The sequence below is a fragment of the Typopeltis vanoorti genome, chromosome 3 (genome assembly GCF_054136105.1).
Source record: "Typopeltis vanoorti isolate ZY-2024b chromosome 3, IOZ_Tvanoo_1.0, whole genome shotgun sequence".
NCBI classification, from domain to species: domain Eukaryota; kingdom Metazoa; phylum Arthropoda; class Arachnida; order Uropygi; family Thelyphonidae; genus Typopeltis; species Typopeltis vanoorti.
The window spans coordinates 57,251,550-57,828,265 of record NC_143551.1 but is presented as its reverse complement, the minus strand read 5'-3'; the positions used below and the strand labels follow the sequence as shown (position 1 = coordinate 57,828,265).

The 576,716-nt window shown below is 36.0% G+C and overlaps 2 protein-coding genes and 1 long non-coding RNA gene across 10 annotated transcripts in view; 1 reads left to right on the top strand and 2 right to left on the bottom strand.

Annotated features, from left to right (window-relative positions):
• Nf-YC (nuclear factor Y-box C) overlaps nt 1–195,183 on the bottom strand; it is a 211,168-nt gene extending 15,985 nt beyond the window's left edge. Inside the window, exons 1-9 of one of the 3 annotated variants that reach the window (XM_090415626.1) lie at nt 194,941–195,183; nt 154,368–154,532; nt 122,062–122,133; nt 95,090–95,203; nt 78,943–79,203; nt 62,340–62,456; nt 47,266–47,352; nt 42,310–42,435; nt 8,093–8,290 (exon numbers count right to left, since the gene is read on the bottom strand). In XM_090415626.1, coding sequence (XP_090271752.1) covers nt 8,093–8,290; nt 42,310–42,435; nt 47,266–47,352; nt 62,340–62,456; nt 78,943–79,203; nt 95,090–95,203; nt 122,062–122,133; nt 154,368–154,490 — 1,098 coding nt within the window. In that variant the 5' untranslated portion in view covers nt 154,491–154,532; nt 194,941–195,183. The remainder of the gene's footprint in view (nt 1–8,092; nt 8,291–42,309; nt 42,436–47,265; nt 47,353–62,339; nt 62,457–78,942; nt 79,204–95,089; nt 95,204–122,061; nt 122,134–154,367; nt 154,533–194,940) is intronic. The other 2 variants (XM_090415627.1, XM_090415628.1) reach the window with 2 other exon arrangements.
• Nucleotides 195,184–228,058: 32,875 nt separating this feature from the next.
• On the bottom strand, nt 228,059–546,779 carry LOC150108172 (uncharacterized). 6 transcript variants are annotated; one of them, XM_090390632.1, is made up of 23 exons: nt 546,640–546,779; nt 543,361–543,396; nt 539,442–539,484; nt 535,034–535,055; nt 534,307–534,369; nt 531,821–533,511; nt 523,301–523,370; nt 520,622–520,662; nt 515,945–515,972; nt 515,674–515,736; nt 503,036–503,160; nt 499,044–499,122; nt 498,083–498,250; nt 496,327–496,794; nt 475,800–475,925; nt 437,890–437,949; nt 422,252–422,389; nt 300,129–300,221; nt 299,381–299,535; nt 282,772–282,879; nt 269,263–269,408; nt 242,675–242,916; nt 228,059–230,672 (listed from the first exon to the last, which is right to left on the bottom strand). In XM_090390632.1, the coding sequence occupies exons 2-23, from the start codon at nt 543,367–543,369 to the stop codon at nt 230,639–230,641; spliced, it is 3,972 nt and encodes a 1,323-aa protein (XP_090246758.1). In that variant the 5' UTR covers nt 543,370–543,396; nt 546,640–546,779; the 3' UTR covers nt 228,059–230,638. The 6 variants fall into 6 exon arrangements, with proteins under 6 accessions (XP_090246758.1, XP_090246757.1, XP_090246756.1 ...); XM_090390631.1 differs by lacking the exon at nt 546,640–546,779 and adding an exon at nt 546,185–546,301 and having other exon boundaries at nt 503,036–503,127; XM_090390630.1 differs by lacking the exon at nt 546,640–546,779 and adding an exon at nt 546,185–546,298.
• LOC150108173 (uncharacterized) lies at nt 500,826–539,461 on the top strand. Its single transcript, XR_016548119.1, has 3 exons — nt 500,826–500,946; nt 520,628–520,718; nt 539,354–539,461. It is a non-coding gene; the product is annotated as an uncharacterized LOC150108173 (long non-coding RNA).
• Nucleotides 546,780–576,716: the final 29,937 nt, after the last annotated feature.

Below are 576,716 nucleotides of genomic sequence, written 5' to 3'. Positions count from 1 at the left end.
TATAGTACTCTTCTTCTATTTTTAATTTTTTTTTCAATAGGTTCCAGAATGTTTTGACATCTCCATTATATCCAGACTTCTATATTCTTACGAAAGTCTTTCCATGACTTTTCCTTAAGTACTTTTCATGCATACATATTTGTTTACATTCTCTCAGAGCATCTACTGACTCACACACTTATACAGTATAATATGCTTTCTTCTTTTCCATGGGGTCTTTAACTTCTTGAGCCCACCATGAAGTTTGGATTTTTCTATTGCATAGTGCCCATTTAGTCTTATGAAAATGGTGTTTGCATCCTTAGTGGTAGGCCACTGAAGAAGGATATTATAGTTGCTGATTAGAGGAATTTTTTTTAAAGCCTTTCTTCAGCCATTTCCTGAGTTAGTTGCTGTTTGGTATAGGCAAGTAGGGCTCTCCCACAAAACTCAGATTTTTAATAATACTAGCATTAATGTTTAAGACAATGAGACTACAGCAGTTGTCTTTCTTGTCTCCCCCTCAAATGTCTTGATTCATTGATTGCTTAGTCTAACAACATGTGTTTTTTCCCAACAATTTCTCTACATGCTGAATTGATTCCTAGCTGAATCAATCAAGAGTTTGCTAGTGAGATTCCCAAGTTTGGTTCTTGTTTATATTTATGAGGTCTTATATTTTTAACTCAAATAATATTTGTATATTTGAGTCTACCATTCACAAAAGCTGCTTGATTTTGATTCTTTTTAAAACTTTGTAGCATATTTTTCTTTTCAATATGATATTCAATTTTTCAAAACATAAATTGAATTTCATATTGATAACACAACATATCAAAATGAATATCATGTGAGTTATAGTTTTCCCTATAGAACACGGTCCAGCCAGAGAACAAACACACTTATACTGGTATTATGCATGAATACTAAATAATGAATAATATCAAGTGCGTGTATTCTCTGGCTAGACTGTGTTCTATTAAGGAAAAAATCTTGTGTTTGCCTCCATATTATACCAACTAACTTGCTATTTTTTTATTAAAAGGCCATTTTTTAAAATCCAAAAATTCACATCCTAGATGGGATTCATAGATTTTTCCAATGAAATCGTGTTTTAGCAACTAGTGTGATTTATATCTTCTTTTGGAATAAGAAAAAATGGTATTAGTGGCCTCAAATGCTGGCATGATGCCATATTGAAAAACAATATGGTTGACATCATAGCATCAACTTCTGACAAAAAAGCAGTTTTTGAGAGAGGAAAAAAAAGTAAAGAAAATTAACACACAAATTAGTTTGCAAAATAATGCAACCAATTACGAAAAAAAACTGAAAAAATTTCATCTCTGAAACAAGGTTAGCTTTATATAAGTAATGCATACGATCAATTATGTATGGTTATACTAATGATTGCATGCCCACTTAAACAGTAATTGCGGCTACCACTGTAATGTGAAGAATATCATTATTAATGACACAGAACACCGCAATATTCAAATCAACAAGTGACATTTGAAATTTAAAACAAAACCATAACTTATTTTCTGTGCTCAAAGACATTTTCATGTCAATAATCCATCATTACAAGTAATCACAGTACTAAAAGGTATATTCAGCAAATGAATTAATAATAAAAAATGATTCATAAGAATTACTTTCTAAGTTGCTATTTTTGTATTATCAGTGAGCTACTAAAGGTGCCATTAGTACAGCCAGTATTAACAAGTAGACAAATTTCATTTGAATATTATCTCTAGATCTAAAGATATCAATTTTAGCGCTGTATTTATTATGGTAGCACTGTAATTGTTATCGAAATGCAAATGTACACTTGTTTCATAGAATAGTAATTAGCATGAACTTTTGTTTGAGTAGGAGGGTTTTTAAGTTGATAAACGTGGCATTTCTATTATAAAGCCATTGAATTAGAAAACACTAATTGAAAATGTTAATGCATTAATTTAGAACAACTACTATTAGCTAAGATGGTAATAAGAATGAAATTACCATGGAAGATAGCTGATAATAGAGCAATAACTGGAAAATGGTATATGTTATAAAACTCCTACCAATGATGCCATCTAGTGGAAGTATATATAATAAAAAATTGATTATTCCTCAATGTTAAAAAAAGTTATGAGAGCTAAAATGTAACTACCTCATATGCCTGTGTTATGGTTCTTTAGTTGGTTTTTGAGTAGTAAATACTTCTGGAATGACAATGTCTAAGCCACAAAATCCCTTAGAGAGTTTTATTCATGAAAATATAAAAATAAATAATCTGCATAGGATTGTAGTCACTGTACTCGACCAAACATGCCCACACCCACCCATACAACACTGATGTGTTAGAGATCTAAAAGGATATATCTATTGCTGGCTGAATGGTAGTGTATCCTCTCTCTAATCAACAGGGTGCAGGTTTGAAATCTACTGTGGGCATGGATGTGATTGTCTTTAGGTGAGGGATGAATTTCAGTGCCTGGAGCTTTTGACGCTTGAACTGGCTTGAAAAAGTTCCACATCTGAGCTCTAGAGTATGGTTCGTGGACTTGGTAAAAAACAAATTTTAAAAACAATATATATATATATATATGGGGGGAGGGTGCTTAAGGGTCAAAGCTGTATAACTGAGAGGAGACCTCCACATAGCCTTTAAAGAATGAGAATGAATTAGAACTAACACAGGATGGAAATGGAATTTACGTAGTTACTAACGAATAATTACTTGAGACAGCATGTGACCTAGTAATTGCATCTGAGATTTTGTCTATAATGAATATGACCACATTACCACCAATTGGTGAGAGTGATCACATGGTCTTGACCTGGGAGGTGGCTAAATGTATGAAGATGGCATGTGCCTTTCATGGCACTAAACAGCCCAAAGAGAGAGTGTCGTAAGTTCAATTCTAGTTGCCAACTAGAGGAAATTTTACCTGGCTTGGTTGGTTGATTTGTTAGCGTATCCGCTCTCCAGCCAAAAGGCTGCAGATTCGAATCCTGCCGTGGGCATGGATGTTTGTGATTGTCTGTGAAAATACTAGTCATGCTGATGGACAGTAGATGAGACGGTTTGCTGTAGTTGGTGGTAGAGCAGTAGAGCAGTAGAGATGAGAGTTGTAGAGCAGGTTCCCTCCCTCGATGAGTCTTTGGACTCCTTTCTACTTTTGAGAGAAACTTGTGACATGAAATTAAGAATTATCTACACATTAGCACAAGAAAGGTATATTTAATATACTGCCAGATACAACCATCAGGTAATTTAAATCAGTTTACAGAAAACCCACTTTTACTGGACATTACATTCTCAATCTGCTCATCATATTTCTCAAAAGACAGGAATCATAACATTTTTAATTCGACGAGCTAGAACTAATTGTTCAACTCCCCAGTATTTACAGAAAGAACTTTATACTATCAAACAATACATGAAATTAAATGGCTTCTCCGAACACAACATCCGTTCGACTCCTACAAGCCAAACCAAAACAACAAAGAATCAATACGTCGAGTTTCAATCCCATATATCTCTGGAATTTCAGAACCAATTTCAAGAATTTTGAAGAAATATGATCTAACAGCTACTTGTATTCCTATTAATAAAATATCATACTAAAATCATAATGGATTATGATTTTAGTGTGATTTTATAAATTAAGTTTCTTGTGACATTGTATGACAATTATATGTATAAATTTATACATGTAATTTATTCTGCACTACCTTTCTTCAGTGAAATGATATTGTGATTAATGATCTAACATCTCATGGCTCGTTCTAATTCTGAATAATCAATTGTTTGTATTCTACCTTGTAAAAAACTGTTTTCTGTCAAGCCACTAATGATAGCTTGTTAGTTTCAAACTGAAATATCTTGCAGTATATTAAATATACTTTTCTTGTGCTAACATGTAGATAATTCTTGGACTCCTTGGTGATGTCATGTAATAATAATAATAATAATTATGAGTAAATTATTATAGTTTATGCAATGTACATTAACTTGCTTGATAACTTTGCAAACAGCTTTACAAATGGCTCTTTAAGACTTGATTCTAGGACTGAAATGCAAATTAAACTTTGAAGTTTCAAATTAAAGTTTGAATTAATTTAAAGTGTAATTGTGCAGGTGTAGTTAAGGTGCAATTGTGCATTTTGAACAAGTGGATTCAGAAAGGAAGTTTAGCACAGTCTTCAGACATTGAATCAGCTAAGAGATAAATGCAGAGAATAAAACTTATCATTGTACCTAGGTTTTATATATTATAAAAACACCTTTGATTCAGTTAAAAAACAAGCAATGAAGAAACATGGAATAAGCCAAAATTATATACAGCTAATAAACAAAATATATGAAAAGGCAACTGCTAATATCCTTATAAATGAACACAACAGCTCTATTTCCAGATAAAGGAGTATGCCAAGGAGATACTGTTTCATCCAAATTATTCAATGCAGTATTAGAATATGAATGAACTAGTTTGGAGTGACAAAGATTAATACTAATGGTAAAAAAATAAATCATTCATGATATGCTGATGATATTGTAATAAGAGAACTTGAAGAAATGATGAATGAATTAAATATAGTATCAAATAAAGTAAGATTATACATAAACTATGAAAGAAAAAAAATATCTAATGACAAATATTGAAGGAAACCAGATAACAAATTACAATATACAATAACAAAATAGAGCAAGTTACAAGATGTATACTTTGGAAGAACTTTTACATCAGAAAAAAGAAACATTTATGAAGAAATAAAATGGAAAATTCATTTAGGCTGAACAGCTTTGGCAAACTGAAAAAATTCCTGTGCAATGAAATCAAACCAGAAAATACAGCCAAACTTTTCAACCAATGCATATTAAATAATTTAAACTTCACTACATAATTCAGAAGGTTGAATTCCAGATGAATAATGTGGAATTCTCGGTTTTCCATTTATTAAAAGGGAAATAAAACTGTTTTGAATGACAGGAATTTCCTTGTTAAATTTTTTATGTTCCTGATAAAATTTACACAGCATATGTGTGAAAAGACACTAAGAAAAATTGTAGCTGAGAAACTTGGAAAATGAAAAAGCTGGATTCAGGTTGTTGGGTTGTCAGGACCAGATTTTCACCTTACCCCAGATAGCTGAAAAATTATTTCTACTATAGAAATTATAGAAACATAACAGTGATCTATAATAAGTTATGTAGATCTGTAAAAAGCTTTTCAAAGCTCTACAATTATATTGGATAAATGGAACATTATGCAAAGCATGGTTGATATTTAAGTTGTAAGTCAGTAGTTAGAATTAAAGGAGATACAGGAAAATGGTTTGATGTAAAATCAGGTGTGAGATAAGGATGTACATTATCTCTAATGTTATTCCTCATTTATATGGATCTTTCATAACATTTATATGTTATGAAAGAACATGGCATTAAAACTAATATCAAAATCTAAAATATAATACAACTCTTTACTTTAAGCAGATGATGATGTAATCTTAAACAAATCCAGTATAAGATTTCACTCTTTAACTAAACTGAATTACAGCTGTAACAAATTTGCCATGAAAATCAGCGAGAAAAAGACAAAAACTATACAAACGGGCAAGAACATGGAAAACTTCTACTAATTTTCACTGGAAAACCTACATAAAACAATATTTCAACTATTTAGACACAATTTTTAGTAAAGCTGGCAAATTAAATATGGAAATATAGACAGTAGAAGACTCTTTGGCTAATCAGTATAGACGAAGTCCTTTGGTTGGAAAGACCTGGGTTCAATTCCAGTCAGTGAAGTGAGGAACCTTTATCCGGTCTTTTTTGACTTAAGTTGAGTTAACCTGTCTCATACGGAGGTGGAGGATTTTTTCTCCTGGTAACTATGGTTTTTCATCCCTCAAAACAGGCAAACCAGTCCCATGATGGATTACAGTCATAAAAAAAAAAATATACCATGGCAAGGAAAGCAATGGGAAACCACCTTGCTCATAATCATTTCCCTATTATGGTAGCATACTATCCCCACCAGTTGTATGGCTGAGGGAATAGAATAGACAGTAGAATAAGCACTGCTGGTATGGCAGAGTCAGCTGAATAAATTTATATCAAATATGTGAGAAATTGGCCAAAACACTAAACTAGTAGTATACAAAAGTGTTTAAAGCAAATTTTAAATTGTGGATTTGAAAGATGGGTTAGAAATAACATAGCTGATCAATTAGATACTGTAGATATAAGAGTTCCGAAAAAAAGGGGGGTGAACAGATGTCATCAATGGCAGAATCACATCAAAAATGAAGATATTAGGAAGGAATTTGCATTGTTAGAATTCAAGAATGTGTGAGCAAAGCTAATCTCAGGTAGTATGATTTAAACAGAACTGGAGAGGAAAGGCTAGCAAAACAGGTGTCTGCCAAGATGACAGGAAAAAGACCCCAAGGGAAGACCAACAAGTTCTTGGTAGACTGATGCAGTCAGAAGTGTCCTAGAAAACAAATATAAGATATGACAATATCAGAGTGCTAGCAAATGATGGACTGATTTGAAGGGAAGATGACAGGAGACTAGTAATAATGTAAACTTAATCATAAGTACTGTCATGGTAACATATCAAGAAATTGATAAATGACAATAATGACTTTCATAAATTTTGATTTCCTGAGAGATGACACACACAAGCACTTGCTTTTACTGAACAAAAAATCTAGGATTTTAATTTTTTTTTTCCATTTTGATGTTTCTACAAATATATTTAAGGGATTGAAATTGACTTTATTTCCACCAATAATCTAAATTCTCATTCTTAAATATTTTGGGGGATATCAATACAGTGAAACCTTGATTCATCATTTTTTAGAAGGAGAACAAAAACGATAGTACTGGCAAACTATTAAAAATTATAGATAAGAACAATTTACTGACTATTCACTTAAATACAGTATATGATACATTACAGTATATTTAAAACACTACTTCTTGCTGAAAAAAATCTTTGTTGACAAACTTTATTCCTCAATTCCCAGTATGATCTTTCAAGGCCAAGAACACTTTAATGATCACCATCACTCGTGCTGTGTACATAAAAGATAGCTTTCATCCATGCTTCATGCATCTCAGCAAAGTTCAGCACAACTTCAGGTTTGCCATCTTCTCCTCTTCCACACTTCTGAACACCATGAGGCTCTCACACAGCTTCTGCACTATTTCTACACCACTGGTTGCCACATGATGGTCAACAGAAATGTAGTCCTCGAATTTATCGTTGTTCATGCCACTGAACTTTTTCCAGTCTTGGCTGAAATCGTTATTTCAAATTTTAAAAAAATTATCCATGTGGGAAAATGTTATGTTGGGACTATGATTTGCATATGATTGACATGATAAAATGACAGTTCAAGGATCGATGGAACCAAGAAAAAATAGTGTTATTTATATGAAGCTAGTTTCCATACCAAAAAAAGAAAAGAAATGTGCAGGAAAACAAAGGTAATAGGAATGATGAATTGAGGTTTCACTGTATTTTTGTGGGCTAATAGCATATAGTCTTGTAGATCCTATGCTCAAGTGGCTCTTTTCAGTCCTCTGAACTGCTAAATCCTTTATAAAGCAACACCCCAACATCAGTTATATTTGGATTCAGTCTAGAATTCAGAGTTCTTTCAGATGTTATATTTCTGCCTCTAGCCTATAATGTATTTTTCACATGTATTATTAGATTTTAATTCTGCAAAATATTATTTATACCAGAATACTCTTAGTTATGACTGTTCTGATGTCGTGCTTCTGTAATTCATATGGAAGGAAATTTGGCTTCAAGATTTTATTTTTATTTAGTATAAAGATAAGGTTAATCCTGTGCTTTTCTTATTATATTAGTTTAATAATTTATTTTATATATAAAAATACAAATTCTATAAATATATTAAAAAAAAACTTAAACCCTTACGAGTTGTTTATTTTGTGAATCTATATGTGAAACTGGAATCTGAATTTGGATATTTTAAGAACACAATTAAAACTTGGGGTACAAATGCACAATAAACAAGATAAACACAAACTAACACATTTCTTTCGATCCTGCTTCAACATGAACCACTGACAACTCACCTGATCCATTGTAGGGTCAGTACGAGCATTAATCCCAGTCCAACTATTCATTGCACTCACCTGAGTGGCTGTTTGTTGGACTGGAGATGCTGCTGCTGCCTGCTGTATAGGAGCTGCCTGAATGATAATTGGCTGACTAGAATTTTGCCCCTGCATTTGCATCCGAATTAACTGTAACTGCGCAGGAGTTAGCTGGAGCTAAAAGGGGGGAAAAAAAAGTTATTTTCAAAAACAATATCTTATTTTAGTAATGAACCTATGAAATATGTCAACACTATAGACGACATCCAAGTTTTAGTCTGAAACACACAGAACAATTTCCTTTGTGTTGATCTTATAGAATAGAACCCCTTTAATAACATTAGTTTCTGTCATGTCTGTTTGTAACTCACACATCCCCAATCTATCCTCATAGAGCATTCTACAGACATGCCACTAGCACGTCATTTGTCTCTGGATCCTCTCCACCACCTCCCCATTCAAAGAAACCTAGTTTCTGGATGAAAAAAGTCTGACATGTGGAAAAATTTAATGAGCAATCCCCAAATATCACACGGGATCAATCCTTGATTCCTACTAGCATACCTTGTGAACCCATGTTAGGTTCTTTTTATGTTACGAGCAGTGAAATTGTCTTCTATGCAAGGCATGGAGCTCTTATTCCATTCATGTTATAATGATGTGTGTGGGAAAAATGAAAAGGTAGACCCGAGTTGTCTTCTCTGTAGTAATTAATGTCTGCAATATGTTCTTTTTTTTCTTATTTCCAAACATCATAGATGGGAATCAAACCCAGGTTTGATTCCCATCTATGATGTGAGGAACCTTTATCTGGTCTCTTTCGACTAAAGATGAGTTAGCTAGTCTCATACTGAGGTAGGGGATTTTTTCCTCCCTTCAGAACAGGCAAACAGGCCCTGTGAACACACGTGGATCTACAATAAAAAATTACATACTTAGAAGTCCCTCACTAGAGGGCACAACCTCAACTGGCCCTAAGGGACGGATGAGGAAAAATTGGGGGTGGGGGACCCCACACGACAACAACTATATGTCTGCCATACATAAGAAAGGCCACAACATGGAATATTATAAATCCAAGGATGTTTATAGAAAGTGTTGCAGTTTTTAGGCGAATGAAGTAAACCTCATATAGTCAAAATGAATTTGAAGTTGAAGTGAAGTCTCTATGTAGGCATGAAGCTCTTATTCCATTCAATGTTATGATGATGTATGTGTGTGTGTGGGGGGGATGTAAAGCTACACCCAAGTTGTCTTCTCTGTACGAATTGACATCTGCAATATGTTTTTTCTTTCTTATTACCAAACTTCTAGATATCTGTCCTATGTAAGAAAGGCCACAAGAACATGGAATATTATAAATCCCAAGAGGTTTGTAGAAAGGATTGCGGTCTTTAAGCAAACAAAGTAAACCCATGAATCGAGTGATTGTATGAAGGAACAAAAAATACAGAATTTAGTCTCTCAGGCAAGAACATCAAATGGGAGTAGTCAATTCAAAATGTAAAAGTGATTGGGGCCTAAGGGGATGCTACAATTTCTATATACTAATGCTATAAGCATCAGGAATAAGAGAAGAGTTTTTGGCATTGATTAGTGCAACCTCGCCAAAAGTTATAAGCATTAGTGAGACCTGGCTAACTGGAGATGATAATAGTTGCAGGATAGAATGTGATGGATTTAGTATTTTCAGGAAGAATAAAGTAGAGAGGACAGGGGTTGGTTTTGCTGATGATAGCAGATGAATTGTAGCCAGCATGATTAGGAGTTAGTCGGCAGTTCTATTGAGTCAATCTGGTGTGAGATTGAGGCCAATAGGACAAAATATAAAATTGGTTGCTGCTATAGGCCAAGGGGTGCCAGAGATGATGTGGAAGATATGCATTAGCAGATTAGTGCAGTGAGTGCAAGTCAAGTAATTATTATAGGAGGCTTCAGCTTCGGGGACATAGATTAGAAGGAGGAAAGATCGCATGGCAGGAAGGAAATGGAATTTATACGTCTACTGAGAGATAATTACTTGAAGTACAATAGAATGTGGTGGAGGGGTCTCAGGGTATGAGAGTGTTGGATCTAGTTATAGGATCAGAAGACCTATCCATAACTAAGGTGGTTGGGTACATTGCCTCCAACTGGGGAAAGTGATCATATGGTCTTGACTTGGGAGTTAGCAAAACATGTGAAAGTTCTCCAGATAAGAAGGGGGGAGGGTATATGTGTGGAACAGTAAGGCAGGTGATTAGGATACACTTAGGTGGCAGCTTGAAGCAGTACCATAGCATAAAGATCTGCGAGGGAAGGGTGTTTGCAGTGTATGGGGATAGTCAAGGGACATCTGGAGGAAGCAATATCATACTATATATATATATATATATACTGAAAGTCAGGAGAGTAAATTGAGTAGGAGTTGGATGAATGGCATCATTAAGCAGCCGCAAAAAAATTAAATGTTGTGGAGGGTATATAAGGAGAAAAATGACCAGCTAACTCATGAACAGTACAAGGATCAAGCAAGAAAGGTGACCAGCATGGTAAGGAAGGCAAAATTAGATTATAAGAAGAAATTAGCGAAAGAAGCAAAAGGAAATCCCAAATCGTTTTTTCATTATGTGGCAAGTAGTTGAAAAAATAACAATGGCAGGACAACTTTAATGAGTGTAGATGACAGAGAGGTAACAGAGGCAGATGAAATTGCAAGGGTATATCATCCAAGTGAAGATATTATTATGGCAGAGGTGACATGGACTGATCCAAAAATAAAGATATATGAATTAGAGTACTTTGAATATTGCAGAATCTGAATGCAAATAAAGCTGTGGGTTAGATTGGATATAGGCTCATATTTTAAGAGAATGTGCAGGAAACTAGTAATGTCTTTGGCTAGACTGTTTAAGTCTACTCTGGAAAATTCCAAGAGAGTGGAAGGAGGATTTAAGTCTATGCTAGCATATTATAAACCAGTCGGTATTTCAGGAGTGGTGGTAAAAGTACTGGAAAAGTTGGTCAAAAAGAGAATTCTGGAATGGGTGGATAAGAATATGATACTATATGAGAGACAGCATGGCTTTGTGAAGGGTAGGTCATGCCTTAGAAAGGCCAAAAGGCTATCTGGCCTTACAACAGAAAGCTCCCTGTCTCCTCCATGTGCCAACTTATTCATGGAAAACTTGGAAACTATTTCCAAACAAAATACAATTTGGTGGAGATACATAAATGACATCTTTATCATCTAGAAATAAAGTGTTGATGAGTTATACAATTTTCTTTCATCTGTCAACTCCTTCCACCAAAAATATAATTCATTTTGGAACTGGAAAATGAAGGAAAACTACCTTTCCTGGTTGTTTTAATTTCCAAAAAAAAAAAAAAAAAAGCTGAAAGAGGGTTCTCTCGTACCACAAGCCCACTCAATACGGGTTATTATCTGCATTCATCCTCATTGCATTTATATATCACAAAAACTAGATACATGCGCTTAAAAAAGGGTGGTCTGTATCAGTCTTTTTTCAGCTACTTGTGTGCAATATTCTAAGAAACTCATGCAAAAATTGCTATTCTCTTCTCCTGCTGAACGGCAAAATCCTGAAATTCACTACAGAACTTCAATTTCTATCACTTACATTGGTAGACTTTTGCTCATGATGGCTAGTCTCCTCAAATTTCATGACATAAGACTGCCCTACAAGCTCATTTTGACTACATGTCTGCATCTGCCCTAATTTCTATAGTTTTTTCCCAACTTTGCACTTCCATACTCTCAGTGAATAAAGCTCTCTCTCTCTCTCTCTCTCTCTCCAGACACCTAACTCCAAATCCATTTAAGTGCAGTCAATCAGCATTGTACAATCCTTCCATCCAACAAACTCGACATCATTCCTTCTGTACAACCTGCCTACTGATTCATTAGCTATCATTGCTCTCCATCTCAGTTTGCCTCTATCACACCATGGCAACAGACTCACCAACTTCACCCTGTCACTCCTCTTCTTTCAACACTGACATCCTCCCCTCATACAATATTTCTCACCTCTCAGGTCACTGATTCCAGCCAAAACAATTAATTCTTTCACCTTTCCTTTCTGCATTCTGACAGCATTACTGATATTAGTAACTTTTACACCAGGGAAACAAGATTTTGTAGCACTTTCATGAAGAACTCCTGTTATCATAGAATCGCTGTAAATAATTATTTAATACACTCATTCTTAGACATTATTTAAATTAAGGAGATATTAAATCCCACATTGTTTTAAAACCGAATAAGAAACTCAAAGATTGGAATCAGAGAGTTTCATGCCGAATATAGTAAACTATAAAGTATTGGCGACCACTAGCGTGAGCTAATGCAAGTGACCCTAGTACGTGGTACAATACCGGAGAACTCGCAGCAAAGTCGGTAAAGTTCTGATCGCTATTCTTAGGTATTTTCCATAATGTAAAAACACATTTCCTAGGAAATGTATGCTGTTATTACATTATGGAGGGAGGTCACTACCCAGACCGGTTTCAGCCTTTTTTGAGGCTTCATCAGTGAGTAGCTAGACCAAATTAATACCAATGTGTATAGCGAAAAGACCTTATAATCTGTTATACGAGTTTCCAAACAGGTGCAACCATTAAGTTACTTAAATATAAAGAGCTAATAAGCTTCATTCCGGTGATATAAACATTATTTAAATTAAGGGGATATTAAATCCCACATTGTTTTAAAACCGAATAAGAAACTCAAAGATTGGAATCAGAGAGTTTCATGCCGAATATAGTAAACTATAAAGTATTGGCGACCACTAAAACAATGTGGGATTTAATATCCACTTAATTTAAATAATGTTTATATTGCCGAAATGAAGCGTATTAGCTCTTTATATTTAAGTAACTTAATGGTTGCACCTGTTTGGAAACTCGTATAACAGAGTATAAGTTCTATACACTTTGGTATTAATTTGGTCTAGCTACTCACTGATGAAGCCTCAAAAAAGGTTGAAATTGGTCTGGGTAGTGACCTCCCTCCATAATGTAATAACAGCATACATTTCCTAGGAAATGTGTTTTTATGGAAAATACCTAAGAATAGCGATCAGAACTTTACCGACTTTGCTGCGAGTTCTCTGGTATTGTACTACGTACTAGGGTCACTTGCATTAGCTCATGCTAATGGTCACCAATACTTTATAGTTTACTATATTCGGCATGAAACTCTCCGATTCCAACCTTTGAGTTTCTTATTTGGTTTTAAAACAATGTGGGATTTAATATCCCCTTAATTTAAATAATATTTATATCACTGAAATGAAGCTTATTAGTTCTTTATATTTAAGTAACTTAATGGTTGCACCTGTTTGGAAACTCGTATAACAGAGTATAAGTTCTTTTCGCTATACACTTTGGTATTAATTTGGTCTAGCTACTCACTGATGAAGCCTCAAAAAAGGCTGAAACCGGTCTGGGTAGTGACCTCCCTCCATAATATAATAACAGCATACATTTCCTAGGAAATGTGTTTTTACATTATGGAAAATACCTAAGAATAGCGATCAGAACTTTACCAACTTTGCTGCAAGCTCTCCGGTATTGTACCACGTACTAGGGTCGCTTGCATTAGCTCACGCTAGTGGTCGCAGATACTTTATAGTTTACTATATTCAGCATGAAACTCTCTGATTCCAATCTTTGAGTTTCTTATTCGGTTTTAAAACAATGTGGGATTTAATATCCCCTTAATTTAAATAATGTTTATATCGCCGAAATGAAGCTTATTAGCTCTTTATATTTAAGTAACTCATTCTTAGAATTTTCTTTTGGTTTCAGAATTCTTGTTGCTTTCTGTTTTCAGTTTGATTGATCTCTTGCCATTTCTGTGGACTTTCAATCTTGTGCCTGTCCTGTGAAGGACTACATGCAAGTGTGCAATTTCTTTATTCAGGTCTTCTACATTCTCCCGAACTTTCGCCACCACACTTTCAGCATTAGCACCAATATTTACATTTTCTGGTCTTGTATCAATGCTCTTTTCTCTACTATCATGTAATTGGTTCTCTTCATATTCACTTTTAAAGCATTTATTACACACTCTCTCTCACCAGTTTCACTCTCCTTCCACAAATCTTTCAACTTTTGCAATGAGTACATCTCACAAATTGTATACTACACAAAATCATGCAAATTCAGCTCACCCAGCCAAGATGTCTTGGCTGCCATTGTTCTGCTATGCATAGGTGTCATTATCAACCATATATCTATATCTAATTTAAGGAAAATAACATTTTATTTACATCTAAATAACTTAGTCTATCTTGCAAGGTTATAAAACAATAAATTCACTCAGTATTATTAGGAAAAATTTGAAAAAAATTACTTATATTTGTAAAAATCAACAATATTCATGAAATATTCTCAAATCTGAACTCAAAAGCCTTCAAAAACTTTAAAAACCAACAACTTCAACATAGTTTTTGAAGCTTCTACGTTCTCCTCAAAGTTAAAGTTATCCTTCCATAATCATTATTTTTCTTACTTGGCAATTTTCTGTACTTTGTATTGCTCATGAGCATGCTGATCAATTTTTTCTTTCTATTCCCTCCACAATGTTTTCTTTTTTGCAGCTTCTGCTTCATATCGCCACCCATCAATTTAACCCTACTGGGTATCCTCCTGACTCTGGGTATGCATTCTGATACTGTCTCTATCAAACATTCCCTTACCAATACCTATGCACTAATGACATTCTTTCCCTGTATCTTCTTATGCCATGGCATTGTTCTCATCTGCCTCATAAGTCTGTAACAATAAACACCAACTTTGTAATTCCACATAAACCCTTTCTTGACTGAGAATTCTACAATATTGAGCAATCTGCCAGAACAAGACTGCATGGGCACTTTCTTTGATTGGAGGCAGAATTACACTTAGTTATGGATAGATCTTCTTATGGTATTACCAGATCTGACACTCAAATCCTTGGTTCCCTCCATCACATGCTTTTTCCGGTAATTATTCCTTAAAAACTGTATAAATTCCATTTTCATTTTGCCATGTGCACCTTCCTTCCAATCTATATCCTCATAGTTACAGTCCCCCAAGATACACATTGCTAATCTACTGATGCATGGCATCCACGTCTTCCAATGGATCCTCCTGGTCGATCGCAGCACCAACAATACATTTTGTCCTATTGGCTCTATCTCATAAACCCTAAATGAACTCTCTTCAGATCTAAAGTCCTCCTTAATTTCTATTTTTTTTTTTTTTGATTGAAGTTCTTCAGCTAACATTAGTAATATAATACCCCTCCTCCTCCTCCTGTCTTATCCCTCTAACTGTATTATTTTCTGTCAACCAGGTCTTACTAATGCTGATAATTTTTGACCAAGTCGAGCTGACCAATGCCCAAAACTTCTCTCCTTTATTTTTGATACTTCTAGTATTTGTATGCATGCATTTCAATATCTTGGGTCCATAGCTGTCCTATTGCAATGTCATTACCAACTGACTCAGATTCAAAGCCAGGGAAACTGTACCCAGCTTTTCATGATGATTTTTTCACTCACACTCCTCTGTCCATAATATAGCTAGACATATTACTAAGTGGGAGTGCTTAAGGGTCAAAGCTGTATAACTGAAAGGAGACCTCCACATAGTCTTTAAAGGAATGCGGAGAACCGAGCAGGGCTTCTGACCTAATGTCCAATCCTCACCTTCTCCTGGTGCACCCTGTTGGGTATCTACTTTGATACTGAACGAACGAGGATGGGCTATATATGGGCTATAATTTTTGTGGCAATTTGGGATTTAGCCGACCAAATTGTATTCTTATTGGTTAAACCAAATTAAAAAATGATGGTACAACATGACAAAATTTCATGCCGGCTGGGGCGTCGCCCGGTTAAACAAGGCCCCCCTGTTGTTTTCGCCAGGGAACCAGGGCGAACAGCGAAAAGTCAGCTACTGGAACAAATCTGAAAACAAACCCCAACTCAACATCACCAGAGTTAAAGATCGGTACTATCAACGTAAGAAGCCTGAATGGCAAAGAAATGGAGCTAGCTGAGGAATTAGATAAGTACCAGATCGACATAATAGGGGTGACTGAAACAAAAAAGACCAAAACTGGTGAGATCTTTCTAAGCAATAAATACAAAATGTTATATTCAGGCAAAGACAATCAAGGAAAAGAAGGAGTAGCCATAGTATTCAACACAAAATATGAGGCTAATCTTCTTGAATGGCAGTCAGTCTCAAGTAGAGTAATGTGGGCAAATATGAGAATGGGGAACTGAACAATGAGACTTATTTGTGCCTATGGTCCCACAGAAGGGTCTACTAAGGTAGAAGTGGAGGAATTTTTTGACGTTCTAGAAAAAGCAACTGACACAATGAAAAAGGAAAAGCTGGTCCTTGTTGGGGATCTAAATAGCAGAGTAGGAAATGATTGTGAGACATACAAAAATATTTTGGGAAAATTTGGAGAAAAGAGCAAAGCTAATAATAATGGCAAATATCTGTTGGATTTCTGCTCAGGACATGGACTGGTTATTACTAACACCATGTTCCAACATAAAAATGTGCACAAATTCACATGGAGAGAAGAGGCTAGGAATAAGAAAAGTCTCATTGACTATGTTATTGTTGATAGTGATGTCTTCTCCCAGGCGCAGGACACCAGAGTGTACAGAGGATTTGAAATTGGAAGTGATCACTATTTAGTCTTGAGCAGGATAAAATTGAATTTCATATTGAAAAGAATAACATGTAAGAAAGTTTTAAAGCGAATAAAAGTTGAGCAGCTCTCAGATGTGAACTGTAGACTAAAATACAGAAAGATTATTGAAAAGAAAATGAAAGAGTTTGAGAACAGGAATCAAACCTTGGAGATTCAGTGGCAAACTCTGAAGAAAACATTGATTGATTCTGCCAGAGAGGCATGTGGTGAGGTTGTGTACAAGGATAAAAAAATCAGAACTCCCTGGTGGACACAGGAAGTTAAAGAGGCAGTGAAGGAAAAGAAGAAAGCATATCAAAAGTTCCTGGCAAATAAGTCAGCTTTTACTCTTACAGAATACAGAGACAAATGTAAGAAAGCTAAACAGTGTGTAAAACTAGCTAAACAAAAGTCATGGGAGGACTTTGGCAAGAATATAGAAAATAAATATCAAGAAGGTGGCAAAATATTCTGGAGGTTGTTGAAGAAGCTTAGGAATGGAGGAAAGAGTGCTGTAAAAGGAGTTAGAGATGATAAAGGTGACATGAAAACAGGAGAAAAAGATATCCTTGAAATATGGAGTAATTACTTTGAAAAACTGCTAAATGAAACAAGCAGTGATGACAGCACAGTGATAAAAAACACTGACCAGGCATGCAGTCAGGAATACATATCCATACTTGAAGTAGAAAAAGCCATCAAAGGCTTGAAATGTGGAAAGGCAGCAGGAGCAGATGATATTCGACCAGAAATACTGAAGTATGGTGGTATAAAAGTCTTACAGTGGCTGCACTGCATAGTTCAGAAAGCCTGGACAGAGGGACGAATTCCAGATGATTGGAGTAGAGCTCTAATAGTACCCATATATAAAAAGGGAAATAAAACTGAATGTGAGAATTACAGAGGTATTTCCCTACTGAGTGTTCCTGGCAAGATCTATGCCAGTATACTTGAGAAACTGTTGAGAAGAATTGTGGAAGAGAAGCTTGGTGAAGAACAAGCTGGATTCAGGCCAAATAGAGGCTGTCAGGATCAGATCTTCACTTTACGACAAATAGTCGAGAAAGCATGGGAATATAACAAAGATCTGTATTTAAGTTTTGTCGATTTGGAAAAGGCATATGACAAGGTGCCAAGAGAGAAGCTATTCAATACACTGCAGTTATATAGTGTCAATGGGGCATTATATCAAGCAATACTTAGTCTTTATTTGAGTTGTAAGTCAGCAGTTAGAATTGAAGGAAGAACAGGAAGATGGTTTAATGTTAAATCTGGTGTGAGACAAGGATGTACATTATCCCCTCTGTTATTCATTATCTATATGGATCACATTATGAAGGAAAGTGGTATTAAACCTGATATCAAAATTGGAGATGTTAATGTCAGCTCTTTGCTTTATGCGGATGATGTTATACTTCTAAATAAATCCGCTACAAGTCTGCAAGATTCTCTGACTAAATTGAATAGCTGTTGTAATAGATATGGTATGAAGGTCAGCAATAAAAAGACAAAGACAATGAAAATAGGCAGAATCATTGAAAATGTCAACTGTGTTGTGAATGGAGAACCTGTGGAACAAGTAAAACATTTCAGCTACTTAGGCACAATTTTTACTGAAGATGGTAAATTAAATATAGAAATAGACAACAGAATCAGCAAAGCTGGTATGGTGGGAAGTCAATTGAATAAATTCATATGGAATAAGAGAGAAATTAGTCGGAACACTAAATTAGCTGTATACAAGACAGTGTTCAAACCAGTTTTAACTTATGGATCTGAGAGCTGGGTCAGAAATAAAACACTTGACCAAAGACTAGAGACCGCAGATATGAGAGTCCTGAGAAAGATTAGAGGCGTGAACAGATGGCATCAATGGCAATATCATATTAAAAATGAGGATATTAGGAAAGAACTTGACATTGTCAGCATCCAGGAATGCATTAGCAGAGCTAATCTCAGGTGGTATGGTCACTTAAATAGAATGGGAGAGGAAAGATTAGCAAAACAAGTGTTCTCTGCCAGGTTGGCAGGAAAACGACCCAGAGGAAGACCAAGATATAGGTGGATTGATATGGTACAAAGTGCCTTAGACGATAGAAATATAAGATCTGATAATGATGGAGTCTTGACAAGTAACAGACTGATTTGGAGGAAAATTGTAGATAGGAAGTTAGTAATGATGTAATTTTTTCATGTAGTACTGTCATATCCTCTACACCCCTTGAGGGTACATAGCAGGAATTTGATGATGATGATGATGACATATTACTGACTGCACCCCGCATATCTCTGTTTCCCTGAATTTGCACTTACAGCCTCTTATTAAACAACACTTTCTCTAGACATCCAACTCCAAAACTATTCAGATGTAGTCCATCAGGCAATTCTATCAAATTCAAACCATACATCTAAAACCTGGATTGGAAAAATAGAAGAATTATGGTAAATGGTAAAGAACTTAACCACCTATGATTTACTGGTGACATTATTCTTTTAGGAAACTCTGCAGAATTTCAACAAATGATCAGTGAATTGAATGCAGAAAGTAAAAAGAAAGAATTAAATATAAACAAAGACAAAACAAAAATAATGTATAATGAATACATCACCAAACACCAGCAAATACAAATGGAACACCAGGAAATTGATATAGTAACCTCCTATGTTTACCTATGACAAAAGATCACAATAGAAGGAGATGTAGAATTCAACTTGGTTGGATAGCCAGTGGAAAACTCCATAAAGCACAGAAAACATCCCAATCTGCCTTAAAAGTAAAATATTCGACAGTTGTATACTTCCAGTCATGACATATGGAAATGAAACATGGACTTGGACTAAAAAATTGACCTAGCTAAGGATTACCCAGAGGAAAATGGAAAGATCATTACTTGGTATTATCATTCTAGAGAAAAAGCACAATATTTGAACCAGAGTTCAGACTAGGTGAGAGACATTATAAGAGCCATAAAAAAGATCCAAATGGCAATAGGTAGGTCATAATTGCAAGAAGTAACACTCAATAAATGGAGAAAGTTGATACCAGAAAGATATCTGAAAGATAAAAAAAGTTATGGGAAGACTAAAGAGATGGTGAGAGGATGATATAAAGCTCAAGAAAGAATTAAATTGAGGGTTTTGAGGAAGGTCATTTAGCAGTGGACAGAAAATGGCTGATGGTGATATCTGCATTGGAATTAGTGGGGAGTTTTGATGAATGAAAATTCATTAGAAACCCTGAAACCATCTGGATAAAGCTTGAACAGTTTCGGCAAGCTGGCAATAGATTTATCTAAACTAAAAAGAAAGATGAATCAAAGATTCATTTTTGAATATATAAATAGTAAGTGACCTAGAGTGGAAGGAAACTGAGAACATGAACACTGAACATATTGCACTTACAAGTAAATATGAAGAGTTAGTGGATATCACAATGGCAAGAAAATTAAGATGTTTTTGGTGTGAGAAGAAAAAAAAAATTCAGAATTTAAAATGAAATGAAATCATTTTTGTTTTGGAAAGTAGCAGATAACCAGTTAAAAATTGGTGTTGATATTATTATTGATAAAGAAATAGATGATATACTTATAAACAGAGACTGTTAGGATTATGTTTTCACTTTAAAACATTTATGTGAGGCTGTGTTTCATGCATATTGCAGAGTCAAAGAACTTACTCGACTCATTCGATACCTCTTTTCCATACCATGCATGTGAATTATTACAAAGTTTTCAATATATGCAACATGCCAGTTTCAGTTTTTTGGGTACAGTTTTATAAGTTAGTATTTCTGAACTGTCTTAACGATATGAAAAATATCAAAGATAATTCTATCTGATTTCCAGTTTTATATAATATAAAATTTTATTTTATTTTGTTGGTTTTGAAAATCTGCTATAATAAATTAGTTGGTTACTGTATCAAATAACTATTATGAATAAGTGTTACCACATATTTTCTGTAAGTGAAAATTTGAAATATGTTGTTAGGATATTGCATTTAGTTAGATACTGTATTTAGCACCAAAGTAAAAACTTCTAACTTTGTTTTGTTTATGTCTACACAGTACAGTGTCTGTGGGAAGGGGGTGTTTTTCATTATACAGTCATTTTTCATTCCTATAATGCAGAGAATACTTTTTTTCTGACATGTATAATGCAATGAATTATGGAAAGGGCCACTACCAAACTAGTTTTGAGGTCTCATCTGTGGGAGCCGAACCTAAGCTTAATTCCCATATCTAAGTAGTAAAATGGTGTATCCATCCATCTTCAAGAGGAACTTCCAATGGTCACGATTCTCTGCCACCAAGCTCAGGTTCTGGTGGGACTACTACACGTGTCCACCCAAGATTTTGGATATAATCTGTCCAGCAGGTCCTTGGCCTTCCACGTGGCCTCCCACCATCTGTTTTGGCAAAGAAGGCCTGCTGGGGGAGCCTCTTTTGTGGCATTTTGACCAGGTGCCTATACCATCATAACTGTGATCACTCAGCACGGAGAAGCAGCGGCTGAGTATAGAGGATTTCACGAATTGCAGAGCTTCTGACTCTATCGAGTTGTCAGCCCCGCAACCCCTCGCACGAACCTCATTTCAGCCACTTAGATTCGTGTCCGCATTCTTTTAGTCATTACCCAACTCTCATGACCATAGGTGAGGATGGGGACAGACTGTATTGAAGACAACCAGCCTTCTTCTTCTTTGCCTTCTGGTTTAACTCCTGCTTCAATACAGTCTGTCCCCATCCTCACCTATGGTCATTATGCGCAGTATTGCAGGCCAAGCTCCTGCAATACTGCGCTTGCTGAGTCAATTTGAGTATCTAGCTCTATGTCCCACTTTCCATCATCACTCGTGAATATGGACCCAAGGTATTTAAACTTCTCCACCTGCCTCAGTGGGACTCCACTCACATGTAGAGTGCATTGGGATGATTGTCTTGAGACTACAAATGTTTCTGTTTTGGCTGCACTGATCTTCATCCCGGCATCTACACAAACAGCTACAAACCTATCCAGGGTCCACTAGAGGTCATCTGTAGATCTAAGCAGAACTACGTTATCTGCAAAAAGCAGACGTCCAATGCTGCATCTTCCAATTCTGACACACTCACTGCCTTGGCTGTGCCTATCAATCCAGTCCATAAATATTATGAAAAGAAGGGATGACAGAACACACCCTTGGCAGAGACCAATGGAGACTGTGAAAGGTTCAGACTTTGTGCTGTTTCCCCTGACACAAAACTCTGGGCATTCATACAGGGACCTGATGGCAGCTAATAGTTGGCCATCCACTCCATACTCCTGTACTTCTTGCCAAAGCTTATCCCGAGGAACCCGGTCATATGCCTTCTCCAAGTCCACAAAACATGTGTAGACATTCTTGGCATATTCCCAAGATTTCTCAAAGTGAAGATTTGGTCAGTTGTGCTACTACCAGGACAAAAGCCACATTGTTCTTCCTGGAACTTTGACTCAACTATGCTCCTGCACATTCTTTCCAAGAATGCTTTCCCAGGCAGGCTGAGCAGAGAGATGCCACAATAGTTGCTGCAATCTCTCTGGTCTCCCTTCTTGAAGACTGGTATTATTATGCCTGTCTACTATTGTTTTGGTGCTCGCCCAGATATCCAAGCAGCTTGACACACACTCGAGCCAGCCAGAGAACACCGTCTCGATTTAAGGATTTTAGCATTTCAGGCTGAATTTCATCATTACCATTTAGCCATTTAGCAATTTTATTGCTAAATGGCTAAATGGTAATGATGAAATTCAGCTGTGAGACTAGTCATCGCCCCAATCTGCACCTCTTGGATGTCCACAGCTGCTGTGCCACCTGGGTTGAGAAGACTCTCAAAGTATTCCCTCCATCTGTGGAGGATATCCTTCTCAGTTGTTAAAAAGTGTACCATCAGAGAACTTAATTGCCCTTGCTATGCATGATTTCCTCCCTCGAAGGTGGGAATGGTCTGCCAGAATACTTTGTTTGCATTTGCATAGGATGATAGGATGTAAAATAGTGTATCAATATATTATTAAGATATACTGTTTCAGGAAAAGTTGTATGGAATTTTTTCACTTAGTTATTAAGTATATCATACTAACTGATGAGATCTCAATAAAGGTTGAAACCAGTCCATTCCCATAATGCATAATTTTATACATGTTGGAAAGTAAGCATGTTTTGGATTAAAGGATAGTAAGACAATGAAATAGGGTTTCTGAGTCTCTTCCTGGGATGCAAGACATATTTTGCCCAGAACTATATGGTTTCACTAACAATTTCTTTTTTTTTACATACATTTATTATATTCAAATACATTATGTAATGAATAAAATACAGATTTGAAATCAAAATAAAAAAATTATAATAAATTATTTTATTTTGAATTAATATATGCAAAGCGAAAAAGAGGGTAAGTATAATACTTATTACTAATTACATATAACAAAAATAGCTGAAAATTAACCTATATGAGATGCAAAGAAAACAAAATTTCAAGATGATATGTAAGAATATAAAATATTCTGAATAAAAAAGTACACAAAGGGCATTAATTCAGTATTCTTCTTCTTCTGCAGTGGTCCTTTAAGTGAGCATAACTGTCCAAGATTATGGGTGCCTTAAGGGTCATTGGAGGACCCATTTAACTTAATATCTGAATATTTTATACTACCTGATCAAAACTATTTGGACCCCCCCCTTTCACAGTAATGGATAAGGCTATATACATCATAACCATGGCTCATGCAAGTATAAAGATATAAACAGTAAAATGGGTAATACTGAAGAGCACTGTGACTTTTGACATGGCACTATCATAGGATGCAAAATTTGCAACAACTCAGTTCAGGAAATTTCTGTCCTACTGCAGCTGCACCGATCAACTACAAGTGATATTACTGTGAAGTGGAAATACCTAGGAGCAAAAACAGCACAACTGCAACCTAAATCACAGAGTGGGCCTGCCAAGTGCTGAAGTGCATAGCACATAAACATCAGCAGTTCTTGGATGAAACACTCACTACTGTTTGTCAGGAGCTGAAGAACATGAGTTTCCATGGCAATGCAGCCACGTGTAGTAACGTCAGCAAGACCAATGCCAAATGTCAGGTGGAGTGGTGTAAAGCTTGCCACCATTGGACTCTGGAGCAGTGGAAATGCATTCTCTGGATTGATGAATCACAGTTCAATACTTGGCATAATGGACATAACATATGGATTTGGTGGATACCAGAAAACTCTATCTGCTTTAATATGTTATGCTACCATATGCCTGAGGAGCTTAAGGATCTTCCTCAGCCATAGCCAAGTTAGCCAGTCTTGGGCGTGGACAGCAGGGTCTTTCCCCCAGTTTATCTGGGGTTTTTCATCCCGCAAGCAGGCAAACCGGCCCCATGAACACACACGGATCTACAGCCATATATACTTAACCCTCATGAGGGGGCTCAACTCACCCCAATAGGGACAGGGGAGAAAAGAGAGGGAACTATATACAAATAAATAAATGTGTTAATAAGCTTCATTTCGGCAATGAAAACATTACTTAAATCAAGGGGATATTAAATCCCGCATAGTTTTAAAACCGAATAAGAAACTCAACGATCAGAATCAGAGAGTTTCTTGCCGAATATAGTAAACTATAAAGTATCGGCGACACTAGCGTTAGCCAATGCAAGTGATCCTAGTACGTAGTACAATACCGGGCAGCTCGTTGCAAAGGTGGTAAAGTTCTGATCGCTATTCTTAGGTATTTTCCATAATGTAAAAACACATTTCCTAGGAAATGTATGCTGTTATTAAATTATGGAGGAAGGTCACTACCCAGACCGGTTTCAGCCTTTTTTGAGGCTTCATCAGTGAGTAGCTAGACCTAATACCGAAGTGTATAGCGAAAAGAACTTATGTACTCTGCGAACGAGTTTCCCAAACAGGTGCAACCATTAAGTTATTTAAGAATAAAGAGCTAATAAGCTTCATTTCGGCAATGAAAACATTACTTAAATTAAGGGGATATTAAATCCCGCATAGTTTTAAAACCGAATAAGAAACTCAAAGATCAGAATCAGAGAGTTTCTTGCCGAATAAAGAATAGCGATCAGAACTTTACCACCTTTGCAACGAGCTGCCCGGTATTGTACTATGTACTAGGATCACTTGCATTGGCTAACGCTAGTGTCGCCGATACTTTATAGCTTACTATATTCGGCAAGAAACTCTCTGATTCTGATCTTTGAGTTTCTTATTCGGTTTTAAAACTATGCGGGATTTAATATCCCCTTAATTTAAGTAATGTTTTCATTGCCGAAATGAAGCTTATTAGCTCTTTATTCTTAAGTAACTTAATGGTTGCACCTGTTTGGGAAACTCGTTCGCAGAGTACATAAGTTCTTTTCGCTATACACTTCGGTATTAGGTCTAGCTACTCACTGATGAAGCCTCAAAAAAGGCTGAAACCGGTCTGGGTAGTGACCTCCCTCCATAATGTAATAACAGCATACATTTCCTAGGAAATGTGTTTTTACATTATGGAAAATACCTAAGAATAGCGATCAGAACTTTACCACCTTTGCAACGAGCTGCCCGGTATTGTACTACGTACTAGGATCACTTGCATTGGCTAACGCTAGTGTCGCCGATACTTTATAGTGTACTATATTCGGCAAGAAACTCTCTGATTCTGATCTTTGAGTTTCTTATTCGGTTTTAAAACTATGCGGGATTTAATATCCCCTTAATTTAAGTAAATAAATGTGTTATGCTAACTGTGGAGGCATCATGGTTTGAGCTGGATCCCCTAGTTCCAGTGGTGAGAATCTTTAACATTGAAGCTTATAACAACATTCTAGATAATTCTGTGCTTCTAACTTTATGACAACGGTTCAGTGAAGGAAGTTTCCTGTATCAACATGACAATGTCCCTCTCCACAAAGTGAAATCTGTGCAGGAATGGTTTGATGAGATGGGTGTTGAAAAAGTTGACTTGCCTGAACAGAGACCTGATCTCAACTCCCATCGAACACCTGAAAAGTTCGAACTGGAATGAAAATTGACAGCCAGATCAAACTGCCTGACATCAGAGACCAATCTCACTAATGCTCTTCTAGAAGAATGGAAGAGAATTATTGCAGCAATGCATCAAAATCTAGTGGAAGATAAGGCTGTTATAGCGGCAAAGAGTGGATCAACTCCATATTAATATCTTTCATATTAGAGTGAGAATTGGGATGAGCAGCCTTAATGGATTAGCAATTCAATTCTAAGTGGATGTCAGGCACCAACTGCTCGTGTTTTTATGGGTTTAGCAGAAATGGGTGGAAAGATGTTGGATTTCGGTTCTGCTGAATAGTACCCATGGAAATATCTATAGAAAAGACACAATGTGGAAACTATTTGTGCGGTTAGCTGAGTGGTTATGTGCTTTGCAACTATATGCCTGGGAAAAGTGTCATGGGTTTGAGTCTCGTCACCAACGTGATGAGCTGAAGGATCTTTCTCAGACATAGCCAAGTTAGCAGGTCTTGGGCATGGACGGCAGAGTTTTTCTTCCTAGTTTATCTGGGGTTTTTCCTCCCGCAAGCAGGCAAACTGGCCCCTTGAACACACACAGATTACAGTCAGGAATACTTAAGTCCCAGTCATAGGCTGATTTGTCAGCTATGCCAGTCCTGAGCCTGGATAAAATTTGGGGGATTGAGATTTGTGCCGTACTTTCCAGTAAAAGGGGGTCTCACGACCTTTATATCATCATATGCTTTAAATAAAAAATAAAATAAAAATGTGGAAACTGACATCAACAAGACAGTGGAGTGGAGAGAGAGAGAGAGAGATTGTCAATTAGCTAAACTGTCTACTTCTGGAGAGCATTCAAGAATTTTTACAGAGATTTTTGGTGAACCACTCTAAATGTAACAACAGTATTACAAAGGTGGGTAAATTTGGGATTTGTTCGTAGTTGGAAACTGAAAAGTTGAATAAAAATATATGACAAGTTTTTGAGAAGTCAAAAATGCAATGATACAGAAGTGATATGATTGTGTCAGGAAAAGCTAACAGTAAAAGAGATTTTGTTTATTCAAGGCAAGGGAAGAACTAACATTTTTCTTAGGCAACTAGTTGTACATATGAAGCTTGTGTTACACCCTGATACCTTAAGAATGTAGAATTCCCAGTTATCATGGTGTAACATGAAGAGAAAATAAAATAAAACCCCTGTATAAAAGCTAATAGATGAATTATTTAAAAGAAAGAAAAATATTCTTGCATCCAAGTTAAATATAAAAAAAAAAAAGTGTTTGAAGAACTAACTAATAAAAGAAGGAAAATATTACAGTTGTGATATAAAACAATTAGTTAAGTAAAACAGAAAAGATTAGTAATAAGAAATTATATGTGAGAGACTAGAGATAAAAAAAATTAAGCAAATTCCTAGAAAATTTGGAAAGGGGATTAATTTAGAGGCTAGCAAAAGAAAAACAACAGACTATCGCTCAGGGTCAATTCCCGGATTTGAGACATCGTCACGGGCTCGCTGACCAAAGGATGTTTGGCAGAAAAATGCCACCCTAATTGGTCGGTGAAGTCGAATCAAGTAAGGGGAGGAGAAAAGAAATTAAAGTGGATGCCGTTAGGAGTCAAGGTATAAAAGGGTTAGAACCCCCCCCCCCCCCCCCCCACAGAAGGCTTTTTTTCCCGGAGAGTTTCTTCACGAGCTCCTTCGTATAGGTTTCATGTGGTTTTCCTGAGTGGCGGGATTGGAGTTATCTCCATCGTCACAACAAGGAAACAAAAGTGAGCGGAATTTCGATTCCGTATTTCCTATGGTAAGAAACGAGGAATGCCATTTAGCTAAGGAAAGAAGGTATTATCTATGTGTTTCATAATCCAGTGACAACTACGAAAAGAGGGAAATCTGTAAAGAAGTAGGTGTCCACATGGCGAGTTTCACAGCCATGGTATAGATGATTCTAAAGTGTGTTCTTAAATCAGGTATGAAAAGTAAAGATCGCATAAGCACAGTTTAATGCCAAAAGAACTTAGGAGTGTCGGATTATAGGAGAGATCATACCAAGATAGTTCAATCGGAAAAAGGTAGAGGCCAATATTTTAGCTATAATGTGATCCATATAAATAATGAATAACAGAGGGAATAATGTACATCCTTGTCTCACACCAGATTTAACATTAAACCATCTTCCTGTACTTCCTTCAATTCCAACTGCTGACTTACAACTCAAATAAAGACTAAGTATTGCTTGATATAATGCCCCACTGATACCATACGACGGTAGCGTTTTGAATAGCTTCTCTCTTGGAACCTTATCATATGCTTTTTCAGATCAACAAAACTTAAATACAGATCTCTGTTATATTCCCATGATTTCTCAACTATTTGTCATAAAGTGAAAATCTGATTCTGACAACCTCTATTTGGCTTGAATCCAGCTTGTTCTTCACCAAGCTTTTCTTCCACAATCCTTCTCAACCGTTTCTCAAGTATACTGGCATAAATCTTACCAGGAACACTCAGTAGGTAAATATCTCTGTAATTCTCACATTCAGTTGTATTTCCCTTTTTGTTTATGGGTACTATGAGAGCTCTACTCCAATCATCTGGAATTTGTTCCTCTGTCCAGGCCCTCTGAACTATGCAGTGCAGCCACTGTAAGACTTCTATACCTCCATACTTGGGATTTCTGGTCGAATATCATGTAATCCAGCTGCCTTTTCACATTTCAGACGTTTGATGGCATTTTCTACTTCAAGTATGGATATGTATTCCTGATTGCATGCCTGGTCAGTGTTTTTTTTATCACTGCTAGTTTCATTTAGCAATTTTTCAAAGTAATTACTCCATACTTCAAGGATATCTTTTTCTCCAGTTTTTATATCACCTTTATCATCTGTAATTCCTTTTACAGCATTCTTTCCTCCATTTCTGAGCTTCTTCAACAACCTCTAGAATATCTTGCCATCTTCTTGATGTTAATTTTTTAGGTTCTTACTAAAATCTTCCCATGACTTTTATTTAGCTAGCTTTACACAGTATTTAGCTTTCTTACATTTGTCTCTGTATTCTCTAAGAGCAGAGGCTGATTTTTTTGCCAGGAACTTTTGATATGCTTTCTTATTTTCTCTACCAGGTTGGCAGGAAAAAGACTCAGAAAAAGACCAAAATATAGATGGATTGATACAGTTAAAAGTGCCTTAGAAGATAGAAATATAATCTAATAGTGTTGGAGTCTTGACAGGTAACAGATTGATTTGAAGGAAAATTATAGAGAGGAAAGTAATGATGTAAGTTTTTCTTGATCTGAGAGCTGTATGATTACAAATTCCTGATATGTACCCCTTGAGGGTACATATCAGGAATTTGATAATGATGGTGATAATAATTGCAGGAATCTGGAGGGCCTATCTTCAACCCATATGGCATTTAGAATAACTTAAGACAGAAGAAAACCTTAATTTGAGAGGACTTTGGAAATTGTTTAATGTAGTCCTACTATAAAACTGTTTTTTTTTAATCACGGTGCTTAAGGGTCAAAGCTGTATAACTGAGAGGAGACCTCCACATGGCCTTTAAAGGAATGCGGAGAACCGACCAGGGCTTCTGACTTAATGTCCAATCCTCACCTTCTCGTGGTGCACCCTGTTGGGTTTCTACTTGGATACTGAACGAACGAGGATGGGCTAGCAATTTAGGATTTAGCCGACCAAATTGTATTCTTATTGGCTTAAACCAATATACAAAATGATGGTACAACATGACAAAATTTCATGCCGGCTTGGGCGTCGCCCGGTTACACAAGGCCCCCGTTGTTTTCGCCAGGGAACCAGGGCGAACAGTGAAAAGTCAGCTATTGGAACAAATCTGAAAGCACACCCCAACTCAACATCACTAGAGTTAAAGATCGGTACTATCAACATAAGAAGCCTAAATGGCAAAGAAACGGAACTAGCAAAGTAATTGGAAATAGAAAAGTGCCAGATCGACATAATAGGGGTGACTGAAACAAAAAAGACAAAAACCAGTGAGTCTTTCTGAGCAATAAATACAAAATGTTATATTCAGGCAATAAGAATCAAGGAAAAGAAGGAGTAGCCATAGTATTCAACACAAAATACGAGGCTAATTTTCTTGAATGGCAGACAGTCTCAAGTATAGTGATGTGGGCAAATATAAGAATGGGGAATTGGACAATGAGACATTTGTGCCTATGGTCCCACAGAAGGTTCTACCAAGGTAGAAGTGGAAGAATGTTTTGATGTTTTAGAAAAAGCAACTGAAAATGATAAAGGAAAAGTTTGTCCTTGTTGGGGATCTAAATAGCAGAGTAGGAAATAATTGTCAGACATACACAAATATTTTGGGAAAATTGGAAGAAAAGAGCAAAGCTAATAATAATGGCAAATACCTGTTGGATTTCTGCTCAGGCCATGAACTAGTTATTACTAACACCATGTTCCAACATAAAAATGTGCACAAATTCACATGGAGACAAAACACAAGGAATAAGAAAAGTCTCATTGACTGTGTTATTGTTGCTGTGATGTTTTCTCCCTGGTGCAGGACTCCAGAGTGTACAGAAGATTTGAAATTGGAAATGATCACTATTTAGTCTTGAGCAGGAATAAAATTGAATTTCATATCGAAAAGAATAACATGTAAGAAAGTTTTTAAAGCGAATAAAAGTTGAGCAGCTCTCAGATGTGAACTGCAGACTAAAATACACAAAGCTTATTGAAGAAAAAATGAAAGAGTTTGAGAACAGGAACCAAACTTGGAATTTCAGTGGAAAACTTTGAAGAAAACCCTGACTGATTCAGCCAGAGAGGCATGTGGTGAGGTTGTCTGCAAGGATAGAAAAATCAGAACTCGATGGTGGACACAGGAAGTTAAACAGGCAGTGAAGGAAAAGAAGAAAGCATATCAAAAGTTTCTGGCAAATAAGTCAGCTTGTGCTCTTAGAGAATACAGAGACAAATGTAAGAAAGCTAAACACTGTGTAAAACTAGCTAAACAAGTCATGGGAGGACTTTAGCAAGAGCATAGAAAATAAATATCAAGAAGGTGGCAAAATATTCTGGAGGTTGTTGAAGAAGCTTAGAAATGGAGGAAAGAGCTGTAAAAGGAGTTAGAAATGATAAAGGTGACATGAAAACGGGAGAAAAAATTATCCTTGAAGTATGCAGTAATTACTTCAAAAAATTGCTAAATGAAACAGTGATAGCACAGCGGTAAAAAACACTCTACAGACATACAGTCATGAATATGTAATATTTTTATATGTTCGTTGTATCGTTCTATCGTTTCCTTTCAGTTTATACTCTTTTTCTTACAATTCACTCGTGGCCCCTTTACATATACTACCTTCAGTGATTCAGTACTTCTTATACCTGAGAACCATGGATATATATTTTAATTTTTGACTGCGCCTCTATGTCCGAAGATTGGTACAAGAAATTATGAAAATTTCCAACAGACTATGATTTAACCATTCAAAATCTCAAAATATCGTAACAGTTGTGGCATCTCTCTCTAATATGATTCTAGTGATTACCCACTTACAGGCTCGGTTTATTTCAGATCATTGCATTGCGATGGAATAAGATCAGTCAACAATATTCAAAGGACTTATTTAATGAATGCTAAGTAAGAATTATGCAATACAAAAGGTACAGGGGAACTATCCTCTGTTAAATCTCAATTCAATTAAATTCATGCAGTTTATCTAAATACCACTTATAACAAACATCCTTCTGATTATTCCGTTAATTGATAAAACTTTTTCCAAGTTAATATCTCACACGTCAAATCCTCTGGTATCACAACAATAACAAGATATTAATAGCAAATACCCTGATTCATTAAAATACATGTCAATCCTTTCCAGTCACTCAGTTAACTTATGTTACTTAATTTAACCCATGAATTTTTGTACTTTAGTTTAAACTGCATCTATATTATCAGAACATATACATTAATTTATCAATTATATCAAAACACAGGCTTAACTATTTACAAGTTACAGATCACTCTTAAAACCCATGTAATTCCTCAGGAATTAGCTATACGCTGCTCTACACATAACTATTAATTTCTATGACAAAGAGCGCATTAGTTATTCTCTGGCTATCCTCTCCTATAAATCTCAACAGTCAGCTATTATATCTTTCTTACAGCACACGTAACTTAGAACAAATGATATCACACTCACGTGAAATGCTCTTCTATTGATGCATCGGCTATTTCTATTAGTCACGGCTTCTAATGTTCCTATTTTTTGCTCCGGCTTTAGGATCCTTAACCTCGAAGTTCACGGAATACCAGCGGCTTCGTCGGGTCAGCAAGCTGGGTGCGAGGGACAACTTTCCAGTGTGGAAACTCGGGCGAGATTACGATCGTCGGCTTTTCACAGACTCTGTAGGAGTGGAATAGCATCTGGACATTTCGTCTCCCTCCGTGTTCACCTCAGAACATCTGTGTTTTTAGACTCGAACGGCTTTATGGCAGATCGACCTCCGGATTCCTTCCATCAGATTCTCTCCGCATCTGGGCAGCAACTCCTCCTGGTTCACTCACTAGGTGACTAACTCTCTGGGTGTCGATTCCTATCACTACCCAATTCCTCACTTATATCTCCCTCATATTCCATGCCTTAGGTTCAGTTTTGGATCCCTCTTACAATATCACGTGATAGCTCGTTTCTCGAACTTTCGCCGCTATCTCCTTTCATGTTACTAATCCGATAGTGGGTTCTGGAACTTTTGCCGCTATCCTCCCTTATGATCTTAATCCCATTTGGTCAGCCTTCAGAACTTCTGTTTGATTTCACTTGTTCCTTTCTGCTCTGACCTCGAAGGCCACTTGCGACTGACTATGCAGACAGGAATTAAACGGCTTCCCAACTGCTCCGTGTTGCCGTTGGCATTTTCAATTTTACATGCTTTGTTTTTGAAAGGAGTACTAATTCCTGTTGGGTTGTATACATACTCTATAAACAACACTAAAAGATAATACAATAAACATATTTACACGTTCTCTGGTTTGACCTTCAGTAAAAGGTCGATGCGTTAGGCGAACGAAAATTTCTGCTGCATCGAACTTTTACAAATACATATCCATACTTGAAGTAGAAAAAGCCATCAAATGCTTGAAATGTGGAAAGGCAGCAGGAGTAGATGATATTCAACCAGAAATTCTGAAATATGGTGGTATAAAAGTCTTACAGTGGCTGCATTGCATAGTTCAAAAGGCCTAGACAGAGGGACGAATTCCAGATGATTGGAGTAGAGTTCTCACAGTATCCATATATAAAAAGGGAAATGCAATTGAATGCGAGAATTACAGAGGTATTTCCCTAATGAGTGTTCCTGGTAAGATTTATGCTAGTATACTTGAGAAACGGTTGAGAAGAATTGTGGAAGAAAAGCTTGGTGAAGAACAAGCTGGATTCAGGCCAAATAGAGGCTGTCAGGATCAGATCTTCACTTTACGATAAATAGTTGAAAAATCATGGGAATATAACAAAGATCTGTATTTAAGTTTTGTCGATCTGGAAAAGGCATATGACAAGGTGCCAAGAGAGAAGCTATTCAATATGCTACAGTTATATGGTGTCAATGGAAAATTATATCAAGTAATACTTAGTCTTTATTTGAGTTGTAAGTCAGTTAGAATTGAAGGAAGTACAGGAAGATGGTTTAATGTTAAATCTGGTGTGAGACTAGGATGTACATTATCCCCTCTGTTATTTATTATCTATATGGATCACATTATGAAGTAAAGTGGTATTAAACATGATATCAGAATTGGAGATGTTAATGTCAGCTCTTTGCTTTATGCAGATGATGGTATACTTCTAAATAAATCCACTACAAGTTTCCAAGATTCCCTAACTAAATTGAATAACTGTTGTAATAGATATGGTATGAAGGTCAGCAATAAAAAGACAAAGACAATGAAAATAGGTAGAATTGTTGAAAATGTCAACTACATTGTGAACGGAGCACCTGTGGAACAAGTAAAACATTTCAGCTACTTAGGCATGATTTTTAGTGAAGATGGTAAAGTAAATATGGAAATAGACAACAGAATCAACAAAGCTGGTATGGTAGGAAGTCAGTTGAATAAATTTATATGGAATAAGAGAGAAATTAGTCAGAACACTAAATTAGCAGTATACAAGACAGTGTTCAAACCAGTTTTAACTTATGGATCTGAGAGCTGGGCCAGAAGTAAAACACTCGACCAAAGACTAGAGACCGCAGATATGAGAGTCCTGAGAAAGATTAGAGGCATGAACAGATTGCATCAATGGCAATATCATATTAAAAACGAGGATATTAGGTGACATTGTCAACATCCAGGAATGTGGTCACTTAAACATAATGGGCGAGGAAAGATTAGCAAAACATGTGTTCTCTGCCAGATTGGCAGGAAAACAACACAGAGGAAGACCAAGATATAGGTGGATTGATACGGTACAAAGTGCCTTAGACGATAGAAATATAAGATCTAATAATGTTGGAGTATTGACAAGTAAGAGACTGATATGGAGGAAAATTGTAGATAGGAAGTTGGTAATGATGTAAATTTTTCATGTAGTACTATCATATCCTGTACACCCCTTGAGGGTACATGTCAGGAAATTGATGATGATGATGATAATTATGATAGTATATTATTATACTGACATGTTTGAAAAGTTTATTTTATTTTGTGAATTAATTTTTAATTTTGTATATAATTTATTTTAGTATATAATTGTATATAATTTATTTATTTATTTAATTTTTCACTGAAGAGGTCAGGCCAGGGTAAACGATTAACAAAACATTTAGATTCATCTTACTTTTGTGTAGTGTCATGTAGCTTCTGTCCTGTACATATGCATGTTTTCCTGATGATGACCAAAATACAGAGGTCAAAATGTCGAATGTCATTTTTTAAATTATAAGTAAAGTAATTATTCCAACAAGTGTTTTGACTCATCATCATCATCAATTTCCTGATGTATATACCCTCCAAGGGATGTTTGGGTTATTATAATCACTAGTTGTGGTAGTGTTGGAGGTGGGCGGTAGGTGGCGTTGATTCGTAGTAGAGGTAAGATGTAGAGACAGTTGAAGATGTCCTCCCGCGATGAGTCTTCGGACTCCTTGGAGGTATCAGGAATAATAATAATAATAACAGCACTAACTACATGATTTAGTTTACATTATTATTAATCTCCTATCCACAATCTTCCTCCAAAGTAGTCTATTACTTGTAAGCACGCATATATTGTCATATCTAACATTTCGTTCTTCTAAGGCAGTTGTCACTGAATCAATCTGCCTAGACCTTAGTGTATCTCTGGGTCTCTTTCCTGCCATCCTGGCTATCAAACACCTGTTTTGCTAACCTTTTCTCACCCGTTCTATTTAAGTTGCCATACCATCTTAGATTAACTCTGCTGACACATTCTTGAATGTTTATAATGCCAAGTTCCTTTCTAATATCTTCATTTTTAATATGATTCTGCCATCGACACTATTGGTTCACTCCCCTAATTTTTCTCAGAACCATCATATCTGTGGTCTCTAGTCTTTGATCAAGTGCTTTCTTTCTATCCCAACTCTCAGATCCATAACTTAAAACTGGTTTGAACACTGTCTTGTATACTGCTAGTTTGGTGTTTTGGCTAATTTCGCTCTTATTCCATATAAATTTATAAAGCTGGCTACCCATGATACCAGTTTTGCTTATTATGTTGTCTCTTTCCAGATTTAACCTGCCATCCTCACTAAAAACTATGCCTAAATAGCTGAAATATTTTACTTGTTCTATAGCATCATCATTCAGAATGCAGCTGAAGTTTTCTATGTTCCTGCCTATTTTCATAGTTTTAGCCTTTTATTGCTGATTTTCATGCCAAATTTGCTGTTATTCAATTTAGTTAGAGGATTCTGGAGACTTGCACTAGATGTGTTTAGGAATATAACATCATCTGCATAAAGTAAAGTGTTAAGTTTGAAATTTCCAATTCTCATATCAGGCTCGATGCCTCTTTCTTTCATAATGTGATCCATATAAATGATGAATAAGAGCGGAGAAAATGTACATCCTTGTCATCAAACCATCTTTCTGTATTTCCTTCAATTCTAACTGCTGACTGAGAACTTAAATACAGGCTATGGATTGCTCTGTATAATGTCCATTGACCCCATATAACTGTAGTGTTTTGAAAAGCTTTTATCTAGGCACCTTGTTGTATGCCTTATCCAGATCTACAAAACTTAAGTACAGATCCTTGTCATATTCCCACGATTTCTCAACTATTTGACTTGAAATGAAAATCTGATCTTGACAATCTCTATGTGGCCTGAACCCCTGCTTGTTCTTCTCCAAGTTTCCCTTCCACAATTTCTCAACTTCTTTTCAAGTATGCTTGCATATATCTTACCTTATATCTTATCTCAGTAGAAAAACTCCTCTGTAATTCTCACATTCAGCTTTATTCCCATTTTTTTATAGATGGGTATTATGAGAGCTCTACTCCATTCATTGAGAATTCAACCTTCTGTCCAGGCCCTCTGAATTATGGTGTAGCCACTTCAAAACTTTTATACCTCCATAGTTAAGTATTTCTGGTCAAATATCATCTACTCCAGCTTTCCACATTTCAAGTTTTTGATGGCTTTTTTTACCTCAAGTATTGATTTGTACTCATCTTTACATCATCATCATCAAATTCCTGACATGTACCCTCAAGGGGGATGTTACACTGCTTTTAAAATTTTCTGGTATGGTTCTGTCACTGCTTGGTTCATCTAATTTAATGTGTGTTTTTATCTTCATAAATTCTTCACTATGAATGCTGACCACTGTGTAACCTTAAAAGAAATAATCTACTAACTTTGTATAAATCAAAAATCCTCAGATCTTTAGAATATTGTTCATCACATTTGATGTGGTGCACTTAAAAATAACCTAAATATTCTGATCTTGTTCAGAGAGAGTGATCAGGCCGATAGAAGATTCCTCACTCACTTCATCACTATCTCATACATAAACTGTTTCAGCTATGTGCCATTTCTATAGGTACTTCCAGGAGAACACTATTTTAATGAACCATAGCATCCATGTTTCCTAAGTTATCTATTGGGCCTATTAAAAGAGGGAAAGTAGTTGCAACCATCCCTTTTCAGTCCAACTGGAAATGCACCAAACCTAATTCTCACCTTTTATTCCTCTATACCTGTCCTCTAGAACAGTGTTTCTCAAAATGTAGTAAGTATACCCCACCCCAGGGTGGGGTGGGGGTAGCGAAAGGTCTTCAGGGGGTACATGGCAATTTTTGGCTATGCATCATTAATGCATGAATCATTATTAAGAAAAAAAAAGAATTTATTTTAAACGTACATATTTCGCAATAAATTATATATTATGTATGAATTCTCCTACTCAAATTGCGAGTTGCTATCGCCATGATGTTCATGTCCTGGCGATAGTAACTTACATATCTCAAGTCTTGTAAATTACTGGCAATTTTTCCTTGAAATAATGAGAAAGAAGATGAAGCTATTTGGGTAGATGACTTTGATGATGCACACAAGGAAACTGTTCTCGATGCCAAAAGTAGCGATAGCGAATAGGAGCTTCTTGGTAAGTTACACCATTTTCAGTTCTTTTCTGAAAACTTTAGTTTCCGAAAATCCCCGCATATATCTTGCACCACAATTTTTTAGCTTTGATTTTGGGAAAAAAGTGCAAGTTATATTCAAGTAAATGCAGTAATTTTTTTAGCTTTCAAATTCTTAAGTATGGATCATTGGTTAAAGACTGGATTTATAAAACGCACAAAAGAGAGCAATATAGCAAATACAAGTAGCTGCAAGCAACAAGAAAATGCTGATATTGTATCTGGATCAAATGAAATTGATAAAGGCGTGTCATCTGACACCTCTAGAGAACCAACTAGGAAGAAGATGAAAAATCTTCGTAAGTATGATATGAATTACTTGAAATGTGGATTTTCATGGATGGGAAATGAAGAGGAACCTATTCCAAATTTTGTTCTATTAAAAATAAATCATATTTTTTGTTTACATGAACATATAAATTCAAATAAAATAGATATTTACAATGAAATATACTTTATTTATTTATTTATTATTTTGATAAGGGATACTTGGTAATAATGAAAATTTAAGAGGTACGCGGATATCTGAAGTTTGAGAAACACTGCTCTAGAACCTTCCTCATGGAATGTTCAACAAATACACTTCCAACTCTAAGAATAATGCGAATAGATATTTTAACAGAATAGTTGTAAAAAAAATTTGAGAAGAATGTAATCAGGAGTATGTATCAATACTTGAGGTAGAAAAAGCCACCTAGAAACATGAAATGTGAAAAAAACAAATGAAGTAGATGGCATCAAATCAGAAATGTTAAAGTCCAAAGATATAAAAAATTTTATAGTAACTACAATACATTAGAAGAGCAGATCAGAAGGTTATATTTCAGATGACTTGATACTATTTTATAGTATCAAGCTATAAGAGAGAAATAAAACCAAATGTGAGAATTACAACAGAATTTTCCCTACTGAGTATGCCAGGTAAGATTTATGCAAGTAGACTTGAGAAGAGGCTAAAAATAAAATTGCAGAGGAGAAACTTAGGAAAGAGCAAGTTAGGTTAGTTCAGGCAAAATAGCAATTGTCAAGATCAGAATTTTCCAGCCTGGTTGGCCAAGTGGTTAGCAAATCCATACTCCAACAAGTGCTAGTGTGAATCCTGCTGAAGGCATGGAAAAATAAAGAGGAATACAACAAGGATCTGTATTCAAGCTTTATAGACCTAAAAAGGACATATGATAAGGTGTCAAGAGAAAAGATATTTAAACCCTCGGTTATCTGGTATAAATGGGATATTAGGATGTTAAACGACACAACATATAAATAAATAATATTTGGCTGTAAGTAGGCAAATGATCTTAAAATTGAAGATGTTATAAGTGGATGGTTTGATATAAAATGAGGTGGAAGGAGTGTACCCTATTACATTGCTATTTATTATCTATATAGATCACATTATGAAGAAAACTGGCATTAAATCTGATATCCACATCAGATATATTCAACTCAGCTCATCACTTTATGCAAATTAATTCAGCTCGGCAACTAGTTGAATAAATGTATATATGGAATAAGGGAGAAATTAGAGATGGGATTAATGACAGAATCACCTTAACAATGAAGATATTGGAAATGTGTGGGCAGAGCTAACTGAAGATAGTATGGTCAACTTCAAGAGAATGAGAGACAAAGGATTTGTAACAAAAATAGAAGGGAAAAAAACACTCACAGGATGACCAAAGTATAAGACACTGCTGAAGTTAGAATTGCTTCAGAATATGACCATGTTGCCACCAATTGGTGAGAGTGACCATAAGGTCATGACTTGGGAGGTGGCTAAAGGAGTCGAATTTACAATTAAGACAGGGTATATGTGGAATTACCGGGCTGGTAAGTATGACAAGCTTAGGTGTGTGCTTGGCTCAATGCCATGGCATGTAAAACTGCAAGGGCTGGATGTTGATGGTGCATGGGAGGTGGTTAAGAACTGTTTGCAGGAGGCAATGGTTGACTGTATACCAAGAGTCCGAATAATAAATCAGGTAGGGGTTAAATGGATGAATAACACTATTAAGCTTGAGCTGCAAAAAAAGAAACAATTGTGGAGGGAATTTAAGGAGAAGGGTGACCATCAGGTGCATGAACAGTATAAAGCTCAGGCCAGGATGGTAACAAGGGTGGTAAGAAAAGCAAAAGCAGATTACGAAAGGAAATTGGCCATGCAGGCTAAAGAGAATCCCAAACAGTTTTTTCAATATGTTGCAAGTAAAAGGAAAAATGCTCATGGTAGAATGATCTTAAAAAATGCTGAGGGTAGGGAGGTAACTGAATCAGTCGATGTTGTGGAATTACTGAGCGAGCACTTTGCAAGAGTATATCATCCAGGTGGTGGCTTTGCGGAAATGGAGGAACCAACAGCTTATACTGGAATTGTGATGAATGAGGTAGAGGTAACTAGTCTATTACAGAACCTCAATGTCAATACATCTGTGGGTTTGGATGGTATACCAGCTCGTGTCGTACGTGAAGCGGCCAAAGAATTGTCAGTGCCCTTGACCATTATGTTTAATTTGAGCCTCAGGACTGGGTCAGTCCCAAGGGGGTGGAAAGAGGGGAAAATAGTTCCACTGTACAAAGGTGGTTCCAAGGCTGCTGTTGAAAATTACCGGCCAATCAGCATAACAGGAATCATTATCAAGGTCTTAGAGAAAATAGTCAAGAGGAAAATACAAGATTGGATAGAAGAAAATGGGATACTGTATCGGGGACAGCATGGTTTTGTGAAGGGTAGGTCATGCCTCAGTAACTTGCTCACGTATTATAACACAGTGACGGCTGAACTGGATAAGGGTAATGGGTTTACAGTGATTCTGCTGGACCTTGCTAAGGCCTTTGACAGGATACCACATGGAATTCTAATCAGTAAATTGCAGCATATGGGAATGGACATAGGGTTGGTGAGATGGATAGGAGGGTGGTTGACGGAGAGATATCAGAGAGTGGTTTACTCAGGAGTAGAGTCCACAAGACGGCCTGTGACTAGTGGTGTACCACAAGGATCTGTTCTTGGACCACTGCTGTTTAATTTGTTCATAAATGATATAGGAAAGGATCTGAGAGGAACAGTTCATTTGTTTGCGGATGATGCAAAGTTGGGTAGGGCAATAGTGAATGCAGATGACGTCAAAATTTTGCAGGATGATTTGGATAGATTGGAGGTCTGGGCTAGGGAGAATGGATGTCAATTTAATGTGGCAAAATGTAAGGTTATGCATTTTGGGGTGAAAAGATGGGAGGCAGTTTACTGCATTGGTGGAACCGTGCTCCAGGAAATTGATGAGGCACGAGATTTAGGAGTGTTGGTGGATAAGGAATTGAAATTTAGGGGACACATTGCAAAAGTGGCCAAATCAGCTCATCAAATCACTTGGTTGCTGAAGAATACGTTGACAAGCAGAGACAAGCAGGTTATTGTTCCTCTGTATCGAGCCTTGATAAGACCTCATCTCGACTACTGTGCTCAGATTTGGTCACCTAGGTTTCTTCTTGATGGGGAGGAGGTGGAGAGGATCCAGAGGCGAGTGACCAAGATGATAGCAGGTCTGTGGAATGAACCGTATGAGAACAGGTTGAGGATTTGTGGGTTGCAAAAATTGGTTGATAGGCGGAGGAGGGGAGATATGATTGAGACATTCAAATTACTGAAGGGTTTCTATAAAATTAATTCAGAAGATATTTTTGAGAACAGGGCTGGTTGTGGGAGGACTAGGGGACATCCATGGAAACTGGGCAAAAGTGTGGTTAGTAAAGGTGTTAGAGCTGGGTTCTTTACTTTTAGAGTAGTGAATGAGTGGAATGCGCTCCCTGAGTCTGTGGTGGATGCTGTGACAGTGAATGAGTTTAAGGCGAGGTATGATAGATACTGTATGAATGTCGAATAGTTGTGATGAAAATGATTTGGGGCCTCCCTCGATGAGTCTAATGACTCCCTGGAGTTGCCCGTAATAATAATAATAATAATAATAATAATAATAATATAGAAAAATAAACAGATCAAAATAAAGATGTGTCAGATAAGAGACTAACATAAAGGAAATTCATAAGAAAACTAGTACTCATTATCATCATTTTTTAGGATATACATTCTAGGGATGTACCATTGCTATTATAGTCCAACATAATTACTATTTTATCATTACCAGTGTTGCAACTGCTTTTTTTTTTTTTTTTTAATTTTATTTTTATATATATGATAATCTCACCAAGAAAGATAACAGATCTATATAGCAAGTTATTATCAAAGGCTAGATAACAACATCATGGTGTTAGATAATCCAGAAACTTTAACTTTTTAAGCTACTTCAGGCCTCCAATATTTATATAGCATTATTGTCTTATATTCACTGTCTGCAAATATTCACTGACATCCACATCATAGTGAGATTTGAATTGGACTGTTAGCTGGAGAGCAGAAAATCTATTCACCCACACAATTATATCAGCATTGTGGTGTTTGTTAATGTTTTGTTAAAAAAGTATGAATAATTTTAGAGAAAGTACAATGAAACATTACAGTTATTAAATATTTAAGTTCACTCTTGAAATATTTACATTATATGTGTAAACAGCTATTCATATGTTTAGTTATTTCTAGCCTTAGAAATGGCTTTTTATTCCAAGTTCCTCTAGTAGTATTTATATTTCAGAAAATATAATCTGAAAACATTCAAAGCCAACGTTCTATCTTTCTACCATTTCATCTACAGTACTCTATACTGAACCAGTCACGGATAGTATTGCTATTTATAATAATAATAAACAATTAAAAAAGTTTGATATCATAAGCCAAAAATAGTGTCATTACTTACAGGAATTTGCTGAATTTCGCCATTATTGTTAATGAACTGTTGAACAATTTGTAATCCTCCTGCTTGCTGAACTTGACTCTGAACAGGCTGCTGAAGTTGTAAAACCTGTGGTGTAGCTGCAGCTGCCTATAAAAATAAAGCAGTACTTTTTGTAAAAAAAATAAAATAAAATTCAAGAATAGTGTTAAGTTACCTTCTACATGATTAACTTTGTTAACGAATATTTACAGAATTGTTGTTTTAAGTAACAAAATGTAACTGGAAATAAAAGAACCAATATAATTAGAATTCTATAATTTGAACACTTTGTAGTAATCTGGTCTATTTGGATCCACCATCATTAGTCATATTTAAAACAAGTTGTAAAAGCAAAATTTCTACAGATATCTAACATTATCTCATGACAAAATTTAGCTAACTTGAATGGCACTAAAATGGCTACATGCTTTGTATATACTATACTATATGCTAACAAAACCTTCTTATGTTTTTTTTCTGTTTGTTTGTTTGTTTCTAATAAGTGCTGATTATTTTTTTTAAATATAGCAGTATTAGCAACGCCACTCAAGCTCTGTATACTAGAAGTATGCTTTGCTTTCAGAAGCCTTCATTTTCTTAATGGAGAATTGTTTATCTTTGTTCTAAAATAAAGCTTTTCATCTGATTTCACCAAGCATTAATTTTACAATGCAAACATTTCTTTGTTTTTCCCTTGGTTAAAAAAAAAAAAATTCAGCTTGTATATAAGCCAGATATCTGGCTTATATACAAGCTGAATCTGTGTTGTAGATTTCCAAGAAATTTTGGAAATCTACAACAATTAATGATATGGGGGTAGATCAAGCATTATATTCCTGCTCCAAAAGCCAAAGTATGATTTTTTTTTTTTGTTGTTGTTGTTTGCTTTTTTTCATACCACTTCAGACCTCCTATAAGCAAAGTGGTAGAGATAGTGTCAATGGAAATCAGTGACCACCTGAAAAGTGAACATCACTATCACTTGCAGTGGATTTATGTATCCTGACATCTGTATTTATAATATCTTAAATGATTTGTACAACTTTGAAAATCTAACTAATAAAACAGTGACAAGCTTCTAGTAAAATGAGCAATGCCTTTAATGAAGCATTTATTTGAGTATTAGAGGATTATTACTTTCTGATGATTTCACATTAAGCACTGCAATCTTAGTAGAATGAATTCACTTGATGATATTCCTTTTGAGAAATGTAAAGAAATAATATTCAATAATATATATATAATATGAAAAATACTTTTTTTTAGTTAATGAAACATATGCTACAGGTGTATTTCTACTGTTATTGGGACTTGAAGTTCCTGGACTTGGATATGTCAGACAGCCAGTTAGCTTATATATCTCAATGTATTCCAGCTGTTTTTTGCAAATTATTGTACATAGTTGCATAGACTATTACATATTCAATTCATTATATTGGAATTCATTCAGCGTTTTGTTCTAGAAAATGACTTGCTAAGGAAAGGATATTCGAAAGAACCGGAAATGTTTAAAAACATAAAACATAAAAAAATAAGCTACTCGTGAACAGCTACCAAAAAATGAAATTGTTCACATCTTTTCGTTACTCTACATACCTCATTATGTTAACACTAGTATGTCTTACAAAGAAACTAGCACACTGCCACACAGAAAACATATCCACCACAGCAGCAACAGAACTCAAAAAAAGTAAAAGATTCAAAACAAAGGTTTTCATCCTGCATACAGGCAAATCGGCTTTCAGGATAGATAGAAGTGGGGGAGATGGAGAGTGGGTGCCCTCCCTCAATGAGTCTTTGGCCTCCTTGGAGGTGTCACGAAACCTGAAGAAAACACTGATTAAGTAAGAGGAGCATTTGAAGTTGTCTGCAAGGATAGAAAAATAAGAACCCCATGGTGAATGTAAGAAGTGGAAGATGCAGTTCTAGAAAAGAAGAAAGCATATTGAAAAGTTCTTAACAAATAAGTTGCAGGTGCCTAAGAGATACAGAGAAAAATGTAAGAAAACAAAGCAGTGTGTAAAAGTAGCTAAACAACTGGTAACTAGTAAACTCTGGTAAGAATATATAAGATAAATATCAGAAGAATGATAAAATGTTCTAGTGGCCATTGGAAAAGTTTAGAAATGGAGAAAAGAATACTGTAAAAGGAATACGAGATTCATAACAAAGATGTGAAGGAACAACCTTCTGGCTTGGTTGCATAAGCAGAGTAAACAGCCTCCCACTGACAAGGAAGTTAGAGCTAACTTCCTTGTCAGTGGGAGGCTGGAAGTCACTGGAAAAACCAAAATACAAATGATAGTTACAGAACCAAAAGCAAAGTGCAGATAAAGAAGCACCTTAAGAAATTTTGTGAGGACATATCTACCCCAACAGCCCTATTATGGTAAGAAGAATAAAATCCTTGCCAGTCTTCTTGTAATTTTTGCTTAGCTACCTATTTTAGAGTTTGACCTCCGAATATTTGTGAGAAATAAAACTGATCAGTCATTTGCATGCTTACAGATTTATGGTGTCATAGTGGTACAGGAAAACCTTGCTTAACGCGAATTTGATATGCATGATAATCAGTTAGCACAACCAAGTGAAATTATACTATTTCTCGCTTTAAGCGAGTGATTAATCAGTTAACGTGATTTTTTTTTTATGTTATGCGAAATTTTTCGCGTTATGTGAAAACTGGAAGTCATTAAGAGACATGCAAGTGGCACTAGTAATACAATGATTGTGTGAGACCTAGCATACAGCGAGTCTACAGTTTTGATTATATTATATAAGAGCAAAGAATACAAAGAACAAGGAAAAGTTGCTACTGCTTCTTTAAGCATGCTGATCCCCCAAAATAGAAGCCATTTAATGATTGAGATGGAGCATCTTCTGTCACTCTGTATTGAGGATTATAACCAAAAAAAAAATAATACCTCTTAGTACAGGGAATATTCAGGCAGAAGCTCTCAGTATTTTTACCTCATTGAAAGACACCAAATTTCAAGAGGAATGTGAAAGCTTCACTGCAAGGTTAGGATGGTTTGACCGTTTTAAAAATCAAACTGGACTGCATAACGTAAGAATAACTAGGGAATCTGCTAGTGCAGATAAAGATTCTGTGGCCAAGTTTCCAGAAGATTTGCAAAAGACAATTCAGAAAGGTGATTATTACAATCGGAAAATATTCAACATCAACGAAATTGGTCTCTTTTGGAAGTGTATGCTAACAAAAACTTTCCTAGCTAAAACTGAAGCATCTCATCTAGGATACAAAGTATCTAGAGATTGTCTTACACTTTTATTAGGAGGCAATGAAGAAGGTGAATTTAAACTCAAGCCTATGTTAGTTTATTGTGCGCAAAATCCAAGATCTAACATTATTGAAGAAATCAGCACAATTGGAAAAGAACTTGGATGTAATGAACTGGATAATGAAGATGTGAGAGACTTGCTCGATTCCCATTTAGAACAGTTAAGTGAGAATGATCTCCTTCAACTAGGAGAACAGCATGCATATTAAGAAGAAGATAGGGGTGCAAACATGAAGAGAATGTTATGACTAAGAAGCTAACTGCAAAAGAACTTGAGCTAGTTTTCAATCACACTGAGTACTAAGGAAATTTTGTTTGATGCTGATCCTGATATGGAACAAAGCTTCGAAGTCCTCTGAAATCTTGATAAAGCAATTGCCAGCTATCACAAATTGCATGACAAGATGAAAAAGTCATGCATGATTCAAACACCTTTACTTAATTTTTTTGTAAAAAAGTAGCTCAATCAAATGTTTAGACATTACATAAAAATTTAAGCAATTGATTTTTATTAACTTTGATGATTTTATCCTCTAATATAGCTTATGCTGCAATTTTTTTCCAAATTTATGATAACTGATGGATGAATTATAATTATTCCTATTTTGTTTATTGTATTCACTTAATGCAATTTCGCTCAGCACGCATTACTTGATGGATTAATTAATCACGTTAAACAAGGTGACTTCTTACATAATCTTTTTTTGTCTTACAAGGTTAAAGTTCATACACTTCTGTACATAAAACTATAGGTTGACCAACTAACCTCTTGTGAATGGGCCCAACATAAAGAAGTTCTGGAAACTTTTGAATTTCTCTACAGAAAATTCTGTTAACAGATTAATTATTTTTGCTGATAATTGCTATGTGATAAATCTTTGAATAATAATGAATTTAAACAGAAAATAGGAAAAAAATGCTAATGAGCAGAAGTGTTATTCTAAACCTGGCTAGTTGTAAGGCTGAAAATCTGAATGTGAGCAATATCTTTTTCTCCTCTGTTATTTTTTCTTTCAATTCTTAAATTGAAAGAAAATATAGCGCAGGAGAAAAGAATGAAAATAAAAGTCAAATACTGGTGAAATAAATACTAACAGAAGGGAAACATTTAAATGCAGAGACAAAACATTTGTTAAAAATGCCAATTAAAAGAAAAAGTCAGATCTGTTACATAAAATTTCCTCAATTCCAGTAGGAATCTGATGATATATATATATATATATAAATCATGAACTGAAAGAACCAATGCAAAATTAGTTTTGCCACCTGAAGCAAAAATACTTTTTTGTTTCTTGGAATGACATTGGTTAAGTAAAAAATTTACATGAAAGAGAGACATAAGTAGTTAATGAAGAGATCTTATATTTATATGATAGATATCAGAGATTTTTCATCATATGATATGAAAAGCAAATTGAAACAAATGAATGGCAACCTTTTAATTAAAGAATACCTCTATTTTACTGCTGCTTACATCCTGTACATCAACTATGCAGAGGATATATAGAGAGAAGTATATTTTTCTAATGGATGAAATTTTTAAGAAGTATGATATTTACTGTGTGACCTTCCAGAAACCTAGGACCTTACAGAAGGTATCAAATAATAATAAAAACTTAGCAGAATATATGTTTACCTGTGCTGCAGGCTGAACTTGTACTTGGACTTGAGATGCAGCTGCTGGCTGAGCTTGCTGAATCTGCTGGGTACCATCATTGGTAACCTATTGACATTTTTTTTAAAGAAAAAATAAATTTCCCAAATTACTCTCAACTATTAATGAATATGCTATATATTATCTTTGAATATTCAAAAATTTGACAAAATATTAATAGTTCAATAAAAAAGGAAAAAAAGCTACTTTTTTTTAGGAGCAATTTTGCATAATTTAATTTATAACTTAAGTGCACAGTTTATATTAAGATATCCCAAAAATCAATTCCTGAACTGGATTTTTTTCCCATTTATTCTGATAAAACCTGCTAAAATATAGTAATTTTCCTATTTTAAGTGAAATATAAGCAGTATCAATATTTAAAAGAAAATCAAATTATTATTATTACACCTCTAAGGAGTCCAAGAACTCATCATGCGAGGGCACTTTTCTCTAATCCACTACATACATCTCCCCCTGCTACTCAGTTCTCCAATTATAACATAACAGCAGTACCACCATCAATACCATCTACTGCCCACCACTACCAACAATATTATATGTCTGTAAATTGAATGTTCTCATGGCCAATTTGCCTGTAAGCAAGATGGAAAAACCAGAGTTTCTGGGAAAACTCTGCTACCTCTTATATGAGATCAGCTAACTCACCTACACCTGTGGAGATTTCAACTTTGCTTTATTCAAAGCTAATAAACAACCAGTTAACAAATGAATGACAACCTTTTAACCAAAGTATGCAGAATAAAAAAAGGAAAAATAAAGATAAAAATAATATAATATATGTATGTATATATATATATAAAAGACTGGACTGGATGAAAAATATAGAAGATTGGACCTATCTCTCATATGAGGAATGCAGCAGAGGCACAGAATAGAACATGGTGGAGACACATGGTAGTCAATCTCCTGGAGGGAAAAGACACCTGACAGGACAGGATATAAAATAAAAATATAACTGATATTATGATAGTCATTATTCTATTTCATCATACTTTATATTATTTATTTTTATTATTTTTATCCTACTTGTATTTCTCCCATCAATTTGGTGTAGCAACATGAGAATTTGTTACTTTTTTTGGTGAAGATAAAGTTGCAAGTGAGTTGAATCAAATCCCTGAACAAAAAACTCACACGTTTATTTAATATAGCTTTTATTCTTACTTGCATCTTCATTTTATTTTATTCCTGCTTTTATTATTTCTAACATTTATCCTATATTTTTATTTTATATTTACTTTTATTATTTCTATTCTTATTTTTACTATTTGCCACATGCACTCTCTCTCTAAATAACAGTAGCATGAAAATACATCTGCATTTTTGAATATTTTAGACTAAACTGATTATCTCCTAAAAATATCTCATATATAATGAAAGTAGAAATATGGCTCAATGTTTGTGGTTATAAATTTCAAAAGGACAGTTAAAATAGTAAATAATTAACACTCTCTCTGTTAATACTCTCAATCAAATAGCAGTTTTTAAATAACAGGCCAACCTCCTATATTCTTGCTACTTTAGTTTAATTATATCATATATGTGATGTTTCAGGAAATATTACTTTTTTTTTTTTTTTAAATTAGATGAAGTAGATAAAGCAGTCATTCAGCTATATTATCTGTAGAACACCTGCAAGGAGGAAACCCCCCCCCCTTTACAACCTTCTCAACTTCAGTCCAATTATGCCAACATTTTCAAGGGACCTTAAATAACATCAGAAACAACTACAGGGTGTTCGGGATAAATTTGAGAGTTTCGTAAGGAAAAAGAAAATCTTCTTTGTATCTATTAAATTTAATGAATTGACAAAAAAACATTACAGGCAGAGTTAATTACAATACTATCAACAAGATTTACTCAAAATAACCACCATTAGCATCGATCACAGCTTCAATTCTGCTTCGGAACCTCGAACAAGCTGATGCTACAGTCTCCCTGGGAAGGGCCGCAAAAACTGTTTTAATTTTATCCATTAACTGGGCTTTTGTATTACTGGAAGTGCGATTGGTGTCTTTTTCAACTGCGCCCCATACAAAATAATCCATGGGGTTAAGGTCTGGGGAGTTTGGAGGCCAAACATTTGGACTGGTGAAGTCGTAGAAATTTTCAGACAACCATTTTTGACTTTTCCCAGAGGTGTGGCAAGGGGCCGAATCCTGCTGCCATACATACGGCCTACCATTGGCTACCCTTGTTATCCAGGGCTTGACTACAGTTAGCAACTCCACGAACAAAGCCCGAATTCCAATGCCAGGGTTCTTCAACACCTGTTCCTGCAGATTTGCGAGGAATTCTGCTGTACGAACGCAATCAGATCGTCTGCTAGGGATCTTTCTTCTTGCTACATCCTCGTAGTCACCATTGCAAGTCTCTAGTTCATGCCTGATTGTTTTTACTGTATTCAGGGAGCATTGGGCAGCAGTCGTAATATCCTTATTTTGATGGCGGGCACGAATCATCATGATACAAGTTATTCTCTTCCATGATTCAGGTGGGTTCCAGCTATCCATCCTTTCTGACATCTTGTATATGAATGAAGAAGGGTCCAAACTTTTAAATGAAGAGAAGTGTGTGTTAATACATGTAACTTACGGAAAAATATAATTAATTATAAATATGTCAAATTTATCCCGAACACCCTGTATATCGCAACTATTCCAATTAACTAATTGTTGCTGTTTATATAATGCACTCTGAGAATGCTGGGCAGAAAACCAGCAAAATAATACAATTATTAAGAGAGACTTCCAGGGAGTCAGGGACTCATTGGGGGAGGCCACATACTACACGCACCAGCTATCATACTAATTCTTGAACAGTGTGAATAAATTCAACATCCAATACATTGCGAGCACGACATCCAATGGCAATCCATTCCAATCATGCACCACCCTATGAGAGAAAAATCGAGTCGCCCTCACCCCCTTCTTAGCAGCATTCATTCTCAGCTTCCAAGGATGCCCTCTTGTCATTTCCCCCACCCTCCATAAAATGAAAAATTCCATCAACTGAAATCTTATTCTATACGAACTTTTAGAAGTTTGTAAGTCTTAATCATATCACCTATCTTTCTCCTCTTTGCTAGTGTCTGCAAATTTTCAATCTGTCTTCATAATCAGTAGTGAATTCCACAATCCTAATATCATTTTTAACAATCTCCTTTGTACTCTCTGCACTGTATCAAAATCACAACCAAAAACCAGGAGACCAGACCTATACACAATAGTCCAAGTGGGGGTCTTATCAAGGCCAAAATGACATCCTTATCTTTGCATGTGAAAGTTCGTTTCAGCATTGCAATTATCTTTTGAGTTGTATTTGCAATCTTTGCTACATAGCCTCTGAACTAACGCTCAAAGATCTCTAGCCTGGTCAGTGTCTTATAGCATAATTCCATCAATATAATATGACATTGGATGTCTAATCATGCCAAAGTGTATGACTTTGCATTTACTGGTATTGAACTGACATCCATTTTCCAATGCCCAAAATTCCAGCTTTTTCAAAGCACTCTGCAAGTACTGCATATCAGCAGCTTTCCTGATTACCCTACCAGTCTTTGCATCATCAACAAATACCTGTATGTCGCCTGTCAAATCCTTCCCAATATCATTAATGTACAGACTGAATAACAGTTAGCCAAGGACTGAACCTTGTGGTACACTAGTTACCTTAAGTCTTGTGGACATATATCCCCCCCCCCCACATACCACTTTTTGATACGCTATCAGTATCATCTTTTATCCATGCTAATATTTTATAAATCAAACACATATTCTCCAATTTATGCAAGTCTTCCATGTTGTATTCTGTAAAAAGCTTTATCAAAATCCAAAAGTATCATGGTGCGTCCATGGTCCCCTTGCTTAGTTCAATCGTAATTATTATAGAATGTGAGCAAGTTGCTAAAACAAGACCTTCCCTTAGTAAACCCATACTGTTCATTGCAAAGTAGAGGTTCACTGTCAGCCCATTTCTGAATACATGTCCTAACCAATTTTTCTAAAATCTTCACCACCATCACTCCTGAGATACCAATTGGTTGATAGTTGGGTACATCGGTCTTTGCACCACCCTTGTGAAATGGGATTACCACACATTCTTTCCATTCCTGCAGAATCTTCTCTGTTCTAAGACTCAAATTATATAGCCTGGTTCAAAGGAATAGCCAGTTCAGCTGAATACCTTTAGCACCTGTGCTGACATCCCACCAGTCCCTATTGCTGAATTCTTATTCAGTTTGTGCAACAGCTCTAATACCTCCTCTTCACACAACTGAGTTCCTTCATTCAGTGAAGAGGTAGCAGTGAACTCAATGCTGCATACACCAGGTTGATAGCTTTTAGCAAAATGAGCACTCATTAGTTGAACAACCTCTTCTGCATCTGTCATCCTCGTGTTCATTCTTTCTTTTACTTGCACCATATTGATAGAAATCTTGTGAGTTGTCTTTAGCTTACAGAGCCAGTTTCTTTTCATACTCAGAAGAGCTTTCCGTACAACAGTTGTGACTATTCTAGCCTGCTGCTTAATTTTCATAACAGACATCCTTATGCAAATGGTATTCCTTTCACATCATCCATTTCTTATGAATCTCTTGCTCAATAAAATTACACATTCATTTGACTCCTGCCCTATATATTCTATGAACTCTTGGGACACATTTTGATATTGCATCATTTAAGTATTTTTTAAATGCTTCTCATGCACTGTCGATATTCTTCCCATCCAGCAACTGATACCACTCTGCTGAACTAAGTATACTCCTCAGTTGGTCATAATTTCCTGCTTTATAGTTCAGCAAGTAACCATTTCTGAACGGAACATTCAGAAACTTAGTCACTTCGCAAGTGAGTATAGCATGATCACCGTCACCAACCAGAGGCAGAATAGTTATGTCTTTAACTGAAACACCCTCTGACACTACAAGGGTGGTCTGAAAGGTTCTCAACCTCGACCTTAGATGGCAACACTATCGGCAAGATTTTTTTTTTCTAAGTTGGTACATCTGTCATAAGCATCCATGTGAAATTGCAAGTCATTCTATCAAGTAGTTTGTTTTATACAGCTGTCTGAAGCAAAAGTGTTGTCCGTATCCCTTGAAATGGATAAAATTGAGTATCGTGCGGTTATAAAATTCTTTGTAAAAGAAGGTTTAACGGCAAAAGAAATTCATTCAAAGTTCATAAAAATTTATGGGCACTCTTCTCTTTCATTTTAGACAATTAAAAAATGGGCTGCTGAGTTTAAATGTGGCCGTACCGGCCTTGAAGATGATCCACATGAAGGATCCAAAAAGTTTAAGAACACCAGAAATCAATGATCTAGGTGCACGATATGGTATTGGATGACCGGTGAGTCAAAGTGCGTGAAATTGCTGAGACTATAGGCATTTCAAAAAAACGTGCAGGATATATTTTGTATGAAGAATTGCAAATGAAAAAGCTTTGCACAAGATGGGTGCCACACTTGCTCACAGCAGATCAAAAACGCACTCACATGAAAATCTCTGAACAGTGCATGGAGCGTTAACAAGAATAAAATTGATTTTGTGCATCGATTTATTACTATGGATAAGACTTGGATTCACCATTACACACCAGAATCCAAGCAACAGTGGACAGAAGCCGGTTGTTCAGCACCAAAGAAGACAAAGTCGGTTCCATCAGCAGGAAAGGTCATAGCATCAATGTTTTGGGATGCTAAAGGCATTTTGTTTATTAATTATCTTGAAAAGGGTAAAACAATAACACCAGGGAATATTATTCCGATCTTTTAACCAGACTAGACAAAAAAATTCGTGAGAAAAAACCCGGTTTGCAGAAGATAAAAATCATCTTTCATCAGGACAATGCACCTGCCCACAAAGGTTGACAATGTGAAAATTAAGGGATCTCTTTATGAATTGTTGGAACATCTATCCTATTCCTCAGATTTGGCTCCCTCTGACTTCTGTCTCTTCCCAAAACTAAAACTCTTCCTCGCTGGTCAGCATTTTTCTTCAAATCAAGAGGTGATTGCAGCTATAGAGGGAGTATATTGCAGATCTTACTGAGAACCACTACAGGGTTCTCAGTAAGAAAACTCACTACATTTATTCCAGCGATGCTCATGTAGTGAGCATCGCTGGAATAAATGTATTAGTCTTAAAGGAGATTATGTTGAAAAATAAAAATAATTTTGAAATTTAAATTTGTTTTTTCATTGTTAGGCTGAGAACTTTTCGGACCACCCTAGTATAATCAAATCTGACACTCTTTGACCTCGAGTTCTTTCTGTCACATGCTGCTTGAGGAAGTTGTCCCGCAACAGATCAATAAATTCAGTTTCATTCTTCTCATGAGATTTTACTGCTACCCAATCAACATTTGAATAATTAAAGTCTCCCATTATGATTACTCTTTTCATGCCCATCATCTCTATTTGGTGAGGCATTTCTTCGTCACTAGCAACTGGTCCACTAGACCAGGTCTGTAACAACACTCCCAGTAGGTAATTTGATCTTGTTAGATTCCATGTTACACCAGATGGCTTCAAATTCACTACCACATGAAATACTATTACTAGTACTACAATCATAGGTCTCAACACTAACTGGATTCAAGTCATCTGATATCATTAGCAACACATCCTTCTCCTCTCCTGTCTATCCTTCCTAAAAATACCGTACCCTTTACACTCAATACAACTTAGTATGTCTGATTCTGATAGCCAGGTCTCACTAATGCCAACAATCTGAGGTTCCAACATATTGACAAACACAACAAACTTTACCCCTTTGTTTCTGATACTCCTAGCATTTGTGTACAGACATAATAACCTCTTGCATGTTCTTTTGTATACTCTTGTCTGCAGTCTGCATGACACAGTTGGACAACTTGCAGATCTGTATTCTTCTCTAGTGCCTTATACATGTAGACATCTCAGCACACATGTGATGGGTCCAAACCGGACAAACACAAAATCGAAATTGTTCTCTCCTCGTAATCGTTTACTTGATAATGCCCATTCCCTTCATTAGCACAATTATATAACATTGTCGCTTTTACACTCATATTCTCACCATTTCTCCCATTCTAATTTAGTCTCCCTGACTCTCTGTATCAGGTCTCCTACCAGTTATTAGTTTTTCAAGACTCCTGATACTAAATGCAGGTGTAAGTTGTTCCTCTTATACAAATTTAATCTTTCCTGAAACTCAACACACACATCCAAAAACTTGCATCCATTCCTTCTACACAGCCTATGCATTGAATTGTTTGCCATCATAGCCTTTCTTCTTAATTCATTTTTATCATATCGAGGTAATATACTTACTATTTTCACTTTCTGACTCTTCACTATCACCTCTTCCAATAACCCTTTCATGTCCCCCTCTCTCTCTTACTGAACTTATCACTAGTTAAGTTGTTAGTACCTAATACAATTACGATCTTGTTTACTTTTCTTTTTTATTTTTGAATTGCTTGTGTTATATTTTTAATTTTTGCTTCTGGAAAACTCAAAGTTATAACCTGTTCATCAAGCATGTTTTATTATTATTATTATTTGACACTTCCAGGGAGTCCAAGACTCATTGAGGAAGGGCACCTACTACAACTCCATCACTCAACCTCATCCACCCATCATCTACCAACCGCTTTATCTACACCAACACCATCTACTGTCCACCACCACTGCTACTATTTTCACAGACAATCACAAACATCTATGCCCAAGGCGGGATTCAAATCCGCAGTCTTTTGGCTGGAGAGCGAATACGCTAACCACTTGGCCAACCAGCCCGGCTTTTATGATAGAGTTGCCATACTAAATAACATCCTTTTTTTTAAAAACAACATTACTTACCTGATTTTCGTTACTCACTGACTTATCTGATTCTGTGCTTTGCTGTTTCTTACTTTGCCACTTAATTTTCTTTTCCTTCCTATGCTCATTCAAACGCCTCTTGAATTTCTGTAATTCCCACATCATCTCTCTGATATTCTGCATTAATTTTGCTATTTTGGAGATTAATTCATTTTCAATAACCTCCTTAGCAGGGCAAGCCTTCTTGTTTTCGACTTTGCTGCTCCTCTTAGTATTACATTTCTTATGTGTTTTTGGTGCCATTTTAAACTATGTTTATTTTGCAATATCTTAACAAAAATATGTTATAAAACACTAAATATACAAAAATTGACACTAATATACCATAAAACACTAATTTTCTAAGAGAAAAACACAATAAACAAATAAATGTCACCAATTTTACACAAGCTCTAAATTCACTGACCAATCACAACGTAGCTATGAACCCAATCCACATATAATCCATATTAGCACCTAAGTAAATAAATATACTATTTATTTTCTTATATGTTCTTATGTGTCCTGTGTTGTGAATTAAACCATGATTAAAAAAAAATTAAAAAAAAACTCAACTATAACCCAGTTCTGTTGTGTTATAGTTGAGTTTTAGTTATGCAATGTGATATATAAAAATCTCTGCATAGTAGGAAGCTACTTCTTGGAACTGAATCCTCTATTTTAGTTTGAGTGTGCTGCAATTCTCAGTAATCTTATACAATATAAGAAATAACAATATTCCAAATTTGTAATGTGTGATCCATAGACCAACAGTCTATGCAGAAGGGATTGTCATTTTGGTCTAACTGTGCAGAAATTCTCAAGAGATTTAAGAACCTTAAAGAAATACTATATTACAAATTTAGCTGAATGATCTGACCTAAAACAGTCTCTAGATAGTAGGGAACCACCTACTACAATCCATCATCTACTTTGGTGAGTGCTGACACAGATTTTGTAAAATTTTAAGATGTCTTTATTTAAGCAATGCAAGAAATGAATATGTTCCAAATAAGGTCAATAATGAAACCTGTAGAAGTACCTACCCTATAGTACTCGAATGGAGCCAAATAGGATGATCTTTGGAATTCTGCCATTTTTTAATGGTCTGATTACATTTTCTGCTCTCTCTTATCTAAACATTGCTCTGATCAAATAACTGAAATACTCCTTACTGGAATTAGGAGCTTCATTTCCCATCCCACTGAAATTAGAGCCATAATTTTCTGAAAAATGTGACTTTGCAGTCCAAGATAAAAATTCAACATATATTCAATGGCTCAAGTCAAAAACTCCAGCTTCTCACTCAGCTTACAATGCATCCTGAAATGAATGTAAGAAAATCATCCACAAATCCAAAGCTGATTTTGTAAAGGCCAAATACAAATAAGCTTGCCTCCTGTTCACATAACAGTTGAGCCTTCTGTTCCCTTACTAAGACTAATGAGCATAACTCTGTTGTTTCTTTCTTGTTTCCAAAATATATTTATTCAATACATATTCAATATATACAACATTATCTACATCATTCGGAAGCAACACCATTACAAATAGCTTCTAGTATAGTAACAATTAGACACAGCATTAATAGTATCTAATACAAGAGTAAATGCTAATCTAAGCTGCCATGATTGCTTTTTATATCCTATTTCTGCTAAGTTAGCTGCTTTATCAGGGTGTACCACATATCATTCAGTATTAAACCTTATTGCACTGAACAGAGAAAGGAATAATTTCTAGTGCATCTTTAAATTTCTACTAAATAACAATTTTGTTTCCTTTTGTTTGTCCACATGGATTTTTTCTCTTCTGCAGGTATAATATACAACATCTTGTATATTATGGATTTTTTTCACAGTAGACGAAGTAGCCTTGTTAATCACTGTAAGGTATGGACATATAATTTAAAGGATTAAAGACAACTTTTATGTTACATTCAAGAACTGGGCCATTTTTACAAATGACAACATTATTCTAACCCATTTTTAAATTCAGAAGTGAGGTAAGACATGATGCAGAAATAAGAATGCTTGCTAGCTATAAATAAAAGGAAAAAAACAAAAACTTGCCTGAAAATAAAGACTATTACATCAAAATTTTTCATTAATAGAAAATGGTAAGAACATGTGAAAAGAATGCTCCTTACAGGATAGCAATAAATATATAAATTGTGAGAGGGGAAGCAGGAAAAGACTATATAGCCGGAAAAGATAAAGAAGATGGGGGAAAAAGTTAAATGGACTGGAAAATAGTATGAGAAGGTAATGATTTGTAAAAACAAAATGAGATAAGGCAAAGGTGCTTTTTTGTTAATCAAAAAATTCAAGAAGTTTAACACAAAAACATAATCTGTTTATATAAGGTTAAACAATTTACATGTTCATTTCATAGCTCATTTTCCAAAATGAATATGTGCTTGTTAGTCATTCTGTTGGTCCATTTGACTGTATGTAAGTTATTCCTCTTGCTAGATGGATAGTGAATTCTGGTACATGGAATACTTAAATTTTTGTCCCATCATATGTATTTCTGGACATAACTAGCATTACTGAGATAAAGAACACAAAAATAGCTGAAATCCTACTAAATGATAAGTGACAGGATGTTATATTTGGACAACAGGAAGGAAAAGTGATAGCTTTCAACACCAAACATGAAGACTGCCTTCTTGATTTTTTATTTTTATTTTTTTTTTTAATGTTAAGTCCATACACGAGAGGTTGGCAGATCAACCTATAGTACATTAGCACTGTACATGGGTTGTAATGACTAGAAGTAAATCTCAAGTAGGATTACAAGGGCAAATTTCAAAATGGGGAAACGGACATGAAAATTATTTGTACCTAATATCCTACAGAGGGTTCTCCTAAGGAAGACATGGAAAAAAATTTCAAGTCATTAGAACAGGCAACTGGCATAAACAAAATGGAAAAAGTGGTCCTTTTTGGATATCTAAACAGCAGAGTAGGAAATGAATCCCAACAGGCATATAGAAACATTTTGGGAAAATTTGGAGAAAAGGGCAAGGTTAATAATAATGATAAGCACCGGCTGGATTTCTGCTCAGGATATGGATTAGTCATTACTAACACCGTGTTCCAACATGTACACAAGTTTATGTGGAGAGAAGACACAAGAAATAAGAAAAGCCCCATTGACTATGTTACTAGACTTAGTGAACCAAACACCGTGTTCCAACATGTACACAAGTTTATGTGGAGAGAAGACACACGAAATAAGAAAAGCCCCATTGACTATGCTACTAGACTTAGTGAACCAAACACTGTGTTCCAACATGTACACAAGTTTATGTGGAGAGAAGACACAAGAAATAAGAAAAGCTCCATTGACTATGTTACTAGACTTAGTGAACCAATATATAGGACTGTTCAAGAAGATGCACAACAGTTCCTTTGGAAAATTCATATGTAACAATTCCATGACACTGTTGAAAAAGATTACTGCTACAGTAATCTTTTTAAAGGAAAATTGGTAAACAATTTTTAAAGGACAATTCTGGAATCTCAAAATATATGTAAACTGATGAGGCCTATGCTAAGTGGCTACAATTAACAAGCAGAGTATGCAGGACCACAGAAAATCCACATAAAATAATGATACTACCACTTTCCTAAGGGACAAACTAGCCATGCCATAGTGTGCTCTTCTAGCATATTATTGACTAATTTTTTGGATGCTGTGAATGACCATTTCCATGACCTTTAAGAACAATTTCTCCATTTTACTCCAGATATGGAGCCTCCATAGCTCAGTCAGTATAGATGGAGCCCTTTGGTCAGAAAGAGCTGTGTTTCATTCCCATCAGTGACATGAGGAACCTTTATCTGGTCTCTTTCAACTAAAGGTGAGTTAATCGGTCTCATACGGAGGTGGAGGATTTCTTCTCCCAGTAAATCCCTCAAAACAGGCAAACCAGTCCCATGAACACACATGGCTACAGTCATAAAATATACTATGGCAAGGAAGGCAATGGGAAACCACCTTGCTCATAATCATTTCCCTAGTATGGTAGCATATAGCTACCCCCCACCAGCCTATGGCTGAGGGAATAGAATAGAAACAGATATATGAATCAATTTTGAAATTTTTGTCATTTTCACAGCACCATAATTAATTCAACTTTACAGTAACACAATTCCTTGTTTTTTTTTCTCAGCACTTTATCCAGCTCCTAAGAAATTAGTTCCTTTTCAGTTACAATTTGAATTGTTTCTACAACTATCTGCGTAATTGATGTGTGTTTACCATATTTGTAATTTGTGCTCTGGAAGTGTTCCATTCTGACAGGAAATGTGGATCCACAGCCTAAGCCTGTATATGTGAGACTTTTCATGAATGATGATCAGACTTGGTGCAGGATGATACCTTGGTTTTTGTTGCACTGAATAGGGCATGCATGACATTTAAGCTTCTTTGAATTTTTTGATAAAACAGTTATAGTCAATATACAACATTTCTGCCAAAGAACAGGATAGCCTTCACAGATATGCCAAGCTGTATTTATGTTTTCTCTTCTCTGCCATAGATTTAAAATGTTTTGACATGTGGATCTCTTCCAAATGCCCTGCTGTTTAATTTATATAGCTATTCTGTACAAACAATATATCTTGTAGACATATTGCTTCTTAAGGGGAGATTGAGGGGAGGGTAAGAATCTTGAGATTCTGTATAAAAGAATGAAAGCCACTTTTATATCATAATATTGAAGTACCTCAGCAATTTTATTCAGATATCAGTAAATAAAAAAAGGTGCTCTAAGGTTGACAACAACTCTAAGAGTATTGCTGCTACCCAATTTGGCAAACCATACTGAAATTCCCTCAATGCTGGCAAAGTTCTATTGACTGGAACAAGTTATAATCAGATTATCCCAGGTTTGGATTGCATGCCTGGTAAAGAAGTAGCTCCATCTCAGCTGCTAGACGCAGTTTGGCATTATTTGTTGAAGAAGCACCACTTGTAGTTATAGTGTCAGGTTGCACTCATGTCTATTGCTAATAGCACACATCCTTCTGGAATTAGTGGAACATGCCCTCGAAATTCCACCAAACAACATGACCATATTCTTGACCTCTGATATTGGGAATGAAAGTTCTGTTTCATGTGGGATGATTCACTATTCTGTGTATTTATTATTGAAATAGATCCACTTTTCATCACAGTTTATAATTCATTGGATGAAACCCATTTCTTGAATGATAAGCAGTTCTCTACAAACATCTGAAATGCTATTCCAATTTCCATTGATCTGATGAAACTACTCAAGTTGGCATCACATAGTTTCCTTAGGAGAAACTATGAGATGCTAACTATAATTATAATGAAATATAATCATTTATTATAACACACACCAAATATAATGATTTATCGTGTCTGCAAAATTCATTGTGGGAAAATTCTTTGCGAAGAAAATTTGATATCCTATGGTCACATCATTCCTACATATGAAAAAAAAAGAAAAAAGAAATATTTTATATTATTTGTTATTTCGATTATATTTAGCATTCTAAAATTTTTAATTCCATATAAAGTTATTAATATTCTTTTTTACTTAGATACTACAGGCTCTGTAGATGGAATATTAATTTTTACAAAACTGGGATAGGGTGGTTAGGGAAAAAGGGCACCATATTTAAGAATATTTTTAGGGATAATAATTATTTCCAACTAATATTTATAGTTAACTATTTACATATTCCTATTATTCCTATTAGCTATTCTAACTATTAATAGAATAGTTATTAAGGAGAATAAAATATTTAAGAAGAGTTAGAGAGGAAAGGCACAATATTTAAGAATATTTATTCTTCTAACCATTCACTATTTTCTGTTCTGGGCATTTAGACATCCATCCAGGTGTGATATTTTTTTTAATCTGAACTAATTCAGAAGTTGACGTGTTTCAATTATTGAATACACATGCATTTTGAAAATCAGTGCACTTTTCCTGCATAGTAAAGACATCTTGTACGCAGCTATCATTTGCAGAGCCAGTTTAAGATCATAGGTGCACTTTTGAGTAATTATATTAAAGAAAATTTTGCGGCTTCAATAACAGTCTTTACCTTTCCTTCCAATTTTAGTATTTTATGACACTAAGAAATTTAAAATTTTATATCTAGTCTTCTTTACTAATATATATATAGATGCATGCTCCCAAAGTGAAATATGCAATTAATTACTTCTCTTGTAAACCATTCAAAAATAATGAGCTGTGGATTTGAAACTCGCAATGGGCATGGATGTTTGTAATTTTTTTTTAGGTGAGAGTGAATTTCATCTTCTGAAAATACTAGCATTAAAGGAAAGGGTAAAGACTAGTATTGCAGCTGCAGATGGCAATTTAGCTTATGCTGATTTACATCATTATGATAGCATTTACATAATTTTATTATTATTTTCTTTAATATAATTACTGAAAAGTGCACCTATGATCTTAAACTAGCTCTGTAAATGATAACAGTATACAACATATCTTTCCTATGCAGGAAAAGTGGAGTCATTTTCAAAATATACATGTATTCAATAACTGAAACACCTCATCTTCTGAATTAGTTCAGATGAAATCTGTGTGTGTGTGTGTGTGTGTGTGTGTGTGTGTGTGCGTGCGTGCGTGTGTGTGTATCACATCTAGATGGGTGTCTAAGTGTGCAGAAAAATAGTGAACAGTTAGCAGAATATATATTCTTAAATATGGTGCCCTTTCTTCCTAAACTGCCCTATTCCAGTTTTGTAAATATTAATATTCCATCAACAGTACCTGTAGTATTTAAGTAAGAAAGAATACTTATAATTTTTTAAGATGAAACAGAAATTTGGAAACTCACCGATCAATAAAATAATACTTTCACTGTATAAGAATAAAAATATTATGAAAATCCAATTAAAATCTAAATAAATAATACATAAATAGATAAAAAAAATTATATTTTGTGAAATTTATCTTGCACTGCATTTGCTTTTCATATATCGATATCAATGCAATATCATTTCAATTTTCCAGCAAATAATATTTTCAGCGAATTTTTTCGGCGATGAGTTTCCCTGCAATGAATATTTTGTGCAATGAACTGTCCGTGAACCATTATTTATTATAACACATAAGATATAATTTTCTTATTATAACACACAATATAATTTAGAACTGAAATTATACTTACAGCTTGTACCTGTAAAACTGATGGAACAGATAAAGTTGGTGAAGCAGTTTGTACAGACATTGCTTGTGTAGTGGCAACTGTTTGAATTCCAGGACTTGCTTGAACTATTTGAATTTGCTATTTATTAAGAGACAGAGAACTGTTATAAAATGATAGTATATTATGCCACAGAATTTTGCATAAATTTTAGAATGACATACTTTCTTAACTTTCCTATCTGAAAATATATATATTTGCTCATTTATCGACACTTACATCATGATGCTGCTGTTTCTCTTCAAGAACTGAGTAGTTTGGTTTGCATTTACTAGAGGAATATGTGAAAGGGAAGTAATGATCCTTGTAGCTTAAGAATAATGTAACAATTAGCTGTAAAGATTAATGCCAGCTATTCATATATGTGCATGTGTATGAAAGCAAAAACTTCTTTTAAAATGTTGTAATAGATTTAATGGTACTGATATGAACACAGATAGATAAGAAAATAATTATTTACTAACTTAAAAGCTAATATTTTGCTGGTATTATATCCAGCATCTTCAGAGCACACAACGCAAAGTTTAACTCTGTGTTGTGCTCTGAAGATGCTGGATATAATACCAGCGAAATATTAGCTTTTAAGTTAATAAATAGTTATTTTCTTATCTATCTCTGTTCATATCAATACCATTAAATCTATTACAACATGTTTGACGAACACATAAGCCTACACATAAGCCTATCCATGCGTTTAAATATACTTCTTTTAAAAATTTCATAACTGACAATCATAGTGCACATATCATCTAAGAAATAAAATGTTTGAGAAAACTTGACTCCACTTAGTTTAGTAGTATTTTGCAAAACATAGAGTGTATCAGAGCAAAAAAGAAACCTAGTATTTTAGAGTATAAAAGAAATTATGTTCTATTTTCATTCATATTATTACACATATATACAAAAGTAAAAGTTTGCAAATAAAAGGATATTCACAACTAGTACTCATCAAATCATGCAAAATTCTACTTGCCAAGCAAAAATGTGCTCACCCAAGACTTATCATTTAAAAAAGGGGAAGTCCCAGTAAATCAATAGGAATTCCATAAAGTGATTAATGGTGCTGCATTTGTGTTTTCTTAAAGTTGAAGATATTATTTAGAAAACCTTTTTTAAAAATATATTCTATTTTGTCTAGTCTGCAGCTACTCGCCAGCCGGCAAAATCTACTTCCCACATGCAAGTGTATTTATTAGAAACATTGTTCATGACAATGTTTATTTTTTTTATACTGAATGCAACTGACTTCATGGTAAGTTGCTCTACATATCAACAGCAGTAAAATAAGATAAAATAAATGTTTCCTTATATTATTGTGTATTAAGTGATTTATATGTCCAGCAAACTCACCTGAAAAAGGATTTTGCATGAGAGAGTTTTGTAGCAAACAAGTGCAGAATCTAGCAAAATTTTGTTTGCAGAATCCACACTTGTTGGTCCTTCTTACACTTACTCCCCTCATGGGTGCCTTTACACGTTCACCTGCATCCACCCTAATTGCACTTCAGCATGCTCGGTGAATAAAGCTCTGTCTCTCTAGACATGCATGCAAAACCATGTCTAGAATCCTTCACATCCTCCCTCATGCAATACTTCTCACCTCTCAGTTTTGGTTCCAGCCAAAACAATTAATTCTTTCATCTTCCCTTTCAGCATTCTAATAGCATTACCAATATTATAAATTTTTGCATCAGGGAAGCAAGATTTTGTAGCACATTCATTAATGTTTTTTATTTTTTTTATGTGGTTTCCACCCACAAAAGGATATTAGTAAACCTAATGCTAATCGGTTATTTGTATTGTGGACAGGCTAAGGTTTTTTCTCTCCATTTTTATCAATTTTATATATTTTTGTGTAATTTTTAAATTTATTTTTACATAGTCCAGAAATACTGTTCTAGAGACCAAATATGGAACTTTCTCAAGCCACTTCAGGCCGCCTCTAATAAGCTTGGCAGTGGTCTCACACTGAATGATAAAATTCATTTCCTACTTAAAGACAATTATAAACAACCATTCCCACAGCAGAATTGTTTGTCATTGAGAAATATGTCAGGCTGGTGCGGGAAATGTACAGAAATGTGAAGACAAGTGTTCGGACCTGTTTGGGACAGACAGAAAGTTTTCAAGTAACAGTTGGCTTGCATCAAGGGTCAGCATTAAGTCCGTTTCTGTTTAATATTGTGATGGAGGTGGTAACAGAGGAGGTGAGAGAAGATGCACCTTGGACAATGTTGTATGCAGATGACATCTTGCTGTGTGTAGATTCAAGAGAAGAAGCGGGAACTAAACTGGAAAGATGGAGAAAAGTACTGGAAGAGAGAGGTATGAGACTGAGCAGAAGTAAGACAGAGTATATGTGTTGCGCAGTGGGCGGCGGCGGCCAGGAGACAGATCTGGAGCTGGAAGGAAATGTCATCAAGAAGGTGAGAGACTTTAGATACTTAGGTTCAACAGTGGAAGAAGATGGAGGAGCTGAGAAGGAAGTGGGATGCAGGATACAAGCGGGTTGGAGGAAATGGAGGGAGATGGCTGGAGTGTTATGCGATAAGAGGGTGCCGATCAATCTGAAAGGCAAAATTTATAGGACAATAGTGAGGCCAGCTATGACATATGCTATAGAAACTGTGGCCCTGAGGAAAAATAACATCAGCAGGATGGAAGTAGCAGAGATGAGAATGCTTAGGTGGATGTGCGGTGTGACCAGAAAGGATCGTCTGAGAAATGACTATGTCAAGGGAACAGTGAAAGTTACGAACTTAGGAGCGAAAATACAGGAGGCAAGGTTGAGATGGTTTGGTCATGTGATGAGGAGGGAGGACGAATATGTGCGAAGAAGGGTCATGCAGATGGATGTGCAAGGAAGGCGGAAGCGTGGGCAGCCAAAGAAGAGATGGAGGGAGCTGGTAGAAGAGGACTTGAAGATGAAGAACATGGATGTGGTGACAGCCCAAGACAGGAAGGTGTGGAGGAGACTCATTACAAACAGTGACCCCACTTAAGTGGGAGAAGCTGCAGAAGGAGAAGAAGATTCTCACAGCAGAATTGTTTGTCATTGAGAACAGGTACACTAACCACTCAGCCATTCCCCCCCCCCATCATAGAATTGCCATAAAAAATTATCTGCTTATACTCATTCTCTTGTTTATCTTACAATTTATTTTTTGCTTCGGACCTCTTGCTTTTTCTCTTCTCAGTTCAACTAATCTCTTGCTGTTTCTCCCACTTAAGACATCTATGACACACTCTCAATACTGTAATCCATTTTTTCTTGGCAACAGATGCATAGCACACACACACACACACACACACACACACACACACACACACACACACACACACACACACACACACACACACACACACACACACACAACAATTCACAAACTCCCCCCCCATGTCAAATCCCCCTGCACAATGAATAACAGTGTTTATCAGCATTCAACACCAAACATGATGGTAAACTTCTTGCTTGGAAGGCAATTTCACATAGGGTTATGTGGGCAGACTTCAAAATGAGAAAATGTACAATGAAAATTATTTGTGCCTATCGTCCCACAGAAGGCTCTCCCAAGGAAGAAGTGGAGGAATTTTTCAAGTCATTAGAGCAAAAAGCTACCATAAATAAAATGGAAAAAGTTGTTCTTATTGGAAATCTAAACAGCAGAGTAGGAAATGAATACCAACAGGCATATAGAAATGTTTTGAAGAAATTGTAAAAAAGGGAAAGGCCAATAATTTTGGTATGTACCTGATGGATTTCTGCTTAGGATATAGACCAGTCATTATAATACATGATGTTTCAACACAAAGATGTGCACAAGTTAATGTGGAGAGAAGACACAAGAAAAGAAAAACCTCATTGACATGTGATTTTTGATAGTGATATCTTCACACTGGTTCAAGATATAAGAGTGTACAAAGGATTTGAAACTGGAAGTGATTATCATTTAGTTTTAAGTAGGATAAAAGTGAATATCATGAAAAGAACAATATATAAGAAAGTTTTAAAAAGAATTAAAGTCAAGCAGCTCTTACAGTCAAACTGTAGATCCAGCCATACAAACATAATTCAAGAAAAAATGAAAGTCTGAAAACAAGAACCAAACAGTGGAGTTTCAGGAGCAAACTCTGAAGAATAAATTGACTGATTCAGCTGGGGAGGCATGTGGTGAAGTTATCTGCAAGGACAGAAAATTAAGAACACCATGGTGAATACTAGAAGTTAAATAAGCAGTCATGGAAAAGAAGAAAATTTACCAATAGCTCCTGGCAAATAAGTTGGCAGATACATTTTTCTCTGTATTCTTTTAGGATAAGAGAGCTAAGCTATGTGTAATACTAAACAAAAGTCATGGAAAGACTCTGATAAGAATATAGAAAATAAATATCAGGAAGGCAAAATGTTCTGGAGGCTGTTTAAAAAGCTTAGAAATGGAGGAAACAGTACTGTAAAATGAATAAAAACGATAATCAAGGTGATATGAAAACTGAAGTTACAGATATTTTAGATGTCTGGAGTAATTACTTTGAAAAACTGTTAATTTGAACAAGCAGTAACAGAACAGTAGTAGAAAATACTAAAGAAGAATGCAAGGAGGCAGTACACACCATTTCTTGAGGTAGAGAAAGCTATTGAAAGCACGAAATTTGGAAAGACAGTGGGAGTAGATGATATTCAACTAGAAATACTCAAATATGAAGATGTAAAAGTTATGCAGCAGCTACACTAAGTAATTCAGAAGGCCTCGCTCAGATGATTGAATTCCAGATGATTGGAGTAAACTCTGATAGTCCCCATCTATAAAAAAAAAGGGAATAAAGCTGAATGTGAGAATTACAGAGGAATGTCTCTACTAAGATTTCTGCAAGTATACTTGAAAAGAGGATGAGAAAAATTATGGAAGAGAAACTTTGAGAAGAAAAAGCTGGATTCAGGCAAAATAGATGTTGTTAAGATTATATTTTCATTTTACAGCAGTTGAGAAATCATGGGAATATAACAAGTATCTATACTTAAGTTTTGTACATCTGGAAAGAAAAGTGCCTAGAAAAAAGCTTATCAAGATGCAGCAATTGTAAGGGAGATATGGAACATTATTCAGAGATATACATTCTCTATATTTAAGTTGTAAGTGATAATTAGAATTTAAGGAAGTAGAGAAATGTAGTTTGGTATAAAATCAGTTTTAACCTCTCTACTGGCAATGGTGAATGAAATGGTGAGACCAAATCGCACTTCTTATCCATGTTATTCAATAGGTGTTATAAAATCGTATCCAGATTTTGCCTGACGTCTATAGACGTTATGGCGAGTTGGGGTGTTAAGGCAATGGTGTATGCTATCTCCACTGTTATTCATCATCTATATGATCATGTTATGCAATAAAGTGACAATTCAACCTGATATCAGAATCGGAGATTTCTAACTTAGATCTTTGCTTTATGTAGATCAGGGCTATCCAACCTTAGATAATCCAAGGCCCACATTAGAAAAAAAAATTTATCCAAAGGCCGCATCGCAATGCGTATCTAGTAATTTGGTGAGCAGCAGCGACACAACCTTGAAAGCTGAACAAACGAACAACACTAATTGCACACTAATCACGCACTCACATTCCCCATGAGTGCCTGGAGCATGCGCACTGGAACAAAACAGTGCAAGAACGCTTCTTTGACACATCTAATATTTGAAAAACGTGTATATAGTGATGTAAAAACACCAAATAAAATTTGGTGTTTTTACATCAAGATTATCAATTAGTGATAGAATTAAAATATCCAATACACATTAGATTCAAATTGTTATTTTATTTTTTCAAGCGTGAAAATCAAAACCCACAGGCAGGCCGCACAAAATCGTCCCGCAGGCTGCATGCAGCCCGCGGGCAGTGCTTTGGACAGCCCTGATGTAGATGACGTTGTACTCCTAAACACATCGAGTATAACTCTCCAGGATTCTCTAACTAAATTGAATAACAGTTGTAACAAATTTGGAATGAAAATCAATAATAAAAAGACCAAAACTATGAAAATAGACATGAACATAGAAAACTTCAGCTGAATTCTCAATGGAAAACTTGCAGAAGTAGTAAATCATTTCAGCTACTAAGGATAGTTTTGAATGAAGATGGCAAATTAAATATGGAAATAAACCAGAGAATAAGTAAAGCTGGTATTGGGAGCAAGTTGAATAAATTTAGTTAAGAATCCAAAATGGTTGAGAAATTAGGACATGAAGAGGATAAGTAAGTAAATAAATAAGAAAGAGAGAATTAGCCAAAACATGAAACATGTAGTATACAAAACAGTGTTCAAAAACCAGTTTTAAGTTATGGGTCTGAGTTGGATCAGAAATGAAGCACTTGATCAGATTAGAGACTACAAATATAAGAATTCTGAGAAAGATTAGTGAAAGTGAACAGATGACTTCAATGGCAGAATCATATTAAAAATGAAGATATTATTTAGGAAGCAACCTGACTGACATTTTTAGCATGCATTCTTGAATGCCCCCACTCCCTACACACACACACACGCACGCACACAGGTAGATACATATACAAACTTTCTCACCACTGGAGTCCATCACAGCAATATGGTAATATAAAAAGTAGCTAATGGAGTCATCAATGTTATTCTAACAGGATACCTTTCTCAGCTAAACTTAAGTCACATTCTTATCTAATGGCTACAATTCCAACAGAATTGACAAAATACTTAATCTTTTTACTCTCCCTAGCTGAATTGATCAATTTTCTTCAGATTTTGCAACTGGTTTACCAAGTTTCACTCTTGTTTTGAAACTCTCACTTTTTTTTTTTTTTTTTTTGTATTCAATGATAACCTCTGAAAGCTGCTCAATTTCAGTTCTTTTTAAAATTTTTTTGTGCACGCACGCACACACACACACACACACATATATATATATATATTAGTCATATGGGAAACTGTAATTCTTAGACCTCTAACCCAAAAGCCAGTGTTACTTACAATTGCTTAGAGAGATCATCCTTCTCAGGACTTTAGGCTTTCAGTCTTTTACTTTGTGTGTGTATTGCAATTTTATTATTATCTGAGAAAGGCTATAAATTACCCAAACCCAAATTCATTCACACTAGATGCATCCATTACCCAAAACGTTTTTCTCTCACTCACTTACTGCTCTGTGAGAGATTTCATGACTACGAACAAATTTAACTTCCTTGGTTGCCCTCTCTCATGTTCTCTTCCTACCTTCCATATAACAAAAAATTTATTCAGATGATATCCTATAACACCCATTCAGAAGTTTATTGACCTCTATCTTATCACCCCTCTTTCTCTTGTTAACAAGAATCTGTAATCCATATACTCACAATCTGTCCTCATAATCAAAATCCCATAATCCATATATAATCTTTGTAACTCTTTTTTCCACCAGCTTCTTTATCCTCTTGGAACCTGGGAGACCAAATCTGTGCACAATAATCCAGGTGCGGTCTTATCAAGACCTTATAAAAAGGCAAAATGACTTCCTTATCCTTAAATGTCAAGGTTCGATTCAACATCGCAATTCCCCTCTGAGTTGTATTTGCAATTTTTGCTATGTGACCTCTGAACTTCAAATTCCTATCCACCATTATGCCAAGATCCCTAGCCTCATCAGTTTCTTGATAACCTCATTAATATAATATGCTGTTGGAATTCTCATCATGCCAAAATACATAACTTTACACTTACTAACATTAAACTGACAGCCATTTTCATTTGTCCAAATTTCTAGCCTATTCAAATCATTTTGTAAGTGCTGGATGTGTGAATCTGCCAGATTTAAGGTGACCGGTGGTGTACCTTGGGGTTCAGTTCTGGGGCTATTATTGCTCAATCTATACATTAATGACATTAGGAAGGGTCTAACAGGAGATGTGCAATTGTTTGCCAATGATGTGAAGATAGGCATATCTTCACATCATTGGCAAACACTAGTAAATCAATCTGTTAACTTTTAGGCAGGAGAATTTCATCCTCCAGGTGAGACCATCATCCTGCTTACTCGAAGCCAGAAGTAGCATGAAAAAAATTCTATATTTAGTTTCAACAGCAGGTTTTCTGAATTATGTAAGAAATAAATAAAAAATATTTAAAAACATTTTAAAAAATAAAAAATCTTAGCTCATCTGATATACAAAAAAACAGTTATAACACACACAAAAACTTAATTATATATTAGTCCTGATGGCATCTCTCTAACTGTACTCCAAACATTGTGCTCTGGGGCTAATACTTGTCCTATACCATATTTTCAATCTTCTCTACTTTGCTGGCACTTATCCAAAACTGTGGAAGCAATCATATATCCAGCCTATTTCAAAAAAAGGGGAGAAGGGGAGACAGAAGTGTGCTGTCAAACTTCTGACCAACTATCACAGCCTCAGTCCTCTCCCAAATGGGAGAAGTCAAACAAAGTCATCCAAGTTTCTCCACTATTTAACGGCCCACAATTAATCAGCAACCATTAGTATGGATTCCAGCATACAAGATCCATGGATGACCTCTTAACCTACATCAACTGCTAGACATGTGCCATGGAAGGGTTAATTGAAATGTGTTGTTGCTCTTGACATTTACACAGCTTTTGACTGTATCTAGCATCAAGGCTAAGCAAATTGCCATCCTTTGATCTACCTCACACTCTCTGTAACTGGGTGGCCTGTTTTCTCTCTCTGATCATTCTTTGCTTGTCATGGCAGGTGGTTCCGTTCCCTCTCTTTGAGCTTCGCCACCAGTGCAGGAGTGCCTTAGGGTTCTGTTCTATCATGCACTCCTCTTTCTACCATACATAAACGACTACTCTCAATCACCGTTAATTTTATTGACAGCTCTGCTGATGACAGTACTTTCCATTCATCCTACTCATTTGGCAAACCATGCAGTGCTTGGACATCCCAAGCTTCAAGATCATCTTCGACCAGTGCTTCAAACATATATCTTCATGCCACCCTTCAATGAGGTGAGAACAATCTTTCATCTTCAATGCCACTAAAATGCAGTCTTGCCTTTTCTCTCACAAATGAGATCTCAACTCACCTATCCTTACCCTCAGTAATACACAAATCATCAGACAGGATTAGATCTCTCTCTGCTTGGACTAAAATTTATCTCCAGTCTCTCTTTGAATAAATGCATCATGTAAATTGCTTCCTTGGCATCTAAAAAACTAGGCATTCTCTTCTATTCAAGATTCTATTTTTCATCCACCCAGCTACTAAATTCTATACAAATCCCAAATCTACCTACCCATCCTTAGAATACTGCTAACATGTTTGGCATGGTCCACTTAAAATCCTCCCTAAAAATTCTCAATGCTGTCCAGAAGAGAGCAATTCAGCTCATAGATGATCCCTTCCACTTACAGACTCACTTCAACTTCTATCTCACAGATGCAATGTTCATATGTGTGTGTTCTACTACAAGTACTTTCATGGTCATTGTTCCACTGAACTGCAACCATCATTTCTCTGCTTTATGCTGGACCTGTTAAAACAAAAGCAGCAACAAGCAGGTTTAGTGTGTTTACAGTGCAACTGCAAGCACACTGAATCTGCTTCTTCTCTTCCTGTTTCATTCTATCTACCTCTATCCTCTGGAACAGTCCTCCTCCTCCTCATGAAGTATTCCCAAACTACTACAACTTGCAACTCTTTAAAAAATGTCAATAAACATCTTCCTCGATCCTTACCTGCATGCCACACATGACAATGATATACATATAGGTCCTCTGAATTTTTGTTTAAAGGATCAATATAAAAATATGTTTATCAGTCTATAAAAAATAATATATATACAAAAATAAATATATATAAATATAAAAAAATAAATATACAAAACATAAATAAAAAAAACACCCATATATTTCATCAGTAACACATGAACATTTATTAATGATCATGATTATTTTCATATTTTCAGTTCTTGCATTAATAGAGTCTTGAATTACTTTTTTTATGAAAATTTCAAAATTTCTTCTCTGTCATTATAATCAAACGTTGAGAGTAAAAATATTCAAAAACTTCATAAAAATTCCCAATAAAATAAAAACTGTTTCAACTACACATGTATTAACTATGTTAGTGAATTTTTTTTTGAATTCAGAATAGTTACAAAACACCAGAGAAAGGATAGGGCGAGTGATGTTGTTTGATGCAATAGCAGCTGAAGAAACAATTGAATAATATTTAGGTTACATTTTTAGAATCAATATAAAGAAATTATATATTTTGGAAAAATAAGAAATAGCAACAATTCTTTCTCTTTCTATATATTCCATCATTGGATAAATAAGCTAATTATCATTGTCCATATCACATTTATTTTTTTTAGATCACTGTGTTCTGATTAGGTTACTTTTTTGTATGGTTGAGTGCAAAGATAAATTATTGTACAATGAAACCTGTGGAGAATTCATGACTAAACAAACACACGTAATAACCACAGTAATAAGTTTTAATAAGTAAATATTTTATCCTTAGTATCTTAGGACATCGTCAGTACAGTTAGTTCAAATAATACTAGGAATAACATACAGTTAGGGATATGATTACAATGAAATCCCAATATGCGTGCAGTACCGTGTTATAGAATTAAATTAAAATATATCTGGAGAAAAAAACAGAGTACATTAAAATAAGATAACATATATAAAAAAAATTATTTTACACAATTTTGTACAATTTCTCATACTTCAGAAATAGTAAAAACGTCATTACAGTTTAGATTTGGTCTGTGAAGTAGGGCTTCAGCACTTTCTTTATATAAACATTCATGTTTATATAAAGATCTATGTAGAAGTTTGGTCTTTTCCCAATGGATCCTATGGTTCGGTTTTCAACTCCATGTTGTGCGAGGCCAGATATCTGTGGTTTGATAAGACAGATATGGTCTTGATGTTCTGAAATGCGTTTATAAACAGATCTACCTGTCTGTCCATAGTAAGACAATTAACAGGAGCATGGAACCTTGTACATGCCAGCAGGTAGCATCAGAGGTGAGAGTTCGTTTTTAGGAGAAGGTAACAAGTTATAGATCTGGTTGATTGGTTTGTAGATAGTAGCAAGTTTGTATTTCTTCATAATTTTTGAAAGATGTTCAGAGATGCCTTTGACATAAGGTATGGGCCCTCTTTCCAGTATTGAAGGCAACAGACTTTGTTTTGAAATAGCCAAAATAATCTATGATGCCAAACCTTTGGACTTGAATATCCCACCATCAGAATTGAAAGCTCTTACCTCCTTAAAATGTAATAAAAACATAATCATCACCAGAGCCAACAAGGGAAATACCACTGTTGTTCTAGATACCAATTCATATGACCGAAAAATTAATTTACTACTCCGAAATCAAAATACTTATATATGCCAAACTTGATTATGATTCTACAAAAAAAAGACAGCTCAAGAAACTGAACAAGTTACTTCATGAAACCACTTCCTTAGTTGAAGAAACAATAAAAAAACTCAGGACATACCATGCTAGGTCTCCTAGAATATACTTTTTTTTTTTTTTTTTTTTGTAATGTTGGGCCCATATACAAGAGGTTGGCTGGCCAACCTATAGTAATTTAGTACCATATATGGGTAGTGGGATGGGAAAGGAGAAACTTGTTAACATCCGATTTGAAAGCCTGTATATTGTATTCCTTGGGAAATATCTCAGGGAGAAGACTGTTCCACAGTACAGCAGTAGCAGGGATGAAGGAGGAGTAAAAGAAACTTGTTCTGTGGGTTTCAAGGTGTACTGTGAAGGGATGTTGGCTGTATGTGTTCCAATGGGTTTAGTACAGAGTTGGGGAATTATTGATGTTGTTTCAGATGAGCATTTACCATGAAAATATTTGTAAAATATACAAATTGCAGAGACTAAACGTCTATGTGAAAGTGTGTGTGGGGGGGGGGGGATGAGTCGGTAAGAGATGGATCATTTATCAGTCTAATTGCTCTCCTCTGTATTGAGTCAAGCATTTTGAAGGAGCTTTTAGGAACCCCCACTCCAAATGTGAGAACAGTATTCAATAGCTGGGCAGATTTGCAATTTGCATAAGGTTAACAGCTGTTTTGAAGTGAAGTAACGTCTTGAGCGAAAGAGAAAGCCTAGTTTTTTGGAAGCTGAGGATGCAATGGTTGCGATGTGTTTATGCCAGAAGAGGCCTGATGTCATGGTAATTCCGAGAAGAGAAATTTCATCTTGTCTGGGGATTTGAGTGTTATCAAAAATAATACTGGGAGAAAATGGTTCTTTTTTGTGAGAAATAAGACAAAACTGGGTTTTACTAGCGTTGAAGTTGATGAGGTTATCTGAGCCCCATCAGAGGATGTTTTGGAGGTCTGCATTAAGGGAAGTTGTGGTTGATGTTCTGTGGGTTGAAGTGAGTTGTGTAGGGTAAGGTTTATCAAATGAAAGGGAGGAGTGCAATGTGCTGTCATCTGCAAAACTGTGTATTGGGTTGGAGGTCACCTGAAGTAGGTCATTGATGTATAGAAGGAAGAGGGTCGTTGAGAGAACTGAACCTTGTGGAACCCCAGCATTAGTTGGATAGTGGGAGGATAGGGAGCCATCTACCATTACACATAGTGTGTGTCCAGATAGGAAGCTGGCAATCCATCTGCAGAAGTCCTGAGACAGTCCAAATGATGGAAGTCTGCTTAGTAAGCCTTTGTGCCAGACCTGGTCAAAGGCTTTAGGGATATCGAGTGCAACTACTTGGGATTCGCCAAATTTTTCCATGGTATATGTCCAGAGATGGGTGATATATGAGAGCAGGTCACCTATTGATCGGCATCGGCGAATCCATACTGATGGTCTCTATCCTCACATAGGCCACTCAGCCTCATCGATTAAAAATTCCACAGAGTTTCATGAAAAAATAAAAGACATTCAACTGTTGGAAACTGACATGCTAATTAGCTTCGACATTGTCTCCCACTTCACTAATATTTCCCATAAGGAAACAGTAGACTTGTTAACTCAAAAATTTCCATCTGATATTGTTGAATTATTCAAATTTGTTATTACGTCCGGTTACTTCACTTAGAAAGAAAAAATTTACAAGCAAGAGGAAGGAACAGCAATGAAGTCTCCCTTATCACCAAACTTAGCGCACCTGTTTCTAGAATACCTTGAAGAAAACATTTTCACGTTTAAACCCAAACCAAAAATTTGGCTACGATATGTCGATGACATCTTTGCTGTTTGGGGTCATTCCGAACAAGAACTACTCCTGTTTCTAGATAAAATAAACCTTCTTCATCCTTGCATCAAATTTACACTAGAAAAAGAATCGCCACAGAGTATTTCCTTTCTGAATTTATACATCCAAAGAAAAGAAGATGGTTCCATCTCCACTTCTGCCTATTGCAAGCCGACATTTATATAATTCTTCTCTCATCATCCATCTCAAAAATTTGGCATCATTAAATCATTAGTAACCAGAGCACACAGATTCTGCTCCTCTGAAGCATCTCTAAACCAAGAATTGGAAATAATCAAAAATACAGCCATACTAAATGGATACAATCTTAAAACAACTCAAAAAAATCATCAGTCACTTCCTCACACATCAACCTAGACAAGAACAAGCCCATAGGATTCCCATACCTTATGTCAAAGGCATCTCCGAACGACTTTCAAAAATTATGAAGAAATACAAACTTGCTACTACCTACAAACCAATCAACCAGGTTTGTAACCTTCTCCTAAAGACAAACTCTCACCTCTGATGCTACCTGGCATGTACAAGGTTCCATGCTCCTGTAAATTGTCTTACTATGGAAAGACAGGTACATCTGTTCGTAAACGCATTCCAGAACATTGAGACCATATCAGCCTTATCAAACTGCAGAAATCTGGCCTCGCACAATATGGAGTTGAAAATCCAAACCATAGGATCCACTGGGAAAAGACCAAACTTCTACATAGATCTTTATATAAACATGAACATTTATATAAAGAAAGTGCTGAAGCCCTACCTCACAGATCAAATCTAAACTGTAATGACGTTTTTACTATTCCTAAAGTATGGGAAATTGTCATACAAAATTGTGTAAAATTATTTTTTTTATGTGTTATCTTATTTTAATTTAATCTGTTTATTTTTTCTCCAGATATATTTTAATTTAATTCTATAACACGATACTGCATGCATATTGGGATACTATTGTAATCATGCGTCCTAACTGTATGTTATTCCTAGTATTGTTTGAACTAACTGTACTGACGATGTCCTAAGATGCTTAAGATGAAATATTTACTTATTAAAACTTATTACTGTGGTTATTACATGTGTTTGTTTAGTCATAAAGATAAATTATGTGTATTATCCTACCTCTTAGTGGTCATATTCCATTATGACAAAATCAATGATAATTGACAAAACAGGCACTGGTCATGACCAGCATGTTCCAACAGGTACAATAAGTAAAGTAAAAAATACAATTAAAAAACTACTGACAGAAGAAAACAGCATAGAAGTGAGATTACATAAATAAAATGGATGATTAAAATGAAATGCCTCTTCTGATTTTTTTTTTACTCATCAATCAAAAATTCTCATTCACCACATATGAGCAGATGTGAACCATTTTTCAAGTACTAACTATCAGTTATCTAGTTATGACCTTTAAGCAACCCCATATACAAACGTTTGTTAAGAATTACAAATACCAAATCTGAATAAAATACAAGTCAGTCTCAGAATGCCTTACATATGGACAGATAAAATAATGCATGTAAATAGTGCTAAGCAGGTGCACATTTTGAAACCAAAAAAGGGAAATAAAACTGGATACAACATAGAGCAATTTAGCTATCAAGTGTCTTCTCAAAAATTGTTAAAAACTGGCCAAAGAGAGTTTGTCAGAATCAGATTAAACACTAGAACAAAACTGAAAAATTATGAGAATAATTTTTCAGTTTTGCAAGGATCAAGGATCTCTACTTAAATTTTTTACTTGCTACTTATTATGCCTAACCCATGAAAATCATACAAAAAAATGTTATTGGTCTTCATGTTTTGAAGAGGTCTATTATACATCAAGAGCTTGCACTGAATAAGTGCTAGTTCTTAACATAGCCTGGCTGACATATGAGAGGATACAGATAGGAGTAATGCTGTGGTTTATCAGAATGCATATTATTTATACTGGTCTTATTGATTTACAACAATGATGCACTAGATGGTTCTATCCTTTAGTATCCTCCCAGAAACTTGGGTTTTTCAGTGCACAAAGCAGACAAACCAACCATAAGAATCTGGCTTTATAGCCTGAGTTGATTTGGTCATAAATCCAAAACAACCAACCAACCTTCAGTATCTTCCAGTGTGTTTCTTGAATTAATGAAGTTAATATGTGTCTCTTGAGAGGTACTGTAACTTCAAATGCTTTATATCAGATGTTACTATCATGTCATTCTATAACTGTTTGGTGGATAATTTAACTTATCCTAAATGAGGTATTTTACATTTACATGTAAAATGCTGTGAACTCTTGGGTATTTTAGGAACCTTTGTTTTAGATTATTTGATCTTAATAACAATGCCACTTTTTATTTTGTTTTAATTGGCATAAAATTTGTATTTTAAAAACAAAGATTTTTTCCTAGTCATTGATATTAATCTCATTGCATGACAGAGTATGCTTTTGATTTAATCTTCTTTTTGCAGCAGTCGATCTACTGAATTGTAAGTAAGACAACTGTTCAATCTGTTTTTGTAGCTATTGTTTCAAAAGGCTTCTGCTAATGTTTGGAGTTATATTTTGGGTCATTTCATTTTCTAAGAGTTTCCTCACTCTAGCTTCTAGCATTCCAGTCCTAATTTTTATGCTGTGTTGTGATATCATGGAATATAAATGCTAGTGTGTGAATCCTCTTTCTACAGATAGACATTTTTAGTTTGTGATCCAATGTATTTTGTCAACATGTCTAAGAATGAAAGACTAGTGTTAATTCATACTATAAAAACTCATCTGAACCATGGGAATAGTTTCATATATACTCAAAAATTTCATGTCATGAATTTCTTTGAGAATAAAAGCGATGTATGAACTTTTTTGACAGTTTGCTACAATCAGTAAGTTTGTTATAACCATGTGTGCTGTAGTGAGAAGTCAACTGCATTTCATAAGTGACTTTATTTTTGGATGCTGGTTTTTCATATGTTCAAGGAACAATAGGATTTCTTGTCCATCAATGTTCTGTTTATAGATTGTCTTCTTGTTGATGAAGTATCTTGATACAATTCAGTGTATAAAAGTCTGGTAGTTTTACTCAGAGACTCTTTTTTTTGATCAGATATTTTAATTCATTGTTGGGTGTTTTATAAAAATAAAAAAAAAAGTGACTGGATATTAAAACTCATGAGCATTTCTGATGCTATTCCTATAATAATCAATAGCTGACATAAAATATGTACACGTGCAGCATAAATTCTGATGAAACAAAAAACAAAGTTGTGAATGAAACATTCCAGCTGACCAAACTGACCTCTGAAAAGCTGTGCTTGCATAAAATGTAGTAGAGACAAAAAACCAACCTGAGGAGTTGCTTGCTGCTGCTGTTGTGGCTGCTGTGTTTGTTGGGTGCCAGTTGTAGCCACACTGGTTGTTTGTTGTTGCAGTGCAGCCTGATGTTGTTGGGCAAGCTGGAAATAGTACTGTACCTGATCAGGATGCATAGTCACAGTACGAGTATTATCATCTTGTCGCTTTGCAGGCTTAAGTTCATCTCTTGGTACTATGTCAATGAGGAAGTCAAACTGATCATATTTTGTAATAGCCATAGCTATGTCATTCCTCTGTAACAAAAATATGTTAAAGACATTCAGGATTTTTTTAAAGACAATAATCAGGTTATTATTAGATTTTCATCACTTTCAATAATGTAATTACTAAAAAAAATATTACACAATTAAAAAAAAAAACTACATAATTCAAGATTTCCTTTTTTTCCTGGGTATACATTCAGACTGCTTTCTTCAAACACTCCTTGACCACCTCCCATGCACTAACAACATCTCTCCCATCAACATTCTTATGCCATTGCCCTGGTGAAAGTTTTCTTCTCATCTTGTCATAATCACCTGCTTTGTAATTCCACATATATCCCTTCTTATGCCTGGCAATCTCCCAGGTCAAGACTACATGATCACTTTCTCCAAGCAGAGGTAGTGTAGCTAGATTGGTTACGATTATGTTCTCAAATGCAATGATCAGATCTAGCACTCTTGAACCTCATTGTCCTTTCCATTACATGTTTCCTCAGGTAATTATCTCTCAGCAGCTGTATAAATTCCATTTCCTTCCCTGTCTGTGATCATTCCTCCTCCTCCCTAACATGGATTTTTAGGCCAGATTGCCTGTTCTCATGCCATCTCTTTCTTGGTCTTCCGATTCTTCTTCTTCTTCTTTGTCCACTTATTTTATATTTGTATAATATTTTCGGTAGTCTGCTGTTGTCCAATGCAATTTAAATGTTCTATCCATTTTTGTTTATACTTTCTTATGTAGTAATTAACTGGTTTTATATTCAGGGAACCTAAAATTTCTTCATTTGTTTTATGGTCCCACTTGGTATATCCAGCTGTTTTTCTGAGAAATTTCATTTCTGCTGTTTAAATTAATTTTTTATCTTTCTTTCTTATGGTCCATGTTTCACTTCTGTATAGTACAGTTGGTTTTGACAAGACATTATATAGTCTGATTCTAGTATGTTTTTGTACTAGGGATGGCTTAAACATATTATTTATTATGCCATTTACTTTGACAAAGTTTGATATTTTAGTGTCTATGTCTTTTTCTTCTTTGTATGATAAATCACATCCTAAGATTTGAAAGTATTTACTTGTTCTAATATTTTATTATCTATCACTTGGGTTTTTTCCCTTTGAATGCCATTATTTTTGTTTTTTTTCTTTAGATATTGTCATATTATATTGTTTTGAGATATCATTTAATGATCTTTGTAAATCATCTTCTGATGTAGCTAATATTATTTGATCATCTGCAAATAACAGTGTATCTATCTTCATTTGTGGAGTTATTTGTATACCAAATTTTAGTTAAATCTTATTTTAGTTAAGACTAGTTTAGTCTTAAATTTACTCCTGATTCTCTTCTTCACTTCTGCTTATTCATATAATATGCAGTTGCTCCAACAAGGAATGGTTAAGGAATCTTAAGCAAATTTTAGGATAAAACTATTAGGTTTCTCTCATATTATAACTTCTGCACAAAGCAAAGTACACAGATTGCTTTGCACATCATGAATGGTCTCATATGCAGAAGCTATCAGTCCATTTGGAATTCACAAGGAAACTAGTTTTATTATTTAAACAATCAACTAGAATATAAAAGTACAATAAAAATGCATAATGCATAAAACAGAAATTATTTACAAATACATAAAGGAATTAAAAAATGATGAACTAACCGGATTAAAACTCAAAGCAAAAATGAAAATGTTTAAAAACAACAACAAAAAAAGAAGATGCTACTCCTAAAATGAACACAAACAGAATAAAATGTACACTTAAATACTTATTTTTAGATAGTGTCAACCCAAAAGAATAGAGTGACCTAAAATAAAAAAAAATTAAAAAAATATAAAAAAAATATATATATATATATATATATATATATATATATATATATATATGTATATATATATATATACATAAGTGGCATCACGTGCCCATTTAGGTTGGGTGTGCTGTCATGTGACGTATGCAACCCACAATACAAAATTCATGTTAATTTGAGCATATGATTGCATTTTTATTGATATATGAAAGTTTTAAGAGGCATATCACATCGGTGCTCATCTTAATTGTAGGATAACTTTGAATACTTTAATTTATCAATTAATATAATTTAAAATATTGAAAACATAAATTATTATTATTATTAAACAAGACCTCATGGAGTAAAAGACTCATCTAGGAGGTCCTTTTATCTCACACACATCTCATCATACTGCGTCTTAAACACATTCAAACTCCTTGCAGACACCACACTCTCAGGCAAGGCATTCCAATCACTCACAACTCTGCACGAAAAAAACCTGCCTCTCACTCCCCTACTCACACCCTCTTTATACAGTTTCCAGGGATGACCTCTGGTTCTCCCCTGATCTTCCACTATTCTCTGTAGAACTTCTCCACCATTGATCCTATAACAACCCCTTACCAACTTGTAGGTCTCTATCATATCTCCCCTCTTCCTTCTCTCCACTAGACTCTGCAAATTACATCTTTTCAATCTTTCCTCATACTCGACATTCCAGAGGTCAGAAACTACCTTAGTCAGTCGCCTTTGGACCCTTTCCAACATCTCTTCATCCTTCTGAAAACCCGGTGACCAAATCTGGGCACAATAGTCCATGTGTGGCCTAATCAAAGCCTTATACAATGGAACAAGAATCTCCCTACTTCTACACGTCAGTATCCTCCGCATCATTCCCAGAAGTCTTTGTGTTGTCTTCACAATTTTGGCGATGTGTCCCCTAAATTTTAGATCCTTATCCACTATCACCCCCAGATCTCTTATTTCCTCTACTTCCAACAATGTATTCTCACCAAGCATAAATTCTGCATCCCATCTTTGTTTTCCAAATTTTAAAACCTTACATTTTGCAACATTGAACTCACATCCCCATTTGCTTGCCCAATCACTCAATTTATTCAAGTCTTCTTGCAAGGCCACAACATCTTCACTACTCTTTATGGTTCGTCCCAACTTTGCATCATCTGCAAACAACTGAATATCTCCATCCAAATCTTCGCCAATATCATTAATATACAAGTTAAATAGTAATGGCCCTAAAACAGATCCCTGAGGCACTCCACTAGTGACTTTCCTTTTCCTGGATATTGCACCCCCATACACAACTTGTTGATACCTATCAGATAGCCAGTCTCCAATCCAATGCACTAATCTAATATCCAACCCCATCTGCTCTAGTTTGACTGTCAACTTATCATGAGGTACTCTATCGAAACCCTTTGCGAAATCCAAGCATATTACTGTGTATCCTTCTCCTCTGTCCAAGGAAGCAGTCACTTTATTGTAAGAAGTAAGTAGATTACTAAAACATGACCTCCCTTTGGCAAATCCATGCTGTCCATCAAAGATTATACCATTGTTGTCAACCCAACTCTAGATCCTAGTTCTCACAAGCTTCTCCAACAACTTAACCACAACACCTGACACACAGATAGGCCTAAAGTTTGATGCTTGAGTTCGATCACCTCCTTTATGAAGTGGCACAATCTTGCCCTCCTTCCACTCTTTAGGGACTTGACCAAGTGCAAGACTTGTATTAAAAAAATATGTCAAGGCAGGTGTCAACTCTCTGGCACATTCCTTCAGAATACGCAGTGATATATTATCAAGTCCCACAGCCTTATTTACATCTAGTTTACTCAACCCCCCAAACACCTCTTGCTCACTTACAGTCAGTCTCTCCTCCCCATCATCAACTGCTCTTAACCTCTCCATGAAGTCACATTCACAAGATTGAAAGATCTTTATGAACTGCTCATTAAGTATCTCCACCACACATTCTGCAACAGCTATCTTTATACCATTTCCTCCAATCAATGTCATCCTTCCATAATCATTCTTTCTTTTTCTGGCTACATATCGAAAGAACTCCCTAGGATTCTTTTTGGCTTCATTAGCTAACTGCTGTTCTTACCTCTCTTTAGCTACTCTCACCAACCAAGTCTCCCTCCTTGCCTGGTCTTTGTAGACCACATGAAATTGGTTACTGGTTACTTCCACTTCTCTTATGCTGCCTCCACAATGCCCTTTTTCTCTGTATTGCATGCTTAATCTCTTTATTCATCCGTCTCACACCCACCTTATTTAACCTTCTCATCCATGGTATACATTTAGACATTGCATCTACTAAATATTTTTTGAAAATCCCCCAAGCTGCATTGATCTCTTTTCCAGCTAACTCCTCATTCCATGCTACACCTGCAAGCTCTCTCCTGAGCTCTTCATAATCACCCCCCTTGTAGTTCCACATATACCCTTTTTTCACAGGGGTCCTTGCACTGCTGGCAACCACCCAAGTAATCACCTCATGGTCACTTTCACCAATTCGTGGATGATTTGATACCTCATTGATAATTACATCCTCCGATGAGATGACCAAATCCAAGACCCTTAATCCTCGTGTGCCCTCTGTTACATACTGCCTGAGGTAGTTATCCCTCAAAAACTCAAGAAACTCATTTTCTTTACTTCCAGTTGCTATCTCTTCATTCCAGTCTATATTGCCATAATTAACATCACCCATAATGATCACCCTTTTCTTATTTGCTTGGCTTATTTGACTATACATTTCACTATCACCACCATCCACATTACCAGGTCTATAACAACATCCCACCAAGTATTTGATTCTATTCACCTCTATCTCACACCATACTGCCTCAAAACCACTGGCCGCATTTCCCTCTTGCATCTCTACCTTGTATGGACATAACTCTTTCTCTATCATCAATAGCACTCCCTCTCCCTTTTTACCCCTTCTATCCTCACGAAACACATCAGACCTTTCCATCTCTATTCCTGTCAGGATGTTATCCTCATCTAACCATGTCTCATTTATTCCAACAATCTCTGGGTGCACAGACGCAATTAGTGCAACCATTTCATCTGCCTTGTTTCTTATACTTCTAGCATTGGTATACAAACACAACAACTCATTTCTGGATCTACAGCTAGTTCCACTGATACCACTCACTCGATGCGATCTCTCCATGCTGGACTGGGGCCATTTCCCTTTCTGCTTCTTCATTTTAGAACCCTTTGCAATTCCATCTGTTTCCTTTTGATCCCTGATCATCCCATTACTTTCCTGCCTACATACGCTCTCACCTCCTCTTGGAGCATCCACCTTTCTCACGCTGTGTATCCCTGTCCACCCTGAGCCTCCCCACTTCCCTGCTCCTCTTGCACACCCATTCTCTCATTTTCTATACTCATACCACTCACTTCCCCATTCATTTCCACTTCTTCAATCTCTCCTGTCTTACTCTCCTGCTCTTCCACATCACTCCCCTCTCAATCTGATTCATTCTCTCTATTCACTTCTCCACTTTCCAGCAGCAGTCTCTCCAAGTGACTCACACCATAACCACTCAAATGCAGTCCATCGCTCCCATACAGCTCACTTCGTCCCTCAAACTCATTCCACACATTAACAAACTGTACTCCCATCTCCTCACACATTTCAGCCAAAATATCATTCATAATCCTTGCTCTTCACCTCATTTCACCACAATCATACCTAGGCAACACACTGACTACCCTTCCTGTCACACTATTCTCTTTTATCTTTCCAAGCAGTCTCCTGACATTCATTTTGACATGTCAAATGAACAATAGCTATGCTTTATATGCAACATTTATGTGAGAATCACAAAGGGTCTTTACATTGTGGTGAGATTATATTATCACTGGCAAATGCTAAAGTGAGACATGCATAATTTAAAATTTAAATTATCCGTGTCTCACTTTATTATAAGATTTTTAAATACAGCCATATTCATATATGCACAAAAGCAATCACTTGGGAAATTGTTATTTTTCCAGACTGAACAAAAGAAAGGCTGAAATAACTCGTTTCACTTATTTATACACAAGTTTCAACCTTCTTTTGACTATAATCATACAATCCTTAAAAGTTCTGGCAGAAAATAAGATATTCAGTAGATGGTCAACACTGTTTCCCATCAAAAAATGTTATAAATTATTTATAGAAAATTATATATTTAAAGCTTGTCTATATATTGGTGTGTTAAACACGTCAGTGTCTATATATTGGTGTGTCTATATATTGTCTATAAACATGTCTATATATTGGTGTGTTAAACACGTCAGTTCACACTTCACACATGCAAAACAGATGAAACTCAGAAAACAAATACAGCAACTTATGACAAATGACACATTCAACTAGAATGGTTGACAATAGCCAATCACAGCCACTGATTTCTGGGTGTTATTGTCTCAGCGCGCGCGCACACACACACACCCACGCGCACCCACCCACCCACCCACCCACACACACACACACACACCCTGCCTGCCTTGCTTTCTGGATGGTTCAAAACCACTGGAACACTAAGAATTTGACCTATTGTGATCTGTTCAAAGGACTCAAAGGTGTTCGTATTTGTGACTGCACACCTGGGCTATTAACAAAATGCGATGCAATTTTTACATGTCGAAAAGTGTCCTCTTCATGATGCATTAGTATATTGTGTTTAATTTTAGAAATCACACAAAGCCAGGAAACAATTAGGGATGTCTTTAACAAGAATAAATACAAAAATACAATATCAGCAATATTGCTATTCCATCGGTATGCATACTGCACCTGAAATATACACCTCTGATATATATATATATATATATATATATTCATATATGTACAGGGTGATTAGGCTAGTTCACCAAAAAATTATTTTTGGTGATCTCTAGCCTGGACATCCTGAGCCAGGATGTCCAGGCTAGAGATATCCAAATACACACACTAAGCCATAGTATTTTCACATTTGTTCTTGCCAAATGGAAAGAACTAATAGAGAGAATACAGGAGGTGCAGAAGGCAACAGTGCACATGCAACTCTCAACTCCATTTAATTTCCATAAATAATCCAACACAAATGCAACTTATGTGGTTTATCCAGTAGCCCATTATCAACATATTTCAGCTAAACTGTCTATTCCTTGACCAGGATGTTTATTATGAGTCTCAGAACAGGGAAGATTCATTGTTGGAAGTTTTCCCACTTGGTTATACTATAAATTAAAGACACCAAGAAATTATATACTTGGTTTAATCCTTTATCCAAGTGTAAGCAAACAAGTGTGTGCCTGAACTATTTTCAGGACTGGAGCAACTTGTATAAAGAAGCTAATGACTTCACATCACTTGCCTTAGTATCCCATAACAAAGCGCATCTCCTTGCTGACGTATAATGCTGTCTCTGGGTAGTGACCCTTCCCATAATGCATAGTGTAAAATCTTACTTCTAATCTTATTTTATTCTTATTATTTTACTCTATATTTAGTCTATATTCTCTTATCTTTACCTCTTGATGATTCTTAATTATACTAAAACTTTATCTTCAATCTTAATTCTCTTAACTTCAATATCTCTCTTGGCCGATCTATACTTACAAGAACGATGCTAGTGGTTTGTGGGACAAAGGAAATACTAATGGCAGATACCTATTCCTTTGTCTCATACTGGTTCTAATTCCTTTTTCGGCTTTAGAAAATTTATTTTTCACTGCGCCACCCCAAATCCTAGATTAACAGATAGTGTAGAATCGAGGAACCAGAACACAGTTTAGCATACAATCTTATGTTACTAAGAGTTACATTTGCAGTCTTAGCCTCTCTATAAATTTAATCTCCTGCTGTGGTCCGTAATTTATGAGCAAGTGCAACAGAGAAGAAAATCAGGCAAGTCATCAGTTAAACAAAAAGAACAAAACATTTAATTCAATTGAAACATTGTACATACTATGAATTCACTCTTAATATTTAATCTGCAATTGCTAATGAATGAGCACTAATTTACTTAGATTCTCATTATCTATCTTAGCATGCATGAGAAAGGACTTCAGTTAAGGCTTACAATTTATACTTGAAGAATCACACTTATTCATTAATACTAAGGACAATTATTAGCTGAATTTCTAAACTAGCTTTATGTGCTCTTATATAATTTCTTCTCACAAAATTCTCATAACCCTTTCTATCATTAAGAGACAATTCTAAGTCACCACGTGCTCTTAATTAATTTACTTTACAAAATACTCAAAATTCTCATTATTACTTAATCATTCAAAGAACACTTTCTCTAGAGTCCTTCCTAAATTTTACATATATCCTTCTAATACACATATACACATAATAAAACATAGACTGTACGTTACCAATTGCTAGGGAATTATCTGGCCACTTTGCACATCTCGTCTGAACAATTACTTTCGACACCACGTTCCTTCTGCTCTCTCTGAGGCATTCTTCAAAGGTTCAATCTGCACTTACTTCTGCCGCCGAAAATAGGTAGACGTTGTTCCATGGTGAACTCGTTCAACATCATAACAACATCTCCATAAGCATCGGTGAGTACCTTCTGCTGGGTTGGTCACCGACCAGTAAATTGTTGGGAAATCTATGGCAAAGTTCCACCGTCATTGTCTCGAATCCATGGCGAACGAGGGGGACGCCACGAGGAGGCTCCATGCACATTAGCAAGACCGCTCGAAAACCTCAGAGCGAAACTCCACACAAGAGTCAGAATGAAACTCCACCTCAGAAACACAAGAACGCAAGAGAGCTTCCTTGGCGCTGCACGACTTTTTAAATTGCGTGCCACATGTTCACTCCACGTCATCAATTACTCCTCCCATTTTCTCAGCGTCACCTCACGTTACCCAGTACTGCGTGCCACACACGGAGATCTTAGCCTACTCTTCTGCGCATATGAGTGTGGAAACTTATTTGCTTACGAAAAGGTGTACCTGTACTCTTTGATGCACGTGTTTCGATTCCGGCCATTTCTATTTAATCGAATTATCTCTTTCTCCCAGCAATTTATAAGTACTTACACTTAAGCAGTTTAGCAATTTACAATACTTTATAATATCACATATAAATTGAAGGATTCTCAGCTTAGTAATATTTTAGTGAAATTTACAAGAGTTTAGTATATTCTGGTACATCAATAATTGATTTAAAATTGCAAGCCTATGTTAAGTCTGAAAGAAACGTAAACTAATTTAATTTTTGTTTAATTCAGAACTTAACAATAGCATTACACATGTCCGCAAGGAGATGTGCTTTAAATTATGGGATACTAAGGCAAGTGATGTGAAGTCATTAGCTTCTTTATACGAGTTGCCCCAGTCCAGAAATAGCTCAGGTGCAAACTTGTTTGCTTACACTTGAATAAAGGATTAAGTCAAGTATATAATTTCTTGCTATCTTTAATTTATAGGGACGATTCCACAGGAATGGAAAGAATGTATGGTAATTCCATTGCATAAGAGTGGTGCAAAGACCAATGTATCCAACTATCGACCAATTAGTATCTCAGGAGTGGTGATGAAGATTTTGGAAAAACTGGTTAGCGCTCTCATTCAGAAATGGGTAGACAGCGAATCTCTACTTTGCAATGAGCAACATGCATTTACTAAGGGAAGGTATGTTTTAGCAACTTGCTCACATTCAATAACAATGCTACCATTGAACTAGACAAGGGGAATGGATACACTATGATACGTTTGGATTTCGCTAAGACTTTTGACAGAATACAGCATGGTAGACTGTTGCATAAATTGGAGAATATTGGTTTGGATTATAGAACATTAGCATGGATAAGAGGATGGCTGACAGATATCAAAGAGTGGTATATGGGGGGGGATGTGAGTCTGCAAGATTTAAAGTAACCAGTGGTATACCACAAGGATCAGTGCTTAGTCCACTGTTATTTAATCTATACATTAATGATAGTGGGAAGGATCTGACAAGCGAAATACAGCTATTTGCTGCTGATGCAAAGATAGGTAGGGTAATCAGGAATGCTGCTGATATGCAATACTTGCAGAATGATTTGAATAGGCTAGAATTGTGGATATTATTATTATTATTATTACATAACACCTCCGGGAGTCTAAAGACTCATCAAGGGAGGGCACCTACTCAATAACCACCAAATGCAACTACCTTCATCTACACCAACGCCATCTACTGCAGACTACCACCACTAGTATTTTCACAGACAATCACAAAGATCCATGCCTATGGGAAAATGGATGTCAGTAAATGCAAAGTCATGCACTGTGCCGTGATTAGATATCCAGTGTTGTATTATATTGGTGGGATTATGCTAGAAGAAACTTTTCAGGCTAGTGATCTCTCAGTATTAATAGACAGCAAGTTAAAGTTCAGGGACCATGCAGCAAAGATTGCAAATATAACTCAGAAGATAATTGCAATGAAGCTGAATTTCAATGTAAAGATAATGATGTCATTCTGCCTCTTTACAAGGCTTTGATAAGACCTCACTTGGACTATTGTGCACAGGTCTGGTTCCTGGTTTCTGTTGTGATTCTGATATATTGGAGAGAGAGAGACAGAGAGCGTGTTAAAAATGATATCAGGATTATGGAATACTGATTATGAAGACAGATTGAGAATTTGTAGACTGCAGACACTAACAAACATGAGAAAGAGGGGGTGATATGGAGGGTCACACAGGATTAAATCTTGTATGGAAGGGCATACAGGATTTCAATTGATGGAGGATGGGGAAAGGACATCCTTGGAAACTGAAAGTGAATGCACTAAGAAGGGGATGAGGACTAGATTTTTCTCTCATAGGGTGGTGTGTGATTGGAACTGATTGCCATTAGATGTCGTGAGTGCAAGCAGTGTGAATGAATTCAAGAATTAGCATGATAGCTAGTGTATGTAGTATGTGGCCTCCCTCGATGAGTCCCTGACTCCCTGGAGGTCTTTTTTAATAATAATAATTTCCTTTGTTCTCTTTCATGTTTCTTTTAATAAGAGAAGTAAAAATAAAATAAAAAAAATTAAAAAAAGGTTTAGGAATAATAAAAAGTAGGCTATTATTTTTTTCTTTTTGCATGTTTGAAGGTCATTCTTTTGATCCTCGTTTTAAACCTCTCTCTCCCCCCCATTCCGATCAAAAAAAGCTTGCTCATGGTCTTCCTTTAATGTTTCCTAATCTGTTTTACTTCAATTTTTGCACATCCACTCATTTTATTGGTGTAAGTCTTTAATTTTAAATGTACATGTAAACCTTTAATTAAATTAATTATGCAAAACTGCCCATGAACAATCAATCAAACAATTAATCAGATCTTTATATAATTAATTATAAATGTATTAAATTCATAATTAAATTTAATATATTAATTAAATTTAAAAGTAATTAAAAAGAATTAACACTTTTCATTACTCCTCAACCTTTATTATATTTTTATTACTGTGTTTTATTGTTTCTTACTACAACAGAGGCTAGCACATATTAACTAACAACTATTTGATTTATCACATGCTACTCAACAAACTTGCTTTATTGAGCAGCTTCAGTAAACGTATTTATTCAGGCAACTCAATGAATAAGTAGAGAATCTAATCTACAAAAACCAGTAGCCCTAGCTCCTCAACCCACCAGAGGTCGACAAAACATGATACGGAACCAACTGCCGCAATCAGAAGCCCCGATCAAAGCAAACCACAAACAGCAGACGAAGACCTACACAGATGTAGTCCACTCAGGAACAATTTCATTACTCCTCAACCTTTATTATATTTTTATTACTGTGTTTTATTGTTTCTTACTACAACAGAGGCTAGCACATATTAACTAACAACTATTTGATTTATCACATGCTACTCAACAAACTTGCTTTATTGAGCAGCTTCAGTAAACGTATTTATTCAGGCAACTCAATGAATAAGTAGAGAATCTAATCTACAAAAACCAGTAGCCCTAGCTCCTCAACCCACCAGAGGTCGACAAAACATGATACGGAACCAACTGCCGCAATCAGAAGCCCGATCAAAGCAAACCACAAACAGCAGACGAAGACCTACACAGATGTAGTCCACTCAGGAACAATACCACCCAAATTTAGCAGCCGTCATCACAAACTCCCTCGCAAATATGCTGCAAGACTTCAGTAAATCTAATCCCACATCGGACTCCAGATAAAGATTTCTACAAGAAACCCAATCCATCCTAGCAGCTCTCATAAATGCATAAAAACAAAAGCACCCCAGTTTCCCTACTGATCATCACGTGGAACGTGAACGGACTTAGAAACAAGATTCTGGAACTCCAAGAATTCGCAGTGAGATACAACCCAGACATCATCCTAATCAATGAATCCCACTTAAGACCAGCAGACAGCCCCAAAGTTAGAGGATACCTCCTCCACAGAAACAACAGAATAAACTACAGAGGAGGTGGCACCAGCATTTTCATAAAAAACCACATCGATCACCACACTGTAACCAGCCCCTCAACCAGACATCTAGAGCTCACAGGAATAGTAGTACCCACTACCTCAGCTGGGAAACTAACACTTTATGCAGCTTACAACCCTCCATCAAAGAATCTACTACATTCAGATCTGGATGCCGTCATGGGCAATAAAGAACAAGTCATCATTGCGAAATAAATGCGAAACACCCTGCATAGAATAGCAAAACCACCAACAGAAACGGCTACACCCTCTTCAGCTACTCCAGTTCAAACTATGCAGTGGTGGCAGGCCCTGCAGAACCAACACATCATAGTACGTATGGCACAGCCGACATACTTGACATTGCTATCCTACAAAATATTAAGCTACAGTTTAAACGAGCTGATATCCAATCACAATCCAATCCTGCTCCAGCTGGGAAAGCAAGAACAACTGCTGCTTCCCCCCCCCCCACTTCGTCATCTCATGGAAAAAACTACCAGAAGTACTATCGGAACACGTTGGACCTGTCCCTCACATCAGATCTATAAAAGAAATTGAAAATGCTGTCAAAAGCCTGACTCAGCAATTCAACACAGCCATAAAGATTGTCACCTCTACCAAAACCACTCTTAAACCAAACTGACTACCCGAAGACATCATGGATTTAATTAGGGACAAAAAACAAAGCAAGGAAAAGGTACCACCACACCCATGCACCTCATGACAAAAAGATCCTCAACAAACTGAACAATGAAGTTAAAGAAGCACTTAAAGTTCACAGGAACGAAACATGGGAAGCCAAACTAGCCTCTATATCACCTGGCGAACACTCCATCTGGAACATATTAAGAAGCCTCAGAAACAAAAATAAATCTCTTCCCCCACTCAAGTCAGACAGGGGCCTAGTACACACGGATGCAGAAAAAGCTGAAGAGATAGCAAAGAACCTAGAAAAACAGTGTAGCCCTACATACGACAACTTGGAGACATCAAGCATGTCTATAAAATCCACCTCCATGTCAGACATGCACTAAAACTCACCGATACCCGCAACAACAAACCTGCAAACACCTCACCAGCGGAAATCTATGAAGTTCTAAAGAAGCTAAAGAATAAAAAAGCCCCTGGCCCAGATGGCATAACAAATAGAATAATTAAACTGCTGCCCCAAAGAGCTGTCGTACATCTCACCACCATAATCAATGCCATGTTCCGATTTAACTATTTCCCCAGCTATTGGAAAGTCGCAGATGTGGCCCCAGTGCATAAACCAGGTAAAGATCCACACCTGCCTGAAAGCTATCGATCCATCAGCCTAATCTCAAACTTAGGCAAAATTGCTGAAAAAATCATCCTCTCCGAACTCCAAGCCTCAGTAAATGAGTTAAATATCCTTCCAAAGGAACAATTTGGCTTTCGACAACATCACAGTACTACTCAACAGATTCATAGGATAATTGAGTACATCTCCACCGGCTACAATTGGCAGCAGCACACTGGAGCACTTTTCCCTCGACATAGCAAAAGCTTTTGATAAGGTATGGCACTTCGGATTACCACACAAACTCATCTCAGCAAGCATACATTAAGAATCGTCCACCTAATTAAATCTTATCTCCAAGACAGACACATACAAGTCAAAATAAACGGAACAGTTTCAAGTCAGCGGCGGATCTCTGTGGGAGTTCCCCAAGGTTCCCTGCTGGCACCGATCTTATTCTTGATATATATGGCAGACATCCCACACAACCCAATGTCATCCATCTTAGCACTCTATGCGGATGACACAGCAGTACTTGCCAGATCTCTACAACCACATCTCATTACTAAAAAACTGCAAGAAAACCTACTAAAACTAGAACAATGGTTCTCCAAATGGAGATTACAAGTGAATCCCCAAAAGAGTATAGCGATACTTTTCACCAGAAGATTGGCAACTCCCAAGGGGGACCTTGATCTATTCAACACCAAAATTCCCTGGCAAACAGAAACAAAGTATCTTGGGGTAATTCTAGACAAAAGATTAACGTTCAACCCACACATCAAGGCCTTATGCGCGAAAGCATCTAAAACCATCGCACAACTTTACCCTCTAATAAATAGAAAAAGCAAGCTAAATACCAGAATCAAAGTACTCCTCTACCTGCTGATGATCTGCCCCATAATAACATATACATCTCCAGCCTGGAGCCACACATCCAACACCAACATCCTCAGGCTGCAGAGAGTGCAGAATAAGTGTTTGCGCATGATCATGGATGCACCGTCGTTTGTGAGAAACGTCCAACTGCATAGAGATACAAACATCCCTTACTACTACTTCCTACAAACTACAGCAGAAAAAATCTTCTCAAAGATCTCTACACACCACAACGATCTAGTTAAACACGCAGCAAACTATGATGAAACTGACCTCTTCAAATACAAGAGGCCAAAAGCCATCCTAAATACTAGCAACAACGATTAATCTCTGTGCCCCCCCCCCCCCCCCCCAGGCAAGCTTACAGCTCATAAATCTTTCCTTCAATTCGTCCTCCCTATCAGACAACGGGGAAAAAAAAAGCATTTTGCTTCACCCTTCTGACCAGTGATGTTATGTTATGTTATAAGTAGAGAAAAAAACAGCTATTTCACAAAAAAAGAGCAACATAAATGCAATGTTCAGTCATGAATGTGTACTTCATAAAGAATGAGCCAATGCAATAATACTGTGTTAAATGAAGGATAAGATCACAGACATTTTGGGGGGAGAAGGCAGAGAAAACAATTTTCTATAATAATAACTGTAGATGAGAAGCAGCAGACATACCATGATTTCCAAGACTGGGTATAGTACCAGATTAATTCTGCACATTAGCACAAACTTAATTTTGTGCTAATGCATGATAAAAATCAAGTTTGAATATATTTTTTTTGATAGAAACAAATACTTCCAGAAGGGTTGTGCTATTAAGTGCCAATGCTGCAAGCTGCTCTTTACCCTTTTTTTGCTGTTGCTTTAAGAAAAATGTTGAGGATGGCAGTCTTTTACAAAACAAAACAAAATAAATAAATATAAATAAAAAAAATAAATCCTGCTAAAAAGTGAAAACGTATTCAATTATGTGTCAAAACAGATGGTAATATGACCATCTTTCACAACCAGAAACTACACACTAGGTGATTAATCATGACTGCTGCATTAAGCCAAATATCAAAGACAAAAAACTGCAGCACAAATGGAACTAATACCAGTCAAAAAGTTGGAAGACACTGGAAAGTGGGTTGAGAGGATACTATTGTATAACTCACTATAGTTTGATTCCATTAATTCCACTACCACTTGTTTCGGTCTCTAGTTCACAAGGAAAATTTATGGTTTCCTTTCAGTAGTAATATTACTACTACTCTCAGCACAAATCATAAATGAACTGCTCTAAATACAGTCACAAATAAATCCAGCTTACAACTAATTTTACATTAAGTGGAATTAGATGTAAGCTTTCATTCCAGATATTCTGAATAATAATTAAAAATAAAAAAATAAGGAGAAAGGGCGAGTTTCGTATATAAACCTAAGAAAAAATCTGGTAAAAAAAATAAGGAATATATCAATTATAAGATCTGCAACTGATATTTACAAAAAACTAATAAATCTGCAAGTATTTTTACCTGAAGAGTTCTTCTCTTATTATCTTCTGTATGTATCCAAGCTCTTAAAGACAACTCAGTAATAAATATTTCAGCTGCTTTAGCAAACAGCACAGGAGCTTCAGCACTTATCATCTATAAATAAATATGTTTAACATATAAACACAGTATAATCACAAAAGGTGAAGTAAGCTTTGTTAGCCAAGTGGATAGCATACTAGCTCTCCAAACAAGACTGTTATTCTGAATTCTGTCACGGGCATGGATGTGTGTAAATGTCTTAAGCCTTATCACAGTCACAAAAGGAGAACAATTTCTGCAGAAAATGTTAATAAAAGGAGGACACAAGTAAAAAAAAAAAAAAAAAAAAAAAAAAAAATTTCTTAAACTAAAATTTTATTCATGTAAATTACTTTATTACAACATATTAATAATATATTTATTTCCTTTCCACATTTCCTTTATATAAAATGTAAGCTTAATTATTTTACTCTTACCCTAATTTTAAATAACAAAACAAACTGAATTGTTAACATATTGAGAGTTGCTGTTTAAATTTGTTTTTTTATATAACAACATATTTTTCAGATGTACCAACTCTCTTAAACAATTGCTTATTACTTAAGATTTCTTCCAAAAATTGTGAAAGTTGAATTTTTATCATTATCAAACTTTTCACAGTTTCGATCAACATTGTTTCATTAATCCAACATTACAATTCTATTAAATTGAACAGTCTCTCAGTGGTGGCATTATGAGCAGAAATTGCAAACATATATTGACATATTTTAAGCCATTCTCATTTACTGATTGTTCATTTAAATTAGAATTCTGCTGCAAATAATTTTTTAAATTACCATATTTGATTCACACACTTTGAATCATCAATCATTATTTCCCTTTCATTAAGATATTCAATAGTTTTCATAATATCCTATCAAAGAGGAATTTTTAAAAGTGACATCCGATTAAAAACTTGGAACAAAAAAAAACTGAACAGTCCATAAACAATCAAACAATTTCATTTTAAATTTTGGCATTCTCTCTCTTTAATTCAGCATATTTATTGAGAATATTATTCACTCTCAGAGGGAGAAACTTTGTTTCTAATCTAACTTGTAAAATATCAGAAACTTCATCAAAAACTGACATTGTTTCTATAACACAATTACTCTTTTTTTCATTTTTTAATAAGCTTTGCTGAAAACCGTGGGTTAATGAATGTAGAAACATTAGGTATGCTTCATCATAATAATCATCATGCAATTCCTGACATGTACTCTCAAGAGGTGTACAGAATATTATGATAGCACTACATGAAGAATTTACATCATTACTAACTTCCTATCAACAATTTTCCTCCAAATCAATCTGTTGTCTGTCAAGGCTCCAACATTATCAGATATTATATTTCTGTCTTCCACTTTTTACTGTATCAATTCACCTATATCTTGGTCTTCCTCTTGGTCTTTTTCCTGCCAATATGGCAGAGAACACTTGTTTTGCTAATCTTTCCTCTCTCATTCTGTTTAAGTGACCATACCATCTGAGATTAGCTCTTCTAACACATTCCTGGATGATAACAATGTCAAGTTCTTTCCTAATATCCTCGTTTTTAATATGATATTGCCATTGGTGCCATCTGTTCACACCCCTAATCTTTCTCAGGACTCTCATATCTGCAGTCTCTAGTCTTTGGTCAAGTGTTTTACTTCTAACCCAGCTCTCAGATCCATAAGTTAAAACTGGCTTGAACACTGTCTTGCATACGCTAATTTAGTGTTTTTACTAATTTCTCTCTTATTCGATATAAATTTATTCATTTGACTTCCTACTATACTGGCTTTGTTGATTCTGTTGTCTATTTCCATATTTAATTTACTGTCTTCACTAAAAATTGTGCCTAAGTAGCTGAAATGTTTTACTTGTTCTATAGGTTCTCCATTCACAGTGCAGTTGATATTATCAATGTTTCTACCTATTTTCATTGTCTTTGTCTTGTTATTGCTGACCTTCATACGAAATCTTTTGCAACAGTTATTTGATTTAGTCAGGGAATCTTGCAGACTTGTACCAGTTTTATTTAGAAGTATAACATCATCTGCATAAAGTAAAGAGCTGAGATTAACATCTTCAATTTTGATATCAGGATTAATACCACTTTCTTTCATAATGATCCATATAGATAATGAATAATGAATATTCTGTGTTAACGTGTCTATAATTCCGAATAACAGAGGAGATAATGTACATCCTTGTCTGACACCAGATTTAACATCAAATCACCTTCCTGTACTTCTTTCAATTCTAACTGAGACTTACAACTCAAATAAAGACTAAGTATTGCTTGATATAATGCCACATTGACACCATACAACTGTAGTGTTTTCAATAGCTTTTCTCTTGACACCTTATCTGCCTATTACTAAATACAGATCTGTTATATTCCCATGATTTCTCAAGTATTTGTCGTAAAGTGAAAATCTGATCCTGACAGCCTCTATTTGGCTTGAATCCAGCTTGTTCTTCACCAAGCTTCCCTTCCACAATCCTTCTCAACCATTTCTAAAGTATACTTGCATAAATCTTACCAAGAAAACTCAGTAGGGAAATACCCCTGTAATTCTCACATTCAGTTGTATTTCCCTTTTTATTTATGGTTACTATGACAGCTCTACTCCAATCATCTGGAATTTGATCCTCTGTCCAGGCCTTCTGAACTATGCAGTGCAGCCACTGTAAGACTTTTATATCTCCATACTTGAGCATTCGTGGTTGAATTTCATCTACTCCAGCTGCCTTTCTACATTTCAGGCTTTTGATGGCTTTTTCTGCTTCATGTATGGATATGTATTCCTGATTGCTTGCCAGTTGTGTGTTTTTTACCACTGTGCTGTCATCGCTTGTTTCATTATGCAATTTTTCAAAATAATTGCTCCATACATCAAGGATATCTTTTTTCTCCAGTAATCATGTCACCTTTATCACCACTAATTCCTTTTAAGCACATTTTCCTTTATTTCTGAGCTTTTTCAACAGCCTCCAGAATATTTTGCCACCTTCCTAATATTTATTTTCTATGTTCTTGCCAAAGTCTTCCCATGAGTTTTGTTTAGCTAGTTTTACACAATGTTTAGCTTTCTTACATTTGTCTCTGTATTGTCTAAGAGCACAAGCTGACTTATTCACCAGGAACTTTCGTCATGCTTTCTTCTTTTCCTTCATTGCCTCTTTAACTTCCTGTGTCTACCATGGAGTTGTGATTTTTCTATCTTTGAAGACAACCTTACCACATGCCTCTCTGACTGAATCAATCAGTGTATTCTTCAGGGCTTGCCACCGAATCTCCAAGGTTTGGTTCCTGTTATCAAACTCTTTAATTTTTTCTTGAATATGTTTGTGTATTTTAGCCTACATATGATATCTGAGAGCTGCTCAACTTTTATTCACTTTAAAACTCTCTTACATGTTCTTCTTTTCAATATGAAATTCAATTTTATTCTGCTCAAACCTAAATGGTGATCCCTTCCAATTTCAAATCCTCTGCATATGTGAACTATAGTATGCAGCACCAGTGAGAACACACTGTTGGATTCTAATTATGTAGAAAATAGAATAAATGTTATTTGATTCAGAATCCAACATGATTTTCCGTCACAAGAACTATATTTGTAAATATTATTTAATGTAAATACCATAAATTATAATTGATATCATATAACTACCTTAATTATGTCAAATATTTAATTGCTTAATCAAAGAAATGTTTTAATGGTAAATAGATTCTGTATTAGATATTATTAAGCTGTTTTGTTTATTGTTTTGTCAATATTGTAAGAACTTATATTTGTAATTTAACTACGCATTTATTGGAATGCAAATATTCTATTTATTCTTTTCATGAAAGTTAACGTTATGAAATAACTGAATGTAGTTATATAACCTAATGTAACATTTGCGAGAATGTTTACGTCTATCGGTTGTCATAGAGACGCGTGGAAATAAACGAGCGCGTGTGAAGGGAGCGTTTGTAGAGGAGAAGAGAAAATAGATACGTAGTAGTAAGTAGAGAGTCGGAACGGAACTTTGGAACTATAAGGTAGCAAGGAAGTAAACTAAAGAAGTAGAAGTAATTAAAAGATTCCTAAGGATAGGAGTTGAGTAGATATTTTTTTTTATAAGTGAATCTTATAGTTGGCTGAAAGCAGAATCAGCCGTAGTAATAAAAGGAAATTATTGCCGTAATCGGATAATTAGAGAACTGGACATTCAACGAAGAATTCTGAATAAATCCAGTCAGTCTACAATTACGACTTATTTCTATACTACGAAAAAAGGAATTGTACAGAGTTAAACTAGTTGATGAATGAAAAATAAGAATAATTAATGTACCTTATAGTTGTTATCTGGATTTTTGAAGCGCGACTAGTAATGTTTTAGTTATTTAGTGTTTTGCAAGTGTGATAAATACAATTTGAAAGTGTGCTCACAAAATATTGGAAGTACTGAAGATTATTTCTGGTAAGGACAGTCATATTAGTTTATTTCAGTGTATGAAGATTTAAGTATTAGTTCCGTTGCGCTGTTTCTAACATTAACTGTAGCATACCATCGAGGCTGAGAATTGAAAATATAGTTACATTGAAATGATATCTGCCGTGGTTAGTACCTGTTATGAGTCAATCGTAGAGTGTAGTTGAGAGATACAAGGAAACTGATTAATTAAGAATTTCTATTGTAATAAGTTGGGTATAGGAACTTTGTGATTCTGAAACTGTGAATTTGTATGTGAAAGTTTGGAAGATTGGATTAATATGAATGACTTGACTTGATATGCTAACTTGACTGGTTTGTCATATTTAGATGTGGAATTTATGTAATTGTTATATAACCATATATTAAATGTTTTGTTTGTTGATTTAAATATTGTGTTTGCCTGAATTTCTTTTTACTGCACCGTTCACAAAAATTCGGATCTAGCGGGAATCCCAGAAGGAAAGAAAATAAATACCATCGGCCTGAATGAGTGAAAAGACTGCTAACTAATTTTGAATTAATCCTACTAATTCATATAGACTTATCTAAGGATAGAATGGTGCAGTATAATAGAAATTTCTCTACCCTTAGATCAGTGATTAATTTGCAGTTAGTTTTCCTTAATTGATGAAAGTGACTTTTAGCAAGATGGCGGATTCGAACGTCAAGAGAACACGTCACGACAAATATTTTGTCGTGACGTATTCTCTTGACGTTCAAATCCGCCATCTTGCTAAAAGTCACTTTCATCAAATAAGGAAAACTAATTGCAAATTAATCACTGATCTAAGGGTAGAGAAATTTCTATTATACTGCGCCACTCTATCCTTAGATAAGTCTATATGAATTAGTAGGATTAATTCAAAATTAGTTAGGCAGTCTTTTCACTCATTCAGGCCGATGGTATTTATTTTCTTTCCTTCTGGGATTCCCGCTAGATCCGAATTTTTGTGAACGGTGCAGTAAAAAGAAATTCAGGCAAACACAATATTAAATCAACAAACAAAACACTTAATATATGGTTATATAACAATTACATAAATTCCACTTCTAAATATGACAAACCAGTCAAGTTAGCATATCAAGTCAAGTCATTCATATTAATCCAATCTTCCAAACTTTCACATACAAATTCACAGTTTCAGAATCACAAAGTTCCTATACTCAACTTATTACAATAGAAATTCTTAATTAATCAGTTTCCTTGTATCTCTCAACTACACTCTACGATTGACTCATAACAGGCACTAACCACGGCAGATATCATTTCAATGTCTATATTTTCAACTCTCAGCCTCGATGGTATGCTACAGTTAATGTTAGAAACAGCGCAACGGAACTAATACTTAAATCTTCATACACTGAAATAAACTAATATGACTGTCCTTACCAGAAATAATCTTCAGTACTTCCAATATTTTGTAAGCACACTTTCAAATTGTATTTATCACACTTGCGAAACTCTAAATAACTAAAACATTACTAATCGCGCTTCAAAAATCCAGATAACAACTATAAGGTACATTAATTATTCTTATTTATCATTCATCAACTAGTTTAACTCCGTACAATTCCCTTTTTCGTAGTATAGAAATAAGTCGTAATTGTAGACTGACTGGATTTATTCAGAATTCTTCGTTGAATGTCCAGTTCTCTAATTATCCGATTACGGCAATAATTTCCTTCTATTACTACGGCTGATTCCGCTTTCAGCCAACTATAAGATTCACTTATAAAAAAAAATATCTACTCAACTCCTATCCTTAGGAATCTTTTAATTACTTCTACTTCTTTAGTTTACTTCCTTGCTACCTTATAGTTCCAAAGTTCCGTTCCGACTCCCTCTTACTACTACGTATCTATTTTTTCTTCTCCTCTACAAACGCTCCCTTCACACGTGCTCGTTTATTTCCACGCGTCTCTATGACAACCGATAGACGTAAACATTCTCGCGAATGTTACATTAGGTTATATAACTACATTCAGTTATTATATAACGTTAAATTTCATGAAAAGAATAAATAGAATATTTGCATTCCAATAAATGCGTAGTTAAATTACAAATATAAGTTCTTACAATATTGACAAAATAATAAATAAAACAGCTTAATAATATTTAATACAGAATCTATTTACCATTAAAACATTTCTTTGATTAAGCAATTAAATATTTGACATAATTAAGGTAGTTATATGATATCAATTACAATTTATGTTATTTACATCAAATAATATTTACAAATATAGTTCTTGTGACGGAAAGTCATGTTGGATTCTGAATCAAACAACATTTATTCTATTTTCTACATAATTAGAATCCAACAAAGGCTTACTCTTCCTTTGAAAAATTTTTCCTTAAAGAAAAATTTTTCACTCTAAACCTTTAGGTGGTGGAATCAGATTTCTACTACTCCTTTTTTTTTTTTTTTTTTTTTGGTCTTAGGTTATACCTTGTTTGGATGAAACTCCGTCCTGTGTTTTCTACAACGCATGTACTATCTTCTACAACTTCTCGGTCTTTACTTAGATTCTTACTGTCATTACATTTGACTGTAGTATATCTTCTACTTTGGTGATTGATTCTTCTGGTTTTCCTTCTGTAATTATTTAAGTCCTTATAATTGTCTCCTCTTCTCATATTCTTAGTTCTGATATGCAAAGCTGATACCTCAGTAAAATTAATCTCAGCTGGTAATTGATTCTCAGTACAAATTTCTTGCTCAGAATCAGATACTTGAAGTTTTGATGTCAAGTCAGTGTCAAGTTGAATAACAGGCTGATCAAGTATAGTAGGGCTTAAATCAGTATTTTTCACAGCTTGTTTGTCTATAGATGATTGCATCTTATCAGGTTGTTCTTCTTGATTAGGCACACAAAATATTCTTGTTAGTTGCCTTGTTCCTGTGCACTCAGAGTTATTGTTTCTTTTAACACGTATTCTTCTATTCAATATGGATATTTGACCTGTGGAAAAGTCACAAGAGAAGTGATGCTTCTCCATAAAATTTGTTGCTAATATTATGTGAGCATTTAAGCTAGGAGAGAAAGGAACTATCACTAGATCTTGATATACACAGAGGTTGATGTCAGGTATATAAATTTGTGCACGAACTTTTTCATATGCTGTAGATCTCGAATTAGAAAGAGTGGAAATTCTTACAGGTCTCCTTAAATTGGTGACATCCTTCCATAATCTATCTCTTAACTTTAGGAAATAATGCTTACTGATGATTGAGGCATTACAACCTGTGTCAAATAGAATGTTACAATTATGACCTTTGACACATCCTGTAACCTTCATCATTAACTCTCTTGATCTAGGGAAATTTTGAGCTTTATTATATGTTCTATGAGAAATATGTCCAAAATTAGAGTTTCTTCTACTGTTAGAGTAGTTTCTTTTATTAAAGTAGCAATTCCTAGCGATGTGACCAATCTTGTTGCAATTAAAACATTTGGGAGGATCTCCATCATCTCTGAGAAATTTTCTCCTTGTCTGAGCTTGAGGATCAATGGGAATTTGCTGTCGAACATTCTCCAGGGCTTCCACTACTCTATCCAATTTAGCCAATATTGGTTTATTTTGCTTCTCAACCTCCAGTTTGACAACTTTACTAATATGTTCTGCTGTGGGATTGAAATTTTCTTGAAATCATACAGTCATTTCTGTCAATTTTTTTATTACTTCATCTAATTTATTCTTCATTGGCTGTTGCAATTTTTCTACTTCCTGGTGAACAATGTCTTTTACTTCCTTAAATAATTTCTTGTTGGTTTGTTCTTTTGTGTCGGACATGCAGTTATGATCAATAGGATTCTCTCTAATGATTTTCCTTTCATCTTCTTTCTTTCTGTTCTCTTTTGAGGATTTATTTACTCCTATGGAACAATCAGTTGTTTCTACTATGTTTACATGGCCAATATTGGATGAAAGGCAAAGGTCTCCAATCATCTGTTCCTTTTCCTTGACAGCTATAAGACATTCCTCTAGTGAGGTTATCTTCTTCTTATAGGCTGTCTCCCTCAGTTCTTGTCTGACACCTTGTCTAAATTGTTGATAAACTGCCCAATCCAAATGAGGTTTGTCTTCATTGGATACATTTAAACTTTCAGAGAGAGTTAGTAATCGATTGTAGAAGTCACCAACACATTCTTTGTCCCTTTGTATAATCCTCTGTAGCTTCCACAAATTCGGTCCAACACTCCTCCGTTTACAAAATTGAGATAGCAAGACTTCCTTAAATTTCTTGTATTCAAATGTTTCCTTAAGTACAGGAGATGAAAAAAAATATGTCTTAGCTTTACCAATTAGTTTGTTTCTAAGTAATACCAACAATTGAAAGTCTGTCCAACCTGCTGTTTCTCTGAGTTTCTCAACATAAGTAAAAAAAGATAATACATCATCAGAGTCTTCTCCTGAAAATTGAGGAATTACTTGTTGGGGATTCATACTTCTAAAAAATTCACTGTCTTCCATCTCTGAATTTGAAGTAACAGCCATAGTGAAAATTGGAGTATTAATTCAAATAATATAATCCTTTAATTTCAAAAAAAAACTTTATCTTTGCCTGATTTCTGATTACAACCAGTTCATTGTGATCTATTCAATTTTACTTTCTAAATTTTCAGGGAGCAATTCACAATTATTATCACCAAGCTAAATTAAATCTGTTAATTTACAGCTGTTAAATTACTTTCTATCAATTAAATCACATCCTGCCGACTGCGCCATTTTGTCGTGACGTGTTCTCTTGACGTTCGAATCCGCCATCTTGCTAAAAGTCACTCAGTTATTACATAACATTAAGCTTTTACAAAAAGAATAAATAGAATAATCGCATTTCAACAATTTTATTCTGCTCAAAACTAAATGGTGATCCCTTCCAATTTCAAATCCTCTGCATACTATAGTATGCAGCACCAGTGAGAACACACTTAATCAACTTCAACAAAAGGACAAAATAAATGCTTTCAACTTTTCAACCCAGATACTGCAAATGGAAAAACTATAAATCTTTACAAGAATGCTCTTTATATCAATTTGCAAAGAGTGTATGTACAGCATATTGGATACAATTATTTACAATATGTACTGTGACTCATACATGTACAGCTGCTACCTTATAAATGTTTTATTATTATTATTATTATTACAAGCAACTTCAGGGAGTCCTTAGACTCATCGAGGGAGGCCCTAAACATCATGTCCACACAACTATACGACATTCTCACAGTATCTATCATACCTTGCCTTGAACTCACTCATCGTCATAGCACCCACGACAGACTCTGGCAGCTTATTCCACTCATTTACCACTCTAAAAGTAAAGAACCCAGCTCTAACACCCTTGCTAACCACACTCTTGCCCAGCTTCCATAGGTGTCCCCTAGTTCTCCCGCCACCAGTCCTGATCTCAAAAATATCCTCTGAATTAATCCTATAGAAACCCTTTAGCAATTTGTATGTCTCAATCATATCTTCCCTTTTCCGCCTATCAACTAATTTCTGCAACCCACAAATCTTCAACCTGTTCTCATAAGGTTCATTCCATAGACCTACTATCATCTTGGTCACTCGCCTCTGGATCCTCTCCACCTCCTCCCCATCAAGAAGAAACCTAGGTGACCAAATCTGGGCACAGTTGTCGAGATGAGGTCTTATCAAGGCTCAGTACAGAAGTACAATAACTTGCTTGTCTCTGCTCATCAAAGTATTTTTCAACAACCAAGTGAGTCGATGAGCTGATTTAGCCACTTTTGCAATGTGTCCCCTAAACTTCATCTTCCTATCCACCAACACTCCCAAGTCCCTGGCCTCATCAATCTCCTGGAGTACAGTTCCACCAATGTGGTATACTGCTGCTAATTTTTTCACCCCAAAATGCATAACCTTACATTTTGTCACATTAAATGACATCCATTCTCCTTAGTCCAGAACTCCAATCTATCCAAGTCGTCCTGCAAAATTTTGACATCTTCTGCATTCACTATTGCCCTACCCAACTTTGCATCATCAGCGAACAAATGAACTGTTCCTCTTAGATCCTTCCCTATATCATTAATGAACAAATTAAACAGCAGTGGTCCAAGAATAGAACCCTGTGGCATACCACTAGTCACAGGTCGTCTTTTGGACTCTACTCCTGAATAAACTACTCTCTGATATCTCTCCATCAACCCACCCACCTATCCATCTCACTAACCCTATATCCATTCCCATATGTTATAGTTTACGGATTAGAATTCCATGTGGTATCCTGTCAAATGCCTTACCCAGGTCCAGCAGTATCACCGTAAACCCATTACCCTTATCCAGTTCAGCCGTCACTGTGTTATAAAACTTGAGCAAGTTACTGAGGCATGATCTACCCTTCACAAAGCCATGCTGTCCCCAATACAGTATCGCATTTTCATTAATCCATTCCTGTATTTTTCCCTTGACTACTTTCTCCAAGCCCTTGACAACGACTCCTGATATGCTGATCAGTTGGCAATTTGCAACAGTAGTCTTGGATCCTCCTTTATGCAGTGGAACTATTTTCTCCTCTTTCCACACCTTCGGGACTAAACCAGACCCGAGACTCAGATTAAACAACATGGTCAAGGGCACTGATAATTCTTTAGCCGCTTCATGTAAAACCCGTGCCGGTATACCATCCAATCCCACAGATGTATTCACATTAAGGTTCTGTAATAGACTATTCACCTCCACTTCATTCATCATTATTCCCGTATAAACTAATGGTTCCTTCATTTTTTCTATGTCATCACCTGGATGATATACTCTTGCAAAGTGCTCACTCAGTAATTCCACTATATCGACTAATTCAGTGACCTCCTTACCATCGTCATTCCTTAAAATCATTTTGCCGTGCACAGTTTTTTTTTTTTTTGCTTGCAGCATATTGAAAGAACTGTTTGGGATTCTCTTTAGCTTGCATAGCTAGTTTCCTTTCATAATCCGCTTTTGCCTTTTTTTACCACACTCGTTACCCTTCTGGCCTGCACTTTATACTGTTCGTGTGCCTGCAGGTCACCTCTTTCTTTAAATTCCCTCCACAGTTTCTTTTTTTGCAGCTCAAGCTTAATGGTGTTATTCATCCATTTAACCCCTACTTGTTTTACTATTCGGACCCTAGGTATACAATCAGCCATAACTTCCTGTAAATGCTCTTTGACCACTTCCCATGCTCTATCGACATCTAGCCCTTGCAGTTTTACATACCATGGCACTGATCCAAGCAATCTCCTAAGCTTGTCATACTTGCCAGCACGGTAATTCCACATATACCCTGTCTTAATCGAAAATTCCACACCTTTAGCCACCTCCCAGGTCAAGACCTTATGATCTCTCTCACCAATAGGTGGCAACATGGTCATATTCATTACAGTTAAATTCTCAGATGCTATTACCCGGTCAAGCACTCTCACACTCCTAGTATTTTCAATTACATGCTGTCTCAGATAGTTATCCCTTAATAATTGAATAAAATCCATTTCCTTCCTCAAGTGTGTCCTCTCCTTCTTCCAATCAAAATTACCATAGTTGAAATCCCCCCATAATAATTAACCTCCTTTTTGTTTAATGTTTAATAAAATAAGCAACTGTTTATCTACATCACAAAGTGGTCTCAATACCAAAAACTTCCCATTGGTTTTGAAGATTTTCATTAAATCTATATTTTGTCTTAATAATTCTGATTCTACAAAAAAATATTTTGGGTTAATCAAATATTTTTATAAGTAACTTACGAATAATAATAATTCCAATTTTAATGTACCCAGTAGAATGCTTTTAGCTGAACAAAACTTTTTTTGTGTCTCAATTCAATCAAATACAAACCTGAAATGAACATTTTACATGCAACATTTAACCATGTTGAAATTAATTTAGTCATTCACAAAAGTATACAAAAAGAAAAAGTGAGACTACTGCATTTTTTCAACATGCACATTGATGCCGAGAAAAAATGCAGCCATTTCGTCATTCATGAAAGCATACAAAAAAAAAAGTTATAGACTACTGCATGTTTTACTTCACTCAAAGATGAAGCCAAAGTGTCTGTCCTACATAAGCTCTATAATGAAACTGTTTTATTTTTGAAATGCGAGAGGTGCATTGAGGCCAAGAAAAAATGCACCCATTCCATTGGAAGGTGACTCGTGCATGCCTAACACAACCATTTCATTGAACAGACACTTTGTTCCACTTCATATAAAACTGAAGGTTAAAATTCAAAACTGTAAAAGTATGACATTTACTGTTTTTGTTCAAAGGTGGGAGGATGGAGGACTGAAGATCAAATTGTAGGACATTTGGTAACTTTATCTTAAGGTGGAAAATACGCTCTACTTATTGAAGTTTAATTTTTTTTTTTTTTCTAACTTTGCATCGAGACAATTCTACATACTATGGACCCACATGTAGAGCCTGAAGATGCCTAGGTCTCAACAATATCGTGTGCTATCCAACTCCAGACATGGGGAGTCAAGAAGTCATTCTCTGGTAAGTCCTTCATGCAGCCAATGTGCCCCTGCAAAGCATGCACAGAGAGTATCTTAAAATCAGCCTGAGAAAGTCTGAAGCTTAATAAGTCCATATAACTCTGCAACAACTATACACCTTTAAAAGATATGGTTGCAAAGGTAAATTTTGGTATGATATAGTGTTCTTCCTGAAGTAGTCATACCAAGTATTACCAAGTCTAATTTTAAGCATGATAAGCAGTTTCTCACGATGGAGGGGTAGTGGTGGCCATCCAGCACCCAAAACCTGTGCATCAAAAATTACTAACTCATCTCTTCCCTTTACTACACAGTCAGGCTTCCTTAATTCAATGTTAGTCCTATAGTGGAGTTCTTTACTGCTGTGATTCAACCTATTCTCTACAACCCTTACCTCATTATTACATTCTGTCTTCTGGCTAATATTATATTGGCAAAGTTATGCTATAAGAAACTGATCAGGATAGGGATCTTTCTGTATAAGGGATCTTCCTTATCTGGTTTCAAGGTGATGTGGATCCAGTGGAGGGAAGGGGGGTAGGGGAGGAAGGGAGCAAAGATCAGAATTAAAGATGATACTGGGACTGTGGAATGTAGATAATGAAGACAGACTGAGATTTTGTGGATGGAGACACCAGCAAAGAGAAGAAAGAGGGGTTCATATTGTATATCAGTAGATAAAATTTTTAATTTTATGGAGGATGGGGAGAGGGAAAAGAGGGCATCCTTGGAAGTTGAGAATGAATGTAGTCAAGAAAGAGGTAAGAGCCATATTTTTCTCTCATAGAGCAGTGTGTGATTGGAATGAGCTTCCTTCGGAGGTGGTGAGTGCAGGTAACATGAATGAATTCAAGAGTAGGTATAACAATTGATGTGGTTTGATATGGGTCTCCCTCAATGAATCCCAGGTAAAAATAATAATATATAAAATTCTTAACTCCTGTTGTATGTTGGTCAATCTTAATTTCTTTCTGGCATTCATTGCACTATTTAAAAATTTTTGTTCTACTTATATTCATTTTTAAGTTTTTCAGTTATTTTACACAAAGCTTCTGGTTTTTCATGTACAACAGTGTTTTAATGATATTAAAACTGTCATGTGCATAGTCCAGATCCAAAATTGATGTGAAATTCCATTTTATTCTTCTCCTTATACTTGTATCCATTTTTCTAGTTGTGTAACCATTTGTAAGCAATTTTTGGTGATGAGGTAATGTCATCATCATCATACGTATCAAAGATTTAGGCCTAATATGGCCTGTTCCGGCCTTAGAAGTCATCGTTGAATCGTTTAAGAGGACGTTCTGGTTTTCTTTTTCCTAATGGCTTGTACTTTAAGGTAATGTCTGAGTTAAAAATCATCCCAAGCATCCCAGACATTACATAACCGTGTCTCGCATCTTTATCTCAAAATTTCTGATGTTATCTGCTGTGCAATAACATAGCTATTACTTTCTTGCTACATTCCCATTATTCTCACATATTTGTTAGTGAATTAATTCAAGAACAGGTAAGGAATTTTGCAATCTTAATAATTATCCACAATATTCTATCAATATTGTCAAAAATTCTAACAATATCAAAATCTATAAAATTTTGGTATAAATAAGTTCTGAACTCTATACTCTGTTCGGCTATGTTCTTTAAAGCAACAAATCCTGATTTTACTTGTCTCTCTTCACTCAATTTTACTAGTCTCTAAACTCAAATTGATGAGATACTGATAAATAATAACTGGTTGATGTTAATATAGAGGCAATAGTGATCATGGAAAGAATTTAGTAATTTAATGTTAAAATTAATCACTCTACTTGAAATTGCTAATGCAATTTCAAAAAGAGTAATGCTAGCAAATTTTCAAATGGCAAATTCAACAACGAGATTTATTTGTGCTTATGGTCTATTAAGATTCCAAGAAGGTCCCACTAAGTAAGAAATACAGTAGTTTTCCTGAGGCATTAGAGAAAACATTTGATATAAAGAAAAATGATGGAAGTTTTTTCACTTGGCTATGCTACCAATTATATATTTGGTTTAATCCTTTATCCAAGTGTAAGCAAACAAAGTTTGCTTACATTATACATCTCCTTGCAGACATGTATAATGCTATGCATTAAGAGAAGGGTCACTGCCCAGACCGGTTTTGACCTTTATTGAGGTCTCATCAGTGGGAGCCAGACCCAGAGGGGTGATACTAAGGCGGAAGTAATGGAGAAGTCATATTTCCATAAACCATATACCAGTCTGGATAGTGGACCTTCCCTTAATGCATAGCATTATACATGTCTGCAAGATGTGCTTTGCATTGTGGGATACTAAGGCAAGTGATGAGAAATTATATCACTTTTGCTATGAATTGCCCCAGTCCTGAAAGTACTTCAGGCACAAACTTTGTTTGCTTACACTTGGATTAAGGATTAAACCAAATATATAAAAGAAAAATGAAAAGAAAAAAAAAGGAAAAACTGAATTCTTGTTTGAGCTCTAGACAGCAGCATAAGAAATTAATATCAGTGTGAATATTTAAATATCTTTATGTAATTTTATTTATGAAAGATATTGTTAGTTTAGTTAATTAAAAGTGAAATAAAAGATGTATAAAAATATTGTTATGTTGATAAAATTACATTAAAATGATATTCCGATGTAAAAAAAAAAATATATATATAGCAGTAGTGCTTGTAGTTTTGCTATCAGTTGCTGACCAGTCATTAAGCCTAACCGAATCTCATGGTTTAACTAACTGGTGAAATTAGTTTTATATTTAGCAGCAACAACAAGAACTGGCAAGATGTACATACCTTCTTACATTGTTGGAATTGAAATACCTACAGAAGTTTTTTATAGTGAGTGCATGAAATAGTCATCAAGTGGAAAAGAAACTTCATTGCACTGCCAACAAACATATGCAGTCACAATTACTGAAAACTCCTCTTTGCTGTTTATGATACCCAGTTGTCATGATGTCATTCACACAGTAAAAATTAGAGAATATAGTGTATGTCTGCTGGACATGAGAAAGAGAATTACAGAGAGAGATTTTAAAAAAATGGGGGGAGGGGAAACAGATAGAAAAAGAAAAGGGAGAGTGGTAAATGATTCCCTTAAGAAATAAAGTAAACAACTATAAGGAATAAATGGTGATTTTCAGTGGGTTTCTTATTTGTTTAAGTTCCTGTTGAGAAGTTAATGTATCTTCAATGTTGTGATTTTTTTTTTTTGAAGATTGGATAGCAAGCTATTTTCTGTGTTTATGGAACTGATAGCTACCAAGAGTAAAAATACAGGAACATTCTTAAATAGTTGTATTCTATTTCAGTGCTGAATAGTTGACCTTATGAAGAAAACTGTTAATGTTTTTGGTACTTGCCTTAAACAGAAACTGAATATACTTGCAGCAGAGTATATACTGAAGACACAGGTACAGATAGTCATTTCTTATGTGACTGTGTGCAAGGAAATCTGTTGCTGCTGTTTTTCCTTAGAGAACTTCCACTAACCTAAAAGACATGATTAATGTGGAAGATATGTGTTTCTACTTTCCAGGAAACAAAATTTGTCAAGTTACCTTATTTCTGAGTCTCTGACTGAAATAGGTTAATTTCTGCAGATTTTTTGTACTTAATGTCAGAAAAGATTTGACTCAATGTTTTAAGGTTGTGTGTGTGTGTGTGTGTGTGTGTGTGTGTGTGTGTGTGTGTGTGTGTGTGTGTGTGTGAGAGAGAGAGAGAAAGAGAGAGAGTAGAATGGTCATTAATTAAGTTTTAATATACAGTTTCATTCTCTAAGTTATATGTGTGCACGCATTTTGTTAATAAAATATATAAAAAAGTGAAAGTACAACATATACTAGAACATTAATTAAAAGAAGCTTTAATCAATACTTCTTATATTTTGGCAATGTCACATTGGCATCTTCATGGGAACATAAAACTATGACATGTGCACGCAGGCACTAACAACGAGCAAATGAGGCAGAAGAGAGAAATTAACTTTGTTCCTAGAGTCCTAAAGGTGTCCCTAGCAGGCTATATTGGGTTGTCTTGACTGTTGGGCTGATGTTCTCATGATGCAAGCTTCCCAAATTTGAGGCAGTCTCATGCAACCAAATTTGTTGAGGTTTGGAAAATTTTTTAGAGCTGAGGCTGATTCCATGAACAATCTTTTGTATTTAAATTTGCTGAGGTGTAGTACAGTGGCTTTCTTCCAGCCTATTCTATGGCAGGTATCCAGAGCATGGTCAGCAAGTCCACTGGTGAAACTGGATGTAGTCTTTGTGTTCTGATGTCCTGCCTGTTTGGCCATAGTAGGACAGACTACTATGTCCTCGTTGTTAGTGCCTGCATGCACGTGTCATAGTTTTATGTTCCCATGAAGATGGCAATGTGACATTGCTGAAATATAGGAAGTATTGATTAAAGTTTCTTTTAATTAATATTCTAGTATACGTTATAATTTCCTGAAATAATTTAATAGTCATGTGTTACCAACGTATAAACTTATCTAAAAGAAACAAGTATGGGCAATTTTCATGTAAGTAGCATAGTGAAATACCAAATATATAGGCTTGGGGATAAAAACTATAAAGTTGGGGAAAATATTAGATAATTTAATCTATAATAACAGGACAAACATAAATTAACAACTAATCAACATCACAATGTTACACAAGATGTAACAAGATATTATAGAAGTACTACATAATTAAGTTCACATCGACAATTTTCTTCCAAATTAATCTGTTATTTGTCAGCTCTCCAATACTGGTAAATCTTACATTTCAGTCTTCTAGGGTAGAACTAAATGCATGAAGTCACTTAGTTCTTGGTCCTTTTTCCTACCATCCAGACATCAAACATCTGTTTTGCTAACCTTTCTGTTCTCATTCTGTTTAAATGATCATACTTCCTTAGATAAGTTCTGCTCACACATTCTTAAACTAACAAATGTCAAATTCCTTTCCTTTTTAATATGATTCTGCAAACTGATGCTATTCTGTTTGGTCACCTATTTTTTCTTAGAAATGTCATATTTGTGAAAGTGCAGACTAAAACATACATACAGCATGGTTTGAAAATAATAGGGAAGTTGCCAGAACAATAGTCATCACTAAGATTTTCTTATTGTTTTTATAATTTATTATTATTATTTTCATTAATTATTGATTTCCATTTTGGTCGAATTAACATTTCCAGTGCCCTGTGGATAGGTTAAGAACCCTGCCCAATCACCAAATCATACTCAATTGGATTTTTCCTCTGGTTTATTCTGAAGAATGCAGTTTACACTCCCAAATCCTGGAAAACTGAGAAACTTAAACAAAAAAATTGCCCATACTTGTGAACAAATCACTCTGGATTTATATCAGGTGTGACACTCTGTGGTAAAAAAGAATTGTTAAATGCATTGAATGGATAAAGCTTTGAACAATTTCTGTATTAGCACTCTGTTTTGTTGTGTTAATAAAAATTTTTTGCTTAAATGTGGAACTGATGACTGCGCTATTCCTTCTTGGCCAGTTTGTATTCATATCATTCAAGAAAAATAAATAAATGTTCTGAAGACTATTGAACAGTATAAAAACTGAAGATATTCTGGATGTCTGGAATAATTTAGTTTGAAGAAACATAAAATACATATGTAAACACAGTGGAAAGATATTTAACTGTAATTAATACAAATATTCCAGTTTAAGTTTCTTAATAAATCATCAGTTTAACAAAAATGGAATTGGGAAATTCAAATAATACAATTGCATAGAAAAGGCTATCTTTTTCCTGTGCAGTCGTGAGAGCCACGTAATAATACTATGTATCAGGATGTGATGTAGGAGTGTCTCTCTCTCTCTCTCTCTCTCTCTCTCTCTCTCTCTCTCTCTCTCTATATATATATATATATATATATATATATATATATATATACACACACACACACACATATATATACACACACACACAAGGGTGATCTGAAAAGTTCTTGGCCTAACAATAAAAAAACTAATTAATAATTTCAAAATTATTTTTCTTTTTCAACATATTCTTGTTTAAGACTAATACATTTATTCCAGTGACTCCAGCACTATTATCCTATCCCTGTAGTGGTTCTCAGTAAGATCTGCGAAATACCTCTCTACAGATGCAATCACCTTTTGATTTGAAGAAAAATGCTGACCAGCGAGGAAGAGTTTTAGTTTTGGGAAGAGATAGAAGTCAGAGGGAGCCAAATCTGTGGAATAGGGTGGATGTTCCAACAATTCATATTCATAGTGCAGATCTCTTAATTTTCTCATTGCCAAAACATCTTTGTGGGCAGGTGCATTGTCCTGATGAAAGATGATTTTTTTTTCCTTCTGCAAACCAGGTCTTTTCTCACGAATTTTTTTATGTAGTCTGGTTAAAAGATCGTAATAATATTCCCCAGTTATTGTTTTACCCTTTTCAAGATAATTAATAAACAAAATGCTTTAGCATCCCAAACACCGATGCCATGACCATTCCTGCTTATAGAACCGACTTTGTCTGCTTTGGCGCTGAACAACTGGCTTCAGTCCACTGTTTTGACTGCTGTTTGGATTCTGGTGTGTGTAATGATGAATCCAAGTCTCATCCATAGTAATAAATTGACACACAAAATCAGTTTCATTCTTGTTAAAATGCTCTTTCCAAAACAGGTCTTTTCTCACGAATTTTTTTAGTGAAAAATTTTAAAACAGATCATGTGGATACTCAATTTTATCCATTTCAAGGCCAAATTTATAACACTTTTTGGATTTAATAAAGGATTGGTAGTTTAGAAATGTGTTATTAATGGATCTGAAGACCAATCCCACATGTAATTACTAATACCAACCACAGGATTTTCTATGCGAGATTTTCATGCGAGTGTATTTTTGATCTGCTGTGAGCAAGCATGGCACCCATCTTGTGCAAAGCTTTTTCATTTGCAATTCTTCATGCAAAATATATCCTGCACACTCTTGAAATACCTATAGTCTCAGCAATTTAATGCACGTTGACTTTTCGGTCATCCAATACCATATCGTGCACTTGATCAATGATTTCTGGTGTTCTTAAACTTTTTTGGATCCTTCATGTGGATCATCTTCAAGGCTGGTACGGCCACATTTAAACTCAGCAGCATATTTCTTAATTGTCGAAAATGAAAGAGAAGAGTGCTCATAAACTCTTATGAACTTTGAATGAATTTCTTTTGGTATTAAACCTCCTTTTACAAAGAATTTTATAACAGATCATGTGGGTACTCAATTTTATCCATTTCTAGGGATACAGACAACATTTTTGCTTCAGACTGCTGTATAAAACAAACTACTCGATAGACTGACTTGCAATTTCACATGGATGCTTGACAGATGTACCAACTTAGAAAAAAAATTTTTTTGCCGGTAGTGTTGCCATCTATGGTTGAGGCCGAGAACTTTTCAGACCACTCTTGTGTGTGTGTATATATATATAACTAAGAAATACAATTTCCCAAATTTTGAACACAGACAACCCATCATGAAGGTTTATGCAGTAAAGAAAGCCATCAAAGATCTGTTATAAAAAGAATTTTAAAACAGATCATGTGGATACTCAATTTTATCCATTTCAAGGCCAAATTTATAACACTTTTTGGATTTAATAAAGGATTGGTAGTTTAGAAATGTGTTATTAATGGATCTGAAGACCAATCCCACATGTAATTACTAATACCAACCACAGGATTTTCTATTTTCTGGGTATGCTATGAATAGATTACATGGAAATACAGACAGGAAATACATATCAGGAATTTGATGAAATGCAGAGCTCAAAGTGTCAAGACTCACAGACTAATATCTTTATGTTGCTGAATCAGCCCAACTCCAGTACAACAAATTGGCATCATCATCAGAACAAAAGACACAAAGCAGAAATGAGCCATCAGCACTTTCTTTAAAAAGATTCTAATTTGTGGAAGCAACTGTGCAATAATTTAGCATTATCCCGGAGGATCATGTGGCTGGTATTAGTCAATGTATCTTCAGCAAGGCCAAATTTATGACACTTTTTGGATTTAATAAAGGATTGGTAGTTTAGAAATGTATTATTGATGGATCTGAAGACCAATCCTACATGTAATTACTAATACCAACCACAGGATTTTCTATTTTCTGGGTATGCTATGAATAGATTACATGGAATTTCTAAATCACTTAGGGATTTGAACAACGTAGATCCGAATATAAATTAAATTATACTTTAATAAATATTTCCGACATTTTGGCAACGTCGCGTTGCCATTTTCAAAAGGAACTTACAAAAAGGCACGTGCACGCAGGCACTACAACACAGTAATGAAGGTATGAAGCTATCATTCTCCTAGAAGTCCTGATGGTGCCCTCTAGCGGGCTAAGTAGGTGTTCTTGGCCGCTGGGATGAAGGTCTGCTGATGTATGCCTCCCAAATTTGGGGCAGTCACATACAACCAAATTTTTTGAGGTTTGGGGAGTTTCTTAGGGCTGAGGCTGATTCCATAAATGTCTTTCGAATTTGTATTTGCTACAGTGTATTACTGTAGCTTTCTTCCACCGTATTCTGTGACGTGTATCCAGAGCATGGTCTGCAAGACTAGAATGGCTGTACTTGTGAAACCGGATGTAGTCCTTGTGTTCAGAAATTCTGATATTCACTGTCCTGCCTGTTTGGCCAAGGTACGACAGTTTACAACTGCAAGGGACCTGGTATACACCAGGTAGGTCTAGAGGAAGTGGTTGGTCTTTGGTGGAGCGGATAAGGGATGCCAATTTTCTGTAAGGCCTGTAACAGGAGGTGAGGTCATGTTTTTTTAAAATTTTGGTAATTTTTTCCAAGGTGCCTCGGATGTAGGGAATGGTGATGGCTTTAGAGTAATCTTTGTTGTGGAGGGGGGGGGGGCTGTGGTTTGTAGGTTTTAATATTTTTTGGATTTTGGGGGGGGGGAGGTAGCCATTGGCTGAGAAAGTGTTGAGGATGTAATTTAGTTAAGTGTTTAGGGCCATGTTGTTAAAACAGATTAGTTTAGCCCTGTTGTATAGTGTTTTCACCACTCCATATTGTTGTGAAGGGGGGGGGGGGAATTGTTGGTGAATGTATCTGCCTGTATGGGTGGGTTTTCTATAAACCGAGAAAACCAAGGTTCCATCAGGCTGGCGGGTGACTAGTGTATCTAGGAAAGGGAGGCTGTTGTTTTCCTCTTTTTCCAGGGTGAACTTGATTCTGGAGTGTTGGTTGTTTAAGTGTGTAAGGAAGGAGAGGAGTGTTTCAGAGCCATGTGGCCAAATAGCGAACACATCATCATCAACGTAGCAGAGCCATATGGTTGGTTTTTGTGGGGTAGAGGCTAAGGCTTTTTCTTCAAAGGTCTCCATAAAGAAATTGGCCAAGGGTGGGGAGAGTGGTGAACCCATGGCTGTCCCCTCTATTTGTTTGTAGAATTTTCCGTGCCAAACAAAATAGCCTGAATTCATTGTGAACTGAAATAGGGCTGAGATATCGGGAGAAAATTTAGCTTGGATTAGCTCTAAAATTTCCTTGAGTGGGACATTTGTGAATAAGGAGGAGACGTCAAAGCAGACCATGGGCTGAGTTTTTTTATGTGTGATGGTGTGTTGCCAGTATAGTGTGTGAGCTCTTTGGCCAAATGTTTAGCTAATTTGTATGTGGGGGGGAATCAATGCCATCCACTATGGGACGTAATGGCACATTTTCTTTATGTATTTTTGGGAGTCCATAAATACGGGGGGGGGGTATCAAGTTAAACTGCTTTAATCTGTTGGTAACTTCTACAGGCCAAGAAGTAACTTTCTTAAGGAGCCTGTGAAGTTTTCTGATTTGTGAGTTGGTGGGATTATATTCAATAGGGAGGTAAGTAGCCTGATCTAATAGAAGAGCATTAAGCTTACCTTTGTAGTCCTTTTGGTTAAGTACTACAGTTGCATCATTTCCCTTATCTGCTTTGGTGATAAGGATTGATAAGGAATAATAAAGAATTAGTTATCACCAAAGCAGATAAGGGAAATGCAACTGCAGTACTTAACCAAAAGGACTACAAAGGTAAGCTTAATGCTCTTCTATTAGATCGGGCTACTTACTTCCCTATCGAATATAATCCCACCAACTCACAAATCAGAAAACTTCACAGGCTCCTTAAGAAAGTTATTTCTTGGCCTGTAGAAGTTACCAACAGATTAAAGCCGTTTAACCTATACCCCCCCCCCCCGTCCCCGTATTTACGGACTCCCAAAAATAAAGAAAATGTGCCATTATGTCCCATAGTGGATGGCATTGATTCCCCCACATACAAATTAGCTAAACATTTGGCCAAAGAGCTCACACACCCTTGGCCAATTTCTTTATGGAGACCTTTGAAGAAAAAGCCTTAGCCTCTGCCCCACAAAAAACCAACCATATGGCTCTGCTATGATGATGATGTGTTCGCTATTTGGCCACATGGCTCTGAAACACTCCTCTCCTTCCTTACACACTTAAACAACCAACACTCCAGAATCAAGTTCACCCTGGAAAAAGAGGAAAACAACAGCCTCCCTTTCCTAGACACACTAGTCACCTGCCAGCCTGATGGAACCTTGGTTTTCTCAGTTTATAGAAAACCCACCCATACAGGCAGATACATTCACCAACAATCCCCCCCCCCTTCACAACAATATGGAGTGGTGAAAACACTATACAACAGGGCTAAACTAATCTGTTTTAACAACATGGCCCTAAACACTGAACTAAATCATATCCTCAACACTTTCTCAGCCAATGGCTACTCCCCCCAAAAAATCCAAAAAATATTAAAACCTACAAACCACAGCCCCCCCCCCCCTCCACAACAAAGATTACTCTAAATCCATCACCATTCCCTACATCCGAGGCACCTCGGAAAAAATTACCAAAATTTTAAAAAAACATGACCTCACCTCCTGTTACAGGCCTTACAGAAAATTGGCATCCCTTATCCGCTCCACCAAAGACCAACCACTTCCCCTAGACCTACCTGGTGTATACCAGGTCCCTTGCAGTTGTAAACTGTCATACTTTGGCCAAACAGGCAGGACAGCGAATATCAGAATTTCTGAACACAAGGACTACATCCGGTTTCACAAGTACAGCCATTCTGGTCTTGCAGACCATGCTCTGGATACACGCCACAGAATATGGTGGAAGAAAGCTACAGTAATACACCATAGCAAATACAAATTCGAAAGACTATTTATGGAATCAGCCTCAGCCCTAAGAAACTCCCCAAACCTCAACAAATTTGGTTGTATGCGACTGTCCCAAATTTGGGAGGCATACATCAGCAGACCTTCAGCCCAACGGCCAAGAACACCTACTTAGCCTGCTAGAGGGCACCATCAGGACTTCTAGGAGAACAATAGCTTCATACCTTCATTCTCAGTTACTGTGTTGCAGTGCCTGCGTGCACGTGCCTTTTTGTAAGTTCCTTTTAAAAATGGCAACGTGACATTGCCGAAATATCGGAAATATTTATTAAAGTATAATTTAATTTATATTCGGATCTACGTTGTTCAATTCCCTAAGTGATTTAGAAATGCATAACCAACGTATAAGCCTGTCTACGAGAGATTACATGGAAAGAAAGGTATATCATCAAATTCCTGATATATATATATATATATCAGGAATTTGATGATGATGGAAATGCAGCGCTCAAAGTGTCAAGACTCACAAACTAATATCTCTATGTTGCTGAATCAGCCCAACTCCAGTACAGCAAATTGGCATCATCATCGGAACAAAAGACACAAAGCAGAAATGATCATCTTCAGCAATTCAGTGTTATAAGAACTTTCTATAATCTACCATTATTGAAAATGGTAATAGTGCACAGCTAGTACACAGCAGGGAATTAATAAGACAAAATTAACTACTCACAAAATAAATAAATAAATAAAATGATTTTTCAATTATCCAACCTTCAAATGAATGAACCTTCAGCTGACAGACCCTTTAATGAGTCCGTGTGTCAAATGACTTCTGGTACAACATCCTGCAATTGTACCTTCGGTTATCCACCCCTTCAATTATCCAACTAGCAAAGTGCTCTCCTCCTGTGTTGGATAATTGAGAGATTACTATACATAACGAATGAAATAAAACTGCATAATTAACTATTGGCTATAGTTTAATATTCTGGAATCCTGCTGTCTTGCTTGAAGACCAGTGGAACCCTGTATTGTTAAGAATCTACAGTTCTATTCTTTAAGAGATTCTTAAATCACAATTTTTGTTGATATTTAGGTGACTGATTAACATTTCACAAGCTTCTTCGAATTTCAATTCATACTAGATTTTTGCAATAAGGAATGGGTGCCTTTCCAATCAAGGTCTGTGGCATAATTAAAAGAGCCTGCTTTCACATAATTATTGAATTTCATGTGTTGTTTAGGTCCTTTCTTCATTTCTTAATGAAACTGTGTGTTTGTCCTACTTCACTAACCTATGTTAAGTTACAGTAGCATATGATTCAGTATAAACCTGGGTCAGTTTTGGAAAGGGAGTGGATCCTTGAAAGAGCTGAGTGGGCTCTTTAATTTTGCAGGTGGTTTAAATGTAGTATAATATTCCTTTATCCCATTCATTCCTCCAATAAGTAAAGTGGGGGATTCAAAATCATCAACCATATAGATTTGATTATAAGAATATACTTTCATGTGTATCATGCTAAATGTGAAAACACCACATATATTCAGCATAACAGTACATCAAAATTGAAATTTACTCTCATTCCTATATGTCTATGTTGTTGTTCATAGACTGTTTATACAAACACCTAAAATGAAAATAATTTTGCAAATAACTGAAAGCAAAATTACATGGAAAAGGAACTCAGGAAAATAACAGTTTGCATAACAACTAATATGATAAAGAAATCAGTCTTGACAACACAAATATTGCAATCCCATACAGGTAGTTCCCACTTTATGAGTTCTTTTTTTCAGGTATCAACACAATCAAAAATATGAACATTAACTGCAATAAACAGATGCCAAACATTCATAAATACACTAAGGCATTTCAAACTGCATGCATAGCTATACAATATGGTACAATTGTGCTCAGTTTACTGATAATTTTGAAGCATTTTAAGAACCAGCAGTGATCGTACAAAATTAAGGAGAAATGGTCATTAATACTACTAACCAACTGCAGCTTGAGGTTTCCACAACTGACATCACTGAACTGCTTCAAGCACACAATGAGAAGCTGAGGAAAACGATTTAACAGCTGAAACTTCTTGTTGATTACTTCACTTCAAGTGGATTGGCTTAACAGAGCCTTTCAACACATAGAAAAGTAACTGAAATTTTTGAATCACATGGTTCAAATTGAGTGCACCATTAGAAAGAAAGCTACAGATTTAAAAAATGCTTATGCATGCTATCATGAAATTTATAAAGAAAAGAGAAGACAAGACTGTCTTGTAAACAAACGACTAATAATATACTATACTTTAAAGGCTATGATTTCATACTCTGAATTTTTCTGCAAGAAAAAAAAAATTACGCTTTCATTTCTTTGGATAAATAAATCATTGTCTAAGAATAAGATATAGCTAAATTTCGCTGTGGAGAAAGTAATCCCTGTTCATTACATCTATGGAAAAGAAATTCCCACTTTACAAGTGTATAATTAATGCATAAAGTAGGGGGAACTACCTATACTCTTAGTATTCAATGTAAAAGTATGCACAATATTGTTATAATAAAAGAATACACGGTAGCTTATGATTCTTTTCTTATTTTTTTTTTTTGAAAGGGAAGGGAAAGTCAATGTTGAAATATGATAAAACTGCAAATAACAGACATCTGAAAAATCAATTTCTATGTATACAGTTAAAAAAAAAAAGTCCAATTTCATGTAATTCAATCATACGAAAATGAACTTGAACACATTACTCACTTTTACATCTTCATCAAGTTTCATAATTTTTTTTATACGAGCCAATGGCAACTCTTGATTTTTAAAGTCATTCTGAAATAAAAAAATAAAATAAAAAAATTAATTAATTATAAATAGTACATGAAACAGGATTTCAAGGACCCACGACACATAGCCTAAAGTACACTGGTGTCTAAAAGCTAAGCATGAACTACATTGTTACCTGTATATGAAAACATTTTCATGACTACAGCTAAATGTGGACATAAATTTATTGCCAGAATATTAATAAATTATATTACACAAAAAATGTGTCATAAATTTCGTAAAAATTAAATTGTAATACATTTTTGGCAATAGTTACAAATTTCATAAGGACACAGTTAAGAATTAATGTGCTTACAGAAAACTATGTGGAGAGACATTTCAGTATAGAATATGTCCACTCCAAACTGCAATGCAGCTCTCACAACATTGTACCATGCTTAGCACCAAGTGATTCAGGAGTTCATGAGGCAAACTGGCTCAATCCTCCTTTAGATTTCATGGATAGGACTGTGTTTGTTTTCTGGAGGGGGAATTTCGAGCGGCAATGCATCTCACTATTGCATCCCAAACATGTTCTATGGCATTGGGATCTGGGGAGGGTGCTGACCACTTGAATCAGTGAATATCCTTGTTTTCCAGAAGTATCTCCACTGCTCATGTATGATGCAGTGTGGCACTGTTATCCATAAAAAATACTTCTTCACTTCTTCGCCTACAGCACGGGAAACAATCGAACATGATGTTGAAGAATTTCACTGCAATATCGTTCACCAGTCATAATCCTTTTTTCCAGCACTTGTAGCTTGATGTGCACCCATTAAGCATAATCCCTCCCAGCTGCCATATATAACCCTTTCAAGACATTTTTGTGATGGTAAGCTGTACCACTTTCACAGCAGATCAAGTGTCATCTAGAATCAGACAAAAGATTAAAATGACTCTCATCTGAAAAGAGTACATTAGCTCATTGTATCTTGTCTAATTTTTATGGATATAACATCACTGAAAACGTGTTCTATGATGAATTGTGGATAAATGGATGCGGACTACAGACCTTTTGGGCATACAGGCCTACTTGTCACAGACATCTTGCCACAGTTTGTTGAGATATCAGCATACCTCTGCTTGAATGGGGCCAACTTGCAAGCTGACCTGCCATGGTGTGTCAATTACGTTTTGCTGTTATAAGGTGCGTCACCTTTTAGCAACTCGTATACGAAAATATGACTTCTGCACTACTCCAACCTTAGTATCACCTCTGGGTCTAGCTTCCACTGATGAGACCTCAATAAAGGTCAAAACTGATCTGGGTAGTGGCCCTTCCCATAATGCATAGCATTATACATGTCTGCAAGGAGATGTGCTTTGCATTATGGGATACTAAGGCAAATGATGTGACATCATGAGCTTCTTTATACGAGTTGCCCTAGTCCTGAAAATAGTTCAGGTGCAAACTTGTTTGCTTACACTTGGATAAAGGATTAAACCAAGTATAATAAATAATTTCTTTGTGTCTTTAATTTAAAGTTGGTAAGGGGTTTATAAGTTAATGCTGAAGAGGTTTTTTTTCATAAAATGTGGTAAACTGGGGAAAAACAAGAGGTCATCTCTGGAAGCTGTATAAGAAGGGGTGTGACCAAGTGAGTGAGAAACAGGTTTTTTGCATGGATAGTTGTGAATGATGGAATGCATTGCCTGAGAGCTTGGTCTCTGCAGAGAATTTGAATCTGCTTAAGGCATGGTATGATGAGCTGTGTGTATGACAAAAGGGACCTCCTACATGAGTCTCTGACTAAATGGGATCTTATGATAATAATATATACAATAGTTGTTTTAATTCTAGTTGTTTTCTTTGTTTGTTTCTTTGTTGACTGTAGTAAAAAGCTATAGTTTTTAATCTTAGACAGGATTAGTAAAGGAATTTGCCCCCTTTTGTTGGAATCTTTTAATACCTGAATTTAGATTTCAAGTGAGTGAGTGTATGAGAGGAGGTGTAATCTCTTCTCGTACAGTTTTCTTCATGCAAATAATTATGTTTGTATAGTTATTTAATTAAACATTGTTTTTTTTTTGTATTACAATTTTTCTTGTTTTATTTTAGAGATAAAGATAAGTGAAAGTAACATATGAGTTTTAATAGTTTGAGGAAAACCAGTATTGTTTTCAAGTTAGATGAATATGTTGGAAAGAGGCCAGAGACACTTGATACTCGTGGTATGAACCAAACCCATTAACCTAAAACCTGAAAATAATATATATATATATATTATATTATGCCAGCCTGGTTGGCCAAGTGGTTAGCGTATCCACCCTCCAGCCAAAAGGCTGCGGGTTCGAATCCCGTCGTGGGGATGGATGTTTTTGATTGTCTCTGGAAATACTAGTGGTGGGCAGTAGATGGCATTGGTGTAGTTGCAGTTCATCGTAGTTGGTGGAGTCAGAGCTGTAGAACCCTCCTGCGATGAGTCTTCGGACTCCCTGGAAGTGTCACATAATAATAATAATAATAATAATAACAATAACAATATGGGTTTTAGATAGGTGTCCGTGCGGTTAGCCTAGTGGCTTTGCGCTTCGCAACCATATGCCTGGGGAAGGAATGTCCTAGGTTCGATTCCCGTCGGAGACGTGAGGAGCTGAAGGATCTTCCTCAGCCATAGCCAAGTTAGCCGGTCTTGGGCGCGGGCAGTAGGGTTTTTTCCGCCAGTTTATCTGGTGTTTTTCATCCCGCAAGCAGGCAAACTGGCCCCTTGAACACACACGGATCTACAGCCAAGAATACCTTGAGGCATAGGAGTGACCATTCTATCCTCGTATTTCGGTTACGAAATCCAAGCATGCTTGGAAGGTTGTGGGCCTTAAAGGCCTGTTAAAGCCATTGGGATAGATAGATAGGTTTTAGATAGGTGTGGGTAAACAAATAAATTTTCAGATTAATACAACAGAATTAGCAAAGTTGATATGGTAGGAAGTCAAGTGAAGAAATTTGTATGGAATAAGGGAGAAATTAGTCTAAATAATAAACTAATGTTGGAAGTTTTTCCACTTGGTTATATTATAAATTAAAGATGCCAATAAAAAAATTATATGCTCTGACTAAGCTTCTGCTCATCTAACTCTAAAACTTGTTCCTAATGAGTCATGAAAATTATCCTTACTGCCATGAAGGCCTTCATTCCCCATTCTATCCAAATCTTTATCTACTTCCCAAGCACTGGATGAACAGAAAGTGTATTAAAGCAGCCAAAGAAAAAACTCAGCTTACTGCAGGTGGCTAACATCAAGAACTCCAGCTTCATCCTCAGCCTATACAAAAGTGCACAACAAATGCCGAACAGTCATCAGCAGATTTAAATCAGATTTCATAAAAGCTAAAGCAAAACACTTGTCTCCTTTCCAAGGAACTGGAAGGCACTTAGCTGTGCCTTCCAGTTCCTTGCTAAGGCTATGGGATGCAACTTCTGCTCACCTTCACTTCCACTTCTCTCTTCCTGATGGCACCTAATCCAAGAATAAAGTAGACCCCCCCACCCCCAGGATCTCTCTTTTCCTCAGTATATTAGGAAACAGTTCCTTTGAGGAACTGTTTCCTAATATACTGGAATCCAGGCACCTTACGTCTCCTGTAGTTTTTCGACAAAAAAAGACATCAGAAACAAGACATCTGGTCCTGATGGCATCTCTCCAACTGTCCTCAGATATTGTGCTCTAGAGATAATAATACCTGTCTTGCAGTGGAATCAGAGTGCCCATTTAGGTTGGGTTTGCTGTCGTGTAGCATATGCAAATGCACTATAAAATTCACGTCAATTTGAACGTATGATTGCATTTTTATTGATGTATGAAAATTTTAAGAGTGCATAGTGCATCAGCACTCATCTTAATTGGTTCAATGCAATAAAAATTGTAGGATAACTTTGAATACTTTAATTTATCAATTAAGATAATTTTAAATATGCAAAGCATAAAGGTCAAATGAAAAATAGATATGCTTCATATGCGGCATTTACGTGAGAAACACAAAAGGTTTACACTTTGTGGTGAGATTATCACTGGCAAATACTAGAGTGAGACATGAATTATTTAATTTTGATATGATTTTTAAACACAGCAATATAATATGCACAGAAATCGGAAAAAGTAACTTGGGAAATTATTATTTTTCTGGACTGAACCAAAGAAAGGCTGAAATAACTCTTTTTACTTACTTATTTATACACAAGTTCTAACCTCCTTCGATTATATTCAATCATACAATCTGCGAAAGCCCTGGCAAAAAATTGGACATTCAATAGATCGTCAACACTGTTTCCCAATTGTAAATATCGGCAAAAAAGTTATAAATTTTTTATAGAAAATGACTTGCCTATATTGGTATCCTAAACACAGTTCACACTTTACACACATAAAACAGATGAAACTCAGAAAACAAATACAGCAACTCATGATAAATGAAAACAAATGGATTACTGACACAATAACCAATCACAAATTATAGCCTCAAATATTATTATTACATAAAACCTCCAGGGAGTCCAAAGACTCATCGAGGGAGGGTCTACTCTATAGCTCTCCGTCTCCACCAATCCACCAGCCGCAATTATCTTCATCATCTACACCAACGCCATCTCTCGCTGACCACCACCACCACTAGTATTTTCACAAACGAACATCCATGCCCAAGGTAGGATTCGAACCCACAGCTTTTTGGCTGGAGAGCAGATACGCTAACCACTCAGCCAACCAGCCAGCAAATATTATTAATATACAAATATTATTCTAGGAAAAACAGTTTCAAAACAAGAATCAGACACCTTAAACATCTTAATGTTTTAGGGATGAAATGTAAAAAAAAAAAAAAAAACATGCATCATTCTGAAGAAAATATTATTATGACAGAAAAATCAGAACTCCATGATATTCAGGAAATTAAAGAGAAAGAAGAATTCATGGAAAAGAAGAAAGAGTACTAAAAATTCCTAGCAAACACTGGGAGAATGTCAGAGAAAAACAAGAAAAGTGAAGTAACATGAAAAAGTAGATTAACAAAGTTATAAGAAGAGACTGATAGAAGATAAACATCAGAAAGATGGCAAAATGTTCTAGAGGCTATTAATACAGCTCTAAATGAGGGAATGAACACTAGAAAGGAATCAAATGATAAAGATACCATGAAAACTGAAATAAGAGGGGGGGGGTGACAATTAAATTCCCAGAATGGCCTCATACTATCATGTACATGTTTATGTTTCCCTGAGTAGTATCAAAACAATACAGCAAGTAATTGACAAGCTGTGGTAGAGTTTGCATATACATGTTTGTTGTTTTCAGCAGAAAAATGATTGAATGGAATTTAGAGCTATCATGGTACTCATCTATAAAAAAAGTAAAATACAACCAAATGTGAGAATTATCCAAGTAAGATAATTATCCTACTTGAATTATCCAAGTAATATTTATCAATAAAAGGCTAAGAAAAATTGTGGAAGAGAAAACTGGATTCAGAACAGGATAAAATTTAAGACAAAATAATAAGAGAAAGATCTGTATTTAAATTTTGTAGATCTGGAAAAGGCATATGACAAGGTGCCAAGAAAAAAGTTGTTCAAAACACTACAATTATATGTGTACATAAGATATTATATTGAGCAATACACATTCTATATTCAAACTGTAAGTCAGGAGTTCAAATTGAAAGAAGTAAGGGAAGACGGTTTGATGTTTATCAGGTACAAGACAAGGGTGGCATGCTATCTCCATTGTTATTCATCATCTAAAGGAATGTGGTATTAGGCTAGATATCAAAATCAGAAATGTTAATAATCTTTATACTGGATTTTAAATAAATCCAGTATAAGTCTGCAAGATTCCTTAATTAAACCGAACTATTTTCATTATATAAACCAAGAAACATTTATCTAACGTTCTCTAATTCTAAATCAGACAGACATGCAACCTATTTAACCTACCCACTTTTATTTCATGGTTATGTATGATTCAATAATAATTTTATTGCATAGGCTTCTGTGGAGAGAGGACATACTAGAATTGTTTTTGGCCAGTATTACTCCACAAGTAAGAACTGGATGGGATAGAATACTATTGTATTGAATATCTACTAGTTTTGTGAAAATTCTTGCATTTCACATAATCAGGAGAAATGTCTGGTTGGCTGAGTGGTAAGCATATCCGCTCTCCAGTGAAAAGGCTGCAGGTTCGAATCCCGCCATGGGCATGGATGTTTATGATTGTCTGTGAAAGTACTAGTGGTGGTAGTCGGCAGTGGATGTTGGTAGAGTAGTGAGACAAGCAGTTGTAGAGTAGATGCCCTCCCTTGATGAGTCTTTGGACTCCCTGGAGGTGTGATGTAATAATAATAATAATAATAACTAAAAAAACAGGTTATGGAATGAAATTGGAGATAACATGCAGTGGTCTGCTGCATACTATTGGCATAAGTACATGTCATGTTGAATTAGAGAAGTGAGACTTGATGTAAAATCCCCCCCCCCTTTTTTTTGTTGCACTGTTACATTGTTTAAGATAATCGTGATAAAACAAACTACATGGCCATAGATGAAAATGACAATTTTGCCCACATCATTGACTTCGAGAAGGTGGATAAATTCATTTACCTTGGAATTCTAATAAGACATGAGTAGATGTCAACCAGATATTAAAAGAAGAATTACCATAGTGAGGTCAGCAATGGTACAATTGCAAAAAACATGGAACGACAGAAACATTTCTATCACCACTAAATCAAGACTGGTCAACAGCTTGGTGTTTTCGATTTTCATTTATGGTACTGAATCTTGGACACTCAGCAAGAAAGATATGGACAAGATAAACAGCTTCAAGATGTGGTGCTGGAGAAAGATGTTGAGAGTCTCCTGGATGGACAAAAGGTCTAATGAAAGTATAATAAATCAACTAAAAATCAAGAGGCAGCTATGTGACATTGTAAATAAAAGAACTGAAATATTTTGGTCACATATCAAGATGTGAAAATGACAACCCGCAAAAATGTATTATCCAGGGCAATGTGGAAGAACAAAGAAGAAGAAGAGGATGCCCAAAACCAAGATGGTTGGACCAGATTAAAAAGATCACTAAACTTGCTTTAGAGTTTGGCCACTGCTGCAACAAAAGACAGAAAGAAATGGAGAGACATTATAGCTAGGGTCATGAGTTCTCAGACACAAGGAAACCAAACAAGAGAAGTTGAGAATGTTTATTTCAGTTGATTCTTTGAACACTCTTGAGAAAAATCTGTAATCCATATGGAGCATTTTTGTTTGTTGCCATAATACTTTATGTTTAGTTTCAGTTGTATGTCCTAGTTTGTTTTTCCTTTCTTGACATCATTGGTGTGTTCACCTATGTGGTGTAAACCACAGCTATAGCTGATCTTGTAAACAACACCTAGTATTTTTAAGAAATGAATGGGGAGGTTTTGGAGATTAGAGATCTTGATCACAAGGTAGAAGGCAACCATTATATTTTGTTGACACAGTATCCTTGATATTTTATCTGTGACTGATTGTGTATAGGGGAGAATCACTGTTTCCCTGAAGTCTCATTTTGCATGTTCATTCAACTGTTTTGAAAGTGGATGTAAAATTTTGTTGACTAATGTTCTATTGTTAACCATTCTTCAGTAGGATGGTGCTCAGGTAAACTAACTCTTGTTTTTTTTTTATCTGTATTAGTGGAGATTCTGTAAGCTCTATCAGGTATGGAACAAATAATGCCTATTTTCTGCACTGGGTGGTGATGGGATGTGCCATGCAAGTAACATCCAGTGTTTGGTGACTTCCTATATATCGAGAAATTGAGTGCGCTCTGGTCGGATACTTCAACAAGTGTGTCCAAAAAATGGTAAAGACCTGTTTACCTCCAATTCAACACTGAATTTAATCCAAGGGTGAATGTTAAGGTATGTGAGAAATTCATCCATGTGGGTAGTAGAGCCGGGCCAAACAATGAAAATATCATTGACATATCTGAGCCAAACTTTCTTTAAACAAATTTGTTAACAAGGAAGAAAGGGAAGAGTCCATTACTGATCCTTCTTTCTGTTCAAAATATTCAATGGTGTCTAGTGGAAAGAGGCCTTGTACTAGTTGTATTGTTTCTGTTCTTGGTATTGGTGTCTAGCTGCAAGCCTTGACATTGTTAAGGGCTTGCTAATGACTTTTATGATGTTGTAATTGGTCACTGAGACTTTTTTTTTTCTTTGATTAAGAAAATTTCTTAATTCTTTCTTTGCTTATGGATACATATTCTGATTTTTCATAGGAGAATCTATCTAAACTATTCCAAATGTTTGTAGAAAAGGAGAAAGATAATTCTGTAAGAAGAGTGTAAGACCGACTATCAATTTGTGAAAGCTCCAATCTTGTGTGATGTATGCATTCTTTTAGTAATGCGACTTCTGTGTGTTGGAAAATTCTTAAAGCACACTTAGTGTGAACTGTCAGTGTAGCCTTAAAAACTCAGGAATAATGCCACTACCCCTGTATCTTAAAAGAAATGTTACCCTGCTCTGCAAAATTTTTTGTTTGATTCTCAATTTTTCAAATTTATTCGCCTTTGAAAGCCATGACTCACCATGAGATTGGATATCATTGCATAGGCTTTTGAGAAGATAGGACATACTATTTTTTTTTTTTTTTTTTTGCTGCTATTATTCCACAAGTAAGAACCAGATGGGACAGAATACTATTTCATTGACTACTCAACTAGTTTCATCAAAATTCTTGTTTCATATCATCAGGAGAAATATGTGCATAAACTAAAAAACAGGTTATAACAGTTACCATACATGATGAAAATATTTGAACAGGAATAACAATGGAAAACACATATTTTGTATGATGTTGTTTGCCGGTCCATGCTCTGCTGCATATTACTAGTAACTACGTGCATGTTGTGTTGAATTAGAAATGATCAGAGTTGATGTAAAAGCATCCCATGTTTTTTGTTGCACTGTTGCAGATTTTTCTCAAGAGCATTCAACTAATCAGCTGAAATGATTCAACATCCTCAACAGTGCAACAAATACAAGGGATGATTTTACATCAAGTCTGGTCTTCTCTAGTTCAACATACCAGCAAACAACATCAAGCAAATGCATGCTTTCTATTATTATTCCTTCAAAAATTTTCATTATGTACATTACCTGTTATTACCTGGTTTTTAGTTTATTCGCATATTTCTCTTGATGATGTGAAATGAAAGAATTTTCATGAAATCAGAAAACATTCAATAAAATAGTATATTCTATCCCATCTGGTTCTTACTTGTGGAATAATACTGGTAAAAAAAAAAATAAAATAAAAAAAATTAATTTTTTTTTTTTTTTTAAATCAATAACCGAATATTAAAATATCCAAATCATGATACTTTTCTCGTTATGTTGACTTGATATTTTCTCATTCCAGCATAGAGGGAATTCAGATATTTATCTTACCAATTTAAAATGGTATTCTTGAGAATACCGCACTGCTTTCTTCTAGTACACAAAGCTGTGATAGAATCTAGAAGCTGTTCTGACCAGTCAATATTTTACATCATTACTGGTTTCTCAAAGTTGAAGGAAAAGACCCACTACAATAAATACCTGAAATATCTAGCAGGAGAATTCCCAAGGGGAATAAAAATTGCTTAGACATGAGATTTGCAGCAAGTAAAATAATATTTTTGAAGAAGCAAAGAAATGATATTTTTCAAATTTCATATACAGTTGCTGTACGTGTAAGATCTATATTACATCTGGTCTGAAAAATAAGTTTGATTAAACATTTAAACCACAAACTGGAATAACCATTTTAATGAAAGTTTCTGAAACTAACTTTTAGTAGGTAATCACTCTTCACTCTAACATTTGTATCTTTTCAGTACGTTAGAATGCTACTATATCAAAAAAAAGAAAAACAATGAACCACTGATGGAGTAATGAAAGGAAATAAAACAATAAACTCGAGATTTCCTACAGAATACATTAAGCAATTGATTCTTATTATTATACAGGTATCTCCAAAGAGTAACAAAACCAAAACCAAACTAACCTTTATACACACAATACCTATTATATCTCTTAAAATTATTTACTGTCAGGGCACTCACAACTAACTCTCAGATCCATAACTTAAAACTGGTTTAAACACTGTCTTGTATATATTTCATGTTTTGGCTAATTTCTCTCTTGTTCTATATAAATTTATTCAGCTGGCTACCCATCATACCAGCTTTATTTATTCTGTTGTCTATTTCCAGATTTAACCTGCCATCTTCACTAAAAATTGCACCTAAATAGCTGTAATATTTTACTTGTTCAAAATACATATATTTTATGTATTTTGTATTGGATGCATTTAGGATTACAATATCATCTACATAAAGCAACTATCTAAGTTTGATATGTCCAATTATAATATCAGGCCTCTGCCACTTTCTTTCATAATGTGATCAATACAAATGATGAATAAGAGTGAAGATATAAATTAAAGATACCAAGAAATTATATTATTGGTTTAATCCTTTATCCAAGTATAAACAAACAAAGTTTGCACATGAAGTAACTTCATGACTGGACTGCTTGTATACAGAAGCCAATTACTTCACGTCACTTTCCTTCATAACCTAAAATACAAAGCACATATCCTGATGGACATGTATAATGCTATGCATTATGGGAAGAGTCAACACCCAGACCAATTTCGATATTTATTGAGCTCTCATTAGTGGGAACTAGACCCAGAAATGATATGAAGGTTGAAGTAATGCAGAAGTCATATTTTCATATATAAGTATTCAAAAGGTGTCACAACTTATTACTAACATACTCTGGATTAGAGATAGATGTTGAAAGTTTTTTCACTTGTTATATTATAAATTAAAGATGTCAAGAAATTATATTCCTGGTTTAATCCTTTATCAAAACTGGTATAAGCAAACTGGTGAGGTTAGTGAGCCTTCCCATAATGCATAGCATTATACATGTCTATAAGGAAATATGCTTTGCATTATAGGATATGAAGGAAAGTGATGTCAAGTAATTGGCCTCTAAACGAGGTGTAGCTATTAATAACGAGACAAGGTGCACTGTGAATCGTGTACTTGTAGCAGTGGGATGCACTTGCGCCGTGAATTACCTTGAAGGTTCTAGAAGCAGTTGAGATAAGCATTGTTCACTGTTAGTCTGTAGGCAGTTATAAAAGAAACACATGTGAAGTCGCTTTGCCGGAATAATGTCTAACGTTAAAATCAAGCAGCGCATTAATCTCAAATTCTTTGTGAAAATGAAGAAATTGCTGACTGACTGAGTGTTTGAAACTGTTGCTGAAGGTCGAAATTGAAGTCAATGCTGATCGTTTTTTTTATATATATATATATATATCAATGGCGTGGTAATGGTTGAATGGGTACCAGAGGGTCAGACAGTTAACCTTGAGGTTCTGGGCAAGCTGAGAGAACAAGTGAGGAAGAAGAGACCCAATCTGTGGAAGAACAGTGCTCCAACCCACAGTGCACTGTCTGTAAAGCAGTATCTGATTGATAAGAAGATTTCAGTGGTGGACCATCCACCTTACTCACCGGACTTAGCTGCATATGAATTTTACCTTTTTCCAAAGTTGAAATCTGAACTGAGGGGCACCCATTTTCAATCAGTGGATGAGATAAAGGAGAAAACGGCAACGCTACTGAAGTAGATAACACCTGATGACTTGCAGCACTACTTCCAACAATGGAAAATTCGTATGCAATGGTGTATAGATAGAGGGAAGTATGTTGAAGGGATTAACAATTGAGCTGTATAATTGTAATAATAAACCCACATTTTTGCAACCCGTCTCGTTATTGTATACGAGCCACACCTCGTATACAAGTAGCACAGTCATGAAGTTACATCACGCACAAACTTTATTCGCTTACACTTGGATAAAGGATTAAACCAAGAATATAATTTCTTGGCATCTTTAATTTATAATATAACCAAGAAAAACTTTGAATATCTATCTCTAATCAAGAGTGGGGATAATGTGCATCCTTGTCTTTTCACTGATTTCAAACCATCTTCCTGTATTTCTTTCAATCTAACTGTTGACTGACAACTTCAATATAGACTATGTATTTCTTTGTATAATGTTCCATTCAACTCATAATTGTAGTGCTTTGAAATGCTTTTCTCTGGACACCTTGTCATATGCCTTTTCCAGATCTACAAAACTTAAGTACAGATCCTTGTCATATTCCCATTTGACCTGAACCCTGCTTATTCTTCTTTAGGTTTCTCTTTCACAATCTTTCTCAACCTCTTTTCTTATATAAGTATGCCTGCAAAAATCTTGCCTCAATTAGTAGAGAAATTCTTCTGTAATTCTCACATTCAGTTTTATTCCATTTTTTTATAGGGAACTATGAGAGTTCCCTATAAAATTCAATCTTTTGCCCAGGCCCTGTGAATTATGCAGTGTAGCCAAAACTTAAGTACAGATCCTGGTCATATTCCCATGACATGCTTATTCTTCTTTAGGTTTCTCTTTCACAATCTTTCTTAACCTCTTTTCTTATATAAGTATGCCTGCAAAAATCTTACCTCAAACACTTAGTAGAGAAATTCTTCTGTAATTCTCACATTCAGTTTTATTCCATTTTTCCATATTTTTTTATATGAGAGTTCCCTATAAAATTCAGTCTTTTGTCCAGGCCCTGTGAATTATGCAGTGTAGCCAATGCAAAACTTTTATACCTTCATATTTAAGCATCTCTGGTCGGATTAGAGAATCCTGAAGACTTGTAATAGATGCATTTAGGAGTACAACATTATCTGCATAAAGCAAAGATCTCAGTTTGACATGTCCAATTATAATATCAGGCCTATGTCACTTTCTTTCATAATGTGATCTATATTGTGTAATAATTGTGTATGATGGTGCACACTCTCAAAAAAGGAGGGTAACCAGTGGCATGCCCACAGGGTCTTCTCGGGTCCCTGCTGTTTAACTTGTTTGTAAATGATATATTATGTGGACTAACTGGGGATCTTCAGTTGTTAGCTGATGATGCAAAGTTATAAGCAGCACAGCTGATGTTAATTCCCTTCAGGAAAATTGAATAGACTTTTGACTTGTACAAAGGAGTAGGGTTGCAGTTTTAATATTAATAAGTGCAAGGTGTTATATTTGGAGTACAGAAATATGAGGCTGTGTACTATATTGATGGTGCCATATTGCAGGAAGTGGATGAAATTTGGGAGTGATGGTTGACAGAAGTTCAGAGGGCACATTGCAAGTGTTGCAAAGACTGCATATTGTAGTGCTGCTATGATAAGAAGTACTCTAACATGTAGGGATAAGGCAGTAGTTGTGCTACTGTATAAAGCACTGGTCAGACCATACTTTCACTATTGTGCTCAAATTTGGGTACCTAGTTTTCAGCATGATGTGGAAACATTGGAGAGGATTCAGAGATGAGTGACTAACACAATATTTGGAATGCTGGCTATGGAGAGAAGTTGAAGAAATATGGATTGCAGAGTTTGGTGGATAGGAGGAAAAGAAGTGATATGATAGAGACGTTTAAGTTACTGAGAGGATTTTATTGGATTAATCTCATCTGGATTAATCCACTTATAAAAACGGTAGAAGGCGAGAGGGGAAAAACCAGAGGCAATCCTGGGAAGTTATGGAAGAGTGTGGTGAAGAGGGTGTGAGGAGTAGATTTTTTACACTGAGAATTGTCAGTGAATGGAATGTATTACCAGAATATGTTGTTAATGCAAGGAGCATTAAGGATTTAAGATTCGGTATGATAAATATGCTGTCAGTTAAATGAACCTCCCACAATGAGTCTGCCGACTTGATGGAGGGTGTAATAATAATAATAATAATAATAATAATAATAATAATAATAATATCATCTACTCCAACTGCTTTTCCACATTTCAAGTTTTTGATGGCTTTTTCCACCTCAAGTATTGATATGTACTCCTCTTTGCATTTCTCTTGAAAATTTCCTAGTATTGCTCTGTCACTGCTTGTTTCATTTAACAGTCCATCAAAGTAATTATCCCAGACACCTAGGATATCCTTAAGTTTTCGTGTCATCTTCATCATCTTTGATTCCTTTTACAGTACCTCTTTCCTCAATTTGTGAGTATTTTTCAATAGCTTCCAGAACATTTTGCCACCTTCCTGATATTTATTTTCTATATTCTCACCAAAGTCTTCCCATGACTTCTGTTTGACTACTTTTACACACAGCTTAACTCTCTTACATTTTTCTCTGTATTCTTTTAGGGCAACTGCTGACTTATTTGCTAGAAACTTTTGGTATGCTTTCTTCTTTTCCGGAATTGCTTTTTTAACTTGCCCACCACGTGGTTCTTATTTTTCTATCTTAGCAGACAACTTCACCACATATCCCCCCTAGCTGAATCAACCAATGTCTTCTTCAGAGTTTGCTGCTGAGACTCCAAGGTATGGTTCTTGTTTTCAATTTGTTTCATTTTTTTCTTCAATAATATTTGTATAGTCGAGGCTACAGTTTACCTGTAAAAAATGCTCAACTTTAATTATTTTTAAAGCTTTCTTAAATACTTTTCTTTGCAATGTGATAATCCATTTTTATCCTGCTTAGCACTAAGTAATAGTCACTTCCAATTTCAAATCCCCTGTACATTCTTGTATCCTGAATCAGTATATCACTATCAACAATGATGTAGTCAATGAGGCTTTTCTTATTTCTTGTCTTCTCTCCACATGAACTTGTGCACATCTTCATGCTGGAACATGGTGTTAGTAATGACCAGTTCATGTCCCGAGCAGAAGTCCAGATATATTTACCATTATTATTAGTTTTGTCCTTTTCTCCAAATTTTCCCAAAATGTTCTTATATGACTTGTGGGATTCATTTCCTACCCTGCTATTCAGATCTCCAACTAGGACCACTTTTTCCATTTTCTTTATGTCAGTTACCTGTTATGATGCAAAAAATTCCTCCACTTCTTCCTTAGAAGCACTTTCTGTGGGACCATAGACACAAATAAGTTTCATTGTCCCAGAGATGTAGCTGGAGAGGGGTCCTGCCCCCAGGCAACACTTTGAACCATTTTTGAACTTTTGCAGTTAATTCTAAAATACAGTCTCGAGAACTCATTTCCAAATATTGTAATACTACTGCGAATTTTCCTCACAATTTCTGTAAGCGTTGCTAGTTGTGAGAAGAGATTTTCTAAATAAAATTGACTTACATCGACGATTTTGCTAACAGAAAAGCAAGAAAAATAACATTTTAGAATGTTGAAATTAAAGTTTTACTTCGAAAAGAAACAGTGTTTTAATTTATTTCCCTATACGTCGTTTTAACTTTTTGTAATATTTTTGGTGTGTATTGAGAGGGGAGGCAAACTCAGGAGAAATACTGGAATGGTTTCCAATACACCCTTGTCTTACACCTGATTTTACCATCTTCCTGTACTTCTTTCAATTCTAACTGCTGATTACAACTTAAATATAAAAACATATTGCTCTGTATAATATCCTGTTTACACCATGCAATTGCAGCATTCTGAAAAAAGCTCTTCTCTGGGCACCTTGTTATATGTCTTTTCCAGATCCATAAAACATAAGTACAAATACTTGTTATAGTCTCATGATTTTGCAACTACTTGTGTTAAGGTGAAAATCATTCTGACAAGCTCTATTTGGCCTGAACCCAGCTTTTTTCTTCCCTAAGTTTCTCTTCCACAAGTTTTCATTTTGGAAAATTATGGAGACAACTACTGTGTTTGAGTAAAACTTTAGTTTAATATAAACCAAAATCCACATTCGACTTTTTGACCTTTATATCAAGGTCATCTTCTGGAGCATATATACTACATACAGAGAAACAAGCTGCACTACAATCTACATGGTTCGCTAAAGTTACTGACCAACCATTACAACAATTATTGGCCTGACCTCTGGTGGAAAAAAAAAAAACCTTATTACATCAATGCTAGAGTCCTATTATTAATATTATCTATTGGTTGTAAAATTACATTGGGAGCAACAACAAGTCTATATATATATATTAACACCATGATTATACATATAAATTCCAACCAGTTGGTATGGAATGGTTTCCAATACTAGCTGAAGGTTGCCTAGAGTCCTGAAATATTCTGGATACTAAATGTTAAGTAGGCTGAATGTGTGCCATCCAGATTCTTGGAATTTTCATGCCACCATTATTGTTGATATTTGGGTGGTTTATCAGAATTTCGCAGGCTTCCTTAAATTTTTTTTCATACCAGGTTTTTGTATGGTGTAACGAGCGGGTACCTTTCCAGATTTGGTGTAAGGTGTTGAGAGCATGATCTGGTAGCTAAGGAATGTGTTTAGCATTTGTCACCCATGTGGCCAGATGGCTGATGAGAGGCCTGCTTCACCAAAAAGGTTATATTTAATGTGTCTTATGTGTTCTTTCTTATGTATAGGGATTGTACGTCCTGTTTCACCAATGTACGGTAAGTTACAGGTGCAGCGGATGCTATAAACTCCAGGATGTGCCAATGGGAGGAGAGGATCCTTAGAGGAGTTGAATATGTTTTTAAGTTTTGTAGGTGGTTTAAAGGTGGCATTGAGATTATAATGGTGTAGGATTCTGTTGATTTTTTCTGATAACCCTTTAATGTATGGGATGGCTATGGTTTTACTGTAATCTAGATTCTTTTTTGATGATGTTTTATCAAGCACTTTATTAATAGTATTTTTGTTATAGCCATTATTTATAAATGTGTCGCTGATGATTTTTAGTTCCTGTTTCAGAGCTTGTTGGTTAGAGCAGATTGTTATAGCTCTGTTTTTAAGGGTGTTAATGACTCCATATTTTTGTGATGGGTGGTGGTATGAATTAGCATGTATGTATTGGCCAGTATGTGTGTGTGTGTCGGTTTGCGGAAGACCGTGAAGGATAGACTGCCCGAAGGAAGACTTGTGACCAGTGTATCTAGGAATGGGAGCGAGTTCTGATTTTCAATTTCTATAGTAAATTGTATGCGTTCATCTTGTTTGTTCAGGTGGCTAAGGAATGTGTTTAGCATTTGTCGCCCATGTGGCCAGATAATGAACACATCGTCAACGTATCTAAGCCACACTGTAGGTTTTAGAGTGAAGGAATCAAGAGCACTTTGCTCAAAGGTTTCCATATAGAAGTTAGCAATTGGGGGGGATAGTGGTGAGCCCATGGCCATACCTTCTTTTTGTAGGTAAAATTTATTTTGCCACACGAAGTAACCGGAATATAGTATGTGGACAAAGAGGGCCATAATGTCGGACGGAAATTTGTTCCATAGGAGAAGAATTGTCATCGATTGGGACATTTGTGAAGAGGGCAGAAAAGTCGAAACTGACTAATAAGTCATCTTTGGCGTGTTATGTTTTTAATTTTGTTTATAAAGTGTTGTGTGTTCTTTATGTAGGAGGGGGAATGACCTACCAACTCCTTGAGTGTTGATGCTAATTTCTTGGCTAGGTGGTAATTAGGGCTATCTATTCCTTCCACAATTGGTCGAAGCGGCACACTTTGTTTGTGTACTTTCGAGACACCATATATTCTGGGAGAGCAGGCGTAATGGGGTATAAGTTTTTTAATCGTGTCTGATGGCCATGAAGTGACGGACTTAAGTAATTTCTCTGTTTTATTCTTTATCCTGTTTGTTGGGTTATAGTTTACCAGCTGATAGGTGCTATTATCGGAGACTAGTTGATTCATCTGATGGATGGATGTTGACCTGTGAAGGACGACAGTGGCATTGCCTTTATCTGATTTCATTATAATTATGTCTTGATTAGCTTTCAATGACTTGATTGCTACTAGTTCCATTTTTGTAAGATTGTTATGTATGATTTTCTTATTGTTCAGAACATTGCTGGTTTCTAATCGTATTTTATCGGCTATATTATCGGGTAGGGACCTAATGCCTCTTTCTATGTGGTAAATAAAATCCAATTTATTGACAGTTTTAGGTGCTATTACGTGGTTAAGGCCTTTATCAAGTAGCGTTAGTTGGCTGCTATTTAAGGTGTGGCTTGATAAGTTGATCACATGATTGCAGGTGGTTGGTCGTTTCTTGTCTCCCTTGCTTGTTGTTCACTGTTGGAGCTGTTTACCGGGGAGGAGATCTCCTGATTGGCAGCCATTGTTTCAAAATGTGAAATTTGGCCTTAAGTTTTTCTTTTGCTCGAAAGAATTACTGACAATTCAGTAATTGTTTCGAGCACTTGTAGAATATCTGGATTTATATAACTCGATAGTTCAGATTGCAATTTTGAAACCTGATTTTGAGTTATTGCTAGGTTTTTGCAGGCTGTTTGGATTTACTTATGTATTGCTTTCTCTGCGCGGTCATATATACAAAGTGCTTTAGCGGACGTAAATTTCTTTTTCAGCTTGATGCAGATGAGAATAAGGTTACTGTCTCTGCATCTCTTTAAAAAGGCCAGCTGATTGATCAAGAGTGAAATACATATCTTTAACTTACCGTACCAATTGCAACACTTGTAAGTATCATTTCCATGGATGATGAGAATCCTTTCATTCAGGCTTACACGGTGATCAGAATACATTTTGGACAATTATGAAGACAACTACCTACAAAAAGAAGGTACGGCCATGGGCCCACCACTATTCCCCCCCCCCCCAATTGCCAACTTCTATATGGAAACCTTTGAGCAAAGTGCTCTTGATTCCTTCACTCTAAAACCTACAGTGTGGTTTAGATACGTTGACGATGTGTTCGTTATCTGGCCACATGGGTGACAAACGCTAAACACATTCCTTGGTCACCTGAACAAACAACATGAATGCATACAATTTACTGTAGAAATTGAAAATCAGAACTCGCTCCCATTCCTAGATACACTGGTCACACGTCTGCCTTCAGGCAGTCTATCCTTTATATATATTTATGAAGGATAGACTGATAGTTAATATATATAGAGAGAGAGAGACTTGTTGTTGCTCCCAATGTAATTTTACAGCCAATAGATAATATTAATAATAGGACTCTAGCATTGATGTAATAAGGTTTTTTTTTTTCCACCAGAGGTCAGGCCAATAATTGTTGTAACGGTTGGTCAGTAACTTTAGCAAACCATGTAGATGTAGTGCAGCTTGTTTCTCTGTATATAGTATACATGCTCCAGATGATGACCTTGATATAAAGGTCGAAACGTCGAATGTGGATTTTGGTTTATATTAAAGTAAAGTTTTACTCAAACACAGTAGTTGTCTCCATAATTGTCCAAAATGTATTTTGGACAATTATGTCGAATCCTTTCTTTTAGGCTTACATCATGTAAGCCTAAAAGAAAGGATTTGACAAGTTTTCTTAGCCACCCTTCTGAAGTATACTTGAGAAGGAGCTAAAAAAATGTGTTGCTTAAGGTGAGAATTATTATTATTATTATTACTACTCAGGATCTCCACAAAGTTATAAGACTCATCATGGGAGGAATAATGAGTTTTATGACTCATTATGCCATTTCATTCTCACTTAACAACACATTAAGTCTCAGTTTGGGAAATTCCTTTGTAATTCTCATATTAAATTTTAATTTTGTACAATAAGATGGAAACTATGAGAGCTCTGCTCCAATCATCTGGTATTCAATCTTCTGACCAGGTTTTCTAAATTAGGCAGTTAGCCAAATGTAAAATTTTAAATCTCCATAGACCAGAAATGAGCATTTCTGGTTAAATGCCATCTACTCTGGCTCCCTTTCCATATTTAATGTTTCTGATGGCTTTTTTTACCTCAAGAATGGAAATGTACTCCTGAGTGCATTCCTCTTGAATATTTCTCATCACAATCTTTCAAAGTAATTATCTCAGACATTCAGAATATGTTTTTTTTTTCAGTTTTTATATTACCTTTATCATTTCTGATTCATTTTGAATACTCTTTCTTCCAATTTAAAGTTTCTTCAATAGACCTCCTCTACGATATTTACCTTCTAGTCTTCCAATGACTTTTGCTTAGTTACTTTTCCACAAAGTTTAGCTCTCTCTCTCTCTCTCTTAAAGCTTTATCTGTATTTTCTCAATATGTTTGTCAACTTATTTACTAAGAGGCAGTTGTAGAAAAGAACTTTTTTTCCATTACTGCCTCTTTAACCTCTTGCATTCCCCATAAAGTTCAGATTTTTCTATCTCTGTAAACTTCACCACATGCTTCTCTAGCTGATCGATGTTTTCACTGTTCAATTCCAAATTTTGAAATCTGCCCACATAACTCTATTTGAAACTGGCTGCCATTCAAGAAGTTTATCTTTGTGTTTAATGTGTGGAATTCTATTCCTAGTTCCTTCTTTTCCTTAACTGTCTGAATATAATATCTTATATTTGTTATTGTAATGAATGTCACCTGTTTTCATCTTCATCTCAATAATGTCACATGTCCATATGGTGCTTCTCTAGTTTTTCTGCTAGTTTGATGCATTTTTCATTGATACATCTATGCTGATGGAGCAACCTTCAATTTCATGGACATTAAATCTGTTTGAGCAGCTGACTATTCATTGTTCACTCTCATTTCTTGACGAATGAAGCAGGGAGAGTTTTTTTTTAACTACGCAATAATGAGTTTTATGACTCACCGTGCCTGTTCATTCTCACCTTAAACAACACATAGTCTATTATAGTACTTGTTAAACTCACTGACAGTCTGCCTTCTCACCATCCTTTCAGCAATGCATTCCATATCTCTCCATGTAAAAAAAAAAAAAAAAAACCTTTTTTTCCCTAAACTTCCATGGGTGACCCCTTGTCCTTGTTCCTTTCCCTTATCCTACATATTAAAAATCTTCCAGTGTTCATCCAGTAAATACTTCTCAACAACACTTAAATGCTTCAATCATATCACCCTTTCATATTCTATCCACCAGACTCTGCAGATAACAGGCCTTCAGACCATCTCATAACCAGTGGTCTACAGTCTCAATACCATTTTTGTTTTCTAACTCTGTATCTTCTTCAAAGTTACTTCACAAACTTCAAATCTCAGTGACCAGAGATGTGGTCTGTTCCAGGGCTTATACAATGCAACTACCATTCCCTTATCTCTGCTAGCTGAAGTCTTTCTCAATATTTACAGAAAAAATTCAACTGTCTTCATGACCTTTGCAATAAGTTCCCAACACTCCAAAATCACTTGTGTCCTTCACTCAAGAATAATTTCACCAGAGAGCATGCAGCTCCCACATGAGAATTCCAAATTTCAAAATTTTACATTTAGCTGCATTAAACTGTCATCCTAATCATTTGTTCACCCTTCCAGTTTATTAAAATCCTCCTAAAGAGTCACAACATCAGCACTATTGCTAATAATCCTCTCAAGCTTCATATCACCTGCAAATAACTGAATAACTCCCAGTACTGAGTGTTGTGGAACCCAACTTGTAACCTTATTTTTTCCTGATATGCAACTCTCTAATATCTATGAAAAAAAACAATATCCACAAACCTGGTATGTTGCAACTTAAATATCAATTTATAATGCCATACCTTATCAAATGTTTTTGTGAAATACAGAAAATGGCAGTATATGCCTTTCCCTCATCAACTGCTTCTGTTACTTTTTATAAAGAGCAACCAGATTACTAAATCAAGATGGATGAAGGTCAGCTTTGTTAAGAGATAAATCCATGCTAACTTTCATAAGTAATATTATCTTTATCTGCTCAATTCAGTGGCTCTTATTAATTTCTCCAAAATTTTAACTACAGAAAATTATCAGTCAATAGTTTGATACCTCCATTCTATCTCACTGTCATCTTAATACAATGGCACTATCTACCCCCCCCCCTTCTGCTCATTAGGGACTCTTCCAGTTGCGAGACTCATTAAACAACCAGGTCAGTGCATTAGTTCTTCATCAGAGCCACTTAAAACATGTGGTGAAATCTCATCCAATCCCCCTTCCTTACTGACATCTACAGCACCTAGAAATATATCCTCTTTATGCACTTCTGAACTTTCAACTCTCCCCAACTTACTAGGAATAAAACCTGTTTAAAACTTACAGCTCTACTGTCACCCACACTGATCATCCAACAATTGCATATTACATTTGTTTCAATATTTGAATACTGTGAGTTGGCATTATAATAACTTCACAAGATGTAGTTGTTAATCAAGTGTTGACAATGCTGCCGGTTGGTGAGAGTGATCAAGAGGTACTTGTTTGGGGAAGTGATGAAACAAGAAAAGTTCACTGCCAAAAATGGGTATAAAGCAGGTGATTATAGAAAGCTCTATAGTTGGCATCAGTATGTTGGGTAGATATGCTGAGTGGAAGAGATGTTGACAATGAATGGAAACTCACAAGGCAGTATCTGACAAAAGTAATGTATGACTGCATACTGAGGGTTAAGCAAGTAAATAGAGTAGGAGTGAAATGAATGAACAGCGAAATCACGCAAACTGTGCTGGAAAAGAAAATGTTATAGAGGAGGTACAAGACAGTTGGTGGTGATCAGATTCATGAAGTGTATAAAGTGCAGGCTAGAAAGGTGATGAGCATGGTAAAGAAAGAAAAGGTGTAGTTGAGAGGAGATTGGCTGGTGGTCAAGGAGAACTTGAGGGAATTTTTCCACTACATGGCAAACAAGAGGAAGAATAATTATGGCAGACTAACACTGGTGGATAATCATGGTAGCAGACTAATGGCTACAAAGGATATAGTAGAATTATTGAATGAGCACTTTATCAGCGTATACCATACTGGTATAAATTATCCAGTACAATATATAGAAGAGAGCAAATATTAGGAGAATTGGAAGTGAAAGAAATAGAGGTGTATCAGATGTTGGTTGGGTTAGATGTGAATAAGGATGTGGGAATGGATGACATATCACCACTTATGCATAAGGAATGTGCACCACAGTTTGTTATGCACTTGACCTGGTTATTTAATGAAAGTCTTGCAGTAGGTAGAGTTCCTAAGGAGTGGAAAGAGGGGATAAAAGTATCACTCTACAAGCATGGTTCTAAGACAGAAGTCTCAACTACAGGCCAGTCTGTATAACTGCAGATAAGGAATAGAATACAGAATTGGGTTGATGGACATCGCATCCTTTATGAAGGTCAGCATGGATTTGTAAAGGGTCGGTCGTTTCAGTAATTTACTTGCATTTTATGATAATGTGACCAGTGTGTTAGGATAAGGGAGAATCACATACAGTGATATTCTTAGACATTTGATAGATTACCACATGATAAGTTGACGTGCAAGCTGCAGAGGATGGGAATAGACAGTATATTGGTTAGATGGATCAGAGATTGGCTCCGAATGATACCAGCAAGTTGTGTATGATGGAGCAGCATCTCAAAAAGGAAGGGTGACTAGTTGCATGGCCAAGGATTCTGCTCTTGGGCCCCTGCTGTTTAACTTGTTTGTAAACGATATATCATTTGGACTGACTGAGGATCTTCAGTTAATTGCTGATGATGCAAAGTTAGGAAGAATTATAAGTAGCACTGCTGATGCTGAATCCCTTCAGGAAGATTTAAATAGACTTTTTACTTGGACAAAAGAGTGAGGTTATAGTTTTAATATCAATAAGTGCAAGGTGTTGCATTTTGGAGTGCAGAAATATAAGGCTATGTACCATATTGGTGGTGCCGCACTGCAGGAAGTGGATGAGATTAGAGATTTGGGAGTGATGGTTGACAGTAGACTGAAGTTTAGAGGGCATATTGCTAGGATAAGGAAGTTATCGTGCCACTGTATAAGGTACTGATCAGACCACACTTGGACTACTGTGTTCAGATTTGGTCACTTGGTTTTCAATGTGATGTGGGGACATTGGAGAGGGTCCAGAGACGAGTGACTAAGACAATATCAGGAGTTTGGTATGCTGGCTATGGAGAGAGGTTGAAGAGATATGGATTGCAGAGTTTGTTGGATAGGAGGAAAAGAGGTGAGATGATAAAGACATTTAAGTTAGCGAGGGGATTTTGTCAGATTAATCCAGAAGAGAATTATAGAAAGAGTAGAAGAACAAGAAATCATCCCTGGAAGTTGTGTAAAAGTGTGGTGAGGAGGGATGTGAGGAGCAGAATTGTCAATGAATGGAATATATTATCAGAATGTGTTGTTAATTCAAGGAAAGTTAAGGATTTTAAGATTTTATATGATAAATATGTTGTCAGTTAAATGAACCTCCCACAGTGAGTCTGCCAATTCCATGGAAAGTGTAATAATAATAATAATAAACTATAAATATGGGAAAAAAAAAACTCACATTAGCTACTAAGGTAGTGCTTTTTAGAATTTTCTGTTATTGTTTGCTTGTCATTTGCTAATTCTATAGTGAAGATACCTATGAAACTTAGGCAAAAATTATACAAATAAATAAGTTTTAACATGGTTTTCTCTAATTTATAGTTTGTTGTTATTGTATACTCCATTCAAAAAGGTCATTTCCCTACTGGTCACATATTAAAAGCATTCTTCAGATTCTCTTTGAATTGCATTGCTGAATCTCCTCTTGCATTTTAATTCTTTCTTCCTTCCTAGTCTAGTAAGGAACGAAGTATATCGATTTCCCTAGTCATCCATTTTACCCTAATTGCTTTATCTTTTCACTTGAGGTATGCAATATGCCTTTGCTGCTAACAAATATTTCTTAACTGATCACTCCTCCTTAAATATTCTTCCATCTGCTGTACTGCCCCTAAGCTGATATCTAAGTCTATTATAATCACCTGCTTTATGCTAAATCATGTGATGTTTTCAAGAGATAAGAGATAAAAATATAGGCTTTTCATCAGTAAGAGGTACAGCAGAAAAATTTTAATGAATAATGGTGATGATATATTATTATTACCCAAGACCCCATGGAATCAAAGACTCATCTGGGAGGTCTTTAATCCAAATGACTACTGGTAGATCCAGAAGATGAATAAGGCCATAAATTCTGAGCATTTTTATGAGATTTGGAAACTAAACCAGAGGAAATTTATTCAACAGAATGGAAGTAAATGTGAATGTATTCCGAGTAATAACAGAATGAGTATATTTAGAGAAGGGGAAAGTCAATATTCAAGTGTACTTTGAATAACATCATCTTCTTATATACTAATGCACAAAACGTAAAGAATAAACTTCAAAACATCAGCTAACACCTTTTATTCCCATACAGGGAATAGGCGAGGCCATTTTTTAGCACTATCTAACTTTTGGAGACTGAGTGAGCAGTTCAGTATCCACTGGTAGCCAATCAGAGATAGCTGGCCCAAGGCTATCACTAATTTAATCAGCATGCAATGAAGAGGTGGCTAACAAGTGCTGCTATTTTGTGGTCCCTAACCCTAACACAATATTTTTGATGTCTGAAAATAGTGTGGGTTCGACGATCAATTTTCTTGAGTTTACGAGACAAAAAAACCTAAGTTTCAGGAAGAAAAAGCCCGTTTGTCCATGTCAGAGTTCGATTAACTCGGGAACCAGTCAAAAAAAAAAAATAAAAAAAGGCTTAGAAAATGTTCCTCTAGTTGGTGACTAGATTTTAACCCAAGTCTGCCTTCATGCAGTCAAGTGCCATTGAGTGCAAATGCCACTTCCACTGAGCTACATAGATGTGGTTTAAATTATTAACTGGGGCCTCAGGTGGAGATTTTCAAGTAATGGCTTAACAGGAATATTCTTGATATCAAAGTGCATAATGGTAATTATAATGTTATCAGCAGAGACTGATATGAAGAAAATGGGGAAAGAAAAGGGATGTGTTACTGCTTATCAGGAAAGATAAGAGTTATGAGACACTGAATTTCTGTTCGGGGCACAGCATTGATTAACAAGCAGGGAATCTGCACAGTAAGATAATGGACTTATGAGTTTATGGAATCAGGAAAAGCATTAATTAACAGATTATTAGTGAAGGATTTTAATATGAAAGAGAACTGGGAGAATAAAACAGCAGAGAAAATGATAGCATAACAGGATAATTACAATTGTATGATACATGATCGTACCAGAGGGAACAGAAACTTGGATCTCATAATATCACAGAAATTAGCGATGGATGTTATTAATCGCCTAGAGCCAGTGTTTTAATTTCTCTAGATAGGAAAATTAAGATTAAGGAAAGATGATAATCAGAAAGCTTTTTTTTTTTTTTTTAATGTTTGCAATTTGTGAAATTTTAAGAAAGCTAACTTTCAGGGAATGATTAAAAAAAAAATGTTAGGTATAAACTAGAAGATATGATTCAATAGAAGTGATATTAATGCAAAATGCGTAACATTGAAGAATACTATGTATAATTTAATGTCTAAATCTGAACTAAACACTATGAACAATGAAGATGGCAAAGATGCATTATAAGAAAAGTTATGAAAACAGTATAGATCTAAGAAATCAAGTATTAGATATGATAGAGAAAAGTGACAACTAGCATTAACTAAATTGCTAATTAAAGTTTATAAAACAAAATTCTGAATTACAGCTTACTAGTAGGCATGGTAAGATTAATCTGATAAACTTTTATATAAATGTAAAAGGAGTAAGGGTAACAGAAATGAATTAAACATAGTCAGCTTCTCAGAAATAATTTTGAATGATCTGTCTGGAATTGCAAAAGAATAATTTAATAAGTATTTTTGTGTATAGAATTTAATAAGCATCTGTGCGTGTACGCATAAACATTCTTATAGACACATGCACTCACGTAAACACTTTGTTTTGCCAGTTAGAAGAGAAAATAACAAGTAAAACAATGTTCACGTATAAAGTAAAAAATACTTAGCAAATTATTCTGCAGCTAGATGGATCATTCAGAATTATTTCTGAAAAGCTGACAATGCTTCTTCTTCTTCTGCAGCTTTTCCCACTTAAGTAGGGTCGCTGTTTGTGGTGAATCTCCTCCACAACTTCCTGTCTTGGGCTGTAGCCACACCCAAGTTCTTCATCCTCAAGTCCTCCTCCACCATCTCCCTCCATCTCTTCTTTGGCTGTCTGCGCTTCCTCTTCCCCTGCACGTCCATTTGCATGACCTTTCTTCCCACATACTCTTCCTTCCTCCTCATCACATGACCAAACCATCTCAACCTTGCCTCCAGTATCTTTGCTCCTAAGTTCATAACTTTCACCATTCCCCTTACATAGTCATTTCTCAGATGATCCTTTCTGGTCACACTGCACATCCACCTAAGCATTCTCATCTCTGCTACCTCCATCCTGCTGATGTCATTTTTCCTCAGGGCCACAGTTTCCAAAGCATACATCATAGTTGGTCTCATTACTGTCCTGTAAATTTTGCCTTTTAGATTGATCGGCACCCTCTTATCACATAGCACTCCAGCCATCTCTCTCCAGTTCCTCCATCCTGCATCCCACTTCCTTCTCAGCCTCACCATCCTCTTTCATTGTTGAACCTAAGTATCTAAAGTCACTGACATTTCCTTCCAGCTCCAGATCTGTCTCCTGGCTGCCATCCACTTTGCAACACATATACTCGGTCTTACTTCTGCTCAGTCTCATACCTCTCTCTTGCAGTACTTTCCTTCAACTTTCCAGTTTGGCTGCCACTTCTTCTCTTGATTCTGCACACAACACGATGTCATCTGCATACAACATAGTCCAAGGCATGTCTTCTCTCACTTCCTCCATCACAATAATAAACAGGAACAGACTTAATGCATGCCCTTGATGCAAGCCAACTGTCACTGGAAAACTTTCTGTCACTCCCAGGCAGGTTCAAACACTTGTCTTCACACGTCTGTACATCTCCTGCACCAACCTGACATATTTCTCCAGTACCTTCTTCTCCCTCAGACACCTCCAGACTTCTTGCCTTGGCACTCTATCATACGCTTTCTCCAGATCAATAAATACCAGATGTAGCTCCTGTTGCTTCTCTCGAAACTTTTCCATCATCTGTCGTACACTAAAGATAGCATCTGTGGCTGATTGACCAGGCATGAAGCCAAATTGCTCCTTTGCAATCTCCACCTCCTTCCTCAGTCTTCCATCAAGAACCCTTTCTAGGATTTTCATTGTGTGGGTCACCAACTTTATTCCTCTGTAATTCTTAGTCTTGTGCATCCCCTTTACCCTTGTAGATGGGGACAAGAGTACTTTTCCTCCATTCCTTGGGTATATTTTCCTGTTGGCAAACTTTCACGAACGGGTCCCACAGCAGGTCAATTCCCTCTTCCCCCAGAGCCTTCCATGCTTCCACTGGAATCCTGTCTGGGCCCACCGATTTTCGATTCTTCATCCTCTTCATGGCCTTCTTCACTTCCACTCTACTGAAGTTCTGCACCATTCCCTCAGAAGGCTGCCCATCTTCTCTGTAAGTCCTTGCATTTTCCTCATTCAAAAGTCCCTCAAAGTATATTCTCCATCTGTTTCTTATGTCCACATCCCTCCATAATATTCTTCCTTCAGCGTCTTTGATCTGCCTCACATGTACGATGTCCTTTGAAGCCTTATTTCTACATTTTGCCAATCGATATCTTTCTCTGTCCTTCCTTTGTTTCTAATTGATCATAAAGGTCTTGATATGCCATGGCCTTCGCCTGTGCAATAACTCTCTTGGCTTCTCGCTTTTTCTCTCTGAATTCTGCTCTGTCCTCTTCCACTCTTGACTCATCCCACTTCTGCTTCTTGTACATCATTATTCCACCACCAACCCTCCTTCTGCTCTGTAATCTTTCCGGTTGTTTCACCAAGCACCTCAATTGCACAGAAAAGCTGACAATGCTTAATTTTTATTATCCCTGTGCTTAAAGCCGAGGTGGATTCTAGATATGCAAAGCAGTAAATATAAGTACAAGAGATTATCCCTAGAATCTGCCTCAGCCTTAAAAAATATCCCAAACTTCAACGAATTTGGGTGCATGAAACTGTCCCAAATTTGGAAGCACTCATCCTCCAAACTTCAGCCCAACAGCCAAAACAACCAATTAGCCCACTAGGGGAACTATTTAAGACTAAGCTCGATTTTTGTTGCCATTAATCAGCCTCATCTATCCATTGTTAGTGCCTCTGTGCCCATATCATGCTGTACTGTGTTTCCTGGTGATGGCAATTTGACTTTGCTGAAATACTGTAAATATTAATTAAATTTATTATAATTAATCTGTGTTGTAATTTCCTTATAAAATATAGCAATGAAGATTTTTAACTCAGGTCCTCTCTACTTTATGCTGATGATATACTTTGATATACAGCAATCCCTCGATTAATGTGCCCCCGATTAGTGTGTCATTTTTTTTCGATACCCAAATTCGATTAGTGCGCCTATATAATAAATCTTAAAAATAAATGTTACAGATTTTGAAAATTTTTGATCTATACATTTTTAATAGCTAACTATTTTAAAAAATCACTCACCAGGATGAAATAATTTAGTTACAGATTTGAAACATTTTACAAAGTTTTTTTTAATGGCATACTACACTATTTCCATGTACGCTATGTTCAAATTTACAGCCAAAATTTATTGTTGTCTGCTTTACACATTTTGCTGATCATATCTCGTGCAACTGTTTTCCATACCTTTTTATTTTAAATTATTTTCCTAACCTTTAATCATGAGTAAAAGAATTAGTGAGCAAAAAAAAAACTTGAAATAATAAAGAAAAATGAACAAGGCGAGTCCAGCGTAAAGATAGGACAAGAACACAAAAATGGGTGAATCAACTGCTGAATACAAAGAGAAAGGTAAGGCTGCTTCAAGGTTATCATACATGCACTGAAAATCAAAGTATTATAATGACTGAATTACAGAGACATGGATCATTTCTTTGTAACCTGGAAAGAAAGGGCTATCAAAGATGGAAAAGAAGAGGAATTCCACGTTAGTGCTGGGTGATTTGAGAGTTTCAAAAAGAAAAATAGCCTACATAATGTTCTAATCACAGGCGAAGCTGCAAGTGCAGATAAGGAGATATCCAGAGATTTTGAAGAAAATTGTGTAAGAAGGGGACTATTGTGATCAACAAATATTTAATGTCGATGAAACTGGCCTTTTTTGGAAGCAAATGCCTTCCAAGACTTTTCTAGCCAAATCAGAGAAATCTCATCCTGGTTATAAAGTTGCAAAGTCAAATGAAATTACTGCTAGCAATATGCGAGCCGTTTGGAAGCACATTCTTCCACATTGTGCAAATGATTTTAGAGTCTTTTCAAATGCATCTAGGTTAATTAAATCCCATTCTGAGAAGTTGAGTGAATCCGACCTGCTAAATTTAGATGCACAGCGGGAAGATCCTGAAGAATATGAAGAAAATTTAATCACTGACAATCCCAAAGAGGTTTCACAGAAACAATTTGAAAATAGTTTTCGTACAATCGAAGTTTTTAAGCAGCAATGCTTAGAGACTGACCCTGGTGAAGAGAGAACCAGTCAAATTTGCAGAAGAGGCAATAGGGCCATACCATCAGTTGTATGAAAAAAAGAAACAGAATGCCCGCCAAACTACGTTAGCTCAATTCTTTGTTAAGAAGTAGAATAATAAATTTATATTCTGAATATGTTTTATTGTCTTTCAGCTTCATGGCTTTCCTTTAACTAGACCCTGAGACATACCCTAATTCTTTTAGAAAAAAAATTAAGGGTCAAAAAAGAAATCTGAGGAATGAATTATACTTTTCCCCATAGGTTAATATATTCGATTAGTGCGTTTTCGATTAATGCGCCTGTTTTAAAGAATGCATTAGGCGCATTAATCGAGGGATTGCTGTAAATCCAGTACAAGTTAGGATAGCAATAAAAAAAAAAAAAAGGTGAAAATAGGCAGGAGCATGTAAAACATCAACCGTATTCACAATTGAGAATCTAAACAAGTAAAATATGTCAGCTATTTAAGTACAATTTTTAGTGAAGATTGTTAATTAAATTTGGAAATAGATAATATAATAAACAAAGCTGAATAAATGTATACTGAATAAGAAAGAAATTATCCTAACTAGAATACAGATAGTGTTCAAACTAATTTTAGCATATGAATTCAAAAGTTAGGCTAGAAATAAAACAGTTGATCAAAGACTTGAGATCAGACATCAGCTTCTGACAAAAATCTGTAAACAAATGGCATTAATAATGGAATCATTAAAAATGAAAATATCAGAAAGGAATCTGATATTGTTAGCATTGAGTATGGGCATGTGCATGCACAGACAGCCTAATCTAAGATGATATGACGACTTAACAGAAAGGGATGAAAAGGCTAACAAAACAGATGCCTGATGTTAAGGGGGGGGGAAGATCCAGAAGAACACTAACAATATCTGGACCAATGCACTTAATTTAAAATGATTTAGAAGACTGAAATGTTAGATATGATCATTCTGGAGAACTCATAAATAATAGATTAATACGAAAGAAAATTGGCAAGGCATACTATCACAGTATCCTGTACACTCCAAGAGTCTACATAATCAGGAATTTAATGATAATTACTTTAATGCTCTATAAATATACAAAGAATTAAAGAATATTTTATTGTACTTCTAATGATAGCTAACTGAAGAACTAAATACTTCAAATAAAAAAAATCAGAGAATGAGACAAAGTGAATAAGGTAAGTTATTATATAAAAATCAATAAAGAGGTTGGTAGGAAAAATTAGCGGTGATGGAAGATATAAAAGTGACATAAAAGCAAGAATAGCGATGGGAAGAGATGCCTTTAATAGAAAATGGAATTTATTCATAAGTAAAATGGATAGAAACCTAAAGAAAAGACTAATAAAATGTTATGTGTGGAGTGTTGGCCTCTATGCAGCTGAAACTTGGACAATGAAGAAAGAAGAAATTAAGATTTTGGAAAGTTTTGAGATGTGGATTTGGAGAAGGATGGAAAAAATCAAATGGACAGATAAAATAACTAATGAAGGGGTCTTAAAAAGAGTAGAAGAAAGAAGTCTGTTAAGGAGGATAAAAAGAAAAAATGGAAGCTGGATCGGACATATTCTGAGAGGAAATGGAATCATAAGAGATGCCATCGAAGGAAAAATAGACAGAAAAAGACCCAGAGGAAGAGTAAGGAAAACAATGCTAGATGACATGCTGAATGGAGACAGGTACACAACCTTGAAAGAGAAGGCTCAGAACAGGAGAGAGTGGAAGGAAAGTTTTTGTTGCTAAGAGAAGAACCTGCTCAATTGCAGAATACTCAAGAAGAAGGAAAAATACTATATAAATAAATTGTATTTAATTAATAATTGTATTAAATAACAACATGATATATATAAAAAATAACTCAAATTTACTTACAACACCCATATTACGAATATCATCAATAACTCTCTGCCAAAAGGTGTCCAGCATCTGATGTGCTTCAGATTGACTATGACTTCCTCCAGAGCTAGATGTGTATGAAGAATCTGATTGAGCCATTCTGAGCAGATTATCTAACAGACTTTTTTAATAACTTATCAGCTGAAAGAAGCAAATTAAGAAAGGTGACAACAGAAAAACAAACATTTTTAAGTTTAAAATATCTGTACATATTATCTTAACATTTTAAAATTGGAAGTTTGTTTGTTACTAGGTATATTAACAGCAGCCAGATGAGAAGACTTTTCTGAGAAACAATCATAATTTAAAATTGTGTTACTAAAGAATCAGTTGAAGGACGAATGCACAATGGTATTTGCATCTTATATCCAATATATCATTATTACACAGCCATCTTCAAGGAGTGTGAGATGGAGGCCCACATTAACCATTATTCACAGAATGTCATTTATACCTTAAACTCATTCACTAACAAAGCACTCCTAACTGCATCGGGCAAACTATTTTCCACCACTCTCCAAGCAGAATATTATAATTATTTATGGCATCTCCATGGAGTCCAGACTCATTGCAGGAGACCTAAATCAACCATCATGCACACAAATCCTATCATACCTCTCCTTGAATCCATTCACCATCAGGGAACTCACAACCAACTCTGGCAATCCATTCCACTCACTCACTCACCATGCAAAAAAAATCTTGTCCACACCCCTTCCTACTAATCACACTCTTACACAACTTCCACAGATGGCCCCCTAGTTCTCTGACTATTTGTCTATATCGAAAAATTTCGTTTGCATCAATTTCATAAAACCCGTTTAATATCTTAAAAGTTTCTATCATGTCTCCTTTTTCTGCCTATCAACTAAACTTTGCAACCCACAAACCTTCAACCTAACATCGTAGGGAGTATTCCACAGACATGTTACCATCTTGGTCACTCATCTCTGAATCTTTTCGACCACGTCCAGGTCCCCAAGAAACCCAAGTGACCAAATCTGTGTGCAGTAGTCAAGATGTGGCCAAATCACAGCCTTTTATAAAGAGGGGTAATAACTTCCTTATCTTTAGTTGTTATCATGTTCTTCAACATCTAAGTAATTCATTGATCTATTTTGCCAGCTTTTGTAATATGCCCTCTGAATTTCAACTCTGTCCACCATCATCTCCCCAAATCCTTAGCTCATCAATTTCCTGCAAACCAATGCCACAAGCAATCTTTTAAATCCGAAATGCATAACCTTACATTTTGCAACATCAAACTGGCAATCATTATCCCTTGCCCACAATGCCAATTTATTTAAATCATCCCCAGGATATTACACAGGTATCTACAGCACCCCCATCAACCACTACTCTCCCCAATTTGCATCATCAGCGAACAACTGAATATCCCTTCTTAAATCTTTGCCTATGTCATTAATATACAAATCAAAGAGTAGTGGTCCTAGTACCGAACCCTGAGACATTCCACTAGTCACCATCATTATCCTAAACTCCACTCCACCATATATGTACTACACTCTGGTGTCTTTCCATAAGTCATTCCTCTACCCATGCTACCAGCATCATATCCATTCCCATCCTCCGGTTTTTGTAAGTTTTCCATGTGGTATTCTGTCAAATGCCTTGGAAAAGTCAAGCATTATCATGGTGTAGCCATTACCCTTATCCAATTCTGCTGTCACTTTATTATAAAATGTGAATAAATTACTAAGACAGGACCTACCCTTTACAAAGCCATGCTGCCCACTATAGAATATCACATCCCTACCCACCCACTGTTGTATTTTACCTTTCACCAACTTTTTCCAATACTTTAATAACCACTCTCGATATATACACACGGACAAAGAAATTAGTGCACCTGGAAGAAAACATGGTACAAAGGCAAAACTAAGCAAATAGTTAGAGTGCAGGATGGTATGCAAATGATCCAAGTTTGGTGCGATTGCACATGCTCACACACCCTGCGGTGGCACTGCAAGCATGAACCAGCAGCCTTATAAAGCTGGCATGTAGTCGATAGCTGATTAAAGCGAAAAGCATTGGCCGATGCAAGCTAGAGTACAGAGTGACAATAATGCCGGGTAGACACCAAAGACGTCGATTTAAGCAACTTATGGACTTTGACAGAGGCATGATCATCGGCCTAAAAACTGGAGGGTGGTCGGCACACCATATAGGCGTGCACATGAACCGTTCTGACCATACCGTCCGACAGCGTTGGGAGCTGTGGACACGTTCCGGCACTGCCACACAGCATAGCAGCACCAGTCAGATCAGGAGGATCAACGGATCGTGCGGCAAGCATGGAGGGATCCCATGGTGACCCAGTCCTCTATACAGGCAGACGTAGGGGCTCCTGTGTGCCCACGGACCATTTCCCGACACCTTGCGGAGGCGAAGCTACGATCCCAATGCCCCTTACATGTGCTCCCATTAACACCTCAACATCGCTGACACCGTTTGCAGTGGTGCCAGGCAAGAGCGACGTGGAACGCCACAGACTGGTGACGTGTGGTCTTCAGCGATGAGTACCGCTTCGTCTTGGGGACAGATGATCATCGTGTCTGGGTGTGGAGAACCTCTGGTCAAGGACACAATCCCGACCTCGCTATCGAGCGCAACACCTTCCGCACTGCAGGCATTATGGTCTGGGGAGCCATAGCCTATGATAGCTGATCACCCCTCGTAGTAGTAGTAGTAGTAGTACGTGGCAGCGGTGGACAACATCCTATGGCCCCATGTTCTCCCATTCCTGACTGGGATACCAGGAGCGCTATACCAGCAGGATAATGCCCGTCCGCACACGGTTCGGGTTGCCCAGGCCTGCATATGTTGTGTACAGACACTTCCATGGTGGCCTGCCCGCTCCCCAGACTTGTCCGCTATCGAGCATGTTTGGGAGCAGCTGAAACACCAGCTCCCACCATGACGCAATATCCGGGATTTGGAGCACAGCATCCAACACGTGTGGGCCAGTCTGCCACAGGACAACATCAGGCGTCTGTTTGCCACCATGCTGGACCGTATTGCAGCATGTAACGCCACATGAGGTGGTGCAACGTGCTATTGATGATGACCGGATTGCGTACCACAGATCCCTTTGTAATTGTCCTTAAGCTCTGTTTTTGCCATCATGTGCATCACTCACTTGTATCATTACACCAATAAAATTTCAGCTGAATCCTTCATTGCTTCCTTCTTGGTGTGCTAATTTCTTTGTCCATGTGTGTATTAATTGGTCTGTAGTTTGCTACCTCTGTCTTGGAGCCACCTTTATGCAATGGTACTATCTTACCCTCTTTCCACTCCCTTGGAACCTTGCCAGAGATGAGGCTTAGATAACAAGTTTACCAGAGGCAATACAAATTCTCTTGCACATTGAGGTAGTACACAGGTTGATAAACCATTCAATCCCATTGCTGTGTTCACATTCATATTTTTTAATATGCTAACACCCAGGGCCGGCGGAAGCAGGCATGCGAGCGGCGCTACGATGGGGGGGTGCTGCTGCCAGGGAATGGTTCATAAGTTAATTTTTAAGAAACAAAATTTTTATCATAAAAACAAAAAAATTCTTATAATGATCAATATTAAAATAAATGAGGCCGTATACCTGAATAAAAATTTAAAAAAAATGTATATTGACGCCTCTTTGATCAGCCGGCTGTTTACAATTCTGCAGCTAGAGCAGGCTAAATGCTTGCCTGCAGAATGACATCTACTGCAGTCTATCTAAAGTGAAACGGTGAACAGTTTTTATGTGCAGAAATGAATTTTCGTACAAAACATTTGTTGCTAGTTAACCAGTCATATGGTACGCATCTCAGTAGGCTACTGACAGTAGCGCAGTGTGGACTATTATTTCGTATTTAATAATAGTATTATTTAATACTATTATTAAACAAACTATTATTTCGTCTCTGTGTCGTGTTGTGTAATAATTTCTTGTGGGTATAAAATAGAAATGGAATCAAAAATTTAAAAAAAAAGTTATCCGGTGCACAAAATCATAAGTGTCACGCTGCGAAAGAAGCAGATATTAAGAAACAAACTGGAGCTCTTAATAAATTTGTTAAAATATTAAAATATTCTGATGCAGATTGTAACCAACTCGAAATATCAGAAATCAGAGTTGAAGAACCGTGCACATCATCCAGTTTTCATGAAGGTACTATTGCAACTATTGAACAAGATAATTGAACATGATTTAAGTGAAAAATAGTTAGGATTTAGTCAACTACAACAAGATTTAGTTGTAGTTGACCACGAAACTAAAACATTGTTTAGTCTCTGTGAATTTAGAAGATCCAGGTGAACGGGCAAATATTGATGAAAAATTACGAGTTGTTTTAATTGAAATGGGGCCTGTTCAAAATAAAAATATAATATATCCCAGAGATACATATGGTCGTAAATTTGGCGACATGTATTATAATAGAAAAATGGAAAACAGGAGCTCGTGCCAAGAACATGGCTCATTTATTCCGGAACTTTAAATTCTGTTTTTTGCTTTTATTGCAAACTTGTCACACCTACTGAATCAACTGAATCACCAACTGAGTCTTGTAGAAGGTTATAACGATTGGAGAAATGTAAGTACAACTTTACATAGACATGAGACTAGTTTAACTCACATGGAAAATTTCTTAAAATGGAAGGAACTTGATAAAAATTTAAAAAAACAAAACTACTATCGATTTCCAGACTCAAAGCATGTATGAAATGGAAAAGAAACATTGGACGAGTGTTTTAGAATGCTTGATTGAAATTATAAAATTCGCTGGTAGCCGAAATTTAGCTTTTCGCAGATCATCTGATAAATTATATGAAAGAAATAACGGCAATTTTTTAAAATTAGTTGAACTGTTTGGAAAGTTTGATCCCATTATGGAAAATCATGTTGAAAGGGCCCTACAATGAAACAATAGAATAAAATAAAATAGAATAGAATAAAATGAAAATAGAGTACACTATTTGAGTAAATACAGTCAAAATGAAATATTCGAAACTTTAAGTAACGCAAATCACGGATACAATTTTATTATCAATTCTAAAATCTAAATATTAGTCCATAATTTTAGACTGCACACCTGATGCAAGTAAAACAGAACAAATGACCATTATTATTCGCTTTGTTTCCTGTGAAAATGGAATTGTCAAGATCAGGGAAAACGTTTTAGGTTTTTCAGATATATCAGATTCCACAGGACATGGTTTATGTGCAACAATAATGGAACAACTGGAAAAATGGAACATTCCCATTGAAGACATGCGAGGTCAAGGGTATGACAATGGGGCAAATATGGGCTCCAAAATTTGCTTTTGAACAAAAATCCTCTAGCTTTTTATGTGCCATGTGCTGCTCGTACTCTAAATTTAATCATTAACAATGCAGCCAAAGTGAATGCAGATGCAATTAGTTTCTTTGCAATTATTCAATAAATATATAATTCTTTTCATTCTCTTACAAACGTTGGGCAATCCTTTTAAAGTTCGTAAAAAAAATTAACATTGAAACAGCCATCAGAAATGCGATGAGAAAGTAACATTAATGCAATTCGCCCTCTACGATATCAGTTAGGAGAAATTTATGATGCGTTTTTTAAAATTTTAAATAATGAAAATTTTAATAAAGAAACTCAGCATGAAGCACAAACATTATGTGCTAAAATAAAGGACTATAAATGTATTTGCTCTCTTATAACTTGGTATGATTTACTTAACAGAATAAACCCTGTGAGTAAAATGCTTCAAGACAAAAATATGAACATTACACTTGCTTTAGAATCTATCGAAAACTTAAAAATATTCTAACAAGAGTATCGATCAGATACAAATTTTAAAGAAGTTCTAAAAACGGCAAAATAACTGAGTGAAGAGGTGGATGGAAAACAAGAATTTAAAACTGGTACGGAAGTTCGACAACGAAAGAAGATACGACAATTTGACTACAAGCATCATGACGAAACGCCACAATTGCCAGAAGATAAATTTAGAGTGAATGTGTTTATACACATTCACTCTAAATTGCAATGTCTAGAAGTTATACACTTCTAGACATTGCAATGTGTTCGTTAATAGAACGTTTTGAACAACTAAAAGATATGATAATTTCAATTTCTTGTATAGATTACAACAAATTAATAACGAAGATTTACGAAAAAATTCTGACGATTTAGAGATTCTCTTGAAGGACTGCGACAATAAAAACGTAAATGCAATAGAACTATATGACGAGTTATGTGCTTTCCAGGATATTTTTCGTAAGAATAATTTAAATATTGAAAATTCCTTTCGATATTCTTAATTTTATTGTGTCCAATAACTTATCTTTCCCTAACTTTTCAATTGCTTTAAGAATACTATTAACGTTAACTGTTAGTGTAGCGAGCAGTGAACATTCCTTTTCCAAGTTGAAAATTGATTAAAACCTACTTAAGAACAAGTATGTCACAAAAAAAGGCTTGTTAGTTTGGCATTAATAGCTATTGAAAATGATATATATGCGGAATTAGACGTTAAGACCATTATTTCTAATTTTGTGAATATGAAATCAAAAACCTTAAAAATTTTAATAAAAAAAGATTTCAAGTATATTTATGTAATTTAATTTATTTTCTGTTATTCTATAAAGATAATATTTTTTGAATACTTATATTAAATGTTCTAATTATTTCTGAATTCTTTTATTATTTTTTCATTTATCTTGAGTTTCTTTTAATTTCCTAAAAGATAGTTCCACTTATAAAAATTATTACAAGTTACTAAGAATTTAATAACTTGTAAAATGCAAGAATTTTTTAAACTTTAGTTCAAATAAATTTTAACTTTAATTAAAATTCATTTTAATTTTGTTAGCGATTCGGGTCGGTGAGAAGGTTATAATCCCTGTATCATTATATTCAACGATTAAAGTGAAGTGGCTTTATCAAAATTTGCTTTAACTTTTGAGAATTTTTTGAATATACGGGTTTTTAATGATTATCCTGCCTCGTCAACGCTCCCAGTTCATTACATTTAGCGAACCAACGTGTGGATGTTCTGTCAAAATTCATTTAAGAAATTTCAAATAATTTAAATTTTTATTATCGTAAAAGAACCACACACTCCCGGATCGTTACAGAGGCGCTTAGATAGAAATTGCATGCGGGAGCCAAAGACCCTAGCACCGGCTCTGCTAACACCTCCTGTTCATCTACCCCAATGTTGATATGCATCTCTGTAACATTAGCAACTGTAAAATCACCACCTGGATGATACACCTTTGCAAAATGATCACTCAGCAACTCAACTATTTCTTTAAACATTTTACCATAGTCATTTTTCCTCTTACTTGCTACATAATGAAAAAACTCTTTTGGGTTTACTTTGGCTTGTTTGGCTAATTCTCTTTCATAGTCTGATTTGGCCTTTCTTACCACCATACTAGTCACCCTTCTTGCACTTTGTACTGCTCATGAGTATATTGATGACTGTTTCTTTATAATTCCTCCAGAATGTTTTCTGTTTCTGCAGTTCTTGCTTTATATTCCTACTCATCCACTTAATTCCAACTTAGTTTATCCTCTTTACCCTGATACTGCATGACCACTTGCCATGCACTACTGACATTCTTTCCTTGTAGCTTCTCAAGCCATGGCACTGTTCCAAGATGACTCGTGAGTCTCTCATAATCACCAGCCTTATAATTTAACATAAACGCCTTCCTGACAGAGAGCTCCACATGTTTGACAACTTCCCAGAAAAAGACTGCATGATCACTCTCCCCAACTGGAGGCAGAGCATCTACCTTGGTTATGGTTACATCGTCTGATGCTATTATGAGATCCAACAAACCCCTTGTCTTCTCTATAACATGTTGTTTAATGTAATTATCCCTTAGCAACTGTATAAATCCCACTTTCATCTTGCTATGCCCCTCTTTCCTTCCTCCAATCGATGCTCCCATAGTTAAAGTCTCCCATAATAATTGTTTGGCATACACTCATTGTGCTGATTTGCTGATAAATGGTATCTACATCTTCCTGTGGACCCAACAATGCATTTTGTCCTATTTGTCTCCATCTCACACCAGACAGCCTCAAACAAACCATCTCCCTCAGACCTAATATCTTCTTTAACTTCTAATTTTGTTGGTTGTAATTCTGGAGCTATCATCAGCAATGACAGCTGCACAATTACAGCTATCTTTGCTGATATCACCACCTCCTGTCATGTTCCTTCTATCCTACCTGAAACTACAATACCCTTTGCATTCTATCCCTGTGACTATATCATTTTCAGTCAACTAGGTCTCAGTGATGCCTATAATTTTTGGCCAAGTTGAGCTAACAATGCCACAAACTCCTCACCCTTATTCCTGATACTTCTTACATTCGTGTACATGCATTTCAATGTCCCTTTGTATCTAATCCTCAAATATGCTTTCCAACTACATAATGATGACCCCCCCTCTTGTTCTTTCCTGTCCTGTCATGTACCAAAAAATTTCTTCTGCACCTATCCTATAAAACTCCTTTAATAAGTTATATGTTTATCACATCTCCTCTGTTCTGCCTATCAGCCAAAGTTTCTTTATAACCAACAAACCTTAAATTTATCCTCATGATCACAGGATGCATATTATATGATGAATCTTTTAACCCAATGAAGTATGTCATAATAACATTGCCTAAGAGAAAGATTATCTGTCACTCTTAGGCAATGGCACATGTGGGAATAAAAATGATACATCAAGACTTTTGAAGAAATGTTTTTTTTTCTTGTTTTACAATATTATTTTGTAATGTGCAATACTGAAACAAGCATCGAGACAGCACTATATTTCAAAGAAATCCAAATTACACACCCACCCACGAGTGGATAAGGCCCTTCCTCTGGCACTAATCATATCTTCCAATCCTCTGGCATATTTTCCACTGGTGTTGTCTAAATTACCTGATTTATATTATAACATGCATCTTTCAACATGACTACCATACCATTATTGGATGTACTGGTCTGGCAAACATTTGCTGTTCCAGTTCTTCTCAAAGGTTCTGTAAAGTACTTATAGCATGATATGATACACTGTCATGTTGAAAGAAAAATGGATCTGTTTTGTAAATATCCACTGGCATTTATCCCTCGGCATATAATGCCTGAAGGTTTAGATCCAAGCATTTAAGTCATTGCAATGCCATAAAACCTGTCATATGTCTTCCATTCATTCATGTCCTTGTGATCACGACACCCTGAACACATTCGAATCAGTGACTATCTTCCATACAAAAAAGATTCTTGCAACTGTATTCACTGCACCACTGTTCTTACTGAACACTACAATGTTCAGCAACACTCTTTCATGTTTCTTCCATCCCTTGAAAAATCTCTCTGACTATTGTGAAGAGACAGCCCAGAAGGCTCCAACTGGTATCATAAAGCAATTGAAATAAAGCGATCCATTATTTTTCATGGCCAAATAGTTGCAAGTCAAAAATTTCAAAACAGCCAGAATTACTGGAGGTAATTCTTTGGGTCACTCACTGAGATTGAGTGGTCACCCTAGTTTTTGAAGAAGACCCGAACTTAAACATCCTTTCCACAGAAGTGGAGCTTGCTGGAGTCATCTCGATCGCTACATTCCATTACAAGCCTGGCTGTAGTATGGCTTCTACTGATGTGGCCTTTATTGAGCCTTCAGTGGATGCTTTGCCCTAGGAGATAAACAGTTCTGGCTAGCAGCTTGTGGAGGTTGATGTTTAGCTTAGTGGTAGGTTTTTGCCTGCCACTGGGTGGAGCTGAGTGCTTCTGAGGGTTTTTGTCTAGCAGAACCACTGCTGAGATTAATGGAGTGTAATGAGTTACAAGATCCTTCAGGTTACTCACTGAGGTCAGGGTAATCTAAAGGATTGTCTAGTTTTTGGAGAAGACCCTTTATTTATACAAAAGTCAAAAGCAGTCTGTGTAGTGGCCCTTCCCATAATCCATAGCATTATACACACACTAATGGAATACTATGGCAATTAATGTGAAGTAATTATCCTCTAAGTAGCCTAGTCGTAAAGATACTTCATGGGAAAACTTTGTTTGTTTATTCTTGGCATCTTTAATTTTATTTATAACCAAGTGAAAAAAACTTTCAATAATAAGAAATCTTTAATATCCCTTTATTTCAATAACCTGATATATATCTGATAAACTTCTGAATCTCATGTCTCAACGAAATCGCTCAATTTTCTTGGCTCTATGATTTACTCCTCAATCTACCAACCTAACTTGCCATAATTATCTTTGTAACTCAGTGACTAGATCTATGCACAGCAGTTCAGGTATGATCTTGCCAAAGCCTTATAAAATAGAATATTCTTCTTTGTCACTATCCTCCTCTCTTTCTAATAGCACTATTCTAGGTGATATTCACTACCTGTATATATTCCCTTGGAACTAATGTTCTTACCTCTTTCACTCAGCACAATGTTCACATACAGCCTGCAATTTTCTGTTTCTCAAACCAAAAGCAGAGAAACTGCAAAAAACAACAAAAATATACTCAAAAAATAAATTAACGCAAAAATTTCACCCAATTATAAACACTTTCGCATTGATTTCACCAGCACCTGGGGCATCAGTATAAACATTAATGATATACACCACTTCCAGGCATCAAAACCTGATCCAGTATCCCAATTGTATCCTCCTCAGCTATCCCAACTACATCTCACATGATGTAGTGAACAAAAAAGCAGGAACATGTGGTTTTGTCAAATTAGACATTCCTCAACAGAAGACTATGAAACCTGAAATCCTTTTATAACTTTCATTTGTTACCTTTACCACTAATTCAGACAAAGCAGTTCTTTCTTAAAAAAACAAACAAACTGAAACTTGAAGCTATAAAGATAATTTATGTACACCCTAATGCAAAGCAGGATGTATCAAGCACTTATATGATCCATTCATACTACATAGTTTTTATGATTCATGCAGTTTCTCATGAACAATAAAGAAGACAAAATTATAAAACAGGAAAAATATATTCTCAATAGTAAACAAGTAATTTTAAAACAGAAAATCAGGATGTAGGTAAAACAATTGAATTTGAATAAGGTTCTAGTAGGAGTAAGGAGGAAAAGAAATGGCTCCAGGAAAGTATGGAGAAGTCACATCTAATAAGTGATATCAGTGACTCTTGTTATAGATCCAGGAATGAACTGTGATGTTTGTATATGAATGCGAGAAGTATCAGAAACAAGGAAAATGAAATGGTTACATTGATTGTGTTTGTTCACCCAAAAATTATTGGAATACATGAAACATGGCTGGATGAGGATGATATCCTGACAGGGATGTTATTATTATTATTATTATTATTATTATTAGCTAACACCTCCAGGGAGTCCAAAGACTCATCAAGGGAAAAAATCTGCTCTACAAATCTCTGTCTCCACCTCAGTCCACCAACTATGACAAATGTAACCACACCAACGCCGTCTACCTCCCACAACCACCTCCAGTATTTTCACAGACATCCATGCCCATGGCAGGATTCGAACCTACAGCCTTTGGCTGGAGAGCAGATACTAACTCAGGCAACCAAGCTGGCAAAAAAACCCTGCTGTCCTGAAAAAGCCTGTATAAGATTGGCTAACTCACCTTCATTTGAAAAAGCCAATATAAAGATTCCTCTCTTCACAAAGAGATTGAACTTGGGTATTTTTCCAACTAAACAATGCACTGTCTCAGGAGGTGCATTTAATAACTAAAAAGTTCATCTAGTCAGCTACTAGACTTGAACTTAAATCTATCTTCAGGCGGTTTAGCACTAAGGAGTGCAGACACCACGTCCACTGAGCTACCCAGACTAAAAGTTCCTCTTGTTGGCTACTAGAATCGAACTCATGATGCTCTTTCTTTGGGCGGTTTAGTACTGAGGAGTGTAAACACTACTTCCACTGAGCTACACAGATACTAATAGATAGAAGGGTATGATGTATTTCATAAAGATAGAAGGGGTAAAAAGGGAGTTGGAGTGCTATTGATGATAGAAAAAGAGATGTCCATACAAGGTAGAGACATAAGAGGGAAATAAAAGCAGCCGTTCCAAAGGTCAGATGGTTAAATAAGGTAAGTGTGAAATGAATGAAGGAAGAAATTAAGCTTGCAAGCAAACAGAGTAAAAATGCATTATGGAGGCAGCATGGTGTGAGATATAGGTGAATAGAATGAAATACTTTGTTGGATACTGCTAAAGACCTGGTAATGTGACCATGAAATGTATAATCAAATCAGCCAAGCAAATAAGAAAAGGGTGATCATTATGGCAATACAGACTATAGGCTGCAATGATGAAATAGCAACCAGAAGTAAAGAAAATTAGTTTCTTGAGTTTTTGAGGGACAACTATGTCAGGCAGTATGTAACAGAGGTCACATGAGGATTGAGGGTCTTGGATTTTATCATCTCGTTCAGAGGATATTATTATAAATGAGGTGTCAATTCACCCTCCAGCTGGTGAGAGTGACCATGATGTGATTACTTAGGTGATTGCCAACCATGTGAGGACTTCTGTGAAGAAAGAGTATATCTGGAACCACAATGCTAGTGATTATGAGAAGCTCAGGAGACAGCTTGCAGCTGTAGCATGGAATGAGGAGTTGGGTGGAAAGGAGATCAATGCTGCTTGGGTGATATTCAAGAACTATCTAGTAGAAGTAATGTCTAAATGTATTCCAAAGGTCAGATGGTTATAAAAGGTAAGTGTGAAATGAATGAAGGAAGAAATTAAGCTTGGAAGCAAACAGAGAAAAAATGCATTATGGAGGCAACATAAGAGAAGAGAAAAGACATTGTGGAGGTGGCACAAGATGAGTGAGATAATCAGTTACACAAGAAGTACAAAGAGCAAGCAAGGAATGTGACTCACTTAAGAGTACAAAAGTGCAGCATGAGCAGCAGTTAGCAAATTATGTTTGCTAAATGTGAGGAAGAAAGTTTATGTGAGGATTTCGTGTACATTTTGCTAAAATTGTGAGGTCAACACAAGCAGATTATGGGGGTGATAAGGAGAACACTGACATGTAGAAGTAAGGATGTTTTGATTCTATTGTACAAGACTTTGATCAGGTCACATATGGATTACTGTGCACAGATTTAGTCACTAGGTTTTCAAAAGGATCATGAGATGTTGGAGAGGGTCCAGACATGATTGACTAAGTTGGTTTCTAGTCTCTGGAATGCGAGGACAGACTGAGAGAATGCAAACTGCAAAGCCTAGTGGATAGAAGGAAGAGGGGAAACATGATTGAGATGTATAAGTTGGTAAGAGGTATTTACCAAATTGGCATGGATGAGATTTTTCATAGAATATCTGGAAACGGGAAGAACGAGAGGCTATCCCTGGAAGCAGTAAAAAGGTAGGTGTGAGGAGTAGATTTTTTGCATAGAGAGTGGTGAGTGATTTGAATGCACTGCCTGAAAGTGTGGTGAGTGTAGGGACAGTGAATACATTTAAGTCGAGGTAGGAGCAATGCATGTGAGAGTGGAACCTCACACAGCGAGGTCTTTTGACTCCATGGTAGTCTAGTGATAATAACAATAATAATAATGAAAAATACAAGAAGAGGCAAAAAATAAGCAAGGAAGGTGACCTGGTTGGTAAGGGTAGCAAAAGTTCAGTATGAGAAGCAGTTAGCTAATGAAGCCAAAAAATTCCTAGGGAGTTCGTTCGATATGTAACTGGCAAAAATAATGATTATGGTAGGATGGTATTGATTGGAGAAAATGGTATAAGCACAACTGCTGTGGAGGATATGGTTGAGATATTTAATGAGCAGTTCATAAAGGTCTTTCATCCTTGTGAATGTGATATCATGGAGAGTTGTGGATGATGGAATAGAAGTGGATGATGAGAAGGAGACTGAGGAAGAGAGGTTTGACTGACTGTGAGGAAGGGGTACATGGGAATAAAACAAACTTCATATTAATAAGGCTGCGGGACTTGATGATATATCACTGTGTATTTTGAAGGAATGTGACAAGGAGTTGACATCGGCCTTGACATATATGTTTAATACTAGTCTTACATTGGGTCAAGTTCTAAAGGAGTTAAAAGAAGACAAGATTGTACCACTTCATAAAGGAGGTGACAGAATTCATCAAATTATAGGCCTATCTGCATGTGTCAGGTGTTGTGGTTCAAGTGTTGGAAAGGCTGGTAAGAATCAGGATCCAGAACTGGTTTGACAACAATGGTATTATTATTTGATGGACAGCACAGATTTGATAATGAGAGGTCATGTTTTAGTAATCTGCTTACTTTTTACAATAATGTGACAGCAGAATTGGACATGGGAGATGGAAACACAATAATATACTTAGACTTTGCAAAAGGCTTTTGATAGATATCTGCATGATAAGTTAACAGTCAAACTAGAGAGGATCTTAGACTAGTGCACTAGATTGGAGGTGGGCTGTCTGATAGGTATCAACAAGATGTGTATGGGAGGGGAGAAATATCCCAAAAGAGGAGTCACTAGTGGTGTGCCTCATGGTCTGTTTTAAGACCATTACTGTTTAACCTGTATGTTAATGGTATTGGGAAAGATTTAAATAGGGATATACAGCTGTTTGCAAATGATACAAAGGTAGAATGAACTATTCTTTCTTTTAGTGTTGCACGGTGATCAGCATTCATTTTAGAAATTATGGACTTTACAACCGTGTTATAAAAGTTTTGTATAACACCGTGCTATAAAGGGTTCCTTAAATTTGCAAATTTAAGGAAGCCTGTGAGATTATTGTCAACCACCCCAATCTGAACAATAATGATGGTCTAAAAATCCCAAACATATGGAAGGCACATATTCGATCCACGGAACCTTTCTCTCTAAGAAAGAGGAACTATAAACAGGACTATAGATAATCATCATCATCAAATTCCTGCTATGTACCCTCAAGGGGTGTACAGGATATGATAGTACTACATGAAAAAAATTACATCATTATTAATTTCCTATCTACAATTTTCCTCCAAATCAGTCTGTTACTTGTCAAGACTCCAACATTATGAGATCTTATATTTCTATCGTCTAAGGCACTTTGTACCGTATCAATCCATCTATATCTTGGTCTTCCTCTGGGTCGTTTTCCTGCCAACCTGGCAGAGAACACTTGTTTTGCTAATCTTTCCTCGCCCATTCTGTTTAAGTGACTATACCACCTGAGATTAGCTCTGCTAACGCATTCCTGGATGCTGACAATGTCATGTTCTTTCCTAATATCCTCGTTTTTAATATGATATTGCCATTGATGCCATCTGTTCACGCCTATAATCTTTCTCAGGACTCTCATATCTGTGGTCTCTAGTCTTTGGTCAAGTGTTTTGCTTCTGACCCAGCTCTCAGATCCATAAGTTAAAACTGGTTTGAACACTGTCTTGAATACTGCTAATTTAGTGTTCCGACTAATTTCTCTCTTATTCCATATGAATTTATTCAATTGACTTCCCACCATACCAGCTTTGCTGATATGGTGGGAAGTCAATTGAATTTACCATCTTCAGTAAACATCATGCCTAAGTAGCTGAAATGTTTTACTTGTTCCACAGGCTCTCCATTCACAACACAGTTGACATTTTCAATGATTCTGCCTATTTTCATTGTCTCTGTCTTTTTATTGCTGACCTTCATACCATATCTATTACAACAGCTATTCAATTTAGTCAGAGAATCTTGCAGCCTTGTAGCGGATTTATTTAGAAGTATAACATCATCCGCATAAAGCAAAGAGCTGACATTAACATCTCCAATTTCGATATCATGTGTAATACCACTTTCCTTCATAATGTGATCCATAGAGATAATGAATAACAGAGGGGATAATGTACATCCTTGTCTCACACCAGATTTAACATTAAACCATCTTCCTGTTCTTCCTTCAATTCTAACTGCTGACTTACAACTCAAATAAAGACTAAGTATTGCTTGAAATAATGCCCCATTGACACCATATAACTGCAGCGTATTGAATAGCTTCTCTCTTGGCACCTTGTCATATGCCTTTTCCAAATCGACAAAACTTAAATGCAGATCTTTGTTATATTCCAATGCTTTCTGGACTATTTGTCGTAAAGTGAAGATCTGATCCTGACAGCCTCTATTTGGCCTGAATCCAGCTTGTTCTTCACCAAGCTTCTCTTCCACAATTCTTCTCAACCGTTTCTCAAGTATACTTGCATAGATCTTGCCAGGAACACTCAGTAGGAATATACCTCTGTAATTCTCACATGCAGTTTTATTTCCCTTTTTATATATGGGTACTATGAGTGCTCTACTCCAATCATCGGGAATTCGTCTCTCTGTCCAGGCCTTCTGAACTATGCAGTGCAGCCACTGTAAGACTCTTATACCACTATACTTCAGCATTTCTGGTCGAATATCATCTACTTCTGCTGCCTTTCCACATTTCAAGCCTTTGATGGCTTTTTCTACTTCAAGTATGGATATGTATTCGTGACTGCATGCCTGGTCAGTGTTTTTTACCACTGTGCTGTCATAACTGCTTGTTTCATTTAGCAGTTTTTCAAAGTAATTACTCAATACTTCAAGGATATCTTTTTCTCCCGTTTTCATGTCACCTTTATCATCTCTAATTCCTTTTACAGCACTCTCTTTCCTCCATTGCTAAGCTTCTTCAACAACCTCCAGAATATTTTGCCACCTTCTTCATACTTATTTTCTATATTCATGCCAAAGTCCTCCCGTGACTTTTGTTTAGCTAGTTTGACACAGTGTTTAGCATTCTTGCATTTGTCTCTATATTCTCTAAGAGCACAAGCTGACTTATTTGACAGGAACTTTTGATATGCTTTCTTCTTTTCCTTCACTGCCTCTTTAACTTCTTGTGTCCACCAGGGAGTTCTGATTTTTTTATCCTTACAGACAACCTCACCACATGCCTCTCTGGCAGAATCAATCAATGTTTTCTTCAGAGTTTGCCAATGAATCTCTAAGGTTTCATTCCTGTTCTCAAACTCTTTCATTTTTTCTTCAATAATCTTTGTGTATTTTAGTCTACAGTTCACATCTGAGAGCTGCTCAACTTTTATTCGCTTTAAAACTTTCTTACATGTTATTCTTTTCAATATGAAATTCAATTTTATCTTGCTCAAGACTAGATAGTGATCACTTCCAATTTCAAATCCTCTGTACACTCTGGTGTCCTGCACCAGGGAGAAAACATCATTATCAACAATAACATAGTCAATGAGACTTTTCTTATTCCTAGCCTCTTCTCTCCATGTGAATTTGTGCACATTTTTATGTTGGAACATGGTGTTAGTAATAACAAGTCCATGTCCTGAGCAGAAATCCAACAGATATTTGCCATTATTATTAGCTTTGCTCTTTTCTCCAAATTTTCCAAAAATATTTTTGTATGTCTCACAATCATTCCCTACTCTGCTATTTAGATCCCCAACAAGGACCAACTTTTCATTTTTCATTGTGTCAGTTGCTTTTTCTAAAGCTTCAAAAAATTCCTCCACTTCTACCTTAGTAGAATCTTCTGTGGGCCCATAGGCACAAATAAGTCTCATTGTCCAGTTCCCCATTCTCATATTTGACCACATTACTTTACTTGAGACTGACTGCCATTCAAGAAGATTAGCCTCGTATTTTGTGTTGAATACTATAGCTACTCCTTCTTTTCCTAGATTGTCATTGCCTGAATATAACATTTTGTATTTATTGCTCAGAAAGATCTCACCAGTTTTTGTCTTTTTTGTTTCAGTCACCCCTATTATGTCAATCTGGTACTTATCTAATTCCTCAGCTAGCTCCATTTCTTTGCCATTCAGGCTTCTTACGTTGATAGTACCGATCTTTAACTCAGGTGATGTTGAGTTGGTGTTTGTTTTCAGATTTGTTCCAGTAGCTGACTTTTCGCTGTTCGCCCTGGTTCCCTGGTGAAAACAATGGGGGCCTTGTTTAACCGGGCGACGCCCCAGCCGGCATGAAATTGTGTCATGTTGTACCATCATTTTTTATTTTGGTTTAACCAATAAGAATACAATTTGGTCAGCTAAATCCCAAATTGCCAGCCCATCCTCGTTCGTTCAGTATCCAAGTAGATACCCAACAGGGTGCACCACGAGAAGGTGAGGATTGGACATTAGGTCAGAAGCCCTGGTCGGTTCTCCGCATTCCTTTAAAGGCTATGTAGAGGTCTCCTCTCAGTTATACAGCTTTGACTCTTAAGCACCCCCCCATAGATAATCCAGGATCCTAAATCAAAAATAACAATTGTAATGCTAAAAATAGGGGATCATTGTTACTGAAAGAAAACTATCTATAAGAAAGAATGTTTATTCATGTTATCCTAAATAGAATTTAGCTTGATGTAGTTTCTAAATAATTTTTTTTTTTCACTAGAGGTCATGCCAGTAGAATAACCTGTGATCTAATCATTGTTTCTCTAGCGCTTACTGTATGTAATGTAACTCGGCTTGTCCTTTTATATTTGTATATGCTCCAGATGATGATCTTAATATGAAGATCAAAACGTCAGGAAATTAAGAGTTTTTTATAACACGGTTGTAAAGTCCATAATTTCTAAAATGAAGGTAGAATGAACTATGAGAAGTAGACAAGATGTTGTGGCCTTGTAAGAAGACTTGAGTAGACTGAGTGAATGGAAGTGGTGATGAGAGTTCAATGTTGCTAAATGTAATGTTTTAAATTTTGGAAAACAAAGATTCAATGTATAATTTACTCTTGGTGGGGATATACTTTTGGAGGTGGAGGAAATAAGAGATCTTGGGGTGACAGTGGATAAGAATCTAAAATTTAGAGAACATATAGCCAAAACTGTGAGGCCAACACAACAAATTCTGGCAATGATGTGGAGGCCACTAACTTGTAGAAGTAAAGAAATTCTGATTACGTTGTATAAGGTTCTGATAAGGCCACATATGAACTACTGTGCACAAGATTTGGTCAGCTGGTTTTCAAAAGGATGAAGAGATGTTGGAGAGGGTCCAGAGGCAATTGACCAAAAGTTTCTAATCTCTGGAATATTGAATATGAAGAAAGGTTGAAACAATGCAATTTGCAGAGTCTAGTGGATAAGAGAAAGAGGGGTGATATGACAGAGACATACAATTTGGTAAGGGATTGTTATAAGATTAATGAAGAGTTTTTTCATAAAATGGTGGGAGATTGGGGAGAACAAGAGGTCATCTGTGGAAGCTGTATAAAAAGGATGAGCAGGTTTTTTGCATGGAGAGTTGTGAATAATTGGAATGCATTGCCTTAGAGCATGGTCTCTACAGAGAATTTGAATGTATTTAAAGAATGGTATGATGAGCTGTGTGTGTATGGCAAAAGAGACCTTCTAGAGTAGTCTGTGACTCCATGTGGTCTGAGGATAACAATAATGATAGTAATATTTTTTTTTAATCTTTTTATCAACCCCACAAGAGATCAAAACAAGAGACCTATTAATATGAGTGCTGAGTGTGGGCAAGCGATTAAAGGAGAAAAAGAGCCTGTTACAATGCTTTTATTTTGAAGAAGTTATTCTTGAGGAGAATGGTATGGGAAATAGTCAAGAAAAGTTAGTTTGGTGAGTTTGCAGGTGAACTATATAAATGATTAACATTAGCTACTGATATATTTGATAGAGGGGAATGGAGAAATGGTGGTGACCAGCTCAGTAGAGTAATGTCCATGGAAATATTTCAGCAACTTGACAAGTGGCAAAGAGCAAACATGTCCAAGGTCGCTCCAGCCTAAAGTTGGATATTGTGTGGTTTAATACTTTAATCAGCTTCAAGTTATATACCGGCATAATCATAAGCACCTGATCTATCATGTTATAAAATTAGTTTTTTAAATTTGCAAAGTTAGACAAAGTTATTTTAATTTTTTTTTTAAAAATTCATTGATCCTTTGGTTAACACTACAATGCCATGCCTTCGAGTTCAGGGAAATTGTGATAGCCTATGTTTCCCTGAATTTGTCCAAAGCAATAGCCAGCAAAAGCTCAAGCTGCATCGATAAATCACCATCACCACCAGCCGTCCCAAGCCCAGGCTCAGCAGGAATCAGGTCAAAGATCGCAGGATTCCGATAATTAAGGAAAAGACACCAGCCAGAATCACAGCCATAGCTCCAGAGAAAGGAAAGACATCAGTCTCAGTCCCCCCCACCCGAAAACAATGACCAAAGGTCAGTACTCTCTCTCTCTTATGCCAACATTGTATCTAATACTTCCATGCGAATTACTACCACTGGGATGACGACCACTGCACATACAATCGAAAATACCCCATTAGAAATATACCCAGATGCAGTGCCGCAGCATGTCCCTCCAAAAAATATAACTCACATTTCAAGAGTTGCCAGAACCATACAAATGTACTTTAACATGCATCTTAGTCTGGTCTTTTTTACCAAGATTGGTAAAAAAGACCAGACACCTGCACCCACATGAAAGTGTTATCCTGCAGGGCCAAAGGTGGTCCCACCAGTGTTCTATACTAGGCACGGCTCAATAGATACTACACATCTATGTACACAATACCCTACGTAAGGAGAGTCACATACTATCCATCTCATGCAATCAGACCATGACTGCATCCTTCTGAGCATTTGCATTCCTGGACACAAAGGAGGAGCATACTGGATATTTAATAACAGCCTACTATAGGATACAGAATATCTCAGAACCTCCAAAAAAACTATATCAAAACTCTCATCAGAGACATGCCTATTTCCCAATCAATTTTACAGTGGTAGTCGCTCTTTAAGGCCAAAGGCAGGGTATTGACCCAGAAGTATAGTCATCAGAGGAATTTGAATAAACATTCAGTGCTTAAAAATCAGCAAAAACAGCAGCAATTACATCATCTGGAATCTGAGGAATACCAGTCCCTAGAAGGCACCATACACTCACATCTAAACACTCTGCAAGAGGAGCACTAATAAGAGCACGATGCAAACACATTAACTTTGCTGATGTACCCACAAAGTATTTCTTCTCATTGGAAAAAAGCCAACAAGAGTGCACCACTATATCTGCTATAACAACAGATAGTGGAAACATCATAGAAAATCATGACAAAATCCTTTTATATACCTTGCAGTACTACAAAAATTTATACCAAGCTAACTCAATATCTACGAATGCCACTTTTCACGATGTGAAAAGACTCACCAGCAATGCAGCATAAGACAGAATTCCCCATTATGCTACACAATTTGACAACTGCCTGCACCTCCTTACCTAAAGATAAATCTCCTGGCATAGACGGGGCTCACCACTGAATATTACCAGTCCTGGGAACAGCTTGGATCTATCCTCTACAGAGTATATGTCGAAGCCAATATCAATGGCTTCCCACTCAATACAGCAACATCTGTTATTAAACTTATTCCAAAGAAAGGAAATGCAACGAAATAAGGAAACTGGCGACCCATCTCCATCATAAACACCAACTGTAAAATAATATCAAAAGCCATTGCCAACAAACTTAAACCAGCTCTGAATGAAATAATAGATAAGCATCAGAGCAATTCCATCCCTGGATGATCTATCCACGAAAACTTACACCTCATAAGGGATCTCATAAGCATAGCCAACAGCAACAGTGAAACAATGGATCTTGTAACAGTAGACCAAGAAAAAACTTTCGACCACATTGAACACCCCTACCTATTCAATGCTTAAAAGCCTTCGGCTTTGGCTCAGGCATCCTTCAATCTATTAAGATGTTATATGCCAAAGCACACTTCTGTATGAAAATAAACAACAGACTTACTATATCTGTACCATACAGCAGAGGTATTAAACAAGGCTGTCCACTTTCCGGTCCTCTTTACAAGATTGACATTGAGCCCTTTTTGCATAGATTAAGCATGCTGCTCAGGGCATCCCATCCTAAACTTTCCTACCAAGCCATAACCCTAACAGCATATGCTGATGATGTTACAGTTATAGCCCACAAAGAAGAGGATTTAAATAACATACAAACAGCATACCAACAATACCAAGCAACCTCAGGAGCCAAACTAACCGCATATAATACCACAGGAATGTGGTGTGGAAATGGAAAAACCGAACCGATTCCCCAATGTCTGGTCACTGGTCTGCAGAGGCAAAACAAATACCTGGGGATTTACCTAAGAAACACGTCCTCTTATGTGGATAAGAACTGGGAAACGCTAAATAAACGTTTCAAGCGAGTACTACTAGGAAAGTGAGCAGCAATACAAGCCTCTGTCTCCACAAGAGGGAGAACAATAATTGTTAACCAAATAGCCTTTGGCATACACTAAAGATTCTCATGCCACCAGTCCCAAATGGCACTGGTGGTGTGAGAATCCAGCAATTCATCAAACAAATACAGTCAACCATCTATCGATTCATGTGGAACAAAACAAACTGGCTTTCCTACTCCAAGTTAAGTACTTCTCTCAAAGGAGGAGAACAAAACTTGGCCTCCCTTGACAACAGGATAACAACGTTCTGCACTTACTTTCTCCTTAATACCCAACAACAGGAAATGGCACGCAAATGCACCACCGAATATATTTTCACTTCTACCACTAGCGGTCTCTCTTTCTCCACAACCTTAAGAATGACAACAGCGCACGTGCCAGTGAACCTAACAAACTTCTACAAAGATGCCCTTCGAAGATGGAAGAAGCTAAACCTCCAACACACAGTGCAGCATACCTTCCTGAAATCCTCATGGAACCCATCTTCCACAACACGATGTTAAGAAACCCTATCACTCAGAAAGAGATTTTATTTCCTCCATGGAGCTGGTGATGCATGAGGATCTTCGGTGACATTTTTTTTCTAAGCCTCACCTGGCACTTTTCAAAATCGCTCGAAAACCTGAAATACAGGAATCAGGATGAGCAGACACACTGTAAAATCAGCTTTTCAAGCTGTTATGCCTGATAGCATAACGGAAGAGGGGGCCCTCCTGACTCATAAGATCCGGTGCCTATCTTTCTGATAAAAATCAACAGTGCATGGGAGAAACTTACACTCTGCAACATAAACAAAATCTACAGCAACACAATGGTTGAACCAAAGCACTTTATTAGAAAATCCTGCATCATCCCAAACACTATTTCACTGGGACCTACCATATATTGCACAAGAGTGACCAAATCTGATGCAGATATTCAGTGGAGAATGTGGCACAATGCACACTACCAACTCCAACTATATTAAAAAATTTAACCTGGGTATCTCAGAAAACTGCCTGTTCTGCTACCGATTAGGAACAGTCCAGCATATCTACTTAGAATGCCCAGTCAACACCGAATTAATCCGTTGGTCTCATGGCACTACAGTAGTCTTCATACAGAAGAGTATTTCAATCTCATCCATGCAGAGTCAAATAATCATTCATTCTGCAACTACCTCTTCATCACTGTGAAAGCGGTAACATACAGCTTCTATCTCAGACATACAAGACCAGACAGCTTACCATACAAGACAGCACAACAGCTTCACAGAGAGGCAGCTGACCAACTCCTTGCAACCTTCAAACAAAAGGTGAGAAGTCAGATCCCACACGAGCATCACCACCACAGGCAGAACAACACCTTAGATCTTTTCCACCAAGACTGGAATCCAAGGAATCAACTCCTGGCTGAGCAGGGCGACTGCATCATAGTCCACTTTCCAACATAGAAGTGACATCATTCCCCCTCCCCCCCCCCAAAGAAAGGGGGAAGAAAAATTTTTTGTGTTTAACAGTGTGAATAATGATCATCTCTTAATCTCAAATAAGAGATTAAGATCATCTCTTAATCTCAAATAAATAGATAATATTGTCCTATAGCAGCTGTTATGTTCTTATACGGCATCATGTTAAAATAACTGTTATAACTGTCAATGGCATGAAAAAATGTAATTACAACTGATATTCCTATGTAACAGACCTGAATAGCATGTAACTTCTCTGCCTAACTGCAGAGAACCAAAAACCGGTTAACCCTGTGCATAAGATTGTTATGTTTAAAATAAAAAAAAAAATATCTATCTATCTATCTATCTATATATATATATATAGCAACTACCACTAGGTGGCCAAGGTGTTGCATGTGTGTTCATACCGCTCCTGCCTTCTTCCACCTTTTATACGTTTACCTGGAACGAAGGACTTAGTTTTTTATATAGATATATTCTCCAATCTGAGAGCTATCCACTCATACTAGTCGTGTACACGTAAGTGTAGTGATAGTGATTTATGACAGTTTTCTTCTCCTGGTCTGCGAGTTCCAATATATCTTCAACTTCGATGCAAATCCCTTCTTTGCCACCTGCACTAGCTGGATTCCTCACCTGCAGCTATCGCCAGCAAAGGATTACCTGCCATGGCAACCGCACATTCCTGTACTACCACTGAATCAGCAAAGCAAAGACCCCCCACGACTTTGGACCCGGAAGGAAGAGCAAAGTTCACGGAGCTATGGACACATCTCATGGGCCCAAACCATACTGCAAAAAGGCATCGATATTGGTGATTCACTTCGAAGCAGCCCCAATAGCACTTGACAAAAGTAATGGTGTCAAACGTCCACCCCCCCCCCCTGAAATTTCCCATCAACTCATGAGATCCATTATCAAGATACAGTTCTGTCACAGGAAAAATACACACATTGTCGGCAGCTATGAAAAGCCTGAATTCACCCATGTTAAAAGGCTTCGAAGACGGTCATTAATGCACTTTCCAAACAATGATGCACTACACTACCTCCCAAAATTAATCAACACAGACATAAATGGAATAACCTATACTTTATATTTATCTTTCTCATCACAGTGCTTCTTCTGTCATGAAGAGGGTCACATTAGGAAACAATGTCCCTATATTACCAAGGATTCATCAACAAATATCCAAGCCCAGAATAGCAAACCAGTTGAACAGAACAACATCGTATGCGAAGAAAATCCAAGTATAGGAAAGAGTAAACCAAAAATTCTCTCCCCATCACGAATTTCAGACCCAAGAAAATCCTGAACTGGAAAAGACAAGGTTCTGTTGAATAATGAGATCCAAAGCCCTGATAATGAAGTCTCACGGCACAAACAGCATGAAAACACGAATCCTCCCAACAGAGATGACCCGGATGCACTAATTAAAAGCAAGCCCCAGATAAAACAACCAGAATCACAAACCCAGCCTCCCACTAATTCAAACCTCATCCGATAGAAGAAACTACTCAAAATGGCCTTTCATCAGCTGCAGCCAGTCAAGGATCAAATAGATCCCAGACGATGAGGAAACTGTACCCCCACATGACAACTTAGAAGAGGAAGAAGCTGAGGGGAAACTTCCCCACACTGAGGGTCCCCCTAACCATGAAGCACCTGTCATCCTTCATACAGAAAGTGCGAGGCTCCCCTCACAAATTAACTATAGCACTTAAATACACCACAAGAATCTGGGAACTAATATCTCAACTTCAGGATCTACACTCAAAATTGAAATGTAAAAAGAGCACAGCAGAGAACAACAGGAGTAAGCGAATCTACTACCTGATTAATGGGCTACAAACACAATACCAGGACCAATATTAGATTCAACCTACAATTAAATTTTCATAAACATAATGTCGTTGAGCCTTTTTTCTCTCAATGAAAGAGGATGTGCCTCTACTTTACGCAACAGAATAGTCCTTGACCAGGTACAAAAAACATCACATAGACTTAATACTTCTGCAAGAAACAAATATCAACTCCTCATCCAATTTATCTAGAAGATGGGCAGAGTGGCCTTATGACCTACATCACTCTGCAACCCAACAACATCATGGAGCAAGAGTTAGCTTAGGTGTATGTCATCAATCTCCCTACAAACTAAAAGTGATTGCTGATATACCAGGATACGCCTTGTATGCTCACATAAAAGCACCCAATCATAATACCCTGCATGTGTTCAATATCTACATACCACAGCAGGATGCTATGGCATCACAAATCTTGAATTTCATTAAAAACCATCTTTCCAGTATTGACCAAGAACATATCATAATAGCTGGAAAATTTAATTGCACTCTTGACCAAGAAAAAGACAGACTTCAATGTACTGAACATCATATCTCATTAATAAACCAACTTCAAACACTGGTAAACAATAATGAACTCATTGACGTCTTTCGGCATCAACATTCAGATAAGAAGTGCTACACATGGAGGTCAGTAATCACAGCAGCTAATAGGCCACTCTACCAAGCACGACTGGACAGATACTACATTTCCAAACACACTGTTCCTCTAGTTAGAAACATCTCACACAATCCTTCCTACATCTCAGATCATTGCTTCATCGAGCTGCAACTTTCATTATCATTGGAAGCATCCAAATCAGGAAGTGCCTACTGGATTTTCAACAATACCCTCCTGAAAGATCCAGAATACATAACAAACACTCAAGCTTTAATAACTAACCTCACTCACTCACTTGAAGGGGAATACAGAACTAATGAAAACATGGTGGACCACCTAAAATCACAAATAAAATCCTTTATGCAGATCTACAGTCACCAGAAGAATCAACAGAGAAGCATCAGACAACTTGAAGAATAGCTCAAGTATCTCCCAGAAGAAAGCCCTGAATATCATTCAGTCCTCCAAGCCATGCAAAGACGCTCAGAATTATCTGCAAAAGGTGTCCTACTTAGATCACGGCACATACAAATAAATCTTTCAGATGTCCCCACAAAATATTTTTTCTCTTTGGAAAAAAAAATACCAGGTAGCAAACTGCATCTCCTCTATTAGACTTCAAGATGGCAGCATCAAAGAAGATCCAAGTAAAATCACTTCTGAAATCCTACAACACTACAAGAATACATACAGCTCTACAGGAACATCCCTTCATGCCATTCACCAAATACTGATAGAAACAAAGAGAATCTCTGCAACAGATCGGAACCACTTAGAAAACCCAATCACTCTAGATGAACTGAAAACTGCATGCACAGCCTTGCTAAAGAACAAATCTCCTGGCCTCGATGGTCTCACAACAGAGTTTTTCCAAGTCTTCTGGAATCAACTCGGACCACTTCTTCTTAAAACACTGCAAGACGCCTTCCTCAATGGGCTCCCACAATCCATCACGACCTCAGTAGCACGACTGATACCAAAGATGGGAGACCACACAGACATCCGAAACTGGAAATCTCACTAATCAACACCGATTGCAAAATCATTTCCAAAGTTATAGCAAACCGAATAAAGCCAACACTGCATGACGTTATTGGCCAACATCAAACCTATTCTGTTCCAGGAAGATCAATACATGATAACCTCCATTTAATAAGAGATCTCATCTACATAGCAAACAGTCACAATGAAAACCTGGCACTCGTCAGCCTTGATCAGGAGAAGGCTTTTGATAGAGTAGAACACGAGTACCTTTATGAAGTCCTAAAGGCATTTGGCTATGGTCCTCTCATTATTGAAACAGTGCAATTACTATACAGAGATGCACTCTTCTGTTTAAAAATTAACAACAGGCTCACCCGCACTCTCTCGAGGGATCAAGCAAGGATGTCCTCTCTCTGGCTGATTATACACACTGGCCATTGAACCCTTCTTAAAAAGAGTACATGACACCATCATCTCCAAACGAACCAGCATAATAGAATCACATCAAGAAGAAATGAAGAAGAAGAAATGACAGTAACTGAGGAAGCACATAGACTATATGCACAAGCCTCAGGGGTCAAATTAAACTCTGCAAAAAACCACTGACTTGTGGTCAGGAAGATGGAAGTCTAGAATTGATTCTCCGATCAAATGTACCTGGTCAAATGAAGGCCAAACACACTTAGGTGTATGTACACCTCGGCAACACCAAAATATATAATAACTTGAACTGGGCATAGCTGCACAACTGTTTTAAACAAGTGTTAGGAAAATGGAACAGCATTTGTTCAATGTCTTCACTTAGAGGAAGAGTACTAATAGTCAACCAGGTGGCTGCGAGTGTACTATGGCATACCCTCAAAGTACTCATTCCCCCCCCGATGACTTTCTCCATCACATTCAAAAGAAATCACACATTTCCTCTGGAACAACACTAACTGGACAACATACTCTGAACTCTGCAAGCCACTCAGTAAGGGAGGTCAAGGCTTGATTTCCCTTGAAAACAAGATTAGATCTTTTAGGATAATCTTTTTCCTAAAGACACTTCAATCCCATCACACTTATGTAACCACCTTCGATTACATCATAAAATCATCCACCAGAGGACTCACACTTTCCACAACTTCTGAATGGTCAGATCTGCACCACCACCTCCTAAGCTATCTCATTTTTACAGAGATGCTCTACAGCGGTGGAAAAAGACAGAACTTCATCACACACTGACAGGATCAACAGATCCTGTCAGTGTGTGATGAAGTTCTGACCAAGCATCGCAACTGGCCAACCCTTGCTTTTCCCTACATGGAACTGGGCAGGAATAAGAATCATAGGGGACCTCCTGACCCAGACCCTAAAGTGGAAAACATTCATATGCCTACCACTGAAAAACCCAAAAACTGAAAAGCAATATCAATAGATGCAAGCTGCTATTATAAAAGCCTACCCAGATATCGCTACACCTCAGGGAATCCGTATTCTTTCTAGAAACTGCACGGAGCTGATCTTTCATCTTATATCACCTGAAGCCTCACTTCCAATACTTCCCTCCAACTACAAGAAAATATACCACCTCCTGATGTCAGTGCTTCCAACTTCGCCCTTCTTATATTCATCCTTAACACTCTCATCTACAAGGCTGCAAATGCCACTCAGTTTTCAGTGGGATCTTCCATATAAATCGGAGGGTGCCAAACCAGATTCCGACATACAGTGGAGACTACGGCATAACATCTTGCCAACCCCTTCTAAGCTCTACAAATTTCAACTTAGAGAAACGAATCTGTGTCTATTCTGCGAAGTTTCAGGTACCTTGGAACACACATATCTAACCTGTCAGCAATGATCACCTATGCTCTTAATACTGCCTCTAGCACTTGTAACAATGCACACAGCCAAGAAGACTACTGGAATTTAGTCCATACAGAAGAGAACAGACACAGAATATGCAATTTCCTCTTCATCTGCACAAAGGCTGTAATTTACAGTTTCTACCTAAAGCACAAGAAATAACCAGCACCCATCCATCACCAAATCGGCACAAACCCTCGTGTATAGCCTACGTCAGAAACTACAAAGCAGGCTTTCACCGGAACTTGATTACTACAAAGAAACAAGAACTGTCGCAAAATTCATAGAGGAGTGGGATCCAACTGGTACCCTGTTCTGGATTGCCAACGACAATACACTTCATCTGAAAGATAACTAAGAGTGAAAGTGAACTGTAATGTTGATTCATTTATTACATTTTCTATTGTATATCTGAAAGGAAAATCTTTCTTTCTCTGTAATATATATACTTATAATATGTAAGTAGTCCTTTTCTTACCTATCTTCTAATGTATATTTTATCAAGTTAAATAAAATAAAAAAAATAATATATATATATATATATTTGAAAAAAATAGATTTAATGACTCCAAGACCGAGATAACATATAAAGATTTTAATGATAAATACTACTAGTTTCGGCATATAGCAGCCTTCTTCAGGTATTTATAAAGGAAAGGAATACTAATAAACATTGAATTATTTAAACAAACTGGAAATTACAGGTACAAATTGCCTCACATTATCGATACATAAATAGATATCTGCATAATCTTTCTCATCATTTTCCACCACAAAAACTTGGAATTATATCTACCTTAGGACACAGAGCACGTTCTCTCTTAAATGAACAAGATGAACTACAAAAAGAAATGAATCACCTCACTCTTATTTTTAAACAAAATGGATACTCTGAAAAAACAATTAAGCAATTTCTTCTGAACCCTCCTAAGCAGTGCACAACAGAGACTATTAATTTTAAAGGTAGCATCTCCATTCCATACATTAGCACAGTCTCTAAGAAAATAGCTAAAGTCCTTAAAAAATATAATATCAGGACCTTCTTCACCACACTTCCAAAAATCCACTCTCTAATCAGCCATCCAAAACCTACTCATCACAACCTTAAGTACCCTGGAGTATATAAATTGTGGTGTGATTGCAATATCCCATACTTTGGTCAAACTAATAAATCTATTGAACAACGCATAGAAGAGCATAAGAGAGACATCTCATACAAAAGATCTCATGCAACTGCATTATCCAGTCATGTTCTTTTTTCAAATAATCCTAATGATGACCAACAAAGCCACTCTGTATGCTGGAATAGATCAGAAAATATTTTTCGCTGTGAAGATGAGTTTGAAAGAAAAATCGTAGAATCAAGGGAAATCCTACTGAACCCGGTCCACTTAAATAATAATTTAAGTTATAACATCCCAGATAGCCATGCTGCAGTTATTCAATATTGGCGTTCACGTGAACTTGCACGCACAATTGCAACAAACAATGGCACGCCAGTTGGAACAACTTGAAAAATACAACGTTTTTATGTATCGATTATGTGAGGCAATTTGTACCTGTAATTTCCAGTTTGTTTAAATAATTCAATGTTTATTAGTATTCCTTTCCTTTATAAATACCTGAAGAAGGCTGCTATATGCCGAAACTAGTAGTATTTATCATTAAAATCTTTATATGTTATCTCAGTCTTGGAGTCATTAAATCTATTTTTTTCAAATGTATAACAACCGAGTAAAAGCTGATCGCCACATATATATATATATATATATACACACACACACACACATATATATAGAGGGGGGGGGGGTATTTTAGCTACTTATGTACAGTTTTCAGCAAAGATAAAATAAATGTGGAAATAGATAACAGATTAAGCAAGCTGGTATGATGAAAAGCTGATCCAATGATCCACTCAAACTTATAATGATCCTAATTCTTACCTACAATTCAGCTGGAGATGGAATGGATGGAGTTGTTATCTTTTTTAAGATGGAGATGGAAATCAGTATAAATGTTTGGATGGATCAATATATGCAATTGTTCTTGTCCCATAAAAATTTACCTTAATCTCAAGTTTACTTCAATCATGCTCTGGAGATGTGCTATGTCTGGAGGAGGCTCTGTATACCAGATATCAGAGCTACTATCCAGATTGTTATCTTATGGTCTACCTTCCATTTTTCATAACTGGGTAGCCAGTTTTTTCCTTTGATTATTTAGTGCATGTTATGATGGACAGCTTTTTTGCTTCAGATTTGTCCACCAATGCAGGAGTACCCAGACTCCATTCCATCACCTACTCTCTTTCTCTTATACATAATTATCATTACTGTTATTATCATCATCATCAAACCTTCATGGAGGCAAAGACTCATCGTGGGAGGTCCCACTGTCATGCACACATATAGCTCACCAAACTGTGAATGTTTTTTAATATCAACAAAAGGGGGGGGGTTATATTTTTGTGGAAGTTTTTTTTTATGTTGTTGCTAACTGCAGCGACTCTGGAATTTATTATGTCTATCATGGTTGCAAGTAAAATAATGGGAAAATTTAAAGAGTAGAGACATGCAGCAGGGATGAAGGACTCTTGTTACCACTCACACAGGGAATGTCCAAACTCCCAGCATGATGTTGCACAGTATCCCTTGCAAGCTGCTAAACTCATATTCCCTCTAGGCACAACCTGACAAAGTAAGCAGGTAGCAGGATTATTAGGAAATTGATAAGACTCTGGAAGAGTTACAAACAGGTTCGGTACTGTGTACTATACCATCTTGCTGTTGGCTGGCCTACATAAACCACTTTACTTGCTGTACCCTTGAAAGGAGGATATACTGGATCCTTAACCTAATAATTAAGGTGTGAAGAGTATGAACAGGGAGACCCAACCCACACCTTTATGTAGAAACTCTAGCAATGAAACATGGTAACGGCAATTTCATGCCCCAGTAAGTAGGGCAGTGGTGTTTCACCAGGTGATGAAAGACATCTAATTATTCAATCTTTCTGCAATCACTACAATATCAGAAAATTCCACTCATCAACCACTGTCAATCATCGCATTAATGCAAAAACCTGCAACTCACTTCTTTGCTCACATCTTTCAACAGACTCTTCTTCTACCTATATCTCCCCTATTATATAAGAGATTTGCATATGACTGGATCTCTTCCACATTAATCCAGCCGTAACACCTTATATATAAATTACCTTCTCTCCAGATTGATTGGGGGATGACAGCGTGGTCTACCCCTCTTACTCATTTGATAAGCCTTGCTGTGTTCAAACATCCAAAGCTTCAAGATCAAGAAGTGATAAACATTGATCTCAATACCATTTTTCAATGGACTCAGAAGAACATAGTCAAATTCAATGCTACCAAAGGTAACCAACCACACAAGACCTGAGTTCTCTTCTTGAGTTGACATTTACCTCTAACCAATCTTGCAAAAACACATGACATCTGCAGATTCCCCAGCCTGCAAGAACCTTAGTATCCTTCTCTACTCAAGATACTGGTTTTTATCTGTACAGATACTAACTCTTGATTAGAGATAGATGTTCCAAGTTTTTTCACTTGGTTATATTATAAATTAAAGATGCCGAGAAATTATATTCTTGGTTTCATCCCTTATCCAAGTGTATGTAATGAGACCTATGATGATGACCACTGATGAGACCTCAATAAATGTCGACCTGTCCGAGTAGTGGTGCATCCCATAATGCAGAGCATTATACATGTCTTAAGGGAGGAGCTTTGCATTATGGGATACTAAGACAAATGATATGAAGTCAGCCTCTAAATACAAACAGTCCGGTCATGAATAGACTTCACGTGCAAACTTTGTTTGCTTAGACTTGGATGAAACCAAGAATATAATTTCTTGGCATCTTTAATTTATAGTATAACCAAATGGTACACGCAATTAATCTAGTGATTACGCGCTTCGCAACCATATGCCCGAGGAAGGAGTGTCCTAGGTTTGATTCCCATTGGTGACGTGAGGAGCTTAAGGATCTTCCTCAGCAGTAGACAAGTTAGCCGGTCTTGGACGTGGACAGCAGGGTTTTTTTCCCCAGTTTATCCTGGGGTTTTTTCTCCCACAAAGCAGGCAAATCGGCCCCATGAACACACACTTTGAGGTGGGATACCACCGGGAATAAGGAGCAACCAACCTATTCTGCGGGATTATCGGTTACGGAAGCTTAAGTAGTAAAATGTGTAGGCCTGTGCAAAAGCGTAATAAGACAATGATGACGATAACCAAATGAAAAAAATTTCAACATCTATCTCTAATTCAGAGTATTTTAGTAATAAACTGTGCCACCTTTTGGCTACTTGCATATGGAAATATGACTACTGCATTACTTCAACCTTGGTATCACTTCTGGGTCTGGCTCCCACTGATGAGACCTCAATAAAAGTCAAAACTGGTCTGGGTAGTGGCCCTTCCCATAATGCATAGCATTATACATGGTCTGTAAGGATGTGTGCATTTCATTATGGGATACCAAGGCAATTGATATGAAGTCATTAGCTGCTATATACAAACAGCCCAGTCATGAAGAGACTTCATGTGCAAACTTTGTTTGCTTTCACTTGGATAAAGGATGAAACCAAGAATGTAATTTCTTGACATCTTTAATTTATAGATACCAACTCTATAGAAATCCAATATATGCCCAAACTTTAAAATATTGCTTTTTATATTTGTAGCAGTTTGCCAAAAACTTTGATAAATATTTTTGATGATATTCAAAACAAGGCAATTCAGCTAACTGATCCCTCTTGTAAAACTAACTCTGACCATCTCAAACAATTTGTTGTTTAATGCCTTTTCTGCAGGACTGCATTATGCAAGCCCCACATTACCCGAACAACAAGCAACATTATTTTCAGTAGGTAACAAATCCATTCATTCATCCATCCATCATTCTTCCGATTTTCATTAAGACTACCATAACACATTTGGGCCTCCCTCGATGAGTCTAAGGACTCCCTGGATTCGCCCGTAATAATAATAATAATAATAATAATAACATATACACAGCTGTCCAAAATCCATTTGCAATTCAACTGCTAACTCATTGAATCTGCACCACCTTTCTTTCATTTCATGTAATTCTGTTGAAACAACCTCCTTTATGTGGTGTTCAGGCAATACATATATACAGGGCCTGAAAAATACACTCACCTATAGCAAGCAGTTGCAGACAGGAAAATATAAGAATATTTTTTATTTAACAATTTTTTTTTAACTTTAAGAAAACACAGAAGGGGCAATTATAATAATAATCCCCGTAGTGCAATTGGAAGAACAACAGTACATTGTGTTATCCGACTGGAAAAGATCCAAGTTCAATTCTCATTGTGATGAAAGGAATTTTCATATGGGTTTTCTTTTTTTCAATTGAAGGTGAGTTAGCCGATCTATTACAGCAGTAAGAGGGTGTTTTTTACTTCCAGAAACTTGGGTGTTTCATCTCGCACACACAATTTACAAACAAAAAATACTAGTGATGGTGGTGGGTAGTAGATGATGTTGTGTGTAGATGGTGGTAGTGATGCTCTGTGGAGATGGAGAGTTGTAGAGTGCCCTCCCTCAATGAGTCCTTGAGAGGTGTCATGTAATAATAAAAATATTTTCCAAAAAATAAATGTTGTTTTTACTTTTCTTCCTATTCTTATTATTTATTGACTTCTCCTTCTTGGAATGGTTCTCACATAAAGAAAATGTTCTCAAATTATGATACAGTTTTCTTTATGAAACTCCTATTGACTTATTGGAATATATCATTACAAGTATACTGCTTAGAAAGAAGTCAACAGACACCCTCATAGGCAAGGTACATCATGCTATTAATGAATAACATGTTTGTAGTCGATATAAACTGGAGGAATATGATGCTCCCAAGTCAGTGCAACTGCATCCAGGTGAAATGGCTGTGAGAAGGGAACTGATAGAGTTTGAAAGAGGCATTATGATAAGATGCCATGTTGCAGACCTATCCATTTGGTAAACTGTTAACAAATTGGGCCATCACAGGTCAACAATCAGTGATAACATGCTGAGATGGAAGCACAGGGAGTAAATCGTAAGTGCTACCCACAGTGGACAACCCACCACACTCAAAACAGGACTGCAAGGTGCTATGAAGGAAAATATGTAAAAACTGCCATTCATTGGCTGTCACATTGAATACGGAATTCTAGGAATCGAATGGAACATGAATCTGCACAAAAACATTCAGAACATGGGTTTCCATGGTAGGACTGCATTATGCAAGCCCCACGTTACCCAAACAACAAGCAGCATTATTTTCAGTAGTGCAAAAAGCATGTACAGTGGGACCAACAAATCATGCTCTGCTCTCTACCAAGCAGATGTACAGGAGTGGATATGTTGGATGCCAAGTGAACATCTGTTACCAGAGTGCGTAACCCCCAACTATGAAATTGAGAGGTGGCAGTGTGATGGCATGGTCCTGTTTTTCCTGGTTTGGCCTCGGACCTCTGTTTGTGGAACTTTGAAAAGTATCTGAATATTCTGGACAATGCAATGCTTCCTACTTTGTGGCATTTCTAAAGAACTGACCATTGTCTCTTTCAGCAAGACAATGCTTTGCATGATAAAGCTGCTACTGCTGTAACTATGTGGTTTGTGGATATAAACGTCACCACACTTGACTGGTCTCCACAGAGACCTGATCTCAACCCTACTGAACATCTGTGGGAGGTTCATGTGAGGTCAATGGATGTCCACTCCAGGACCTCATGACATGCCTACAGGAAGAATGGCCCAAAATTCCCATTGATTGCTATGGTACATTTGTGGAAAGTATGTCTCCCCCATAGAATTGCAGTAGTCATCGCAGAGAAAGGAGCTCCTACATCTTATTAAGGTAGGTGCATGGCAGTTTGCTCACATTATGGTGTCCATTGACTTCTTTCCAAGCTCTGTCTCTCTCTCTCTGTGTGTGTGTGTGTGTGTGTGTGTGTGTGTGTGTGTGTGTGTGTGTGTGTGTGTGTGTGTGTGTGTGTGTGTGTGTGTGTGTGAGAGAGAGAGAGAGAGAGAGAGAGAGAGAGAGAGAGAGAGAGAGAGAGATGTATATAAAGAAATCAAGATCAAGCAATACACATAGATATAAAGTGATTCCTAAGGACTACAACCTATAGTATACTTCAAATAAGAATATTAATAATTCTTTCTCTCTTAACTTGTGTCCATCCAAGGCACTAACATGCTATAGGTTCTGAAACCTTTCGTGTGTAGGATATACAGTGATCTCTCAATTATCCAACCTTCAAATGAATTATTCAATGGGTTAATTAAATGGGTTAGCATGTTAATTGACTTCTGATGCAGCACCATGTAATTGTTTCTTCAGTAACCCTAACCTTCAATTATCCAACTACCTTCCTACTGTGCAAAACAAAAATAGATGATACCATAATGCCAGCAAAGGTTGGTCGATTGGTAGAGCCTCTGCTACTAATGGCTCAGCAAAAAGTTAAGCAAGTTTGAGCACGGTCAGTAGCTGGAAGGGGTCAATCATTCGATGCTATTGGCATGCTCTCCCTCGATGAGTCTTTGGACTCCCTGGAGGTGTCACATAATAATAATAATCTCATCACTGAATAAGTTGAATGATTGTGTAAGGGAGATGGTGAATTGTAGTGGAGCAGTGCACTCCCACGATGAGTTCTTTGACTCCACTCCTTACAGGTATCACATAATAATGATAATAATAATAACATTGTTATAAGCCCAATATAAAATTATAATATGGTTATCCTATTAAAGAGATAGGTGTAGGTCCTAAAAGCTGATAACCCATATTCTGAACACTTTAGTGAAGAATGCTTGGCTCCATATGTTAATGATGCTTACAGTAATTGTTATTTAAATTATTACTTTAGGAAAACAAGAATCAGAATCATGCAATATTCTATTGCATGATTCTGATCCTGGTCATGTGTCTACATACCTTCCCAACTGAAAATATCTCAAGTAAAAATTAAAATATGTATAGAAAAACCAAGTCTAAAATGTTTTATTATTATTATCATCATCTCCATGGAGTCTCCAGGCATCTCCATGGAGTCTGAAAACTCATCTCAGGAGACCCAGACTATCTGCACAATATCTATCATTCCTCTTCTTGAACTCATTGACAGATGAAGCACTCACAACTGAGTCAGGCAACACATTCTATTCATTCACCACTCTCTCCAAGCAATAAATCTAGTCCTCACATCTCTTTTAACCACACTCTTACTGAATTTCCAGGGATGACTTCTTGTTCTTCCACCACTATCCCATTGCTGTACTATTTCACCTGCATCAATCTTATAAAAACCTTTTAGTAACTTAAATGTTTCTATCATATTCCCTCTTCTCTGCCTATCAACCAACCTACGTAATCCACAAATTCTCAATCTACCGCTCATCAACTTGATCACTTGCCTCTGAATCTCTTCTACCACTTCCTCATCTCCAAGGAATCCAGGTGACCAGAACTGAGAACAGTAATCTAGATGTGGACGTATCAATGTCTTATAAAAAGGAATAATAACGTCTTTATCTCTGCATGTTAGTGTGTTCTTCAATAGCCAAGTAATTCTATGCACTTAGACACCTTAGCAATATGACCTTTGAACTTCAGCCTCTCCATCCACCAACTCCCCCAAATCTCTAGCCTCATCAATCTCTTGGAGTACAGTTCTATCAGTGTGGTACACAGCTTGTAATCTTTTAATCCCAAAATGCATAACTTTACTTTTCCCACACTGAACTGACATCCATTATCTTTTGCCCATATTGCCAACTTATTTAAATCATCCTGCAAGCTCTCTATATCAGCAAACAACTGAATATTTCCCTTCACATCATTTCCTATATCATTTATGTACAAATTAAACAATAACGGTTCAAATACAGAGCCTTGTGGAACACCACTGGTTACCTGTTTCATCCTGGATTCTGCTCCTCCATACACTATTTTTTGGTATCTATCCATGAGCCATTCCCTTATCCACATCACCAGTCTAATAACCATCCCCATTTGTTCCAATTTGCATAACAGTATTCCATGGGGTATCCTGTCAAAAGCCTTAACAAAATCCAGCAGTATCACCGTGTAGCCATTCCCCTTGTCCAAAGCAGCTGCCACTCTATTACAGAAAGTTGATAAATTACTAAGGCAAGACTGACCTTTAACAAAACCATGCTGGCCTGCATAGAATATCATATTCTTATCTACCCATTCCTGAATTCTGTCTTTAACCAACTTTTCCAATACTTTTACCACCACTCCCAAGATTCAATTCCTATTGCTCTGTAATTTGCTACTGCATTCTTAGAACCTTCTTTGTGCAAAGGAACTAATTTATCTTCCTTCCACTCCCTAGAGGCCTTACCAGTGCTCAAACTTAAGTTAAATAGTCAAGTAAGAGGCACTGACAATTCCCTCGTACCTTCACATAATACCCGAGCTGATATCACATCCAAACCTACAGCAGTATTTGTGTTTAAATTCTGCAATATCCTAAGTACCTTGGATTCATTAACTTCAATTCTCATTCAGTCTATCACCCAAGTGAGAAATGTTCTCACTTGGGTGACAGACTTTTGAAAAGTGGTCACTCAATAACTCTACTATTACATCTGACTCAGTCATGTTGATACCATCAGTGCTCACTAAAGTTATCTTTCCAAAGTCATTCTTCCTTTTACTTGCCACCAGTGGCAGCCCGTGAAGTTTTAAGTGACGGTGCTGCCTATACAAAATAATTTAAAAATAATAATTTTTTTCCTAATCAGTAACCAATTTATTAATAAATAAATCTGTAGATTTATTTATTAATAAATAAATTTTATTAAATTTTATTCGACACCTGGAGGTGTCAAATAAAAATTTCACACCTCCAGGTTCTTTTAATATTAACATTTCTATAGAATAACTACAGAAATGTTATTCTATAGTTATTTTCTTTTTTTGCAGTTCACACCTAATACTATTACTCACTTGGCATTATTATTTGCTTATAGGAGAAAGAATAATATCCAATAATATAAATAAATCTACAGATTTATTTATTAATAAATTGGTTACTGATTAGGAAAAAAATTATTATTTTAAAATTATTTTGTATAGGCAGCACCCTCACTTAAAACTTCACGGGCCGCCACTGCTTGCCATGTAGTGAAAGAATTCTTTGGAATTTCGTTTGACCTGCTACGCTAAGGTCTTCTCATAATCTGATTTAGCCTTACTCACTATGCTGGCAACCTTTCTGACCTGAACTACTGCTTGTGAATGTACTGATCACTTATCTCCTTGTAAATCCTCTATAGCCAGGCCAGCATATTGCCAGCCCGGCTGGCCGAGTGGTTAGCATATCTGCTCTCCAGCCAAAAGGCTGCGGGTTCGAATCCTGCTGTTGTCATGGATGTTTGTGATTGTAGAAATACTAGTGGTGGTGGGTGGTAGATGGTGTTAGTGTTGTTGTGATTAGTTGTAGTTGGTGGAATAAGTAGTAGAGACAGAGTTGTAGAGTATGTACTCTCCCTGGATGAGTCCTTGGACTCCCTGGAGGTGTCAAATAAAAATTTGACACCTCCAGGTTCTTTTAATATTAACATTTCTATAGTTATTCTATAGAATTTTCTTTTTTTGCAGTTCACACCTAATACTATTACTCACTTGGCATTATTATTTACTTATAGGAGAAAGAATAATATCCAATATTGTATTACAGAAAAGCAGCAAAAATAATGTTTGCCTTTTGAAACTTAATAACGTAAATATCATACAAACGTTTTCAAACAAATGCTAAGGTGGGGGAGGGGGGAGGCTCACAGAAAAACAACCATCACTTCTTTCAAATGCACATAAGCGTACATAATATACAAAAGTTAGTAGCCTTTGGCTATTCACTTGAATAGGGCTGTTTATTAAAAACAGATAGACAGAAAGATTAGAGATTAAGTGTGTAATAAAAAATTCATCTACGATGTTTTCAAAAAAATGTTGACCTTATGGAAAGCGTTAATGGAATAAAAATCTAATTACAAAAATAAAACAACCGAATAAACAATTCAGCTGCGATATTTTCAAGCAATCACATAAGGTTTTTTTTCTCAAATAGACATTACTGGAATAAAGATCCTATTAATCTCCTTAGTTACAAAAATATAACAAAATTTCTCATTATGTCACTGCGTGACATGAAGTTTGTGAATATGAAATAAAGTGGGTCTAATACTAAAATAGCATGTATGAAAAGTAGATCGCTTTTGTTAAATTAAATCCACAATATTTATGGATCTCATAAGAATGACTGTCTTCAAAAGAGTTATAGAGTTAATTGACGTCTACTTTTTTCGTGATTTTGCAGACCAAATATACAAGTTAGCTTATATACAAACTATCAATATATTCTTCGAAAAAGAAACATTTTCAAATTAGGACACTTGACGTTCAGAACAAGCCAATCACACTAAACAGTGATCACACTTACCACAATTTGTTGGCAATGGACGCCAACCGGATTGGATACCCTTAAGACCAACGAAAGAGCTAGACAATTTCTTTCAACCAATGAGTTGTCTTAATCAGTTTGGAGCACAACAATATAACTTCCCTTCCAAAGTAAAATATTTTAGTAGTAAGAAGATCAAGAAGGCATTTCAATGTGATTTGTTTAACTAAAAATACATAGAAAAGCTAACAAACTTCTCTTCTATAACAAACTATGCCAAGAATTTCCCCCGTCTTCCATAGATTCATTGACATAGAGCGCCACCTAATTCAATAAAGATAATAAAAATGTTTTAAGTTAACTGCGAGGTATTGTTTTCCTAGGTCAGCTACCGTGAATGATAAGATCCATTACATATCTCAGCTATAGCGGACATTTATATTGAAAAATTGAAACATGATAAGTAATTTAACAATAAAAATATCAGATGTATCAATTAGCTATAACTAATCGTATTTGAAAAATAAATTTAGCATACTCTGAAGAAATAAGGATGTTTTGATTCCATTGTCGAAGACTTTGATCTGGCCCCATATGGATTACTGTGCACAGATTTGGTCGCTAGGTTTTGAAAACGATAATAAGATGTTGAACAGAGTTCAGAGACGATTCGCTAAGTTGGTATCTGGTCTCTGTAATATGGAATATGAGCACAGATTGAGACAATGCAAATTACAGAGACTAGTGAATAGAAGAAAGAGGGGAGACATGATGAAGACGTATAAGTTGGTAAGGGGTAATTACCAGATTAACGTGGATGAGATTTTTTCATAGAACATCTGAAGACAGGGGGAGAACGAGTGGCCATTCCTGGAAGCTGTGTAAGGTGTGTATGAGCAAGAAGGGTGAGGAGTAGATTTTTTGCATGGAGAGTGGTGGTGATTGGAATGCATTGCCTGAGAGTGTGATGAGTGCAGGGACTGTGAATGTGTTTAAGTCGAGGTTCGATGAGCTATGGATATAGGAGTGAGACCTCCCACGATGAGTCTCCGAATGCATCGCATCATGCGTGTTTAAATATAGATTTTATATGAAGCCTCAGAAATTCTTTAAGTAAATGTCCATTTTTGAACATTTGCTTCATGTTGGACAACAAATACATTTTCTTTCTACTGAAACTTGTGTATTCCACTCAGTAACTCAGAAATATCCTTTCTGATTGTACAATGAAACATGTAGAGAATTCATGACTAAACGAACACACATAGCCACCATAATAAGTTTTAATAAGTAAATATTTCATCCTAAGCATCATAGGACATCGTTAGTACAGTTCAAGCAATACTAGGAATAAGGTACAGTTGGGGTGCATGATTAGAATTGAATCCCAATATGCATGCAGTAGCGTCTTATAGAATTAAATTAAAATATATCTGGAGGAAAAATTCCATTGTAATCATGCTCCCTAACTGTATGTAAGTCCTAGTATTGTTTGAATTAACTGTACTAGCGATGTCCTATGATACTTAGGATGAAATGTTTACTTATTAAAACGTATTACTGTTGTAACAGGTGTTTGTTTAGTCATCCTTCCTGATGTTTTTTTTTCTCCAAAGGGAGCAAGCAGAATTCATTTAAACAACCAAATAAAATAAGAATACTGTTAGCTGTAATGAACTTTATTAAGACTAGTAGACAGCCAGTCCCAATCCCAATCCCACAAACATTGATTGGTAGTAAACGAACTCTCAAGAAATCAAAGCATTATGGTATGTAGAGATGTGGCGGTTAAAAACCTAAGTTTAAGCCCAAAACCTGACCTTACCCTTTCCAGAGATGAATTAGCTTGGGAACCAGCCAAAGATAGACAAAATAAGTTCTTCTACATGGGAACTAAAATCGAATTTTAGAAATATCAGTCAGGATATCCGCCTAAGATTGAAGAAGTTCTCTGCCATAATCCTGTTACCAATAAGTTTGCATTTCCATAGATTCGCAAGTCACTCCCTAAAGGAACCAGATGTATCTTATAAAATGAGCAGAAAGAAGCCAAAAGCACTCACTGTAATGTTATAGATATGTATCCACCTATAATGAACCTTAATTCTTCCCTAACAGTTGTGGTCCTTGGCAGATATAATCAGGGACTCTTCTCCAATTGTGTCTATACTGATCGACTGAACAGAACAAAAGTTTTTGATGATTATTTTAATTACGAGTATATTAGTGTCTCTGAAGATGAACAATATATATCAGCATAATATGCATTCTTGCAAGAAAATTAGGAGTATCCAATAGAGTTTGATTTGCTCTTCAAATGGACCACAGATTGCAAATGATCTCTGCCTATAAAAGTACAGATTCTGAGACATCACTTCATGCCGGCGTCTTGGTAGACTGATAGTAAACGAACTCTCAATAAATCAAAGCATTATGGTAAGTAGAGATGTGGTGGTTAAAAACCTAAGTTTCAGCCCAAAACCCGACCTCGGTGGAGTTGTCATATTTTCAGTACCATCAGGAAAGTACAGCAAGTCATCGCATTTTAGAATTTTCTTTGAGATAGCAGCCCTGTGGAGGACTTGAAGCCACACAGTTGTAGTTTAAGGGCGTACGTTGGCTTAATGTATCAACTTTGCACTTACGATAGTGTCTCTGAAGATGAATAATATATCAGCATAATAAGCATTCTGGCAAGTAAATTCCGAGTATCCAGTAGAGTTTAATTAGCCCTTCCAATGGACCACAGATCTCAAATAATCCCTGCTTATAAAAACACAGATTCCGACAACATTACTTCATGCTGACTTCTTGGTAGATCGGTGGAATAGTCATATTTCCAGTACCAACAGGATTGCACAGCAAGTCATCACTGCTTAGATTTTTTTTTTTAACTAGTAGCCGTGTGGAGGACTTGAAGTCACACAGTTGTAGTTTAAGGGCGAACGTTGGCTTAATGTATCAACTTTTCACTTACGACGCAGTTTCAGGAAACAGGATCCATTATGAGAAGAGATGTCTAAGGTCACCTAGGGCTGCATCAATCAGAACAGGCCGCTGACTAGCTCTAATAGTAAGTTTTAACTTACAATGTCCTGTCAGCAATTGTCTTTTCAGGTTGCCGTGAATACAAGTGAAAACATTTCTAAAGGAAGCCAGTGGTTTGTATCCCAAGAACCAAAAATAAAAATAAAAGCCGTAAGGTTTGTCGAAACTAGTGCTATGAATATAAAATTGTAGCTCTGAAATACAGAGTACAGTTTTGTCCTCTGATGACTCACTTTTACCTACAAACAGATTCCTGAACGTTATTTGATCTTAAGAAGAACGAACATTGTACCATTCCCATATATGATATTCCGTATACATGAAACATAAGAAAAGTGGACACTTACAGTCAGGGAGTATTCTTGAGTAGGTTGGAACAACGATCAATGGCGGCACCTCTCTTCATCTGTTTAGATATGCATTAACTTCGCAGCGGTACTGAGAATATATCCTTGAACCATATGTGCAAATTTATATTGTTGCAATTGGCCAAGATTTCTTTTTACTCATTACAGTTCCACTGTCAATAGCGCTGAAATGGTGAGAGAATATCTGGAAATTGAAGGCATCCAATGACTGCGATGACCAGTACAATCAAGAGATATAAATCGAACCCGAATGAAATACACTTGGGAGAGGGAATTGCACTGCATGCCGACAGCCACCGACTTGGCCACTTGATGAATTAAAAACTGCTTTGCGGAAGATTTTGATTTTTTTGATTTTTTTTTCTTTTTTTTTTCAACATAACCTTTTTGACATTCTTATATCGAGAATGGTTTATCAATGTTTAGCCTATTTAACCAGTAGGGGAATCACATGCCATACTGACATGGTCGTATGGGACCACGTGTTCTAGCATATTGTGTTAACCTCTATAATGGAATCTTATTTTTAGGGAATTCTTATACTTTCATTTGTGATGTTCTTTACACCTATCTGGCGTTACTCGCTGTCACCTGATTTCATTATTCTCTTATTGTGCACTACCATATTCCAAATCTTAACTACTTCACCTGAAGCTGACAGAGTTACATCACATTTATCTGTTTTGTAAATTTTGTAGAACAGTATATAAGACTATGTTGTTCTGACTCTAATCCTACGGGTGGATGATACAAAATGAGCCTTCCATTGACACGTTTTGGCATGTTTAGGCAGTTCTGGTGGTGTAGAGAATATGTGTTCTATAAACGTATTGTTAGACAAAAAATGTATAGTGACTGAAATAGTTTGAGAAGCATTGCCCTATAGAATATTTTATGAGTAAAAGCTTTACAACATCAATAAATGTCATCGCACCTTCTAAAGAAAATTATGAGAGAACAAAAATATAGGCATCAACACAGAATATTTTCTGTTCTCCCAATTTAAAAACCTTACATATTTCTCAGTGAGCAGAAATGTTTGCAATCAGATCCTTTCTCCTACATCTGATGGATTTAAAAATCCTGGAAGAAAGAGGTCCTATGTTTTTTCCACGATTTCGATAATTGCTGTTACAGCACCAATGGTATATATTTCACTGAAAGATTGCAAAACACACACACACACACACACACACACACACACACACACACACACACACACACACACACACACACACACACACACACACACACACACACACACACACACACACACACACACACACACACACACACAACAATGCTATTAATAAAACCCTGCTGAACTTTTCATTACCTAACTTTTCATTACATTACATAACTTTTCATTACATTTTGAAATGAAAATTTCATTTCAAAACAGAAAACTGTTCCTACAAAATAACCAAATGTATTTACCTTTGAATGCGAACCACTAGTCGAGTGTCCAGCAAGTTAGCATTTCTTTCCTTTCGTTCAGTGTATTAATGTTACTGCATGGCAACTGACAGGAATCCTATTTCTGTGGATTCGTTACAGACCTCTTTCTCTTCAGAAACTACATATCACAAACTGTTATTACAACTCGTTTTGTATTATCAGTGTCATCTGAGCTATTTTTCCGTTTAAAGAAGATACAAGTGTACTTATCCATAGTTGAAATATATTTGCTCGAATATAACTCACCCTCGCGTATAACTCGCATCCCTGATTTCACTTTTCGAAAAAAGAATTAAAACGTTTTGCATATACCTCACACATAAAAAAAAGCTTAAACACGTTCACGGCAGGGCATGCCCTGTTCGATAGCCATTATACTGCAGAGGCAAGCAAAACAACTCCTTTTATTATATCAGTGAATAAAGTACAAGCACTCTGTGTAATATATTTCTCAACAAATAGTGCAATCAGAGACAACGGGGATAAAAACGACACTAATGAATGAATGAATGATATGTCCCCACATACAGTAACTATGCTGTATAGACTGAAGCAAAACCATATGCTTCTCCGGCAAACACAGTATCTAACTAAAAAATATTGTTATGAATTAGATGTGTGTGAGTTCGCTTGCCGCAAAGCAGCAATAAAATTCAACCGATCGTGTTAAAATTCGTAAACGTGTTAAAACTAAGAAATATATATATAGTGAATGTTGTTATTGCAATTTCACATATTATTGGAATTCTGTTGAAGAGAGTTAGCATTTCAACTCAGTTGTCGACTTGCGTTTATCTTTCCGTCGTGCGATCTTTTGTTAATACTGCACCAATCATATGCACGTCTTAATAACTTGCCATTTCTGTCTGTTTCACGTTAGACTTAGTTACCGTAAAGGAAGAAAAGTCACAAAACAGAAAAATGTTCCAGGGCTGGACCCAGTGCATAAAAATGTACCTGGCCTGTGGCCCCGAAGGACCCTTCTGAGGTTAACCACTGCCATCCAGTGAAGAAACGGCAGACTAGTGCTGCTACCTCTTGGTGAATATACAGGATGAGAAGCATTAGTCTCTGAGAGAGAACACCTATATGCTAGAGTTCGACTAATTAGAGAACTGGTCGAAAAAAGAATTTATGCATCACAAAAATTAACCACCAGATGATTACCCATGCTACTGGCCAAGACATCTAAAGACGCCAAAGTTATCATGGAGACGAAGTGCATATTAAAATTGTAATATCATTGGTAATACATCGAAATATATGATGGTTATGAAGCATATAAAGATGTATATTTGATCCATAATTGCCGACAAGGTGGTTAAAATCCTTAAAAACATTAATATGAACATTTAGAAAATATCAATAAAAAGGCTTTACATAAAAGAGCGTTCCAAAATGTTAAAAATTTACTGATGTGAATAGTCAATTTACTGGTTAATATACCTACTCTCCAAGAACAGGATGTGAGTCGAATCTTACCATAGGCATATATATCCGAAAATGTTATTAAGCAGAAGATGAATTTCATTTCCCTATCTCAGGCCATTGCTGCATATCAGAGGAGCAATTTGGCGTGTAATACTGGATCTCCAGTGTAGGTTCCTGGATCATGTAAAAATAAATAAAAAGGTATATGCATAGTGGCTCAAAAGTTCATACGGGGTTAAACTTTTAATTTATTATTTATTTATTACTTTTATTCTTTTTGTTATAATGAAATGCAGAACCGATGTAGCTCAGAGGAAATGGCACTAGGCTACCCAAAGATAGACTTATAGTTCAAGTCTAGTCGCTGACTCAAGGAACTTTTTCTAAGCCTATTTACGACAGGTTCCCGAGTTAATCGATCTCTGGTATGGGCAAGCGGGGTTTTTTTACTGGAAACTAGGGTTTTTTGTGCCGTAAACTCAAGAATTTTCACCGTAGAACCCACATTATTTTAGAGAATAACATATCCTGTTAGGGTTACGTAACAAGAGATGCAGCACATGTTTGCCAGTCTCTCCATCCATGGCTGCCTATAATTAATGATAGACATGAGCCAACGATCTCTGATTGGCTAATGGTAGAGATTGAACTGCTCACTCAGTCTCCAAAAGCTAGACAGGGTTTAAAGGACTTGCTTACTCCCTATAAAGAAGTAAAAGGCGTTTGCTCATTATTATTATTTATTATTATGAAATGCCGAACCTAGAGAATTTTTCATTAGTTATGAAAAACCACTGATTAAATGCCAGCCATTTTCGTCTTCAAAAACGGGGGATAGCCTTTCTATGACTTGTTTTAAGTCATAGAAATTCCATTGAGGAAATGAAAATTTTTTAAGTCAGATGTTAATGTTTCTGGTTCCAGCGCGTTAATTTCTGCAAGAATGTCCCCTTCGGCTGGCACATTGTCTGGAGCTCGTTGACATACATACTTACCATCATGTAACACTATAAGAAAAAGTTGGGAGAGGTCAAATCTGATGAACGTGATGACCCATTAATTGCGGATCTGCGCGAAATTATTCGCTCATCAAAAATGGGCTGATTTTTAAAAGAAAATGCAACAACGAAAATTAACAACAAAACGAAATGAAATTTTGATTCTTTGTTAGATTGTGAATTTGTCCATGATGAACTTCCCAAATTTTCCTTAAATATCTGAATAAAAAATAATAAATTAATAATTAAAAAGTTCTTGAGATTTTAAACCCCTTTGTGAATTATGGACCACCCTGTATAAGCAGAATTAGCATTTAAAGCAAATTACATTACAATATCCATCTTTACTTGATTGCAATTATGACATTAATTTATCATTATTTAATTTTTTATTAATAATCCCTTCCATGGAAATTGCTCACTTTAGAGTGCTTTATACAAGTAGAGATCCGGAAAGATTAAAAGAAACTTTTTAACGTTAGATGTAAAGACGTGTCCATTGCAGTCTTGAGGAAATGCAAAAGAATGAAAACTGTTCTAAAAGGCAATAGAAGGAACAAGCAAATGAAGAGGAAGAAAAATCTGTTCTGTCAAGTGTGAAATCGATCTGTGAAGGGGTGTTGAATACCTGCTGCGTGCTTATAAAGATTTAGAAGTGGAAGGAAGAATATGGAAAGAAATGAGCAGATGAAAAAAACAGATACTTATAGAACACAGAATTAGCCATGATGTTTAGCCATAAAAATTCATCTGCCAGCACATATGGTATTCAGAAAGAAAGCAATATTTTGCAAAATTCAGAAGTCACTCAATACAGTGAACGCATATGACAAGAAGGTGCAAGAAATATCTTCTTGTAGCTCCTTCGATACTAACAACTTACTCAATACAGTGAACGCATATGACAAGAAGGTGCAAGAAATATCTTCTTGTAGCTCCTTCGATACTAACAACTTACCACTTAAATAAACACGACGTATTGTTTGATGCAATGAACAGTTGACAAAATGTAACTGTAGCGTTTTAAACAGTTTTATCTTTACACCTTGATATATGCATTTCCAGATCCACAAACTAAAATACAGACACGTTATATTCCATTGATTTAGAATATTTCTTAAAGTTTAAATCTAATCATCACAACTCATAATTTATCTAAACCAAACTTGTTTTTCTCTGAAACTTCTCAAGAATGGTTTGGTCAATCTTACCTGTAGTACTCAGCAAGGATACTGATTGTAAATTTTAACATTCAGTGGAAGTGGTGCTGGCTACAACTGCTCTAGGGCAGCACGATGATAGACTTAAGTTCAAGTCTATTCTCCGACTAGAGAAACTTGATCTTAGCCTATCTTCGACATGACAAGAAGCGTACAAAGTAAGGCCATCTCTGGCACATGCAATCGGGTTTTTTCTTCTGGAAACTCAGTTTTTCGTCACATAAACTCAAAACGTAGAACCACATTATTTCAGACAGTAATATATCCTGTAGAACGTTTTTAACACAGTAATATATCATGTTAGGGTAAGGTATCTAGAGATGACAGCACTTGTTTGACCATCTCTTTAGCGGTTACCGCTTATAAATAGTGATAGACATGTATCAGCTATCTCTTCTACCGGTGGAGACTAAACTGCCCACTCAGTTTCCAAAATAGCTAAATAAAGTTGAAGACGCCTCGCTTTCTCCCTATAAGGAAATAGAAGGCATCAACTGATTATTTATTTTTATTATTTACTGCTTTATAAATTGATACTGTGAAAACTACACTTCAATCATGTGGAATTGGATCCTGTTACTAACCAGCTGAATATTCAGCATATGTATGGTAAAAAAAATTACAGCTATACTTGAGGATTTCTGGGGTCAAATATAATCCACTTCAGATGCCTCCCTACATTTGAGGCTTTGATAGCTTTTCTACCACAGGTATAATCATACACTCTTGATTGCGTTTTTATCCAAGTTCTGTCTCTCAGTATTTTATCGAATAATCTTGCAAAACATTGGCGTGTGCAGCTCAGTGGAATTGCGCTTCCGTCCTCTGCGCTTGGTCGCTCAAAGTTAGACTTAAGTTCAAGTCTAGTCGCCGCTGGAAGAAATTTTTCTAAGTCTTTCTTCGACTGATTCTCGAATTAGTCCATCTCTGGCACGGGCAAGCGGGTTTTTCCTGCTGGAAACTCGGCTTTTTTTATCCCGTAAACTCAAGAAAATCGACAGTAGTATCTACATTATTTCATACAGTAACTTATCTTGTTAGGATTAGGTATCAAAAGATGGAAGCACTTGTTTGCCAGCCTCTTCATCGGTGGATGCTATAATTGGTGATAGACATGGGCCAGCTATCTCAGACTGGATGCCGGTGGAGATTGAGCTGCCCCACTCAGTCTCCGAAAGCTAGATAGGGTATAAAGGCCTCGCCCACTCCTTATTGATCTCCAGGTCTCATATCACATATATCATCTATTAGTTCTTTTACAGTAGTGTTTCTTCCATATCTAAGCATCCTCAATAGCTCCTAGTATACTTTGCCACCTTCCTGATGTTTATCTCCTAAGTATTTGATAGGTATACATATCAAAAACTTCCATTGCTTTTATTTAGCTGTTTTATATATTGCTTTACTTTCTCACAGTTTTCGCTAAGAGCACAGCTTTGTTTACTTGCTACAAACTTTCGATATGATTTCTTCTATTCCATATCAATTTCTTAAACATCCTGAATCCAAAATTTGTTCTGATTTTTCTGTTCTTTCAGACAATTTAACCATGTGCTTCGACTGAGGACTCAGTCGATGATTTCCTCAGAGCTTCCCAAAACGTCTCCAAAATTTGAATCATGTCTTTAGCGTTTTATGGTTCTATAATATTTATATATTTCAGTCAACATTTCACCTGTTAAAGAGGACCAACTTAGCGAGGAGAGAACGATTTCGACATCGTTTTCACTGGTTCAGACCCATCAAACGTGTGCAAAAGTATCTACCTGTACATGTAGAAGGCAATAGAGAATATTACAGATCTCCAAGTTGTCCAACTGTGTAGTGAAGACTGCAGTCAAGAGTATACAAAAGTACATGCATGTATCTTATTATATGTGTACACGAATGCTAGGAATATCAGAAACTAAGGGGTAGAATTTGTTGCATTGGTCAATATATTGGGACCTCAGATTGTTGGCATTCGTAAGACCTGGCTATCAGTATCAGATAAGATTTAAGTTTTTTTTGGGGGGGGGAGGAAGGGACCAATTTGATAGATGATTTCAGAATGCACACTAAGAATCGAGTACAATCTTTGACTGAGCATCTGCAATGATCGCCAATACATGATACCCGTGATCTTCTCTGGCCGGGCTTGAGCAAACCAAGTAGGGCTCGGTCCGTCCGAGCACTACATCGTTCGTCTTGTATTCACAGCAGCTGTCAGGGCAACAGGGTATTCCCACCTTATGTATCACCTAATTCACAAGTAGTACAGAAATAGAAAACACACACACACACACACACACACACACAAAAAAAAAGAATTTTAATTAGGAAAAGATATTTTTGGAGATTTTTCTAGTGTTTTTTTTCTCTTTTTCTTTGCGAGGTGCCAGAATCCCCCCCCCCCTCTGAGTGTGCCATTGATCAGATATACTAACTGGTATTAACTGAAAACGGATCAGTATTTTAGGAAAGATAAACAGGATAGGAGAGAAATGACTATACTACTAATGATATATATTTGGCGGAATGATTAGCATATTCGCTCTCCAGCCAAAAGGCTGCGGTTCGAATCCCGCCGGGGGCATGGATGTTTGTGATTTTCTGTGAAAATACTAGTACAGGTGATTGCGGGCGGTAGATGGCGTTGGTGTACATGACGATGGTAGTTGTAGTGGATGGATTGAGTTGTGGAGACAGAGTTGTAGAGTAGGTACCCTCCCTTGATTAGTCTTTGGACTCCGTGGAGGTGTCACTTAATAACAATAATCAGCTAAAGCCTTTTTGTTTCCGTATAGGGAGCAGTCGAGGCCGTTTAAGCCCTAGCTAACTTTTGGAGACTGAGAAGGCAGTTTAATCTCCACTAGTAGCCAATGGGAGATTGATGGCCGAAGGCTATCACTAATTAATCGGCACGCAGTGAAGAAGATGGCTAATAAGTGCCGCCATCTCATGGTCCCTGACCCTTATACAATATTCTTAATGTCTGAAAATAGTGCGGTTCGACGGCCGATTTTCTTGAGTTTACGGGAAAAACCCGAGTATCTTCGAGTAAAATCCCACTTGCCGGTGCCAGAGATCGACTAACTCCAGAGCAGGTCGAAAAAAGGCTTAGATTTCTCCAGTCGGCGAGTAGACTCGAACAAGTCTTTCTTCGTGCGGTCAAGCGCCATAGAGTGTGCAAACTCCACTTCTATTGAGCTACACAGGCTCCTAATAATAATAATAATAATAATAATAATAATAATCCGCTGAAAAAATCCGCTAACGCCTTTTTATTGCCGTATATAGGGAGTAGGCGAGGCCATTTAGCCCTATCTAACTTTTGGAGACTGAGTGAGCAGTTCAATCTGCACTGGTACCCAATCAGAGATAGCTGGCCCACGGCTATCACTAATTAAGTGGCACACACTCAAGAGAATGGCTCAACAACTGCCGCCATCTCCTGGTCCCTAACCCTAACATATATTTAACATCTGAAATAATGTAGGTTCTACAGTAGTTCTTGAGTTTACGGGACGAAAAACGCGAGTTTCCGGGAGAAAAATATCGATGAATTGACTCTAATAAGTGTTGAGACTTATGGTTATAGTACTAAGAACATTATTTCATGTGGCTGTGAATTTGAAGCAAACGGGTGTGAGGTGGAATCTTACAAGATCAATTACAGAGGATAGTGTTCTCACAGCTCTGCTGGATCTGCTCCCATTGATGAAGAAAATTCATAATCAAATGCAGACGATGGGCGCGAAGAGAAAATTATAATCGAAAACAAATTATCCAAGTATTGAGTGACTAGCAGTAGAATGTCATTAGAACTGAATTTTTTGAGCTGTTGCGAGACAACATCCTCAAGTTGCATATGACAGAAGAAACTCGACGTAAAGCATGTTAGAATTGATTATAGTGTCAGAGGGTATTTTAGTTAAAGACATAACTATTCTGTCTCTGGTTGGTGACAGTGACCATGCAGCAATAATTTGAGAAGTGACTAATTTTATGAATGTTTCATTCAGAAGAGGTTACTTGCTGAACCAGAAAGCAGGAAATTGTGACCAATTGAGGAGTATACTGAGTTCAGCGGAATGTTATGGGTTGCTGGATGGGAAGAATATCGACAGTGCATTGGAAGCATTTAAAAAATACTTAACTTATGGAAATCAGAATTTGTCCCGAGAATTCGAAGAATAAAGAGGATATGAGTCAACTGGATGTGTAATCTTATTAAGCAAGAGATTCGTAAGAAAGGGATAATGTGGAAAATATACCATCTGCATAAGGATGATGCCCGTTATGAAAATTAAGCAGCAGGCTAGAATAGTGACAACTGTTGTACGGAAAGCGAACTCTAAGTGTGAAAAGAAACTGGCTCTGCAAGATAAAGGCAACCCATATGGATTCTACCGATCTGCTACAAGTTAAAGAAAGAATGAATATGAAAGAATAACTCCTCCGAATGCAGATGGTGTGACGGTAACAGATGCAGAAGAGGTTGTTCGACTGACAACCTCTTCTGCTGTTATATGGTAGAGGGGAGGGAGGACGGATGTGAGTCTTCAAGATTTGAGGTAACTAGTGTAACACGAAGGACAGTCCTTGTCATTCAAGTCATACTTTAGGCACATTTTAGGAATGTGCCTGGAGCATGGAACATTGAGTTCACTTTTACCTCTTCAATGAATGAAGGTTCATTGAATGAATGTTGCACAAACTGAATTCTTATTCAGTTTGTGCAACAGCTCCAATACCTCCTCTTCACAAACTGAATAAGAATTCAGCAATATGGACTGATTTGATATCAGCATGGGTAAGAAAAGTGTGTTCAGCTGAACTGGCTATTCCTTTGAACCGGGCCATATACTTTGAGTTTCAGAAGAAGGGAGATTTGGTTCTGCAGGAATGGATGGAATGTATTGAAACCTCATTGCACAAGGGTGGTGCAAAGACCGATGGTCCCAACTATCGACCAATCGGTATCTCAGAAGTGGAGGTGGTGAAGATTTTGGGAAAAAATGGTTAGGACATGCATTCAGAAATGGGTTGAGAGTGGACGTCTACTTTTCAATGAACAGCAAGGTTTACTAAGTGAAGGTCTTGTTTTAGCAACTCGCTAACATTCTATAATAATGTTACGATTTAACTAGGCAGGCGGAATGGATACACCATGATACTTTTGGATTTTGCTGAAGCCTTTGATAGAATATAGCATGGAAGACTTGCATAAATTGGAGAATATTTGTTTGGTTTATAAAATATTAGCATGGATAAGAGGATGGCCGACTGATAGCTTATCAAAAGGTGTTATATGGCAGAGGGGGAGGAGGGATGTGAGTCTGCAAGATTTAAGGTAACTAGTGTACCACGAAGACCAGTCCTTGTTTAACTGTCATTCAATCTGTACATTAATGATATTGGGGAGGATTTGACTGCGAATACAGATATTTGCTAATGCTGCAAAGATAAGTAAGGCGATCAGGAATGTTGTTGATGCAGTACTTGCAGAATGATTGAAATAGGCTGGGATTTGGGCATGAGAAATTGGATGTCAATTAAATGTCAGTAAATGCAAAGTCATACTCTGTGGGGGATATTAGATATCCAATGCCGTATTATCTTGGTGGGATTATGCTAGTTGAAACTTTTCAGGTTTAGCATCTATCAGAATTAGTAGATAGCAAGTTGAAGTTGAGGGGCTGTGTAGCAAAGATTGCAAATACAATTCAAGAGAGAATTGCACTGCTAAAACGACTCTTCACATGTAAACATATGGATGTCTTTTTGCCCCTTTACAAGGCTTCGATAAGACTTCACTTGAAATATTGGCGAGATCTGTCTCCTGATTTTCGTTGTGATTCTGACAGTGGGAGAGTGTAAAGGAGAGTATTAAAATAATATCAGGATTGTGGATAATGATTATGAAGACAGATTGAGAATTTGTAGACTACATACACTAGCAAACAGGAGAAAGAGGCGTTATATAATTCAGAATTACAAACTTCTGAAAGGGTCATAGAGGATTTCAGTTGATGGAATTTTGCATTTTATGGAGGGTGCAGAAAGGACAGGAGGCATCCTTGGGAGCTGAGAATGAATGCCACTAAGAAGGGGGTGAGAGCTCAATTTTTTTCCCCATAGGGTGGTGGTGATTGGAATGGATTCCCATTGGATGTTGTGTGTGCAAGCAGTGTGAATAAATTGAAGAATAAGTATGATAGCTGGTGAATATAGTATGTGGCTTCCCTCGATGAGTCCTGACTCCCTGGAGTTTTCTCTTAGTAATAATAACATCCACTTTTCTTGAAGCTCTGATATGTTCGTCTGCTATATAACATAATGTTATCATCTATATCGTTTTTTCCTTTTAATTCAAAGGAACAAAATTCAGATGATTTAAATTTGTGGGATTTTATGAAGGGCATTATATTTCAAAGATATGTTTGTCTAGAGGATATTATGAAGGAAATTGAAATTGGAGTTTGAATGTGTAATAAATGTTTCAAAATTCAGTTCCTATTGGGTGACGAAAGCAGATCAGTTATTAGTAGAGTGGACAGTATCAACCGCAGGATGGAAAATGTCATAATTAATGTCGAACATGCGGCGGTGGAAATACAGGAGGAGAACAAAATAGACATAAATAAAGAAATATCGCGCTTGAATGTTATCTTCACAGCACAAAACATGAAATTGTAAATTGCAGAAGTGGCAAGAGGTTAACACGACTGAGAAGAGAAAGAAGCGAGTGATCCGAATTGATAATAAAGACCGCGAACAAACAAGAAAAACAAGGGGAAAATTATGTACGGAGACTCAATAACGAGGTGAATACTTAATGAAAGTTTAACAAAATTATCTTTCCCTGATGCAGAAATTCACAGTATTCGCCTCACTAACCAGATGTATAAAAAAATGTAAGGCCAAAGAACTAACTGTCTTGTAATGTAAGGCCAAAGAACAAACTGTCTTGTTTGGCAAAAAGGATTTGAGAGGCAATAAGTATTCTATGAGGGAGGATGTAAAGGAGGTTTTAGAAGAACAAAACTGAAGATCGAGAAGCTATAGATCGTAAGTCTCTTGTAATGGTATGATATTCGTGAACTCAGGTGGAGGGCGTTGATTACAAATGAATCAATACCTAGGTTGTACAGATGAAATGATGTAGGATTTGTGGATCCGTGGACTGTGTTTGACGGAAAGCAGGATTTGTATAATACTGAGGGACCACACGTCTAGAGAGTGCTTTGTTCATTTGTCATCCTAAAGAGAAAATTCTGGAAACTGTAAGCAATTAGAATGGAAACAGGTCAGTTTGTGTGAAAGCACCCATTTGGTCATTGGGTAGAGAAAGACCAACAAATGCACAATTTAGTCTCAAACAAAAATATTTCATAAGGTAGTTCATTGAAGAAGTATATTGTCAGGGCTTAAAAGGATTCTGCAGTTTCTATATATACTAATGCCATAATTATTAGCAATAAGAGGGAAGAGTTTTTTCAATTGGTCAGTGCAACCTCGCCATACGTTATGGAAGTTAGTAAGACTTGGTTAACAACAGATGATGTAGTTACACGGATAGAATGTAAAGGATTCAGTACTTTCAGGGAAGAAAAATGGCAGGAGGGGCACTGCTGATGATAGCAAATGAATTGCAGCCAAACAGAAGAGGAGATACAGAGGAGGGTACTGTTCATTTGAAGAAGTCTTGTGAAAAATTATGGCCAGTAGCACAAAATATGCCAGGAGGTTCCACGGATGATCTGGAAGGCGTGTATCAGCAAATCAGTACAATGCATACAGTTCGAGTGATTATTTTAAGGTACTTCAAAAATAGAGATATAGATTGGAAGGAAGAAAGATCACATGGTATGAATGAAAAGGAATTTCGACACCTACTGAAAGAAAATTACTTGAGGCAGCACTAATGGAGTGGAATAGGTTTGTCGATGTATTAGAACTGATCATAGTATCAAAAGAGCTATCGATAACCAAAGTGGCCACATTGCTTCTGATTGTCGAAAGTGACAATACGGTCTTGACTTTGGAGATTGTAAATCATGAAGAATATTCTCTCAAGAATAGATATATGTGGAATACCAGGGAGATGATTATGACAAAGTTAGGAGGAGAAGCTTAAATATGTGGCATGGTATGAAACACTGCAAGAGATGGATGTTAGTAGTGCATGTGAGATAAAAGGTCATCCAGAGGAAGTAATGATAAATTATATACCTAAGGTAATGAGGGTTATTTAGAGAAGCGTTAGATGGATGAGTAATATCATTAAGTATGTGATGCAGAAGAAGGAAATTATGTGGAAGATATATAAGGAAAACCGTGAACACCATTGTAAGGAACGGAAAATGAGATTACGAGAAGAATCTAGTGAAGCAGGCCAAAGGGCATCCCAAGTAGTTCTTTCGTCACGTGCCAAGATTAATGAGTGTTGAAGATCACGAGATAACAGAAGCAGATAAAATAGTTCAGTCTGAGTGATCACTATGCAAGAATATGTCATCCAAGTGAGGTTAGAGTTGTAACGTATGTGACAGACTCTGGTGAGGGAACAGAGGTGAATGAATTGGAGGTTCTTAGGATATTGCAGAATCTCAATGTAAGCGCAGCTGTATAATTAAATGGGATATCAGCTCTGGTTTTGCGAGAACGTGCAAGGGAATTGACAATGCCTGTGAGTAGGTTCTAACTGGGCTCTTTAAGTCAGCTCTGCTGGAGGAATAACAAGGGAGTGGAAAGGGAGGAAAATTACAAAAAAAAAGAAAGAAAAAAGAAAGCAGCTAACCCGAGCAAAATAATTCCCTTTCATAAAGGAGGTTGTAAGACTGCAGTAGCAAATTCAGACCAATCAGTATCTTAGCATGGTGGTAAAAGTACTGAAAAAATTAGTCAAATAGAGAATTCAAGAATGGGCGGATAAGAATATGATACCCTATGAGGAGCAACATGGCTTTGTGAAGAGTCGATCATGCTTTCCTTATTTAGTAAGATTTTATAATGGAGTAATAGTTATTTTGGATAAAGAAAACAGCTGCATGAGGATTCTGCTGGATATTTCAATGGAAATTGACAGAATACCATATGGAACTCTGTTATGAAAATTAGAAGAAATGGAGATGGATACGACACTGGTTATGTGAATAACAGGAAGTCTGCTGGACAGATATCATAAAATTGTAGATGGAGGAGCAGAATCCTTTTGCCTTAATGAAAAGTTGAAACCATAGGCTCAAATACGTTTGTTGAAATACCCATTTTGATATTCATCCACATCTCTATATGCCTGACATTCAAGAACCTTAACATCATATTTGCTGTTCACTGCTATGCTTCTTCCTTCATTTCCCTGCACATTATTTGTGAATATAACATTTATTAATCATTATTTCTTGGTGAAATACTTGTTGCTAATGCGATGGTTTGCCGTGTGTATCCCGTTTAAATTTTTGTAACTGATGATGATACTTAACATGAGAACAAATCAGAACAGCTTTCCTCTTCTCACATCTCCATTCAGAAACACAGGGTTAAATAGAGTCGTTTGTTATTGTCAGATCAATGAAGCTAGCTTTTTCTCGTATTTTCAAATAGTGGAGTACTGCAATTGTTGTTTAGTATGTGTAGGAATTTGATGCTAAAAACTCTTCCAAATTTTTACCTCTATCTGCTGTCGTTAAACCATGATACTGAATGGGCGTTACTATCCATTCCAAGAAATGGGCTGTGACTGATCGTAAAATCCACATGTTACACATTTTTTCGAAGTCGTATTTTATGTCAGTATGAGAGTCTATATATACTCGCAGGAAAAGATTTAATTCCCTGTATGCGTAATTTCGATAAGTACGGAGTCCTTGTTGCTGTACTGAGAAATTATTATTGCCTCGACTTCATGGTTGACCCACGAGTATTGCATGTATATATATATATATACACACACACACACAGTAAAACCCCTTTTTTACACTTTCCAGGGGACTAATGAAAAAAAAGTGTAAATAGCAGGAAATGCAAAAAAAAAAAAAAAAAAAAACATTAAAAAAAAGGCTAAAGGATGACTTACTGCTAGTATGTGAGTCTACATACTAGACTACAAAATTTAATAACTGAAATATAAATGAATTACTTATATTTATCTATTTTAAAAAATCTTTAATTGTTGATTGTTTTTGCTTTTTTCTGCACTATAGAACTTTTTCTAGAGCTCACCTGCCTCTCCACAGTGTATAAGACATTAAATTCCCCATCGTCTCCTGATGCACTTGCAATATACCCCCTCACAACAGAGATAGCTCCATTGCTTCTGTACTACTACTACTAGGTACGGTAGGGTCTTGATCACAGTCTTCTCCAACCACTTCTTCCTCTTCTTCACCAAGGTGGTTGGAAAGGATGTCTTCTACACTTGGTACCATTCATGTGATCACATCAGCATCAACATCAACATAGTCTTGAAATGAGGAAGACTCATCCGTTACATACCAGTTGTTGGATTCTGACATATCTTCTTCTTCATCCTGTAGTTGTTCTTCCTCTTCCACAAACGTAACTCCTGCCTTCCGGAAACAGTTGGATATGGTTTCAGGAGTAACATGCAGCCATGTTTTGGCCACATAATGCATGTCATCAAGGATTGATATGGTCATTTGTTTTGGGGTCCATACCGTTATCATGCATAAACACAACTTTTTCAACAAGCATTTTTCTATATTTCATTTAAATGCATGGATGGTTCCCAGATCTAATGGCTGAAGCTCACTTGTACAATGAGGGGGAAAGAACTAATCCAATGTTTCTGAGCTGCAGATCTTTAGGGTGTGCAGGACATTTGTCTAGCAATAGTAGTATTTTGCGGTGATTTGTCCCCATTTTAGCATCCAGAGCATGCATGGTGGATGTGAAGATACTGCTGGTCATGCATGCTGTGCTGTTGGCGTCATACTTAGTAGGCAGATGTTTCACGTTCTTAAAACAACTTGGCTTTTTAAATTTAATTTAAAAATTTAATTTAAATTTAATTTAAATTTAAATTCAATGACCAGTGGAGGTAATTTTTCTGATCCATCAGCATTGACCATGAGCAAAACAGTTACCCTCAGCTTTCTGAGTTTTCCATCGTGACACTTCTCTCCTTTAAAATACGTTTTACTTGGCAGAATGTTATAAAAGAGCCCATTTTCTTCAACATTGAAAATATTTTTCGGTTCGTAGTCCTTAATAATAGTCTTTAGTTCATGTTTCCACTGGTTTACAGTTTCCCCTGGAACACTATTACTTTCTCCACACACTTAATTATACACGTTATTGTGACGAGTCTTGAGACAATCAATCCATCCATTTGATGCAATAAAACAATTAATCCTCAACCTCGCAACAAATTCAAGAGCTTTCGCTCGGAGTATAGTACCATCGACTGGAATACCCGACACTCTCGTAGAAACAAACCACTACACAAGTTTATCCAATTCATCGTATGTCGATGTCCTGATACATAGTGCCAGATTGCTTTGCATTGAGTTCAATGCTTGACCTGTTTTTTACTATCTTTCAAAGTGGACACAGAGAGTTCAAGATCTTTTGCTAAATGCACACGTATTCCAGCATGCCAATGTACACGTCGCAGAATTGCCATCTTTTCTTCTACCGAAATACATTTTCTCTCTTTTTTCTCCATGTTACTAACATGGATCATCCACCACCGCAACTTGAAAGCAACTTTCACATGCTAAATTACGTAGCAGAAATTCTGCAATATCAATTCATACTGTGATTGAAAAATCACGGCATCGCTCATCACTCCATCACTACTGCAAGCGTGCAAGTCACCATGATGGCGAAAACCAAACTACAACTGAAAGCAACACCATCTGGGAACAGATATGCGGAGATTTCCGCAGAAATCGATTTGAATGAAAGGAAATCGATTCGAAAATCAGTATTGCCACCCGAGAAAAAAAAATACAAATCACGGGAAATAACGTCCACATCAAGTTGTTAATGGCAGGTAAACAATATATCGTAAGAATAGGCCTTAAGACGGAACCAACGGAAAATGAGGTAAATGGAAGGAAAACGTATGCGGGAACGTTAAACGGGGTTTTACTGTATATTATAAAATAAAATAAATCAGCCGACACCTTTTGCAACCTTATAGGGAGTAGGCGAGGTCTTTTATACCCTATCTAGCGTTTGAAGACTGAGTGGGCAGTTCAATCTCCACCGGTATCCAATCAGAGATAGCTGGCCCATGTCTATCACTAATTATAGCAGCACCCATGAAGAGGTGGGAAAACAAGTGCTGCCATCTCTTGGTAGCTAATTCTAACAAGATATGTTACTGTCTGAAATAATATGGGGACTACGGTCGATTTTCTTGAGTTTACAGGATAAAAAAACCCGAGTTTCCGGGAGTAAAAACCCGTTTGCCCTTGCCAGAGATCGACTAACACTCGGAAATCAGTGTGTAACTCACTTCCACTGAGTTACACACTGAGCATTGAAGATTTATTTGAAGGCATGCTAAGGAAGAGTACTGTTATTTGCTAACTTTTGCTTTCTATAATATATGTTTAGAATTTTGAGATGTCTACATATAGTAGTTGTACGTAGGGCAGTCTTTGCTTAGTGGCATGTGTTTGAAGTGGCTTTTGGTTTTGGCATGCTTGTAATGATTTTGGCAATTTATACAGTTAATCTAGGACTTATTTCGTGGCCACTCGCTGAACCTTAGAGCAGAACGGAGAGGTGGTTTTTCCCCTACAGTCTCATGTATGATGGTGGAACTTACTGCAGTAAAAGCATTTCAGAACCCCAATGGCAAATTCTCCACAGCATTTTTACACCGGTTTTCAGCAAGTTGGTCCTCACCTTTGGATTGGCTTCAATAATCACGTTTCTCTTGTTCGTTTTTTTATTTGTTATGATAAATTTTTGTGTCATCTTTGTATCGCCACTGACGAGTTCTTTGTTCTGCATGTGGGTATGTGTGTGTGTGTGTGCAGTGGCGCACCCAGGGGAGGGACAAAGGGGCCTGTCTCCCCCCCAAAACAAAAAGGGAAAAAACACTAGAAAATTTCCAAAAATCTTTTCCTAATTAAAATTTATTTTTTTATTTTAGTTGTGTCGTATCTTCTATTTCTATACTACTTATGAATTAACGGTCACATTAAGGTGGGAATTATTATTATTATTATTATTATTATTATTATTATTATTATTCAGGCCTCCATGGAATCAAAAGACTCATCGTGGGAGGTCCTAAATACCCTATAGCTCTCGGCAATCACGGCCCTGTGAATGCAAGGTGAACGAGGTAGTGCTCAGGCGGACCGAGCAATAGTGTGTATTCTAAAATCGTCTACTCAACTCGGCCCTCTCCCAAGATTAAATTTTGAGTGCTCTCTCCCCCCACCCCAAGATTAAATCTTAAGTGTGCCACTGTGTGTGTGTGTGGGTGGGTGGGTGGGTGGGTACGTGGGTGGGTGGGTGAGAGAGAGAGAGAGAGAGATTACTACGTATAATAAAATAAAAACAAACACGTAAAAAGTTAATATTAAACATGAATTTATTGACATTTAAATACAACATAGGAAAAAAAGACTCAAACAACAAAAAACAGAAGTTAGAAAATATTTTATGCAATGCCACAGTGGGATGCCATAAAACATAGGATTCATTTTTATTCATAGGAATAAACAGTTTTGCTGACGTAAGCGAAAGAAAATGCCCCTGTATAGTGTTAAATATCCCCTCCCATCAGACTGCAGATGAAAGAAAAACAACTAGCTTTATTGTATCTATGTAATATGCTAGCAATAATTAGTGGAAAATGGAGACATCTGGAATGAAGACTACCCAAGTCTGTGTAATGATAAACAACTCCCCCTCCCACAGACATTATACATAATCATTAACACAATACTAATTTGACAATTATTAATCGAAAACATTGAAACTTGCATGCCATATATATTTAAAACTTTCTAAAAATGCCCTTGCTCAAAGCGGGAAGAATTTAATATATAATCAAGCGAGTTTCCTCTTGAAGGGAAACATAGGTTGTGACACCGCCCAGCATGAACGTGTTAATGCTATTAAATCTATGAGATACACCTGATATTTTTTATTATATTCCATTAACACTTTCATTGCCAAGCTGAAAATTGGAATTTCGTGTGGTGGCCAATTTTTTTTTATTTTTTATTTAGTTAGCGACGTCAACGCAATCACGCGTGATCGGCCGTTTGGTGAGAACTCGCATCGCGCGATATCGCGTGATTGGCAATGAACGTGTTAAAAATAAATAAATGTTGGTGGTGACCTGCTAAACTAATTTCACAGCCCACATCAAGTCGAGCTACCTAGTTGCAAAAACAGACTTAATCCATAGTTAGCCAATGGTCAAGGTGCTCAACCTTTCATGTTGTGATTGTCATAAAAACAAATCTATATATATCAATAAATCAATTGCCAGCCTGGTTGGCTGAGTGGTTAACTCATCTGGTGTCCAGCAAAAAGGATGCGGGTTCGAATGCTGCCATGGGCATGGATATTTGTAATCGTCTGTGAAAATACTAGTGCTGGTGGCCAGTAAATGGTGTTGGTGTAGATAATGATGGTAGTTGTAGTTCGCTGTAGTTGGTGAATTGAGTGGTGGAGAGAGAGAGCTGTGGAGTGGGTGTCCTCCTTCAATGATTCCCTGAACTCCTTGGAAATGGGGTCCAAGGAGGTGTCACGTAATAATAATATATTCCAAATCTTCATAGCTCACTTGATAACAAGGATATCCTTTGGTTGAATTTGAATCCCCTCTGTGATATCTTAAACCTTTACAAAAACATTGCAAATGAATGCGAGTTAGTCATTGTCACAGAGATATTATGATTTTTTAGCATTATTCATCCTACAAAGTGGCAGAGGTGTAATTAACAGATATAAATACATTGGCGTCATAGTTTGTTTTGATACTGTAATTCCAAAACAAACTATTTTGAATTTTCTGAATGGAATGTTCATTAAACTGTTAATTCAACTGCATACAATAACCAACACCACTCTGTTCAATATGTCTCTGCATTTCAAAGTCTGTTCAGTTAGATTTCTAAAAACGTGGAATTGTATTCTTTGATCATGAAATTCAAACTCTTGTAATTACATCTTACCACCTTCCTCAAATTCTAGATCCCCCCCTGTCGTTTTTGACAATATTTTTTTTATATGACCCACACAAAAAAAGGTCACAAGTGGGAGCCAGACCCAGGTATCACCTTGGTATCACTTCTAGGTGTGGCTTCCACTGACGAGACCTCGATAAATGTTGAAACAGTCTGGGTAGTGACCCTTCCCATAATGCACAGCATTATACATACTCGTAAGGATATGTGCTTTGCATTATGGGATACTAAGGCAAGTGATGTGAAGTCATTAACTTCTATATACGAGTTACTCTAGTCCTGATTATATTTCAGGCACAAACTTTGCTTATTTACACTTGGATAAAGTATTAAACTATGTATATAATTTCTTGGCATATATATATATATATATATATATATATATGATGACTATTACTATTAACTCGGAGGTTGGATATGTTCATTTTAATGTAAACTGACAAAAAAACCGAGAATTATAACAAATTGAGATTTATTTAAAAACGCAACATGTTTCGTCGTGATTGACTTCATCAGGCGTTAAGAACATAGAAAGTTATTAAAAGATACTAAAAAAAAAATTGAGACACTCTAAAGCTATACAATTATAAAGATAATATTCGACTGTAAATTACAGTTATTATGAACTTGAGCTATAGTCCGTGTTCAAGTTCTATTGTTGTACACTTGTGCGTGTGTGGAACCACGCGATCTCCAGTATCCGATAGTAGAGCTGAAAGAGTCAGGCAAATTATAGCTGAGATTATTGTTCATATGAAGAAGGTCCAAGGTGATTTCTTTGACTCGGCATTGCGGCGATCTACCTAATCGTGGCAAATATGTAGGTTTGAAGTTGTTGTCCAATTTACTTCATGTTGGCGGCCTTCGTTGTTCGTGTTTATTGAAAACAGGACATGGCCTGATAGGGCAGTAGCTCTGGTTCTCTTGTAAGCAATGTCTCTCTGGTGTTCCTCGAGACGTAGGAGGATAGATTTCTCCGTTTGACCATAGTAAGGTTTTCCGCACTCACATGTGACTTTGTATACACCGGGGAATTGTAGAAGGTTGTGAGATTGTTTGTAGTTGCTGAAACTTGATCTTATAAGATCAAGTTTTTTTTTTCTTTTTCAGTGTCTTTTAATTGCTTTCTATGTTCTTAACGCCTGATGAAGTCAATCACGAAAACATATTGCGTTTTGAAATAAATCTCAATTTGTTATAATTCTCGGTTTTTTAGTCAGTTTATATTAAAATGAATATATATATATATATATATATATATATATATATATATATATATATATATATATATATATATATATATAAGAACTGGAAATTACAGGTAAAAATTGCCACACATAATTGATACATAAAAAACGTATTTTTACAAGTTGTTCTAACAGGCGTGCCATTGTTTATTGCAAGTGTGCGTGCAGGCTCACGTGAACACCAATATTGAATAACTGCAGCATGGCTATCTGGGATGTTATAACTCAAATTGTTGTTTAAGTGGACAGGGTTCAGCAGGATTTCCCTTGATTCTACAATTTTTCTCTCAAACTCTTCATCACAGCGAAAAATATTTTCTGATCTATCCCAGCAAACGGAGTGGCTTTGTTGATCATCATTAGGATTATTTGAAAAAGAACATGACTGGATAACGCAGTTGCATGAGATCTTTTGTAAGATATGTCTCTCTTATGCTCTTCTATACGTTGTTGAATAGATTTGTTAGTTTGTCCAAAATAAGAGATATTGCAATCGCACCATAATTTATATACACCTGGATATTATAGATAGTGATGAGTAGGCTTTGAATGGCTGATTAGAGAACGGATTTTAGGAAGTGTGGTGAAGAACGCCCTGATATTATATTTTTATACCATGAAATTCAAACTCTTGTGATTACATCTTACCACTTCCTCAAAGCCTGACCATAAGTATTGTGATGGGTGGGGTCAGTGGGACCTATCACAAGGTTGTTGAAACCAGCATAGTTTTGTAGTATCTGTCCATTTTTGTTGGTGGAACGGCTATTCCAGGTTGAATGCTTGGCATATAAATCACCTGCCACAATGATAGGCTCTCCAATATTGAATATGGCGTTCAAATCTGAGAACAGTAATATTTTTTATGGAGGATGATATTCTGCGAAAATTTTTAATTGCCGGCAGAACTCGTGAGAATCTCAATGTCGGTGACCTTGTTAGTGGTAGGAGGGATGTTTATGGAGTGATGAGAGATGAAATTTTTAATGAAAATGGCCGTGTCTCCTCCTCAGTGGGATAGTCTATCGGCTCTATACAGATGGTATCCACAAATTTTGGGGTTGTCTGAAGGTCTTAGGTGCATCTCGTTTAGTAAAAGGACATCTGGTTGATGTCTTTGGATGAAATTTTGAAGTTCTACAATCTTACTCCTCAGGCCGTTCGCGTTCCACGCAATGATCTCTAGAGATTCTGGTTTTGATTTGTTACTGTTCATTAGTGAGTGCTGAGATGATGGTTTGTTTATCCTTTAGGAAGCTTTTGGTAGAAGAAGGTGAGAGGTTAGATCAACTAAGGTCCAACAGCATATTCGCTAGTGAGGCAGTGATGATAGTTGTCAAATTGGATAGTGGAACTGGTTGAACCTTTTCCTGGATTAACTTTTTTACACGAACTACGTCTGCATATGTCTTTGTCTGATTTTGTTGGGATGACCTTTTAGAGATATCTGGTTGCAGAGGATAAGTTTCTGAGCATTTTTGGATTACTGTGGGGGACAGTGGAGTTGTGGTCTCTCGGATCGGTCTGCTATGGGGAGAGGAGAGTCTACCTGCTTCCGTCTGCTTGTTTTTTGGGTTTTGGATGCAACCTCTATAGTCCGCAGCATGAGGGCCGCCGCAGTTGGCGCATTTTGCCAGAGTAGTTTTTGGCTTTGTACATGTGTTGGTAGGGTGGCTTTTTGCACACTTCAAGCATTTGAACTCTGCCTTACAAAGTCTCTGCGCATGACCGAATCTTTGGCATCTATGTCATTGTCCAGTAGAAGCCTTCTTTCTCAAAGGCTCAAGGGTGATTCTAAGACAACACACTGATTTTAGGTCATAGATGTTTTTGTAGATTTGATGTATCTCTATTAAAAGTACAGGCATGGGTGTTTTGTCTGCTCTAGTCATCCTGCTGACCTTGATAGGTGGTAGGCCCTGGAGGCAGAGATCAGCCTCTATTTCGTCAGAGGTTATATCCTCTGAGAGACCCCTTAGAACTACCTTCAAATTTCGTTCTGAGTGAAGAGAGAAAGTATGGTATTGGATATCTTTTGAATCCAGCTCTTTAGTTAGTTTTCTAAAGTCTGACACAGTAGTAGGCTGAATCCTAATGCCATCGTCAGTATTTTTGGCCGAGATATTTCAAGGCTGGGGTATAATCTTCCATACCTAAATCCATGAGAGGTTCAGTATCAGAGGTTTAATGTTTTTTACGAGCCCGAGTTTCATCGAGGTCTGTAGTAGGGGAAATCACTAAATTTAGTTTCTCCTCAGTCTGGGAACTATCTTCGCACTCTTCAATTTCATTTGGCAAGGAGTAGAAATTAAGAGTGCCTGGCCAATCATTTTCAGCTTTTTTTAGTATTTTTTTGAGAATGCTAATTAAACATCCTTTGGTGCTGAGTGAGTTAATATAAGCATCATCATCCTCTTTCTCACAAATTGTGAGATATTTAGAAGATAAATCGGCAATGGCGGTTAGGCCTAGCGAATTGGCCTTTATATAAATGGAGAATCACTTACCTGTGAGTGATTATGGTAATCACAGGCACTTCCATAGCACGCATACTTGTCTGGAAATTCTTACCAAAAATCAGATGTTCACAGACATTATTCGTGCTATTATCACTATTTTATGGATATGCATAAGATCCGCGTAAGCTCACTATCAATTTTCGTAATACTAGATACTAAGGTGACAATTGACAATTGACATTTGTGTCTTTAGGGGTGAAGCAAGATGCTTTTTATTTTCCCAGCTATCTGTTGTGGTTACAGTGAGGGTAAAATTTTATGAGCAGTTTGCTCGCCCTGAATGGGCATGGAGATTATGCATCGCTATGGGATGCTAATATAGCTTTTGGTCTTCTATATTTGAATGTGTCCGATGCCTCGTATGCTGCAACTTGCTGAACCAAATCGTTGGGGTGTGTGGACGTCTTTAGGAAAAACTTGGATGCTAAGGATTGTAGAAAAGAGAAAATATCGGGAATATGTGCATATCTATGAAGTTGATTGTTTCTGACATACCACGCATCGTTCAGAATCATTCTCAAGCACTTGTTCTGCACTCTTTGTATCTTGATAATGTTAGTATTAGAGGTGTGGCTCCAGGCTGGAGAGGCATCGGTGATTATAGGACGAATCCTCATCTGGTATGGTTGCAATTTGATTCTGTTGCTGAGCTTACTATTTCTATTAAGTAGCGGATAGATCTGAGCTATGGCTTTAGATGCCTTTGTGCATGCAGACTTGGTGTGCTGATTGAAAGTTAGCTTTTTGTCGAGAATTACACCCAGGTAATTTGTTTCTGTCTGCCAGGGCATTTTGGTATTGAATAGTAACACATTTCCCACAGGAGACATTGGCCTTTTTGAGAAAAGAACGGCTGAGCTTTTCAGGGGGTTGACTTCCAATCTCCACTTGGAGAACCAACGGTTGGGTTGTAAGCTGAGTAGATTTTCAGTTTGCCAGTGGAGCTGGTGACTTCTCCCACGCCAGTGATCTCAAGGTTAGTTGCTGAAGGGTTGCTCACAGAGTGGTGCTTAATGTAGTTTTCAATGAAGATGGCAGTGCTGACGCCTCTGTAGAGTAATCTGTCATTTCTGTATAGGCGATAACCCCTTATTTTAGGATTGTCTGAGGATCTTAAATGAGTTTCACTGATTAATATAACATCTGGTTGATATCCATATGTGAAATCTCGGAGTTCCAGAATTTTGTTTTTGAGGCCATTTGCATTCCAAGCAACTATCTGAAGAGATGCTGGAATGAGTATGTTACTATTCATTTATGAGAGCTGTGAGATGACCTGCGTTTCACGAAGAAATCTTTTAGTGGAAGTTTCAGTAGGGTTTGATAGGCTGAAATTTTGTAGCATATTTGCTAGTGAGGCCGTAATAACAGCTGTTAGGTTTTTAGGTACTGTTGGTTGATTTTGTTCTGGAATTGGTCTAATTGTACGGGTCACATCGGCATAACTTCTTGTTTGCTTTTGGGTGTCTCTATTATTGGAGGTCTCCGACTGTGGCCGCTGAGTCTCCGGTTTTGATGCCTGGGCCTCTGGTGTTCTTGTACTGTAGGAGGGCTGATTGACTGCCTCCATCAGTCTGTTCTTTGGGTGCTGAGTACACCCTTTGTAGTTTGCAGGATGAGGGCCACTGCAGTGTGGAGATATGCAGTGTCCCATCGGTTTCCCCAAACCTCAAGACCTTACATTTTGCTGCATTAAATCGACCCCCCCCCCCATTCATTTGCCCATCTATCTAGTTATTCAAATCCTCTTGCAGGGCTCCCACATCTGCACAATTACTAATAATCCTTCCCAGCTTCGCAACATCTGCAAACAACTGAATATCCTCTTGCAATCCACTGACAATGTCATTGATATAAATGTTAAACAATATAGGTCCCAGTACTGAGCCCTTTGGGACCCCGCTTATAACCCTCTGCTTCCTTGGAACTATACTCTGCAAGGAGCAGCATGAATTTACTAAAGGAAGGCCATGTTTTAGCAATGCTCATATTTTATAACAATATTACAGCCGAGTTGAATAATGGGAAAGGATACAGTATGATATGGTTCGTTTTGCTAAGATATTTTATAACAATATTACAGCCGAGTTGAATAATGGGAAAGGATACAGTATGATAAGGTTCGTTTTGCTAAGATAGTATACCACACGAAAGGCTGTTGCATAAGCTGGAGAATATCGGATTAGAATCAGTGGCGACTCGTGTTTTAAAATTGTGGGGGTACTGCAACTTTTGAAATATACATACACACTGTAAGTACAGTGTATATGTGTTTTGGATAAAATATCAAAATTATGGTAAAAATTTAAAAAAATATTGTTTATTATCGATAAAATAATACAGTTTGGTATAATTCAAAATTACTTAAAAATAAAATATATTCTTCTTGTTTTATTTCATGAAAAAATATTGTCTATTATTGATAAAATTATAGTTTAATATAATGCAGGTGTGGTGGAGATACTTAATGAGCAGTTCATAATCTTTCAATCTTGTGAATACGACTTCATGGAGAGATTGAGAGCAGTTGATGATGATGTAGAGGAAAGACTGACTGTAAGTGAGCAAGAGGTGTATGGAGAGTTAAGCAAACTAGATGTAAATAAGGCTGTGGGACGTGATAATATATCACCACGTATTCTGAAGGAATGTGCCAGGGAGTTGACACCAGCCTTGACATATTTTTTTAATACGAGTCTTGCACTCAGTCAAGTTTCTAAGAAGTGGAAGGAAAACAAGATTGTGCCACTTCATAAAGGAGGTGATAGAACTCAAGCATCAAACTATAGGCCTATCTGTGTGTGTCAGGTGTTGTGGTTAAGTTGTTGGAGAAACTTGTGAGAACTAGGATCCAGAATTAGGTTGACAATAATGGTATTATCTTTGATGGACAGCATGGATTTGTTAAAGGGAGGTCATGTTTTAGTAATCTACTTATTACAATAAGGTGACTGCTTCCATGGACAGAGGGGAAGGATACACATTAATATACTTAAATTTTGCAAAGGCTTTTTGATAGATTCCCACATGATAAGTTGATAGTCAAACTGGAGTGGGTGGGGTTGGATATTAGATTGGAGACTAGTTATCTGATAGGTATCAACAAGTTGTGTATGGGGGAGCGATATCCAGGAAAAGGAAAGTTAGTAGTGGAATGCCTCAGGGGTCTCTTTTAGGGCCATTGCTGTTTAACTTGTATATTAATGATATTGTTGAAGATTTGGATGGAGATATTCAGTTGTTTGTAGATGATGCAAAGTTGGGACGAACCATGAAGAGTAGAGAAGATGTTGTAGCCTTACAAGAAGACTTGAATAAATTGAGTGATTGGGCACGCGAGTTCAATATTGCAAAATTTAAGGTTTTAAAATTTGGAAAACAAAGATGGGATGCAGAATTTATGCTTGATGAAAATATATTGTTGGAGGTAGAGGAAATAAGAGATCTGGGGGTGATAGTGAATAAGGATCTAAAATTTAGGGGACACCGCCAAAATTGTGAAGACAACACAAAGGCTTCTGGGAATGATGTGGAGTACACCGACGTGTAGAAGTAGGGAGATTCTTGTTCTGTTGTATAAGGCTTTGATTAGGCCACACATGGACTACTGTGCCCAGATTTGGTCACCTGGTTTACAGAAGGATAAAGAGATGTTGGAGAGAATCCAGAAGCGACTAAGGTAGTTTCTAACCTCTGAAATGTCGAGTATGAGGAAAGTTTAAGGTTTTAAAAATTTTAAAAAATTATTGCAAAATTTAAGGTTTTAAAATTTGGAAAACAAAGATGGGATGCAGAATTTATGCTTGATGAAAATATATTGTTGGAGGTAGAGGAAATAAGAGATCTGGGGGTGATAGTGAATAAGGATCTAAAATTTAGGGGACACCGCCAAAATTGTGAAGACAACACAAAGGCTTCTGGGAATGATGTGGAGTACACCGACGTGTAGAAGTAGGGAGATTCTTGTTCTGTTGTATAAGGCTTTGATTAGGCCACACATGGACTACTGTGCCCAGATTTGGTCACCTGGTTTACAGAAGGATAAAGAGATGTTGGAGAGAATCCAGAAGCGACTAAGGTAGTTTCTAACCTCTGAAATGTCGAGTATGAGGAAAGATCGAGAAGATGTAATTTGCAGAGTCTGGTGGACAGGAGAAAGAGGGTAGATATGATAGAGACCTACAAGTTATTAAGGGGTTGTTATAGGATTAATGCTGGAAAGGTTCTACAGAAAATAGTGGGAGATCAGGGGAGAACCAGAGGTCATCCCTGGAAGTAGTATAATTAGGGTTGAGCACGTTTTTTTCATGCAGAGTTGTGAATGATTGGAATGCTTTTCCTGAGTGTGTGGTATCTGCAGAGGATTTGAGTGTGTTTAAAGCATGGTATGATGAGTTGTGTGTTTGAAAAAAGGACCTCCTAGACGAGTCTTTGACTCCATGGGGTCTTTGATAATAATAATAATAATTCAAAATTACTTAAAAATAAAATCCACTCCTTTAATTGTAATTAAAGGAATAGATTTACAATTTTTGGACATTACAAGAAAACACTTGTTTTGCTAATCTTTCCTTTCCCGTTCTGCTTTAGTGACCATACCACCTGAGATTAGCTCAGATGGTATGGTCTAATGCATTCCTGGATGCTGCCACTATAAAGTTCTTTCCTCATTTTTAATATAATATTGCCATTGATGTCATCCGTTCATGCCCCTAATCTTTCTCAGGACTCTCATATCTGCGGTCTCTAGTCTTTGGGTCAAGTGTTTTATTTTTAACTCAGCTCTCATATCCATAAGTTAAAATTGGTTTGAACACTGTCGTGTATACAGCTAATTTAGCTGTTTTTTCTAATTTTTCTCTTATTCCATATAAATTTATTAAGTTGACTTTCTACCATACCAGCTATTTCCATATTTAATTTACCATCTTTGCTAAAAATCGTGCCTAAGTAATTGAAATGTTTTACTTATTCTATAGGTTCTGCATTCACAATGTAGTTGATATTTTCAATGTTTCTGCCTATTTTCATTGTCCTTGTCTTTTTAATGCTGATTTCGTACCAAAAAATCAACCTGAGTAAAAAAAAAAAAACTTTCAGAAATTAAGAAATACAGATTCATAGTTAAGAGAACTGTTAAAAACAACTTTTAAAAAAATTCTTTCAGTAAACAAGTTTGCTTAATTAAAATATATTTTATAAATGGAAACCTCCATAGTTCACTTTGTTTTAATGATGCTTGGTTTAAATCCCATGTGAAGAACCTTTATCAGACCTTTTCAACTGAAGGTGAGTTAGCTACTCTCATACATACAGAGGCAAAAGTTTCCCACTCTTGGAAACTCAGGTTTTTTTTTTTTCATTCCCCAAAACAAGCAACCAGCCAGGAAAAAAACTATTACACTATGTAGATAGGATTAACTATCCAATAAGAGCATTAATTATGCTTCAAACAGGCCAAGTTACTTGGCCCTGACAGGTCTTGAGGCTAATATGCAAAGGAAAATGGGATGGGACTTTTTATAAAAAAAGAAATTAAATTTTAAGCACATTTAATTTTTACATTCAAAATTAAATTAAACACTTCGAAATTAAAAAAATAAAATTAAATCTATACTTTTTGGAGAAGCAACTTGGTTGCAAAAGTGTATATACATCTATTTTCATACCAGTTACATTTAAATTTCCAAGAAAATGTAATAAGTAAGGTGTTTTATTCCTCTTTTATAAACAACAGCTACAAAAATATGAACCATCAAGGACAAACAGTATCACAAAACAAGATACAGTTAATTACAAAAGTAAGCTCATGCATATATACAATAGCATACAACAAAATGTACAATTTTAGTGAAGTAAGCTTGCAGAACAGAATTTTATGCTTGACAGAAACAAATATACCTGATAATTTAATACTGTTTATTATGATTTTATTTTAAAGAGAAGTTTAATTTAATACACTTTTTGTGAATTATAAGCAGTAAAGGTTAATCTGATATCACATTTGCTGATATAAATGGAAAGGATGACTTCTTTATCTACATTTTTGAAAAAAAGTATAAAAGAATTTTTTTTTTTTAAAGGAATACAATATTTAACAAAGCATATTATACAAATCTACAAATTTTAAATTTTTATGAATATTCATAAAAATCAGTTAAAGGTATAGTGATCCCAAGGATTCTATTGGGAAAAAAAACAAACAAAATGTACATATAAACAAATTGCAATAAATAAATTCAAAAAGTCGTGCTATTATATTTTAAAAAAATAAAGATGGGTTGCATTTTATATATATATATATATATATATATATATATATATATATATATATATATATATATATATATATATAAAAATGCTATATCGACAAAAAGTGAATATTTCAAAATTTTGTAAAATCGTTGCAAATCAGCAAGAGGATGAGGTATGGTTTCTTAACATGGAGGGTAGTTCGACCATGAAATGCACTGTCTGATAAGGGTAGCAAGAGCACATATAGCGAATGAGTTTAAAGGATGGTATATGATACTGTTTAAGATGGGCCTCCCATGAGGGGTCTTATGACTTCATGGAGGTCCAGAATAGTGATAATAATTATGGTTTATGGGATGTAGAAACAAAAACTCATTCATACACGGAAGAAATAGTGCATTTTAGCTGAATGATGGGGTGCTTACACAGTTCGAATTCTGGTAGCACAGTTTCTAGCAAATAAAAATTTTGAATTATTTGCCGAAATTTTTATTGTTAAACAGTTCTACTTGTTCTTGGTCATACTGGCTCTGTATATTTTATACTTTTTAAATAAAGTACCAAATTAATATTATATTAAAAAAAATTAAGTTTCAAATTCCTCAAACATTAATGTTATTTAAATTATACACACACACAGTAATCCTCGATTAATCTATCTACAGTGGGGAATCAATCTGAGGGTGGGCTAACTAAAAGCACAATCACATAGGCATGTCATAAGTCAGCTGACACAATAATCCATTCAGGTAACTGAAGGGTTGGTTATTTGAAGGTTAAATAACAATCTACTGCATGTGTGACTGCACACATGCACATACATACATACACACACTTGGAACTTGAAAAAAACCAAATTCTATACTATAACAAGGTAATTCTAGGTCAGTTGTTTTCTCTTTTGCTAAAAAAAAACTATGAAAAGATCTTTCGATATGTATAAGATTGCAAGGTTCACTTAAAAAACTCCTTCAAGACAAATGTAGTTCTCTTCTCAATATTAAACAAAAATAAAATTTTAATACATCTAAAAAAATACTGGAAGTTTGTAATTTGATTATTTGCACTTTTTCTTTCCCATTGGCCTGATTTAGATATATTTATATGCTAAAAGAAATTAACTTCCTATTTTACATTATTATTAATCGAAGAGCTTATGCAAATATGTGACAAAAATATTGGGATTATGCAAAATATGTAATAAATTACAGAGAATAAAATATAACAACACAGCACTATACCAGACTATCTTGCATTTTAGTATATACATATATTTGGCAAAATACAACACAACAATATTTACAACATCTTAATTCACTGATGGAATTCAAAAGCATTTGTGTGATGCTCAGCACATGACATAAGTTAACATATTCGCAACAATATTTTATATGGCTGATGTACCCAACTTTGGTAAAAAGACAAATATTTGGCTGCTATAAAACGGTCATCATTCATATATAAAATTTTTTTAAGCATAATGCTATTATTTTTATAGTTCTCTCTGATATTTTGATGTTGGTTTCTAACAATATCCAGGGCTTGCTTTAAGAAAGGATAAAGCAGAGCAAAAAACTGTTTTTGTAATTTACTTATTACATCAAAATTACATATTTTATGGGACACTAATATCATGTCACCAGGGAATTATCACAAGGTCTAAAGCTGCCATTTACAATATCATATGTATATATGATTTTTTATTTTTTTTGCACTGAACACACAAAAATATCTAAACATTTTTAATGTTTTTAATCTTTTTCAGATTTTAGATCATACTCAGTGCATTTGTTGCATGGATGTATTATATAATGTCTTGCATTACAGAACAGCTTCATTTTGTGCTTCACTATTTAAATTCATATTTGTCTAAAACATTTGTTCATTCTTAGCATCCCTATGGAAATGAATGTCAAGCAATAATCTTCCTTCAGAATACTAGAACTAAATAGCATTCTATGAATCCAGCATAGAAAATTTCTTGAGTACAGCACACCTACTTTCTCAAAGTAAACAAGCTTCAGGATTTCACACATCCACTGGATGGTGGTTGCCTTAAATGAAAAAATTAAATATTTTATACACAAATCAACAAATACACAAAAATAAAATTTAAAAAATATTGAAAATCATTATTATTATTATTATTATTATAATCCCAAGGACCCCCCCCCCACGGACGGAGTCAAATATCACTGCAGGAGGTCCCTTTGTCATACATCCAGCTCATCACAGCTGATTTAGATATATTTATATGTTAAAAGAATTAGCTTCCTATTATACATTATTATTGGCTTTAGAGCTTATGCAAATATGTGATAAAATGAAAAAAAAAGTGACAGAGAATAAAATATTATAACACAACACTATATACCAGACTATCTTGCATGTAGTACAAACATACAGGTACATAATGTAACAACATGTAACAAACTGAATTACCCATGGGAAAATTAGGATTACATTCCATGATATGAAAAAAATTCAATTATCAAAAAAAAATGAATTTTTTTTTTTTGAAAAAACAACAAAAAAAAAAAAAAAATTGAGTTAATTCCTTTCTAATGATATAAAGTCATGCAGGACAGAATGAAAGCAGGAAAAAGTATAACTAAAGTAAGCATGAAACTGTATGAAAGAACTCCCATGGATTGGTGTAAGAGTGCCAATATCAACAGAAGAAAGATTTAGAAAGTTTTTTACCTTGGGTATACTATGCGTTAAAAATACCAAGCAATTTTATAACCTCCGTTTTAATCCTATTTCCCAAGTAAGCAAACAGACAAGTCAGTCAAGTTCGTGCCTGAACATAGTTCAAGTCTGAGGCAACTCGTGGTAAAGGCGGATTAAGCTCTGATCACTTTCCTTAGTATTTTCCCCTAATGCAAAGCACATCACCTTTCGGAGATGTATGATGCAATGCATTAAAGGCAAGGGCCACTATCCAGACTGGTTTCGACCTTTATTGAGGTCTCATCAGTGGGAGCCAGACCCAAAAATGCCAAGGATGAAGTAATGCAGAGCTTATAAATTTTACCTAAACAAGTTGCCACAAGGTGCTTTGACCTTATTAAATAAAAATCTCAGGATGAGAGAAAGATGTAGAAAGTTTTTTTACCTTGGTGTATACTAAGCGAAAGATACCAAGTAAGGTTTCAATCTTATTTCCCAAGTAAGCAAACAGACAAGTAAGTCAAGTTTGTGCCTGAATATAGTTCAAGTCTGAGTTGAACTATATTCAGGCGCAAACTTGACTTACTTGCCTGTTTGCTTACTTGGAAAATAGGATTAAAACCAAGTTTATAAAATTGCTTGGTATCTTTAACGCAGTAGAAAGATTTACCAATGCAATACTTATAGTAATGAGTAATTACCAAAGTCCTAGAAATCCTTTCTTTTAGTGTTGCATGGTGATCAGCATTCATTTTAGAAATTATGGATTTTACAACCATGTTTGTACACACATAAACTCCTAACACCATCCAACACAAAAACTAGGTGTCATTAATACTCTAAAAAACAGGGTTTTGAAGATCTGCTCCAATGAACAAATGCTGCAAGACAAATTTAAAGTTATCAGCAATACTTTTTTTAAAAATTGGTTACAGCAAAAACACTATTAACAAAATTCTCTACAAGACCTCAATAAAAAACAAAGATAAACCAGACTACAATAAAACTATAACCATTCCTTACATTAAAGAGATATCAGATAAAATAAACAGAATACTACAGAAATACAACCTCAAAACCACTTTTAAATCTCCAGCAAAATTAAAAAGCTTACTCAACTCATCCAAAGACCCACTCGCTCTGCTGGCCCACCCTGGAGTATACTGTATTTATTGTACCTGTAATCTACCATATATAGGGGAAACAGGACACACAATTCCTATTAGACAAAAGGAACATAAACGACACATTAAATATAATAATTATGCTGAAGCTGGCCTTTCTGATCATGCCCTGAACACTTTATATAGAATTGACTGGAAAAGCACTAGTTATTTACATCACATCAAAACATGGTATGAATACAAATTTAAGGAAGCCTGTGAGATTCTTATCAACCACCCTAATATGAACAATAATGATGGTCTAAAAATCCCAAGCATATGGAAGGCACATATTCTACCCACAGAACCTCTCTCCCTAAGAGCTAAGTATAAATAGGACTATAGATAACACAGTCGAACACAATTTTTGCTGACTTTTATATGAGACTTGTTTTTTTTACTAATTTGGGTGCGCTGATTTCAAATATCAAACCCATTTTTCTCTATCAAGTCAGGTTTTTCCCTCTATGGCATTTTCCTTTTGCTAATTTGTAAGTTTTTGATAGTTTTAAGGAGGCAGTACTATTTAGAGGATCAAAAAAAATCGATTTTTTAATATTATTTTCTGAAAGTATGTACTTTTAAAAATCTGTTCCTAACTTTTTATCAAGAAATTCGAAAAATTCCCGAAGATATAGCCTATTATTCAAAGCGGTGCACAGATCAGAATCGGAGCACTCGCCGCTCTCACTTGTTAGTAAATGAATAAATGCGTAAGAACCTGCAACGGCATGTACTGGCGCTTTGAATGCAAGAGAGGCCAATAATTAGATATATAACTACTTAACAATATTCATTAAAAATTACAAGAATATTTATAAAAAAATAACAATTTTACTTACACATGAGTATCAGGGAATAAATTTTTGTTTTGTAGCAATTTCTGCTGTGTGTTCTGTTTTAGCAGTTCCTTTGAATACTCCAACAGTAGTCGGCCATCATGTGAGAATCCCATCTTCCTTGGTACCGATCTTCCATAGTTTTTAAGTCTTGATGAAATCTTTCGCCTTGTTCATCGCTTACAGCACCTAAATTCTCGGGAAATCTATCAAGATGACTGTATAGGAAATGAAGCTTTATGCTCATGTTGCATCCTAGGTGCTGGAAATTTTCAAGCATTGTTTCCACTAGATCTTTGTAATTGCACGCTTTTTTGTTTCCAAGTTTTTCATAACTAATCGCAGAAATTTTTCACATATGTATTGGAAACAGTCACCTTGTAAATCTAAAGCTTTAACATACTGCTTCATAAGACCTAGTTTGATGTGTAGAGGTAGAAAAATGATTTTTTCTCTGTCGATTAAAGGTTGATTTATAACATTCTGTTCTCCAATATTTAAGGATATTCTAAGAGGCCAATGTTTCTGACTCCAGTGTTGGTTTCTAGCTCGACTATCCCAGAAGCATAGAAAACACGGAAACTTTGTATATCCTCTTTGAAAGCCAAGTAAAAAGTTCACCATTTTAAGATCCACACAGATGATCCAGTTATGGTCTGTATATTTTAATAACTTCAGAACCTTTTTAATGTCCTCATATATTTCAGTTAAGTGGACTGAATAGCCAATAGGAATTGAGCCATATACATTCCCATTGTGTAGTAAGACACACTTGAGACTTCTGCTTGAACTGTCGATAAATAAATGCCACTCATTTGGATGATATTGTACAACACTCATTTCAGTTAGTAAACCTGACACATTGTTACAGTAAACAAACCCACACTCTGTTTAAAATATTGTACAAGATTACTTTCCCTGCTATGATAAAAAGTTATCTTCGTATCTTGCTCCAGTAAGTTTTATTCATTTAATCTTAAAGCTAACAATTCTGATGATTCCTTTGATAGGCCCAAATCTCTTACTAAGTCATTCAATTCCACTTGAGTAAAACGTTGCGGTCCAGAACTAGAAATTAAATTTTCATTGTCTAAATCAACATCCGGGTCTTGCTCCTCAAGAACATCTGGCATATCCCGATTATGCTCGTTCTCAAGTAAAAAAAGTCCTTTATAAATTGGCATGACTATTTCATTGGAATGAGCAACTGGCCGAATTGCTGAGTCGAGATTTGGATACACAATTTTTTTCTTATTCTTCTTATTATAACCAGAAATCTGAACTAAACAAAAATAGCAATCATCTACATGATTTTTCGTTCATGCCAAATCATTGGAATGCCAAAAGCTAATTTTTGGTGTTTTCCCTTGCTCCACTGTCGTAAATTTTCGACACATGACTTACACACTTTATTTGGAGCCCATGACTTGTCCTGATCTGCAATTTTTATGTCAAAGTATGTAAAGTACACTTTCTTAACGAAATCAGTGATATTTGTCCTTTGACTGGGAACAGTAAAGCTGCCACAAATGTAGCAGAAGGAATCTACACTACTGACACAATTTCGAGTGGTAGACATGATGTATTTTCTTCAATGCCGACTAACATGCAATTAACAAGACAAAAAAAACCAGAGACTTTATTGAAACGTTATAAGTTCTCATCATACTTTCACGATCGATTAACGATTGACTGATTTCGATCGTTCTTTGTCCGCTATGATGCTTATAGCATTCATTTGTTTAAGGCAGTTGTCATCGCCTACTTTTCGTCACCTAAATGTATTAGGTTGGTTATCGGCCTCTCTCGCATTCAAAGCACCAGTATGTGCCGTTGCAGGTTCTTACGCATTTATTCCTTTACTAACAAGTGAGAGCGGTGAGCGCTCCAATTCTGATCTGCGCACCGCTTTGAATAATAGGCTATATCTTCGGGAATTTTTCGAATTTCTTGATAAAAAGTTAGGAACAGATTTTTAAAAGTACATACTTTCAGAAAATAATATTAAAAAATCGATTTTTTTGATCCTCTAAATAGTACTGCCTCCTTAAAACTATCAACAACTTACAAATTAGCAAAAAGAAAATGCCATAGAGGAAAAACCTGACCTGATAGAGAAAAATGGGTTTGATATTTGAAATCAGTGCACCCAAATTAGTAAAAAACAAGTGTCAGATCATAATCAGCAGAAAAAATTTTTTTTTGTTGGCCAGTGTAATCTAGAATCTTAAATTTAATATAATAATTGTCATGTTAAAAATAGGACATCATTGTTACTGTAAGAAAACTATCTATATGAAAGAATGTTTCTCCCATGTTATCTTAAATAGAATTTAGCTTTGATGTAGTTTCTAAATATTTAATTAATTTTTAATTTTATCTGTATTTTATTTTTATTTTTTTTTCACTAGAGGTCATGCCAGTAGAATAACAGGTGATCAAATCATTGTTTCTCTGGCTTACTGTGTGAAATGGAACCCAGCTTGTCCTTGTATATTTCTACATACTTCAGATGATGATCTTAATATGAAGGTCGAAACGTTGGGAAATTAAAATAATTACTTATAACACGGTTGTAAAGTTCATAATTTCTAAAATGAGCCCTAGACATCTACTACCCATGGGCGAGTTCTGAGACAAGTGGTGAATGAATTTTCAGCCTCATTCTAAGTGCATTCAAAATATATTATTATTATTAGTAGTAGTACAATACTGTTGGTATGGTGCCAATGCATGGCAGAAAAATGGCAGCAAAGACATTGTTGGGTGATTTGAATTTCTATGATTTTGTATAGTGCAGTGTGTGCATGAGATGTAATTATCACAAAAATTAAAAGATTTATGGAAGGAGAGTGAAACAAATGAATGAGTTTGTATTAAGTGCTTCAACAGCGAGTGCTAGTTAGGTGGTGAAAATGAAGTGAATGTTAATAGAGTAAATAGTATTGAAAGCAAAATGTAAAACGTTAATGTTAGACATAAGGAAAAAATAAATAATGAAATAGTGCGCTTATATTTTATCCTTCACAGGACAAAGTGCAAAATCAAAAAGTTGCAGGAGTGGCTAGAGATTAGCAGGCCTGAGAAGAGAAAGAAGCAGGTGTTGGAGGTAAAAATCAAGATCATGTCAACAAATGAGAAAAACATGGTAAGAAGAAAATTATGTACAGGGACTCTATGATCACAGAAGTATGTAATGAAAGATAGCAAAATCACGTTTCCCTAGTGCAAAAATTAATGTATAAATATTAGTCACGTCACCTGGATGCATAAAGAAAAGGCAAAAGAACTAATTGTCTTGGTTGGCACTAATGATCTGAGAAGTGAGAAGTATTTTATGAGGGAAGAAGTGAAGGAGTTGTTGGACAAAGCAAAAATGAAGAGTGAGAAGGTGAAGACTAAGTCTCCTGCCATACTATGACAGGGATGAATTGAGGAGGAGGAGTGCTGATGGCAAACAAATCAATATGCAGACTGCAGAGACGGAATAATGTAGAGTTTGTGGACCTGTATTTGATGGAAAGAAGTTGGCTTTGTTCAGCGAACATGCTGAAGCACAAATTCAGGAAAACTTAAGCAATTATGGTGGATGCAGATGAATATGCATGTGAAGGTACCACGAAGTAAGTGAGCGTGAGGACTAACAAATGTGGAATCATCTCAAATAAAAATACTGAAGAAAGCAGTAAATTCAGGAAGTAATGTGGTAGGGGTCCTGAAGGGATGCTACAGTTTCTATATACTAATGTCAGAAGTATTAGGAACAAGAGGGAGGAATTTCTGGCATTGGTTAGTGCAACCTCGCCAAAAGTTATAGGCATTAGTGAGAACTGGCTAACAGCAGATGATGTAGGTTACAGCGATAGAATGTGAAAGGTTTAATATTTTCAGGAAAGATGAGATGGAGGAAGGGACTGCTAATGAGAGCAGATGAACTGCAGCTAAAAAAAATAGGAGATAGGCAGGAGGGTGGCTGTTCATTTGAAGTAGTCTGGTATGAGATCAAGGCCAATAAGACAAAATATACAGGTGGTTGTTGCTACAGGCTAGGGGATTCCAGGGATGATTTGTTAGACATACATCAGCAAATTAGTACAATGAGTGTAGGTTGAGTGAGTATTATAAGGGGTTTCAACTATAGGGATATAGCCTGGAAGGAAGAGAGATCACATGGCAGGAAAGAAATAGAATTTGTACACTTACTGAGAGAATACTTGAGACAGCAGCATGTGATGGAGGGGACTCGAGGTACAAAAGTATTGGACATGGTCATAGGATCAGAAGAGTCATCCATAACTAAGATGCCACACATTGAGATTGTAAAAATTGAGGAATATTCTGTCAAGAAGGGACATATATGGAACTACAAGGCAGATGATTGTGACAAGCCTAGCAGGAAGCTCAAAGATGTGCCATGGCATAAAACCCTGCAAGGGAAGGACATCAGAAGTGCACTGGAGATAGTTAAGGGGCATCTAGAGGAAGCTGTAAAAGTACTGGAAAAATTGGTCAAATAAGAGAATTCAAGAATGGGTGGATAAGAATATGATGCTGTATGAGAGCCAACATGGCTATGCAAAGAGTCGGTCATACCTTAGTAATTTACTAACTTTTTATAATAGAGTGAGAGCTGAGTTGGATAAAGGAAATTTCTACATGACGATTCTGCCAAATTTTGCAAAGGCATTTGACCGAATATTACATGGAACTTTGTTAAGCAAATAAGAACAAATCAGGATGGATATGACACAGGTTATGTGGATAAGAGGACGGCTGCTTGACAGATATCAGAAAGTGGTATATGGAGGAGCAGAATCATGGCAAAAGCTGGTGACTAGTGACATGATGGATGATTCAGTACTAGGACCACTACTGTTTAATTTGTACATAAATGATACAGGAAATAACTTGAAGGAAAATATTGACTTGTTGGCTGATGATGCAAAATTAGGTAGAGTAATAGTGAATCAAGGTGATGTGAAGAGATTGCAGGATGGTTTAAATAAGTTGTTAGTATACGCAAAAGATATGAGCGTGGTCTCTGAAAAGTTCTCAGCCTTGACCATACATGGCAACACTATCGGCACAATTTGTTTTTTTCTAAGTTGGTACATCTGTCATAAGCATTCATGTGAAATTGCAAGTCATTCTATCAAGTGTTTTATACAGCTATCTGAAGTAAAAGTGTTGTCTGTATCCCTTGAAATGATAAAATTGAGTATTGTACAGTTATAAAATTCTTTGTAAAAGAAGGTTTAATGCCAAAAGAAATTATTCGAAGTTCATAAAAGTTTATGGGAATGCTTCTCCTTTGTTTTCAACAATTAAGAAATGGGCTGCAGAGTTTAAATGCGGCCGTACCAGCCTTAAAGATGATCCACATGAAGGACGTCGAAAAAGTGTAACAACACCAGAAATCATCAATCATGTGCATGATATGGTATTGGATTATCGGCGAGTCAAAGTGCATGAAATTGCTGAGACTATAGCCATTTCAAAAGAATGTGTAGGATATATTTTGCATGAAGAATTGCAAATGAAAAAGCTTTGTGCAAGATGGGTGCTGCGCTTGCTCACAGCAGATCAAAAACGCACTCGCATGAAAATCTCTGAACAGTGCTTGGAGCATTTTAACAAGAATAAAACCGATTTTGTGTGTTGATTTATTACTATGGATGAGACTTGGATTTACCAGAATTCAAACAGCAGTCAAAACAGCAGACAGAAGCCGGTTGTTCAGTGGCAAAGAAGAGAAAGTTGTTCCATCAGCAGGAAAGGTCATGGCATCGGTGTATTGGGATGCTAAAGGCAGTTTGTTTATTAATTATCTCGAAAAGGGTAAAACAATAACTGGGGAATATTATTCCAATCTTTTAACCCGACTAGACAAAAAAATTCATGAGAAAAGACCCAGTTTGCAGAAGAAAAAAAAATCATCTTTCATCAGGACAAAGGTGTTTTGGCAATGGAAAAATTAAGGTATCTGCACTATCAACTGTTGGAACATCAACAACATGAATTGTTAGTGTAAGAGGCTGCAGGCTGAAATCCCATTGTCAGCATGCAGGTTCGTCATTGTCTTTAGATGGGAGATGAATTCTTCGTCATTGCCAAGTGTAAGACCACCGAGCGCAATGAAATTCACGAAGCCTTGCTTACTGAAGGCCTGAAGTGGTATGAAAAAGTTTCATATTTGGTCTTCATACTATGGAAACAATAAATTAAAATACAAAAAAAAAATAAATAAAATAAAATAAACTGATAAAAAATCTCAGCCCACTGATGGTAGAAATGTTCCATAGGTTAGTCCAGGGGTTGGCAACCTGCGGCTCCGGAGCCATATATATAGCTCTTTGAATGAATAATTGCAGCTCTTTTCGTTATTAAACAATCTATTTTTGAATAATGCAAAATGAATGTTATTTATTAAATTAGAAACTAAAAACCCTAAATATAGCATTTGCAATAAATTAGGGGACATTTTACAATTGAAAATAATACATGCGATGCTGAAAAATTTAATACTTTCATGTTTGAACTCTTTGAAATCATACGCGATAATCCTTGTTAACATTCGTCTTGGATTATCATGGATAATGCAAGAATTCATAACCCCACTGATTTGTCAAATGTTTGTTTTAATTATTCATGCCAATTAAAATTACTTTCACCGTATTCGTACATACTTAATCCCGTAGAAAACATTTTTTTGCAGATAAAATCTTATGTGAGAGAGGTTTGTCTTCAGGAATGGAAAGAAATAAACTTCCTGCTTTGATTCATGATGCGGTAGTAAGAATTACTACAATGGATTGTGTTAATTATTTTATGAATATGATGAGAAACATAATACTTGCAATACACAATCATGAGATTTAATTAAATAATTAAACTTAAGTTATGTTTTATGTTGTTTTAATTTATTAAACCAAATATGTCACGCTAGGCTAGCACATGTAGCGCTAGCCTGTCTGAACGCACCCATTGTCTTCGCATATGACCCAGTAAGTACGAAATGCTGATCGGTCGGTAATTTGCAACAGTTGTCTTGGATCCTCCTTTATGCAGTAGAGCTATTTTCCCCTCTTTCCACCCCTTCGGGACTAAAACCAAAAAATTATTTCTAACCCTTCTTCTTCCCGAAGAAGGGTTAGAAATATCTGAGTTGTTAGTCAATTGATAAAAATGAATTACAGGTATAAAAGCTATTGCAAAAGTTCGACATGCGCGCGCGCACACACACACACACACACAGCATTGCTGTGATAGGTCTTGGGACCTCGTGTGGGGCTGGAATAAAATACAGCAGTCAAAACAGATGGCATATTAGCATGGATACTGAAGGAATGTGCAAGAGAGTAATGCCAATGATGTAGTTTTTTCAATCTGAGTCTTAGCATATGCATGATTCTTATGAGTGGAAGGAGAGAAAGATAATTCCATTATATAAGGCAGAGTTAGGACAGACACAACAAATCGAAGACCAATCAGTATCTCTTGTATGGTTGTTGAGATAGTGGAGCAGCTGGTTAGAAATCACATCAAAAGGTAGGTAGGTAGATAGCACTGTGATCACCTATTTTTGTAATAATAGAGTGCTAATCTATTGATGTTTTCCTGCATGGGTTCGAATCCCATCCTTTTCATTATTTTTTGTTCTCTCTCTCTCTCACACACACACACACACACACACACACACACACACACACACACACACACACACACACACACACAGCATTGCTGTGATAGGTCTTGGGACGTCGTGTGTGTGTGGGGTTGGTATAAAACAAAATCTGCTCAAGTTCTTAAACAGAATGATAGCAGAGTTGGTTAAGGAGAATTACAATACTTCTGTATTTTGCAAAGCATTTGACAGGATTCTATATGAGAAGTGGTTATACATACAAATGTAAAATAAACTGACATGGATGAAAGAATGGCAAAAATGACAGGTATCAAAGTGGAGAATGGATGCATTGAATCTAAGTGAAGGAGAGAAACCAGTGGCATTTCACAAGGCTTTGCATTTTGGCCACTGTTGTTTTAACTTATATATAATAATTTTTTAACTTATATATTAATAATAATGGGATAAGAGACATAGCTCATGCAGAATTTCTGTAAGTTGACTTAAAAAGGCTAGTTAATTCAGCAAATGACAACAAATATCAGTTCATTGTTGCTAACTGTAAGATTATCTTTCAGATGGAGGACACTGCAGACAGACAAATGAAGCAGAGACTTTGGGGTTAGGGTGGATAGAGAGTTCAAGTTTGAGGACAGTTTGTACACTGCAAAGTGGGTAAGTCACTGCATCACATAACTGCACTGTTTATGTGAACACTAACTTGTAAGACAAAGAAAATTATTCTCCTTCTTTATAAGGTTGATAAGACTACAAATGAAATAGTATGCATGGATTTGGTTCAAAGGAGATGGGACAAGACAGATGAAAAGATTCAACAGTTGGTAGCCAAGAAGATAACTACTCTATGGAACTGCAAATATGAGGATGCGGTTCTCAAAGTTTGAGAAACAAATGGAGAAAAGGAAACATGATATAATCATATAAGTTAGTAAATGAAACTTATAGATACAAATGAGATTTTGTAGCTTATGGCAGTTGGAGTTAGAATTTGGGATCACCCCTAGAAGCTGTGGAAGGGTGTGGTCAGGAAGAATGTGAAGATGCAGGTGATCCTCATGGCACATGATGTGAGTGTGTGGAAAGGGCTACCATTAGATATGAGTATATCATCATCATTATTATTATTATTTGACACCTCCAGGGAGTCAAAGGACTCATCGAGGGAGGACACCAGGTCTACAACTCTGTCTCCACCATTCAATCACAACTGACCACAACTACACCAGTGCCATCTACTGCCTACCACCACTGGTATTTCACAGACAATCACAAACATCCATGCCCATGGAAGGATTCGAAACCGCAGCCCTTTGGCTGGAGAGCAGATACACTATCCACTCAGCCATACATCTTCAGTGAATGTGTTGAAACAGAGATATGATAAATAATCAGGTATGAGTGACTGAACTCCTGAATAATAATAATAAATTGAACTATATTTACAATTCATTCAAACAAACTTGTAACAGAAACAATCTAACTCATATGTTACATATGTTACAGTTTTTAATTTGTGTTTTACCATCTTAAACATTGTAAATGTTTTGCATTTAAAGATATATTTCATTTGAAATGTAGCACAATAAATCAGGTATTATTTGAATTTAAGTTTTATAACTTTATTTTCTATATGATCTATGATATAATTTCACATAAAATATAATTAGAGAGAGCATAGATATCAAGAAAGTCTAGGAATATATATATATATAAAGATAATGTTGTCTACTTACAGAGAAACATCAAAACACTGGAGTGCCTGTTTTAGTGATGAAATAAGAGCTCTATTTTCCTCTTTGCAAGTGTCCATGCACAATGATTCAAGCCGATTCAAGTAAACATCAAAATTATCAGCTGTTGGCTTCTCATCAAAATTAGGCAACTGCACATGATCCAAGAGAGAAATGAAGTTATTACGTAAGCTTTCGTAATATTTTGAAAAGTGAATATTCTTCTGAGCAAGTGACTGATTATCCTGAAAGGAAATATTAAAATGTCCATAAATATTATGCAGAAAATTATAAGCTAATCTAACAGCTATATGATAATATGATACAGGCATACCCCTGTCATATGACATGTTAGATTCCAGACCACCATCGTATAGCAAATCACTGTTCCCCCACCATCCCATTTGTAGATGCATGTAATGGTTTAATCATGTTTTTTAAGCAGTCATATATGTGGATAAAAATGATGCAAATAAAGAATTTATTTACATCAGATGTGCACCTGAGATGTAGATGAAAAATTAGAATAATTTTTGAAAATGAAAAAGTTATTCTGAATAGCTTGGCTTAAGGGAACACGTCAATGAGTGTGGTCATTGATGTATATCATTAAAAGTTTTTTCAATTTGGCAAAAAAAATTGTCATGTTGACAAATATTGTAGTATAATACTACCAGGATAGCACTTTTCACTTCATTAAGAACTTTTTTTTTTGTTTTAAACAAATGTAACAACAGTAGTGTGGGGTAAGTTTAGCCTGAGGCTTATCTCACTGCTCGATACATCACTGTCACTAAATTTAATAATTTTAATCTTGGTATCTAATGTAGCAGGTTTATATGTCTTTTTCCTTTCATTGAAAGCAACAGCACCCTTATCTGCCATTATTAACACCAATAAAATAAAATAAAATAGTTATAAACAGTTTATAATTCATAGCAAAACACCAAAACACAAAGAGATGTAGTGAGCACAATGTTGCTAAAATTAAAATGTACAATATAATGTAAAACAAATGTAAACAAGTTTCTCTTTTCCCAACCCACTACCCACACATGGTACTGATGTACCATAGGTTGATTAACCAACCTCTTGTGTATGGGCTCAACATAAAAATCTATCACACGAGTGAATGAAGCATCATATATATGGTGCATTAATAATTAAAAAGCATTGTATGAATGGATTGTTGTTAAATGAAGTGTCATAAGGCAGAGTATTCTTGCATCTGATAAACCTCTATGATGATTGATGAAGGTGGAGCATATCCACCAACTGATTTTCAGAAAAGAGTTAAAAGAGTGCTTTCTCTGGGCAATAAAAAAGGTGTTAGAAGATTTATTTATATTTCAAATGAATGCTGAAAGTTTTTTCACTTAGTTATACTATAAATTAAAGATGTCAAGAAATTATATTCTTGGTTTCATCCTATATCCAAGTGTAAGCAAACAAAGTTTGTACATGAAGTAACTTCATGCCTGGGCTATTTATATATAAAGGTTAATGACTTCACATCAATTGCCTAAGTATCCCATAATGAAAGTCACATATCCTTGTGGACATGTATAATGCTATGCAGCATGGGAAGGGCCACAACCCAGACCGGTTTCAATCTGTATTGAGGTCTCATCAGTGGGAGCCAGACACAGAAGAAATACCAAGGTTGAAGTAATGCAGAAGTCATATTTCCCATATACAAGTAGTCGAAAGGTGTTATGGGATACTAAGGCAAGTGATGTGGGGCAATTAGCCTCTATATACAAGTAGCCCAGTCATGAAGTTACTTCATAAGCAGACTTTGTTTGCACTTGGGAAAAAAACCAAGAATATAATTTCTTGGCATCTTTAATTTATTTCAAATGAATGGTATAACTACAAGCTTTGGATCTGTATACCACCTTCTTAATTAACATAATAAAGCTACAGAAAGTACCATTTCTTCAATTTGCATATATTATTATCATCATTATTAGAGATCACTGGGGAGTCAAAGGAGACCATACATCATCCACACCAGCTGTCATACTTTTCTGAATTTCATTTTTTCATTACCAGCGCTCACCATCTCCAAAAGCAAGCTATTCTAACTATGCACTGCTCTATCAGAAAAAATCTGGCTCTAATTCTCTTTCTTGACTGCATTCATTCTACTCCCATGGATACCTCTTGTCTTCTCCCACTGTCCATAAAATTAAAAATTCCATCTACTGGTATATGACATGATCCTTTAATATGGAAAACTTTTCCTTCATGAGTACATAGTGATCAGAATACATTATGAAAAATTATGGAGACAACTACAGTGTTAGAGCAGAACTTTAGTTTAATATAAACCAAAATGAACACTCAACGTTTAGACCTTCATATCAAGGTCATATCTGGAGCATACACATATATACAAAGAAACAAGCTGCACTACAATCTACATGGTTTACAAAAGTTACTGACCAACCGTTACAACAATTATTGGCCTGACCTCTGGTAAGGAAAAAACAAAAAATCTTTACTACATCAAAGCTAGAGTCCTATCATTATTATTATCATCATCTAGTAGGTTACAAAATTAAATTGGGCTGGAGAGCAACATGTTTATATATATATAAATATACACACAGTAATCCCTCAATTAATGCGCCCCCGATTAGTGCGTCATTTTTTTTTCAATACCCAAATTCGATTAGTGCGCCTATATACATCTTAAAAATAAATGTTACAGATTTTAAAAATTTTCTATCTATACCTTTTTATGACTAAATTTTAAAAAATCACTCACCAGAATGAAATAATTTAGTTACAGATTTAAAACATTTTACAAAGTTATTTTTAATGGCATACTACACTACTTCCACGTACACTATGTTCCAAATTTTTACCGATAAAATTTATGTCGTCTGCTATAGTATGCCCACAGATTTGAGACCCTTCAACACTTCTGTGCATGTCACAAAAAGGAGAATCCATTCTGATAATAGGGTAATCAATCCATCTTCTGGGATGAGTTGTTTATTATTACACGTCGCAAAATTAACTTCTCTTTTATAATCATTGTAGTTTTTAAAGTGGTAACTATTTTGCTTGTATAACAGTCGGAAAATTTTATCTATAAAGCATGTAATTTCACGTGTTGGCGACAAATTCGTATATCCTTCATTTCTTTCTCCCACTTCAATGATAACGTCCAAGAGTTAATTAAATCTCATTCTGAAGAATTGAGCGATTCCGATCTACTAAATCTGAGTTTTATCTCAAAGTTTCGAAGCAATTGATAGCGACGAATTCTCGCTATCAATTGCTTCGAAACTTTGAGATAAAACTCAGCATTGACCAATTGGCCAGGTGGAACGAATTCTTTGTGGATAATACCCTTGGAATCGTAGAAACAAATCAGCATTGCCTTTACTTTTGACTTCTCCAAGCAACTTTTTTTCGGATGCCCCTCCTCTAGTGGTGTTCACTCAGCACTCTGTTTCGGGCTAATCCTCAAAACACCATGTTGTCACCAGTAACAATTGTTTCAAGGAAGTTTGAGTCCTTACGAGCGGTTTTAATGAAGTCCTCGCAGTGTTCAATTCAATACATTTTTTGGTCGTCGGTCAACTTGTGGGGAACAAATCGTGAATTCAATTTACGAAGGCCCAGACTCTCGGTCAAAATGTTGTGCACAGTTGTTTTTGAAATTCCCAATTCATTTTCAATCAATCTCGCGGACGATTTTTGGGTTTTCTTTGATGAAATCATGCAATTTTTGGATGTTAACTTTGCTCAGTCCAGTTTTTGGATGGCCCGGCTTTTTGTCGTCTTCAAGCGTCTCACGACCACTTTGAAATCGCTTAAACCACTCGTAAACTTGGGTATGGGATAAGCATTCATCACTGCAAGCTTTTTGAAGCATTTGATGCGTTTCGGTAAAACTTTTACCAAGTTTAACACAAAAGTCAATCGCAGCTTGAAACTAATTTTCTGACCATTCGTCAAAATACACCATCACTCTTGGCACTATAACTCGGCTTCTAATGAAACAAATATCATAAATAGTTGACACATCACTAATTAAGGTGGCTGCTTTTGACAACAAAAAGATACAACAGGTGGCACCACTAGTTTCTTCTGTTTTCGAAAAGTTCGGTTTCTTTTTGGACAGAGGGTGTATATATGTATATGTTGGAATATACATGTAAGTATACATATAAATTCCAACCAACTGGTATGGAATGGTTTCCAATAAAACCTGAAACTTGCTTTAAGTTCTAAAGTATGCTGGAAACTAAGTAGGCTGAAATGTGCCAAATTCTTGGAATTTTTATGCCACCATTATTGAGAATAGTGTGGTTAATCAGAATTTCACAGGCTTCTTTAAATTTTCGTTCATACCAAGTTTTTTGTATGATGTAAAGAGCAGGTACTTTATCGATCAATTTGGTGTAAGGTGTTGAGAGCATGACCTGAGAGGCCTGCTTCACCAAAATTGTTATATTTAATGTGTCTTTTGTGTTCTTTTTTGTATATAGGGATTGTACGTCCAGTTTCACCAATATAAGGTAAGTTACAGGTGCAGTAGATGCAATACACTCGATGATGTGCCAATGGGAGGAGAGGATCCTTAGAGGAGTTGAATATGTTTTTTAATTTTATAGGTGGTTTAAAAGTGGCATTAAGATTATAATGGTATACAATTTTGATTTTTGCTGATAACCTTTTAATGTATGGGATAGCTATGGTTTTACTATAATCTATATTCTTTTTGATGAAGTTTTATGAAGAAATTTATTAACAGTATTTTTGTTATAGCCATTATTTATAAATGTGTTGCTAATAATCTTTAATACTTGTTTAAGAGCTTGTTCATTAGAGCAAATTGTTATAGCTCTGTTTTTAAGGGTGTTAATGACTCCAAATTTTTGCAAAGGGTGGTGATATGAATTAGCATGTATATATTGGCCAGTATGTGTCAGTTTGCAGTAAACTGTAAGGATAAACTGCCTGAGGGAAGATGTGTGACCAGTGTATTCAGGAACAGGAGCGAGTTCTGATTTTCAATTTCAGTAGTAATTCAATAAATTGTACGCACTCATGTTGTTTGTTCAGATGGCTAAGGAATGTGTTTAAAGTTTGTCGAGTGTGTGGCCAGATAACAAAAACATCATCAGCATATCTAAGCCACACTAAGTTTTTAGATACGTTGACGATGTTTTCGTCACATATATATAGCCAGCAAAGGTAGAGCCTCTGCTACTAATGGCTCAGCAAAAGGTTAAGCAAGTTTGAGTCCAGATAGTAGTTAAAAGGGGTTCAATCATTCGATGCTGTTGGCACACTCTCCCACAATGAGTCTTTGGACTCCCTGGAGGTGTCACATAATAATAATAATATATTTCGTCGATATATATACAGGGTGTTCGGGATAAATTTGACAGTTTCGTAAGGAAAAAGAAAATCTTCTTTGTATCTATTAAATTTAATGAATTGACAAAAAAACATTACAGGCAGAGTTAATTACAATACTATCAACAAGATTTACTCAAAATAACCACCATTAGCATCGATCACAGCTTCAATTCTGCTTCGGAACCTCGAACAAGCTGATGCTACAGTCTCCCTGGGAAGGGCCGCAAAAACTGTTTTAATTTTATCCATTAACTGGGCTTTTGTATTACTGGAAGTGCGATTGGTGTCTTTTTCAACTGTGCCCCATACAAAATAATCCATGGGGTTAAGGTCTGGGGAGTTTGGAGGCCAAACATTTGGACTGGTGAAGTCGTAGAAATTTTCAGACAACCATTTTTGACTTTTCCCAGAGGTGTGGCAAGGGGCCGAATCCTGCTGCCATACATACGGCCTACCATTGGCTACCCTTGTTATCCAGGGCTTGACTACAGTTAGCAACTCCACGAACAAAGCCCGAATTCCAATGCCAGGGTTCTTCAACACCTGTTCCTGCAGATTTGCGAGGAATTCTGCTGTACGAACGCAATCAGATCGTCTGCTAGGGATCTTTCTTCTTGCTACATCCTCGTAGTCACCATTGCAAGTCTCTAGTTCATGCCTGATTGTTTTTACTGTATTCAGGGAGCATTGGGCAGCAGTCGTAATATCCTTATTTTGATGGCGGGCACGAATCATCACGATACAAGTTATTCTCTTCCATGATTCAGGTGGGTTCCAGCTGTCCATCCTTTCTGACATCTTGTATATGAATGAAGAAGGGTCCAAACTTTTAAATGAAGAGAAGTGTGTGTTAATACATGTAACTTACGGAAAAATATAATTAATTATAAATATGTCAAATTTATCCCGAACACCCTGTGTATATATATATATATATATATATATATATATATATATATAAAAACATGTTGCTCTCCAGCCCAATTTAATTTTGTAACCTAATAGATAATAATAGGACTCTAGTTCTGATATAGTCAAGGTTTTTTTTCCCCCTTAGTCAGTAACTTTAGTAAACCATGTAGATTGCAGTGCAGTTGTTTCTTTGTGTGTGTATATATATATATATATATATATATACACATACGTGTATGCTCCAGATATACGATCTTGATATGAAGGTCGAAACATCAAGTGTTCATTTTGGTTTATATTAAACTAAAGTTTTGCATAATGTATTTAATATGGAAAGGCTTGGGTTAATAATTCATAGAGCTTCACAGTATAAACACCAAAATAAGAAAAAATATATTATTAAACTTATTTGTATTTTGCTGGTTTTCTACCCAGCATCTTCAGAGAACCATTATAACTGTGACAAGCACACATGTGAGTGTGCTTGTCGATAAATATAGAAAATATTCAAATTGTACTGGAAACTGAACCAATGCCCTTACATAGTTCACTGTATGACTTGAATAACATAAGTTAATTTGGAGAAGTCAGGCTATCAAGTGTCAAAATGATGGTTTCCCAGATCTTTGGCCAATTACTGCAACCATTCTTGTTGAGATTGGGAGAGAGTGTTTCATAGCTGATGCTGATTGTAAAAATAATAGTCTCTCAAGACTTATCATGACTTCTATGTAGTATTGATATTTTCTTCCATCTAATCTTACATGAAGGAATATCCACAGCATTGTCAGACAATTCCAACTTGCCATACAGATGATAGTGAACGGAATTTTTGTGTTCAAGGCAGATGTTAACACAAGTTGGTCCAAAGTTGGCTAAACTGCACATTAATGCTTTCAGAAATCCTTAATCTGGAACTGTGGTCTGTTCTGTACACCATCTCTGAAAATGCTACTCCTATAGACGGTTCCCACAGCTAGCAAGAACACACAGTAGTGTATTTATTTTCGCAGCTGTTCTCAGAAGATACAGTACCAGTTTGGAAATAACGATTAGCATGGAAATGTAGTATCTGTGTTATTGCGCCAACTGTGGCTAGTATTCTGACAATACCCAAACCTCCCAAGGATAACAATTCCATCTAAGGAAATATATTAGCACTTAAAAAGTTATATAAGAACAAACAAACTATTGTAATAAAAGCAGACAAGGGAAATGCAATTGTTATTATGGACCAAGCAGATTACAGCAAAAACATGGATCAATTGGTCATGTTACAGACTCTGCTAGTGCACTATTAATGAGATTATAGATCAAGATACAAAATTCCAAAATGAAAAAAAAAAAGTATAAATTATTTAAAAGAAAAAAAAGTTACATCTCATATACATACAACAAAAATATCTTTTAAGATATGTTCTTTCTTGCAGTTATATCAGAACTTTCCAGCCCACCTCCTCGTGTGTGTGTGTCAAGGGAAAATAACCTATATGACTATATAGACAAATTTTAAAAGAGAAAATAACTAATTTATTTTCAAAGGAACTAATAGTTTCATCTTTCTAGAAGACTTCACTGGGCACATAATATATAGAACACAAAAAGGAACACACACACACCTTCATTGACTCTGAAGACTCATCGTTGATTGAGTAGTTGTTAATAAAAACATTAATCAACAATTGTCCATACCTGTACATTTGTCTGTCATATTTTGCCTTGAAAGTATTCACTGACCAAGCACACAGAACTGACACTGGCAATATGTTCCCCTCATTCACCACTCTCCATGCAAAAAATCTAGTTAGTCCTTACTCCCTTGCTAATCACACTTTTATTCAATAATAAATTTAGTTTAATTCTTTATCCAAGTGTGAGCAAACAAAGTTTGTGCCTGAAAGTATCTTCAGGACTGGGGTAAGGAAGTACAACACCAGGCAACTCGTTGCAAAGGTGGACCAAGCTAACATCACTCCTATCTCAGTATCTCCCATAATGCAAAACACATCTCCTTGCGGATATGTATAATGTTATGCATTAAGGGAAGGGCCACTACCCAGACTAGTTTCGAGCTTTATTCTTAGTCCAACTTTGCAATAAGTTGCCCGGTGTTGTACTACCTTACCCCAGTCCTGAAGATACTTTCAGTCGCAAACTTTGTTTGCTCACACTTGGATAAAGGATTAAACTAAATTTCTTATTTTATAACCAAGTGAAAAATAAACTTTCAACATCTTTCTCTAAATCCAGAGTAATTTAATAAAAAGGTGACACACCTTTTGGCAACTCCTATAGGTAAAGATGACCTCGCTATTGCTTCTGCCTGGTATCTCCACTTCTGGGCCAGTCTCCCACTGAAGAGACCTCAATAAAGGTCGAAACTAGTCTGGGTAGTGGCCCTTTCCTTAATGCATAACATTATGCATATCCGCAAGGAGATATGTTTTGCATTATGGGAGATACTGAGATAGGAGTGATGTTAGCTTGGTCCACCTTTGCAAGGAGTTTCCCGGTGTTGTACTACCTTACCACAGTCCTGAAGATACTTTCAGGCGCAAACTTTGTTTGCTCACACTTGGATAAAAGATTAAACTAAATTTATTATTGTCTAACCGAGTGAAAAATAAACTTTCAACACTTTTATTCAATTTACATGGTTGACCTCTAATTTTATTCATGTAATGAAATATTTCATCCACATCAGATCCTGTAACCCCCACCCACACCAAGCAACTCATATGTCTTTATCATATCTTCCCTTACCTGCTGATCAACCAACTTCTCAAAATCACAAATCTTCAATCTCTCCTCACATGAAGCAACCCACACCTGTCACCATCTTAGTTATCGCCTCTGAATCTCTTCCACCTCATCCACATCTTCAAGAAAACCTGGCAGCCAAATCTGTGTGCATCCAGCCATCAAAGCCTTATAAAGAGGAATAATAAATAATTATCTCTGCATGTCAGAGTGTTCCTCAATAACCAGGTAATCCTATGAGCTAAAGAACTGACAGCTCCTTTGACCTGGCTTTTCAATGAAAGTCTGGCTATGGGAAAGGTGCCCAGGGAATGGAAGGAAGGTAAGACAGTGCCATTGCATAAGGATGGTAGCAGACTGGAAGTGTTTAATTATAGGACAGTTTGTGTGTCATCAGTAGTTAAGATCTTGGAGAAATTAGTGAGGGACCGTATACAGCATTGGGCAGATGAGGGTAATGTTATCTGTGAGAGTCAACATGGATTTGTGAAGGGGCACTCTTGTTTTAGTAATATGCTAGCCTTTTATAATAAAGTTACAAGAGCAGTAGATGAGGGAAAGGCATATACTGCCATTTTCTTGGATTGGCATTTGACAGGGGTGCCACATGATAAGCTGATATTTAAGTTGCAGCACATGGGTCTGGATGTCATGTTGGTCAACTGCATTCAGGATTGGCTGTCCAATAGGTATCAGAGAGTTGTGCATGGTGGGGCAGTTTCAAGGAGGCAGAGGGTTACAAGTGGGGTCCCACAGGCAGTGGTGAGCTATAAGGGGCTTGCGCTAGCCTTTTGTTAAATTTTTCTCAAATTTGTGAGCCCCTTGTTCTCCTTGTTTACTTTTTTATTTAAAAAATAAAAAAATAAAAATAAATAAAAAACAACCATAATTTTTTGAAATATATTAAGTAACAATCTCATATGGTAGCCTAACAAAAATTAGTCTATTCGGCAGTGTGTAGATTATTTGGAATTATTGTTTCAATTCTATAACGAATGCGCCCAAGTTTGAAAATAAAATAAGCGCATGTGCTATCTATACCATACGATTGGCTACCCTTCTGGTAGCCAATCGTATGGCAAAACCGTTGATTATCGCTTGAAGTATAAAAACAAAATAGAAATATAACGTATTTCACTATTATTGTGTTTAGATAATATTTATTTATTATTTATAGATTGTTTGTCATAAAAACTTCTATTGCAAACAAAACAAATTTATTTGTTTATAAGAAATGCGTACTATTACATATTTATGATTATAAAAGATTTTATTCTTATTATATTTTGATAGTTATAAAAATGTTTTTCTTATGTAAGATAAATTAACGCAGATGATTGTGTGCAAATATTTCATGGTAGATCATGAAATATTTGGTTAAAAATGACAGCCTTTACAGGTTGATTGTCTTTTTATACTTTTTGATTGGCATTTGTACATCAGCTGTACTGATAAAAGTTTTTGTGTGAAATATGGCTTTTTTTTTTCGCTCGACGATGCAAGCCCTTTGTTAAAATTTCCATAGCTCACCACTGGGACTTATACCATTTAACTATTATATCAATGACATTGTCAGTGGATTGCAAGGGGATAGTCAGTTGTTTGAGGATGATGTGAAGCTGGGAAGGGTTATTAGTAATAGTGCAGATGGTAGCCCTATAAGAGGATTTGAATAAGCTAGACAGATGGACAAATGAATGGGGATTTGGTTTAATGCAGCAAAATATAAGGTCTTGAGGTTTGGGACACATCGATATGAAGCTGCATACTCTATTGGAGGAGATATACTGGTGGAAGTAGGGGAGACAAGAAATCTAGGGTTGATGATTGATAGAAACCTGAAATTTAGGGAACATGTTGCAAAGGTGATGAAGGTAACACAGAGGATTGCTGCAATAATGAGAAGGACACTGACCGGCAGAGATAAAAGAGTTATCATTCCGTTGTATAAGACTCTGATCAGACCACACTTAGACTATTGTTCACAGATTTGAAGGGGATAAATTAACTGTGGAAAGGATACAAAGGCAGATAACAAAGATGGTTTCAGGACTGTACAATGTTAATTATGACGATCGGCTGAAGGAATGTGGACTGCAGAGTTTGATGGATAGAAGGAGAGGTGATATGATTGAGACTTTTAAGCTGCTGAGAGGTGGTTATAGGGTTGACACTGGGGAGTTCTTTTGCTTGGTTGAACATCGTGAAGGAGCGAGTGATGACAAGGGGGTCATCCCTGGAAGTTACGAAAGGAAACTGTGAGCAAGAGGGTGAGAAGTGGTTTCTTTGAATGGAAGGTGGTTGAACCATGGAATGCATTGCATGATAGTGTGGTGAAAGTGAGAATGGTCAATAAGTATAAGGAGTGGTATGATAGATTTTGTGTTTCCTAGGAAGAACATCCTGCGATGAGTCTTTTGACTCCATGGAGGTCTGAATAATAATAATAATATTTTAGCCACTTTTGCTTCAAGTTCTTAGAGTACAGTCCCATCAATATGGTACAAAGATGGTGGCAATATTACTTATCATTCCAATACACATAATCTTACACTCTGTCACATTGAATTGGCATCTGTCATACTCCCAGTCCAGTCTATTTAACTCATCCTGTAAAGTATTAAAATCTTCTTTGTTGACTACTGCTCTACCTAATTTTACATCATCTGCAAATAACTAAATATTTCCCCTCAGATTATTTACTATATCATTAATGAACAAATTAAACACTAGTGGCTCAAGTAAAGAGCCCTGTGACATGCCACTAGTCACCAGCCTTCTACAGGACTGTGTGCCTACATAAACTACTGTCTGATATCTCTCCATCAATCACTCTCTCTTATTCAAGACACCAGCTTCATATCCATAACCATTTCATGTAACTTATGTGTCAGGATTCCATGTAGTATCCTATCAAATGCCTTTGCAAAACCCAACAGTATAATTGTGTAGATATTACCTTTATCCAACTCAGCTGTCAGCTTATTAGAGAAAGTGAGTAAGATGCTGAAGCTTGAACTACCTTCCACAAAGCCATGCTGTCCCCCCATACAATATTCCATTCATATCCACCAGGTTCTGAATTTTGTCTTTAACCAAATTCTCCAATATTATGACCCCCCACTCCTGAAATACTAATTTTACTATATTAGCTGCTTCTGTCTTAGAACCACCTTTGTGCAACGGGAATTTTTACTTATTTCTATTCCCTTGGGACTCTACACAAGCTGAGACTCAGATTAAGCAATCTAGTCAAAAGGACTACCAATTCCCTAGCACATTCCTGTAATGCACACATTGATATCCCTCCAATCCCATAGCTGTATTGACATCCTGTAAAGTCCTATGTATCTCGACTCCCTCTATCTTTACTTCCATATTAATCCCTGACATATCCATTACTGTAATATCTACACTCTTGCAAAAATGATTATTCAATAATTCAACTAGTTCATCTGCTTCAGTCATCACTTTCGTACCATATGCAATTTTTCAAAATCATCTGACTGTGGCCATTCTTGCTTTTGCTTGCCACATACTGAAAGAGCTCTTTCGGATTACTCTTAACTTGTTTAGCTAATCTCCTCTGTTGGAAGTTTTTTTTTCTCCCTCTTACTCTGATTTTGACTTCCTACACATACCAGTCACTCTTCTGGCCTGTGCTTTATACTGCTCATGGGCTTACTGGTCACCTCTATCTATGAAATTAATTCCACATGCTTCTTTTTAACTCCTGCTTAATGTAACATCCATTTAATTCTCTCTGGCAATCTGTTCCACTCATTCACTACTCTCTAAACAAAAAATCTTGGACTTACTCTTGAAGTATGCAGTTAGCTACTTGTTCCTTCAAACACCCTTTTACCACTTCCCATGCACAACTAACACCTTTTCCCTGAAGTATATCCTCCCATAGTACCACTGCAAGCAATTGTCTAAGTTTCTCATAGTTCCCAGCCTTATAATTCCATATCGAATCCTTCTTTACTGAAAATTTCACATGCTTAGCCACCTTCCAGGTCAAAACTGAATGATCACTCTCACCACCTGGTGGCAATATATCCTCAGATGTAATCACAAGGTCCAACGCTCTTGATCCCCCTTATGCCTTTCATTACATGCTGCCTCGGAAAATTATCCTTCTGCCTATATGACGTTTCCTCCTTCCAATCTATATCCTCATAATTAAAGTCACCCATAGTAATTACCTACCCTCTACTTATTGAATTTATTTGCCAATACATATCACCCACGTCATCTTTTGTCTTCCCTAGCCTACAGAGCAGCCAACCAAATACTTTGTTGCATTAACTTGTATCCAGACAGCTTCAAAAGTAGTCTTCCATTTTCCTGATTTACTGTTGAACTAGCATTCTATTGGGCTGCAACTCATCTGATATCATCAGTAATAACCCCACCCCCATTCTATTTGCTCTATCTGACATAAAAAATACTATAACCTTCACTTTCTATGCCAATAATTATATCAAGGTTTAGTTAATCACATCTCACTAATACCAATAACTTTTGGCCAATTGGAACTAATCAATGCAAAAAATTCCTCCTTGTTCCTGATACTCCTGAAATTTGTATACATAAATGATATAGACTTGGTAGGCCCATAATTAACTTTATGCTTTGTATTCCCATCCCATTCTTATTTACAACCTCAGAAACTAAAGACTTCATTTTCTCTACAATCACACATCCATTTGCTTTGATGCCTGCATGCTACCCTCACCTGCTTCCCCACCTAACAACTCTAGTTTCCCTGATTTTGCATATCTAAACCTACCTACTACAGTCAGCAAGAATTTTCTAAACTCCTAATACCAAATCCATTTAGGTGCAAACTGTCTGCCTTACATAAGTCTTTTTGATCATCGTACTCACTCCACACATCCAGAAACTGCTCCATTCCTCCTACACAACCTATGCAATGAGTCATTTGCAATTATTGCTCTTCTTCACAACTCACCTATATCATACCACAGCAACATACTATCTTTACACTCTCACTCTTTCATATCCTCTTTCATACTGTACTTTTCTCCCTTCAGATCATTTGTACCTGTCAAAACAATCAATTGTTTCACTTTACCTTTCTGCATACTAATAGCAACACTAATATCATTAACATATAATAAATTTAGTTTAATCCTTTATCCAAGTGTAAGCAAACAAAGTTTGCGCCTGAAGTATCTTCAGGACTGAGGCAACTCGAAGTAAAGGTGGACCAAGCTCTCATCACTCCTTGTCTTAGTATCTCCCATAATGCAAAGCACATCTCCTTGCGGACATGTATAATGCTATGCATTAAGGGAAGGGCCACTACCCAGAGCAGTTTCGACCTTTATTGAGGTCTCATTAGTGGGAGCCAGACCCAGAAGTGGGTGATACTAAGGCGGAAGCAATGGAGGCATCATATTTACTTCTATGAGTTACCAAAAGGTGTACCACCTTATTATTAAATTACTCTTGATTTAGAGAAAGATGTTGGAAGTTTATTTTTCACTTGGTTAGACTATAATAAAATTAATAAATTTAGTTTAATCCTTTATCCAAGTGTTTGCAAACAAAGTTTGTACCTGAAAGTATCTTCAGGACAGGGGTAAAGTGGTACAACACCAGGCAACTCCTTGCAAAGGTGAAGCAAGATACCAACACTCCTATCTCAGTATCTCTCATAATGCAAAACACATCTCCTTGTGGATATCTATAATGTTATGCATTAAGGGAAGGGCCACTACCCAGACTAGTTTTGACCTTTATTGAGGTCTCTTCGGTGGGAGCCAGGCCCAAGTGGAGATACCAAGGCAGAAGCATTAGCAAGGTCATTTCCTCCTATAGGAGCTGCCAAATGGTGTGCCACGTTTTTATTAAATTAGTCAGACTATAATAAATTTAGTTCAATCCTTTATCCAAGTGTGTGCAAACAAAGTTTGCACCTGAAAGTATCTTCAGGACTGGGTTAAAGTGGTACAACCTTAATGCATAACATTATACATATCCGCAAGGATATGTGTTTTGCATTATGAGAGATACTGAGATAGGAGTGTTGGTAGCTTGCTCCACCTTTGCAAGGAGTTGCACTACTTTACCCCAGTCCTGAAGATACTTTCAGGCACAAACTTTGTTTGCACACACTTGGATAAAGGATTAAACTAAATTTATTATAGTCTGACCAAGTGAAAAATAAACTTTCAACATCTTTCTCTAAATCCAGAGTAATTTAATAAAAATGTGGCACCGTTTGGCAGCTCCTATAGGAGGAAATGACCTTGCTAATGCTTCTTCTGCCTTGGTATCTCCACTTGGGCCTGGCTCCCACTGAAGAGACCTCAATAAAGGTTGAAACTAGTCTGGATAGTGGCCCTTCCCTTAATGCATAATATTATACATATCTGCAAGGAGATGTGTTTTGCATTATGAGAGATACTGAGATAGGAGAGTTGGTAGCTTGCTCCACCTTTGCAAGGAGTTGCCCGGTGTTGTACCACTTTACCCCAGTCCTGAAGATACTTTCAGGCACAAACTTTGTTTGCACACACTTGGATAAAGGATTAAACTAAATTTATTATAGTCTGACCAAGTGAAAAATAAACTTTCAATATAATAAATTTAGTTTAATCCTTTATATCATTCCGTTAATCCTTTCCTAATATCATTAACCTTTGCACCTGGGAAATATGATTTCATTATTCCCTCACAAAGAACTACTCTTATGATAGAATCTCCATATGAAATTCTCGTTCTATTCTCACTAGCACTTGAGTTCACCTGTTCCTTTATACATTTATTTGATAAACGAAGAAATTTTCTTCAAGGTCTATCTCTTTTCTGCCTACCTAACAGTGATACTTTTGCCTCAAGTTGTTTTTGTTCTGGTCCATATGAGGCAAGGCCAATACTCCTAAGCGAGGATCATATTCAGACTGAAAATGAAAATCATTGTCAGCTAATCCAACACAGTTAAGACTGGATAATTCATTAGCGCCTGAAATTAATAAAGAATCTCGGTGCAGACTATCAGAAGATACAGGCACATGGTTTGAGGTTTCCAGAAGCTCACCTGCAGCCTCTTTAAAACCTGTAATATTTAAACTTTCAACAGCAGTAAGAAGTGTGGACAGCTGATCTTGCAAGATGCTCACGTCACCCCTAAACATTAAATTTGCCATTGCTTTCAGATCTGCAAATTTTGTCCTTGAGAATCACAATGGGATGATTACAAGAATTTTCAATTAATAAATTGAAAAAAAAAGGGGAGGGGCTGCATGCAGATAATACTATCCTGTGAGCCTCAAGGCTCTCACATGCTAAAGTTACATCCACAAAAGCTTTTCCCTTGAAAGCTCTTGTCGATGTAACTCTAATTTCGTACAAACAGTCTGAGATTCCATCCTTGTGAAAAATTAGGTATAATTATTCAATAGATAACAGCATCAATCATGGATGTTATATTAGCAATGGCAGATAGTTTAATCAGCCTGCACCTGTTGAGTTAGACTTAGCCACAAGAACAAAATTTCAAAAACTTCTATTAAGTAATTCCTTAAACCAAATACAGCTTCATAGAACTGTTTCCTCTAAAGCAATCTCCTCAAAAATACAATTACTCAAAAACTCAAATCACCATAATCAAATGTTTGAATACGTCAATATACACCACCATGTTGGTGTAGTTAGGCCTAGCAATGCTACATATTCAGATGGTAGAATACAAATAAGAAAAGTCACTTTAATTCATTTGAAATTACTCAAATATGATCTCCATGCCACTTTCAAACCTTTCATTCAGCTAGCTACCTTCATCCATTCACTTAAATATCAACTTCATCCTCTTGCTCAGTTTTCTTTATGCCTGCAGTTTAGCCTAATTTGGACAGACTGGTAGATCGGTTAGCATCTGCCTTAAAGAACACAAAAATATATTTACAAGCATCTCTATGGAAAGTTGGGATCGGCAGACCATGCTCTGGATACCCGTTCACACAGGATTAGATAGAGGAAAAACATCGACACTACATAGAAGTCATTATAGGTCTGACAGACTATTTTTAGAATCGGCCTCAGCTATGAAGCACTCTCCCAATCTCAACAAGTATGGTTGCATTAATTTGTCAAGCATCTGGGAAAACCATCATTTTGACACCTGACAGCCAGACTCCTCCAAATTAACTTATGGTTATCTGGGTCATACAGGGCACCATGTAAGGACATCAGTTCAGTTTCAATTTGAATTACTTTCCATATTTATTTCTCTGTGCACATTTATTTATCTATGCACAACAGTCGAGTTGAAATAAGAGAGGATGTATTAACTGTGACTGAGCAATAGGTATATGAGGAAATAAATAAGCTTGATGTCAATAAGGTGATAGGGTTTGATGACATAACTACACATCTTAAGGGAATGTTCCAGGGAATTGGCATGCCTGTTTAATGTCTTACAACAGCACAGGTTCCAAAAGAGTGGACAGAAGGTAAAATTATTCCACTGCATAAGGGTAATAAGGCTGTACTACAAATTATAGGCCAATGGTATACCTAGATTTTGCAAAAGATTTTGAGAGACTGCCACATGACAAGCTGCTAAATAAACTGATGGAATGGGATTGGACAGTAGACTAGTGAGTTGGACCAGTGACTAAGATAGCTATCAGAAAGTTGTATATAGGGGTGCAATGTCCCAAAAGGGGGAAGGGTCACTAGTATGTGCTGCAAGGATCTGTATTGGGGACATTTTTGTTCAATTTGTATATCCAGAGAAGATTCACAAAGATGGTCAGTGGTCTTTGGAATGTGGAATACGAAGCCAGATTGAAAGAATGTATTGCAAAAGAATCGCAAAGCCTCGTGAATAGAAGGATGAGAGGTATATGACTGAGACACTTAAGTTAATAGAGGATTGTTACTGGGTTAATGTAGAAGAAATTTTTCATATAATGGGAGTGGGGGGAGGGTAGAACAAGAGGCCATCCCTGATAACTGTATAAGGAGGATGTGAAAAAGAGTTCTTTGCACAGAGAGTGGCTGGTGAGTGGAATGCACTGCCTGAGTGTGTTGTGAATGTACTTGAATCACACTGAATCAGTTTAAGGCATGGCCAGATGAGTGTGTGATAGTGTGTACCTCCCGTGATGAGTCATGGGATTCCATGGAGGTCAAACACTAATAATAATAATTTAGTTCAGTGCTGTGTACTTGTCCTATAGTTGTACTCTGAAGATGCTGAGTAGAAAACCAGGAAACATTAGTAAGTTGAAAAGCAAATTTTTCCTCTTATGGTGTTGAAACTATGAAACTATTATGAATGACCCTTTCAGATGTTTGTGGGTCTCCCTCTTTCTTGTTTGCAAAATTTAGTTGATAGGCAGAAAAGAAAGGATAAAAATTGGCAGACATGAGTTATTAAAAGGGTTCTATAAGACTAACACAAAGAAAATGTTTAAATACATGATAAACAGAGAGAGAACTAGGAGTCATCTGTGGAAGTTGTATAAAAGCATAATTATTAAGAATGTGCAGACCACATTTTTTGCATGGAGAATGGTGAGTGAGTTAGTGGAATGGATTGCCAGAATTAGTTGTGAGTGCCCTGACAGTGAATGAGTTTAAGGAGAGGTACAATAAGTTTCTTGAATTCATGGAGATACCCACATTATAATAATTTATCCAAACAGTGATTTCATAATAGGGGAACTCAATGTGCTTGACCCTTCTTCAATTTCACTGAATTCTGGGAATGCTGAAGCATTTTTTTTTTACACAAATACTTCCACAGAAAGTTGTAAATTTATAGTACTATCAATTTACAACTTTCAACAATTTACAATAGAAAGTTGTAAATTGATAGTACTATCAATTTACAACTTTCTGTGTAAGTATTTGCATAATAAAAAATGCTTCGGCATTCCCAGAATTCAGTGATATTGAAGAAGAGTCAAGTACACTGAGTTCCCCTATTATGAAATCACTGTTCGGATAAATTATTATAATGTGGGTATCTCCATGAATTCAAGAAACTTATTGTACCTCTCCTTAAACTCATTCACTGTCAGGGCACTTACAACTAATTCTGGCAATCCATTCCATTAACTCACTTACCATTCTCCATGCAAAAAACGTGGTCTGCACATGCTTAATAATTACAGGATTAAATAATCTGGAAACTAAGTTTTAAAAGAGGTAAACCGTGAGTAGACATATCGGTACACAATAAATAACAGAAAAAACTCACATAGAAAGATTATTTATTAGTATAATTTTCGCCTGTGTGTCACAGGCATCTTCAGTACATTAAGCTCAAAATTAAACACTAACTGACAATTCCAAAAAGCGCCACCTAAGCAGCTGGTGTAAGATAACTAAAAAGGTCAATAACTATCGTAAAAAAAAAAAAAAAAATAAAAATAAAAAAAAAAATAATAATAATAATACAATAAAAAGTTAGGAAAGATTAGCTGATTTGTAAAGTACTTATCTCCCATAAAGGGGATAGACGTAAGCCGTTGGATCTGTTTAAGTTAAGAGAATGAAGTAGAGTTTCACATGTTTCTTTATAAAGGCGTTCCATGAGAAACTGACTTTTGTGAAGAACTCTTGTCTTTCTCCAATGAACTCTGTGTCTAGTGAAGATGGCATGTTCAGAAAGTCCAGACTTTTCAGGTTTAAAGTATTCAATATAAGATTGGTGTTCTTCTAGCCGAATAGAGGCAGGCAGATCTTCCTGTTTGTCCAAAATAAGATAATTGTGGAGTGTATCTAGGCCATGTGGCCAAATAGTGAACACATCATCCACATAGCATAGCCAAACAGTGGGTTTTTTGTGGGGCTGAGTTTAAGGCTTTTTCTTCAAAGGGCTCTATAAAAAAGTTGGCCAGGGGCGGAGAACCCATGGTTGTCCCCTCTGTTTGTAGAATTTTCCTTGCCAAATAGCATGAGTTCATGATGAACTGAAATAGGGCTGAGATATCGGGAGGAAATTTGGCTTGGATGAGATCTAAGGTATCTTCGAGTGGGACATTTGTGAATAAGGAGGAGACATCAAAACTGACCAAATTATACTAATAAATAATCTTTCTACGTGAGTTTTTTCCGTTATTTATTGTGTACCTAATCTGGAAACTGTTCTGAAAGCCAAACATGAAACTTCTTTCCAAACTTCAACAAAATAAGCATAGTGGTATATATAGTCTTACACAGGATTATGAAAATCATCTACCACTTAAAATCATTGTGGGGGGGGGGGGGGGAGTGTGGAGCTATTATCCACCTGGTTTGTTAAGTGGATAATGGCTTCATTGTGAATACCATATTTATTATAGCAAAGTCTGGATATAGCATAAACTGGAGAACTGATGGCATTTCCTTCCCTCCTCTTTCCTGCTATGCATCTTTTACCTTGCATTTAAAATGTTTTCTATCCTTTCTAATCCGACTTTAAATTTTTCAGGAAATGACAATGTATACTAAAATATTAATTAAAAAACTTGAATCAATACCTTCCAACATTTTGGCAGTTTGATTGCCATCTTCTGGGAACATAAAACTACGATATGTGCATGTAGGCACTAACAATGAGCAAATGAGGCTGAAGAAGGCAACTGAAGTTGGTCATATGTCCTAAAGGTATCCCCCACCCCCTAGTAGGCTAAATTGGGTTGCCTTGGCTGTTGAGCTGATGTTCTTAAGATGCAAGCTTCCCAAATTTGTTGAGATTTGGGAAGTTTTTTTAGAGCTGAGGCTGATTCCAGGAATAATCTTTCATATTTATATTTGCTGCGGTGTAGTAAAGTGACTTTCTTCCAGCGTATTCTGTGGTGGTAACTAGTGCATGGTCATCAAGTCCTGAGTGGCTGTATTGGTGAAACCGGATGTAGTCTTTGTGTTTAGATCTCCTGATATTAGCTATCCTGCCTGTTTGGCTGTAGTAGGACAGTATACAACTGCAAGGGACCTGGTATACTTCAGGTAGGTATAGGGAAAGTGTCTGGTCTTTGGTGGAGCAGATAAGGGATGGCAATTTCTTATATGATTTGTAACAAGTAGTCAGGTCATATTTTTTTAGGATCTTTGTTAGCTTTTTAGATGTGCCCTGGATATAAGAAATGGTGATAGATTTAGTGTAATCTCTGTTATGAAAGGGGGGGGGTTGTGGTTAACTGGTTTTAATATTTACTGGATTTTTTGGGGGGTTGTAGCCACTGGCTAAGGTGTTAAGGATATGGTCAAGTTCAGTAGTTAGGGCATTGTTATCTGAACAGATTAATTTAGCCCAGTTATATAGGGTTTTTATAATTCCATGTTGTGAGGGGGATGGTGTGATTGCTGGTGAATGTATCTACCTGTATGGGTTGGTTTTCTGTAAACAGAGATCCAGGGATCTCTATTTACAGAAACAGAAAACCAGGGATCCATAAGACTGGCATGTAATCAGAGTGTCTAGGAAAGAGAGACTGTCATTGTTTTCCTTTTCCAAGGTGAACTGAATTCTGGGGTGCTGATTGTTTAAGTGTGTTAAGAAGTTGTGGAGTGTATCTAGGCCATGTGGCCAAATAGTGAACACATCATCCACATAGCATAGCCAAACAGTGGGTTTTTTGTGGGGCTGAGTTAAAGGCTTTTTCTTCAAAGGGCTCTATAAAAAAGTTGGCCAGGGGTGGAGAACCCATGGTTGTCCCCGCTATCTATTTGTAGAATTTTCCTTGCCAAATAGCATCAGTTCATGATGAACTGAAATAGGGCTGAGATATCGGGAGGAAATTTGGCTTGGATGAGATCTAAGGTATCTTTGAGTGGGACATTTGTGAATAAGGAGGAGACATCAACAGACATAGTGGTCAGTTTTGAAACTGACCACTATGTCTGTGTTGGAGTGAGAGGTTTTAGGTTTTTTCTATACTGGCTTTAAAGTGGGCTGAGTTTTTTTTTTGTGTGTGATGGTGTGTTGCCAGTATAATGTGTGAGCACATTGGCTAAATGTTTGGCTAATTTTTATGTGGGAGAATCAATGCAATCCATAATGGGACATAATGGCACATTCTGCTTATTTTGGTAGTCGATATATTCGGGGGAGAGGGGTGGTCTAGATTTGAAAGGTTTTAGTCTGCTAGTCACTTCCACAGGCCAAGAAGTAACCTTCTTAAGGAGTGTTCTGATTTTGGAGCTGGTGGGATCATATTCAATAGGGGAGATAGGTAGACCGATTTAACAGTAAAACTACTAATACTACTACAACTATTAGCTAAAAAAGGCGACAGATGAAGAAGTGATTGTTCAACTAATAGGTGCCCATTTTTCTAAAGGCTATCAACCTGATCTATGCAACATTGAGCTCAAAGTTGCAAAAAGTGAATAAGTATTTGGCAATAGGGGCTGATGGGATATCATGGATGCTAAAAGCATTCAGCTGAACTTGTACCTTTGAATTGGTTATATAATGTGAGGAGTGGAAAGAATGTATGATTATTTCATTGCACGAGGGTTGTGCAAAGATTGTTATATCTAATTATTGATTTATAAATATCTATGAAGTAATGGAGATTTTGAAAAAGTTGATAATAGCTCACATATAGAAATGGGTTAACAGTGAATCTATATTATTTGCTAAGGCTTTTGATTGGATACAGATATCAAAAAATGGTATACTGGAGAGGAGCAAGTTTGCAAGATTTAAGGTGACCAGTGATGTACTGCAGGCATCAGGCCTTGGTCAAATATTATGCAATCTTTACATTAACAATATTACAGATCTAACAGGTGAATATATAGCTGCTTGCTGGTGATACAAAGATAGATAGGGTAGTTAGGAATGTGACTGACATGCAGAACGATGTGAATAGGCTGGAATTGTATAGAAGTGATAATGGCTGCCAGTTTACTGTCAGCATATGTAAAGTTAAGCACTTTGGTGTAATAAGATATACAGTGGTATCTTGCTAATCCGAACCAAAAACTTCATTGTAAATGAAGTCTTGGAAGATTTTTTGAATTTAAATCTAAATTTAAATTAAAAAAACAAGAGATTGTTGTTTTTATAATCTATCACTCTACATCATTCCTAACTAAAATAAATATGGCTGCTTCACATTAATCTTGGAGATCATTGTTATGATACTGCAAAGAATTAAGATGTCCATACAATAGCCACAGAGGCATCAATTAGGACTATAGCATTAGGCCATTTAGTTTTTTTTTTTTTTTTTAACCTTCCTTCTATTTGTCTATGTGCACATGCATATTCGTATCATAATGCCAGTTGACAAACGTGAAACATTAGCTTAATAATTAAATAATAGTGAATAATATAAGCACGTAAACATAAGAATGATCTTTATTTAACCAAATATTTCGGTCTGGAAATGGCAGACCATCTTCAGTGGCACTACAAGAACAGTTTTAAAAAAAATATATAAGGTGGAATACTAACAATAGATCATTTAAAAATAGAACAAACTGTGTGATGTTATATCACTAAGTATTAAAGAGAATATTTTTAAGCAGAGACATGATTGAAATAAAGATATTAATTAATAATATTAAATAACATAAAATTATTATGAATTAATGAGTTATCCTGATTAGACTTTCCCAGATTTTTGATATAGATATACAGTCATTCCGATTCAGGTTAAGATGATGGAGTAAGGCCTCCACGCTTTCTTTGAATAAACGTTCAAATTTATAACGGGATCTATGTAAGAGGCGAGTTTTTGATCAAAGGATGTTGTGATTAGTTTCACTCCCGTGCTGAGCCAATCCAGATTTTTCAGGTTTGTTGTGATGAATGGAGGATCGATGTTCTTGGATTCTTTTTTCAAGAGAACGTCCAGTTTGTCCAAAATAGGAGAGATCACAGTTGCAGGGAATTTGATAAACTCCAGGAAGAGACATAGTAGGGTGTTTGAATTTAGGAGAAGGAAAATGGGAAGATAATTTGTTATTAGGTGAATACCTAGCTGTTAACTCATATTTCTTCAGAATTCTTGTGATAGGTTCTGAAATCTGAAATTGGAACTCGACTTATTGAATCTTTGTTGTTTTGTGGTGGATTATAAGAATCGAGAAGATGTTGAGTACTCTTTTCGGAAAAGCCATTGAGTTTCATGTGTTATTGGATAGTAGAAAGTTCTTTCTGTAGAAAATTAGAAGTAGAACAATTACTTTTGGCTCTTCTGATTAGACATTTTATGATTCCTGTTTTTTGAAAAGGATGATGGGCTGATTCTTTAAGAATATAACAACCTGTGAACGTTGGTTTCCTATAAACTGTAGTTGTAAGAGTATTTGAAGGTGACTGGATGAGGAGAACATCTAAAAAAGATAACTGGTTGTTTTCTTCCATTTCCATAGTAAACTTTATATGATGATGTAAGGAATTGATACTGTTTAAAAAAGAAGGTAAGGAGACTTTGTTGTGTGGCCATACAGTAAAGATGTCATCTATATATCTTACCCAAAAGGATGGTTGAGGGAAAATAGATGAGAAGAGGACTTTTTCTAGATTTTCTAAATAAAAGTTGGCTAAAGCAGGAGAGAGAGGACTTCCCATGGCCTTCCCAATGTTTCATTGCAACCTACAGATCTTATGGTGAGCATTGATATAGAATCTTTAGATACAAATGTACCTCTCAAGGAGATTTTAAAATTACTTGCTGACATCTTTCCAGAAGACATTATAAAACTATTCGATTTCGTAAAACACTCAGGATATTTCTTTGTCAAAACAAATTTTACAGCGAAGTAGAAGGAATGGCTATGGGAAGTCCTCTCTCTCTCTCTCTCTCCTGCTTTAGCCAACTTTTCTTTAGCACAGAATAGAAAGTTCTACAGAAAGAACTTTCTACTATCCAACAACACATGAAACTCAATGGCTTTTCTGAAAAGAGTATTCAACATCTTCTCAATTCTTATAATCCACCACAAAACAACAAAGATTCAATGCGTCGAGTTCCAATTCCATACATCTCCGGGATTTCAGAACCTATCGCAAGAATTCTGAAGAAATATGAGTTAACAGCTACGTATTCGCCTAGTAACAAATTATCTTCTCATTTTCCTTCTCCTAAATACAAACACTCTACTATGTCTCTTCCTGGAGTTTATCAAATTCCCTGCAACTGTGATCTCTCCTATTTTGGACAAACTGGACGTTCTCTTGAAAAAAGAATCCAAGAACATCAATTCTCCATTCATCACAACAAACCTGAAAAATCTGGATTGGCTCAGCACGGGATTGAAACTAACCACAACATCCTTTGGTCAAAAACTCACCTCTTACACAGATCCCATTATAAATTTGAATGTTTATTCAAAGAAAGCGTAGAGGCCTTACTCCATCGTCCTAACCTGAATCGGAATGACTGTATATCTATATCAAAAATCTGGGAAAGTCTAATCAGGATAACTCATTAATTCATATTAATTTTATGTTATTTAATATTATTAATTAATATCTTTATTTCAATCATGTCTCTTTAATACTTAGTGATATAACATCACACAGTTTGTTCTATTTTTAAATGATCTATTGTTAGTATTCCACCTTATATTTTTTTTTTAAAACTGTTCTTGTAGTGCCACTGAAGATGGTCTGTTATTTCCAGACCGAAATATTTGGTTAAATAAATATTTTTCTTGTGTTTACGTGCTTATCTTATTCAGTCTTTATGTCACAAGTATCCTTAAAACATCAAATTAAATTACTAAATATATGAAGAGCCAAAGGCTTCAATTCAGCGACATAACTTATTTAAGTTAAGGGATATTACATCCCATATTGTTTCTTAGCCAAATAAGAAACTCAAAGAGTTTCATGCTGAATACAGAAACTATATAAAGTTCGGCGATTCCAAGCATAAGCAAATACCTGGATAGTGCAGCAACTGACCCTTAAGGTAGTGCAAGCTGAGGCAACTCATAGCAAAGGTGGAGCAAGCTCCGAACACTATTCTTGATATTTATATTTATTATCAATATATATATATATATATATATATATATATATATTGATATTTGTTCTACCCAGACCGGTTTCACAGGTTACAAATTAAATAATATTTAGTTCATTATTAACCACAGATGCATTTTCATTAAGCAAAAACATGGGCAATAATCAGTGTGTCTACGTATTAAGTTGGTGTGAGTAACATCTTGTGTCAGAAATTCTTAGTGTTTACATTTTGAATGTGATGGTATTCTACGTATCTAGGATTCATTCCTTTAGCAATTTATTTTTTTTTATGAATACAATTTTAGCAAACTTTATGTTTTGAGGAAATTAGTTCTATTAAGAAAAGTGAATTCAACAAAAAGCTGTTTATATTAATATTATAAAAACATTAAAAATGTTCATTTTATTCAAAAATATGTTTACTATTAGAATATATAAAATATATCCAATATGACAAATCTCAGAAATCTTGATTAAAAGACAGTCAGCATATTTATACAATTTACAGTTTAAACATAAATCAGTTTTTATATTCCAAAAGCAATAAACTGATACTCTACTTCTACATGTCACTTACTCTTTCACTTTTACGCATTTGTTGTTCCATTTGGGTGATGTCTGTTCTTAGCTTAATCATTTCTGACTCAACTTTTGCATTGTACTCCTGCAACTGCAATATCTCCTTTTCCAATGCTCGAATATCTGCATCATTTTCTAATTCTCCTGTAAATAAAATAAGTTTGTTTAATTCAAATGTGCATATTATCATATTAATCATTATAATAATTTATAACTACAAATTGCAACAATTAGTAATATCATTAATCTGGCATCTTTCAGATTAATAATAATTGAACAAAAGATGAGTTAGCCGGTCTCATATGGCGCTAGGAGGTTTTTTCACCCAGAAACTCAGGTTTTTCTTTCCCCAGAACAGGCAAACCAGCCCCGTGAACACACACACATATCTACAGACATAGGACACACCGGGAGGCATAGGGTTAACCACCTTTGACTGTATTTTAGAAAAAGATGCAAGTGAGCATAAAGTAAAAAGGTTTTTATTTAGCAACAATGCAGTGGCAACAGTGCATTCAGCAGCAACCTCCCTTGGCAGTTGGCACTTGGCTTCAACAGTTCCTCTGTTGATTTTGTGTTTGAAAAATATGTTATTTGTGTATTTATCGTTTATATTCATGATATTTTGTGCAATATGGCTCCTACATGCCTAATTAAAAAACCTAGTGAAGAATCACAGAAAAAAGAGGCAAGCAATTGATCTTGAAACTAAGTTGAAAGTTCAATGATAGTGAAGAAACAACGACAAGGTCTTATCAGTGATTGGAAAAGCTACTTCCATCATGCATAGAGGACCTGAACCAAAAGCGCATACCTCCTAGCACTATGACCATAACCACTAAGCCTCTTCAACATACTGAAGGAGAAAGCAGGTCCTGATTATGGCTATGAAGTCAACGCTTCTTCCAGTTGGTTCATGAGATTCAAGTAGTGTTTTGTACTGCATAATGTGAAAATGTATGGTGAATCTGAAAGTTCCAATGAACAGGCTGCCAAGGAGTTTGGTGGAGAAATTGGATAAAATTATTACAGAGGAAAATTATTTGCACAGCAAATATTTAATATGGATGAGACCCCCTTGTTTTGGAAAAAAATGCCTGAGCAGACAATTCATCCACAAAAAACTAAAATCTATGCCTGGTTTCAAAACTCAAAGACCGTGTTACGATTCTGTTAGAGGGATAATGTGGCTGGATATAAACTGAAACCATTTGTGATATGGCACAGTAAAAATCCACGAGCCTTCCAAAACATTAGGAAGCATACTCTTCCAGTTCATTAGCGGAGATATAAGAATTCGTGGATGACTCAAAAACTGTTTGCAGACGCCTTAATCAACTGTTATGCAAATGAAATGGAAAGCTATTGTGTGAAAGAAAATGTAGAATTTAAAATTTTATTGATTCTAGATAATGCTTCAGGTCATCCGTCTTATATCGGTGACCGGTTCTGGATGCTTATAGGAATTATTGCTGAATTTATGTATATATGTTAGGGTTACCAAGTAATTTTATAAACTTAGTTATTTTACTCCTAATCCCAAGTAAGCAAACAGTTAAGTTTGCACCCGAAACGTAGCTCAAGTCTAAAGGTAGTGCTTTACCTTTTAGCAATTTGCATAGGTCAAGTTCATAAGGCTCTGTATTACTAAAACCTTGGTATTTAGGGTCTAGCTACTCACTAAGGAGACCTCAAAAAAGGTTGAAACCAGTCTGGGTAGTGACCCCACTCATAATGTATTGCAGTATACATCTCTTAGTGAGATGTGCTTTACATTATGGAAAATACTAAGAATAGTGATCAGAGCTTTACCCACCTTCACAATGAGTTGCCCTGGTGTTGCACCACCTTTAGACTTGAACTATGTTTCAGGCACAAACTTAACTGCTTGCTTACTTGGGATTAGGAGTAAAATAACCAAGTTTTATAAAATTACTTGGTAACTCTAATATACATTATTCCCAAGGTAAAAAAACTTATTTACATATATATATATATGGTAGTTTTAATTTGCAACACAAAACAATAATAAGAAAATAAATAATATATTTATTTACTTAGCTGTTGATATTTCACTGGTTTTTATAACTAGCATCTTCAGAGCACAAAGTGTCACAGTGAGCAAACAGCAAAGGTTGCTGTCTTTTGGAGATCTAATGGGATTATAGATAGTTTGAAGCTTATAAGCTACTCAGATAACTCTAGTAAGGCAGCAATCCTCATGGAGAAATTTCCAATGTACAGGATGGAAAAAACCAAGTCTGTACTGAATGTTAGCATTTTGGTAGGGAAGTATCAGAAAATAGCATCTTCTGAATATTGTTCTTAGAATATCTGTTAAGAGATTAAAGTTCTTTTTTACTTGTCTTCATCTTTTAAAATAGATTACTCATTTTAGTGTGTGAATTATGCCTATTATGCGAATGAATTATGCCAATTTTTGGAACCTGTGGGGCCTTTTTGAAAAAACTGTAATGTATAGTTGACCTTGATTATCTTAATCAAGTCAAAAATAGTCTGAATATTGTCCCTCCCTCCATATAACTCAAGTAGAACAAATGGATGAAACGATTATATGGAGATGATTGGAGGAAATGCAGGACTAGTTTTGTTAAGAAATAATACTGAGAAATAGGAATAGAATTGACTGAGGATCAACTCCAGATACCTGTCTGAACTGGACATGTTTCAAAAGTGACCTAAATGCTGATCAGCCTAGTGATTATCTTTCATCCATATACACTAATGCAAGAAGCATCAGGAATAAGGGTGAAGAGTTCTTGGCATAGGTAGTTGTAATGAGACCAAAAATTATTGGTATTAGTGAAAACAGACTGACAGAGGGGAATATTGTTACAGGAATGGAATGTGACTGGTTCAGCATATTCAGTGAGGAGAGACAAGATAAGAAGGGTGGGGGAATTTTGCAAATGATTGTAGGAGACTTAAATCATCATGTTGATCCTCCAATCAGAATAAAAAATCTCCAATAGTGGTAACATGCAGTATCTTTGAGGCTATTTGGTACAAGGTAAAAATTAGCAAGGCAAAATTGTCCTACCTGGTAGAATTACGCATAAAGAAGAATTAACTCAGTAACTTTAACTTCAAAGTTAAACTTACTCTAAATTAACTCAAAGTTTGAAACATAGTATATTAGGGTTAGAATATGTAATGTTTTAAAAATTTATATTTACCTTGTTATATATATATATATATATATATATATATATATACACATACACACACAGGGTGTCCCAAAATTCACGCAAGATTTAAATTTAGTGCCATTTGTGTGGTAAAGTGTTGCCAACGAGAAAAAAAAGACAGCATGACAGCTGACAGTTCAGGGTTATTAAAAATGGAGCGCTACACAAAAGAACAATGCATTTTCATTGTTGAACAATATTTTAAAAATAATGAAAGTTTGGCAGCTGCAGTTCGCAATTTTCGTACAAAATATGGTCGGAATAGTGATTTAACTTCATCAATTGTGAAAAGATTAATTAAAAAATTCAAGGAAACTGGATCAATTAGTGATCTTATACACCCTGGCCATCCTTCAACAAGTCGTTCAACAGAAAACATCGAAGCAGTTTGTGAGAGTGTTGCTGAGAGTCCAGGAACATCAATTCGGCACCGTGGTCTTGAATTGGGCATTGCGAGAAGCTCTCTACAGCGTATTCTCACGAAAGATTTGCATCTTTATGCTTACAAAGTTCAATTGACTCAAGAACTGAAGCCTACTGACCACATACACAGTGAAGAGAGTTTGTTGAATGGATTATGGAACAACAAGTGGATGCTTATTTTTCGAACAAAATCATCTTCAACGATGAGGCTCATTTTCATCTTGATGGCTTCATTAATTGACAAAATTGTCGAATTTGGGGTTCAGAAAATCCACAAGTGATTGTTGAGAAACAAATGCATCCACAACGTGTCACTGTTTGGTGTGGATTTTGGGGTGGAGGCATCATCGGTCCATTCTTCTTCAAAAATGCAGCTGTTAAGGCAATAACAATAAGGTGCTTGCTATTGCGACATGATAATCCAGTTTTTTTGTGCCTAAATTGCAAGATATGGATGTGGACGACATGTGGTTTCAACAAGACAGTGCCACATGCCATACAGCCTGAGAAACAATTCAATTACTGCATGAGTCATTTCCTGGTCGTGTAATTTCCCGTTTTGGTGATCAGAATTGGCCGCCCAGATCATGTGACTTAACGGCGTTGGACTTTTTTCTTTGGGGTTTTTTGAAGTCTAAGGTTTATGCCAACAAGCCCACGACCACCCATGCCTTGAAGAAGGAAATTGAGTGCTGTATCAATGAAATTCAGCCACATTTATGCAAAACGGTCATGGAAAATTTCGACAAAAGAGTACATGTGTGCCAGCAAAGCCGTGGAGGCCATTTGCCCGATATGCTATTCCATGCATAACCCTATACTGTATACTTTATGAATCAATAAGAAATTACAATTTTTAATTAAAAACCTGTGTTTTCTATCAAAATTACTTCTTGCGTGAATTTTGGGACACCCTGTGTGTATATATATATATATATATATATATATATATATATATATACATAGAAAACCTGAAAAATGCAAGTAACTCCAAAGAAACAGAATTTAGGTAAGAAGGTTTGATTGTGTGTCTGTGATTATCACAACATGCAAGGTTATTACATTAAAGATGGCAAGAAATTATATTCTTGTTTAATCCTTTAACCAAGCATAAGTAAACAAAGTATACACATGAATTATCTTCACAGCTAGGCTACTTGCATATAGAAGCTAAAGACTTCTGAATAACTGCCTTAGTATCCCATAATACAAAGCACACATCCTTTCAGGTATGTGTAATGCTATGCATTATGGGAAGGGCCACTATCCAGACTGGATAGTGGCCTTTTTTTTTAAAAAAAAAAAAAAAACTTTATTGAAGTCTCATCAGTGCGAGTCAGTCCCAGAAGAGATACCAAGGTTGAAGTAATGCACAAGTCATATTTTCCCATATACAAGTGGTGAAAAGGCTTACACTTGGATAAAGGTTATGCTTTAAAGGTACCTATGGCATAACTACTTTCACTGTACTTTCATTAAAGTTAATTACTGTGGTTATCGTGTAATACTGAGATAAAGGATTAAAACAAGAATATAATCATTTGTCATCTTTAATTTAATTTACAAGTGAAAAAAATTTGACAACAAAACAAAGTATGACCACAAGCTCTAATGTAAGGTTATGTTGACCATGAAAAGTGTGAAGAAAGCAACGAAGTTGCTTTCTTCACACTTTAAATGATTTAAATGATATGCATTTAATAATTTAAATGATATGCATTTAATAATTTAAATGATATGCATTTAATGCATATGCATAATGATATGCTTCACAATTTAAATGAAATGCATGATGATATTAAGTATAATTTCTGGGAAATTCCCATGCTACTCCTCTAAAACACTATTAATATAATTAACGGCTATTTTAGCCTGTTTTTGTTTAGGAGTGTCCCTTGTATTTAATACATTGGCTAACATAACTCAAAAGGGGTATGTATATATTTTAGGGCATTACGGGCGAGTGTAGAAGGCAATTATGGCAGAATAAAAAATGTGGAAAATTATGTACATACCTTGACTTTGGTTTAAAGATGCCTTCTAAATCCAAGGAGTTAGAAGGCATCTAAATAGCAGAGTTATTCCTGGCGCACATTGAATCACTTCTACTCCACCCCCCCCACCCCCCGCATCACCTTCTATGGCAGATACGTAGACGATATTCTATGCATTGGCAAACCCTCACACATCTCCGCCTTACAAACATCCCTCAACGATTTTAGCAACAGACTACAATTCACCATGGAAACAGAACAGAACAAATCCATCAATTTCTTAAATCTTACATTAATCAGAAGCCATAACAGAATTGCCACGAAGATATTTCACAAGCCCACACATGTCCGAAACTACCTCCATTTCAATTCATACCACCCATATTCCGTTAAAAAATCTGTCATCCTATCACAATTTATCAATGCTTACAAATTCTCCACCAACAGCAATTTTCTTAACACTGAACTCAAATATTTAACACAGGTTTTCAAAAATTGCAACTACCCCACGCATCTAATAAATTACGCGAACTTTACGGCAAAATGCCGTCTTAACAATAATACAACAAAAGCAGACTTCCCGACACGTATGGTCATCAAATTGCCATACATTCAAAACACATACAAGGCTTACAAATACATTTTCAAAAACATGGACTATAAGCTAGTATTCACCACAAACCATAAATTAGGAACTCTCCTAAAACCTACTAAATCTCTCACTCATAAAGAATTATTCAAACACCACAACGTAGTCTACAAATTTCCCTGTCAAAAAGACTGTGACGTCACCTACACGGGCTCTACAATTAGGTCGTTATGGACTAGACTACAAGAGCACTTCAGGGATTGCAATATTCCCATTCCAGAATATCTGAACACGAAGAAACATCGCAACATCAAAAAGAAAATCAAACCACAGAATACAGGGACGACTGAAATTGCAGCTCACGCCCTTGAACTAAAACACATTCCCCAAATTGACAAAGCCATAATCATTGACAAACAAGAAAACGAAACGATGCTTAGAATATCCGTAACTATTGCCATAAAATGCGATGGTAATTCTATCAACGTCCACCGCCCCTACCTAATTTCCGAATGTTGGACGTTCCAAAACTTACAAATTAAGCCACGTTTCCAGCCATTTTGTGACAACAAATGCCCAAATTTGGCAGATACATCTTACAGCCTTGACATAGCCCTACAGTCATTCCCACAAAGTTCCGACGATGACCGAAACGGTCCACACCCCGTAAACCCTTGCCCCAGTTTCCACATAAGGATACCCTTCCCCTTCTTTCCTCCCCCCCTCTCACCACAACAAAATAATATATATATATATATTTATATATATATTATTAATAGTAACCCGGGTTTTCCCAAACTTATTTCCCGTGTCTCAAGTACATCCCCATGTTCTTTCCCTCTCTTCACCCCCCCCCTTTCAACAAGAGCTTGGATTTAGAAGGCATCTTTAAACCAAAGTCAAGGTATGTACATAATTTTTCCACATTTTTTATTCTGCCATAATTGCCTTCTACACTCGCCCATAATGCCCTAAAATATATACATACCCCTTTTGAGTTATGTTAGCCAATGTATTAAATACAAGGGACACTCCTAAACAAAAACAGGCTAAAATAGCCGTTAATTATATTAATTAAGCATGATGATATGCTTCACAATTTAAATAATATGCATTTAAATAAATATTACACATAGTAAACAATAAATCTGCAATAGTACAATGTATTAAGAATAAACTTTTGAGGAAAGTTGCTGAAAGTTATCTAGGATTAGTTAATAGAATATCATTTAAATGTGAGAATTGTTTCATTGCAGAAAACTGCTTTGGGGGGGGGGAGGAAGAGAAACAGTGAGCAAGTCATCTAGAGAACCGACAGATTCAGTAAGTGATTTGGTAGCAGATAAGTGTTCTGTACTGATGAATTCAATGTGTACGAGGATTTGAATAATCAGGATCCCTAGCTTGATTATATAACACAAGTTCTGATTTAAAAAGTACTAGCATTAAAATCTATGTAAATTCTATAGTAAGAGAATTAAGGTATATTTTATGTAGAATAGTCCATAAGAATGTAACCTAAGTATGTCTGACTAAAGTTAGAGTAAACAATCTAAATAAACTTATATGAAGAAAAAAATGGCAAAATTTCTGAGGTACTCATGTTAGTGGAAACAAATCCAAAATTTTGGTAATGTAAAAGATTACAGGAGGATTTTCAGCACTAATATTAACTGCTAAGTCAACAACTAACAAGGTAAATTTTATTAATGCCAAAATTTGATAATGAGGAGTCCACAGTCAGAGTAATAACTAATAGCAGCTAACTGAATATTTAAGTTGGTATTGTACATTTATTAATTTATTTGAATAGTTTGTTAAAAATCTGAAATGGTTTGGTGGCAATGGTATCCACTGCTAGTGGATTCATCTATTAGAATAAGGCCATAAAATCCATAATGTTTTTAAAAGACTTAGAAATGACACCTAAGGATATTTATGGCAACTGGCTACATATAGATAATAAAGGGTATTTCAAGTAATAATGAGAAGGGAGTTTGCATTAACTGTAGGAGAAACAATAAGACATAAAAACAATATACAACTTTAAAAAGTGCTTCGAATGGTATAATGTTCTTATATACAAATGTGTAAAGATAAGCAAATGCAGTTTAAATTATTAACCAGAAAAATTAATATTGTGGTGATTTCTGAGTCTTGACTTAACAATAACATTCATGGTAACATGTGAATAAGGCAATTATGTCATCAGAAGGGAATGAATAGGTAAAAGAGAAGGAGACATGTTATTGCTTATCGGTGAATTGGATTGGTGACACACTGAATTCCTATTTGGGAGGGGAACTTAGACACAGGGATCTGCACAGCTAAGGATGGAAGTATATTGCCATAGTGAAATAAGCAGTGATATTATGTGTTAGTTACTTAAAGAATAAAGGAGCTGATAACATCAGTAATAAATTTTTAGAGGAACTTCATGATAGTTATTCAAAGAAATTAGTAATTGAACATATTAATTACTTGGAACCTCTTTGGAATTAAGATTAGAGAAGGAAATGGTAATTAGAAAGCAACAAGAGTGGAATTACAAAAAAAAAAAAAAAAAAAAAAAAAAAGCTAACTTTGATGGTATGTTAAGAGAATTATTATTATTATTATGTGACACCTCCAGGGAGTCCAAGGACTCATCATGGGAGGAAACACTACTCTATTTCACTAAATACATCTCATCTTCTCCACTACTACTTAATTCTTTTGCCCATGGTAATCTCCAGTAGTTGAATTGGCTTTGTATAGTAAGTTTGAATTCAGTAAAAAACCCATTTCTCCACCCGCACACAAAATTATTATGCGCCGCGAGGCATTTCCAGTTTGTAGCACTCCACATTCTTCTTTAGACTGCCAACATTTTCCATAAGTTAAATTACTATCAATCCAAGTTTCATCTAGATATACAATCGGGTTTTTCTACTCCCTGAAACGTCTTATTGTTGCTCTCAATACTGCGTTCTAGATAAAACAATGTCACTTCGCTCCATGATAAGTTTCCTTTTATTCTGGGACTTTTTAAAACAAAATCTGATTTCATGAAGTATTTTCCTTAAAGTTTCTCTTTTCCAAGGAAAATGAATTTTTTCTTTAAGCACAGGAATCAATTTCGGAACAGTTGGCACTCTTTTCTCAACCACATAAAATTCATGAATAGTTCTTCTTATAGCGTCTACATCAAAATCATTCAAAGCTACGGTTTCGATGGTTTTCTTTACTCTGGCGCTTTTTTTAGGAGATTTAAATTTTGGTTTACCTTCACCTTTTGATTCCCTACGATTCTTTTAACAGTCGACCCTGATACACCCACAATTGCACTTGCACGTTTTATAATTTGAGAAAGGGGAACGAGGAGACGATTGTTTTTCACAGAATGTCAGCACATTATTCAATATTCTTTTGCAAGAGCTACTGAAATGTTTGACAACAGAACTTGTTGACTGTACTGGATCCATCATACAAATTAATAATAAAAAAATAATGCAAAAAAGCGACAACAAAAATCAAGCTAGTACAGTACAGCGACAGACAAGAAAGCATGTGATTTCGCATGTTGGCGACCAAATCATACATCATTTCTTTCTCCCCTTCAGCATGAATCGGCTATTCTTGGCAAAATGCCAAGGAGAGATCTACAAACGGTGGGCAAACTATATATGTGAATAACATATGCATTTATTGAAAGTCACAGAAGAACAATTACAGCTTGATAGGATAGGATTTATCATATGACATAACAGAGGAGGAAATATAATTGGTTAAAAACAGATACATGTTGGAGATAAATCACTTTTGACCATCTTCAGTGAGTGAATGAAATTAGGAACAGTTCCTTTTGATTGGAAGTTTGCAGGGTTATTCCAATTAAGTAGGTCATCACATAAAGTGGAGAATTAGAAACCAGTAAGTCTTTCTTTAAAGAGACGGTAATACTAGCCATAAGATCCCTTGGCATTACACCAAATTACTACATAGCTGTTCCTATAAATACGAGCATCTGTTTAAAGAAAGTTCTGAAGTACTTCAGCATCACCCAAATCTCAACCTTAACAACAGACTCTCTGCGACAAAAATCTGGGAAATTATTATTAAGAACTATACCGCTTAATTATGTACATTTTTATTACATGTATGCTTTATATTTTTTTTTTTTTCTAAATCACACACACACTTCAATTGACCTTTTACCTTCTTCATACAATTTCATTGTTGTTTAATTTTTTAAATTTCCAACTGATAATGATCCAAAATATGTGAATTGAAATATCTGTAGTTAATCTATCTTAATTAAACATTTTTCAACTGTGTCTATGTGTACAGAATGAATAATGCACAGTTATCTTTCAATAAATGTAGCAGCACTACCATTCATAGCTACATCACAGCTACATCTACAAAAAAATTTATATGTAAAAAGAACACTATGAAAGTGGATCAGGAATCAGAACCAAATAATTATGCAAGTTTGAAATACTGAAAACTAGAAATGCTTAGTTACCTAAGTATAAATGCATGTTTGCATGCAATAGTGGAGCTGGAAGAAGTCCTTGGGAGGAATGACCAAGAAATAATTATTAGGTTTTAATATTTCTTCCTTTATAAATGTAATCTTCATCAACTTATATTTCTTCATCAAATATTTTAAATTGATGTTGATTCACAAGACGTAATAGACAGGTTTTTCTTTTTTCATTTAGCTTAAAAATTTGCATAATTATTTTGTTCTGATTCCTGATCCACTTTCATAGTGTTCTTTTTACATATAAATTTTTTTCAAATTTCAAGGACCAAGATGGAATAGAGGCAGAGATTTTTGAATGATCTTAAAACAGATCATTCATCTTCTTACCAGAATTCCTGACAATCCTCTTCAGTCACCCAACTTCTTAACTAGTTCTCCTTCCAGATACTCTGTTCAAGTGACTGTTCCTCTTGGTAATTCTGACCACAATCTCATCCAACTTTCATCTCTGGTGGAACGTTCTTCCTTCAGCCATTCACAACCTCGTGTGCTTTGGCATTACAACGTCAAGTGAGAGGACTTACATGAGTTTTACTACTTCTTTTTTCTATGGTCAGACTACTGTTTTCATTCTTCAGATCAAAATACCTGTTGTGATTTTATTATAGAAATAATCCATATTATAATGGAAACTTTCATTCCTCACTCTGTTCAAGTTTCCCAACCCATATCTAAACCATGATTCTCCAAGAAAAGAAAACAGCCTTTCACAAGTAGCTTGAGACCAAAACACTAACTTCCTTTATTCCTTCACTTGTAAAAAAAACTACTAAAAGGGCAAAGTCTAAATTCAACAAGGATAAATGTAGAAAACTTGCTGCTTGTATCACTGGCAGTCGTATCATCTGGTCCTGTGCCAAAGCTGTTGGGCACAACTTTTGTCCATCTGTACTACCTTTTCTATCTAACCCTAACAGTAGCATTGTAACATCACCTGACAACAAGGCTATTGTCTTGGCTTCATTCTTCTCTTCCAACTCCTACATTGATGACCATGGCAAATCACTCTTTTACTGTGCCTAGAACATTGCATCTCATGTGATCTTATGCCAGAAAGACATCAGAAGAACCTTGACTAATCTGGATACCACGAAGGCAGTCAAGACCTGATGGAATCCCACCCATTGTGCTCAAGACATGTTTTCCTTAATTATCACTTCATTCTTTGTCATCTGTTCATAAACTGTACTCTGCTGGTATCCACCCTACAGCACAGAAGAAAGCCCACATACAACCAGTTCCCATAAAAGATAATGTTAACCATCAAACTGTTCATCTATTGTTCTCATATTAGTTTTTCTAAAGTAACGGAGAAGGTTATCAACAGTCAACGTCTTCATCACTTTGAGAACTGCTATCTAATTAGTAACTACCAGTATTGATTTTGCCAATCTAAATCCACAGGAAATCTCCTAGCCTACATCATGCACCTTTGGACCCATTCCATGGAAAGGTTTTGAGAAACCTGTGCAATTGCTCTTGACATCTCTAAGGCTTTTGATAGGGTCTGGCATCGAAGGCTTCTCAGCAAGTTACATCATTTGGACTGCCTTCGTTTTAATGTAAACGGATTGCCAATTTTCTCTCAGATCAATCCCTACATGTAATGGTGGATGGTATTCACTTCTCAAACGTTGCTGTCATTGCTGGTGTCCCTCACTGCTCTGTCATTTCACCCACCCTATTCTTGATTTATAGAAATCACCTGCTCTCATTGACTGCAAATTCTCTTCACAGTTTACTGATGATAGCACACTCTATTCATCTATTCATACAACAAGCCTTGTGGCTCAAACATCTCAAGCTTCAAGATCGATTTCTACAGTATCCTTGATTGAGGTGAAAGCAATACAGTCACTTCAAAGCTTCTAAAACAGTTTTGTTTGTAAAAAAAGATCTCAGCTCTTCACTTACTTTAGATAATGCTCAGCATAACAGTTGAGCATTCTAGTTCAACACCAAATCTTCCTTCTTGGACTGACTTTTACTCTAAACCTTTCCTGACACAATCATATCACTTCTATAGCATCATCAGCTTCCAAAAAACTTGGCATACTTTTCTGCTTAAGAGAGTACCTCTCTTCTAAACAGTTACTTACTCTGTATAAATCCCAAATCCAACCAACATTGAAATGATGCTCTCATATTTGGGGTGGTGCACTTCAGACCTCCCTAAAAATTCACGATGCTGTTCAGAATAGGGCAGTTTGGTTGATTAATAATACTTTTCTTACAAACCCTCTTCGGCCACCTTCCCATAAAAGATCAGTTTCTGCATTGTATCTCTTCTACAGATATTTTCATTGCCACTGTTCAGCAGAATTGCATCCATTATGCCTCCCATTTCTGCCAGATGTACAGGAACTAAAGCAACAGCTGCTCAACATCCCTTTACAGTGGAACTGAATACTCACTGAACCTGCTGCTCCCAGTTATCTTTCATTTCTTCTGCCTCAATTCTGTGAAACAGCCTTCCTTATGAAATATTTCCAAAGGGCTACAATTTTCAATAGTTAATAGATTACTCTACTCCAGACCTTATCCACACACATAGCATTTGTTTGTTACAGCCTCTTCTGCATTTCACATGTGTGGCCAAAAAAAAAAAAAAAAAAAAAAAAAAAAACAGCATATTTATATAGACTATGCAATGATCTGGAATTTTTTTTTTTTAATCAGAATTTAATATTAGTATTGAATTAGCTGCTCTGCAAAGAGGTAAGAGAAAAAAAAAGATCCCTCCCTATCTTTAATGACTTACCAATTGCAGTCCTGTTCACAGTATGGCTGTTGTTTGCTGAAAAATTCTGTCCAGAAATTCTGTGAGGTAATCTTTGGTCATCTTGGTGTCCTGAGAGCGGCTGGGTTGCTATACAAATTATAAAGTAGTAATGCTTATCTCTAAAGGTACCCATGGCATAACTATAAATAATAACTTAACATGATAACCACAGTAATTAACTTTAATGAAATAAAGGTACATTGTTATTATTTGAGTAGTAATGCTTGTAAATGATAGAAGAATTTTCAAAACTTCAAGTACTATACTGTACTTGAAGTTTTGAAACACATTATTTTTGGCTACAACTGCATTTCTTGCAATTTTTGCAGCTGTGTGTGTGTGCATGTGTGTGTGTGTGTGTCAAACCATCAGTGATTATTAAAAAAAATTATATATATATATATATATATATATATATATAAAATTATGTTTTTTTTTATTTTTGTATGTTTTGTACACACACACACACACACAAATTATATATGAATGAGTGAGGGTGGTACCTTTAGTTTGTATGCTTGCTCTCTCTTAAATACCTCAGCAAAAAAATAAATCCCTTCCCACCAAAAAAAAAGAAATCTGCTGACACGAGAACAATGTCATTTATAAGATAAGGTGCCATGAAAGGTATGATGGCATTTAACTGAATTAACCCACAAAGCTTTTTTTTTTATTTCAGAACAGGAGATCATTTCTGTTATGCTGTATACTCTCTTCCCACCCCCTCCAAAGCTACATCAAGTCTGCCAAGACCAAAAAAAATTTTCAATCATATTTTCTATGTAACAGATGAAAAACATCCCAGAAATACAAGAGACGAATACTCATAATACAGAAACAGCATTACCCATCACATTTCCATTATGAAGCACATGGTATGAAAATCTAGAACCTAAGCAAATCAAATGCTAATCCAAGTGGCTGCTAGATGGTGGCCACATGCTTAATATCTGCAAATAACTCTGGAAAAGATAATGCTATTTCATAAAATAGCTGATGATATTGCTTGTGTTTTATTATACTATTGTTTATTTTTGATAACTTAGTATGTCTGTGTGATTATTGCCTTGAACAAAACACAATGGTAGTATGCATGAGGCCATCTCTGTGAACAGCTCAAAAATCAAATACCATTAATTTTTGAAAATGGTTCAATGTCGTGAGTGCAACATGTATGCATGGTGAAATGTGAAAGACGTGTTTGTAGAGAGACTGAACAGAAGACAGATAGTATGAATTTGTAAAAAGTGTGATATTTTATTAGACTATGAGTTAACGAATGTGAAACCGATAGAAAGAAACAGAACAAAAGCCAGTGAGAGTGAGTGAGTGAAAGAATGCAAGAATGAAAAACCAAAGTAAGTGATATGGGAGCTAAAGAAAGTATGAATGAGGAAAGGGAATTAAGGTGTGGCAGAATGAGAGGTAGTGAGACTATAAGAGCAACAGAGAATGAAATTGCTGGAATGCAAGATGTGAAGAAAGTTATTCAAAATGAAATGAGGAATATGTGGAATGATTTTAGCTGTTTATTGGAAACAAATGAAAGAGTAGAAAACAATAGAATGAAAGAAAGAGAATGGTAGTATATGGAAATTCTATTATTAGAGGACTGATTAATGAAAGAGTCTATAAGGTGTGCATGCTATCCAGGAGATAGAACGAGAAAGATAATTCATGCTTTAGGTATGAGGAGGAAACAATCAACAGAATTAGCAGTGGTTGTGAAAACAAATGATTTAAGTGGACATAAGGAAAATGCGTGGGCAGATATCAGGAGGTTACTGAGGAGAGTGAAAGATAATAGTATAGTGGGAAAGGTTGTCAGTGTGTTGCTGAGGTGTAACAATGATAAGTTGAGACAGAGAGTCGAAATCATGAATAACATGCTGGTAGAGCTAAGTTAGAAAAAAAGAAGTGCAGTTTGTGAATGTATGGCATGTATATGAGGGAAGAACAGAATTATACAGATGTGACAGATTGTATTTGAATGGCTTTGGAGTGGGTGAACTGGAGAAACTGTTGCTAGATGAAAGTGTAATGTGTGATGCCAGCAACAGATCAGAAGTAAGAGAATAAGTAAAAGATCAGGAGAGTGCTATGGAAGAGACTGAAGTCCTTGGCAATGGAAACAGTAGTGTGAGAGATGAAGAGGGGATGGGAATGCAAAAGGAACAGGGAAATGAGTGAGCTCGGGTAGACAAGGAGACATGACATAGGGAGAGAGGAAGTAGTAGTGAATGTGTATATGAGGATGATCAGTATAGGAATGGATTTGGATGTGAGTGGGATAACTGAGACCAAGGGGATATATGGAGTAAATGGTGATAAAGGTGACTGGGCAAGGGCAGGTGTGGTTGGGAAATCACCACAATCAACAAGTGCCTTGGGTAGGACTAGTTAAAGACCTAAAAGCAAGATGTAACCATTTCATCTCCCTTATTTACATATGCCAGGAGTACCAGAAATAAGGGAGATGAAATGGTTTCACTGATTGAATTTATTTGCCCCAAAATCATTAGAATAAGTGAAACATGGTTGAATGAAGATGATATCCTAATGAAAATAGAAGGGTACAGTAATTTTTCATGAGAATAGAAAGGACAAGAAGAGAGAGGAAGTGTGGCTGATGACAGCAGGAGAATTATGTCCACATAAGGTAGATATGAAAGAGGGAAATAGTGGCAATGGTTTTGAGGCATGGAGGTTGATAGGAAGATATATTTAGTTGGATGTTGCTATAGGCCAAGGAATGCAGAGGGTGGTGATGAAGAAACGCATAAGCAACTTGGGTTAGTGATCAAGGGAAGGGTGATTGTTATGTGTGAATAAGGAAAATGAATTTCTGTAGTTCTTCAGAGATAACTATCTAAGGTAGCAAGCATGTAAAGGTGGGCTAGCAAGAATTGAGAGTTTTACATCTGATCATTTCATCAGAGGATTTAACTGTGAGTGGAGTTTCACACTTCTCTCCAGTTAGTGAGAGTGATCATGAAGTGATCACCTGGGTTGTGGCTAGCCATGTGAAGACTTCTGTGAGGAAAGGATATATGTGGAAGTACAAGGATAGTACTCATAACAAGCTTAGGAGGCAGCACAAGATGAATAATAGTAATAATTAGCTGCACAAAAAATATAAGGATTGCCCAGGAGAGTGACTCAGTTGGTAAGGACAACAAAAGTATGGTACGAGCAGAAATTAGCAAATCAGGCCAAGAAAAACCCTTGGGTTTTTTGATATGTCATCATCATCATCAAATTCCTAATATATACCCTTAGAAGGTGTACAGGATATTACAACAGTACCACATGAAAGAGTTACATCATTACTAATTTCTGATCAACAATTTTTCTCCAAATTAATCTGTTATCTGTCAAGACTGACATTATCAGATCTTATATTTCTGTCTTCTAAAGCAATTTCTACTGTATCAATACACCTACATCTTGGTCTTCCTCTGGACCCTTTTCCTGCCAACCTGGCAAAGAACACTTGTTTTGCTAATCTTTCCTCTCTCATTCTATTTAATTGAACGTATCACCAGAGATTAGCTCTGCTAACACATTTCTTAATGCTAACAATGGCAAGTTCTTTCCTAATATCCTCCTCATTTTTAATATAATACTGCCATTGATGCCATATGTTCGCTCCCCTGATCTTTCTCAGAACTCTCAGCTGTGATCTCCAGTCTTTATCAAGCGTTTTATTTATAACCTTCTCAAATAAATAAGTTAAAACTGATTTGAACACTGTCTTATGTATAGCTAATTTAGTGCTCTGACTGATTTCTTTCTTATGCTATATAAATTTATTCAGCTGACTTCCTATCATACTAACTTTACTAATTCTGTTGTCTATTTCCATATTCAATTTACCATCTTCACTAAAAATTGTGCCTAAAAAGCTGGAATTAATTTGTTTTACTTGTTCTATAGGTTCACCATTCGGGATACAGATCATGTTTTCTTCAACTGTTTCTGCCTATTTTCATTATCTTTGTCTTGTTTACTGCTGATTTTCATACCAAATTTATTACAACAATTATTCAATAAATCTTGGAGTCTCAGTAGCAAAATTTGAAAAAGACAGTGATTCAGATACGTTGCAAGGTTGTATGTAAGGATAGAAAAATAAGAACACTATGGTGGGCACAAGTTAAAGAAGCAGTTCTGGAAAAGAAGAAGAAAGTATCAAGAGTTCCTAGCAAATAAGCTGGCAGATACCCTAAAATAATACAGAGAAAAAAAAAAATGTAAGAGAGCTAAGCTACATGTAAAAGTAGCTAAACAAAAGTCATGGGAAGACTGGTAAGAATATAGAAAAAAATATCAGGAAGGTGGCAAAATTCCGGAGGCTATTGAAAAAGCTTAGAAATGGAAGAAAGAGTAATGTAAATGGAATCAAAGAGTATCATCTTTGATTAAGACGATTTGAAATCATCTTTGATTTGATAAAGGTGACATGAAAACTGAAGATAAGGATATCCTAGAGGTATGGAGTAATTACTTTGAAAGTCTGTAAAACAAGCAGTAAGAGAACCATACTAGAAAATTTTCAAGAAGAATAAAAGAGGAGTAAATATCTATACTGGAGCTAGAAAAAGCCATCAGAAATTTTAAATTTGGAAAGGCATCTGAAGCAGATGATACTCGACCAGAATGCTTAAATACAGAGGTATAAAAGTTTTGCAGTGGCTACAGTAAATAATTCAGAGGGACTGCAGTCAGATGGTCAAATACCAGATGATTGGACTAGAGCTCTAATAATTTGTCTATAAAATGGGAGGGGAAATAAAGCTGAATGTGAGAAGTACAGAGGAATTTCTCTATTAAGTGTCCCAGGTAAGATTTATGGAAGCATACTTGAAAGGAGGTTGAGAAAGATTGCACAAGAGAAACTTGGAGAAGAACAAACTGGGTTCAGGCAAAATAGAGGTTGTTAATCAGATTTTCACTTTAAACAAATAGTTAAGAAATCATGGAAATATGATAAGGATTTGTATAAGTTCTGTAGAGCTGGAAAAGGCACACAACAAGGTGCAAAGGGAAAAGCTTTTCAAAACACTAGAATTATATGGGATAAACGGAACATTATGCAGATCAAAACATAGTCTATATTTAAGCTGTAAGTCAGAAATTAGAATTGATGGAAATACAAGAAGATGGTTTGATGTAAAATCATGGTAAGACAAGGATACAGATTATCTCCACTCTTATTCATCATCTATACGGATCACATTATGAAAGACAGTGGCATTAGGCCTGATATTAGAATTGGACATGTCAAACTTAATTCTTTGCCTTATGCAGATGATGTTGTACTCCTAAACACATCTAGTACAAGTCTCCAATATTCCTTGACCAAACTGAATAATAGCTATAACAAATTTGGCATAAAAATCAGCAATAGAAAGACCAAAATTATGAAAATAGGCAGAAACATTGAACATCAACTGCATTCTGAATGGAAAGTGTACAGAACAAGTTAGGGCTAATAAAGGGATGTCAATGTGCAATATATAGCCTCTTGAAGTCAAGTTGCTCCCCACTTTGAAACGGTATTGCCTGTTTCCACAAAAACAGGGCTCTGGTGAACCTGGTGAGCATTGCTACCAAAAAAGTACATCTTCCCTAGTTGGAGGAAATGCCAACTAGACCTCTAGGTGGTAGATGTCTTTCATCACTAGGTGAAATACTCCCACCTTACTTATTAGACACCTGAAGTGGCAGCAGCCATATTTAGTTGCTAGAGCAAGGGTTCTGGTTTCTGTTCCCCCCCCCCACTCTTTCCACATACAGTGTGTGATATCCTCAATGCCATGCCAGTCTCACTGTGTGTGTGGGGGGGGGGGGGGCATGGACCCTCCCTCATTCGAGGGTACAGCAGTAAAGCAATTCTGTAGACTGGCTGCTGATTAGTACATGGGACTGAACCACTTAGTAATGAATATCTGGAGGGGCTTCCTGATCAGCTAGCATCAAACCGTGCAACCATGTATTTTGCCAGTTCGTGATGGGAGGGAGACCAAATACTGTGGCTGCAGGGGGGGGGGGCTGATATTAGAACAAAATATGCCTCAATGATGCCTCTATCACTCTCTAAACTCCACCAACCACACTGACCTCTTCGACTCTCTCTCTCTACAGCTAGACTTTTTGCAGTCAAAATATTCCAATAGTGAGGTCATTCTTCTGGTGGACTTCACTGTCCACAACTCATATTGACTTCCCTTCTCCAGTTTTACCACTCAAGCAGTCTGGGATACTGAGGTGTTTGCCGTCAGCAATGACCTATCTCAGATCATCAATCTTCCCACCAGAATACTTGACAACCTCTTCTAATTTGCCAACACACTTAACCTCTTCCTAACAAGCTCCCCTTCTAGGTATACTGTGGTTGTCAGTTTTCCTCTTGGTAACTAGACCAAAACCTCATATACAAGTCTCTTTTGTCACAGAACAACCTTCAACTACCAGTTCACAGTCCCATGTCCTTCTGGGAGGACCTCTGTGACTTCTATTCATCCTTCCCATGGTCTGACTGCTGTTTCAGTTCTTCGTATCCAAACACCTCCTCAGACCAAATAACAGAAATCATCCCCAATGGAATGAAGACTTTCATCCCTTATTCTACTCCAAATTCTCAGCCACCATCCAAGCTTTAGTTCTTAAAAAAGTGTGCCAATGCTGTAAAAAAAAAAAAAAAAAAAAAAAAAAAAAAAAAAAAAAAAAAAAACCTCTGCTTACCATGAATGGCTCAAGACTCAAACTTCAGTTGCCCACTCTGCAGCTCACAACAATTGCAAAAGAATCGTCACCAAGTCCAAGTCAGACTTTGAAAAGGCCAAATGCTGCAAACTCACCACCTGTTCAAATGGCAGCTGCTCCTTCTGGACCCTTGCCAAGGATATTGGGTGCAACTTCTACCCACCCAGGTCTCCACCACCCTCACAACCCGTGATACTGTAGTTACCTCACCTAAAGACAAGTACAACTTACTGGCATCACTCTTCTCTTCCAATTCCTGCACTGATGACCTGGGAAAAGTTTCCTCCACTCCAACAAGAATGACCACCCCCCCCTTCATGTCTCCCATAGTCTTCCAACAAAAAAGAAATCCAAAAAATCCTTAATAACCTGAACACAAACAAGGTATCTGGTCCTAATGGTATTCCACCTATTGTGTTAAAAAAATGTGCCCCAGAACTAACACCTATCCTGTATTGCCTCTTCAATCTATCCTATTCAACTGGTATCTACCCTACAACATGGAAACAGGTCCACATCCAGCCCATCCTAAAGAAAGGTGATAAAAGTTGACCAACAAACTACCATCCAATTGCTCTCACTTCTTTTTTTCTCTAAAATTATGGAGAAGGTAATCACCAACCAATTCTTGAACCATCTAGAGACATACCAACTAATCAGTGATCAGCAGTATGGATTCCACCGCGTGTAATCTACAACTGATCTTGCTTTCATCACCCATCTCTGGACTCAGGCCATGGAGATTTTTGGAGAAACTCCTGCGATTGCCCTCGACATTTCAAAAGGCATTTGATTGGTTTTATCACAGGAGCCTACTTAAGAACTGCCATCCTAGGTCTGCCTTCCTCACTCTTCAACTTGATTGTCAAATTTCTCACTGGTCGCTCACTATATGTCATGGTGGACAGTTTCCTCTCTTCAAATTTCCCCACCAATGCAGGAGTACCCCAGGGTTCTGTTCTTTCAGTGACTCTCTTCCTCTTGTATATAAATGATCTGCTCTCACAGACTTCCAATCCTATCCATAGCTTTGCCAACGACAGTACACTCCATTCTTCCTTTTTATTCAGCAAACCTTGTAGTGCTGAGGTATTAGAATCCTCAAGATCTACTACGACCAGGAACCTGAACTCCAATCTCCTAGCGGGGCAAGGACAACCTAAACTTGAATGCCATCAAAACTCAGTCTTGTCTGATCTCTCACAAGAAAGAGCTCACATCCTTCCCTCTTACCTTCTGTGATACCGAGATATCCAAACGCGATCAAATTTCTCTTCTTGGACTGACCTGCATCTCCAATCTTTTTCTAGCACAACAACATTTCAACTTTAGCTTTTGCAGCTGCTAAAAAACTCTGTATACTTTTTTCCACAAGACATTTATTTAGCATATGATGATATAACGGCTGTGAGGTCCCTTTAATGGGGAAGTACAGCACCATCTCAATGCCTGTTCTAAGCCCAGATAAAATTCCAAATTTGATCCAGGCTCAGAACCGGCATAGCTGACAAATCAGACCTATGGCTAGGGCTTAAGTATTCTTGATTGTAATCTGTGTGTGTGTGTTCACAGGGCCAGTTTGCCTGTTTGCGGGAGGAAAACCCCCAGAAAAAACGGGGAGAAAAATCCTGCTGTCCACGTCCAAGACCGACTAACTTGGCTATATCTGAGAAAGATCCTTAAACTCCTCATGTCGGTGACGAGAATCAAACCCAGGACACTGCTTTCCCCAGGCATATGGATGTGAAGTGCATAGCCACTCGGCTAACTGCACAGACCACACAAGACACTACTTCACACCTTCACAACTGCTAACTCTATAGAAAGCCCAAATCTGCTCAGCCATGAAATATTACTCCTATAATTGGGGCAGTGCACCAAAATCCTCAATTCTATCCAGAAAAGAGTAGTCAGGCTAATTAATGATCCTTCTCTCTCATTCCTACTTCAGTCCCTCTCTCACACCCATTCAGTTTTTGTCTTGTGCCTCTTCTACAGATATTTTCGTGGACAGTGATCTGCTGAACTGGCCACTATCATTACTCCACTCTCCTCCAAAATCATTAAAACAAGAGCCACTGCTAATCAAACACCCTTTTACAGTCCATCTTGAAGCTCACCAAACCAACTTCACTGACTCCTCTTTCATTCCATCTACTTCTGTCCTTTGGAACAGTCTCCTCCACGGATTCAATTCTCAGCTGTTCAAGTAAAATGTGAACAGATTTCTCCTTCTTCTATTCCTCTTGTCTACACTAATGTGCTATAGGTCTTGTGGCCTTTTGTGTGTGGATCAGATAAAAGTAAAATATTTCAGTTATTTGGGCACAGTTTTTAGTAAAAATGGCAAGATGAATCTGGAAATAGACAACAGAATGAATTTATATGGAATATGAGAGAAATTAGCCAAAACACTAAACTAGGCAGCATATAAGACAGTACTCAAACCAATTATAAGTTATGGATCTAAGAGATGGATTAAAACTAAAGCACTTGATCAAAGACCACAGATATCGTGGTTCTGAAAAAAATTTGGGAAGTGAAATATGGCATCAATGGCAGAATCATATTAAAAAATGAAGATATTAGAAAGGAACTTGACATCATTAGCATTCAAGAATGTGTAAGCAGAGCTAATTTAAGATGGTGTAGCCACTTCAATTAGAATGGGTGAGAAAAGGTTAGCAAAACAGGTGTTTGATGCTAAGATTGTAGAAAAGAGACCCAGGTCAATTCAATCAGAAGTGCCTTAGAAGCACAAAATGTTACATATGAAATTCTTTTCTTTTAGTGTTACACGGTGATCAGCATTCATTTTTGAAATTATGGATTCTACAACTGTGTTAAAATAACTCTTTTTTATTATCTTGACGTTTCGATCTTCATATCAAGATCATCATCTGGAACATACATAAATATACAAGACAAGCTGCATTACATTTCAAACTGTAAGCTAGAGAAACAATGATTTGATCACATAATACTCACTGGCATGACCTCTAGTGAAAAAAAATTAAATAAATAAATAAAATTTAAAAAAATTTACATCAAGCTAATTTAATTTTTGATTACATGAATAAACATTCTTGCATACAGATGGTTTTCCTTCCAGTAACAGTGATGTCCTATTTCTATTATTACAATTGCCTATTTTTGATTTAAAAAAAAAAAAAAAAAAACCTGGAAGGAAAACCATCTGTAAGCAAGAATGTTTATTCATGTAATCAAAAATTAAATTATATTTATGAATATTTAAGGACACAAAACATGTGTTGAAAATATCATTTTACTGATTAATAATAAAATAATAACTTGACGTTTCAACCCCTGTATTGAGGTCATCATCAGAAGGATACATGTGTATAAGAACCAAGCTACATGCTGTTGCACTCTATACAGGTAAATTACATCTACGTTGTTAACTAATCTTTTTTTCTTAGACTGCCCTCAAGTGATTAAAAAAAAAAAAAAACTACAATAAACTCTGCTAAAGTCCTCGCATACTAGGATTCTTCTGGAATTATACAGTTTATATTGTTATACTACAATTATCTTCGGATTTGTACAGTACAGGTCGCTATTGAATGTTCAGGGAAAAAAAAAAAACCTTCACCAAGTCTTCTTGTATTAAGATTTTTCTTCATGGTTGCTATGAAGGTTGCAGATGGGTCCCTCCACATTCTTGGAATGGTTAGACCATCATTTTTATTCAGATTCGGATCATGTTTGAGCATTTCACATGCTTCCTTGAATTTCAGCTCGAACCAGGTTTTGGTGCGGTGTAGGGACTTGGTACCTTTCCAATCAATTCTGTGGTATGTTTGGAGTGCGTGGTCAGAAAGGCTAGTTTTTCCAAAATGGAGGTATTTTATGTGTCATTTGTGTTCATCCTTTCTGATTGGGATGGTTCACCCTGTTTCCCCTATGTATGGTATGTTACATGAAAAAAAATGAAATTAGTTTGATGTAATTTTTTTTTTTTTTTCACTAGAGGTCATACCAGTGAGTAGCATGTGATCAAATCATTGTTTCTCTAGCTTACAGTTTGAAATGTAATGCAGCTTGTCTTGTATATTTATGTATGCTCCAGATGATGATCTTGATATGAAGATCGAAATGTCGGGATAACAAAAAGTGTTATTTTAGCACGGTTGTAGAATCCATAATTTCAAAAATGGATTACATATGAAATTATTGGACAGTGATCCAATAATTTCTATCTAAACTGTGGATAGGAGATTAATAATGTAAACTTAATCGTTGTAGTGCTGTCATAGCAGCAAGATCATCCCTTGGGGGTACCAAGGGATGTTCGACCAAGAAATTGATAGTGATGATGATGATGATACAACATAATCAAAAGTCCCGTTGACTGGTGTGCTATCCAGTTAAACAAGGCCCTCACTGTTTTCATCAGTAAACAAGGGAGAACACTGAAATGTCAAGTTCTAGAACAATCTTAATCTGAACAGAAAAAAATTTAAGCACCAGCACTATGAGAAGAAGAATCAATGAAAAAAGAAGTGAAGCTGGAAGAGGAATTACATAAATATCAAATCAACATAACCTATGCTATCCCATCCCATATTCCCTTTCATGTTGAGCTCAACAGTCTGTCTCAGCCTAGTAACTTGGCTTCTTAGAAATTAAGAGGCTAGTATACCTGATGGATGCTGTTATAGGCAAGGAAATTCAGAGAATACTGATTGTGAAATGTTTAGACAAATTAGTTGAGCATGTAAAAAAAAGGGGATTATGATGGGAGACTTTAATTTCAATAATATAGAATGGAAGGAGAAGGTAGTGTATGGGAACAAGCAGAGTGAGTTTGTTGAATTTCTGAGAGATAAATATTTTAAGCAGCACTGAAGCAACTAGAGGCTTTAATGTTTTGGATTTGGTGATAACTTCACAAGATGTTGTTATTGAGGTATTACTTCTGCCAGTTGGTGAGAGTGATCATGAGGTACTTGTTTGGGAAGTGGTGAAACAAGGAAAGTTACTACCAAAAATGGATATATATGTAGAAGTATAAAGAGGGTGATTATAGGAAGCTCTGCAGTCAGCATCTGTACGTTGCATAGATGAGTTGAGTGAAAGATATGTTGACAATGCATGGAAATCCATAAGGCAGTATCTGACAAAAGCAATTGTAAAATTCAATGCAGCGTCATAATTCTTACAATGTTTAATTGCATCGATTTTACAGGAGTCACATCCGAAATTCAAAGAATTGTAAACTTGTATATAATAGATGTAAACAATAATATCAGCCCATATAAAATTAGCCCCGAAAAATTTTCATGATACTGTACATAGAAGCTATATGAGTGTATATTTCAAAAGAAAATCCCTTAGAGAGCAGAAGTATGTTAGAATTACCTACATAAGTAATACAAAATGCCCATCTGTAGAGACCCCCAAGGAATTAAACATGCTAAAATAAAGTAAACAAGTATCTAAAAATAGAAGTTTAGGGGCAATTACCTTAGAGTTTGGAAATATATTTGATGTATCACTTGGTATAGGGTAGAATGGAAACCCATTGTAACCAAAGCCATCAAGGTCGATAGCAGAGGGGGAGGGTATACATCAGAAGCTGTTACGCTATGCTGAAAAAGGGATTAAACTACACTTCAGGGAGATAGAAGTCGGAACTTTCTAGAAGGAAAGGAGTTAGCATGTGATGGGTATGGAGATCTCAGACCTTAATTCAAAGTTTGCGCGGAAATATCTGGGGTCAGAAAACTTCGCGCAGGGTCCCGCGAGAGGCAAAATAAAAAGGTCAGCAATGGACTGGCAGGGATTGACTAGGGTGAATCAACTATCGTGCATTGGGAGACGTGATAAGACTATAATGTTGAAAGTTTATTTTTCACTTGGTTAGACTATAAGACTATAGACTATATTATAGTCTAACCAAGTGAAAAATAAACTTTCAACATCTTTCTCTAAATCCAGAGTAATTCAATGATAAGGTGGTACACCTGTTGGCAACTCCTATAGGTAAATATGACCTCTCCTATTGCTTCGGCCTTAGTATCTCCACGATTGGGTCTGCCTCCCATTGACGAGACCTCAATAAAGGTTGAAACCGGTCTGGGTAGTTGGCCCTTCAATTAATGCATAGCAGTATACATGTCTGCAAAGAGATGTGCTTTGCATTATGAGAGATACTGAGACAAGGAGTGATGAGAGCTTGGTCCACCTTTCCTTTGCTCGGAGTTTCCTGGTGTTGCACTACCTTACCTTAGTCCTGAAGTTATTTCAGGTGCAAACTTTGTTTGCTTACACTTGGATAAAGGATTTAACTAAATTTATTATAGATGTCTGAGTTGGATCAGTGACTGGCTATTGGATAGGTATCAGAAAGTTGTAGTATCCTGAAAGAGAAAGTTCACTAATGGTGTCACTGATGAGTCAATTTTGGGGCCATTGTTGTTCAATTTGTATGTTAATGATACTGGGATGGGTTTAACTAGTGATGATGCAAGACTAGGGAGAGCAATGCAAAGTCAAGCAGATGTTAGAGCCTTACAAGAGGATTTGAATAGATTGCATGAATGGGGAGCATGTGTAGCTCAGTAGAAGTGGCCTTTGCACTCTATGGTGCTTGATCGCACAAAGGAAGACTTGGTGGTTCAAATCTAGTCGCCGACTAGAGAAAATTTTTCTAAACCTTTTTTCGATCGGTTCCTGAGTTGGTCGATCTCTGGCACGGGCAAGCAGTTTTTTCCTCCCGGAAACTCATGAAAATCGCTGTAGAACCCCCACTATTTTCAGACATTAAAAATATTGTGTTAGGGACCATAAGATGGCAGCACTTATTAGCTGCCTTCTTCACTGCATACCGATCCCTGATTGGCTACCAGTGGAGATTGAATGGCCTACTCAGTCTCCAAAAGTTAGATAAGGCTAAAACGGCCTCGCCTACTCCCTATACCGGAACAAAAAAGCCAACTTTTTTGTTCCGGTATAGGGAGTAGGCGAGGAGTTTTTTGTTGGCCGATTTTTTTTTTTTTTATATGAATGGGCAGGTAAATGAAAACTGCCAGTTCAATGTTTTAAAGTGTAAGGTTTTGAGATTTAGTAAGCAATAATGGGATGCAAAGTATACACTTGGTGGGAAAACTTTAACAGAAGTAGAGGAGATGAGAGATATAGGAGTGATGGTGGACAAGGACCTGAAATTCAGGGCCACATTGCACAATTTGTGAAGACATCGCATCGGATAATGGGAATGATGCAGAGGACTCTGACATGCAGAAATAGAGCAGTTATGATGCCACTGTATAAGGCATCATAACTGCTCACTGTGTTTTCATGGTGATGAGGACATGTTGGAAAGGGTCCAGATTCACAAAGGTGGTCAGTGGTCTTTGGAATGTGGAGTATGAGGACAGATTGAGAAAATGTAAGAAGTTGCAGAGCTTTGTGAATAGGAGGAAGAGGGGTGGATATGACTGAGACATATAAGCTAGTCAGGGGGTTGTTATCGGGTCAACATGGAGGAGATTTTTCATAGAATGGGGGGGGGGGAAGAACAAGAGGCTATCACTGTAAACTGTATAAGGAGGGTGTGAACCAAGTTTAAAGCATGGTTAGATGAGCATTGTGCGTATGTACCTCCCACAATGAGTCTCTGAGTCCATGGAGGTCAAATGTTAATAATAATACAAAAGGATGTAATATACAAAAAAAAATTGATGATGCAAATTGCAAGTATGGAGGAGGGAGAGAAACTAAAAAACACTAATCATGTAACACGACTAAAATTAGAGCAGGTCAAAGAAAAACACTTCGTGAAAATACAAGCCATGAAATGAAGTAAAGTGATTACATAACAGTACTGTTATTTAATATCTTGATGTTTCATGGAAAAGCAGTAGGAAATTTTTTCACTTTTTAATTCGAACATAGAAATTAAAAAGCGAAAAAATTTCCTATTGCTAAAGTCAGCATCATCCTAAGTGCTTTCCTAATATAATATTTTAATCATAAGCAAATGGAGGATAACTGTCAGCTAAAAATCATTTGGTGTTGTTCTCATTTATTCCACTACCAAAGAAATAAAAACTCCATTCTTTCCACTCCACCAGAATGTGTAGAGCATGTTCTACTAGAAGAACAAGAAATAAAGCCATTATCAATATCTAAGTGGCAGAAAGAGACCCAATGTATGAAAGTCTATCACAATAAATGTTGCATAAGAAGCAGTATTTAGGATGAATTTTTTAGTACAATGCCAACTTTAGCACAAATTTTAAATCCTGCACTTTACCTTACATATTTTACCATACTCACTTTTTTACTACTGGTTAAGCAAATTAATACCATACTTATTGCTTGACCAGTAGTAATAAAGTAAGTATGGTAAAATATGTAAGGTAAAGTACAGGATTTAAAATTTGTGCTAAAGTTGGCATTGTACTAAAAATTCACCCTAAATTCTGCTTCATGTGCAACATTTATTGTGATAGACTTTAATACATTAGGTCTTTTTCATTTTCAAAAAATGCTGTATAAGAAATGAAGCTTAATTTCTGGAAAACCTAGCTGACAGACACCATCATAAAAAAAAAATTAATTAATTAAAAAAACAAAAATGCAGTGAATATTGTGTTCTGTTGATCCAATGAAGGAAATCAATAACTGGAACGTTGTCATCATTTTCTAGTAATAAGAAATAATAAATCTCAAAATTTACTATTTTATTACTACAACAAGTTTACAAACAAAAATTGTTATTAATTATATTTTAATATTCCACCACACACAGTTTTCCCTATATTTGATAAACACAGCATGGCTTGACACACTTGCTTTCATTCATGTCGTTTGTGAAAAATATATAGAACAGATTTTTCTTTTAGAGGGTGAATCAACATCTAAGGATGTATTCAGGTTTTCTTGTATGGCTTTTAAAACTTTCCCAGATCAAACCTGAAATGGTAAGGTGATGTATACAGAGTAATGTATACATCTGCCAATCAACCAAATTTTGTAATCACAAAATTTTCAAATCTGTCCCCATTATTAGCATTTCACTTGTCGCCATCTTGGTTACCGACCACCAAATCTTCGCTATTAGTTTCTCATTTTCAAGAAACCCAAGTGAACAAGTTGCAATCCAGCAGTCCAGATGTGGCTATATCAAAGCCTTAGTTTTATTAAATTAAAAAACATAACTACAACCATGAACTTAAATTAAGAGTAAAGAAAAAAAGTAAAAGTAAAATATAACTCCTATTAATAAAGGAATTATTACAAAATAAACAGCGTATGAAAGAATTATAGTTTTATTAAATTAAAAAAACATAACTAAAAACCATGAACTTTCTACATGTTTCAGTGTATGAAAGAATTATAGAGTTTTTAATGTCACACACACACATATATATATATACACACTTTTTTCCCATTTAAGATGTCAGATATTGTTTCAACAAACTACAAGGTTATAACATTATTCACATAATGTATATCAATATTTCAATCAAAATGAGTTCCCTAATAGCAGAGAATTACTCAATGATTTCATTTCATATCAAAGGATACTAAATAATTCCAATTTTGGATCTGGATAATATTAGGATGCTATTTTAAAAATCTATTCCTTCCATAATGCTATAAGATATACAGATTAATAACCTTTGTTTTAAAAGGTATTAAATTAAGATAACCATAATAAAAAATAGACAACTTGTTTAATATTTAATTATTGAAATTTTATATATATAAAAATTAAGCAATTCAAATAGCAGTAGGAACCAGTAGTTATATTAATAGCTGTATTAAAACAACTGATGATAATACTAACTTGGTTGAGCTTTTATACTAATACTTGTCATGTCTTCAGTGGATAATTTGGCCTTTTTCATTGCTTGTGTAGCTCTTGGACACCCAGATAAGCTTCGATGAGTGAGGAAGCTGCCATTAGCATGGCCACTGCCATCACATCCTGGAGTGGGACAACTAATGGAGAAAACAAGGATAAAAATAGAGTTTCTACTTTAGGAAAGTGCATGTGAAGTGATCCCAATACCCCTTTCCACATTTGACATTTGAAGGTTAACAACCTAATATACTTGTTAAAAAAAAAAAAACTTACATATGCTATATGAAAAAATAATTTGAAAGATAAATACATATAATATACAAATAAGGCATTTCCACATGGTACTCTGAAAAGTATTGCACACTAATTAAAGGAAATATAAATGGACACAAATCTCTGCTGAAATATTGGCAATAAGCTGCTTAAATTAAATATATATCAAGACAGTTGTTATATATCAAATATATAACAATTGTCAGTCAGCAAAGTAATTTTTAAACTGCATCACTTATTTTTCTTTTTAAATTTTATGAATTACATTACCAGTAATTCACAACACATGTCTAAATATTTTTGAGATAGAAATTTTGGTTTATAGCATAAAATGATTAAAACATCCATGTAATACTTGTTAAATAATACATTTTGTAACTATAATGAATTAAATTCAAAACAGCAAGCAATTAAAAAAAAAACTTTAAGTGAAATAATAATAATAATAATAAAATACCTTATTCCTTCAGCCTTTATGAACTTTCCATCAACAGTAACTGCTGTGTCATGTCTCATTTTATTTTTACTAGCCAAAGGACAGCCGGAGGCACTGTAGAGTTAAAAAAAAAAAAAAAAAAAGGTTTCATTTTTTTCCCTGTTGTAACTGCTGTGCTTATGATTGATTTCTTTTAAGAAAAAATAACATTCCAAATATATAAAAGATTATCTTATAAGAAAATAGCTCAATAAGAGATTGAACTTTGCAAATGAACAATGCAATTGAACTTTTGAGAGTATGTGTGTGTGAAGCAGAGATGGAGAGAACAAGATATTTAGTGAACTGTTGCTACAGGCCAGAGAACATAAGATGTAATGATCAATAAATGAGGCAAATTAGTTTGGCAAGTTCAAAGCAAGTGATCATTATGGGAGATTTTTTAATAACAGCAATATAAGTTGAGCAGAGGAGACTGCATGAAGTAAAAAGGGAACAGAATTACTGGAATTCTTGAGGAACAAATCAAACTATCAACAGCAAACATTTCATTTTGAGTTTCTCGAAGTTTGGTCAAAGCAAAGAAACTAAGAACAGCGGGAAATTCAAAATCCAACTGATACAAATACATAACTACACACTTAACAATAGCTATCCTTTAAATGTAATTAGGAACTAACAGAGTGAAAATATGGATGTGCATGCTCACACACACACACACATTTTATGAAATTAGAAATCATGATTTTGCAAATTTGAGGAATATCAAGTTCATCATTGCAATTAAGGTAATGTGTGAAGGCTTCGGAACTTTTATTTTTTTGAATAAAAGTATCTGAAAATGCAAAAAGGTAGTAATTTGGAATCATTTCAAAGAATCCTATGGTCAAACCTGTGATGGCCAAATCAGAGTTACCTGGCTTTATGAGCTATATATAGCAACTGGTGTTCAGATCTCCTGAGCACCAGTTGCTATATATATGACACCAGTTGCTAAATATGACTTCTCCATTACTTCCACCTTAGTGGAAGTAATGGAGAAGTCATATTTACCTATACGAGTTGCCAAAAGGTGTCTCACCTTATTATTAAATTACTCTGGATTAGAGAAAGAAGTTGGAAGTTTTTTTCTTTCCACTTGGTTAAACTATAATTTAGTTTAATCCTTTATCCAAGTGTCAGCAAACAAAGTTTGCACCTGAAGTATCTGAACGATTACTGAAGGATTAAACTAAATTAATTATAGTCTAACCAAGTGGGAAAAAAAACTTCCAACATCTTTCTCTAATCCAGAGTAATTTAATAATAAGGTGAGACACCTTTTGGCAACTCGTAGAGATAAATATGACTTCTCCATTAATTCCACCTTAGTATCACCACCTCTGGGTCTGGCTCCCACTGACGAGACCTCAATAAAGGTCAAAACTAGTCTGGGTAGTGGTCCTTCCCTTAATGCATAGTATTATGCTTGTCTGCAAGGAGATGTGTTTTGCATTATAGGAAATACTAAGACAAGTGATGAGAGTTTAGTCCACCTTTACCAAGAGTTGCCTCTGTCCTGAAGATACTTCAGGTGCAAACTTTGTTTGCTTACACTTGGATAAAGGATTAAACTAAATTAATTATAGTCTAACCAAGTGGGGAAAAAACTTCCAACAATGTAGATATAGCAATTTCTGTGTGTGTGTTTAAGAAAGACAAAAGCGACACAAGCATAAATAACACATTTTGATTCACTGCCATTATGAATTCATGGGCTGCCCTTCCTGGTATACCAAAACTGCATCCTTTGCACAGTGTGTTTAACAGCAGAATGCATCTGGTCAGGAATGATGTTGCACACATGCTGCCTTTCAGTGCTGGCAAGTTATCAGGATGATCCCATAAACCTGTCTTTGAGAAATCCCCAGAGCTAGAAGTTATTGGGTGGGGGGTCAGATCAGGTGAACGAGGTGGCCATGCAGTTGGAAACTGCATGACTGATCATTCTGGCTTTCGTGAAATATTCTCAAACCTCCTGTACGGATTTGACCAATGTGTGGAGAGGGCCCCCATTCTGCATGAAATGACTGAATTTATGCACAGGCAATGCTATAGCAGAACAAAATTGTTTATCATATTGCAAGACCTCTTGGCAGTAACTCAGCAGGTCGCAGGCCTCAACTCACGAATATTCTCAAAGAAGAATGGTCCAATGATAAATGAGGCTGTAAACTCATACCAGACAGTAACTTTGGAGTGAATGCAAAGGAATTTGTTGGATTGCATGCATAGCCCCATGCCTGGCAATTGTGAGCCTCATCTTCCCCCAAAATCATCCACAGCCATGAAGCATCCAATTCCACTCGAGCAAGGAATGTTAAAGCAAAAGTCAGATGACTTTCAAAGTCCTGTGGGTGAAACTCCTGTGTCAGGATTATCTTGAATGGTAGAAATGAAGGATCCTTTGTAGAATTTTCCATACAGTTGTGTAAGGCTCACCATGTGTCTTGATACAGCACATGTACTGCAGGAACAAATGCTGTTGTTCATGGCCTGCTCCACAATGGCAGTAGCAAATTCATTCACTTGTTGTGAACTGATCTGTTTGCAATCTCTGCCAGGTCTAACTCCTGTTTCTTCAAAACGGTTAACCATTTGTCATGGAGCACATGGAGATAGTGGACGTTGTTCAGGTGACGAAATTCACGGGGTGCAGAAACAGCATTGCAATTGTTAGGTAGTACAGCTTCACAAACAAAGCATGTTGGAGCAAGGTTAGTGCCATCACGGCAGATGGTACCAACAACCAGAATGAAAGGAAAAATCCTGTATTTATCTTTTTAAACCCTCTTAGCACCTGCTGAGTTGTGTGATGTGCAATTCCATGCATTTGGTGTTTACAATGCCCATTGAATTTTGGAACTACTTTTATCTCAGATATTGCTTCTGCAGATGCACAACATATTCCTGCCAAGTTTTGCAGCATTTGGATCACTGGATGGCATTCCACAAGTCCTTAAACAGGGATACTTTCATTTTGATCACCCTGTATAATATACTATCCAAGCCAGAGAGAAAAATTGTTGCAATTATCACTGGCATTATTTCAAGGATTCCACACTGAGTTTAGTGACTCAATGTGAAGGTTAAACTTTCTACAGTACCTATCCAACCTTACCTTGAACACATTCAGTACTCCAATCTAACAAAGCAATTCATTGACTCATCATCACCCATGCAAAAAAAAATCTATTTTGCACTCCCTAATCTAACAGTTTCAATGGAGGTGATCCTCTCATCAACTTATGTTTCTTAAGCACATCACCTATTCAATTCTCTGCAAAGCACAATCTGTCTGTTTATCCTCAAACAACATTCTGTAGTCAATCAGCTCTGGACTCTGTTTTCTGATCAAAGGTGTGAACAGAAATCCAGATATGCCTATCAGTGCATTATGCAATGGTACCATGCATTATCCTCTTATCCTGAACTTCAACTCCCTATTCACTATCACCCCCCCCCACCCTGGTGGGGGATTTATAGCCACAACAACTATAAACTGCCTTACAGCTTTGTATCTATTAATAGATACAGTCAAATCGGCCTTCAGAACATATGCAATTTACAGACAAAAAAAAAAACTAGTGGTGGACAGTAGATGGCACTGGTGAGAGATAATGGTAGTGGTGGTTTGGTGTAGTTGGTGGATTAAGTGGTGAAGACTGAGAATTGTTGAGTAGGTGCCCTCCCTCGATGCATCTTTGGACTCTTTGGGGGTGTCATGAAATAATAAATAATACTAATAAAATATGGAACTGGTATCCCAATTCAAACCCTACTGTAGCAGTTTGACATCACAGCTCTTGGCCATTACTCTTCCCAACTTAACATAATTATTTTCTGATATGTACCCTCAAACCTGGAAATGGCACATAAATAATAATAATAATAATAAAACTGCTGGATAAACTGAAAACAAATACAATGAAACTTGGCAAGAACCATTTAGGGAATAACATTGGTTAGACAAAAAGTAATTGAATAAAGAAGCAAAGGTAATGGACATTGCATTAGTAATAAGAGGCAACAAATGGTGATGGGCAGAACATATGATGAGAAGGTCTAACAGATGGATAAAGAGAACAACAGAATGGATCTCAAGAACTGGTTATCAGAAACCAGGTAGACTAGAAATAAGATGGGATGATGAGATAAAAATGTTATATCTGTGGTGGAGAGATGCACAAGATCAGTCAAAATGGAAGCATGGAGAGCCATTGATCCAGCAATGGACTGAAGAAAGCTGTTATTGATGCACCATCAGAAGCCAAACAGGAAACAATATAATTTTACTGCAGGTATTCACACACATCCATCTCCAATAACCTGGTTGTTTGCAAATGTCTTCAGGTAGAAAATATGTGCTATAGGTTTTGAATGTGAGATTGGTATGTAGTGGGGAGGGAGATAAATTTCAGCAGCTGGTGTGAAACTAAACACCATGCTTATTATAGATTTCAACTGGTTTGTTTGGTCACTAGAGAGTTCCAGATTATGTAATAATTGAGACTAATTGTCAGAGCACCCACAGGCTAACATACAATAGGTTTATAACTGCATATGGCTAGGATTCTCAAAAATAAAATTCACGTTATGTTATTACTAGTTTCCTATCAATGTTTGGGCCATTGTGAGCTGGTGACTACACAACATATAATCCCTCCCATCCAAGTCATCCATACCATCCTGTGGCTTGGTATATTTCCACAAATGGGGATCTGGTGAGGAAAGTCTTGTTTTAAACTCATGTCTTCCATAGATGGAGGAAATACCCACTACACCTCTAGATGATAGATATCTTTCATTGACCAATTTTGGTCTGAATGTCATGTTTAGCTTATTATAGCACTAACTTATTACACCTGTAAGCCTCCTCAGCACTTAAAAACTTTTTTTTTTCTTGTTCAAAAAATTACTCCTCTTCCGTTCATCTCCTAACACTGTAATTCTCAGATCTGACCAATATTGGAATATTGTTCTCACAATTGGGATGGTGGATCCAAAACCTCCCTAAGAATTCTAGATGATATACAGAAGAGGACAATCCATTTAATTGGTGACCCTTCTCCCAAATACTCCCTTCACTCACTTTCTCCACTATGCTCTGTTTCATTATAGTTACTTTCATGGGCACTGCTCCACTCCACTGAACTGATCACAACCATTCCTCCATTTTTTTTCTATTCACGTAAGAACCAAAGCAGCCACTAGCCAACACCAATACACTGTTCAACTCCAAACAGCAAACAAATTTCTCATTTGCCTTCGTTTCATCTATCTCTGTTTGTAACAATATCCCCCCCCCCCAATACTATTGTTCTCACTGAGTGCAACCTCAAATTCTTTAGGAAACATATAATTTGCTTGCTTACTTCTTTCTGATTAATCACTTACCCACACATAGCAGTGTTGTGTTATAGGTCATGTGACCTTTCATGAGTGGGGCATAATAAATAAAAAAATAATAAACTTTTTTCCCTTTTGTTAAGTCTCCAAGATCACTAAAAATGTTGTAAGACTCGTACATTCTAATCTTGTAAGCCACTGACTGCATTAATCCATCTGAATCTTCCTTTGGAACTTTCTTTTTTTTTCCTACAATGAAATAATATCTTGCTAAACTTTCCTGTTCCATGTTTAAGTTTCCATACCATCTTAGATTATTTCTACTCACACATTCTTGAATGATTAAAAACATCAAGTTCTTTGCTAATATCTTCATTTTATAGAAATGTTTTTTTTTTTAATTAGAGAGAAATTTATTTGACAAGAAATTATGTTTTTTTTTTTTTTTTTCCAAACACAAGGAAACTAAAGTTTACATGCAAAACAACATTATGACTATGTTATCAGCATACAGAGGCAGATGACTGCACAGGAAATTTTCCTAGTATCTAATGAAAGAAAGTATATTGTGCATTATGAAATACTAGATCAATTTATGTGAACTCATCCTCAATATGCAAGTAGCCTAGTGTTGATATTCCTTCAAGAATATAATTTCTTGTCAAGTATAATTTGAGTTCATTTTAAACTCTTCTACTACTGATGCCAGATGTTCATCACCCTAATTTTTTTTTCAAAATTCTCATATATTTAGTGTCTAATGATTTCTAATATTCATTCCAACTTTCAAATTTGAATTAATATTAATTTAAAACGCTGTCTTTCACACTCCAAGTTTAGTGTTTTGACTTATTTATCTCTTATTCCACATAAAATAATTCAACTGGTTCCCCACCATACCAGCTTTAATTATTGTATCATCTCTTTACACATTTAATTTATTTTTATTAAATATCTGAAATGTCTGACTTGTTCTTACAGGTTTTCCATGATTACTAAATAACTTAAGGAATTCATAACGTATACTGGAATATAAATTAAAATGGAGTTTAATATATACTTCCTATATTTCGGCAACGTCACGTTGCCATCTAAATGGGAACATAAGATTAAGCCACGTGCATGCAGGCACTAAAAACAGCAAAAGAGGTAGAAGCGAGAAAACTACTGTTTTTCCTCAAGTCCTGATGGTGATATTGATATATAAGAATACCTAATATAGCCACCTCTAGTGGGCTATATTAGGTATTCTTGGCCACTGGGCTGAAGTTCTCAAGATGTAAGTCTCCCAAATTTGGGGCAGTCTCATGCATCCAAATTTGTTGAGGTTTGGCATGTTTCTTAGGGCTGAGGCTGATTCCATGAATAGTCTTTCAAATTTATACTTGCTGCAGTGTATTACTGCAGCTTTCTTCCACCGTATTCTATGGCGTGTATCCAGAGCATGGTCTGCAAGTCCAGAGTGGCTGTAATGGTGAAAGAGAGCACCATCAGGACTTTAGGAAAAACAGTTTCCTCGTTTCTACCTCATTTGCAGTTTTTAGTGCCTGTGTGCACGTGTCTTAATCTTATGTTCCCATGAAGATGGCAACGTGATGTTGCCAAAATATAGGAAGTATATATTAAAGTTTATTTTAATTAATATTCCAGTATACACTGTGAATTCCTTAAGTTATTTAGTAATCATGTGCGACCAACGTATAAGCCTTTCTACGAGAATTACAGGTTTTCCAATGAGAATTATTATCAACTGGAGACTTTCATCATAGTGTTGCATCATTTTGAGAGTCCAACACTAACCATTATTCATACAATACCTATCACACCTCTCTCTCCTTAAACAAATTCATAAAGAATGCATTCACAACTACTTCCAGCAACACTTTTCCTTTCATTCACCACTATCCAAGAGAAAAATCTAGTCCTGATAACTCCTGCTACCATATTCTTATGCACTTTGTATATTGAAAATTTTCAACTGACATTTATTCTATCAGATCCTTAAGCAACTTATTATCCTAAGACTCATACAGGTCTCTTGTCATATACACAGCTAATCATACTGTGACTTAAACACATTCAAATTCTCCACAGATACCACATTCTCAGGCAATGAGCTCTAATCATTCACAACAGCCCATAACTTTCCATGCAAAAAAAACCTGCTTCTCACTCTCTTGCTCACACCCTACTTATACAACTTCTAGGGATGACCTCTTGTTCTCTCCCCAATCAACCACCATTTATGAAAAAACTCTTCAATGTTAACTTATAACAATCCCTTACCAACTTATACATCTCTATCATATCATCCCTTTTCCTCGTATCCACTAGAATCTGCAAAAAAGCATCTCAATCTTTTTTCATATATACATTCCAGAGATTAGAAACTATTTTACTCTATTTAGTCAGGTGACAAATTTGTGCACAGTAGTCCATATGTGGCCTAATCAGAGCCTTATACAATGGAACCAGAATCTCCTCACTTCTACATGTCAGTGTCTTCTGCATCACTGTGTTATCCTTATAATTTCAGTAAGGAGTCCTCTAAATTTTAGATTCTTGTCTGCCATCCCATGATCTCTTATTTCCTCTACCTACAACAATACATCCTCAGCAGGAATAAATTCTACTTCTATCTTTGTTTTCCAAATTTTAAAACTTTACATTTTGCAACATTGTGCTGGCATTCCCCCTCCCGTGCCCATTCACTCAATCTATTCAAGTCTCCTTATAAAGCCACATCTGCTCTACTCCTCATAGTTCATCCGAACTTTCCATCATCTACAAAACAACTGAATGTCCCATCAAAATCTTTTTCAATATCATTAACATATGGGCTAAACAGCAATGGCCCTAAAACAGACGCATGAGGCACACTACTAGCGATTTTCCTGTTCTGAGATATTTCCCCCCCCATACATAACTTGCTGATACCTATCAGATAGCCAATCTCTGACCCAATTCACTAGTCTAATATCCAACCTCCATCTGTTCTAGTTTGACTATCAATTTATCATGTAGTAATCTATGAAAAGCCTTTGCAAAATCTAAGTATATTACTGTATATCCATCTCCCACATCCAATGCTGCCATCACTTTATTGTAATAAGTAAGTAGATTACTGAAAATCTCCCTTTACCAAATCCATGCAGTCCATCAAAGATAATACCATTATTGTCAACTCAATCTGGATCCCGATTCTCACCAACCTCTCCAACACTTTAACCACAACACCTGACAAACAGACTGGCCTATAATTTGATGCTCGAGTTCTGTTACCTCCTTTATGAAACGGAACAATCTTGCCTTTCTTCCACTCTTTTGGAACTTTACTTAATGTAAGACTCATATTAAACAAATATGTCAAGACAGATGTCAACTCCCTGGCACATTCTTTCAAAATACATGGTGATATATCAAGTCCCACAATCTTATTAATATGAAGTTTGCTTAATTTCCCCATATACTTCTTCCTCACTCGGTCTCTCCTCTCATCATCCACTTTTCTCCAACTCTTCATGATATCACACTCTCAAGGATAAAAGACCTTTATGAACTGTTGTTAAATATCCAACTATAAATATATTCCACAGCACTTGTCATTATACCAATTTCTCCAATCAGTGTGATCCTACTATAATCATTATTTATTTATTTATTTTTTTTGTTGGCTACATATTGAAAGAACCTCCCCTAGGATTCTTTTTGGCTTCATTAGCTAATTGCTGCTCATACTTCACTTTTGTTACCCTTACCAAGTCACTCTCCTTACCTGTTCTTCGTAATGCTCATGGAATTGATTATTACCACTCCTCTTATGCTGCCTCCATAATACCTTTTTCCTCTGTATCACATGCTTAATATATTCATTCATCCATTTCACACCTATATTATGTAACCTTCTGACTCTTAGAATGCATTTAGACATTGATTCTACAAGACGGGTCTTGAATAGCAGTAGCATTGATATCCTTTACACCCAATTCCACATTCCATGCTACAGCTGCAAGCTATTTCCTAAGCATTTCATAACCACTGGCTTTGTAGTTCCACATATATCTTTTCCTCGCTGAAGTCTTCATCTCATTGGCAACCACCCAGATAATCACTTCATGATCACTCTCGCCAAATGGAGGGGAGATTTGACACCTCATTTATAACAACATCCTCTGATGAGATGATAAAATCCAAGATCCTCAAATCCTTGTGTGCCCTCTGTTACATATTGCCTGTTATATATTATAAAAAATTATAAATTAAAGATACCAAGAAATTATATTCTTGGTTTAATCCTCTATGTTTCTATCAGTCTCCACTCTTCTATCATCCAATTTATGTAAATTGGATGATAGAAGAGTTTATTTAGAAGATATCTAAATAAACCTTTCAATCTTATCCTCATAAGAAGCATTCCACAAATCTGACAACACCATTTTGGTCTGACTTATGTAAGGCAGATCATAAGAATAATAATCAATTTCCTGGTATGCATCCTCAAGGAGTAGTCAGACTACTATGACAGCACTAAAGTTTACATTATTAATAATCTTCTATCAACAATTTTCCTCCAAACTAGTCTATTGCTTAACACTTGGTTTATAGGTTATAATAATTATTTAATAAACCTACTAGTTTTGCCACTTAAGCTAGTGGCTTTGTCTGGGTTAGGATAAACCCAGATGAATGTGTTAACTGTTCTTACACATTCAGTGTTTTTAGTTATGTAATGATTCATATTTAATGCTTATATATTTATTTGTGTATTTACCGTAACCCAGATGAAGCCACTAGCTTAAGTGATGAAACTAGTAGGTTTATTAAATAATTATTAGCACTCCAATACTACTGTAGCTAACATTTCATTCTTCTAAGGCACTTCTAACTGAATCAATCCACAAAGTTTGGTCTTCCTCTAGGTCTTTTTTTTTTCCCCCTGTCTTCTTGGCATTAAGCACCTGTTTTGCTAACCTCTCCTCTCCAATTCTGTTTAAATGACCACACCACATTAGACTAGCTCTGCTTACAAATTCTTGAATGCAAACAATGTCAAGTTCCTTCTTAATGTCTTCATTTTTAATATGATTCTGCCATTGATCCCAATGGTTCACTCCCCTAATGACATAGTGTTAGCCACCAAAAATAGAGAACTAAGACAGACGGAGGAAATGCTCACAAACAACCCTGCTGCTATGTACACCTACTTTAAAAAATGGAAACTGCAACCAAGCCAAAGTAAAACTGAAGTGTCAACATTCCATCTCAGCAATAAACTGGCAAATAACGAGCTGAACATCCTATTTGGAAATTCAACACTACACCATAACAAATATCCTAAATACCTAGGAGTCAAACATCTGCACTCGGATTGTTTTTTTTTTTTTCAGTACTCAGTGGCAGAGTACTGCGCTCCAGTTTGGCTCAACAGCTGCCATATCACACTAATTGACAGCCAGCTTAACACCACAATGCGACTTATCACTGGAACCATAAAAACAATTCCTGTTTACTGGTCCCCAATGCTGAGTAACTTAATACCACCAAACCTATGAAGACATGATGCTCTACTATGAGAATATGATAAAATACTTAGAAATACTGAATTGCCTATACACGACATACTAGAGCTACAGCTCAGCAGACTGAAATCAAATACCAATGCCCAACTTGAAACTTGGTTTGATAGGCACTGTCTCAATATCCTGGGTATGGAAATGAGCTGAAAGACAGGGATAACACTGAACAGGATTCACATCAGACATGGAAGATGCACAAGATCACTGTACATGTGGGGAAAAATTCCCTCACCAGAATGTGACTGCGGGCACCAGAATCAATCAATCCATCCACCGCATTTCTACTGAGCGCAGTCTTCATGCATACACCAGTCAAAGAAACGACTTCCTGGAGGTGACAACTCTTGTTATAGACTGGATCAGACAACTGGGTCTTAACTTATAAGTGCTTTGTTTGTTGAAAGTATGTGTCTTTGTTTTATTCTAATTGTTTGTCACTTACTTTTTACATATTTATTTTTACTTATGTACCTTTTATAACTGCATGTAGATTGCCAAATGATAAATAATAACTCCCCTAATTTTTCTCAGAACCCACATATCTGTTGTCTCTAGTCTTTGATCAAGTACTTTATTTCTAACCAAACTCTCAGATCCATAACTGTAAACTGGTTTGAATAGTCTTGTATACTGCAGGTTTGGTGTCTTGGATAATTTCTCTCTTATTCCCTATAAATTTATTCAGCTGGCTACCCACCATACCAGCTTTGCTTATTCTATTTCCATATTTAACTTTCCATCTTCACTAAAAACAGTGCCTAAATAACGGAAATATTTTACTTGTTCTATCAGCTCTCCATTCAGAATACAGCTCAAGTTTTTTATGTTTCTGCCTATTTTCACAGTTTGTCTTTTTATTGCTGATTTTCATGCCAATTTGTTACAGTTGTTATTCAATTTAGTCAGAGAATCATGTAGCCTTGCACTGGATGTGTTTAGGAGTACAACATCATCTCCATAAAGCAAAGAGCTAAGTTGATATCTCCAATTCTAATATATCAGTTTTAATGCCACTGTCTTTCATAATGAGATCCATATAGATGATGAATAAGAGTGGGGATAATGTGGATCCTTGTCTTACCCCTAATTTTATATCAAACTATCTTCCTGTATTTCCTTCAATTCTAACTACTACCTTACAACTTAAATATAGAAAGACTATGAAGTGCTTTGTGTTCCATTTAACTTCATATAAATGTAGCGAAAAGCTTTTCTCTGGGCACCTTGTCTTATGCCTTTTCCAGATCTACAAAACTTGTACAGATCCTGGTCATATTACCATGATTTCTTAACTATTTGTTTAAAGTGAAAATCTGATCTTGACAACCTCTATTTCACCTGAGTCCAACTTGTTTTTCTCAAGGTTCAATTCCATAATTTTTCTCAATCACTTTTCAAATATTATTATTACATTCCACTTCATGGAGTCCTTAGACTCATCAAGGGAAGCCATAAACATCATGGCAAGCACCATTCAACATTTGTGCAGTATCTATCATTCACAGTCATAGCACCCACAACAGACTCTGGCAACCTATTCCAGTCATTCACCACTTTTCAAGCAAAAAAATCTGGTTTTAACACCCTTGCACGGTTTCGAGGGATAGTCCCCAGTTCTCCCACCAGATCTGCTCTGAAAACTTTTCTCTGCATTAATCTTGCAAAAACCCTTCAGTAAATTATATGTCTCAATCATATCACCTCTTTTCTGCCTGTCAACCAATTTCTGCAATCTTCAACCTTTTCTCATAAGGTTCATTCCATAAACCTGCTACCATCTTGGTCACTCGCCTTTTTGATCCTCTCCACCACCTCTTCCTCATCACCAAGAAGCCCAGCTGACCAGATCTGTGCACAGTAGTCAAGAGGGTCTTATCAAGGTTCAAAAAAGAGGAATAATAATCTGCTTGTCTCTGCTCATCAAAGTATTCTTCTTCAATTACCAAGTAATCTTATGAGATGCTTCAGCCACTTTTTCCTATGTGCCCTCTAAACCTCAACTTCCTATCCACCAATACTCCCAAATCAAACCTGGAACAAACCTAAATCTTACCTGGAACACTTAGTACAGAAATTCCTCTGAAATTCTTACATTCCATTTTATTTCCTTTATTTTTTTTTTACAGATGGGAACTATGAGAGTTCTACTCCAATCATTTGGAATTCAACCTTCTGACCAGTTTCTCTGACTCATGTAGTGAAGCCACTACAAAACTTTTATACCTTTATATTTAAGCATTACTGGTCAGATATCATCTATTCCATTTGGCTTTCCACATTTTAAGTTTCTGATGGCTTTTCTACCTCAAGTATTGATATGTAACTCCTGTTTGCGTTCATTTTCTACTACTGTTCTGTCACTGTTTCTTTCATTTACTGTCTTTCAAAGTAATTACTCCAGACCAGTAGCACACATAGGATTTAATCTTGGGGGAGTTGAGTAGACGATTTGAGAATACACACTATGCATCACATACAACCTATGACTGAGCATATGCAATGATCACTAATTTATAAGTGGTATAGAAATAGAAGACATGACACAACATAAATAAAAAATTGAATTTTAATTAGGAAAAGATTTTGGAAAATTTTCTAGTGTTTTTTCTTTTTCTTTGGGGGGGGGTGCAGATTCCCCCCCATGCGGATGAGCACTGCTCCAAACATCTAGAATATCCTTATCTTCAGTTTTAATGTCAAATTTATCATTTTTAATTCATTTTACAGTACATTTTCCTCAATTTCTAAGCATTTTCAATAGCCTCCAGAACATTTTGCCATCTTCCATGTATGCTTTCTTATTTTCTTGGACTTTTTCTTTAACTTCTTGTGAACACCAATGGCATTGTTATTTTTCTATCCTTGCAGACAATTTCACAATATATCTCCCTAGCTGAATCAATGTTTTCTTCAGTTTGGCACTAAGACTGCAAGGTTTGATTCCTGTTTTCAAACTGTTTCATTCTTTCTTCAATAATGTTTGCATAGTTTTAAAACCTTTTTACATCCTGTTCTTTTCAATGTGATATTCATTTTTATACTACTTAAGACTAAGTGATGGCCACTTCCAATTTCAAATCCTCTGTAAACTGTTGCATACTGAACCAGCATGAAGATATCACTATTAACAACAACACAGCCAAGGAGGTTTTTATTATTATTATGCGACCGCCAAGGAGTCCACAGACTCATCAAGGAAGAGCACCACCCACTCCACAACTCTCCGTCTTAATCACTCAATCCACCTACCACAGCGAACCACATCATCTACTACCCACCACTAGTATTTTCAAAGACAATCACAAACATCCATGCCCACGGTGGGATTCGAACCTGCGGCTTTTTGGCTGGAGAGCGAATACGCTAACCACTCGGCCAACCAGGCTGAACAACAATATCCTTATCTTGCAACTTCTTTTCACATGACCTTTAGCACATCTTTGTGCTGAAACATCTTGTTAGTAATGACTGGTCTATATCCTGAGAAGAAATCCATCAGGTATACATACTATTATTATTAGCCTTTTCCTTTTTTCCAAATTTCCTCAAAACATTTCTACATGCCTGGTGGAATTCACTTCCTAATCTGCTGTTTAGATCTCCAACAAGGACCAGTTTTTCCATTTTCTTCATGTAAGTTGCTTGCTCTAATGACTCAAAAAATTCCTCCATTTCTTCCTTAGGGGAACCTTTTGTGTGACGATAGGTGCAAATAAGTTTAATTTCCCATTTTGAAGTTTGCCCACATAATTCTTCTTCAAACTGCTTTCCAAACAAGGAATTCCATAAGAAATTGTCCAGAAATTCCATAAGAATATGGAATTCTGTAAACACCCAGATACTTATAGAAGGGCTTTCCTTCAAATCATATTTAGCATCCAGTGATGCTAAATATGATTTAATGGGCTTATAGACAACTCTGATATTGAGGCTTTTGAGTAAGGCAGTGATTTTGATGGAGAGATTTTCAATGTATGGAGTGGAAACTGAGTATCTATAAATGAGTGTTGGGATTTTGCTGTGGAGGAGTATCATAAAACAGCAACTTCTGGACAGTACTCCTTGAATACCCATTAAGGACAAACAGGTTGAACAGAAACTGGAGCTCTTTTTTCTGTCTATTTTTGTCAAAAATAAAATTGGAAACTTTTAAAATGGAAACTGCTTATTACTTTTTCAGGGTGTGAATTATGCATATTTTGTATGATGGATGGTGAAGAGATGAGGTATGAAAACATCATGTGTGGGTGGGCTTTTAGTAAATGTCCAGTGAAATTTCATTTCCTGTTGTTTTAGAGCTCACAGTAGCAAGAAAGTTAGCTTACCTTTATTCTCTAATTCTAATGTGAACTGTATTTGTGGATGAAAGAAGTGAATTTAGAGAGTTATTTAAATCTGATACATCATGCATAAATAACTGTCAACGTACCTCCACCAAATGGAAGGTTTTGGATTGGCTAAAGAAAAGTATATTTTCTCAATGTTCTGCATGAATAGATCTGCAGATGAGAGAGAGAGAGAGAGAGAGAATACACTTTCCATGGTCAGGCCAAAAAATTTTGTAAAGATGATTACAAAACCAATGATTTCATTTAAAGAAATTGAACTAAAGGTAGTTCAACTAAAGGTAGTGCTTGAAAAGTCCTGTAACATATGGTGAGAAGAGATCTTTGATAAAGTCAATACTTCATCTAATGGTACAATGGTGCGGAAAGAGACTAGATTTAGACCTGCAGGAATGTGAGATGACAAAATAGAAGTATTTAAGTTTTTGAACAAAAAGGTAGAGTCCTTGATGAGGAATCAGTGTTTAATGTGGCTCTTCAGTAATCTTGCAAGATTTTCAGATAAAAGGAAAGTTAGGTGAGCTTATACTGTCAACTATGGATCGCAGAGGAATGCGTCTCGTGGATTTTGGGCAAGCCACATAATCTTGAAGGTAGAGGTTGAAGAGACTTGAGTTTCCATTTCTAGTAAATTGGCCAGTATGGCATATTGTAAAGTAGATTACTGGTTTCCTCATGAGTTGCCTAAGTAAGGTCATCCTAAAATGGAAGTTGAACAATTTGAAAGTAGAAGAGATCTCTAAAATATGGTCTGCAGTGCCCAACTGTTGCATCACCTGCTTTCTGGATTACGATGTATTTGTTTCTTCTTACATTGTGTAGAACTCACTTTTCTCTAAATTGGTGCTTTTTTTCTTTTCTTTAAGTCACATTCCCTCACTAGAATATGACTGCAGGCACTTGAATCAATCAATCAATTCACCACATTTCTACTGAGTGCAGTCAACGTGCATACACAGGTCAACGAAACGACTTCCTGGATGCAACAATGCCTGATATAGACTGGATCGACAACTTGATCTTATCTTAAAAGTGTTTTGTTTGTTGAAAGTATAAATGTCTTTGTTTTATTCTAATTGTTTGTCACTTACTTTTTGCATATTTATTTTGATTTATATACCTTCATACTGCATGTAGATTGCCATATGCTAAATAAAATAAATAAATAATAATAAACTAGCAGTTTCCATTTTAAAAGATGAAGATATACAGAAAAAGAAAGTCCAGTGTTTGCTGCGTTTGTCCTTATGAGTATGCAAGTAACTGTCCAGAAGTTACTAATTTTCTCATCTTCCTCCACAGCAAAATTCCGACACTCATTTTAGAGACACCATCCCTTACACTGGAAATCTCTCCAACAAAATTACTGTCCTACTTAAGTCATTATATAGTAGTTGCCTATAGAGTCTCATAAGTAACACTGTACATTAAAAAATAAAATAAAAATGTACGATAGTCTTAAGCATCTTTAATTCCTAATAAATAAAGAACTACAGTAAATACTTTATTTCTTCCTTGTACCTAAATTGTAACTGCCATAGCACAATTGGAAGAACAGCAGAACATTGCACCCCTCAAATGGAAAAGACCTGGATTCGATTCCTGTCGTGACAAGGGGAATCCTTATATGGGCTTTTTTAGTTGAAGGTGAGTTAGCTGATCTCATACAGTGGTAGCAGGGTTTTTCTCCTGGAAACTCTGTTTTTCATCCTGCATACAGACAAATCGGCCTTCAGAACACACAAAAAATACTATTGTTGGTGACGATGGGCAATAGATGCCGTTGATGGTAGTAGTGTCGTAGTTGGAGAATTAAATAGTAGTGGATAGGATGAGATGTATTTAGCGAAGTAGAGTAGTGTGTCCTCCCACGATGAGTCCTTGGACTCCCTAGAGGTGTCACGTAATAATAAATGGTTTTGCTGCACTTGCAAAGCCAATTAGAACAAGGCCTAAAGAAATACAGTATGTATTTACTGTTCCTGACAAACATGTTTCTTTTATTTTCACAGCATTGTCTCAGAGTGATGGTGCACACTGAAGATTCCTTTAGACCTATTGCCCTTGCAATATCACATGTGCTCTCATTACTTTCAAAATGTTTTATCATTGCATGCTTATTCTCAATACTTAAGACCTTCCTTTTTTTGTTCATTACTTGGATTCTTATAACCAGGATGCTTATTGACATTTGGGATGCTATATTTAACTTATCAAGAAAAGCACACAAACTTTTGAGAACAACGCAATACACACTGTACAAGGAAAGGGGGGGGGGAGTTCTGATAAACACTCAGAACAAAAATGATATTAAAGCAACTGATATAACTACAAGAAAGAACATATGAGGATATAAGCATAACTACAGAATAACACACACAGTAGATAACTTTTTTATTATGTAAATATTTCGTCTTATGTGTCATAAGATATCATCACCACAATAATCGAATAACAATAGGAACTGAATTCAAAAAGCAGTAGCACACATGTTTAAATTGAAATCCCTCTACTTATATATTTGCGTGTTCATGGATTAAACCTAATGGGCTGAAATTAAAACTAATTAAATTAAAATATAACAGATTAATGTTAATTAGCAATAAATACATCATGTACGTGTGTGAGAGAGAGAGGATATGAAAGAATTTCTAGACGCGAAGAGTGAAAATCGTTACCATATTACCAAGATATGATAGCACTGAATTAAAATAAAAAGAGTAAAGACCTTATATGGAGAATCAGAAAAAAATTAGATCTTGATAAGAGGAATGGTGAAAATCTTTGCATAAGAGTAATCAAGTTGTGCAATTCTGTAAATGATACATACATCATCATGGTGGTGATTATGAGAGGAAAGGAGATGTGCTCATCCAGTTCAGACTTACTATAGACTTAAATATGTGCAAGGATATCTATATACAAGTAGAATAAAAATATGAATAGGGTTTGAGGAGGGGAGGTTCAGAAAGTTGTGCAACTCTGTCATGTAGTCTACAGAGGAGAGTATACAAAAAAGCCCGAGGATTACTTATTATATCTATACAAGAATGCCAGATGTATCAGGAACAAAAGGGTAGAGCTCATTGTGTTGGTGAATACATTGGGAACTCCTTGTAAATAGTGAGATCTAGCTCTCAGAGGCAGATATACTAATAGGTATCAGTGTAAAAGGTTAAAGAGAAGAATCTGCACTTCTCTGGGGGGAGGGGGGGGGTAGATGTGCTGCTAATGATATTGTGATATTGGATGATTTGAAACCAGATAGGGTAGAAATCTACCTGAAATAGTAGCAATGATTTTCCATCTAGCAGTGAGTTGGAAACAATCTGGTGTGAAGTGAATCATCATCATGAGAGACTTTAATTATCCAAACATTCACTGAATAGTGGGGAAATCTTATGAGAAGAATGAAAATGAATTTATTAAGCTATTGCAAGACAATTTCCTCAAACAGCATGTAATAGAAGAAACTAGTTTAAAAAATGTTAGATCTGATTATAGTGTCAGAGGGGATTTCAATTAAAGATGTAACTGTTCTGCTTCAGGATGGAGATAGTGGCTGGGAAGTGGCTAAATATATGGATGTTTGGTTGCATGTTGAACTATAAAGCAGGCAATTACAAACTGAGGAGTGAATTACGTTCTATCCCATGGTATCTCTTGCTATAATGAGAAGGATATCAGCAGTGCATGGAATTCATCCCTAGAGTTGAAAGAATAAACAGGTGGAAGTAAAATGGATATGTAATCTTATTAAGCAAGAGATTCTTAAGAAAAAGATGATGTAGAAGGAATATGGTGTGCATAAGAGCAATATCAATTATGATAATTATAAGGTGCAGGCCAGAAGAGTATCAAATATTTTACAGAAAGCTGTCTGAGTAGAAAAAGAAACTAGCTGTGCAAACTAAAGAACTCAAAAGAATTCTATCATTATGCCACAAGTAAAAGAATCAGGGCCGTTGCCAGATTAGATCGTGCCCTAAGGCAAACAATTAAATATTGCCCTGATGGATTATGAGACAAAAATATAAGAAAATCTGCAATTGCTATTTTGTTTTTATTACAAGAGAAACATTATGCAAAACGATTACATAATAATATTAATTAAATGTTTGCTCTACGGGGATATCGCACAATAAAACTGTTTATAGGTAATGCCGGCAAAGGTTGGTCGATTGGTAGAGCCTCTACACCTAATGGCTCAGTAAGTAAGTTTGAGCGCGGTTAGTAGTTGGAAGGGGACCAATCGTTCGATGCTGTTGGCACACTCTCCCTCGATGAGTCTTTGGACTCCCTGGAGGTGTCAAATAATAATAATAATAATAATAAGCTCTTCTAAATTTAAATTATAAGCTATGTCTGCCTCTATCGATATATGGTTGCTAGACCAACCAATTTTTCTTGGGTCATTGCTGTTCGCAAATAATTTTTAATCAGTTTAAGCTTGGAAAAACTTCTTTCCGCACTTGCTACACTAACAAGAATTGCAGTAGGCGCCATCATACCTACCGCAATATGGCTGAACGAGGACCCTTATTAAGTCGCACCATGAGGCAGGCTGCCTCTATGCTACACCCTGTCGACGGTATTGAAGAAAAGAATGAATGTGAAAGAATAACTACTGAATGTAGATGGTATGCATGTGTTAGATGCAGAAGAGCCTGTTCAACTAATGAGTGCCAATTCTGCTAAGGGCTAGCAATTTGGTGCATGCAACATTCTACAATAATATTACCATTGAGTTAGACAAGGGGAGAATGGATACACCATGATACTTTTGAATTTTACTAAGGCTTTTGACAGATTACAGCATGAAAGGCTGTTGCATAAATTAGAGAATATAGGATCAGATTATAAAATATTGGCATGGGTAAGAGGATAGCTGATTGACATATCAAAAAGTGATATATGGGAGATGCGAGTCTGCAAGATTTAGGCTAACCAGTGGTGTACCACAAGGATCGGTCCTTGGTCCATTGTCATTCAATCTGTACATTAATGACATTGGGAAGGATCTGATGAGCAATGTACAACTATTTGCTGATGATGATGCAAAGATAGACACGGTGATCAGGAATGAGGATGATATGCATTACTCACAGAATAATTTCAATAGGCTAGAAATGTAAACATGAAAATAACTATCAGTTTGATGTTAAGTTATGCACTCTGGTGTAATGAGATATCCAATGGCATATTATATTGGTGGAATTATGCTACAAGAAACTGATAAGGCTATAGATCTTGGAGTTTAGTAGTAGGAAGTTGAAGTTCAAGGGACCCTACGGCTTCGACATACAAGTAGCCCAGTCGTGAAGTTACTTCACATGCAAACTTTCATGTGAAGTAACTTCACGACTGGGCTACTCGCAAACTTTCACTTATACTTGGATAAAGGATGAAACCAAGAATATAATTTCTTGGCATCTTTAATTTATAGAAAGGATACAAATACAACACAGAGGATATAACTGATACTGAAACAAACATTGATATGTAAGGATAAGAAAGTCAATTTTGTCTTATGAGGCACTGATAAGACCTCATCTAGACAACTGTTTGAAGAATTTTCTCATGTGCCCTTTTGGTTTTTGAGGTGATGTAGATACAGCAGAGAGTGCATTATCAGGACATACTGCTAGTATCTGAAGACCACAAATTCTCAAATAGGAGAAAGAGGGATGATATGATAGAAACCTTCAAACTTCTGTAAAGATCATATAGGATACCAAACATATGGAATTTTTAATTTTACAAAGGGTGCTGAAAGGACAAGAGGGTCTCCATCGAAGTTGAGAATGAGATTTTTCTCAGAGTGGTGCATAATTGGAATGGACTGCCATGGAAGGTGGTGAGTGCAGGTAGTGTGAATGAATTCAAGAACAGATATGACAGCTGGTGTGGGTGGCATGTGGTTCTCCCAACAAGTCCCTGACTCCCTGGAGGTCTCTGGTAATAATAACATTCTTGTTTTTTTTTAACTGCACTCCATAATTTTTCTGTATGTATTTTTTCAAAACATTTTCATAATCTATAATAGATAGTACATCTCCAAACTAAATTCTTTTCTTTTTTCAATAATTTGTTTTAAGACATATATATTATCTATAAAATAGATAACTGGAACTTAGCATTATCAATATATTCAAGAATGCATTAAAAAAAAAAAAAAAACAGTATCAAATGGTATACTCATTTAAATGGAATGGAAGGAGAAAAAAAAATGTGATACAAAACTGGTAAGAAAATGAGTAAAGGAGTAAGATACAAATGGCATATGCAGTCTAATAACTTAGGGCAGATCATACTGGAAATCTTTCAAATAAGATCAAATACAATAAATAGCACAGATGGTAAAATTATTGCTTTTTAAAAAATCAATTGCTGCATATTATTATTATTATTATGTGACACTTCCAGGGAGTCCAAAGACTCATCAAGGGAGAGTGTGCCAACAGCATTGAATGATTGATCCCTTCCAACTACAAACAGCACTCAAAATTGCTTAACTTTTTGCGAGCATTAGTAGCAGAGGCTCTACCTCTTTCATAAACATATATGAAAGAGGATTTAAGTTTATGAAAGCATATTCTGACAAATTGTTTTTTGAAGATTTAGGATTTATCTTTAAAAAAAAAAAAAAAACTGACAACGATAGATGATTTAATCATAATGACTTGACTATCATAACATATTATATTCTGAAAGAGTATATTTCAGGAGATAAAATGATGAAAGTTTGGTTCTGCTTATGATCCATGCTATGGAAATAGTTTTTATTACTTTAATACCAATGCATTTTTGTCAGTGATATTCTGAAGTACTGTCAGAGTTACAATTGTAAAGAGCAAACAATACAAAAAAAAGGACACACATGCCCAGCTGACCGTATGTTATAATAATACTGGGTACCCAACGATCACCTGATGTTCACTTAGCCAATTTGCAAAAGTTGCTGGCCTGGTTGGCTGAGTGGTTAGCACATCCGCTCTCTAGCCAAAAGGCTGTGGGTTCAAATCCCACCATGGGCATGAATGTTTGTGATTGTCTGTGAAAAATACTAGGGGTGGTAGTGGACAGTAGATGGCATTGGTGTAGATGATGTGGTTTCGCTATAGCTGGTGGAGACGGAGAGTTCTAGAGTAGGTACTCTCCCTCGATGAGTCTGGGACTCCCTTGAGTTGTCAAGTAATAATAATAAATGCTGCAAATATAGCAGCCAAGTTTTCACATATCCTAATTAATGAGTTCCACACTTCTTGTAACTTCATTCATTGATTCCTGCTTGACTCAATGCTTCTGAAAACTTAGAAAGTATGCTTATTATAGATTTTCTGTATACAGCATACCAAATTCCCTGCATGGTCTGATTTAGAGGATCTAAGAAAATATATTCTCAGTTTAATTATATCCCACTGTTGTTGTTTTATATGTTGCTCCGATGTTCTCATTAATAAATCTCTAGTGATTGTTTGGTCTGGCCCATATATGGTTTAGTACCAGAGCAACTGACTTATCACAGATTTCTGAGCATTTATTGAACAGGCATCCATCTTTTGGTAATTAAAGTGGGGCTTGCAGTCCTATCAACCAGTTTAATACTAGTTTATAGGTGACTCCTTTTAAGTGTGTTCTCCAGCCTGCAAATCAGACAAGCTGGTCAGAGAACATATGCAACTGACAGACTATTTAAGATAGGATTAGCTATCTCCTCTGGTAAAAATTAGATTCAAGAAGATAACAGACTATTTGAACTAATACTGGAAGATGTGATACAGCTAATTAATATAACTTATATTACCAAGAAAAATAAAAGTAATCAATTATTTTTATGGCTATTTAGCCTATTTTTGTTTAGGAGTACCCTCCCCCTTTTTTTTTCAATGGCATTGGCTTTTTACTCAATTTTTAGGACATTACTGATATTTTAAAAACAGATATATGAAGAATAATTCAGACACACTTAGGCTATCAGATATAAGTAAAACAAAGCTTTACTAACATTTAAAAAATAATAATAATGATAAATATATATATGTAATACTGGAAAAAATATGTTGGATATATGCACATAGACTCAAGTTTGAAGCTTCATTGCTTATTACTGGAATACTCCATTCTAGATATCGAAGTACTTAGCATCCAACACTAGGAAGAGAAAGATTTTATTGGGGAATTAGGACTCTCTCTTGCCAAATAAAGCATTTAGATCAGAGTTGGAGATTGGAGAATGAGAATGTGTAAGTTTATACTTTATACTAAGGTCTATGAAATAACTTATAGATTGTATCATGCCATTTTTAATACCACTGCTGGTTAAATTACTTCATAGACCAAAAAGTAAACTAGTATAATTATATATGTTACTGACCTTTAGCATATACATAAACATAAAAATTACAACACAGGAATCAAATCTGAACGTTGACTGAAGTCACAATTATCATAACTACTAACTCATCATAATCAAATAGAACCTAAGATAGATCAACAAACAAACATTTATGTGAAAATTCAAGTCTATCAATCAAGTGGTGTCTTAGCAAGAGAATGCCAAGATATTGCCCAATTACAAGCATGCATTTTTGTCTGCTTTTAACATTACAAACAAATATAATTGATTCCTTATTTAAGGAATCAATCTCATTTTTAAAAAAAAATTATATTAATAAATTATATTTATTACTACTGATCTTCACATTAATAAAATAATATACACATGAAATAGAAGATTCTTATATTTCAAAATAATAACCAAATGGAATAGAAGTTTCTCTCTCCAAATCATTAAGATAATTTTTTATTATTATTTATATACATTATTACGACACTGTCCATATTTAAATTTGAGTGTTTACATTTTTACAGCTTACACTAAAATTTAAAGTGACAATTGGAAACTAACACCATGGAAACAACCATGTAATCATCCTGTTTAAATATATGAAGCAAAATTTTATCTGAAAGGCGTAATTAAAAATGTTTAAAGATAAATATAATACATGAAACTAATTACAGAAATAAGCAATAACCATGCAATAATGTCAGCAGGCAAGCAAGACAAGTGCAAGTGGTATAAACAAAATCTCTGGAAAAATTGAGGATAAAATACACATCAGCAACATATAAGTGCTTTCATCAGCTTTGAAAAAGGCAAGTATTAACTTTAGTTTGACATAAAATGTAAATTATTTTTAAAATACATAAATACTAAAATCAAATACCACATTAAAATAAAATCAATAAAGCAATAAAAAGTTAAAAAAATAATATGAAGAAAAATGTACTGTATGACAGCCTTGTAGCAAATATTAAAATAAAATTTAAAAAAAAACATTTCTATGTTTGGATTTAATATAATTTTAATTGAAAGAAACATTTTCAATATTTATGCAGATCAGTAATAATTTTTTATTTAAATATAAGCACAAAGTTTGATTTTTTTTTTAAAGAAAGAAAAATGATCTAAAATAAAGAAAGTGCACTGTCATCCTATTAAAAAAATGTATTACAGATAAATTTCTAATATTTGTTTCTGCTATGGCAGATTAGATCACACACCTGATAAAATCACCTTCCATTATTTGCTTAATAGTAGATGATTAGAGCCAAGTTAAAATAAAAATTACAATAAATATAATGCATTCCATAGTAAATGGAACTAGAATAATTTATTGAAAGTTTATTTTTCACTTGGTTAGAGTACTCTAACCAAGTGAAAAATAAACTTTCAACATCTTTCTCTAAATCCAGAGTAATTTATTAAAAAAGGGTGGCGCACCATTTGGCAACTCCTATAGGTAGAGATGACCTGCTAATGCTTCTGCCTGGTATCTCCACTTGGGCCTGGCTCCCACTGAAGAGACCTCAATAAAGGTCAAAACTAGTCTGGGTTGTGGCCCTTCCCTTAATGCATAACATTAGACATATCCGCAAGGAGATGATGTGTTTTGCATTATGGGAGATACTGAGATAGGAGTGTTGGTATCTTACTCCACCTTTGAAACGAGTTGCCCTAGTGTTGTACCACCTTACCCCAATCCTGAAGATACTTTCAGGGGCAAACTTTGTTTGCTCACACTTGGATAAAGGATTAAACTAAAAATTTATTATATTAGAATAATTTAATCCAGAAACAATTTTTCCCACTTGGGTTGGTTACAATATATTTAATATTTTTATACACAGGCTTCTATAGTTATTTTCTATACTCAAATAAGATATCATGGTATATCCAAAATAAACAATTTATTAGATTTTTTTTGTGTTCATCTAAATTAATAGGTTCTAAGCAGAAGAAAGCATCAGAGGACCAAAAAAAAATTAATATAGCACAGTAATATAACAAATAGCACTTGGCATATGCTTGATACCAGATTAAGGTAGCATGGAGGTAGCATGCATATTTTTTTGACAACCTCTTGCAACATATACAGATTTTAATGGTCTTTTACTATGAATAGGTAAAAGTTGGAAAGCAAAACAAAAGATAAACTTTAATTATAAAATATTAACAACTTTCAGTTGACTTTCATTATAACAGACCTGCAGGGACTACGGAAATTGTTTGTTATAAAGACCGTTTGGTACAGCGAATTTCTTTTAGGATGGCACTGTGCTTCAGGGACTTTGCTTGGAACATTTTAATAGTTAGTTTGTTACAATGGACCAGTTTGATATAGTGTTTGCTACAGAAAATTGACTAATTTGATTTATAACATCTTGTCATATAACAGAAATCTTGTATATGTTATTATACCTGTATGAAATATCATGACACTTAACAAACAATGATGTTATACTCTACTTATTTCTTCAAAAAAAGAGAAGGGGGAGGACGTAGCATATAAATCTCCCTTATCAAAAAAAAAAAAGTCCTAAACTAAAATAACACAATTATTGTTCATATAAAAGACTAATACTCAGCTTGATCCACTGAGATTTCTGTTAATCTCTGTTTGTAATGAGAAAACTTGGCAAAATTTGAAAATTGCAAAAAAAAGGAAAAGTTTATTCTTCCAAATAAATAAATAAAATAAATTAAATTAAATTAGCACATGAACTTTAGAAATGAAATATCCTTTCTTTTAATATTACATGGTGATCAGCATTCATTTGGATAAAATTAGAAACTACTACCACGTTATGAATAATTACTTAAATTTCTTGACATTTGGAATGCTGAAACTAATTTGATCACTTTGACTTACTGTTTTGAATTGTAATGTAACTTGTCTCTGTATATAAATGTGTATACTTCAAATGACCTTAATGTGATGACTGAAATGTCAGGAAATTAAAGTAATTATTTTTAGAATGAAGCATCATATAAACAATTAATAACAAAATAAAAGTTATTGGGACTTGAACAACCATAACAGCAATTTTCTTCTTTTCTTTTTAAATGAATAAGAGGAAATATTTCAATCATCATTATGCAGGACCTCTATGGAATCGCACCACTCCTTAAACTCATTCACTGCCTGTATTCTTACAATTCTCAACAGTGTAAATCCATGAAATAAAAAAATCTCTGTAGTGTAAAATCCCATCTTCCTTTCATCTTATACTTGGCCTTTTATTACCAAGTAATTTGACATCTCAGAAACCTGATTACTGCATATCTGCAGTAATCAGGTTTCTGAGATGTCAAAATTTTTAGGGATTGAAAAACATTAGTTTCTAGGTGGGAAAACCCCACCATCTCTGCATGAAACCAGCAGCTAATGCACCATCAGTTGAAAATCCATGATAAAAGTTCTTTGCATCCTAGATGCGATTAGAAGACAGGTCTTTCTAAACAAATGGCATCATTCATACTGAGTGAGCTATGAAGGTCTACTCTCCAGTCCATCTTGTAAATATCTTTTAACAGCTTATATGTCTCAAGTAAGTTTACTTTAAATCTCATTTCTTCTTTTTTCTATTAACCAAACTCTGCAGAATGTGTCTTCAGAATAACCAACATTCCACAGGACCTCTATGACATTAATACATGATATCATCTATTATTCTGTCTTTGAATCCTTCTCAAAAGATACTTCATTCCTTTCAAATCCCAGTGATCAGATCTTAGCACAGTAATTTAGATGTAGTTTTAGAGCTTTATACAAGAACAACACGCTTATCTCTGCTTGCAATCTTCTGGGATTGCCATGCCACTTTTACAATATGTCCTCTGAATTTCATATTTCTATCCAAATTCACTTCAGGATCCCTTGTCTCATACTATCACTCTCTTACCAGTATACTTCCAATACAACATGAATGTCCTTAACATCTGTGGATACAAAGTTTCAAAACCTTACACTTACACCACCTTAAATGCATATCTTCATTAATTGGAGGAAATATAACAAGACCCATAGTAAAATATCAGTGCTTTACTTTCTTGGCCATATTTCATCTCCACAGTAGGGGCTTCCAGCTTCTTTCACCTCTTGCTTCTCACATGCAGTGTGGGTTGGGAAATGTTCATTATTACTGAATCAGAGAGCCTGTATCTGCTCTGCTTGAGGATACAGCAATAAAGCAGCTCTCAACAAGCTGGCTACTAGACAGTGCATGGGCTTTCTCCATTAGCTGGCAAATAATCCTATTGCAGCTTACTCTGCCAGATCGTGCCTGGAGGGAAAACAAGTTAGCAGTGAGTAGGACTGAGGCCACATTTGAATAGAGTTTGGGTACTCTATGTGTAGGAGTTATGTGCACAAGTCCCTCACATCAGCTGCTCTAAGTTTTATTAATCAATAATTTACATGAAAGATAGTCATACAAATACTACATTTTAACTGTGGATATATAAAAAAAAATTATAAAAAATAACAAAAAATATGAAAATACACCAAAAAAAAATCCCAAAAATAATACTAAAATTTCTTCCAATAAATAACACTTCCACCATTTCACAAACATGAAAGATATACAATACCATTTACAGATATCAAAACCTGATCGACTTTTAACAGATAAGCTTAGGTGTTATTCATGACTTAATTTTTTAAAACGGTATTAACAACACCAAACAATTTAATCAAAAGATGTTTTATTAACTGCTTATATGTTTGCTGAATTTCAAATCAGCATCATCAGAGCACAACACACTTGTACATACAACAGTGAGTAAGTAAAACAATAAAATTGCAGTTTACAAAAGATATAAAGTCCTATTTATGGCATCCTCTAATGTTGGGGGAAAAAAAAAAAAATCATCACAGCTATGGGGAGGTTGCCAAATTTTTTGACAGTCTCCCAAATTTTTGCCAAAAATTTGGGAGACTATCAAAAAATTTGTACACTGCAATTTTATTGTTTTACTTACTCACTGTTGTATGTACAAGTGTGTTGTGCTCTGATGATGCTGATTTGAAATTCAGCAAACATATAAGCAGTTAATAAAACATCTTTTGATTAAATTGTTTGGTGTTGTTAATACCGTTAAGAAATTAAGTCATGATCGACTTTTCTTAAAAAACCTCAATTGGCATCCTCCATGACTACAGCCCACCTCAACTATCCCAACTACATCTTGCATGATGCATTCTGCTGAAAGGGAGGAATGCATATTTTTATCCAACCTGATATCCCTTGCTAAACGCTATCCAATCTGGAATCTCCATTTTGCGACTCTATTCCAAGATTTCATTACTTCACTTTATAGCTTCCATTTGCTGCCTTTATGACAACAATCCTGCACTTTTTGACTACTTACTACTAAAAGTTGATTTCACACAAATCTAATTATTCAAATTGTGAGATTATCTTCCTATGAGACTAACAACCATAACTCAAACTGGCTCCCCTACTCTAAGCTCACAGATCAAGCCAAATGGGAAGCCGAATCATTAGCCATTAGTCATGATCTATCACAAATTGTTAACCTACCAGCTAGAATACCAGACGATTATCATTCTTTCAACACTGGACCTTTACTTAACTAGCTCTCCCTCCAAATACACTGTGAATGTTTGCTCTCCTCTTGGCAACCCTGAACATAATCTTATCGAAGCCTCCATTTTCCTCCCAGTCATTCTCAAACTCATATCCTATGGCACTACAATTGTGCAAACTGCAAAGACTTCCAGAATTTTTATGCCTTTGTTCCATGATCAGATTACCGTTTACACTCTCCTGATCAACATCAAACACTGAACTAATAACTAAAATAATTCTCCCTTGAATAAGGATCTTCATTCCCTATTCCACTGAAAACCTCAACACTTATCAAAGCCATAGTTCTCTAAAAAATGTGCCTCCGCAGTCAATTATAAAAATGCAGCACATGTTCAATGGCTTAAATCAAAACTCCTATTTCTCATTCAACAATTCCAAAGCAGACTTCATAAGAATAAAATGCAATAATCTTGCCTCCTATTAAACTGGAAATGGAGACTTTTGTTCTCCCTCGTTAATGTTGTTGGGCATAACTTCTGCCTTCCTTGTTCCAACCTCGCATATCCTGATAGTACCATGTAACCTCACCCAAGGATAAGGCAGACCTCTTTGTATTAGTATTTTCCTCCAACTCTTGTTTAGACTACCAAGGTAAATAACCACCACAAATTGCCCACTGCATACCTCCTCTGATATTTTGCCAGAAGGACATCGAGAAGATTCTAATTAATCTTTATACTCATAAGACTACTAGTCCAGATGATAATCCCCCAGTTGTGTTCAAATGTTGTGCTCCAGAATTAACATCCATCCTGTATCACCTATTTAAGCTATCATATTCATTTGGCATCTACCCAACAGCATGGAAGCAAGCCTTTATCCAGTTTGTACCTGAAAAGTGAGAAACAAGTTGCCATCAAACTATCATCCCACTTCTCTCACTTCAGATCTCAGAAGTGATGGAGAAGGTCATCAACAACCAACTTCTTCACTACCAAGAGACTAATCAATTAATTAGTGATCACTAATATATATCACCATTCTCGTTCTACAGTAGACCTCCCCAATAACCTTACTCACCTAAGAACAAAGGCCATGGAAAGATCTGAAGAAACCCATGTGGTTGCTCTCAATATTTCAAAGGCATTTGATTGCATTTGGCATTAAGGTCTCATGAACAAGCTACCATTCTGTGGTCCCACTTCTGCACTTTGTGACTGGGTGATTGCCAGCTTCTTCACTGGTTACTACATGTCATGGATGGCTTCCTTTCATCAATTTCTTTAGTAATGCTAGAGTATCCCATGATCTCTCTCTCTCTCTGACTTCAAATCCTATTCACAGTTTTTCTGATGACAATACTCTTCATTCTTCTTCCTCATGCAAGAAATCCTGTAATACTCAAATGATTGAAGCCTTAGGACCTTTCACAATCAATGACTTGGACGATAATCTCCTTATCATTCTCTAATGAAGTGAAGATAACTTAGTGAATTTCAATGCCATAAAAACTTGGGCCTGTCTTATTATCCACAAGAAAGATCCTATTTTACTCCCACTTACTTTTGATAATGCTCCAATGATCCTTTCATGATCAGCTCTCTCTTTTTGGTCTGACTATCACATTCAGCTTATCGTGGCACAAACTTATTACATCTGTAGCCTCCTCAGTTCTAAAAAACTTTTTTGTTGTTGTTCAGAGCATTACTTCTCTTCTGCTCCAATCCTAACACTTTATGTCTCAACCTTGACCAATCTTGGGATATTGCTCACACATTTGAAATGGTGCATCCGAAATCTCTCTAGAATTCTTGATGACATACAGAAGAGGGCAATCTGCTTAATAGACAACTCTTTTCTCAGAGATTCATTGCAGTCACTTTTCCATAGGCACTGTTCCAATGAATTACTACCCTTCCTCTACTTTATTCTTGTTTGTAAGAACCATAGCAACTCCTGTGCAAACTCCCATGCACTGTCTAATTCCAAATATACTGAACCAACTTCTTGTCTTCCTTCATTTCATCCACCTCTGTTCTATGGAACAATAACCTCCATGCCGTTTTTCACACTGAGTACAACCTTTACAACCTCTTTAAGAAACACATTGATAAATTATTTCTTTCTCTTTAAATCACTTATTATATCAGTTATAATATAATATCAATTATAATATAATATAATGATCCCACACATTCTTTCATGTGTGGGATCATTAAAAAAAAAAACTATTAAACTGATATCTTCATTCATTTGCCTACATTTCCAGTCAATTCAGATTCTTCCTAAAAGTCACAACATTGGCATTATTACTAATGACTTCAACCTGAACTTCACGTCAACTATAAACAATTGAATATCACTGTAATCCAATGATAACATCACTGACATAAAGGTTGAAACCCCACTTAAATTTCCTACTTGACAGCCAATTTTCAATCTAAACCTACAGAATGCAACTTAGACATTAACTATTGTGAAACCCTATCAATTGCCTTTAAAAAAAATTCAGAAAAATTACAGTATATGCCTTTCCCTCAACAACCACTAACATCAGCCAGCCTAGTTGGCCAAGTGGTTAAAGTATCTGCTCTCCAGCCAAAAGGCTGCGGGTTCGAATCCCGCTGTGAGCATGGATATTTGTGATTGTCTGTGAAAATGCTAGTGGTGGTGGTCAGCGGTAGATGGCGTTAATGTAGATGATGAAGGTAGTTATGACTGATGGAGACAGAGTTCTAGAGTAGGTGCCCTCCCTCGATGAGTCTTTGGACTCCCTGGAGGTGTTGCATAATAATCACTGACAAAGGTTAGTTAAACAGTCGAGGTCTGAGCAATAAGTCCTGTGGAATCCTGCTTATAACCTTTCTTTTCACTGATACTGCTTTCAAAATCACAACTCTGACATCTCACAGCCAATTTCAAATCACTAAACTAACATCTGAACTACATGGAATAGAGATGGAAGGTATGACGTGTTTCATGAAGATAGAAAGAATAAAAAGGAGGGAGTGCTATTGATGATAGAGAAAGAGTTACGTCCATACAAAGTAGAGAAATGCAAGAAGGAAATAGCGCCAATGGTTTTGAGGCAGTAGTGTGAAATAGAGGTGAACAGAATGAAATATTTAGTCGGATGTTGTTATAGACCTAGTAATGTGGATGGTAGTGACCATGAAATGTATAATCAAATTAGCAAAGCTAATTAAGAAAAGGTGTCATTATGGGAAATTTTAATTATGGCAATATAGACTGAGATGATAAGATAGCAAATGGAAGTAAAGAAAACGAGTTTGAGTTTTTGAGGGACAACTGCTTAGGCAGTATATAACAGAGCGCACACGAGGATTGAGGGTCTTAGATTTGATCATCTCATCTCATCAGAGAATATTATTAAATGAGGTGTCAAATCACCCTCCAGTTGGTGAAAGTGACCATGAAGTAATTGCAAGCAGTGTGAGAAAAGGGTATCTGTGGAACTACAAGGCTGGTAACTATGAGAAGCTTAGGAGACAGCTTGCAGGTGCAGAATGAAGTTGGCTGGAAAGGAAATCAATGCAGCTTGGGCGATATTCAAGAACTATCTAGTAGAAGCAATGTCTAAATGTATTCCAAGGATCAGAAGGCTAAATAAGGTAGGTGCGAAATGGATGAATGAAGATATTAAGCATGCGATACAGAGTAAAAATGCATTATGGAGACAGCATAAGAGGAGTGCTCATGGAATTGATTACAAAGAACAGGCAAGAAGGGTGACTTGGTTGGTTAAGCGTAGCAAAAGTGACGTATGAGCAGCAGTTAGCTAATGAAACCAAAAAGAATCCTAGGGATTTCTTTCAATATGTAGCAAAAAAAAAAAAAAAAAAAAAAAAGAATAATTATAGTAGGATTGCAGTGATTGGAGAAATTGATATGACTATCGTATATAGTTCAGATATTTAACAAGCAGTTCAGAAAGGTCTTTCATCCTTGAGAATGTGACATCATGAAGAGTTAGAGTCAAGTGGATGATGAGGAGGAGAAACAATGTGAGTGAGAAAGAAGTATATGGAGAATTAAGCAAACTTCATATTAATAAGGTTGTGGGACATGAAGATATATCACCATGAATTTTAAAGGAATGTGCCAGGGAGTTGAGTTGACATCTGCCTTGACACATACTTGTTTAATATGTTAAACAAATGTGTGTCAAGGAACTTTAAACAAATACGTTAAACATATTTGTTTAAAGTTCCAAAGGAGTGGAAGAAAGGTAAGATTGTAATGCTACATAAAAGAGGTAACAGAACTCAAGCATCAAATTATAGGAGAGTCTGTGTGTCAGGTGTTGCAGTTTTAAGGTGTTGGAGAGGCTGGTGAAAATCAGGATCCAGAACTGAGTTGACAATGGTATTATCTTTGATGGACAGCACAGATTTGGTAAAAGGAGATCATGTTTCAGTAATTACTTACTTATTACAATAAGATGACAGCAGCATTGGATGTGGAAGATGGATACACCGTAGTATACTTTGATTTTGCAAGGGCTTTTGATAGATTATTGCATGACAAGTGGATAGTCAAACTAGAGCAGATAGGGCTGGATATTAGACTAGTGCATTGGATCAGAGACTTGCTATCTGATAGGTATCAGCAAGTTGTGTATGGGGGAGCAATATCCTGGAACAGGAAAGTCATTAGTGGTGTGCCTCAGGGGTCTGTTTTAGAGCCATTGCTATTTAACCTATGTCAATGATATTGAGAAAGATTTGGATTGGGATATTCAGTTGTTTGTAGATGATGTAAAGTTTGGATGAACTATGAAGAGTAGAGCAGATGTGGCTTTACAAGAAGACTTGAACAGATTGAGTGAATGGGCATAGGAGTGGGGATACCAGTGCAATATTGCAAAATTTAAGGTTTTAAATTTTGGGAAACAAAGATGGGATGTAAATGAGGTTCCATGGTTGGGGAGGAATGGGGTTCCGTGGTCGGGATATATTGTTGGAGGTGGATAAAATAAGAGATCTTGGGGTGATGGCGAATAAGGATCTAAAATTCAGAGGATACATTGTCAAAACTGTCAGGACAATACAATGCATTCTGGGCATGATATGGAGGATACTGACTTGTGGAAGTAAGGAGATTCTTGTACCATTGTACACTATCTGATCAAAAGCATCTGGACATCCCTCTGTAATTCATAAACAGACATCTAGATGTCACTGCAATCTCACTTACCGGTATAAAAGGAGGCATGGAGCTGTGTTGTTCAGTGATACGAAGTTAGAGCAGAATGGATAGGTCAATGGAGCTCAGTGGTTGCCACGTCAGTGTCATAGACATTTCAACCTTCCTCAAGTTGACCTAGTCAACAGTTGGTGACATGATTGTGAAGTGGAAACGTGAAGGCACAACCACACACACACAAAAAAAAAAAAAAAAAAAAAAAAAAAAAAAAAAAAAAAAAAAAACGGTCGGATAGGTTGTATTTAATGACAGACAGGGCCCATCGAGCATTGAAGAAGATTGTTTGTGAAAAGCGCCAGACATCAAATGAAACAATCATCTGGGAGTTCCGCAGTGCGACTAACTGTCCAACCAGCACCATGACTATGCATAGAAAGTTAAGAGGAATGGGGTTTCCATGGTTGAGAAGTTGCTCATAAACCAAGCATTTCTTCTATGAACACTAAGTACCACCTGCAGTGGTGTAAAGAGCAACGCCACCGGACAACTGGAATCGTGTGATTTGTAGCGATGAATCATGCTTTACCATGCGGCAGTCTGATGGGAGGGTCTGGGTGTGACGAATGCCTGGAGAACGATTCCTGCAAGCATGTGTAGTGCCAACAGCGAAATTTGGAGGAGGTGGCATTACAGTGTGGGAGTGTTTTTCATGGAATGGAGTTAGCGCTCTCGTAACACTACATGGAAATCTAAATGCAGAAGGGTACATTTTGACCCATTGCATACTGTCTATGGTAGAAGATCGATTCAGTGATGACTAGTGTCTGTATCAGCATGACACTGCTACCTGTGGTCTGTGAGGGAATGGTTTGTGGACAATAACATTCCAGAAATGGACTAGCCAGCCCAGAGCCCTGACCTGAATCCCACAGAACACCTCTGGGATGAATTAGAATGCCGATTTTGCTCCAGATCCCAATGACCCACATCACAAACTGCTCTGGCTACAGCTCTTCAGGAATAATGAGATGCCATTCCTCCAGAGACGTGACAACACCTGGTAGAAAGTCTTCCTGGCAGAGTTAGAGCTGTCATGGAAGCAATGGGTGGACCCATCCCGTATTAATGTCCACTAGTGGAAAGTGTGATTACAGTTTCCAGTAGGTGTCCAGATCTTTTGATCAGATAGTGTATAAGGCTCTGATTAGGATACACATGGACTACTGTGCAGAGATTTGGTCACCTGGTTTTCAAAAGGACGAAGATGTTGGAAAAGGTCCAGAAGAGACTGACTAAGGTAGTGTCTGATCTTTGGAATGTTCAATATGAGGAAAGGTTGAGAAGATGTAATTTTACAGAGTCAAGTGAATAGGAGGAAGAAGGGTGATATGATGGAGAGGTACTAGGTGGTTAGGGGTTGTTATAGCATCAATAAAATGGTGGGAGATCAGGGGAGGACAAGAGGTCATCGCTGGAAGCTGTATAAGATGGGTCTGAACAAGGGAGTTAGAAGCAGGTTTTTTTTCCATGTACAGCTGTGAATAATTTGAATGCCTTGCCTGAGAGTGTGGTGTCTGCAGAGAATTTGAACGTTTTTAAGGCACGGTATGATGAGGTGTGTGTATGACAAAGTGATCTTCTAGATGAATCTTTGACTCCAAGGGATCTTAGGGCAATAATAATGATAATAGTATGTTGCAATACAGATATCAACTTACATGACATCATGTTAAATACCTTTGCAAAATTCAAAAAAATGACAGTATATGCCTTTCCCTCAAACACCAATTTTGTTTACTTTGCTATAAAAAGCAACCAGATTAATGAAACAAGAGCACAAATCCATGCTGACTTTCATAAATCATATTACTCTCTTCTGACCAAGTCTGATTAGATGCTCTTAGTAATTTCTTAAATCTTTCTAAAACCTTAACTGAAAAATAAAAACTGGTCTAGAGTTTAGTGCCTCCATTCTATCTCTATCCTGCAGTGGCACTATTTTACTCTCCTTCTACTCTTTAGGGGTTTCATTCAGTTGCAAAGCTTTCACTAAACAGCTAGACCAATGGCAGTCAATCCCTTAAAGAAATTTCAACAATGACACTCAGATTATTTCATCAATATCTCTGGTATATATAGGCCTTTACATGGACTGACTTGTCAAGATATCTCATTAATTAGTATTTCCTGATGTCGATTTTATTAAAAATAAACTAGTTAGCTTCATGTCTATTGAAATTATTGCTGAAAATCTGTGCGTGTGTGTGTGTGTACGTGTTCACGTTTGTTCGTTCTACTGGCTGGTTTGGCCAATTTGTGGGATGAAAATCCTTCCACTCGTGTATGAGATTTGCCATCTAAACTGAAAAGTGCTTTTATAAAAAATAATAATAATAATACAAAAGCTATAAAAAAAAAAGCAAGAACTAGTTTTCCTACAAAGAATTAATGACTTACATCTCAGAATCAAATTCAGCCTAGAAAAAGAACCCAATGAAACTTTATCCATTCTAGACATTCTTGTTAAAAAAGAAGCAGAGAGCTCTATCACTGCTTTTGTATAATGCAAACCCAATTTATCTGGCTGCTATATTCATCCAACATCATTCACGAGGATATAGTATCATCAAATACCTGGTATCAAAAGCCCACAATATTTGTTCTTTAGGAGCATCACTTCAAGAAATTTCTATTACCAAGCAAGCCTTTTCTCTCAATGATTACAACCCACAATTCATAAAATATGGAGTGGAAATCCTGTGGAAGTCATTTATTCTTGTAGAATTAGAAGAAAAATGGTTGATTTTGTTTAAATTAAATGCACCTCTACACATATTTCTCAGGTTCTTAAGAAATTTCTGTTAGCATCACATACAAACCTATCAATCAACTTTGAGCTTTCCAAAAGACAAAGTGCCTGCTGTTGTTGCTGATAGAAGGCTATCAAATTTTTTGTCAATGTAACTAATCCTACTTTGGAAAACTGGTCATTCTGTTGCAAAATGTATTTCTGAACACCAGTCTTACACTGAACTGAAAAAATGTCACAAATCAGGCTTTGCAGAATATATGGCATAAATAACACTAGTCACAGTATCCTTCAAGATAATGCTAAGTTGCTACATTGAAACATCTACAATTTCAAATGTCTTTTTTAAAGAGAATGCAAAAGTTTCCTTCCATCATCCCTACCTCAATGACAGACTATCTAAGCTCAAAATAATTAACAACTGTGCAAGTTGTCTGTGCAATATATTATTATTGCACAGACAACTTCATAGAGTCCACAGATTTACTGAAGGAGGCCCTAAACATTATGCCAAGCACTATCTATCCAACATTCACACGACATCTATCACACTTCACTTTGAACTCATCATAGTCTGGAAACCTATTCTACTCATTATTCACCACACTCAGAGTAAAAAAAAAAAAATCTAGTCTTCACATCCCTGCTAACCACACTCCTGCTCAATTTCCAAGGATGGTTCTATTTCTCCCACCACTAGGTATGTTCTGTAAAACTTCTCTCTGTATCAATTCTGTCCAACCCTTTCAATAATGTGTACCTATCTGTAACCTACAAATCTTTAACCTATCCTCATTAGGTGCATTCCACAGACCTGCCACCAACTTGATCACTTGACTCTTGATCCTCCCTGCCTCCTCAAGAAACCTATGTGTACCTATCTGTAACCCACAAATCTTTAACCTATCCTCATTAGGTGCATTCCACAGACCTGCCACCAACTTGATCACTTGACTCTTGATCCTCCCTGCCTCCTCAAGAAACCTATGTGACCAGATCAGTGCACAATAGTGAAGATGTAGTATCAAGACTCTTGATCCTCCCTGCCTCCTCAAGAAACCTATGTGACCAGATCAGTGCACAATAGTGAAGATGTAGTATCAAGGCCTTATAAGGAGGTATAATGACCTGCTTATCTCTAATTGTAGGATGCCCTTCAATAATCAAATGAGCTGTTTTAGCCATTTGTGCAATTTGCCCTCTAAACTTCAACATCCTATCAACCAATATCCCCAATTCTGACTTCAATTTCCTGGAGTACAGTTTATCAATATAGTACATAGCTGGTAATCTTTTCACCCCAAAATGCATAACCTTACACTTTGTCACATTAAACTGACATTCATTCTCCTTTGCCCATACTGCCAGTCTAAGTCATCCTATAGAATATTATTATACCCAATTTTGCATCATCGGCAAATAGTTGAATATTTCCTCTCGGATCACTTCCTATAGTATTAATGTACAAATTAAATTAAACAGCAGTGGCTCAGGTACAAAGTTTTGAGGCAGGCCACTAGTCACAGGCCTTTTCTCATCTTTCCAACCCACTGGGACTCATCCAGAGCTGAACTCAAACTAAACCATGTGGTCAAAGGCACTGCCAATTACTTAGTACCTTCTCATAATACTCAAGCTGGTATACCATTTAGCAGAGTCCAGCAGTATCACTGTATGCCAATTACCATTACCTTCATCCAACTCAACTGTCATCATAGTATTATAAAAGGCAAATAAGTTACTGAGGCATGGCATACACTTCACAAAACCATGTCATCCATAGAGTATCCCATTCTTGGATTGTTCCCAAACTTCTGAGATGCCAATCAGTCAATAATTTGCTACCTCAGTCTTGGAGCCTCCTTTATGCAATGGAACTATTTTCTCCTCTTTTTAATCCATTGGGACTAACCCAGAGCTGATCTCAAACTGAACAATGTGGTCAAAGACACTACCAATTCCTTAGTACCTTCTCATAATATTCAAGTTGGTATACCATTTAATTCTATAACTGCATTCATATCAAGGTTCTATAATATTCTATGCACCTCCAGTTCATCTATCTCTATTTCCAGATAGAAATAGATGAACTAGATATTTCCAGACAGATTTCATCTATCTCTCTTGCCTAGGCAACTCTTGTTACAGTACTGTCTCTAACTGGATGATATACCCCTGCAAAAGCAATCACTTGGTAATTCAACCGTTTCATTTGCTTCAATTACCTCCCTACCATCAGTATTTGTCAAAATTATTCTTCCTTTTACTTGCTGCATGCCAAAAGAACTCTTTTGGGATTATCTTTGGCGTACACCACTAATTTCCTCTCATATGCAGATTTTGCCTTTCTTACCATAACCAATACCCTTCTGGCCTATGTTTGCATTACTCATGAGCCTACTGGTCACCTTTCCTCTTTGAATTCCCTCCTTTATTTTTTTTTTAGCTCCTGCTTAATGATGCTATTCATCCATTTAACTCCCACTTGATTTATCCTCCTGACACTGGATTATGTAATCAATTATTACTTCCCTGAAGCATTCCTTTACTACCTCCCCTGCCATATCAACATCCAACTGCTGCATTGCTGAAAGCAATCTCCTAAGTTGGTCAATACTTACCGGCCCTATAAATTTACATAATACCCCCACTTAATTGAATATTCCACACATTTAGCCACCTGCCAAGTAAAGCCTACATGACCGCATTACCACCTACTGGCAGCAACGTGATCTTGGTTACATACAAATCCTCTAATGCAATTACTAGATCTAGAAACCAAACACTCTCAAATCCCTGGTACCTTCCATCACATGTTGCCCCTGATAATTACTCCTTAGTAACTTCTTTTTTTTTTTTTTTATAAACTATAGTCAAGAAACCCTGATCTAGAGGAAACATGGAACTTTTACAAGCCACTTCAGGCCTCCACTAAGCAGGCAGTGGTCTCACACTGAGCAATGAAATTTATTTCCCTACCTAAAAACAATCACAAACATCCATGTCCATGACATTCGAACCACAGCCTGTTGGTTGGAGAACAGATACAATAACCACTCATACCAGGCCAGAAATGCATAAATTTCATTCCCCCTCCTCCCCCTGCCACCTCTATGTTCCCACAGATGGAGTCCCTCATAATTACCCACCATCCTCACACTGAGCTTATTTGCCAATGCACATAATCCACATAATCTTTTTCCTGTTGGCTTCTGTTTCACATCAGATGGCTTCAAATGAACTATTTCACTGATCTCCAGCTGACTTTCTCCTCTTTTTTTTGGCTGTAATTCATCAGCTATCATCAACAATACCCCCCCCCCATTCTTTTATCTCTTTCCTCCCTAAAAATACTATCCTTCGCATTCTATTAACTATATCATCCACTGTAGCCATATCTCAGTAATGCCAATAACTTTTGGCTGAAAGGAACTAATAAAACTCCTTCCCCTTGTTCTGAATGCCCCTGGCATTAGTGGAAATAAAGCATAATAGCCTCACTAATATTATTAATTTTGTACCTGAAAAGCAAAATTTTGTCATTCTCATCAAGCACACCTCATAATGGAATCACTACACAAGACTCTCCTTACTTTTCCTTTCTTTCTTAATCGAGCAGTCCTTTCTCTTTTCTCAAACCTCCTCTTTTCTGTTCTCGGTTGAACCACTCGCCAGATGATTCTTACATTCAAGCTAATGTTTCATTCTATGAAAGACTTCATGTAAGCACATTATCTCCCTCATTATGGCCAACTCTCCATATATATATATAGGGTCCTAATAATGTAATGGTTTAGGAACTAGCATTCATACACCTGTGCACTCAAAAGATAAACCTCTGTTCATAGCATGCAAAATTGTTGTATCTGAACTTTTGAATACTGCATTTGAATTTCCACTATTCATTCTTTAATATATTATAATATAATAATTTCTTTATGATGCTCTTTTGTTATATTTTCCATAGATTTCTCACAGTTATCACCCCATAAAAAAAGCCGTTACGAAGGGCTTCTTTTTAAATGCTTGGTTGCATTCTTGACTCTAGAGTATTTAGTATTTGAAATACTAAGTATACGTATTACTTGTATTGAAGAGTATTTAAATGCATGGATAGGCTTATGTGTTCGTCACACATGTTGAAATTGGATTTAAACAGTATTGATGCGAACACAGATTGATAAGAAAATAAATATTTATTAACTTAAAAGCTAATATTTCGCTGGTATTATATCCAGCATCTTCAGAGCACACAAACAAAGTTTGTTACAAATGCGAGACAACCACAATTCGGTGTAACAGTGGGACTAGTATAAGTAATTGCAGCATGCAACACAACACTAAAGTCCTAATATGGCGCCATTTAAGTTTAAAAAAATAAAAATAAATAAATAAAAAAACGGTAGTCCAAAGTTTTGCAAAAAAATATAGTAGTCCAAATAGCAGTCCTTGAAAGTTTGAAAAATAGTAGTCCAAAGTTTTGAAAAAAAAAAAAAAATTAAAATAAATAAATATTAATTTGGTCTTAGGATGACTCCCAAATCTTTGGTAGATTTATACAGCCTTACTTGTTAAGGTTTGGAGTATGTTTTAAGGCTTCTGTTGATTCCAGGAACAACCTCTCTGACTTGTAGAAACTTCTGTGCAGTACTTTTGTTTTTTTCCAATTGATCCTGTGTGCTGGGATCCAAAGCATGGTCTGCCACACCCGACTTGCCATAGCGAAAGTGATGGATATATTTTTTGTGTTCACTGAGGTGGATGTCCACAGTTCTTCCTGTCTGTCCATAGTGGGCTCGATGACAAGAACAGGGCACTTCATAGACTCCTGGATGTGATAAAGGAGTGAATCTGTCCTTAGGTAAACAGATGAGAGTTGCCAATTTCACATAAGGTTTAAATACGGTGCACAGTTGGTGTTTGTTAAGCACCCTAGATATCTTTTCAGATGTGCCATTAATGTACGGGGTGGTGATAGTTTTGTTGTAGTCTTCTGTTGTAATAATTGAGGGTATTTCTGGGTAGCATTTACTATTTTATCTATCTTATGAGGATTATAGTCATTGGTTAGGAAGGTGTGGCACAGGTGAGAAAGTTCAGCAGTGAGAGTAATGTCATTGGAACAGATTGCTCCAGCTCTATGGGTTAGTGTTTTTAAGATACCATATTGTTGAGAAGGGTGAATGGTGTGATTGTTTGTGTAAATATCTCCCTGTATGTGTGGGTTTTCTATAAACCGAAAATGATACGGAACCTTCTGGAAGACGTGTGATCAGTGTGTCCAGGAAGGGCAGGCAGTCATTGACTTCTAGTTCCAATGTAAAGTGGATTTTGGGGTACTGGCTATTTAGATGCACTAAAAATGTATTCAATGTGTCTAGGCCATGTGGCCAAATAGCAAACACATCATCAACATAGCGTAGCCAGAGACTAGGTTTAAATCCAATTTCAACATGTATTGAAGAGGATGCAGTATTTGAAATGCTACATCCTCTTCTTCATGCACTTCTAAATCTTCAATCATTCTAATCCCTTTAGGAATAAATCTTGCTTTACTAGGATAAAATATCCCCAATAAAATGATTATTAAACATAACTGCATTGGTTACTAAACTATCATCTTCAATGAGAAAGGTCACTGGTCCATATTCATTTCTCCTCCTACTGATCACATAATGAAAGACTTTTTAAGATTCTCCTTAGATTGCAGTAATAGTTTCTTCTCACTTTTCAATTTTGCCTTCTTTACTATACTAATCCCATTCCCTATTTGAATAAGGAATATTAATTCCTCGCACACCTGCTCGCTACCTCTCTCTTTATACCCTTTTCCATCTTTTCCACCTGCAATTTTTATTTGATTTTCCAAGTCATCTACTTTATACTACACTGCTTTACCTTTTTCACTTGAGATTTGCAATCAATCTCCCATCTCAGTCTCAATCATACCTTCTGATGCTATGACCAAATCCAAAACTCTTGATCTTTCCTCGCTATATAATGCTTAAGACATCTCTTGAAGAATTTCTGCAATTCTTACTTTATGCTTTTTCCTTTGCCCAATTTATATTGCTATAGCTAAAATCACCCATAATAAATACTCACCAGGCACTTTTCAAAACAATTTGTAAAACATTTCACTGTGTGTCCCCTGCCTATAGTAATAGCTCACTGTATGTCCTATGTCCTGAACACCCCCCCCCCCACACACACACACTTGCACTTGGAAAGGGCATGACTGTTTATTACAGTGAGTCATGCCCTCTCCAAGTGCAAGTAATTCCACCATTCAGTTACCTTTCTATCATGTTAAAATTTGTTACACCTTTATATTCCTGTCAAAACATCTTCTGTTAATCCCATTTTCAATAATCTCCAGACAAACTGAGCATATCAATGCCATACAAGCTCATTCCCTTTATTCCCACCATCCTAGAATTTGTATATAGCAAACTAGCATCATCAGCATTGTACTACTATTATTAATCTTCCCACACTTCACTCAGTTCCATAATATACATCCATGCATGTCCCATATCACTATCCTTACATGAGGATATCAGTACTACTTTTCATCCTGGCAACTGTAATTTCTATCCTAAGACTCTCACTTGCCCAGACAACAATCTCTAAATACCTGTACCCTTCCATGTTCAGATGCAGCCAATCTTTTCCATACAACTTTCTTCTATCATCAAATGCACTCCAAGCATCCACGTATTCCTCTCTCCTCACACACAATCTAGCTATCATGTTATTCATTATTGCTGTTCTTCCTCAACTCAGACTCAGAGTAAATTATCCCAATCCTGGAAAATGGAGAAAGGTTGGGCAAAGGGCTAATCACCTTTCTCTGTAAAAGTTTCCTGTTTGCAAAAAGAATTCAAGCAAACCAGTTATACTTAGTATTGAGTGTAATGACCTACATTTGATCACTAATTAAGATAAGAGGAGGATAATGTATCACAGATGAAGTTTCAAAAGCAAAGCCTAAAGGAACTTGGAAACAGATGAGATCCCAACTTTCACCAAAACAGCAAACACTAACTGCAACACAGAATGTCAGTTCCATACCAGAAAGACAACAAATTATTGTAGATTATACTAGACAAATTATATTATTTTAATCCTTTATCCAAATGTAAAAAAACAAAAGTTTGCATGTGAAGTATCTTTCTGACTAGCTTAATTGCATACACAGACCACAGACTGTTGAAGTCACATCAGTTGCTTCAGTATTCCATAATGTAAAGAAAAGAGTATATGTAGAACTACAAGGGAGGGGGTGATTATGAAGAGCTCAGGAGACAGCTTGCGGGTGTAGAGTGGAATGAGGAGTTAGCTGGAAAAGAGATAAATGCAGCTTGGGGGATTTTCAAAAACTGTTTAGTAGATGCAATGTCTAAATGTATTCCAAGGGTGTGAAGGTTAAATAAGGTAGGTGTGAGATGGATGAATGAAGAGATTAAGTATGCAATACAGAAAAAAAGGGCATTGTGGAGGCAGCATAAGAGAAGTGGAAATAACCAATTCCATGAGGTCTACAAAGACCAAGCAAGGAGGGTGACTTGGTTGGTGATGGTAGCTAAAGAGGGGTATGAACAGCCGTTGGCTAATGAAGCTAAAAAGAATCCTAAGGAATTCTTTCGACATGTAGCCAGCAAAAGAAAGAATAATTATGGAAGGATGACAGTGATTGGATAAAATGGTACAAAGACAGCTGATGCAGAATGTGTGGTAGAGATACTTAATGAACAGTTTATAAAGATCTTTCAATCTTGTGAATGTGACTTCATGGAGGGATTGAGAGCAGTTGATGATGGGGAGGAGAGACTGACTGTAGGTGAGCAAGAGGTGTATGGGGAGTTGAGTAAACTAGATGTTAATAAGGCTGTGGGACTTGATAATATATCCCCACATATTCTGAAAGAATGTGCCAGGGAGTTGACACCTGCCTTGACGTATTTTTTTAATATGAGTCTTGCACTTGGTCAAGTTCCTAAGCAGTGGAAGGAGGGCAATATTGTGCCACTTCATAAAGGAGGTGATTGAACTCAGGCATCAAACTATAGGCCTAACTGTGTGTCAGGTGTTGTGGTTAAGTTATTGGAGAAGCTTGTGAGAACTAGGATCCAGAGTTGGGTTGATAACAATGGTATTATCTTTGATGGACAGCATGGATTTGCTAAAGGGAGGTCATGTTTTAGTAATCTACTTATTTATTACAATAAAGTGACTGTTTCCTTGGACAGAGGAAAAGGATACACAGTAATATACTAGGATTTCGCAAAGGCTTTTGATAGAGTACCTCATGATAGGTTGACAGTCAAACTAGAACAGACGGGGTTGGATATTACATTGGAGCATTGGATTGGAGACTGGCTATCTGATAGGTATCAACAAGTTGTGTATGAGGGGGGGGTGATTTCCAGGAAAAGGAAAGTCACTAGTGGAGTGCCTCAGGGGTCTGTTTTAGGTCCATTACTGTTTAACTTGTATATTAATGATATAGGTGAAGATTTGGATGGAGATATTCAGTTGTTTGCAGACGATGCAAAGTTGGGACGAACCATGAAGAGTAGAGAAGATGTTGTAGCCTTACAAGAAGACTTGAATAAATTGAGTGATTGGGCATGGAAATGGGGATATGAGTTCAATATTGCAAAATGTAAGGTTTTAAAATTTGGAAAACAAAGATGGGATGCAGAATTTATGCTTGGTGAAAATATATTGTTGGAGGTAGAGGAAATAAGAGATCTGGGGGTGATAGTGGATAAGGATCTAAAATTTAGGGGACACATCGCCAAAATTGTGAAGACAACACAAAGGCTTCTGGGAATGATGCGGAGAACACTGACGTGTAGAAGTAGGGAGATTCTTGTTCTGTTGTATAAGGCTTTGATTAGGCCACACATGGACTATTGTGCCCAGATTTGGTCCGGGTTTTCAGAAGGATGAAGAGATGTTGGAAAGGGTCCAAAAGAGACTGACTATGGTAGTTTCTGACCTCTGGAATGTCGAGTATGAGGAAAGATTGAGAAGATGTAATTTGCAGAGTCTGGTGGACAGGAGGAAGAGGGGAGATATGATAGAAACCTACAAGTTGGTAAGGGGTTGTTACAGGATCAATGCTGGAGAAGTTTTAAGAATAGTGGGAGATCAGGGGAGAACCAGAGGTCATCCCTGGAAACTGTATAAAGAGGATGCGAGTAGGGAAGTGAGAGGCAGGTTTTTTTCATGCAGAGTTGTGAATGATTGGAATGCCTTGCCTGAGAATGTGGTGTCTGCAAAGAGTATCAATGTGTTTTTTTTTTAAACACGGTATGATGAGCTGTGTGTGTGTGTGTGTGTGTGTGTGTGTGTGTGTGTGTGTGTGTGTGTGTGTGTGAGAGAGAGAGAGATAAAAGGACCTCTCAGATGAGTCTTTGACTCCATGAGGTCTTGGAGTGGTAATAATAATTATAATGCACAACACATTTCCTTTTGAATGTGTATATAGTTCAAGTCAATTTTCCAATCCACAGTATATTAATAATAATACAGTGATACACTATCCTGCTGTTTTTTCTATAAAAATATACGACCTCCACAATGATTTAGCATTCAGTATCTTCATGAATCTAGCTCCCAATGGTACCTCAATAGAGGCTAAAACCAGTCTGAGTAGTGAACCTTCCCATAAAGCATGCTAATATACATGTCCAAAAGAAAGTGTATTGTGAATTATGGGAAGCTGAATGATGCTAAGTTACTAGCCTCTATATACAAGTAGCTTAGTTGTAAAGATAATTTATGCATAAACCTTTGTTTGCTTATGCTTAGGTAAAGGATTAAAAAAATAATATAATTTCTTGCCTAATATAATTTTTCCTGCTGAATGTTTCAGGTAAAATTTACACCTGCCTACTTGAGAAAAGACTAAAAAAATTGTAGAAAAGAAACTTAGAAATGATCAAGCTATAATCAGACCAAATAAGGATTGTCAGGATGAAATTTCTGCTTTAAGACAAACCACTGAAAAATCATGGGAATATAACAAGGATCTGTATTTAAATTTTGTAGATCTGGAAACAGCACATGACAAGGTCCAAAGAGGAGAACGGTTCAAAGTTTACAAATATATGGTGCAAACAGGACATTATATCGGGCAATAAATAGTCTATATTTGAGTTGTAAGTTCACAATTAGAACTGAAGAGAAACAGGAAGGCAGTTTGATGTAAAATAAGGTTCAAGACAAGGATGTGGATCACACTGTGAAAGAAAGTAGCACCGAACCTGATATTAAAATTGGGGATTAATCACAGTTCTTTCTTTTATGCAGATAATGTTATATTCCTAAATAAATTCAGTTATTTTATTTATTTAGCATATGATGATACAATGGCCATGAGGCCCTTTTTACAGGGAAGTGCAGCACCATTTCAAACCCCCCCCCCCATTTTATCTAGGCTCAGGACCAGCATAGCAGACGAATCAGGCCTATGGCCAAGTCTTAGGAATTCCTGACTGTGTGTGTTCACAGGGCCGGTCTGCCTGTTCTGGGGGGGAGAAAAACCCCTACTTCCATATGAGACTGGCTAACTCACCTTCGTCGAAAGAGACCAGATAAAGGTTCCTTAATGTCACTGACGGGAATCAAACCCAGGTCTTTCTGACCAAAGGGCTTCGTCTATACTGACTGAGCTACGGAGGCTCAATAAATCTAGTAAAAGCCTGAATGATTCCTTAACTAAACTAAATTGCTATAACAAATTTTAACACAAAATTCAGCATTTAAAAAAGACAGACCATGAAATTAGGAACACTGAATAAGCTGATATGGGATGGAATGGAGTGTTCAAACCAATTTTAGCTCATGGTGCTGAGAGTTAATCAGAGACTAGAAATATAAATGTCCAAGAAAAATTAAGGGAGGGAACAGGTAGCATCAGTGGCAGAATAGATATATTAGGAAAGAACTTCACACTGTCAGCATTCAGGAATGTGGGAGTGGATGGTAGGAAAAAAGATCCAAAGGCAGACCAAGATCTAAGGGGACTGATGCAGTTAAAAGTGCATTAGAAGACCAAAATATAAGATATGACACTATTAGTCCTGACAGATTATTGTTATCATCAAGATCCCTCGAGTAAAAGACTCATCTAGGAGGTCCTTAAACACTCAAATTCTTTGCACACACCATACTCTCAGGCAAGGCATTCCAATCATTCACAACTCTGCATGCAAAAAAACTGCTGCTCACACCTTCCTTATATAGCTCCCAGGGGATGACCTCTGGTTCTCCCCTGATCTCCCACCATTTCATGAAAAACCTCTTCAACATTGATCCTATAACAATCCCCTTACCAACTAGTATGTCTCCATCATATCACCCCTCTTCCTCCCATTCATTTGATTCTGTAAATTGCATCTTCTCAACCCTTCCTCATATTCAACATTCCAGAGATCAGAAACTAAATTAGTCAGTCTCTTCTGGACCTTTTCCAACATCTTCGTCCTTTTGAAAACCAGGTAACCAAATCTCTGAACAGTAGTCCATGTATATCCTAATCAGAGCCTTATACAATGGAACAAGAATCGCCTTACTTCTACAAGTCAGTATCCTCCACATCATGCCCAGAATTCGTTGTATGGTCCTAACAATTTTGGCAATGTATCCTCTGAATTTTAGATCCTTATTCACCATCACCCACAAGATCTCCTCTTTCATCCACTTCCAACAAAATATACCCATCAAGCATAAATTCTACATCCCATCTTTGTTTTCCAAATTTTAAAACCTTACATTGCACTGGTATCCCCACTCTTGTGCCTATTCACTCAATCTATTCAAGTCTTCTTGTAAAGCCATATCTGCTCTACTCTTCATAGTTCATCCCAACTTTACATCACCTACAAACAACTGAATATCCCAATAAAAATCTTTCTCAATATCATTAACATACAGCTTCAATAGCAATGGCCCTAAAACAGAATCTGAGACACAACCAGTGACTTTCCTGCTCTGAGATATTGCTCTCCCATACACAACTTACTGATACCTATCAGATAGCCAGTCTCCAATCCAATGCACTAATCTAATATCCAATCTCATCCGTTCCAGTTTGCCTATCAACTTATCATGCAGTAATCTATCAAAAGCATTTGCAAAATCTAAGTATACTGCAGGTGTACCCCTTTCCTCTGTCCAAGGAATTCATCACCTTATTGTAATAAGTAAGTAGTCTAAAGGGTTTTTAGACTACTTAAAGTATTTTAAAGTATTTGCTAAAGGGTGGTCATGTTTTACTAAAACATGACCACCCTTTAGCAAATCCATGCTGTCCATCAAAGATAATACCATTGTTGTCAACCTAATTCTAGATCTTAGTTCTCACCAGCTTCTCCAACACTTGACACACAGATAGAGGCCTATAGTTTGATGCTTGAGTTCTATCACCTCCCTTATGAAGTGGCACAATCTTGCCCTCCTTCCACTCCTTTGGAACTCAACCCAGTGCAAGACTTATATCAAAAAAAAATGTCAAAGCAGATGTCACCTTCCTGGCACACTCCTTCAGAATACATGGTGATATATTATCAAGTTCCACAATCTTATTAACACTACCCATACACCACTTGCTCACTTACAGTCAGTCTCTCCTCCCCATCATCAACTGTTCTCAATCTCTCTATGATGCCACATTCACAAGAATGAAAGACCTTTATGAACTGCTCATTAAATATCTCCATTATATCTTCTGCAGCAGTTGTCCTTAAACTATTTTTTCCAATCAATATCATATCATCCTTTCATACTCATTCTTTTTTTTGCTGGCTACATATCTAAAGAACTCCCTAGGATTCTTTTTGGCTTCATTAGCTAACTGCTGCTCATACTTCACTTTTTCTACCTTACCAACCAAGTCACTCTCCTGGCTTGTTCTTTGTAATCCTCATGGAATTGGTTATTACCACTTCTTTTATGCTGCCTCCATAATGCCATTTTTCTCTGTCTCGCATGTTTAATATCTTCATTCATCCATTTCACACCTACCTTATTTAACCTTCTGACCCATGGAATACATTTAGACATTGCTTCTACTAGATAGTTCTTGAATATCCCCCAAGCTGCATTGATCTCCAACTAACTCCTCATTCCATGCTACACCTGCAAGTTGTCTGCTTAGCTCCTCATAATCACCAGCCTTGTAGTTCCACATATATCCCTTTTCTCATAGAAGTCCTCACACTGCTGGCAGTCACCCAAGTAATAAGATAACAGACTCATTTGGAGAAAAATTGTCATCAGAAATAAGCTTTTCACGATCTGTGTGTTAAGGCTTAAGTGCTAAAAGAAATTCATGTTAGAGGCTTAATGGAGTGAAACAGAAACAGCGCTGAGAAAGGATTAAAAATAATATTTAATTATTCCAATATTTCACCTGTCTCTAAGACATCATCAGAGAATATAATGAGACTTTTGACACACACACAAAACCAAGTTTAAAGAAATACACTCTCTGAACAGCTTTCAAGCCCTGCTGAAAGTTTTGCTATCCTTATACGTTCTACTAAAGATCAGCGCTCTCTCTCTCTCTCTCTTTCTCTCTATGTCTGGAATATACAGTGCCAGGTTCTTGCAAGCTGGCCTACTATGGGCAGACAGGAAGATCAGCCAACATCCACATGGAAGAGCATCAAAAATACATTTGCCATCATGAGTATGGTCAATTGGGCCTTGCAGACCACGCCTCAGATATGTTTAAAAATAAACTGAAAAATAACCACCATGCTCCTTCACAGTAAATTAAAAAAAAAAAAAAGGCTAGTTTCGGAACCTGCAGGGTTACTTCGAGGTCCTGTTTTACATCCTACGCCATCAACAGGTGATCACAGAGAAACCCACCTAGTTAGGACTCTAGTCTTTCACCCACATGATTCAGTAGGGTGTGTTTGTGTGTGTGTACATGTGCACACACATTTTACAAGTCTCATATTGTACTTCCTGATGATGTCTCAGTGACAGACAAAATATTGGAAGAATTAAATATTATTTTTAATCACTTTTAATCCAATGCCAGTTTAGTCCATTAAGCACAACATGAAAAGCTTATGTTAGAGGTATCACAGTATTTATCCTGTAACCCCCTGAAAATTACAAATCAGGAATTTGACTATGATGAGTTGGTATCTCTCCATTGATTAAGCTCATATTCATATCCATCTGCATTTGTTCTAAGTTGTGCAACAGAGGTCCATGTTGTCAAACATGGAACTCTGTAGTATCTTGTCAAACACATACAAAACCCATCATGTTATATGATACTGTTCATTCCCTTCATCCAACTTAACCATCACTATTATAAAAAGGAAGTAAATTACTAATGAGCTATTTTTCACAAAGACATGCTGCCACCTTCAGAGTATCACTTTCCTGTTCATTAATTCCTTAATTATGTCTTGACCAACTTTTCCAATACTTTTAGCACCAATCCTGAGATATTAATCGGGCTATAATTTGCTACCTCAATCTAGGAGCTTCCTTTTGTACCTTCCTCCATTCCCTTGGAATGTTACTAGACTTTTTGAAACTGGACTAGACTAATTTTTTCAAATAATTTCAAACAAAGTTTTTGAACTTTGTCTAAAACTGGACTAGACTAATAAAATCTTTACAAGTTACCTAATTTAAATTTGGACTCAATCCTCCTCCCTTCAAAGTAGTCCCCTTCCAAGTTTATACAGTGATCCTGTCACTTTTTGCCATGCTTCAAATGCTTCCTTGAAGTCTTTTTGTTTAAGCACATCAAGTACTGCTTGCAATTCATCTTAGATCTCCTTAAGGATGTAGAACTGCCATTCCTTCAGCTTCAATTTCATTTTTGGAAACAAAAATAAATCACAAAGGGCTAAATCTGAGACAACTGCCATGCCGCTGGCTGCCAAAAACTTTCATTTTTAAGGCACTGAGAGAGGGAGAGAGAGGGAGCACTGCCATGGTGGAGAACCAGCTGTGGCTTCACCACAGTTTCAGTCTTTTGCGATGAATGTCTTCTCTCTCAATTGCCTTCAAATGTTGCAGTAGAATTCTACAATGACCTTCTGACTGGGTAGAACAAATTCTCAGTGTGCAATCCTCTTAATGTCAAAAAAGATGATCAACATACTCTTTGTCGTATTCCTGACTTGCCTTGCCTCCTTTGGTCTTGGGGAATGTGAATTTTTCCACTGTGACAATTCTGTTTTGTCTCTGTACCATAGCCATAAAACCCAAGTCTCATTCCCTATGATGATCCTTGAGACGAATGTCTGGTCATCAATGGCCTTTTAACAAATATCTTTATAGAAGTTCACATGGTGCTCTTTCTGGTCAGAAGGCAAGAGATGGGGAATGAACTTTCTTTATTTGGGAAAAAAAGAACTCAAACATGGACAAATAGAAGAAATCAAAAGGATAATAAGACTGGATAATAAGAAATCTTTCGTGATGACCTGCTCTATATATGAAATCCCAACTCTGTCAGCAACTTCCTGGATGGTGATGCATTGATGATCTGTTTAATTTTTTTAGACGTTATCATGGGTTGTACTGGTGGATGGTCATCCTGGCTTCTCGTCATCCTCCAAGGTGGTTCTGCCCTTCTGAAAATGTGAGTGCCACTCAAAACACTTGAGTTCAGCTCATGGCTTCATTTTCATATGCCTCATGAAATAATTCAAGGCTTAAAAGTAATTCATTTGAATAAAACTGTGGCAGATTTCCCCAGTTGTATGCAAAATTTTACATTTGCCCTTTGTTCTAATTTCGTGTTCATGGCAAAATTCCAACTGCAAAATTGTCACTGAGTATGCAGCACAGTCTGGTTTCTTTTTGATAGCACCTCATATACTCTCCACAACATTTATTTTTTTGCAGCTCTTATTGGTTATGATGCTACTCATCTATTTAATGCCCACCTGATTTATTCTCCCTAACTTTGTCATCAGTCTGATATACAGTCTGATATTGCTTCCTATAGATACCCTTGACCATCACCCCCCCCATGTACCACTTGAAGCTACTCCTAAGCTGTTATATAAATTGGAAAAGTAAGAACTGTGGATGGATATCATATTGTTCAAGATTGGATGAAAAAGCATAAATGAGGAGTAACATTTAAATTGTACCAACAAACAACAAGGATCTTCAAGAAAAGAATAATCTTTTATAGAAAAATTACCGAAGTATACAGAACAAATACCACAGCATGAAATGATTATCTTTATGGGTAATTTGCCAAAGCTGGTAAAAGAAATTATCAATACCAAGAAATTATATTCTTGTTTAACCCTTTATCATTATTATATGGGTATCGCCTTGGAGTCAGATGACTCACTACACGAGACCAATTGCTAACTACTCTTACACAATTCCTGGGGTAACCCCTCGTTCTCTCCCTTTCTACCATGTACTACAAAAGACTTCAGTGTCAATCCTATTTATTTCGTGTGTGAACTACAGAAAATGTAAGAGCATACATATAAATAATTAAAAGCATACATTTAAAGACAAAAATGCCACTTGCATAAAATATTATGCAAAAAACATAAAATGTCAAATTTCACTCCAGTGACTAATATACTTTAAAGCTGTTTCATTACACTGCATTAAATCTTCTCAGATACATATTATTAATGTCTATTAGGCAGCATTGCAGAAGATGTTCCATGGTTTGTGTTTCACTACATGAGCAGCTGTCATTGTCTGTGTAGTCCCATTTGGCGGTATTCTGCTTTGATCTGCCTATTCTGGAACAAAGTCTATTCATTGTCTTCCATCTTTTGCCAGTCTAGATGAAAGCCAGAAGGAAGCGATTGATTTAAGTTCAGAGCCTCTGAAGGATGTTGTTGCCACACTACTGACCTTGTAGCTTTTATGGAATCAACCAACGGTTCCTCTGAGTGAATAAAACTTTTCCTTGATATTAGCCTCCTATGTACTGCAATGTGTCCATACAAAGGATGCCATTCATCATTTAGTCATTGTTTCCACTCATATCTACTCTGTGTGTAGTCCTTCTGATGTGAGGAGGTACAATACCAGACAGCGAGTATAGATGGTCAATTTTTGTAGGCTTAAGGCAGCCGGTACATGCCGACATGTTTTATTAAGAACACCTTGTCAATAATTTTGACATGTGATGACCTTTCCCAAACAGGGCTAGCATACTCAGCATGCTTCTATCATGTCTTCTTTTATGGCTATCAGGGAGGTTTTGAAGCCATCAGACTTTCAATCTATTCCCACAGTGAGCATTCCATAGAACTAGTACAATTTTTGTCCTCACCTCTTGATCCTCTCCCCCACTTCATCATCCTCACAGAATCCAGGTGACCAGAAAAGCAAAGTGGCAGCAGTATAGATGTGTGCAGTACTTGTGGACTTGTATCCCACCAAGATGGTGTTAGTCGGCAAAGAATATTATTACATGTTTGAGTTTTAGCTGCTGTCTTCTCTATGCATCGCTTATAATTTACGGTCCTATCTAGTGTAACACCTAGGTAAGTTGGATTTGGATAATTGACCAATTTCACACCATTCCATTCTATATTCAACTCTCTCCTTACCTCTTTATTAGTGAGATGGAAAAGACACATTTGGGTTTTACTGAGATTTGGTTTCAGTTGGTTTTCCTTATAGTAAACTGTAAGGGTTTCTAGTTTTGTGTGAGCTTCTTCTTAATGCCATCAAAGGATTTTGCATGATAGCTTATTGCCTAGTCATCTGCATATAAGAAGATTCTTGACCAAAGGTTTATAGGTTAGTCATTAGTGTGTGTGTGTGTGTGTGTGTGTGTGTGTGTGTGTGTGTGTGTGTATTGAAGAGGAGGGGAGACAGCGCACTTCCCTAAGGTAGATCATTTTTCTGGATATGCCATCTGCTCTTTTTTCCTTGAACACCAACAAAGAATCTCCTGCTGACCAGCAGCAACCTAAATATCTCCACTAACCCTATAAAATCAATCCTATAAAACTCTTTTAATAACTTATATGCTTCTATCATGTCCTCTTTTTTTGGGCTATCAGGGTGGTTTTGAAGCCATCAGACCTTCAATCTATTCCGACACTGAACATTCCATAGAACTACTACAATTTTTGTCCTCACCTCTTGATCCTCTTCACCACTTCATCATCCTCACAGAATCCAGGTGACCAGATCTGCATACAGTAGTCCTAATATGTCCATATTAACATGCTGACTGCTACTGGCCTAACTTGCAAATTTGCCATCAGTGCTAACATGTTGGTAGTATTTTCTCTTCAAAAATATATATAATTGTTGATATATTTTTCACTTTTCACTGTAACTACAAACTTATTTATAAAAAAGTGTTTTCAGAGTTTGAGTGAGATTATATTACTGGTTGAAAGTTTCCAGTATAGCTTAGGTAGGAAGCACAGGACTGGTATACTAATATTCAGTATGAAAAATATGATATGATACAAGGCATAGTTAGCATCCTGATATAGATGAACTGAGTTCTTGTAGTTGGCAGTCAACATTTTAAAGACTTGTAAAGGAGTACAATAACGTTCCTATCACTGCCTGTTATGTGTTCTTCAAAAACCTTGTGATGTGATAATTCGGCTACCTTTGCAATATGTCCCCCCTAAACTTCAGTTCCCTGTAGACAATCACTTCCAAGTCTAACATTATTAGTTTCCTACAATTCATTTTCATCAGTACAGTACATAGTTTGTGATATCTTCTTCCCAAAGTGTATCACCTTACAATTGGCAATGTTACACTGGCAGCCATTTACCTTTGCCCATACTGCCAGTCTATTTAAATTATCCTGCAGGATCTCTTCATCACCTTCATTGATTATTGCTCTTCCCAGTTTTGCATCATCAGCAAACAAAATATTTCCTGTCAAATCATTTCCTATATCATTAATGTACAAATTAAACAACAGAAGACAGGTACTGAGCTCTGTGGTATACCACTAATCACCTGACTTCTCCTGAACTCAACTCCTCCATAGACCAGTCATTAATTTCTGTCCATCACTCTCTAATCCAAATAAGATTCATATCCATCCCCATTTGCTCCAATTTATGCAACAGTTCCATGTGCACAAATGCCTTTGCAAAGTCTGGCAGCATGACTGAGTAGCTATTTCCTTTCTCTAACCCATTGTCACTTTTTATAATAAAAGTAGGCAAATTACTAAGGCAAGACCTAACCTTTACAAAACCATGTTGCCCCTTATAAAGTATCACATTCCTTAATCATCCAGTCCTGAATTGTCTTGCACCAATTTCTCCAATACTCTAACCACCACTCCTTAGAAACTGAATGGCCTATAATTTTAAGACTGGTCTATAATTATGATGAGAAAGCAGTAAATAATGAAGTATGTAGTTAAAGAAATAAGAATGTTTACTTACTGGTAGTATTTTGTGAAAAGAATAAATGTGATAGGAGGAAGCCAATTAAAAACAAAAATTATAAAAACATAAATGACCTGGATATCACTAGATAGTAAAAAAAAAATTAATTGCGCTCCAGTGATGGGTAGTTTTAAAAGCTCACTCTTAGATATTAAAGCAAGTTAAAAAGCTGATGGAGGACATGATCATTACTTAGTAACAACTAAACAAATTAAGGCTGTAGAGAAATAAGAAAAATTAAAAAGAAGGATAAAATACACAATCTTAAAAAATGAATGAAATAAACTCTTCTGTTATGATGAAGTGACTTCAAATTTAGGGAATAAGAAACTAGAGAGCAGGAAATAAGAAATCCCACAAAACATAATGGAAAGGAGATGAAAAAATTTATGATGTTATATAATGAGGTCACAAGAGACTAATAATAATTAAGGGGATATAAATCCCTTGTTGTTCAACTGCCAGTAAGCAAAACTCTAAGATCGAGCACTGCGAATCTATGAGTTTCATATATACTGAAAAACTATCGGCAAATCCAAGTGTAAATGACCACTTGGTAGTAACACCAAGGCAATTCGAAGCAAAGGTGGAGCAAGCACCCTCACTATCCTTGATATTTTTTCTCAAAATGTAAAAACACAGCCCCTAGGGGATGTAATACTGTAATTACATTATGATTATGTAATTATAACATTATAATATAATTACATTAGAATGTTATAATTACATTATAATGTTATAATTACATAATCATAATGTAATTACAGTATTACATCCCCTAGGGGCTGTGTTTTTACATTTTGAGAAAAAATATCAAGGATAGTGAGGGAGCTTGCTCCACCTTTGCTTCGAATTGTAATTACATTATAATGTAATTACAGTATTACACCCCCTAGGGGCTGTGTTTTTACATTTTGAGAAAAAATATCAAGGATAGTGAGGGAGCTTGTTCCACCTTTGCTTCGAATTGTAATTACATTATAATGTAATTACAGTATTACACCCCCTAGGGGCTGTGTTTTTACATTTTGAGAAAAAATATCAAAGATAGTGAGGGAGCTTGTTCCACCTTTGCTTCGAATTGCCTTGGTGTTAACCAAGTGGTCATTTACACTTGGATCTGCCAATAGTTTTTTGGTATATATGAAACTCATAGATTTGTAGTGCTCGATCTTAGAGTTTTTGCTTACTGGCAGTTGAACAACAAGGGATTTGTATCCCCTTAATTATTATTAAGGATGCCAGAAAAATAGCAGTTTGGCTTTCAATTTATGTCACAAGAGACTGTTTGGGATGCAAGAAAAGAAGACAGAACAAAAGACCTGGTTTCAAACAAGACTTAGAAACTCACAGAAAAAAAAAAAAAAGAATAAAATTAAAATGTTTGAAAATGCTATGTACTTCTATATAGACATGAAGGCTATTATCATAAACCAAATATTTTCTATGTAAATACACAATACTTGAGTGTAAATATGAATACTTATATAATTACATTAAACAATATCTGAAATACATACAAAAGTGCAATTATTATAGACAAGAACAAGTATTTTGTTGTAATCACACCAATAAGCTGTAAATTCAAGTGCCAGGTTAAGAAAGGATCTATGAAAACTCACATTTTCTAACTTGATCCCACTCCCTTCCAAAATGTACTAAATTATCTATATAATACCTTTTGTAATTTTGTACTTTTGTTGTAATTTCTAATATCGAGGATTTCCTCAATTCACTTTATCCCCACACCTTCCTCCTCCCCATACACATTAATCTGGCACTGTGTTTATACAACAAAATCAGCATTCAATAATTATTATTAAAATAAATTTGAATATATAACTAAAGTACATATATGCAGTATGCCTTATTTCATGTTTTATTAAAACAAGGGATACAGCATTAATGTCAAAATTATGATAAAGCTGTATTTTATTTGTATTAAATTTATAACAGATAATAAAATATGGTTTTAAATGATCAGCTGTCAAGCTTCATATCTTATGGCAAGAAACTCCATGTTAATTTCATTAAATATATTTTCTGTTCAAAAATTTAAAAAATAAAATAAAATAAAACCAAAATGATTTTTTAAATAAAATATAAATCATTAACAAAGTATCAGAATGTAATAAACAGTAATATAATATAGATTCACTCACACATATACATATTTTATGGGGTTTTAACTGTACTTAAACAAATACAGTTAATACCTAAACAAAAAATTTAGATTTTATAAATGAATTGTGAATTAAATTCATGATTAAGAAAATGGTTGCAAAATCCAAGTAGTAAATTATATAAAAATACAGACATATACATGCACATATTACATAATTCAAAACTTAATTACCATCTAAGTTAGTGAAATTCTAAATGCATGACAAAATACTGAAAAAAGTATGATAATTTAAAAATGCAGTGGATTTTAGAAGAAAAACACATCAGAAGTTCATAAAGGTGTAATATAAATCAGTATAAAAATTAAAGAAAAACGTTTATAGCAAACCACTCTCGCATGTCACATGTGTATTTTAACCTCAATGATACAAAAAAAAAAAAAAAAGAAAAAAAAGAGAAAGAAAGAAAACTACTTGTGCACAAAACGAAGATCAATTCAAAAGGATGCATATGATTACAAGAAGTTCAGAGCAGGCATGCAATGGTAAAGGACATCTAAACCCCAAGTGGGAGTGAGGATTAGAGGAAAGTTAGTTAAGTGTTAGTGGCAATACCTGCGGTGGGATTGAAACTTTCCCGTTACATGTCCCGTGCCATCGCAGCCAGGGATTGGGCAGCTAGGAGGGAAACAGCAGAATTTTTTGTTGTTAGTTTAAAAGTCTATTTGTTATCACTTGTTGGCCTTGATGATTAGAGAAATCTGTGGTATACTATGAAATACAAAATGCTAAATATAAAATCCAATTCTAATATTATTATGTAGCCAGTAATGCGGAACATATTTGCCTCGCACATGTACAGAAAACACGACTGAAACATTTGTTTTACTATTTCATTTTATTTATTTATTTATTTCTACAATAATCACATTTCAGCAATGAAGATTATTTCTTATTTGAAGAACTTCTTAAAGTACATTCATAAGCTTTGGTTAAAAGGGAAAAAAATCCTATGCGCAAAGTAAGCTGGAACCAAAATAAAGCTGGGCTACTAAATTACTATTAAAGCAAAAGCGCGCAGTGATCAACGGTCTGTCCCCCCCATCCTTCCGAACCGAACCAGTTTGTTTAAATTTACTCCGACGCTGTACGGCGTGCAATGCAAACCGCAATGCATGTTTCAGCACTCCCACAAAAGTGCATCTGTAGTAGTGATTTATAGATACATGCAACTTTTAAAAGAACCAATAATTTATAAACATGTAATTAATTACTCGCCAAACAATTTAGACAACTGCATTGTAAATATATATATATATATACATACATATATATAACTGCTACTGCATTAGGAAAAAAATTTCATTATTTTTTTTAGTAGTTTCCAGTTGCTTATCCAGTAAAGACATAATATCATACATATATACATATATACACACGCACACATACACACAATAATATTTACCTGAAATATGATGCCGGTTGTGTATGGTTAACAGTTAGGGCGCCAAAAGTTATATGCTAAGCTTGATGACAAAACATATGCATGATATTTTATTATACTTTCCATTTATAAAAAAAAAAAAAAAAAAATTCGATCATTACAAACTATCAAACGTACAACAAGAGGTTATCGTTAAGCATAACGTGCAATGCAAATAGGAAAATGTGACAACCGTGAAGGGAAAGAAACGCAGCCAATTTGCTATCGGGGAAAAAAAAAATTATATATATATATATATATGTATTGTTTTCTTTAAATCAGCAAACGCAAATTTTTAATTTTAGCATAGCTTCGATGTATACAAAGCAAACTTTAAAATAAGAAAGAGGGGGGATTATAAATAGCAACATATAAAAATATTCCAAACTGAATTATTTCAAAAATAAAATCAAACGAGGTAAAAAAAAAAAAAAAAAACCCACAGCGCTGAATTCTCTTCTTAATAAACCCTTTACTATTAACGAATGCAGCTACTATGTTTCTGAATATAAGAAAACATTCTCTAAATGTACCTTGACTTTTTATACACCACAAAACAGAATTTTCCTCATGCCTTCACAACTAAAAAATGATTCAGCCTTTTCAGTCAAACCTATTTTTAAAGTTTTTCACACTTTTTTTTTTAAAGAGGAAAAACATGTTCACTGATACGAGAACGTAGCGGACGGATCCGCAATACACAGGATGGGGGAAAGGAGTTAAAGAAAAAAGCCAGTACAAGTACCACTGCAGTGAATTTGCGTTCCATTACTATATTTACACGTTTCATATGTCACAAAAAAGTTAATAAATAACATAAAAAAATAAATTAGGCTACAATAAAAGAATAATAGAAAGTCTATGGCATTTCTTGTGCCTTGTACATTAAACATCAGTTATGTTTCTTTAAGTGTACATTTTTATTTTTCTTTACTTTTAAATCCAAACCAAGATTAACCAAACTACTCTGAAGCAGCGCCTCTTCCTAAGCTCGGAGTTAGTAGCATCACGAAACGAATCCATTTTGAAATAAGAAAATTGGTTTCGTATTCAACATTTTGCACTATTTAATACAAGTAATGTACTTCAAAAAAAATCTCTAATTATAAAACATAAAATATCTATTTACCTCAATCGCATGTTCATATCAAGAAAGGGCCCCGTCATACTACTTAAAGGGTCCCAATTTTTCGATTGCACTATAGGATATGATGCCACCAAACCACAATTCAACAGTTGTAAAATTAAAATGAAAACTTAAAAAGTAATAAAGAAAACTAAACGAGAACGAATGGATATCGAAAAATAAACTGCAGGATATAAAAATAAAATAAATAAGATATATATATATATATAAGTATATAAACTAAATAGACAGATAAGCGATTTAACCAGAACAGACCAGCATAATTTGAAAGAGAATATACAATTGTTTATATGGTTTCATGGTAGTTCAGAAGAAGGGCCGTCGCCAAATTAGATCGCGCCCTGAGGCAAACAATTAAAAATTCCTGATGGATTATAAGACAAAAATATAAGAAAATCTCCAATAACTATTTTGTTTTTATTACAAGAGAAACATTAATGCAAAACGATTACATAATAATATTAATTAAATGTTTGCTCTACGGGGATATCGCACAATGAAACTGTTTATAAGCGTTCGTATAGACTGTGCGAAGAGATTTAACTGAAGCAATATATAGATTGAACTGAAAATTTAATTGAGGTGAAATTTGAATGAGGAGTTATAAGGTTACTATACTTATTGCAATGGTCATAACAAAACAAAATATAACTGTTGTGCTCAGAATATTTTCTCATAGGAAGAAGAATAAAGAACCTGCTTTATAAGGCTTCGATCCCAACTGCACAACAGTGTGCAGTCCGACCGTCCAGGTATCGTAGAGATATAGAAGAGTGTAAGCGAGCATGGGGGGGGGGAGATGGATTGGTTGGTTGTCTTGAATTATGGCCGAAGCAGCTAAGAATGAAAAACCCAAGTTTCTCGAAGGAAAAACATTTTAGTCATATATGCCTGGCAAACTCATGTTAATTGAAACGCCTTGTACAGGTTCTTTGCATCCTGGAGGATTCGCATAAAGATGATTATAAAGAAAGGGCATAATCGATACTGGATTAGCTCCAGAAGCTACGAGAGAGAGAGAGAGAGAGAGAGAGAGAGAGATTGTGTGTGCAGAAGTATATCACACTATGGAACGTTGAGTAAAAAGGGAGAATTACAGATTTTGGCCAGTAGACAAAACAGATAGGAGATAAGACATAAATTAGTGAAATGATAGGAAATATATAAAGGAATTTTCCTCCCTTCCAATATATAGAACTGCAAAGAATGAGAGGTTATCCTTGTAGTTACGAAGAAGAGTGAGGAAGGAACAGATTTTCCTCATGGTTAATGGAAAATGTAGATGAAGAGAAAGATTTTAAAATGACTTTAAAAGAAGTATAAGACGCATTTTTAATAAAAATAAATAAATAATACTGGAAATGTTTACTAACTAACTAACTTTGGAAATGGATGGCAGTCAATCTCGACCCTTAGCTGTCACCAACAGCTAAGAATCTGTCAATAGAGACAGATGGAATATCAGCATGTCTTTTAAAGGAATGTTCAACTGAATTGGCTAAGCCTTTCACATGTTTGTATAACTTGAGTCTTAGCTCAGGAATGGAAGGAATGATAGTTCCATTGTTCAAGGGTGGTGCAAAAACTGATGTGTCTAACTACCGACCTATCAGTATCTCTGAGTGGTAGTGAAGATTTTAGAGAAATGGATAGACAAACAAGTTATACTCTGCAAGGAGCAGCATGGGTTTATTAAAGGAAGGTGAGGTTTTAGCAATTTGCTCATATTTTATAACAATGTTATGGTGGCTGAATTAGATAAAGGGAATGGATACACACTATGATAATGTTTCATTTGCTAAGGCATTTGATAGGATACCACACGAAAGGCTGTTGCATAATCTGGAAAATATGGGATTGGAATACAAACTCTTGACTTTTATCAATGGACGGTGATAGACAGATATCAAAAAGTAGTACACAGTGGGTGTGAATCTGCCTGATTTAAGGTGACCAGTGGTGTACCTCAGGGTTCAGTACTTGGGACATTGTTGTTAGTAAGTGAGTTATGCACTTTGGCATGAGATTTCCAGTGGCATATTATATTAGTGGGGTTATGTTACAAGAAACTGATGAGAGTAAGGATCTCGGCATAATGGTGAAGAAAAATTTGAAGTACAAAAGTGATATAGCAAAAGTTGCAAATACAAGTCACAGGATAATTGCTATATTGAAGAAACCTTGACATGTAAGAATAAGGAAGTCATTTTGCCTCTTTCTAAGGCCTTGAAAAGACCAGACTTGGATTATTTTGCACAGATTTAGTCTCCTGGGTTCCAAGGGAATAAAAAAAAGCTGTGGAAATGGTGCAGAGAAGAGTTACAAAGTTCATATCCGGATTATGTGATTTAGATTATGAGGATAGATTGCGAGTATGTGGAATACAGACACTGGTTAACAGGAGGAAGAGGTGGGGGATGATATAATAGAGGTTTATAAACTTCTGAATGGGTGTTATAGGATATTGTCTGATGCAATTTTTCGTTATATGGAAGGTGGGAGAGAACATGGGAGCATCCATGGAAATTAAGTTTGTTCGCAATCAAGAATGGGATAAGAGCTAGGCTTTCTCTCACAGAACAGTGAGTGAGTGAAATAGTTTGTCATTAAGGGTAGTGAGTGTATGTATCTAGTGTGAATGAATTTAAGGGAAGGTATGACAGCTGATGTTTGGGCTCCCTCGAGGATTCCTTGCCTCCCTTGAGGTCTGAAATAATAATAAATAATGGCTACTAATATTTATGAACGTTCTCAGATTCAGAAAAAAAACAACAAAAAAGGAGTTTCTAGGGGGGAAGTATGCTTGCCTACGTCAAAGACGATCTTAAGGAAAGAGCTGAAAAAAGGCCCCTCGAAAAACGTTTCTAGTCGAGGACCAGGATTATCGAACATATAACAGTCTTTCTTCTGTCAGTGTAACCATACTGAACCAGAAGCCTCCCACAAAATGCAGAGGCACCACAGATGACTAAACAGCTATTAATATAATAATAATACAAATCAGAATTAGACAAATATGAAAACATAGAAGTTAAAAAAAGGCAGGAAATATCGGAACTTGACTTGTAGACAAACGCAGAAGATAAACATAGCATGACAAAAATTTTATCTTTCATGCAATTCTATTAATGTCTATGTATGAGAATTTTTTCTTTGGATTTATTAGTGGACCATAGTTCTTTATAAATATATACAATCGTCGACAAGTTTCGCCAGCTAACGTCTGTCTGGTTTCTTCAGGACAATAAATGGGTACGCTAACGTTAAATGCTAAAAAAAAGAATGAAGTAAAAACAGTTAATTAAAATTGAAATGACGCGTAACATTAAGGGCATGGAGTCTTAGTCATTGTTTGTTGATCGCGTTTTATAGTTTTTCGCGAAGTTGAGTTCTGTTAAACATAGTGAATTTATTAAGCTTTTCCAAATGTCTTTTAGCATCATGCCTTGATTTCTGTTGAGATTGTCTCCTGTCCAGAGTACCACTGCAACTTCTTTAAAGTTTCTAAAGCTGAAATCTTCTTCAATGTACAGCATGGAGCTGTTGTCTGAATCGATGGAGTGGTTCGAAATCGAGAAATGATGGGCTAATCGTGAGGTATCTGTTCTGCTGCTGTTGACATCCCCTATATGTTCTTTTTTTCGAATTTCTAGGCTTCGCGATGTTTGGACTATATAAATCAGTCCACAGGAACATAGGATGTTATATACACATGCGTGCTTGTAGAAGGCAATGCTGTCCTTAGGAGATCTTAACGTGTGTCATGTAGTTTGAATAGGTTTGAAGGCAACCCTGATGTTGAAAGACCTCATGATTTTTGCAATTTTCGTTGAAACTGAGCCGGCATAAGGTATGACAATGGACGATATATACTGCGTGACTGGAGGTTGTCGCTGTGAGTTGTTTCTATTGAGAATCTTTCAGATTATATTTTTTGGGTAACCATTTTTGACTAGAGTTTGAGATATGAGTGAGAGTTCATCAAGCAGATCTTTTTGTTCTGTGGTGATATTTGTTGCTCTATTTTTAAGCATATGTATAATACTAAGTTTTTGTGTATGATGGTGAGTAGATTTAAAGTGAAGATAACGTCCAGTGTCTGTAGGTTTGCGGTAGATTGTGAGCTTGATTTGTCCATTCTCTTGTTTTTTTTATTAGTGTGTCCAGAAAAGGTAATTGATTGTTATTTTCGAACTCTAACTTGAACTTGATTTTTGGGTGGAAAGAATTTATTTTTTGAAGGAACTCATGCAAGGCATTTTCTGTCTTTCCAAATAATGAAGACATCGTCCACGTATCCCCACCAGACTAATGGTTTCGGATTTATTTTGGATAGGATGTCAGCTTCTAGTTTTTTCTTGAACAGATCCGTGCAAGGCGGTCACAAGGGTCTGCCCATGGCTAAGCCATCAATTTGTTCATACATTATATTATTTACTTTAAAGTAGTTCGATTTGAGGCAATGACAGAAAAGCTGAGCAATGTCGTGTGGATAGAGATTTTCTATGATCTTAATCACTTCTTCAACTGGTACGTTCGTGAATAATAACACTACGTCTAGGCTTGCAAGCATGTAATGCGCTTACTTCATACCACTAAGGAGGTCCTAAAAATTGTTTTGATATGTGATTATAATAAATATCTTGAAAGATTCAATACAAAATTTGTGTTTTTCTTCATACAGCCACCTAACAAGAGTATCCCTCATAAAAATTTCAAATTTTTATTTGATTAGCCACAACTTTTTGAATTTCAGATTCAAAATTTGAATCTGAATTTTTAAAAACTTGGCTTAAAGCAGGTGGGTGCTATTTTTAAAAAAAATGAATTCGTCTGAAAATGTAAATAATTAAATTCAAATAAGTAAAAATATCAGAAATTGGACATTACAGAAATAAACTGTAATTAATTCAAAATTCTCAGAAACTGAAAATTCTCTGAATGTACTGAAAAAAGGCCTCGCTAATTAATTATATCTTTAAATATCTTTAAAATATTTTCTTCCGTCTAACGGATAGGGCGATAAAACTCGAATTGTTCAAAATCAGAAATAATGCAACTTAAGTTCCTAATAATTTCACTTGGAATGGCCTATAGGAACAAGTATATACTGAATACAAGTACCATTATTTAAGGGAATTACTAATAATTAGCTAACGACGCCTTTTATTCTCTTACAGGCGATAAAACTCGAATTGTTCAAAATCAGAAATAATGCAACTTAAGTTCCTAATAATTTCACTTGGAATGGCCTATAGGAACAAGTACATACTGAATACAAGTACCATTATTTAAGGGAATTACTAATAATTAGCTAACGACGCCTTTTATTCTCTTACAGGGAGTAGGCGAGGCATTTAAACCCTATCTAGCTTTTAGAGACTAAGTGGGCAATTCAACTCCACCGGTAGCCAATCAGAGATAGCTAGCCTATGTCTATCACTAATTATAGCCGCACACCGATGAAGAGACGGGCAAACAAGTGCTGCCATATGTCGGTACCTAACCCTAACAGAATACGTTACTGTCTGAAATAATGTGGGTTCTACGGTCGATGTTCTTGGGTTTACGGGAAGTAAAACCCGGGTTTTGGGGAGAAAAAAAATCTGCTCGTCCGGGCCAGAGATCGACTAACTCGGGAACCGGTCGAAGAAAGCTTAGAAAAAAGTTCCTCCAGTCAGCGACTAGACTTGAACTATAAGTCTTTTAGGCAGCCTAGTGCAGAAGATGCATGTCCCACTTCCACTTGAGTTAGACAAGTCGTCCAAGTACTAATAAAGAAATGTAACCCATGGATCAGGAAGTGTTTACTTACGTTACTGATCGAAGGTTTTCCCTAAACTGTCAAGAAGTAGATTAAAAACATATCTGAATTATAAAGAACGGATGACACTATCATCAAGAAAACTGAAACACAGATAAAACATGCATCTCGCGGCCTGGTTGGCTGAGCGTATTCGCTCTCCAACCAAGAGCTCCCTCCCGGCAGCAGACATGGATGTTTGTAATTTTCTTTATGTGGTAGATGAATTTCATCGCCAGGTGAGAGACCATCTTCCCGCTTATTGGAGGCCTGAGTGTCTTGAAAAAGGTTTTATATTTGGTCTCTGTAGGGGGAAAAAAAGCTTAGTTCACCCACGGTACGAATGTACTATACTTTAAAAAATAAAACCCTTCGTGCATGCATAAACACTGTATTAGGCCCAATTCTCCACTTTCCTAAATGGGGAGGTGTTCCTAATAAAGTGCGCAAGAGGAGTGGTGCCTCTCATAGTACCACTCGTAAAACGAGCCGATCGTCCTAAAGAGTACTGTTTTTTCTATTTTTTTTCGCAAGATAGCTACCTCCAGTTTCTGAATATTATTCTATAATTGATAAAGTCGATTATGAAGCACTTTATTTTTAAAATCAAAATTAACATTGTACGAACACTCCAAAGCACTGAGTTTTGGTGTCATTGTTTACCAAGCGATACTCTAACCTTCAATAGTTTTCATGTTGTCGCAAAATTTTGAACATAATAAAAAAAAAGAAACTGCTGAATCCTTAAATATAGTATATTAGTTCATCCTAATATATTGGATTTGGAGAAGGATGGAAAAAATCAAATGGGACAGATAAAATAACTAATGAACAGGTCTTAAAAAGAGTAGAAGAAGAAGAAGAAAGAAGTCTGTTAAGGAGGATAAAAAGAAGCAAAGGAAACTGGATCGGACATATTCTGAGAGGGAATGCAATCATCAGAGATGCCATCGAAGGAAAACTAGACGGAAAAACACCCAGAGGAAGAGTAAGGAAAAACAATGCTAGATGACATGCTCAATGGAGACAGGTACACAACCTTGAAAGAGAAGGCTCAGAACAGAAGAGAGTGAAAGGAAAGTTTCTGCTACTAAAAGAAGAACATGCTCAATTGCAGAATACTGAAGAAGTTTATCCTATGAAATAAGTTAACCAATACACTTGACGAGAAACTTCGACTGTCGTCAACCATCATAGCTTATAATTGTTTAAAGAATATCCAAATGCCAGCAGAGATGAACTGGAATAATTATACTAGATTATGATTAACAGAGTTTCGTCGAAGGAAGCAATGTTCTTGCAAACAAGTATTTCGTAAAAGAGTATTCCCGCGAAATTCTCTGTCATGAAATTTCGTAGCAGTTTTGAATACTACGAAATTCCTGTGATCCTTTCACTATTGTGAGTGATAATGGATTCTAACTGAAAACATGAAAGAAATGAAGAAAATTAAGAGACTTAAAACATAATCCTTGAAAATGCTAAAATAAATCGAAAAGACGGGAGAAATATAAATCGAAAGAAAAATTATCTGAAAATAGTAGAAAAATAATTTCATAATCAAGAAAACGGACGAAATTAAAGTTTTTGTGCATCATATTTCCTGCGATTAGTCGCCCAAATGGGAAAATGAATAAAATATATCATTTTGTGTTTCTTATCCCCGTTTTCTGAATAGTATCTAAATGTTATTTCCATTTCAATGGGCGTTTCGCATCCAAGTAAATATACTAAGTATAAAACACGCAAAGGCGGTAATGAAGCACCTGTGAATCTTTCTGTCGGCTTTTCAACTTGAAGTTGAGATAGTCGATCTAATGCAGATGTAGCAGGGATTTTTTTCTCCCGGAAACTAGGGAGGAAAAAATTTCATCCCGCGTAGCAGCAAATTGGCCTTCAGAGAACACACGCAAATTACAGACAAGATATGTCTGTAATTTGTTATCACATTTAACAAAACCATAATTTTGTTAAATGTAATTAGCCATTAGAAGCAGTGCATAAGCAAGAAATAGTTTTGATATTCCACACCATTATTATTACGTAACACCTCCAAGGATTCATACTCAAATTCGTTACTCACATCTAACCGTCTTGCTTACCAGAAACCTTCTGTTTCTGGTGGTGGTGGTGATGGGCCGTAAATGGCAGTTGTGTCTTTGGAATTTAAAGTGGTAAGAGAGACGGTTAGATGTGAGGAACGAATTAGAGTATGAATCCTTGGAGGCGTCACGTAATAATAATGGTATGGAATATCAAAACTGTTTCTTGCTTATGCGCTGCTTCTAATGGCTAATTACATTTAACAAAATTACGGTAGTGACTCTTGAGCGAAGTTCTACAGCAAGAGTCGCTGACTGTTATTACTACATAACTACAAGAACATTACGGCAAAAATTCGAGCATACTTCGGTTCAAGTTGAATATCATCGATCGCTCAGATATATTTAACAGAGATCGTCAAATGAACATTACATGATAAATTTGAAGCTCTTAGATGTAAATAATCAAACGTTAAACTAGCGCGCTTTAAACATTGTATTTACATGCTATGATGACTAGCGATATAATGAGTAGAATGCTCAAGATGTTCTTGCGCTAGATTTGGCTGAAAGACGATTAAACCTGAGATCAGGGGCGCGCCGGCCATATGTGCAATATGTGCCACGCACACAGGTGCCAGGTTAGTAAAGGCGCCAAAGAGGAGGAAATACTTTAAAAAAAACGTTTTTTTTAAAGTGATTTTTTTATTGGAGGGGGGAGCGCTAACTAAAATTTTGCACACAGGCGCGCCCCTGCCTGAGATAGGATGTTATTTTGTTTCTTGTACTGATTAGGATATATATATACAGGGTGTTCGGGATAAATTTGACAGTTTCGTAAGGAAAAAGAAAATCTTCTTTGTATCTATTAAATTTAATGAATTGACAAAAAAAACATTACAGGCAGAGTTAATTACAATACTATCAACAAGATTTACTCAAAATAACCACCATTAGCATCGATCACAGCTTCAATTCTGCTTCGGAACCTCGAACAAGCTGATGCTACAGTCTCCCTGGGAAGGGCCGCAAAAACTGTTTTAATTTTATCCATTAACTGGGCTTTTGTATTACTGGAAGTGCGATTGGTGTCTTTTTCAACTGCGCCACATACAAAATAATCCATGGGGTTAAGGTCTGGGGAGTTTGGTGGCCAAACATTTGGACTGGTGAAGTCGTAGAAATTTTCAGACAACCATTTTTGACTTTTCCCAGAGGTGTGGCAAGGGGCCGAATCCTGCTGCCATACATACGGCCTACCATTGGCTACCCTTGTTATCCAGGGCTTGACTACAGTTAGCAACTCCACGAACAAAGCCCGAATTCCAATGCCAGGGTTCTTCAACACCTGTTCCTGCAGATTTGCGAGGAATTCTGCTGTACGAACGCAATCAGATCGTCTGCTAGGGATCTTTCTTCTTGCTACATCCTCGTAGTCACCATTGCAAGTCTCTAGTTCATGCCTGATTGTTTTTACTGTATTCAGGGAGCATTGGGCAGCAGTCGTAATATCCTTATTTTGATGGCGGGCACGAATCATCATGATACAAGTTATTCTCTTCCATGATTCAGGTGGGTTCCAGCTATCCATCCTTTCTGACATCTTGTATATGAACGAAGAAGGGTCCAAACTTTTAAATGAAGAGAAGTGTGTGTTAATACATGTAACTTACGGAAAAATATAATTAATTATAAATATGTCAAATTTATCCCGAACACCCTGTATATATATATATATATATATATATATATATATATATATATATATATATATATATATATATATATATATATGGTGCCATAGTACGTGATTTTCTTTAGAATTTGCAGCTAGTCCTGATTTATATTTCCCCTATATCCTTGATATATTCTGACGAAGCTGTTTGTCCGACATAGCTAATTCCACATGAACAACTGATTTTGTACTTCGGACTTTTTTTATCAGTGAAATGGGAGGTGGTTTAGATGAGAAAGACTTAAAACCTTATTTATCTGGGGGGGGGGGGCACTTTTATGTATTGCGACGCAATATCTCAGACACGTCCTTGATGGAATATATGTAAGAGAGCGATATGTTCCTGATTTTTCTGTATATCTGTTTATATAGGATGTTCTCAACGATTATTATTTTGTTATCATCAATTTTCTGAACGAATAAGGATTCAGGTCTTATTTCTCCAGTTTTTTTAAGGCGGATGGCAGATGGACATTTCATGGAGGCACCTTTTGTGTACGTTTGTTTTCTGTAAAATAGATAGCTAAGTTCGTCTTTGGAGACCTACAGAGAATATGAGCTAATTTTTGAACAGCAGGATAAATACCACTGAAAAAGCCTCCAGAGTATAAAAATGCAACACAGGAGGAAGGGGGATCAATCCAAACACACAACTTCATAACAATCAGAGAAATCCTATTAGGACCAAACGACTCTTTAGTATCCAGCGCGTGGACAAAAGTGTTCTGGTAGAAAAAACAAAACAAAACGGAGATATCGAATGTTATGAGTCTGGAATGGAGCAAGAACATTTACAGATATCACCAATGCAAGAATTAGGAAAAGGGGAAATGCAAATGGTTTTTTCTATGATTCCGATACAACAGAACCAAATTTTCCAGTCCGCTTGGCCTAGCATCTAGCGTCTCAGTTTCCAAAACAACAAGCAGCAGGTCAAATTCCAGTGGCTGCATGAATGTTTCTTAGACAGGCAAATTTCATCATCTTGTGTTCAGTCTAATCCCTCGCTTATTGGAGGAGTGAAATGACTTGAAAATGTTACATTTCGTCTCTGCAGCAGACTTTCTTGATTACCAACGATGATACAACACAAGTTGATTGTCTGACATGATCATTCGAAGTTTCTCTCTTCGAAATTGTCATTCGAAGAGAGAAACCTTAGGACCTACAGAGAGCTAAAATAGGTGCTATATAAACATTATAGCGAGACTGAAAATTAGAGGGAAATTATTACTATTATTATTACTTATTTTATTATTTCGTGACACCTCCAAGGAGTCCGAAGAGGGAGAATACCTACTCTACAACTCTCCACCAAACCTCTACTACCATCATCATCTACATCAACGCCATCTACTGCCTATCACCACCACTAGTATTTTTGTCTGTAAATTGCGTGTGTTCTGGGGGCCGATTTGTCTGTATGAGGGATGAAAAAACCCCTGCAATCTCCATATGAGATCGTCTAACTCACATTCAATTGAAAAAAATCGACATAAAGATTCCTCCTGTCACGACGAGAATCGATCTTAGGCCTCTTGCAATCGAAGAGCCAACGTATTCTTCGATTGCAAGAGGCCTACTGTCGTTCTTCCAATTGCGTTATGGAGGCGCTTACACAGCCACACAAAACTATAACGAATTCACCACTATAAACCAATACAAGGGGACACAAACACGTCAAATCTGAATCCAACCTCCACCCTTCAAAAACGGTTAAACCGTTGGTTGCGTGAACTCGCCTTTAGATGATAACTGAAAAGAAATGCATATATATATATATATATACACACACATACATGCAAGTACAGCAATCCCTCGATTAGTGAGCCCAGTGGCGCACTCAGGATTTAATCTTGGAGGGGGCCGAGCGCTCAGGATTTAACCTTGGGGGGGGGGGGGAGGCCGAGTTGAGTAGATGATTTGCGAATACACACTACGCATCGCATACGACCTATGACTGAGCATCTACAGTGATCGCTAATTCATAAGTAGTATAGAAATAGAAGACACGACACAACATAAATAAAAAAATTGAATTTTAATTAGGAAAAGATTTTTGGAAATTTTTCTAGTTTTTTCCTTTTCTTTTGGGGGTGCCCAGGCCCCTTATCACCCCCCTCTGGGTGCGCCACTGAGTGAGCCTAATGCGTTCTTTAAAACAGGAGCATTAATCGTAAACGCACTAATCGAATACAATAACCTATGGGAAAAAGTATAATTCGTTCCTTCCTCAGATTTCTTTCTTGAACCTTAATTTTTTTTTATAAAAGAATTAAAGTATGTCATGAAGCTGAAAGACAATAAAACATATTCAAAATATAAATTTATTATTCTGCTTCTTAACAAAGAATTGAGCTAACGTAGTTTGGTTTGGCGGGTTCTATTTCTTTTTTTTTTTTTTTTTTTTTTCCCATACAACTGACGGTATGGCCCTATTGCCTCTGCAAATTTTACTGGTTCTCTCTTCCCCAGGGTCAGTCTCTCTAAGCACTGCTGCTTAAAAACTTCGATTGTACGAAAAGTATTTTCAAATTGTTTCTGTGAAATCTCTTTTGGCTGATTATCAGTGGTTAAATTTTCTTCATATTCTTCGGGATCTTCCCGCTGTGCATCTAAATTTAGCAGGTCGGAATCATTCAATTCTTCAGAATGAGATTTAATCAACTCTTGGACGTTATGATTGAAGGGGTGAAAGAAATGAAGGACGTACGAATTGGTCGCCAATATGCGAAATCACGTGCTTTATAGATAAAATTTTCCAACGGTTATACAAGCAAAATAGTTACCACTTTAAAAACTACAATGATCATAAAAAAAGAAGTTAATTTTGCGACGTGTAATAATAAACAACTCAACCCAGAAGACGGATTGATTACCCTATTATTGGAATGGATTCTCCTTTTTGTGACATGCGCAGAAGTGTCTCGAATCTGTGGGCGTACTATAGCAGACGACATATATTTTGGCGGTAAAAATTTTAAACATAGTATACATAGTCAGGTCCGGCTGGTGGCGTGTGCGAAGTGTGAAATATACACAGGCGCCGCAGAAGAAAAGGCGCCTAAATGATGTCAAAAAATATGAGATAAGAGTTTAAACGAACAACGAATGGTACATATAATTATGAATGTACGTCGTCTTCCATTCGGGTCCCTTCAGATCTTGCCGGAAACGAACAAATAAATTCTGAAACTGTATTCTGAACCCGATGATATCACTGTAATTTTTGATTAAAATATACCTAAAATAGTTCTTCTTTATTTTTTGATGCATCATAAATCAACTTATGATTAATTGTTGAGTTCCGTATCCTAATTTTAATCAGATTGGATGCATATGGTCCGGCCTTAAAAGTCGGCTTACTACTGATAACTCATTCTTCTCGACATTCGAGCCTGTTATGTTAGCAAGCTGTTAGGGCGGCGTCAGCGATACAAAATAATCGGCGAACTCTCGAGTCCAATGCGAAACATTCTTGTAAAATTCTCTTATCTATTTTCGTTGAATCTTCCTGAGAGAACTAAGTAGGCTAGTATTCTGTAACATTTCCAACAAGTTATATTGAAAAATTGTTGGTATAAAAGAAATCTTGTTTTGTATAAAAGACATAAAGGTAGGATATTTCACTTTGCTTAATAAAGAACTACCTGCTATCAAGGCATGAGTCGAGAAAAACTAAATGGTTTGGCACTAATTTCAATAAAAAATGATATTGCTCAGGCTATCAACATTGATGTACTGCGACAGGATTTCGCTAAAATGAAAGCCAGACGAGTCCCTTTTAGCAAAATTAATGTAAAGAATATTTGAATAAATCTCTTAGCTTTATATTACTATTTTATATAATTTTGAAAATTTATATAACTTGAAAAAATTTGTATAAGCAGGACTAATCCGTAGGTAACATTATACTGTAATGCGGGTTTCATTTTTTTTTTCATTTCCTGTTCGTTTTATTGAAAAAAAAAATTTTTTTGGAAAGGCGCCGAACATTAATCACACACACAAGAAAAATACTATGTGGCAGTCCTGTACATAGTGTAAATGGAAGTAGTGTAGTATGCTATTAAAAATAACTTTATAAAATGTTTTAAACCGGTAACTAAATTATTTCATTCTGATTATGGTGAGTGATTTTTTAAAATAGTTAGCCATAAAAATGTATAAATAGAAAATTTTTAAATCTGTAACATTTATTTTTAAGATATAGGCGCACTAATGAAATTTGGGTATCGAAAAAAAATCACGCACTAATCGAGGGATTACTCTATATATATATAAGCTTGATAGGGTTTAAAGGCCTCACCTACTCCCTACAAGGGAATAAAAAGGTTAGCTTATTATTTATTTAATGGTGTGTATATATATCATTTATTTAATGGTGTGTGTGTATATATATATATATATACACACACACACACACACATGGGTGGTCAGAAAAGTTTTTAGCCTCAACCATAAATGGCAACACTATTGGCAAGATTTTTTTCCCTAAATTGGTACATCTGTCATAAGCATCCATGTAAAACTGCAAGTCATTATTATATCAAGTAGTTTGTTTTATACAACTGCCTGAAACAAAAGTGTTGTCTGTGTCCTTTGAAATGGATAAAATTGAGTCATTTTAAACAATTAAGAAATGGGCTGCCGAACCAGCCTTGAAGAAATCCACGTGAAGGACATCCAAAAAGTTAACAACACCAGAAATCATTGATCAGTGCATGATATGGTATTGGATGACTGGCGAATCAAAGTGCGTGAAATTGCTGAGACTATAGGCATTTCAAGAGAAAGTGTAGGATATATTTTGTATGAATTGCAAATGAAAAAGCTTTACACAAGATGGGTGCCATGCTGATCAAAAACGCACTCGCATGAAAATCTCTGAACAGTGCTTGGAGTGTTTTAACAAGAATAAAACTGATTTTGTGCATTAATTTATTACTATCGATGAGACTTGGATTCACCATTACACAACAGAATCCAAACAGCAGTCAAAACAGTGGATTGAAGCCAGTTGTTCAGCACCAAAGAAGACAAGGTCATGGCATCGGTGTTTTGGGATGCTAAAGGCATTTTGTTTATTAATTATCTTGAAAAAGGTAACACAATAACTGGGGAATATTATTCCGATCTTTTAACCAGACTAGACGAAAAATTTCGTGAGAAAAGACCCGGTTTGCAGAAGAAAACGTCATCTTTCATCAGAACAATGCACCAGCCCACAAAGGTGTTTTGGCAATTGCAAAATTAAGGGGTAGGCACCATGAATTGTTGGCACATCCACCCTGTCCCCAGATTTGGCTCCCTCTGACTTCTATTTCTTCCCAAAACTAAAACTCTTTCTAGCAGGTGAGCGTTTTTCTTCGAATCAAGAGGTGATTGCAGCTGTAGAGGAGTATTTTGCAGATCTTACTGAGAACCACTACAGGAAACCGGATAATGGCACTGGAGAACTGCTGGAATAAATGTATGTCTTAAGAGAGATTATGTTGAAAAATAAAAATAATTGAAATTATAAATTGGTTTTTTTTTTCATTGTTAGGCTGAGAACTTTTCAGACCACCCACGTATATACACAGTTGTATGTTTTCAAGCACTTACATATAAATAGTTAAATCTATTCCTGGGAGCTGTGTAGCTCAGTAGAAGTCTATGGCGTTTGACCGCACGACGAAAGGCGTTCGAATCTAGTCGCCGACAAGAGGAACTTTTTCTAAGCCTTTTCTCAACCAGTTCCCGAGTTAGTCTATCTCTGGCATGGGCTAGCGCGTTTTTTCTCCCGGAAACTCGGGTTTTTCGTGCTGTAAACTCAAGAAAATCGGCCGTCGAGCCCACAGTATTTTCGGACATTAAAAATATTGTTAGGGTCAGGCACCACGAGATGGCGGCACTTGCTAGCCGCCTTCTTCACTGTGTACCGATTAATTAGTGATAGCCTTGGGCCAGCTATCTCTGATTGGCTACCAGTGGAGACTGAACTGCCCACTCAGTCTCCAAAAGTTAGATAGGGCTAAACGGCCTCGCCTACTCCTTATATACAGGAACAAAAAGGTGTTAACTGATATTTTTTTTTACCTATACCTGGCTCGCAATGGGTACTGAAACAAAATCACAAAACCACCGCCATCTATTATCTTCCTCAGATAAGCTCTGCAGGAGCTTCGAGGAAGACAGCAGAAACACCACATAAACAAACAAGTTCATCAAAAACGAATGTACTCAGTAACTTGTATACCAAATTTTTGTTGTGATAAAAAATGTAATAATAATGTTTTTAATAGTATATATATGTGTGGATACGATGTATACCAACAAACTTTGATAGACTTATTACTATAATAATAACATATTAAATTATATGTTTTTTATAGGTATTTTTTAATTATATGTATTAAATACAGAATGCATAAAAAAGATTGAAATAAACATACAAATGACAAAATACAGAAAAATTATGTATATTTATATAAAATTATTCCATTATTATTATTATTATTATTATTGAATTGTATATGAATTGCGTGCACATTCGTGCCAATCCATATGTAAATACGATGAATAAATATTTAGCTAGTTTAAAAAATTATATTTATAAAAAATTACATACTCTGCATTTTGTACTGAATCTAGTACTGTACAGAAAAATGTAATATGCTTCATTGTGTGTGTAAGTATTCTGTACGATAATAAGCGTTGTCATTGTCAAAAAAAAAATTATTATTATTATTATTATTATTATTATAAACGGCTATCTCCATGGGCCAAAGACTCATCGCGGGTGGTAAACGGTCATAACTGTCCGTAAATCATAGAATTAAAACATTTATTAATGCCAAATACGAAGCGAAAAATTCAAATAAATTTTTTGTAACCAAAAAGTTATTTTAATAGTTTGGCTTAAAAGAAAACGAATACTAGTCTGTAATCAATCTATACCATTAAGTTTTTCCATTTCGACAACAAAATTGTCACGTTTACGGATAACTAGCATTGGCTAGTAGCACCTTTCACTTCACTTCACTTAGAACTTTATCTTTGTTTTTAATAACTGAAACTAGTGTGAGGTAAGTTCAGCCCGCGGCGTATTTCTGCGTTGGATACATCATTGTTACTAAATTTAATAATGATAATCTTAGCAGGGCTGGCTCGTACATAAGCACTGCGAAACTGCAGCACTCCCAATTTTTCTCCACATATAAATATATTTATTAAGTTATTTATATTTGTTTGTAATATTTAATTTTATCATCAACAATCCTATACAATTCTCTTATTTTGTATAAAAAATAATAAAAATCCATCTTGCAGCACTTAGGAGGGAGAAGGACTAGCAGCACTGTGTTTATCACGGTGTCATATTGCTACGAGCGCAAGCATATGCACGTCATAGTGAGATGCGAGCTATTAGTGTAATGCGGCACTGTCTGTCGTGCAGTTCCACTTGTTTATATGCAGTTTGTACCAGTAGTAGAGTGTTCGTAGTGCTTATCGTGTTTACTCTGTCTCTTTAAATATTTGGTCATTACAATTAAAGGATTTAATTGTAATGTCCAAATATTGTAAATCCATTCCTATAATTACAATTATTTGAATGGATTTTATTTTTAAGTAATTTTGAATTATACTAAACTGTATAATTTTATTGATAATAAAGAATATTTTTTCATGTTTAATTTTTTAAAAAAAAACTACCATAATTTTGATATTTTATCCAAAAACGTATACACTGTATTTACAGTGTGTATGTATATTTAGAAAGTTGCAGCACCCCATGATTTCAAACCAAGAGCCGCCACTGAATCTTAGTATGTAATGTAATAGGTTTACATGTCTTCTTTTTAGTTGAAGCAACAGCACTCTTATTTTGAATTTTATCTGATGAGTTGGTATTCTTATTATTAACAACAATAAAATAAAATAATAGTTATAAACAGTTTATAATTCCCAGTGAATCACCAAAACACAAAGATATGTAGAGAACAACAATGCAAATAAACTGAGTTGAGTAGTACGCATCAGTTTGTTTCAAAGGAGCATCATTTTGCTAAAACAATCCTATGAGTGAATGCAGCGTTGTATAAATGGACACCAGTCATACCTGAAAAGCATCATAAAGCGATGTGTCATAAGGTAATTTATTACTTATCTTAATTACAATATTTAAATTCCTATTATTCTGTACTGTTCTGTTTGAACAGATTTTTTTTTTTTTTTCATTTGCTTCATTATGAGTAGTTAAATCTGAGTTCCTAAGCACTTAAAATTTAACACATTCAATTGTTTACTATTATTGTTATCTCCATAGAGGCAAAAGATACATCGCAGAGGCCCACAGCATAGTTCACAATGCACCTATCATACCATCTACAATCCAGTCAGAATTTCATCATGGGAGGCAGAAGCTGACCAGTATTTACACAGTATTTATCACAAGCCTCTGTAGCTCCATTGCTTGAGGAACCTTTATCTGGTCTCTTTTGACTAAAGGTGAGTTAGCTGGTCTTATACGGAAGCAGAGGATTTTTTCACCTGGAAACGCAAGTTTTTTGTCCCTCGGAACAGGCAAACCGGTCCGTGAATACATATCGATCTGCAGTCATAAAATACATACTTAGTCCCTCATTAGGAGGACTTAATCAGACCTGCTGTTTCACCAAAGTCTAGAGCCGGTTGGGGAAGGGGGTGACCCCCAACACGAATAAGAAAAAAAAGTATCTATCATACCTCTCCTTAAAATGATTCACTGATGAAGAACTAACAACAACCACAAGCAACCCATTCCACTCATTCGTAATCCTGATAGCAAAAATATAGACCTCACATTCTTACTAACTAAAGGTTTATTCAACTTCCAATGATGAACTCTTGTTCTATCCTCACCTTTCATATAGTGAATAATTTCTTCCACTTCCATTCTATAAAACCTTTTCAATAACTTGAATGTTTCTATCATTTCACCTCTCTTCCTTCTGTCTACCAATTTTTGTAACCCACAAATCTTGTCTTTCTCTCTCTCTTCATATGAAACATTCCACAGCCCCGAAACCATCTTTGTCACCCACATCTGAATCCTCTCAACCACTTCCATATCCAAGAAACCCAGGCTACCAAAACTTAGCACAATAGTCCAAATGGGGTGGCATTTTTGTCTATACTAGGCAATGTATTTTTGAGGGTGATCTTCTGAACTGTTTTGCATTATAAATTTCTGCATTATAACCTCTAAACTTCAGTTCCCTATCAACCACAACACCTCAATTCCTGGCCTTGTCAATTTCCAGCAATGAAACCCCATCAATAGAACACACACAGACTGAAATGTTTTCAATCCAAAGTGAATAACTGTACATTTAGCCACATTAAAAGAGAAACTTATGCTTTAACCACACTGACAGCTTATTCAAATGATCCTGCAGGATCACTATATTACCTTTATTTAATAATAATAATATTATTATTATTCAGGCCTCCATGGAGTCAAAGACTCATCCTTGGAGGTCCTTCCTAGGAAACACAAAGCCTATCATACCACTCCTTGAACTCATTGACTGTTCTTGCACTCACACTCTATCAGGCAATGCATTCCACGTTTTAACCACCCTCCATGTAAAGAAACCACTCCTCACCTTCCTGCTCAGAGCTTCCTTTCGTAACTTACAGGGAGGCCCCTTGTCATTGCTCCTTCCCGCTGTTCCACCAAGTGAAAGAACTCCCCAATGTCCACCCTGTAACTGCTTCTCAACAGTTTAAAAGTCTTGATCATATCAGCTATCCTTCTCTGCACCAAACTGCAGTCCACATTCCCTAAGCTGATCCTCATAACCAACATTCTACATTCTGAAACCATCTTCGTTATCCACCTTTGTACCCTTTCCACAGTTAATTTATCCCCTTCAAATCCTTTGGACCAAATCTGAGAACAATAATCTAAGTTTGATCTGATGATGATCTGGTCTTATATAACAGAATGATAACTCTTATCTCTGCAGGTCAGCATCCTTCTCAGTATTGCAACAATACTCTGGTTACCTTCACCACCTTTGCAATATGCTCCCTGAATTTCAGTTTTCTATCAGTCATCACCCGTAGATCTTGTCTCCCCCTACTTCCTCCAGTACAGCTCCTACAATCGAGTATGCAGCCTCCCATCGATGTATCCCAAACTTCAAGACTTTACATTTTGCTGCATTAAACCAACACCCCATTCATTTGCCATCTGTCTAGTTTATACAAATCCTTTAGCAGGGCTGCCACATCTGCACTATTACTAATAACCCTTCCCAGCTTCACATCATCTGCAAACAACTGAATATCCCCTTGCAATCCATTGACAATGTAATTGATATAAAGGTTAAACAATACAGGTCCCAGTACTGAACCCTGTGGAACCCCACTTGTAAACTTCTGCCTACTTGATATTGCCCCACCATACACAACTCTCTGATACTTATCATACAGCCAATCCTGAATCCAGTTGACTAACCTGACATCTAAACCCATGTGCTGCAACTTAAGTATCAGCGTATCATGTGGCACCCTGTCAAATGCCTTTGCAAAATCCAAAAAAAATGGCAGTATATGCCTTTCCTTCATCAACTGCTCTTGTCACTTTATTATAAAAGGCAATCATATTACTAAAACAAGAGTGCCCCTTAACAAATCCATGTTGACTCTCACAGATAACATTACCCTCATCTTCCCAAAGCTGTATATGGTCCCTCGCTAATTTCTCCAAGACCTTAATAACTACTGATGACACACAAACTAGTCTATAATTAGACCACCCTTATGCAATGGCACCATCTTATCTTCCTTCCATTCCTTGGGTACCTTTCCCATAGCCAGACTTTCACTGAAAAGCCAGGTCAATGGAGCTGTCAGTTCTTTAGCACATTTGCTCAAAACCCGTGGTGAAATACCATCCAATTCCACAGCTTTACTGATATCCAGAGTACTCAGTATTTGGAACACACTCTTGCACCTCTAAACCTCAAACCTGCCCTATCCCTCTAGTATTAAACCCTACTTCTCCAGGATGAAATACTCCATTAAAGTGTTCATTGAACACTTTACTGGAGTATTTCATCCTGGAGAAATAGGGTTTAATACTAGATAAATATTCCCTAGGATTTTCTTTGGATCTTAGTGCCAACCTCTTCTTGTATTTCAGTTTTGCCTTACTTACCATATTAGTCACTCTCCTGGCCTGAATCTTATATTCTTCATGCATCTGCTCTCCACCCCTCTCATTATATCTCTTCCATAATCTCTGTTTCACCTGCAGTTCCTGTTTGATATTGTTTGTCATCCACTTTACACCAAATTATGTCCTCTTCTTCACTCATGGAATACAGCTCATTATTGCTGCTATCAAATATTGCTTCACAATTTCCCAAGCACTAATGATATCTCGGCTTTCCAATTCCTCCCTCCATGAAACTTCCCCAAGTTGATATCTAAAACTATTATAATCACCTGCCTTATAATTCCACACATGTTCCTGTCTCTTTGATACTCCTGCATGTCTATTCATCTTCCAAGTCAGAACCGCATTATCACTCTCTCCAACTGGGGGAAGAGATGTCATCTCAGTTATTATCAGCTCTTCTGATGCTATAACCAAATCCAAAACTCTTGAACCTCTTGTTCCCTCTGTTACATGTTGATTAAGACATTTGTTCCTCAACAATTCTAGAAATTCCATTCTCTTATTACTGCATGCATTTTCCTCTTTCCAGCTTATACTGCTGTAGTTAAAATTTCCCATAACAATAATTCTTCTTGCACTTGCCAAGCTCAACTGCCTAAACATCTCCTGTTCCCCACCCTCTATGCTCCTTGACTTGTAGCAACACCCCCACTAAATATCCTGTCTTTCCCACCTCCACCTCACACCATATGCTTTCAAAACCATTAATGTCGCTACCTTCCAAAGCCTCCACTCTTAGAGGACATAAGTCATCACTCCACCACTGCATTTTCCCTTCCCACCGAAAAATGCTGTACCCCGCTACTTCTATTCCTGTTATTATATCATCTTCCATCAACCACATTTTAGAGATCCCAATAATCTTTGGCCAGGCTGATGCTATGAGCGCCACAAATTCATCTCCTTTATTCCAGATACTCCTGGCATTAGTATAAACCATAAAAATGTCACTGCTTCTATACCTATCACCCTCTAGACCCCACTGGACTCAGTGTTACCTGATGTTGTCCCCCTTCCCCTAAGCATCCATTCCCACAAGAGGCCACTCCCTGCTACCATCCACCCTGGGAATTCTAGTTTCCCTGCATTGATACACTGACTCGTTCAGAAAACAGCAATCTCTCCAGATGCCTACGTCCTTCCTCATTCAAACGTAAGCGGTCTCTCGCATACAGTTCCTTTCTGTCCTCAAATTCCCTCCAAGCATCCACATATTCCAATCCTCTCTTCTGATACATTCTGGCTATTATGCTATTCAATATTACTGCTCAGCACTTGCTATCATATCTGGGCAGCGCGTGCGCGTACACACACACACACACACACTTTCCTCTCTACATTTTCTTTTGTACAACCTTAAGCATGAATCTCAGATCTTGTGCCATCTGATTTACATTGTGTCTCAAGTCATTCGTGCCCACCATTTCAATCATCTCATCCACTCTTTCACCCCGCTTAATTGCCATAACCACACTCTCTATCGTTCCTCCAGACAAACACTCCTCTGGCATCCTATCTTGCACACCATGGATTATTCTGTGTTCCCCTACTTACTGCTGTCCTGGCATCACTATTCCTGGTTCCAGCACTCTCTTGCATTCTTCTTCCCTCTCTCTCTCTGTTTCCATTCTCTCCTCTTTTATCATTCCCATACCTCTCTCTCATTCCCTCTCTTCTATTGCTCCTATTCTCTACTCTTCTATCATTCCCATACCGCTCTTTCTCACTCCTACTCTGATTCACCTTGCATTCATCTCTTTTATTTGACTAATCTCATTCCCGAGACATTCTACCTCCTCTTCAGCTCATCTATCTCTCTCTCTCTCTGCAAGTTAGGTATCTTACTTGCCATTCATCCTCCCAATCAAGACCATCTCCGAAAACTTCACAATCATTCAAGCCTTCCACACTCCACACTCTTATTTTTTCATTCATATTTCACTCATTATTCTCACCTTCTATTACACTACTCATCTCTCAAAATTCTCTCGCCCCTGACGCAACGAGGTCAGTTATCATAATATCTAAGTCACTAAGTTCCTCTCGTTTCCTACATTCTGTGCATATACGCACTCCCCTTCTCTCACCTGCCACATATCTAAACTGCTGGGACGCATACATACTACAAGCTCTGCATGCCACAAAATCCTGTAGTATGTTATGCAAAATAGAGTCCTTAAATGGAGAAGGACTTGGTGATACGCCATTTGCAATTGGAGCTGCGGCTACTGCCATCATTGAAATTGTACCGAGGAACTACTACAGCTAAACGCTAAATACGCTCTACTGTAAGCTAATTTATTTATGCGATACTATAAGTATAAACTATATTTAACTATTCTAAATAACAAAAACTTATCTTCTCTTCCACAGCAGATGCATCTGACGACTCTGACCTCGCCTTCTCGGTAACCCAAATTCTCTCGTCCCTGATGCAACTTTTTTTTACCACAGCTCAAATCCACTGCCATGTTCTTCAGCGACTTTAGTGCCACCAAAGGTTCCTCTCATTATATAGCTCTTCCTAACCTAGCATCATCAGCAAACAACTGGATATCACCCTTCAAATTATCTCCAATATCATTCATATACAGATTAAACACCAGTGGAACAAGGACAGAGCCTGGTGGCAAATCACTTGTCATTTTTCTAATCTTTGGCTCTGCTCCACCATTCACTACTCTCTGATACCTGTCTGACGACCATCTACTTGTCCATCTCACCAATCCAGTATCCATTCCCATTTGCTTTAGCTTACTTAATAGATTTAAGTGCAATAGTATTTGGTCAAATGCTTTTACAAAGTCCAACAATATCACAGTATAGCCATTACCTTTGTCCAACTTTACTATTATTTTATTATAGAAACAAAATAAACAGCTAAAGCAAGAAACTTACATTGGATTATCTACTAATCAGAAGTGTCTTTGTTTCTTCTATTGAAATTCCATATTTACTTTTCTGACAAACTGAAAATAAAAATTCTCCTGTTTGTAAATTATATGAAGTTATGTTAAACGATAACAGTGTGGTAGTAAAGATGTATGATAGTGATGAGATGAGATGGCAAGCAAGGATTATGAATGGAGTGCTAGCTGAGATGTGTGAAGAGAAAGGACTTCATTTTGAAAATGTGTTGGATGAATTGGGGAGTAGGTTCCATACAAAAGAGAGGCAATATTTGAATGGATTTGGTCTTAGCTGGAGAAACTGTTGCTGCACAAGAGAGTCATGACTGAAGTGAATGGAAGCTCTGAGGAAGCAAGAAGTGATGTGGAACAGCAGGTAAATGAGATAAGAGAGCTTGTGAATACAGAAGTGAGTGGCATGAGTGAAGGAATGAGAGAGAAGGAACACAAGGCAAACAGGGAAGTAGAGAGGTTAGGGTGGACAGACAGACACTGCATGAGGAATAGATGATGGATACAGGGGCAGATGTATGTGTTGGAATGAACAAGGATATGGGGGGAAACAAACAGGTTCTAAGAAGCAGTATAAGATCAGTGATGAGAGAGAGATAAGCGACCAAGGAGGGGGGGGGGGAATATGGAGGAGTCACATTGAAGAATTGGGTTGGGGAGGCTTGTTATAGGACCAGAAATAAGCTAGTATGTATTTTTACAAATGCTAAAAGTATTAGAAATAAAGGAAATGAAATTGTAGCATTAATAGAATATATTCACCCAAAAATTGTTGAAATAAGTGAGACATGTTTAGATGAGAATGACAGGAATTGAGATGGATGGATGGATAGATGTTTTTTTGTGAGGATAGGCAAGATAGAAGGGAGTGGAAGAGAAGTGCTGTTAATGGTAGCAGAGTAGTTATCTCCAACTATGGTGGTGATGAAAGGAGCAAACAGTGGCAGTAGTTTTGAAGCAGTATGGTGTGAGGTGAAAAGAATGAAATATCTAGTTGGATGTTGCTATATACCTGTTAACATGAAGAGGGCAGTGAGGAGAAATGTATAGGCAAATCAGTCCAGCTACAAAATGGTGATCATTTTGGATTATTTTAATTAAGATAATATAGACTGGAATGTAGATACAGCACCTGTAAGCAAAGAGAATGACTTTCTTGAGTTTTTGAGGGACAACTACTTTAGGCAGTACATGAGAGGTACATGCAGATGAAGGATTTGACTGGATTATCTCATCAAAGGATGTTATTGTAAATCAGGTATTGAATCTCCCTCCAGTTAGTGAGAGTTACCATGAGGTGATTACTTGGGTGGCGGTCAGTCATATTTCTGGGGATTTCTGTAAGAAAGGGGTATGTGTGAAACTATTTAGATTTTGCTAAATAGTTCCACGAAACTAGTTAAATTTTGCTAAAGCCTTTGGTAGATTGCCACAACACGCTTGTAATTAAACTGGAACAGAGAGGTTGGATAGTAGAATAGTGTATTATACTGGAGATTGGCCTCCTGATAAGTATGAGAAAGTTGTGTATGAAGGGAACAATATCCCCAAGGAGTGAGGTCACCAGTGGTGTGCCCCAGGAGTATGTTCTGTGTCCATTGCTGCTTAATTTGTATATGATATTAGGAAGGGATATAAAATTGTTTGCAGATGATGCAAAGTTGGGAAGTGCTATGAGGAGTACAATGGATGTTGTAGCCTTGCAAGGGGACTTGAATAGACTTTCTGAATGGAGCTACCAGTTTAGTGTAGCAGTGTGTAAGGTGTTGAAGTTTGGAGAGCACAGATGTGATGCAGAATATAAGATTTGTAGGTATATCTTAGAGGTGGAAGAGATGAGGAATCTTTCGCTGTCGGTGGATAAGGACCTGAAATTTCATGAACATTTTGCTAAAATTGTGAGGCCAGCACAGCCCATTATTATTATTATTATTATTATCCTAAGATCCCATGGAGTCACAGACTCATCTAGGAGGTCCTTTTTCTCATACACATAGCTCATCATACCATGCCTTAAAGACATTCAAATTTTCTGCAGACACCACGCTCTCAGGCAATGCATTCCAATCATTCACCACTCTCAATGCAAAAAACCTTCTTCTCACTCGCTTGCTCACACTCTCATTATATAGCTTCCGGGGCTGACTGCTTGTTCTCCCCCAATCTCCCACCATTTTATAAAAAACTCTTCAGCGTTAATCCTATAACAACCCCTTACTAACTTGTACATCTCTGTCATATCACCCCCCTTTTCCTTCTATCCACTAGACTGCAATTTACATTGTCTCAACCTTTCTTCATATTCAACATTCTAGAGATTAGAAATTATTTTGGTCAATTGCTTCTGGATCATCTCTAACATCTCTTCATCCTTTTGAAAACCAGGTGACCAAATGTGTGCACAATAGTCCATATGTGGCCTAATCAGAGTCTTATACAATGGAACCAGAATCTTACTTCTACAAGTCAGTGTCCTCTGCATCATTGCCAGAATTCATTGTGTTGTCCTCACAATGTTAGCAATATGTCCTCGAAATTTCAGATCCTTATTCACTAACACCCCAAGATCTCTTATTTTCTCCACCTACAACAATATATCACCACCAAGAGTAAATTCTACATCCCATCTTTGTTTTCCAAATTTTAAAACCTTACATTTTGCAATACTGAACTGCCATTCCCCCCTCCCATGGTTATTCACTCAGTCTATTCAAGTTTTCTTGAAAGGCCACAACATCTGTTCTACTCCTCATAGTTTGTCCCAACTTTGCATCATCTGCAAACAGCTGTATTTCCCAATATGATTAGCATACAGGTTAAACAGCAGTGGCTCTAAAACTAAGTATACAAGTCTTGCGTTTTCATGTCCCACATCTAATGCTGTTGTCACCTGATTATAATAAGTAAGTAGATTACTAAAACCAGAGGCGAATGCTGGTCTTGAAGTTCATGCTTGCTCTTGTTATCATTCAGGTAGTGAGAGGTGTGATTGAAGTCTGATTAGCGGAATAATGACTTACTGACCATTTAAAATATTTAGAAATTTATGTACATTTAATCATACAAATACAACATTTATTTTACAAATGATATTCTGTCTTTTTCAATTTAGCTACTTGAATACAAATTCTACCCTATGGTTCTTCTTTACAAACTGGTCAATAACATAGTCATAAAAAGTTGGTTGTAACTTAATTTTTCCAAGCAACACGCACATTCGTAAAGGCTGGCTGAAGCTCACTGGCTAGAGCTACTTTGACTGTGTATGGCCTTGTGTTTAAGATGATGTGAAGGGAGCGGAAATGGCTATGCGTGTGCATGAAATCACAGTGCTGAAGCAAGGACCTGGAAGCTCCTACAACTGAGCAAGCCAAGGTAGCTTTGACAAGACAAGCAAGCATCGGCCTTCGATACAACGCAAAGCTTAAACACAACACAAAGCTTATTGCTGCGCAAGCATAAGACGTCTTCTGTCTACAAAAATAAAAGCCTAAATGGAATGCTTATAAATGCATGAGTTTATTAACAAATAAATATTACTTCTTTCTCAATTAATGAGCTTGCACAGCAAGCATAGCAAGCATGGAGAATTTGCCCTTGACTAAAACATGATCTGCATTTAGCAAATCTGTGCTGTCCGTGAAAGATAATACCATTTTTGTCAACCCGATTCTGGATCCTGATTCTCACCAGCCTTTCCAACACTTTAACCACAACACCTGACATTCACATTGGCCTATAATTTGATGATTGAATTCTGTCACCTCCTTCATGAAATACTGCAATCTTTGGAACTTGACCCAGTGTAAGATTCATATTAAACAAATATGTCAAGGCAGATGGCAACTCCCTGGCACATTTCTTCAAAATATGCAGTGATATATCATCAAGTCCCACAGCCTTATTAACAGCAAGTTTGCTTAATTCCCCATGTGCCTCTTCCTCACTCACAGTCAATGTCTCCTCATCATCCACTGCTCTCAAACTCTTCATTCACATTTATGAACTGCTCATTAAATATCTCAATTATATCCTCTGTAGCAGTTGTCCATATACCATTTTCTCCAGTTAGTGCCATCCTACCACAATCATTCTTATTTTTGCTGGCTACATATCTAAAGAACTCCCTAGGATTTTTTTTTTTTTTTTTCGATTTATTAGCTAACTACTGCTCATACTGAACTTTTGCTACCCTTACCAACTGAATCACCCTCCTTACCTGTTGTTTTTATTCCTCATGGAGTTGATTATTACCACTCCTCTTATGTTGCCTCTATAATGCATTGTTTCTCTGTATTGCATGCTTAACTTTTCATTCACCCATTTCACACATACCTTATTTAACCTTCTGACCTTTGGAATTAATTTAGACATTGCTTCTACTAGATAGTTCTTGAATATAGCCCAATCAGCATTGATTTCTTTTCCACCCAACTCCTCTTCCATGCTATATCTCCAAGCTGTCTCCTGAGCTTCTCATAATCACCAGTTCTGTAGTTCCACATATACTCTTTCCTAAAATAAGTGTTCACATGTCTGGCAACCACCAAGGTAATCATGGTCTCTCTCGCCAACTGGAGGGAGATTTAGTACTTCATTCATTATGGGAATGATGCAGAGAAACTGACATGTAGGAGTAAAGATGTTATGATTCTTTGTATAAGGCTTTGATCAGACTGCATATGGATTACTGTGTGTCACCAGATTTTCAAAAGGATGAAGAGATGTTGGAACTGGTACAGAGATGATTGAGTATAAGATGTCCTCTCATGTCTGGAATGAAGAGTATGAAGACGGATTGAGGGAATGAAAATTGCAGTGTAGTGGACAGAAGGATGAGGAGGCACATGATCTAGACATATAAGTTGGTAAGGGGTTATTGCTGAATTAATGTGGATCAGAGTTAATTTTATAGAATGGATGGAGACAGCAGAAGAACAAGAAGCCATCACTGGAAGTTGTATAAGGAGGGTTGTGAGAAAGGAAGTGACGACCAGTTTTTTTTTTTTTTTTTTTTTTTTGAGAATTGTGGGTAGTCAGGAATGCATTGGGTGGAAGTGTGGAAATAGTGAATGCCTTCAAGTCACAGTATGATGAGCTGTCTGTGCATGTGTGTGATGAAAGACCTCATGCAATGAACCATTGACTCCTTGGAGGTTTACTAGTAATAATATTCTTTGTGAGCTAATATTACTAATAGTTCAAGCTAACCTTTGGAAATTGGTGGGAAGCCATTATCCACTCTTAGCCAATCTCCCTGATACCAATGATCATAAAGGAGCATCTAGGCAAGAGCAGGTAATACAACTTCAGCTATTTTGTGATCTTAAACTCTAACTTATTGTCTGAAATAGTGAGTTCTGTTGATGTTTCAGAGTTAAATATCTGAGATGTGTGAGGAAAAAACACTAGTTTCTGTCCAAGATTGACTAACTCAGAAAAAATGGATTACAAGAAGTTGCTGTAGTCATAGTCAGCAACTAAAATTGAACTTATAATAGTCCTTCTGTTGGTCTAGCATTATGTAATATTGTCACAAGCAGTGGCAGCCCGTGAAGCTTTAAGTAGGGGTGCTGCCTATACAAAATAATTTTAAAAAAATTCTTTTTTTTCCTAATTAGTATCCAATTTATTAATAAATAAATCTGTAGTTTTTTCCTAATTAGTAACCAATTTATTAATAAATAAATCTACAGATTTATTTATTAATAAATTGGTTACTAATTAGGAAAAAAAGAATTTTTTAAAAATTATTTTGTATAGGCAGCAGCACCACTTAAAGCTTCACGGGGCTGCCACTGGTCACAAGGCTACACAGGCCCTCAGCAGTATCTACTCTTAGCTGAGCATATGCTGACTGCCCACCAATTTCCAAAGGTTAGCTTAGCTAAAAATACAGATTTCAATTATTATTATTACGGGCGACTCCAGGGAGTCCTTAGACTCATCGGGGGAGGCACTAAACATCATGTCCACACAACTATTCGGCATTCTCACAGTATCTATCATACCTTGCCTTGAACTCATTCACTGTCATAGCACCCACAACAGACTCTGGCAGCTTATTCCACTCATTTACCACTCTAAAAGTAAAGAACCCAGCTCTAACATCCTTGCTAACCACACTCTTGCCCAGCTTCCATAGATGTCCCCTAGTTCTCCCACCACCAATCCTGATCTCAAAAATATCCTCTGAATTAATCCTATAGAAACCCTTCAGCAATTTGATTGTCTCAATCATATCTCCCCTCTTCTGCCTATCAACCAATTTCTGCAACCCAAAAATCTTCAACCTGTTCTCATAAAGTTCATTCCATAGACCTGCTATCATCTTGGTCACTCGCCTCTGGATCCTCTCCACACCTAGGTGACCAAATCTGGGCACAGTAGTCGAGATGAGGTCTTATCAAGGCTCGGTACAGAGGAACAATAACTTGCTTGTCTCTGCTCGTCAAAGTATTTTTCAACAACCAAGTGATTTGATGAACTGATTTAGCCACTTTTGCAATGTGCCCCCTAAACTTCATCTCCCTATCTGCCAACACTCCCAGTCCCTGGCCTCATCAATCTCTTGGAGTACAGTTGTTCCACCAATGTGGTATACTGCTGCTAATCTTTTCACCCCAAAATGCATAACCTTGCATTTTGTCACATTAAATTGACATCCATTCTCCTTAGCCCAAAACTCCAATCTATCCAAATCATCCTGCAAGATTTTGACATCTTCTGCATTCACTATTGCCCTACCCAACTTTGCATCATCAGCGAACAAATGAACTTTTCCTCTTAGATCCTTCCCTATATCGTTAATGAACAGATTGAACAGCAGTGGTCCAAGAACAGAACCCTGCAGCACACCACTAGTCACAGGCCGTCTTTTGGACTCTACTCCTGAATAAACTACTCTCTGATATCTCTCCATCAACCACCCACCTATCCATTCCCATATGTTGCAGTTTACGGATTAGAATTCCATGTGGTATCCTGTCAAAAGCCTTAGCCAGGTCCAGCAGTATCACTGTAAACCCATTACCCTTATCCAGTTCAGCTGTCACTGTGTTATAAAACTTGAGCAAGTTACTGAGGCATGATCTACCCTTCACAAAGCCATGCTGTCCCCTGTACAGTATCTCATTTTCATCAATCCATTCCTGTATTTTTTCCTTGACTACTTTCTCCAAGACCTTGAACAATGACTCGTGATATGCTGATTGGTTAGTAATTTGCAACAGTAGTCTTGGATCCTCCTTTATGCAGTGGAACTATTTTCCCCTCTTTCCACACCTTCAGGGCTAAACCAGACCCGAGACTCAGATTAAACAACATGGTCAAGGGCACTGATAATTCTTTAGCCGCTTCACGTAAGACCTGTGCCAGTATACCATCCAATCCCACAGATGTAGGTTCTGTAATAGACCATTCACCTTCACTTCATTCATTACAATTCCCGTATAAACTAATGGTGCCTTCATTCTTTCAATGTCACCACCTGGATGATATAATCTTGCAAAGTGCTCACTCAGTAATTCCACTATATCGACTGATTCAGTGACCTCCTTACCATCAGCATTCCTTAAAATCATTCTTCTGTGTACAGTTTTTTTTTTGTTGTTGCTTGCAGCATATTGAAAGAACTGTTTGGAATTCTCTTTAGCTTGCATAGTTAGTTTCCTTTCATAATCCGCTTTTGCTTTTCTTACCACACTTGTTACCCTTCTGGCCTGCGCTTTATACTGTTCGTGTGCCTGCAAGTCACCTTTTTCTTTAAATTCCCTCCACAATTGTTTCTTTTTTTGCAGCTCAAGCTTAACTGTGTTATTCATCCATTTAACCCTTACTTGTTTTACTATTCGGACACTAGGTATACAATCAGCCATAACCTCCTGTAAATGCTCCATGACCACTTCCTATGCTCTATCGACATCCCACCCTTGTTGTACATGCCATGGTACTGAACCAAACAATCTCCTAAGCTTGTCATACTTGCCAGCATGAATTCCACATATACCCTGTCTTAATCGAAAATTCCACACCTTTAGCCACCTCCCAGCTGGCTAAAAGTGTGGAATTTTCACTTATGATCACTCTCACCAATAGGTGGCAACGTGGTCATATTCATTACAGTCAAATTCTCAAATGCTATTACCAGGTCAAGCGCTTTCAAACCCCTAGTATTTTCAATTACATGCTGTTTCAGATAGTTATCCCTTAATAATTGAATAAAATCCAGTTCCTTCCTCACATGTGTCCTTTCCTCCTTCCAATCAATGTTACCATGGTTGAAATCCCCCATAATAATTACCCTCCTTCCAGTCATTTCATCAATTTGTTTATGCATACTATCTCCACCATCTATTCCATCACCTGGTCTATAGCAGCACCCAACTGTATATTTTGTTCTGCCAGTCTTAATCTCATACCAAATAGCCTCAAATGAGCTCTTTTCACTACCCTGCAATACAACTTCAATTCTCCTTGGCTGCAGTTCATCAGCTATCATCAATAACACTCCCCCCATTTTATTCTTTCTGTCCCTCCTGAACACACTATACCCTTCACATTCTATCCCGCTAACTATATCATCTTCTGTCAGCCATGTTTCACTAATGCCAATAACCTGTGACCAGGAAGAGCCAACCAAGGCCAAAAATTCTTCCTTCTTGTTCCTAATACTCCTGGCATTAGTATACATGAAATGCAGAAGTCCGTTTGTCCCACCCCTATCTTGATGCATTATTCTAACTATCCCATTCCGATTACTTGTCCTTAGTACTGGCTCGGGTACATTATATACATTCTTATACTCAACTGTCTCACTGATGTCTGCATATCCAATCACCCCCCCCCCCTCCTTGGTAGTTCTAGTTTCCCTGGTACTGCACATCCATTTTCACTTCATTCAGCAACACTTTTTCCAGTCTCCGCTCACCAAATCCATTCAAATGCAGGCCATCCATCTTGTATAAATCCTTTCACCCATCAAACTCATTCCACACGTCCACGAATTCCACACCACACCGTCTGCATAACCTGCGCATAAAGTCATTTGCGATAATAGAAAATAAATCCTGTAACTTCTCTTCATTTCCCTAAAGGAACAGGAAGTTATATTTATTGAAAATGCAAAGGGCAGGTTTCCACTATTCACAATCACGAAAGCTGACTGTAGTCCCTTAAGGTAAGTAATGTAAGTAACGTATGAAAATAATTTCTGTAGTCGAAGACTAGAATTGTATTTATTATTGTTTTTCAACTTCAGAACTGAGCATCATGAAAGCTATAAATGACAACATGCAGCCTTTGATTTACTATAATATTATAAATTTCTTTTTATTCCTTTGACTTCTTAGCTTTCAATACTTGGCCTACTATAATTTCTTGACAAGTGTAATTGGCTCACTATCGTATGCATATTGAAATGTTTTTCATCAGTTATAAAATAAGAATATGAAAGCAACAATTAGTGTTAAAAATTAAAATCTTCAAGGATTATATTATCAATTTAATAACAATGTTTTTGGTTCGTTTCAAAATTAGAGTAGAAAATTATTATTACTAGACTTCCAGGGAGTTATTGAGGTAGGCCTAATATCACCTACATCGCTGTCATACCTTTTGTTGAATTCATTCGCACTGCCTCCACCCACCACCACCACTCCCAAATGCAATCCATTCCAATCATGTACCACTCTGTTAGAGAAGAATCTATGTCTCACGTCTTTCTTTCAACTTCCATGAATGCCCTCTTGTTCTCCCACTTCCTCACACCATCTCCATAAAATTAAAAATTCCATCTACTGGTATCACATAGAACTCTTTCAGAAGTTTGAAGGTCTCTATTACATCACCCCCTCTTTCTCATGTTTAATGGTGTCTGCAGTCCACAGATTTTCAAACTGTACTCATAATCTACATTCTAGTCCGAATATCTTTAACATCTCCTTTGTACCCTCTTCACTGTATCTTCATCACCAAGGAAACCAGAAGACCAGATCTGTGAACACTGTTCACAGGTAAGGTCATATCAAGAAAGAGGCAAAAGACTTCCTTCTCCTTACATTTATTCTCTGAGTTGTATTTGCAGTCTTTACTATATGGCTTTCACCTTACTATTTATTAAAATTCCAAGATCCTTTGAGTTCCATATTGCACACACCAGGTTGATATCTTCAAGCCAAATGGGCACTCATTAGTGAACAGTTTTTTCTGCATTTTTCACTCATATGCCATCTTCATTCAGCATATATTCTTTTATATTCATTATTTTACTTGCAACAAATAGTAGAATTCTTTTGGCTTGCAATTTCTTTTCATACTCATCTGGTCTGCACCTTATAATTTTCATAACCGATGTCATCCTTATGCACACAGTATTGCGTTCACATCATCCTTTGTTTATGCTAGTCTTTTATATAAAGTTACAAAAGCATTAGATGAGGGAAAGACATATACTGCCATTTTCTTAGACTTAGCAAAGGCATTTGACAGGGTGTCACATGATAAGCTGATATTTAAGTTGCAGCACATGGGTCTGGATGTCAGATTGGTCAACTGGATTCAGGATTGGCTGTCCGATAGGTATCAGAGAGTTGTGTATGGTGGGGCAGTTTCAAGGAAGCAGAGGGTTACAAGTAGGGTCCCACAGGGCTCAGTGCTGGGACCTATATTGTTTAACCTTTATATCAATGACATTGTCAGTGGATTGCAAATGGATATTCAGTTGTTTGCAGATGATGCGAAGCTGGGAAGGATTATTAGTAATAGTGCAGATGCAGCAGCCCTGCAAGAGGATTTGAATAAGCTAGATAGATGGGCAAATGAATGGGAGTGTCGGTTTAATGCAGCAAAACGTAAGGTCTTGAGGTTTGGGAAACATCAAGACCTTACATTTTGATCATCAGCCCCAGTTGGTGATGATTGATAGAAACCTGAAATCCAGATCTGGGGTTGATGATTGATAGAAACCTGAAATTCAGGGGACATATTGCAAAGGTGATGAAGGTAACACAGAGGATTGCTGCAATAATGAGAAGGATGCTGACCTGCAGAGATAAAACAGTTATCATTCCATTGTATAAGACCTTGATCAGACCACACTTTGACTGTTGTTCTCAGATTTGGTCCCCAGGATTTGAAGGGGATAAATTAACTGTGGAAAGGGTGCAAAGGTGGATAACAAAGATGGTTTCAGGATTGTACAATGATAGTTATGAGGATCGGCTGAGAGAATGTGGATTGCAGAGTTTGGTGGATAGAAGAAGGAGAGGTGATATGATTGAGACTTTTAAACTGTTGAGAGGTGGTTACAGGGTTGACACTGGGGAGTTCTTTCGCTTGGTTGAACAGCGGAAAGGAGTGATGACAAGAAGCCATCCCTGGAATTTATGAAAGAAAACTGTGAGCAAGAGGGTGAGGAATCATTTCTTTGCACGGAGGGTGAATGAACCATGGAATGCATTGTCTGATGGAGTGGTGAGAGTGAGAACGGTCAATGAGTTTAAGGAGTGGTATGATAGACTTTGTGTTTCTTAGGGGGGGGGGAACCTCCCATCGATGAGTCTTGACAGACTTTGTGTTTCTTAGGAAGGACCTCCCACGTTGAGGCTTTTGACTCCATGGAGCCCTGAATAATAATAATAATAATAATATTGCATATCTATTTTGCTTCCACCCTATTTATTCATCCCATATTGCACATAGTTAAATTGACAGATAAAAGAAGTGGAAAAAAAAAATTAAAATCCTGAACTTAAGGAAACTGCATACCTTCAAAAGGATTAGTGTATTCAATACAGTCTTTAATTTCAGTCTATTTTCTGAACTCTTGCCAATTTGAAATTAGTCTACATCATTGTGTTGATCAAGTTCACTTCTGATTTCTTCTAACCCCATTTTTATAGTTTCTTCAAATTTGAATCATAGAATTGAATTTGTTGTTATTCTCAGACCACCATAGAGTCAAAGACTTGTCATAGGAGGTCCTTCTGTCACACATGGCTCATCAATACCCGTGCTTAAATACATCAACATTCTCTGCAGAAACAACACTCTTGGGTGATGTATTCCAATCATTTACTACTCTCTATGCAAAATAATCTGCTTCTTCTCACTCCTTTACAGCTTCTAAGGATTACTCTTGTTATTCCCCCCCCCCATCTCCCACCATTCCATGAAAAACCTCTTCAACGTTAATCTGATAAGGACCCTTTTGCCCCACCTTTCTTCATAATCAACATTCCGAAGACTAGAAACCACCTTAGTCAGTTGCAAAAAATTGCCTTTCCAATGTCTTCATCCTTTTGAAAACCAGGTGATCAAATCTGTGCACAGTAGTCCATATGTTGCCTAATCAAGGCCGTTATACAATGGAGCCAGTCAGTGCTTGATGCTACAGCAAAATGGGAAGTCATATCTTCAATGTTTTTCCCATGATAGATTTTTTTTTTCCTATTGTAATAACAGTTTGTGACAATTTATCAGTTCACACTCAGTCTATAGCAACATGATAATGCACAGTTCTGTCTACAGAGAATACAGATAGTCAAACTATATAAGAGTCGAAACAGCACATTTGATTTTCATTGTACAAATTAAATACATTTCACAGATGGAACTGATTTATTACTTGCATTTTTGCTACTAATATATGACAATATATGTACCAAAATAAAAGAATAAAGAAAGTTTTTTCTCGCGTTAAGTTTGTGTGTCCTTTTATAGAGCTCATTAATCTAACACATTTTTTTATGTGGACATTTTTCTGGAAAAAAGTAAAAAGAAAACGTAATTTTGTACCTTAATTTGTAACTACACTGCTGAAGATGCATTAATAGGTAACAAAGAGAGATATAAGATCTGATAATACTGGAGTCTTGACAGATAACAGATTAATTTGAAGGACAGTTGTTGATAGGAAGTTTGTAATGATGCAACTTTTCATGTACTACTATCATACCATCCCATACCTGCCGCCTGAGCATACATGCATGTCAGGAATTTGATAATGATGATGAATTCAAGGGTAGGAACACCCACCAACACCTAACTAACTTCTGAAGGCTGGTGGTCAACTAGCCACAATTAGCCAATGAAAATAGGCAGAAACATTGAAAATATCAAGTGCATCCTGAACCTATAGAACAAGTAATACATTTCAACTATTTAGCCACAATTTTTAGTGAAGATTATTATTATTATTATGGGTATCTCCATGGAGTCAGTAGACTCAGCGGGAGACCCAAACTATCATATCTCTTCTTGAATTCATTTACAGATGAAGAACTCACAATTGAGACAGGCAATGCATTCCACTCATTTACCACCCTCCAGGCAAAAAACTTTGTTCTCACACCCTTGTTAACCACACTTTTCCTTAATTTCCAGGGATGACCTCTTGTACTTTCATCACTATCACACAACTGAAACATTTCCCCTGCATCAATCTTATAAAAACCTTTTAGTAATTTAAATGTTTCTATCATATCCCCTCTTCTTCGCCTATCAACCAATCTCTGCAATCCACAAGTTCTCAATCTATCAATGTAGGGAGCATTTTTAACATCACTCACCAACTTAGTCACTCTCCTCTGAACCCTCTCCACAATGACAAGTTAAATGTGGAAATAGAAGAATTAGCAGAGGCGGTATTATAGGAAGTAAAATAAGTAACTCCTCAAGAGCTCACTTTAGTGAGTATGGGAGTGGTGGCAAACCCGAGGTAGCAGATGCTGGACCATGCCTTACTTCATGTAATATACATCTGTTCTATTATCTGTAGACTGGTCTTTCTTTTCTTCTTGCTCCTTCTCCCTAATGCTATTAGAGTACTTGAGGGCTAGGAGTGAATATTTCCTATTTTGCTATTTCATTTTGTCTTATTCATTCTTTCGAACTTCCTTCAGTGACATCTGTACTCCAGAGGAGCAGTCACATGGGCATCTGTCTGTCTCCATGTTAAGAGTGGCCTTTTAAAATGCTGGCAGAAACAGAAAAATGCATTTCCTGAGACATATGGTCAGCATTAGACCATCAATGTCCCAAATAGCACAAAGAAGACGGAAAGGCCGTACTACCCAAGGCCAAATAGGGCAAAGACCAGATCTGACTACTTCTTTTCTACAGGACTGTACAATGTTAGTTATGAGGATCGGCTGAGGGGAATATGGACTGCAGAGTTTGGTAGATACAAGAAGGAGAGGTGATATGATTGAGACTTTTAAATTGTTGAGAGGTGGCTATAGGGTTGACACTGGGGAATTCTTTTGCTTGGTTGAACAGCAAGAAGGAGTGATGACAAGGGGCCATTGCTGGAAGTTACGAAAGAAAGCTGTGAGCAAGACGGTGAAGAGTGGTCTCTTTTGCATAGAGGGTGGTTGAATCATGGAATGCATTGTCTGATAGAGTGGTGAGAGCGAGAACAGCCAAGTTCAAGGAGTAGTATGATAGACTTTGTGTTTCCTAGGAAGGACCTCCCGCGATGAGTCTTTTGACTTCATGGAGGCCTGAACAATAATAATCAATACTTAAGGAATTGACAGCGTACACTAGAAATATAAATTAAATCAACTTTAATATATACTTTCCAATATTTTGGCAACGTCACGTTGCCATCTTCATGGGAACTTAAGAAGATAAAGACATGTGCACGCAAGTACTACATAACAGCTAATGAGAAACGAAGCGAGGAAGCTACCGTTTTCCTAAAGTCCTGATGGTGCCCCCTGGCGGGCTATATTAGGTGTTCTTGGCCTTTGGGCTGAAGTTCTTCCGATGTATGTTTCCCAAATTTGGAGCAGTCTCATGCATCCAAATTTGTTGAGGTTTGGCATGTTCCTAAGGGCTGAGACTGATTCCACGAATAGTCTTTCATATTTGAACTTGCTGCGGTGTATTACTGTGGCTTTCTTCCACCTTATTCCGTGGCGAGTATCCAGAGCATGGTCTGCAAGCCCAGAGTGGCCGTACTGGTGAAATCGGATGTAATCCTTGTGTTCTGAGATTCTGATATTTGCTGTCCTGCCTGTTTGGCCAAAGTAGGACAATTTACAGCTGCAAGGGACCTGGTATACACCAGGTAGGTCTAGGGGAAGTGGTTGGTCTTTAGTGGAGCAGATAAGGGATGCCAATTTTCTATATGGTCTGTAACAAGAGGTCAAGTCATGTTTTTTTAGGATTTTGTTGATGTTTTCTGAGATGTCTCGGATGTAGGGGATGGTGATGGATTTAGAGTAATCTTTTTTGTGAAAGGGGGGGGAGGTGGGTTGTGGAATGTTTAGCCCTGTTGAATAGTGTCTTATAAGACACTATTCAACAGGGCTAAACTAATCTGTTCAAATGACAAAGGCCTAACCACTGAACTAAATCACATCCTTAACACTTTCTCAGTCAATGGCTACCCCCCCCCCCCAAAAAAAAATCCAAAAAATACTAAAACCAGTTATTCACAACCCCCTTTCACAAAAAAGATTACTCTAAATCCATCACCATCCCTACAGCCGAGAAACCGAGGAAAAAAATCAACAGAATCCTAAAAAAATGACTTGACCTCTTGTTACAAACCATATAGAAAATTGGCATCCCTTATCCCATCCACTAAAGAACACTCACTTCCCCTAGACCTACCTGGTGTATACCAGGTCCCTTGTAGCTGTAAATTGTCCTACTTTGGCCAAACAGGCAGGACAGCAAATATCAGAATCTCAGAACACAAGAACTACATCCGATTTCACCAGTACAGACACTCTGGGCTTGCAGACCATGCTCTGGATACTCGCCACAGAATAAGGTGGAAGAAAGCCACAGTAATACACTGCAGCAAGTTCAAATATGAAAGACTATTCATGGAATCAGTCTCAGCCCTTAGGAACATGCCAAACATCAACAAATTTGGATGCACGAGACTGTCTCAAATTTGGGAAACATACATCAGAAGAACTTCAGCTCAAAGGCCAAGAACACCTAATATAGCCCATCAGGGGGCACCATCAGGACTTTAGGAAAACGGTAGCTTCCTCGCTTCGTTTCTCATTTACTGTTATGTAGTGCTTGCATGCACGTGTCCTTATCTTAATTTCCCATGAAGATGGCAACATGACGTTGTCGAAATATTGGAAAGTATATATTAAAGTTGATTTAATTTATATTTCTAGTGTAAGATGTCAATTCCTTAAGTATTAATTATTATTCATTCACTACATTCAGACCATGTAGCAAATTAGCCACCCTCATCCGCTCACCCAAGGACAGCATCCAGGAGTCTACCAAGTACCCTGCTCATGCAATCAAGCCTATTACGGTCAAACAGGAAGAACTGTGAATATCCGCATCAGCAAACATAAACGATACGTCCGGAAATATCATTATGGGAAGTCAGGCCTAGCAGACCATGCTCTGGATACCCCTGCACACAGGATCAACTGGAAAAACACAAAAGTACTACACAGAAACCCATATAAATCAGAGAGATTGTTCTTAGAGGCGACAGAAGCCCTAAAACACACTCCAAATCTCAACAAATATGGCTGTATTAACTTGCCGAAGATCTGGGAGACAGTCATATTAAGAAAAAACTAGCACTTTTCTAGGACTCTAGTAATATATGATAGTGTTTTTTTTTTTTTTTTTTTCAGATAGAGGGCACCAAAATCAGGACTCTAGTCTTTGTGTTGCTGCTACAATTTTGTTTAAGTACACCATGATGTTTTAGTCTCGCGTATTGTGACAAACAGTGTTTTTGTGCTCTGAAGATGCTGGTTATAATACCAGTGAAATATCAGCATCAAGTTAATAAATTAATTATTTACTTAGTTTCTGTGTTCTATTATACCGTTAAAATAATAAACAACATGTTCGACGAACACATAAGTCTGTCCACACGTTTATTAATTATTATGTTTAACCAGCATATAAGCCTTTCTATAATAATAATAATATGATGGTGCTGCCTTAAACCATCCTTGGAGGGAAGAACCCAATGAAGCAGGGAAAATAATTTAACCAAACAATAAATTCACAAACAAGTCAAAATGCCAAAAAAGGAACTACTACTCTCTAACTTTAATGACATATAATGTAAGAACACTGGGAACTCAGGATAGAATAGAAGAACTTGAAAATGAACTGAACAAGATAAAGTGGGACATTATTAGACTATCGGAAGTTCAAAGAAAAGAGGAAAACTGTCTCACACTACATTCAGGCAATACACTTTACTGGAAAGGACCAGAAGATTCAAGATCAAAAGGAGTTGGCTTTCTTGTAAACAAACAAATTTCAAATAGAATATCCACCTATAAAGGTTTATCTGATAGAGTAGCTTTTGCCAAATTAAAAATTAATGACAGAACATATATCAAAATAATACAGGTTTATAGCCCAACAAATGAAAGTGATGACTGAAATAGAAATATTTTATGAAGATGTCAAAAAAGCAATAGATGAAGATAATTGTCAATATACAATAGTCATGGAAGATTTTAACTCGAAACTGGGAATTGGGTGATAACGAAACGTGTAGGGGAAATATGGAACACGCTTTCGGAATGAAAGGGAGACATGCTGATCAACTGATTAACTTCAAAGTTATGAATACTTTATTCAAGAAGAGATCCAACAGAAGATGGAGTTGGCTGAGCCTGAATGGGACAACAAAAAATAAAAGATTTCAAATGTGCTTCAAGCACTCATATTTTCAGGAATGTTAGTGTTTTAAACCATACTGGCATTACTTCTGGTTACAGAATGATGAGAGGAAAAATAGAAATACCAGTGAAAGCTGAGAGAGTTGTATTGCAAAAAATATCAAAGCTGAAACACTTCACACAAACAGGGATACCTTCAAGGTGTCAGTGGAAAAGAAATTTAAAGAAAATATACAAATTATATCAAATACAGCAGGCATGGGCAACCTTTCCTAGTTCGGGGGCCAAATTATCATTCTGTCTCCGAGTCAAGGGCCGAACCAAATTATTAAATAAAATAAATTAATATTAAATGAATTAAAGCAAGTTGCTACTTCATATTTCATTTATTTATAATATAATGCTTTGGTATAAAGCTCTACATAAATTTTATAATATAATGAATGACAAACAATTTAATGTCGTAGTATAAATTAAACAATTTAAATTACGAGACTATCAATATTGACGTTAATATTACTTAAGGATAATCGCATAGAATTTTCGAGGTTTTTGTCTGTTATTCTTGTCCGAATTTTTGATTTATTGTATTTCATCCTCGAAAAAAACTGCCCACACATTTGTGCTGCCGAAAAGCCAAATGATTTTTCTTGAAAAGGCATGTAAATTTGTATATTTTCTTCTACCAAATAAAATTTATAAAAATCCATCAAAGCAATGTTGTTAAATTGTGATTTTAGCACTAAATCTGCCTGAAGCTCAATAAGTTCCATCTGTAAGTTTTCTAGTGCATTATTTACATCAGCATCCATCAGGCAAGCAAATATAGCGAATGTGGAGTCTTTGTTTTTGAAGTCGGCAAACCTTGTATCAAATTGCTCTATTAGTGCCTTCAGTTCATCTCCATAACAACTATAAGGGATATTTTTATGAGTTGCTAGAATAGGAAAATGATAACAAATTTTAGCTCTTATCTGACTTTCCAACTTAGTTTATTACAAAAAGCTTTGACACGTCCATGCAGTTCATGAACCAACTGTCCTTGTTTTTGCAATTTAAGATTCAGTTCATTTAGGTATCCGATGATATCTACAAGAAATGCTAAATCACACACCCACTCATCATCTTTTACTTGGTTAATTGTGTTTCCTTTAATGTAAAATCTGCAATGTCTTGTCTCAGATCATAAAATCGTTTTAACATTTTATCTTTACTCAACCACTTCACTTCACAATAATAAGACACATCTTCATAATTCAAAAATAGGTCTGCCAAATACTCCTTAAATTTGCGGTGATTAAGTGCAATTGACTTAATAAAGTTAATACGGGCTACTACAACTTCCATGACATTTGTGAATGTAATCAATTTTGCACACAGATTTTGTTGGTGGATAATGCAATGAAAATTTGTTAAATTTTCCAGATGGATCTGTAGTTCTATTGCTCTTTCATGAACTATTCCAATAAATCCCTTCTGTGCACCAACTATTGCAGGGCTCCATCAGTGCATATGCCAGATAGTGAACTCCATTTAAGCCCAAATCTCTCGAAGACTGTGTTGACTGTTTCAAATATATCTTCACCGGTAGTTGTTCCTTTTAACGGCCAAAGCGTAAATAATTCTTCTGTGATGTTGAAATCCGCATCAACTCCTCAAATAAATATTGCTAGTTGTGCTGTATCAGAGGCATCGGTGCTGTCATCCAAAGCAATTGAAAATGCTTCCAATTTAGCAATCTTCTCTCTTAAACTTTTTTTGATATCATCAGCCCTAATTTCTATCCGTCGGAAAACAGTACGTCTTGACAAACAAATAGTCTTGAAGTCTTTTTTTTTTCTTTTCAGGACATATTATACTTGCAACATCCAACAGACATTCTTTGATAAATTCTCCTTCACCAAATGACTTAGAATGCTTAGTGATTTTTTAGCTTACCACAAAGCTGGCTTTGATAATGCTGTGGTTCTGCGTTCTTTGCTTGTTGAACATTTGCTGCTGGGTATCCAAGTTCTTCTTCTTCAACTTCTGTATTTTATTTCACCTTTTCGTAGTTGTCCAATTTTTGGGTGATCCGCATGTCTCGAAGTAAAGTGTCTCTTCAAATTGTATTCTTTGTTGACGGATATGGATTCGTTGCACAGCAGACTTACAGGCAAACCTTTATTCAGAATAAAATAATAATCCTCCATCCAGTTGTCTTGAAATTGACGATTCTCTGCATCTACTTTTCTCTTTTTTGCAATAACCTCTGACATTGTCCCAAATTTATAAGCGATATTCAGAACTGTCAAACAAAATTGTCTTCTACACCGCAGGCACTGAACAGAACACAACATCAACGCAGGCACCGAACAGAACATAACATCAATGCAGGCACTGAACAAAGCACAACACCAACGCAAGTACCGAACTGGCGCGTTGTAACACTTCACACACACTGCTAGTCAAAGTGAGAAAGAGACCTTGGTTGGAGAAAACATAGTGTGTTTTGTGCAAGTCATATGACATCAGCTTAATGTGAGTTAGTAGAACACACCATGTTTTCTCCCACCATGAATCAGACAAACTTCGCTGAAATAGATTATGGCTGGGGGTTGCCCATATGTGAAATACAGGATAAGCATTGACCAGGAAGAATAAGAATGTTTCTTATTGAATCCGTACAAAATTTAAAAGAAAACAAAAGATGCTGGACCAAGAAACTATCAGAAAAAGCAATACATTTTATTGAAAAGAGAAAACAATTGATTGCGGAAGGGAAAACAGGAACTACTGAAATAACAGTAATAAATAAGGATAAATATAAAAGAAGATATTAAGAAAAGAGAGAATGATATGATCCAAAAAATCATTGATGAAAATGGAAACTCAGAATTCTAAGAAATAATCTTTCATTTAGAAGAAAGAATATTATAGCTCTTGAAGACCAAAATGGAAGAAAATTATTTAGCAAACAAGAAATCGCAGAAGAAGCAAAAAATTTCTACATGAATCTGTATAAAAGTGAAGATAGAAACAAAATTTCAGAATCAACAGAAAAAATAGATTATGACAATACCTCTGATATATCTCCATTAGAAATCTTTGAAATTTAAAAAGCATTAAAACAAATGAAAAGCAATAGAGCTACTGGGGAGGATTGTTTAATAATAGAGATGATTAAAGAAGGTTGGGATATTCTAAAAGAAGAATTGAAAATCCTCTTCAATAGATGCATCAATAAAAGGAGAAACACCCCAAATATGGAATAATACAAATATTATTTTACTGCATAAAAAAGGAAGTAAATTAAAACCCAGGAAACTAGGGACGTATTAGTTTGTTATCCCATGTTTATAAGCTTTTTTTTAGAATTATAACCAATAGATTAGAAACAAGACTTGATTCAATACAACCCTCTGAACAAGCTGGTTTCAGAAAGAACTTCAGTACAATAGATCATATTCAATCAGCTGCTTATTGAAAAATGTAATGAATACAACCTTCCTCTTCACATGGCCTTCATAGATTTTAAAAAAGCTTTTGATTGCATAAAAACATCATCGATAATAGAAGCTCTTAGAGATTATGGCATTGAAAAACAGTTTATTAACATAATAAAATATATTTATGGAAATGCTACATGAAATATTATACTTAATGAAATAAGCAAAAAATTTCACATAAATCAAGGAATAAGGCAAGGAAACGCCATTTCTCTCAAACTTTTTGCATTAATACTGGAACAATAATGTGTAATTTAGAACGGCCCAATAAAGGAGTCAATATTAATCAAATTAAATTAAATAACTTAAGATTTGCTAATGATATTATTATTATTATTATTATTATTATTGCAAACAATATGAAAGATTTAAAAGAAATGATAGAAGATCTAACAACTAAATGTCCGGCCTGGTTGGCCGAGTGGTTAGCATATCCGCTCTCCAACCAAAAGACTGCGGCTTCGAATCCCACCATGGGCACGGATGTCTGTGATTGACTGTGGAAATACTAGTGGTGGTGGTAGATGCCGTTGGTGTAGTTGCAGTTAGTTATAGTTGGTGGATTTGAGTGGTGGAGACAGAGTTGTAGAGTAGGTATCTTCCCTCGATGAGTCTTTGGACTCCCTGGAGGAGTCACGTAATAATAATAAATCACTAGAAATTGGATTAGATATTAATTCTGAGAAAACCAAAATAATGAAAAACTGAAATGGATACGAAGAAAGACACAGTGTTATTAAGGTAAACAATAAAGAAATTAAAATAGTAGATGAGTATGTATACTCAGGAAAATTGTTAACAAAGAAGAAACAAAAGTCATGGAAGAAGTGAAAAGAAGAATAGGAATGGGATGGGCAGCTTTTGGAAAATTGAAGAGATTTTTAAACAAAAAATAAAACCTGAGAACAGAGAAAGACTGTTCAACCAATGTGTATTGCCTGTTATGACATATGGAGCAGAAACCTGGGCAATCAAAAAGGAAATAATAGATAAAATGCAAAAAACAGAAAGAAGAATGGAAAGATGGCAGCTAAGCATAATTATTATGTTATGACATATGGAGCAGAAACCTGGGCAATCAAAAAGGAAATAATAGATAAAATGCAAAAAACAGAAAGAAGAATGGAAAGATGTCTGCTAACATAATTATTATTATTATTATTATTACCCCAAGACTTCATGGAATCAAAGACTCATCTTGGAGGTCCTTTTATCACACACACATCTCATCATACCGTGTTTTAAACACACTCAAACTCCTTTCAGACACTCAGGCAAGGCATTCCAATCATTCACAACTCTGCACGAAAAAACCTGCCTCTCACTCTCCTACTCACACCCTCTTTATACAGTTTCCAGGAATGGCCTCTGGTTCTCCCCTGATCTCCCACTATTCTCTGTAGAACTTCTCCAACATTCATCTTATAACAACCCCTTACCAACTTGTAGGTCTCTATCATATCTTCCCTCTTCCTCCTCTCCACCAGACTCTGCAAATTACATCTTCTCAATCTTTCCTCATACTCAACATTCCAGAGGTCAGAACCTACCTTAGTCAGTCGCCTTTGGACCCTTTCTAACATCTCTTCATCCTTCTGAAAACCTGGTGACCAAATCTGGGCACAATAGTCCATGTGTGGCCTAATCAAAGCCTTATACAACGGAACAAGAATCTCCCTACTTCTACACGTCAGTGTTCTCTGCATCATTCCTAGAAGCCTTTGTGTTGTCTACATGATTTTGGCGATGTGTCCCCTAAATTTTAGATCCTTATCCACTATCACCCCCAGATCTCTTATTTCCTCTACTTCCAACAATATATTCTCACCAAGCATAAATTCTGCATCCCATCTTTGTTTTCCAAATTTTAAAACTTACGTTTTGCAACATTGAACTCACATCCCCATTTCCGTGACCAATCATTCAATTTATTCAAGTCTTCTTGCAAAGCTACAACATCTTCACTACTCTTTATGGTTCATCCCAACTTTGCATCATCTGCAAACAACTGAATATCTCCATCCAAATCTTCGCCAATATCATTAATATACAAGTTAAACAGTAATGGCTCTAAAACAGACCCCTGAGGCACTCCACTAGTGGCTTTCCTTTTCCTGGATATCACCCCCCCATACACAACTTGTTGATACCTATCAGATAGCCAGTCTCTAATCCAAGGCACTCTAATATCCAATTCCATCTGCTCTAGTTTGACTGTCAACTTATCATGAGGTACTCTATCAAAAACCTTTGCGAAATCCTAGCATATTACTGTGTATCCTTCTTCTCTGTCCAAGGAAGCAGTCACTTTATTGTAATAAGTAAGTAGATTACTAAAACATGACCTCCCTTTAGCAAATCCATGCTGTCCATCAAAGATAATACCATTGTTGTCAACCCAATTCTGGATCCTAGTTCTCACAAGCTTCTCCAACAACTTAACCACACCACCTGACACACAGATAGGCCTATAGTTTGATGCGTGAGTTCGATCACCTCCTTTTTGAAGTGGCACAATCTTGCCCTCCTTCCACTCCTTAGGAACTTGACCAAGTGCAAGACTCGTATTAAAAAGATATGTCAAGGCAGGTGTCAACTCCCTGGCACATTCATTCAGAATATGCGGTGATATATTATCAAGTCCCACAGCCTTATTTACATCTAGTTTACTGAACTCCCCAAACACCTCTTGCTCACTTACAGTCAGTCTCTCCTCCCCATCATCAACTGTTCTCAATCTCTCCATGAAGTCACATTCACAAGATTGAAAGATCTTTATAAACTGCTCATTAAGTATCTACACCACACATTCTGCAACAGCTGTCTTTATAACATTTTCTCCAATCAATGTCATCCTTCCATGATCATTCTTTCTTTTGCTGGCTACATATCGAAAGAATTCCCTAGGATTCTTTTTGGCTTCATTAGCTAACTTCTGTTCTTACCTCTCTTTAGCTACTCTCACCAACCAAGTCACCTTCCTTGCCTGGTCTTTGTAGACCTCATGAAATTGGTTATTTCCACTTCTCTTATGCTGCCTCCACAATCCCCTTTTTCTCTGTATCACATGCTTAACTCTTTATTCATCCATCTCACACCTACCTTATTTAACCTTCTCACCCTTGGAATACATTTAGACATTGCATCTACTAAACAGTTTTTGAAAGTTCCCTCAAGCTGCATTGATCTCTTTTCCAGCTAACTCCTCATTCTACGCTACACCCGCAAGCCGTCTCCTGAGCTCTTCATAATCACCCCCCTTGTAGTTGCACATATACCCTTTTCTCACAGGGTCCTCGCACTGCTGGCAACCACTCAGGTAATCACCTCGTGGGCACTCTCACCAATTGGCAGATGATTTGACACCTCATTTATAATTACATTCTCTGATAAGATGACCAAATCCAAGACCCTTAATCCTCGTGTGCCCTCTGTTACATACTGTCTGAAGTGGTTATATACTGTCTGAAGTAGTTATCACTCAAAAACTCAAGAAACTCGTTTTCTTTACTTCCAGTTCCTGTCTATATTGCCATAATTAAAATCACCCATAATGATCACCCTTTTCTTATTTGCTTGGCTAATTTGACTATACATTTCACTATCACCACCATCCACATTACCTGGTCTATAACAACACCCACCAAGTATTTGATTCCATTCACCTCTATCTCACATCATACTGCCTCAAAACCACCGGCACTATTTTGTCTTGAATCTCTACTTCGTATGGACATAACTCTTTCTCTATCGTCAATAGCACTCCCCCCCTCCCTTTTTACCCCTTCTATCCTCATGAAACACATCATACCTTTCCATCTCTATTCCTGTCAGGATGTCATCCTCTTCCAACCATGTCTCACTTATTCCGACAATCTTTGGGTGAACAGACGCAATTAGTGCAACCATTTCATCTGCCTTATTTCTTATACTTCTAGAATTGGTATACAAACACAACAGCTCATTTCTGGATCTACAGCTAGTTCTACTGATACCACTCACTCAATGTGATCTCTCCATGCTAGACTGGGGCCATTTCCCTTTCTGCTTCTTCATTTTAGAACCCTTTTCAATTCCAACTGTTTCCTCTTGATCGCTGGTCATCCCATTCCTTTCCTGCCTACACATGCTCTCACCTCCTCTTGGAGCATCTGCCTTTCTCACGCTGTGTACCCCTGTCCACCCTGAGCCTTCCCGTTTCCCTGCTCCTCTTGCACACCCATTCTCTCATTTTCTATACTCATACTACTCACTTCCCCATTCATATCCACTTTTTCAATCTCTCCTGCTCTTCCACATCACTCCCCTCTTGATCTGAGGGGAGTGATGTGGAAGTCTATTCACTTCTCCACCTTCCAGCAGCAGCAGTCTCTCCAAGCGACTCACACCATGACCACTCAAATGTAGTCCATCACTCCCATACAGCTCACTTGGTCCCTCAAACTCATTCCACACATTAACAAACTGTACTCCCATCTCCTCACACATTCCAGCCAGCATATCATTCATAATCCTTGCTCTCCGCCTCATTTCACCACAGTCATACCTAGGCAACACACTGACTACCCTTCCTGTCACATTATTCTCTTTTATCCTTCCAAGCAGCCTCCTGATATACATTTTGATACGCTCTTTGTCCTCTCTCAAATCATTTGTACCAATTAATACTATTAACTCTTTTGCTCGCTCCCGCCTCATATCCAATGCTTCAATCACTCTACTCATTTTACTGCCTGGAAAACATACCTTGTGCATTCTATCCTCTAGCACACCTTTAATAATGGAGTCGCCATACAATGCCACTTGCTCATCTTTCATTAACTCTTTCCTGCCATCATGATTTATTTTAATAGTTTTGACTGGAATTCTCTTAATTTCATTCCGCATCCATTTCATTTCTTGCCTCATCCAATCCAATTCAACTTCCAAATCTCGTGACACATTCTCTCTATCATTCAATCTTTCTAACTCTCGACCCCCTCTTCTCACTTTTACTCTCATTCATCCTTCTTTGTTTCCGTACTTTCGGTCCAATATACGTCCAACTTTCGCTATCATTCTTCTCACTTTCACTCTCATTTATCTTTCTTTGTTTCCATACTTTCAGTCCAACATGTGTCCAACTTTTGCCATCATTCATTCTTTTTTTGCTATTATTCATTCTTTCAAATTTTGTCACTTTCAATTTCTGCATCACGCTATTTCTAATTTCATTCGTTCTCTCAATTTCTTTTCCTTCTGCCACGCTCTCCTCACTTTCGTCCCTTTTAACATCTGTTACGGTTTTCAAATCGCTCTTTTTCTTTTTTACTGATTTTTTAACATTTTTTTGCCTCTCTTTCAAACGTGCACTCATGTTCCCCGCAACATTCTCATTACTAACACTTTCTGTCATCAATTTCATATTTGCATTCATCAGTTTCTCGTTCAGGTCACACTTCGCACACACCCTTCTTCCATCTGCGCTAAACATCCACAAATCATTTATGTAATCGAAAGAATACATATAACAGACCCCACACTTAACAAAACGAACTGAAATCTAAATTAAAATCATGGAATGACAATGCCGCCACCATTTTTTTTTCCCCTGCAATTACTAGGTCTAATAATAACGATTTCTTAATTAAGTTTAAGCAAGAAAAATCCCCCACACTCATATCTATAAGATAGATATAAAATCAGAAATGAAGAAATACAGCTAAAACAAAATTTTTAGATATTGGAGAAAACATACTTTGAAAGAAATGGACGGGACACATCCAAGGACAACAGATGGACAAAAGTTTTATTGGAGTGGCAGCCATATGAAGGTAAAAGATCAGCTGGAAGACCTGAAAGAAATGGTCAGATGATATAAGAAACACAATTGGAATTCTTTGGCACCAACAAGCTCAGGATAGAAATAGATGGAGAGAAACCTATAGCCAGAAGTGACTATAAAAAGGGTTAAAAGAAGAGTAAGAGAAAATGAATAGGTTTATATGAATTAGGAGAGAATTAGTCAAAACACTCAAATAGTTGTATACAAGTGTTCAAACCAATTTTAACTTGTGGATCTGAGAGCTGTGTTAGAAATAAAACACCATGATCAAAGACTGGGGATCACAGATAGCATTCTGAGAAAGATTAGTGGAGTGAACAGATGGCATCAATGACAATATCATATTAAAAATTAGGATATTAGGAAAGAATCTGACATTATTAGTATTCAGGAATATGTTAGCAGAAGTGGTATTGTGATATTGTCACTTAAACAGAAAGGGAGAGGAAAAGTTAGCAAAACAAGTGTTCTGTCGTGAAGTGACTTCATGTGCAAACTTTATTTGCTTACATTTGGATAACAATATAATTTATTGGCATCTTTAATTTATAGTATAACCAAATGAAAAAACTTGCAACATAAAATCACTAATAGTCCTGGGCAGCTATTCTGTGATTGGCTACATGTGGAGACTAGCTGACCACCGGACTCCAAAAGTTAGTTAGGGATTAATGGGTGTTCCAACCCTTGGATTTATCATCATAATAAAATTACTGACATGTATGCTCAGTGGGTGTACAGGATGTTATGATAGTACTATGTGAAAAGTTGCATCATTACAAACTTCCTATCGACAATTTTCCTCAAAATTAATTTATCTGTCAAGACTCCAATATTATCACATCTTATAACTCTCTTGTAAGACACTTTTTACTGTATCAATCCACCTAGACCTTGGTCTTCCTGTGGGTCTTTTTCCTACCATCCTGCATTATGGGAAGGGCCACTACCCTGACTGGTTTCAACCTTTATTTTGTTTACACTTGGATAAAGGAGATTAAACCAGAAATATAATTTCCTGGCATCCTTAATTTATAGTATAACCAAGTGAAAAAACTTTCAACATCTATCTCTAATCCAAAGTATTTTAATAATAAGGAAGTTTGTAATGATGCAACTTTTCACATAGTAATATCATAACATCCTGTACATCCCCTGAGCATACATGTCAGTAATTTGATTATGATGATAAATCCAAGGGTAGGAACACCCATCAATACCTTTTGACTATTTGTATATAGAAATTTAACTTCTACATTACTTCAAGCTTAGTATCACTTCTGCAAGGTCTGACTCCCACTGATGAGACCTCATAATGCAATGCACATATCTTTACAGACATGTGTAATGCTATGTATTATGGGAAGGACCACTACCTTGACTGGTTTCAACCTTTATTTTGCTTACACTTGGATAATGGATTAAACCAGGAATCTAATTTCCTGGCATCCTTAATTTATATTATAACTAAGTGAAGAAACTTTCAACATCTATCTCTAATCCAGAGTATAAATTATATATTTAATTTAATCCTTTATCCAAGTGCAAGAAAACAAAGTTTGCGCTTGAAGTATCTTCAGCACTGGGGCAACTCATGGCAAAGGTGGACTAAGTTCTCATCACTTTCCTTTAGTATCCCATAATGCAAAGCACATCTCCTTGTGGACATGTATACTGCTATGCATTATGGGAAGGATCACTACCCAGACCGGTTTCAACCTTTATTGAGGTCTCTTCAGTAGGAGCCAGACCCAGTGGTGATACCAAGGTTGATGCAATGCAGAACTCATATTTGCATATGCCAGTTGCCAACAGGTGTCGCACCTTATTATTAAATTACTCTGGATTAGAAAAGATGGAAGGTTTTTTCACTTGGTTAGACTATAAATTATATATTTAGTTTAATCCTTTATCCAAGTGTAAGCAAACAAAGTTTGCACTTGAAGTATCTTCAGGACTGGGGAAACTTGTGGCAAAGGTGGACTAAGTTCTCATCACTTTCCTTAGTATGGGAAATATAAGTTCTGCATTGCTTCAACCTTGGTATCACCTCTGGGTCTGTCTGGCTCCCACTGAAGAGACCTCAATATAGGTCGAAACTGGTCTGGGTAGTGACCCTTCCCATAATGCATAGCACTATACTTGTCCACAAGATGTACTTTGCATTATGGCATAGTAAGGAAAGTGATGAGAACTTAGTCCACCTTTGCCACGAGTTGCCCCAGTCCTGAAGATACTTCAGGTGCAAACTTTGTTTGCTTACACTTGTATAAAGGATTAAACTAAATATATAATTTATAGTCTAACCAAGTGAAAAAAAACTTCCAACATCTAATCCAGAGTATTTTAAAAATAAGGTGGGACACCTTTTGACTACTTGTATATAAAAATTTGACTTCTACATTACTTCAAACTTGGTATCATTTCTAGGTCTGGCTCCCACCGATGAGACCTCAAAAAAGTCGAAACCGGTATGGGTAGTGGCCCTTCCCATATTGCACAGTATTATACATGTATGTAAGATATGTGCATTTCATTATGGGATACTAAAGCAATTGATTTGAAGTCATTAGCCTCTATATACAAGTAGCCCAATCATGAAGTGACTTCATGTGCAGACTTTGTTTGCTTACACTTGGATAAAAGATTAAACCAGGAATTTAATTTCTTGGCATCTTTAATTTATTTTATTAGTGATTTTAATTGGCAACTAAGGAGGAGGGCATGGCAGATAACAACTGCCATTTCATGGTCCGTGACACCATATATTATTGTTTGAAATAGTGAGAGTTCTATGGTTGATTTGCTTCAGTTCACTGGATGAAAAACTGAGTTTTGGGGAGAGAAAACTCACTTGTTCATGCTAGAGATCAACTTGCCCAGGAATCATCTGAAAAAAGGCTTAAAAAAAGTTCTAGTTGGTGCCACCAGACTGAACTTATAAAGGTCTTTCTTTAGGTGGCTTTAGCACTATGGATGCAAATGCCATTTCGAGAGAGGTACATAAACTCCAGCAATAATAATAATAATAATGTATGTACATGCACATGAAAACTGAAAGGATAAATGAGAAATAATGAAGATTAATGATAAAACAGCACGTCAAATTGCATACATTTTAATACATGAAAGAAACACAAAGACCTATTACAGATCAGACAATACTGCAATTAATCCTTGCAACACCAAACTTGTAGGACCATGGGATTGATTTGTTATAGTGGATAGCTGCTGTAGTGAATTTCATTTAGAATAGCATTACACTGAGAGTCAACTCAGTGTAATGGACACTAAGTCCATTACACTGAGTTGACATATACAGTCAACTCAGACTAAATCAAACAACCAATAAATAAAATATTACAAAATTTAAAAATTTGTTCATAAAAAATTTTTGATGAAATATGAGCAATAATAATAATTATTATTATTATTACTATTATGATTATTATTATACCCTCCATGGCGGAATGAACCCCCCCATGATGAGTCAGCAGACTCATCATGGGAGGTTCATTCAACTGACAGCATATTTATCATACTGAATCTTAATATCCTTAACACCTTAATATCCTTGCATTAACAACACATTCTGGTAATGTGTTCCATTCACTGACAAACAATTCTCAATGTAAAAAAATCTATTCCTCACTCAGAAGTCATCCAGGGATGACTTCTGGGTTTTCCCCTCTTGCCTTCTACTTTTTTTTATTATCTTATCTGGATTAATCCAATAAAATCCTCTCACTAATTTAAATGTCTATATCACCTCTTTTCCTCCTATTCACTAAACTCTGCAATCCACATTTTTCAATCTCTCTCCATAGGCAGTATCATATCCAAAGTCCTGATACTGTCTTAGTCACTCACATCTGGACTTTCTCCAATATCTCCACATCACACTCAAAACCAAGTGACCAGATTTGAGCACAATAGTCTAAGCATGGTCTAACCCAGTAGCGTGCTCAGAGTTTAATCTTGGTGGGGGGGGGGGGGCGAGTTGAGTAGACAATTTGAGAATACACACTATGCATCACATACGACCTATGACTGAGCATCTGCAATGATTGCTAATTCACAAGTGGTATAGAAACAGAAGACACAACAAAACATAAATTTAAAAAAAAATGAATTTTATTAATTAGGAAAACATTTTTGGAAATTTTTCTAGTGTTTTTTTTCTTTTTTCTTTGGGGGGGCATGACTCTTCCCCCCTTCTAGATGTACCACTGGTCTGACCATTGCCTTATTCAGTGGCACAACCACTTCCTTATCCCTACATGTTAGAGTACTTCTTATCATAGCAGCACTAGTAACATGTCCTCTAAACTTCAGTCTACTCTCAACCATCCCTCCCAGATTTCTAATCTCATCTACTTCCTGCAGTACAGCACTGTCGATATAGTACACAGCCTTATATTTCTGCACTCCAAAATGCAACACCTTGCACTTATTGATATTAAAAACTACAACCTCATTCCTTTGTCTACATCAAAAGTCTATTCAAATCTTCCTGGAAAGGAAGCATCATCAGCAAGCAACTGAAGATCCTTAGTCAGTCCACATGATGTGTGGTTTACAAACAAATTAAACAGCAGGGGGTCCAAGAACAGAATCCTGGGGCACTACACTGGTTACCCTCCTTTTTTTGAGACACTGCTCCATCATACACAACTTGCTAGTATCATTGAGGGAGCCAATTTTTGATCCATTTAAACAACATACTATCTATTCACTTCCTCTGCCTTGTACATCAACTTATCATGTGGTAATCTATGAAACGCTTTTGCAAAGTCCAACAATATTCTCCCTTATCTAACACATCCATTATCCTATCATAAAATGCACGTAAATTGCTAAAACAGGACCTACTCTTTACAAATCCATGCTGATCATCATAAAGAATGCTATGTCCATTATTATTATATTATAGTACTATTACAACAAAATAATACTTATTGAGCTGTTAGATGCCCAATAATTTCAGATGCTATATTTTATGAAAAAATAATTATAGGAAATTATGAAAGACCTAGTTACAGAAGATTTTGATGAAATTTTTCTTAACAGATTCCTGAATTAATCATTTTTTGGCACAGTTATATAGGTATTCTTCTGAGAAGAAATTCAACTTAAAAATCGGCTGCAGAATAGACATGATATTCATTCAGTAACATCAGTTAGAATTGAGACCAGTAATACATGCTAGTTAGAATTAAAACGAGAGAGAGAGAGAGAGAGAGAGAGAGAGCATCAGTTATCTTTCATATTCTTGTTGCTTTCTTAACTTGTACAGCAGCAGAAATGTCTCAGCAGCTGCTGATACAAAGGGTAAATTTTGCCTACCGTTTTCCAAAAAAATGCTTCTTGGGCACGTCTATCAGTCCATCTAGAGTGGGATGTCCTCTGGATCTTCACTCTTTGGGTCCTCTGTGACTTCCTTTTCTCTCCCATTCTGTATAAGTGACCATACTACCTTAGATTAGCTCTGTTCACACACACATTCTTTAATGATAAAAATGCCAAGTTCCTTTCTAATATCATTTTTAATATTATTTTACCACTGATATCATCTATTCACCTCCCTACTTTTCCCCAGCACTCTTATATCCATGGTTTTCCAGTCTTTGATTATCGTTTTATGGATTACAACATATTCAACAGCACTCTATAACAGTGAAATTTGCCCCAAGAGCACATGATTTTAACATAATTGTACATACTGAATAATTAAAGGATATTGCTCCTCACTCATTATTTTCTTGAGAAAGTAGCTTTTCAGAAAAATTCAATAGCATTTAGTCATGTTGAGTCAGTTCAAGATTAATGCTCTCCAGGGTATACAGATGTACAAAGCTATTGAATCATGTCATGTAGCACACACGTTGCTGTCACTTTCCTAGTAAAATAACTGTTTATATGAGGTGTGACTGCACTACTACCATGAAAGGCAAGAATAGGCAGATATGTGGCTATCTCTCTGAACACAATATCTAGCTTTGCATCTATATGCTTTAATCTATAAAGGTACCTGTGCCATGACTATAAACAACAAATTACACGATAACCACAGTAATTAACTTTAATGCGATGAAAGTACAGATTTTTTTACTGAAAATAACAGTACATCATCAGCGCGTAGAAACAAGCAAATCAAAGAAACAGGAATACAAAGTACATACAGTAGTCGGTGGTTTACTAATTAAAAACTGTTGCTGCATGCTAGATACTTTGGCATTCGATTTCCCTTGATTAGTGAATGTAAATTTAAAATGTCTTTATGGAGTATATTTTGGTGTAGTTGTTACTTGTTGCACAAAAGGCAGACTGCAAAATTTTGACCACTGCCTGAAACTAAATATTTCATAGATTTTTTCACTTGGTGTAAATTATATTTGACAAGAAATTATATTCTTGGTTAATCCTTTATCTAAGTGTAAGCAAACAAAGTTTTTTCTATGTAAAGTAGCTGGTGGTGGTGGTGGGGGGGGACCTACTATCTCTCTATGAGTTCAGCAATCTAACTAACCTTCCATTGAAAAAGCCTGTATAAGGATTTCTCTAGTCATGAAGACAATTGAACTCGGGCCTTTTTCTCTCAAGAGCAACTGAACTACAGTGTTATAGCATTCAGGAATGTATGAGAAGAGCTAATCTCAGGTGGTATGCCACTTAAACAGAATGGGAGAGGAAAGATTATAAAAACAGGTGTTTGATGCCAGGAAAAAGATCAAAAGAGGAAGACCAATATCTAGGATTATTGATGCAGTAGGAAGACTGAAATATGAAATCTGGCAATGTTGAAGTCCTAACTGATAACAGATTAATTTGGAGAAAAAATGTTGATAGGAAGTTGGCACTAATGTAAACCTTTCACGTAGTATATCATAATATCCTGTATACACCTCCTCACTTCCTTGAGGGGGATTATTATTATTATTATTATTATTCGTGACATCTCCAAGGAGTCCGAAGATCCATCGCGAGAGGACACCCATGTACAACTCTCCATCTCCACCACTACACAGAACCTGTACTACCAATCACCTCCATCAATGCCATCTACTGCTCACAACCACCACCACCACAGCTAGTATTTTTTGTCTGTAAATTGCGTGTGTTCTGAAGGGCCGATTTGTCTGTATGCGGGATGAAAAAACCCGAGTTTCCGGGAGAAAAAAACCCTGATTTATACAGTAACACTATCTTCTCTTCTTTCCACTCCTCAGCACCTTTTTAATTGTGTGATGCTTATTGATTTAGTCAAAGATTCCTTTCAGTTCCCTCATACATCTCTTTAATTCAATGGTGATGCATACATACAGTGCCATTAACAACATCATGTTTATGCTTAGTAACATCATGTTTGATATGTTTATTTAATGCTGTAAACATTCATATTCCAGTCTCTTTTACTTTATTATTATTATTATTTCTATAATATGAGCACTTCCATGGAGTCTGAAGACTCATTGCAGGAGATCCAATCTATCCACACAATCTATCATACCTCTCCTTGAATCCATTAACAGACAAACCACTCACAACTGACTCTGACCATTCCACTCATTCACAACTCACCAAGCAAAAAATCTAGTCCTTACACCCCTACTAACCACACTTTTATTCAACTTCCAGGGATGACCCCTTGTTTTGACCCCTCTAGCCAAGTGCTGAAAAAACATTTCCTCTGCATCTATCCTATAAAACCCTTTAAGCAATTTAAATGTTTCTATCATATCCCTTCTGTTTCTCCTATCAACCACCTTCTGCAATCCACATACATTCAATCTATCCTCATAGGGAACATTTCACAGGCCACTCACCTCTGAATCCTCTCCACTGCTTCCTCATCCCCAAGTCTTGATGTCTTTTCATTTCCACTGAATATTTCTGAAATCTTCTTGCTTATTGTCACCATCTTCAACACCAAAGCTAGCTATTCTTCTATTCTCTTATAATGGCTTTTCAGCTAAAGTTGAGTTAGCCAGCCTCATATGGTGGTGGAAGATTTTCCTCACAGAAACTTTGATTTTTCATTTTGCAAAACAGACAAACTGGCCATAAGAACACATACATACAATTGACAGGCATAATACACTAGCTCATAGTTATAATTGCTCCAGCCATGCAAAATAAGAAATCTTCTATCTCATTCTTTCTTATATTAGTCATGCAACTACTGGACTTTTTAAGAATTTGGTTAGTTTGCTTTGTTAATTTTCTTTCATATACCATTTCTTCTTCCCTATCATGTTAATCTCCACATCTTCATTTTATAACCCTCATGTTTCTACTTATACTCTTTAATATCATCATCTGCAGTTCCAGCCTAATTTTATTATTATTACATTTTTTAAACAATCTGAAACCAATTTCCATTGCTACTATCTTCACACCCAGGTCTTCATATCACAAGTTTCCATACTGTTGTAGTTCCAATGGAATAAGCAAAGCAGGATTTAGTGATAACCTCTCTGGAGGTGATACCTCTCGAACGAAGTATCTGTGTTGCCTCTAAAGTGGCCAAGTGGCATGGGGAAGGTGATATTCAGTATAGACAATTATGTCTGTTAACTGGGCCAGTGGAGTAATGGATGATCTGTGTGACTACAGATCAGAAGATTCTAGGGTCAAATCCTGGCTGGCTCATATGCCTACCTTTTTATTTTTGCCTGAAAGTGTGGTGAGCACAGAAACTTTGAATAGGTTTAAGGCATGGTTCAGTGATCTTTTTGCACGATAGAGTATAGACCTCCTGTAATGAGTCCTTTGATTCCATGGAGGTCAGATGTTAATAAACTGTGTATGTTCAGCAGCAGGGCTGACTGTTTTGCAGGATGAAGAACCAGTTTCCAGCAAGAAAAGTCCTGCCACTTCCACAAGAGACAGGCTAACTCATCTAAGGTTAAAAATATCTTATAAAAGCTCTTTTCATCCTAGATAGGATGAAAACAAGATCTTTCCAACCAAAGGGCAAATTCCTTACAATTCATTAAATATTAGAGATACAGTGAGAGTTCTTAGAAAAATTAAGGGAGTGAACTGATGGCATCCATGACAGAATTATATTAAAAATGAAGATATTTGTAAAGAATGTGACGTATTTTTATTTATTATGCAATAGTCCAAGAACTCATCATAAGAAGGCATCCTGCTCTTCACGACTCACTATCTATACTATCTAATCTTCTGTCTACACATACACCCACTGTTGCTTGTATACTCTGGCAATAGAAACTATCAGATATCATCTCCTGAGTGTTCAGCCTAAATTCAAAATTCAATTAACTCCACTACATGCTCATTAATGATCCCTGAGTAAGTCCTGAGTTCAGTTCTGTATTAATACCAAATAAAGCTTAAAAAAAATACATATGCACTAGTTACATCCTCTACATAAACAAATTCAGCTATATGTCGATAAAAATTCATTTAAAAGACTAATATACATATATCTAGATATATATGTGTGTGTGTATTTCTAAATTATATACTCAATATATTTCTCAATTTACAGACTGTATCTGTTCATAATATGTACTAAAAAGTGAACTAGCAGTACATGTATACATAAAATCATTCCATTGAGAAATGACAACTTGTAAATAGCAATCTCTCAATTATCCAATCGTGGTATGAAATCAATTTGCTGATTGGTTAAATGAAGGTAGCATTAACTGAAGTTGGGGTTATATAGTACTTCCCGAAGTCAGATGACATGCTGGCCCATTCAAAGATATTAACTGAGAGTTTGGTTATTTGAAGGTTGGATAAGTGAAAGAACACTGTAAAATGTAAAATTTATTTTTAGATTAATTTTATAAAATTATATGAAAATTTAAAACTTATACAGTATGAAATTCTTTTTTTTTTTTAAATTCAGAATCTCAGACAGACTTCTCATTGTCTTAATGGCTAATACTATTTTTAGATAACAATGGAGACCACAGAAAAGTGAGCAAAAAGTAGCAATTTGAATAATTACACTATACATGTAATTACACAGACATTTGACAAGCAACCTGTGTAATTTGTCTGTTTATAATAGAACTTTTCTCTCTCTCTCTATATATATATTTGTGTGTGTGTATTTACATACTTATAAAATTATCAGCTTACCGTAAAGGTTCTGCCTCACATTTATCACTCATAAGTAGTTTTTTCGTTTTGTTGGCCCTGGGGCATCCAGAAAGGCTGCGATGAGATGAATAATTACCGGTAATATGTCCTGTGCCATCACAACCAGGTGTAGGACATCTAAAAAGGGCAAAGAATTAAAAAAAAAAAATGTTAAATAGTTTATGATGGATAGTCCAATAATTTGTAGTCTTAGGGATGTCAGATGGAGAAATGTGTACGCATTGGACACTATGCTGTTATTGACTAACCAGAAAATTACAGAAAAAATTGACAGTTGGTTTAGAAATTTCTGGCTGCAAAAATTATCCTTCTGATGTTCTGCTGTTTGGCCGTCAAACTTTTTTTTTTCATACACAGGCCACATGATAATATTAAATATAGAAATATATTTTGGTTATAATGTAAGTAATATTTCATTATTACAATGGGCTTTTGGTTGTTTGTAATACGCTGCATAAATATGTTTCATTTTTCAGTATGGATGAACAACAATACAAGAGCAGTGGAAATATTTACATATTTTCATGATGACCAGCCATAAGAGGGAAACGAGAAAACTAGTAAATTTTTTTGCATTGAATGCCACTGTTTATACACTTCTCTAGTAGCCACTGTAAAAATTTGTTTACAAGTAACTCACATTGTATGCATTTTTTTTGCTGGCCTGGTTGGCCAAGTGGTTAGTGTATCTGCTCTCCAGCCAAAAGGCTGTGGGTTCGAATCCTGCCATGGGCATGGATGTTTATGATTGTCTGGGAAAATACTAGTAATGGCAGTGGTGGATTAAGTGGTGGAGACTGAACTGTCGAGAAAGTGCCCTCCCTCGATGAGTCTATGGACTCCCTGGAGGTGTCATGTAATAATAATAATAATAAATTTCTATGCTAAATTTTTTGACAAACTCTATACAAAATAATGTACTCTATTGTCGGGAAATTGTCTCAGTTAATCCCATTTGTGACCAGTCATGTTCAATAGATTACACTATGTTTATATTTTCTCCAGTGAAGCATTCTTTTCTTCATAGAGTGTGCAGTTGAAAGAGCTATGTGAACATGCAGTACAATACACTTTAATAACATATAAAATTAAAAGTCAAAAGTCATTTAAAAAACCAATAAAATTAAAAGGTTACATCCATATTGGTCAGGTAGTTCATAGGTTCGGGTGTAGCACTTAAAAAGTCCAATTTGTCTCCTGAATATGCTCTGAGATAACACTGAATCACAATATGGTTCACAGTTTGTCTCTGAGCTTCACAATCACAATGCAGGGATGGTCGTTTACCCCATTTAAAAAGCATGTCCGCACATACCCCATGACCATTTCGTATTCTATTAAGCTGAGTCCAGGATTTTTGTGGGAGGTGTGAGCAAGCATCAAAACTTTCTTGTAATTCATTGAGAGAAAATTTTGTGATGTCATCTGTATGGCTCCCACTGTTCTTGCCACTTTTGCTTCAAGTCAAAGTTAGAATGTAGTAGTAGTTGGGCTAATTGTAGTGGTGGATGTCTTGATCTCAATCATCGTACACTTAAGTCTGGGAGATCTAAACGTATTGGTAGGGCTGTGTTCTCCAAGATTTTCTTATACTCCTGTAAGAGAGCCTTAGTCCTGCGCAGATTCGGTGGAACAATGTTACTAAGAACTGGAAGCCAGTGTGTGGGCATTGATTTAATTGTGCCAGAAATCAGTTTCATTGTATTATTTAGTTGGCTATCAACAAGTTTAACATGTGTGCTATTTAGCCACACTGGTGAGCAATATTCGGCAACAGAGAAAACTAGACCAAGAGCAGTAATCCGCAGATTATCAGTTGTTGCTCCCCATGTCGTGCCTATTAGTTTTTGTATTATGTTGTTACGGGTTCTTAACTTAGCAGAAACGTTTGTTAGGTGTTGCTTGTAAGAGAGCGTGCGGTCCAGGGTAACGCCCAAGTACTTTGGAAACTTATTGTGTCGTAGTAAACATCTTTCAAAGAAGATATGTAAAGTGACATCTGCCATGTGATTATTAAGGTGAAAGCTTGATACTTCTGTTTTGTCTGGATTGAGCTGGACCCCCCTATTTTTTATAATATTCACCTATTCACCTATAATACTCACTTACAAAAGACCTGAAAACAAAAGTTTTCCGGTCTTTTGTAAGTACGTCTTCAGCCTGGCTCGTGGTTTTGTGTCAAATGGCAATTACAGTGTCATCAGCATAACAGAACTTGCGTGAGATGGTAGCAGGCAAGTCATATGTGTATAGGTTATAAAGTAAGGGTGCCAATACTGACCCTTGTGGAAGACCATTATTAAGTTTTCGTTGTCGGGACATTTTATTTCCTAATATAACTTGAAAGAAATGTTCAGTGAGCATGGAGGAAATTAAGTGTGCAGTCTGTTTACATGGGACAATGCTAAGAAATTTGTATATAAGACCTTCACGCTATACTGTATCATAGGCTGCTGTTAGGTCCAAGAAGACAGCTGATGTTTTATCTTGCTTCTGAAATCCAGCTTCTATGTATGATGTTAAAGTGAGCAATTGATCACAGCAACCACGTTTTTCTCTAAAACCAGCTTGCTCAATCGGGACATGCTGCATAATTGGTGTGGACAATCTGTTGTACAGAAGGCGCTCTAACATTTTATAGGTGCAACTCAATAAAGCAATAGGTCTGTAACTTTTTGCCTCCTGTGGTGGTTTTCCAGGTTTAAGAATAGCAACTATTTTTGACTTCTTAAACTGGCTAGGTAGTTGGCCAGTCAATAATATATCAGAAAAGAATTCACAGAGCCATTTTATAGTATTTGGCCCACTATTAATCCGAAATTCAGGATGGACACCGTCGAAGCCTGGGGCCTTGCCTGCTTTGATATCTTTTATGACGACTTTTACTTCATCTATAGTGAAGATTGAGGCATATTGTGAGAAAGCAGGAGCATTTATTTTTAAAGCTCTAAGTTCTTTCTTAACTTTCTTGGTCCCTAGGTGCCCTTGATATATTAACGATTTGATTAGCTATTTTCTCAGGGGAGAAAATTGTGCTTTTTCTTTTAGCTGGATTAGTTGTGGATAGTTGTTGGAGAAGATTCCAAGCTTTTCTACTTGATCGTTTGAAGTCAAGGTTTTCAACCATATCAATCCATTTTGTTTTTCAAGATGAGTTCAGGCTATGTAGTAATTCATCTGCTATTTCAGGATCTTCACTTTTCAGGAACCCTCTATAGAGATGTTCACTCTCTTCATTCCATCCGGGGACATAATCTTTTCTGTAACCTCTAGGGATATATTTTTTCGCAGTTCATATGATTGCTCCTACAAATTTCTTGTACTCTGCAACTCTAGCAGGTATCCACCGAACACATTTATCCAATTCATTCGCAAAATTTCTCCAATTTGCTTTTTTAAAATTCCAACGCGGTTGTGGAAAGGATCTTGCTATAGGTAGTGTCATGCCAATTTCCAGTAACACCGGTCGATGTTGACTGTGTGGGAAGTTAGAAAGTACATATCGTTTTGCTGGTAATGTTTGCCCTTCTGTGTTTATTGAAACAAAACATAAGTCTGGATTAGACTCTGTTTGCCATGCTGATGATCTAAAGGGGTTTCTATCTTTGGCATCAAATACAAGGTGTATATTATTTATTTCTGCCCATTGAATGAGGGTAGTCCCGCAGTCGTTGTTATCACGGTACTTCCATTCTTCATGATGACTATTAAAATCACCAATCCATACTGTTGGATGTTGATAAGTAGGTATCACATCTAGAGACCATGATGTTAAAGGAGGTTTATAGACATTGACTATTGTTATGTTGTGAATTTTCACACTCACAAGATGGGTATCGTTATCACATCTCGTTGTCAGGATAGAAGCATTTTCTATATCATCCTTGATATATGTTGCAATGCCATAATTCCGGTGGTATGTAGCACCAATCAGAGTGTAACCAGTTAATTTTCCTCTTCTATTAAGGTCGTCTTCATTTTCAGCATGTGTTTCTTGAAGAAGCACAACGTCAATGTTATTTTCTTGTACTATTTTGCAGAGATAGTCACATTTGCTCTGTTAATTCCCTCGATATTCAGTTGACACATCTTAAGGCTAAATCCCAGTTTTTTGTCAGCATCATCAATAAAATTAGAAAAATCAGTATTGTTTGACTGCATGCCTTAGCCAGGAGAACTAAGTAACTTTGACTGGCTGCCAAATCGCTCTAGCTCAATTAGCGTTACCCAGGGTGCACCACGAGGAGGTGAGCTAGATTACACCCCAGGTAACAAGTTATGAGTTCAATTTTGTAATATAATCAATAATTTAAATTTCCATGGAGAAAAAACAAAGCTACGCAATCCTAACAATGCAGAATTAAAAACTGCACTTTTTTTTGAGTTTTTCATTCAGAAGGGGGGGAGGGGAGGAATTCATATAGAAACACCTGTCAAAAAGTCAAAAGTGCCAAAACTGTGGTGTGAACGTCATAGCCTAAGTACTAATAATATATGGAAAGTTTGGATTCTGAAAGTGGTAATGAATGCACGTATGTGGATGGTGAGCATAGGAATGGAATGGCCAGGAATACATGAAGGGGAGGTGTTGGGTCTGGGAGGATACATGGGGAAGAAGATGAGTAGACAGGAGCAGGTGAAGAGTTAACAGATAGGGGACAGCATGAGGAGGACTGGTTATAGACTAAAAAATGAACTGTTATGTTTATTTATGAATGCCAGTAGTGTCAGGGAGATGAAATTGTTGCATTGATTGAGTTTATATGCCTGAAAATAGCTGGAATAAGTGAAACAAACATTGTTGGATGAGAATGACATCTTTATGGGAATAGAAATGGAGGGATATAGTGTTTTTTGTCAAGATAGGACAGGCAAGAAGGGAAGGGGAGGTGCTATTGATGATTGTCCATGCAAGGTTGAGGTACAAGGAGAAAAAAGTGGCGTGGTTTTGAATCAGTATGGTGTGAAGTGGAGTTGACAGAATGAGATATTTGGTGAGGTGTTGCTACAGGCCAGGGTTTGGCTTATAGTTTATTTGGCACAAAAACAACAAATGTCATACTGTGCCATAATAAAGGTTAGAGCTATACATAAACAGTTAAAGAAAATTGAAAACAATATGAATGTACAAAAATTAAGTTACACAACGCAGCATCTACATATAAACAAATTACTGCAGATGTCACAGCAACACACAAAGTCAAAAGTTACAGCAGTACATAAATAGTCAACAATGCAACATAATAAACAAAAAAACATGTATACAAAACCAAGCCAAGGAGTGCAGTATCTACATATAGATAAGATTGCAACGAATGTTATTACAGCAGTACATAAATAGTCAAAAAGGAATTATTATACAATATACATGCATAAGAATTAAGTTTAGCAACATGGTATCTATATATAAACAAAATTACTACAAGGTTACACAAATATACAAGATCAAAAGCCACAGCAATACATAATTAGTCAAAAAATAAACTAATAAATAATATATATGTACAAAAGTTAAGTTAAGCAATACAGTATCTACATATAAACAAAATTATAGTCAAATGTGTTTGCACAAATGAATTCTTTGTAAAAAATTAAAAACATCATGCAATTTGCCTGAGTCTGCTAACATCTGTCTGAATGTACATGGCTTGGCTAGATAGGTAAAAATTTCATTCCTCTCTCATGTAAAGTGCTGGCACTCTACTAGAATACTGTATATTACATTTTTCACACATAGGAGGGTCATCAGCCCTCAGTAAATAAGAGTGTGTAAGATGACTGTGATCTATGCAAAGCCTAGAAAGAACAGCTTCCTCTCTACTCTTTATATGTTGACTATAATGCTAATACTTAACTTCAGGCTTAATGTGATATACAGTCATCCCTCAACTCACGTCGGGGTTCCGTTCTATCAGGCAGGACATAAGTCAGTTCGGACGTAAGTTGATACATTAAATCAACAGAGTTATGGGGTTAGGGACTAAACAGTAATAAGTATAATAAATTAAAATGACAGTATACTGTCATTTTAATTTTTAAACCTTATCATAAAAATGTACTGTGCATTACTACCACTATAAAACAGGAGAATAATCACCCCAATCTTCCTCCACAATCACATCTTCATTACCTTCCCTATGTAAAGGACTAGGCTGCGGCTCTTCTCGTGTAACTTTTTTTTTTTTTTTTTGATGATGTGTGATGTGCTTTGCTTATTCCTCTTCTTCATCATAAATTTGTTTATAGCAAGCAAACACATCATGTACTTTCCTTTCTACTACTAAGTAGCATTCAACATTGGGGTCCATTTCTTCAACCATTTTGAGAACATTGCTAACTGCAGAAAACATTTCTGGAAGACCTGTCACTGTGAATTATTTAACTACCTCTCCTTGTTTCTCTTTTTCTTCTTCCTTTTCACGTTCTTCCTCTTCTGCAACACGTTGTACCTCCAGTTCGGCCAATTCTTTGTTGTCAACTCTTCAGGGGCACTTCCTATGAGTTGAACTATGTCATCATCATTCACTTCGAGATTCAGGTTGTTTGCTAGGCCCACTATTTCTTCACTCAGTTTACAAAGGACTTCATTTTTTTCAAAACTTCCAAACTCGTGCACAAACCTTTTTAATGTCTTTTCCCATATGCCACTCATACATTGAGAGATCACTTCATCCCAAACTACAGAAATATTTTTAATAGCATGATAAATATTGAATGCTTTCCAGAATTGCATGAGCGTCTGGTCGTTTCCTTCATCAGCAGAAATGGCTTGTGAAAAAGTTCTCCATAGATAATAAACTTTAAACACTACTAGAACTCCCTGATCCATTGGTTGGATCAATGAAGTATTGTTTGGAAGGAGAAACATGACCTTGAACTTGGTGAAGATCACCGATATAAGACGGATGACCTAGAGCATCATCTAGAATTAATAAAATTTTAAATTCTACTTTTTATTTCACACAATAGCTTTCCATTTCACTTGCATAACAGTTAATTAAGGCATCCGTAAACAATTATGAGTCATTCACGACTTCTTATATCTCCGCTGATAAACTGGAAGAGTATGCTTCCTAATGTTTTTGAAGGCTCGTGGATTCTCACTGTGCCATATCACGAATAGTTTCAGTTCATATCCAGCCACATTATCCCCCTAACAGAATCAGAACACGGTCTTTTAAGAGCTTTGAAACCAGGCATAGATTTTAGCTTTTTGTGGATGAATTGTCTGCTCGGGCATTTTTTTCCGAAACAAGGAGGTCTCATTCATATTAAATATTTGCTGTGGCAAATAATTTTCCTCCATAATAATGTTATCCAATTTCTCCAAAAATTCCTTGGCAGCCTTCTCATCGGAACTTGCAGATTCACCATACATTTTCACATTATGCAGTGCAAAATGCTGCTTGAATCTTATGAAGCAACCAGAAGAAGCATTGAATTCGTAGTCATAATTGGGTCCTGCTTTCTCCTTCAACATGTTGAAGAGACTTAGGGCCTTAGTAGTTATGGTCATAGTGCTAAGAGGTATGCACTTTTGGTTCAGGTCCGCTATGCATGATGGAAATATCTTTTCCACCCACTGATAGGACTTTGTTGTTGCTTCATTACTGTTGTTGAACTTGCAACTTCATTTAGATCAACTGTTTGCCTCTTTTTCTGTGATTCTTCACCAGGTTTTTAATTTGCACAAAATATTGCAAAATATTTAATGATAAATACACAAATAACATATTTTTCAAACACAAAATCAACAGAGGAACTGTTAAAACCAAGTGCCAACTGGCGAGGGAGGTTGCCGATGAATGCACTGTTGCCACTGCATTGTTGCTAAATAAAAACCTTTTTACTTTACGCTCGCTTGTGTCTTGTTTGAAAGTATATTTGAAAATGTTATTTATTCCATTATGGGATCATGGACGTATTTTTGAAAGGACATAACTCGAATGGATGTAAGTTGAGGGACGACTGTAATTTGTTTGTTAATGCTTCCTGACATTGAGCAATTAGCTTTAATCTTATAAACTGTCTGTCGTCTGTATGTGGTACTGTCAAACAGTATGTGGAGAAAGTATGAGGTGATTTAACAGCTACATCTGCAGCCTCGTTTCCCTTAATTCCAATGTGGCTGGGAATCCAGAACAACTGAACATCGAAATTAAGGATTTTCATTTTGTACAACAGGTGTAACACCTCATAAAACACTGGATGTGGATTATACATAGAAGAGGAGATAGCCTATAAAGAGCTCACTGAGTCTGTATAAATTATACACTTTTGGTAGGAGTTTTCTTTTATATGCACAATTGCAAGCTGAATGGCATGTAACTCTGTTGTATAATTGCTGCAATCAGGTGGGATCTGATTGGAGATAAAAACACAGCAGCAGAGCCAACAGAGGTATCAGTTCTCGAACTAGCAGTATAGATGGGCAAGAGAGTGTGCTGCTCTGCATGCATTAAACAATTGCAGGTAGATAGATGATGGAGTATGAGACTTCGGTAGCTGACAAAGCGAGATGTTGCAGAATGGAGTACAAATCTGCCATCGAGGGATGCTGTTATATTCAGTGTAGGCAATGCTATCGACACTCATACCAACAGCTTACACATTCTCTTTAACATGCATACCAAAAGGACGTATCGTAGTCTGAAGTGTGTGATAGTGAGCTTCCCAACACAGAGAAAAGAGATTAGTCCATGTAGGATAATCTGAGAGAGACTTTATCTTTAGGGCAAAATTAAGAAACAACTGTTTCCATTGAAGTGATAGAGCCAGTTCGTTTGCTTCAACATAAAGACTGAGTGGGTGATGTGCGAAAGGCATCAGTAACTATCCATATACCCTGATGGTGGATGGTATCCAACCATTGCAGGTTACTCTGTCTTGCAGAACCATAGACTTGAGACCTATAATCCAGCTTTGAACGTATATGTGTATGATAAAGATGGAGCAATGAAGATCGATCAGCACCCCACTAAACTTTTTTCAATACTCTCTTGCACTTTTCTCTTATAACTAATAATTAAGGAATTGACAGCGTACTAGGAATATTAATTAAATAAACTTTAATATATACTTTCCGATATTTCGGCAAACGTCACGTTGACATCTTCTTGGGAACTTAATACAAAGACAAGTGCACACAAGTACTACATAACAGCAAATGAGAACTGAAGCTAGAAAGCTAACGTTTTCCTAAAGTCCTGATGGTGCCCCCTGGCAGGCTATATTGGTAGTTCTTGGCCTTTGGGCTGAAGTTTTTCTGATAAATGTTTCCCAAATTTGGGGCAGTCTCATGCATCCAAATTTGTTGAGGTTCGGCATGTTCCTAAGGGCTGAGGCTGATTCCATGAATAGTCTGTTGAACTATTCATGGAATTTGAACTTGCTGCGGTGTATTACTGTGGCTTTCTTCCATCTTATTCTGTGGCGAGTATCCAGAGCATGGTCTGCAAGCCCAGAGTGGCCGTACTGGTGAAATCGGATGTAATCCTTGTGTTCTGAGATTCTGATATTTGCTGTCCTGCCTGTTTGGCCAAAGTAGGACAATTTACAGCTGCAAGGGACACCAGGTAGGTCTAGGGGAAGTGGTTGGTCTTTAGTGGAGCAGATAAGGGATGCCAATTTTCTATATGGTCTGTAACAAGTGGTCGAGTCATGTTTTTTTTAAGATTTTGTTGATTTTTTCCGCGGTGCCTCGGATGTAGGGAATGGTGATGGATTTAGAGTAATCTTTTTTGTGAAGGGGGTGAAGGTGGGTTGTGGATAACTGGTTTAAGTATTTTTTGGATTCTTTTTGGGGGGGGTAGTTTAATAGCATCAAAGCTATTAAGTTTGATGTGGTGGGGTATCTACGAAATATACCTGATGCTCTGTATCGATTTTTTTTTTGGCTGTCTGGCATTCTGGGTTCCACCAAAGCTTTGGATAGAGTGGAAACCGAGATGATGTCTGGACAATGCACTCCGTTATATACTTTACCACTTCATTGATAGATGTTTGACTGACGGTATCAGCATTAAATTTTGCAAGATGAAAAAAAGTGTTCCAGTCAGCCTGGTCTATTTTCCATATGGGTATCCATGTGAGTGAATATGGTTCCTGTGAAGACATTGTGCAAAGAACAGGAAAGTGATCGCATCCATATATGTTCTCTTCAACATCCCACGTAAGCAGTGGAAGAATGGAAGGGCAGCAGATTGTAAGATCAATTGCAGAATATGAGTGGGTAAGCATATGGAAGAAAGTATTGAGTCTATTATTCAAAAGGGAGAGGTCATTATTATCGAGGATTCTTACAACAATTCAACCTCATCTACCATCAAAGTCACCCATCAAAAGTATGGGTTCAGACAGTTGAAAGATAAGATTATCAAGATGAATTTCATTTCACTCAGCACTCGGTGGTATATAAATTGAACTACTGTAATAAGAAATCCCACAGAGAGGCGTATTAAGTTGGACATGATAGAATGGAATGTGACTGCCCAATAGGATAGCTACTTCTCCATGAGGAGGACCACCTCCAGTTCTGTTCGTGCATACAATAGTGAAATTCCTAAAGGTAGGGTCCTCATTGGGTCTTAAGTACGTTTCCTGTAGATAGAAACAGAAAGGTTTGTGTTTCTGCAACAAAATCTTATATCATTGATATTCTGGAAAAATCCACGATGACAGTTCCATTGTTAAAATTTTCCTATGATTTTGGCTTTATAGACTTGTCTGGTTTTCAGGAGGTTGAGGGCTTACCTTTGTCAGGCTTATATTTATCAATTGTTTTAGGGAGGTATGGATGACCAGCATCCATCTCTCTTCCTCTGGTAAAGTATTCAATACATCTGATATGTTAGGGTCAGTTTGTAAGTTTAATTTACATTCAGTGGATACCGAAGTATCCATTTTTTTCTGTGGGAATGTCTGGTGGTTTATCTTTAAGTGATATCATTGACAAAATTTTTTTTGACAAGTGGGTTCTCATCAAATGGGACCATTTTTGGGGTTGTCTCTGGAGTAAGGCAATAAATCATGTGATTGATGCACTCAACAGAGAACAATGGCAATCATAAAGTTCAGGTATAGTGAAATTATCAGATGGGGAAACAGACATGCGAGTTTGAGTTGCTGTTGGCAACTAGCTAGCTTTCATTTTGCATCCTGATATGTTATGCTCTGTTTTCATTTTTGTATTTCTTTTCATCTTTCCACTTCTGACATGCAAGTGGTAAGCTGGATGATCTCCCTAACAGTTGACACATTTGGCCTTTTTTGCACAGCAAGATTTGTTATCATGCTCTTTACTACCAATGTAGAGAATCCTGCAGCCGTAGAGAACTGCCAGCAATGCCAAGCATTGGCTAATGCAATAGTCTACCAGCTAAACAATATGAGTGCAAAAATAGTCACAAAATGAAGAAACTTACCCCTAAAAATCATTCAGAATTCCCCCAAAAAAGGTAGATGCTAAGTTTAAATAACAGACTTCATATATTTTCCATGTAAAAGTAGTAAAATGGAATATATCACCATATTTATAAAATACTCTAGATGAGAGATAGTTGTAGAACTGTTTTTGCTAGCTTATCAAGTAAATTATTATAGACAAGAAATGATATTCTTGTTTTAATCCTATACCCAAGCATAAGCAAAACAAAGTTTGGGCATTGAAGCATCTTCATAAGCTATTTTATATAGAGGCTGTTGACTTCACATCACTTGCCTTAGTTTTGACTGCACATATTCATCGGCATCTAGGTGATCTTATAAGTTATTTTGCCCACTTATGTCATATATCCTCTGAACTTCAACTTCTTGCTTACCATCATCTCAAATTCCTAGCATCATCCATTTCCTGCATCCAATTCTGTTAATGTATTATACAACTTGCAATCTTCTTTTCTTCTAAAAATGAATTAAGTTATTCTGCTAAATCTCTTCATCAATTTTATTGATTAATGTTTTCCAAAGTTTTACATCATAAGCAAAGTGTTGAAAGTTTATTTTTCACTTGGTTAGAGTATAATAAATTTAGTTTAATCCTTTATCCAAGTGTGAGCAAACAAAGTTTGCACCTGAAAGTATCTTCAGGACTGGGGTAAGGTGGTACAACGCCAGGGCAACTCGTTGCAAAGGTGGAGCAAGCTGCCAACACTCCTGTCTCAGTATCTCCTATAATGCAAAACACATCTCCTTACGGATATGTCTGATGTTATGCATTAAGGGAAGGGCCACTACCCAGACTAGTTTCGACCTTTATTGAGGTCTCTTCAGTGGGAGCCAGGCCCAAGCTGAGATACCAGGCAGAAGCATTCGCAGGTCATCTCTACCTATGCATAACATCAGACATATCCATAAGGAGATGTGTTTTGCATTATAGGAGATACTGAGACAGGAGTGTTGGCAGCTTGCTCCACCTTTGCAACGAGCTGTCCTGGTGTTGTACCACCTTACCCCAGTCCTGAAGATACTTTCAGGCGCAAACTTTGTTTGCTCACACTTGGATAAAGGATTAAACTAAATTTATTATATCATAAGCAAAGGATTATCATTTCCTATATTATTGAATACAAATTATTATATATCAGTACTATAGGAAATTAATCAATAATCAAATAGCAGCAATGTCAATATGATCAATTATTAAATAGCTAGCCTCCCAAGTACTGAGAACCCACAACACTGCTGGTTACCTACTTATCCATCAATTCTATTCCTCCATATACTTTCCTTTATGTCCATCAGCCATCTCCAATCACCAGGCAAGTGTGTATGGTGGATTCCTGTTAAAAATGTCTTATGCCCAAGGTGCATCATCCCAAATGTCAAGTTTGTTGGAGTAATATAACAGTTTCTCCAGATAAGTATTTAGTTCTGGCTGGAGTACTGGAAGGATGAATTGTCAGTGGATATGCAACACTTCTGGATAATTCAGTGCTTCCTATGTTGTGACTCATTCAGTCAACACAATAATATACCATTTGTTGGTTGGTTATTACATGGGAGGATGAAGAGGCAGTCCTCCAGATTCATTTCTTATTATATTACATAATATATGCACCTGATGTTTTTGTTTTGTCCTTAAATCAGAATACTCTAACTTGATTCAGGTCCTATCCAGGCATCCTCACCTATCACAAATCTGAATCCTCTATCCCTTTGACTTCCAGCCATTCAAGATACCTATAACAAGCCCATTATATGCCCTAAAAAGATACAGGTGTTATTCTCCAACAACTATGTTTTTAAGCCAGTTTGTCTCACAAATGAAAAACTCAAATTATTAGGAGAAAAACTAATTAATTAATTGCCATATTATGATATAATGGTTAAAAGGCCCATATGGATGGTTATAGCACTATCTTATTAAACTAATATACAGTATCACTATTGTTTGCAATGTATTTTTGTCTGTAAATTGTGTGTGTTCTCTGACTTATATGTTTTGCAGGATGAAGAACCCTGACACTCCATGTGAACTCACCTCCAGTTGAAAAGCTCTGATGAAATTTTTTCATATTTTAAACAACACTCGAACCTAGGTCTTTCCAGCCAAAGGATTCAGTCATTATTAACTGAGGCTCAGGAATAACTCTGCTACCTCTGCATGAAAAGATGTACCATATTTACTCAAATATAACTCACCCTTGCATATATCTCTCTCACCCCTTGATTTATTTATGAAAAATGAAATTAAAAAGTTTACCTCGCACACAAAAAAAGTTTAAACAGAAATGCACAATCATGCTCACAATTACTGCAGATGGAAGAAAGTTGCCTCCTTATGTAATATTCCAAAGGAAAACAATGCTGAAGGGAAAATTTTCCTCTGGAATTTATGTAGGAGTTCAAGAAAAAGGGTGGATGGATACTATAATGGTTCAAGATTGGATTAGAACAGTTTGAACTTACCAAGAATCTGCGGATAGCAGATTCTTGGTAAGTCATATCCATTTTCAGTTTATTTTTAAATCATTGTGATCTTATGATTCTGACATGATAAAAGGACAGGCAATAATGAAACTGTTTGTTTTAAGTTAATTACAGACGCACTGTCACTAAAGATTCAAATATATTGTGTGATGAAGGTGAGCGGCTGATCGCATAAATAATGTTGATAATTAAAAATTTAAATGCATTCATTTTATAAATATAATGTGAGCAATTATAAATTATAATGAATACTGAGGATTTATTTATAAACATCAATTTAGTTTTTTGCTGAAAAACTTTAGTTTCCAAAAATCCCCGCATATATTTTGCACCACGATTTTTTAACTTTAATTTTGGGGAAAAAAGTGTGAGTTATATTCAAATAAATATGGTAGTTCCTTATATCAGCAGTTAGAATCACACCTAGGTCTTTTCCAACTAAACAGCACATGTAACTACACTGTAGAGCCTCTGTGCACCATATATTGCAACTGCTAAAAATTCTTTGGGGAAAATTATACCAAAAAAACCATATGTGCACAGATGCCTGACTGCACCCCAAATGAACACCTTTTGGACAAACTGGAATTGAGAGGATGGAGACCAGTGTTCATATTGGAAGAATGTTCCAAAATACCATAATCATACTATCACCACAAACTGGTGGAGACTATGCATAGAAAGAGTGGAAAGTGTGATCATGGCTAAAAGAAGACCACACACACACACTACTGAAGTAGAAAGATTTCTATTTGGCTATGAAGTAAATTATACTAGACAAGAAATTATATTTTTGTTTTTAATCCTATACCCAAGTATCAACATTTTCACATGAAGTATTTTCACAACTAGTCTATTTGTATATAGAGACTGTTGACTTCACATCAGCTGCCTCAGTGTCCCATAGTGCAAAGCCGATCTAAACATCTGAAAGGAAGCCCATTTCCTTTTACATGTGTATATGGGTTCTCTGATGAGACCTCAACAAAGATCAAACCAGTCTATAGTGAACTTTCCCATAATACACAGCATTTCTAAAAGGAAGTGTGTGCTTTGCATTATGGGATATTTGATTGATGCAAGGTCAACAGACTCTATATACAAGTATTTTAGTGTCGAAGGTACTTCACACACAAACTTTGTTGTTTGATGTTGTTTGTTGCTGCTTATGATTGGGTATAGGATTACAACAAGATAATTTCTTGTTCTTCTAGTATAAATTACACTACCAAAATGTGTAATTTTGGTTTCCCTGAAATAGTGCTACTGCAATACTTATGGCTGGCTTGGCTGGCCAAGTGGTTAATGTGTCCGCTCTCCAGCCAAGAGGCTGCGGGTTCAAATCTCACTGTAGGCATGGATGTTTGTGATTGTCCTCTGAACTCTGTGTGAAAAGGGAATCTGCAACCCCTAACCACTTATTCTAGCAGAAAACTTCACTCCCAAAAATCCAGTGAGGTACGGGAGTGACCATATGGCTTCTATGGATGTCAGATGCGATTTTTTTTTTTTTTTGCAATACTTATTTCAATGTAGTTTATGTTTGGATTCTTGGCATTAGCAGGTAAATTAATCAGATCCCCAAACTCCCTCCTTCCCTTAAGAGTGTCCATACAGTTGTGAGTACTGCTAGTTTCTAAACAGACTATAATTTTTCTGACTTATTCTATTGATGAATAAATACTTACTTTAGTTCTTGATGTTGAGGCTGAATATTACATCTATCAGCATGAGGACAACCAGAAAGGCTGCAAAATATATAACTGCAAATCAGACACAGAATAACAAAAAATAAAATAATAAAATAAATAAAAAAAAAAGCATTTTATGAAATAACTATAATGAATGCCTAGTATTTTTCACTTTTTTTGTAGGAATTATGTAAGTTTACTACAAAACCTAATGTTTATAGTTGATGCTCAGTATTATGTATGGCAGTATCAATATTGATTTCCTTATCCATTTACTTATTTTCCAGGCCTTTATGGAGTAAGGTTCATTGCTGAAGATCAAACACTCACAGATCACTATTCATATTTTAGCTTACCTGGAATGTATTCAGTGTTGGAGCATTCACCACCCACTCAGGCATTACATTACATTCATTCACCACTAGCCAAGTAAAAAGAATCTCCTTTCACTTTGTTCCTTCCTCCCTTCTTCACATGACCTTTTTCAAGGTCATTTTCCATACAGTTTCCAAGGATAACATCTTCTTCTCTCACACCTATTATCCTGTGCAGTTCATTATATATTCTATCATAAAGTACATGTGAAGATTATGTCTAACCATCCAAAAGCTCATATCACCTCCTACATTACTGAATGAGTTTTTAATAACATTTAGTTGGGGAGAATTTACTAAAACTAAAGATTTATTTCAGACAGTCCAAGTCAGTTATGCCTGTTTGTTCATGTTCTAGTATCAGAACCTAATGTACTTAATAAAACAAAATGCTTACTAAAATGCATTGTGGAAAACTATGGTTTATGCCAAATAGGTCATGTTCATCATGTACTTCAGTCAATACACTTTCCTAATTTTTCTAGGTGTTCTTTCAAGAAAAGAAAAATCTTATATGAATGACTTGTGCAGTGAGACAAAGAATGTGGAATGGAATTTGAAAAAATTGTTTCAGGAGATGAAGGATAATAGTATCATTAGGAAAGTGGTTAGTTTGTTGCCGAGATATGATAGTAGTGAACTAAGGAGAGCAAATACTGCCAATTATATATTTGATTTAATCCTTTCTCCAAGTGTAGGCAAATAAAGTTTGTGCCTGAAGTATTTTCAGGACTGGAGCAACTCGTGGCAAAGTGGTATAACTTCATCACTTGCCTTAGTATCCCATAATGCCAAGCACATCTCCTTGTGGATATGTATAATGCTATGCATTAAGGAAAGGTCACTACCCAGACCGGTTTTGACCTTTATTGAAGTCTCATCAGTGGGAGCCAGACCCATTGGTGGTGATACTAAGGTGGAAATAATGGAGAAGTCATATTTCCATATACAAGTTGCCAAAAGGTGTTACATCTTATTATTAAAATTCTCTGAATTAGAGATAGTTGGCCAAGTGAAAGAACTTCCATCAGCAATAATATTGATTGACAAGCTACTTAATTGTGTTCAGATGTTCAATTGTATTCATTCATTATCAAAACTCAGGCAAATAGTGTTCAATTTGTGAATGTATGGAGTGAATTTGAGGGGAAGGTAAAATAGCTTAAAGCTGATGGATTGTATTTGAATGGGTTTGGTGTTGGATGTTTTGAGCAATTGTTGTTTATTAAGAGTACATAGAGTTCATATGAAATTAGTATCATTAAGGGTTAGAGAGAGAGAGAGAGGTTCAGAAGTAAGTTGTGGAAGGACAGGAAGAAGATGGATACAAAGGTGAGGAAGTGATCATGGCAGGACAGAGTGATGCAGCACAAAAAGGTGGACGTTAAGGATAGAAATGAAAATCAGAGTCAGGATCAAGGAAATAGGAATCGTCAGATCGAAGAGAGAGGTGTACTGTAGTAGAGAGAATATGGAGTGATGGTGGGATGGCTTCAAAGAGTGGGAATTGTTATGTTATTTTTTATTATTATTATTATTATTATTGTTCCGGGAAACTCCAAGGAGTCGACAGACTCATCGAGGGAGGCCCTAACATCATGTCTGGAACAACTATTCAACATTCACACAGTATCTATCATATCTTGCCTTGAACTCATTCACGGTCGTAGCACCCATAACAGACTCTGGAAGCTTATTCCACTCATTCACCACTCATTCTCCAAGTAAAAAACCTAGCTCTAACACCCTTGTCAACCACGCTCTTGCCCAGCTTCCATGCATGGCCCCTAGTCCTCCCACCACCACCAGTCATATTTTCAAAAATATCTTCTGGATCAATCTTATAAAAACCCTTCAGTAATTTGAATGTCTCAATCATATCACCCCTCCTTCGCCTATCGTCCAATTTCTGCAACCCACAGATCTTCAACCTATTCTCATAAGGTTCATTCCACAGACCTGCTATCATCTTGGTCACTCGTCTCTGGACCCTCTCCACTTCCTCCCCATCATGGAGAAACCCTGGTGCCCATAACTGGGCACAGAAGTCCAGATGGGGTCTTATCAAGGCTCGATACAGAGGAACAACAACTTGTTTGTCTCTGCATGTTAAAGTATTTTTCAGAAGCCAAGTGATTTGGTGAGCTGTTTTAGTCACTTTTGCAATGTGCCCCCTAAACTTCAACTCCCTATCCACCAACACTCCCAAATCCCTGGCCTCATCAATCTCCTGGAGTACGGTTCCACCATGCGATATACTGCTGCTATTCTTTTCACCCCAAAGTTCATAACCTTACACTTTGCCACATTAAACTGACATCTATTTTTCCTAGCCCAGTCCTCCAAACTATCCAAATCATCCTGTAAAATTTTGACATCCTGTGCACTCACAATTACTCTACCCAACTTTGCATCATCAGCAAACAAGTGAACACTTCCTCTCAAATCCTTTCCAATATCATTGATGAACAAATTGAAAAGCAGTGGTCCAAGAACAGAGCCCTGCAGCACTCCACTAGTCACAAGACGTCTTTTTGACTCCACTCCTGAATAAACCACTCTCTGGTATCTCTCCTTCAACCACCCTCCTATCCATCTCACCAAACCTATATCCATCCCCATCTGCTCCAGTTTACTGATTAGGGTTCCATGTGGTATCCTATCAAAGGCCTTGGCAAGGTCCAGTAGTATCACTGTAAACCCACTACCCCTATCCAGTTCAGCCGTCACTGTGTTATAAAACGTGAGCAAGTTACTGAGACATGATCTACCCTTCATAAAACCATGTTGTCCACCATACAATATCCCATTTTCATCTATCCAATCCTGTATTCTTTTCTTGACTAATTTCTCTAAGACCTTGACAATGATTCCTGATATGCTAATCGGTCGGTAATTTACAACAGCAGTCTTGGAACCACCTTTATGAAGTGGAACTATTTTCCCCTCCTTCCATCCGCTCGGGACTAACCCGGACCCGAGACTCAAATTAAACAAAATGGTCAAGGGTACTGACAATTCTTTAGCTGCTTCTCGTACTACACAAGCTGGTATACCATCCAATCCCACAGATGTATTGACATTGAGGTTATGCAATAGACTACTCACCTCCACTTCTTTCACCACAATTCCTGTATAATCTACTGGTTTATTCGTTTCTGCAATGTCACCACCTGGATGATATATTCTTGCAAAGTGCTCGCTCAGTAACTCAACTATCTCAACTGATTCAGTTACCTCCCTACCATCGGCATTCTTTAAAATCATTCTGCCATGTACATTTTTCCTTTTACTTGCTACATATCTAAAAAACTGTTTAGGATTCTCTTTAGCCTGCATGGCCAATGTTCTTTCATAATCCTTTTTTACTTTTCTTACCACACTCGTCACCCTTCTGGCCTGCGCTTTATACCGTTCATGTGCCTGCCGGTCACCTTTCTCCTTAAATTCCCTCCATAGTTGTTTCTTTTTTTGCAGCTCAAGCGTAATGGTGTAATTCATCCATTTAACCCCTACTTGATTTATTATTCAGACTCTAGGTATACAGTCAGCCATTGCTTCATGCAAGCACTTCTTAATTACCTCCCATGCACTATCAACTTCTAGTCCTTGCAGTTGTACATGCCATGGCACTGAGCCAATCAAACTCCTAAGCTTGTCAAACTTTCCAGCCCAATAATTCCACATGTACTCTGTCTTAATTGAAAATTCTACACCTTTAGCCACCTCCCAAGTCAAGACCCTATGATCACTCTCACCGATTGGTGGCAATGTGGTCATATTTGTTACAGCCAAATCCTCAGATGTAATTACTAGGTCAGGCACTCTCTGACCCCTAGTATTTTCCATTACATGCTGTCGCAGATAGTTATCCCTTAATAACCTCATAAAATCCAATTCCTTCCTCCCGTGTGTCCTCTTCCCACTCCAATCAATGCGACCATAGCTGAAATCTCCCATAATAATCACCCTCCTTCCACTCATTTCTTCTATTTGCTTGTGCATACTGTCACCACCATCTTTTCCATCACCTGGTCTATAGCAGCACCCAATTGTATATTTAGTTCTGCTAGCCACAATCTCACACCAAATGGCCTCAAATGTGCTCTTTTCTCTATCCTGCAATTCAACTTTTATTCTCCTTGGCTGTAGCTCATCAGCTATCATCAACAATACTCCTCCCCCCATTTTATTCTCTCTGTCATTCCTGAACACACTATACCCATCACATTCAATCCCACTAGCTATATCATCTACAGTCAGCCATGTTTCACTAATACCAATAACCTGTGGTCTGGAAGTGCCAGCCACGGCCAAAAACTCTTCCTTCTTGTTCCTAATACTCCTAGTATTAGTGTACATGAATTTAAGACCCCCATTAGCCCCAACCCTACCTCGATGCCTTATATTAACTATCCCACTCTGGTTTGTTGTCCTTATTTGCTCTAGCATATTATATTCATTCTTACATTCAACTGCCTCCCTAAGGACTGTATATCTACTCCCCCCCCCTTAACAAATCTAGTTTCCCTGAATTTGCACATCCACTACATTCAGCAACACTCTCTCAAGTCTTCTTACACCGTAACCATTCAAATGCAAGCCATCCATCTTATATAGATCCTTTCACCCATCAAACTCACTCCACACGTCCACAAATTCCACACCACTCGTCATACATAACCCACGCATAAAGTCATTCGCAATTATGGCCCTCCTTTTAAACATGTTTGTATACTAATGTAAGGAGTATCATAAAGGGGGTGAATTTGTAGTACTAATCGACTCAGAATGCCCAAAGATAATTGGTATATGTGTAACTTGGTTGAATTAGGATGATATACCATCAGGAATAGAAATGGTAGGACAGAATTTTCCGCAAGGACAGGAATGTGAAGGGAGGAGGAGGGAGAGTACTGTTAATGATAGCAGAGGAATTGTGTCCTTAGAGTGGAAGTGGAAAAGAGTAGTACATGTAAAGATTTTAAAGCTATTTGGTGTGAAGTTGAATCAATAGAATAAGTATATCTAATAGGATGTTGTTATAGGCCAGGGAATGTGGACTGCACTGATTGTGAAATGTTTAGGCAAATTAGTTGGGCAAGTAAAAGGAAGGTGATCCTAATGAGAAATTTTAATTATAGGAATGTGGACTGGAAAGAAGAAGAGATTATTATTATTATTCAGGCCTCCATGGAGTCAAAAGACTCATCGTGGGAGGTCCTTCTTAAGAAACGCAAAGTCTATCAAGACTCATCGAGGTGAGGTCCCCCCGCCTAAGAAACACAGTCTATCATACCACTCCTTGAACTCATTGACCGTTCTCACTCTCATCACTCCATCAGGCAATGCATTCCATGGTTCAACCACCCTCCATGCAAAGAAACCACTCCTCACCCTCTTGCTCACAGTTTCCTTTCGTAACTTCCAGGGATGGCCTCTTGTCATCACTCCATCCCGCTGTTCAACCAAGCGAAAGAACTCCCCAGTGTCAACCGTGTAACCACCTCTCAACAGTTTAAAAGTCTCAATCATATCACCTCTCCTTCTTCTAACCACCAAACTCTGCAATCCACATTCTCTCAGCCGATCCTCATAACTATCATTGTACAATCCTGAAACCATCTTTGTTATCCGCCTTTGTACCCTTTCCACAGTTAATTTATTCCCTTCAAATCCTGGGGACCAAATCTGAGAACAATAGTCCAAGTGTGGTCTGATCAGGGTCTTATATCTGTTTTATCTCTGCAGGTCAGTGTCCTTCTCATTATTGCAGCAATCCTCTGTGTTACCTTCACCACCTTTGCAATATGTCCCCTAAACTTCAGGTTTCTATCAATCATCAACCCCAGATCTCTTGTCTCCCCAACTTCCTCCAGTATAACTCCTCCCATAGAGTATACAGCATCCCATCGATGTTTCCCAAACCTCAAGACCTTACATTTTGCTGCATTAAACTGACATCCCCCATTTATTTGCCCATCTATCTAGCTTATTCAAATCCTCTTGCAGGGCTGCTGCATGTGCACTATTACTAATAATCCTTCCCAGCTTCGAATCATCTGCAAACAACTGAATATCCTCTTGCAATCCACTGACAATGTCATTGATATAAAGGTTAAACAATATAGGTCCCAGTACTGAGCCCTGTGGGACCCCACGTAACCCTCTGCTTCCTTGAAACTGCCTCACCATACACAACTCTCTGATACCTATCGGACAGCCAATCCTGAATCCAGTTGACCAATCTGACATCCAGACCCATGTGCTGCAACTTAAATATCAGCTTATCATGTGGTGCCCTGTCAATTGCCTTTGCTAAGTCTAAGAATATGGCAGTATATGCCTTTCCCTCATCTAATGTCTTGTAACTTTATCATAAAAGGCTAGCATATTACTAAAACAAGAACGCCCCTTCACAAATCCATGTTGATTCTCACAGATAACATTATCCTCATCTGCCAAATGCTGTATAAGGTCCTTCACTACTTTCTCCAAGATCTTACTAACTACTGATGACACACAAACTGATTTATAATTAGACACTTCCAGTCTGCTACCACCCTTATGCAATGGCATTATCTTATCTTCCTTCCATTCCATGGGCACCTTTCCAGCAGCCAGACTTTCACTGAAAAGGTCAAAGGCACTGTCAGTTCCCTAGCACATTCTCTCAAAACTCGTGGTGAAATACCATCCAGTCCCACAGCTTTACTGACATCCAGAGTACCCAGTATTTGAAACGCACTCTCCTCCTGTACCTCTAAACCTTGAACCTGCCCTATCCCTCTAGCATTAAAACTGACTCCTTCAGGATGAAATACTCCAATAAAGTGTTCATTGAACAATTCTACTATGTCCTCTGCTTCAGTCACTACTCTATTCCCATTTTTATCCCACAATATCATCCTTTCACAGTCATTTCTCCTCCTACTGGCCACATATCTGAAAATTCCGTAGGATTTTCTTTGGATCTTAGGGATAATCTCCTCTCATATTCCAGTTTCGTCTTCCTTACCATACTAGTCACTCTTGTGGCCTGTGTCTTATACTGCTCATGCATCTTCTCTTCTCCTGTCTCCTTATATCTCTTACACAGCCTCTTTTTCGCATGCAATTCCTGTTTAATATTGTTTGTCATCCACTTTACTCCAAATTGTGTCCTCTTGTTCACTCGTGGTATACAACTTACCATTGCTGCGAACAAACATTCTTTCATAATTTCCCACGCACTAATGATATTCCGGCCTTCCAATTCCTCCCTCCATGAAACTTCCCCAAGTTGACGTCTTAGACTATTATAATCATATGCCTTATAATTCCACATATGTTCCCGTTTCTTTGATACTCCTGCATGTCTTTTCATTTTCCAAGTCAAAACCATATGGTCACTCTCTCCAACTGGTGGGAGAGATGTCATCTCAGTTATTATCAACTCTTCTAATGCTATAACCAAATCCAAAACTCTTTGAACCTCTTGTTCCCTCTATTACATGTTGCCTAAGACATTTGTCCCTCAAGAATTCTAGAAATTCCATTCCTTATTGCTACATGCATCTTCCTCTCCCCCAGTTTATACTACTGTAGTTAAAATCTCCCATAACAATCATTCTTCTTGCATTTGCCAAACTCAACTGTCTAAACATTTCCTGGTCCCCACCCTCTGTACTCCTGGGTCTGTAGCTACACCCCACTAAATATCCAGTCTTGCTCACCTCTACCTCACACCATATGCTTTCAAAATCATTAGTGTCACTGCCTTCCAAAGCCTCCACTCTTAGAGCACATAGGTCGTCACTTATCATAAGCAGCACTCCACCACCACACTTTCCCTTCCTATCCTGCTGAAAAATGCCTTACCCAGCAACTTCTGTTCCTATTATTATATCCTCTTCTGTCATCCACGTCTCAGTGATCCCAATAATTTTTGGCCAGGCTGATGCTATCTGCACCACCAATTCCTCTCCTTTATTCTGGATACTCCTGGCATTAGTATATAGCATATAAATTCCGTTGTTTCTATACCCAGCATTATCCCCTCTAGACTCCACTGGGCTCAGTGTTACCTGATGTCGTCCCCCTTCTCTCAAGTACCCATTCCCACAAGAGGCCACCCCTGCTACCATCCTCTCTGGGACACACTGACTTTTTCAGAACAGCAATCTCTCCAGATGCCTACATCCGTCCTCATTCAGATGTAAGTGGTCTCTTGCATACAATTCCTCTCTGTCCTCAAACGCACTCCAAGCATCCACATATTCCAGTCCTCTCTTGTCACACATTCTAGCTATTATGTCATTCAATATTACCGCTCTTCTGCTCAGTTCATCATTTTCATACCTAGGCAACACACACACTATCTTTCCTCTCTGTGTTGTCTTCTTTCGTATCACCTCAAGCAAGAATCTCATATATCTCGCTGCCCTATTTACACCACCACTCAAGTCATTTGTTCCCACCATCACAATCATCTCATCCACCCTTTCACCTCTCTTAACTGCCAAAGCCACCCTTTCTATCGTTCCTCCTGGCAAACACCCCTCATGCATCCTATCTTGAACACAACGGATCATTGAGTCCCCATACATTATACCTCTTACCATTCCCTCTCTCCTATTGTTTCCATTTTCTCCTCTTCTTTCATTCCCATACCTCTCTCTCTCTCTCTCTCTCTCATTCTGTCTCTCCTACTGTTTCCATTCTCTCCTCTTCTAGCATTTCCATACCTCTCTCATTCCGTCTCGCCTACTGTTTCCATTTTCTCTTCTAGCATTCCCATACCTCTCTCTCATTCCGTGTCTCCTACTGTTTCCATTCTCTCCTCTTCTAGCACTTCCATACCTCTCTCTCCTGTTTCCATTCTCTCCATTTTCATATCCAATTCCATTCTCTCCTCTTTTATCATTCACAAATTTCTCTCCTCTCTTATTATTCCCAAAACTCTCTCTCTCCCCTACTCCGATTTGCCTTGCATTTATCTCTTCCATTCTTCTAATCTCATCTTACATACTTATCATACTTCTCCCAAGACATTCCACCTCCTCTTTCAGCTCCTCTATCTCCCTCTGCAGGTCATTCACTCTAAATCAAAATTCACTCTCCCAAACAAAACCATCTAAACTTTCACAGTCACTCACGCCTTCTACACTATCAACTATTATTTTCTCATTCACATTTTTTTCTTCATTCTCTCCTATCACACTACTCATCTTCCTGTATTCATTTCCCATTCCTGGAGCAACAAGGTCGGTTATTGAGATATCTGCTGCATTTATTTCCTCCCACTGCTTGCACTTTAAACACACACATACGCATCCCATCCTCTCTCACAAGCCAGATATCCAATTCCTGAGATGAATACATGCTGGAAATACTGCATGCCACAAACTCCCTTATTATATTGCTTATAATAGAGTGCCTAAATGGCGGAGGACTTGGCGACACGCCATTTGCGACTGCAGCTGAATCCGCCATCATTCGTTACTGCCGAGGGACTACTAGCGTAATCATTAATTATTCAAATTAGTTTCGAAAATAAACACTAAATAAGTATTAGGGAGTATAAATAAATAAGAAAAGTATAAACAATTACAAGCAAAACAAAACATTAAATATACTAAATAAAATGAAATAAAACTAAATACAGTAATGAAAACTTTCATGATTAAATAAATTTAAAAAAGTTAGGAATTGACTTTTTTCTTTTCCCTTCCACAACATACACACATTATTATGGGATGTGTGTATGCTCTTTCATGATTTAAGTTCAAGAGACTTACCCAGATGAGGAAGCACCAGCTGCCATACTTGTTCTTGAATTTATTCACACTACTTGCACACACACACACACACACACAACATCCAATAGCCATCCATTCCAATCATGCACCACTCTCTGAGAGAAAAATCTTCCTCTCACTTCATTCATGGCAACATTCATTCTCAGCTTCCAAGGATGCTTTCTCCACCCTCCATAAAATGAAAAATTCCACCAACTGAAATCCTGTATTGATCTTTTCAGGAGTTTACAAGTCTCAATCATATCATCCCTCTTTCTCCTGTTTGCTAATGTATATAGTCTATAATTTCTCAATCTTTCTTCATAATCAGTATTCCACAATCCAGATATCATTTTTAACACTCTCTTCACACTATCAGAATCACAACAGAAACTAGGAGACCAGACCTGCACACAATAGTCCAAGTGAGGTCTTATCAAAATCTTATAAAGAGGCAAAATAACATCCTTATCTTTACACATTAAAGTTCGTTTCAGCATTACAGTTATCTTTTGAGTTGTATTTGCATTCTTTGCTACATGGGCCCCTAACTTCAACTTCCTATCTACTAACATTCAGATCCCTAGTCTCTGATCAGTTTCTTCTAACATAATCCCACTAATATAATTTATGACATTGGATATCTAATCATGCCAAAGTGCATGAATTTACATTTACTGACATTAAGCTAACATCCATTTTCCCATGCTCACATTTCCAGCCTATTCCAGTCATTCTGCAATGCTGCATTCCTCATTTACCCTGCCTAACTTTGTATCATCATCAAATAACTGGCAAATACTTCCCAGTGTCATGAATGTAATGATTGAATAACAATGGAGACTAAGGACTGAACCTTGTGGGACACCATTGGTTACCTTAAATCTTGCAGACTCACATCCCCCCCCCCATATATCACTTTTTAATATCTGTCAGTCAACATCCTGTTAACCATGCTAATAGTTTATAATCCAATCCCAATTTATGCAACAGTCTTCAATGCTGTATTCTGTCAAAAGCCTTAGCAAAATCCAAAAGTATGGTGTATCCATTTCCTTTGTCTAGCTCAATGGTAACATTATTACAGAATGCGAGCAAGATGCTAAAACATTACCATCCCTTAGTAAACCCATGCTGTTCATTGCAAAGTAGAGATTCTCTATCAACTCATTTCGGAATGCAAGCCCTAACCAAGTTTTCCAAAATGTTCACCTCCACTCCAGTGATAGTGATAGATTGATAATTGGATACATCAGTCTTTGTGCCATTATTATGTAATGGGATTACCACATTCTTTCCACTCCTGTGGAATCTTCCTTGTTCTGAGGCTCAAATTATATAGCCTGGTCAAATGAATAGCCAGTTCAGCTGAACACTCTTTTAGCGAGTGTGCTGATATCCCATCAACCCTTACTACTGAATTCTTATTCAGTTTTTGCAACAGCTCTAATACCTTCTCCTCATACACCTGAGTTTTTTTCATCCACTGACAAGGTAGCAGTGAGTTCAATGTTGCATACACCAGGTTGATAGCTTTTAGCAAAATGGGTACTCAGTTGAACAACCTCTTCTGCATCTGTCACCCTCACACCATCTTATAACTTTCATAACAGACATCCTTATGCACACCATATTCCTTCCACATTATCCTTTTTTTTTTTTACGTATCTCCTGCTTGATAAGATTACATATCACCATTTGACTCCTACTCTATTTATCTTTGAACTCTCGTGACACATTCTGATCTTGCATCATTTAAGTAATTTTTAAATGCTTCCCATCCAGCAACCAATACCATTGCGCTGAACCCAGTATACTCCTCAGTTGGTTACAATATCTTGCTTTGTAGTTCAGCATATAACTGTTTCTGAATGGGACATTCATAAACTTAGTTACTTGCCAAGTGAGTACCACATGATCACTGTCACCAACTAGAGGCATAATAGTTGTCTTTAACTGAAACACCCTCTGATACTATAATCTCACCTCAAGTTCCTTTTGTCACATGCTGCTTAAAGAAGTTGTCTTGCAACAACTCAATAAATTCAGTTTCAATCTCATGAGATTTTACTTGTATCCAGTCAATGTTTAGATAATTAAAGTCCCTCGTTATGATTACTCTTTTTGCACCAATTATTATTATTATTATTATTATTCAGGCCTCCATGGAGTCAAAAGACTCGTCGTGGGAGGTCCTTCCTAAGAACATAAAGTCTGTCAAGACTCATCGAGGGGAGGTTCTCCCCTAAGAAACACAAAGTCTATCATAGCACTCCTTAAACTCATTGACCATTCTCACTCTCACCAGTCTATCAGGCAATGCATTCCACGGCCCAACCACCCTCCATGCAAAGAAACCACTCCTCACCCTCTTGCCCACAGTTTCCTTTCGTAACTTCCAGCGATGGCCTCTTGTCATTATTATTATTATTATTCAGGCCTCCATGGAGTCAAAAGACTCGTCGTGGGAGGTCCTTCCTAAGAACATAAAGTCTGTCAAGACTCATCGAGGGGAGGTTCCCCCCTAAGAAACACAAAGTCTATCATACCACTCCTTAAACTCATTGACCGTTCTCACTCTCACCAGTCTATCAGGCAATGCATTCCATGGCTCAACCACCCTCCATGCAAAGAAACCACTCCTCACCCTCTTGCCCACAGTTTCCTTTCGTAACTTCCAGCGATGGCCTCTTGTCATTATTATTATTATTATTCAGGCCTCCATGGAGTCAAAAGACTCGTCGTGGGAGGTCCTTCTTAAGAACATAAAGTCTGTCAAGACTCATCGAGGGGAGGTTCCCCCCTAAGAAACACAAAGTCTATCATACCACTCCTTAAACTCATTGACCGTTCTCACTCTCACCAGTCTATCAGGCAATGCATTCCATGGCCCAACCACCCTCCATGCAAAGAAACCACTCCTCACCCTCTTGCCCACAGTTTCCTTTCGTAACTTCCAGCGATGGCCTCTTGTCATCACTCCTTCCGGCTGTTCAACCAAGTGAAAGAACTCCCCAGTGTCAACCCTGTAACCACCTCTCAACAGTTTAAAAGTTTCAATCATATCACCTCTCCTTCTTCTATCCGCCAAACTCTGCAGTCCACATTCCCTCAGCCGATTCTCATAACTGTCCTTGTACAGTCCTGAGACCATCTTTGTCATCCGTCTTTGTATCTTTTCCACAGTTAATTTATCCCCTTCAAATCCTGGGGACCAAATCTGAGAACAATAATCCAAGTGTGGTCTGATCAGAGACTCATACAATGGAATGATAACCCTCTTATCTCTACAGGTCAGTGTCCTCATAATTGCAGCAATCCTCTGTGTTACCTTCACCACCTTTGCAATATGTCCCCTAAACTTCAGGTTTCTATCAATCATCAACCCCAGATTTCTTGTCTCCCCAACTTCCTCCAGTATAACTCCTCCCATAGAGTATGCAGCATCCCATCGATGTTTCCCAAACCTCAAGACCTTACATTTTGCTGCATTAAACTGACATCCTCCATTCATTAGCCCATCTATCTAGCTTATTCAAATCCTCTTGCAGGGCTGCTGCATCTGCACTATTACTAATAATCCTTCCCAGCTTCGAATCATCTGCAAACAACTGAATATCCTCTTGCAATCCACTGACAATGTCATTGATATAAAGGTTAAACAATATAGGTCCCAGTACTGAGCCCTGTGGGACCCCACGTAACCCTCTGCTTCCTTGAAACTGCCTCACCATACACAACTCTCTGATACCTATCGGACAGCCAATCCTGAATCCAGTTGACCAATCTGACATCCAGACCCATGTGCTGCAACTTAAATATCAGCTTATCATGTGGCGCCCTGTCAATTGCCTTTGCTAAGTCTAAGAATATGGCAGTATATGCCTTTCCCTCATCTAATGTCTTGTAACTTTATCATAAAAGGCTAGCATATTACTAAAACAAGAGCGCCCCTTCACAAATCCATGTTGACTCTCACAGATAACATTACCCCCGTCTGCCCAGTGCTGTATACGGTCCCTCACTACTTCCTCCAAGATCTTAACAACTACTGATGACACACAGACTGCTTATGATAATTCTTCTTCTTCTTCTTCTGCAGCTTCTCCCACTTAAGTGGGGTCAATGTTTATTATGAGTCTCCTCCACACCTTCCTGTCTTGGGCTGTCACCACATTCAAGTTCTTCATCTTCAAGTCCTCTTCTACCAGCTCCCTCCATCTCTTCTTTGGCCGCCCACGCTTCCGCCTTCCTTGCACATCCATCTGCATGACCCTTCTTCCCACATATTCGTCCTCCCTCCTCATATTTAGTAAATTGTCTTGATTTACCAAATTATTTGATAATAATTTATTAAATAATTGTCTTTATTTGGTAATGCATTCCTTCATCACTAGCAGCCGATCCACCAGATCTGTAACATCCACTATGAATCTGATGTTAGATTCCTCCTCATACCAGAAGGCTTCAAACTTACTGTCACATGAAAAACTGTTACTAGTATTACAGTCATAGGTCTTAACACTAACCGGATTCAAGTCATTGGATACCATTAGCAGTGCACCCCCTCTTCTCTTGTCTATCCTTCCTAAAAATACTGTACCCTTTCCACTCGATTGGTATGTCTGATTTTGATAGCCAGGTCTCACTAATGCCGACAATTTGAGTTCCCACACATATTGACAAAGGCAACAAATTCTATTCCCTTGTTTCTGATAATCCTAGCATTCATGTACAGGCATAATACCGACAGAATAATAGTACCAAAAGTAACGGAATAAATAGTACAGACATACTATTAATAACAGGAAGAATAATAAATAATAAAATAGTAATGATAACAAATAGTAAAACAGTAATAGGAACATAATAAATACTACACATACATCCTTTTTAGCGTCCAAATATAAGTATCCGCTTTTCTTTCTTTCTTTTTTTTTTTTTTTTTTTTTTTGTAAGTAAAGTAAATTAAAAATGGTTTCTCCTCTCAATAGTATATCATCTACTAAGACAGTTTCATCAAAATCTCAAGCAATATCAAAACCTCCATAACATCCGAATGCAAAACGGGCATACACAGCCAAAATACGAAATCATGCCAACGTAGGAATTCTCATTTAGTGCCTCATCAGAATGTACAATGGACTATCATCACAATGACACAATACTTTAATAATCCAAATTCTCCAAGTTTGTTTTTATTTATTATTTTTTTAAAGTACGAACAGTTGTTAGAATGAATTTTTTTTACATATCAAGGCTTTCCCCTTTATTAAATATGTTTTAAATATATAATACAATTCATTTTATATATGTGCCTTTTTTAAGGGGTAGATAGTGCTCTTAAATAATAAATAAATAATATATAATAATCAGCCAACTCCTTTTAATCCCTTGTAAGGGAGTAGGCAAGACCTTTGAGCCCTCTCTAGCTTTTGGAGACTAAGTGGGGCAGTTCAATCTCTGCCGTAAGCCAATCAGAGATAGCTGGCCCATGGCTATCACTAATCATAAACAGCAACCAATGAAGGGCCGGAAAAATAAGTGCTGCCGTCTCTTGGTATCTAACCCTAACAGGATATGTTACTGTCTGATAATGTGGGTTTTATGGTCGATTTTCTTGAGTTTATGGGAAGAAAAATGTAGTTTCCGGGAGAAAAAACTCTCTTGCCTGTGCCAGACAGTGCTCTTTTATTCGCCTTTTTTTCTCGTATTCCTAATCCTAATATATGTATTATTGTGATAGTGCAAGTTATACTGTCGATTTTTTTGAGTTTAGAGTTAAAAACTCGTTTTTTGTTACAAGCAGAGAAATGATAGGCCCACAATTAGGAGAGGTCCCGATATTGCACAGAGCCCAAACTGGACGTAAATTTTCTCTATCTCTCTGTAGATTCCCCTACTTAAAGTTAAGTTACGGAGACCAAACAGAGATACATTACAGGCAGAGCCGGCGCTAGGGTATTTTCCGCCCACATGCAATGTCTATCTAAGCGCCCCCCTGTAACGATCTGGGCGTGTGTGGTTCTTTTACGATAATAAAAATTTAAATTATTTGAAATTTCTTAAATAAATTTTGACAGAACAGCCACACGTTGGTTCGCTAAATGAAACGAACCGGGTGTGCTGACTAGGCAGGATAATCGTTAAAAACCCGATTATTCCAAAAATTCTCAAAAGTCAAAGCAAATTTTGATAAAGCCACTTCACTTTAATCGTTGAATATAATGCTACAGGGATTATAGCCTTCTCACCGATCCGAATCGCTAACAAAATCAAAATGAATTTTAATTAAAGTTAAAAGTTGTTTGAACTAAAGTTTAAAAAATTCTTGCATTTTACAAGTTACTAAATTCTTAGTAACTTGTAAAAAAAATTTTAATAATTTTTATAAGTGGAACTATCTTTTAGGAAAATAAAAGAAACTCAAGATATATGAGAAAATAAGAAAAGAATTCAGAAATAATAAGAACATTAATATAAGTATTCAATAAATAACATCTTTACAGAATAACAGAAAATAAATTAAAATTCATAAATATATTTGAAATTTTTTAAATTAAAAGTTTATTTTTCGCTTGGTTAGAGTATAATAAATTTAGTTTAATCCTTTATCCAAGTGTGAGCAAACAAAGTTTGTGCCTGAAAGTATCTTCAGGACTTGTGGCCCTTCCCTTAATGCATAACATTAGACATATCCGCAAGGAGATGTGTTTTGCATTATGGGAAATACTGAGATAGAAGTGTTGGCAGCTTGCTCCACCTTTGCAAGGAGTGCCCTAGTGTTGTACCACCTTACCCCAGTCCCGAAGATACTTTCAGGCGCAAACTTTGTTTGCTCACACTTGGATAAAGGATTAAACTAAATTTATTTTTAATTTAAAATTTTAGAGTTTTTGATTTCATATTCACAAAATTAGAAATAATGGTCTTAACGTCTAATTCCGCATATATATCATTTTCAATATCTATTAACGCCAAACTAACAAGCTTTTTTGTGACATACTAGTTCTTAAGTAGGTTTTAATCAATTTCAACTTGGAAAAGGAACGTTCACCGCTCGCTACACTAACAGGTAAGGTTAATGGTATTCTTAAAGCAATTGAAAAGTTAGGGAAAGATAAATTATTGGACACAATGAAATTAAGAATATCGAAAGTGTTTTGAATATTTAAATTATCCTTCCGAAAAATATCCCGGACAGCACATAACTCGTGATATAGTTCTATTGCATTTACGCCTTTATTGTCACCGTCCTTCAAGAGAATCTCTAGATCGTCACAATTTTTTCGTAAATCTTCGTTATTAATTTGTAGTAATCTATACAAGAAATTGAAATTATCATAATATGTTTTTAGTTGTTCAAAACGTTCTATTAACGAACACATTGCAACATCTAGAAGTGTGTAACACATTCACTCTAAATTTATCTTCTGCGATTGTGGCGTTTTGTCATGATGCTCGTAGTCAAATTGTCGCGTCTTCTTTCGTCGTCAGACTTCCGTACCAGTTTTAAATTCTTGTTCTCCGTCCACCTTTTCACTCAGTTGTTTTGCCGTTTCAGAACTTCTTTAAAATTTGTATCTGATCGATACTCTTGTAAGAATATTTTTAAGTTTTCAATAGATTCTAAAGCAAGTGTAATGTTCATATTTTTGTCTATAAGCATTTTACTCACAGGGTTTATTCTGTTAAGTAAATCATGCCCAGTTATAAGAGCAAATAAATTTGTAGTCCTTTACTTTAGCACATAATGTTTGTGCTTCGTGCTGAGTTTCTTTATTAAAATTTTCATTATTTAAAATTTCAAAAAGTGCATCGTAAATTTCCGTAACTGATATCGTAGAGGACGGATTGCATTAATTTTATTTTCCCATTGCGTTTCTGATGGCTGCTTCAATGTTAATTTTTTTTTATGAACTTTAAAAGGATTGCTCAATGTTTGTAAGAGAATGAAAAGAAATTGTATATTTCTTGAATAATTGCAAACAAACTAATTGTATCGGCATTCACTTTGGCTCCATTGTTAATGATTACATTTAGAGTATGAGTAGCACATGGCACGTAAAAATCTCGAGGATTTTTGTTTAAAAGCAAATTTTGGAGCCCATATTTTTTCACTTTCATATTTTCCCCATTGTCATACCCTTGACCTCGCATGTCTTCAATGGGAATGTTCCATTATTGTTGCACATAAACCACGTCCTGTGGAATCTGATATATCTGAAAAACCTAAAACGTTTTCCCTGATCGTGACAATTCCATTGTCACAGGAAACAAAGCGAATAATAATGGCCATTTGTTCTGTTTTACTTACATCAGGTGTGCAGTCTAAAATTATGGAATAATATTTAGATTTTCGAATTGATAATAAAATTGTCTCCCTGATTGCATTACTTAAACTTTCCAATGTTTCATTTTGACTGTCTTTACTCAAATAGTGTACTCTATTGTTTCGTTGTAGGGTCCTTTCAATATGATTTTCCATAACGGGATCAAACTTCGCACACAGTTCGATTAATTTTAAAAAATTACCGTTATTCCTTTCATATAATTTATCAGATGATCCGCGAAAAGCTAAATTTTGGCTACCAAGGAATTTTATAATTTCATTCAAGAGTTCTTAAACACTCGTCCAATGTTTTTTCTTTTCCATTGAGTCTGGCAATCAACAGTAGTTTTGTTTTTTAAATTTTTATCAAGTTCCTTCCATTTTAAGAAATTTTTCATGTAGTTAAACTAGTCTCATGTATATGCAAAGTTGTACTTACATTTCTTCAATCGTTATAACCTTCTACAAGACTATTTGATTCGGTAGGTGCGAAAGGTTTGCAACAAAAGCAAAAAACAATTTAAAGTTTCGGAATAATTGAGCCATGTTCTTTGCACGAGCTCACCGTTTTCCATTTTTCTATTATAATACGTGTCGCCAAATTTTTATCCATATGTATCTCTGGGATATATTATATTTTTCTTTTGAACAGGCCCCATTTCAATTAAAACAACTCGTAATTTTTCATCAATATTTCCCCATTCACCTGGATCTTCTAAATTTACAGAGACTAACAATGTGTTAGTTTTGTGGTCAACTACAGCTAAATCTTCTCCTAACTGTTTTTCACTTAAATCATGCGTCTTGTTATCTTGTTCAATAGGTTCAATAGTCCTTTCATGCAAACTGGATGATGTGCACGGTTCTTCAACCCTGATTTCTGATGTATCAAGTTGGTTACAATCTGCATCGGAATATTTTAATATTTTAACAAATTTATTAAGAGCCCCAGTTTGTTTCTTAACATCTCCTTCTTTCGCAGCATGACGCTTAAGATTTTTGTGCACCGGATAACTTTTTTAAAATTTTTGATTCCATTTCTATTTTATACCCGCAAGAAATTATTACACAACACGATACAGAGATGAAATAACAGTTCGCACTGCGCTACTGTCAGTAGCCTGCTGAGATGCGTACCATATTACTGGTTAACTAGCAACAAATGTTTTGTACGAAAATTTTCTGCACATAAAAACCGTTCACCATTTCACTTTAGAAAGATTGCAGTAGACACAACATTCTGTAGGCAAGCATTTAGCCTGCTCTTGCTGCAAAATTGTAAACAGCCGGCTGATCAAAGAGGCGGCAATATACAATTTTTTAAAAATTTTTATTCGGTGTATCCGACCTTATTTATTTTAATATTGATCATTCTAAGAATTTTTTTGTTTTCTTGATAAAAATTTTGTTTCTTAAAAAGGAACTTATGAACGGTGCCCTGGCGGCGGCGCCTGCATGCCCGCTTCCGCCGGCCCTGATTATATGGTATATCAGCAGTAGAAATAAAAGTAGAAAAACTCCAGAAGTTCAGCTACCCTATAGTGAATTCTATAGCTAAATACCTATCATAAATTTCCACCAACCCACTTTCAGTTCACTCTAATTAAACACATGCTAAAACAACTCAAAAATATGCAATCGTCCAATAAACGTCGATTTCAGAAATGAAAGTTTTGGATGTGCTAAATGAAAACCACTAACTTATCGAAAAACGTTTGGGAATAAAAGACGCTACAGGATTTATTTTTGCATTTTATGTAAACATCAGTGTCACTATATCCGCTGTTGAGATGGATAAGAGAAAAAACACTTACTTTTGAAAGTCTTTTTGCTACATCTCAATTTCCAGAGTGAAAAAAAGAGTTATTTTACATGTATCATAACTTGCGATACGTGGGATTCATTGAAACACGTACCTCCGAAGGAATACTTGATATATATTAGCCATGCTCTTCCTTTGCCAGAAATCAAACCTGCATTACCTGAATGCCCCTGACAAAAATTTTCATGACTGCTTCAGCTTTTAAATGAGCAAAAAAAAAAAAAAAAAAAAAAAAACTTCATTAATATGCATACAGGAATTAATCCAGTTCGAGAAGTACACAATTCGCATGTTGTTTGTAATTTATTGGGATTCCTGAATCATAAGGGTCCCATATTATTTTTAGGCTGGGGAAATGACCCAGGATGTTCCGGTATGTGCTGTCTACACTACCTATTACTGACTAAATTGAGAACTGGCTCACAAAAGGCAGTTTTTATGATTTATCACATGGGTACTTTCGTGTAGTATGTAGACATGTCGCAGAATGCCGACAAACATTTCACCAATCACTAACCATTTGCACAATACCTGTCATACTTCACTTTTAGTCTATTCACTGACAAAGCACTCGCTCAGCTGACCTTGGCTATTCCAATCACTCAACATTCTCCAAACAAAAAATCTAATCCTTCACCTTTAACTATATACTCTTACTCAATTGCCAGGGATGACTCTGGATGCTCTTCGCACTAGTCAAGTACTGAAAAAATTTTCTCTGTATATCTTATAAAACTTTAAGTAACTTGTGTGGCAGTATCATATCCTTCCCTCCCCCTCCCTTTTCTACCTACCAACTTTCCATAGCCCAAAAAATCTTCAATTTGCCCTCATAAGGAGCATTCCATGACCTGCACCATCTTTATCACTCACCTCTTGATCCTTTCCACCTTCCTTCACTTCCCAACAAATCCAGGTGACAGATCAAGGACAACAATCTAGATGGGATAGTATCAGAGCCTATAAAGAGATATAACTTCCTTATCTCAGCTTTTCAGTTTGTTCTTCAATAACCAGGCAATCCTATGAGCTATTTTAGCCAACTTTGCAATATGATCTATGAACATTAATTTACAGTTTACCAGCATCCCCAAATCTCTATCTAGTCTTATTTTATTTCTTTAGTCCAGTTCCATTATTATAACACACAACTGGTAATATTTTCACCACAAAATGCATAACATTATACTTTCCCACATTAAATTGGGCTGGTTTTCACAGTGCCCTTTGGAAAGACTAGAGCTCAAATCCTATCTAGGATACAGAGAACTTTTATCAGGTCTTTCTAACTGAAGATGGTTAGCTAGTCTCATACAGCGAAGTTATTCGGGTGACATGCCATTAAGCCTAACATGCAAGTTAAAATAAGACTAGATATATTCTCTAATGCCTTTTCATCCTCAAGGGGTTTAAATCTCTACTGTTAGTTAGCAGTATCTCTAGGCAATAACCCCACAAGAAAGTTTCTTAGTGGGTTATAAGGCTCTTATAACTACTAAGAAACGAAGGCAATGTCTATTAGCGGTAAGTTTAGAGGGCGGGAAAAACTTTCAAAACTGTATCTCACTCATAAAAGCAGCGTGTTTTTTTATTATTATTAATTATTATAATTTGTAATACATATGTTCTTGAATTTAGGGGCAGATGTACATACAAATGTATATTCAAATGCTAATTGGAAATGGGAAATTTGCCACTGTAGGAATGCACTCAATATCAATAAGTGAACACCTACTAACTATAGACAGGACTATTGCTAGATTATATGGTGCCCCTGGAAAAATAATGCTTTTCCAGGGGCACCATATAATCTAGCAATAGTCCTGTCTATAGTTAGTAGGTGTTCACTTATTGATATTGAGTGCATTCCTACAGTGGCAAATTTCCCATTTCCAATTAGCATTTGTATATACACATGCATAGTCATAAACAATGAATTTCCTTTTTTTTTTTTTTGATTATATACACATGCATAGTCATAAACATTGAATTTCCTTCATTTTAAAAATAATTTCACAATCAAATCACTGTTTTTACTCCACTGGGGGAGTTTTGAGGTTTTCTAGGAAGGAACTTTTTTTTTCTAGTGATTTTTTTTTTTTTTTTTTTAAGTTTTTTTCCCTTCCTTCACGCTTTCAAGTTGGTCGATCGTTGGTACTGGCAAATAATGTTTTTCTCCTGAAGAACTGATTTTTAATCCTGTAGCTGCGAAAATTACGCCATAGAATTCTCGGTATTTCAGACAATATGCAAGTTAAGGAGTTAGGATTATTTCCTCCGTAGCTCAATTGGAAGAATAATGGTACGTTGTACCCTTCGATTGGAAAAAAGGCATGAATTCGATTTTCGCGGGAAGAGAGGAATCTTTACATGTTTTTTTTTTTTTTTCTTTCTTTCAGTTGAAGGTGAGTTAGTCGAGCTCATAAGACGGTAGCAGGTTTTTTTCCCTCCCGGAAACTCGGATTTTCATCCTGCGTACCCCACCAACAACATACTGTTGTTGGTGGTGATGGGCGGTGGATGGCGTTGATGGTAGTTGTGTGTAGTAGGGAGAGACGGTGTGAGTTTGTAGCAGAATGGAGTGGAATCCTTGGACTCCTAGAAGGTGTCATGTAATAATAATAATTATGAGATGGCAGACGTCGGTTCTATACTCTTGTCCGCGACGTTTTCGAAATTATCGTTACCATGAACTTAATTATATGTCATGATTAAGTGTATAAGCCAGCCACTTACTGAACTCCAAAACTATTTTTTATGGAGGGAACTCTTTTAGGGCTAAAACAATTCATTCAACTCACTTTTGGAAATAAAAAGGCATTAGGAATAAAACGCTGTGTTCTCTCAGAGCCTCAACACGTAATAGATAAAATATTTTTCACAAGAAAATGGATATTAAGATAAGATGTCTAATCTTGGATTTGGTAGCCAACGATGATGCCAATTGACGATACTGGAAATGAGAGCCTGTGTAGCTCAGTAGAAGTCGCATGTGCTTCCACAGCGCTAGACTGTGCAAAGAATGGCGACCTAAATTCATTTCTAGTCGCCGACTAGAGAAACTTTTTCTAAGCCCTTTTTTCGACCAGTTTCTTAGTCGATCTCTGGCACAGGCGAATAAGTTTTTCGTTCCGTAAACTCAAGAAAATCGACCCTAGAACCCACACTATTTCAGACAGTAAATATAGTTAGGATTAGAGACCACGAGATAGTGGCACTTGTCAGCCGCCTATCTTCACCGAATGTCGTGTATAATTAGTGCAGACAAATTGGATCAGCTGTCTCTGATTGGCTATTGGGCTAAAATGGCCTCGGCCACGCTCTATACGGAAATAAAAAGGCGTTAGCTGATTTTAATAAGAAAGGATATGGATAGTGGGTAAAAAAGTGAACACAAATAGATGAAGGGATCTGAAAATATTAACAGAGAGAAAAAAAAATATTCGGGATAAGAGGACTGCTTTGTCCTCTTATCCTATCCGATAATCTCTCTCTCTCTCTGTAGCTTTCCCAGTTACAGAGACGAAACAGAGATATATTATAGGGTATATCAGTAGTATAAATAAAATGAAAAAAACCTTCAGAAGTTCAGCTACCCTAGTGAATTCTATAGCTAGATATCCAATAATAAACCAATATACTAAGATAATAAACCGAAAGGCTATAAACCAATATACTTTCAGTTCACTCTAATTAAACACGTGCTAAAATCACTCAAAATATGCAAAGCGTCCAGAATTTCTGGTTGCTACATCATCACAGAAGCCCGATTCCCGTCTTCTTGTCAATAAACTCATCTAAGAAATTAGCTGTATCTAATTCATCATGCTATATGATAGTAACATGCAACCTGCGGTTAGTAGCAGAAATTATGAAAATAAAAACTGATCTCTTAAGAATACAGACGAGCAAAGCGACATACGTTATATTGCCATATGCCAAACTGTTCTGCTATATTAAGATGTGAATTGCGATATCTACTACTAAGAAATCGTAAGGCGTTGTCCCGACTACACTTGTCGGAAAAGACACTAGTATCTGATGGTATTGCATTATGGAAGCATTGTAACAAGCGTACAATTGATATATTTTTTAAAAAATTTATTCGCCATCCACGAAAGTAAATAAATTGATATTACAAAGGATGTACTATATTTTGGATGTCCTCCCCCTTGCCTCTCTTCTTACATGCAGTGAAGTAACCATCCTTCAGGGCATGCCACACATACTACAGGAACCCTGAACTTCCTACATTCAAAAAGTACAGCAGTGAAGTTGTTGCATAGGCCAGTCGCTAGAGAGAGTATGTTCTGTTTCTGCATATTTCTACACTTATTTTTATTATCTCTGTTCTACTTACTATCACTTGTACACTTTTTCTTTACATCTGTAATTGCAGGAAGATCTGCTGGTCACTATCCATTTATCGTCCAGCTTACTGAACTAACTTCTCCACTTTCGTATTACCTATCTTCATTATCTGGACACTGCCTCACACCGTTTTCCTCAGAAGACCTCCAGCTGTTCAGAAAAACATATCAATGGGGGTCTTTATTTCTTAACCACTTGTCCCCCTCCACTGCGCTGATGTGCTGCTGATAAACTTCTGTACACGTGTGCCTTCGCACACGTGTACAGAAGCTCATGCACTGTATGTATTTGAACCAACTCCTTCAACATATAGTCTCCAAAAGAGAAAATATGCAGACGATTTTTTTCTCATTGCAAAAGGATACTCCTTTGTTCCCCTTTCATTACAAAGGGCCTCTTAAACTGGCAGACAGTCTCCACTCTTAGCTATCACAAAAAACTGGCCCAAGGCTATCAGTAACTTTCAATAAGCATCTGGAGAGGAGAGTACGGCAGACAAATGAATTCATTTTGCATAATAATTCTTACTCATAAGAAGTTACAAAACTTATAGCTCAAACAGGGGCGCACCATCCATATGTGCAATGTGTGCGATGCACACAGGCGCCAGGATAGTAAAGGCGCTAAAGAGGAGGAAATACTTTAAAAAAATGTTTTTTTAAAGTGATTTTTTATTGGATGGGGGGGGGAGTAGGGGTGCCAACTAAAGTTTTGCACACAGGCGCTGGACACTACTGGCGCGCCCCTGAGCTCAAATAGCACCATTTATGGGTGGCTTAAGGTACAGAAAAGAGAAACGACACTTACTGATGTCCCTTTTGATTAGCTAGAGGTTTAGTCCATGGAATGAAATAAGAAATTGGTTGGCTTAAGGAAAGTGGAGGAATGACGGATGTTACTTCAGTAGAGTAACATTTGTGAAAGTACCTACAATCATAAGACAAGAAAACAAACTATCATCGAGATGAGGTTTGCGGTGAGCCTCAAGATAGTACAGGTATTCTAGATATCTCTTCTAGATAGTACAAGTATTAGTGATTAATTAAATCTAGGCAAAACTGGCCTTGCGGAAGTGACAGCGTTATCCAATATGTCGGTTATCATACTAAAAACACTGGATAAAACACTATGCTGTACATTTTTATTTCGTTGATTATGAAAATAAATGTTCTTTACATAGCATCTTTCATATTCCCAACTTATTTTCCCCTTAAGTTAACTGGATGTGAACCCAACATGCTAACATAATTTAAATGTAATGGTATTATAGTAAGGTTAATCCTATTTACATGTTCTGCTGTTTTCAAGAGACATACATTCTCCGGATGGTTTGCATGTTCACGAAAAATGTTCCCACTTCATTATAAGACTAGCTGATTCAACTTTAGTTGAAAAAACATAAGAGTTCCTTGCTTCTCTTAAACATGATTCGAGCCAAATCTTTCCATTCAAAAGGTATATCACTGATATCAACTGGGCTATAGAAGCTAACTCGAAAATTCGATGTTAATGTTATTATATTTATAAATGTAATAATATTATTAATTAATATAAATTATACAATATAAAATTAATATTAATTTCGATTTAATAAATAAATTTGCAATTGAATAGGTTAGTACATTGGGCAGAGGAGAATGGATGTAGGTACGTATAATGTTTGTCAAATTAAGAATTTGCAGTTTGGACACAAGAAATTACAGACTGTTGGAACTGTGCTTCAACATACCGAAGCAACTAGAGATCTAAGTGTGAATGTAGGATAAGGAATGGAAGTTCAGAGAACATACTTCAAAGGTGGTAAAGAGAGTGCAGTGATAACTGCTCTATCGAACGGGACATTGACGAGTAGCATTAAAGAAGCTATTGTTCCTTTGTTCTTCTGTATATGTTTGGCTAATGTAATGGCTTGATTTGAATCAAGATCTTATACACATCTGGACCAATTGAGCATGGCCTAGCCACCTGACATCAGATAAACAAAAGTGGAAACGTGTAGTGTCGAATAACTAAGATTATCATCTTTGTGCGTGTGCGTGCGCGCGTGTGTGTGTGTGCGTTCGCGTGTGTATACTGTGCAGAGTTTGGCTAATGGCTGGAAAAGGAAGGATATGATAGAGACATAATTGAAGGGATTTTTCAGTACACATACAATAGAGGGAGACTTCAATACAAGATATTAAGTAAAAGAACAAGGGTTATCCTTGAAAGTTAATATGTGAGTAATGTGCAGATTTTTCGTTTAGTGAGTGGTCCCATTGCTTGAAAATATAATGAACGCACTAACAGTGACTAAAAAGAAGTTTACATATTATTGGAACAAATATAAAATAGTATAAGAACACCATACGTAACATGGTGCAATGAATGCCATATCACATGCTTCACTAGTTCTTTCTTTTATGTTTGCTGTCTTTTGTACCTGTATCTAATTGTTTTGCTGAAGTAGTTTTAAAAAATGTGTATTTGTTGTTATAATAACTACATGAAAACTTTTAAATATCTTGAAAGGCGATAATCCCTAAATTTTCTGTCTTATGTTTCTGTAGATCAGTGGTTCTTAACCGGTGTTCCCAGGAACACTTATGTTCCGCCGATGAACGATGTTACATGACACTTTAATACGAAGCACGCCAATCTTGCTTCAAAAACTAAAGATTATTTCAAGAGATTGTTGAACATGCACGTTAAACAAGTAAAATATTTTGAAAAGACTGTTAAAATTTCCGATAAGGCACAACTTGCATCATATAAGGTGGCTGAATTAATTGCTGTAAAATTAAAACCACATACTATAGCAGTCTCTTATTTTACCAGCATGTAAAATAGTAAACATTATGTTTGGCGACGAAGCAAAAATGGAAATTATGAAAAGTCCTCATTCGGACAATACAATAGAAAATAAAATTAAAGAAATGTCAGATGATACAGAGAAAAGAGTTACCAAATAAACTCTACAAACAACATTTGCTTTACATATTAACGAGTCCACTGACATTAGCGGTAAAGTTCATATACTAGGATTCGTTCGTTTCATTAATGAAAACGAAATAGTGAATCAATTTCTATGCTGCAGAGAACTTACAGAACGTACAACAGGACAAGATATTTTTGACTCTATTACGTCATATTTAGAAAATTTTTAAATTTCATTGGAGCTGTGTGTAGGAATTTGTACGGACGGTGCTCCATCAATGGTAGGCTCCATAAAAGGATTTGCTACTCTTGCAAAGAAAATAAAGCCAAATATTATATCTACGTACTGTTTTTTTGCACAGAGAATCCCTAGTTTCAAAAACATTACCAGCAATATTAAAACCTGTACTGGATCAAGTTGCAAATATGGTAAATTACATCAAGTCAAGACCTTTAAAAGCACGCCTTTTTAAAAAAACGTTGCATATCTATGGAAGTCAAGTACGAATCTTTGCTTTTGCACACTGAAATAAGATGGCCATCCAGGGGTAAAGTGCTATTCCGAATTTTAGAACTTAAGAATGAATTATTGGCCTTTTTCAAAAGGAAGGTACAGATGCTTTTGCAAAATGTCTTCAAAATAATATTTGGTGCTAAAATAGCATATTTAGCCGATATTTTTAATTACTTAAATAGCGTTAATACAAGTATCCAAGGGAAAAATGAAAATTCACTGACAAATTGTCAACTTTTCAGAATAAAAGTATCTTTTTGGAAAAACCGCATATCAGAAAAAAAAAAATACAGTGGATATGTTTCCTTCGATTCATAATAAAATGTCGAGGGAATTATTTCCGTTATAACAGAACATTTAACGATATTGGAAGAAAAGATTTCAAGTTACTTTCTTTACTTAAATACACACAATTCCTACTTGAATACGAAATCCATTTGGCACAGTTAATACATCGAGTTGTGAATTTTCATTACAAGAAGAAGAACAATTAGTTACCTTGTCAAAGGATCATACTCTAAAAATGAAATTCTCTGAAATAACTCTTGAGGAATTTTGGATTTTTGTCCTAGCCGAATACCCAACTCTCTCCACAAGGGCAGTGAAAATTTTATTATAGTCTTCAACATCATATTTGTGTGAGCTCGGTTTCTCAATATTAACCAATATAAAAACTAAAAAGCGTGAAAGACTTACTAATATAGACAAAGAGATAATGGTAGCTATATCACATATTAGACCTGATATTGCTGAAATCTGCAAAAGCTGACAAGCTCAAGTATCGCATTAAAATAAGTTCCATTTTTATAAAAGGCAAGTTCATGCATATTTTTATTGTTAGTTTTATGACCCTAATGCTTTTGGTGTTCCCCAAATTTTTCTTATAATCAAAAGTGTTATGTGACTCGAAAAGGTTAAGAAGCACTGGTGTAGATGTTTAAGTTTATAATCAAATCATAGAGAAAATTTTACAAAAAAGAACCCATTTCAGAATGTCAGAGAGCAAAGTACAAAACTGAACTTCTCACGCATTGTTACTACAATTTATGCTGAATATCTCAGAGTGCCGATTTCCAAACTTTATGTTGCAGTACCTTAGGAACATTTCATTGCAACTCCAACAAATCTTAGAAACATTATTGCGTTTTCTTTTCTTTCCTAATAATAAATGTTTTAAAATATTCTTTGTGATAACTACATTTATTTAAAATATATTAATAACTTGAAACTTTGACAATTAATTACTCAAGATATATAAAGCAAATTAATATTTACACGCCTAAATACAGGGTGGTCATAAAATAACTTTCCCTCTTTGGAGGCATCTGTAGCTAAAACCAATAAACGGAATGAGACCAAATTTTATATTGAGCCTTTTGAAAGCATGGGGAGATGATTTCTGCAACAAAAAAAAAAAGATTTAGTACCAAAAGTCGCCGATAGGGGAAATTTTGGCGCTGGCGGAGCAGAAAACAAGCCGAAATTCTGGAGTTGTGAGTGTTGACCGACCCATTCAGATAAAAATGAGCCTCATCACCCCAAAATATTCTCCAAGGCCATTCATTGTCGATCTCTATTCGGGCAAGAAACGTTAGCGCGAAGGTCATGCGCTTATCATAATCTGAGGTAGTTAGTGCTTGCACACGACTGAACTTATACGGATAGAATTGAAGCATTTTCCGTAAGATTTTCCAGACTGTACCATAAGCATATCAAGTTTGCGAGCTATGGCACGAGCGTTTGGACCAGTACTGGTCCCTGTGTCGTCGAACACCGCAGTAGCAACGCCTGTTACTGTCTCTTCTTGCACTGCTTTCCGTCTTCTGCCAGGTCTAACTCCTAGTGATCCAGTTTCTTCAAACTTCTTAATCATAGTTCTCAGTGCTACATCTGACATAGGACCTGTACGCAGGTTATGAAGCCTTCTAAATTCCCGAAGGGCCGCTACGGCATTGCACTGTTTAAGGTAAAACAACTTAACAAGTAAAGCACGCTGAGGCAAGGTAGGACGCATAATGAGCACAATTCGTCAGTCATTCGAATAACTCCCTGAACGTTCCCAATCCCTTTTTAAGTGGAATTGGTGGCGCCGCTGTCACGTACGCACAGTAAAATTTGCATAATCCTTTTTAACTGCGTTTACTGCAAATATTTGACTGATTTCGGCTCCGCCAGCGCCAAAATTTCCCCTATCGGCGACTTTTGGTACTAAATCTTTTTTTTTTCTTTTTTTTTTTGTGGAATTCATCTCTCCATGCCTCCGAAAGTCTCAATATAAAATGTGGTCTCATTCCGTGTATTAGTTTTAGCTACAGATACCTCCAAAGAAGGAAAGTTAATTTATGGCCACCCTTTATTTTGAATAACATAACTAATATTACAAATATTTGTCATTTACGTAAGGTAAATTACATATATATTAATAATTATTTGGCCTTTTTTTCTTCTTTATGCTTAAAGTTTCTCACATTGCGATGTTCTGGATTTATAGGGTCACACATACTGTTGCAAATTATGTTAAGTTATTTGTACATTATTAGTGTACCCACTTTACAGATTCTTTTTTCTCTCTTCGAAGCCCTTGCGATGCATCTCACAGTTTGCAAAACTGTCCTAGAGGATAACTCAGAAGTATACAATCCTCAATGAACTAATATGTTTCGGTGACATGGCATGAATAAAAGGCTTAAATTAGTGCTTTAAAATTTGTAGTACTGTTTGACAGAAATATCTAGATAGTCATTAAGATCGAAGCATGCACTATACTACTGCAATTTAATATCAACCATAGAACCTATACGTCAAAAGTTGTTTTTGGAAGTTAATCCAGATATACAGACATCCAGGTTGTCTATTATCGTTCGAATTACATTTAATTGCGCAACTCAGATTGATTTACAGCAAAGTAAAAGATTAAACGTGTTTAAAAAAGGGATATGAGGAGGAGGAGGATTGCATTGGCATCTTTTGAAATAGGATGTGATATGCTTCCAGAAGATGTAGAATAATTTAACCCTGATATTTTGTAGTAATATTACTGGAGTAATGCAATCGCTTAAAAAAATCACATAACACAACCCTGATCGTACAAATCCACGCTACAAGCACATGTAACAGTCGCATGCAAATATGATTTTTACAAAGTAATATTCTAAAATTCCTGGAACATATTTGAAGATGTAAAGTCATTTAGTGATCCACAGTCATGTATCGCTATATGTCCGTGGCAGCGTGTGATGGACGGTACCAGAGGGATAAGACCGCCGGAGATGTTATGATTACATCAGAGAATTTGTTTATAAACATATTAAAGTTAGTGAGCATTCATGTGGTTTTAAAGTGGAAGGTGGTTAAACGGGTGAAAATTTCAGTTAAGAAGGATATACTGTACTTGGAGGAATTACAGAGCTAGTAATTACGACAAACTCAGGAGGATTGCTTGAGCGGTGAGGTGAGAAACTGCCTGGGAAGAATATTTGTTGGTTTATTTATTTTTAATTTAAAGGTCGAAGCAACTAAGGCTATGAGGCCAGTGTATTATGCCTGTAAATTACGTGAGGGACGAAAAACTCGAGTTTTCATGAGAAAAAATCTTCTACCTCCATGTCAGATAGGCTAACTCATCTTCAGCCGAAAGATGTTAGTAGTTCATGGGGAAATGGTTAAAGGATGTTTGAAGGAAGCAGGAGGATAAATCAAGTTTCAATTTCAAAAAATCGTACTTTCAATTTCTGTGAAATGTTTTCTAATCTAATAAGTTTTCTAATCCAATTTTGTGAACTCAGTTCATTCGATTTCATTCAAAACGCATTTTCGTTGAATGGAAAAAAAAAACCTATTTTAGCCCAGTGTTATTAATTTACAACAAGTAACTTATAAAAGATATTAATTGTTCTTAGCATTAATACCAAATTAGTTAACAAGAATGAATCAGTCATATAATTAACAGGAGAATACTGGTGGTCTTATATATAACCACAACTTTCCATAACTTTGGAAGGGGAAAGCAGTTATTGCTATTTATAGTTTGGTCCATGATGTAGGGCTATATATATAGGATCCTCAAGTTCTTGGTATTTGAATTTACTACTACTAAAGACTATAGCTTTTTTTTTTAACTTCATTATGTGTCTGCTGCTGATAGGATGCTATGTAGATTTATCTTGCTGAAGGATGTGATCCTTGTGCTCTTCTAAATAGACTTGTTTATTTACGGCCTCATGAAATAGGTTAAAAAACAGGATACAGAATACATTCTCAGAAATTAGAAGGGAGACCAGTGATCCTTAGAAGGTAAAAAAAAAATCACAATTTTTGCATACGATGGAACTTATTTAAACTTTTTGAAATATTGAAAATCTCTGGTTCTCATCTCGAAGTATTTTATTTAATTTCATATGCCAATATCTGTTTTATTTATTCAAGTAAAAAAAAAACAATTTATATAACCCCAAGGTAAATTCATGAATAGATCTGTAGGAAGACTTATGGTTCTACTCCAGGCTGTGACTAGGGAACTATCATATCTATCTCCCCCCCCCCCTCAACAGATTCAAGAGTTAGTCCATCTTTAATACAGCTAAGATCCTCCTCCGGGAAGAGACCCTATTTTTTTAACCCAGCAACTAAAAAAAACATCCACAGAATATTCACGAACATATATGAATAAATACTAGTTACGAACATCGTCTTTCAACTGCAGCAATAATTAAAGATGAAATCCTACGATTTCCAAAAAGGTAAGGCTAAAATGTGTTACCTACTTCTATTGTTTTACCATTAAAGGACATTAGAGAGTATACATATTTAAATGAAATAATTCTCGTTCGTGGCTTGCCTCTGCAATCATTTTGAAAAAATAAACCTCTTCAGAACATTTTTTTTTCTTTTACAAAGGGAAACAGAATTTTTTTATCCTGGTGTACACCCTTTAGTATTTTCGACAAATAACTACTCTTAATGGTCAGGTGTAGTTGTGTGCAAATGCCTTTGGTTGGTGAAGTTTATGAGTTTATTCATTTCATCTAATGCATTTTTGTTAAATTTTGCCGAATTAATAAATTTAATTTACTCAGTTAAAAAGAATAAAAATAATTATTGTCGATTGAAGCATTGATATTATCATCGTCTGAAATATTTTAAAATTCTTCAGTAAAATTAATATTTATATAACAATCTAATTTGCCTGAGTGGCTTCGAGATGGCTTTCACAGGGATAAATTGGCAGTAAGTTTAAGATTTGATTCTAGTCACCGATTAGACCTTTTTCTAGACATTTCTTCGGGTCGTTTTCCAGAGTTAGTCAATCTTTGGTAGAGATAAATAAGTTTTCTGTCTCCAGGAAGAAACCTAAGCTTTTTCCGTCGCAAAAATATTAATTTCTCTCTGCATATAATCCTAATTTTGAGTAAGAATACGAAATAGAGGCAACTGTCTGTGCATTCTTGTCAACTCTCATCGTGTCAGCAGCAACACCAGCTATCTACTAATTTTTAGAAAAGTTTGAACTCAATGCAGTGGCGCACTCAGGATTTAATCTTGGGGGGGGGGAGGGTGCCGAGCGCTCAAGATTTAATCTTGGTTGGGGTCGAGTTGAGTAGACGATTTGAGAATACACATTACACATTGCATACGACCTATGACTGAGCATCTGCAGTGATCGCCAACACATGATAACTGTGATCTCCTCTGGCCCGGCTAGGGCAAACGAAGTAGCGCCCGGTCCGCCAGAACACTACTTCGTTCGCCTTGGGTTCACAGCGGCCGTGATTCCTGAGAGCTATAGGGTATTCCAACCTTATGTGACCGCTAATTCATATAGAAACAGAAGACACAACATAACATAAATAAAAAATGAATTTTAATTAGGAAAAGATTTTTGGAAAATTTTCTAGTGTTTTTTCCTTTTTCTTTTTTTTTGGAGGGGTCCCCTTTCCCCCCCGGGTAAGTGCCACTTACTACAAATATTAACGCCATAAAATGGCGTTAATATTTGTAGTAGGTGGCACTTTGAGTCAGGCTGTTTTTATTTTTTTTTATTTACTTAATTTTTATGTTTATCCAACTTATTGAAAGGTTGTAAACCAACCGTATGTTAAACAATACTGTGATTGATTAAAGGGAGGATAATCCGCAAATCCTGCTGTAGCGACCCAACACGGGACATTCCCAAATTATCTGTCATTTGATTTTAATCCGAACTTATTTGCATTTACTTTCGTATTTGCTAGTATAATCTTTGTATGCCACCAAAATTTAACTCAGCTGACTCGGTTAAAATTTTTGACAGCAAAAGTACGAAAATTTGAACGCTGTGCGTCGCCAAATTGTTACTTCTATTTTAAATCTAATTTCTATCTAATGATGAATAAACAGTTATGGCAAACTTTCTTTCGCTCGGATAGCATTGAACAAATTATACAGAAATAGGATACGAGATAATCATCTTCACTTTATCTTCAGAATCCCAGTTTTAATTCAACAATCCCAAACATATAATCAATATATGTGTATATGTACGCTGATGTCTACAAGCTAAGGACGAACTACATTTTTACCTTTATATGAAAATATTTTTGCGACTACAGTCAAATGTAGACATAAATGTGTTATAAATTTCGTACAAATTAAATTGCAATACATTGTTTGCAAAAGTTACAAATTTCCTAAGGAAATTTGTAACTTTTAGGAATTAATGTACAGTGCTTACAGAAAACTATGCGAAGAGACATTTCAGTATGGAATATGTCCAACCCGAACTGCGATGCAGCTCTCACAACGTCGTATCATGCTTAGTACTGAATCTGGAGTTCTCGAGGCAAACTGGCCCATTCCTCCTTCAAAGCAAGGATACAACCTTGTTTGTTTTCTGGAGGAGAATTTCGAGCAGCAAAGCGTCTCCCTATTGCATCCCAAATGTGTTCTGTGGGGTAGAAATCTGAGGAGCGTGCTGGCCACTCGATTAATAACTCGATGATATTAATATTCGATTAATATCATCTATTCCCAGAAGTATCTCCACTGCTCGTGCACGATGTGGTGTGTCATTGTCATCCATAAAAATGAATTCTTCGCCTACAGAACATAACGTTGAGGAACTTCGTTGCAATATCGTTCACCAGTCATAATCCCTTTTTTTCAGCACTTATGCATCCATTAAGCATGCCTGCCCACACCATGATCCCAGCACCGCCTTATCTATCCCTTTCACGTACATTCTCGCGATGGTAAGCAGCACTACTTTCACTCCAGATCAAGTGATGTCTAGAATCGGAGGAAAGGCTAAAACGACTCTCACATGTAAAGAGTACATTAGCCCATTGGTGTCTTGTCCAATTTTTATGGATAGAGCACCACCAGAAATGTGCTGTACGATGAGCCGTAGATAAAGGGACACAGACTATAGGCCTACATGTCTCAGACATCTTGTCACAGTTTGTCGAGATATCGGCGTATGCTTGAATGGGAGCCGATTTGCAAGCTGACATGCCTTGGTGTGTCGATTACATTTTGCTGTTATAACCAAAAATCTGTCTTCATGCTGTAGAGTGAGGGCGACCTCTTTGCAAACGTGTGGAACACATTCCATTGGTTGGAAACTCTGCCCAGAGCCTGTATAGAACTCTAGTTGAGATTCTTAACTCTGGCAATATCACTAATTCTGCAGCCTTCCTCAAGCTTTCCAATAATTCTTCCCCGCGTGAAATCATCTAGAATTCTAGATGATCTCTTCGAGACATTACAGTTTGCATCTTTATTTTTTCACGAAAAGGACTTCCTTCAAACACAATTCGCTTAGCGCAGTCTTTTGCCTTTTATCCTGTTGAGTGCCACCACGTGACTCTGCGCGTGATTCAAAAATTTGTGTGTGTGTGTACCTGTTTTCTACTAGAAATCGTCAGTTATAATTGCCACAAGCTGATTCGTCTGAATTTGCGGTTGTAATCTTTAGAAAAAGTGTTTGTCTTTAGGTTTTGGATACCAGTGTATACTTATGTAACACAACAGTAGTACTGAATGAAAGAAGGTTTTTCATTTTTTCGCCTATTTTTTCCATTCAAGGTTTCCTTCAAATATAGTCACATTTGTTCTCTCTGTTTTGGAAATTGGCTGACATGGCTTCCGACCACTTTTCACTTGAAATCTGGTTCCGATGCCCGAAGAGGCCGGATACCATTGCTGTAAGGTTAATTTAATGTAACTTAATTTTATTTTTTTACACGTTACTTGAATCTCATAGTAAACATCATACAACCTTTTTTTTTATAGAGATTGCTTTTAATGGAATGTTCTTCTTTCATCTTTGACCCAAAAGTTAGTGAGACAGGCGTATAAACTGAATTTTGACACGCATATTAACCCGCTTCACTCGTGCTGTCTTATACAGGTACTATCTATTATGTCCACTGATGTGAACGATCCACCAACTAGTGTATGAGACTTGCTAAAGTTTTGTAAAATGTACGGGAATAAATCTCCATCTTTCTTACCAAGGGCATTGTCCCGACTGAACTGCAGAAGATCTTTCTACTGGAATTTTATTCATTTATTCATTATATATATATATATATATATATATATATATAATATTCATCAAAGCTTGATTTGCTTCCTCAGTCTTAAGAAAAGGCTGGTTATATTCCACTAATTCGAGCCCTACCCAAGGGCCTATGAGTTGTGGAAATACTTTCTGAAAATGAAAGCTGTGCCGAACAAAGCAGCCTTTTGCAGCTGCCCAATTTTTAATATATATATATATTAAAAATTTATATTAGCAAAAAGCAAAAAGTTAGGATATTCGGAATTCTGGTGTTAAGATAATTCTTCAATCCAAACAGTAAAATTCTTTCAAACCATTTTCAGGCCTTCAACAAAGCAGAGTGGCGAAAGTTACTCGCCACCTGTTCCCAAACATCCATATCACAACGGGATTCGAACGCACATCCTTTTTGTAGAGTAGAGACACTCGTCAAAAATTCGTCAGTTACCTAACCAATGTCAGTGAGATGTTAGATGGGATTTTAAAAACAGATAACACGCATACAAACAAGCAAAAAAAAATTGCACCTCACTAATGTATGTGGTATGTACGGCATATTTATAAATTACCTTCGCATGATAAATATTTGTTTTGCTCTCTGATTGCAGCAAGTTAAAGCAAATTAAAACTCTCTGTGATTGATTGCAGCAAGTTAAAGCAAATTAAAACTCTCTGTGATTCAGCTATATCAAGAGAAACCCGAAGAGGACGGAAGGCATTCTCATTTCAAAACGAGGATAAAAAGGTTCAGGCAGTGCATTCAAGAGCTCTTTATTAGATGTTAGGAATGGCGCAGGGAACAGATAAAAACAGAAATAATTTTTGTTAATTTGCTTGTTTAACAAACATGTTTCGGGAGTCAGAGAATATTACAAACAAGTGTCCTACGTATTATGCCTTTCATAAAAAAGGCTTTATAAGTGAATTGGGGAAAGTCTAGTCAGGTCATGCTTGAAAATTAAATGTTTTAAATCATGCAATAAATATTATAATAAAAAATAATAGTATATAATAGGTTAAAGCCTTGGAAATGAAAGAACATTCAGAAATAAAATATAAAATACAAACAGTTAAAAAAAATACACTGAACCAAAAAAAAAAAAAACTTAGAAAATATGATTACATGCTGCAAATCGTTAAAATTAACAACTAAAACTGATTTTAATAAATCACACTGTACAAGCTAACGGTTAAGTGTAAGATATTGCACTGAAGAGTGTATTTAGTGAGTTTTAAATATTTGCTCTTTCTGTCCCTTACCTCCTGTGAGTGGCGTAGTTTCCGGATATGTGGCCCATCCCGTCACATCCTGGAGTGGGGCAGTGTACCAGTTCCCTGGAGTCTCGGTTTCGCGGGGATGTTGCCGTCGACGTTGGTGACGTGGGCCTATGAGAAGAATTTTCGGATGCTAATCATGATAGTACTGTTTATAAACTGCTGATATTAACAGCACTATAGCCTAGACTAGCCTTTTTTTTTATACAAATTTTAAACTGCGAATATGACTGTTATTCCTCTTGCCAATGACCAATGTCTAGCACTGAAAAATTAAACTGAATATGAAAGAGCTTTTCTTTTGACATTGAAATTTAAAAATCATTATTACCGAAATGTTCTACTTATACAGATAAGCCGAACTTAAAATATTTTAAAGGATGCTCTTGCAACTACAATTTAAAATTTCAGTCTTAGCTCTACCAGAACTATTTCATGTTTCTTATGCTAACCACAATGAAATTTGTTTTATGTTCAGCCGAATGGATGCTGGATTATCATAAATCTATTGAAATAATAAGATATGGATACTTTTAATATTTATAAAAATGAACTTTTTATAGCGTAAAATACAGCACAACATTAAAAGACACTGACGCATTGTAAAGAATTAAGAGATTTTTTCTTTATTTAAATATCTAATGATAAAAAGCAGTTTAATTTCTTTTCTGATACTTCTTCGATGGTAGAGATTTTCAGAAATAGTTTGCATAAGCACAAAAATCGTTACATTCAACATTCCAAGAACTTAATTATTGCAGATAGATTAAATATTTCTAATTCATTTTAATCCCCCTCCCCATCTTCGCACAGATCCAAATTTATACTTCGAGTTAAACATATCTTTTGAAGTCATGACTGGCTATTTATTGAATTCTCTTTTTCATTCGTTTATTTAAATATTTTTAATTGTCTATAATTTTCCATTTTCTGAATCCCATATTTAAAGATCAGGTTTCTACAAAAGAATGTCAATATTTTTAATGTAGATATTTTCCAAACCAAATTGTTGATAATTACTTAACTAACCATGCAGTTGTTCACCCACTTGGAAACTTTGTGCCGTTCGTGTCCGTCCCATTCTATTAAAACAACAAAAAAAAATTGCTGACTTTACTTTGTGGTACGCAAATTTGTGTCTGCGATTCGTGAGCAACTAAAATTTAGATGGATCTTTTATAATAAGCTACCTGATGACACACGTATCAATGGCACATGGTTTTATAATCAAATTAAAGAAATTTTAGGTGTTAAGGGGAAGAGTGTAAAAAAAAATTGCAGGGTGAGATCTTTTCAACCAGAGAAGTGAATCATTTATTACGAAGTTGGACGAAGTGAATCAGACAACTGGAGATGAGCGTTCTTCAGTCTTCGGTTCACAAGTGTCGAAGATATACTATAAAACATTTTTATAGTGCATTTTTTTCATTTGGCCACACAATACTACATAAAGTAAAGGACATAAAATACTCATTAATTTTTTCAGCTAAAATATATTGAAATTATAACGTTTCTAAACTGTACTGATCATGCTCTGAGTTGTAGATCGTTCAGCATAGCACGAAGTCGCCACGATTATGAGGTGAAAAGATGGAAGAAGTAGTCAATTTCCTTAATTGCAGTCGTATTTTTCAGAGGAAGCAATATTTCACATTTTAGGGAATGTAAATATACAACTATTGAATGCTAGTTCAATACCGGAAAAAGAGATTCTTCCAAGGTGCACAAAAATGCACAAAAAAAAAGCCTTTTTAACTTGCACAGAAAACAATATATATATATATTTATTGTTTTATACGTTATAAAATTAAAGCTCTTGAGATTAATTTTATAAGATATAAAATTAAGGATTTTTTTTCCCTGTAATGGAGGACTCTCTCATTTTGACACAAACTGACTATTTCTCGAATAAGCCGTTCGATAGAAAAGTACCTTTCTTTTCCGCGACGTTACAGTCTTAGATTTTTGCTATGTCCGTGTCCGTCCCATTATATTAAAACAAAAAAAAAATGCTGACTTTACTCTGTGGTACGCAAATTTGTGTCTGCAATTATTTGTGTCTGCAAATAAGTTGCATAAACAGCAAGTATATACATCAAAAACGACAATTTCTGATTGTGAATTTTGAGGCAGCTACAATGATGCTGGTGAATATTATAGAGAGCATATGTGAAAAGAACTAAACTAAACTATTGGTTACACCAAGCTCACACATTATGTATTTGGAGCCTAAAGTTCACACATTGAACTTTAGACCCCAAATGAAGCAAAAAAATAAAATAAATAAAATAAAATAAAATAAAATAAAAATCAGCTAAAGCCTTTTATTCATCATTGGGAGGGGCGAGGCCTTTTAACCCTATCTAACTTTTGGAGACTAAGGTGGGCAGTTCAGTCTCCACAGGTAGCCAGTCGGAAATAGCTGGCCCATGACTATCATTAATTATAGGCAGCAACCGATAAAAAGACGGGCAAACAAGTACTGCCATCTCTTGGTACCTAAGCCTAACACAATGTATTACTGTCTGAAATAATGTGGATTCTGCGGTCGATTTTCTTAAGTTTGCCGGACGAAAAACCCGAGTTTCCGGGAGAAAAAACCTTCGTGCGCGTGCCAGAGATCGACTAACTCGGAACCTGTCGAATAAAGGCTTAGAAAAAGTTCCTCCAGTCGGCGACTAGACTTGAACTTAAGTTTATCGCTTTAAACTTAACTAAGTTTAAACGTTTCAAACTTAAAACACACACACACACACACACACACACACACACACACACACACACACACACACACACACACACACACACACACACACACACACATGCAACGTAACACACAAAAATCGTCAGAAATTATCACATCTCTAAATTCTTACTGGCTGGTTACCTATGCAAATTTACATAATAAAAATATGTTTTTCATCATTCTTTCAATTGCAATTTCCCATATTAATAACTTTGGTTTTTGCCCATTACTCTCAGCTGACTTTATCCGTTTCAATCATTTTACTGAAATTTGTTTTACTATAGGTCTTCTGGCTCACTACATTAGTAGATAACACTTATGGTCAGTCGAAAGAACGACGTATTCCTTGGTCTTGAATGCAGTCGCGGATGAAAGCAGGACAAATGGCACTTTTTTTCCCAAGACATCACAGAATATCACAAAGCTGAAAAAAGGTTCCTATTGATTATGCGCGGACGCGCACACTCTCTCTCTACACACTTGATATATCCTGAAATGGGCATGAAACAGTGATTTCCGCAAATTGAGATACTCAATATCACGCGACACTGCATAAGTGTGTGTGTGTGTGTGTGTGTGTGTGTGTGTGTGTGTGTGTGTGTGTGTGTGTGTGTGTGTGTGTGTGTGTGTGTGTGTGTGTGTGTGTCGTGCGTGTGTGTGTGTGTGTCGTGCGTGTGTGTGTCGTGTGTGTGTCGTGCGTGTGTGTGTGTGTGTCGTGCGTGTGTGTGTCGTGTGTCGTGCGTGTGTGTGTCGTGTGTGTGTAAGCATATATCTGTTATAATTCCATGAACAGAAATACATCTCAATAGCGATTTCTTTAGGATTGGTTGAGATAATACAAAGACAACTTGCCCATTATACTCAGCTAACAACATGAGGGGGGGGGGAATGAGCGGTTATCTATTTTGTGATGAAGGAAAAACTGGAATTTCAAGAGGTAAACACACTGCTACCTCCGTATGAGACCGGTCGTTAACATCATCGCCTGAAAAGGCTTTATGAATGCTTTTCGCTTTCAGAAGCGGTTTTCTACAATGGAGAGAATAACGGTATTACCGGAATAACGGCACCAGTTTTTTTTTTTTAATGCCACCCAGATATATATTGATAACAGAAGTTCATAAACAGTATTTACAACCATATTCTAATATCTTATTAATTAAGGTATTAGAACTTATCATTAAAATAACTGGCAGTTTGATATATCATTAAGAATGGTCATGCAAATCAGTAGATAACACATTTAATTAACGACAACGCTTATTGATCCAGATTAGTATTCTAATATTGAAGAAGGGGGGGGGAGAATTAGACCTATCTACATAGGCATTCCTCTCTCTCTCTCTCTCTCTCTCTCTCTCTCTCTCTCTTTTAGACTCACTAACGAGCTTTAGATAGAATTTCTATCAACTTCGGATTGCATTGCAATACACCATGACTCCATAGAAGTAATATTACTTTAGGTTTATTTTTAACTGCTCATTATAAAAATAGTTGAATAAATCAACCCAGAATACAAAATCATAGCTAGTGGTATATCAAACTGCAGAGAAAGCCTATGTATTTTATTATTATTATCTTTTATTTGTTATGCGAATCCCACCTACGAAAGGCGATTAGTTTACAGTACATTCGTATTAATACAGTGGGCCTCTATGTAGGAAAATCCGGAGATCGTAGCCCTAGAGTGATTTAACGTGGAGCTTTTTCAATACATTTCAGGTCTACTCTACTTAGAGGAGGGTGCCACACAGGTCGATCAACTTCATCTAAAAAATAAATTCGAAACTTCTGGTAGTGCATTGCACAAAGCAAAATACATCTACTAACAGTTCCTTCCTTAAATGCATCAGCAGATCGCTCTTCAATGCAGATGGGAGAGAGGATAACACCGTAAATTTCATTTTCTAGAGAAATGTTTTCTATTAAAAAAATTAATTCAAGTATACTTGTCTTCAATAATACACAAAAATGGTTAAAGGCACATGAGGACAACTTTATCATACTTCACTGGTCTATTCAATCAGTGGATCTCACAACCCAGATGAGCATTCCAGAGGATGAATTGTTCACGACAAAGACTGACCGACAGCTGCAGGATGCTAATGAGTCTGCATTGGCCAACATCCTTGCCTCTGTTTTTCTCTCTTTCAAAACCTTGTGCATTTATTCATCGAATTGACCACTACATCTGAATGTTTAGGAAAATGATACTTGCTAGTGGATAGGCATACCGTTTAAATTGGCCACTCACTGCATATGAGGAGTTATTCCATATCATTTCTTAATAACTTAATCCTCCTCTCTCTCTCTCTCTCTCTCTCTCTCTCTCTCTCTCTCTCTCTCTCTCTCTCACACACACACACACACACACACACACACACACACACACACACACACACACACACACACACACACACACACACACACACACACACACACACACACACACACACACACACACACGAGTCACAAGACCTAATACAAAAGTGCCGTCTGTGGACAAATTATTAAAAAAAAAAAGAAGGAACCAATTAAGAAGTTTCTGGAAAAGATGGGGGATTGTATTCATTGGGAAAAACAGTATAGGAGGACTGTTCCAAAGAACAGAGGCAGATGGAATTAAAGAACATCTGGTTCGATATGTTTCGAGTTGAACTGCGTACGCATGTTGACTAGTAACTTGTTCTTATATGATTAGAGGAAAGCAGAAAAAAGGAAGTGGTCAGTTGGATGGAGCAACGCCCAAGAAAATAACTATAAAAGGCATGATGCAGAAACAGAACGCCTATGCGAAAGTGAATGGAAGAAGTCCATGAGAAGGGAGGAAGTTACCTATTAGTCGGATTGTCCACTTCTGTATATCAAGAATTCTTAGGAGGTTTGGGGAGGGGATAACCAACCCAAAAGTGATAACAATATTCCAAGTTTATTCAAAGATGAGGAGGCTATGAATGTAGTGTGTTCTAGGATAAGCTAGATATGAAAAGTTGCCCAATGGGACAGCTAATCTTCACTGCAAATGAGCGGAAAACTATCAAAAGTTAATAGGGAGGGTAGTAGGATCTTTCTCCCTGGTAAGAATAGCATTGAAATTCTTCTGGTCACTCCACTTGAGAATGGTGAGGAAACCAGTGCTTAAGATATTGGTTATGGAAGTTCTTGAAGCTTGAATCATATGAGTATTACAAGGTTTCTCGAATGAAGAAGAGGAAAGGAGAGCACCGTCATCAGCAAAATTATGAATAGGATTTTTATGCCTGACTTATCTCTCCGTTTAAGGCCAGATTGGATAAAGGCTTGTTTCCATGCTGCCATGTACAGCATCCATGATGGAGTCCAAAAAATTGCGCATTCTGTTATATGTTATATTACAACGCAGCTATTGTTCTGCGTTGTCATTTGACTGTGGTCATTCTGTTGGATTGCACGAAGTTGACGTCTGACTTATTTCTCCTTTATGGACAGATTGGATAAAGGTTTGCTTCCATGCTATTGGATAGATCTGCTGCTGTGTACAACATCCATGACAGAGTCCAAAACAGTGTGCATTCTGTTATGTTCCTTCCTAAACAGCTATTGTACTACGTTGCTATTTGACTGATTGTGGCCATTCTTTTGGATTACTTGAAGTTTTAATCCTCCTTGAGTTTCTCACATTAACAACTTGTCCCAACTAGCACTGCTGTTAACTAGATGTTTTCAGTAACAGCCATTTTCAGTATATGAAAGTTTCCAGTGTTTACACTAGCACGTCAAATGTACACTATTATAGCTCTCAAATTCTTTGGATTGAGTTGTTGGCTCGTTATGGCACTGAATTGGACAGCATGCATGCATTCATCTATGTAATTCATAGATATCAACCTACTTCTTTTATATAGCCGAGATAGGCCACAAGTAGCATGGTTGGCGAAGTGATGAATTCCATATTTTACGCGAGCGTGCTTAATCAAATGACTACCAGTGGATGTTGCATTCGCAGTTTGTAGTTTCAACTACGAGTTCGTCAAGACTTTTGAGCTTACGCAGTTCGGTATCGACAATGCTCTTTGGTTGGAAAGACTTGGATTCGAATCATCTAGGATGCGAAGAACCTTTAATCAGGGGTTTTCAAATGAAAGAAAGTTAGTTGGTCATAAGGCAGTAGAGGGGGTTTCTCTCTCGGAAAGGCAGGTTTTTCATCCCACAAAAGAGACAACCCACTAGACGAACACTCTTAATTTACAGACATATTACACTGGCCTCATAGCCTTAGTTGCTTCGGTTGAAAATCCAAAACAACCAACCAATCACATCTGAGTCCAGGCAGAAAGCTAGTATATGAAAAGTAGCAGCGCATGCTCAAGTGGACTTCTGTTTTTAAATTCATAATTAATGAAGAAACGAGCCAATAACGCTTCAATTTGGAATCAGAATTTTATTTCCTGAGTTATTTTTCTTATTATCTCTAGATCCTTAGTTGAAGATTACAAAAAAAAAAAAAATAGAAGAAACTGAGTAAAACACCTGTTTGTTTTATTTTCATCTGTCTGTTCACAACCAATACATTTTAATTACGCTAGACATATGGTAAAATTTATCAAGCCATTTCAATTTTAGTTTAAATCGGATAATCATTTGTAGTCCTTGAATTAGGCAAATACTACAAGCATACGATAAATTTAACCTATTAGAACCTTTCTAAATAGATAGGCCAGAAAGGCCATAGTTCAATTCTGTGTTAATACGAGGGTTGTGAATAAAGTAGTAGCAACATGTGCACAAAATGTAAAATAGTTTATCAAGTCTATAGAATTAAAACCCTTCAATTGTAATCTCCTGCCATGTTCTACACCCGTTTCCGAATTTATGGAAGCTTCTAGATATCATCAGCAGAGTGTTGCCTGTTGATATCAGTGATAATGCGACCTACTGCTTGAAGAACCTCTTGCACACCCCAACACTGCAGACATCTAAGGGGGGTTCTTTCATTTTGGGGAACAAGTCGAAGTCGCAAGGACTCATATCAGTGAATACGGAGGATGTTCCAATACCTCCCATTGCCGCCTGTCCAACATTTCTATTTTTCAATTCAATTGCGACGCATGACATCATGCATTGTCGCGCAACAAGCATGGTAGAGAACTGTGAAAAAATGTGGTCACTTTTTTCTTAAAGCCGAACCCAGACTCCAGAAATCGTCGATAATACTGTGCGTTAGCAGTTTACCCTTGGGCAAGCATGATGAAGAATGACAACCTGAATGTCGTAAGCGACTATCAACATGACTTTAACTTCGCCGAGTTCCTATATGGAGACGTACAAGTGGTGTGAAACCCAACGAGCTGAAATTTTGCGTATATTGCGTCTCTCTTTTAGGATGCGCCAAACACTTTGGTGGTTTATCGCAGTTTCTTGGGCCAACTGGCGTACAGTCTATCGCCGATCAACCGCGAGGGGTCCCAGAACAAGCTCAACATGTTCATCTGAAATGGCGGGTTTTCCTGAACGGCGATTATCATTTGGGTAATCTCACCCGGCATGAAATGCACTGACTATCTTGCAACAGTTCGGAACGGTAAGACACTGCCACCGCAGACTTCCCTAAGGCCACAATAACAGTCAGTCGCAGTTTTACCTCGTGCAATCTGAACCTTGATCCAGGATCGTTGTTCTAATCTTGTGAACATACCTTAGAGCGTTATATACTGAGATGTTTACTTTAACCACTTCTCCACCAAAGGACACTTATTAGAATGGGGTGTGTCGCCTTGTGCGCATGTACAGTACAGACAACTAGCGCCTCTCTCTATGTGTCAAGAGTAACATTTGAGTTACCAATACTTTATTTAAAACCTTCGTAATTCGATTTAGTCTTCAATTTGAAGAATACTTTTAGAGAATGCTAATAATAAACGATCGCTTCAAACAGGTGGGCCACTCAGATTAGTAGAGAGCACTCTTATTCATTAGCAAGAGTCCATTTTTAGTCACGAAATGCGCCCTTTTAATGATTCTCTTGAATCATTGTCATACCTGTTTTCCCATTAAATAAAATTATTGAACAAACTGGAAGTTCATTTGCGGAAGACAACTTTCAGACATGAATTTCGTATGTATTTTGGGTTCGTGATATGCTTACTCCGTGATGAGGAGAACCAACTGATAGAAATATCTACTGTATTATCAAACAAGTAAAAATCGTAATCAAAAGCAACTATAACAAGCGAATATGCAAACTCTTCGGAGATCATATATTCTAATTATTGCAAACAGCAAGGCAACTGATATTATGAAAACTAAATCCTCTTGAAGTTTCAAAAGCAAATGTTTATTTACTTAGTAAATAAACATTTGATAAAGAAAATAAATTACTTGGTAAAGAAAATAAATTACTTGGTAAAGAAAATAAATCTTCTAAAACATTTCCATTTTGTTTTCTACAAAGAGCGGTACTCTTTTTACAGTCACAAGTTTTTGGGAAATCGATAGATTTCCTACTCTCCATCATGGTCACAGACTGAGTACACTTTTCTGCAATATACTAAATGAGTCAACGAACATTTTAGAGGAATATGCCGCCTCCTCGTGTTTCTAATTCTAAAGGCCATTTTATTTATTTTATGATTAAAATCCCTATTTACCTATGCCAAAGATCGACTAACTTAAATTGCTACTGAGAAAAAAAAACACAGAGGGGGGGGGGGGGAATTCTACTCCACTAAGTTGCCTTGCACTTATATGGAAGTTACAAGGGTATGCTAAGCACATCTACTTTGCCCAACAGGTTAGTGATGAATGCAGTGTTAGTCGTGTTCTCCTTTGGACTACTGTTGATCAATCCATACGTTAATTATATTGGGAAGGACGCTGATGTTCAGTTGTTTGCTGACGATGCAAAGATAAGTAGAGTAGTTAAACAGGGATGCCCCTGATATCAGGGCCATCATAACCCACTAAGCAGGCAATGCCTAGGAGCGGAAAGTTTATAAGACAGCAAAAACCGACCAAATTATATTTCAAGTATAAAAATACCGTTTCCCCCCCCCCCCCCATATACCCTAACAATGGTCCTTGCCTGATTTACAGCACTTACAGAATGACTTGAATAGGCTGGGACTATGGGGGAATGATAATGGCTATTAGTTCAATGTTAGAATCGTAAAATTACACAATTCTGCGTGATAAGATTTTTAACGGCATATTATATTGGTGGGATTATGCTTGGAGAAAGTGCTGAAACTAGGGATCTCGGTGTTATAGTGGATAAGAAGTAATTGCGATGTTCAAAAAGAATATCGATATTTAAGGAACATTGATAATTAATTGCAAAGAGGTCATTTTACCTCTTTACAAAGCCTGAATACGACCGCACCAGATTTAGTGTCCTGGGTTCCTTGGGAATGAAGAAACTGTGGACAGAGTGCAAAGAAGAGTTACAAAGATAATATCAGGATTATGAAATGTAGATTATGAAGAGAGAGATTGAGAGTATGCGAATTGTAGACACCGAGCAGGGAAAAAAAAAAGGTGATATGATATAGTTGAACTTCTGAAAGGTGATATTGCAGTACCGATTAATGAAATTTTCGTTAAATGAAAGGTGGGAAGAGGAAAAGGTCCATGGCAGTGGAGTTTGAGTGTGGTTAAGAAAGGGGGTGAGAGCTAGAATTTTCTTTCACAAGTGCATCTAACTACCAACAGGCATCTAGCAGAATAATATAAGAGAAGGTATGACCGCTAGTGTGGTTGATGTGTGACCGTTGATTCATTGGAGTTATGTTAATATTTATTATCTTTCCTTAAGATGAGATTATAATTCCAAGTTGAAGGGTGTGACCTATTTTCTTCGTTAATTAATTACAAATTAAAGATGCTAAGAAATGATATTCTTGGTTTAATTCTTTATCCAAGTGTAAGCAAAGTTTGCGCTCGAAATATCTTCACGTCTGGGCTACTATATAGAGGATAATGACTACACTAATTGCCTTAGTATTTCATAATGCAAAGCAAATTCCCTTTCGGATGTGTATAATGCTGTACATTATGGGAAGGGCCACTAGCCAGACAGGTTTCGATTTTTATGGTCTCATCAGTGGAAGCCAGACCCAGAACAAATACCGAGGTTGAAGTAATGCAGAAGTCATATATATATATATATATATATATATACAGGGTGTTCGGGATAAATTTGACAGTTTCGTAAGGAAAAAGAAAATCTTTGTATCTATTAAATTTAATGAATTGACAAAAAAACATTACAGGCAGAGTTAATTACAATACTATCAACAAGATTTACTCAAAATAACCACCATTAGCATCGATCACAGCTTCAATTCTGCTTCGGAACCTCGAACAAGCTGATGCTACAGTCTCCCTGGGAAGGGCCGCAAAAACTGTTTTAATTTTATCCATTAACTGGGCTTTTGTATTACTGGAAGTGCGATTGGTGTCTTTTTCAACTGCGCCCCATACAAAATAATCCATGGGGTTAAGGTCTGGGGAGTTTGGAGGCCAAACATTTGGACTGGTGAAGTCGTAGAAATTTTCAGACAACCATTTTTGACTTTTCCCAGAGGTGTGGCAAGGGGCCGAATCCTGCTGCCATACATACGGCCTACCATTGGCTACCCTTGTTATCCAGGGCTTGACTACAGTTACCAACTCCACGAACAAAGCCCGAATTCCAATGCCAGGGTTCTTCAACACCTGTTCCTGCAGATTTGCGAGGAATTCTGCTGTACGAACGCAATCAGATCGTCTGCTAGGGATCTTTCTTCTTGCTACATCCTCGTAGTCACCATTGCAAGTCTCTAGTTCATGCCTGATTGTTTTTACTGTATTCAGGGAGCATTGGGCAGCAGTCGTAATATCCTTATTTTGATGGCGGGCACGAATCATCATGATACAAGTTATTCTCTTCCATGATTCAGGTGGGTTCCAGCTATCCATCCTTTCTGACATCTTGTATATGAATGAAGAAGTGTCCAAACTTTTAAATGAAGAGAAGTGTGTGTTAATACATGTAACTTACGGAAAAATATAATTAATTATAAATATGTCAAATTTATCCCGAACACCCTGTATATATATATATATATATATCCCATATGCAAGTAGTGAAAAGATGTATCGTACTAAGGCAATTGATATGAAGTCATTAGTCTCTATGTACAAGTAGCCCAGTCATGAAGATACTTCACACACAAACATTGTTTGCTTACGCTTGGATAAAGGATTAAACCAAGAATATAATTTCTTGGCATTTTTAACTTATAATATAACAAACTGAAAAAAAAAACTGACAACAGAAAATTTATGTGTCAATTAGCTTTTCAACAGTATAATTTTGGGAATAGATGATAAAATAAAATCCATATTGATTTTTGAGATAAAATGATCTTGTTTCCAAAAGGCTTAGCTCACCTGTAATCTTCAAAATCAATTCCATTGTGGGAATATTTTCAAGTCAAAAGTTTTGAATATTCCACTTCTTATTATATGATGCTTATTTAGATTAGGATTGGATAGTGAAAAGGTATGAAGTCTTGAATTTAGCAATATATTACAGTTATTCGCGAATGCTTTCGATTTGTTGATAGTTCTGTTGCAATAACTCACCTGAAAATAAAATATCCGATTTTCTAATTTATTAGGATGCGACGTTTTGAAGGATTACAAATAAATTCTCACAAGATGAGAAATGACACATCCCAAGTGAGAAACAGAAAATATCTTCGCGGTACCCTCTGTCGCATTATTTTTTACCCCTCCAAGATTTATTCTTTTTTCCTCATTAGCAACTCTTGTCAGTCTGGTTGGTCGGATGATTCGCGTATCCTCTCTCCAGCTAAAAGGTTGCAGATTCCAATCCCGCTTTGGACAAGGATGTTTGTGATGTCGTTCATTCAATCATATACATTCATACATACAATATATGCACTCTCCCAAGATGGACTGAGGCAAGGACATGGGAGTAGACCCAACTCTCCCCTGGGTCTACCCAACTCATTAGGGGAGAGTTGGGTAGACCCAACTCTCCCCTAATGGTGACCTTGGGTCACCATTAGGGGAGAGTTGGGTCTACTCTCCCCTAATGAGTTCACAGGCACTCATACTCGATAGTAACTTGTTAGGTCAGTTTATCAAGGTAATAGCGACTGCATAGGTGGCGCATTACACTGGAATTGAAACAGCATATGTACCTTATAGGGCCAGATGATGGGTTTTTCTTAATGAAATTCATTCATAAAAGGTTGGAAATGTAAAACTAATAGTAGTACTACGAGTAACATTAACATTTCTGGCTAGATGGGTGAAGCAAAATTGCTTTTCATATTCCCCTTTGTCTTGTAATGGAAGAACTTTGAATGGAGTGTTTGTGAGCTATATGCTCGCCCATTGAGGGCAGTGAAGTTAGTTGCGTTCAGCTGAACTTAAAATAGATTTTGGTCTTTTAAATTTGTAGATTTCTTCTTCATTATATTCCGAGGCTTCCTTGATTAACGGGTTTGGATGGTTACTTGTCTTGGTAAAGAAATTCTCAGCTAGATTTATGAGAAAGGAAGAGATATAAGGGATATTAACTTCTCTATGGATCTGGGTGTTTCTTATGAACCAGGGGGGCATCCAGAATCATCCTCAGGCACTTATTCTGTAATCTCTGAAGTTTTAGAATGTTAGAATTTGCGGTGTGGCTCCAAGCTGGGGATGCGTAAGTGATAACCGGTCTAATTACCATCTTGTAAATTGTTAATTTTGTTTACATGTCCAGTTTATTTTGTCTGTTGATCATAGGGTAGAGCTGTGCTAAGACGTTGGATGTCTTTGAGGAAATGTAACTAATATGTTTGCTGAATAGGAGTTTACTATCAAGAATCACTCTAAGATATTTAACTTCAGTCTGCCATGGAATCTTTACTCCCAATAAATAAATATCCTCCATGGTATGGATTTTCTTTCTAGTAAACAGTATGACTGAGCTTTTCTGGGGGTTAACTTGGATCCTCCAGTCTGCCATCCACTTTTCTAAAGTGTGTATGCTATTTTGTAGTCTTTTAGTTGCCAGTTTTGGGCTCAGTGAACTTGACATCAGTGCAGTATCATCTGCATATAACGTAGTGAATGTTGTTCTTGGGTTCAGAGGGATGTCTGCTACATAGATTGAAAACAGTAGAGGTACCAGAAGAGATCCTTGAGGTACGCCTGCCGAGATCCTGCGTCTGGTCGAAACCGTTTCGCCTACCCTGACCTGCATGTATCTGTCTTTCAGATAAGAATGTATTACCTTTATTAGTCTGACTGGGAAATTAAATTTTATCAGTTTGTAGAGAAGACCTTGATGCCATATTTTATCAAACGCCTTCTCTGCGTCGATGAAGATGGCAGCTGTATTAAGTTTCCAGTTGAAACCTTTAGTAATGATTTCTACCAGCCGGTGCACTTGTTGGGCTGTACTATGGGCCCTACGGAAGCCGAACTGTTCATTAGGCAAAATTCCTAACTTATCTGTTTCTGCTTGGAATCTTGAGAGGATCACTTTCTCTGTTACCTTTCCGAGGCTGGATAATAGGCTTATGGGTCTGTAGCTTTCAGGAAGATGAGCATTTTTTCCTGGCTTCTTCAGTGGTATGATTGTGGCTGTTTTCCATGTAGAAGGGAAATGCTGGAATCTAAAGATAGCATTTGTAATGTTGACGAGATGGACTATGGCCTTTCTTGGAAGTAGTTTTACTATTCTGTTAGTTATGCCATCCGGTCCTGGAGCTTTTCTATTGTTTAGATGGGAGATGATATTTATCATTTCTGTTGGATTTGTAGGAGTGATATGTTCTGAGTTGACAATGTTCTGTCTTAAGGTTGACCTAACATGACGATGAATCTTGTACATAAGGTTGATATTTAAATTAGTATACGATGGGTTGCACTGAGATTCTAGGTTATCTACTAGTGCTTCGGCTTTCTCTTCATCTTTGTGAACTGTCCCTTTCTTGGTTTGGATAGGGGGTATGAGTTGCTTTTTGGTGCGGATTGCTCTTAAGAATTTCCATACAGAATGATCTTCAGTATTGATGTTAGCCAATTTGGTTTCCAATTGATGGTTTCTGTGTTTTTGAAGAGCTTCTCGGACCTGCCTGTTTAGATTGTTCAATACTTTTTTATCTTGTGGGGCTCTGGTATTGTGGTATCTCTTCCTAGCTCTATTTTTTGCTCTGATTAGGTCCATAATTTCTTCAGGGATACAGTTAGTTGGGTTGAAGACAGTTGATTGTCTGACTGATTCAATTGCTTTCTGAATTTGTACGGTTAAGTTATTTATTGCTGTGTCAATCTCTTCCTTTTTACTGATATTGGGTACCGGACCAATATGATCGGGAAGAACCTTGGCTAACTTGTTCCATGGTATGAATGTGTGCAGAGGAGAGAATTGATCTGATGAACCTAGATTGAGCACTATGGGATTGTGGTCAGAAGATAATTCGTTGTAAGCCGAGAATCGTACTTTATATATAAACTTCATACCGCTTTGCTAAGCTGAGTGGTAATGCTATACCGAGAGATGGAAGTCATCTCCTACTCATGGACTGGAGCTCTTGTAATATCATCATCAAAATGAAGTCAGCGTTTTTTAAGTCAGATTTCAAAAGACAAAACTGCAAAAAGTGCTATTTTGGGAGATATGGGAACAAGGTATTCATGGTTTTTTTTTTTTTTTTTTGGCAAGGATCTTAACAGAGAAGACCCTGTCCCTACACACACACACACACACACACACACACACACACAAACCACCACCTATTCACAAATTAGAAGTAATTTTTCATCTGAATAACTATGGAATATCGCTCCCTTATTTCGACATGTACCTTCAACATATCAAAAATTCTAAGCTTCCTACTTTTGCAGGAACAGATAAATTAATGGAATTTTCTGACCCAGATGTATGTCCATTGTCATTGTTCATCTGCTTGTACTATGCTTTCATTCTCAAATGAAAACTCGATCGCAAATCAACTCACTTTAATTTACATTTCAAATTTTAAAACATGCTAACGATTCATTCTATTCATTATACTACTACTGGTGTTTGAAACAAATTTACAGTCCTTTAAAAACTCATAAATTACGTAACATCTGATACTATGAGTAATGCAATTAAAAAAAAGTGGATAATATCGAAACCGGTTCCAGCTACTAGATAATAATAAGAATAAGAAGTACTGTTTAAATATATTTATGTTATTGCTACAGAATTTTCACAATGATGTGATGATTGCATTTCTATGATTAAATTCGTTAAGTGGTAAAACTATATTAGTTATGCCAATAATTCGAACGTCAAGCCATTTAATACTATATCAGTACAATAATTTAATATTAGCACAGCTTGAATACATAACAAAATTAGGCATGGAAATACGGCGCTACTTGTATAAAGTACTTTTAATAAGTAGGGAGGTGGTGACGTTTGTTGTTTAACTTTTTTGCTTGTCCATGATGAAAAGATGGGCTGAGGAGAAAAAGTAGCAAATAGAATAAAAGAAAATGGAGATATGGGAGGTAGCGAACTCATAACATAGAGGAACCTAATTTTGTCAATTTTAAGTGGTTAAATTTAAAAATAGTTTTAAACATGTAAAATGTTGTCTAGATATGAATGTTAAGAGATAACTAAACTACTATTTTGAATTAAAAAGTAAGAATTCAGATATAACAGGTCTAACAGAGTCGACCCCTCCAAAAGTATTCACCATGCTTATGTCGTTCGGTTTATAGACGAAATCGAGTATATGGTCAAGTTAATGAGAATTCCTATACTATAATTGAATCTGTTTGGTATGATATTCAACTTAGCAATTCAAAATGTAAGGGCGGAACAGGTGACAGTTCTGATCATGAATATTTCAATGAATTCAAGAGCAAGCAAGAATAAATTCTTAATAAAGTGATACTTCAAATTTCTGGATATCAATTGAAGATTGGGGAAAATGGATATTCGACTTATAAGAGACTATTTTTAGATGTGTTTGGCACCAACATATGACATGTGCCACAATACTCTATATCTATTATCATCATCATCATCATGCTTATCAAGGATTTACGCCTAGAGTGGCCTGTTCAGGACTTAGAAGTCATCGCTGAATCTCTTAAGAGGGCGTCCTGGTTTTCTTTTTCCTAATGGTTTATAATTTAAGGCTTGTTTTGGTAATCTTTCTGTTTTCATTCTTTCAACGTGTTCCATCCATTTATGTTTATATTTTTTAATTTTTTCTATTACTGATTCCCGGTTTAATTCTTTCATAATTTCTTCATTTCTTTTGTGATCAAATAGGGTATACTTTGCAGTTTTTCTCATTAACTTCATTTCAGCTGTTATTAATCTTTGTCTTTTTGTTTTATTATCCAGATTTCACTTCCATACAATAGGAAGATAATAGTATGCCTGTTATTCAGTTCTATTGTTATTCAATAATGAACAATCAATGTTCTGAGGATCCAAAGAAAACGTCTAAGTAGAATTAATTACATAGAGATATTGACTGAACATTAATGATAAGTCAGAAGTTATTCTGATTGCTGTTTTATGCGAGATGTGTTCGGATAAACTAGGTCAAGGGAAAAGGATTGGGGAAAACTACAGACTAATAGGAATTCAGTTAGCTAATAATCTATTGAATATATGTAGCAAAATTGATTATATAATGACTTAGGTAGAGGATTCCTCTCCCTACTATATGAAAAAGGGGTTAGATTCGTAAACCTGTAAAGTGATTGGCTAATTGGATTCAGAAGTTCAATTGACTGAAGAAGTGCAAATATTACTCCAAAAGGAGGAATGAAAGGTCACCATATACTAGGTATATGGTTACCTAGTAACCATATACTTGCAAGTATAACATCCTTGACAGTAAAAGTAATTCAAGCAAATATGTATAAAAATCATGGCGAATCAGCGTATGGCTTTATCAAGGGTAATTAACAAACTAGTTTGTTGTTGCTGTGATAATACAGTTAAGTAGGAACCAGCAAAAGATTTCGAAGTCAGCATTTGGATTTTATAAGCATTCAGTGGAGTACCTAATAATCGCCTTGTTTCTTAGGCAAACTTTTAGACTAGTTTATCAAAAATTCAACACTAGCTATATACGTCGGTTGAAGAGATGATTGTTAGAATGGCAGTTTGTATACATTCAAAGTTGGGGATTTGGTATTTAGGTTTAGATTGCACCTCTCGTCTTGAGATATTCTCGATGAGTAGTGACATATTCAAGAATACTCCCCACCCTTAACCAGCGAGTTCGTGGATTCTATGAGCGCGACTGTTGCACAGGGCTTCACAATATTTTGTTCATTCTGTTGGAAAGATCTAGGTCGTAATCCTTTGAGATGGAAAGAGCCTTTATACGACTTTCTAACTGAAGGAGCTTGCCTTATACTGAGGTGGAGAGAATTTTCCCGTAACATGGAAACCGGCTGGATAACAGAGAATATTGACATAACACACTAACTTCATAGCATTAGTTGCTACGGAGTTCCGACCAATTCAACTAATCTATTATCAGATCTTCCGCCCTAGTGATTAGTAATACAACATGATCTCCATGGAATCCCCAAACTTAGGCAGGAGACCAACATATACAAAAATGGAGTAAAAAAATAGCATGTAATATATTGATTTCGAATAAACTATTTCTACACAGAAATATGCATTCTCAGTTTGCAGGAATATACAATTAGAATTTCATTAGTGGCGAAAAGGTTGCGACCGCACATCATCGGCGGTTTTTCTTGGACACAAAAATACCTAGTGATGATGATGCCTATTTTACTCATTCAACAAGACTACCATTTTTTTTATGTTCCAATAAGTCAATAGGAGTTTCAAAAATGATTAATGATTGCTTCCCGAAATATTATCACATTATGAATTTATAAATTAATCAATAAATAAAATTTTTTGTTTTCTTTCCATATCCTTTTATTTTTTCCTGCTAGCAAACAATCTGGCACTTTTTTTTATTTATCATTTTTTGTTGATATTAGTTTTTGAGGGAAGTTTATAACTTTTCACGCGTTATTGTATCAATTTAGATCTATAAAAGAAAACTGAATCGTTATTAATTACACATCGTCTTTATTGTAAAAGTATATTATTAGCAAAGCACTGCAAGATACGAATATTTTCAAAATTATAAAATATTTTTCGGTACATTAAAAAGAGCTGAGTATTGAAAGAAAATCTTATGACATTCCTATTACTTCATCGTTTGTAACTCCTAAAGAATTTTAAAAGTATATTTAATCTTAAAATCAGTCATAGTGAAAGTTTAATGCAACTTTTCAACTCAGTTGGCTTCCATGTAAGTGAGCATGCTATTAAAGACTTTAGCAGCACATATTTTTGATTTCAACAAAACAAACTCCTATCTTATTTTTAATGTCACCAGGCTAGATGCATGAAATTATAAATCTATTAAGTTCGTAATAAGCAGTATTTAAAGCGGGGAAAGAAATTTTTGAAGAGGAAAACTTATAATGTTAATGCGAAATTAAGTTTTATGTTGTTTGCAGTTTTCGTTGAAGTATCTGGATGGTTTGCAGTTCTGCAAAAGGTAGTCGGATAGTTTGAGTCTTACAGAATAGAACCTGGTTATGGTTGTTTTTAGTATTAATTAGTAGAGACTACTAAGGTTACGAGGTGAATATACTGCGTCTGTTAATTGTGTATGTATATTGTTCTATCCGGTGTGGGGGGGGGCGTGAACTGGAATTTCCGGAGAGAAGAAACCCTATCACGCCCGTAGGACTAGCTAACTCACTTTCATTCAGCTTAACCCATCCTAGAAGGGATTCGAACCTAGATCTCCTGACTGTGGGGTTCTTTTCAGTGCTACGGAGTGCACCGAAAAGAACCTGCATAGCATTCCGTCTCATACAGTTTCACTTCAAGCATTTGTTGTAATATGAGTACGTGCCAAACGAAAAAAAAAAAAAAAAAAAAAAAACTTGACGAAGTTGGGACTTGTTTCGCTAGACATTATGGTCACTGCTCAAGAATTATTTTAATTACACTGAAAACTAAATTTCAATAAACAAATGTGTGAAATGAATCGTATTCTGTGTACTGAATCCATAAGGAGAATGGTTTTTGAATTTATGCCATAATATTTATGGCAGCTCACCATGTTTGCTTTCCCAAAATCATTCACATTTTATACAATATAGTGATTTATATAATCAATGTACAGTGCTCCCGGTTATAACGCTTTCACATGTGCCGGAATGTTTCATTTTGTCCCTCTTCGTATTAATCACCAGCGTTGGAATGCAGCTACTTATTTTTATGCTTCTAAATGGATAGATCATCGCTTCCTAATTAATACAATTAGAATAATCCTTACTTAGTTTTTATACATTTTTATTTTCGCTGTACGAATAATATAGTTTTTGTACAGTGATCCGTAATATTCCACTTCAGATGTCAATATTAAAGTAAGAACTGTACACAACATTGAATATTATGCATCTTATGGGGGGAGATGCATGCTTTCCATTATCGGCAATCGGAATAATTATAAGACGGGTGTCTGTAGATGTCCTTACCTGCGCTATAACCGGGACTACTGCAAATCAACAAACAAATTTTCTGGAATAAAAAGTCAGAAGGGAGAAAAAAGGTATTATGTCTAGCTTGTGGGATCGTTTAAAAATGCGACAACAACAAAACTGTTATACGAAAATGATTGATGTAATGAATTCGTTTCAAATTGATCAACTTACCTGTCTCCCTTGTATTCAGCAGGACTAGACACCAAAGGCAACGGCCGGATATTTTCCAGTGCGATCGGTGATGGTGTTGTTTGAACAGTGGTACACGTTCCTGTCGAACTGGTGATTTGAGGATATGGGGATGGAGACTGAGGTGGACCTTGTGATGACATAACAGGAGTAACAGAAATTGTTGTTGTGGTAGTGGTAGCGGTGGAAGGCGGAGACAATGGAGCGGGTTCCACAGTTGTCGGCCTACTTACGACAGGCGAGCAAGATTGTATCGGGAGAGGATCCGAGTCTCCGTTACTTACGATCACTTCGACTCTGGTAGTGGTGGTTGTGGTGGTAGATGCATGACTCGTAGAAAAGTCAACGGGTTCAGTTTGTTCGGTCTCTTGCTGAGAAGGAAATAGTAGTTTGGGAGTGACGAGAACAGTGGGCCTTTGATTTGCAGAGTGCAGGACGGCGGAATGTTGACTGCAAAGGAAACAAAAATATCAATTTTGTTAATGTGCTTTTACAATGGAAATAATTAGCCAAAAAAAGAGAAAAATTAATTTTGTTTTCTTTTCCAAATTTTTAATTTCTGAGTTTGCATTTCAAAGCAAGATACCCGAGAACTCTTATTATTTCGTCTGCTACCGTACTTCTGGAGTAAGCAGAGTAATTTGCATACCGCTGAATTCACATACCTTGGGGGGAGGGGGAAAGAAGAGCTCGTTATTCAGTTTTATGGGCCTCTAAGGAAGCTTGAAGAACAAAATTTCTCAGCTGGGAGTTTTTCGATGAAAACTTGTTGCAAAGGGACAGGGAGAAGTAGTAGTTTTAGTGTTCACACTAACGACCTTCTCCGGTTAACTAAAAATCCAATTTACAGTTTTACCAATGTCGACACACACTCTTTTCTTTCTCTCTCTCTCTCTCTCACACACACACACACACATATGACATATACTACAGTCTAGATCCAGCCTTTCCCTAAACATTACAAAGATGGAAACCAGTTATTTTACCGTATAATTATTTCTGTGGTAAACACGTCTTGACGTGTTTACATGTCAATAACTAGCAACACGTTTATTGAAAGTAAAATAATATTTAGATACTATGAGAATAACATGGATACAAAGCACAAATTATTTGATATATTTTATCCATATGGCATTTAGCTGGTTTGATATCGATTAGGAAACAGGCCTGAAATTTATTTCGTGTGTGTGTGTCACATGTTATCAAACTTGAATAAACAACGGTAACACATTTTGTTGTTTAATACTATCATTTGTGCTTGATCGACAGCTAACTTGTCACATTTGAATTTTTATATTTTCTGAGAACCGGTATTTTATTTATTTATTTTTATTTTCCCTTTTCTCAAGCGATACTAGGCCTAGGACCACAATTTAGTAAACGCTGGTCTAAGACTATTTAAAACCCATGTCCAGCTCTCTTAAACAGATCACCCAACAGTTCTTCAATACTGATAAAATTGCTTTGTTAATTTCAATGCTATTATAAATCTTTTCCTGTTTCCATGAAAGAAGAACTACGTTCTACTTATACGTTCCTTTCCTTTCTGAGATCGTGTATTCATGATTTGGCATTCTACTATCGCGAGAAGTAATTTTGCAAAGTCAATAGAATTTCCTCCTTTTCTGTCTGAACTCACTACATACTATCATTTTTCAAGTTCAACTCAAAAACAAACAAATAAACAAAAAGATAAGAAATAAAACTTGTTAGTTGCAGCAACCAATATACTGACCTGGGACACACAGCTGGCTGTCGACTAGCAGTTACACTTAAATCCAGCGATTGTAATGAAATGGTTCGAGTCGCTGTAGATGAAAGGTCCATCACGGGTTCAGAGTTCTTGGTGGACAGATTTATAGCCGATGGGATTGTAACTGGTGAATCGTATTGGTATTGAGGCCTACAGAAAATCAAAACGAAAAAGTTAAATCACCATAATTATATTTCCCTCCAGTTGGACTTGAAGATAAAGATAGAGCTATAATGTGAAATACATGTGCCCTTGTTATATTCATATAAATTAAATAACCATTTAAAATACAGATAATTAAGAAATAACTAACAAGGTGGCATTCCAATGCGAACACAAAAAAAATACAATATACGATATAGGAAGTAGACAAAAACAGAACAAACATGCACAAAATGTTTGGGCTTGGGAGGGAGGGAGGGTTCTTGGAACTTTCTGAATAACTAGGATACTTTTTTTTTTCGATTTTTTTGATAAACTATGCATTTTAACTTAATGGTTTCCCTCATTGTTTCATCTATCTACTTCTAAAGATCCTCACGAACAATGGATGAATAATAATAAAAAAAAGTTAACCTTCTGTATTTTCTGATACCACCATCTCTGTCTTCCTTCAGGGAGGTGGCAGCAATTCCTCCAATAAAATTACCCTCTAGTTATTCATTTGACCGCTCACGTGCAACATATAATGCATGCACATAAATCTTGCAACGGCTTTCTGTTCCTAAATAATGCACGTTTAAGCGTTAGAACTACTAACTTGAAAGCAGGGCGATGGCTAGGCTTGCTTAGAATATTTGGTCTTTCGGATTCTGAAGTCTTTGGCTTAGGGGCGATAGGCCGGTTGTAGTACTTGTGGACGTCATAAGAAAAATCAGGTGGTTTACTGTATTTTTCTAATTCCTTGGCGAGATTGGTGCGTGGTGTGGGAGTGCTCACGTACCCGGGATATTTGTAGTCTTGGATTTCCAGCTGTTTCACGTAACACATAGGCCTTAATACTCTGTCCGATGTAGTTGACACTGTAAAGAAAGAAACAAGAAACACAGGCATAATATATCTAAAGGACGAAATCTATTATTATATACATTATATAATTATATATATTTATATAATTTATATTATTAATAAATTTATATAATTTATACTGTGTGTATTATTGTTCATAATTTTACTCGGTAGAAAATGTATGTAAAAAAGAATTTAAATGACTCTATACCGAGAAATATCTTCTTTCTAAGTATAGAGTCATTTAAATTCATATATATATATATATTCAAAACATAACTAAATAGTTAAGCTCTTATATATTTTATTTTATTTTCGAGCATTTTTTTTTGTCTTAGCTATACCAGCATTTGAGCTAATTAATGTGAAACTTAATATAACACTTAATAAACTTAATATATATATAAAACACTGGAGACACCTGCGCCCAAATACGCAAATATTTGTTTTACCAGTTGCATCTGATTTCTTCACAATCGATAAAAACGTTAACTAAAGTATCACAGGCTGTTTATGATTATTATAATTACAGCTATTTTGCCTGCTTCAGTTTAGGAGTGCCCCTGTTTAAATGTCATTGGCTATTTACTCATGGATTCTTAGGGCATTGTGAGTGTAAATGTACCAAAAATTATATGTAGCATAAGGAATAGAAATTTACACATACCTTTTTCTGGGTGTTGCGGCCTTTACCTCTCTTCTGCGATGTCGAAAAACTACTGAGTGTGTGTGTGGGGGGGGCGGGGGGTAGGTGCTTGACGGGGTGCGGTCCGTTTCGACTATTCGACTAGTCGAATAGTCGAAACGGACCGCACCCCGTCAACCACCTTTCCCCTCCCCCCTCCCTATTTAAAAAAAAAATCAACCTTTTCACCTTTTCCCCACCCTATATAATATAATATATATGTTTATATATATTACGGAAAAAAAACCGGGTTTTTCTAACTTAATTCTACCAAATTGCCCCCCCACACACACACTCAGTAGTTTTTCGACATCGCAGAAGAGAGGAAAAGCCGCAACACCCAGAAAAAGGTATGTGTAAATTTCTATTCCTTATGCTACATATACTTTTTGGTACATTTATACTCACAATGCCCTAAGAATCCATGAGTAAATAGCCAATGACATTTAAACAGGGGCACTCCTAAACTGAAGCAGGCAAAATAGCTGTAATTATAATAGTTTATTAAGAGGAGTAACATGGGAGTTTTCCCAGAAATAATATACATGTTTATGATTATTTTATTTCAACGAATGCTGCGGAATTTTGCGTTGTATTTCGCAATTAGCACATTCGTATAATCCTGCGTATGAGTAGAGGACAGTTGGCTGATGTAGTGGTATTGTATTCTCCCTCGGAAGAGAAAATAGTACCCTGTATTGGTAGTAATACAATAGCTTAAACGAAGTCGCATTTATTTATTTATTGTGTTGAAATTTATTTATTGTCTTGGTATTGAAAGGGAGTTTGACTCCCTTTCAATACCAAGAATGTAGTATTAGTGTACTTAGCACAGAAGATACGAAGTGTATTAAAGTAGTTTTAAAGATTAGTTTTGAGGAATGTTTGTAAAATATAAGAAAAACAGGGAGTAAATATTTTCAAGAAAAAGGTTAATGCAGTTGTTGATGTTCTGAATTTTGTTTTACGCACTGGTAGTATACAGAATAAGACCAGAAAGAATAAAAAATGAGTATACTGTATACTCATATTTTTTTATCGTCTGCATTCGTTTCGTTGGTATCAATCCGCTCTTCTCTGTTTTTCCATGTGACGTGAAAGCGAATAGTTGTATGCGAATATAAGCAGTTGATTATGAAAATAATTAAAAATGGTATGTTTTGCATTTTTAAGTCCTGTAAATATATTATTTAAGATAAAATGAAAACATTGCTAACCTTTCCTGCACCACTCGTGGGCTCTTCGAAAATACTCAATGGAGTAATGGGCGTATTTCAACATTACTAAACGTGTGCATTTTTCGTTACTTCATTGTAACAAAAATTTGTATTTGTGTATTTTTAATTACCTTTTTTTTTTGAATCGCCATTGGCACCCACGTGAACATTTGTTTTGCCTGTTTCAGAGCTTTGTTTTGTTTATCATAAAATTGATTTAAAACTACATTTATGTAAGTAATTTAGATTATTATTATTATTATTATTATTATTATTATTATTTTCCTATTACACCCCATTTAGTTGTTGTCTTCTACCCATTATATGCGTAGAAAACAACAGGTAGCTTGCATATGTTCTTAGATGTATTTGCCAATAGAATCTGATTGTATTTGAATGCTGAACAATTCTTTACAAAGGTAGACCTACAATGCAGCATAATTTCTTCTTCTAAAACATGTAGTGAGATGAGTTAGCCGGTGGAGACAGTATGGTTTTCCTCCCGGACACTTGGATTTTTCTACTTCAAAAACAGGCAAACCAGTCATAGATTACACATATATTCTGCAGCGTGTGTCTAGTCCATGGTGTAGAACGACTCGCTCCTTTCTTTTATTGATTCCATGGACGTATTATGTAATAATATGCATTTCGAATAGGGAATTCATGTTGTTACGGATGTGTCCATAAGTTCGCAATCACTGTTATAGGCTCTCCTGATATCACAAAACGTTTGATCACCTATAGTTACTTCAGTGATCGGTAAATCTTAATTAAATGTCAATCATGTGAGCATTTTTTTTCTTTTCTCGTGAGAGAATTTGTAAAAGAATTCAAGAAAATAACATTCCTCGGTGATCTAAACAAGATAAAGATAATAATAATAATATACTTTTCATAACATCAGTAAACATCGAAGTTCGAGTTGTTTTCGTGATAATTCCTCAACCTCGAATTTTTTTAAATAATTTTTGTAAATGTCAAAAAAAAGTTGTAACTAGGATAAATTGAGATTTTTTTTTTTTTTGAAAAAAAAAAAACTATACAAATCAGTAATGTCAAGAAAAGTATTGAAAAATATTCTTTCATAGAAATTAACAGTTAATATTTAAAAAAAAAGCCTAATTAATTTTATTTTGCATTTAAATAAAGTGAAATAAAATGAAATTCTATTTCACTTTATTTAATTAATATATAGTTCATAATCCTAAGCAGTTATATTTTAGGCAGGTGTGATAGATATTGTGTGGATAGTTTGGGTCTCCCGCGATGAGTCTTCTGACTCTATGGAAATACCCGTATGACAACAACAACAACAATAATAATAATAATAAATTATTTCAGAATTTATTGTTGAGAACTTTTCGTAAGTTAGATTATATTGCAAATACATTTTGTATTTAATTATATTCATAACATGTTCATGTTCATATTCATGTTAAAAAATGCATCATTTTCCAGTCAAACACTCTTCGATTTCAGGCACAGTATAGCAGGGGGTTCTGCTAATGAAATTATCAAGAAAAAAAATGTCTTTTTTTCATTGAGAAATTCCACAATTTAAGACTGTTCCATTCCGAATCTTAACTACTCGTTTAAATTTTTCACCAGCAATTATTTCATCACTTTATATCCATCTTATCCAACCACTTTCCAAAACCAATCATTAACTAAATAGAAAATCTTTTCAAGAAAATTATGTCAAATGAGTAAGATTTTTTTTGATATTTTTTAGTTGCGGAGTATCCACCAGCATTTACACTTTCTACAGTGGGCTGATGTTTCTTCCCCCCCCCCCACACACACACGACATCACACGCCCGTAACATTACGATACAAAGCCTTATATATATAAGTGCCATACCACTAGACCAGTGGGATGGCACTTGTCCAGTTTCAACCTTAATCACAATGCCACTTAATAAAATAAAATCAAACTGCACATATGTATGTAATTAGTAAATAACTCTACATACGTACATATACGAGTTTGCTCACTAAGTATCGAAATGCAGGACACAGTACCTTGAGTTGTTGGTGTAGCTGGAGATTTGGGAGACACTTTCTGTTCCTTGTGAGCAATCTTTTCCATAGCAGCAATAGGACAGCCGGACAGACTGCATAAGGAAAGTGGGATGGCATTAGGATTCCTATAAACAGATTCGACATGCGCTGAGTATATTTTTTAGACTTATGATAACTTTAAGACTTTTAGATTACTTTGTCCTACAGTACATTTGCAGGAAACAAACCCTCTTAAATAAGTGCCGAATAAGAACATAACCCGTACAAATATATAGTTAGATTACTTAGACTGATTTACAGATTTCAGTTAACACTTTCGATTAAGATGTGATTATTAACTTATACATATATAATTTAAGCAATAACAATACTATTCAGTAATTTGTAAAATTCTATTTGTTGTGAATCATTTCGAATATCGCGAATGGTTTTATAGGTAGTACAAAATTCAAAAGACTATGACATCGTTTTCATGGAATCCTATGATAAGATGATTTTAATTTCTTATCTACTTATAAGAAATTAATTTTTTTTATTAGTGATGGTCTTTAGTTAACAAACGTCAGGAATCAATAAGGAAGCAAATGTCAACTTCAAAGTTTAACAGTTCGAGCAAAACTGATATTTTCCCGAGGAAATTCATCCTATAGTTAACCCTATAGTTTTATTTGTACTGTTCGCATATGAAATTAATATGTTTTTTTACTATATTTACTTTAAATGTTGTAAACCTATAATACATTTATTAGTATTAGTACAGTGTGTGTGTGTGGGGGGTAGTAGTTATCCAAAAATCCTCCTCTAGAGACCAAACATGGAACTTTTTTTTAAGCCTTCTCATTCGTAACTCCAGTAAGCTGGATGGTGAGCTTACACTAGGCCATGAGATTCTTCTACCACCTAAAGACATGCACAAACATCCATACACAGAGTAGGATTCGAGCCCATGGCCTGGTTGGAGAGTGGATACGCTATCCCTCTTAGCCTACTAAAGTTTACTGACAATAGATTATGCACGTATTGTAAAAAAATCCATTTTGCAAGTACATCCAGTTCTATGGACGAAAAACTAAGAAACCAAGGTAACAGAAATTCATGAAGGGTTACAACATGTAAATTAAGTAGTGACAGAACTATACTAGAAAACAAGTAAATTATGCATTTAGTTTAATCCTTTATCCCAGTATACTCCATACACCTTTCGGTAACTGGCATATGGAAATGTGACTTCTGCATTGCTTCAACCTTGGTATCACCTCTGGGTCTGGCTCCCACTGAAGAAACCTCAATAAAGGTCGAAACCGGTCTGGGTAGTGACCCTTCCCATAATACATAGCATTATACATGTCCGTAAGGAGATGTGCTTTGTATTATGGGATACTAAGGAAAATGAATCAGAACTCAGGCCACCTATGCCACGAGTTGCCCCAGTCCTGAAGATACTTCAGGCACAAATTTTGTTTGCTTACACTTGGATAAAGGATTAAACTAAATACCTAATTTATAGTCTAACCTAGTGAAAAAACTTCCAATATCAAGGTGAAAAAGAGGAGAATACAGTTCAATACATGATGTAGAAAAAACCCATCAAAAACACGAAATGTGGAAAGGCAGCAGGGGAATAAATCTGAATGTAAGAATTCAGACGAATTTCTCTACTAAGTGTTCCTCTACGAATTTCTCTACTAAGGATTAAACTAAATTATGCATTTAGTTTAATCCTTTATCCCAGTATACTCCATACACCTTTCGGTAACTGGCATATGGAAATGTGACTTCTGCATTGCTTCAACCTTGGTATCACCTCTGGGTCTGGCTCCCACTGAAGAAACCTCAATAAAGGTCGAAACCGGTCTGGGTAGTGACCCTTCCCATAATACATAGCATTATACATGTCCGTAAGGAGATGTGCTTTGTATTATGGGATACTAAGGAAAATGAATCAGAACTCAGGCCACCTATGCCACGAGTTGCCCCAGTCCTGAAGATACTTCAGGCACAAATTTTGTTTGCTTACACTTGGATAAAGGATTAAACTAAATACCTAATTTATAGTCTAACCTAGTGAAAAAACTTCCAATATCAAGGTGAAAAAGAGGAGAATACAGTTCAATACATGATATAGAAAAAACCCATCAAAAACACGAAATGTGGAAAGGCAGCAGGGGAATAAATCTGAATGTAAGAATTCAGACGAATTTCTCTACTAAGTGTTCCAGGTAAGATTTTGCAAGCATACTTGAAAAGAAGATGAGAAAGATAGTGGAAGAGAAGCTTGAAGAAGAACATGCTGGGTTTAGGCCAAACAGAGGTTGTCAAGATCAGATTTTCACTTTAAGACAAATAGTTGAGAAATCGTGGGAATATGAAAAAGATCTATACTTAAGTTTTGTAGATCTGAAAATGGCATATGACAAGGTGCCCAGAGAAAAGCTTTTCAAAGTACAATTATATGGGGTAAATGGAACATTATACATAGCAATACATAGTCTAAAGTCAGCAGTTATAATCGAAGGAAATACAGGTGGATAGTTTGATGTAAAATCAGGTGTAAGACAAGGATGCACATTATCTCCACTCTTATTCATCATCTATATGAATCACATTATGAAAGAATATCAAGTTTAGTTCTTTGCTTTATGCAGATGATATTGTACTCCTAAATACATCTAGTGCAAGTCTCCAGGATTCTCTAACTAAATTGAATAATAGCTGTGAGAAAGTTGGTATGCAAATCAACAATGAAAAGACTAAAACTATGAAAATAGGAAGATGCATTGAAGACATCAACTGCACTCTATAGAGCCTATAGAACAAGTAAAATATTTCAGCTATTTAGGTACAGTTTTTAGTGAAGATGGTAAGTTAAATCTGGAAATAGACAACAGAATAAGTAAAGCTAGTGTGGTGGGTAGCCAGCTTAATAAATTTATATGGAATAAGAGAGAAATTAGTCAAAACACCAAACTAGCAGTATACAAGACAGTGTTCAAATCTCTTTTAAGTTATGGATCTGAGAGTTGGGTTAGAAATAACGCCCTTGATCTAAATCTAAAGACCAAAGATATGAGAGTTCGGAGAAAAATTAGGAGAGTGAACAAATGGCATCATTGGCACAATCACATTAAAAATGAAGAAATTACTAAGGAACTTGACATTGTTAGCATTCAAGAAATGTATAAGCAGAGCTAATCTAAGTGGTAGGTATGGGCTTTTAAATAGAATGGGTGAAGAAAGATTAGCAAAGCGGGTGTTTGATTCCAAAATGGCAGAAAGAGACCCATAGGAAGACGAAGAACTAAAGTGGATTGATTCAGTCACAAATGCCTTAGAAGTACGAAATTTTACATATGAAAATATTGGAGTGCTGACAAATATTATACTAATTTGGAGGAAATTTGTGGAAAAGGAAATTAATAATAACGTCATCATATAGTGCTGTCATAGTAGTAGTCTGAACATTCCCTGACAGTACATATCAGGAAATTGATGATGATGATGATGAAATTCGACGTTTTTGAAATAACATCCATCAAGGAAAATCAGATTATCACATTTGGATACCTTCTCTAGTGGACATATTTTAACAGAGATATCAACTCGACTAGTTACGCAGCATACGATAGACGACGATTATTACTGAATTACTGACTGGCGTTTTGGTCCCTGATTCCAAATTTAGATGTGAATCTTGAACAATAGCTAGCCTAGTATTTAGCCCGCGATGTTATTGCAAAACCAACAATAATAATGACAATAGTAATACTTATTGACAGATAAGCAAAAAAAAAACAATCTTTATGTCTGTATGAGTATCCATATGCTAAAGAATGCTTTATTTCCTTTTTTATGTCCCCCACTCCCTGCAGTCGAAGAAAAACTCTGAATGGTGAGCATACCAAACTGAAAGACTTAATACATGTTTCATACCATCAGCTGAATTAAGAAAGGAATTGTTTGGGAAATTTTAAATTCGAAGCCCTATAAGATTTTCAGAAATCTTGTCGACCTTTTTAGCAGAGGATAACTTAGGTTTCTTCTCTGAAAGCACTGGTTTCTTCTCCAGAAAAACAGATAACCTGGCATGAGGGCACAATCTCATGTACAGGTCCGAATATACAAGGATGTCTTTATTGACTCGTCGCAAATCCAAAACCACGAACTCACCATCTTTTATATACACTACATATAATTAGTTTAATGTTTTCTTCTAGGACAAGTGATCTACAAATGGATTGGTTATGTTGTATAGAACATCTCCTCTTGAAGGATTTCAATCTGCCATTTTATTTAAGGCCAAAATCGTAAGAACGTATATTAGACAGTTGCAATACACCGTATGACGCACTGTTAGGTTTATGGCAAATCAAATGTTATTCACTTGTCTGATATACAGTAGTTCTAAAATAGATATAGTAATAGCGTTCGATGTGGAATGGGAACACAAAGCCCTGAAAAATCGAAATAGTATTTGTTTATTCTCATTTAAAACTTAGGACGACACTTTTCCTATTATGCTATTAGTTGTAATTAAGGATATTCTGTGATTCACCCACAGATGAAATCTTTTGCATCATCATTTTCTTATAAAAATAACATGAATAATATAAGAATGTGAAAAGCAGGTACTAAATTTAATTGATTAAATTACAGTACACTATTATAGTACACTTCAAATTTAATTTAATCATTGTAGATATAAACTAGAAAATGTAAACATCTTTGGAACATTTAGATATTTCTGAGTTCAAGTATCTCAAAACTAGACATGAATTAACTTGGATTTGTAATTTAAATAAGATCATCATCATCATCATCAAATTCCTGCCATGTACCCTCAAGGGGTGTACAGGATATGATAGTACTACATGAAAAAAATTACATCATTACTAACTTCCTATCTACAATTTTCCTCCAAATCAGTCTGTTACTTGTCAAGACTCCAACATTATCAGATCTTATATTTCTATCGTCTAAGGCACTTTGTACCGTATCAATCTACCTATATCTTGGTCTTCCTCTGGGTCGCTTTGTTGCCAACCTGGCAGAGAACACTTGTTTTGCTAATCTTTCCTTGATCATTCTGATTAAGTGACCATACCATCTGAGATTAGCTCTGCTAACGCATACCTGGATGCCGACAATGTCAAGTTCTTTCCTAATATCCTCGTTTTTAATATGATATTGCCATTGATGCCATTTTTTCACGCCTCTAATCTTTCTCAGGACTCTCATATCTGCGGTCTGTAGTCTTTAGTCAAGTGTTTTACTTCTGACCCAGCTCTCAGATCCCTAAGTTAAAACTGGTTTGAACACTGTCTTGTATAGAGCTAATTTAGTGTTCCAACTAATTTCTCTCTTATTCCATATGAATTTATTCAATTGACTTCCTTCCATACCAGCGTTGTTAATTCTGTTGTCTATTTCCACATTTAATTTACCATCTTCACTAAAAATCGTTCCTCAATAGCTGAAATGAAAAATTCTACCTATTTTCATTGTCTTTGTCTTTTTAATGCTGACCTTCATACCATATCTGTTACAACAGTTATTCAAGTCAGGGAATCTTGCAAACTTGTAGTGGATTTATTTAGAAGTATGACATCGTCCGCATAAAGCAAAGCGCTGACATTAACATCTCCAATTTTGATATCATGTTTAATACCACTTTCCTTCATAATGTGATCCATATAGATAATGAATAACATAGGGGATAATGTACATCCTTGTCTCACACCAGATTTACCATTAAACCATCTTCTTGTACTTCTTTCAATTCTAACTGCTGACTTATAACTCAAATAAAGACTAAGTATTGCTTGATATAATGCCCCATTGACACCATATAACTGTAGCGTATTGAATAGCTTCTCTCTTGGCACCTTGTCATATGCCTTTTCCAAATCGACAAAACTTAAATACAGATCTTTGTTATATTCCCATGCTGGCAAAGGTTGGTCGATTGGTAGAGCCTCTGCTACTAATGGCTCAGTTAAGTAAGTTTGAGCGCGGTTAATAGTTGGAAGGAGACCAATCGTTCGATGCTGTTGACACACTCTCCCTCTACGAGTCTTTGGACTCCCTGGAGGTATCAAATAATAATAATAATAATAATAATAATAATAATAATAATTTGTCGTAAAGTGAAGATCTGATCCTGACAGCCTCTATTTGGCCTGAATCCAGCTTGTTCTTCACCAAGCTTTTCTTCCACAATTCTTCTCAACCGTTTCTCAAGTATACTTGCATAGATCTTGCCAGGAACACTCAGTAGGGAAATACCTCTGTAATTCTCACATTCAGTTTTATTTCCCTTTTTATATATGGGTACTATGAGAGCTCTACTCCAATCATCGAGAATTCGTCCCTCTGTCCAGGCTTTCTGAACTATGCAGTGCAGCTATTGTAAGACTCTTATACCACCATACTTCAGCATTTCTGGTCGAATATCATCTACTCCTGCTGCCTTTCCACATGCCTGGTCAGTGTTTTTACCACTGTGCTGTCATCACTGCTTGTTTCATTTAGCAGTTTTTCAAAGTAATTACTCCATACTTCAAGGATATCTTTTTCTCCCATTTTCATGTCACCTTTATCATCTCTAACTCCTTTTACAGCATTCTTTCCCCCATTCTTAAGCTTCTTCAACAACCTCCAGAATATTTTGCCACCTTGTGGATATTTATTTTCTATATTCTTGCCAAAGTTCTCCCATGACTTTTGTTTAGCTAGTTTTACACAGTTTAGCTTTCTTACATTTGTCTCTGTATTCTCTAAGAGCAAAAGCTGACTTATTTGCCAGGAACTTTTGATATGCGTTCTCCTTTTCCTTCACTGCCTCTTTAACTTCCTGTGTCCACCAGTGAATTCTGATTTTTCTATCCTTGCAAACAACCTCACCACATGCCTCTCTGGCTGAATTAATCAGGGTTTTCTTCAAGGCTTGCCACTGAATCTCCAAGGTTTGGTTCCTGTTCTCAAACTCTTTCATTTTTTTCTTCAATAATCTTTGTGTATGTTAGACTACAGTTCACATCTGGGAGCTGCTCAACTTTTATTCGCTTTAAAACTTTCTTACATGTTATTCTTTTCAATATGAAATTCAATTTTATCCTGCTCAAGACTAAATAGTGATCCCTTCCAATTTCAAATCCTATGTACACTCTGGTGTCCTGCACCAGAGAGAAAACATTACCATCAACAATAACATAGTCAATGAGACTTTTCTTATTCCTTGCCTCTTCTCTCCATGTGAATTTGTGCACATTTTTATGTTGGAACAAGGTGTTAATAATAACCAGTCCATGTCCTGAGCAGAAATCCAACAGATATTTGCCATTATTATTAGCTTTGCTCTTTTCTCCAAATTTTCCCAATATATTTTTGTATGTCTCACAATCATTTTTATACTCTGCTATTTAGATCCCCAACAAGGATCAACTTTTCCTTTTTCATTGTGTCAGTTGCTTTTTCTAAAGCCTCGAAAAATTCCTCCACTTCTACCTTAGTGGAACCTTCTGTGGGACCATAGGCACAAATAAGTCTCATTGTCCAGTTCCCGATTCTCATATTTGCCCACATTACTCTACTTGAGACTGACTGCCATTCAAGAAGATTAGCCTCGTATTTTGTGTTGAATACTATGGCTACTCCTTCTTTTCCTTGATTGTCATTGCCTGAATATAACATTTTGTATTTATTGCTCAGAAAGATCTCACTAGTTTTTGTCTTTTTTGTTTCAGTCACCCCTGTTATGTCGATCTGGTACTTATCTAATTCCTCAGCTAGCTCCATTTCTTTCCCATTCAGGCTTCTTATGTCGATAGTATCGATCTTTAACTCTGGTGATGTTGAGTTGGGGTGTATTTTCAGATTTGTTCCAGTAGCTGACTTTTCGCTGTAAAGCCCCCGTTGTTTTCCCTGGTTCTCTGGCGAAAACAACGGGGGCTTGTTTAACCCGGCGACGCCCCAGCCGGCATGAAATTGTGTCATGTTGTACCATCATTTTTTTTATTTTATTTTGATTTAACCAATAAGAATACAAATGGGTCATCTAAATCCCAAATTGCCAGCCCATCCTCGTTCGTTCAGTATCCAACAGGGTGCACCACGAGAAGGTGAGGATTGGGCATTAGGTCAAAAAAGCCCTGGTCGGTTCTCCGCATTCCTTTAAAGGCTATGTGGAGATCTCCTCTCAGTTATACAGCTTTGACCCTTAAGTACCCCTTTTTAATAAGATAGAACACAAAAAAGTTATTAATTGAAAAACCAGAGAGAGAGATTTGAAAACAGATTAAAAATAGCTATTACCTACATAAAGCAGTTTAACCAAGCAAATATTTAATTAGCATTTCTAAGAAAGCGAAAAATAAAAATTATGTTATACATCGTTTTTAAGAACGAAAAATATTTCCTAAAATATTATTTGTAAAAGAAAGAGCAGGACATATTCAGAACTGACTTTTAGAAATGCTTTCAGATGAAAATGGGGGGGGGGGAGCTAACTGTGCATTAACGCGTGCTCAACATTATAAGCTTGCTGAGAAAATTTATTGGTATAAAAATATGAACCATAATCAGACTTAGCTAATTTTCATTAACATTACTCTTCAAAATCATGTTTCTTTTCCGTTTTTTGTTGAGTGATTTCTTAATGATACTTCTCAATGTTTCTTGTACACTACATAACAGCGGGCATCAAAGAAGTAATTGAACGTTTCCAACATTACTATTAATCTTTAAGCAACATAATTCCCTCCCCCCCACCTTCGTCCTGCAGTTAGATATTAGCGTAATGCTAAATTTAATCCTCAACACTTTTTTAATTCAATTTAATTAGGAAATTACATACAACGACCTAGGTAAGTTCGAATACTTATCAGTTAAATATGCTAAAATTAAACACCACTTATAATTCCACATTGCGACTACAGGATGTTAAAAAAAGGACATTGGACATTGGTTTATTTGTCAAAGTTTCGTGACCCACATCAAATTTTGCCACCTTCTATACAATAATTAAAACTTGTGGGCACAAGATGGCATGTTGCAGAACATGCCCATGCCACAGTTATTCATTCTACATTAGGTTTTGTTCAAGAACGTGTAAATTATCACGTTCATCAATATCGGCAGGAATTAGTCTTAATTGACTAATTCCTGTGGATATAACTCACAGTTACCTAGATACATGATTGCTAAGATTTATGGCAAATCACGTGTTTCGAACATAGTGGATTGTATACTATCACTGCATTGTCATCACACCGCGCGCAACGAGTTAAAATGTCGCCATTTCGTTCTGATCACTTTTTCCACTTCAAAAGAATATTTGTAGAATGAGTTGGAATGAAATACAAAAATAGTAAAAGTAATGATGACTGTGAATTAAATTAATAAGAAGCTGAGATTTGTAAATAAGATCAACTGGAAATATTTTACACAAAGACGACGGTTGGCAGAAACACATATATACAACGAGTAGGGGTTGAGAACATAATATACATATGATTGGATTCTTTGCAACATTTGCAAGTGCACGTAGAGTAATCCATTTTTACACAAACGATATCGCTAACAAAAAAGGCTGAGCGTCACTTGGATAGTTAGGATACATTCCTTAACAAGAGTTGGCTTCGTTTGGATATCAAGCTGTGTATTATTCTAACCAAGTATGATAGTTAAGGAGAAAATAGCAGTGGCTGTTTGTTATTGATTTAATACTAGAAGCACTCTGCTGATAACATGCTGCTCTGTTGAACTATTAAAATAATAGAATTATTATTATTATTATTTTAATAAGAGTAGGCGGAGTACATTTGAGTAGTGGGTCAAACGTATTGACAAGTATGATAAATGTCTCTTTTAGGAGAGTTGAAAACTAAGCATGTGGGAGGTGAATGTAGATATAAAAAGTCATCAACCACATTTGAGACTGATGCAGATACTAATCATGGAAAACTCATTATCAACTAGTGTTCGGGTATTAAGGGGCAGTACTTGACAAGGAAAGAGCAGTTAAGTTAGTGAAGTTAGTAATTCAAAATTAAGTACAAGCTATGCTGGTCTCTTTAATAATAGAACAGAAATTTCATCTGAGTATAAACAATATTTAATTAGATCTTTCAGGAATTGTATAAGACATAGCTATAAACAGAAATAAATAGTGTTCAACAGGAAACACCTTCATGTCCACATACCAATACGAGGAAATAATTTATAAATATGACTAATTTTAGATAATGATCCAAGAAGTAAAAATCCAAGCATAGTACGTCTAAATATAAACGTGTTAAGGATAGTCTACAGGTGTATTAATACTGAATAAAATTATAAGCTTGTGTGTATTACCTTGTGGAAATGGGGTATAAGTTCAATTCTAGCTGCCGACTAGAACTGGCATATCCAGTTAATTATCGAAAAAAGTCAATCTTTTCCAACAGACAAATATGATTTTTTTTCTCTTGGAAACTTAGGTTTTTCTCTCAGCAACAAAATAATCGTTTGTAGATATGGCATGGCGGGAGGTCAGATGAATAAATTTATATGGAATAAAAGAGCGATTAGCCAAAATACTAAACTATCAGTATGCAAGAGAAAGTGTTCACACCAGTTTTAACGTATGGATATGGCAGCTGGGTTAGAACAAAATAACTGATCAAACACTCAAATACAGTTTGATCAGTTATTTTATAATAGATCTCCTCATCTGCATTCTCCTATTTGTCGACCACAGATAGGAGAGTTCTGAGAAAAATTAGAGAAGTGAGCAGAATCAATTAAAAATGATGATATTATGAAGGAACTCGACATTGTTAGCTTTGAAAGGTCGTGTGAGCAGAGTTAATGTCAGGTGCTAAATTATCTTCTCCTCTTCTTCTTCTTAAGTAAGCAGTCTGATTAAGTAAGCAGAATAAGAGAAGACAGATTAGTAAACCAAGTTTCTGACGTTAGTATGTCAGAAAAAAGGCTCAGTTGTACTGATGCGGGTAGAAGTGCCTTATGTGAGATATAAGAATATTGTCAATAGGAATTCAGTAATGTAAACTTGCCATGTGGTACCATCATAGTATCCTTCATACCTCTTGAAGGTACATATCAGGAATTTGGTGATGATGATGATGGTGATTATATTGATCATGGAATTAAAACTTGAATGAATGTCTAAATTTTCTCCCATTTATTAAAATTAAAAGATATTTTTATGTTTGTTTTTCTAATACAGTTCATGTACACTGGCACTATAGCAATAGCGGACTATGACTAGATCGTTTATTGTATTTTGAAATAATTTTTAGAAATAAATATGGTTTCTTAGGTCCAAACTACTTTATCGAAATGTATCAAACTTGACAACTTGTAATTTTTCAGGAATTTCCAAGAATAGACATTCAGATATTTATGCTTATGCTAGCCTTTATTAGATTAAAGGTTAGCCATTAGCAAGTGAATGGGTCTTACCACCATCTAAAATGTCTTTTGATATCTAATAAAAAGGGGAGAAAATTAATAAGGAAGTTGAATAAGCAGAAAAATGAATATTATTGCATTTCACTGAAGATAAACAAAAATCGTGGGAATATTTACTTCATCGGGTACTGCTGAAAGGCTATGTATAACTCTAAACGTAACTTCAAAATAAAACTCATGCATAACGATATGCATACTACTAGAAAAAGAGGCGAAGAAATTATGGAAATTATTGTTCCTGAGGAGAGTGAATATGTAGAATAACAGTAAATGATAACCATTAAATGTATTAACTGCGATGAATCTGATGACACTTTTTTCATTATAATCAATTAAAGGTTCACTGAACATAGAATAGATGAATTAAGTATAATAAACAAAATAAAAATAAAGTATCATAAATGAGTATAATAAATAAATAGTACTAAAATCATGCATTAATAAAATATTTTAGTTATAATAAAAGTGAAGATGAAACCTTTTTGTTACTGATTTTAAACAGAGAGAGAAAGAAGTTTCGTATTTGTTATTCAGAATTTTGATGGGAGATCGATTATCTGTAATACAGATAAGCAGCATGTTTTTACTCACTTGTAAAAATAGATGAGTAAAAAGTGCTATTTTCCTAAATAATGTTTTCGAAATCGTATGATAAATAAATAATTGGATTCAGAAGTTTATTTTATTTATTTTTGACAAAAAATATATTGTGTTTCTAATAGAGAAGATGCACAATTTTCCGTCTGGTACTTGAACTACTTTGCAATGTCGCACAATCCAGATAATAACCCTCCTGTCATAGTGGTCACGTTTTTCAGAATCTTGAGAATTTTCAGAAAATTTTCATAATTCCTTATCTCCAAAAGAATGTAAGTTCATTTATGGATGACCCCGTCAGGATATATCGATATACATAGAAATGGTCTCATATCATATATCCTTTTAGATTTGAATACCAATCAATGTCCACAGTAAAACAGAAAATTTTAAGATTTATTTTGATTTTGATTTGTGGTATTCAGAAGGACACAAATATTTGGAAGGCTGGCTTACCTGTGAGCTTAGCAGCTCAGATAGGAGTAGGGAAAGGAAAGAATTCTCAGCTGATTAGGAAATAATCAATTTCCATATATATGGAAATTCACCAAAATGCGCTTTGCACAACTTACCTACGGTGAGAGTTCCTGTTGCTGTTTACGTGTCCTCTTCCATTGCATCCCGGCGTAGGACACCTTGAAAGGAAAAACAAAAAAAAAAAAAGATTACAAGTATCACTATTCAAGATATCGAATCATGTAATAAACTGCATCTTTAACAGATATACTGTACTTTGATCAAATTTATAATTTCATTCAGACTATTAATTGCAATCACAAACTTTAAAAACTAATAATTATTAGTTAAGGATTTTCTGTTTCCAAAATAAAACTCCTTACTTACTTAAGTATTGTTTCATGCATGGCCAGAACTGCAGAAGAGAAAAACAAAATACGAAAAACAATTACGAAACATTCCAGAAAATCACATTTTAATAAAATAATAATGAAAAGCATGTTTTAATATACGAAACATTAAAAATACTGAATAGTAAGAGAAACGGCATTTTACCAAAAGACTGGTTTAACAGCACTAGATAAGTAATGAAAAAATAGTTAATAGTAATAATAACATCTTAAAATTTTAATTTTAAAACTAGAGAAGATTTCACAATTATTCAACATTGCATACTTAATTTAATACACTTTAAGATATTTACGAATATGCATGTAACTGTGTGCATTTAATTTACCTGTAGAACATAACATCAATATATATTTCACGTAAATATTTTAACGCGGTAAGAAATTAGCAGTTTAATAATATCATTTTAATATTATTATTAAACGTACTGTTATTTATTATTAAATAAATAGGCACATATCATTCTCATTTAGATGCAACTTACATGATTTATTAGAGAGAGAATATACATAAATAATATATCGATGTTTACCGAGATATCATAAATTTTAAATACAGTTGAAAATCAATTTGAATGGAATAACAACGTCGCTGAAACTTAACCGTCTTGTAGTTCGAGGCTATTTAATAGGGAACGTGTCTCGTGTTTTATGTAAAAGTTGAGTGAAAACCAACATAAAAAATTCTGATAAGTGATGTTTTTTGTTTATCAAAGACATAATATTTTCTGACTCCACGGAGGCCGAGAAATAATAATAATAATAACTTAGAGCTGTTGTCTGCTATTTTATGCTTACTAGTTAGAATTTTAGGATATGTTCAGAACTTTTTATTTTAGTATGAAATAAAAATTATATAAAATTAATATACAGTATTATGTAAAACGCGTTGATTTTCAGAAATTCTAACTTAGCCTGATCTCTTCTTATAAATAAATTCATTTTTTCGTATTTATCTTAATAATTAATTAACTAATTAATTAAGGCCTCTGATAGACAGAATCAGAAATCTCTTGGATTTTAAAAATTTACAGAACTGCCTAAATAGCCATTAAATATGAGCTGCCAAAGGTGTATACTCAAGGAAAATACCATTACTATTTCAGGCCTCTGATGGAAAGAAGGGATTGCTGACGGAAAGATTGATTATAATCAAAGTTTATGACAATGATAATTATCATTGTCATAAACGTTTCAACTGCTGCTTTGGTTGGCCGAACAGATAGCATTTTCGTCCTGTAGTTTACAGATTGTGGATTTGAATCCCATTATGGAGTGTGGAAAAGTCTTTATGTGGTGCATGTTTTTATTGCCTGGTATTGGACCACCTATTCTATTTGAGGCTTGAAGTGACTTGGAAAAGTGCAATATTTGGTTTTTAGAGAGGGGTTTCGGATCATCTAACCCTTGTACCATTTAGGATACTAAATGTGATATAGGTGTCCACTCTTTCGTGGGTGGATAAACTTAAAAAAAATACTTAAAATAGCATAAACTTAAAAAAAAAGTTGTATTATTGCCTTTCTTTATAATTTGAGGTTTATCTCAAATTATAAAGAAATGCAATACAACAAAATATAATTGAATGAATTTAATTTCAAGTCTAACTAAAAAAGGATTCAAAACTCAACTTTAATTTAAAGAACAAACTTAGTGTGCCTTTAGGTTTCTTATCTAACCAAAGTTAGAAACAAAATAATCAGTAATACTCTCTATTCACTACCTGAAGTTTCTTCTATTCCTTTTTTTGTTTCTGTTATTGCTAGTTCTGTTCTACCTACCATACTAGTGCCAGAAGATCCGCCTTATTTAAACACTTCTCTTGGAATTAGTTCCCATCTTTGTGGCCGACTGCTTTAGGGCAATAATTGAACAAACAGTTCTAATGTACTAAATCATATATTAACCAATTTAGTTAATATACTAAATCATATATTAACCAAAGTATAGTAACCAAAGACAAGCTTTGGTTTCAATAAGTGTATCTTTTAACCTGGAAACTATCCAAGGGCATTTATCCATTTTAACTAAGTTATATTTAGTCCATGTAAAATATAGCTATTGGTTGTATAGTTAATCATGGGATGATGCATTATGAATGAATGCAAGTTGGCGAAATATCGGACTTTTAGTCTAATGTATAAATAAAATTTATTGATTAGCTGTCAGATACGAAAGGTATTAATGCGTATGAATTATGCTAAAACTAATCCCATGATAATCGTGACTATTTCTCACGTGGTTAATTTTTTAACAGTCGCTAGTACTGTAATAATCTATGAACATCAGTATTAATATTGATGTTCATAGATATAATATTCTGTCATGAATATTTCCATGTATTTCTGACATTCTCTGTACTAGTACATAGTGACGTTTTTATCCATATCAATCTCAGAAAGTCCCCATAGTAAGCAGGGGTGTAGTCGGGCCAGGGCGCTCCTGGCCCTGGTACTTTTTTAAAACTATCAAAATTTTTAAATTCATTATAATAAATTATAAGAATTATAATAATGAGACTTATAATTCATTTCCAGCTTTCGGTCAAAAAATAGCAGCTTGCGCTCTTGTCTTTTTCGTTTCAGAAAACAAGACAGTCTCTCTGCCATTTGGCCGTCGTATATCGCAATAATAATAATAATAATAATAATAATAATAATAATAATAATAATAATAATAATAATAATAATAATGCCGCACTTCGTGCTCTGGATTTTTGTTTCCAAGGTTTGTTTCTTTTAACCTCTGATAGTAAGTAATTAGAAAGTAAATTAGAAATATTTGATATCAATTTTTGCTAAATATAGTTTGCCGATAAGGCTCCGTGTTACTAAAACCTTGGTATTTAGGGTCTAGCTACTCACTGAGGAGACCTCAAAAAAGGTTGAAACCGGCCTGGGTAGTGACCCCACCCATAATGCATTGCAGTATACATCTTCTAGTGAGATGTGCTTTACATTATGGGAGAATACTAAGAATAGTGATCAGAGCTTTGCCCACCTTTACAGTTGCACTGGTATTGTAAACATCTTTAGACTTGAATTTTGTTTCAGGCGCAAACTTAATTGTTTGCATACTTGGGATTAGGAGTTAAAATAACCAAGTTTATAAAATTACTTGGTTATCCTAATAAAACCATCTTTAGCAAAATGAAATTTTCCAAAAACTGAAAACTTCCTTTGAGATCTGTCCATTTTTCGAAAACTTTCCCTTCACTAACTGCTAAGAGTTTTTTTTTTCCTTTTTTTTTTTTTTTTTTTGGAAAAATTAGTAAGTTATATCTACTCTCTCTATATAAAAAATAAAAAGAAAAGATAAGCCGAAATTTGAAACGTTTTTATGTCACGTTTTTTGTCTTACCAGCTTACCGACTTACCAGCCCGGAACTCGGGGGGTTGGGCGCCAGGGGGGGGGGCTGGTGTATGTATATATATATATATATATATATATATATATTCTTTTAATTATATATATTTATAATTATATATATATATATATATATATATATATATATATATATATATATATATAAAAGTTGGCGCTTAGACGGTGCCGTTAAAATATGCAAAATAACCTTTTGATTTCTGCTGATAATCAGTGACGTCAAACGGAAATTGTTTAAGAACTGGGAAATTTATAGTGTCGATGTTAATATCAAATGATCAATGGATCGTTTGCCATTAGAAAAAAAAAAGAAGAAGAAAACTTATATTTGCTATTTTTTATTTCTTCCGCAATTCTAATTCCTTATAATCGCAAAAACAATTAAAATAAAAAATAACAGAAAAATCAGTTTCAAATATGAAAAATTACGTAAACATTTGTAGTTCCTATCTTAGATATCGAAAAAATATTTTGAAGAACAAACTGATTGAGAACAATTATTTTACCAAGTGCTTTACTATAAGAGCAAGGATGTTCTCACAAATATTCAAAATATTTTATTACTTACTGTATTTTTATTTATGTGTTATTTATGCATTTTATTGTCAGTTGTAGTTATTACGTCATTAAGGCACTTGTTATTATCTCTCTCTCTCTCTGTGTGTGTGTGTGTGTGTGTGTGTGTGTGTGTGTGTGTGTGTGTGTGTGTGTGTGTGTGTGTGTGTGTGTGTGTGTGTGTGTGTGTGTGTGTGTGTGTGTGTGTGTGTGTGTGTGTGTGTGTGTGTGTGTGTGTGTGTGTGTGTGTGTGTTGTATAAAGTGATATCTGTGATGTCTTCAGGTCCATGATACAATCATATATACAACGGGTTTGAAAGAAGTGACTAACCAAAAGTGTTGAGCAGAATAAAAACGAGTATGACATTGAAAAGAAAAATGGTTACTAGTCTGGAAAAGAATCAAATTTGGACGACTCTGAGAAGTGAATTGTAAACTCAAATCAGGACCGTATTTAAGGTTGCTGTGGTCCTAAGCTATAACGTTTAGATACTTCAATGTTTTTTTACTATTCTCTTTCTTTAATGAATACCCGATGAAGTCTGTTATAAGCCGAAACTAGTTGTATTATTCTCATTAAATACCTTATAAGTTATCTCGGTTTAAGTCATTAAATCTATTTTTTATAATATATATATATATATATATATATATATATATATATATATATATATATATATATATATATATATATGCGCCATTTAATGAAACACTTACTTTCAGGTGTGATCTTATCTTTCCTCGGACAACCGGATAAACTAGACAGGAAAAGAGAAAAAAAAAACATAATTTTTTAGATAATCATGTAATTTGGGTAAGTGAAGAATTTCTACGTGATATATTAAGATTTTTTTTCTTATTTCTGTACATTTAGGCAATGCATATTAACAGTCAAACAGAACTTCAGGGTAGTCGTGAGATTTTAAAATGGTAAACGAAGCACATTAAGTGAATATATATAAAGAAATATGTACAATGACTGCAGTGCAATCAAAATCGTAGGAGTAATGAAAAAAGACTGTACAAATACCAAATAGAATAATGCATACAACTCACATATTCCTTATCTATTTAATATTATAATGGATGATATAATAAGAAATATCAACTTTAATATTGTACGTGATAATTTGTTACCGACATTACATAATATGGCGATAAGTAAAAAAGGACTATATCTGCTGACATTTTGAGACCATTGAAATTTCGTATTGAGTTACTTCTGTGGTGTGGACAAAGAACGGAAAGGCACCATGTTCGGAATTGCGTATGTCAATGCAGCGTCTATTCATCGGCATGAAACAACCCACGAATGAATGAACGAATTTTGGTGAAACTTTTAATATACAAAATTTTCGGGGGAACTGGTAAGCAGTTTTGTTTCTTAAAAATTGGACAGTAATAATTACCACCTTATTATCACATTTTTCATTAGTTCGAAATGTCTCTATTAAGGACTAGAAAAACTTCTTCTAGTACTTTTTTTTAAAGTCAGTTTCATGATTAATCGATCTTTCTGAGGAAAGTAATAAAATCGACTCCAGAACTCACTCGACTATATGCAATGAATGCTAGTTACAGTTAGAACTTGAGATAGCGGCAGCTATCAGCTCATTCTTGTTTATCTATCTTCTACCACGTCGCAGAAGTGCACTAAACTACGGCAATGGCAACAAAATTTGGACTGAGTTGAATCATGGCTAAAGCAATTAAGACTATAAGGCTGATGTATTATTATGTCTATTAATTGCGTGTGTTGCTTTGCCCAGTTCGCTAGTTTTAGACGTATGAAAAACCTGAGTTTCCGTAGGAAAATCCCTGCCACCACCACCACCACCACCATACGAGACTAGCTAATTACCTTGAGTTAGAAAGCTCTTATAATAGTTGTTTGGCATCCTAGATCGAAATCAAACCCAAGTCTTTCGAACCAAAGGGCATCGTTCGATTCTGACAGGTGATGAGTGATTTTTAAAAGGACTAAAAGTGTCGTCTATATCGCCCTATATCTTTTAAGAAATGAAATAAATAAGTTTACTAGCGACTTTTACTTCCAAAGGATATAGGCAGAACTCGTTTGGCTCTCGTAATGACTTGGAAATCAGTGGGAAGTCGTGCTTGACCCTTAGTCATCGACGGTAGTTGAGTTGAAAGCTAACGAAGATTTCAAAACATTGAGATCAGAGTAGAGAAGACAATTGCAGCCATCTAGTATTCCTAAATCGTAATCAGTATATTATTGTCTGAAGTAGGGTTACATCAGAGTTTCCGCAAAGGAAAATACCGATTGGTCTGCGCCAGAGATTAAATAACTGGGAAACCTGGAAAAAAACTGTGGGAAAAAAATGGCATAGAAAAAGATCTCCACAACCCTTCCTTCCCGTTTTATGCTTACTTATAAACCCACGCCATACCATGTGGGCATTCGAAACTAAATCCGATGGAATTAGGTGGATAATCCTTATGTCATATATCTGTATATTGTGTATGTCCTATGCTGGTTTGTCTGATTGCGGGATGAAAAACCTGAGTTTCAGGAATTAAAAATCCTGCACTGCCATATGAGACAGGCTAACTGGTCTTCAGATTAAAAGTACCGATAATGGTTCTCTGCGTCTTAGACCGAATTCGACGCAGGTCTTTCTAACCAGATTGGATTCCGATAATAGGACTAGGGGGAGAAGTTTTTTCTACGCTTTTTTTTTTCAGCCAGTTTCTGAGTTTCAGGAATGAAAAGTATTAAAAAAAAGTATTTTTTTATAAAATAAAATATTCTTATAAATGAATATTTCATATGCATTTTATTTAAGAAAAAACTGTAGCGATTTTGGATAGCACGAGAATTCTCCTTTTCGTCGGTTGAACGAGAAAAAGGTCTTTGTGTTCTGTCTGGACTCAGCAGACAACCTATCTTTTTATCAGTATGTCACTTTTGGAATGAATTTATTTTGCGCGGTATACATTATTTTTCGGTATCCTTTTCCTTATTTAAAAATAAGTACACGTTGTTTTATTCATAATATTCAATAAAAATAATTACTTTAGGTTTTATTATAGTATTTTATACAAATAACTATTTTTAGCATTTATTATAATAATTCATTAAAAGTTATAATAATTCAAAATTATTACAATTTTAAATTATTTAACTTTATAAATTTAAATCTAAATCTAAATCACTATATATATATATATATATATATTAAAGTATGCATATTAACAAAGTAAATCAAAATATTTATTTTTATAACTTAAAATTGATTTGGTTACCTTCATATGAACACTGTCTTTAACAACTGTACTTTCCAAATTTGATTCATCAGTTGGAATAATGGTAACCAGAATTTCGCTATTTCAATTTAATGATTTCACAAACATAAAATGGATCCAGCTTACCTCCGATGATGAGAGTAGAGTCCTGTGGCATGACCTGTTCCATTACAACCTGGAGTTGGGCATTTGCTTTCTAAAAGTGAACAGCACAAGGTTTAATTAGCAGTCTGATTTAATATAATTATATTTGGATAGTAAATTAATACAGAAAAAGGAAGCTTGTACATGTTATTGTTCGTTGTACTATTAAATAAGCAATTAGTTTTCTTTTAAATCTTTTCTTCTTATGAAAGGCTGTGCGAATATATACGCATAATGCGTTTCACAAAATGCAAACCTATTAGATTCGTTTCACAAAAACGAATAAAGTAGATATGTATGAATATTACAACTTCGCTCCGAGTGAACTGATTTTATTGAACTTATTTATTTTTATTTCTTTATTTTATTTTCTTCTCGAGTATGAGAATGATAATTCTCACACTCGAGAGACTGCGGAACCTATGGTTCGCAGATGCGGGGAAACACTTCGTAAAGCTGTTCCAGAGCATAGAGAAAGATATAATGAAAAAAGAAGAGAAGAAGAAGAATATATGGCTTAGTAGAAGAACTATAAAAGGTGCTGGGCAGCTGCTGCTCATGTTTTAACAGGATTAGTAGAAAGAGAAGGGATGGTGAAACTCAAGAAGATTTAAATAGATTCCAGTCGATGGGCAGAGTCAGAGAGTGAGTAGCTGGTAAAATGGCATCTAGATAAAAATAAAAAAATAAATAAAAAAGAAAGAAAGAAAGAAAACGTTCTGCTGTATTTTGGCATATCATAACACCAAAATCATTATACAGCATCGGCTCCCAACCGGTGGTACGCGTACCCCAGGGCAGGGCCCTCGCCAGATTAGATCGCGCCCTGAGGCAAACAATTAAATATCACCCCTGATGGATTATAAGACAAAACTATAATAAAATCTCCAATTGCTATTTTGTTTTTATTACAAGAGAAACGTTAATGCCAAACGATCACATAATAATATTAATTAAATGTTTGCTCTACGGGGATATTGCACAATAAAAGTGTTTATAAGCTCTTCTAAATTTAAATTCTAAGCTATGTCCGCCTCTACCGATATAGTTGCTAGACCAACCAATCTTTCTTCGGTTATTGATGTTCGCAAATAATTTTTTAATCAGTTTAAGCTTGGAAAAACTTCTTTCCGCGACAGCGCCTACCCCAATATGGCTGAACGAGCGCCCTTATTAAGTAGCGCCATGAGGCAGGCTGCTTCTATGCTACACCCTGTCGACGGTAATGCCCCCGGGTGTATGTGCTGGGACGTTCAGGGTACACGAAAAATAATCAGCAATGGCGGAAAAACGGATTTAAGACAGTATCTTGCATCTTTTGAGGCACTGAACAAAAGTGTTAGTATTTATAAACAGCTATTTTAAAAACAAGGGGTAAAATTTATAGAAATGGGTTTAAAAGGGGTACACAAGTGGAAAAAGGTTGGGAACCAATGTTATACAGGGAAGAAACTTAAGAAACATTGAGAAGAGTTAACCAAATAAATCACCAATTCATATATATTATATCGATATGATTGTCACAATGGTAACCTGAAACCTTTTGCGAAGAAAATCGGTCTACAAGCACTTCACAGTTTGCACATCGACGATGTTTCAGCAACTCAAATGTGTCGACAACTTTAAAGATCAAATTATCTTTGATCTTTAAAGGATTTTTTTTTTTTTTTTTGATATGGAAACATAATAGTGAAACTATCATGAACAAATGTGTCCTCTTTTACACATGAAAGAGACAGTAGAAAAATCATCGCCTTTTTCAAATCAAGAAAAACACTTTACAGCTCTTTCTTTCTTGATTCCACAATAAGTGGAATTATCTTTCTTGATTAATCGAAGGAGTGGCTAATGCTACAACAGCAAGACGACGTACGAAATCAATTTTTTTTTCTTTCTTTTCAAAAAAAGACAGAGTGCGACTGCATTTCCATAGAGAAGTAGAAAAATACCTCCATGAAATCCTTTTTAATTGATGGTCTGGGTGTGGTAGTCTTATGGAATTGTTCCCAAGATCACCGTATTTCATCTTGATAGATTTTGTTCTTTATTTTTTTTTTGAGCTTTGTGAAAGCTGGTATCCACGTCCCTCCTTTGCTGATCACGATGAAAGAGCTCAAGACACACATTACGGAACTGTTCGCAAAAGTTAACTAGGCTCCCTCCTCCCCCCCCCCCCTCTCTCTCTCTCTCTCTCTCTTTCTCAAAGGTATGGAGAAGTAAAATATCGATTTGACATTGTTCGCGTCACTCCCGGTGTTCGCATCGATCTTTACTAACTCTGCGAAAGTTTTTGATTTCTTTTTCTTTAAGGCAGTTTTAATCGTACCATGAACATACTCTGTATAGTAAAACACTGAAATGGAAAAATTCATTTGCACACTCACTTGTGTGTGTGTGTGTGTGTGTGTGTGTGTGTGTGTGTGTGTGTGTGTGTGTGTGTGTGTGTGTGTGTGTGTGTGTGTGTGTGTGTGTGTGTGAACGAGCAAAATTAAAACAGCTTTTAATTAGTACTCCACAAAATTATGACGCATAATTCCACTTGTTTTAGTCAAGGTCTATTAACAGCTTGTCTAATCAAATGATCATAATTAATAGAATTTGCTGTTATAAAGAACGGTTTTGTATATAAAAATATCAATAAGTATACATCAGCAAAGCCCCTATAGTTCGGTTTCGAAGATACCCTTTGGTCGGAAAGACCTGGGTTCGAATTTTATCTAGAACGCCAAGCCTCTTTATCAGAGATTCTCATCGGAAAGTGAATTAGCCGGTCTCATACGGCGATGGAATGTTCTTTTCCCCTGTAACTCGGGCCGGTTTTGCGGGTTTTTCAAAACCGGTCAGAAGGACAACACACGCAATATACAGACATATCACACTACTGGAATGAGTATTATCCATCCTATTGCGTCGGTTCTGGTATCAAAAGCTTGCATGGTACGGCATGGGTCTACTCGTAAGCATAGAAACCAGACAGAAACAGTGGTACGTACTGCTGCAGTGTATTAAGACAAATAACGTACAAATATCATAACATACAACACAAATAAATTGTACAAGACAGCATAAGCACTTTATAGAAAATGAGGTGCTTACCAGTTGCGCTGAAGAAGTAGGAATCATATTTTTTTGTCTGGGTGGACTTTATAACCAAAAGATAGTAAGGTAACAACCGTGGTCGAGAAGCGACCTGGACTCGTACCTAAATTTCACCATAGTAACCACAATGCTCGCTTCCTCTAGAGAGGAAATGGTTTGTACAGGCAAATATTTGACATTAAGAAGGGGAAAAGGAAAGTGTATGTTATTTAAAATAAAAAAGTTTTCTTCCTAAACTTCCAATTAACACTCTGAAATTCAGGTACATATGGGAAACAAGATATAATATATTGCACTTCACCTGCACTAATTAAGGGCCATATGCATTTTTCTAAAACGACCCTCTTCAAATTATGCCAGCTGTAAGAAAAGATAAAGTAATCAATTTTATATAATTTTAATGACTTGGAATGGCATCTTTAGGAGGAACTTGCATCTTCAATGAACTTTGAGATGAATAGGATGCCACTTTTCCACTAATGATTTGATTAGATGACATTTTAAAACTATAATATTAACTAAAAAATAATATGTACGCGAATTTCAGTAATTTATTTAGGCTATGGAGCTGAGAATGTTTAAATTATATTTTATTTTGTACTTTTAAAAAAGAAAGCGAACCTCTACAGATGACTCGTTTACTGTTTTAACACTTTCAACATCGAATGTTCCATTGATTTGATTTTTTTTAACTCATTAAAATTTGTAAAACTATTGCACGTTTTATCACTGTGGATGGGGGGATACGGATTAACAATCTCACTCTACAGGAAACCTTGCTCTAAAGATCAAATATGGAATTTTTCAAGCCACTTCAGGTTTCCATTAAGCAAAGTGATGATCTCGCATCGAGCGAAAGAAATCGTCTACTATTTAAAGATTTGCATAAATATCAAAGTCACAATGGAATTTGAACCCATGACCAGTTAGAAGAAAACGTTATTCTATTCGACAAACGAAGTCGACTACTAATTATTTAGTTACTAGAGATTTGCTTTAAAAATATGATGCGTAGTTAATTTATTTCAATTTGTACACCTAAGTACAGCTTATGTAACATTACCTTGATTACCTTGATGGACTCGTGTTTCACTTAGGATTTCTCTATGAGTGTAGGTCACAAAGATGCCTCCAACGATCTCGATCTTGAGCCTCTCTCTTTCATGTTATACCCATAGATTTCACTCGTGGATCTTCCCATCTTGTAGGTGGTCTTCCTGTTTTCTCTTTATTCTTAGTTGCCAGTTGAGTATTCTATATGTCCATCTGTTATCGTCGAGTCTGGCTATGTGACCTGCCCATCTCATCTTGCTTTCATATACTGCCGTTACTACATCTTTTATGCCTGATCTCTTTCTTAGTTCCGTGTTTCTAACATGCTCCATTCTGCTGATGTTACAAATCCTGCGTTCTACTGCGCTGAGTTATTCTGAGAGTCTCTTCTTCTTTTCTTGTCGTGTTCCATGTTTCTGATCCATATGTGTGAGTGATGGTAGAATATCACTATTAAATAGTTTTGCCTTCGGAGAGATGTCAAGATTTGGACCAGTAAATGTTTCTTTTAGTCTGTTGAATAATAGCCATGCAGCTTTCTTTCTTTTTGCTAGTTCTTCAGATAAATCGTTATTCATTCTTTGTCCTAAGTACTTGTATGAGTCAACTTGTTCCATAGGGATGTTATCAATACATAGGTGACTGTCACTTGTGTAGATGTTTTTGATCCGTTTTGTTTTTTCTAGATTCATTTCTAAGCCTATTTTACTGCTGTTTGTGTATACTTTTTCACCCATTTCTTCTAGGTCTTTTGGGTTGTGGGATATTAGTACTAGATCATCGGAAAACATAAGAATTTGTTGTTTTTCACCATCTATGCTTATTCCTCCGTTTAGGTCTTTTTTTTTTTCAGAATGTATTCTAAAATGCTGGTAAATAGATTTGGGGAGATCACATCACCTTGGCGGACCCCTCTCTTATATATATATATTTATAGGTTAATCAAATAGGGTTATTTGTGTGGTCTGATTTTTGTTAATTTCTTTTATCATGTGGATATAAGTAGGGTCCACATTTATTTCCAGTAAGGCACTGATGACTGCATTGTGTTCTATGGTATCAAATACTTTTTTAAAATGAAATCAATAAAGAGGTAACATAGAGGGATTCGATATTCTCTGCATTTTTCTGTTAGTTGTGAAATGACCTGGATATGATCTATTGTGGAGAAGCCTCTTCTGAATCCTGCCTGCTCTCTGCTGGAGTTGTCTTCTAGAGTGTTTTGGATTCTGTTCAGTATTACTCTGTTCATGATCATATATATGCGAGAGAGTAGACAGATTGGACGATAGTTTTTTATGTCTTCCTTGTTCCCTTTTTTGAAAGAAGTATGGTTTTTGAGGTTTTCCATTCCTCTGGAATCTTTCTTTCTTTGAAGTACCACGTGAATCTGGCAGCCAAGGCTTTGAAAATGATTGGTCCACCTTGTTGGATTTCTTCAGCCTTAACATGATCACGTCCTGAGGCTTTACCGTTACTCATTTTCTTAAGGGCATGTTCTATTTCATCTGGAAGTACATCTGGTATATTGCTTGGTTTTGGAATGATAGATTCTGAAACTTGGCACTTAGTTGCATAGAGATCATTATAAAAATTCTGCACAATTTCTTCTATCATTTTTCTATTAGTATGTTTTTCTCCATTTTGATCCTGTAAAGCAGTTGGAATTGACTGTTTAAAATTTAAGTCTTTCTCTATTTTGTTCAGGCTGGTTTTTGCCTGTACTGCTTCTCTTAATTTTTGTATCCCGAAAGCTTTGTAGTCTTCTGGAATTCTTTTCCTTAGTAACTTAGAGATAATTTTGTATTCTAGAAATATTTCTTCAGATTTCTTCAGTTCTTTTCTCTTTTTCAGTAGTTCTATAGTTTGAGGTGGGAGTCGTTCTCTTTTCTTTTGTTTCTCTGATTTTTTCTTGCGCTCGTTGAATTTATTAATAAAGTGAATATAGTCATCATTTATGTAACAGTTTTTAATAGTCCATTCGGTCTCTTCTATGTACTCCCTGAACTTGTGGTAGTCTATTTGTTTGGGTTGTCTTTTATGGTTTGATGTTGCCCTGATATGTTGTTCTTTTTTGCGGTCTCTTCTTATAATGGCTCTGAGGAGTCTGTGGTCAGAATCTATGTTGAAGTATGTTTCGCCTATTGTACCAACAGTTTGTACCAATCTTTTACAGTCTGTTAAAATGTAGTCAATTTCATTTTTTGTGTCTCCATTCGGTGATTGCCAAGTTCATCTTCCTAGGCGTTTGTTGAAAAAAGTGTTCATGATAAAGAGTTGTTCAGCTGCAGCAAATTCAGCTAATCTCTCTCCTCTTCTATTTCTTTCTCCTAGGCCATGTGGTCCTATAAACGTTTCATTTTCTTTTCCACATCCTATTTTGGCATTAAAGTCACCACCAACGAATCTATATGTTGACTTGTAATTTAATTCCTATTCAAGATTCATGTAAAAATTTTCTACTTCTTGATTATCAGCTACAGATGTTGGAACATAGCAGGATATTAATTTTATTGTGATATTGTTCTCTATTCCAATTACCAGTACACCTATTCTTTCAGATATGATGTTACAAGAAAGGATCGACTTGGTGAGCTTAAATTTAACAATGAAGCCCACTCCGTCTTGTTTGCCATTGTTTGAGGATGCCGAGGAGTATCTGTGAGCCATTGTACCATCTTGCTGTCAGTTCTTTCAATCTTTTTGTTTCATTCACTAGCAGGATATCCAAGTTGATATTGGTTAGTTCTTTGATTAATAAATCTATTCTGCAGTCTCTTGCCAAAGTTTGAGGATACTGATTGCCATTTTCATAGATTTAAGAGGCGGCCTGTTTTCATCTGCGAGAATCTTAGCACCCCTGGCCACACTCGGTGCCTTACCGCCGCTGTAGAAAGATGAGTGTGGGCCGCGCAGAACTCGGGGCCATTTCTGTTGTTGTTGTAGTGGCATCTTTGCTGTGGTCGCATATATTATGTAACATATTAATTTTGAATTCATCTAGTTATGCTCCATCTTCGAATTGTGAATAATACGTAAAGGAATATTTGCTACAATGAAAAGTTTTAAACGGTTTGAAACCATCATTTCCTATTCATTACTCAAGTTTAAACTGGTTTGGTTTGTTTCATACTCGTTGATCTCGTTTCCCTATTGGTTAGCGTATCCGTTCTCCAATCAACAGGCTGCGCTTCGAATCCCGCGTGGGGATGAATTTCATCTCCCAGATTGAGACCACCTCCAATGGGAGGTGGTCTCAATCCTGAATTGTCTTGAAAAAAAATTCCATGTTTGATATCTCTAGAATAGGGTTACTAGATTTAATAAAAATAGAAAATATCCTTACTTTATCCATCTACTGTAGGTTTACAACATTTTGTGGGTGGGGTATGCCACCTTTACCACGAGTTACCTTGGCCTTGCACTATCTGTAGGATCAGCTAGACTTGTATCACTTGCAGGCGCAAACTTGACTTGTTTGTCTGTTTGCTTACTTGGGAAATGGAGTAAAACCAGGTTTAAAATTGCTTGGTATTTTTAACATTTACTATACCCAAGGTAAAATACCTTCTATATATATATATATATATATATATATATATATATATATATATATATATATATACAGTATATATATATGTGTGTTCTTTTTTTTTTTACTTCATTGTGAAATCACAAAGTTAATCATCATACCCATTAAATATACGAATTTGAGTCTCTTTGCTACTGTTTACTCCTCTACTTTGTGTTAAGATTCTATACAGCCTTACTCACTTCCTCACTCACCATATCCACATACGTGTGGTTGTTGCTTCTATTTAGTATAAAACTTTCCCGCTGTTCTGCTGTTTTTTTAAAGTTTTCAAAGTTTCTGACAACTCAATTATATTTATTTATTTACTTAAATGAAAATTCTTGATAATATCATGAACCTAATTTCCATTCCAGTATCGATGGCTGGTCTAGATTGGTTGTTTAGCTATTTCTATATTTAATAGACTTCAGCAGTCTATAGTTATGCATGATGCTCATGACTCTCTTTCATAATAAACCAGCCAAGATTTACACTGGAAGATGAGCTAAAAACGATAATTAGTTTAGAAAAATACAACGTGTATTTAATGATAAAGGTAAGAAAGGGGAGAGAGAGAGAGAGAGAGAGAGAGAGAGAGAGAGAGAGAGAGAAAAGAAACATTTAAAATAAGTTTTAATCTTTAGGAAAAAATGCAAAAGGAAACTAAACATGCATTCTTGTTTGTTTGTTTTTTCTCATGAAAAAGGAATAATATTTTTATTGTTCATAACATTAACTTCAATGACATACACAATGAAATGATTATTATTAAATACCTTTTAATGGTGCATCAGGAGTATTTGGTTGGCTTCCCAAAGAGTGGTCGTCAAATACTGCTTCTGGGGGTGACAGGACAGACGTTATCGTTGTTGTAGATACAGTACAAGTGTGCAGTGTCTGGTTGTCGCCATGGGAACTGGAAGATGGATCGGCAGGATTTTCTTCGTCTTCTGCAACTCGGCCATCACTTTCGTCAATAATTAAAGGATTGTCGTCATCTGGAATTGGTAGCAGATGCTCTTCATAGGTCAAAGGTCTCTTAGGGGGTTCTTGTAATTTAGCTACGAGAATAGCATAGCGTCTGGGCTGCGTCGTATCGACAGGAGTAACAACAGGGAGCACTGCTGTAGCCGGACAGCATAAGGAGAATACTTCTTGAGAAGATCCTTCTATTGTATTTACCTGTGGGATCGGGTTTACTGGACTGTTTTGAGGACTTGGTTCAGGGGTGTGACTAATGACATCTGTACTCGTACTCACAGAAACCGTTGACTCCTGGGATGTATTTGGTGGTTCTTCAGGGAGATTCTTTTCTTCTTCTACTTCTTCTTCTTCTGCCTCCTCCTCCTCCTCCTCTTTGACTTCTTCCTCTACTTCTTCTTCTTCTTCTTCTTCTTTAACTTTTTGTTCTTCAGACAGTTGTGGTTCTTGTTCTGAGTCGACGATGGATTGAATGTTGGCACATGCCTCCTCTAGTTTCATGAGGTTTTCAACATCGTACGGTTCATTTTTTGCCTTCGATGATGTGTCTCCTTCCTGTTCTTCTTCTTTATCTTCTTTCTCTTCTTTGTATTCCTCGAACACCTCGTCTGATCCCATAGTAACACCATCACCCGCCTTGGTTACGTCTTCAGTTTTTACTTGATTCACTTCGTCATTGGCAGTCATTGCATCTTCAGCAGAATCAGATAGATGCGAATCGTCTTTAAGATCACCGGGAGAAGAAATATCTTGATCGTCCAGACGTTCTTCCTTACTAGCCGTGCCAGGAGACACAATTGGAGAACGGAGAGGGGATCTATCAGTACTTCCACACGAACTAGACGATGCACTCAGCGTCACCACATCTTTCCATGAGCTAGTTACATTGCCCGATGCTGATTTGTCAAGATTGCTCTTATCAAAAAGGTCTTCGAACATGGGTTTATCTTCTGATTCTCCGTAAAGATTCTGAGAGCTTCCGAAGTCTCCGGACAAACTTCGTAAGGCGGCCTCGGCTTCTTGTATTCGTTTAGTGTCTTCGTCTACTTCCATACTTTCTTCTACTCGTGCAATATGGTCCGTTGTGGTTTGCGTTTGTGAAGTGTTGTTTGCTGGTTGTTTTCTTTTATTTCCTGAAATGTTCGTTTTTGCGGTCTCTTTTTGATCAGATTTCTGATTTTCTAATGTACAATGTTCTCCCTGACTACTAGATGCGCTTTTTTGACTTTCTGTTTCTGTTACTTCCAATGGATGTGCAGGAAGCTCTTTAATTGCACTACTAGGCTTGTGAGTTTCTTCATGAGTAGGGTTTTCGAGTTCTCGTTGCTTATCGGAAGCTTTTCGGTCAGCAGCAGTGGGCTTAATTTCACTGGTCTCACTAGAGGTCGCTGCTTGTCGTTTGTCACTTCTGCGGCCCTTTGTTGATGAATCGTGGTCGATACCGGAGAGTTTGCGTTTCTTGGCTGCTAACGGACATCCAGCAACCCTAGAAGAAAAAAAAAAGTCAGATGTGCAGAGACATTATTTTTATTCGCTTCTTACATGTTTTAAATGCAGATTACATATGCAAATGAAAGCAAATGCGTCCTCTTTATCCATCATTTATTAGATGCTGTCTGGCATCATAAAAATAAACTGTGATATATTAATTATTGAAGATTGTATCAGTACATCACAACATTTCTACACTGCACATTTATTGCAGAGAATAATCATTCGACAAATTCAAAATAGGTTACTAACTAGCATAACAAAATAACAAATTCTGCTTAGGTCTTCTTGAACAATTCAACTGGTTAATGAAATTAATACTCGAAAGTGATCTAGATCACTGAATAGATCATTCTTAAAGGTCACAAAAAAATTCGGTAAAATCTTTTGAAATACGTGTATGTAATGATTTGAAACGGTCTAATCATTCTGAATAATGTAATGATTTTGAAAATATAATCATATTTCAAAACTATTATGAATAACTACTTCAAAATGCAGCGAAATTTACAGTAATCTTGGAATCAAAATTTGTCTTTCGCGCACACTTTATCATCAAAATATCAGATAATGATTACATCAGGAGACTCCATATGTCTAAAAACGTTTACTGATCTGTCGAACAATCTGAATATTCTGCATACATCAGAGTTTTTTTTTTTTAAATGTTTCGTGTTAATTTATATGTTTCATTGAATTAGATTTAACTCCTTAAATTCAACTAAGTACATTAAGAGAATCAATATATTAAATGAATATCAAAATACACGACTTGCAAAATAAGACTTACGTTCGGTGTTTAGAAAACTTTCCCGTTACGTGACCCGATCCATCGCATCCTCTAGTTGGACAGCTGGAAAAGGGAAATTCATTGTATCTCAAATAATGTTATTTTGAATTTTATCAAGATAAAACTATCAACTACCAAGATGGAAAGTACACAGTCTCTAAGTTTTACAAAGTGGGGTGGACTGGGAAGTTTTGATAAACACCAAGAACAAAAAAGATATTAAAGCAACTGGCTTTAATAACATTTTTGTTTTAGGTGTTCATCAGAACTTCTAAGTTCCTTCGTTGTTTTATTCCATACAATAGACGAATTAATAATGGCTGTCATTACATCTTCAGCAGAATCAGATAGATGCGAATCGTCTTTAAGATCACCGGAAGAAGAAATATCTTGAAACGTCCGCATCGTTCTTCCTTACTAGCCGTACCAGAAGACGCAACTTATTTATTTATTGATTTTGTAGCGATTGTTTTTGTTTATTATTAATTTTTGTTTAATATAGCCTTATGGCCACGGTAACTGTTTTCTTCTATTTAAGCTATAGATCTTATAGAAAAGTTTCGGGTTTCATCTGAAACATTAATATTTTTTAGTTAACGAATGACCGAATTAAACGAATTAATTGTAAAGAGATATTTACGATTTGAATGAATCGTGGTATCATTTACCAAACTACTTGTTAAAGAATATCATTCAGCTGAAAGAATTCACTCCAAATGATACCTACCATATTGTTTCCTGAGGTGATCCTGAAATAAATACAAACCAGGAATGAGTCCTTTTGTTTTAACCGAACATATATTTCAGTTTATTTAATACACCAATTAAATTTTAAAATTATATATATTGAAATTTGTATAAGTAGGCTATGCAAAAGATCTTTGTTATTATTAGTTTCGATTAGCTATTAAATAAAATTAGAAAGAATGAAACTCCATCTTGCGTTATTGTTATTTGGAAAAAAATATGTAATGGCTTTCTTACATATAACTGTGATTCAAAAAAAAAAAAAAAAAGAAAGAAAGAAACAGTATCACCTGCACGCTATAAAATTGAATGTTAGCTATACACAGGGTGTCCACATTGGATCTCCCTAGATTTAAAAAATAGAAATGCGGAAATATGTAAGATTTTGGTTGTCAAACGTTCCAGAGATTGTAGAGTCTCATCCAGAATTTTTTTTTTTTTTTTTGTTTTACATAAACGTTTTGATTTCTACACCATGGTTCATACACGAAAATAGTAGTAACACGTCGAAAGTTGAGAGGTCCAATGCGGACACCTTGTATTAAATACGCGGTCTATATCACTAACTGGACAACATATTAAGATGATCTCTCTCTCTCTCTCTCTCTCTCTCTAACTCAAAGTCTGTAATGAGCAGCCTATATAATAAACAACAGGATCCACTGTCTAGCGGCCTGCTAGTTAGTGGTTCTCGTTAAGGAGAAAAACACCTTTTTTCGGAGGCTAAAACATGTCGATTTATCTATTCACCATAGGGTATCTTCAGTTTCTAAACGATGAGCAACAGCTGGTAATTCACCTTGGACACTATAAAAACATTCTTCTCATTAAAGGACCCAAAATAGCCCCTAAATGAGTAGTTTTTTAACCAGTATTGACGAAACGTGTCTATTATATATATACACGCAACTGCTTGAAAATAAGTCAATGGATACCCTTATTAATGGATTATTAAGGTGCATCGTGCCATGTAACGAGTCACGCGTTTGAAGCCGGTATTAATTGGACAAATATGATGCTCCCAAGTCAGTGCATCTGTGTCCGGCCAACTATGTGTGTGTGTGTGTGTGTGTGTGTGTGTGTGTGTGTGTGTGTGTGTGTGTGTGTGTGTGTGTGTGTGTGTGTGTGTGTGTGTGTGTGTGTGTGTGTGTGTGTGTGTGTGTGTGTGTGTGTGAATTGGAAATCAATCAACCTGAAAACATATTTGCTATCTGCTGCTAGACAATAAAGTGTTCTTAAAGCCAATGTGTTGCTTATAAGCACCATAGAGTCTTTGCTAATTAGAATGTTCTTCCACAATGGTTAAAATTGTGCCAACAAACACAAAAATGTATTATTGAATTATGTAGGAAGGCTTATGATAGCTCTTGTCTGCGTTATGTAGCTTTATTTATTGCTCGCCAATACATCAAAGAAGGTTGAAAATTGGGCAACACAAACATTAAACACAGAAAGTGATGTGAAGATAGCACTACAGTATAACCTTTCCCGCTGTCTGACTAACAAAGTCCTTAATGGAGTTTTCCAAAAAGACAGTGGAATTAAAATTAAAAAATATAATTTTTAATATATAAAATGACAAGTGACGCTATTAGTTTTGTAATCATTATCAACCTTAAGTATATTTTTTATGAGTTAGTAAGGATGCATTCACAATCTTAGAGATTAAAATGAGAAGAATGCATTTTGGAAAAAAGAATATCGCTTAAATCTTATCAAGATACTAAACTGCAGAATGTATGGTCCGAGATATACATGTGGTCCCGATATACAAGTATTAAAATTGGCTCCCAAGGCTCTTCGAGGTAACGTCCAATGTATATATTTTTTATCACTATGAACCAGGTTAGGTGAGGAAATCAAATCCTGTTAATATTATTTCATTAAAATAAATTAGTGATTAAAATTACAGCAAGATATGTTGAAGCCTTGTTGCGACGTTACTACTCTTACATGCTTGTTCGCCAAAGAGTCGCCAACTGGAGAAACTTTTTCTGGATTTTTTTTTCCCGGCGGATTACTGAGTTGGTCAATTTCAACTCTCTAACACAGATAAGATTTTTCTCCCCGAAACTCGTGTTTTCAATTCCACAACTCAAACATCGAATGTAGCATTCACACTATTTCAGGCATCAGTGCGAGCCTGGGTTTAAGATCTCGAGATAGCAGCAGCAGTTACCTGCGATTCTCTCTTCCCAAAATCATCGTTATCCATTGACTTCGATTATGGCTAAGGATGAAGTTACACTTTACTTAATCTATAATTTTCGCATAAAAAATGAATCACTTCGCTTCACTTATGCTGAATAACGCTCTAAAGTTTTGACTGGGTGCGTTGAAATAACTTTTGCACTTAACTATTGCAAAATTATTTCTATTTCTGTGATCATGGAATCATTTTAAAATGCTGAAAACATGTTACTGTAATCAGTGTTCATAATAATAAATGTTCCAAAATATAATATATATTTAATACAAACTACAGTGATATGAAGAAAATGAAGAAAACTTTGCATTGAGGAGAACTGTTTGCTCATTCGGACCTGGAAGCAAAAAGCGGCACTTACTGAGGACAGATGGATTGGACCATGAATGGACAGATGGATTTCGCCTTAATCGATTAGTATCTTCAGCTGTGATTAGTGCTTGTAAGCTTCCATTAGTTGAAATAGTACAATCTGACTATGAAAATGTTCGAGGTGGTTAAGTGGTAATATCGTCTCCGGTAATAAAATGTACCTTTAGGGAGTTTTAAAAATACCAATGGTGTTATGCTAAAGTTCACTTCAAGAGCTGTAGGCCTGAACCATATTCCTTGTTGATTAAAGGATTGGGAATTATTTTTTCATTATTTCTTACCAACGGAAGAGTAGGAGTGACGGTGTCTGTGTAGCCCTCATGAAATGGTATTTACTTCTAGATGGCTAGAAGAAAAGTTATATGTTCGATTCGGATAGGCGATTTTAGGAACTTTTACTTCGGCCGATTCCAGAGTTAGTCGATCTATAGCAAACATACAAGTTAGTTTCCCTTCTATATAACAATTACAGCAAGATATACTCCTCTAAATTTTGGAAAAGTTCTACACTTTTTCGAGTATATATTATATATCCGAACTTACACTAGTTCGGATATATAATATATACTTTGTAAAGTTTAGCATTATGAGATGGGCGATATTTTTCTGCCGTAAACTGAAGGCTTTGATTCATTAATAGCTTGAATTCATTGTTAATGATAGCCTAAAGGGCGGAGACCGACGATCTTCAGAAAAAATTCTTAGGACTAAAGGAGCTCTGCTAACTCCTTTTTGGTTTAAAAAAAAAAGGCATTAAAAGAAAAGTATAATAGGAAGCGCCATCTGACTGGAACAGTAACTGTCTGAACCAGCAATCAGTAACTAGAAGCACAGATTGATAACGCCTAATATCGAGATTTTTCATACTAGCGTTGAACGACATTTTTATATTTGTATTCAAAGTATCGCCTTTAAAAGTTGAAACGCAACATAAAGTGGTAAAATAATAATAATATTTTCAGATACTTTAAATATGTTAATAAATATGCATACTTCTACAAATTGAATTAGGATTATGAAGTTGGACCAAATGTATACCCTCGAGTATACATAAAAAAAGATGAGGGCAGATGGATTGGACGATGAATGAACAGATGGATTTCGCGCTAGTCGATTAGTTTTAATTGATAGCTCAACAGTTTTTTCCCTCTTTCCTTCCAGCTTGTGGTTTGTTATGTTTCTGAAAAAATATGCGCTATTAGTAAAGGGTAAACCTCTGCGACCTGTTTTACCCCTTTACAAATATTTAAATATAAGTTTTACATTTTCATTTATTTATTTTATATTTTTAGTACTTCCTAATTTTATGACTACATATAAGCTAGATGTATTATAAATATATATGCATTTTTAAGTTGCAAACCAATATAAAACAGTGACAGGTAATCAAAAAGTAGTGTTTTGCTGAAATATCACTATTTTTATAGCGATATTTCGAATTATAGCAGTATTTTATCGAAAAGAGATTCATAATACTGACTAAAGCTTCTTTGTTTACAAACACGTGCTAACAGTTTTTATTGCTTACAAAATGCCATCTAAATTGTTATAACTAAAATTGCATTTTCAAGTATTTATTTCAGGAAATAGAACTATGGTTTAGGAATATTTAAATTTTCCTTCAACATGCACTAAAAAAAGTAAGAAACTCGACTGTTTTACTACAGTTTCAAAATAACTATGCTCTTTCAAATATCGGAAAACTATTGTATTTGTTTTCAGTGTTTGCTGCACTTCGTTCCAGAAAACGGAAGATGAAGAATGATTGATCACTATAGAAAGAGGGCAGCGTTGCCATGGTAATATTTACCTGGAGGAGGCTTCGATCGAGTGGTTCTTCTGATATCGTCAGCCTGGAAAAAAAAGTTAGATCATAGGAGTAAATATACGGACAAAGAGCAATTGCAAGTACTATTTATATATAATTAAGTTTACAAATATCTACAACTATGTCACTAGAGTAAAGCATTTCTATAGAATTGACATTTAAGAGAGCTAGAATAAATCGTTCACTCAAAGTAGAAAACAGAAGCAGAAGGAGTTTCAGATTGCTAAATTACTCCTCCTAGTTTGGGAAGAAAATTATCACATAATACATTTATCAATAAGTTATGTGGAGGTTCCAATGAGGTTTTATCATACACTGCCCTATTATGTATTAAGTTATTAATCAGTTCGTGGAATTACAGCATATTTAAATCATCCGAAAGCAAACATATAATCAGGCAGACTTCGTAAATCGAAAGAGACAAGAAAATGCAAAAAATGGTTGTTCCTTCGTAGCTTATTAGGGGAGCCTTTCGATTAGGAATTCAGTGTTGAGGTTCATACTATCAAGCTCCATAGCTTCGATTTCCATGGACGGACTGTTGCATACAAGCGAAACTTCACTCTCCGGCTAATTCCCGGGTTCAATTGGTGTGGTGTAGTAGATACCTGTTGTTTACCTGTTGTAAAGTTATAATATGCAGTGACCAGTCACGACATCTTCAGACGAGGTGGACTTATTTGGATATGACGGCAGCTATATCCAAAGAAAACTTAATTTACCAAAGTGCATCCTTGCATCTGTATGTAAGGATGTACTTCTGTATATAAGTGTGGTGATAGCAGCGTTATGATAGAGGCGCTTCGCCTGTGACAAGGATTGTTACAGGATTGTCACTACTATGACTAGGATTACGAATCCTTGTCATAGTAGTCGAGAAAACGAATATCGACATTTCGAATAATTTTGTATTGTCTCGGTGGATGATGAATTTCATCGGTGTGAGACTACAGCCCCTCTTATCATCAGCTCGAAGCGGGTCGAAAAAGTTCCACGTTTGGTCTCTAGAGCAGGATATCCGTACTATGTGAAAAAAGGCAAAAAAATATAAATTAATAGAAAAAATCCTTTGCTCACGAACTGTAATAATGTGCTTTAGATTTATAACCGTTCATGGTGGAATTACATAAAAGAAAAGACGATCCAGAAAGTATCAATATGGTAAGGCATGTTTAACTATGAGTATAATAACCGGGACGATAGGGTTTGAGGAAGTGTGAGAATGCACAGTTCAGAATGACCTGCATAGAAGACCCACCTGAACCATATAGGACAGTCGGGAGAATAATAACTAAGGCAATGCGATCTGTGAATGGCATGTTGTGTTCTTCTGTAGCTTTTGCTTGTTTTGTGGGATAAGAAATCAGCAGAGTTTCCAGAAGGAGAAAATCCTTAAACCGCCGTATGAGACACACCAAATCAGCTTAAAATCAGTAATAAAGATTTCTTCGCACCCTAGACGGAATTCGAGCTCAGGTCTTTCCAACCAAAGGGCATCGTCGAAACCGACTTAGCTATAAAGGCTCGTTGGAGATGGAAAGGTATATTGAGGCTTGTGAAAATAAGGAATAGTTGAAACTCAGGTATCAGCATATTTTCACAACTGTGTTTTCTCTGAAAACATCTCACATCTTGATTAATTTATCATTATTTATAATCAATAAAATTCCACTGATTGTTAACATTTTACTGTCTCACATACACAGCTGTCTTCCTTTTTACCTAAAACTTAAAACTTCGAGCCATATTTAAAAAATGCAACTCTTAATATTAGTATTAAACAAGAAAGATAAGTAAAATATGATCTTCTTTGTCAATGTTAACCAGCATGTTATTAAATATGAATAAATATGATGAATAATTTTGCCATTAGAATAAAAAATGTTTTATAATATGTGGCTAGTTGCATAACCTCTCTCTTCATGCATCTTCCTCAGTGAGAGGGTGCAGCACCATGTCCTTCCAGTTCTCTCTGTTGTTTCTACATAGCCATGTGATCCTGTCCATGATCTTACATCTTCAAGCCATGTCCTTCGCTTTTTACCTTTTCCCTTCTAAAACGGTTAGTAACCTCTGTCCTGCTGAACCTCTCAGTACATTCTTTGTAGGATATCTGTATTTGTCACATGTTCTGTCCATGAGATTTTCAGAGCACCTATAGCACCACATTTCCACTCTCTTCTTGAATATCCAGGTCTCACTTCCATATGTGAAAACTGCCGACACTAATGTTCTTATAATTCTTTTCTTTGTCTCGATACCCGCAAAACTTCTGAGCAGATCTTTATTTTTCCAGAAGGCATCTTTAGCTATGGCTGTTCTTATTTTTATTTCTTTATCTTGCTTTCCATCTGCAGGAAAGTAGGTGCCTCTCGGAATTCAACCATGAGGGAGCATAAAGAATTAGTAGATATAATACTCGCCATTTGCCTTGTTTTTCTTTTGAATTTTTCATAAGAAAAACAAACACCGTAACGGTAAGTAACAATCCAAGAAGCTTCCAGATTAAAGTACATTGGTTTCTTGTTTACATTCACTAATCAGTTGTATCATAGCTATCGTTCGTTGTGGCTGAAGACAACAACAGTGATGATCGAGTAACAGTTCGATTATTTGATGTTTCTTAAAAAAAACAATATAATTCCATAAATATTGTTTTTTTATCATATTACTGTACTACTACTACTTTTGTTTACTTTTGAAGGTTCGATAAAGATTAGTGTCATTTAGGTTCCAATTTTATCTAACATTCCAATAATTTAGACTACAAGGAAAAAAAAACAAATATTGAGTCATATTAGATAGCTGAGATTTTCTAAATTTGAAACACAACTTAACGCTTGCCTAGTATGTATTCCAAACATTCACAGCTAAGATTAATTTACTGTTAGGAATGAAGAAAATCTCCGTTACAAAGGGGTATAACTGGGATAGCACTTGTGCCTACATGAAAACAGCCAAGTTGGAAAAAAAACCCATACAAACCGACTGGGTTGGCCGAGCGGTTAGGGTATCAGCTCTCCAGCCAAAAGGCTGCGGGTTCAAATCCCCCAGTGAGCATGGATGTTTGTGATTGTCTGTGGAAACAGTAGTGATGGTGGCGGGGGGTAGATGGCGTTGGTGTAGTTGTAGTTGGTGGATTGAGTGCTGGAGACAGAGTTGTAGAGTAGATGCCCTCCCTCGATGAGTCTTTCGACTCCCTAGAGGTGTCACTTAATAATAATAAAAGCGAAGTTAACTGGATTCACTAACAATATTTATAATGACTGAAATGTAAAAGGTTAGTCATTAACTTTCTATAGTGGAATTTTTTTTCACACTTCTATAAATATGTTTCTAGTCGTAATTTTACAATTTTTGTCTGATTTTTAGATAAATAAAAAAACTTTTTTTTCAGAAACAGTTGAATAATAATCACGTTTTCAAAGGTAGGTTTTAATTTTTCTGAAAACTCAATGATTGTATTACTTCGATTAATTATACGTTGAGATTAATATTTATAAATAGTATTATTATTTCTATTTTCTTTATATTGAAAATATCATCTAAGTAACAACAACAACAACATCAATTTGCTAATCCTTGTAATGAACCTTAGAGAAATATTGTGTTCATTAAAAATACAAATGCACAGAAATTATTTAACGAGATTTGCTAAGTTTTGGTTAACGTACTTTTGAAAAGCTTCCCCCCAGTCACACACACACACACTTATATGTCACTTATAACTTCAAGGAATGTTCTTAATGTATTCTCGGTTAATCAAGCTGCAAAAAACTATTATTAAACAATTAATGTTAATACATGAAATTTTTATAATCAATTAAGGTAATTTTAGAAGTTTCTCTAACCAGTTTCCAGACGGAATTGTGATTTGATTGATAACAACTGAAGTGCTTACCTTGCTCATTCTGTAGGGACATCCACTGTGAATGACCTAATGAAAAAAAATTTTAAAAATTAATATAAACAAAGAAACGCTCATTAGTGGTTTTTAGAATAAAACGCAGAATTAGTGAGATGTTTGTTTTGTGTGTGAAAAAAACTCAGAGTGAAATTTTAATTCTCCAAGGCTGTGTTTTAATTAAGAAACAGGTAATTGCCAATTTTAAAAAATTATTAGCAATAATTTATTATGTCAATATTATTCAACAATGACTACCTAGCTCAAAAGCTAACTCATATCTTTAAAATCACCGAGACGGATTTAAATATTATTATTATTATTATATGAAAATTGTCTACCACTTGAAGACTTTCACAAACACTCATGCCGCAGTGAGATACGAACCTACATCCTGTTGTAACTCAAGTTTCTAAACGATCGTGAATAGGGAGATGTTTCATAGCTTATATAGAGTTCTGGAATAATACTATGAACCATATATGGATCTAATGATCATTATATGGTTCACAGCATTCAACATTCCTAAGACTCTTCTATACCAAATGAACCTTAGCGGAATACGCACCGTTATTGTCTTTATTATCAAAAGTCTGTTTTATTCAGTTGTGGATTTGAGACGGCACAAGGGAGGTAATAGCTCCTCTCTTCAATAAATTTTAATATATATCTGAAAAAAATATTTTTAATCATAATTCTAATTAAAAATTATAAAGAAACATTATGAGTGAAAAATTAAGGTGATTTATACTAATAAAAGAAGAAATGTTTAAGACAATTTTATATTTTTTCACTTAGTCAGTCGTTCCCTACAACCCAATATTTTAATCGTTCTTTCCAAAAATAAATTCTGAATCCCCATTGATTTTTTTTAAAGAGAACATTACATACAACGTTGGGCAATGAATAATATTAAGAAGAAAAAGTCAGAATATTCAAAAATCTTATTGAATTGGATACGCCATCTATTATTGAAAACTGAATAGCATTATATTATCAATAGATGATCTGCTTAATATGACATCAATTTACGATCATCATAACAAATAATGAAAACTCAGTAAATCGAATTATTATCATTTATTTAGAAGATGAAAAAGAATAAACATTTCCCTTCCACCATTAAACCATATAAAAACTTCGTCACCTGTAAAAATAAATTCTGAAATTTTCATTAAGAAAATAATGAAAGATTTCGAACATCGTTAACATTCACTTTATATAACTTTCGCCTCTACCTTCATTACAAGATGTATTGAAGGGGGGGGTTTTGAAAGGGTATAAAATGTTGTGGTTTACTAAGAGGAACGCGTTTGATTCATGGTGTCCAGCATCTTTGTATCACAGAAATAAATGCGTACAGATTTGCACTGAAATTCTTTAATTCTCTTTAAAGTATTTATGCTAAATGAAAAAAAAATCTGATACCACGACTGAGCGTTCACTTTTTCCCAAGTGTACTGACAGTAGTGTAACTGAAGTATCTTAAAAGCTTTCTTTGTTCCTTGCTAAATCGGCAGGGTTCACCATCTTCCTTCTACATTTATATTCCTCCCAAACACCCCGCTCTTATTTTCCAATCATCGAACCGGTTGGCGTCAGTTCTACAGAACCATCTCACCCCATCTCTCCCTCCTCCTTCTTCTCCCTTCTATCCTACTCCAGGCCACTGACACGGCGGCTGGATAAAAGCGTAATTAGCGAATCGATTGCTCCGTCAGGGAGTGGCAGGTCGACAACCGCTATTGATTAGCAAGGCGAAAGAGTAAACTTCTAGTGAAAGACTGAAACATTGAAGCCGAGAATAGCAAGATCCATCAGAGATTAGTACATCGAAAATATTTCGCTACGAAAAAAAAAGTCATGAAAATCCATGCTGACTTCAGAGAAACTCATTCCCAACAGCTGAGCCTTTCAGAACTAACCACTCAAGACTAACACCCTTTACGATATGTGATGTTAATTTTCATACTGAACTTCCCCGTGTTATTGCTAAAGTTGACTTCGTTTTTACGATTTATTACGTACGAGTTGATTTTTAACCACTAGACCTCATAGAAGATTGTCTGTTTTTGAGATGTATCTCCTCATGTATGCTTTATTTTCGCTAATTTTTTAAAGAATATTTATTAATATTACTTTAGGTTTGGCCTTTTTGCCTTCGATCAATGAAATGCAGATTTCTGGTAGTAGTAGTAGTGTGAACTTACCTGCTATTGGGTTTAATCACTCTTCTTGTGTTGTCGAGAATATAATGAAATAGAGAACTGTCTATTTTTTGAAGTACATTTTTCCAAGTGTCTATTCGTATCTCACTAGTGCTGTTTGCATAAATCTCATCAAAAAACATCATCTTATAAGAAGTCCAATACGGTTGTGGAATTTAACTCTCAGATATTGCACATTAAAAAGACGATATTATCTGCGTTCTAAAAATTTGAGAAATATCCATAACGCAAAAAAAAATCATATTCACAGCCTTCACTGTACAAAGTTCTGGCTTTATTCTCTTGAACCAAGGTCTACTTGGTTCAAATACACCTTGGTTCTAATCTGTGTACTCATATACGAATAATGTATTTTTCCCCTCCAAAAAAACCTTGTCTCTATTTATTGAAACATTCTTAATTCTCTAAGACCATAAGTATCCTCATGGTAGATGCTCGTTCAGGAGCACCACTTGGTGACAGTATCACTTATTTCTTGGTAGTTTGTCGTGTCTCTAGATCGCGTGTGTTCGCTAGTTTGTTTACAAGTTTTGAAGGATGAATGGAAGGCGAAAAAAATACCACTTGCGTACGAGACGACTAAACTCACTCACCTTCAGTGCTGAAAGGTCTCGATAAAAGTTCCTCTCGTAGTGCGATAGCATCGAACCGAGGTTCTTTTCAATTTAAGGATATCGTCTCCACCGACTAAACTACGAATGTTCAGCTTATGACAGCATCCATGCATGCTGAAATCTAAAATATGTATATCCTAAAACACATATGCCGAAACAGGCTTAAATATTTCATAACGGTTGCAGATCGCTCGATAAATACTCCAATAGAGGTTGACTTCACGGCTTTGTTTATCTCATTTGGTCATTTGCTAACTACACTCGCAAGGGCGCCCGCCAGCATTTTACTATCCTTAAGAAAATCGACAATAATAATAATAATAATAATAATGTTGTTGTTGTTGTCGATTTTCTTAAGGATAGTAAAATGCTCTTTTATTATTATAACTATTGTTTAGGAACACATATATTTGTGAAAAATGCAATATACTTACCAAACGACGGAATGAATTCAATAAATTTTCCGAAACTTTGCGAACATCGAATAAATTAGTTACAATTGTACTTGATGACAGTGAAGTAAATATAACTGTTTTTGCATCTGCTATAATAGGAAGTTTTTATTACTCAAACTTATTGCATCATTCCGGTTGGTAAATATTTATCATTATGTTTGAGCTGGAAGCGCATTCCTCTTGAAAGGAATAACGACTGTTTCATGCTGAGTTATTTTTCATGTAACGTTAGCTCATGATTTTGTTGTCGTCTGCTTTAAAAATTGGCATTTCTAAAATCAATGCTTTTTAATGGGACACGATAAGATTGTTATATGTATTCTTACAAGCCGAAACCATTTCTAATTATTTCATTATCGAACAAACTGATAACAGGCGAAGTTTACCCTACAAATATATCTTTCATTATCAGCTAATTTGTATGCACGCAGCAAAATACATCTATTTTGGTAGAAGAAATTGGTATTTAGTGTTTCTAATTAGGAAATAACAGCGTATTGAACATCTCTGTTGTTGTAAATCATTTTCTAGCCAAGTATTTGATTTCGTTTTTGGGTAGGATTCCGGAGAGGCAAATAAGGCTACGAGTGGATTCAACGAGAAATGGATAAAACAAAGTTGCCAGATCTTTCCAAATAAGGCATTGCTTTTTTCTCCTTGCAAATAAGAAAGAGGAGATGATAGGATCACGCTGTTCGCCTCTCTTTCCAGTTTATTTCCAGTCATCCAGCCGTCTTACAATTTCTGGTGCTGTCATACTACATACTATCCTCATTAGATGCCGTCTCGTTATTATATGAGCAGCTCAAAAAACAATAGGTGTTTACACTGAATGCGCTCTCCATGTTTTCTTTTTCTTTTAAACTGTCTTATATTGCTACTTGTCCTCGATATTTTTTCTTGACCTTCAATTGGGTTAAAAAGAAAATGCAAATTTGTTTCGTTTTTTAGGATAATCATATGACTATAATATTTAAAGTGTTCTTTGTGTTCTTTATTCTTTTTACATAGAACTCCTTGAACTTTCTAATAGTGCACTGTATTCAAAGAAACAAAACAGTCTGTAGGAGTAAGCATAAGGTTGTATTTCTATAATTAGATTCAAGATTTTCTTTTGATGAAATACACTGACTATTTTTCATTTAAAAATGAACTTAAACCATCATCAGAGATATACCAAATTGTAAGTTATATGTAAAAGTATTTATTTTTTTAAATTATGATCTGAATATTTCAAGGATGTATAGTTACTATCGAACGCATTTCAAACACAGTTATTACATTAGGTACAGTTTCGCTTCCTCCTGCTGCAAAATACATTTTTTTTTTTCAGTTTCTAGAATGAGTGCCATATTCAGCGAGATATAATGCCACATATTTAGAGACATCTCTGAACTTTCACCATGAAAGTTGTGAGATTTCAGTAAAGCATTGACTTCTTATGCACTCTGTTCTATGTTCATACAAATTTAGCAAAAAACAAAGGTTAGTGCAGTTTATGGCTGCTGCTATTAGAAAGCATGAGGTGAACTTATTATTAATAAAATTTATTATAAACAGAAGTTTTTCATAGAAATCGAAAATTCAGCCTTATTTATGCTGGAGAAGGCTGTTAAAATTCCTAAATTAATTCATCGTGCTATTAACGAATCAAAACACAATTCATTAGTCTCAACAGGATCCATTTCTCCATTCCACGGATATGCTTTATACTTGTTATTTATAATCTGTCTGAACCTAATACGGTCCGCGCGGTTAGCCTAGTGGCTTTGCGCTTCGCAACCATATGCCTGGGGAAGGAGCTTAAAGGATCTTCCTCAGCCATAGCCAAGTTAGCTGGTCTTGGGCGTGGACAGCAGGGTTTTTTCCCATCAGTTTTTCTGGGGGTTTTCAACCCGCAAGCAGGCAAACTGGTCCCGTGAACACACAGGGCGCAGTCATAGGATATAGTGCGTTAAAGAAGGCAACGGGAAACAACCTTGCTCATAATCATTTCCCTAGTATGGTAGCATGTAGCTAACCCCCACCAGCCGTATGGCTGAGGGAATAGAATAGAATAGAACCTAATACAAACTATACTGTCCTTTTAATATTAATAAATCAAAATTATTGAAATGTCTTCATCATCCAATCCCGCTTCTTTATACTATTTCTAAAACACGCGAGGAAAATCTGTTTTGTGCGAACGATAGCCACATTGAATACATTGGTTTACTTTAAAACTTGAAATTAAAGTAAAACACAACAATCATTCTAATGCTAAAAATTGATGAGGTTTTCCTTCGTTGAAATGCGAACTTTTACTATTAATCTTTGCTGCAGTTCTTGTAACTAACCTTAACATCGCAATGTCACACATTCGCATTAATCAGTCTGTCACTTATCTCTGAATTATTCGTACCGTAGAGCTCCATTTCTGAAAGTTGAAGAATGGATGCCTTATCGAGTTCAAAATTGTAAGCTTCAGCGAGGTTCACCGGTTCAAAATCCATTATATTCCTGGTAGCGCGACACCTAACCGGAAAGGATAATTAAGTCAAATTATTCTGCTATCTAATTATCCAAGGTTGTAGCTAGCAAGCTCTCAATTTCTTCAATTTCTTCGTGACCCCGAAATTAGAAACTCCAATTAATAAGCTTGTCTCTCATCTATTAAATAAGTCAACCTTATCCGAGATTACTTTCCAAAATCTCCATTATTACAACAATTTTCTATTCATTTCTAAACATACCGGCCACTTTAATTTGCAGAAATCAGTGGTTTCCGTGTAGGCATGCGACTGTCAATGCCGATCCTCTTCAATTACCTGCGCATAGTTCAGTGAAATACGAGTTGAGAACAGGCCTTCATTAAATGCTTCGGTCAACTGCTGAACACAGGAAGTTCTGTTAGTCTATGCAAGCCTTCTCAGACGACGGCGATCCCTTTCCTACAGCCTGTCTTGGGACCATGCTTACACCTGTTAGACAAGTAATTCAGGTTATTTTTCCACTGATTAAACTCCCGGGATATGGCATCTTTTGAGAAATTAGTCATTTCTGCTGTTTTTAAAATCGTGGCTCCAGCCAGATAGGCACCCACAATAAGCCCTTTATCGGACTTCGAAAGATCCTTTGTTTTTCAGATTGTGATCAACACTACTGACCAGCAACTTTCTTACATAGTTGCCTAGAACACGTGGTGACGCACGTGTCCAAGTATTTTGCATATACGCTGCGTAAGTGACGTTTATATATATATCTGCATAAAGGCTTCTATTTCAATGGTCGATATCTCTATCAGTGAAGATAGAGAAGATAGAATGGGGGAAAGAGTACTGCTGATGATAGCATATGAATTGCAACCAAAAACGATAGGAGAAAAGAGGGAGGGTGGCTGTTTATTTGAAGCAATCTGGTATGAGATTAAGACCAGAAAGACAAAATATACAGTTGGTTATACTGTAGGCCAGGGAGTTCCACAGATGATCTGGAAGCCATACATCGCCAAATAAATACAACGAGTACAGGTCGAGTGATTATTATGGGGGACTTCAACTATGAAGATATAGACTGGAAGAAAGAAAGATCACATGGCAGAAAGGAAATAGAATTTATATACCTGCTGAAAGATGATTATTTAAGGCAGCATGTGATGGAGGGGAGACTAGGGGTAGGAGAGTACTGAACCTGGTCATACGATCAGAAGAGCTATCCATAACTAAGTTGACAACATTGCCTTCAATTGGTCAAAGTGACCAATTGAAGGCAAATGCGGTCTTGACTTGGGAGATTGTAAAACATGAGGAATATTCTATCAAGAAGTAATATTTGTGGAAATACAAGGCAGATGCTTATGACATGCTTAGGAAGAAGATTAAATCTGTATACCGTGGCATAAAACACTGCAGAGTAAGGATATTAGCAGTGCATGGGATATAGTTAAGGGTCATCTAGAGGAAGCAGTATTAAATTGTATATCTAGGGTAAGGAGAGTTAATCAAGTAGGAATTAGATGGATGAGCAATATCATGAAGCAGGAGCTACAGAAGAAGAAAATGCTGTGGAGCGTACAAAAAGAGAAAGGTGACCAGAAAACGCATGAACAGTACAAGGCTCAGGCAAGAAAGGTGACCAGAATGGCAAGGAAGGCAAAATCAGATTATGAGAAGAATCTATCCGAGCAGATCGATGGAAATACCAAAGAGTTCTTTCGTTATGTGGCAAGTAAGAGGAAGAATGACTATGGAAGATTAACCTTAATGAGTGATGATGGTCGCGAGGAGACAGAAGAGGATAAAATAGTAAAATAAAATAGAGGATAGGAATAGATGGGATATCTCATCTCAGCTCTGGTAGAATCCAATGGAGTGAAAAGAGGACAAAATTATTCCCTTGCATGAGGAATATTCTAAGATTAGAGTAGCAAATTACAGACCAATCAGTATCTCAGGTGTAGTGGTAAAGTACTAGAAAAATTGGTAAAAAAGAGAATTTAAGAATGGGTAGATAAAAATATGATACTGTATGAGGATTAATATGGCTTTGTGAAAGGTCGGTCATGTCTTAGTAAATTACTAACTTTTTATAATAGAGTAACAGCTGAATTTGATAAAGGAAATGAGTATACGATTGTTTTGCTGGATTTTGCAAAACCATTTGACAGAATACCACATGGAGCACTGTTACGCAAATTAGAACAAATGGGGATAGATAAGAGGGCGGCTGCTGTGACAGATGTCGAAAAGTGGTATATGGAGGGGCAGAATCTAGGAGAAAACAAGTGACTAGTGGTGTGTTACAACGTTCAGTGCTGGGACCATTGCTGTTTAATTTGTACATAAATGATATAGGAAATTACCTAAAAGGAAATATTGAGACGTTTGCTATGATCCGAAACTAGGCAGAGTAATAATCAATTAAGGCGATGTGGAGAGCTTGCATTATGATTTAAATAGGCTGTCAGTATGAACAAAAGTTTATGAGTATCAGTTTAATGTCGAGAAATGTAAAGTTTTGCACTTTAGGATAAATATGTTATAAACCGTTTATCGGATTGATGGCACTGTACTCCAAGAAATAGATAAAGCTAGAGATTTAGGGGTGGTGGTAGACGGAGAGTTGAAGTTTAGAGGACAGTTAAGGTCGCTAAAGTAGCACATAATATTTTTCTTGGCTAGTGAAGAATACAATTACAACTTCCTTATCTCTATTAACAAATAGAGATAAGGAAGTTGTAATTCCTCTTTATAAAGCCTTGGTAAGCCCATATCTGGATTAATGTGCTCAAGTCTGGTCTCTTGGATTTCTTGGGGATGTAGAAGCGGTGGAGCGGATGCAGAGGAGTGATCAAGATGGTGAGTGGCCTGTGGAATATTCCCTATGAGGATAGATTGAATGTGTGTGTGGATTGCAGAAGTTGGTTGATAGGAGAAACTAAAAGGGGGGAGATATGATAAAAACGTTTATGTTGCTTAGAGGGTTTTATAGGATAGATGCAGGAGAAATGTTTCAGCACTTGGCTAGAGGGACCAGAACAAGGGATCATCCATGGAAGTTGAATAAAGGTGTGTTTAGTAGGGCTGTGTGGACTAGATTGTTTGCTTAGAGAGTGGTGAATGAGTGGAATGGGTTGCCATAATCAGTTTTGAGTGCTTTGTCTGTTAATGGGTTCAATAAGAGGTATGGTAGATTGGGTCTCCCGTAATGAGTCTTCTGACTCCATGGAGGTGCCCGTATAATAATAATAATAATAATAATAATAATAATAATAATAATAATAATAATAATAATAATAATAATATATTATGATTGTTGTCATGAATTGCATCATGCAATCTGCACGAACATCACTAACTGGCGTGTTATTATCAATAGAGGTATATTAAAAAAGTTCAGGTCATCAGGAGTACATCGAGTCATTCAGACCATTTTCACTAATATCAAAGTCTAGGAATTTTGCAAACTCGTTCCTTATATCAATATCAACTAACAATTTATGATAGTTTCAAGTCATACTATAAATAAGGCCTGAAACAAAAGACTCAGTGTATTCATCAAGTCTGATTTTCATGAATTTTTCGAATGGAACTACTTTTCACAAGGGCTAACTGCATCATTAACTGTCTAATAACAGTGTAGCTGCATTTTAGTTATGTGGTCGATTTGAACCAATCAAGTTCGAACCTTATTAATAGAAAAGATCACTCACTTTATACATCTAGAAATTTCTAGAAATTCCCTGGTTACATTAATACAGATTACTGTAATCAGCGATATAAATAAACAATTATGGTTATTTTGATGACAACATTACTGCAATTGTTTACTTATGACTAAAGTAATTTAGCGTTATACAAAAAATGTATTTATTTTGTAACTATTTGCATGTATTTGATATTCATTTTGTCATGAAATTTCTATCATATTAAAATGATATTGAATTTATAGAAAGGAAGAATAAAGTATAGTATTTCATGCCACTTCAGTCTGTTGATTGAAGTGGCATGGAATACGCTGTTTGGCATGGAATATTTAGTTCATTGCGAATACTAAAGTTCTACCATAAAGTTCCATATGATTATAACAATTTTGTGACAAAAGGCTGGGAGAATGGAAGGATCAGCATAAAATCAATACTGGCATATAAATGAATGATAAGGAAGTATTTACAATTTTAACACACACTTGTATATTCAATTGATTTTTATTATGTTAATATGCGTTGTGAGCCTGCTGAAATATTTACGGGTTTTCCCACTTGACACATGAATATTGAAGAGAAGTACGCTTTACAGTATCGATCTAATTGTTTAGTTGAACGGCAACCAATTTTCTAACTCAAAACTAAACTATTTTATGATAATAAAAAGACAAAACAAATCTCGTTTACAATTTTTGGTAAGTTTCAAAAAACTGCTGTAGTCGTCTTCGTCTAGTGCGATACTAAATGTTTCGCTGAACTCATTTCATTGTTTGGCGCAAGAGAGGGCGCAAGTGTATCTTTCGCCTCTTGACATAAAAACATATGATATTGAATCGAATACCTCCTGTTTTAACAGAGAATTATATAAACAGCAGGGACGACTCATGCATAGGCACTGCGGAACTACAGCAACCCCAATTTTTCTTGCTATATAAATATATTTATATTTGCTTGTAATATTTAATTTTATCATCAACAATGCTATACAATTCTCTTATTTTGTATAAAAAATAATAAAAATCCATCTTGTAGCACTTAGGAGGGTGAAGGACGCTAGCAGCACTGTGTTTACCACAGTGTCATATTGCTACGCGAGCAAGCATATGCACTTCACAGTGAGATGCGAACTATTAGCGTGATGCGGCACTGTCCGTCACGTAGTTGCACTGTTGTTTATATGCAGTTTGCGCCAGTAGTAGAGTGTTCGTAGTGCTTATCGTGTTTACTCTGTCTCTTTAAATATTTGTTATAGTTTTTATTTTAGAACATTATTGGGGTTCACTGCTGAATCAAAGGAAGTATGTGACTGCATATGTGTTGATATGGAGGAAAGGTATTCTTTCACTAAACATTTAGTAGCTGCTAAATTATTTAACAAAGATAAGTTAGCTAATTTTAAGAATAAATTGCCTACAGAAGAAATAAAATTGACCACTAAAGCATATCCGATGATCAACAAAGAAAGACTTGAAACTGAACTTCGAGTATTTTACAGTAGACTCGATATGTATGATTATTGTAAATTAATTGACTTGTTAAAATTTATAACAGAAAATAATTTAGATTGTGTTCTTAGTGAAATTGCTGCATCGATAAAAATTCTCTTGACAATTCCTATGACTACATCAGAGCCTGAACGCTGTTTTTCAACATTAAAGAGAATAAAAACATTTCTGAGGAGCACTATGAATCAGGATAGGTTAAATGCACTTGCGATGATTTCAACGGAGGAAAAATTCTTCAACAGTCACACAAACATCAAGGAAAAAGTTATTAACCTTTTCGCTCGAAACAAAACAAGAACTTTGAATGGATTTTATTTTTAAGTAATTGTGAATTATACTAAACTGTATAATTTTATCAATAATAAACAATATTTTTTTCATGTTTAATTTTTTTTTTTTGCCATAATTTTGATATTTTATCCAAACACGTAAACACTGTACTTACAGTGTGTATATACTGTATATTTCGAAAGTTGCAGAAGACCCACGATTTCAAGCCACGAGCCGCCACTGATAAACAGGTAATGAAACTTTAATTAATTAAATGAAACTTTTCATTTAATTAAACGGCGAGCCATTCTGGATATTTACGCGATAAACTAGAAACTTGCTAATTAATTATGAAAGCGTATAAAATGTCTCAAAGACGAATTTAATTTGCCTATCGCGGTTTAGTTATTGACTCGATAAATCCAGTCTCGAGATTCTAAGCTCTTTTATCAAGTTTATTTCGTTAACTATTTAATAAACTTTAATTTCAATAAAATTTTAGACTTTTATTAACTTATTATGTATATAATATGTTTAATTTTATCTGTTGCCGAGAAGTCTCTTGAAAAGTTATTTTTTATTAATGAAATAGTTTATATTGATTCAAATAATAATAAACAGTGGATAATTATTTGAATAATTTCTTTCACAAATAGCGATTCCCACCCACATAGATTTGAAATATGATACCGATAATTGCTAATTAGAATCTTTATAAATTCCTACATAAATCACTTTAATCGTAAAACATTAGGCTTAATAATCACTTTTCAGAATCAATACTATCGGTGATTCTCAAAAGTAATTATTTATTAAGAATATTCACAATTAATAATAATAATAATATTAATTAATTAATATTACTTATTAATAGTGAGCATCATTAATATTCACTTGCAATTACATAAAAAAATTACCAAACAAATTGGTCACTCTACCAGACTTGATTAGCACGAACTGTCCTTGACAGCCTACCTAACGATGATGTTATTTGGATGAAAAAAGTTCGAATTCCGTTCTAGAAGAGACATCTTTATGAGGACTTTTTAAATGAATGGGTTAGCTAGTATTATGCGAAGATATAGGACATTATGATGTTTGGACTTACTCCACGTGTGTGTGTGTGTGGGGGGGGGGGCGCATAGAGAGAGAGACGCACATACTCATATCCATGGTCTCGATACATCAACTTATTACCACTTACACTGACGTCATTACTAGTGTCACCACTACTGCCATTTTCATTATTACCACTCGGTAGTATATGCTCTGTGTTTTCCTTCTTTTTTCCTTCTTCGAAAATTGCGTTGTTGCTCTCATTGGTTAATAAAGGGGTTATTAAGAGGGCAGAGAACTGATTTCAAGAATTCAGCTTAGTCATTGCACTGTTAGTGTCTTGAGGCTAAAGATGAAATTAAACCAACTCGGCCCTTTCCCAAAGCCATTAAATCATTCTTTAAGTGTTAACCGAGAGGGCAATGACGAGAGGTTCGGCTTTATGCATAGCAGGGGGGGGGGAAATAAATAAAACCTCTACGGAAAAGAGAAACAGCACATTTTATATTTTCCTTAAGCGGCAAATAGCCCAGAGCAATGCAAATCCTCATTCAAAGCTGATATATACATTTTAAAAAAAGAGAAAGAAATAGGGTATCACAGCCACTAAGATAATAGTATGAGATTTCTTTTTATAATGGCTTCTTCTGTTTTATTTTCACAGACAAAACATTTTTGAAGTGCATTCTGCAAATATATTTTGAGTCAGAAGCGACATTAATTTAATACAAGATATCTGTGAGTTGATTGTTTTCATGCCAACACTTGCAGTCAAGAAGAAACTGATAATCTTATACTGGAATTCAGGTACGTATTTGTTTATCTAAACGTGTTGTCGTGGCACATTTTAAATTCTCAAAAGTGAGAATTTAAAATGTGCCACGCGAGAAGTTAATATAGAATTGAAATCTAATTAATAACTATGAGAGTTTTGGTTAAGTATGAACAGTGAAATATGTTCGTGATAGAAAAGTGATAATTTACAAATACGTTAATGATTGTACACATACAAAAGGTCCATTTCGTAATAACTTTTTTGTATAGTGATTCATTAAGACAATAGCTGAACACAGATGTGATGCGTCCATTAAAATTGCAATACCCTTGATATTCCTTTGAAACAACATGGAGAAAAAGTGTAAGATGGTTGATAACATTACATGCATTCGGACGTTTGGATAGTCAAAATAGTTCTACTCAAACAAAAATGGAAATAACTCCACATTTAATACAGATTCTAAATATTAAATTTTATTAAATTCATTCACACCAGAGAGAAAATCGTCTTGCCAATAAATACAATCCAATTATAACGAAAAAAAAACATTCATCTAATACCCTTGAACTTAAGACTGAAAATAACTATATTGTACAGACATATCTGCATATAACGAATCGCAGTAACTGTTTATGTACCATGCAGTTTGAAATTGTTGAGAGATGAATTTTAGACTGTCGATATTTCTGTCATTTCCACAAGAACCACAAGTCTGTGATAGATTTACAGTATTCAAAGGGGTTTATCGAATGATGGAACTTTTGTGCGTGTGCTGTGTGTGTGTGCGCCCGTCAAAGATAAAAGATAGAAGTTTGTTTATAAAATATCGATCCATTTTTGGCTAAAATAATGTAGACATAATTTCCTCCTGAATTATTATTATCAGTTTAATATTGTTTTTCCAAGTGTTACTAAAATTGATTCGATTGAATTCAAAAACGTGAACTGCATTGATATATTCTAGTGTGCATTCAAAGTTATCATTTTATCTATTTTTGCAATGTTTTTGCTCTTGCAAATAGTCTATCAGAAAGAAACAACAAATTCTTGTGGAGATTTTTTTGTGTGTGGGAATTTCAATAAAATTCGCAAGGTCAGTTTTCTCAAGGTCAGTTCAGGAATAATTTGAGAACTGACAGATAAAACGAATGTAATAGGCATTTTTCGAAATGCACCTAAAAGCTATACTTTGTTATCAAGCTTTCCATGTGGTTTAATTGTGTTGTTTTTATGAGTTTCACAGACTCCCCTCCATAGCTCAGTCAGTAGCATGATGGTCTTTGCTTTGAAAAACGTAAGTCCGAATCCCGTCTGAGATGCGAGTTTTACAAGTGCTTTTCAACCAAAGGTGCGTTGGTCGGTGTCATATAGTGGTAGCAGGATGATTTTTTTTCTCTCACAAGCAGGCAACCTTATCTACGGACATAAGTCCCGCACCCTTAGAGGACGCAGAAGCGGAATGGCAAACCGACTGATTTAAAAATGCCAAGCGAGAGAAAGGGATTAGTTTTACACTTTTTGTGCAACTACGCTGAGTAATTTCAACTTCATTGGGACTGGGAAATATTTATAATGACATTCATATCCACATTCTTCTGGTATTAGAATCGTATTAAATTCCTCTTCTCTATTTTCTTTTGAATGCTCCTAATGGCTTCCTGTTGTTATTTTATAAATCTAAGTGACTCTCACCATTCTTTTACGGTGTTCTAATTTTCAAGTTGGCGTAGTTTAGTTTAATGTCTGTCATGTTATGTTTCCATGGGCAAAGCGATGACTAATGTGTTAATAATTTGAATTCTTCCATGAAAAGTTTCTTTTCGATGTGATGATTGCAAGGAAAGCTTAAAGATTACCTTCTGTTCATTAACAGTCGATTTATCGGCCTGGTTGGCCGAGGAGTTATACTGTCTACTCTTCGGGAAAAAAATAAAAATAAACAGGCTACGTGTTTGAATTCCTTTGTAAGCATGGATGTTTGTGATTATCTATTGGATTCCTGAAGTGGCTTGAAAAGTGTTCTCTACAGCAAGGTTTCCGGATTTAAATAAATAAATAAATATATAGTTTTATATAACAACTGAAAATTACAACTGAAATGGTTCAAAAGCAAGCTAAAAAAATAAAAAATTGGTCAACACCCGGGAAGGATGAATTACATGGCTACGGTTGAAATATCTAACAGGCTTACATGAAAGACTTGCTAACCAATTTTATGATGTTTTAGAAGGAAAAAGCAAAGAAGAGTGGCTCACAGCAGGGAAAACGTTTTTGATCATAAAGGATAAAGAAAACGGTCCAAACCCAGAAAACTTCCGACCAATAACCTGCCTGCCAACAACCTTTAAGCTTCTCACAGGCATACTAGCTGATAAAATATACAGCTATCTTAAAGCAAATTCTCTTCTCCCAATTGAACAAAAAGGTAACAGCAAAAGTTCAAGAGGCACAAAAGACCATTGCTGATTGATAAAATGATTCTTACAAATTGCAAACGTAGAAAAACCAACCTCCATATGGCTTGGATAGATTATAAAAAAACGTTTGATTCGGTGCCTCATAGTTGGATTTTAAAATGCACAGAGCTATTCAGTATTAGCGAAAACGTGCAAAAATTTTTGCAATCCAGCACGAAAAAGTGGAAAACAACGTTGGTTATAAATAGAGAAGAAATTGGAGAGGTAAACATAAAAAGGGGCATCTTTTAAGGAGACTCATTATCTCCTCTATTGTTTATATTGTCATTGATCCCCTTAACTAGAATTTTAAATAAAACTGCTCATGGTTATCAAACTGCGCAAAAGAGTGCAAAGATATCTCACCTTTTATACATGGACGATCTGAAGTTGTATGCAAAATCAGAGAATGAACTCGGATCGTTGCTTAACACTGTGCACATATTCAGTCAAGATATATAAATGGATTTTGGCTTAGACAAATGTGCAATTGCTGGAATAACAAAAGGAAAGTTTGAAGATATGAACGACATCGAGCTGCTCAATGGTGAAATAATCAAGGCAATAAAATTCGAAGACAGCTACAAATATTTGGGAATTTTAGAAACATCACAAATTCTGCACAATAAGATCAAAGAAAGAACTAGAGAAGAATACATAAGACGATTAAGAAAACTCCTTAAGTCAATGCTTAATGCTGGAAATTTGATAAAAGCAAATAATACCTGGGCCATACCTGTTCTGAGATATTCAGCAGGCATTGTTGAATGGACCCAGCTAGAGATGGAAGATTTAAATCGAAAAACTCGAAAATTAATGACAATGCACCATGCCCTCAATCTTCGCAGTGACATTGATAGGTTATATCTATCACACAAAAAAGGAGGTAGAGGATTATTACAAGTGAAGCAAGTTATTGAATAAGAAAAACGAAATTTGAAATTACCTGCAGCAAAAATGGAAAATTTTCTAATTGAGGTAAGGAAAGAGGTTTTATTTAAACCCATGGAGACAAAATTGGAATACAAAAACAACCAAGTAAAAGTGAGAACTGAAAGATGGAAAAATAAGGCATTGCATGGAAAATACCTTCACAGCATAGAGGACAGCGCTGACAGCAACTTGACCTGGCAATGGTTGAGAAATGGAGCACTAAAGAAAGAAACAGAATCGGCAATTTTTGCAGCACAAGAACAGGCCATTAAAACCAACATTATGAAGGCAAAAATACAAAAAATTCAAGAAGACAGTAAATGTAGATTGTGCAAAGAAAAGAAAGAAACGGTAGACCACATTATAAGTGGATGCAGCAAAATCGCACAAATTGAGTACCGTAAAAGGCATGATAACGTAGCTATGATAATCTACTGGTATTTATGTAAAAAGTATGGGTTTGAAGTATCTAAAGACTATTGGATTCATTCTCAACCAGAAAGTGGTTGAGAATGAAAAAGCTAAAATACTCTGGAATTTCAAAATCCAGACTGACAAAAGCTTGGAATGTAATACACCCGATATCACAGTGGTTGAAAAAAGTGAAAACAAGGGTGTTAAGTTTATCGAAATATCACTACCAGGAGATAGTCGGATTGACAACAAAGAAAATGAAAAAATTACAAAATATCGCGATTTGCAAATCGAAGTTGAACGAATCTGGCAAAAGAAAACGAAAGTTGTTCTCATAATAATAGGTGCTTTAGGCGCCATCCCGAAAACATCGAAAAAACATCTAGAAGCACTCGAGTTAGATGGATTAAAAATTGGGCAGCTGCACAAGGCTGCTTTGTTCGGCACAGCTTTCATTTTCAGAAAGTATTTCCACAACTCATAGGCCCTTGGGTAGGGCTCGAATTAGTGGAATATCACCAGCCTTTTCTTAAGACCGAGGAAGCAAATCAAGCTTTGATGAATATAATATATATATATATATAATTAATAATAGAAACATACCTTTATTAAAACAGAATGCAAACTTACCAAAGGAAAATCGACTTGCTAGTTTTATGTTAACCAGTAAATAACATTTAGCAGCCTTCGTAGCTGAGTGAATAAAAGGTGCCGTTTCGCTACCGACAGGCTACAAATTTGTTTATGTTGCTCCCCCCCACAACCCCAAAGAAGGCTATTTGCAAACGATGAGATTCGAACCCACACACACTCTTGGTTGAAGAGCGGGTACGCTAAGCTCTCAGCTAACCAGGCGGGTAGGAATCTTACTTTGTAGTTATGAGAAACATTAGGAAATCTCTTTAGGCACCGAAACGATATAATTTTTAGTAATATAATTAAGTGTATGCATTCATGTTTTTAAGATCAGGCGCGGAGGGTGAGAAGCAAGTCTCAAGCTCCATTGCCATTCTGTATGGTACTCTGTGACACTGCAATTTCATTTGTAGTTAGTTGATTTTGATTAAGTCATCAATAATTACGACATAATAAGTCAGTTTTTTTTTTCGGTGTTTCAATGCAGCTCTGAAACAATACTCAATTAAACTCTCCTCTCTCGTTGAGAGAGGATATTAATGTTGTACATGACCTTCAGCAAATGCAAATACTCGATTTAGAAAAGGGCAATGAATTATCATCTTATTAATTCAACTTTAGTTTATTATTATTATTATTATTATTATTATTATTATTATTATTATTATGACGTAACATCTCCAAGGAGTCCAAAAACTCGGGGTATGGCACCTACTCTGCAACTCTCCGTTTCCACCACTTAATCCACCAACTACAGCGAACCGCCACTACCATCATCACCTACACCAACGCCATCTACTATCCACCACCACTAGTATCTTTGTCTCTTAATCGCGTGTGTTCTCAAGGTCGATTTTTCTGTATACAGGATGAAAAACCAGAGTTTCTGGGAGAAAAAACCCCGCTACCTTCGTATGAGATCAGCTAACTTACCTTCACTTAGTGAGAAAAAAAAAACATATAAAGATTCCTCTCATTCCAACGAAAATCGAATTCAGTCCTTTTCCAATTGAAGGGCACAATGTACCATTATTTTTCCAATTACATTACGGAGGCACTTTATAATTTCGATAATTTTCTTTCATCGTTTATTTGACTTTTTTATTATTTATTATTTTTTTTTTGTTACTTTGTTTTTATTTTTTAAGTTGGATTGATGGAAACAAATATTATCAGGTAACGGATTTTTATCTGTTATTTGATAATTTTTGTTTCCGTCAATATCCAGATGCCTTCTTTACGTTATTTCTGTCACTACGACAGGAAGCAAAGAACGCCCTCTATTATTTATTATTGTTCAAATTGCATTTTTTCGTCTGCTTTTCTAATGCAGTGTCTCATTTCTAATCTGTAGTTTTTATTATCACTGACTGATGTATAGTTGTTTTTTTTTTCCTTCTTGGAATTATCGTTAAGAGACCAATTAGTCTTCCTAAATGGAAATTAATTTATTCTCTCAAGCGCATCACTCTGGTTTCAATTTTTTTTCATTACTTATATTGCTGCTGTACCATAAGTCACTGTGCTCTTAATCACTTACATTCACCTCTTTAAACTCATGTACGCTTATTTAATCGCAAATATGCTGAGCCGCTATGACTCACGCAGTCAACAGAAACTGCTGACAAGCATACGGGGAAGTTTCCCAACTGGGTGGGAGAGGGGGAGGAAGCAATCGGCAGCACTTTGTAACAGTATACGTCTCTACAGAATGAAGATATTCTACTTGGTATTGCATGAAATTTGCTTTTAATGCAGACTAAAGCTGGCATCGGTATAACAGCCAAGGCCGCAAAGCAAATTCTGGTAAATTTATGTTACTTAAAAAAACCAGATTTCCCATCTGAACTCATATTAAATACATCATGATGAAATGAATCTTATAATGGTTATGAAAAGGAACACTAAACTTTTATTTAAGGACGAGTAATAAGTGCTCCTTGAATAATGCCCTGATGTTATATGAAAATTACGGTTATCACTGAATACGTTTTCCAAGCAAAATTCACTTTAATTGAAATAATCAATATTTATTGTTTAAAGGGTTTGTGTTTCACAACTATAGTGAATAAATATCAAATTTCCAAGCAACTTCCATGGAATATGAAGGAAATTATCATAAGTATTGCAAAACAGTACAAATACCCACCACTACATACATACATACATACGTACATACATGCCCGTCATCTTTATTTCAAGTATTGTTTAGCTAATACATTGAATTACTACTGTGTGCCAGCGCACTTTACCTTCACAATTAAAACTATAATATTGAATAAAAGATGAATTTTCTAAGATACAACAGTGTAGTTTTCTACACATGGAATAACAGTTAAAAGTTATTAACGTTTAGCAGCTGGTGTCTGCACATCTAGTGGTTACCTAACCTGTGGTGGAGCACCCTGTGGCCATGTATTCAACCAGATGTTTCTGACAATCAGCATCTTCAACATGCTATGAATACAATAATACACTACCTTCAGTAAAAATTCAGAAGTGTTATATATGCATTAAATTTTCATTTTTTATGGCTCCTGTAGCTTCATAGGTCCGTGAACAAAATCATGCCAGCCTTTATCTGAAAGTGTAGTTTTCTCGCCTAGGACTTAGGCAGAAAAAAAAAACTGAGCATTGGACACAAGTAAATCGCTCTCTCCCTCTTCATATGGGTTCTGCTAACGAAACATTTAGTAGCGAGCCACCTCATAAGCCCGTTTCGTGTGTCTGCCTGTCTATTTTATCTCGTTAAAGCAACTAACAAAATATGACAAGAATCTTTGCTCATAGTTATCGAGACGTTTGCAGTTGTGGCGTAAAATGAATACAAAGTATATTGTAAGAGTCTATAAATTAATTCCTACACAAATAAAAAAAAAAAAACTCATTGTGCACAAACTTTGATGGCATACAGTAAGAGAAATCTTCATTTAAATAATTGCGTGAATCTAATTTTTGGTAGTAGTATCTAATATTTCTGCATAAGGGCTTAAATAAAGGCGTTATGTTATTATTCAGTCCACGGTTATGCCGAGATCTTTAAAAAAAACTCTCTCTTACTGCACATTTAGGTTTTCTCTATTTGTATCGTGCAGTAGAGAAGGGCGCTATGATCAGTAGTGAAAAATATAAGCAATATTCCAAGAAGTGAACCGATATATCAAATAAACATTTTCAGTTGTTTTGTAAAATAACAAAAAAAAAAAAAAAAAAAAGAATCGCACGAGTTTTGCGGGGAAAAAAAAGCCTTCATTTATAAATACAACTTTTGTGTTTCCATTAGAAGAAGGCATTATTATATTATGATTATATTTATATTTTGCTGGTATGGCGATTTAACAAGGAAAAGTTGTGAATGAAAGGAAATTGGGAAAGAATATTAAAGTATGCTTGTAATAAAGAAAGAATAATGCATATTAATTGTTTGACTTATGTATTCAACTGTTTCGAGTTTTCACGGTGTAGTGAACATAGCAGCGTAGTAATAAACAGCATATATATTGTACGTTTGTTTGACCATAACAAACATAATGAAATATCATGTTTAATGTTCTTGGGAGGGATTTTGGGATTGGACTAGTTAAAATTACGACAGAGGAAATTAAGACCATGCTGGCATGATGTTATTGGTTTGTTTGTGTTTTCCTGGATTACAAATATTCCACTTCCTTCGTAAATCATCGGCTGAGTCACTTTTTTTCAGCTGAAGAAGAAGAAAGAAAGAAACCCATATAAAGGTTCCTCATGTCATAGATGGGAATCGAAACCAGGTCAAGTTTCTCGTATTTTTCGAATAAAACTTTTTTGTCATTATGTTATTTTTACCTGTCATATTTCGAAGGGTTATTAACTAGGTTAAAAAAAGTTCCTGTATAATGCAGAAACAAAGCTCTGAGTTTTCGATTTAAGGAAAACTAGTATACAAATGTTAGGTCATAAATCAATAAGGCTGTCACCAAGGTCACGATAAAATATTTTTACCTCCTTAACAATTCTGACAAAGTTATTCATACTTTTCCGCACTCAACAGCAGAAAGAGGATGCGCCGACTTGTCATCTGGCCATATATTGATTTTTTCATCCAATATTGATAGGGTAAGAAGTGTGGTCTTATATTAGCCATTACACATATATTTTGCCAGACAAAGAATCAATAATCAGTGTCATTATTATTATCTAACCTTTGAGATATCTTGTTGTACTGTAGTAATGAAGAATAGATAATAAGACTATTTAATTTGGACAAATTGTATCTTCTTCAGCCATCTGTCCCTTTAGGACAGTAGGGGCCGCTGATTAGCGGTAACATTGAATTAATGCAGCGCATGCCTCTCCTTCATTCTCTTAAAGACAAGTGTTTATGAGCAGTTTGCCTGTTCTGAGGAATGAAAAACTCTACACTTTCGTACGAGACCGTTACTTGATTGAAAAATACCTAACAAAAATTAAAATACCTAATAAAGGTTATTCACGTCATAGACAAGATTCGTACCCTGGTCTTTCCAACCGGAGTGCTCTCCTATACCAACTGAGCCACTGATGCTCTGGACGAAGCGTACAGATATCAACACTAATTTACTATTAGCATATTAATTCGGCACGTGTTTCCTGTCGTACAAGAAATACTCCTTTAAAATTCATAGTTTCTGCTTATTTTAAAATTCTATCTGAAAGCTTCCTGTTTATAGATCTGTTTGGAGCTATAGATCTGGGAGAGTGGAGAAGGAGAAGCAAAACTAGTCTCTTAATATTAAACATGAGATAAAATCGTACATATATTTGAGGAACTATTTCTAAGAAAAAGTAATGACGTTAAAAAAACTGATTCTTATATAATGTATTATTTAAAAATCGATTATGAATTTCAATAATAAACTAGGTACAAGGATGTAAGGTAAATTATACTATAAAAAGTTATACATTATAGTATATTTCATGCAATTTCATGGTAAGATATATTATACTATGAAAAGTTATATATTACAGTATATTTCATGCAAGTATTTAAAATAATTACGTTTTCTTGTTTTTTAAATGTGTTTTTTGAGACAAATTGTTAGTAATTTACATAGCCTTTATTACGCACTTGTATTGTCCTATTTAACATGAGATTAAGTGTTTCTCTCTTCCAAGAGAGATATTTTTCTATTATCTATTTTTTGCTTTGTTAAAGGATGAGAGAAAGAAGAATGGTTAAACTGAATTCTTTCGGAATACTGATATTTCAAATTTAATCAGAGTACTGATGATATAAAAAAAAAAAAAGGAAATTTGTCTTGGAATGCCACTGCCATCTATCGATAAAGTGGAGAACTATATAAGTGGATTAGTTAGGACCAAAAAAGGAATAAAGGAACAAAAAAGAAATCAAATAAGTGAAAAACTTTAAAAATGTGAAGTCATCATCCAATATAAAAAATAGTTTCGTTTGTTGTCAAGAGGAGCGTTGTGATGTATTGTTTCCATGGCAACATAAAATGAAATAAGCTTCTGTTGCAGTGGTCAAATGCTTGTCACTGCTTCCAAACTCTCTCTCTCTGCCATCGAATGTAACTTAGATGGGGGGGGGTGAAAAGAAACGAAATATGCGATTATATTTTAGCGCTCACCAAGGTGGGATAAGTATATACTAAAACACAAATGGCAATAACATTTGTGCAGCACCGTATGAAAATATGTTTAGCAGCATATATAACATATTTTAAATATTGATTAGGGTCATTTTGCATAAAAAGGGAACGAAGAGTATAAGAAAAATCGACTTTTCTTGAGGTCATCCTAATGTGAATATTGTTAATTTTGTCTCGAGTGTTTCCAGTTATAAAGAACAAAATGGACTCGTTTCGTTTTAAACAAGAATTTAAGCCAGGAGGATATGGTTTCGGAGATTTAAAGTGACCTTTCCCACACTTTAACACATGCTGTGTCTTTATACGATTCAACGCAGTCTTATCCAACTTAAGATGGATTAAATGTTAAGAGCATTACGTTTAACCGTCAACTTTTCTACTAAATTTAATTATTTTGCTTTTTTATAACTCCCCACCCACCCACCCCCCCAAAAAAAGAAAAAATTATATTACGTGCAGTGGCGGCTCTTGGCTTAAAATCGTGGTGGGGGGGGGGGGGACATACACACTGTAAATACAGTGTATACGTGTTTGGATAAAATATCAAAATTATGATAAAAAAATTTAAAAAAAATTAAACATGAAAAAATATTGTTTATTATCGATAAAATTATACAGTTTTATAATTCAAAATTACTTAAAAATAAAATCCATTCCTTTATTGTAATTAAAGGAATGGATTTACAGATGCCCAAATATTTAAAGAGACGGAGTAAACACGATAAGCACTACGAACACTTTACTACTGGCGCAAACTGCATATAAACAACAGTGGAACTGCGCGACTTTATACGATTCAACGTTGCAGTAGTCTAAATGCTAATAGCTCGCATCTCATTATGACGTGCATATGCTTGCGCGCGTAGCAATATGACACTGCGGTAAACACAGTGCTGGTAGCGTCCTTCGCCCTCCTAAGTGTTACAAGATGGATTTTTATTATTTTTTATACAAAATAAGAGAATTGTATAGGATTGTTGATGATAAAATTAAATATTACAAGCAAATATAAATAAATTGATAAATATATTTATATGCGCAGAAAAATTGGGGATGCTGCAGTTCCTCAGTGCCTATGCACGGTCGCCCCTGATTATGTGCACGATCATAATTTGTATTGATTTAATTTAGTTTTCACTTTAACGTGAACATCAAAGTTGGCCACGCTGTTGCTTGAAATAATAAATACAGTATGTTGACTAGGAAATATTTCAACTTCATCTGTTATGATTACAACATTTACCCAGTTCAATTATGAATTTTAGCATGTGACTTATCCGACGTGTTAGATACAGTATAAATCAGTACATGCGAACCAGCGAGACCGAACTAATAATAGATTCACCGCTATTAACATTGGATATTATATTGTTTATCTAACTCCACCTGTCACAGCACATCCACTCTTACCCTCGATAGTCTAACGAAAGAGCGTCGACTATACTCCGGCTACAATACGCGTGCGTGATCGGATACAATATACAACCCTCCCGTTTCTTCTTCCCCCCCCCCCCAAACCCACCCTCGCGGGAGAGCACAAACCTATTCACCATGAAGGAAACCTCCTCGCAGTCACCTGCAATAGGGGTTTTATCGATTGGCGACAGGGTGAAGGGAACTCGGCACGTTTCCGATGTCTGGTTTTTAACTGTTAAGTTTAAGTGACCTTTACTGCGATTGGTCGAAGTCCCAGAAGTCACGTGCAGCGGAACAGCTGCCAACCCGTCACGGAAACACAATAAGGGTGCATGCCACAGATTTATTACGAGTTGTTGTCCCCTCGCATTCACGTGGCTCAATCGCCAGTATTTTAAACAATGGGCACGTGTTGGGGAGAGGGAGTGGAGATGACGGAGCCATTAGCACGTACGCATTCATATCTACTACAGTCTGTTCACACAGTGGTCGCAATTAGTTTGGCTTCCCCCCATCCCTATCACACGTTGGCCAGACTAGAAAGCGTATAGTGGATCTGCAATCCTATTTTTCTCACTTGTTCTGATTTGTACGCTACAACGGGAATAACTGGGCGTTTTTTTTTTTTTTTTTTTTTGCAATTATCATTCGGTGTACTCAGAGAGTTTTAGTATTCTGCTTTGGCATACTAAATTTTGCATAGTTTTTGTTACGTCATTAAGAGTTTAGAGTAAGATCGATCAACTCATTCAGTTTGCTTTTGAGATCAAATGTGTTAAGCCTGCATGCAGGTAATGCTGAATTAAACACTATGAAGAGGATCGAGGCTAAATCCTGTGAACTTGAAGTCCCCCCCCCCCAATCTTCATATTTACAGTTACAGAAGGATACATAAAGAACAAAACCAGGATAACAAAGGGCTTTATGAGTGCTCTCTCGTGTGTGTGTGTGTGTGTGTGTAAGAACCGATTTTCATAACACACAAAAAAAAATTAATCAAATTTTCGTTTGCATTTAGTGGAGTGGGAAGATCAAAGTATAATGCAATTGAGGTGTATTTACCTAATTTTGGTGGACGAAAACTCATATCAGTGCTTCTGGGGAGCTTTCTGTCATCGGATAAACTAGCAATAATAAGAAACATGTATAAGGACAGTGGAATCCTTTTTATGAAGAAGGCAGAAAAATACGATATGGTGAAAGTGCTATTGAGAGTTTTTGGAAACTTAGTGAGAAGAATAGGAGAGTGGGAGAGCATTCTGGGACACTGTTTTTAGGTTTTATGGTCCTCTAAAACTGGTTTTAGGGTCCTCTAACTACTCCTATCGTAAGCTGTGAAAAGAAGCACTCATGGCGTTCTCAGTGTTCCATGGTTAATCTTCTGACATTCTTCTAAATTAGCATTTCAGTTTCATTTCTGGCAATTGAAAGACTAGTTTGCCCAACAACAACAAAATATAATAAATAGATAAAAATAATTATTCGCTTATCGATGAGAAATTTTAATATAGCATTTCAGTTTTTACTTTGTAAACAATTTCTCAAATGAAAGAGAAAATTATTTATTTAAAAATAATTGACATCTCGAGGGAATCGAACAATAAGTTCTTGAAAAAAACTTATCTGATAAATGAATAATTTTTATCATAACTTTTATCCTATTCCAGATAAGAGCACAACATTACCAGGAAAACAAAAAATTCTGATAATAAAAGCACACCGAGAATAACATCTGAGGAGAATATATTCTAAAGTAGTAGCTATAAATGAGTATAAAAATACTACTGTTGACACGGCTTTTTATAAACAGACATATTTAGCAAACCTGATGGTGTATGCCACATATTTTCTCACAAGTATGCGGTAGAAATAGCAGAGAAAGAGAGACAGAGAATAGAATCTCCTGTCTATTTCAGAAACATGAAAATGCATTAGTGAAACTGTAATTCGAAGGCTTCTCATGTGAATATATATATATATATATTTTTAAAAAACTTCACAGTAACTGTCGCTAAGCCTCAAACGCAGACTACAGTTTCGAAAGATTGAATTTCATTGGGTGAACTGCAAAATCGGACGAAAGCATTTAAAGAACAATTTGTTTAATAGCATTTAAAGTCTACCAAAAGTCTGAACTACAGGCGGCAATTTCTCCTGTTTATATTTCGCAGACTGTCTTCAATTTAGATTACTTTCCGACTTGTTTTCCTACATAGTCCTAGTTTAATTTGCTAATCAGAGTTAATACATTGTAAGTAGTGGAAAATTAATTTCCTACTTTAGTATCCTTTCATGCTGATTTAATCATTTTCACTGAAGTTGTTTAAACTGGAGGTGTTCCAGCACTGAAATGTTATAGAGTTTCACTCTGAAAACACTTCACTTAAACATTAGTTAATCACAAAAATAAATTCGTGGGTTTGACCGACGGTTAAAATACGGTTAAACAATTATAGGCTGGTTTACAGTATGGCAACAAGTCTCTTTTTTATGAAGATATATAAGAGCCTCTTGAGACCATGGGGAAAGCGCAAGCAACCACTCCTAAGGAGTTCCAGGTTTGAATTGCTCGATTAAAATCGGTCCACACGCACACACACACACAAATAGGTTTATTATCACGAATGCGAGAACTTCGTTTAAAAACCAGTTCGAATTGGTGGAAGACGAATCTGTCAACATCCTCTTTAAAATATCGGTTGCTAGAATACTAGTTTCTTTTCCTAAGATGAGGCCAACTTTAGTGGTAAGGTCGTCGACTATCCTAGTCACCGATTGATAACAATTAAACCGAATTTGTGATAATTAATTGTTCAGTGTCTACTTTATCAAGGCATAGTTTCTGACTTTTGTCAGAAAATAACGGTATATAATCAAATTGAAACCCAGAAAGACTTCATTTTGGCAAATAATACACAACGAGGATATAAAAGATTCATTATCATTTCCTAGCCCAATGAAACGAAACTTGGAGATTTTCGAAATTTTACTGGAGAATTTATGAGAATATTAACCTACAGCATTGGAGTTGCCTTGGCTTACACTACTTAACACGAACTCACGAAACACTGGCCTGACAGTTCGAAATAACTGTCAGGCCAGTGAAACTTAATCAATGCACTAATAAAAGGCAAATTAATGGACTCCTGGGCAGAGAGAGAGAATTCGTGTCTTTTAAGTAATCCAAGAGGCAACTCCGATGCCGAAAGTTTGATTCTCATAAACTGTCTGGTAAAATTTTCTATGGTATATGATGAAGGATCTTTAATATCCTCATTATATATAATGATGTATAATTAATATGAGTTTAAAATTAGAATAAATAATAGTAAGTTATTGAATAAGCATTTATTCCACACGCTTTACATATGGAAAAATGAAAACGTTGATATCCTTTTTGTCATATTTTATAAATAAGAAAATGAATATTATTTAAATGAAAGAAATTTTGTGTGTGTGCGTGAGCGCGCGTCGTTTAGCAGAATGTATTTTGCACACTGCTGTTGTAAGATCGATTACTATGGTCGTTTTCAAATGTCATGAATAGTTAAGTTTTCGGTGCACCATCACTACTTTTCTATATTTACCAATATAACATTTAAAAATTATTTGCGATGCAGTATTAAATAAAATTTGTGATTTTATCAATAATAATAATAATAATAGTAATAATAATAATTATCGTTATTATTAGTAGTAGTATTAGTATAACACGACTTACAACAACTCTCTATATCCCTACACCCTTCAACAACTCATACAACTCTTCTGTGAGATTACATAAGATACCAACGCAACTCAACAACCTACCAAGAAATTTAAAACACATAGACAACTACAGAACATAACACGAACTCTGGAAAATATACCAACAAAGTTAATATACCATTAACACTAATATACACATCACAAACCACCAGCATCCAATGCTTTAATCCCATCCATAAACAGTAACAGCAACATAAATAGTGAAGGCTAATCCCACTCTCTTCATAAAAGCTAACCAAAGCTTCGAAGTAGGTGGGATTAAATTGCCTCACTTATCTACACGTAATCCTCATAATCAAAGAATGCAGATTATGTAACAAAACAGTCACAAAAAATAACAAAAAATGTACAACAGTAATGAAGATACTGATATTAAAAAAATTGTGAATGTGTAAATAGGCTGTATAATAATAAGCTATGTTATTGAAAAAAAATGTACATTTATATTTTAAAAAAATCACTGTACTCTACATTTTGTACTGAACGGAAAATGTAATAGTATACTTTATTGTATATATGTAAATACTCTGTATGATGATAAATAAAATGTTACTACAGTTTAAAAATTAAAAAAATAAATAAATAGTAGACCTCCATGGAGTCTAAAGACTCATCGTGGGAGGTCATACTCTCACGTGCACAGCTCATCATACCTTGAATTAAATGCATTCACTGTCTCTGCACTCACCACATTCTCATCCAATGCATTCTAATCACCCATCACTCTCCATGCAAAAAATCTACTCCTTTTCCCTTGCTCACACCCACTTTGTACTGCTTCCAGGGATGCCCCGCCCTCTCGTTCTCACCCTATGACAAATATATTAAATTAGTCTATATGAAAAATCTCATCCACGCTAATCTAGTGATGTTACCCCTTACCAACTTCGTCTCGATCATGTTTCCACCGTTCTTTTTATACACTAGACTATGTAATTTGCATTCTTTCAATCTGTCCTCATATTTCACATTCCAGAGACAAGAAACCAACTTAGTCAATCGTCTCTGAACCCTGTTCAACATTTGTCCATCATCCTTTTGAAAACATGACGACCAAATCTGTGCACAGTAAAATCCATATGCGGCCTGATCAAAGTCTTGCTCAATGGAATCAAAACATCCTTACTTCTACACGCCAGTGTTCTCCGCATCATTCCCATAATACGTTGTTATCTGTTGTCCTCACAGTTTTAGCAAAATGTCTACGAAATTTCAAGTCCCTTTCCACCATAACCCCGAAATCTTTCATCTCCTCCACCTCCTCTAAAACATCAACAGACTTCCATGGAGTCAAGAGACTTATTGTGGGAGCCCCCCCCCCCCCCACTTTCACATGTATAGCTTATCATACATTGAGTTAAATGCATTCACTGTCCCTGCACTCACCATGCTCTCAATGAATGCATTCCAATCACCTACTACTCTCTATGCACAAAATCTACTTTTCATCCCCCCTTGCTCACACCCACCTTATACAGCTTCCAGGGATGGCCTCTCGTTCTTCCCCTGTAATCCGTATGCGGTTCAAAGTCTTGTACAATGAATCAATCCTGTCAGAATGTCGTCCTTGTTCAACCATGTCTCACTTATACCAATAATATTTGGGTGAATAAACTCTATCAATGCTACAATTTCGTTTCCCTTGTTTCGAATACTTGTAGAATTTGTAAACATGCACACTAGCTCATTTATGTTTCTGTAATGAGTCCCACTCCTCAAATTCAAACTCCCCGCATCCTTGATTGTCTTAATCCTTTCTTGCGCACTCATGCATCTACTCCTGAAACCATCATCTACACTTTTCACGCAGTGTTCCCCCCCCCCCTCTCCGCCCAGACCTCCCCAGTTTTTCTGTCCGCTCTGTGTTTCTTGTCTCTTATTCTCTTCACTCGTGCCACTCACTTCTCCATTCACAAAATTGCCTACCTTACTCTTCCACAACACCTCTTGCTTCTTCACGTTTTTCATTCTCTCTTACAACAACAGTTTCTCCAACTGACTCACACCAAATTCATTCAAATATAGCCCATCTCTTTTATACAGCTCTATCCACCCCTCAAATATACTACATTAGAACCCTGCAGAAGTAATAGTAAACTGCTGCAACTAAGTAAATTCTGTTTCTTTAAAAAATGAAATAAAATAAAAAGGTGCTCAACACTTACAGCGGGCCATATGCGTCCAGTAACTTTGATAAAATTATTTAAAGGACACTTCGTTATTGGATTTGTTATAAAGCGTAAGTTTGCCTCTTCTAATATGTGATTTGTGTGTAAATGTTCGATACCATTTTTTGATGTTAAGAAAAGTAATAACATTATTTTGTTTTAATAATCAAAATAAGACCGATGAGTACGTATTTAATACCATAATTTAAAGTAGTAATTTCTGCGAGCTTACGAGCTCGTATGTATAGCTGGTTGTATTCGAATACTTTTTTATGTTAAAACTACATAAATAAAATAAAAGATACTACGCATACAGTTTTCTGACTACGATGAATTCAAGAGTTTTATTACAAACTTTGATTACAATACAACTGATTGATGTAAGTATTTTTATGTGTTTGTTTATTTTTTAAGAACGAAATTCTAAACGTTCTTCATTTATTTTTCTTCAGCGAAAGAATGTCATAACGTTTCTCATATACCAAAAAATAATAAAGCAGAATATAGTGGTCTTTCTGTTAATTTCTGATGCTGCTATTCTGCTGCCATTCTGAACTTAACATATTATTATTATTATGTTAAGTTCAGAATAATAATAATAATAATATTATTATTATTATTATTATTATTATTATTATCATCATCATCAGACATCCATGGAGTCAAGAAACTCATTGCGGGAGTCTCAATGTCACAATACAGTTCATCATCAGACCACTACTTTTCCGAATATTCGTGAATTGAGCTGGCAATATACCTACTTGTATTAGAGAATATTTTCGACAGAATCAATGCATCTTGCAAGTTGAGTCAAAATTATTGACTTAGGTTTGGTACCCATTTGCTCTATATAGCTAATTTTGTTGTCTCTTATTCAACCTGTGTATATGCAATATATATAGCAATTGTGTACTTTTTAAATCAATTCATCAAACGATAAATAAAACTACTTCTGACTTCCAACACTTTAAAAGAATGCACGTCGCTATTTACACGCCAATGACAATTAAGTGTCACCGAAACGGATTTAACAACCCCGGTATAAGAGACGAACTGTAATTCGGCAACGTATATATCAGTAACTTCATCCCCAATTAGCTTGTCATCGGTGACGCTTGAAAATGGACACGACCATCTTTGTTTTGAATCACTGCGGGCGAAAAGTAAATAGAATCATAAAAGTGAGAAGCCGTGACAATTATATTAAAAAAGACGTTAATTATCTATAATTGAATGAAATTTTAGTCGAACAGTAAATCTTTTAAATCGTATAAAATCTGTTAAGGATTTTATAGTTTAATCTTCATCATATATTACGTTATATATGAAGAACATTCTCTAGTTCAATTGCATTTTAAATCACTATTGTCAATTGCAGCATGTCCAAACGTATATGGAAAAAGAGTGTATATATGGAATGAGGGGGGGGGGGGCAATATACACATCTTGTTTTCAAAAGTGAGCGAATAGAGACACAGTGCTTCTACTAAATTAAAAATACTTAGTTTTCCATTCTAACTTTTCAAATCGAATATTATAAACACGGCCTAACAAATAATAATAATTATTATGACTGAGATAATAATAAAATTATTATTCAAAACGTTCTATAGAATAATGACACTTTTGTAAAATTTAAATTAATCAAAATTTATAAATGCGGTGTTAAATGAAACTCAAGCCAGTTTTTGATTAATTTATTATACATATAATCAGATGATTTAACAAAATGTGTAAAAACTCGCATTCATTTTTGTCCTTCCATTCTTCCGTACAGAGGAATTTCATTATACTCTAATTGAACTTGTTTTATTGAAATTTGGAATCAACACAAAAAAAATTGTCGGTGCTCATTCGAAATTTTGTTTCAATCCTGCCGTTTGCAGAAACATGAAAGGGAAAATGCATCGAAACTATATAATAGTAATTCTTTTTTGTGGTCAGAAGGAATTTAATGTCGCTCAAGTGGTTCAATTTTTGTTTTTTTATTGACAACATTGGGCTTAACTATTCGAAATGTTATTAATAATTCACTCTTTAATGATGGAATTTAACGAAACTGGATATTTTAAGATCTTTGCTAAAATGTATCGATATTTTATAAAATTTGTAGAGTTATTTTAATTTTCGTTTAAAATGTACCATTTATAATGGATAAACGTATCCAATAGAAATGGTAAAATAAAATTATATATAAATGATATCCATTTATGATATCATTTATATCCAAAGAATGAAAATGGGATTTCATCCTTTGTATTGAGAGAGAGACAGAGAGAGAAGAGAAGAGAAACGGAATCACAACGAAAAGAAAAGGAATCAGCCATACTCGAAACCTAGTAGTAGTTGGATAACGAAAATTATTGCACCCCCTCCGAACTGAACTAAACAAACATTACGTAAATTATACATTTAAGGGATTTTACTCATAGATTTATTATGATAAGAAACAAAACCTCTATCGATGTTTCGCTGTAACTAATAGCTTCGTTAGGAATTTGCAAACGATTTGATTGAAGCAAACGTTTTAATGGATCGACAATTTTTGTACTGATTTCAAACATCGAATTTTACTAAAATAAATCTGCTGGGCAGACTTCGTGAATTATTTGTATTTACTGTAACGAACGAATTTCATTAGGCATTTACGCATTTGGGAAACTCACTTCAAAAAACGTCGAAACATATCTTAAATAGGCCAACCCTTGTACAAAATAATTCAATCTAAATTATAGTACGAAATTATTAAATTAACTATTAGCTAATTTAATCAGATTACCTAATTATTATTAAGTAAATTCTAGAAGTACGAAAACAAAAGTACACAAATGTGAAAATAACT

Coding starts and splice junctions, on each gene's coding strand:
- LOC150108172 (XM_090390630.1), bottom strand. CDS start 546,235: ATGCTATCGCACTACGAGAGGAACTTTTATCGAGACCTTTCAGCACTG. Junction 523,371..531,820: donor TCCTGATGCACCATTAAAAG/GTATTTAATAAT, acceptor GTTCACTTTTAG/AAAGCAAATGCCCAACTCCA. Junction 282,880..299,380: donor TAGTATAAAAGCTCAACCAA/GTTAGTATTATC, acceptor TAATTTGTATAG/CAACCCAGCCGCTCTCAGGA.